Here is a 549,631-nt window from a genome sequence, read left to right on the forward strand (position 1 = left end):
TCATTAAATTGAGGGAAGTGTCGATCTTATGGAGAAAAAATTCATTGATTACATTAATATATTTAGTGAGGAGGAGAAATTTATAGAGAGATTAAAGGTTTGGTGCAATCTATCTGCAATGGCGGCGACAAGGTCACAAGAACAAGAACTTGATAATGGAAGAAATAAATATATTATAGAGAAAATTAATGATACGAGACAGTGGAGAATCGAATTTGATAAGGAAAAAAAATTAATTGTGAGATTGCCACGTCAGCTGTCGCCCATAAGTCGCTCACAATGGGTGTGCAGCAGATCAACTCTCTCTCTCTCTCTCTATATATATATATATATAGGGTTGTGTTAAAATGACAACACCTCTTAAAGTAACACCATACCACCATTCCTAGCCAATCATTTGTACATGTGGACGAATAATAAGCTGCCATGTGGCAATCATAAAAATTGCTCAAGGGTAAATTTTCACGGACTGCAATATCCAATACACTAGACTGCAATTTTTCCCGACTGCAATATCCAATACGCTAGACTGCAATCTATAGATTGCAGTCTAGCGTTTATACTATTGCAGTCCAGCATATATAATATTGCAGTCTAGCGTGGTGTCACAGTGTCATTTTAAGAGTGTTGTCATTTTAACGCACCCCTATATATATATATATATATAGTCCTATTATCCACAAATCCACTCTTAAAGACCAAACTAGAGACCAAATTAGGGCCATCCATTTTCTTAAGCTTGTGGTTAGGATTAATTTACAATTAATTTAATATTTATATAATAAAAACTTTTTTATTTTTATTTTTATTTTATTTTATATTTTTAAATTTTTTTAAAAAAATATACTCTCCCCGTCCCACATAATTTTACCCAGTATTCTATTTTAGTCCGTCCCACATAATTTTACCCATTTCACTTTTACCATTTTTGGTAGTGGACCTCATATTCCACTAACTCCTACTCACATTTTATCATAAAACCAATACTTTAAAAGTAGGACCCACATTCCACCAATTTTTTCAACTCACTTTCTATTACATTTCTTAAAACTCGTGCCAAGTCAAACTGTGTAAAATTATGTGGGACGGAGGGAGTAATTTTTTTTAAAATTTATTTTAAATTTTTCTAAATTTTTAAATATTTTTAAATTTTTTATATATTTTTGTAATTTTTTAAATTTTTTAAATTTTTTTTCTTCAACAAAAACTTGGCGGAGTAAATAATTAATTATATTCATTAAATAATGAACTAAATGAAGTATGTAATGAAGTAATTTTGACATGTTATTGAAATACATTAATGATACAACAAATTTTAGTGTTAAATGTAAGCGGTAGTAATGAACTATATTCAATAAATAATGAACCAAATGAACATTAGTAATGAAGTAAATATGACATTTTATTGAAATGCAATGTTAACTGTGTTAAACGTCAAACAGTAGTAATGAACTTATTATTTCATTCAGTCATGCTATACTTCATTCCATTATTACTTCATCCCGTTAGTTTATTACTTTATTCAGTCGTGCTATTACTTCATTCTATTAGTTTATTACTTCATTCCATTAGTTTATATTCATAATGTGTCATGACATAATTATCTTTCAGTTGATGTAAATTCGGTATGTAATGAATTCGAAAAATTTACTTCATAATATACGTTCATTTAGTTCATTATGTAGTGAATATAGTTCATTATTTACTCAAACAAGTTTTTATTGAATAAAAAATTTTAAAAAATTTAATAAAAAATAAAAAAAAGGTTAAAAAAAATTAAACAAAACATGAAATAATCTCCGCACATAACATACCAAATGGTTCTAATAAATCGAAAAAGGCAAAGCAATCCAAGGTTGGGTCCTTGAAGACGCAAAGCGAACAATTGCGATTCTCCTTCAGCCAACGCACGATGCACCCACCGTGAAGCGCGTGCTCACACGGCATTCTTAAGCCCACGGTATCACCACCAAATCCGATCTCCTTGGTGCAAATGCAGCAGCGGGTCTCGGGCTCGAAGCAAATCTTCAGCCCCAAGATAGCCATGTCGTTAATGCCTATGATATGCACGCAAGAGTATTTCATCTCTATACTCAAATCAACATTTAACTCGACATACTTAGGTATTGTCTCGGCTCCAATAGCTTTGACCACATTCTCCCACACGCGCTTGGTCAAGAGGTGCTTGTCCCCTCCTATATGATCCATGATGGCTCTTTGGACTGCATCGTATGACAAGCGTTCTCGGAAGATGATGGCGGCAGTGGTGTTGTGTTTTTCTGACATTGAGGGAAGAAGCCGTGGCTTGGCTCCAGAAGAAGAATCGACATTTATGAGATAGTCATAATAAATGGTGTGGAAGGAAAAATTGAATTTGATGCTAAGATGAGGGAAATCAATATGGTAGAGTGGTTGATTTATAACTTTTGTTGAGACTTCAACTTCGTTGATCCACATTATTGGAATTCCAATTCCAATCTCAATTCAAACTAATGTATGACTTTTACAAGTTCATTGTATTTATAGACCTACGTAGAAATCAAAATCTTTATAGCGTTAATTCTACCTATTAAAAGAAGCCTTGCCTATTATAGGTCGAATTCTATTTTAACAATATCTTAATTTGCCAAAATTTGTTTTATGGATTTTTAAGATTTCCTTCGTTTGGTAGATTATGATTTTATTTATTTAATTTGAATTATTTGTTCACTTAATTTGAAAATTTCATTTATCAACCCTAAACCCTTCGATTCCACACGCTTTCCATGTAAGCAATTTTCATTATTAAATTGTGACTATACTAACGTCTACAAAATATTATTATTATAATCTGAGCTATTTTTTATTCTCAGATTTCAACGATCATTTAAATTTGAAATCTATCAATATATAAAGTGAGAGTTTTTGGGGAACTTTTTTAAATGCCAGTTTTGCCCTTTTTGGCGGGAAACTGGGCATTATAACAGCTGTATTTTTATGTTTTTTTAATCAATTTTCTGTTAATATCATAAATCCTGTTAAATGTAGCTTGATTGTAGTATTTTCGGCCATTTTGTGGAAAGTTGTGTAGAGGCAGGCCTATATCTGCCATCATGAAGGCCTACTTTCTATATACTATTCTATTACAATATTTACTATTTACTACTATTACATTATGTATTTATTTCATTCTTTCAAGCCATTCCATGCTCCTTTAGACATCTTTGCAATCCATACCTGAAAAATTAAATACATCATTAGTTAAAATATAAGCAAACATTCAGGAGTTATGGAATGATGTTACTAATACAACATTTTAAATAAAATATATATCATTTGCTTAATAATATAATTAGTATTCACTTCCCTAACTATTATTAAAATCATAAATGAATATAACTCAAATTAGACTGTATTGAGAAAACAGTACAATTCAAGTATAATTTGATGGAATTAATGTGTATTTGGTAGTTCTATACTAACCTGATTTTAAACCAAGTAGAGCTTTACTTCAAATAAAGTAAGACTGTATTGAGAAAACATAATAAAAGAAGTTGAGTTTGATGGAATTCAATGTGTATATGTTAGTTCTCTACTTATAATGTCTTAAACCAAATAGAAATTCAATTGAAATCATATAGTTTGTAAGTTTCTTACCTTTTCATATTATAATTGTTTGTTATTTATGTTTGTGCACGAACTGGAAACAATCTTTGTTCCATCTTCACAAAGCTATTTTGATTCTGCTTTAGTCATTGGTTCCTGTAAGGTACACAAAATATTATATTACTAATGTGCATCATCATCAATGTGTGCCCTTCTATGATCATTCTACAGAAACACTCTCTTTATCCTAGGAGAAGGCGGCTGGACCACGTGTCATTAAATTTGTCAATCAGAGAGGCCATTCAATGTGCCATTATTTTCTATTTATTCTATATATGTTGGCTATCTGTATCTATCTATTGAATTCATTCAAAAATGATTTATGATAAGTTCCAAAATCAACTGGAAAAATATTAATCAAAATATAACAACATTTATGAAATTTTCATAAAAATAACTAAAATTATATGATGAAATCTGACAAAAAAAAGGAATTTCAGACCATTTATGCTATATGTATCTATTATTGAATTATTAAGTAAGAGATATCTGAAGTCATTAGATCTGCATTAAAACCCCAAAAAGTTATACTTATATGATCTGTTTAATCTACTCTTGAATTCAGGAATATCAAATATGTAATACTAATCTATTTTCTTTTTAATCAAATTTTCATCTAATCACTTATTTAATTCAAATAAGCACTGCAAAACGTTTTTGAACAATTTATATTTCTTACCTGTTGAATTATATTCTTCTTCTTCTTCTTCTTCTTCTTCTTCTTCTTCTTCCCCCTCTTTCAATTATGTTTGTGTGTAGACTTGAACAGATTCTCTTTCATTAGTATTTACATCATCTGTAAACAAATATGTAAATTTTTCTTTCATTAGTATTTACATTATCTGTAAACAAATATGTAAAATTATCAGTATTTTGTAGACATAATAAATTGAATATATGACATACCTTTTATCTGTCTTTTTTCTCTTTTCTTCCCATGATGGCAAATTCTGTTGTAAACTCTAATAGCTCTCATGCTTGAATCAGTCCTCTGCAGGTCTATAAAATGATTATGTTGTAATCACCTCTATACAGTAAGGTTTCTCTCTCTCCTTTTTCTGCTATAGTAGAGGCGGCTCTTGTTTATTAGGGTTTTATATAACCCTGTTTATTAGGATTTTATATAACCCTATTTGTATTCCTGCAATAAATGCTATTGTTAAATAGTAAAAAATCCCAAAATAAGCTATTTAATTTGGTGCTGATTGGGCCCATTTATTGAACATTCAAATGCAATTAGGTTTTAATGTTTCCTTATTATTCATTTAAGAGCAGCTGTTTCCTGAATTGTTCAAAAACGTTTTGCAGTGATTATTTGAATTTAATAAGTGATTAGATGAAAATTTGATTCAAAAGAGAATAGATAGTATTACATATCTGATATTCCTGAGTTCAAGTAGATGAAAATTTGATTAAAAAGAAAATAGATAGTATTACATATCTGATATTCCTGAGTTCAAGAGTAGATTAAACATACCATATAAGAAAATAGATTAGTATTACATATCTGATATTCCTGAATTATTTTTATTATCATATAAATTACAAAACTTAGTTGAGTGGAAGGTCATTCTCATCATTCTGTTTTCTTGGGAAGTGGCAGATATTTCTAGGTAGTCCATGCCTCGATTTGTTCTCTCTATAAATATTTCCTTCTCTGAAGATTAAAATCCAAACTACATTATTGTTTAAACGGTTGATAGGTAATATCTAAATAGTTTCTGACACAATATGAAATGGATATTTGTTATTTCTTATTTTTTCATGTGAAGGGTTTTTCTCATCATTATGTCTTCTTTGGAAATAGTGTTCTTTTTTACACTGCAGTGCTGCCTAATATATCTCTATAAATACCCTTTCCTGTTCATTCTTCAATTACACATTTTCTATCATTTCCTGAATTTCCTGAATCAAGCCATTCCATTCACTTCCTAAGCTCTCTTTAGGTAGCTCTCAAAGATTTCAAGCACTGCAAATCTCAAGTTCTGTCCATTCATAGTTTAATCTTTTTACATAAACTCTTTTTATACATTAATTGTTTCTGGTTTTAAATGGTCATTCATTTTTATAATCTTTTAACTGTTAATTCATTCAAATGTTATAATCTCTATCATTCTGTGGTCATATGTTGTATTATATCTACTGAAAGAGTTCTAACCTCATTTTATTGCTTTTCCCTATTGTTAAACATTTGTTTGACCATCTGTCTTTTGTGAATTGTGATTTACCATCCTTTTGTCACTTCAATTGGCCTTCTTTCACACCTTATTAACTTTTAAAAAAAGGTGAAATCAGTCTCAAATTGAAAATGTTTCTGGACATAAAAGGACATAAATGTCTTTTGGCAGGAAATATTACTAAATGGTTTACATAATGAATAGAGGGTCTCATTACCTTTCTTTGTAACTTTAAGTTTAGGACTTCACTGCTGTATTATTGATAGATACCTGCAGATCAGTGAGTAAAGAGATTTAAATAATAGAGTTTGTATGAGTATATCTCTGTTATTGAACTAACTTTTTAGCTTTTTTACAGGAGTACTTCTGAAATAATGGCTCCATTCATTACCTGTGTTAACAATCTCAGCAAGGCAATTACCAACTCCACAATCAAAGTGAGGTGTGTTCGGGTTTATCAAGGTCTACCTGAAGATAAGAATGACAAAAGCTTAGAATGTGTGTTTCATTTCTATTTCAGCTGGTTGCTCCTAAGAATTCCATCCCTGCACTTATTGAAGAGAGTCTTGTGGGTCAGCTGAAAAAATCATATTGAGTATTACAGAAGTTACCCTTTTACTGTCAACAAAGTTTGTAATCTCCCAGAAGTAGTTGACAAGTATACTCCTAAAGACTTGGGTGAACAGATCTTTAAATTTGATACGAGGTTATCTGATCTACTTTTTGGAGCTGATCTTGCTGATGTATTTATATTTTCTTATTATTCATTAGCTATATTTTTTTATATTTTGAAAAAGTTCTTATTGTTTTTTATCTGATTTCATTTTACTTATAGGTTTCTCAGAAGGCCTATGTTACAACTGATCTGTCCACTCTTGCTAATGAGAATATCAGTGAATGCTGCGTCGAAGGATCTGAATTAAATTTCGGAGTTGATGTTGTTGAGGTATATCTGTTTATATTTTAGCTATTTTGATTATTTTGTAATTATTTTTCCTGTTTTATTATTAACTTTCATTATTAATATAGGGTTCTCAGAAAGTGTTTGTTACACCTGATCTGTCCACTGTTTCTAATGCGAAAAATTATGAATGGGGTGTTAAATGCTCTGTGAAGCGATGCTTGGATTTAGAATTTGACGGATTTGATGATGTTGATGAAGTTCAGATGAAGAAGAAAGAGAAAATTGCTGGTTCTAATTAGATGGGCAATCATAGTTGGTGGTTATGTCGTGCAGTCTTTTATCTTTTTTGCATCTTAAAAGAATATTCATCCTATGTTTTTTTGTGTTGTTTTTGGATTTTGTAACTGAACTTGACAATTTTTTGATGCTTTTAGGGCATGTACATGTTTTCCATGTAGTCAAGTTAGTAAGATGAGAACTTCCCAAAGAATTTTTAATGTTGAGCTATCCCTTCATTTTATAATGAAGTTTTTAAGTTATTGTTCTTTTTTTCCTCTTGTTATGTATTTTAATGTTAGACAATGTTTAATATTGAAATATATCATGAAGGTCAGTAGAGGAGTATTAATAATTGAAGACTAAACATAAAAGCAATTCTAGAATTGGATGAGTAAAATAATTTATATGCATATTGATTCATCAGTATCTATAAATCCTGATGTAAGCTGATAAGTCATACAATATTGTCCAAAATGATTCAGAATCTTAACTATAGTATTTTAATGTCCCTAGCATAGGTTTGAGGGATTGAACATGACATAGGTGGAGTCAAATTGTTTTCAAGTTATTAGAGCATATGCAAGGCTTGAAAAAATATGCAAGGAATCCTGATGTATTCTAATGAATAAATATTTAACCTGAAGGAGTCAAATAGTCAAATAGTCCAAATCATACACAATGAGTTATGAGGTCAAATCATGACCACAAATCCTATATAATTCATTAAGAATCTAACCTGTATTTTCCATTGTTATGAATCACTATATCCTTGCAATATTCAAGGCTTGAATATTGCAAATAAACTGTTTTACACCAAATAAGATCTTTATTATGATTAGTAAGGATATAAATATATTATGATTCATTATGAATCCTAATTTAGTGATTTCATTCCTATCAGTGTAAATTTTTTTAAATTTACTTGAATTCGACAAACATTATTGTGATTTGCCCATTGTTTGAAACGATTAGTGACAGCTTCTAAACATGCATTTCCATTCAATGTTGTATTCTTTGTAATAAGTGATAACTTATTGAAGCAACATACATTGATTGAGTAGTAAAAATACATAGGTTGTGAAATTTGTGTTACCTTTGAGAATTTGATTGCTCGGTTTTGGTGAAGAAACTGTGATTCTCTTCAAATCCACCTTTGAAATGATGCTATCTTCGATTTGGTAGACACTCTCGAACATAACTAAGTTAGGACTTTGAGTTCTTCCCTTTTTCGCGCTTTAGGGGTTAGGGTTTTGAGGTATTTGATTCTGGACATCGATTGAGGGAGAGATACTTAGCAAGGTGAGGCCGAGTGAGAAATAGACTAAGATTGGACGGTAAGCAGAGTATAGACCATTCGATTTAGCCGGAGATGGAGTCGATTCGCCATATGCTTTTGTGGGAGATAAAATTATGTTCACCAATTGAGAATAATTTGAAAGAGAGACATGGTGGAGCTATGGTCGGCTGGGATCGCTCGCCGGCGACACCATGGCCGACGAGTCACGGAGGCAGCGATGAAGGTGGGGTAAGAGGAGGAAGGATTGGTCCGTCAGTTTCATCGGGAAATAGGGAGGCTCTTGAATCTCAAGCCCTAGAGTCTAAGGCATTATTATTGTTTTATCTTATCAATAAATAATTGAGAGATTGAAGCTAATTCAAATTAGTACTATTAATTATTTCATATTTTATTTAAAATCTTCATTGTTATGTATACAACTTTTAATTTATGTAGATTGTTGTTTAAATTATTATAGTAAATTTTTGGTAATATTTTTAAAATTTATTAAATTATCTGTATTCTTTTAATTTGGAAAGTAATACTCTAATTATATATTGTGTCTTTTTTTCTACTAATTTTGCTCAATATTTTGTAGCTGATGTGTGTGGATCCTTTGAAAGTCCTATTGTTATAAGTGATGATGTTCTTGATGGACAACTGTATGTTGCTATATCAAGAGTCACAAGTCATGAAGGTTTGAAGATTTTGGTGTGTAAAGATGAAGAAGATGAAAGCAATGGTGATTCTACTGTTAACATTGTTTATAAAGAAGTTTTTCAAAACTTATGAACTATTAAATTGTCGATTTTGTGTAAGTTCCTATTTATGAATATTTGTGTTTTTTTTTAATGAACTTATTTTACTATTCATTAAAAAAATTGTATGTATATAAGCATCATGAGAAAAGATATGCTGCATAATGAATATGGGCGATTGTGAGCGACTAAATCACACGTAGGTCACTTTCCTTACTTTTAGAAATTTACTAACAAAATATAATTCCCTTTCATCTATTTCCATGTCAGCAAAATTATTTATTTTCTTTAATAGCTTTCCTTTATGGATTCGTCCCTTTTCATTATTTATCTTTCTACCGGCGCATGAATACTACTCCTAATTAACTTTCTCCTTCACTTAAACTAGACTATTTCATGGTTAGTTTCTGTTCAAATAAAATAGCTTCGTTTTTTTTGTTTTACTCTTTAGTTTTGATGATCTTAAAAAATAGTGCTACATTTTTTTAATTTAATAATTTAAATGAGATTTAATTTCTCAATGTAAAACTACGTTTCCAATTACTTTTAACTAGTATTTCAAAAGTTTTGGAAGAAAATCATTAAGGACTCAGATTTTGAATACAATAGGCTTTGAAAGGATGAAATTAATTAGATGCACGAAGTACTATGAAAAAATAAGATGCATTCTTATAAAATCTGTTTCAAAACAATAAAACCATCAAAAGATTAAAATATTGTCATAGCAACACTAAGCGAACAGAATTAAAAAAATCACTAGCTATGGACATCAAGCTTTTTCATTTTTCGTTGATGTCGTGATGGTCATCTGCAACTGATCTGAAATATAAAGATGAGAGCAAAAACAGTAAATTAAATTTATTGGTCATTAAAACAACTAAACAATGTAAATAATGGATCCTAACAATAATTCACATACCTGTCTTGCAACTTTGGGCAATTACGTTTATCATGTGATGCACCACGTAGTCCACAGCCACGACAAGCCCTAGTCTTTAAAATTGACTTCTCTTTTGATGATAACATTCGCTTACCACATCCTTTTGATCTTATCTTAGAAGGATCACCAATGTTTTTGGTTTTATCTAAGCTCTTCCTTGTTTGACTTCCGTGCATAGTTGTTGGACTAATACCCATCTCCTTGATTTTACCATGTATGTAATCAAGTTGTTCATCCAAAAACTTTGTCCCCTCGTCAGTCAAAGATGCATAATCAATTAGTGTTGAGGCCTTATAAGATAACTTGGCTCGTCGTGAGATCAAAAATCTTGTTGGATCATCATTGCAGTTTTCATCATCTAATATATAAGCAACACCACTCTTTGCTTCTCGTGTCCATCGCTTAAGGATATACTTGTCAGGTAGTTCAAATATTTGGTTGACACGGAAGAAAGCTAGCATATGTCTGCACGGAATACCATCAAACTCAAATTTCCCACAATTACATGAGATATGGTCACTATTTTTATCATGCATCAGTAGCCTTGGTTTTGAGGACGAACTACTTTGGAAACTCATCACATTGTAAATCACAATATCATCTCTGATAGAGGTCTGTTGCACAAAGTAACCATGACTTCGACTCATTTCATCTTGAAATTCCGTCCATTTTTTTTTCGTGTACACTTTAACCATTTGAGCTTCCATCGGCCAATTTGTTTTGATTTTTGGTTGCTCATTCATGTCAACATGGTCTGCAACTAACTCATTGTGTCTTTGGCGTCTTAGTGCCCGATTGAATCGTGTGATAAAATCCATCAATGAGTTCTTTTGAGAGACATACTTTTTAAAAAATGAATGTGAACTCTCTGATCTCTGACTACTTGACATCCCTGCCAAAAAAACATGACTAAAATATGTCGGAACCCACTTATGCCGCAGTCCATACATCAACAATATCCAACTATTTTGTTCCAAGTTAGCACATCTAATAACCTCTTTCCATCCATTCTCAAATTCCTCAGGAGATGTTGAATTTTTAATAACATTCCTTATGCTCTGATAATGATCTCGGAAAGTCACTGGAGAAATCTTCTCTGGAAATTTGTTCAATATGTGCCACAAACAATAACGATGCACTGTTTCTGGCAGAACTTGTGCAAGTGCTTTCGTCATAGCAGGATCTTGATCGGTAATGATTGCTTTTGGTGCATCACTTGGCATAGCTTCCATAAACTTATTAAGCAACCAAATATATGATTCTGTCTTCTCATCACTTAGAAATCCACATCCAAAAACTATCGTTTGATGATGATGATTAACCCCTACGAAAGGTGTAAAAATCATTCCATACTTATTAGTGTTATAAGTGGAATCAAACACAACAACATCACCAAATGCTCCATAAGCCCTCCTTGATTTAGGATCTGCCCAAAAACATCTTTTGAATATATTCTCTGAATCTGTCTCATAGTCAAAGAAAAATGATGAATTTTTCTCCTTCTCGGAAGTAAAGAATTCTATAAGAGTTTCAGCATCAATCCCCTTTTGTTCATCCCTTAATTCTCTCTCTAAATTCCTGATATCTCTTTCTGTGCAACCTACACTTTCGGGCCCCCCAGAATCCATCTCCAATAGTTGCATTTGTTGACAGGTTGGTATATTAGCTTCTGAAAATTGTTGAGTCAACAATCTCTTCACAGCAGAAACACTACGGTGTGATCGGAGTAAATGCACCTTTGACGGAGTAGAGAGTCCATGATTATGACCTTCCATAAAGACGCTAACACTCCAGTCAGATCCAGTTTGTTGCTTGACAATGGAGATCTTTGCCTTACAATTAGTTCTAACTTCACCACGAGCTCTTATTTGAATTGGGCCACCAGGTGGTGCTCGATTTTTTGAACGAGCTTCATCAGTTTGACCAGCTTTAAAGCATACAAATTGTTTCCAAACAACTTCATTTGTCATCTTATTCTTTCTACTATTGCTATATCTTGCACTAAAACCAGCTTCACGTGCATACTGATTGTAGAATTCAAACGCATCATCTATTGATCCAAATTTCATTCCAATTTCCGGCTTTCGATCATTTGCAACTTCAGGAATATATAATTGATCGTTCATATTTTCACTCAAAACACTAAGAAAATACATTCAAAATATTAATATAAGCAAACAAAATAATAGAAATAATTAAAAAATACAAATTGATAATTTTATGATAAGCCGGAGGTTCTTAATTGGTATTATTACAAGTATAGATTCAGTCAAGAGACTATTAAAACACGAAATTATTTTTAAAAAATTAATCAAGCATATAATATAAACAAGTAAAACTAAAAAACATGTAAATTATGTAAGAAATTCCAAGCATATATGAAGATCAAGGCTTAAAACTAACCTTATGCTAGCACTCCTTGAGAGAGACGGCACTTTGAAAGTTGTGGAGAAATAAAAACCTAGGAGAAAACATGTAGTATATAAAACAAACAAAGATACGATAACTAAAAAGAGAAAAAAGGAAAGTTAAAAAAGAAAATAAATAATATTGCTGACATGGAGATAGATGAAAGGGAATTATATTCGGTAGGTAAATTTCTAAAAATAAGGAAAGTGGCCTACGTGTGATTTAATCGCTCACAATCGCCCATATTCATTATGCAGCATATCTTTTCTCTAAGCATCATTATCTCATCTTTGTTCTGTAATATATTTTATTTATTCCACTCATTTGCGTTTAAAATTCAAAAAAATTATTTGTTCATTGGAAATAGATATAGTAAAATTTGTCTTGATATTTACAATGTGCTTTTTAATTAGACATTTATTCTCTTCCTGCAAGCACAAGTATACAATATTTATCATCTACATTTTTAGTTCATTTATCTTAGAATTTTTTACAAGTTTTATGGCCCGTGCATAGCACGGGTGGTAAAACTAGTATTATTAAATTGTGACTATATAAACGTCTACAAAATATTATTAAATTGTGACTATACTAACGTCTACAAAATATTATTATTATAATCTGAGCTATTTTTTATTCTCAGATTTCAACGATCATTTAAATTTGAAATATTTAGACATATATATTTAATTAAATATAGGTGTGCATAAAATTTATTATTTTACTTTATAAATTCGTGATCTTGCGAAGGGAGATATTATATAATTTAAGTAATATGATTTACTTAACACTCCTTCCATTGATCACAAATTTATAACATAAAATAATGTGTGCTCCCATATATATTTAAACTTATGGAATGTTATATTGCTAACTCAATATTTAACTGTTAATTATAATTAAATAATAGTCATTAGATATTTAAATCAAGAGCCTAGATCATTAGTCTCGAAGTGTTAATATGATCAACAAAAAATGTCAATAAGGTATTAAGGTCAATTTACAATAAATTAGTTGTAACTAACTTTTGAATAATGGAGTATCCCATAACTTTAAAACGTATATAACTTTCTCGATATAAATTATTTTTTCGCACAACATATATCAAATTATAGATAATTTCATAAGGATTCTAATGAGATCCCACTTACATATGTTCTGATGTCAAAATTTGAAAAAAATAATCAAAATTTTCATAAATTTCGTTAACAGCTTTATATCAATACACGACACATATTATGTCAATACAATGCTTTTACAATGTCAATATGAAATTGTATTGATAAAGTCATGTCTTTGTGTTGATGTATTTCATATACTGTATTAATATTGTGTTATAAACCCTAAATTTGATAGTTGATATTATCTTTTTAATATTAAAAAATAAAAAATGAAACTACACATGGCAAAGTGTAGATCATAAGATTTCTAAAATCCTAGTATGATATTAATTTAGTTGTAGTTAGCAATTAAACGATGAGTTAGCAATTGATTACTCTCCTCTATGTCTAAATATTTTAAATTTAAGCTCATAAAACAATGATCTTTGCAATATGAGAATGAAAAGTATCTCAAATTATAATTATATATTGTAGACTAGGGGGGAGTGTTATATTGCTAACTCATAACTTAATTGATAACTATAATTAAAAATAGTTATTAGATATTCAAATTATGGGCTTAGATCATTAATCCCTAAATGTCAATACGATCAACGAAAAACGTCAATAAGGCCATAGGATTAATTCCAAAAAATATCAATAGGGGTATTAATGTCAATTAACTACATGTTTAGTTATAACTAACTTTTAAAAGAAATCTCAAAACTTTAAATTCATATAACATATATCAAATTAAAGATAATTTCATAAGAATTTCAACGATATCATACATGCATATGTTGCGACGTCAAAATTTGAAAAAAAATTCAAAATTTTTAAATTTTTTCGTACAAGCAGAAATGTCAACATACTATATAAAATATGTCAATATAATACATGTAAAATGTGAATATAAGCAATGGGTTAACATTCTTAAAGCATTGTGTTGACATTCACAAAGCATTGAGTTGATATTTTCGGAACACTATATTCACATTTCATCCAAAACCCTAATTTGGAATTTTTTTTTTCTTTTTCGATTTAATTAAAAGAAACAAAAATTACATGTGGCAAATTGTAGATAACACTTTTTTTAAAATCCTATGGCCTTAATAGTTAACAATTAAATGATGAGTTAACAATTGATCACTCCTCTTGTAGACTATAGTACTTTAGTGTCAATTACAGTGTTGTACGAAGTAATATTACAAATAAATCTCTCACATTACATACCATTTTTTATCTGTACAGATTAAACCCAAACAATGCGAGTAAATTTTTGAAACTCAACACGAGTAAAAAAAATTATTCCTTTCAATCTCTTAAACATAAGACTAATTTACCATTTTTGGGTTCGTCCATTAAATTAGACTAATTGTAAATAAGAGAACTTTTTCTGTTTGGTCATTTATAACTGTAAATTTTTAATTAAGAAGTTTATATTTTACTTAAATTTAAAAATTTGAAATAATTAATAATTAAATCAATACCAGTGTAAATATTCCAAAATCACTTTACTATTTTATTTATTATCTATTTTCTATTTAATCACATAAATTTCTTTAAAGGTAAATTGCTGAAAAAGCTAATACTCCATAATTTTTTTGTCAATCACACAACATTAAAAAATTACTACTTTGATAATTTTATCAATTATCTCATAGCTAAAAAATTCAGCTTCCTATGCGTTGTCGTTTTGTTATTATCTATAGTCCATTTTGGCAATTTTTTCTATTATAGTGTTGAAAGATAGATTAATTAATATGATAAGAAAAATTGCTAAAAAGTTTTATACATTAAAAATAAGACGCTTAGCATGCTCAGATATCTAGATGTCAAAATTAAGGAATTTGAACATAAACTAATTAAACTTTGTAATCAACCCGATGGTACTCCATGAATAATCGTGTATTAGAGTTAAGGCTCAATCCAGCCCAAAACTCGTAGATTGACCCAATACAACCCAGCAAAAAATTATTCCCTCCGTCTCATAAAAGATGTTTCATTTTTCTTTTTAATTTGTCCCACTAAAGATGTCACATTTTCATTTATGGTAAAAGTTCTCTCTCACATTAATATAAATATTACTCCCTCCGTCCACAAACAATAGATCTATTGTTGCTCGACACGGGTTTTGATGTAGAATTAGTAAAGTAAAAGAGATGAGGAGAAAAATTATGTAAAGTAAAAGAGATAGGGAGAAAAAGTGAGTAAAGTATGAGAGAGGGAAGAAAAAGTGGGAAAAGTATGAGAGATAAACTTTCCATTTTTAGAAAGTGATCTATTTTTTGTGGACGTCCCAAAATGGCAAAAGTGATCTATATTTTGTGGATGGAGAGAGTATATCTTTTCTTTCCACTTAACTCACAAAACAAAACCTCCTAAAATCACGTGTCATCCCACAAGTGTGACATCTTTTGCGGGACGAAAGAAGTATAAGATTAGGGTTGTAATTTGATCGCAACCCAAATATGAAATTGGGTTTTTTCGAGTCAGCTTGTTTGAATTGTTGGGTTACTGTGGCTGGCCCAGTCGGATTACGGGTCAATCCATCAGGTTATGTATTAGAGCATCCCCGTCCATGCTCTTGCCAAAGAGTATGGATGTGGGCCCTGACCCACTTTTATTAATTTTTTACTCCTGCTCTTTGTCAAGAACATAACACCCACATCTATGCTCTTCCGCAAGAACAAGTTCAAAGTCCCACCATTGTATTATTTAATTTAAATACTTCTATTACTAAAAACATTTTCACAACATTAAATGCATTAATAATACGCAAAATACTATTATAAATACTAAAAAATTAAAAATTACATAATTAAAATCCTAAACATAAAATAAAAATCCTAAAATTGAGATTGAGAGAGTTATTTGGTATAGTGTCATTTTTTTGTGTTTGAAATGAGAGTAATTATAGATGAAAGTATGAATTTTGGGTAAAATAATGAAAAAATAAATTAAAACTGTGGAAAAACAGATATATTTTAGTAGGAAGTGGGAAAATATTTTTTTTATTAAATCTGAATTTTTCAGATTTTTTTAAAAATTTAGTAATAAAAAATGATAAACCAACGGCCAACCAGAGCATGCCACGTCGACTGCTCGTGCTCTTGCCGTTGGTACGGACGTGCTTTATGCATTGAGTAGGGCCGTGCCGTTGGCAAGAGCACAGCGGCCAGCAGGGGTCTGCTCTTGCCGACGGCACGGACACCGTCCTTGCACAAGAGCACCGATGGACATGCTCTTAGTAGTAAAATTAATAGTCCTAGGGTTTATACTAAGGCTCTCCACGCATGCCTCTGAGCTGAGATGAAGATTGAGTGAGTTGGGAAGATGTGCTTTGATAAAAACTAGTATTAACACTTGTGCTATGTACATGCCTTACATTTTTACAAATAAATTTTTTTTATAAATAATTGGAACAAAATATAAAAAAAACTAACAAATATATAAAACACCTAACTTATCATGTAGTAGAAGCCAAATATTAAGCTCTGTGGGTGGATTCTCCAGCACGTGAATGTTTTTGTGCACCATATAAGCATAATGTGATAAATAATCAGTAGCAAAGTTCCCTTTGATGTGCACATGTCACAGCATGACCAAGTTAAAATTTTGAAGCATTTTGCGGATTCTCAATACTATGGCTCGACAATTAGTACAGATTTCAAAGTGTCCCAAAATCATGGCAATATCTACTTAACTATCGCTCTCTACTTCCAAAACTTGCACCCCCAATCGGCTGGGGTTTGGTGCCCCTTGCACTGCGGAAGTCATGCATAAACAAATAAATCATGCGTATAAATTTAGTTGACCGATTATGGGATCAATTAATCACATATTAAACAATCAATTGCATGTTAGAACACATATAAATGTCAAATAAGGAATCAAAATCCTAATTCATGAATTTCTACGATTTAGAATTACCGATTTGATTTTCCAAAGAATCGCCGATTGCTTGCGCATTCTCTACATGAAGTTCTTCATACTCAACCACGAACCTTCTATCCGTTTTTCGAACTCTAATTATGACCTTTGGGTGGACAATGCTTGTCACAATCGAATGGACTTGACTAGATAGAAGATAGAACTTCAGTTCTAGAGAACTGGAAATTTCACCCACTCCCGGGAAGAGAGGGGAACGAATTTTAATAATTAAAATGGATTAAAATCATCTTTCTAGTCTCCTTTTATATAGAGTTATAATGGGTCTGATTAGAGATCCATGGAGGTTGGACTTAGCCAAACATGTTGGTCTTTTACTAATTACATTCAGCCTCAATTTAAAACAAGCCCAACAGAATATTATTATCAGCCAATACATTAAAATAATCTTGACTGACCCTCCAATCCCAAATTACGAGTAGGTCATTACCTCTTTAATTTATTATTTCTCGTGTTTAAGATATAAATATTCATTAATTAAATTAAGTCTGCTATTTGACTTTCTTTAATTAATACAATAGTTTTTCCCAAGAGTTGTCTAGTTCAAAATTTTTATTTATTATTCTGGAATAAATTTCAACTGGTCGAGTTTCTTAACAATAAAATCTTTTTCGAACACCTCTTTAGAATATTATCGAGTTGGACTCACCCAACACACAATTCTGGGTCAGTTTTACTTAAGTAAGGAATAGATAAAGAGATTAAAAAGAGTTTTATATCCGTATCAGCTTGCAATATAGGAGACTCGCAACGGTTAGCCTGATGGGGTGTTGGCCCGTCCCGCTGGGAGGGGACAACGTCAGACTATCGTTGCAGACTATCGTTGCAGGTCACTCATTCCGGTGGGCCACTTGCTTTGAGGGGTAGAGCCCAATATATTGGGACGATGCACCGGGGGGTACGTGGCGCCATCCAGGGATGGCCACTAGTCGCCCCGCGAGTGAACGTCCTTTTAGTTGTTGGAATTTTTTATTTTATTTTAAATTGGAAAATTTTGAAAAATATTAAATAACAACAAAATTTTCTTACTTCCCCAAATATTGCCATTTTATTATTTTAATTTTTATATTTTAACCTTCAATTAATTCCAAAATCAAATAATAACCCTTTCACATAAAAAAATTTATCTCACTCATTTTTCTCTCTAAAAATATTTATTTGATTTCTCAATACAAGTATGGTAAATTCAGAGGAAATCGCTCAGTCGATTGCGAAAGCGAAGCGAGAACAAGAGTATTACCAATAATATTAGGATAATTTTGCTGTAAGCAGAGTGACAACCTTGTAATTTTAAGATTTCAATTATGAAATTTAAATTTTATCAATAAAATATTGTTTTTATAATTTAAATATAAAAATAAATTATTAAGATCATGTAAAGGGAACTAATTAAAAAATAAATAATTGCATATATTATCTCTTTGGGTAGTGATATAATGAAAACCATATATCTAATCAAACTCAAAACTTTAATCCTAGCCACTAATTATTACAAATCAACGCTTATTATGTTTCCAGATTAAAATTTCAATAACTTTTGTGAATCATTTAATTATAGAATAATTGTGTAATCCCGATTTTGTCATTCTCTCTTCTTCCACTATTCACACTAATTAAACCGTTTCAATTACTCCCCCTCATTCCAACTTTTCGTCTTTTAGTCGTTCTCACTCCATTTCGTCGAAAAAATTGCTGGAATTTTGCGGTGAAATTGCGTTGATTCTTTGTTGATTCTAAAATTTGTGTTTATTTTATGAAAATTTTTTGTTGAATTTGTGTTGAATCGATCGTGTTGTATTTTTGTTGAATTCTGAAATCTGTGTTGATTTTTTTGCGCTGAAATTTCGTTGATTCTTTTATTCTGCTGATGTTGAATACTTTGTTGAAATCATATTGATTCAAAAATATGTGTTCATTTTTTGTAGATTTTTTGTTAAATTTGTGTTGAATCGATCATGATGCTTTTTTGTTGAATTCTGAAATCTGTGTAGATTTTTTGCGCTGAAATTTTAATGATTCTTTTATTCTGCTGCTGGTATTTTTTGCATTTATTCTTTTGATCTGCCGATGTTGAATATTTTGTTGAAATTGTATTGATTCAAAAATATGTGTTCATTTTTTGTAGATTTTTTTGTTGAATTTGTGTTGAATCGTTCGTGTTGCTTTTTTGTTGAATTCTGAAATCTGTGTTGAGTTTTTGCTTTGAAATTTTAATGATTCTTTTGTTCTATTGTTGGTGATTTTTTGCGTTGAAATTTTGTTGATTCTTTTGTTTTGCTGATGTTTATTATTTTGTTGAAATCGCATTGATTCTATGTTGATTCTAAAAATCTGTGTTGATTTTTTGTAGATTTTGTGTCCATTGTTTTAATCGTGCTGAATCACTTCTGGAATGATTAGACTGATACACAAAGCAGCCAAATGTCAACAGAGAATGAAAAAAATGGACTCGTACAACAGCTATATATATCAATATAGAATCAACAAAAATGCCAATAGAATTGCAACGTAGAATCAATCGTAGCTTACAAATGTCAACATAGGATCAGCCATGTGATGCAATGCAACACATCAACAAAAATTCCAATAATTTCAACACAGGTTCAACGGCAAAACAAGCACAATCTGAATAACAAATTGCGTTCACAATCGACTCAACTTAGGAATGAAAATCACAAATCTGGAAATGAAAAACCTTTGGTGTTAAGATCCTTTTAAAGATGTGAATATTTTCGGTTTTGGAAGGTGGGAGAGAAATTAGAAATGCAAGAACCGTTCAGAAACTTAACTTACAAAAATACCATCCGTTGACAAAATACAAGCTCTTGTTGATATGAAAATTCTACGCAATATTAACTACAATTCTATTGTAATTAATGGATAGAATTAAAGTTTTGAGTTTGTATTAAATATAGGAATGTCAATTGGGCTAATCCGCTCGGGTTCGGGCCAATCCACTTGGGTTGTCGGGCTATTATAATTTTTCGGTTTATAAATTTTCAGCCCTAATCCTAAATCTTCGGGTTTCGAGCTAACCCACGGGCTATTCGGATCAATAGTAATCTTATATGTTACTTTCTATCAAATCCAATATTCTAAATTATAAAAAAGCATATTGTCGCAAATAGTAAAATATTATCAAAGTGATCAAGAGAAAGAAAACAATAGTAATTGAAAATTGAAACGAAATGGATAAAAAAACATATTGTTTAATTAATAGCACACATGAATCTAACTACAATTAAATGGAAATCATGCATTTCGTGTAACCCTAACTTTCAATTTGAGAGAGAAGACATAATTACCTTATATTCTTCATATCAATGTTGTATTTAATATTGATATTACCAAATATACTTCATATAAGTATATAATCCAAAATTTTAATTATATTTTTACATTAAATGCTCAACCCGTGGACTAACCCGTAACCCACCCGGGCCAGCCTGCATAACCTGCCTACCCGAACGGGTTAGCCCGTGTAGCCCGCTTCTGAATATGGGTTGCGATTTTCCGGCCCTAACTCTGCAATTTTACAGTTAATTCGGGTCGATCCATGAATTTCGGGCTAGATCGGCATCACTAATTAAATATATGATTTGCATTTGATCACATCCCTATTATCTCTTAAATAAAGGGATTGAAGTAAAAAAGTCAGGCTATCAATAGTTAAAAGACTGGATAACTAAAAGATAAGCTTGCATATGAGCTTATTAGAGCATCCACAGCGCGGCTCATCGCCAGCTCGATCTCGTCCCGGCGAGACGAGACGGCGGTGAGACCGCGTTGCAAAACGCATCTCGTCCCGCAGAGATGGGATATGTCGTCGCACGTCGCGCGCGGAAGGGGAACGGGACGAGCTGTCTCTCCACGTGCCAGCGCCACGTGGCGCGCGCTGGCCCGGCGAGAGGGCGTCGTTTTTTGACGTCATAAATTTTTTTTTTTAAATTATATTTTTCGAAATAAAAAAAATAAATAATTTTTTTTTAAACGATCATATGACCGTTCGAATGGTCAAATTTTTTTTTCTTTTTTTATCTATAAATACTTCCTTCATCTTTCATTCTCCATTCTACACACTAACACTCATCTATTCTTCTCTCAAATATCTTCTCTCTTTTCTCTCCAATTTTTGAAAAAATGTCTGGCGACGGAAATTTCGGCGGCTCCAGCGGGTTCGACTTGAACGTGTTTGGCGATTGGCCGAGCATGTACAATATTTTGGGTACTACGGGTACCGGTTCGTCGCTGGGCACCCAAGGCTCGATGATGCCGGTGGCGCACCAAACACCACATTTTGATGTGGATGTGATACGCTCGGATTTTGCACTATTTTAAGACCACTATTTGGTCCGTTTTTTATGTCAAACTCACTCTACACATCCATTATTTGCATATTTTGTCTATTTTGGTATTTTGACGTGTTTTATGAGAAATGTGCATAATTAAGCCAAAAAAGGGGGTTAAAACGCAAAGTCTGGAAATCTGGAGTCAGACGGCGACCAGCGACCGCCGCGAAGGTGTACGGCGACCGCCGGCGCCCGGCGGGCAGAGCAATGCAGCGGTCCGCCTCGGAAAAATACGCTTGGAAGAGAAGTCTCGCTGGGCAACCGCTGGAAGTCTTGCGGTGGTCCGCCGCCGGAGAAACAGACTCTCTGGACTCCAACGTGGAGACCGCCGGCCAAGGTACGGCGGCCCGCCGGAGAAAGGCGGCGAATCCAAGATGCCCTTGATTTGCTCCAAGATTTACCATATTTTGAAGATCTTTTCCTTCTACAACATGGAATGACTTTCCCCTATAAATAATACCTCAAGCTTCATCAAAAAGAGAAATCTTCTACTTGCAAAATAATTCATAGAGATCAAAAGCTAGAGTACTTCACTTGTGTAAGGAGTTGGAGAAGGATTTCAAGAACATCAAGAACGACAAGGATTCAACCTACGGGTTTTATTTGCTTTAGTTTTATGTTCAAATTGTTTTCGCTTCAATCTATGTGTTTAGCTTATTTCATTATGTGTAACTAAACTTATAGGATTCTAGGGATGTGTTAGTAACGACTTTGGTTATACAATTCCTTTTTCTAATTAATATCCGTTTTATTTTTACTTTGTTTCTTCCCTAAGTAAATTTGATGCTGCATGATTGAGTGACACAATTGTGTATGATTTAATATAACTTGCTTCATAATTGTGAGAGAGTTCTAGCGAGTTAGATCCACTTAGTAGACGCTACAGTTAGCTTCCCTTAAAACGACACTGTTAATTGAGAGTGAGGACTTTTCAAGGGTCTTAGGAACTATTTGGAGTTACGTGTTAGGATTGACAACTCTAATCTTGTAATCAACATTTGCATCGCACGAGCATAAGCTAGGCGACTCGTCTATCAAAGTAATAACTGTGCTAAGGTATTTTAGTTTGGAATTTGTATAACCATAACTGTGAACGCACATCCCTGGGATTCCCTTATCTCTATCGATTGTCTTTGTGTTTTGCTTGCATTTAGTTGTTAATTTTTTTCAAATATTTCCTGTTTTCAAAAGTTTTCAAAATCTCTTGATCTTCCAGATAGTAATTGAGTTGATAGACACTTTGTGTTTGCCTTCCCCGTGTTCGATATCCCGGTACTGACCTTTACCCATACTATATATACTTTGTATACTTGCAGATTTATTTAGTGCTAAAAAATATGCACCAGGATGCATACTATCGTCCCTCCCAGAGGTACGGGCAATCGCCGGGATTATCCCAAATTCTGGAGAATTTTCCGGATGAACGCACTCTGGGATACTGGCCGATAGGTGGAGGCTCCGCCAGGCTCGACGTCAATGCCGAGGAGACGAGGAGGAAGAGGGCAATGACGAGGTTCTGGTAGACGTAGGCCGTCATCCATACAGCCGCCAGGAGACGTTGGCTCTGTACGACGCTTGGGTCACTGTCTCGTACGATCCTGTCGTCGGGAATCTACAAACCCGCTTGTGTTTCTGGGAAAAAGTCACCGAACTTTACAACGCGAAAAAGCTGAAGGGGACCCACCGCCGCAACGTGAAGATGCTCCGCGGTCATTGGGACCGATGCGACAAAGATGTCAAAAATTTTGCGCGATATACAGGGAAGAAGCGATGAATTACCAAAGTGGAGCCAGTGGAGCCGACATTCTGAGAGCGGCGTTGCAGGTCTTTAAACACGACACCGGTAAAGATTTCAAGCATGTCGATGTTTGTCGCAAGTCCACCACCTTGAAAGGTGGGCTGGCGGTGTCCAGTCGGGCTCGAGCTCGAGCTTGAAACGCACGAAGCACACGACGAGTGGCCAATACTCGTCTAGTGGGGGCGGCTCAGGAAACATCTCACAAGAGGTTGAGGGCACGCCAACCGATGATGCAGGGGGCTCTTCCGGTTCGACGTCGACCGCAAGGGACCAAGGCGGCGAAGGCGGCTAGAGCGACGGGGAGGGGGAGGGGCCGCGGTGAATCAAGCCAGGCGGGCTCGGGCACGGGCACGGGCTCGAACACCCTAATGTCCATGTACCTGCTCGCCACGGTGGCTGACACTTCAAAAATGACGCCTCCCCAATATGAAGCCCATTTGGACGACATTGAGCATATGAGAGCTCAACTTGGTATTCGGTCTCGATCTAACTTGGATGCACCGCCACCGACTTCGGGGATGATTCGCCGGCAGAGTAGTTTCTATAATTTAATTTAGGGTATTTTAAATTATGTATTTTTATTTTTTTAGTATTTTAATTATATATATATTTTTTTAGGATTTTAAATTATGTATTTTTTTAATTTTTTTGGCTTTTAAATTGTAATTTTTATTTTATTTAATGAAGTGTGTTTTTATTAATTGAATTTATTAGAATTAAAAATAAAAAATGAAATTGAATGAACAGTTAAGGGATGAAATGGTTAAGAGATGGAAGGATGCCGATGTTGTCTTTTAGTTAATAGATGAGATGAAAAGTAGAGTGAGTCAATAAATAATTAACGGTTGAAATGATTAATGAATCAATGTGGATGGCCTTAATAGTTAAAATTTTAAAATGACGGTATGAAATATGAATGTTTTAGAAGAGATCTACACCACGCCAAAAAAAAAGAATTAAAAATAGAGAGAGGCAAACAAAATCCCAACTACAACAGCATCGACGGAGATTCCAATGCCGGAAACGTACTTGGATTCCTCCGCCGCATTTCCAAATTAATCCATCACGCATTCCTCCTCGATCCCTAATCACAATGATTCACCGATGCATTTCCAAGGCGCCTCCGCCTCCCTTACCAATCTCCAGACCCAAAACCCTCACCAAGTCCACCATCCGCTGTCAATTGGAGCAGAAAGCGCCGCCGCTCCCCTACACGGGGCGGGACCCCAATGTGAAGAAGCCGGGTTGGCTGAGGCAGAAGGCGCCTCAGGGGGAAAAGTACGACGAGGTCAAGGAATCGCTGTCGAGGCTCAAGCTCAACACTGTATGTGAGGAGGCGCAGTGCCCTAATATTGGGGAGTGCTGGAACGGCGGCAGCGACGGCATCTCCACCGCCACCATCATGTTGCTCGGCGACACCTGCACTAGGGGCTGCCGTTTCTGTGCTGTGAAGACGAGTAGGAACCCGTCGCCGCCCGATCCTATGGAGCCCTATAATACTGCCAAGGCTATTGCCAGTTGGGGGTAATTCATGCTCTTCGCTTTTCCCGTTTCCAATTTACTGTGTGAATTCAGCTATGCTGCTTCATGTTTGATAATCGCTCCTTTCAGTTTGATTGTTTTACAAATTTTGTTGCAAAAGGCCAATATATTAGAGGAGTTCTGGTTGGCAATAGAGCAATTGCATGAATTCATCTTTTGTGATGTGAGTTCCATGTGTAAAAGGTAGCATAGCATATTATCAGTTTCAAAGAAGGGAGAAGAATGTATAGGAATTTGTATTTGAGTTGGATGCTAATGTGAAACTACTTTAACAAGCCCAGCGAATCGTGTGAATTGTGGGCCTTACACATGAATTTTTTTTTGGTTACTCTCCACTTGTTTGCTTTTTTAGTAGTGCAATTAGTCAGGGACTCTAATGTGATTCGGATTGATTTGGGAGCGTATAAGCCTGGATGGACTTTGTATAACTAAGTGTGTGCATGAGAAAAGGTTGCATATCGATTGTGTTAATTGTTATTAAGTAGGAGATTTGTTACTCTCTGCCACGACTTTGCCAAATCTTGGGTGCTTATGCTATTGTATAATCTATTCATTGAAGGCAATAATGAAATGAATCCATCAACCTCTTCTTCCTTGGTGTATGGAGAACTTACTTGGTGCCAGCAATATATAGGGAATGATATATATTTAACCAGTAGCAATATCTTGAATGACCTAAAAGTTGGAACCGGAAGGAATCAGCTTTTTGGACATTTTTAGTTGAACAAAATGATTAAGTAATTGTGTTAGTTCCTTTATTTAGTAAAAAGGTAAAGTATGTTTTTCTTCTGCTATGACTGCAACAAACAATGAATCTTACTATCTCAAAGAGACTTAGCATGTATCACAGGCTGACCATAGCGTACGCAGTACTGGGGCCATGGAGAGATATGTTTTTAGATCTTGAATTGAAAAACCTCCTTTTGTTTTATTTTAATACATAAGCATATATAATCAGATGTATATGTAGTTAAGGGTTACTTAGAGTTGTACACGGCATCCCTAATTTCAGTTGCCTTGCTTTTATTTTCCAGTGTAGATTATATTGTCCTCACCAGCGTGGACCGAGATGATATACCTGATGGTGGAAGTGGCCATTTTGCTGAAACAGTGAAAGCAATGAAGGTTTGTTATGTGTCTTTAGTAGAATTAAATCTCGTAGGAACCAAGTGTTACAATGGTTGCTTCATAGGTGCATATGTGTATATTTGATAACACCCATGGAAAAGTCTAGTACTTGTAACACGCATGGAAAAGTCTAGTACTTGTCTTTGTAGTTAGCATTCAGTTCATGTGAAGATGACCACTCTTGAGTAAATCTAACATGGAGCTAACTTTTTTTGGCAGGCACTTAGTCCTGAAATCATGGTTGAGTGTTTAACATCAGATTTTCGAGGTGATCTAGAGGCTGTATCCACGCTTGTTCACTCAGGATTAGATGTGTTTGCTCACAATGTTGAAACTGTGAAACGACTGCAGCGGATAGTAAGGGATCCTAGGGCTGGGTAAGTGACTTTGTCTTGGTATTATTTTAAAAATTTCAGAGAATCCTTGTCAGTTCATGATTGAGAGGAAACTTGGTGATTTCGTAAACATATTTATTGAAGCTGCTAAGTCCTTGGTTGAGTAGCTGGCATTTGAAGTTATCAAGCCAATATGTCTAGGAAGTACCTGTGTGCACTAAGCATATACGGAGTATTTAATTTCAGTTGTATTTCTCTTGCAAGAATGAAATTATAAAGAGTCTTCAGTCTTTTAATGCATTTGCCTCAACTTCTTGTTCCATTTATTTTTCTCTGTTCTCTTGTTTCTCCTTTCCTTCCCTCTGCCTACCGGTGCTTTGGAATCTTTTGAGCGCTGTGCGCTTCTCTCGTAAAGCATAGCTCACCCAATTAAATATCCCATAGTGAAAACTTATCACCTTTTGAAATATCTCACAGGTGTACCTTCCATTTGTTAACCCGATGAAGAACCCTTTCCACCATCTTTCGACTTATTTTCAAGAAACTAAGTTCAACATTGAAACAAAAACCCAAGTAGTTTCTTTTTATTAAAGTAATACTGATGGTAAAGTAGTACTTTGACACATTTTTTTATATTAGTAATATATATTTGGTCAAATGTTACAGATATGAGCAAAGTTTATCAGTTTTGAAACACGCAAAGCTCGACAAGGAAGGGATGATAACAAAATCATCTCTTATGTTAGGACTTGGTGAAAGTGATGATGAATTGAAGGAAGCAATGGCTGATTTAAGGGCGATTGATGTTGACATTTTGACTCTAGGACAATACTTACAGGTGAGCAGAGCTAATGAGCTGTCCATGATAGTACTTCTCAGAGATGATAAAATGAAACTTTTCCGTTTGTTTTATCTATAATGATATGGAGTTGCAATTCATTTATCTGATTCAAGTAAAAAGCTCCCGAGTTCTATTAAGTCGCCCTAAGAAATAAATAACCCCAGAACTCTTAATTTGATGGTGCTTGTTTAGCCGATTATCCCTGTAGTCATTTGTCATACAACTAGTTTCTTCAAACGGAAGCACATACGCAAGAACTAACACCAAATTGCAATCTGTTTCATGCAGCCTACTCCATTACATCTTACAGTCAAGGAGTATGTTACCCCAGAAAAATTTGCTTTCTGGAAAGATTATGGAGAGTCAATTGGTTTCCGTTATGTTGCCAGTGGACCCTTGGTAAACTACATTTTTATCCTCATTTTCGTTGGAGAATATTCATTTTTCTGTTTCTGCTCATGCTGAAACTTCCATCAAGATACTTGTCTGTGTATCTTATTCATTAGAAAGTACCAATTGTTATTTTCTTTATACTGGCACTAGAGCAAATTTTGAAGCAAGTAGTATCAGTTTAACATTCTTGTTCGTGTTCTAGGTTCGATCATCGTACAGGGCGGGAGAGCTGTTTATCAAGACTATGGTAAAGGAGAAGACCAAAAATGGATCTGCGTAACCTACCAACACATTGTAGGACCTCAATTCTTTGGCTGCCAATTATAGATAAGCTTTGTATTGTAGCGCTAGCAATTCCAATTCATAATTTGAGTATGTAATCACATGGATCCCAAAATTTTTGATGCAGATATTGTTTATTGTTATTTATGAATTTTTATTGGGTCCCGGGTGAAATGATAAATTGCTAACAAAGAACTAGTACACGGAATGGATTGAAATTGGAATTGGAATTGGAATTGGAATTGGAATTAATTAGAACTGAAATTCTACGAAATTGAATTAGAAGGAGGAATTGAATTAGATGAGCTCAGATTCAATTCCAAATCCTTTGTTTGGTATAAATTATACCGTATAGTTAAAGAGTTGGTATGGAATTGTATTATATTCCAATTCCTTTGTTTGGTAACTCAAATGAAAGATTCGGAATTGAATTAGAATTCAAGTCAAAATTCAAAAATTTTTAAATAACCACTTTTTAAAATTAAATATATTTTTTAAATTTTAAAAGTAAATCGTTTATCCTTTTTCTCATGCTCTAAAATTCATTTTTTTCATTAATTATAATTATACCAGAAAAGCAAATATTATACTATAATATTATAAAATAATTAAGTAATGATAATTAATTTTTATTATCAACATACAAAATAGTTATAAACATATAATCCCAATGCTCAGCATTTAGATTCTAGATTAATTTTTAATATAATTTTTTTAAACAATTTCTAGCACATTCAAGATGTATTGGGGATATTGCAAGCACATTCAAGTTGCTCGGAAACCATGGCGAACTTATGAAAGGGTTTTGGGGATCCATGGAACCCATACTAATTTCAAATTTTACCCATTATATATATACTAATACCATTTATATATTCACTTGCTAGCTAGCTTCTAGGTCTAGCAACTTTAGACCATGTTCAATTCCTTACAAGCTTAGTTGGGCTTTTTTATTATTTCAATTTCTATTTTTTCTGTTTTTTTATGATGTTTTTATATTTCTTTCATCTTTTATATATGAAAAATTCATATTTTATACTTCCTCCGTTCCATAAAAATATGACCAATGAATATGGCACGGGAATTAAGACAAAATTATTAAACTAAGAGAGATGAGGAGAATGATAATTAAAGTAGTGTTAGTTGACAGTGAGACCTACATTATTAAATTAATTAACTTTTTAAAATGGAATGCACATATTTTTATGGGACAAATGAAAATGAAAAGTGCACATATGTTTATGGGATGGAGGCAGTAGTATTTTATTAATTAACTTATGAAAAAATTTATTCTATAATTTCAATTTTTCTTTTAGCTATTTTTTGTGATGTTTTTATTTTTTATTTCTCTACAACTATTATACACCAAATTTTCATGTTAATTCCAAAAAATTTCATAATTAATAATATTAAATATATACATATCTCTAGTCTATATATCATTTAATTATTTTTATCTTACTATTCATCTCCCTCGTATCGTAATAATGTCGCAACTTTCGGCTATGCCGACATTAAAAAATACCTTGAAATTGTTACCATGAGATTGATCTCCCAATTACAAAATCATGTGTCTGTCACTGCTCGGAAAACGTTGGTGGATATTCTTCATGTATTAATTTATTTAAAAATATATTGTTTAAATTACTCGGAAATTTCCTAGCACATTTTTACTGTGCTCGAAAAATTACTCGCAATTGCCAAGAGCATCCATAGTAGGCCTGCTTATTCGGCCGGTTCCGGTTCTAACCGGACCGTTTGACCGGTTAACCGGTTTTAAATTTTCGTAAATTCTAGAACCGGAACCGGAATCGATCGGTTCTGGTTTGGAACCGGCCGGTTAAGAACCGGTCGATTCCGGTTCCGAACCGGAACCGATTTGTAATTTTAATCCGAATGTATTTATTATTTTAAATAGTTCAATACTAAAAAAATAAGAATCCAACATCTAGAAATATAACAAATAATACCTAAAAATTCAAATATACACACAAAAAATACAAACCAACAATACAATAATATTTATATATTGATAAGAGTGATGCCAAGTGTAGTAGGTCGGACTAGTTTATGTTAGCAATTTTTTAATACAAAAATAGGAGTTCTAAACTTTAGCAATTTTTTAAAAAAATGAGTTTAAAATTGAATTCAATTTTCCCTTTTTTGGATAAACAAATATTCATTGGAATTTCCAATACTAATTGATCTTGTTATGACTTTTTTGTTTATAACGGAACAGTTAATAAATTATTTACAAACAGGTTAAAATCGTATGTTAAATGAATTGTTACAGAAATTTGTTCCTATAAAGTTACATTTTAATCATATGAAATGATATTGTATTTGTATAAGTTCTTTTGGAAATTAAAAACAAATTTATGATGTCCTACTCATTGTAGTTAGTTCATAAAAAATGGATTGAGGGAAATAATTGTACATTCAAAATATCACAGTTTAAACATTTTAAATACTTCAGAAAACAGAGCTCGCAAATCTAACATTGTTTAAATCTAAAAATCACTCAATGTTTCAAAATATTTTACGTTAATTCAAAATTAACTCAATTATATTAGATTTTTTAGTATATTAAATTATAAAAAAAATAAAATTAAATTATAATCCGGTTACCGGTCCGGAACCGGAACCCGTTTTATTTAAAAAGTTGGAACCGGTACTGGAACCCGAACCAAATTTCCCGGTTCCGGTTCTTTAATTAACCGGCCGATTTCGGTTTCGATTTCGGTTAACCGAGAATCGGAGAACCGTTTAAGCATCCCTAATCCATAATACGTTGACAGTGCTCAGAATGTGCACAATTTCTATAATATTTTGACTATTAGACTCATGTGCTCAGAAAGTGCTAGGTAAACAATGGTTTTTTTTAACAGTGTTCCTATAGTAGATTCAGCTAAAGTTGCACTTTCAAGATTTCTTTCTTAATCTATAGAATATAGCTATTGAAAATATCAATACTAAAATATAGGGGAGTGATCAATGGCTAACTAATTAGCAATCTCAAACTAAAATTAAATCTTAGCCATTAGATTAGAAGATCTAGTGGTTGAAATAATGTGACATGAATTATATTTTTAATTAAAAAAATTAATAAATAAAATTAGAGGGTATTAATGTCAATTCCCTCTCATTAAAATCATCTTAAAACTTTAAATTTATGTAACTCTCTCGATTTAAATTATTTTTTCGCAAAAAATATATCAAATTAAAGATAATTTTATAAGGATTCCAACGAGATCTCAATTGCATATGTTCCGACGACGTTCAGATGATGAAAATTGATATTTTTTTATTTTAGTTTTCGTAAATGTTGATAACCAGATTTTTATCAACAAATACATCATAAAATCACAATAAAACCATGTAAAAATCTCAATAAATATGTGTTGATATTTTCTTGTACTAGTGTTGATATTCTTATGTCATATTGTTGATATTTATAATACACTATGTTGATATAAAAAAACATTCACGAAAATTATCATATGATAACATAATGACAATATTACCCTTTTGTTGATATTTTGTCTACTATTTATTGAGATTCGTAAGATTTAATCTCATTCACTAATTTTAAAATCTAAAGGTAGAGATTTAGTCTTGATTTTGGATTAAGGTGCTATAAGCATTAGAATATTACCCATAAAATACAATTGCTAAAGATGGGTCCTATTCTAATGCTTTTAGCACCCTAATCTAAAATCAAGACTAAATCTCCACCCTTGGATTTTAAAATGAGTGGATGAGATTAAAGCTCACAAATCTCAATAAATAGTAGACAAAATATCAACAAAAGGGTAATATCGTCATTATGTTATCATATGATAATTTTCGTCGGTGTTTTTTTATATCAACATTGTGTATTACAAATATCAACAATATGACATTAGAATATCAATACAAGGACAAGAAAATATCAACACATTTTTATTGAGATTGGACATGCATAATATTGAGATTTTGCCTATAATATATTGAGATTTTTTGTTGCATTTGTTGATAAAAGCTGCTTATCAACATGTACGAAAATTGAAATATAATTTATCAAATTTCATCACCCGAACATCGTCGGAACATATGCAATTGAGATCTCGTTGGAATCCTTATTAAATTATCTTTAATTTGATAGATTTTTTATGAAAAAATAATTTAAATTGAGAGAGTTACGTAAATTCAAAGATTTGAGATGATTTTGAGGAGAGAGAAAGTAGTTAGTTATAATTATTACATATAGGATTTGACATTAGGGGTAACTGCTTTTAAAGTCACCAACTTTCCATGAATTTCGGTTTTTCCCACGAACTTTAGAAAGTTCGTGTAATGTCATGAACTTTATTGTCAGTTGCTATTTTCCCATGTCAGGTTTTCCGGTCTGATTCATACTGTTTGTTTCCTATTAAGACAATGTTCAAATTCTTTTATCTTACTATCGTTATTTTCGTCTTTGAAATAGCTTCGCGTGGGTACTTTGTACGCCTCAATCGGAACTCGGATGAAGAAGTTATGACCATTTGATGAAGGCTGCGACCTTTGTGCGACCTTGTACTATCATAATGGCCATAACTTCTTGATCCGAGTTCCGATTGAGGCATACAAGGTACCGACACGAAGCTATTTCAAAGACAAAGATAACGATAGTAAGATAAAAGAATTTGGACATTGTCTTAATAGGAAACGAACAGTTTGAACCAGACCGGAAAACCTGACATGGGAAAATAGCAACCGACAATAAAGTTCGTGGCATTACACGAACTTTTTAAAGTTCGTGGGAAAAACCGGAATTCATGGAAAGTTGGTGATTTTAAAAGCAATTACCCCTTGACATTAATACCCTTTTAATGTAATTAATAATTATTTAAATTTAAAATATATTACACTTGGCATTATATTAACAACAAGATCTTCTAATCTAATGGTTGAAAATTGGTCTCAATTTGGAATTGGTAATTAGTTAGCAATTGATTACATGCTAAAGATATACTCCCTCCGTCCCGCTTAAGATGACACGTTTTTCTTTTTAGTTTGTCCCAACTAAGATGACACATTTCCTTTTTTGGTAACTTTCTCTCTCCAATTAATACACTCAACCACTTTTTCTCACTCCTATTAAAATATTCATCTTCCTTTATCTCTCTACTTTAATACTTACACCCACCTTTTCTCTCTTCAATTAAACACTTTAACCAATAACTCCTAAAATCCCGTGCCGGCTAAGCAATATGTCATCTTAGCCGGGACGGAGGGAGTAATATAACTATCGAAAATATCAATACTAAAATACAATTGCTATGCTAAAGATAGATACGTGGAAATTGTGTTTTCCAACTGAAAACGCGTAAAATGGGAAAGGAATTTGAAAATATCAACTACAAAGAAAATGATTTTCCTATTTATTATGAGAACGAAATTAATTTTCCACTTCAGTTTTTCAAACCGACTATTAATGCAGCAACTTCCAAGCGATTTCCTTGGATTATTATTTTTTTAGTGTATAAATTCCAGTTGTCTTTCAGCATTGTATCATACAATTTGTACGCATCTTCAGTTTGATAAATTCAAGACTTCAAATTCAAGATATCTGGAGAAGAGGTTAGTGTCAGTCTAATAATTTACTCTGCGTACAAAAATTTCACTTCACTCACATATTTCAAAGATTTATATTAGAAACATAAAATATATATATTGCGTACTCCCTCCATCCGCCATTAGAGTTTCATTTGTGTACGTCACGGTATTTAAGAAATATTCCTTCCATCCTAGCTAAGATGATTCATTTCTTAGTCGGCACGAGATTTTAATAGTTATTGGCTAATGTGCTTAATTGGAAAGAGAAATAGTGGGAGTAAATATTAAATGGAGTGGAAAGAGAGTTGAAAATTTAACTGAAACAGAAAAAAGTGGTTGAGTGTATTAACTAGAGAGAAAAAGTTACTAAAAGTGTTAGTTGGGACGGAGGGAGTACGAAGGAATGTGGGTGAAAAAAAGTAGTGTAATGTGAGACTCTTTTTTATAGTACATTTTATAATAAACCGTGAGTTAAATAAGTTAGTAGAATGTGGGGTCTATCTATCACATATAGTAAAAATCAACCGGAACTCTTAATACTGATCGGAGGGAGTATTCTCCATTGTTTTGGAAAACGGAAGTAATTTATATTGATCAAGATCTTGCATAAATTTTCTTTTTTTACTTTGTGACACTTTTAATTTGTTCTCATATGGTATAGGAGGCGCCAATCCATTTAGATTCGCAGTACGTATACACTATGATTATATCCTAATTTTGATTATTATATCTTATTGGACATTTATATACACTTATTAAGATTGATAAAGGATTGGATATATTTTAGTTTTTATTATCATCTTCTTCTTTAAACTCAACGCAAGGATGACAGTCATTGTTATCCTTTTTCCCCTGCAATTCATCATTTCCTCGGTAATTTCAGCATCTATGGCAATTTATTCTATATCAGTATTGTTTTGATAAGGGCTTAACTTAGATTTTGAAAATTTATAAAATTTTTGAAGTGGAAAAATAAATATAAAATAAATTGAGTAGGGACTTAACCCCTCCCTTGTGCTTAATGTTAAAGCTTATTGAGTAAATGTGAGCTTATGATATTAATATGAATTATATTGATTAGTAAGTAAAGAAAGAGGCTTCTGGGCAATAGCCGAAAGGGAAGAAAATGATCAAAGGGAAAAGGATCCGGAGTGAATGAAACATTAAGATGGTAATAAGGCTTACGCTCATAAGTTTATGAGGTAGCATGCTCAGCACTTAAAAGCTTAATTCTCCGTGTGCTATTATATAATTATATACTTATATAATTTTTGCGATTAATTGTGCATACGTGACAAGAAGATGAATTGACAAATGAATTGGAGGTAAGTGGGTTAATGAGTGAAAATGATAATTTATGTGTTTTGCCCCATGCTTGGTCGAATACATACTCACAGTGGGTACAGTTGGCATGCCATTGGACTGCTATGCTCGGTAAGTAGGATGTGGCTTCCGCCCTAGTATACGAAACTGTTATTTGGGCAATACAAAATGATTAGTCTGCGTACCCATTTTTATTACCGAGCACGTTAATGGGAATATATGATGCGATTGTCTGCCATATCATATGGTAGTAGGCTTGTAGCTGATGTGATTGCTTGCTATATGATATGGTTGGTGGATATATGACGTGATTTTTCTTCTTTATAATGCAATTAGTAGCTTCGGCTGTATTTGTAAATAATGTTCGCTACGTATTTTTTGCAAATGCTGATTTTAAATATTCGTAAAAAGGATTTTACTCCGACATATTTATGGCATTAGAATTGTGGCATCTCTTATTAAATCGGTTATCAGTCGAGTAGGATGTGTTACATAAGTCCTAATATTAGTAATAATTTCATGCAGCTTACTTTGTGTTTCTGTCATCGACATATATTATGTCATTGAACGGAGACTCTTCTTCCGTTGATGACTCTTTCAAAGGGATCGCTAATACGGCGCAAACGGTATCGATTATTTCAAGTAAGTTTCGGCTTTTCATTTCGAAGTCAATGGCTACATTGCTTAGTTTTAATTGTAGTGTCCTCAACTATATATGCGTTGGACTAGTCAAATAAGGCGACGAGCCAAGAATTTATAGCATACGCAATGTGGGGTGTTAGAAAGGGATGGGTGATGAGAGAAAACAAATTAGGGGATGAGTGATTAAAACTAGAAATAAATACAATGGTTCAACGTCGCAAGAACCGACATTGTTGAGAAAGCGACAGTGACACCCTCGTAACTTTTACTAATAACACTTTTCCTTGTACTCCATCTGTCTCATTAAAAACGAAACATTTTCCTTTTTTGGCTGTCCCATTAAAAATAAAATATTTCCTAAAATAGAAACAACTCTATCTCTAATTTTTCATCTCTTACTTTACTCTCTTTTTTAACTCACAAAACAATATTACATAAAATTCCGTGCCGATTCGCAAATGTTGCATTTTAAGTGGGACGGAGGGAGTAGATATCATACCAGTATACCACTTAGAGATGTCATTCGGACTGACCCGCTCGGGTTCGGGTCAACCCACTTGTGTTGTCGGGTTATTCGGTGAGGGCTATTCGGGCAAAACAAATTCAACAATGCCCAGTTCCAATTTTTGTTTAATTAAAACATAGAATTCGTTTCCACTACTTCACATAATAAAATAATTGAACTACTTTATCCCATGCTACTCGCATATTTTTCTTTTTAGATCGTAAATTAAGAATTAAGTAATTAGTGTAATTAAATTAATAATTTAAGTATAATAAGGAACACTTAACAAAGGACACTTAATTAATTTTAGTATTTTAATTAAATATAATAATTCTTACTTAAAATATAAATAGTGCAAATAGTTTAGAATTTGCCAAAAAAGAAAAGAGCAAATAGTGAGACGAAAGAGTATAAAATAATAATAATATTTTAAATATAATCTCGTGAAGTTTGGGAAAGAATTATTTTAAAACTAATGTATTCTAAAAATTATAATCATAATTTTCATAGAATAAAAGTGTTTAGCATATAATTGAACTCTTTTGTCTTCATTAAGATTTCTAAAAAAAATACTAGTACTATTATATTGAAATATTATATACACAAAATTTATGAAAGCAAGACCTAATGAAATTATGAAAGCATGATTTATATTCAAAACAAATCTTAAGTTTATTATAATTTTAAATGAAAAGTGCAACCCATTCAGGCCAACCCGCCAACCCTACTGGGTCAGCCCACCTAACCCGCCAACCCATTCGGGCTGGGTTGCAAAAATATAGCTCAAACCTTATAATTTTGTCGGGTTGTAATTAATGAATTGTAATTGGAGATAGTTTGATTTAATTAGGTTGAGTGTGTTGCCATCGTTATGCATACCTTAAAGCTATTATTAGATTACTCGGTTATGCTATAGTCTATAGATCATGCAAAATATTATTGGATTGTTAGATTACTCGGTTATACTACAGATCATTCGGGCCATAAACTGATTCCAGACTAAAAATCTTTTGTCCTAGATCTCTCATTTTTTTCTTAAGTTGAACCTATGTATTTGGCGAAATCATGTTAGAGTTAGCATAATGCATGATTAAAATGTGTACAAAATTTCCACTGCAGGTGTGGTGAGCATATTGATTGTGGGGATTGTTGTTGTGGTGATTGTTTATATTTGCAAGAACAGAGAAAAAATAGGCAAAGAAATTGTTGATTTAAGAAGAAATGCTACGTCCCCACCGCCGTCGTCAAATAGTATCCCGATTTGGGAAGCAGATGCTCCGACGATGGATAGATTCTTCAAAGAATTGGCTCAAGATAAACCGGTCCGTTTTACACCTCAACAGCTCTATACATTCACGGCCAACTACGCCAAAATATTGGGTTCCGGCGGCTATGGCAAAGTGTACGAGGGAAAATTCCCCAATGGGGTCAAAATTGCGGTCAAAGTCCTCAATAAAAGCACCAATGATGTGAGCCAACAATTCATGGCCGAAGTTGGAAGTATCGGTAGAGTTCATCACATCAATTTAGTGAGGCTCTTTGGGTTTTGCCACGATCAGTTTATGAGTGCCCTCGTCTATGAATTCATGGAAAACGGATCGTTGGATAGGCATTTGTTTGGAGAAAATCAGTTGTTGGAATGGGAGAAGTTGCACGACATCGCACTGGGCACTGCCAAAGGGATCGCGTATTTGCATGAGGAGTGTGATAAGAGGATTATACATTATGATATTAAGCCGGAGAATGTTCTTCTGGATGCAACCTTTTCCCCAAAAGTAGCCGATTTCGGACTAGCAAAGCTTTGCAATAGAGATGATACTCATGTTTCCCTCACAGGGTACAGAGGAACTCCGGGGTACTCAGCCCCAGAGTTCATGTTAAACAATTATCCTATAACGTACAAATGTGATGTGTATAGTTTTGGGATGTTGATGTTTGAGATAGTTGGGAAACGAAGAAACACTGAAAGAGAGGGTAATAGTGGTGATAGTCTAGATTGGTTTCCGGAGCAGGTGTGGAAAGAGTACGATAAGGGGGAGTTGATTGCGTTAGTGGAAAGTAGAGGGATTCCGGAAAAGGAGAGAAGCAAGGCCGAGAGGATGTGTATGGTGGCATTATGGTGCGTGCAGGATCCGCCCCAGACGCGGCCACCCATGAGTGTCGTGGTCAAGATGTTGGAAGGTGATGTCGAGATTCTACAGCCACCCAAGCCATTCAGTTACTTGTTTCAAAATACAGTCACGGGCAATTCACTTACTAGGACCACTTCCAAATCTTCCACCAGCCAAGGAATGGATTCATATTGGATTAAGGAGAAAGCCACTACTCCCGTTATGAACAAGTACGAAATTACCATTGCTACACTCTAAGAAAAAAAAGTTCAATATATTACCTCCGCCTCAAAAAAGAGTCTTATTTTGTCATTTTAGTCCGTCTTACAAAATTAGTCAATTTTCTGTTTTTTGAAATATTTTCATCTCACATTGCCCTATGAATAAGGTGTGTCTCGCTCTGTAACACTATCTTGAATACTTTTATGTTTCTTTCTCGTACTTTATATATGTGGGGTGATATGTATTTTAGAGTATTTGATTCAGTTCACACAAGATATCAAGTTTAATTAATTAACTCTAATAATACTACGATACTGCAAGATTACAGCGTCGTTAGTAGTATTTCAAGTGTCGATCCATAGGGAGGTAGAAGATTGTTTATAACTTAAAAACTTAAAAAGATGTAGCATAAAGATTTGATTTTTGGTTTTGAAAGATGTTGACAAAATAAAGCTACAAGTTAACTAAAGAAAGACTATTCAAACGGGAAAATACGCCACTCCAATCCAATATGAATGGATTAAAACATCAACCTAATCAATCACATACACTAAACATGTACACGATGAGTAGTTCGCAATTAGCTGAACACATAACCTATAAACCAATCTTCAATGTCTATAAACTCCTGCGGAAGCGCTGGAAAAATAAACATCTACTATAATCACATACTTAATCCACTATTAGGGCTGAGGAAAAATACCGAAATACCGGCCTTATCGTACTGAAAAAATATCAAAAATACCGAATTTTCGGTATACCGTGACTTTCGGTATGGTATGATACCTTACCGAAAGATTCCGGTAAGGTAACGGTATGAATTTTCAAATACCGCGGTATACCGCTGCATACCGAAATTCGGTATATACCGTAAATTAAGGTATATACCACAAAAATATAAACACAATTATATATAAAATATTTTTAATATATTTTTAAATTATAAAATCTATTGTGAAATATAAATATAATTATGAATAAATTATATTTAATTTATTTTTAAAATTATAAATTATAAATAATATTTTAAAAACTCTAATTTTCTATTTTAATTTATGTTGAAAGATAGGTATAACGCAAAAATAAGGTATACCGAACTTCGGTACGGTATACCGAAAATGAGGTACGGTATCGGAGGTATACCGAACTTCCATCCTAAATCCAATTGGTGATAGGAGGAGGGGCCCATGAGACTTATATAGTGGATTAAGCTCTTTGTGTACACCGATATGAGATATTGTTACATTCATTTTATGTCTCAATTGCCAACACCCTCCCTCAAATCCTTCAAGGTGAACCTTGGAGGGGTTGGACTTGTTTTTATAATCGGTTGGACAACTAGCCCAATTTTTTTCCGATCGGTTGGACCACTGGCCCAAATTTTAAGCCCAGATATACTGTTTGTTCAGTCATTTTTTTTGGTTTCAGCCCAGATATACTGCTGGGTCAGTTAAATTTGGCCCACAGTCGGCGACTCGCTCTGATACCATGATAGAAATCCATGGGTTTCAAAGAAGAAAAGAGAACGGTTGTTTTGAATAGGATGATGATTTCATTGTATAAAGCACCCTTTAAATAGGGATTACAAACAAGTAAATATGGTGGAACTTGTGCTCCAAGTATTCTTGAGCTTCAAGTATTCTTGGGCACCAAGTATTATAATTTAATTACAAAATATTTTGTCAATCACAATCTTCCCTTTTCTAACACCCCCCCTCAAATTGAGTGGTGGGGTCTCCAATACTCAATTTGCAAAGAGCATCTTCAAAAACTCTCTTGTTGATTGCCTTTGTCAAAATGTCAGCAAGCTGATCCTCTGAGCGAACAAATGGCAGCTCTACAATGCCTCCTTCAATGTTTTCCTTGATAAAGTGTCTATCCACCTCAACATGTTTGGTTCAATCATATTGAACTGGATTCTCTGAGATGTTTATAGCGGCCTTGTTGTCACAGTATAGTCGACACTTTCTGCTAGGAGCTAAGCTGAGTTCCTTCATCAGTCTTCTTAGCCACATTATCTCAGTCAGTCCACTTTTGATTCCATGAAACTCTGCCTCAGCACTCGAGAGGGCGACCACTTTCTGCCTTTTACTTCTCCAAGTCATCAAGTTACCTCCAACAAAGGTAAAGTACCCGGCGGTTGACCTTCTATCATTAGGATTCCCTGCCCAATCAGCATCGGTGTACCCATGAATGTCAAGATTATTACTCTTAGATAATAACACTCCATGTCCTGTTGTCCCTTTCAGATATCGGCAAATCCTAAGCAATGCTTCCATATGGTCCGTCTGTGGTCGATGCATAAACTGACTTACGATCCCTACTGCGTAGGCAATGTCTGGCCTAGTGTGTGATAGATAAATAAGTTTTCCAACTAATCGCTGATATCGATTTCGATCGGTCAACTCGGCCTTATCATTATTCTGCAACCCATGATTAACTGCTATAGGCGTATCTGTTGGCATACACTATAGGAGACCCGTCTCTGCTAAGATGTCCAAAATGTACTTTCTCTATCTCAAAAAGATCCCTCTATGTGACCTTAACACTTCAATCCCAAGGAAATACTTGAGATCTCCTAAATCCTTCATTTCAAATTCCTGAAACAAATTCCTATTCAAGCTCTCAATTTCTTCCAAGTCATCACCTGTGATAATCATATCATCGACGTAAATGATCAAGCAAGTGATTTTATCTCCTCTTTTCTTCAGAAACATAGTATGATCGGAGTTGCTCTGTTTATACCCATAACTTATCATTGCCCCGGCAAACGTTCCAAACCATACTCTTGGGGACTGCTTCAACCCATATAGTGTTTTCCTTAGCCTACATCCTTCACCTATCTTGAAGTCTGCTGCAAATCTGGGAGGAGCCTCCATATATACCTCTTCTTCCTTCTTCAGCTCACCGTGAAGAAAGGCATTCGTCACATCCAATTGGTGCAGAGGCCAATCTCTACTTGCCGCTACAGATAATAAGACTCGAATTGTGTTCATCTTGGCTACTGGGGAAAAGGTTTCTACCCCATAAGTCTGAGTATAGCCCTTCGCAACCAGCCTTGCTTTGTACCTCTCAACTGAGCCATCTGGTCTCCTCTTGATAGTGAAGACCCATCGACATCCTACAGGTCGCTTCCCTTTGGGTAAGATGCACGTTTCCCAAGTATTATTTCGGATCAGTGCGTCTATTTCTTTTTGCATTGCCTCTCTCCAGTGCTTATGTCTCATAGCCTCTTCCCATGACTGTGGGATCTCTTCTTCCTCATACAGTGCTTTCTCAAAAGCTTGAGCCATTTCTGATAGATGACTCGTAACTAGGCAAACAACGGAGTAGCGAGCCTTCCTGTTAATCCTTTCAAGTGTGTACCTTTTAGGTGGAACTCCCCTGTTCTCCTGATGAGGAAGGATGTATCCCCCTGTGTCGGGGTCAACTCCTTCGACCCCTTCTACTTCACTAGCTTCTTCACCTGTGCTCTCCGCACGGGGTCTGTTTCTTCATCAACACTTACATCATCAGTAGTAAAAGGAACCAGGATTACATGGTTATCAATACTTACATTGGATAGCCTCAACGGGGAAGTAGTTGGGTGAGCGTCACCTTCAGGAACAGACTGTCCTACTTCAGAGACTTGCTCGGCAGAACCGCTCACTTCCGTCTCTGTTAGGCCCACTTCGAGATTACTTGGTGTTGGCATTGGCGTTGATATCCAACTTAGCGGGTCCTTACCACTACTCTCCCCCTGACCGCTGAGGTGGGTATAGAAGTATTCAGTTTCAAGGAAATTGCAATCCATGGTGTCAAACACTCGGTTGGTTTTAGGATCGAAGCACCTATACCCCTTTTGGTTTACCCCGTATCCCATGAAGACACACTTGATTGCACAAGGGGAAAGTTTGGTTCGTTCATGTTTTGGGGTGTGAACAAAAACGGAGCACCCAAAGACTCGTGGTTCAAGAGTTAAGGGTGGTGGAATTTTGGTGAAGGAGGATAGGGCTTGGAGTGGTTTTTGGTATTTGAGGATACTTGTGGGTAATCTGTTTAAGAGGTAGGCTGAGGTGGCAATAACTTCTGGCCAGAAGTGTTTCGGGGCTTTTGACTCAATGAGCATAGAGCGGGTCATTTCTAGGAGGGAACGGTTTTTTCTTTCGGCTACACCATTTTGTTCGGGAGTATAGGCACAACTGGTTTGATGAATCAGACCATTTTCTTGAAAAAATTGTTTCATGGCCGAGTTAACGAATTCCCTCCCATTATCTGATCTCAGGATTTTTATAAAGTGTTGGTACTGGGTTTTGATAAGGTTTTAAAAGTGTAAAAAATGTGTATAAACCTCAGATTTTTGTTTCATAAAGTATACCCAAGTCATGCGAGTGCAATCATCTACAAAAACTAAGCCCTCTCTCTAGCTATGCATCTCTCGATAACATAAACGCACGGAGTTGTTGATTATTTAACAATCTAACCAAGCATCTCCCAACGACAACGATTAGAACAAGACATCCAATTGTTAGCTAAGCAATTAGACAATGAAAAAGCCCAATAACCAACAAAACCACCACAAAAGAGTTAGATAAGCATAAATCAAGGTTTAACCCATGGATTCCATACAAACTTCACCAATATCCCTAATAAAGACTTAGCTACTCATAGTGGAAGCTAAAACAAAAGAAAATACAAGAACAACAAAGGAAAACATAGTAGAAATGGAAAATAGAACTCCCTAAGGTGGACTTGATGTTGGGAAGAATCTTCTTCTTCAATATCTTGAAGATGGAAGCCTCCTTGCCTTCAATCCTCTTGAATCTCTTGATTTCTCTCTCAATTTTGCAGTGGGGGAAGTTAGGGTTCGAAAATGAGTGAGAACCCTTTTATACTCGGAGTGAAAATCAGGATTAAGTGAGCACGCATACAAAACACCCGGTCGGGTGATTTATAAGTGGCGAAACACCCGACCGGGTTTTCTTCCCGAAGCTCGATTTCTTCAAAACACCCGACCGGGTTTTCCGAGAAATGGGAAACACTCGGTCGGGTTTTTCTTCTGGAGCCCGCACAGCTTCTGCAAAACACCCGACCGGATTTTCCAAGAAATGGGAAACACCTGGTCGGGTTTTTCTTCTGGAGAACTCCTCAAAACTCATAGCTTCGGTTCGTTTCAACCTGTTTTCATCACAAAACTACGACAAACGCATTAATTCACCTAATTAGTGTATATGTGGTGAAAAACTTATATTAAACATCTTAAACCATCAAAAGCACTCTCTAATCACCCATAAAACAAGCCTAAACTATGAGTTTGTCAAAAAGGTGCGGGCCCCCAAACATCAGAGTGAATTAAGGAAAATGGGAAATCAACACGAGTATTATTCAAAGGATAAGAAGTTCGGTGGCTTTTGGCCAAAAAACAAGTTTCACAATACTCATCATGTTAAGACACAAATTCGGGAAATAATAGTTTTAAGTAACCGATAGACGGATGTCCCAAGCGCCGATGCCAAAGCCAAGCTTTCCTATCGGCAGACCCGTGAGTAGCATGGCGGCCCCTTTTTGAGCTATCTCGTCTACATAGTAGAGTCCATCACGTTCAGTGCCATGTCCAATTATTTCCCCGGTTCGGATATCCTGCAGCAGACAGAAATGTGGTTGCATCAATAAGGTGCAGTTTAATTCCTTCGTGACATGGCTAATAGACAACAATTTGTGAGACATCGAAGGAATATAAAGACAATTAGATAATTGAAGAGTAGGTGATATTTTCACAGTTCTCGCTCCTTCAGCTCTTGTAAACTCCCCATTAGCTGTCTGAATATGGGATTTCAGAGGTTTATGAATCTCTGTAAGATCCGAAGCATCATAAGTTATTGTATCTGTCGCCCCACAATTGAATATCCACCTATCGTTCTTCTCATTTTCACTAGACACTTTACATGCAATTCCACAATTTTCTAAGGGCTGAAACCTATTTTTACACACAATTTGGGCATTTACAGGAATAATACACAATTCGTGGTCTGATTTGCACGAAATAAGAGTTCGGGGGTATTGGGCAATAAATGGGGTGCATAAGGGAAATTATCAAAATTTTGGGGTAAAGTTTGAAATTTTCGTAGGGTTTGGGGCTTTTTAATAAAAGAACCCTCAAACCCTACCTTACCTTCACCCGCCGCCGCTCCTTCCCCAACTCCTCCAAATTCCACCTCGCTCCAGTCTCGAATCACTGTCCCTTCGGCGAAATTGGCAGCGCCGGTGTGTGTCGCCGGTTGTGCAGCGCCGATCGGTGCAGCTCCCCTATCGCCGCCCCGAGTTTGAGTGACTTCCTTGTTGCCCTCGGTGGCGGCGATGAGTCTAGCCCCGATGCCATCCGCCGTGGTTGCGGCTCCTGGCTGCAGAACTTGGGATCTTGTTTCTTCTTGTTTGATCAAGTTATACGCAAGATCCACCGAGGGGAGTGGCTCCATTTTAACTATCTCCCTCTTTGTTGATTCGTATTTGCCATCAATGGCAGTCAGAAAAGTATACAATCTCTGTTCTTGGATCCAATTGTCGTGTATTTCCATATCCTTAGGGTATTTCATAGGATTTGACCGCTTTTGGTCTATTGACATCCACAGATCTTGTAGGGTGCTCCATACCTGTAACAGCCCGCCCTCCTAGGGTACAATAAATGTGGCGGCTGCTACCCAAACGGACTCTAAAAAAATAAACATAGGCTAGGGTTTCATTTAAAGAGTTTTGACCAAAGCATTTAAAGGAAACATTAGAGCAATAAAACAACAACTTAACCTAGAAGCTTAAATAGGAAATAGGAAGGTATCATAAATAACGAGCAAAGTCTCAAGAGTATGACATGGTTTCCAAGATAAAATCCTCAAGAAAAGCCTAAGGCCTCAAAACCCAAAGGAATAAGTGCAAAGTATCCATAACAACACTAAAGTGTATCAAAAACTCAGTGGAAGACGACCAAGAGAAAAAGAGCAGCTATGTATGAAGACACAACTACACTTGAAGTTCAAATTATCCATCTTAATTAGTTACCCAGCTCAACACCCACCACCGCTCGTCATCGTTCAACCTGCACATAAGGAAAACACATGCAGGGGCTGAGTATTTTGAAATACTCAGTGAACTCGTTGCCAAAACGTTTTATAAGTTATGCCACCCTTACCAAGTGAACTCGAGTTTTAATCAGTTATAAGAGAATATCACGAGTATCACAAAATATGTTTCCCATAGACTGGCCAGTCAAAATAACTCCCAATTTTCTCATAAGTTTCCATAATCACAATCACAATCACAATCACAATCACAATCACAATATTTCCATGGTGCGACGAAAGTGTGGCCACACTTTTCGCCCACAAGACCGGCCGACTAGCAAGGACGGCTCCCGATCCCATCGTGTACACAGTCTGGTAGGGTTTGCGGCCCATACTCAAACCCGAATTCGTATAATCATATCCATAGCCCTATAGCCCAATGGAGCGAACTCACAAACTAGGCATCAGGCACACAATATCACAATAAAACAAACATAGGCATGACATAACAGTTAAACCACCCTTATAACACCAATCAATATTTTTGACAAAATAAAAAAGAGTTTTAAGAGTAAAGCCCACCTCGACTGCTTAGGTTTCAAGTATGTTCTTTCCTTTGTTATCCGGCTTCGCAACTGAGGTTTCACCTTTGTAATCACATAGGCACATATCACAAATCAGATTCAACACAAACTCCTAACTCATGCATGTCTCTACACTTTCCCTTTACCCATCGATTCATCTTATTATCACTAGTCAACTTAAGTCATGATCATCATATAAATTCAATTCGCATCTCAACTCTAGATCTAACACCAACATAAGTTACACAAGAGTAATTAGCCATCTTGCACACACTACACAACACAACTCACACACACGACACGCACGCCTACAGGCACGCACACACACACGCACGCCCACACACACCACATGCATATTTATTCACGTATCCCTTTTATCCCACTTTCACTCAAACAAGATGCATGAGGGTTCAAGAAGACCGATTAATCGGTTAGAAAGAAGAGGAATCGAGTAGAAACGAAGAAGATGGATATAAAAATACCTTAAGAGAAAAACGAACGGTAGAAATTAAGTATTAGCCTTGGTTCTTCAAGATTCTTGGGTTGAACATCAATTCTTCTTCAAAAGATGACAAAGTATTGGAGAATAGGAGAAGAAAAATTGGAGAGAGTGAAGAAGGAGAGGGAGGCGTGTAGTAGGGGTGGGGGGGGGTGATAATTCTAGGGTTAGGTTTAGGAGTTCTCCTATTTATAGTGCTCAACAAGATCTTTAGGTAATTAAGATAGAATATTTGGTAAGATTTTATTCTCCACAATTAAATAAAATAATATTGTGGAGTGGGGAAGAAGAGTTAACAAAAATAGACTCTAGGGAAAATCCCCTAATTTTCGAAAATTAGGCTTTCAAAATAGCCAAGACTTTGTTTTGGTATATTTTACGGAGTAGAATAAAATATCACGGAGCAAAATAAAAATTAAGAATTCCCCCAATTAGGGATTGGAAGTAGGCGTTTCTATGCCTTTTAAATAAGTCATGAATTTTTTATATTCACTAAAATAAGATATGGCAAGATTTTTAAGGTATGGAAAGATTTGGTAGAATATTTAAATTCTAGATATGGAAAGAAATCAAATAAGGAACCAATAAAATAAGCAAAATATTATTTCCTTCCCAACATAGTGATTTTCAAAAATCACTATTAAATAAGGGGGGTGTCGATTTTCTCATTAAAATAAGGAATAATTGGATTTTGGATTAAATTTGGATAAATATCCCAAGAATTAAATTAAATTCGGAAAAATAGAATTCCTCCTTCAAAAATCAAGGGGGTTCGAAAATCATGAGAATTAGGTGGCTAGTATTTATGGAAATTTTCTCTAATATTCTCACTCACCCTTAAACAAATAATTCACCTCATAATTTAATAAGTCACATGCCACATCACCTAATTAACAAGTTTGACTTTTCAAACTTCCCGGTCAAGGAAACTCATGCAATAAATTCATTCATCAAATAATTCACATCTCCCACGTCATCAATAATAAATTCTAGGGCTCTATAATTAGGGTTCGGAAATTCGGGATGTTACATCCTACCTCACTTAAAAGAAATTTCGTCCCGAAATTTGGTACCTCTATGTGAAGAGTTCCAGGTATAGTTCCATCATCTTATCCTCAAGCTCCCACGTGGCTTCCTCGGGCCCGTGGTTTCTCCATTGTATTTTCACGTAGGCAGCGGATTTATTTCTCGAGGTTTGAACCTTCCGATCCAAGATCATCTGGGGTTGCTCCTCGTAGCTCAGGTCCGGTTTACGGAAACTTCCTCGTAGCGAATCACATGCTTCGGATCGAACACGTATTTCCGCAACTGCGATACATGGAAGACGTTGTGCACATTCCCAAGGCTGGGCGGCAGCGCTAAACGATAAGCTACGGGTCCTACTCCTTCAAGAATTCCGTACGGCCCGATAAAACGTGGTTTCAATTTCCCTTTCACCCCGAAACGCGTTATCCCTTTCGACGGGGATACCTTGAGAAAAACTTTATCGCCGGTGTGGAACTGTAAGTCCGTCCGTCGAACGTCCGCGTACGACTTTTGTCTGTCCTGGGCTTCTCTCATCCTTGCACGGATCTGTCGAACGATTTCGACCATTTCTTCGACTGCGTCGATTCCAAGTGCCCTTCGTTCGCCAACTTCATCCCAGTAGAGTGGAGATCTACACTTTCTTCCATATAGGGCTCCGTACGGTGCCATGCCGATCGTGGCTTGGAAGCTGTTGTTGTAAGCGAATTCGATCAAAGGAAGTGCGGTCTCCCAACTTCCGCCTCGGTCGAGCACCACGGCTCTTAGCATATCCTCGAGATTTTGTATCGTTCTTTCGGATTGTCCATCGGACTGTGGGTGAAAAGCTGTGCTAAAATTCAAGTGTGTTCCCAGCTCGCGCTGTAGACTAATCCAAAACTTTGAGGTGAACTTCGGGTCACGATCAGACGTAATCGTCACTGGGACTCCATGTAATCGTACGATCTCTTAAATGTAAGTCTGAGCTAGCCTATCCGATCCATGGGTCACGGGGATCGGTATGAAGTGTGCACTCTTGGTAAGTCGATCTATGATCACCCAGATCGCGGTGTTCCCTTTTAGGGTCTTCGGCAACGCCGTCACGAAGTCCATGGCGATGTGCTCCCATTTCCACTCGGGTATCTCGAGCGGTTGTAGTTTCTCGTATGGTAATTGGTGTAAGGCTTTCACCTGTTGGCAGGCTAAGCATCGCTCCATAAATGCTGCGACATCCCTCTTCATGCCGTTCCACCAAAACGACTTTTTCAGATCCTGGTACATCTTTGTACTCCCGGGGTGAGCAGTGTATGGGGTTTCGTGGGCTTCTCTCATGATCTCGTTCCTAAGTCCCTCGTCGTTCGGCACGCACAGTCTCCCTTCAAAGGTGAGAGCGTTGTCGGAAGCCTCGCTAAAATTTCTGGATTCACCGGTTCGTACTCCAACTCGAATCTCCTACAATCTCACATCTATCCGTTGTGCTGCAACGATCCTCGTCCTTAGATCAGGTTCTACTACTAACGCGGCGATTCGGCCCTCCACGGTTTCGGGTGTCCTTACTACTTCTATTTGCAACTTACTTAACTATCGTACTAAACTTTCCTCTTCTGTCAGAAAAGCAGCGAGTTGCGAATGGTCTCTACGGCTTAATGCATCTGCCACTACATTTGCCTTGCCAGGGTGGTAGTTGATGCCACAATCGTAATCCTTCACCAGCTCGAGCCACCTCCGTTGTCGCATGTTCAGGTCCTTCTGCTCGAAAAAGTACTTCAAACTCTTATGATCCGTAAAGATTTCACACCTAACTCCGTAGAGATGGTGCCTCCAAATCTTTAGGGCATGCACTACTGCGGCTAGTTCTAAATCGTGGGTGGGGTAGTTCAACTCGTGCGGTTTCAATTGTCGCGACGCGTAGGCGATCACCTTGTTGTTCTGCATCAACACGCATCCTAATCCGACCTTCGAAGCGTCGGTGTAAACTACGTAATTCACTCCAAGCTCTGGCACAGCTAACACTGGTGCGGTGGTCAACTTTTCCTTCAAGAGTTGGAAACTCGCTTCACACTCCGGTGTCCAGTTCACCTTGATTCCTTTCTTGAGTTGGGTCATCGGTCTTGCTATCTTAGAGAACCCTTCTATGAACCTTCGGTAGTATCCTGCCAAGCCCAGGAAACTCCGAATCTCGTTCGGTGTCAATGGCGACTTCCACTGTTGCACCGCCTCAACCTTGGCGGGGTCCACTCGGATTCCTTCTGCCGACACGATGTGCCCTAAAAAGTTCACTTCTTTCAGCCAGAATTCACATTTGCTGAATTTGGCGTACAGCTTTTCCGTCCTCAGCGTCTCCAGCGCGATTCGTAGGTGCTCCGCGTGCTCCTTCTCGTCCTTCGAGTAAACTAAGATGTCATCTATGAACACTAAGACGAACGTATCTAGGTGCGGGTGGAAAACTCAGTTCATCAAGTCCATGAACACTGCTGGGGCATTCGTCAGACCGAACGGCATCACAACAAACTCATAGTGACCATATATGGTACGGAATGCGGTCTTAGGTATATCCTCCTTTCGCACTTTCAGCTGGTGGCTTCCGGACTTTAAATCCATCTTAGAAAACACGCCGGCTCCTCGGAGTTGATCGAACAGGTCGTCTATCCTTGGCAATGGGTACTTATTCTTGAGGGTCAGTTTGTTCAACTCTCTATAGTCGATACACATTCTCATTGACCTGTCTTTCTTCTTAACGAAGAGCACCGGTGCGCCCCATGACGAAACACTGGGCCTAACGAAACCTAAGTCCATGAGCTCTTGTAGTTGTATCTTTAGTTCCTCCAATTCCTTAGGCGCCATTCGGTACGGTGCCTTGGATACGGGTGCGGCTCCAGGTTCAAGGTCGATCGTAAACTCTAACTGCCTATCCGGCGGTGGTCCAGGTAACACCTCGGGAAAAACGTCTGGAAAATCGCGTACGACAGCGACGTCTTCGAGTCTCCTTTCCTCTTTCTCTTCTCCGTGGAGATAGACAAGGTAGACAGGGCAGCCTTTCCTCATCATCGCGGTAGCTTGTAATGCAGAGATTATGGCGGTTCGCCGGTTCATCGAGATTCCGTGGTACACGATGGGTTCCGTACCCAGAGCTTGTAGGGATATCTGTCGATCCTTACAACGAATCGTCGCAAAGTTCGCGGTTAACTAGTCAATTCCTAAGATTACGTCGACATCTCTCATCGCCATAACTCGCAGATCGTAAGCAACTAATTTAAGCTCTCCTAGTGCGATTTCTATGTTCGTGCAAAATCGGGAAATCTCTACTATCCCTCCTACTGGTGAGGACACCATCATCCTATGTTCAGATTTTCTAACAGGCAAGCTCAAGGTATGCACACACAACTCAGATATGTACGAATGAGATGCGCCCGTGTCAAATAAAACAACAATAGGGGTATCGAGGATTTCGCCTATACCTGCCAAATTTCCACTCTCGGAATTCCCTTGCTCAATCCTGGGCTGCTTCTGACTCATAGCGTACGCTCTAGCCGGGGCGGGAAGTCTTGGGCGGACAGGCTGCTGCAGCCGCGGTGGTTGATCCCGGTTCACTCCCGAGCCCGTCGGTGGCGCCCTCGGCTGCTGACGGAAACCCGGATGATTCTGCCTCGACCCGGTTCCCATGTTCTTGCTCGGACACTCCCTCGAGAAATGACCGTTCCCTCCACAGTTGAAGCACCTAGTCGGGTTCGGTCCTCTACACTCCCCGAAATGGTACTTGGCGCAAACGTTACACTGGGGTGGCCTGGCCCGGGGGTCGCTCCTCGGATTGAACGAAGTCTATCCTCCTTCGTACGGCGGTCGGTTCTGAGTGGGGCGGTATCGCTTGTTGTCATAGTGAATCCTACTCTCATCCCACCTCCTCTTATCATGGTTAGGGCGTGGCGGGGGTAGTGCCATTGTAGTGTTCCCCGCGCTCCTCTCCTTCGGCATTGTTGCCTCTACATCCAGTGCGAGGGCCAGCGCCTCGGCGTACGTAAGGGTCCCACGGACTGCTAATGCCATCCTAATCTCGTGCCTTAGGCCCTAACGAAACTTATCGGCCAGCTTCTCATCGGTATCCGTCTGTTCCGGCGCATAGCGGGTCATGTCACAAAGTGCGCGGTCATATTCGGTCACGGACAGACGTCCATGGGTGAGGTTGTGAAACTCGGCTGCCTTTGCCTTGCGGTAGCTTTTGGGTATGTACTTGTCATAAACCTCGGTCTTGAATTCCTCCCAAGTCATCCCGTCTACTTGATCCTGGGGCATGGTCTTTTTCTTAGTATCCCACCAAAAGTCAGCGGACCCGGTCAGTTGATGCGTCACGCAGATCATCTTCTCCACATCGTTTCACACTAAGGTCTTGAAGATGCGCTCCAAAGCGCGTATCCAGGTTTCAGCCTTTGCGGGTTCACCCATCCCGTCGAAGGTAGGAGGCCTTTGGTCAAGGAATAGTTTCACGACTTCCCTATCTACTCGTGGAGGTGGTGGCGGCGGCCTTGGTTGCGTCACGCTTTCTTTTTCCGAAGCCCGGGAAGAGGGTTCCTCATTCCTCACGTTGCATCTAGGCGGCATTCTGATTCATTCACTCGAGTTGTTAGCGTACTTATTCAAACCCAAAGTAGTGATGTGGTATATTTGAAAGAAGAGTTTAACTCCTTCCACAAGTAGGGTCCAAAGAAAGACTACACAATAGCAATTGCAGGAATAAAGCAGTTGCGCAAGAGAAAGCATAATAAAACTGCATCACAAGACGGAAAATATTTGGAAGAAAATAGAACGAACTAGTATATTCACGCAACAAGGATAGAAAAGAGTGAGAACGGCTCATTGCAAGATAATAAAATAAAAAGGTGCAAATTCCCCATTAAATCTCAAAGGTGGCCTCAAAAGGTCTTAGTACGATAAACGAAAAGGACAAAACAATTGCGAAAGAAAATGACAACGGAAATAGAGGTTCTAGAATTCAAAACATGGGGAAAGGAAAACAAAAATCACTATTCGAGCACTAGACATCTCCGCCCTCGTCCTCTTCCGGTTCTTCCGACTCTCCAACACTTTCCTCGTTCGAGCTCTCTCCCTTCCCTGCAGGTCCCATCTCCTCGTCTTTCTTCTCGTCGCTTAGGGGCGAAGGGATTGAGGTAAGCATCTCTTCGGCCTCTCTTATGATTCTTCAAGGGGCCGAAACGCGCATCCTAAGGGTCCTTCTACGGGGAACGCGGGCAACGTGTGGCTCCTCATCATCGCGATACTTCATTCGATGCGCCGCTCCTGGCGAGTACCTTTGCGTTGGCGGATGGAGTGGAGGTCCGTCAATGGCGGCAGACATGGCCGGAAGTGAGACTCCTATTAGGCCGACAAAGTCTCCTCGAGGCGTGTACTTGGGCGGGCTATACCAGATATATGAAACTGCAGCTTGAGCGGTCCATTCGCTCCAAGGGAAAGGTAGTATGTGGATGAGTCGCATAATTCCCTCGTGGTGGGTAGTTCCATATGCGTAAGCGTCCAGCCAGTGACCGTAGAAATCAGTGACGAATTTCAGGAGGAACTCTTTTCCGTCCCATTCCAGCTCTCTACAGCGCTCCACCGGAAAGTTCCTATTCTTGGCGTAACGGTGACGCATCAGGGCATGATAGGGTTGGACCATCTACACAAGAAGGGAAGGAAAAAAAGTCAACACTGTCACAAAGGGTGGAAAAGAATAGCAAGTGTGTGATCTCAAATGGTGCTGCGAATGTGTATAAAAGTCAAAAGGTGATGGTACAAAGGTAGCGCTGCGTCCAAAGTTCTCGTTCTTAAGATAACTATTCGTGCGTTTTCCATTCGCGTTTCGTCCAGTGCCTAAGTACTCTAATCGCCTCACACTAGTCATTCCACGTTTCTACTGTTGATATAAGCACTGTGATCGTATAGCTAGGGCATGCTAGGTTCAAAAGTCCAATTCTAAGCATCGCAACATTTCAACATAATCTCTCAACATTTCAACATAATCTCACGTAATCACATTCGCATTTCACAATTTTCACAAGTTCTCATACAACATTCAACAAATCACCATTCAAGAAGCATCGCTTCACGTTCATAATATTTCCAAACTCCTAGGAATCATCATTTAAGAAACATCGCTTCACAAGCACAACAATATGCTCAACACTTATGGCATGGTTTCTATGTTCACAACAAATGACATTTTCCACCAAAATTTCCAAGAGTATAAAATTTCAATCATAGAAATATTTCGTACCTCTTTCTTCGTGGTTGAACGAGACGAGTTGCGGTATTGAGCCTTCCATATTCAGTTCGTTTAGAAAAAATTTTAAAAGGACAACTTAGATTTTTGAAAAGACTCTTGGGTCCAGAGCGGAAAGAAACTAAGGCTCTGATACCAACTGTAACAGCCCGCCCTCCTAGGGTACAATAAATGCGGCAGCTGCTACCCAAACGGACTCTAAAAAAATAAACATAGGCTAGGGTTTCATTTAAAGAGTTTTGACCAAAGCATTTAAAGGAAACATCAGAGCAATAAAACAACAACTTAACCTAGAAGCTTAAATAGGAAATAGGAAGGTATCATAAATAACGAGCAAAGTCTCAAGAGTATGACATGGTTTCCAAGATAAAATTCTCAAACCTCAAAACCCAAAGGAATAAGTGCAAAGTATCCATAACAACACTAAAGTGTATCAAAAACTCAGCGGAAGACGACCAAGAGAAAAAAAGCAGCTATGTATGAAGACACAACTACACTTGAAGTTCAAATTATCCATCTTAATTAGTTACCCAACTCAACACCCGCCACCGCTCGTCATCGTTCAACCTGCACATAAGGAAAACACATGCAGGGCTGAGTATTTTGAAATACTCAGTGAACTCGTTGCCAAAACGTTTTATAAGTTATGCCACCCTTACCAAGTGAATTCGAGTTTTAAGCAGTTATAAGAGAATATCACGAGTATCACAAAATATGTTTTCCATAGACTGGCCAGTCAAAATAACTCCCCATTTTCTCATAAGTTTCCACAATCACAATCACAATCACAATCACAATCACAATATTTCCATGGTGCGACGAATGTGTGGCCACACTTTTCGCCCACGAGACCGGCCGACTAGCAAGGACGGCTCCTGATCCCATCGTGTACACAGCCTGGTAGGGTTTGCGGCCCATACTCAGACCCGAATTCGTATAATCATATCCATAGCCTTATAGCCCAATGGAGCGAACTCACAAACTAAGCATCAGGCACACTATATCACAATAAACCAAACATAGGCATGACATAACAGTTAAACCACCCTTATAACACCAATCAATATTTTCTGACAAAATAAAAGAGAGTTTTAAGAGTAAAGCCCACCTCGACTGCTTAGGTTTCAAGTATGTTCTTTCCTTTGTTATCCGGCTTCGCAACTGAGGTTTCACCTTTGTAATCACATAGGCACATATCACAAATCAGATTCAACACAAACTCCTAACTCATGCATGTCTCTACACTTTCCCTTTTCCCATCGATTCATCTTATTATCACTAGTCAACTTAAGTCATAATCATCATATAAATTCCATTCGCATCTCAACTCTAGATCTAACACCAACATAAGTTACACAAGAGTAATTAGCCATCTTGCACACACCACACCACACAACTCACACACACGACACGCACGCCTACACGCACGCCCACACACACCACATGCATATTTATTCACGTATCCCTTTTATCCCACTTTCACTCAAACAAGATGCATGAGGGTTCAAGAAGACCGATTAATCGGTTAGAAAGAAGAGGAATCGAGTAGAAACGAAGAAGATGGATATAAAAATACCTTAAGAGAAAAACGAACGGTAGAAATTAAGTATTAGCCTTGGTTCTTCAAGATTCTTGGGTTGAACATCAATTCTTCTTCAAAAGATGACAAAGTATTGGAGAATAGGAGAAGAAAAATTGGAGAGAGTGAAGAAGGAGAGGGAGGCGTGTAGTAGGGGTGGGGGGGGGCGATAATTCTAGGGTTAGGTTTAGGAGTTCTCCTATTTATAGTGCTCAACAAGATCTTTAGGTAATTAAGATAGAATATTTGGTAAGATTTTATTCTCCACAATTAAATAAAATAATATTGTGGAGTGGGGAAGAAGAGTTAACAAAAATAGACTCTAGGGCAAATCCCCTAATTTTCGAAAATTAGGGTTTTAAAATAGCCAAGACTTTGTTTTGGTATATTTTACGGAGTAGAATAAAATATCACGGAGCAAAATAAAAATTAAGAATTCCCCCAATTAGGGATTGGAAGTAGGTGTTTCTATGCCTTTTAAATAAGTCATGAATTTTTTATATTCACTAAAATAAGATATGGCAAGATTTTTAAGGTATGGAAAGATTTAGTAGAATATTTAAATTCTAGATATGGAAAGAAATCAAATAAGGAACCAATAAAATAAGCAAAATATTATTTCCTTCCCAACATAGTGATTTTCGAAAATCACTATTAAATAAGGGGGGTGTCGATTTTCTCATTAAAATAAGGAATAATTGGATTTTGGATTAAATTTGGATAAATATCCCAAGAATTAAATTAAATTCGGAAAAATAGAATTCCTCCTTCAAAAATCAAGGGGGTTCGAAAATCATGAGAATTAGGTGGCTAGTATTTATGGAAATTTTCTCTAATATTCTCACTCACCCTTAAACAAATAATTCACCTCATAATTTAATAAGTCACATGCCACATCACCTAATTAACAAGTTTGACTTTTCAAACTTCCCGGTCAAGGAAACTCATGCAATAAATTCATTCATCAAATAATTCACATCTCCCACGTCATCAATAATAAATTCTAGGGCTCTATAATTAGGGTTCGGAAATTCGGGATGTTACAATACCTCTTCCAATGATTGACTTCCTTGTTTCACTATACTGGCTTTGATGTGCAGGTCGTAAATCTGGAGTTTGTCTCCACCGCTTCCGTAAGTGACCGCCAATGCATCCCATATGTGCTTGGCAGTCGGTTGCTTCAACACCCGACTGATCAGTCGTGGCTCGATATTTTGCACGCAATGGTCGGCTTATTGCCATTGCGGGAAGGCTGGATCTGTTCGTGGCGGGGGAGGCGGCACTCCGGTTACGTGAGATACCATTCCCCTGCCGCTTATAGCCGTCTTCATTAGCACGGCCCATTCGGAGTAATTGTCTCCGTTTAACTTGTTGCCTCCGACATGGAGAGGTTGTGTATCAATTTTTGTACACAACTGGTTTTTCTGGTGGGTTTTCTGTGGTTTCTGGTTTGGGTGGTATTATCAGGGAAAGGCTTCGGCTCATGATCTCAGCGATTTGCCGAGCAATTTTCATCCGATTGGGATGAACTGTTTTTTTCGTCGTTTTCTGACATATTGAATGGTTTTCTGCAGGTTTTGGTTTAAAAGGTCGGGAAAGGTTTAGGGACAATGATGAAACTTTTATGAGTCCTGCTCTGGTACCATGTTAAATGGTACAGAAAACATAATTGAAAGGGAAGAAGAAAAGAGAACGGTTGTTTTGAATAGGATGATGATTTCATTGTATAAAGCACCCTTTAAATAGGGATTACAAACAAGTAAATATGGTGGTACTTGTGCTCTAAGTATTCTTGAGCACCAAGTATTCTTGAGCTTCAAGTATTCTTGGACACCAAGTATTATAATTTAATTACAAAATATTTTGTCAATCACAATCTTCCCTTTTCTAATAAGTTCAATGGTGTAAAAACATCCATACAAAGTCTAGATTACAACTTGGAGCAACATAGAGAGTTTAGCCTAAACACATGGTGGAATTTGCAACCAAAACCATAGGAAACATGCTCTCATTGAGTGGAATTGGGATTTGGATATGGATCGTCGGAAGATTGGCCGGAATTTCTTCCTTTTCTTCTTCCTCCTCTCTTTCTCTCTTTTCCTCTCCCTTTTCTCGTGTCTGAATATGTCTCAATCCCTCCAAAAACCGCCCCATAAACCAATTTGAACACTGAAATTCGGCAATTATCGAGAAAAACGCTCGATCCTCAAAATGGTGCCAACCCGGGCGTTTTTTATGCCAACCCGGACGTTTCTACTGGAGCCGGGTGATTTTGATGGGCGTTTTTGCCGGGATTGACTGCTTCACGCAACCTTCATCAAATGGTCATAACTTCTTCATCCGAGCTCTGATTGGGGCGTACAATATACCCACACGAAGATATTTCAAAGATGAAGATAATGGTGGTAAGATAAAAGAATTTGGACACCTTCTTGATAGGAAACAAACAGTTTCAATCAGACCCCACTCCACATATACATCTATCAACTAATATATAATAATCAAGCTTTAATGATTAATTGATAGATGATTTTAATGTACAAAATATGAGAATCATGCAGTAGAACAAGCATTATTTGATTCATATCATGGGGAGTGTTATATTGCTAACTCTATATTTAATTGTTAACTACAACTAAATAATAGTCATTAGATATTCAAATTAAGGGCCTAGATCATCAACCCCGAAATGTCAATACGATAAAAAAAATGTCAATAAGGGTATTAAGGTCAATTTGCAATAAATTAGTTGTAACTAACTTTTGAAAAATATCCTATAACTTTAAAACGCATATAACTTTCTCGATTTAAATTATTTTTTCGCACAACATATATCAAATTAAAGATAATTTCATAAGGATTCTAACGAGATCCCACTTGCATATGTTCCAATGTCAAAATTTGAAAAAAAAATCAAAAATTTTTAGTTTTTTCTTACAGCACAAATGTCAACATAGTATATAAAATATGTCAATATAATAAATGTAGAATGTCAATATAAGCAATGTGTTAACATTCTCAAAGCATTGTGTTGATATTTTCGAAACACTATATTGATATTTTCATCCAAAACCTTAATTTGGTAGTTTTTTTTTTCTTTTTTGATTTTATTAATAAAATCGAAAATTACATGTGGAAAATTGTAGATCACAAGTTTTCTAAAATCTGGTGGTCTTAAATTAGTTGTAGTTAACAATTAAATGATGAGTTACCAATTGATTGTTAACTCAATACTTAATTGCTAACTACACTCATATAATAGTCATTAGATATACAAATTAAGGGCCTAGATCGTCAACCCCCTAAATGTCAATACTATGAACAAAAAACGTCAATAAGGGTATTAAGGTCAATTTACAACAAATTAGTTGTAACTAACTTTTTAAAAATATCTCATAACTTTATAACGTCATATATCAAATTAAAGATAATTTAATAAGGATTCTAATGAGATCTCACTAGCATATGTTCCAACGTCAAAATTTGAAAAAAAAAATTGAATTTTTTAAATTTTTTCGTACAGCACAAATGTCAACATAGTATATAAAATATGTTAATATAATACATGTAGAATGTAAATATAAGCAATGTGTAAACATTCTCAAATCTTTGTGTTAACATTCTCAAAGCATTGTGTTGATATTTTCGAAATATTATATTGACATTTTCGTCCAAAATCCTAATTTGGTAGTTTTTTTTTTATCTTTTTCAATTTAATTAATAAAAATAAAAATTACACGTGGCAAATTGTAGACCACAAGTTTTCTAAAATCCGGTGGTCTTAAATTAGTTGTAGTTAGCAATTAAATGATGAGTTAGATATTGCTAACTCAATATTTAATTATTAACTACAACTAAATAATAGCCATTAGATATTCATATTAAGGGCCTAGATCATTAGCCCTGGAATGTCAATACGATAAAAAAAAAATCAATAAGGGTATTAAGGTCAATTTACAACAAAGTAGTTGTAACTAACTTTTGAAAAATATCCCAAAATATTAAAACGCATATAACTTTCTCGATTAAAATTATTTTTTCGCACAACATATATCAAATTAAAGATAATTTCATAAGGATTCCAATGAGATCTCACTTACATATGTTCCGATGTCAAAATTTGAAAAAAAAAATCGAAAATTTTCAATTTTCCGTACAGCAACAAAGGTCAACATGGTATATAAAATATATCAATATAATACATGAAGAATGTCAATATAAGCAATGTGTTAACATTCTCAAAGCATAGTGTTAACATTCTCAAAGCATTGTGTTGATATTTTTCGAAACATTATATTGACATTTTCATCCAAAACCCTAATTTGATAGTTTTTTTTTAAAAAAAATCGATTTAATTAATAAAGACGAAAATTACACGTGGCAAATTGTAGACCACAAGTTTTCTAAAATCCTATGGACTTAAAATAGGTGTAAGTTGCTAACTTGCTAACTCATCAATACAGTGTATTAAAAATGTCAACACGATAACATTAAAATGTCAACACATAATTTTGTTGAACTTCAATATAATGTGTTGATATTATGTGTTGACATTTTTTTTTGGTTTTAACCACAGGTATACCAAACGAATCCGACTAATCCTGCTCGACCGGGCTTGCGGATTAAGGCCGAAAGTCTCCCAGCAGGTGGCAGGATTTGAACCCGTGACCTCGTGGTCACCACAGCTCCGCGCTGCCAACTGTGCTGCGACCCGTTGGTTATGTGTTCACATTTTGATGTCACCGTATTGACATTTTTAATACATTGTATTGATGAGTTAGCAGAGTTAGCAACTTAAATAGTTAGCAATATAACACACCCCTATACATGAAGTATATATATATAGTCAAGTACAAATCATGATCATGTCAGTCATATATGGTTATGGTAATGAGATAAATTAAAAAAGAATATTTGCATCTAAACATAAGTAAGAAAGGTCTTTAGTTCTTTACCATATACTACCTCCGTCCCGCATTAACAGTCACATTTACTTTTCTGCACTCATTTCGTAAAAAATGTAATAAATAGTTAAAATCGAGAAATAGTAAAATAAGAGAGAGAATAAGCTAGAGAAGAGTCTTCTATACATTATTCTCTCTTTTACTTTACTTTTTTTTCACTTTAACTATTTATTACTATCATTTTTACAAAACGAGTGCAGAAAAACAAACAATATGTGATCGTGCATCATCAAATCCACAGTCTTGATTTTCTGCGAGTTATCCAAATCAATACTCTCCACCTTGCCAAAATTACTTAGGGATTAACCCCCTTTTTTTTCTTATCAAGAAGAAACTCATTCTTTTTCTTTTCCGTCATCATATAGTCCTTAAAGTCGGTAGTCATTTGCTTCATACAATCAGATATGATCGTAGTCCTTGATTGTTTCTTCCTCGATCCAAGAGAACTTGAGGATGTAGCCCCCTTTCATTTTTGTCGGGCCAACAATTCTCTCACGACAATATCGACTTCTTCATCGCTTTTGTCAAGTAAGAATAGGTGTGTTCTTGATGTGTTCTTCAACCTTGTCCATCAACAAGCTCTTGTCAGAAAAGAGTACAAATATCATCCAAATTCTCGATCACTATTCTTCTCCTATACGGTGCAAGTTTTGCATTTGCCTTCAAAGCAATAACAAATTAACACTCATAGTTGACATAATGGTAGATAATTTTGAATATGCTTATTGTCAAGTTCATCTCTTTTCCATATCTCCACGGTGCAAGTTTTGCATTTGCCTTCAAAGCAATAACCAATTAACACTCATAGTTGACATAACAGTAGATAATTTTGAATATGCTCATTGCCAAGTTCATATCTTTTCCAAAAGTGCAGATCATAACTAATGTGATTTACAAACAACTTATGATGTCACACAAACCATTTTACATTGTCTAAGCATAATAACCTAAACAAGCTATTGAAAGACGCAATCAAATAAATTATAATCCCAAATTCCCAATTACTGACCAAGATTGCCGCAAGGCAAGATATTGACTACAATCAACATCCACCCAACATAGAAGATCATTCTATTGTGGTAAAAGCATATTAGAGTAAAGAAATTGTTGTAAGCTAGAAACGTTGTTTTTATTAATTGAGTAAGATCTGTTACAAACTAAGTATACAACCATACTTTTATAATGCTACATAAATAACTACCAAATAACTACTTTCCTAATAAATAGGAACTGCAACATAACTGACACTGTACTAATCTAATAATAATAACCAACTCCTAACTTATCCAATATTTACAGAATTAATTGAATCAACTTTCAACACATTCAAGCTCGGGATGAAACCCAAACTAACGTATCACAATCGAATTAACCCTAATCCCAGTAACTGAAGCACGAGATACTCACTACAAACCGTTATGGCACAGTCGCAAAGATGAATCGGATGGGACACGGTCGCAGAGAGAGAGAGAGGAAACGCGCAGAGAGAAATGGAGAAGCTTGCATATTATACGCTCGGATTTTGTACTATTTTAAGAACATTATTTGGTTCATTTTGAGTGTCAAAGTTACATTACATGTCCATTATTTACATATTTTATCTATAGAGTAAGACACTACGAAACCCTGATTATGGCTACTGAGCAGTCGATTTTGGCGGTGATACGGGCGGCGCGGCCACAATTCCGCACCGCCTTTGATAAGGCAGCATACACCGTCTACGCATCCTTTGTTGCCACCGGATACGTCCTCCACGCCACCGGTCCTCCCGCTTTCGCTGACGACACTCTTACCGTATCCTGCAAAGGTAATTTACGCTAATTTCATTATTTTAGGGTTTTCCTGATCACTAATAAAATTAAGAACGCTCTATATTGTTGAGCCGTTTTTTTTTTTTATTTGGAAGGAAGATTATAATGGAAGATGGGTTAGGAAGATATAATATAACAGAGCATTAGGAAGATAGAGTAGCAAAAAATGCTCTAGCAAAAAATGGAAAAGAATGGTAGGATATAACATAGAGCATTAGGAAGATAGAGTAGCGAAAAATGCACAACTGCAAAGCTAAAAGATGTCGCCAGCAACCGTAAATTTTTTAAATTTTCAATTTCAGTGTGTTGTCTGGTGTATATATTATGGGCTCCATGTAAATCCCGACTTCTGTTTTTTTTCTCTTTCTTTTTCAAATGCACGGTGATGAAATTTTAGTTGCTTTTTACTTATCAATAGTTTATTTTATCACCACCATGTTGATAGGACTTAATTTTAATATTTAATACAAGTAATATTATTGGCAACAGTATTTATCGAATTATTTTACTTCTGCATGTTCAATCATTGGATCGGACTCCTCTATGGCCATTTTTCTTGTTCATTCTTTATTCGACTACTCAATAATAATGGTGAAACATTTTACACAACCTATTACCCCTTATTTTCACACACTCACTCACTAGTATTTTGCAGTAAATCTACTTTCAACATAAACAAAACCAGTACATGTTATAAATTAGAAGTCACGCAATATGTTTGATTCAATATGTCTTGAAAATAGGGGTAGTATAAGACGATGTTTGCATTATTTTACTATTGAACAAGCATTACTTGATTTAATCCCATTTGATTTGAATCCATAACTTTTAGGTTTCGATAAATTTTTTAATAACCATGAATCGATCAAGTCTTAAATAACTATAGTATAGCATAAAATTTGAGTTGAATAGCCACAAAATGGAAACTAGGATTAAGGATGTGAAATAAGATTAGAGGAATATCATCGCACAACCAGAGAAATTAAGCAAATCATTTTCACACTAAAACAAAGAAATTGAAAAAATAAAGAAAATACGGAAACTAGTTAGCACAACTAGAAGAGATAAGTTGAACATGTCTATCGGCAGCACAAGCTTCACAATCGTCTTCTTCATCTTCGTCGGACCAAATATTAGTTTTTCGGTAGCAACGATGGAGTTTGCTACAAAAGATGGGTGGATCTTTGAGCACAAGATTGTATATCCACATTTGTCTCAATTCCTCTATCAGTTTTCGACAGTACCATCTCAATCTTGTCTTTGTATATCCATTCCTAATCATTTTTGCCATCAATTTAATCCCCTCTTGTTTTACTTGATTGACCCAACTCATAAGAGAGATAATACAACAAGCATACAAGGCTCTAACATGCCCTACTTTCACGGCCTCATCCAAGTTTGGAATAGCTGCTTCTAGGTCTGTCTTGTTGAAAAAATCCAATTGTCACACCAACCAATTAAACATGTTAATGTATGCATCATTTTACTATTTTCAATTTGAAAGAGCATATTTTACAAATTAAAATACATACCAATGCTTCTCTATACCACACTTCAGGATTAGAGGATTGTTTGCATCTATTGAGAAACTTTTATTTTTTCTCACATAATGGACTCCACTTTATGATCGGAAATTTGTCTAAACATGCATGTCTCTATCTTCAGCAATTTCTCTTAATTTTTTACAACTGTGACCCCAAAAACAAATAAATAAATCAAGTAAAATAATGTTGTTTTAACTAAGACAAGTAAAAGAGAGTCAAGATAGTACGTAAAAGTATAGTATAATGAGAAACAAGTGAAATGGTTGATCATCTTGAATCAAGATTTTCATGTGTTAAAAATAGGGCTTGCTAGTATTTTTTTTTTATCTATTTTAACTTTAAATAGATGCAGCGTTGTAAACTTGCGTGTTCAATCAAATGTATACAAGCAGTGACGGATTCGGGAATTTTGGTTTGGGGTACGAATCGTACAACATGAAATAATATACTACAAAATAATATTAGAAATTTAATAAAAATAGCAATATTTTTTTAGATACGAAATGTACTGCAAATAATATTACATAAAATAATGAAGTAGTAGAGTATAATATAAAAATCAAAGCAATTAAACAAAATTATATAATAGAGCATCATTAGAAAAACAAGAATATTTTTCGAGGACCAGTTGTGCTACAGATAATATTACATAAAATTATAAAAATAATACCGTAAAATCAAAGCAATTAAAATAAATAAATAATAGAATATAATATGAAAATTCAAATTATATAAAACATGCTACTCCACTAAACAACCGAATAACTAAAAAATGAAGTGCATAACAGAAAATAGGTGCGCAAATAATTACTATTAGATATCTGCATATGGGGTGCGTTAAAATGACAACACATAAAATAACACCATACCACCATTCTTAGCCAATCATTTGTACACGTGGACGAAAAATAATATGTCATGTGGCAATAAAAAAAATGCTCAAGTGTAAAAATCTCGGCCAACAATACACAACACTGTATGTATACAGCAATTTTTTCTCGGCCAGCAATATCCAATACGTTATACAACAATCTATAGATTGTTGTATAGCGTTTATAATATTGCGGCGTAGCGTTTATAATATAGTATATTGCTGGATATATAGTGTCACAGTGTCACTTTAAGAGGTGTTGTCATTTTAACACAAACCTATTTACATAACTTAAAAAGGAGTCTAATATTATAAAGAATGGTAAATAATTGAAAAGATTCTTTCGTCTAAACATAGCTAAAAATATTATACATTGAGGTGTGAAGTTAAATAGGTTTATTTGCCCCGACGAGGTTTCGAACACGGGTTGGAAAAGAGAATTCTGGAGCATTTTACCACTGGAAATAGTACTTAAACGAATGAGATTTGGGGGTACACTTAGGGGCTGGGTAAATGTACCGAAAAAACGGTATATCGATCGTATCGTATTGAAAAATATCGAAAAATATCGATTTTTCGGTATACCGAAACTTCCGGTACGATACAATACCGTATCGAAAGTTTTCGGTATGATAACGATATGAATTTTCTTATACCGCGGTATACCGTTTTATATCGAATATACGATATATATCGATATTATCGGTATACCGAAATATATCGAAAATCAATACGTATCGAATTATCGATACATATCGTTTATACCGTATATACCGATGATGATGATGATGATGATGATGATGATGATGATAATAATAATAATAATAATAATAATAATAATAATAATAATAATAGTAATAATATAATTTATTTTTTTAAGATTAAAAGTTTAAATCATAAATATATCCATATAACTTAATTATATATTTTTTTATTATTAAGATGTGGAGAATGTTTATTTTATTATGTTAAAATTATATTAATTTTAGTTTTATTTTTCGGTTTTGAAATTATATTTTTTGGTAGGTATTCGAAATGGTATAAAATTTCGGTATATCGTACGAAATATCGATATACCGTTTAGAACGGTATACCGAAGTTTGGTACGATATACTGAAATTTTGAAACGGTAACGGTATAGTATTTTTCCATACCGAAATTTCGGTATACCGAAATACGGTATACCGAAACTTTCGAAACAATAACGATATGAAATTCTTTCATATCGATATTTTCGGTATGATAACGAAACAAAATTTTTGATACGGTATATCGTATCGACCCAGCCCTAGGTACACTAGTACCCCCTTGTTCCAACGTGCGTCCGCCAGTGTATACAAGATAGACAAGATAAAAAAAATACTACTCCATATAGTAAAAGTTTTGTATGATAAAATTAGCCAACTTTAATAAACAAGTATTAAACCAATCGTGAAAATTAAGACATATCTTATTTTAATGCTATAGATATCGGCTGCTGAGGATGCTGCTACTCAACATAAAATTTGTGTTGTCAATTCACGAGGTGTAGTTTGAAGATATGAAACTTCATTCTTCTTTGGAAATCTCCTCCTCCTCATGATTAATGATAATTCTATGTGTTTTGACTTCGGTAACTTGTACTGGAGATTACATTTTATAGGTGGTTTTTATAAGTTTTAATTAGGGATTGATTCCTAGTCAAACTCCAACATGGAAAATAGTTGAGCATTTATCTAACTTTCGCGAAGAAATTGTAATTATGAAAAATTCGCAGTTTTATTATGGAATTTGCATGCATATATTTTGTTTCCTTATTTGAGCTTATAATTCAGCTAATTAGACTTCTAGAATGAATTTTTATTTTATTTATTATTGTAAACAAGGTGGAGTTTCTTGAAGTATGTGCATATTATTCAAATTATTAATAACGTACTTTAATAAATTTTAAAATAATTGTAGAATATTTTGTTGTAATTATCAATAGTTTAAGTCATAATCGATATATAATCTTTTGGCTTCAGTTTAGGAAATTTACTTTTGGAAGATATCGTAATTATGAGAACTATGGAATGTGAAAATATATACATACATACATATATTTTGTTTCCTTATTAGAGCATATGCAAATATTTTGTTTCCTTATTAGAGCATATGCAAGGAGAGAAGTAAAGTAATAATATAATTATCATATTTACTTTTTTTTTCCATGAAAAATTATTCTCCAATAGAAAGGTATTTGAGAAAATATTATATCTTTTCTCATTTTAAAAAGATAAAATCTTATAACTATCATATTTGTCTTCTTTTGTACTATTATTTTATTTTTAAAAATAATTTACCTTAAAATATACCTTTTTTTATGGAATATGTTATTTTTAAAAAGATATACTTTTTAACAAGTAAAAATTAATACATGGTATACCTATTATATATAGCTTTCCCTCTTAGTGATCTTAGATTAAAATTCCCTGCCTCCCGCCTTCTTCCAAATCTCTCGCCGTCTCCCTCTTTCTCTCTCTCTCTCTCTCAACCGGAGCCTTCCTCGCCGCCACGCCCTCTTTCTATCTCATTATATTAGTATTGATTTCTTTTAAAATTTGTAAAGACTTGAAGAAGAAGAAAGAGAGTAGAGGAAGTATTTTGCTACAACACCCAAAATCTACAATATGGCTACTGAGCAGTCGATTTTGGCAGTGATACGGGCGGCGCGGCCTCAATTCCGCACCGCCTTTGATAAGGCAGCGTACACCGTCCACTCGTCCTTTGTTGCCACCGGATACGTCCTCCACGCCACCGGTCCTCCTGCTTTCATCGACGACGCTCTTTCCGTATCCTGCGAAGGTAATTTACACTAATTTCACTATTTTAGGGTTTGGAATGCTATTTCTCCAAATTTAATATGTTCAATTTGTCAGATGAAGTTGGGATGGATGGTTGGAACGATGTCGAACATAAGTATGCCTCCGTATACTCGAAGGGTTCAAAAAAGGTGCTCGTGAAGTGCCTTGTGATGAATGATAAATTGATCGTTGATGTTCTCAAGGAAGGAGGCTCCGAGCCTCTGCATGTTGAATTGGAGTAAGTTGAATAAGTTTAAGAACTTTGATAGTATTATCTTTGCTTACATATAAAGGGTTTTTCGACTCACTAGTATATCGGTTTGTAGTGCTGGTGAATATGTCCAAGAGGATGCCGGGAGCAATTATGGTTCGCAGTTCAAGAATCTGTGGAAGCTAGTGGAGAATATTAACAAGGAAGTTTTAAACAAACTGGATGCTGCATCTAGGTATTTATTTATGTTGGTTGATCGTTGCTCTTTACTTGCTTCTTTTGCTTTCTCTGCGTAATCTTAATCTAGGCCTCATGTATCCGTTTCTTAAGTTGCTTTGTTGTCTAGTTGAGTAATGAGTCGAACTGTCCATGACTATATTTTACCATAGTTTAAATTTTTTTCCTCTCTTGACAATTAAATACTAGTCTAATATGATGTATATGTGACACAATTTAACATGAATGTATCCAGAAATCCACCAAGATCTGGAGGAGGGTTACATCCAGACTTGGAGCACTTCCATAATGGCTCGGATACGGTCAACGGATGGAGAGTCTACAGCCGAGGAAATAGAGGAGTAGTTTGGCCGGAAATTTAAGAAATTTAACTTTCGCGAAGAATAGGAGTATTATAATTTTTAGCTCAATTCGCAATATCACGGAAACAAATTAAATATATATGGAGTAGAATTTTGGAATTGCAACTTCTTATAATTAATTTTAGGCTGATCTAATCGGATTTTCTCTAGCATGCAGATTTAAATACAGAAAAATAGTGTACTGACATTTCTTTAGTATTTTAATATAGTTATTAGGGGTCATATTCTAATGCTTATATCACCCTAATCTAAAATCAAGATCAAATCTCCACCCTTAGATTTTAAAGTGAGTGGATGAGATTAAAATATTACGAATCTCAATAAATAGTAGACGAAATATCAACAAAAGGGTAATATCGTCATTATGTTATCATATGATAAATTTCGTAAAAAAAAATTTATATCAACATAGTGTATTACAAATATCAACAATATGACATAAGAATATCAACACTTATACAAGAAAATATCAACACATATTTATTGAGATTTTTACATGGTTTTATTGAGATTTTTTGATGTATTTGTTGATAAAAATCTGGTTATTAACATTTACGAAAACTAAAATAAAAAAATATCAAATTTCATCATCCGAACGTCGTCGGAACATATGCAATTGAGATCTCGTTGGAATCCTTATAAAATTATCTTTAATTTGATATATTTTTTGCGAAAAAATAATTTAAATCGAGAGAGTTACATAAATTTAAAGTTTTAAGATAATTTTAATGAGAGGGAATTGACATTAATATCCTCTAATTTTATTTATTAATTTTCTTAATTAAAAATATAATCCATGTGACATTATTTCAACCACTAGATCTTCTAATCTAATGGTTAAGATTTAGTCTTAGTTTGGGATGGCTAATTAGTTAGCAATTGATCACTCCCCTAGTTATTAATATGTATTTTTCTAGTTATTATGCACGAGGGTCATATTCTAATGCTTATAGCACCCTAATCCAAAATCAAGGCCAAATCTACACCCTTAGATTTTAAAATGAGTGGATGAGATTAATTCTTACGAATCTCAATAAATAGTAGACAAAATATCAACAAAATGGTAATATCTTCATTATGTTATCATATGATAATTTTCGTGAGTTTTTTTTTATATCAACATAGTGTATTACAAATATCAACAATATGACATAAGAATACAACACTAGTACAAGAAAATATCAACACATATTCATTAATAGTTTTTAATGGTTTTATTGAGATTTTTTGATGTATTTGTTGATAAAAATCTGGTTATCAACATTTACGAAAACTAAAATAAAAAATATCAAATTTCATCATCTGAACGTCGTCGGAACATATGCAATTGAGATCTCGTTGGAATCCTTATAAAATTATCTTTAATTTGCTATATTTTTTGCGAAAAATAATTTAAATCGAGATAGTTACGTAAATTTAAAGTTTTAAGATGATTTTAATGAGAGGGAATTGACATTAATACCCTCTAATTTTATTTATTAATTTTTTTAATTAAAAATATAATCCATGTGGCATTATTTCAACCACTAGATCTGCAAATCTAATGGCTAAGATTTAGTCTTAGTTTGCAATTGCTAATTACTAGTTAGCAATTGATTACTCCCCTTATGGACGTAGTATATATGATTAATTTATACTTTCTCCATACTTTATAACATGTCACATAATGCTTCGATATAAATTTTAAGAAAAATAAAAGAAATTGGCTTCGATATAACATGTCATATTTTAATATATTAACTTAGTACTAAAAAAATTTGAACAAAACATTCTATTTTGAGGTTTATTATATAAAATAACAAAAGTAAAGTGAAAGGGATATTTCAAAATGAGAATGTGAGATATAACAGGCCCGTCTACATATAATTATATCATATTTTCTTTTTCGTTTATCTATAAATAACTATTTTATTTTTATTTTTACTATTTTAAATGAATTTCATATACCACTAGCTTCTCCTATTGGTATTTTGTTATAAAATTAAGGCAAAACACATCCTTATTAGTTCCTTGTATTTTGATTGTTTATTTCAATAAATCCTAGTACAATTTTTTCATTTTAGTAAGTCGTTCTACTTTTATATTCGATATATTCCAATCCTTATTTAACGAAACCGTTAACCTTTTTCATTATAAAGTAACACGTCATATATTCATTATTTAGATATATCCTAGTTAGGAAATATCAACATAACATAACTATAAAAAAAGACAAACAAAAAATTATAAATAAAACCTAAACTGGCGCAATAAGACGAAGAAATTTGTTGTTTGATTGTAAGAGTTGGAACTCATTAAAGAAGAGTGATATATGCATAGGTTATTTAATTAAAGTTTGAATATTAATTAATTTAATACTATTTGGTTCAAATGATAGTATTACTTTTGTTTTTGCTTTTGCCTTTTTATATATATTTATGTTATGTTGATATTTTCTAATTAGGATATTAGGTGGAATATATTTAAATAATTAATATATGATGTGTTATATTATAACGGAAATGTTAACAGTTCTGTTAAATAAGGATTGAAATGTATCGAATATAAAAGTGCAAGGACTTATTAAAACGAAAAAATTATATAAAGATCTATTAAAATAAACAATCTAAAGTCTTAAGGATGTGTTTTGCCTAAAATTAATAAATAGAAGTAAGATCTATATTCCATAATCCATTTCTTTACCTTTTATTAAAGAGTGAACTACATAATTGGTACATGATCTTTCACTTTCGCACATAGATGATATCTAATTTTTATTTTATATTGTTTTTGGTAACCCATGACCAAAATAACCTTAGGTACCAAATATGTGATTTTTTTGTTATGGAGGATATTTTTGAAAATTTCAATTTAAATAGTACCAAAGATGTGATTTTTTTTCTTCCCCTCTTATTTCTTTTTTTCTTCTTTAGTTTTTTCTTCTTTCTTTTTTTTTCATTTTTATCTTTCTTTTTAGTATTTTATCTTCATTTCTTTTTTCTCCTTAGTTTATGTTTCCTCTTTTTTCCTTTCTCTACTTTATTTTTAATGTTTTATACATACATCTAATTGCATTCACAACATAAATCAAGAACAAAACGCCTTATTGAATTAATTATTTAAAGTAATTAAATCAATTGAATATTTTTTATTAAATTATTTAATACTCATTTTAGGGTTGAAACACCTAACCAAAAATATTCAACTCTTTATGACATTATGAATACAATTCACAATTTTAAATTTTTATCAAGACTATTTAGTTATTAATTTAATATAAAATAATAATAATAATAATAATTATTATTATTATTATTATATTATATGATTCATAATTTAAATAATTATACTATAATTATTTATTAATTACTGCTAGTAGTGTATTATATTATAATAATTAAATACAATTATAACTGTAATTATATTTGAATTATATTAAAAAATAAATTAACTATTAATTTATAATATTAAAATAATAATATGAATATTGATTAATAATAATAGTATAAAGAGTGAGGAGAATGAGTGAAATATTATAATATTATAATATCACTTTTGGTACTCCCTCCGTCCCGGAGTATTAGACTCACTTCTTTTGGGCACATGATTTAAGGAATTGATATTTAAATTGTTAAAGTGGAGAGAGTAAAGTATGAGAGAGGGAAAAAGTAGGGGATAGAAGAGAGAAAAAAGTAGGTGGAGAATAAAATAAGATAGATGCTTTTTGCTAAAAAAAGAAATGAGTCTAATATGTTGGGACATCCCAAAAAAGAAAGTTGGTCTAATACCTTGGGACGGAGGGAGTACTAGTTTTGTTTATGCTAAAAATATTATTTATGACACAAATGGAAATATGTAGTATTTGTTTAGAGTAAAATTATATTAGGTACTAAAAATGTGATTAATATGTATCAAAACTGATAGAAAATAAAGATCAAATATCGTTTATGTGGAAAAGTAAGAGATCAAGATACACCAGTAGTTCATTGTTTATTAAAGTTACATATGGAAACTAAGCATGTAAAGGGAAAAAATATACTGTATTGATATATTTCCATATTCGATCCTTTCTTTCCTTACGGGAATTGTAAATTATGGTGGGTTATAAATTGAGACGCAATGTATTATAATTCATTACGCTTCCAAAGTCCAAACTTGTTTCTCCTCTCCGCGATTTTGAGTAGTTTTTTTTTTTTCAATTTGCGATTGATTTGATCGTTCGAAAAATTTCTACTCCATTTGTTTATCGTTGATCGAATCGAATCGAACCTTGATCATAAATTATGGTGGAGTTCAATAATTCGGCTAATTCAGTGCCTCCTTATATGAAACGGGCAGGGTTTAAGCCGTCGAAGCCTGTGGATTTTGGGGATGGAGGGGCTTTTCCTGAGATTCACTACGCGCAGTATCTATTTGGGATTGGGAGGATTGATTATGCAAATTCGTTGAGTCAGGATGAGAATGCGAAGAAGATTGTGTATTCTCAGCACTCGGATCTTGTTCCAGTCTTTGCCAAGGATGTTGCGAAAGAGGATGGCATGGATCTTGATGAGAAGCAGAGGGAGATTGATGAGACAACACAGCAAACCAATGCTGCATTAGAGCAGATTGTGAATGTTAGGTTGAATGCTGCGGAATCTAAGTTCATCAGGTATAAGCCGTCTCAGCAGTCGGCTTGTGCTAATGGGAGAATCATTCGCGTGTTGGGAATGGCGGTAGATCCTTTGGCGCCTCCCAAGTTCAAGCACAAGAGAATTCCGAGAGGTTCGGGTTCTCCACCAGTCCCCGTCATGCATTCCCCCCCTCGGCCCGTGACTGTGAAGGACCAACAGGAGTGGAAAATCCCACCTTGCATATCTAACTGGAAGAATTCTAAAGGTTATGTGATTCCTCTCGACAAACGGATGGCTGCTGATGGCAGTGGGCTGCAGGAGGTTCGGATTAGTGATAATCATGCTAAGTTATCCGAGGCTCTGTATGTTGGAGAACAGAAAGCTAGAGAGGCTGTTGCAGCGCGTTCAAAGGTTCAAAAGGAGATGGTGATGAAGGAAAAGGAGAAGAAAGTTATGGAACTACGGATGTTGGCACAGAAGGCTAGAATTAAGAAAAGTGGAGTAGCTTCTGCTGATGATGGTGATATGATTGTGGTGTGTGAAAGGGATAGAGATGGCCCCAAGGAAACAGAAGATAAGAAAGAGGAAAGATTGACACGGCAAAGAGAGAGAGTGAGGGAAAGAAGACTGGAGGCGAAAGATGGTGGCGCGAGGAAGAAGGGGAAGATAAGCCGGGATAGAGACCGTGATATCACTGAGAAAGTGGCTCTTGGGATGGCCAACACTGGTGCAAAAGGGGGTGAAGTTATGTATGATCAGAGGCTCTTCAACCAGGAGAAAGGGATGGATTCGGGTTTTGGTTCTGGCACGGATGACGCCTACAACATCTACGACAAGGGCCTGTTTACTGCTCAATCTGCTTTGACTACTCTGTTCAAGCCTAAGAAAGACCGCGATGATGAGATGTATGGTGGTGCTGATGAACAGCTTGATAAGATAATATGCATCAAGGTTGACAGGGCGTTCACTGGTACATCCGAGCGGTCTGGCCCTAGAGACGGGCCTGTTGAGTTTGACAAGGAACAAGATCCTTTTGGTCTTGACGAATTCTTGAAGGAGGTCAGGATGAAGGAGAGTGGCGGATCCAAGCGAGATGGCTCAGACAAAGATCTACCCTGAGGAGGTAGATTACCTTTACCTTATGTCCAAGCTTGAAAGCTTATTTTGACCAAACCCTCTCTTTATACGACTGTTTTGCTGCAGCTTGTTTGCTCATAAGTATTTGTGTTTTGATTATCCTCGATCAAGTATATAGATAATTTTGTTGCCTCTACATCGTTTATCCCATGTATATTTGACTATATCAAAGTTGTCATTTTCTCTAGTCCATCGACAGTTCTAGTTTGAAGGTTATATGATGAGCATCGCCTGAAATCATTTAAAAAAATACAAGAAATTAAGATGATAAGTACTAAGTACAATGGTAAGAGTAAATTTTTTTTTAATGATTGTTGAGTTTTTATAAACTGATCAGAATTTCTCCAGTTTCATTGATTTAGTCTGATTCAAACAAGATTAGTTCAAACGATACCAATTATATCGAGGGTATACTTTCAATCTATCTCCAATTTCATTGAATTAGTTTGTCATACTAAAAGCAATGATTTTTGTTGCAAAAAATTAACAGATTTCAGCCTCAAGTCATGCAGAATAGCATCCTCACACAAATAAATGAGAAAAATGTCAAAATTATGATGTGGAATTTGCAATTTGACCTTAAATCAAACATATCAGCTTCTACATGTTCAAGAGCACTCTTTCCTAGATTTTCTTCAACAGCAACCCTAGTCCCAATTACCTCTCATGTTTCAAGAATTTATAATCCCAGAATTCAAATCAAGACACAATCTTTCCTCCAACATCAATTCATAGTATTAATTATGTCAACCAGCCACAAAATCAAACTTTGACAAGAACAAACAAGAATCGCCATTCATCAAAGCCAACAAAAGTTCAAAACTGGTAAACATATGCAACTAACTTACTCATCAATCAGAGACTAATCTTGGCCAAAACTTGCAACTGAATAAAATCACCAAACTATTTCCTCTTCACCAAAGAAGATCCCAATTTCCCATCAGAGACTGAGACCTCATCCTCATAAATAGGCAATGCCAATGAATCCGATAACTTCAAATGCAAACACCTAATCCCACCCCATTTTCTCGGAAGAATACCAACCACACCATCAACAGCATCCAACACATTCTCCACAATCTCCCCACTCTCCATCTCCCCCAATCTCCCCACTCGCACCGAGCTGCAAGTCCCGCCGCTCAAGCACCACAAACTCGACCTGCACGCCCTCTCCAACTCCTCCTTCCAATCGCCCCTCAAATCCACCGCCACAGGAATCTTCTTCCTCTTCTTATAAAACACCCTCCCCAGCACCTTCGGCAGCACCGCCTCCACGCTTTTGTCAGCCAGAAACAAGTCGAACGAATCGAAGAGTTTCTTCTTCGATTCGAAGGAATCGTAATCGGATTTCAATTTCCCCAGCTTGAACACCTTTTTTACGAAGGGGATGCCCTTGGCGAGCAGAATCTTCTGCGCCGATTCGGCGGTGATTCTCTTCCCGTCGACGATGAGGCAGATGTTCGAGGCGGTGTAGTCTTGTGAAAGGAGCGAGCGGCGGAGGAGGATTTGGTGGGGAGCGGCGGAGAGGTTTCGCGGCGGGACTTTTTTTAGGGTTACGGAGAGGTAGATGAAATCGTCGGCCTCTTCTTCGTTAGCGGCGTTTCCGTCGTGGGAATGTGAGAGGAGTGACTTCTTCTTCCACTTGAGGAGGGCGTTCGTGGCTTTTCGGACGCCGTCCTCGTTGATTCTCTCTCTCGAAGGTGCGGCCATGAAGCAGACAGTGGGCTTCGAGCGCTTGGAAATAATAGGATAGATTTATAGTCTGTATTTTTTTCAACTGGTCCTTGGGGTCTATGACTTCCACATTTTTGCCCATTTTAAGTAGGACTGTAATTCGGTTCATTGGTTCTCGGATAACTGTATAGAATATTTTCGGTTGTCATGAGATCGAAAATCCATTCAGAGATTTTTAATTTAATTTCACTTTCGGGTTCGTCAATTTTCGGTTCTAAAATTTATTTTTATTTCTATATTTCAAAACTTAATTTTCATTTTAAATTTTTACGTACAAGTATAATCTTACAAATAGATACCCCACGAATAAGAGCGATTTTTTTTAATCAACTCATACACAATGAGTTGTGTATGAGTTTTAGTACACAATGAGTTGTGTATGAGTTTTAGTTACTCGGTTCTTATAATATTTGATCGGTTATAGGTTCTTATACTAACCAATCGGTTAATAATCAATCATTGAGTATAGAAACCAAACCTTAAATCATCTGGAGGATCGAATCAGTTAATCAACCAATCGCTTCAGTTATTAAAGTTTGTGTATCTTACACCTTTAAATTATGCTTAAAAATAAGTAGTTAAGTCTTTTCATATGGATCAAGATTAGAGTCCAAACTGTATCAAACACCGATGACAGTATTAAAATTATATCCCTGGATATGAATTTAGGTCCAAAATGACAATCTATGATATCTATAAAACCATCTAGCACAAGTATTGTGTCACAACAAAAATTGAAGTTAAAATGTATTCATAATTAATTTCTACAGACTCGACAAATGAAGAATTAGTGTTCCCCATTGTTACCTCTTTTTTTGCAATATACATATACACTATTTTTCCTTCATGAGCTGTCCACAAAAAAGCCACTGCATAACATTTACTAGTAAAGGAGAGGACATACGCCAACTCTACACTGATTTTCAGAATTACCTGGAAAAAATAATGAACCAATTTTCTCACTCATTTTACATTATGTGAGAACTGCGGTGAGAGCCAGTTACACGGTAAAAGAAATAACTTTCGATTGGAAGGAAAGCTTCAGATAACAATGAAGGCCTGCTGCTAAACCATAACTCATAATAGCACTTTCACGACTGTCATTGGACAGAACAGAAATGCCAATATCATGGATTCCTGAAGTACCTTTTCCAGATCAATTTCCTGACTCCTGAGACAAACAAATGTTCAGACGTTATCTGGCCAGAACATCCTGAAGAAATCCCGATCAAATTCCTTTTCTTGCATCTTCTTTTCAAACTCTTGAACCTTCCTTATCTTCTTTGAGGCGCCTCTTACTTTAATCTTAGGTGACTGAAAAGATGAACTGGTTAGAGAATAGGGATATTTACTAATCCTAGTGAATGCAAGCAATGATCACAAGTTCTCAACTACCGTAGCAAACACCATGATGGACTCCAAAGATCAAAATTATACGGAGTACTTCCTTAAATAAACATTTTGGAAAAACACCATTATACATTTGCCAGGTTTTATCATTTGAACTTGATTCTGGTTCCATTGCATCTGCTTATGCCAAGCAACTTAATATTTTGCATATCAGGACCTTTCACTATTAGGCATTACCTAGAGTTTTTACATTGATATTTTGTCGTAGTAGATAAATCAGAGACTACAACATGCAGATTCAATGATCACACAGTCAATCAACTATTACATAATGCTGATGCCATGCAAATATGTGGAAACTGACTGTCCCACAATACAACAATCACAAATCCATCCTTATTCAACTCTCCCTAGCTCTAGTACTCCTAGTTGTTGGTTGTCCTGATGCATTTAGGGAATAAGGAATCCAAATAATTGAAGTGTTTTCACAATATGATACAATTTTCTGGTAGTTCTATACTGCTCATAAAGACATCTCCGAAAGCTTGAGAAAAAACCCTTTTCAAGATTGTTAGGTATATTCTAACGTCTTCAAAACAAGTTCTATAGCATTATTCATCTCATTAACACTGTTCTTTGTGATTATGTCCAGTATCAAAATTATTAGTTGTTGATTAAAGGTTTTATCTATGTCATTATCATTTAAGTTTCAAAGGATACTTCAGTTCAGTCACTTCTAAGCTCTCATTTATTTTGACAATTGAAACCCTGAAGTAAGGTTTCGTCAACAATTATTACGAATTTTCGCATACAAATCTAAATAGATTTGCAATTCTACTGAACAAATATTCTAGCAACTTGAAAGTTTCTTCCATTTCATCAACCTGCTGCAGTTTGAATAGTATATGATCGTACCGCACAAAACATAACCTAACGAAAAATAACATACACGTGCTACAACAGTTAAACAGGAGTACCATGTAGCTGAAAGTACACCAAAAAAATCAATTGATCTTCCAAACAGAAATTCATTACTTACTTCCGGATCATCCTTATCCTTCTTAACTTTTGATTTCTTGATTTGAACTTTTGCCTCTTCTGCTCCCACACCTCTTTTGTTTTTCTTGACAGCAGTTGCTATTGGCTCCAGCCTGCCCTGTGTTAATTAAGGACGTCTATCAACACCAAGTACACTAGCAAAGAGGTATAATATCTTAAAACTACATGTGCAATGCAAAATGGTTTCGAATAGCAGGGCCAAAGTGTTACATTCTTTGATGACCATGGAAGACAAACTACCCATGACTGCAATATATGCCACATAAAAACGCTGCTTAACATTTAGTAGTATGACTTTTCAAACTAATTGCAGTTTCCAAATTTCCAAAATTATCTCTGTTTTGCACATAAGATCTCACAAGCATCAGAATCCCTAAAAAAGAGTACTTTTCTGTTTCCTCACAAATTTTGGGAACTCAAATCCATCAATAACAAAACATTAACTTTAGTGGATCATAAAAATATGACATAAAGAAAAACACTGGATAGATAGTGATTAGAATTTAGAAACACAAACCTGTTCGGAAACACCAAGACCAGTTCCTTCTTTCCATCCTTGCTTCTTTAACAACTGAAATAGCCAAAAAATTCATGTGAGGAAAAACTACAACGAATAAAAATAAAACACATACAACTGAATCAAATCAGACGAAAGTAAAATTGGAAGTAAGAAAAGTAGGAGTAGTATTTGGTAAGGGAGAAGAGGAAACAGAGGTAATTTCAGACCTGAAAGCCAATATTTGAGGAATCTATGGGGGTGGAAGCAGAAGTGCGCAGATGCGAAGCCCTAGTCGTACCCAATCCCGCAGAACAATCATCATCAACCGCCATTGCCGTTGTGTTAGTTAAGCTAGAGAAAACCTATTAACAACGATACGAAATATGTATCCCCAAATTGAAGCTAACTCAATATGTTCCTTTTTTAATTTCTGAAATACTCGAAGATAAAATACAAAAAATATAAAAACATAAATTTTAGTACTAGCATTATTTATTTATTTATTGTTTGCTTAGCTGTGTAATTCTATGCGCAATATATATACAGTACACTATTTCATACTCGTAAAATTTATCATTAATTCGAGAAATTAGATTGTCAAAATTCTAAATTGGAGCTATTCATAACATAAAAAATTATTGATCGAAATTGTTTATGGAATAAAAAATTCTAAACTGAATTATTTAGATAAAAAATATTAATGGAAAGAATCTTATCACGCGTATTATTTTCTCATGATTTATTATATGCAGATTGAAATATATATTAATTTTAATTTGATTGATTTATATACTACTAGTTATATTGGAAAAATTTAGAAATTTCGAAGTTTACATAATTTAAATAGAGGCAAGCGGTAGGAAGGAAGGGTGATCGAAGTCTCGAGATTTATTTGGTTTTGATTGGCAAAACACAATCCATTCTCTCCTTCCCTTGTAATTGTAAATTGTAAATCCAACACGCATCCACGTGTTTACGCATCGCATATACTTTCTTCTCCGCCCTTCCTTCCCTCACCGCATTTCCAATTAACCCCCAATTTCTGGTTTTTTTTTGGACCAATTTTTCTCAATCCTAATTCTCTGATTGGCCGGCCTGCTGATATGGTGGCGGGGCTTTTTGGCCTTTCGGCGGAGGAGGCCGTCGTGGCGCTCCACCTCAAGGCCGCCACGAATTGGTGGGACATAGTCAATCACTCTGCCGCTTGGCAAGACCGTATTTTCCATGTTCTCGCTGCGCTTTATGGGATCGTCGCCATTGTTGCTCTTGTAACTATTCACGCCCTTTTGATTTGATTTGATTTTGTTTTGCATCGACGTTAATTTTTATCAAGCTTTGGCTTTTCCAGGATAAATTCAAATAAATAGTGCGGAATGATTTTTTTACCCATAAATCCAACTCTTCCTTGTCGAAGTTAAATTTTTGATCTTTATGGTATACTTTTCATTATATTGGAATTTGTCCTCGTGGGAATACTTCTCATTCGATGTCATTGTTTTTTTAATTATATTTGTAGAATCTTCCAAGTTTGCTAGCTTATGAAGAAATATCTTGTTGGCAGTTAATTGAATTGATTTTGTTATTTGCATTTCCTTGTACTAGGTGCAACTGGTTAGGATACAGTTGAGAGTACCCGAGTATGGTTGGACGACTCAGAAAGTATTCCATTTTCTAAATTTCTTAGTCAATGGAGGTGTGTATCATGTGCATTTAGTTTGAACTTCCTGTTTCAGATGCAATTTTTACCTCACCTGCCGAATGTTCTTTTATAGTTTCTTAGTTCCTTGTCATGTAAATAATTATTAAGTTTTGTTGTTTGTTAGTTCGCTGCCTAGTGTTTGTATTTCGTCGGGACGTTCAGAAGTTGGATCCGGAGGTATCGATTGTATTCCCTTCTTTTATCTCTTTAATGTTGGAGTAATAATATAAGATGTTCTGATTGATTTGTTTTGTTGGGAAGATTACACATCATGTGTTGCTTGATTTGCCAAGTCTTGCGTTTTTCACGACGTATGCGCTGCTTGTACTGTTCTGGGCAGAAATATACTATCAGGTTCAACCTAGATCCTTTCATTATGATTTTCTTTCTTTGACTGTGATATCCTATTTTGGCAAAATATTTACTTTCAAAATATGGCAGGCTCGTGCTGTATCTACGGACGGTCTGAGGCCCACCTTTTACACAGTGAATGGTGTTGTTTATTTCATTCAGGTGAACAATCTTGCCCATTTTTAATCTCGTGTGAGGTAGATGATAGGATCATGTGATCATTTTTAAGTTCATTAAATGTATTATTCTATACTTCTATACAAAGATGCATTGTCATGTGACAGGGTTCTTTGATTTTTAGAATGGGCTGCTTTAGAAATGAACGCCTAGATCAGATGAAGTTCATTAATTAGATCTGTTCTGGAGAGGAATTTATTCGAGTAATCATAAAGGTTCTTTGTTTGTGAGTTGTTGTAGTGAGTGTACTGAACCTGCTCTTGTTTATGTTCCACCTATGACCTATCTAAAACCACATTTCTTGAATGCATTTATACTATTTTCTCTTAGACAATGATATCACTCTTTGGGTGCAAATTTTTTATACAATTTCTTTATTTATAGAACCATTATATTCTGAAAGATTGGCAAATTCCAGTTTCTACTCTTGTGGGAAGTCATTCTCCCTTGATGTACACCCTGTGCTATGACGATGGATTTCGATTAAAAGATATTGATTGTGTTTGCAAGTTGCAACACCTAAAATATAAGCTATCTTAGACCTTAGTAAATCGGTAGGGTGCTGGCTGTTTCAAATTCATGCATTTCATAAAGAACATATTTTCTCAAATGACCTCTCTTGTAATTTGTTGCAGATGATCCTATGGTTGGCTCTATGGTGGAAGCCTGTACATGTAGTGGTAGTTTTATCCAAGATGTTCTTTGCAGGTTCATTACATTAATCTTGTCTACATGCATAAGTTTTTTTTTTTTTTCATTTTGTTTGAGGAACCTGAAATGTGCAGGTATTTCTTTATTTGCTGCCCTGGGGTTTCTTCTCTATGGTGGAAGGTATATTTTCCTCCCTTAGACAATTGATTTGTACTATAGTCAGACTTATGCAATAATTTTAACCCCTTAACTACTTGAACTAATGACAACCTTGTCTAAACTGTAAGAGGGGGGAGGGTATGATTTATAGTGTCAACCTGTTGACGCTAGTGCCTGCGATAAAATTGGTCGGTATAACTTTGCAAGATTCTATAATTGTAGTGCAGAGTCGTTTTATAAAATTCTCAAATGTTGTCTGCATATTTTCTCCCCGGAATCTGGTTTACAAAGTTTATTTTGAACCTAATTTGTATTTCATTCATGTGCGGTTAGTTTTGGGTTATGAAAAATGTTCATATAGTTTCTTCTACTTGTAGTAATATTTTGTGGATTCATGTTGAACCTGAACCTGATGTCTTCTTTGTGAAGGTTATTCTTAATGCTACAACGATTCCCCGTGGAGTCAAAAGGACGCCGCAAGAAACTACAGGAGGTATGGTGTGGAGTATGGACTGGTGGTGGTTGATTTATTTAGGAGATTTTTAAGTTTCTTTTTCTTGTGGGGTTTTCTTATTTGGTTGTCCATGTTCTAATTCTCCCTTACTCCTCTCTCTTGCTCACCCAGGTTGGCTATGTAACCACAATTTGTTTTGTGTGTTTTCTGGTTCGATGCATTATGGTAAGTCCTATCCTACTCTTTAGATTCAGATTGCTATTTGCTTGTTTTGTGTTTAGTCCAACTTGTGAAATGATATACTTTGGTTTGTGTTCTAGACTTCTAGTCATTTTGACTTTGAAAATCCTTATTAGTTCATTCGGTAAATTGTTTATTGGTCATGAAGATAACTCCGTTTTTATTTTGAGGGTTATGTAAGATATTCTGAAATTGATAATAAAGCCGTTTCAAAGAAATTTGATTTGCAAATCATTCCTGAACTCAACCCCATCTAGGTAGTTAACTAAAGGTATGATAAATTTCAAGTTCAGAAGCATTGTGTTATTTCCGGCAATTAACCCCAAATAAGTTCAACGGAAATCACCAAGATAGATAAAAATGGCTTGTTGTCCCCGAAATTCTACTTATGCTTTACAGATGCATGTAGATCACATAGTACAGAGAGTTGTATTTCACAAAGTAATAATATATTTGGAAATAGCCAAATGTCTTTCCCATTTTAGAAGTTACCTTAAATTCTGGTCTTAAATGGTGTGGCTGATGTCTCTGGACAGAGGGCTGTGATATTCTTGTGCTCTAGGATGCTTAATAGAATAACTCTATATTGTCCCTCATATCTGCTATACACCCTTCTATACGTATGCACATGTTAGTGTACTTGTTTTGGGTGCTTTAATCTTCATATTAAATGTTCATATTCTTTATATATAGTATTGTAGTCTTAGATTTGACTCAAATATTCCAGTGTTTGCTTCCTGACTTTGTTTCTTCCATTGTGACACATCCTACAGATGTGCTTCGATGCATTTGACCCAGCTGCTGATCTGGATCTTCTGGATCATCCTATCTTGAATTTTATCTACTATCTGGTAGGATTCAGATGCTTTTTATTTTGAGAATTGCTACTGATTTGTCATTCATGCTCCTCATACCCTAACTGAAACAAAATAAGTGAAACTGTCATTATATCTGATTTATCTCGGTTTCTTTATATCTGGGCTCTTTTGGTGTAGATGGTTGGTGTTGAGAAATTTTTCCTGCTATATTGTACTACAAATTTGGTATAGAGACCTTATCTTAAGAGTTGTTTGAATATTGTTTTATCAATTTCCCCGCACTTGCACCTTAAAGTAACAACACACTTGTATTTTGGTGGACTAAAGACTATATGTAAAATGAAAAATTAATCTTCCTTAAAATAATGAAGCTTGTTGTACTTGAGCAGTACTACGTCTAAATACAGAAATGTAATCTTCAGATTTATTTTCTCATCCAGAAAGTCTTAGATACTTGAATATATATTGAATGCTCAAGGAAACCAGTTTGACTGAATCATAGTGTGTGGATGTGCTCTCTTGTTAATTACTAGTACTTCTTATGCTACTTAGTTCTGTGATTGTGATCGTGTTGTAGAAGGGGTGATGTGGTTAAGAAATGGTTTTGCAGCTGGTGGAGATATTGCCGTCAGCACTGGTGCTCTTCATATTAAGAAAGCTGCCTCCGAAACGTGGGATCACACAGTATCATCCTATCAGGTGACAAAGCCAAGTGCTGGACATGGTTGGATATGAGGGGTTGCGATACGATGAATTTGGAGCAGAAATGTGATGATCAATCATTTAAAGTTGTGTCCATATCCAACCCCCTCACTCGCAGTTTACAAAATTTCTCTCTTTGCTTTCGAATCGTCAAAGTGGAAAATGTACTTTTGAAATTAGAAGTGCATAATCCGTCATCTCTGTTCTTTTGCCCTCTGTGTATGTGTTTGTTAGCCGAGTTGAATACAATTGATTATATTGGTTCATTTGTTATTGAGTTTAGCCTCAAGCTTTCTTTACCGAATGCAATTATTATTAATTACTCTACATATAATATAAGGTTTTCTAGGAAAGTATTCTTTGAGAGACCAATTTTATTCATATTTGACAAGACATGTTCTTGAGGTGGTCAAGATATAATATACTACTCCACGTCATTTTGGTCTTTGTACTATCTGTTTTGGTAAATGCACAACTATTTGTGCAGCCAGTAAATATATGTACACAACAGAATGTTTGTGGTTGTTTTGGAAGAGGCTAATTTGCTAGCAGAATAATAATAATTCTAATAATAATAATAAATGAAATAAATTAATAATAATAATTCTTTTCATTTTATAGTAAGTATATTTGTTAGCCATGGTGTTTATCAAGCTTCTTTGTACAAAGTTATTGTACAACAACATCAGCTCATGCATCTCCAGATAATTAGCTACGTTGAGAAAATTGAGAGCATTAGCAATGTTACCCTTGCTCAAAACATTGTTCAACACTATTCATGAGCCTTGCACCACTCTCGTCCAAATCTCCTCCGTGCAAGAATGCGGTCTTGACATCAAACTGTAGTTCCCAATTATACACAACCACAACTAGAACTGAAAATTTTGGCTTAAAAAAAAACATACTCCCACAGAGATCCTTTAAGTAAGAGTGTCCACAGTGGGAGGGCCGCGGCCCTTGGCCCGGAGTCGGCCCAGGCGCGGCCCCCCACTACCGAAGCGAGAGAAGGAGACGGCCCAGGGGGTGGACGAGAGAGAGCCGAGCTCTCGGCCAGGCCGAGGCCCTTGGACGCGAGGCGCGGCTCGCCACTGCAGGGGCTGAGAGCCGCGGCCCTTGGGCCTCCGAATTTTTATTTTTATTTTTTTTTCAAAATTTTATATATGTTCATCATTTTTTCTCCATTTTTTTTACCACAAACCAAGCTCCACTCTTTCCAATTGATTTCAATTTATTTTCAAAACATGGATTCCGACGATGAAAGTTTTCAACGAACGATCGATCAGGAGTTCGATGAACTAGTTGCAATAGTGCAAGCTGAAGCCGACGAGGAGGATGCGGTGGCAGCGGTCGTCCCTCGGCCGATCTATCATCAGCGATATCGTGACCATGCCGGGGCCGACCAGCAGTTGATGGAAGACTACTTCGGCGATAACCCCCGTTATCCGCCAGAGATTTTTCGTCAGCGATTCAAAATGTCGCAACGACTCTTCATCCATATTGCGACGTGTTTGTCTCAGCGGTACATGTGCTTCACCTTGCGTCATGATGCCACTGGTCGACCCAGATTGTCGGCATATCATGAGTGCACCGTGGCAATTAGGCAGCTTGCTTATGTCGGGCCTGCTGACATGTTCGACGAATATCTACAGATGGGCGAAACAGCTGCCCTTAAGACGCTAAGAACAGTTTTGCAAGGGTATCAAATAAATCTTCAAAGGGGAGTACCTATGGAAACCAACGGCCGATGAATGCCAGAGACTGACAAATATGCACGGGACTGTGCATCATTTTTCAGGGATGTTGGGCAACATCGATTGCATGCACTGGAGTGGAGGAACTGCCCGGTGGCTTGGAAGGGGCAGTTCACTTCTGGTTTCAAAGGGCGACATCCCACGATGATCCTTGAAGCCGTTGCTGACTACCGCTTGCGAATCTGGCATGTGTATTTTGGTGTCGCTGGGTCGAACAACGACATCAACGTTCTACAATCGTCGCATCTCTTCAATGATGAGTCCCGAGGTGAGGATCCGCAAGTCAGATTCGTAGCCAATGGCACGCAGTACAGCATGGCATACTATTTGGCCGATGGAATATACCCTCGCTGGACCGTGTTTGTCAAGACGATCCAACAACCAGTTGGGCCGAAGCAGACCTATTTTGCAAAAAAAATAAGAGGGTGCTAGGAAGGATGTTGAGCGGGCTTTTGGAGTCCGCCAAGCGCCATTATACGGTGCCCGGTTCGACTATGGCACGAAAATAATGTCGCAGACATCATGACTGCGTGTATCATATTGCACAATATGATAATAGATGATGAAGGCTTTGCTGCAGAGCGCTGGGCACCGGAAGATCGTGCTAGCACAAGTCACGATATTGCAACCCATCCCCTGCAGATGGGTGTACCACGCAGTAATGAATACTTGATTCAGGCTGATTTGGTTGAAGAGGTCTGGAACCATAGAGGGGACGCAGCATGATATGGGTTCCCTGTGTTGTTAGTGTTGTATCGAAAATTTTCGTTGTATAATTTTCCCTTTTAAAATAATACAGCAAAAATTTTGTTATAATTTTTTTGATATTAATTATGCACTATGTGTTTTAATTATTATAAGCAAATAATTTTCATTATAGCTAAAATTAAAATTTAACAAAAAATGTTAGAAAATAATTTTAATTGGTGGCCCGAAAGGCCACTACTGTAGTGGCCAAATTTTCAAAGGGTAGGGCCAACTTGGTTGGGCATGCCCAAGAAATGGTGGCTTGGTCATTCCCAAGAGGGCCACCACTGACACTCTAAGAAGAAATATGGGAGAAAAAGGCATGATGCCAACAACTATTATTCATCTTCATAAACTCTGAGAAATTTAACTGGTAAATAGAGGAACTACAAAAAGGGAAAAAGAAAAGATCCAGCCAGAGGTTTAATACTCCACAATAAAAGGAGGTTTCTAATGGTACATTCGGCACTACTCTACTTCTGAAATCAAAATTAGGAGAGTCTATTATAAACTTGCCACTTCTCAAGACAAAAGGCTGCGTCAAGAGACTCGGATTTCAGGAGTACATAACGCCCATCTTTTTTGCAAACTCATCATCGTCTTCTTCTTCATCAACGTATTCCTCTACAGCATCTCCATTCTCACCATCCTCATACATCGCGTAATCCTCCCCGCCCATTTGTTCATAATCGGACTCCCCGTCTTTCTGCTCATAGGGTTCAGGTTCCGGATCCTCACCAAGTTCACCATCTTCAGCTTCTGGCTTACCCTCTCCTGCCTCCATCGTTTGAACTTGAGTACTGGGCACCTCTGTTGCACCCTCTCTTTCTTCCTGGACTTTCTCCCCTGTGACACCCTCAGTGCCTGATGAATTCATACCCACAATAGTTCCATTTGTTTCGCGTTTCTTCCGCTTTAGAATCTCTTGTAGTGGCTTAGGTCCTTCAAATGAAAGATCATTTTCACTATGTTGGTGCCAATCACTCACATTTTTTCTCTTGCCAAGTGATTGTTGACCGGTCTCGTCCTGTCTACTAGAATCAGCATTTTTCTGGTTCTTCAGTTCTGCTAGGCTTTTTGGCTTAGCAAAATCACCGTTATTCTCACCTACAAAGTCTCTTCTTGAGTCTGGACCTGGATAGTTCTTTGCACCACCATTGGAAGCTTCTTCTGGCCTTCCTTTTATTCTGTCACGGATTCTTCCTGGTTGTGAGGAGATACGATCAGTAGTCCTAATCATATCCCTGTTGTTTGGAGAAGACGATCTTTCAGGAAGTCGTATTCTCCCTCGAAGGCGACTTCCATGAGAATTCTCCCTCGAGGTATTTCGTTGCTCCTCCCTATGTGAACCCCAGTAGCTTCTCTCTCTTACATGCATGTCGCGGGCATGTTCATGATTAATGACAGATCTTAAACCATTAGGCTTCTTATGCTTTGTTAGACGGTGCCTGAGATCATGTTCATCAACTTGACCATGATTCTCTTGCCGACCATATGGCCTCCTTTCATGATAAGACCCACCAGACATCCTTTCAGAGGAAGCTCGGTGCTGCTCCCAAGCATACTGTCCCTTACGGTGCTCAAGTGAGTCATAACCATGACGACCCTGATAAATATCATCATCTTTAGCAGCAATCAGGCTGTAGTCAGCAGAGCGATTAATTTCATATTCACTCCCATGTTCATGTTCTCTCGACATCCCATATCTATCTTCACCTGGATAGAACTCAGAATCTCTTCCCTCATCGTCTACGAGAACATCAAATCCAGGAGAAGGCTCCCTTGAAACTTCTTCTGCATCCTTGTTGTACATGCTTTCAGGTTCATCGAGCAGGTGAGATTGCTGAGCACGATTAGACCAGCTGCCTGGGTGCCCATTAGATACAGGAGTAGCAGTCCTGTACCCGGAGAATACATTACTCCCTGATGTTTGTGGAGCTTTCCTGCTTACAGCAGATTCGTATCTAGGAGCAGTAGATTCCACTGCAGGCAGTGGTTTTACTCGTGCAGCATCAATAAATGATTTGGCTACATTTATAGGTGTAACCTTCTGTTGCAAAGGCTTCTCAACTCCGCTGGAAGGCTTACTTATATTTGCATAGTCAACAGAAGATCCTGTTACTGGAACAGGTATTGCTTTGGTATTTGAGGCAGTTGGCGCATGAAGAAATGGGCACCAATCACCTTTTAAACAGTGCCCTTTTTGAAAAAATACGCATGCCGCAGATGGCTTGTTGAAAAAGGCATTTTGGCCATGTGATGCAGGCCCTGTAACAGCCTGAGGCACAGGTGCAGAGGGTCCAGCAGATGTAGGCCCTTGGGTTCCCAGCAATCCTTCAAGAGGCTGAAGAAAAAAAAAGTACAGAGATAGAAAGGATATCTTATTAAGCAGCACAATCAACAAAAATACTAGATACATCAAGTTCAGGCTCATCCAGGAAAAGTTATCACTAAAAGGAATATGTTTATATGAGACACATATCAGAAGACTAACCGGATGACGGAACGCGCACTTCGGATTCATGCAGTTGCCATGTAACCAATACCAACAGTCCCTTGGATTCATCCGTGCAACATCACTATGGCGGTACTCACATTCGCTTCCCTGCAGGAAGAATTCAAATACATAAAAATCATTGATGTGGAATTTTGGTCCATGGTAAACGCCATTATCACATCACTCACTTTGAATGCGCAAAACTGAATTTAAATGTAATCTGAAATCCAATAAGAAATCAGTTGTTTCAGAACTGAACACAGGTACATATCCTATTAAAGAAATTCCAATTAATTATTGCATCAAGAAATTTTCTAAGGAGAAACACTACGAAGGATAAAAATTCCTGGACTACAGAATCAAAAAATTGGCTGGCATGAATTAATCTGGGCAAGGAGTTGCTTTCGAATATAATATACATCTTTACAAAATTTTACCCAACTCCCACAAGGATAAAATTACAAGATATAAAGCAATCAACAAGCATACACAGAACATAATCTATAACAATATTTTCAGCAAAGGGATGTATTGTTGCAGGGAGGGTTTTATGATTAAAATGGGTTTTTATCTACTAGCTCAGCAGAATCTTATCCAATGGAAGGCAAATGTAGTATCTTAGAAATCAATGAATTTATCCTTCATATCAACATAATGATTCATCTTCCTTCCTCACACTAATCAAGAAAGGAAACTAAGAAACAAAACAGCAACACATAATCTACAATTTTCATAGGTGAATTAGTCATTCGTTCCTCCATACCTTCCTTAACCCAAGCACGTTGTGAGTTCATCACTTTTAATGATAACATCAAATTCTGATACGCACAGAAAAAGACATGAATGCAGGAAAAAAGAGATCAAACTTATGTATGCAAAATTCGTCATTTTCCCAGGGCCAAACTACAAGCACTATCCTAACCGAAATTAACCAACATTTGAAAATAAATCCTAAATTAAGGCCCTAATCTTTCAATAAATTCCGAGAATCTACGGAAAAACATTACAATCCTCCCCAAGGAAGATCTAATTCTCAGTGGAATTATTAACAAAAATCGAATTTGTCCGTATTCAAATAAATCACAGGAAGTGCGGAAAATACACATAGAAAACACTGTAAAAATAGCAGAAAGGAAAAAAACAGGGAAAGGAAAAAGGACCTTTTTGCAAGTTAAAGGCGAAGCAAGAAAGTAAACACAATCGGTGCTCCTCTTGAGCAGTTCTTCCTCAGCGGAGGGAGGCTGAGATTGAGATTGAGATTGAGGCGCAGAAGTCGCCATCTTTTCGATTCGAAAATCAACGAAAAAAATATATGTATATGTATGTTAATCTGATGGATCTAGGGTTTTAATTGTTGAGGCGGCTAGTCTGAGGTAGGGTTCCTCCTAATACTGTTTCGCCCCCTTTTGCGGCATCAAATACAACCTCCAAAGACGATTGCGCTGCTTGAAGGTGAGGGAGAGGAGAGGATAGAGAAGGTGAGCTAGGACGACAAGGGAGATGAGATGAAAATTGAAATACAGCCCAGGCCTTGTATGAATGTGTGTTCTATATATAATATCTCATCTGCTCCCTTTTTTCACTCTTTCAATATTTACACCAAAACACCATCAAAATTTTGAATTCAATTATTGTCTATATTAGTTTTCTATTTTTTATTTTTGTTGTTATCAATCGATTAATGCTACGATCGGTGTCGTGTAACGAAATGGAGTACCCTCGGTTTATTATATTCCTTCCGTCTCATAAAAATTTAGAATACATGGGAAGTACTCTTCCGTCCCATTAAAGATGACCCACTTTCCTTTTTAGTTTGTCCCAACTATGATGACCCATTACTTAAAATGGAAACACATTTATCTCTACTTTATTCTCTCTCTCTTACTTTACTCTCTCCTCTCAACACACAAAATAAATTTGCATAAAATCCCGTGCCGCTCAAGAAAGGGGTCATCTTCCTTGGGACGGAGGGAGTAATTTTTTTTAGACATATAGGATAACAAATAGTTTGATATAATCACCTTCCGTAATTACTATTCTCACAAAATATAGTTTGCAGATCCATATCTATCGACAGGTGAATAGTGGAACGGCCCATACTTTCTAGGATTCACAAGTTTTTTTTTTATGGATTTATAGTTTTCATGCCTACCAATCGAGCTTCTGTATTCGGCTGCTTTTTAAATGTAGTCTATAGTACTAGTTTTCAACCGCAGGTATGTATGGTATGAAATGCTGAAAATTCGGTATGAATAAAAACTAATCTTTCCATCTCTGAAATGTGTGAACTTTTGATTCGGCATGAGTTTTAATATATACTTCAATTGGTAAACTGAATAGAGTTAAAAGATAGTATAAATAGTGTTAATGGAAAGTGAGTTACACATCATTAATAGTGTAGTTATAATGGTATAATGTGTGTAAATAAAATGATATTTAGGGTAATGTATACGTTAAACTATTTGAAAATTAGAAAGTTCATATTTTTCAGGGACGGACTATCGCGGTATATGAGACTGTAACGAAGCTATCATACCATATCAAAAATCATGGTATGCAAAACTTTGATACGAACTTTTCGATATGTATATGTATTTCGTTATTTTTACCCACACCTACATATGCCACAAACACCAAAACCTTATTTTCAAATTGAGAAGCAAGTAAAAAAGTTTGACTAGTGTATTAAGGATAAGTTTCAGTTAATGAAGTCAATCCATTAGATTTTTTGTTCAGCCCTATCAAATTTGGGTTATGTGAGTTTTATGTTTTGTAATGTTAAGAGAAATAGCTCAATTAACTCACTAATGTCATACACAATCGTTCGTCATTGTGGCATCGCACACGATGGCTTCTCCATCGTCTGCGGACGAAGCGCGGACGATGTCCCATCATCTGTCGCATCGTCCGCCACTGTAGCATCGCGGACGATGCGGCGGACGATGCACACGCGTTTTCGGTTATTTATTTAATTTTATTCAATTTTCAAAACCTATATATACCTCTCACTTTTCACTTCTTTCACTCTCAAATTCACACTACATTTTCTACATTTCAAATAAAATGAATCCCAGAGATTACCCAAGTCCGAATAGTCCGATGTTCGGTGGTGCACGATGGTTGGGTACAGAACCCGATGAATACCTGCCATTCGACACCAACACCCAGTACAATCCCGATTTCAGCACGGACTCGTACGGGCTGTCCGACATGGAGCCTTCTCCCACCCACACACCGGCCCCATCTCGCGACCGCGCGTCCGCCGTTGCAGCTCCCTCCACCGCCGCCGCCACCAACGACACCTCGGGCTCCGCGACCAAGAAGAGGCGGCCCAAGGCAAAGAAGTTGCCGCTTACGACGGTGAATGAAGAGTTCGCCCCGGGCAGGACGAACTACTAGCTGGAAGAATCCATCGTCTCTACGAGATGTTGGATTGATATTTCGGAGGATCCAGTGTTCGCCAACAATCAGAAGATTACTGCGTATTGGGAGCGCATCGCCGAGAAATACAACGCGTCCAAGCCGCCGACCGCCTACAAGCGCCAACGGGAGCCGCTCCGCAAGCACTGGAACCAAATAAAGAAGCAGGTCAATTTGTTCGCGGGGGAGTATGATAAGTGCGAGAGGGAGCAGGCCAACGGCGAGAGTCTCGCGGATGTGCGCGACAAAGCAATCCAATCGTACATGTTATTGTACGGCGACTTCAAGCACTACCAGTCCTGGGCGCTCTTGAAGGAGAAACAGAAGTTCGTTGGAGTTATGCTCCCCGAATCAACGGAGGCGAAGAAGAGGGCGTCGAAGCGCACCTTCGGTGATTATACAAGCAGCGAAAGTGGTGCATCTCCAATGGACCTCAACCATCCGGTGTTGGAGGATGAGAGTTCCGGCACACCGATGTCTTCCCGGCGTCCCCCTGGCATCAAGGTTGCCAAGGGCAAGGGCAAGGCAACGTCCTCGTCTGCTGTGCCGCATGACCCGCCCCCGAGCGTGACCACGGCCCCGCCTTCGGCTGCGTCACATGCCTACATGGATTTGGTGGCCTCCTCCGACTATAGGACGTTGTTGGACGTGCACAACGCCCTGATGCAGGCGACCAACCCGGCTCAAATCGAAGGCATCCAGCGGATGATCGATGGCCTCAGCCGCAAGTTGAAACTACTCTAGACTAGCCTCTTTTTTTTTATATGTAGTGCACTTTTTTTTTTTTAATTTCTAATTTTGTAACTTTTTTTTAATTAAGTAAATGTAGGATTTGCCTTAATTGTGTTGTTTTTATTTATTTATCTTGCTTGATATATTTGCATAAATTATATAAATACAAAATAGAAGTAAAGTGCTTAGAGTGGGGCTTAGGGCGGGCTATAGTCCGCCGCATTGCAGGTGGAAGGGGTGGAGGATAAAATGCAGATGTGGCAGTGCGTAGGGCGGGCTATAGTCCGCCCCATTGTGGATGCCCTAATAGAATTGCCCACTCGTTGAGCTCTTCAAATCATTGGTTGCTAACCAACCGTTTCGAAGAAGCGTGCACCACTGACATCACTCTAACTGAAATATTGCAACTGACCAACAAACGAACCCAACTCTCTTAGACAACATGGTTGAAGCTTTATGCAAATGCCTTAACACATGTACATCTTAAAATGATGGCTATGTACAAAATTATCATAGGATTTTATGGAGAGCGTGTGTTTCGCCACTTCTATTCGCAACTAAAATTACACTAAATTTGATCACATACTTGCTTTGTTATTTGGAAAAGCGAAACTAACTATCACCAATAACTGCAAAATTAACAAACTAAAGTAAAGATTGACAAAATTATGTAAGCATAACAAATTGTAATCACTTGAAGCCTTAAAACAACTAGCACCAGTGGTCTAGTGGTAGAATAGTACCCTGCCACGGTACAGACCCGGGTTCGATTCCCGGCTGGTGCATATTAATATATGTGTGTTGCAGTGATGAATTTATGCGCCATCAGCGATGGTTGGGTCCATTGCCTTCTGATTTCAGAAGATAAATCCGGTGCATCTGAGCAATTGAATTTTTAATTTTTTTTTATAAATTTATTTAGTTAATTTTTTATTTTGCTAACATAAGTATAGTATTTGTTCTTATTGGTTTGATATCTAATTTGGAGTCATCGATTGATATGATAATTTTGTTTAAATTATAATATCAATCATAATTAATTATTTTTAAAAAAAGTTAGTACTAAGGTAAAATGAGTAGTATATTCAAATACTTTCTTATAATTCCTTATAGCATTAGGCACAATCCAATTTGTAATTAAGAGGTCAAGTGCGCATTGAACAAAATCACATATGTGTGTAATAAGGCTGGGGAAAAATACTGAAATATCGAAATACCGGCCTTATCGTATCGAAAAAATACCGAAAATACTGAATTTCTGGTATACCGTGACTTTTGGTACGGTATGATACCTTACCGAAAGATTCCGGTAAGGTAACGGTATGAATTTTCAAATACCGCGGTATACCGCTGCATACCGAAATTCGGTATATACTGTAAATTAAGGTATATTCCGTAAACTAAGGTATATACCACAAAAATATAAACACAATTATATATATAATATATTTTAGATGTTTTTAAATTATAAAATCTATTGTGAAATATAAATATAATTATGAATAAATTATATTTAATTTATTTTTAAAATTATAAAATATAAATAATATTCTAAAAACTCTATTTTCTATTTTAATTGATATTGAAAGTCAGGTATACCGCAAAAGTAAGGTATACCGAACTTCAGTACGAAGTACGGTATACCGAAAATGAGGTACAGTATCGATATGAAAATTAGTCATACCAAAAATCGGTGGCGTATCCAGAATTTTTGGTTTGGGGGTGCGATAAATTATCACAACAATATAGAACTTCAAAATCCGAAAGATCAATTTTCTTCTCTTTATTTTGATGTTGAACAAAATCTTTGTTTTTAATTTTTTTCTTAAAAAAGTTCATCATATATAAAAAATAGATTAATGAAAAATTTATTATAAATTTTGCAGAATGTATTTTTTAATTAAAAATCATCTTTTGACTTATTTTAGGCAAAAATTTCAATTACTTACAAAAAAAAAAAAAGACATAATGCATCCTTACCATTTTCTATATAATTTATTTCTCATGTTTTACGTCAAATATATTTTTCATATTTTATGTATGATCATAAATGAGCATTGAGGAAAAGTTTGATTTTAAAATATATATTCTTTAACAAAAAGGAAAAATTAAAGAAAACAAAGCCACAAGAAAGCTACAAATGAGTGTAAGAAAGAAAAGTGTACTAAAAAAGAAGTGTGCAGAAAACAAAAATAAAGTGATTAAAATAAGACAATTGATTTAAATCTAATCTAATGATATTAAACAAAGAGTAATAACTAAAACATAAGGTCAAAGGGTACTAATTAAAACATGGAGTCATGTAAGAGAGAAAGAAAAGAAAGAAAACAGATTGCAAGCAAAATATGAGCGATGAGAATCGAACCCACACACTCAGAACTTTGAAGACTCCAACCGCTGCACCATTTTGATTACATATACATAATTAAGATTTCAATATACTAGTTTTAAAAATTTGGGGATGCAGTTGTACCCCATGTTCCTTACTGTATATGCCTCTGCCACCGAAAACTTTGGTAAGGTAAAGGTATGACTTTTTCGCATATCGTATTTACGGTAAGGTATACGGTATGGTGGTTTCGGTAAGGTATACCGTACCTACCCACTAGGAGTGTGTAATAGTCTTAGCAACACAAATATTTTTAAATTTTAAATGATTCTTGTAGGATTATGAAGTAGAGAAGACATGGAAAGTTAGAATCGCTAGAAAAACAATGATGGAGTTGAATTAAATAGACTTAGAAGAAATTTGAATGGGTATTGGCGCTCCAACGATACAAAGCAGTTCACAATACTCGTGAAGAGCTCGCTCTACTACAACATCCAAACGGTCGAAAATTTTACATGTGATTCACTTCAATTTCACTACCAAGATTACAATTTTTACCACAATTTTAATTTTTCACTTCACTATAAATATGGGAGTGTTTCTTCCCTTTTCTTTCAGACCACATCATTCATTTGATTTTCCCACTTCCTTTCCCAACAGATTTTTCCTAGTACACTTATTTGCAACAAAAAAAATATTCCAAAAAATCCAGCTTTCAAGAAAATGCAGTTTGTGATGTGGCTTGTACTTGTGGTGATGATGCTGACATTCTTGAAATCAGCTTCTTCACAGTCAGAAATCCCAGGCTGCTCACCTGCAGACAGAGCTGCTCTTCTTGGATTCAAAGCCGGCATTGCCAAGGACACCACCGGCTTCCTCTCCACGTGGAGTGGCGATGACTGCTGCAGCGGCGGCTGGGAGGGCGTGGAGTGCGGCCAGGGCGGGAGAGTCAACAGATTGATGCTGCAGAGCCATGGTGGTGTGTTGATGAAGGGAGTTCTCTCTCCCTCTCTCGGCACCTTGCATTTCTTGGAGATCATGGTGATCAGCGGCATGAGACGGATTGCTGGGAGGATTCCTGACAGCTTCTCCGGCCTCACACGCCTCACTCAACTGGTTCTTGATGACAACTCACTGCAAGGAGCCATCCTTTCCAGTTTAGGCAAGTTGAGGAATCTTCAGATATTGTCCTTGAGTGGTAACCGTTTTAACGGCCAGATTCCACCTGCATTGGGGAATTTGAGGAATCTCCTGCAGCTGAATCTGGCTAAGAATCTGCTCACTGGCTCAATTCCTCAGGCTGTTGGGAATCTCAGAAGCTTGCACTCTCTTGATCTCAGCTTCAACATGTTGTCTGGATCAATACCGGATTCTCTTGGACAGCTGCAAAATCTGACATATCTTGTGCTTACAAGGAACCAGTTCTCTGGGCAGATACCGGTTTCTTTGTGCAGTTTAGTTCGGCTTTCTGAGCTGTCGCTTGATCAGAATCGCCTGGTTGGAAGGATTCCTGCACAAATTAGGAATATGAAATCAGTTTCTGTGTTGAGGCTGGGCTTTAACAAGCTCACTGGTCAAATCCCAGAATCCATGGCTGAGCTGCATAGCTTGTGGAACCTTAACTTGTCAAGAAATCTGCTGACTGGTTCTTTGCCTGATGCAGCGTTTGCAAAGGGGCTCCCTTCGATTCTGTCTATCGATCTTTCTTACAACGATCTTGATTTAGGGGCGGTTCCTAGTTGGATCAGAAACCGGCAGCTCTCTGATGTCCATCTAGCAGGCTGTAAGCTGCGTGGCGCGCTGCCAAACTTCACCAGGCCGGACTCCCTGGCCACATTGGACCTATCGGACAACTATTTCACTACTGGGATTTCGAGTTTCTTGGCAAACATGGCTAGTTTGCGGACTGCAAAGATCTCCAACAACTTGATCAAGGCTGATGTCTCCACATTGAGGTTGCCTGGCCAGATTTCGGCTCTTGATCTCCATTCAAACCGCCTCTTTGGCTCTCTTTCGAGGATACTAAGCAGATACATGGAGGTCGTGGATGTGTCCAACAACCAGATCTCTGGCAGGATTCCTGAATTCGTTGTGGGGATGAAATTGAAGGTGCTGAACCTGGCAAGCAACAAGATATCAGGTCATATTCCAGATTCAGTTTCAAACCTTGCCAAGCTGGAAAAATTCGACATTTCAAGAAACCAGATAACGGGCACAATCCCAGCTAGTCTAGGATCATTTGTGCAGCTGCATTGGTTAGATCTGTCGATAAACGGGCTTACTGGAAGAATCCCAGACAGTTTGTTAGGAGTCAAGGCACTGAGGCATGCAAGCTTCAGGGCAAACAGATTGTGTGGGAAGATCCCACAAGGAAAGCCATTGAACATATTCCCACCAGTTGCATATGCTCACAACTTGTGCTTGTGTGGAAAACCATTGCCACCTTGCAAGAGTAAAATGAAGAGAAAAATGGGCCACTGATATGCTGAGTCTCTATGCTCATTATCCCATGAGCACAAGTTAAATTACTATCTTTTTTTTCTTCTGTGAGTTAGTTACACTTTCCCACCTGAATTCTTGCAGTAACTTACCATATTCTTCATTCAAAGGACTCCAGCTCAAAGTTAATCCAGTTTTCACATTAACCTACTTTCTACAAATAAAGATCAAATTATGACTTACCATATATTCTTCATTCAAAGTTGATACATTGAAAAGATAAATGATATGCAGGCAAATTTAACCAAAAAGCAACAGTATATCAGTAGAATGGGGTAAAACACCAAATGCACCATTTCTCTTTCACAAAATTTCCTCAAAGCAATATGAGCAGTGCACAAGTGAAGGTAGATATACAAGAAGCTTGAAGCAAATTGAGCATCATAAGGTCTAAAAAGCTGTCCTAATTGCCTATATTTAGCATTCAACTAGCCAGGTGGACTATTCATCATCTTCTATTTCTTCCTCTTTGACTTCTTCATCAGTTATATCATCCTTAATCTCTTTCTCAGATGTCTCCTTCGTTTCATCCTTGACCTCATTTTCAGCTGCATCATCCTTGATCTCATCTTCAGCTGCATCATCCTTGATCTCATCTTCAGCTGCATCATCCTTGATCTCATCTTCAGCTGTATCATCCTTGACCTCATTTTCGTTTGAGTCATCATCATCCTATATATAAATAAACACCCTCATCAACAATGGCAAACCATATAAACATATCTACCACATAAATAAACCTAAGCAAGGGACATACTTGCTCATTTTCAGCTTCAGATGCCTTATTATACTCTGCTTTAAGCTCTGCAGCTCTATCAGTGTACACTTTCTTCTCCTATATATCAAGTAGGAAATACAAGTCAGTGAAGAATCTTACATTAGTTCACCACAACACACTAACACTTGTGAATTCTGACTTACATCATCATTCATTGATTTCCACTTCTCACCACCTTCCTTTGCAACCTAAAAAACAAACACAAGAAATTCTTATGGAACTCAAATGACTGAAACCAGAATCATGTTTCTCAGATAGTTCACACAGTAATCACGCACACTACAGCATTACCGTGGCAACACTCTTGCAGTCAGGATTAGCCTCCTTGAACGATTTCCTAAAGTCATTCCTACAAATCATTCAAATGCTAACATATTAACAACTACACAAAACCGATTCATATATACTCATAAAAGTAAAACAGATTCAAGGCAGGTGATCAGTGCATACATGAACAAGAAGAAAGCAGTGGGAGGACGCTTCTTTCCATTTGGATTTTTGGCCTTCTTTGGCTTCGAATCAGTTTGTTTTGTCTTCTTTCTGCATCATTTTAGGTGTTAATTAGCATTCTAAATCTGTATTCTCAAATCCCATACATAAAACAAAAAGACATAATTATAGCTTCGGAAAATTACTTCTCTGCCGATGCCTTCTTCTTTGTCTCAGCCATTTCCACAACCTGAGACTCTACATAAATAGAGATCGATAAACTAAACAGCAATCCACACCACAAAAAAAAAAAAAAAAAAAAAAAAAAAAAAAAAAACTCAAACTAACACCTTAAGTCTTAACGCATATAGATTAAAATTTTTGAACAAAGTAATTACAACAGAAAATAAAAATACGAAAATTGAAATACCTAGATTCATCTTAATCTTAGCATCAAGGCTACAGTTGTGGAAGCTAATCAAAGCCACCGCCACATCCTTGTGGCATTCCTCGCTGCAAAACGTTCTCTCGTATCAAATAATAATAGTAAAACAGACTAAAACCTAGAGATCGACTTACAAAAAGTAAGATTAACGGAGAAGAAGAGTACCATTTGGTAAAGGCGCTGCCGTCTCTAGCGCGTTTGAGAGAGGCGGATTCAGCCTCCACTCTCTTCCTCTGTCTCGAGGCGTTGGATGATGCTGCGCCGCCCGCCATTTACAGATCTGCAATTTCCGAAAAATGAAGGAAAAAATTGAAGGCGAGATTACTGGGTTGGGCTTAGGCAGGCTTAGATGAGTGTATTTATACTCTCAGTGATAGAAGAAGAAGATGGAGAATCGGGAGGGAAGGCTGCAAAAATTTGTGTAATTTTCAATTTTAGAGCCAATCTCAATTTGAGTATTTTTGTGGTTTCGAATTGGCGCCAAGTTTTTGTATTTGGGTTCAAAAGTGTAAAATGAAAAATTGATTTCGCGGATCGATGATTTGGGCACTGCCACAGCCGTTGGATATGAGAGCATGATTGTAACTATCACTAAATAATATCCTTTCATTTTTACTACTGCTTAATGGAGTATAAAAGTATACTTAAATGTATACTCCTACTGCTCTTTCCATCATATCTACTTGTTTATCTCGTTTAAAATGTCCACTTACTAAATTTAAAAATAAATCTCTTTCTCTTCATTAAAATATTTAATTATATTTTTATCACCTTGCTCCACCTAAACCATTTCTCCTAAAATCATGTTATGGTATCTCTCAGGCAATACATACAAATAGATGAAACCAAAATTAGACAATTTTATTTTAAAAATCACTCTCTCTAATAAACCTCATTCACTCCACTAATAAATAATACTAGTAATATTTCAATTACTACTATTTATTTTTCTATTCCTCTCTTACTTTATTAATTATGCAGTAGTATTACAATTTATATCATTCCAAAAATGTCTTTTTTATGAAACTGCAATTACAAACCTATGAGAAAACTACAGATTACGAGCAATAACATTTCTAAAAATGCCACAAGATCTGGATTTAGCAAATTGCAAAAATTCCAAAAGTTTCAAGTGTTGCTAATGGTACACGAGCGTAGCTAAGCTAGCCATTTAAAAGTCATAAAAAGAAAGTACAACAAGGAGCAAATCTAGAGGTCCCATCTTTAATTGTTGGACACAAACCCTATATATCTCTTCTCTCTTCTCTACCTCTACCATCAATATCCCCTTTTTCTCTAGCTTGTGCAATATGCACCACAAAGCCACCTTTCAAACCATCCAAGACTCCTCAAATGGATGTCAGTCAAGTCAATCAGCTCATAAAGACTGGGCCTCAATCATCGCATTACTGATTCTTTCACGAAAGAACGACCACCAGATCTGCGCGTAGGTGAGAAACTCATGTTAATAATAAGAAGGAACCATATGGGAAAGAGAGAGGAAGCTTGGCTTACGAGTACTCTAGATGAACATTCATGAACCGGGCATTTTCCAAGCTTTGTGTCAGTGTTACAGAACCTTCAATCACCTGATCTTGCTCCACCTCTATCGGCTCATAGAAGTAGATCAACGTCTGCCAATGTCAAGCATGTTAAATAAGTTCTAGTGCCAGATAACGACGAAGGAGTTAAGTTTGAACTGAGATAAAAGAAATAAGTTCTAGGTGATTCGATTTCAAGGAATTTGACAGCGTCAGCCACCAACCTATCCCAGCACATTAATTGCAGATGGGATAGGATAAACCTAGAGAAGGCTCACTTGCTGGCAAACCACAGTGGGTCGAAGGTTGGAATAATACAAAGCTGTATATCCTGATACTGGTCTAATGTTTTGAAAACATAGTATTAGCAGGAGTAGGCATGATAGGAGGAGAAAAAAGTGCAAGATATATGGGACACCTGTTGCCAATGTGTTGGGGGAGCCTCAGGAGCGGTAGACAGCACAAGCCCTTCACTGGGATTGGCTCGCTTCTTTGTTTTATCAGTTTCCGTAGCTGTATCATCTGGAGCCGCAAGAAGTGCAAGTTGTGCATTGTTGCTCTTGGAAGTGTTTACCGAAGAAGTACCAAACTCCACATCAAACCAGAAAGCAAACCCATGAAATGGTGCTGCAAATGAAGAATAAAATTGAGGCTTTAATAGAAAATACATTACTCGTATCTACATAGTTATAGAGGTAAACAAAGAATAGTAATTTAATAGCGTAACTATTTATGTGCTCAGAAAACAAAAAACTTAAAATATCAACCATGAGAAAATGCTCCAACCAATCAAAAGGGTTAGCAATGGAAAAGTATTACTTGCACATGCAGAAGAGTGCATAAACAAATTAACTCAGACGGGATCCAAGAAACAATGGAAGACTGTGGGAATGAGAATTTTACCTCGCATCATTGATTTGAATGTAAATCTTGTTGAAACAGTCTGTAGCTCCTCAATTGTAAGGGTCGAACAATCAACATGCTTTACCTGTCCCATAATCAAAACAAAGTTGCATAACTTATCGCTACTGATTGGTTAAAGCAATTGGCAGCATACACAATATTTTTGGGAATTTCAGAATGTCAATCATAGAAATTCATCAATGCAAATGGTTTGCATAAACTCAGAATGGACAGCAGTGTGTTGCAGATAGATTATCAGCGCTCCAGAAAATCAGGGAAATCAGCATATATTCATTATTTTCTAGTATAATGTTGGTTAAGTATGCCAGTCCATAGATGGGTTATGGTTATTTTTGTGACCTCATCCATTTGAAGCTTCTCCTGATTTCCTTGTTATTTCATTCTGGTTATTCATTTCCTTTAAATAAATCATTGTTTGTTGGTTTGAGTCCGTTTTGGTTACCTTTACAAACATAATGGGAGAACACAAGATACTCAGGTGATAAGTGGAACATGAAATCATAGTAGTATAGCAGAATCTGAATGCCAGGGAACCATTAACAAGCACTCTTTATTGGTAAAAACCACAAAGCTTTTCAACACGAGTATTTTGATAAGCATAAAGGAGATATAAAACACACTCAGAAAATACCTTCAATAATAACATAAACAACATGGTTGAAGTTTCGTGCAGATGCCATAACACAGAAAATCTCAAACATAGATACATAGAAGAGACAAGGCATCAAAGACATGCATTGAACGACTTACCACATGAGGCCATGTCAATACATTTTCACCACTGATCATCTCAACAGACGGCTCTTCAAACGCACACTGCTTTGCTAATGGCATCATTGCAGACACTACACATAAACATGAACCTTAACTCTTGCACTACAAACTCAAAAGATACACTAGTTCAAATGCAAAGATATATCTTCTTATACACTAGTTCAAGATATAATTTCAATTAAGAACAGAACTAGGAGTACTATTTTTCATGCAAATAGTAGAACCGTCATATTTGCAATCTGATGTTCTAACATAATAACAGATGACTGTGAATTCAATTGTGAATTGGTTTTGAACTGGAATGACTGTTTGTGTAGTAAAGAATAACTGTATCTATAGTTCTATACATGTACACCAAATTACATTTGTATGACATTATACAAAGGGAGCACCTTATGCATACCAAGAAAGTTATCTTAGCCTAGCAAATGCAGCAAATAACTGAATGTTTCGATAAAAGAATTCAAAAGCACTCACTGTCAATTCCATAGACATTGCGCCAAAAATCAACACTTTCACTATATCGTTCTGGATAAGAGACAGGGGCCATGTACAACTGCAAATGTTCAAAGACAACATTACACCCACTAATCCAGTGAATGTAAGCATAAGAAATCCCACACTAACTGCAAAATGCCTAAGATGATATTGATGCACATCCCAAGGTGATTGTTGTAACTAGTACACTATATCAATAGAAAGTTCTTGCATACATATATCAATTCATGGTTACAAATACAATAGCAATAAAATAAAACAAGTATAACAAAAAATTAAGCAGAAGCTATAGCCAAAATCCAATCATATTCCATGTCATATTCCATCAATGGACCCAATGCAGTTCGGGTAGCCACTAGCAAGAGAAGGGATAGGAATAAGTAAAATTATACCGTGGCGTATGATGGAAGGATTAGACCTCCAGGTTTCAACCATCGGTCTCTGGCAGTAATAACACTCCCCAGCATGCTCTGATGATGGTAGAGCAATGCATATACCATGTTAGTCCAAAGTTTTTACAAGTAATAACCGAAGGCTTAAATTTTAAATTGAAATTCATATCAATTGACATGTCTCGACTCTCAAGAAATGCAATTATACAATTCAACCCAGAAAAAACTGGCAGATGTCATATCACCTCATAAAGAAGCATGTAGCCCATCCATTCAGAAACAATTACATCAACTTTCTCATCAATCTCGACATCCTGTAGTTGACAGCACAATGTAAATGCTCCTACCAACAATATATAATAACAAAAAGACAAATTCTGAAATTCAAGGACATGGTATTGGTATGGTCACGCTAAGAATTTATCAACTTATGGATCAATTTGGACAATTACCTACAAGGATCTAAGGATTATGAAAACCTATTGGCCTTTGGTGTTGATAAACAGGAAATACAGAAAAATTTTGTATCACGTGATAATGTATCCACCAATACCAAGTATGCAAAGTCGCATTAGCTAATTATTCTGAACATTCAAGTCAATATCCTCATGCTAAGACCTTGTTACTTATTCATTACCTCCTGGTATCACTTCCCGGCGGAGATTATGTTCAAAAGTTATCTATTAGTACAAAATTTATGTAGTTTGATTCAGCTATAAAAGTTCTCAAAGTCCAAACACTGAACAAATTTTCTATTATTAAGATTCGAAACAGCTGTTATGAACATTAAAAACAAGATATAGCATACTTTAGTAAATATCCTACCTCAACTCGTCCATGCAATACAATAACTGTGTCAGACAAGTTGTTAGCCTTGATTACTTCATTTGCCTGGAATGAAGTTTAAATAGTTATCATCAGTCAGAACCACATGGAAACACTTAAATGAATAATAGAATAAGCCTAAGTAAGCTACAAGACACATGCCAGGTGTTCCTTCTATTTTGTAAAAATGAAAACTCGAAATGAAAAGGTGTCATGGATATGCATATACTTTGTTCCCCAAATCATAAAAAGCCAAAAGTCTATTTCGATGGATGCTATTCTACTTTCAGTCTAGTACTCCATCTATTATCCACATTATAAGCCATCATCAACAGCCTTTCCTCTTTTAAAGCCATCATTTTTCAAACTATATGCATTTCAAATTCTCCCAGCACACTGCTGGGATTTTCTGAATTCCAATATCCAAATTTTTCCCTCAATAGCAGGCAGTATGCCAAAATCTCATTGGGAGAAGACCAACCAAGCATAATCTATATAGCACCAGATCATCATCAGTCATCACATAATGTTTCTGCTTTCTATTCAACTCCATTTCTCCTTTAACAGCTCTATTCTGCAAACAATGGCATTTTAGTGTTCACCCAGCCCAGCTGTACAGAAATTCAGCTTCTGTATTAGAAAGTCTTCCCTTGAAGATTGAGGGGAAAACAAATTTTCAAAGGTTGAATTCCTATAAATATAATCTGCATACATCCTTGAACAATCAATATAATTACAATTGAGTTACGGTCATTATTAGACAAGTTTCAATAGGTTAGTTAACTAATTTATAAGCTTATGACTGCTTCAAATAAAATTTGATTACAAGGCTTGATTTAAGAATTTGCTTTAAGAATGTATCTTGATTAACCGTCAGTTATATCCATTTTCTCATACAAAACTCTTTAAGAATAATCATACTTGACTTATATAGTGTGGCAATGTATAAGGACATGAAACACAGGCAGTAATTGCATCACACCTTAGATCCTATAAATCATTTTCTTTTTTAACCCTGCAATGGTGCAGGAACACCAAGAAGCATATCATTTTTCAAGAGATGTCTGACATGTTCATTTATAAGGTTGAGTGGTTTAAACTCATTATTTGTTGGTGGTTAACCCTATTTCTGGTCTATTTGTTGCACAAAGCTAAAACTTGGCAGCTCTTTCATAATAAGCAATAGATTTCGTCAATAAAAAACAGTAAGATTTTATTAAAAGACATGATACTTTATAGAAAGAATTCAAAGAAGTATGAAACGATACAAAAGACTGGTTCATCCCTTAAATATTGAGAACCATGGGGGGGGGGGGGGGGGTGTTACTTTTCATGATTGATAAGATAGATGATTGAGTATTTTTATCCTCATTACAAGGATTTCTCCCATCCAGCCTTTTTTTAGGGATATGTATCAAGAAAAATTAGTTCAAACTGTATGAGTTATCAAGGGCCTTGGGATATCCCAAAGTTCCAATCTGTCTAAGTCAACTAGGGATTAGCATATACTATTGTTATCTATCTAGACTAATCACCAAAAGTAGCGGCCCCTTATTGTACTAGCTAGGATGGAAGAAGTTGATTTATGACTGTCCGAGTTCTGCACGTAACGCTTTCATTATTAAATATTCCCGTAACAAGAAGGAATCTTCACATGGAAATCACAGATTTGTAAGTGGATTGGAAGAAAGAATAACACAGTATTCAACAATACAATTTGATAGAGCATGTCTAAACAAGTATAAATCAACAATCAACTATTAAGACAAAAGCACCTGAATTGCAATATTACTGGCATCAACTGCATACACCTGGAAGCAAACATGAAGAAGATATTACAGTCAAAATCTACTCAGGAAACGAATTTCGGACAAAATACCATTAGCCCAACAACTTGATCTCATAAATACTTCCTAGTATAGCAATCTAAGGAACACTTACCGATACCCAATTTCCAAGTAAATTGAAAGTGCAAACAGTTAAACTAAAAAACTAATTTAAGAGAATTAGTTTGAGCCCCAATCTCAGAAATATTTGGCATGTATTTCAAGGTTAAAAACTGTGATTTATGGAACTTGTCCATCTCATGGATCATTGCCGCTTTGAAACAAAAAGATGCTTCCATGGAATATTGAGTAGAATTGTCTGAAAAACATGTGCTAATTTTGCAGAACACAAATACAACATGAGAAGTATACAAAGCACTACATGTGGCATTATAGACATTCATTTTTTATAAATCCATGCTGAATGTCCAAGGTTCTACTTCTATTTGAGAATTTTAAAAATCATACACTGGATTTAATCTACATATATGAATATCTGGGCTTGTAAAAAAGCATACATAATAACAACTTGAAGGTCGCAGTTCTTTCCGGCAGAATAACCATATACTATATGACAAAATCACATCCAGTAAGATCCGGTGTCTTGACAAGGTCAGTAAATAGTAAGAGGATCATACCCGCTTTGCTCCAGCCTGGGCACAAAATATAGAGAGAATTCCGGTGCCACAACCAACATCAAGAACAACCTGAAGTACAAGAACCACCATTCAAGTTGAGAATATTTATAATTCAGCAATTAAATATCAGGAGTTGACAACTTTAGCCAGTATATCAGGAGGGAACATAGAAATTAGTTCAAGGAGACATTATACACTTCGTCTCTTTTTCTCCATCAACACATATATCACTAAATTTTTAACTAGCAACTGTATAACAGGCATAACCATTAATCAGAACGAAGCAGATACCAGCAGTGATGTGTCAATATCAGGATTAAAACCTGTCACAGACAATTTAATGATCAAAACACTTAATGGACCACCAATCAAATGCTCACTTTTCCTGCAATTTGATCTTGATGCTGAAATATTGCATTTTTGTATGTATCTGTACGTGTGCGGTCCTGCAAGATAAGATACATATGTTCATATAGGCTCAACTTAAACATCTGCATAACTGTATTGGCTATTTGACCGATGAAATCAGAGACATTAGATGCTAACAAGGTTTAAGGTGGACAAGAAAAAAGATTGAAAAACTTCAAAGTACCTTATGAAACATTCCAACACCAGATAGACCCAAAATTTTCACCTTAAGAATATGAATATAGACAGCAAAAAGCAAGGAGAAAACCCTCTGAATACGATAGTTTTCGTCTGAGGATTAAGTTGCCAACAATCTCTTCAGATTTTTATCTATCCAAAGTAATCTCACCGAGCCTATGAACTAGTCAAAGTGAAACTGGTCTGGGCTTTTTCATTGATTAGATAAACCTTCTATCGTTGAAGGTAGAGGACGGGTACTTGTAGTGGTACATCTTTGGGGTAATATACTGATAACTATCCTGCACATAATTCCCCCCCCCCCCCCCCCCCCCCTCTTTGCTCATTTATAGAGAGTTATAAACAGAAGAAAGAACTCAATGGTCAAGGCTAAAACTAAGTTAGCAAAACAAGAGCTTAAGAGTTCCACATCAACAACAAAATAATGGTTACAATACCAGCACATATATGTTCAAAACCAGTATTAGGACTCAGTTAAGCTTCTAACTAAGATGATATGCAGAAAAGGAGCTTAGGCTATCAGGCCCAGAGATCTAGGCTTCCAAAGTACCTAAATGAATGGAGAAACAAATCATATACGGCCTTTGTGTGCGTGTGCCAATGTCAATGAACACATAACATTTCCTTTACCTATTGCCTTTTGTAGATTAGCTAAGACACTAGTAATGGCTATACTCAGTACGACTATGACATAAAAATGGTGTTCAATCCCGAACATATAACTCCCAAAGTGCGTCAATTCTAACAAAATCACAAAAGATAATATTTCATAAAATAATAAAAGAGCAAGAAAATCTTGAATAATGCAGCCTATACCATAGTATGAATGTTTTCTTTTGATGCTTTCAGTTATCAAACATAGCAATTATACTTCCCTTTTCCCATCTTTCCTTCATATAGTTAAATAGTTAAAAAGTTAAAAACCAAACGTTGGCACAAGGCGCACGTGCATTTGATTACAGTCCAAAGACCAAAAGTTAACACCAAGAATCAACAACAGAAACGCAGTATTGAGCGCAAGCAGAAGCCGTACCTTGATCATCTCTTCGTGAATGCCAAGGTGAGCGTAGGAGTTGAAATAGGCGACATCGAAGTCCGTACAAGGACGAGGAGGCCGCTCCGTATCGTGGTGCTCCTGCAGCTGGGAAACCCTAGGGTCGGAAGCGGCGCCGCCTTGGTCATGTTGCCTGCGGCGGGTGCCCCTGCGCGGGCGAGTTCGAGTCAATTGAGCGCCGTCTCCGTGGAGGAAGCCATTGTGGAATGCGGCATCGCCGCCTAGTCCAGCGCCGCCTCCGCTGGCATTGCCGCTGCTGGTGGACTGAAACATTTGGTCGACAGAGTTGAAGAGGGAAATACGAGGGCGTCTTCTCTACACAGCCTTTAGCCTTTACTTTAAACTACTACTTCTATTTCAATACGATTGCAAATCACAACTCTACATAAATATATTTCAGATTTAAAATAATCTATTTAATTATGTTAGTATACTTTTTTTCAATAATAATCCTGTCTGTTTTAAATTTTGATGATGGAGTAAAAGTTGCTTACTTTAATTGATCTGAGTTAGATTTAAATTTTGAATTAAGATTTCCTATTATGTTAATTTTTCATATCCTTTTATAGAGCAATAAAATGATTTTTAGATAAGTAAGTATTATTTAATTTTATTTCATCATATTAGTATTTTTAACATAAATATATTTTCGCTCTAATGGTTCGTTGATTTTTAGATAAGTAAGTATTATTTAATTTTATTTCATCATATTAGTATTTTTAACAGAAATATATTTTCGCTCGAATGGTTTGTAGGGGAACCCTGCCTTCTCTGATCCATTCGACACGGGCAATTTATTTTTCATCAATGCACCCTGCAATTTGTACTTGAATTCTTTTTGCATCCGCTTATTCAGTTAATTCAATAGCCTTTTTTCAACCTTAAATTATTAATTGAAAGAATTTAGACCGGAAACTTGACTTATATAAACGCCGGTATATTGTGACAAATTGTTTAAATTTTCTCAATTTATGTGAAATTTGTACTTGATTAAAAAAATAAATCCATAGCAAAATAAAAAACTATGAAAATTCATCAAATCTCATGATGTAATTCAAGAATCAACATTTTAAAATAAAGTTGAAGCTCCCAATAGATCGAATGCAACTCGAGAATCATCATTTCAATATTAAAGTGAAACTTCATATGAATCGAATTAATGAATTTGAGTTAAACGATACTTCAATATATTTTAAAGGCATGTGAATGGGCCAAAAATTAAAAACAAAGCAGTCTAATTCGTGAAGACCATAAATCCTAAAATTGTGGCTGGTGAAGTAATTAATTTTCCTTAATAGTTGATTTGGTATTAAACATGTTTCCTATTCAAATAGGATAAGTAGATGGTAGGGATTTAGCCCTATCTAATATTGTTTCCTTATATTTTAAGTTTTCCTTTTATTTTCTTTCTTTCAGTGGTTAGGTTTTTGTCTATATATAATGAACACCTCGTTCTGAACGAAAGTTGGAGAATAATTTATCAATAAAAATGTGAGTTTAAAATTCATTGTCTCATCTCCTTGAAGCATGGTGCTTGGAGTTTGATTTTCGACTTATCAAACGATTCACCATCCCAATTATGACATCATTCTACAAATCCACGATCTCAAACGGTTCACCATCCCTGTTTGTACCGTCATTCATCCATCCTATGAATTTCTATCGGAGTTATTCTACTCGTTGCTGCTACACATCCTCGTCGTTGTACATTACCGATGAGGATCACGTCAGCTTCTCCCTCTAATACTCCCGCTCAATTTAAACAACCCCACCCTTTCCCCTTTCTAGTTGTCGCTCTTGGTATTGAGGTTTATTTACAGATTCAACGACATATCTTCATTTTTATTCGGATCCAATCCGAATAAATAAATCAAAATTTATGAACATACATATAGTTGTATTTCTACCACTATAGCACAATTAATTCATGCATAAAATTTAACACATGCAAAATCTCTCGAGATTAAGCTATTAAATGAGAAATTAAACTTACAAAGATCTCCAAAGATCTGGCAGTGAACTGCACCTCTTCACTAGGATATTAGTAATCAATCTTCAACCTTGTGACATATTTCTACAAATCATTCTTGACCATTACATGAGCGCCAAAAGAGAAGAAGCCACATAATTCACATCTGACAAAACAAACACCAGCTGATATACTTCAGAAAACGAAAAGTCATTGAAGAAGTCGTGTATAACGTGATCGAGATGAACATGTGTAATGAAGAGAAAATTCTGCTGCACAGCCTTGGCGGGTTTAGTGATATCATCTGGTTGTTTGTTTTGAGAAGGAAGGAGAGAGTGTTGGCTCATGGCTGACTGTTTTTGGTTTATCAGTAAATCGAAACTTTTCCTATTTAGTTGGTTTATCAGAAACATTGATAATTTTCTATGTATATTTCATGATCAAAATGGAGTGTGAAACGATTTGACTGCAGAAATTTTATTTGCCTCGTACTATAGAGCAAAAAAACTATCCAACGCCTTAGTCAAGGGGTTCGGTTTCTATAAGATAATAATAGTGAGATACATCTCAGTAGATTTTGTAGATGATTAAATTAGTCATTTAATCATAAGATACAAACATTATGAAGTAAGGGTCAAAATACACTGTCATAAACTAAGCTTTTGAAAAAAATACAATCTAACAAGAGATAAGAATAATCACAACTTTTAATCACAAATAATTAATAATGGTCTTTAACCACAAATAATTATGGCAACCGAACCGCCCGATAATAGATGATAAATTAGTATTTCCAAAAATGATGTTTGCCAAGAATTCACTGATTAAAATATCAATCCCCTATAAAACTACAAGTAAATTATGAGAAATCATAGTTACAAATAATCTACACCTTTTTTTTGGAGGGGGGTGAGGGGGGTGTTACAGTATAAGTTTGAGGAACAAAATTTTTGAGTGTGTCACTACCAGCAGAACTGCACCAATTGTTTGAGGTGGAAGGATTAAAGAAGCATATTGTATTTCTGAGTGAAACCACAACCTTGGCTGCCACCCAACCGTGGGTGGTTCTAGCGGAATTCATCATGGTAATCATATTCTTCATCATCATCTTCATCAAATACAGCACTATAGAAAACATATGGGTTCTCAACCATCTCTAGCAAGCTCAGACGCCCATCGTTATCTGTATCAGCCTGCAAAATTACGACTCAAACTTCAGTGGTGTCTGAATAGGTAGCTAGTCTTTCAGGGAAGGCTCAAGTTAGAGGTTCTGTAAGGTATGTTAATGCCAATGGAGAGAGGGTGAAATTATTTTTGGAGAAAAAGACCAGAGGAATTGGTAAGTAAAAAAGAAGAAAGGACCAAATGCCAGCATAGAATGAATGAAAAATGATCTAAAATAAAAGATGACATGTAACTCAGCTGTACAACTGGTTCTTACATATAGACATCAAAGCAGTGACTTTTTGAAAAGCGCACACAATAACATTAGATCTAAAACGTTAAAAATAAACCACGATAAATATTACATATGATTTTTAATCTTTACTTCTTACTTCTTCCAAATCAAAGACCATCTAAAGATAAAACTAGGAATAGGCTGGAGCGCTGGACTTTTCTTCACCTATTCCTTTATAAATATAATACCATCATAATAAGAAGGCTAACCTAGAAGAAAGCCATTGAAAAGATTGATCAGCCACCGTGAAGTTAACACTATTGGTCTTGAGTTATGTCACTTTTAAAATTGAAAAGGGCCCACTAATTCATTCAAAACACTAGTTGAAGAATTTATCTGCCGGTGAAACACAAGATCCATACTCTAAAATTCAAGAGAGGAAGCAAGCAGAATACTTTTGTTGTAATCAACTAATCACATTGAACAATTGTACAGATTGCAACCAGTCCATCCCACTGAAACTCATTAAAGTGCTAAGCAACGAAGGACATGACTATCAATGTGTTCTAAAATACTTCTCCACAAAGAAATTGAACATAAATGCAAAACATACCTGCTGCATGATGTACTCTGACTGCTGTTTAGCATAATGGAACTCCGAGGGATGTATTTTTTGAATAACCGGTAGCAATTCTTCATGTGACAAATAACTGCAACACAAATTTCTAGTCATTTCCCAATTTTAAAAAAATACTTGTCCCGGATGATCAATCAACCATCCAATCGATTCAGGACTAGATGTATCAGTAGATTACCCATCACCATTTTTGTCAAGCTGACTGAACAATAATTTTGCTGGGGCCTCCTCAGCAGGTTCATGTGACGAATCATGAACCCCTTCATCATGTGATCTAATCAAGTCATAAATTCCATGGTAGAATTCTTTAAAGTTAATCTTCCCATCTTTGTCGGTATCTCTTTCCCTTAAGTGAGTAGATGGAAATGAGGAAATTAGCTATGTATACTTTCAATTAAATCATACAGAAAATGGAAAAATGTATAAAGCCCGCTTCACTGAAAATAGAAATTATTGGCTATCTAACCAGAGAAAATCTTTTACTGCATTTAACTTTGTACAAGAAAATGAAAGAAATTCATAACAAATATGAACCAAATAGTCACATTTTTGCCATGCTTATTAGTAGTGATCCATGCTCTATCTCCCATACAAATATAAAGAAACTTGAGGTCCAGATACCCAAGACACCATAAAGCACCAGATACCCAAAGACACCATAAAGCATCTTGACTAACCTGCAATCTTTTCTCATAAATTTCTAAACTCAACTTAATTGAAATAAACATCTAAAGTTGCACAAGAGGTCTCCACTCAGTAGTTTATTATTATCAGCAATTCAGTATGCTAATTGTTTGGTTGTACACAGAACTTTTTAAAGAAAAGTCGTCAAGAATCAAATCTAAGACTTTTTATTTGTCGACAACACAATATTGAATGACCAGCTCCTTATTGAATTAAGTTCACACCCAACCAGATATGTGACATGCTAAACAAATTGTATGTGTTTGTCATGAATCAAGTTAGTGAGACCTAACCAAAACTGTACCAATAAGATACCTCACACTTATCTACAGAACTTATCCAAAAGCAAGCTAATGAGATCATTTTCTAAAACCATACTGATCTAATATCGAAATTCAAGATGAGAATCTACAAATTGCACTATCTGAAATAAATGGATGGTTCGTCAAATATTTTGAACTTGGTCTCTGCACTATAAAATATAAATGGTTGGGTCATCAAATATTCTGAAATCGGTTTGGACAAAGAAACTGCTGGAATAACTTTCTAGAAATAGTCATTATCCAGCAAATTAGATGTAAAAAATGATAAAGATTTCCTGCAATGTGTTCCATCTAGCCCTGTGGATTTTATTTTGAAGCCAAAAGACCCACTCATGAATCAGAAACGATAGTGCCAATACCCTCTATAAGGAGAACCTGTGATTGCTTTTTAAGCATACTCAAATAGTGTAATCATCATAGATTATAAAGATAAAAGTCTTCTGGCTCAACTTCACATATTTAAAGTTAATATAGTAACTAAGACCAAAGTTGAACGTAGCTTTGCATTTATATTAAGATGACCTAATTTTATGCTAAAACTTTAATTTGCAGAGGCATTTCTATCACAAACCCTTCATTAAGGGTAGAAAGAAAAACAGAATCACATCAATACAAGGAGTGTTCCGATTTAGCCTATTCGATAATAGATATTAAGAAGAATTGTATTTGAAACTTGTCAATGATTAGGCAAGCAGGCCATAAAAAAAAAGTACTAGCAGTCAGGAACCAGCAAAGCAAAGGCGTCAAAGATTCTCTCTAGGACTCGGCCCAGAGCAAATCATCATAATTCAAGAATGTTCTCACAAATAGAGTGTGTGGGTGTCTGTGTATATAACTATTTAATTATGGAAACCTGACATGAATAAGAATCAGTATGTATCCAGGAACTCAAAATGTGTGTATTTCAACAAGTAGTGTTATTTCTAAACAACTAATTTTAGTCATTTGTCTTTTTATTATTGTTATTTCAATAAGCAAGATCAGGATTGAAGACGTTGTGTATTTCAACTTAAGCCTGCACTGGTGAGACACTTCCTAGTTGAGCTTCATTACAATTTAACTGATGACTTCAATCTAGTTGTGATATTTCAGCATACATCAAATATTTTATAGTTCAAACCAATACAACTTCAGACAACAAGTAGCTATTAAATTGGTGAAATAATCAACTTTTCAGATATAGAATCAGAGAACTTCTGCAATAATCAATAGAAGCATGTCACAACAACTTTTCAGACATAGAATTAAAGATATTCTGCAAGTTGCAACAATCAATAGAAGCACACCACAACAACTTTTAGACATAGAATGAAAGATCCTCTGCAACGATGAATAGTCATTCGATCCACAATTCTTTATTTTGATTTGAATATCTTATTTATTATCAAACTAAACATAGAAATTCAATCACTACTAACAGGAAGTGTGAATAGGGATTCTCTTTTGTGGAAATCCGGGGATAAGACTTCACTATAAATATGATATATGAATATGATGGAATCCCTTTTTATTCTTCTGTCTCTTTGCATCGAACAAAAAAAGAAATGTTTGTTCTCTCCTAGAAAGAATTTTTTCGTAAAATCTCGTCTAATAACAAGTAATAAATTAAGACTCTATTCGAACACGGAACGAAAAAGACAATATACAGGATGGGTCGAAAGATTTATGATACTTCGCTTGATTCAGAGAAACTACAGGATATATTAAAGAATATACCAATCCCAAGGATCCATAGGTTTAATTGTGGATCCAAGACAACACTAGAAAAATTCGAGTCTTATATTTCTATTTCAAATCTTCTATATCTAGAGATATGTGTATTTATCCAAAATACGTGCAATGCGCTAGAATCTTTGTATTCGGCTCAATAACTAATAGAAACAAGTGAACAGCAGGATAGCTTTAGATTTTACATACATGGAAAATCATATAGATGAGCAAATGATATTGCTCTATGTTATTTATCAGCATTGATGAGAAATTTCGTTAAAAGTTTTCGGTTCAGAATAAATCATTCCAAAAGCTGAAATCAAATGTTAATACATTTATGCTTAAATCTTAATAGTTGAGAGGTTGTAGCTTGTCCTATGTACAGTTCAATTATGATCATGTCATTCCAAAGATGGTATTACAACAGTAACCCAATTTCAAAGTTACTCATAGAGTCAAAGCAAGTTTATTCACCTACAAATCAAATGTCATAGTCAACTCATTGGGCAATAAGCAAAAATCATGACGTATGGAAAGTAAATTATGGTTCAGGCAGAGTACCTTATTTCTTCCTTGCACAACCACTCAAGCAATTTGGGATTGGTTGTATCAGATGGATGTAGAAAACTATAACAAAAAAGGAAAATGAGTTAGGCTGAGTATCTGACAAAGAACACCAACCGAAACAAATCCCAGAAGAAGAATACAAAGATTAATCTTCCACTGAATATTAAGCTCCCGAGCTGGTCAGAAACTTACTCATTGAACTCTGTGATATTCAACTGGCCATCTCCATCTGCATCTGATGCATTAAAATGATCCTCTTTCCACCAGCCCATATCATATCCAAATGTGTTATTGTCTGGATTATGCAAAAAATAAAACATTACCAAGCAATTGCTATGTTTTGAAAGTGACAAAGCTCAGTACTCTGGTCCCGGTCCAAATCTAATTCCATAGAAACCCAGCATCCCCTACAGTTGTTACCCTAACTAGTTATTATTAGACTAAATGCTTTGTCCTGAATATCATCAGGAAAACTTGATAAAAAAAGAACATAGTAAACACACAAAACATCACGAAATAGACTAACTGTAGACAATTCCTTTCTGGCTAGATTTCAAAGTACCAAAAAACTAGCAGTGAGGTAGTATAACTTTAGCTTGAGTTCAATGGTGGAGTTGCTATTGCATTTAAAATCTCAGCCATCATATTCGAAGTATAAGATGAGTGCGCTAAAAAGATACCAATATCAAATTGAACTCCAAATGCTTGGAAACAACAAAGACAGAAGCTTTGAATCAAAATTGACCTGAATTAACAACCCAGGTGGGCGGCTCATACTCAGCTAGAGTGACGAATCCATCTTTATTCTTGTCGTGAACCTCCATCTCCCTCTGGGTCCTATGCAGCACCTCCTTCTGGCTCTGCTTCAAGTTCCAGTGAGTCAACTCGGTCGCAGTGACGTAGCCATCGGGCGGATCGAGATCAATGCTGGGGAAGAGGAGCACCAACCTGCTAGTGACATTGAACTTGTCCTCGTCGTTGAGATAATCCTCGGCGTTCATGAAATCCTCCCACTCCGGCTCGGCGGAGGTCGAGTTAGGGTGGTGAGCGTGGATGTATTGGTGCTCCCACTGCCTGTCCTCGCGCTTGCGCTCGATTTCGGCGACGACGGGGTCGAATGCGGCGGGGTTTGGGAAGGTGAAGTTGGAGCGGACCTTGAGGCGGCGGTGGCGGTGGCGGTGGGAGTGGGATTTGTTGTTGGAGGAGCGCGAGATGAGGAGCAGGACGACGACGGCGACTGTGATGTAGACGATCAAAGAAACTTTGCCCATTTTGATCGCCGAATTAGACGCAGAAGCTTCACAATTGCATGTACAGATAGTGGAGAAAGGGTAGATCTAATGTAGATGAAAACGCGGAACATAAATTCGATTCATTTATATCAAGAATTGGATGCGGATGGATCATCGGTCGAATCCAATAAAATCAATATATTCGATTTTTCTTTTTTAATTATTCACACCCCAATTTTCTTTTGGTTTTCTGTTTTAATTTAATTTGTTAAAATTATACTACTTCAATTTATTGGTAAAGAATATCTCCTGAGATGTTCATGGGAGATCATAGATCTACAATATCTGATACATATAAATCTATAAATAAATTCCCATATGTATTAACAGATTTGCTTATTTCAGTGATTTATGTGAAATTATTGAAACCAACCAGTCCTGTTTTGTTGAAGATTCTTTGAAGGCTACCAGAGGTTAGATTTCCAGTCTCAGTTACTAATTTATCTACTCAAATGTGTGGACTGATTTGTAGAATTCAGTTACCAATCATCTACATTCTACACCATATTTGTTGAAATTTGGGATCATGAGAGCATTCGCAACGCTGCCTCGTTGCGGTCTCGGTCTCGTCTCGACGAGACGAGACGGCATCGAGACAGCATTGCGGCTCCCGTCTCGTCTTGACGAGACGAGATGTCTCGACGCCCGACGCGTCCCGGCGAGGCAAGCCTCGAGCTGGCGAGACACGCGCCCGGCGCCACGTGGCGCGCGCGGGCTGCTGGCGTGACGCCCACGCGCCGACCCGCGAGTGGGCGTCGGATTTATGACGTCATAATTCAATTTTTTTTAAAAAAAATCAGATTTTTCAAAAAAAATAAAATAAAAAACGGTAATATGACCGTTGAACGGTCATATTTTTAATTTTTTATTTTATATATTCTATATATACTCTTCTCCATTCTCCATTTTACACACAAACACACATCTATTCTCTCATCTCTCTTTCTTTCCTCTCCAATCACTTCTATAAAATCATTCCTTTATTTTTTTCTTCTCCCAAATTTAATCAATTATGGATCCATTTGAGCGAATGCGTCGAATAATGGAAGAATCGCTAGAAGAAGATCGACGTAGGGAGGAGGAAGTCGCCGCGCCTCCTAGGCGACGCCGGACATACATCCACCGTAACCGGGAGGAACCCGCTGCAAGGTTGGAACGTGATTACTTCAGTCCGAACCCGGTGTGGGGAGATATCTACTTCCGTCGCCGTTTCCGTATGTCACGCCCGCTATTTTTGCATATCGCGAGTACATTGGCGACACGGGAAGAGTTCTTCAGAGAAGGGTTCGACGCTGTTGGCCGTCCTAGCCACACGACGCTCCAGAAATGTACTGCGGCGATCCGTCAGCTTGCTACTAGACAAACGGCGGATGCGTTCGACGAATACCTGCACGTTGGAGAATCCACTGGGCGACTTTGTTTGTTGAACTTCTGCAAAGGCGTCCGGGCAGCCTTCACCGCCGAATTTTTGAAGAAGCCAACCACCGCAGATTGTCAGTTTCTGCTCCGTCTTCACGAACAAGTGCACGGATTCCCCGGGATGCTCGGGAGTGTCGATTGCATGCATTGGCAATGGAAGAATTGCCCTGTGGCGTTGAGGGGGTCATACACGAGCGGCCACAAAGGCACCCACCCCACCGTTATACTCGAGGCCGTCACCGACTACCGGCTATGGATTTGGCATGCGTATTTCGGGGTCCCCGGCTCGAACAACGACGTCAACGTGCTCAACAACTCCGACCTCTTCGTTGAAGTTCTGAATGGTAAAGCGTCGGCCATCAACTTCGTCGCTAACAATCGCCAGTATAAAATGGGGTACTATCTTGCCGACGGCATCTATCCGAAGTGGTCAACCTTCGTGAAGACGTTCAACAGGCCTACGGACGAAAAACAGTCTCTTTTTGCGCAGAAGCAAGAGTCTACTCGCAAGGATGTGGAGAGAGCGTTTGGGGTTCTCCAAGCTCGATGGGACATTATCAAAGCCCCGGCTCGACAGTGGTTTATGGAGAATATGGTCGACATCATGTATACGTGCATAATCTTGCACAACATGATTGTCGCCGACGAAGGACCTGAGGCGGGAAATTGGTTCGACCCTGAAACCCCGGGAAGCTCAACTGCAAGTAGTCCACCTCGAACGGGAGTGCATCCGTCTTTGCAAGAGCGGTTGTCTATTCGGGCAAGGACACGTGATTCTACCGCCCACGCCCAACTCGAGGAGGATCTAATGGAGTACATTTGGGCAAAATTTGACAACCGTTAGATGATCGTCACTAGAGAACTCCTTCTTCTGCTTCTTTGCCTCCATTTTTTTTTATTTGAGTTTAAGTGTGCAATTTGTAATTTCTAGTTTTTTAATTATGTCTTTTTTATTTTTTTAGGTATTTAAATTGTAATTTTATTTTATTTATAATGAAGTGTGTTTTTTATTAATTGAATTTGTTGGAATTAAAAATAAAAAATGAAATTGAATGAATAGTTAAGAGATGGTTAAGAGATGGAGGGATGCAGGTGCTGTCTCTTAGTTAAGAGATGAGCTGAAAAGTACAGTGGGCCCATGAATAATGAAGAGATGAGACGGTTAAGAGACGGATAAGAGATAGCGTTGCGGATGCCCTGATTAAAATTCTGTTCAAGTATAATGAAGGAGTAAAAAGTAGTGAAAATGTCTGAAATTCTTTCAAGAAAGATACGTATTTGTTTATCATCACTCTTATCTAAAAGGGTTTTGGAGGTAGTAAATTCAATGATTTTGTAACTACACGAGGAAATTTCATCACGTGAATAAAGTTTTATGGGTATAATTCTTGATCACTGCTTTAATTGTACTACTTTTTTTTTCATAACACATTTTTGAGAATTTGTCCCAATTGGTTACTTCACAGAGAACAAAACAAATGAATTCTTGGTGTAATGTATTGTCAAAGGTTTTTTTAGGGATGATTTACGTATCTAAGAGCATCTCCAACCATTACACTAAACTTAAATTCATGATTTTGCTTTAATTATTTATTCTAAACTCAAACTCAAAAGAATATTATCCACTAATTTACTTTTTATACTTTTCAATCATACGTACATGTTTTATCTAAATTACACACTAACCCATAACACTTTATAAATAACTTAAATTAAATTAAATAACTTAATAAGATTATTATTAGATTAAGTTTTTATTAGTTATTGTAATTTTAATTATTAATTTTCTATTTTTATTTTATGTATTTAGCTTATGTTTTTCAATTGTAATATTCCATATTAAGGAGTATCGTTTAAATTAATAGTGTTTAACAACCATTTGTTACATTTGATAGCATATTTAGTTTGCTATTAGGCATTAGCATTATGCATAATATTAGTTTAAATTAAACAATCCTTAATTTTGAAAAGTAAAATCTACCTAACTAATTATGCACGTGACTTCTTCCAATTATGTATATGTAAATTATGAATAATATTAGTTTAACCAATCAACAAAAATGTGTATATATTTATATTAATACGGGCCAACCCACTAATTAATAACAAACCAAATATAAATATAATTAAATTAGGAATATAAATATAATTAAATTAGGTTAACTAAGATCAACTTCAACGTTGAAAAATTACCTTCTCAAAAAGTGAATTATACCCTTCCTAAAAGTAATACTCCCAACGTCCCACTTTAGGAGTCCCGGTTTACTATTTGTGGGTGTCCCATTTTAGAAGTCCCGGTTGGAATATTTCATATATGGTACTAGGGCCCATATTCCACTAACCTTTTTCCACTCATATTTTATTATAAAACTAATACTCCCTCCGTCCACAAACAATAGATCACTTTTGCCATTTTGGGACGTCCACAAAAAATAGATCACTTTCTTACAATGGAAAGTTTATCTCTCATACTTTTCTCACTTTTTCTTCTTTCTCTTATACTTTACTCACTTTTTCTCCCTATCTCTCTTACTTTACCTACTTTTTCTCCCCCTCTCTCTTACTTTACCAATTCTACATTAAAACCCGTGTCATACACAAAGTGATATACTCCATATTTCTTGTGGACGGAGGGAGTATAAAAAAGTAAAACTCACATTCCACTATCTTTTTTCACAAACTTTTCTTTACGTTTCTTAAAACCCGTACCGAACTCAACTGAGACTCCTAAAGTGGGACGGAGGGAATAAATTCCAAAGGAAAAAGGTATATAGAAAGGTATATCATTTTAAAAAAATAAAATAATAGTAAAAAATACATTAAAAACATAAAGTGTAATACTTCTCAAATACCTTAATATTTCATGAAGACAAATATGGTGGTTATATGATTTTACCTCTCCATGTAGAGGTAAAGATACCTCTTCAAAATGGGAAAAGGTATAATACCTTCTCAAATACCTCTCCTGTTGAAGAATGAGTTTTCATGGAAAAAAGATAAATATGGTATGGTAGTTATATGTTTTTACCCATCCATTACCTCTCCCTTTGGAAATGCTCTAATAGAATCATATTCTTCTCCACGTTTTCTCCGCCTCTACGCTTCTGTAAGTTTTTCGCTCTGTATTTTAATTTCTCATCCTTCCCTTTCTCTTTCTATTTTGATAAATATATAATATAATTTGGACTTAAATGTAATACATCAAAATTGAAAAGTATTTTTGGTATAGTTTTAATGTAAACCTAAAATATATAATTTTTTCTTTAAAAACTTATAATAGGATTGATTTTGCAATATCATTGCAATATAATGTAAACCTAAAATATATAATTTTTTCTTCTCCATATTTTAAGTTTTGCAGTATTGTTAGAGATGTCCTAAGTTTCAATGCTGTTATTATCCATTTCGGACCTATGCTGCTTTCTCTTTATTTGATATGTTGTTGCTTTTCACTCTTTCCATTATCACAGTACCCAAATTACTGTATCTTATTTATTGACTTCCCTTCGATTATATCTGTCCATTTTACTGTCCATCTTCCCTTCCATTATCACAGTTTTCTCATGTTCTAACCAATCTTCTTTATTAATATGGTTAGCATTTTACTAGTCTCACTCTAACAGGGTGTATTCGACTTGTTCAGCATGTGGTTCTTGGAGGCATCCATCTGAAATATTTGGATTCAGAACAATGCCTCTGAAGTAGAATTTTCGGGGATTTGTTGTGGTTAGCGGTTTTAGATTTGAATGTAAACAAGATGTCGGCTGAGGAATCAAGTGGCTGCGTGTGGAGTAGGGATCAGGATAAACAATTTGAGAATGCAATAGCTTCGTATGGTGAGGACTGTTCGGACAGATGGGAGAAAATTGCAGCGGAGGTGCCGGGGAAATCTGTGGAAGAGGTTAAACACCACTATGAACTTCTAGTTAATGATATAGAAGCAATCGAGTCCGACTTTGTAGAGATTCCCATGTTATAATTCTTGGTCAGATGGTTCGACTAGTCATGCTGGTGACGAAGCAACTACCATGAAGGATGCCAATTTTGGAAATTCAAACGGTCACTCCCGTCACAAACGCAAGTATTCTAAGCGGGAGTGTTGTAAGGCGATTGCTTGGACAGAGGATGAGCACAGGTGAACTATTCTGTACTTGGTGTTCATCATCTTTATGACACACTACACTAACTTGTGTGCTCCAAAAACAGGTTGTTTCTTATGGGGCTGGACAAATGCAGTAAAGGTGACTGGAAAACCATTTCCCGTAATTTTGTGCGGACAAGGACACCTTTACAAATTTCCAGTCATGCTCAAAAGTATTTTAATCGCTTGAACTCCACTAACAAACAGAGGAAGCGATCAAGCATGCATGACATCACCAATATTAACAATGGCAATGGAGATGTTTCAGTTCCGATCACAGGTCAAACAAATGGTTCGGCCGAAGGAGGCTCATCTGCCACAGGAGTTGTTGGCCTGTATGGGCTGCCAACTATGCGACAACCAATCGGTGGGCTTCTTGTTTCAACAGTCGGCACACTAGTGAATCTCGCACCATTGCCAGTATATCTCCCACCACCACCACACCTGGCATATGGCGTTGGCTCTCCAATTCATGTTCATTGTGGCGTTGGCGCACCATTTCATGGCCCCGTGGTTCCTGGTGCTCGGATGAACAAGGTTCCCGTGTCTTACTTGGTGAAACAATTGTCCGAACATAGGTAATACTGGTATACTGTGTTATGGTTCTATGTGGCCTTTACAAGTATATTTATACATCTTACAGTATTTATACAAGAATCTGGTGGGAGATGAATTGTTATTTCATTTTTTTGTCTAATATGAAATTTGAAATTAGTAGTAACAGGATCAACTGCATCACATCTTGTATAGGCACATCGTGTCTCAAAAATGAGTATCTGTAACTTTAGAAATAGCTCAGTTTTATCAGCCAGTAATTTTTTCAAGCTTGACTCTGTTTAGTGGTGGCTGTCTAATAAAATGTGAGGTTATATAGTACTCTATAACATAGAAACCATGTCTCAAAAATTAGTATATGTAACTTTAGAAATAGCACATTTTTATAAGCCAATAAAATTTTCAAGCTTGCCTCTGTTTTAGTGGTGGTTGTTAGTATATAGTTACAGAATGTGAAAACTTAGTAAGTTATTTCAATGGGTTTTTACAAGAGGGGTTTTAGACATTAGAAGCCAAAATACAATCTCAAAACACCAAATTCAACTATGATTTGGGTGGGTTGCAGATAGGTCATTCCTCCTCAAAAAGTAAATTTATATCATGTGAATTGAAAATAAATTTATGAATAATGATTCATATTATAATTTAAACAAAATTATCATATCAATCGATGACTCCAAATTAGATATTAAACCAATAAGAACAAATACTATACTTATGTTAGCAAAATAAAAAATTAACTAAATAAATGCAAAGTTCGTGATATTTTCATCAATTTCAAAGTTCATGGGAAATACCAAATTTTAGGCAAAGTTTATGGTTTTAGAGACCAATTTCCCTAAAAAAAATTAAAAATTCAATTGCTCAGATGCACCGGATTTATCTTCTGAAATCAGAAGGCGCAATGGACCCAACCATCGCTGATGGCGCAGATGACTCATCACCGCAACCAACATATATTAATATGCACCAGCCGGGAATCGAACCCGGGTCTGTACCGTGGCAGGGTACTATTCTACCACTAAACCACTGGTGCTTGTTGTTTAAAGGCTTCAAGTGATTACAATTTGTTATGTTTACATAATTTCGTCAATCTTTACTTGAATTAATTTTGCAGCTAGCTTCTGTATTAGTTAAGCTAGTAAAAGCGGGGCAATTTTCCTTTAGTTAGTTTCTCTTTTCCGAATCAGAACGTAAGTTTATACAATCAAATTTAGTACTCCCTCCGTCCCATTGGACACGGAGATTAAAAATTTATATTAAATAAATAAGAGAAATAGAAAAAATAAGAAAAATAAGAGAGAGTAAAGTAAATGATGGAATAAAGTAAGAGTGATGAGATGTTTTGTCTTTAGTTAAAAAAGAAAATGACTCAACTTTGTTGGGACGGACTAAAAAGGAATACGACTCAACTTTTATGGGACGGATGGAGTACATTACATTTTTTAGTTATGACTAGAGGTGTCGAAATACTACAAAATAATCCTCTCTCTCCGGCAATCTCACCCCGTATCGCTCAAGGCTTAAGGCAAAATATATATAGAAAGGTATATAAATTAAAAATAATAAAATAATAGTACAAAATGCATTAAAAAACATAAAGTGCAATACCTTCTCAAATACCTTCCTCTTTAATAATGATTTTTCATGAAAAGAAAGCAAATATGGTGGTTATATGATTTTACCTATCCATTAATGGAGAAATAAAGATACCTCTTTAAAATGGGAAAATATATAATACCTTCTCAAATGCCTCTCCCCTTGAAAAATGATTTTTTATAGAGAAAAAGGTAAATATGGTTGTTATATGATTTTACCCCTCCATTTATCCCTCCCTTTAGAGATGCTCTTATAAACAAAATCCAAAAATAGTAAAACACTATGGCCATGTTTGTTTGACATTGATTGTGTGCTGGGAAAGTAATCTAATTCTCAATTGTAAAATTTTGTGTTTGTTGAAAATGGAGAAAGTATTATAATTTCTAATCATTACATTCCTATGTTTGGTAAAATTATAAGAAAATAAGGAAAGGAAACTAATTCCTAAAATCAGGGAAAGCTAAGTAGAAATTTAAGGATTCATTTTCCTTTTCTAAACCTAGGTATTTCTTTTCCCATAATTTGAAAAAGCGTTTCTTCCACTACTCCGTAACTATTTTATTTCTGCTATATTTTATTAATTCTAAGCATCTACCTACACACTAAGACACGAGTTTGATTATGTAGAACTGAATTTTATTTCTCCTAAATTTTATTAATTCTAATCATTTATATAGCCACAAGTTTGATTATGATGAATATTTTTTATATAAAAAGTTCAATTATGCCCCTTGTCAAACATTTGAAGATTATTTTGATTAATTGTGCTATTTTAGTTTTATTTGGCTGATTATATAGATTAATTATTGTTTATTTTTATAATTTTTATTTTAGTTTTAATGTAAAATAATAGTTCAGTTAATAAGAGTATTTCATTATATACTTTACGTTTTTTATTCATTAAATTATTTCAATAACTGAAAATTATAATTTCAAAATACTGACATGTTTCCAAACACTGTATTCATATTTTTCATCAATCATATTCGACGTAATCATTTTTTGAATTTTCTGCATAAATCTCAGAAATCATAATCCTAGAAATCACAATCCTAGAAATCAAAATCTCAGTAATCATTTTCCTTTACAACTTTACATTTCTGCCAAACAAACATGGGCTATAGGTGAATTAAGGAGGACGGTTGGCCAAGCCCCCCGCTTAATTAAGGAGGACAGCTGGCCAAGCCCCTGCTGAAGCGGCGGCTTGGCATATGCTATCTTCGTCCTGTTTGCCTTTATCATCATGCAGTGGTGTACGTAGGATTTTGATACTAGGATTTCCAAACGACGTTAACAATTATTGCGAATTTTTAGTATCAATAACGCCAAAAACAATCACGACATAAACCGTACACATAATGAGCGATAAATAATTTGAAAGTGAGTAATATAAATCAAAGTACATACGACAGTGTCCACGTCGAAATAATTGAAGAATATATTTTTAATAAAAAAACATAAAATTAAAATTAAATTTACTAATATGATATATTTAACTAAATACTTTTATTCTTAGATAATAAAATTGCTACTTTGTGATGGTAGTGTTACAATAACAATATTTATACAAATAAAAAAATAAACTAAATTATACTCCCTCCGTCTCTCGGTCCATGGAAAATAATCAATTTTAATATTTTGGGATGTCTACAAAAATTGGTCTCATTTCTGAAAATGAAAAGTATCTCTCTTCTACTTTACTTACCTTTCTTCTCTATCATACTTTACACACTTTTTCTTCTATCTCTTTCTTTACCTACTTTTTCTCATTCTCTAAGACTATCCCCATTGGTGCCACTCACCCAACCCAACCTCAATCAACGTTTGAATAAAATACTCATTTCTCTTTCATCCACATATACAACCTCCAGCTTATTAAAACTTTTACTTCCATCAATGACCCCAACTCGACCCCAATACATATTTTCTTTTTCATATACTTTCAATTAATATAAATTTTATATTTATTCAAATATATTAAGAAACTCATATAAAAAATTATATAAATTATTTTATAATTCAAATTTTTAATAAAAATTATTACACGTCCATATATAAGTGAAGTACAATATAATAAAAAATACACAAGTAAAAGAAATACGGTACAATAATAGAAAATAAACAAATCAAACTATAAACTAAAGTGAAAATAAACAAACCAAACTACAAACTTAAGTCGTTTCCATCGACTCTTCATAGAATCCACATTTCTTTTGTTAATTTCAGCTGGATTTTCTACTTGACTTTCGTGATACAATTTTTTCACACGTACCCATAGTGCATCTCCCTTATGATGTTTACCACGCACACTATCTACGCTTGCATAGACCCAAGAAGACATAAGTGTTAAATCTTCTTTTACAACCCAACTGACATTGTTTGAGCTCCTCTTCTTTTTGTTCGCTTGTTGGGCATCTCCGAACAAGTTTTGGGTGACATTGTTTGATGTGAGAATTTCAGTAGATGTAAGAATTTGGCTTAGATTTGGAGATAATTCAAAGTTTTGTGAATACTCTGATTTGAAAATGATTGGGGATTCTGATAATCCAAATTTTGCGAACTTGGATATTCTCATGATTGTTGATACTTTTGGGAATTAAAATAGTTTGGGAAACAAGGGCGATAATTTGGATGATTTGGATCCATAAAACCAAATTTATCAAAACAAGAATGAAAGGGCGGTAATTTGGATGATTTGGTTTGCTTTTGTGATGAGTTCTACATGTTAAGTGGGATATATATAGAAAAGTGAAGCGCAATGTGGTAGCAAATAATAAAAAATAAAAAATTAAAATAAAATAATAAAATATGAAGTAGTTCACGTCATATTGTGGAAGAGTGGTTCACATGATTTTTTTGGAAGAATAATTCACATGATATTTGAAAAGATATATAGAGATAAATGTAATAATGAATGAAAAAAATAAATTAACAATCAAAATTTAATGTAGTGCAAAATTTTCGAGATTGAAAATGTGATGTAAAATTGTATTGTTATTGTGCAAATTTATCACAACATACATGTACTCCAATAATCAAGTAATAAAATAAATCAATAATAAAAATTGAAAAAACAAAAATAACAAATATTTCAATATTCGGCCAATAATAATAAGACATGTGGCATGTGCCCCTCACTTTTTCTAGTGGCGGCAGGGTGAGCACCCTAGAGATGAGCGGAGAGGATCACCTACGGCAAATCGTGATCCATCTCCTAAAACACACTCACAAACATAAGTGATGGACCCCACCATCATTTATCATGTTTGTGAGTGTGTATTAGGAGATGGATCACAATTTGCCGTAGGTGATCCTTACCGAGAGACGAGGGGCGGTTGCTTTTAATTATTTTAGAATTACTTTTATTTATGCTTATTTTGTCTTTTATGTGTAACATTGTTTGGAATGTCACCTGTGGAGGTGGTCTAATACTTTACCAATTTCTCATTAAAATTAATTTCGTCTATAAACGAGACTATTTTGACGGGGAGAGTCGCAACGGCAGCTTGCTGCTGGGCCTCTCGAGCATCACTTTGGTGTTGCACTACGTTCATGGCCTGGCGCACTCCACCCACAGTTTAAATTTTGTGTTTCTGTATATCTGCAATTTAATGTTCCTTTACCTATATTATCTTGTGTTGCAAATCAATATTACCAAGGACATAAAAATGCTGTGTAGTAGTGCATGGTCTCCCACATTGGAAAAATAGCAATGAGATCTTGAAGTTTAGTGTGTTTTCGGTGGCGCCCCTCCCACTCGCCCCTCCCACTAGCCCTTCCTATGCCATGTCAGCACTAGCCCTTCCCATTCCACTGCCACATCACTAGCCCTTCCCACTGCACTAGCCCTTCCCACTAGGACCTCCCGCAATAAAATTAATAAATTCACAATTAAAATTAAAATTTACGGAATTAAAATTTCGACACGAGCCGTATTTATAGAGTTTTGTTTAAAAAAATAAAAAATAAAAATCGGTGGGAAATCCGAGTGGGACGTCCTACCCACGCTACAGTGGCGCCCGTCAGGTAGGACGTCGACGGGAGGGGCGAGGCCATCACAGGGGCACACGGGACGGGCGTGGGCGCCCTTCCCGCCCACTATGGCGCCTGTCAGGTCGCCCGTCCCCGACGGGCGAACGAGAGGGGCGCCGTTGGAGACACCCTTAGTCATATAAAATGAAATGAATGGACACTATAATAGTAGTACATATAACATACTCTCTCCGTCCCCGATTAAAAGTCACACTTGCATTTCTACACTCGTTTTGTAAAAATAATAATAAATAGTTAAAGTCGATAAATAGTAAAATAAGTTAAAGAATTAATCTAGAGAAGAGTCTTCTTTACATTAATCTCTCTTTTACTTTACTACTTTTCTACTTTAACTATTTATTATTATTTTTACAAAGAAATGCAAGTGTGACTCTTAATCGAGGACGGAGGGAGTACTTACCTAGATGGGGTCAATGGTCGATCCTTAAGGCCTAGGTTGATGACCTTCTTTAATAATTACTCCTTAACAAATAGGAATCTCATTTCTATCTGACACATATTTTAAGAAATGTTAAGAAATATGAGTGGAAGAAAGTTAGTGAAATACAAGTGGAAGAAAGTTAGTGAAATATGAGTCTCATTTGCATATAGTATTAGTTTTAAATGATGTGAATGGAATGTGAGGCTTCTTTACTATTTATAGTAATGAACCGTGATTCTTGTTCGTTCGTGGACGACCAAAATAGAGAAACGGGATCCTATTCGCAGACGGAGGAAGTATCTCGTAGACTCAAATTTAAGATATGAATAGAATTACTACTATTTCACTTCTATAAATCAATTTATATTCGTTTCTCTCATATACAAACACAAATCTAAAGAAAAACAAATTCTATATCAATTCAACTTGAGAAATCTGAACACAAAAAACGGTTAGCCTTGCAATGAAGTCCATTTTAAGCCCAATTGGAATAATTCATGGGGGAACGAAAATTTACTTATACATTTCTAGATTTATGCGTTGCACGTTACTCATGCTAATCTTGTCTCATCTCACTGTAACATTCCAATTTTACGATTGAGTTGTGGTAGAGGTGTTTAAACTATTTAATCCATGATAGCAACATTTAAGAAAATGATTGGTTTTTGGTCAATGAATTTAACATTTATAAGATCAGAACTAAGGTTTCTCTTGTTCATTTGTTCTTCATCATCAACATTGTAGCATATATACCTAACATTAGTTCTTAGTGGTTTGCCTGTTGAAATAAAATTGTCCCACATCGTTGGTTTTAAGCTACATGTGAAAAGACAGTTGGAAATAAAAAAAAGAAGTTGAGGTTATGTAAAGGCATACCTTTCTCGGCTCCTTGGCTAAAAAAATCAAGTGTAGTATAGTTTAATATTGATATGTAAGTCATTGACTCACATGATATTAAATTTATAGTTTGATGGGGGATAGTCTATAATTCCATTTTTTTTTTATAATTAAATCAATTGAAAATCTATTAATGGTTGATATTCAATTGGTATAATTATCGAAAAAAAAAAATGTTTTGTGCATTACTTCCATGGCCTGGTGCACCCCATCCAAGTCCCAGTTTAAATTTTGTGTTTCTGTATATCTGCAATTTTATTGTTGGTTATACAAAGCATCTGTACAAAAACTTTGTGCACATGCTTTCAATCAGTATATGCATTTGAAGCACTTCTCTTGCCCGATCCAACATATAGAGATGAATCATGTTTTAGACTTGTGTATGAGAGAAAAGTCTGTAGAAGAAGTAAATTGGAATTGCATATAAGCTGAGAGAGTTTTTCTACAAGAGCAAATATATGTATCCCGCTCACAGGCTGCGTAAACGGTTAAGTCAGCTCCTGACCAATTTCTCCCAACGGCTAGTTCACAGATTACCAACGGTTACTCCTTTGGCTACTTCTTGATCCCCTGTTGCTGCGTCCCGCTACACCATACTCATATATCCGCATCGATCATCCACACTTAAAAAACAGTCTGTGATTGCATTGAAGAGAAGAGTGTGTAAAATTCAATTTTCAAGTAATCTAACAAGGAACTCAATCTATGATCACAGCTGCATTGTATTCTCGGGCATCATTTTGAATAAAGGTTGATTAACTCGTTTATCTATCTTGTTTCTTATTGATTTGGTTCATACAATTCATAGAATTTAACATTTATAAGAAATGATCGATGGTTTCTCTTGTTCGTCATCATCTACATTTCAGCTTAGCTAACTTTTTACAAATGACGTGATGTATCCAAAGACATGAATTATATGTAAGCAAAAAGAAGAAAAGGAAAAACCATACACAATAACTGTTATTGTGAACAGCAGATTTATTGTTGGAGTGGTTTGGCTAAATTGTCCCGCATCTTTGGTTTTAAGCTACACGTGAAAAGAAAGTTGGAAATAAAAAAAGAAGTTGAGGTAGTGGGAAGGCATACCTTTCTCGGCCTTTTGGCTAAGATCAAGTGTAGTATCTGTTCTTATCAGTTTAATATCTGATATGTGAGTCATTGATTCACACGATATTAAATTTATTTTTTGAGGGGGAGAGTCAGCAACTGTAGCTTGCTGCTGGGGTTCTCGAGCGTCGCCTTGGTGTTGCACTACTGCCATGGCCTGGCGCACCCCACCCAATTCTTAGTTTAGATTTTGTGTTTTCATTTCCTTCAATTTCATGCAATTGTATAGCTTTGAGGGAGTATCTAAACTAAGAAAATGGAAAGAGGCTAAAAACTATGCTACTTCCAGAAATCAATTTAAACTTCTTTGCTCTCGTATACAAACACAAATCTAAAGAAAAAGCTAAGTCAATACACAATCAGCTTGAGAAATCTGAACACAAAAAACGGTTAGCCTCGCAACTGAACTCCATATGATATTTTATTAAGAGGCAAAGGATTTAATCCCAACTGGTATAATTCATGATGGAACGAAAATTACTTCAACCTTTCTCGATTTATGCATTGCGCATGGGTCATGCTAATCTTATCTCCTCTCTATGTAACATTCCAATTATACAACTGAGTTGTGGTTGAGGTTTTAAACTATTGATATGATTGCAATATTTAAGAAAATGATTGGTTTTTAGTCATTGAATATAACATTTATTGGATCAGAACTATGCCTTCCTTTGTTCTTGGACAACAAACTCGCAACTTGATCAAAGTATCTATATGAACTTATCAAACATTTCCATGACATCACACATTGGTTAAACACATATTTTATGAAGTCTTGACATACCACATGGCACATACTGACATGTTTTAACTTTTAAGTACCAAGTTGCTGGTGACTTAAGATTGATGCAAACTCGTAGTAATATCTAGGACAAGATAACAAACAAACCCTGCAATATGAGAATAGATGGCCATGTATGACTTAAAATTCTTAAACAGGTTACGTTCAAGTGCAGATTTGCTGATATATAGAAAGACTAAAATTTTGACTGAGGATTGGGTGGGGTGCGCCTGGCCATGGAAGTAGTGCAACACCAAGGCGACGCTTGAGAGCCCCAGCAGCAAGCTGCCGTGACGGACTCTCCCCCTCAAAAAATAAATTTAATATCGTGTGAGTCGATGACTCACATATCAGATATTAAACTGATAAGAACAGATACTACACTTGATCTTAGCCAAAAGGCCGAGAAAGGTATGATTAATCTCTACAAATGATTCTTGTTTTATTGGAAAGTGTGTATGAAATCTATATTAAAGTCTCCGATGTGGGAAATTGTATGCCACTTTGCTATTCATGCAAATTGTTAGGCCCTCCGAGATATTCATCCCAAGTGTAATGGCATTCTAACTGCATTTACTCTAACAGCACCACAACCCACATTAACAACAAATTAGGGATTATGAAGCAAGTTTAGAGATTAATGTGTCTGATTATGGAAGAAGGCAAAATAACTTGGTATTGGTGGTTAGGTAAAATTGGTTTTGGTAATCCAATATCTATAGTCCTTTTAGGTGATTAGGACTCCAATAACTTGATTTGCTCACACATTTTGCTTCTTACATCCTTGTTAATGCCGTGAGTTGAGTCAGCTGAGATGCAAACTTGTGAGGCAAAAGTGAAGGTTTGCATGAGGCATCTCTGTGTCATCCAAAACTAAGAATAAAGTTATGATATCTATAAGATGAGATATTTAATTTCCAAACACTCCATTTTTACACTATTTCCATGTTCCAAGACTGGATATATAAGTAAGATGGGTAAGAGCATCTCTAATGGGACGGATGTCCCGTAGCCCTTCCCGACGGTCCCAAAAACACCTCCTGCCACGTCATAAGGACCTCCCACAGCACTGCCACGTTATAAGGACATCCCACTGCACAATGGCGGACATCCTGACGGACTTCCACAATAATAAAAATTCACAAATTCACCAAATTAAACAATTTATAGAATTAAAATTTAGACACGAAACGGGGAAAATGCAACGATTTTATTTTAAAAAAAAAAATACATATGCGTTGAATCTATATAGTTCAACGATAATACATGCGTTAGAGTTTTTAAAAATATCGTACATATAGAGTTTGCAACGAGCCGTATATTTAGAGTTTGCAACGAGCCGTATATATAGAGTTAAAAAAAAATTCAAAAAATCGCATCGCGACGTCCGCCGGCGACATCCGTTGGTCTGCCACAATGGCGGACGTCCGCTCGCCATCGCGATGGACGTCCCGGGAATGCCGCGGATCTGCGATGTCCACTAGGGACGGCCACGTCCGTCTCCTTCGTGCCTAATGGCGGATGTCCCCGACGTGCATGCCGGTCCAACGCCTGCCGGGACGTCCGGTGCTAGAGATGCTCTAAGAATAGACTGTAAGTAACACGATAGCAAACAAAGCAATTAAATCTAAAACCCCACGAGCCACAAATAAAATTGAACAATTTATAAGTTTTGGGTGTCATTGCAATTAAATTAAATTAAATTTTTGTAGTAGGAGTAATAATTTTAGATACAATTTTGTAATCCTATGCGGCAGTTTCACATGTATAAATGCATTCCGCTATGTAAAATAATTAATTTTTTCAATCATGGTTTAGAAATTTTTAGGGTTATAATACAGTAATATTAATTTACCATGCGTTTAGAACATTGAGTAAAAAAAAATAATTTTGATCAGTTTAATGCATTAAATGCGCACATGACTAAACGTTTTTATTCAAATGTTATTAGGATAACCAGACAACATCTATTAGTTATAAAATTGATTTCTATTAATGATTGAAATGTCAAATAATTAAAAGTCATTTAATACTATTAGTTTAATTTTATAATAAATGGCATTATATTCAAAAAGTTATTAAGAATACGAAAAGCTACCAATTTACTATAAATTTGTTTGTACAATGATGATTTACATTCATGGAAACACGAAATCAGATTCGACTACGTTCTAGAAGATAATTTAGTTCCGTGAGAAAGCTCAAAGAATTAATAGAAATTCTTTTTGAAAGGGGCAACTTCAACAATACCGCAACTCATTGTTGAATTGAAATAACTCCAACCATTCTGCAAAGGGCATCTCATTCTTCTTCTTTTTGCAATTTTGCACAAAATCTATGATTTTTAGTGTTGAACTATCGTGATTCCAGTATGTTTTTTTTTTTTTTTTTTTTTTTTGTTTTGAAAATTTCATTTACATTCATGTTTCTTTGCCTATGATCAAATAGAGGAAGAGAGAGATATACCTGATTGAACTGGTCGACAAGCAGAGCTTGGGTAGGAATAAGTTTGTCATCTGGAAAAAGAAGATACATAAATATTTGGAGAAGAAGAAGAGATCAAGCAATTTTTCAGCTAGGCTAACATTTAGTAGTATGTTTAATAGTGTGTATATATGGCATATAAATTTCTCAAATGTCCAAATATGCAAAAATGAGTTACTGTTATAAATGTGGGGGAGTGTTATATTGCAAACTCAATATCTAATTGCTAACTACAACTAAATAATAGCCATTATATATTCAAATTAAGGGCCTAGATCATCAACCACGAAATGTCAATACGATCAACAAAAAACGTCAATAAAGCCATAGGATTAATTCCATAAAATATCAATAGGGGTATTAATGTCAGTTAACTACATGTTTAGTTATAACTAACTTTTAAAAGAAATCTCAAAACGTTAAATTCATATAACATATATCAAATTAAAGATAATTTTATAAGGATTCCAACGATATCATACATGCATATGTTCCGACGTCAAAATTTGAAAAAAAATTCAAAATTTTTTCAATTTTTTCGTAAAGCAGAAATGTCAACATACTATAGAACATATGTCAATATAATACATGTAGAATGTCAATATAAGCAATGAGTTAACATTCTTAAAGCATTGTGTTGACATTCTCAAAGCATTGTGTTGATATTTCCGAAACACTATATTGACATTTTCATCTAAAACCCTAATTTGACGTTTTTTTATCTTTTTTTATTTTATTAATAAAAACGAAAATTACACGTGGCAAATTGTAGACCACACGTTTTCTAAAATCCTATGGCCTTAAATTAGTTGTAGTTAACAATTAAGTGATGAGTTAGCAATTGATCACTCCCCTATAAATGTGTATAGTTGTGTATGGGCTGATTATAGGATAAATTTCTTTTTGGAAATAGTAAAACTTTATATATGTGTAATCTAGGAGGCTGTTTTTAAGGCTAGATTATAGGTCTATTTTCTTTTCTTTTTGGAAATAAAAATTAAATATATGTGATAGTTTTTTTTCAGCCGAATATTGCTATTTTCTATGTACTACCACAAGATTAAAGATTAAAGACACAGTAGTTTATTTTTTGATCTGATAATGATTTTTCACTATCTTATTTTTTATAGTACAAGAATTATTATGTAATGACTAATGGTTATGGTTTTCACATTTTTATTGAAGATTGTTGACAAAGACTTTGTTACATCATATTCATATGCTACAAGTCAACGAATAAAGAGACTCAAAATTTGAATTAATTTAAAATTAAATGTGTTATTGTGTGTGGTTTTAACATTAATAGTAGTAGTATTTAAGTATTTTATTGTATATGGTTTTGACTTTTAATAATGTGTTACTGTGTGTGCGGTTATTTATAATAGAAATGTAAAAGTATTTAATCAAATTTGATTTAATTCAAAATTTATTTATTTTTAATCGTCTAATAAATATGTGTTTGTGATTTTTTTGTCATTTTGATCAATAGATTAATTCACAACATAGGATTACAGTGGTAGAAATAAATTAAGTCGTGCAACGCAGGAGTGTGACACTAGTTAAATCTAAAACCCCACGATGCACGAATAAAATTGCCCATATAGCTAAGTGGTAGAGCGTCAGTCTTGTAAACTGAAGGTCTGTATTACAACACTTCACAATTTTAAATAAGCCAAGTGAAAATCATATGATGGCAACATAGCTTTTATAAAAATGTCATAGCAATTTTAAAATAAAAGAATATATTAATATGCACCAGCCGGGAATCGAACCCGGGTCTGTACCGTGGCAGGGTACTATTCTACCACTAGACCACTGGTGCTTCTTGAATTGACACTAATAGTGAAACAATTTGTTTACCACATAATTTTGTCAAGTTAATATGGTAGATAGCTTTGTTGCTAGTACTACAATAGTCAAGCTTGTAATAATCATAGAGTAGTAATTAAATATATTGACGAATAGTTAGTTTCTCTTTTCCAAATAAGAAAGGAAATATTTAATTGAACTTATTGCCTTATAGCAAAAATTGTTGAACGTTGCTTGCATATCTGGTTCGAAGTTGAAATTGAGATTGTTGAAAGAAGTGAGTTGTAAACGTGAATTATAAATATATTTGAAGACAAAAATGTAAAAAAAAATTCAACCTACAATCTACCTCTTCTAATGCGGTCCTGACAACCTGCAGAGCAGTCAATGGATGCACCACACCGCCATCCATACCCGACCTCCACTGCCCAACCAGTCCGTACCTTGTCTTGCAACACGCTAGGACCAAACAACACTGGGAATCCACATTGTTTGGTCCCATTTATGGTCACATTAATGATGGCCTTACTAAAGAATCAAAGTAATATTGAATAAGTGTCACACGTAATTAAATAGTTTAAAACAGAGGTGTAATGGTGCCCCCTTCCTCACTTAGCAATACAACCACATAAATAGTTCGTGACAGATGCGTTGTTAATGCTCTAATAACTAATGATTAAAGAAAGTCATGTTGAATCGACGACACACATTATCACATAGTTTATGATATTCTAGCAAAATGACTCAAAATTATTGCTCTTTTCCTCTATTTTTTCTTTTACATATAACTCTTGTCTGTGATATATCAAAATACCATCATTAAAGAGTTTTAAAGTTCTCTTAATTCCTTCACTGTAATTCTTTTTCAAATCAACTAAAAGAAATATCAGCTCTAGTAAAAAAATAGAACTGAATTAATCATGACATATGCTTGACCACTTGGGCCGACCGATCTTAGACATGCACTCCGCTTAATGCAACAGAGGTTTCCAATCTAGGCTAGATCATCCAATGACCCCTATGAAATATGTGGTCTTTAATTTCCTTTATTAGGACATTTCATGACATCTCTCCAACAGTTCATTAGTATATTTTCGGCGTGGAATATCAATTTATTCATTTTTCTTGCACTTCATTTTCATGGCTCTCACAAATTTTGCTAGTGGTTTTGTAATTACCTTCACATTTTGGCACTCAATTAAGCAATTCTTTTTTACTTTGCAAAGATCATCATTCGTTCAAGAAAAATCATCAACTTTGGTCGAATTATGTTCGATTCCATAATTCTAAAAAATGATCGATTATATTTGAACTTTGACATTTTTCATAAGTGTCCCATAATCTCATATCGAGATAAATTATGTATGATGTGGAAAATGAAAAATACTATGTGGACAAACTGTTCAACTACTTAAATGACATTATTTAATATACTTAGTCAGTCACGCCTTTAATTTTTACACAAGTACATATTACGTAAATAAATTTAAACACATAGTACGCTAATTTTTTTTGTCATGGGCCAAGTAAGAAAAATGACAAAATTATAATATAATAGGTCATTTAAGAAAGTTGCAGGATTGACAAAAATTTAACTAAATTTCTTGATATTTTTGGCAATTTGCCCTATAATTAACTATTGAAATTGAATAGTTATATATTAATTGGTCCCAGCCTAAATAGGATATTTCTATTTTGACACGTGAATTTAGATAGTGGTATTTAGTGAATTAAATATCTTCTGAATATTATTCTCTCTCTTACTTTACCATTTCTACACTTTAACTATTTATTACTATCATTTTTATAAAATTAGTGTAGAAATGTGACTGAGACTCCTAAAGTGGGACAGAGAGAATAATCAATAAAATAGAATAAAGTAGAATAAAACAAGGGATAAAATAAAAGAAAAGAGGATAAAGTATAAAAAGATGGAGTTAATTATTACTAGAAAACAAAATATTACGGTTAAGCCAGAACATCTAAAAAAGGAATATGCCTCATTATTGGGATGAAAGGAGTACAAATCTGCCTCGAAAGCAATGCCTGTTGATGGAAGCCAATCGTCTCCGCCAAGGAAGGATCCAACCGTGTAGCTTCTTGCATACTCCAGACTGTTTTCAACTTTAAGCCCTTCCCAGTGAACTCTCTTTGTAGTCACAACACTCGGGCTGGCATTATTGTACTCGACATACAATATAGTATCGGGAACGCCTAGACGAGGATCACTTCCTCCCCAAGCTCGCCATCCCCAGGGATCGATGAAGCTTCCTAGTTGGCTCTCCATTATCACGACGGTGGAGTAGTTGTGCCAAGGCCACCCCAAGAATGTCTCCACGCCGTCAAAATCTATGTGGTCGGGCATCTTGCTTGCTGGACTGCGCGGCTTTTGTAAAACGACCATAACTTCTTCATCCGGGCTCCGATTGAGGCGTGTAAGGTACTCACGCGAAGCTCTTTTGACGATGAAGACAATGGTAGTCTTAGAAGAGTATTTGGACACCATCTTGATAGGAAAATTCAGGTTTGAGTCAGACCTCCGAATCTGGCTTGGCTCCTTGCCATATCTCTACCTTCTTTTCGGACCACAATCAACCCATGGCCCTCGATTTCGTTGCATCCTATGATTGTGAATACCCGGATTCACATCATCCTCTTCTTTGTGAAAGGATTTGTCCTCAAATTCGGTTCTTCGATTCTTCTCTAGGACACCCGGATTCACATCATCCCCTCCTTCTTTTGAAGGATTTGTCCTCAAATCACGATCAAGTAAACTTGAACCTTGGGCAATGAGTGATTCATCTTGATATTTCTTCCATGAGCTTATTACCGATAAGAAGTTACTCGGTACATCCATAACTCGGGGGTCACATTCTAATTCTCTCAATTCTTGTCTCGTAAAGTCATCAAAGAGAAAAGACAAGTCATAAGAGTTAGTGAAATAAAGGTCATTCTCCTCACCAAGGGCAACAAGGATAGGGCGATTTAGAGCCCTCCCATGGGTGATGTTAGAATCTAAAAAGCAACCTTTTTTTCTCACATGTTTGTGGTTTTTCTCTCTTGAGAGCGTGGATTCACACTCACCCCCACCACTCTCTCTTGGCTTTTGCGTCTCACATTTTCGCCTTTTCTCACACTCTATTAGCTTTTGAAGCATGCTCTCATTTTCTAGCTTTTGCTCTTTCGCTCGATTCCCTCTCAAGCGCTTATTCTCATTATCAACCTCGTGTGGCTTTGGTTCGTTGTTCAAGATTTGAAGGGCATTCAATGGCTCACACTCGTTATCGGCTTCCACTATGCTAGACATGCCATCATTGAAAGTTGGGCGTGCGTCTTCTTCATGTAAGGTCGTGGAATATTTTTCATCCTCACATTGCTCTTCATTATCATCGTCAACAAAATCCACCCTATACTTGACATGCTCATTAACATTGTGGTTAACAACGTCACACTTACTTTGAATCAAGCTCTTTGAAGAAAGGAAATTGAATGACAATCATGACAAAACCTTCGTGTGATAGCTAGGATGAGATAGGTCCACCTTCTTTGGTGGGATGCTTCTTCGGCTTGTGTCTCCACCACCATGTCGAGGGCTTGAGCTCATCCTTGCGTTACTTGAGACTTCCTCCCCCATTAACCACTCATGCACCTTATGATGATCATGATCCCTCATCCACCTAGAGTGAGACTCTCCATGGAACTTTGGAGCTAGTTCTCTTCTACTCCCTTTATCAAGTCCATCATCATGGTACCTTGACTTGTAGCCACTCCTATCATGTCTCTCTCGGTCACTAGGTGCTATGGAATGGTTTTGCCTAACTCGATCTGTCACACCCCAACTCTTATGACTTATGCACTTACCAAAAATAAATTCAAAATTTTAAATAAATAATCCACACGTATTTTATAATTTCAAAAATAAACATTTATCATGTACATATTTCAAAACATTCTACTCCGTAGGGGGACCCTCTCACCATTCTATATATTATACATTTATCTACATGCAAAAATGATGATGAGGAGAAGGTTGCCAAAATGCGTCAGCCGCCGACCCTGATAACATGTGAAGTTCCTATGACCCACGTCAACCAAAAACGTCACTGATATCATAATCCTGAAAAATATTAGTGGTTTATATGAGCCACAACTCAGTGTATATAAACCTTACCTTTAATTCCACATCTCAGAATCAATATATTCTTTAACCAATATATATAACAATAACCAACAAATATTGGAAACAATTTCATGTACATATGCAAATGCCACACTATTCAGTTTATTATTCTGTGACAAATCAAGCCTGACATCTGTCCGGGATTCCATTGTATCTGACCCGAAGGTCCCATTGTCATTGTACATATATATATGACCCGAAGGTCCATTGTCATTGTATATATGACCCGTAGGTCTCATTGCCATTGTATACATATATATGACCCGGAGGTCTATTGCTATTGTATATATGACCCGTAGGTCCATTGCCATTGATATTAGACCCTGTGCATAACTGTCACAGATCCTCTTTAATCCAATGATTCAAATAATTCCAAAACCATGTGCAAACATATCAATTGCATCAATTACATATTTCTATCATATAATTCATTTACAATATATAAAACATATCTATTGCACCAATAACATATCCATACCATATTCCACCATTTATATCAAATAACACATAATTATATCAGAGTCACATCATATAATCAAATTATTCACTTTATTTAACACCTAGCAAAGAAGCACATAAAATATGTAAAATTAAAAGTGTGATTTATACACACCTGATTATGAGATTTTATTCTCGTCTCAACTTCCTTTTCACTTCATAATCCTTGATTAAATCTCAGTGAATGCTCGACGACATATTTCTTGAGTTTATTTGTTACTAATGCTATATAGCGTCTAAATAATATTTGAATGGATGAATGAGTATATTCCCTAAGAAAAACTCAACTGTCGTCCCTCTATATACACACAAATGATAATGCAATATATAAAATTTATAGTAGCTTAAATGAATCACATATATAGGCTTGCTTAGCTATTGAGTAAGTATCCACGTGTAAACATATACCTATACTGTCATTCAAATACATTTCTATACAATATATAAAATGGAACTTTTGGGGGTATTTAGAGAAATAAGGAGAGTTTTGGGATATTTAGGAAAATGCCCTTTTGTTTGTAAATTTAAAATTCAAAATTTGTGGAAGTAACTAATTTATTTTGTTTCCCTATAATTAAATAATTTATAATTCCATTGTAATCATTTTTAAAGAATCGTAATTGACATTTTTAACAATTATATTAAATTATAGAAATTTATAAGATTGCTATTTTAATTAAAAATATTATATTAAATTAAATATATATAATTTAAAAGCCATTAAAAGTATGATTAATTGGAGTGAGTGAGAGTTAAACGTGTGATTAGGTTTAAACTGATTTAGAATTCCAAACAAAAAATATTTTGCCTCACCTATAATCAGTGGCGGAGCCACATGGGAGCAAGGGGGTATTATTTAACAAATACCATGTTGGTCTGGTGGTCGAGTGCATGCCATTCCTACCATTTGGCCGGTGTTCGATTCCTCTCGGTGCAGCATTACTCATACAGGCGCAATTCTATTATATTATTATTATTTAATTTAATTTTATCCACTTAGCATCGGAGTTTTATTCTATTTTATCTCAATAATCTATTGCAATTTATTTTTAATCTCTATGCTGCTTTTTATTGTATTTTACTATAATCTGAAATACATTCTTGATGTGATATAAAATTTGAAAACTCAATTAGTCTATTTCCTTTTTAAAAGATTAGGTATATATTGCATTTTGTACATTTTTTAACTTTAATTATATTCTTAGTAGTCTAATAGGAGTATGAATTTGATTTTCTTTCTTTTTTCATTTTGACAATAGATTGTTTGTAGTATATTTTTATATTTTATATTTTATTTTAGTTATATTTTAATGATTTGGTATGAATTTATAAGTTCAAAATTAGATAGTTTTCTATGATTGCAAACTGTTAGTTTCATTATGCTACTATTTTTTATATTATTTTAATTATGCTACTATTTTTTATATTATTTTTAATATATAATGTAATTATTTATTATACAATTCGTACCCCCATATTAAAAGTTCTGGATCCGCCACTGTGTATAACCCCTAAAAGTAAGGATCAAACTAATGCATGGAAGTTAAATGGATATAACAAAGCCAAGATTCCCACAAGACAATCTAAAGAGAAGATCAAAAATTCTCGAGCAAAAGAGCAGGGGAATGCAGATATTGCAGTTCAATTATGGTAAATAAAAATATTTTAATATGCAAAATGATGCATGTTTTGGGTCACGGATGTCAAACGATCTTTAAGGAGAGCTATATCCTCATGGTATGCCGTAAAGCCCCGTTGCATAGAATTTATGGTTCCCCGTATCTCGTGCATCTCCTTCATGATTGAGGAAACTTAAAGAGAAAAACACACAAAATCCAAAAAATTATAGGGCAAACTCAATAAATTAAAGCACCAGACATGAAATGAATGAATTGTACCGAACGGCTACGTAGTCCAGCAAGTGAAACCATCTCCAAACGCCAATCTTGAGGTGGAGGAGTTGTCCCTGGCTTAGATCAACTGCGCGACTGATGCACTTTTTATTAGCACTAAATAAACCTGCAAGTATACAGAGTATATATAGTATAGCTAAAGGTTAGTACCGGATATCGAACACGGGGAAGACGAACACAAAGTGTCTATCCTCTACTAAGACTCAAATACTATCTAGAAAAACAAGTGGGTTTTGAAAACTTTTGGAAAACTAAAAACAATAGAAAGCATAGACCAACTAAAAGCGAATAAAACACGGAGAAAGACGATAGAGATAAGGGAATCCCAGGGATGTGTGTTCACAGTTATGGTTATACAAAATTCCAACTACAATACCCTAGCACAGTTATTACTTTGATAGAACGAGTCACCTAGCTTATGCTCATGCGATACAAACGTTGATTACAAGATTAGGGTTGTCAATCCTAACACGTAACTCCAAAAAGCTCCTAAGACCCTTGAAAAGTCCTCACTCTCAATTAACAGTGCCGTTTTAAGGGAAACTAACTGTAGTGTCTACTAAGTGGATCTAACTCGCTAGAACTCTGTCACAGTTATGAATCAAGTTATATTAAATCCTACACAATCGTGTCACTCAATCATGTAGCATCAAAATTACTTAGGTAAGAAACAAAGTAAAAACAAAACGGATATTAAATAGAAAAAGGAATTTGTATAACCAAAGTCGTTACTAACGCATCCCTAGAATCCTATGAGTTTAGTTACATATAAATGAATAAGCTAAAAACATAGATTGAAGAGAAGACAATTTGAACATAAAACTAAAGCAAATAAAACCCGTAGGTTGAATACTTGTCGTTCTTGATGTTCTTGAAATCCTTCTCCAACTCCTTGCACCAATGAAGTACTCTAGGTCTTGATCTCTATGAGTATTTTGCAAGTAGAAGTTCTCTTTTTTTGATGAAGCTTGAGGCCTTATTTATAAGGGAAAGCCATTCCTTGTTGTAGAAGGAAAAGATCTCCAAAATATGGTAAATCTGGGCGCAAATCTAGGGCTTCTCGAATTCGCCGCCTTTCTCCGGCGGACCGCCGCACCTTGGCCGGCGGTCGCCGCGTTGGAGTCCAGAGAGTCTGTTCCCTCGGCGGCGGACCGCCGCACGTCTTCCGGCGGTCGCCGGATGAGACTTCTCTTCCAAGCACATTTTTCCGAGGCGGACCGCTGCATTGATCTGCCCGCCGGGCGCCGGCGGTCGCCGCACACATCCGCGGAGGTCGCCGGTCGCCGTCTGACTCCAGATTTCCAAACTTGGCGTTTTGGCTCCCTTTTTCGGCTCAATTATGCACATTTCTCACAAAACACGTCAAAATACCAAAATAGACAAAATATGCAAATAATGGACGTGTAGAGTGACTTTGACATTAAAAACGGACCAAATAATGGCCTTAAAACAGTGCAAAATCCGAGCGTATCAGCGACGGACAAGGAATGCGAATTTTTTCTCCCAACAACGACACATGTCGTCATGTTTGCCACCCCCGCAACGACAGATCTTATTGTTCTTGAGTCCCCTGCAAAGGCAAATGGTGCCGAAATCACGGCGGCGGGACGTCGATGGTCCAAGTCTATAGAGCGCCACGTGGCCGGGTTGTTGCAGACTCTCCACGAAGTCTTGCACACGTATTGAGCACAGTCAATTATCTCTTTAGTGTACATTGTACAACCTTTGCAGAATATCTGCCGTTAGATGTTTCGGTAGCTCGATCCACAGCGGAGAAGGTGAAGGTGGCGGGGCTGAGGATGAAGATCCCGTCTTCAATTCCTTTGATTTAGGGTTTCGTAGTTTCATTGTGACTGGTGAGTGTGGAATTGGGGGAGATGATTTCTTTGTATTTTCGACTGTTTTTTTTGGAGGATACTCCCTCCGTTCCATAGTAATAGAGTCACTTCGCCATAGAGTCATTTCCTTTTTTAGTAAAAGTCAACACATTTTTCCACACCTACTTTATTCTCTCTTACTTTTTTCTCTTCATCTCTCTACCTTTTCCATTTTCCACTTGGATCTCCCTTTAATTAACTCACCTAACACAATTTTTCTTAATCTCCGTGCCGAAAAGAAACGTCTCTATTTTTATGGAACGGAGGGAGGATTTGATATTGGTAAAATGACGGTTATATTAGTAGACATTTTTAAATATAATACGTGATGTTTTTAATATTTTTTAAATTGTCCCATTATTTGTTTTTGAAGAAAATTCTGTAAGGCCTAAAATGCAAAATCCATAATTTATTTACTTTCTATTAATTTCAATAAGAAAAATAAAAAATATTAGATTATGTTTTAGGGGTCCAGCATTCAAGTCTTGTAATGCTTTTTTCTTGTTCTTATTTTTTTTAAAAAAAATTTCGAGCATCAACTAGATATTAATGGTTAAAATAAAGCACAGGAACAAAAATAAACACCAAGTTGAACAAACAATATGAATAGTGACGTAAAAAAAAGGAATACAAATCACTTCTTATCGGATGAAAATAATATATAATTTCAACTAATAAATAAAAATATAACATAGTATAAATAAGGTAATTAAAATTTTAATCTCATAAATTGAGGCGGTTTTGATAAATGCATAGATTAAAATCTGACATGGATTAATAGAGAGAGGTGCATTATGACAACACCAATTTGTATGATAACCTTATAACTAAATCTGCACCATACAATTTAAAAATGTATGGTCTTTAAAAATGTATGGTCTAGATTTGATCTAAGCAAAACTATCATTCTATCAAATAAGAATATCATTTTTCGAATACAATAAGGGCAGAATTGACATAAAATGATAGTTTCAGTTGATAAAATGATACTTTTCCCTGATAAAATGATAGTCAGACGATAAAATGATAGTTTCGCTTGAAAAATGATAGTTTCAGGTGATAAAATGATACTTTTATTTGATAAAATGATAGTTTCAAATTATAAAATAATACTTTGGGTAGATAAAATGATAGTTTAAAGGTATAAAATGATAGTTTCAGATTATAAATTGATACTTTTGGTTGATAAAATATTGGTTTCAGAGGATAAAAATGATACTTGGGGTAGATAAAATGATAGTTTAAAGGTATAAAATGATAGTTTCAGATTATAAAATGATACTTTTAGCTGATAAAATAATAGTTTCAGAGGATAAAATGATAGTTTAAGGGTATAAAATCTTGGCTGATAAAATTAGTTTCAGAGGACTAAAATTACTCATCAGTTCGGGTTCGGAACCAGAATATTCAGGTTCTTAACCGGGGCCGGTTCCGGTTCCGATTCCGATTCCGATTCTAGGATTTATGAAAATTAAAAGTGGTTAACCGGTCAATCAGTCCGGTTAGAACCGGAACCGACCGAATAAGCAGGTTGATGCACTATTTTTTAGCCCTATTAATACCTGGAAGTATACAGAATAGAAATAATATAGCCAAAGGTCAGTACCGGATATCGAACACGGGGAAGACGAAGACAAAGTGTCTATCTCCTACTAGAACTCAATTACTATCTGGAGAACCGAAAGTTTTGGGAATTTTTGAAAACTGAAAACAATAAATAGCATATTACAACTAATCGCAAATAAATCACGGAGATAAAATATAGAGATAAGGGGAATTCCAGGGATGTGCGTTCACAGTTATGGTTATACAAATTCCAAACTACAATACCCTAGCACAGTTATTACTTTGATAGGAGGAGTCACCTAACTTATGCTCATGCGATGCAAACGTTGATTACAAGATTAGGGTTGTCAATCCTAATACGTAACTCCAAAAAGCTCCTAAGACCCTTGAAAAGTCCCCAATCTCAATTAACAGTGCCGTTTTAAGGGAAACTAACTGTAGTGTCTACTAAGTGGATCTAACTCGCTAGAACTCTCTCATAGTTATGAAGCAAGTTATATTAAATCATACACGATTGTGTCACTCAATGATGAAGCATCAAGATTAACTTAGGGATGAAACAAAGTAAAAACAAAATGGATATTAAATAAAAAAAGGAATTATATAACCAAAGTCGTTACTAACACATCCCTAGAATCCTATGAGTTTAGTTACACATAATTGAATAAGCTAAACACATAGATTGAATGGAAGACAATTTGTACATAAAATTAAAGCAAATAAAACCCGTAGGTTGAATCCTTGTCATTTTTTATGTTCTTGAAATCCTTCTTCAACTCCTTGCACAATGACATACTTTGATCTCTGGAAATTATTTTGCAAAAAGAAGCTCTCTAATTGACGAAGCTTGAGGTCCTATTTATAGGGGAAAGTCAATCCTCATTGTAGAAGGAAAAGATCTTCAAAATATGGTAAATCTTAGAGCAGATCTAGGTGAAGTCGGATTCGCCGCCTTTCTCCGGCGGGCCGCCGCACCTTGGCTGGCGGTCGCCGCGTTGCAATTCAGAGCCTTCTGTCCATTTGGTGGCGGACCGCCGCATGATTTCCGGCGGTCGCCGGACGAGACTCGTTTCCATGCGTGAATTTCCGAGGCGGGCCGCTACATAGCACTGACCGCCGGGCGCCGACGGTCGCCGTACACCTTGCGGCGGTCACCAGTCGCCGTCTGAACTCCAGAATTCCAGACTTTGCGTTTTGACTCTCTTTTTCGGCTCAAATATGCACATTTCTCACAAAACACGTCAAAATACCAAAATATATAAAATATGCAATTATTGGACATGTAAAGTGGCTTTGACATAAAATACCAGACCAAATAATTGCCTTAAAACTGAGCAAAATCCAAGCATATCATAGGCCTAAAACCCGTGTTGAATCCAAAGTGCATATTCATTGGGGACAGATGGAGCATATGTTTTAAATGAATAGTAAATAAAGTAAACAAAATTCAAATGACATTAAATTAAATCAAAATTGTTTTGCAATTAATTTGAACTCCAAATTTTCAAGATTGTTTTTAATCTCTCCTTAAACAACCTCTCTTCTATGTAAACAGTACACTCACAAGTCACAACTATGAAGCCTCTCAATCCCCTTGATTCATTTTCCTCTTCCATATCACACTATATGCCTCTATTCTATTTTTGATAACGACCACTTCGATCTCAGATGACAAGTCCACGGTTGAACATCGATGGCCATGCACGCTTTGAGTATTTTCACTACATAAGAAGACTTCAAATTTTCAAAGAGATCAAATATGTTATCTGTTCCTATCCGAAAATTTAAATAAGATATCTCCTAAATGCCTTACAGCATCCACAATGGTGATAGGCCAGCAATATGTTAGCCACAAACTCCTCCTGCCACATCATCAGCACTAAAATTCCTCCTGCCACATCATCAGGACAAGCAACTGGACAAGCAATAGGCTAGCCATAGGCTAGCCACAACAATCAAAATTTAAAAAAAATCTAAATTTACGGAATTAAATACAAAATATGGAATTAAATTTACGACACATATACGAGAAAATTCATTAATTTAAAATTTAAAAAAAGTACATTAATTAAAAAAAATTACATAATAAAAAAAAACCAGGCTTCCACACACGAGCCCCCGCCCCACTCTACTCCTCGTCGCCGTCGCCGCCGTTCTCACCGCCACTCGGGACCCCCAAATCTGCGGCATCTGAGCCCGCGTCTGAGCCCCTCAACTGTGCCGCGACGACATCCAAATCGACCCGCATACTCTCGAGCATTGAGTGAAGAAACCTCTTCTCCACGGGGTCAGTTGCCTCCCTCGATTCAGCTAAGATCTTGTGCATCTGAGCCCGCGTTTGTTGACGCTCGAAGAAGGCGAGTTCGGCTGGCGACTTGCCAGCAGGGGGGGATGCCGACTGGACCTCCTGGGACCCCTGGGCGACTCCCCTCGGTGCCCGTTGCGCCCGCCTTTGACCAACCGGGCGAGTGCGGCGAGTAAACGATGGAGGGGACGGGAACTCCTGAACGTCCTAGAGGAGGTCGTGGGAACCGCCGCTGCTGCCGCTGTAATCACAGGCATAGTTCAGTCGCTGCTTCTTCGGCCACCCAGCATCGACACCTGCCCGAAACTTCTCAGAATCCATCAGCTCCACATAGCAGCTCCAGTAGGTGAACTCCTTATAAGTCCCCGCCACGGGGAAGGCTTTCTCCGCTATCCTCCTGCAGTCCTCGTCAGTTTGGCCACTGGTCTTCATGCGGAGGGCGTTGGTGTACAAGCTCGCAAATCGGGAGACCGCAGCCCTGTTTCGGTCCCAACCCTTCCGGCACTCCTCCCCAGTGTATGGCTTCCCATGTGGGCAATTCCTCCGGTAGGCTGCATCAATTTTAGCCCACATGTTGACGATCTTCTGATTGTTCACAACGAGGGGATCATCGGAAACAGACACCCAAGCCTTGGCCAGTGCGACGTTGTCTTTCTCCGTCCACTTCCTCCGTGCCGGGTTGTCGTCATCAGCCGGCTGCGACAACTCGCTGACCACCCAATTGCCCTTCCTCTTCTTCTTCGCTGCGCCCCGGCCCCGCCCTACTCCCCCTGTTTGAATGGGAGTGTCCGCCTCCTCGAGATCTATCCCCAGCTCCTCTAAGGAGAAAGTCTCTACCCCAGTGTACTGCGTCTCCGTTGGGGTCGATGTGTGCGAAGAAGCAATCAAAAAATCAAGATTGGGGCGATAGACATTGTCCCCCCCGGCGTCCCCTGCATCACGGGCTGCCCCCTCGGCTGCCACCTCGGCATCATCTGCGGCATCATCTGCATCCCGGCTCCCCACCCGGGCATCATCTGCATCCCAGATTGCATCCCCGGTACCCCTTGCCCGCCGCCCTGCGACATCATCTGCATCCCCCCGGATGCCATAGTAACCCCGGCCGCCATCTCGGGCATCATCTGTTGCCAAGGGTACATGTTGTAGTACCCGCCGCCCATCGGCCCCCATCCAGCTCCCGCGGGTATCGTGGGAGTTTGAGTCCCGCTCGTCGCTGGAGTAGACTCGTTGTTGTTATCCATTTCGCGTTGTTGCTCTTGTACAAAAATTAAGAGAGAGAGAAAACTCGCTAAAACAAGTGGTGCGAATGAAAATGACGTGAAAATCGCGTATATATAGTGTTTTGAAATTTAAATTAAAAAAAATGGTTGGTCGATCGCTCGCCGATCGACCGCCAGCAATGGCGGCCAGTCGATCGGCGAGCGGACCGGCCAGCGCCAGGAATCAGCTAGCCGGTTGCTCAGATTTTACAAATCTTATGAACAAAAATCAAAGTAATTCTACAAAAAAAATATGCAACAACACCTACTCATAGAGTGATAAATCAATTACTGGAGGTAATACCCCATTCAATTAAGAATCATTTTCCGCCATCGAAAAAACTCAGATCCTTGAAAAGCAAAAACTAAATCAGTCACAGAAATCAAAATTCCAAAAAAGCGTACCGAAACAGGTCGATCTAGAAGCTGCATGCAAATGGAGCAGTTGAACTGGTCCCCCAAAATCCCCAAAACACCCCCAGCCTCCGTCTCCTCGCCCTCCGAGCAGCTCCTGGCGCCGCCTCGCCGCGCATGATGAGGAATCGGAGCAGTCGGGGCACTCCCAGTGCGCCGTGTCGGCTAGGGTTTGTGGTCGGGCGAGAGAGAGAGAGAGAGAGAGAGAGAGAGAGAGAGTTGTTTGGTTATTGGATTCTCAAATACTTATATTGAAGAGGAATTTGGGGCTTTGGCGCGGACTTGAAAACGAGATTCTTTTAAGGAAACTTTTTGAATTTTTTTCAATTTCTGTCAATTTCTGTAACACTCCGAAAATTCGAATCCTAATTTTAGAGCCGTAAAATTTTAATTGATGACGTGGGAGACGTGAATTAAATGGTGAATGAATTTATTGCATGAGTTATTATGACCAAGTTGTGTCTAGGGTTGCGTTGGAGTTTGAAAAGTCAAACTTGATGAGTATATGACGTGGCTTGTGAATATTTGAATTAAAAGTAGAATTATGTGGTGATTTAATTGTTTAAGGGTGAGTGAGATTATTGGGATATTTCCATAAATACTATAACCACATTTTTCTTTTTGAAATTTTCGAACCCCTTGACCTTATTGGGGAGAAATCCTATTTTTCCGGATTTAATTTAATTCTGGGGATATTTATCCAAATTAAATCCAAAACCCAATTATTCTCTATTTCTTAATAAGAAAAATCGACACCCTATTGATTCTAGGTGATTTTCGAAAATCACCTATTTTTGGGAAGGAGGAATTATTTTATTTGTTTAATTGATCCCTTATTGATTTCCTTCCATACCTAAAATTAAATATTCTAGCAAATCTTACCATACCTCAAGAGATCTTGCCATATCTTATTTTAGTTAATATTCAAAATTCATTCCTTATGAGAGAGCCATATTATGCGCCTATTCCCCTATATATTGGGAGAATTATTATTTTATTTTGCTCCGTGATATTTTATTCTACTCCGAAAAAATATACCAAACAAAATCTTGGCTAAATAAGTAGCCAAGATTTTTGAAAATTTCATATTCTCCAACCCTAGTTCACGCCATTTTTGTTTCTTCTTCTCTACTTCACAATATTTATTTTATTTAATTATGTAGAATCAAATCTTCCCAAATATTCTATTTAAATACCTAAAGATTTTATTTAACCCTATAAATAGGAGAGAAACCTAACCCTAGCCCCCAAAGAAATCGCCCCCACCCCCATTGCACACGCCTCCCTCCCTTTTTCCCTCTCTCTCAATTTTCTTCTAAAATCCTTCATCTTTTGAGAAGAGTTAGAGTTTGAGCCTCAAGATTTTTTGAAGAATCAAGTCTCTATTTCGTTTCTACCGTTCGTTTTGACAAGAAGAGGTACCTACATATTAATCTTCTTATTTCTAACCGATTAAATCGGTATTCTTGAACCCTCATGCATCTGGATTGAGTGAGAGTGGGATATGTGGGACATAGAAAATGTATGTGCGTGTGTATGCGTGTGTGCGTGTGTTGTTGTGACGTGTGATTGAGAGCACTAGAGCTTTAACGAGTGCAGTGCAGGTGCGGTATGATATCACGCGATCTAACAGGTCCAAAGGATTCGACTAGACTTCTAAGGCTAGAAAACCGTGGAACTATCAGAAAGGGGTCGTTGGATGCACTCTATTCCCTCAAAACCTCAACCCACTATACTACAACTAGCACAGGGAAGTAAAGGATCGATCCCACGAGGATGAAGGTGCTACGAAACTGCATTTGAGGATGTTTTGGAAAAGAAAGGGGTTGGCTGCTGCCACGCAAATTATGGGTTGAGTACTAAAACTACTGGGTCTGAGAGACTTAAACTACTTTACTCTACCTACTGGGTCCAAGAAACAAGAACGTACGGAACATGCATGACTTTAAGAAATGAAATATTTGAGAATAAAAAAAAACAACTGGAGTTAAGTAACTAGGCAGACTTTCCTAATTTAGACAAACAAAGGAGAAACAAGCAGTGGGGACCAATTTCCATAAACGACCAGGGTCTGGAAAAGCAGCTGAAAAGCGGAAGTACATGCAGAAAAGTAAAAGGTCTTGCAGAAAGGTGCTAACATAAAGCAGATCTGATTCTAACTACCACCAAACATCATCTTCTTTAGGAATCAAATGAGAATAACAGAGAAAACAGAGCATTTAACATCATGAAAACAGAGTAAACTTCGGATCCAAACTAAAAACGAGAAATTAAAGTCGCAACTAACAGACCTACGCTACTGGACCTGAGAATTAGAGAAACAGAACGTAAATAGCCATGATCATGCAGAAACGTAAACAGAAACACCAGATCCGCCAAACTCCAACTCAAATCCAACATAACTCAACAAATCCTAACAACTCCATACAAACATCCACAGCCTCCAGCAACCAATAAACAAATCTCAGCTCCGAATATTCCAACAATAATTCAACAACGCAAAATAAAAACAACCGAACAAGATCGACCGAACAAAATCCAACAAAAGCAAAGGTAAACTTCCATAAATGCAGAGATAGGTTCAAATCCAGTAGATCCAAGTCAACAACTAAGAGTTACGAAACTAAAACGAACGAGTACTTAAAACCGAAAACAAACTAAACAAAGCAAAATAAATATTGTTTCTTCGCCTTCACAAGGCGGTGTTACACAGCAGCAAATTAACGACGATGAACCACCACGGTAGCCGGAATCACCCCATCTCCAAGTGAGCAGAAAGTGAAAAATGAGAATTTTTAAAGTGTGGAACTAAGGAAAAAATGGAACTCTCTTCAAAAGTGAGCGAGGAGCCTTTTTATATAGGTGAGGCTCTGATCCCTAGGGCATCCCTCTGGTAATTTGATGCTTTTGCCCTTGAATAAGACTCTTGAAAAGGAATCTGCTCATGCTCCATTCTATTCCTGCCGCCAGCTTCTAATTCTCCCAGGTCCGGGCGACGACTTCTGATTTTCACTTCAATTCCATCTCTTTTGCATTTGCCTGGTCAGGTAACAGCAACTCCTGGGTCCGGCAGATTTACTACGCACCTGAACTTATATAACGCAGATTTTCTTCGCCCCAATTGCACAGATTTTTACCCTAAACCGATGCATGAAACGAGCCTTATCAGTGATTAACACTCATGTGTGACATAAGTTGATATTAGATCTAAGATTGTGAAGTGTGAAAACTTATGTGATGAATATGGCTTGGTTTGAATGATAAACGTAAATCTGGATTGGTGGGAAAAAGGGGAAGCGTTGAGACATGCATGATTTAGGAGTTGATGTTGAAACTGATTTGTGATACGTGCCTATGTGATTAAAAGGTGAAACCTCGGTTGCGAAGTCGAATAACGAAAGAGAGAAACGTACTTGAAATCTAAGCAGTCGAGGTGGACTTTATTCTTAAACTCTTTTATGTGCAAATTTATGAATGTGGAGAGACAAGGGTGGTTTAACTGTTATGTCATGCCTATGTTTGTTTTGTTATGATATTGTGCGCATGATGCCTAGTTTGTGAGTTCGCTTCATTGGGCCTTAGGGCTATGGATATGTATAAACGAATTCGGGTCTGAGTAGGACCGCAAACTAGGGCTGGCAATTTTTGACACGACACGTTAACACGACACGAACCGGCACGAAATTAATGGGTTTTGGTCAAAGCTTATCGTGTTCGTGTCCTTATCGGGTCGACCCATTAAGGACACGAAAATTTCGTGTCGTGTTCGTGTCGGGTTCGTGTTATCCGTTTACAATGCGTGTTCGTGTCGTGTTCGTGTTATCCGTTAACACATAATATTTTAATATTATTATTCTTATTAACACATAATATTTTAATATTATTATTTTTATTATTTTCATTTTTCAATACTTATTTTCGTGTCATTAATGGGTTCGTGTCGTGTTCGTGTCGTGTTGACCCGAAACGGTTCGTGTCGTTAATGGGTTCGTGTCGTGTTCGTGTCTGAGGGTAGCGGGTCGTGTTCGTGTTCGTGTTTGAGGTTTTCTTAACGGGTCGTGTTCGTGTTTGTTGTTATCGTGTTCGTGTCGTTATCGTGTCGACACGATAACGACCCGACACGCACGATTTGCCACCCCTACCGCAAACCCTACCAGGCTGTGTACACGGTGGGATCAGGAGCCGTCCTTGCTAGTCGGCCGGTCTCATAAGCGAAAAGTGTGGCCACACTTTCGTCGCACTATGGAAATGTTGTGATTGTGAAAATTGATGAGGAAATTGGGAAGTTGTTTGAATGGCCAGTCTATGAAAATATTTTTTGTGATACTCGATGATCTATTTTTTTTATAATTGTAAAACTCGAGTTCACTATGGTAAGGGTGACATAACTTATAAAATGTTTTGGCAACGAGTTCACTGAGTATTCCAAAATACTCAACCCTGCATGTGTTTTCCTTATGTGCAGGTTGAACGACGACGAGCGGTGGCATGTGTTGAGCACATTAATTAATTAAGATGGATGTTTTGAACTTCGAGTGTGATCGTGTTTTCATACATGGCTTCACTTTCTCTTGGTCGTTTCCGCTGAATTTTTGAAACACTTTAGTATCACTTGGTTATTTTGAACTTATTCCTTTTGAGTTAGGAGATTGAGACTTGCTGTGGTTTTATTGGATTTATGTCGAACCCTTAATTTTTTATCACAGCCTATGGTATCTACTTTTCATTTAATTTTCTAGGTTTAACCGTTGACTTATTATTGTTGGTAGTTCCTTTAATACCTTGGTTAAATCTCTTTAAATGAAACCGTAGTCTATGTTTTTATTTATTGCTTTTAAGTCCGTTTTGGTAGCAGTCGCCGTATTTATTATACCCTAGAAACCCGGACTGTTACAGTTGGTATCAGAGCCTCAGTTCTTTCCGCTCTGGACCCAAGAGTCTTTTCAAAATTTAAAATTTATCCTTGGCGTTTTCTAACTCGCCTTGCGCTTAACTGTCTTTTTGTCCATTAGTTAATACACGTGTTGGTATGATTATACATGTGTTGAATTATATGATCGAGTATAACATATGACATTATGATATCATATTTACGTCGAGACAACTAATATTTACAATGCTTTGTTTGTAATCAATAGCTCTTAAAAAAATATTCTTACATGTGTGTGTCGTATGATCAAGTAAAACTTAGGTCATTTTGGTATCATGTTTATGTTAAGACAAATGATCCTCGCAATGCTCAATTTCACAATCAATAATTGTTAAAAAAAAATCTTTACGTGTTGCGTCTAGTCAAGTGTTGCCATCATTCTCGTGTGATCTTTGCTGTCACACTACTTGTGGTTGGTGTAATTCCTTTTGTCTTGCGTTTAACTGGCATTGTCCATTACTTAGTACACTGTGTTAAATTGCATGATTATCCACTATTTAATAGACATGTTGATATGTGTGCGTTGTCTGGTCAAGTGTCGTCATCATTCGTATGAAATCTCAATTGTCGCACGCCTGTCGTTGACGTCTTCACATTCATCTTGCGTTTAGCCGACAATTGTATATTAATTAATAAATGTGTTGCTATATAAGATTATTCAGTACTTAATATACTTGTCGATGTATACAACATGTTATAATTCAATATTCTTATAAAAACTTTAAAGACATGAGATATCATATGTTCTTGTTGAACTCTTAGGATAAAATGTTGGACATGTTATAAAATCTATATTTGATTTGATTATCTTAGATATTTGAACTAAGAGGTACCTAGAATCGGTATTCGACAAGGTGCGTGACATTTCCTTAATTTCGGATATTATGTTTGAATGTCGAATGTATAATTGAACTTGTCGAAGCTCACTGATTTTAACAAGGTTCCATGTAGAATATGCTATCAAATTCACCTCATTGCTAGTTTATCTGCGCATTTCGAGTAACCGACTCCGATTAGATAATTTTTGTAATGTAAACATGGCATGCATAATAATAATGATAATAATAAAATTACATTTTTCATATTGCTGATTTTAATTATTCATGTATTTAAGGTAATTTGTGTAATTGTTTAAGTAAGGTAAATTAAATTCTTAATTGATTTAGAATTTTGACATAGGAGAGAGAATAATGCGGAGTCATGAAATATTAGATTTGGGAAAAATGTATTTTAATCTAAAATTTCATATAGGATATACTCCATGAATTAAAGAGGAAGTTTGAATCAATAATGGAATGTAGAAATGATGATTGAAGAATTTTTTATATTAAGAGGCAATTTTTCATTAAATGGTATATGCCGCATCAATATGGATGGCAAATTGCATTAATTGCTACCAAATGTTTGTTAAATTTATTTTATAATAAAATAATTACTAAAGTTCAATATTTGATATCATTTAATATTTTCTTAACTTGAAATTAGAAAATCAAATAAGGTTTTTTTAAGTTAATTTATTATTTTTCTATGTAAATTTTCTTATAACTTTTGATGTTAACTAATATCCACCCAGTGCCATGCACAATTTACTTAATTTGTTGAAAACTAATTTTACATCATATTATCATTATATGAATTTGAAATATAATAATAAGAGATTGCGCAACATAAATGATATGATTAAATAAATCAAAAAATAAACAAACACACATAAATGGAATACAACATGATTGAATATCTACCGCAAACAGAACAATCACACTTTAAGATGTTACTATAATATTAAAATTATCCATACAACAATAGGTACAACACTATAGTCATAAGGCTAAATGGTTGACGATCTCCAACAATACTGTAAAATTTAAAATGCAGTAGAAAAATACCTTCAACAATATTACAATTTTTGAAGAAAAAATATCTATCTTTAGGTTTACAATAAAAAATATACCTAAAACACTTTTCAAATTTTGGTTTATCATATTCCGAGTCCAAATCAATTTATATTATCAAAATAGAAAAAGGATAGGAAGAGGAATTATAAAATACAGAAAACTTACAGAAAAACTTGAGGAAGAACAGCTGCGGTGTGAAAGATTAGGAATAATAACCTAATCTAATTCTACTAATATTTAATTAGTTTTTAATAATTCATGGGGTGGCCCATATTAATACAATAGTATTAAAAATGAATAGTTAAATTAATTTAATACTAATCTATAAATATAAAAAAGAGAGTTTTGGAGATATTTACAAAACTGTCATTATAAATATTATAAATATAATAAAATAAAGACTTCATAATTATAAATTATAGTAATTATATGTAACTTCCATGTAGTTGGTTTAGTGGAGTAGTGGAGCACATAAAATCTTCCTATAAGAAGTCGAAGAAGATAGAGAGACTCTAGAGGCGTGGAGGAAGAAGAGACTCAAAGGCGAACTTATTATTCGTTCTATGAGTTAAAGATGGCTGAAATTCAAGGGCATGGACCGAATAAGTTGGCCTTGATATTTAGCTAATGTAATTGGTAAGATTGTAGTAGTACTAATTAATTTGTAAAAATGCGTTTTACATTTTATTATTTTACATGTACTTAATTTCAAGGTTTAATAACGGCCTTAGTATAAATGAATCAAATCTCAGTTAATAATAGTAGTATTATACAATTATGCACCATTATTGTCAATATACTCATATTGTTGCATGATCGAATCTATTCCATTGTATCAAAAGTTATAAATATTAGATAATAATGTTGTGTAGTAGTAATATTTAATGCACAATAATAATGATGATAATTAATTTTTTTACTTCAATCAAATATGTAATATAAATTTAACCCATATTATTTTTATAAATTTCAATATTTAAATCATTTATGAATTTTTAAGGGTTTTTGGCTTTTTAAACCAAAACCTTTCCCCGAATTTCGGTTTTTCCCATGAATTATGAGATTTGTTTTTAAAACCACGAACTTTCATTTCGTTGGGATTTTCCCTCGGCGGGTCAACGACGAAACCCGGGTTGTCAACATGTCAATTTTAATCCTATTTGTCACTAAATTGATTACTTAGATCCTATTTGGCACAATAATACATACAGTCACAATTATTACATAACAAATGACAACTTTTGAATAAACAAGACACAACTTTAACATTTTGAATTATGCTATTCGGGTCGGAAATGTGCTATTCGGGCCGGGTTGGGAAAATCCTAACGAAATGAAAGTTCGTGGTATTAAAAACAAATCTCATAGTTCATGGGAAAAACCGAAATTCGGGGAAAGGTTTTGGTTTAAAAAGCCAAAAACCCAATTTTTAATTACAGTTAAGGTAGTGAAAAGGTTTTATTTATTTTTGTGATAATTATGAGAAGTAGAAATGAAAATGTTTTTGTAATAAATTGATGAGAGGTGAAAGTAAAAAGTTTTTTTGAAGATAAATTGATCATCAATTAAAAGTTTTGAAGTTAAATAGTGGTACTCCACTGCTAATCAAACGTTTAGTAATAATTTGGGGAAGTAGAAATGAAAAGGTTTTGGAGGTGAAAAGGTTTTTTTGGGTTCGCGTAAAAATAGAGAGAAGTGAAAAGGTTTTAGAAGAGGTGATGAAATGAAAAGATTTTATAAAGAGATCTTCATATATTTTGTAATATTAAATTCAATCTTTTAAAGTTACATTTTGGGATATTTACTGTTTTTAGAAATAATATATTATATACCTATTACTATATGTGCTTTTTGCAAGTAGTTTTATTAGGTTATATATTAGAGATGTTTTTCTTATATACTTTCTCTCCTAAAAATCTGAATTTTTGAAGACATAAATTTTAATACAAAGTTGATAAAGTAAGAAAGAGGAAAGAAAATATTTCACACACATTTAATCAAAATAAAATGATATATAGATATTATATATTTTATTTCACACACATTTTCAAATAGAACTACTAGAAAAAAGTTGATGAGTTATAATTTTTTTTATTGCTTACAGTTACATGTATTATTTTGTTAAATTCTTGATATAATTTTGCTATCTTTTGTCAAATGTATTATTGTATAATTTTATAATTTTAGATTCGTATATTAGTATAATGTTTCGTACTATTTCTTATAAATATTTCATAATTTGATATAATTATAATGAGCCGTGCATAGCACTGGAGTAATACTAGTATTAATAACACTACACGTACGTAATTGAAACAAAGTTAGTAAATCAAGTAGTACTGTGCTATTCTACTACTAAACGTACACAATTATTCTTAATACTACTACAGATACATAATTTTCATTTTTCAATAATTGTTTATTGGTTTAAAAATTGACAGAATCTTACTTTAAAAAAAATCTTATTACAATATATTATTTAATTTAATTTAAGTTATTGACAAATATATAGGTGTGTAATTTAGATCATGAGATTAGTGTGTAATTTAGATCAAATATATAGGTGTGATTGAAAAGTATAAAAAGTGAGTAAGTTTGTGAATATTCTTTTGAGAAATGATAAGAGTAAAATTATATTTAGGGTAACATTTACACTAAAATAGGTTTAAGTTTAGTATAACGGTGGAAATGCTCTTAGAACATTAATCTATAAAAAGTAGAAGCTGCTAGAAAATGAACTTTTAGACAATGGGATGTAAATAGCTGGAAAAACAAACTCCAAATGTGAATAACAATGATAATAGCCATAGGGGTATTGGCCACAAAACAACTAGTCTGTTCTAACAGATTGGTTACATGGTTAACCTGATATCAACTCAGATTGGTTCCACTAATGATATTCATAATTAATACTATCATTTTCTCCATCACTATCACTGGAATTGTAGATATCATAATATGACCAATCACTGTCATAATCCCCATCTTGATAGCTGATAGAGGGTGGAGACACCGGACGGAGCCTCAGATCTTTTAATTGGTCGGAACATCTTTTGACTAGAGCACCTTGCATATCAAGGCCTTTGCATCTCCCAAGATCAAGTGATTTGAGGTGGTAGCATCCATCGAGAATTGCTTCTAGTCCCCTATTTTCTATCCACTTTCCACAAGGTTGGAGATGATGCAGATTAGGCATGGTTTTCCCAATTGCTACGACATGCTCTGAAACGTCTAGATTCACAACCCAATGGTTTCTATATGTGAATGATTTCAACATTGGGCATGAAATGCCAACGGTTTCCAAATCTGTGGGATTAGGGATTAGCATCACGCAGAGGTGCAACTCTTCCAATCGCGGGAGTTTCTTGATTGCCTCAGTCAAAACATACCCCATTATTTGAGACTCCGATAGTGTCAGGCATCGCAGCTCACTTGATCTGTCAAAGGATTAGAACATATATAAATTGCTAGGAGCTGATTTTGATATATACGAGAAAACAGAGAACCATGTGTGGTGCATGATAGGGAATACAAGACTTATACCGCTCGGTTGCGTAGTTTATCGACAAATCCACTGCTAAACCGGTCAGCTTTAGCTCGACCAATTTCCCCTGGCTAAGATCAACTGCGCAACGACAAATGTTCTTAAATTCTTTGAGCCCATACCGACGACAATGTTCATGATCCAAATCCATGATGCGCCACATGTTCGGATTCTTGCAGACTCTCCACCATGTGCTACACACTTCCTGCGCAGTCACCAGTATCTCTTCGGTGTGAAGCCTTTGCAAGATATTCGCCGTCAAATCATCTGGCAGTTCAGTCCACGACGGCAATGGTGGAAGCCGATGCAGGACTGATGAAGATGCAACTGTGGGAATTGAAGGTTCAGTTACGATTACGGTCTTTACTGTGCTCAACATTTTCGATTTTAATATACTGCTGGTGTTATGGTGTATCCGTTTCGGTTCATCTTTTCTTGACCTTTCGTATTCATGTTTTTAATTATAATCATAAAATCTAACATCTTAATAATGCTAGCTTCTCATGATCCTTCGAATTCTGTGATTAATAATGGTAGGTAGTACTATTAGACAACCTTCCTTTCATTTAATATATCAAGTACTCATAACTCCCATTAGCAATTCGATCGATTTTTTTTTCAGCCCACAACTTATATTATCTCATATCTCTACTATAACAGTTTCATTTTAATTATTATTTACTCTAAAAATATTTATCTTATTATCCCAATTAATTATTTAAGCAAATTAATGACCACTAAGTCAATGACAGAACTATTTGCATTAGTTTAAAACTAGATATGGTTTATTGACCCAAGTTGAGATTAATTAAGAGTAAAGGTAAAAAATGATCCTAAATATATAATCGAAATGCTAAGTTGGTCCAAACATTCATTTTTTGAAAATCAATTCGTAAACAAGTGAAATCACCGTTGGAGTGGTCTTTTTCTTACAGTTGCATTAAAAACTGATGGTCAACGCCCGATTAGTGATATTTTGACCCAATCAGTATACTAATTTAGTTGTACATAACTCACCCTCTTAAACATAATCCCCCACCTTCATCCCCGCCGACAGACCGCTGCCGCGCCAGCTCCCCAACAAGATCTTCAAACACCTTTCCCCCGCAAAGGTTTTTCCAAATTCTTCCCCATTGACAGGTTCAAATTTCCGCCATTACTCAAAGCAACGTCGAGAGCTCTATCTTCCCCATTGCGTGGCTGCGAAGCTTGGGTATGAATCCGGCCCTTTTCTGCAAACTACGTTGCTGGGAATGTGCACCACATGTGGGCTAATCTTGGAGAGGAAGGTGGGAAGGAATTGTGAAGAAAAACACTGATTAATTTGAAACATAGTGAAACATATTGTTTATAAGAATTAATTATACCCAACAAAAATGGACAACAGCTCCAAGTGCATGAAAAATAAGGAGAGAGTCATAAGCTGTACAATGCTACTAATAAAAAACAGAAAGGGGTTCATTGCTATCTCGCTACATACCAAGCAAAATGGGAGATACAATACAATGAAACCTCCAACAAAATCTCATTCAATATTCAAGACTAGAAATAGTAATAACCATCAAAATCTTCATAGCAAAACTAATAGGAGTAATATTCACCTTGTCACGACCTTTCGTATTCGTGTTTTTAATTATAATCATAAAATCTATGGTAGCTTCTCACGACCCTTCCATTCCTGTGATTAATAATGGTAGTACTACTAGGCAACCTTCATTTCATTTAATACATCAAGGGACTTGGATCTTCGGCTGTGGCAAAATGCACAGCAGGGGATGCTGTGTAGATCAAAGTCACTCATTTATGCATAAAAGAAAATAATCTAACTTAATAAAAATCGATGAAGGGATAAGATCTACACAGCATCCCCTACTGTGCATTTTGCCACAGCAGGGGATCCAATTCGCCTCCAACAAAATCTCATTACAACATTCAAGACTACAAATAGTAATAACCATCAAAATGTTCACAGCAAAACTAATAATATTCACCTTGAATATCATCACAACAAAAGTAACAATGAACAAATTCAGAATGACTACCATAGTTATCCAATCCATAAAACTGATAGAGCCACAAATTGAAGTTCAGAGGCTTCAGCTTAAATATATCTGCAGTTCAGCTGCGTCTAATTAATGATGGCTCGTGTCAATTGTCATGGATAACAAGTCACAAGATTAAAATAACTAGAATAGAAACTCTTTTATTTGCTCATTACATCTTTTGTATAGATCACTTGGTAGAAGACTAGAGCATTCCCCGAGATGAAGCAATTGAAGGTGGGGGCATCCATCGAGAATCGCTTCCAGTCCTTTATACTCCAACCAAATATATCCAGAAAGTCGGAGATGTCGCAAATTAGGCATGGTTTTTCCAATTGCTAAAGCTTGTTGTGAAAATCCGATATCCTGGTAACACCTAGAGTTTCTAGTCGTGATTAATCTATATTCGTCGTTTGAAACCCAACGGTTGGTGTATGTGAGTAATTTTAATAATGGGCAAGTGAAGCCAATGGTTTCAAAATCTTCTGCACTGATGCGAAGCTTCGTGATAAGGTGCAACTCTTCCAATCGTGGGAGTTTCATTAGTACCTCAGTTACATCAGTCATTGTTGTATAATAGCTTTTGAATGTAAGGCGTCGAAGCTGACTCGATCTGTAAGAAGAACAAATTAAAATACTGGGAACATGAAAATGAAATTAGACTAAAATTGACTAATATTCATTTTTTTGGCGATTTACATTAAAATATAAAATGTAAATAGTCATTTAAATCACTAAGTTTTGTCAAAATCTAGTGTATCTAATCCATCTTGAAATCTCAATCTAACTTTAAGATTAAGCTCATTGTGATTACACTTTGGATTATTTAGCTTCTTTGTGATTTAAATCTCAATCCATCTTGAAATCTCAATTCAAGTCAACAAAGATTCCACCTAAAATTTGATTAATGGGATAAACTAGAAAAATTGAAACTTGGTGATTTAATTAGCGGATTTCAAATTTTGTGGGATTTTGACCAAATATGGTGATTTAAATGACTATTTTTCCAAATATAAAATTAAATCACACAAAAAGGTAAAGCAAACACATCAGATGGAAAGAATTATTATATATTATGTACCGCTGAGCTATGTAGTTTAGGAAGCCATCCACTTTAAAACCGGCAAGCTTTAGCTCGACCAATTGTCCCTCGCTACGATCCATTGCAAAGCTGCAAATGTTCCAAAATCTGTCAGCGCCGCAACTGCAAATGCGCCCAAGTTTGCGGGGCCCGCAACAGCAAATGTTCCTGGCCGTGCAACTTTGATATGTCAAATTGATCACGCGCCACATGGCGGGATTTTTGCAGACTCTCCACCATGCACTGCACACTAGCTGCGCACCCATTACTATATCTTCGGTGTCCAACCTTTGCAGGATATTCTCCGTCAAATCATCGGGCAGTTCGGTCCATGGCGGCGATGGTGGAGGCGCAGCTGTAGATGAAGCGGCCATGCTCAACATATTCAATTTTTAGGGTTCGGTGCATATGTATGTATAGTGTTGTGAATGAATTGAGGGTTAGTTAAATTAATTTAAACATTGGAAATTATTTGGTTATATAAATGAGATTAATTATTTATAAAGTTAAATTCGAACACAGCGGTAAATGCCAAGAACTAAAGCAATTAGGAACAAGTGGGATCGTTTTGGTCAATACAGTAATTTTTTGTGGGTATAAGTATCTTTATCATTGAAAATTAGAGCAAAAGAATATACAAAATCAATATTGAATCACCCAAATTAACATTATAAAATTCAATTTTACTGAACAAATAATAATCAATTTATTACTAATCACGATATTAATTAAATAGTCTCTGCCATTAACTTATTAATTAACTAGTAATTAATTAATCAATAATCGATTCTCTTTAAATTAAAAAAAAAAAAATGAGGAATCCTATAGTTAATAATCGATTCACTGCAAAAATCCAACGATGTGGCGCGTTATTCACTTGGATTGTCGAGATTGGGCTTACGAAAAATTCGCTAGCGTATGCTAATGCTATAGCATAGTGGATCGTAGCCATGGACAATTGGTCGACCTAAAGCTTCTCAGTTATGACCAAGATTATGGGTTTCTTAACTACGTCGCCAACCGGTATAATTCACGATTCTTTACTCTTTCTTGCTTCGCGATTGCTTTCTTTTCTTTGTTCTTTAATTTATTCTAATAACACAAAACCGTCGAACTAGTACATTATCTCATGAATATTTAGTTTAAATCAGCTTTGATGGAAATTAAGGAATTGATAGGTTGAGTGTAGAGAATAAAGATTGAAACATAATAAAGTTTTTCCTTAAATAAAGGAAATGGAATATGCTGAGGGTGCAATTAACTAGTAAGGATTTTTTGAATTAGCATAGGTGTTGCTAAACATTCTAATTTTGGATGAACTTTATAGATTACCTCTACTATTTGTCTTTTGACCGATCAAGTCAGCTCCGATGCCTTACACTCGCAGGATTTGAGAAAATTGAAATTGGTTTGACTGATGCAATAGAAAAACTCCCACAGTTGGAAAAGTTACACCTTATCAGAATGCCATCACTGAGTGTAGAGGAATTTGAAAGCATTGGCATGTCTTGCCCCATGTTGAAATCATTTACATATATAGATCATTGGCTTACGGATTACCCTATTGGGAAGATTTGGCACTGACCATGCTGTTGCAATTGGAGAAATCATGCCTAATCTGCACCATCTCGGACTTTGGGGGCAACCCATGACGAATGAAGGGCTGGAAGTGATTCTCGATGGCTGCCCCCATCTTGAATCCACTCGATCTCCGGAGATGCATTGGTCTTGATCTGGATGGAGCTCTGGGTAAAAGATGTTCTGACCGAATAAAACATCTGAGGCTTCCTTCTGACTACAGTGTTAGTGATTGGGTTATCAAATATCCTGCGATGAAGATAGTGATTGTCATTTGGCTTATTATAAGATTACGAAGAATATGCTTTTTTTTTATAACTTTTATGTCATGTTGGTGAACTATGATACTACTCCCTCCGTTCCTTCATAGTTGAGTCATTTTTCTATTTTAGGAAGTTTCTTCATAGTTGAGTCATATCCATATATATTAACTTATGAGTAAAGGTCAAAATTGGTCCTGAACATATACCTATTTTATCATTTTGGTCCTAAACTTTATCTTTTGGATTTTTTGGTCCTGAACATATGGAAATTTGATCATTTTGGTCCTTCGTCAACATTTCCGTTAATACTTAACGGTCAACCATTTTAATCACAATTTTGACAACTTAAGCAATTTTAATTATTTAATAACTCCTAAACATAATTTTAATTATTTTAAGAATATATCATTTAAAATAAAAAATTAAAGTTTTAAAAAAGAAGATAAAAGAGGAAGTCTGCAACATTTTCCCCTAGAAACGCGAGAGAGGACGGCGCCGGCGAGCTGCCTGTCTCCTTCTCCTTCTTCATTTTTCCCATTTCCTTCATTTATCTACCTTCTTCCCCTCTCTCCTTTCCCCATCCATCACTCTCTCCTCACAATGGATCCGCCTTCCATCGCATCCTCATCTCCAGTCTCTCCCTCCGATTCCCCCTAAATCCCCACCTCCCCCTCTCCTACTACTGCAAGCTCAAATTCAAACCCTTCCCCAACGAATTCGCCGACCTCTCCGTCCAATCCTCTGACTCCGACGCCGTCGACAGCAAAATCAACACCTGCTTCTCCCTCAGCAGGCTCGACCTCGAGAAATTGGCCGAGAAAAGCGGCGGATCCTCCTCCCTGAAGATCGAGATCCACCGCCGCGGCGCCGCCGGATGCGGCCTCCGCGGCGGCGGGAAGCTGGTCGGTTGCGTCGCGGTGCAGCTGGACCTGAGGGAGATTCTCGACAAGATGGGGAAGTGCATGATTCATAACGTATGAAAAATCGGTGCAAATGGGTGGCAAGAACAAAATGGGATTTACTTCACCACAGCCGCCGGAGACTTCATAAAGTATGAAAAATAAAAAAAAATGAATAAAATAATTAAAGTTATGATTAAGAGTTATTAAATAATTAAAAATTACTTAAGTTGGTCAAAATTGTGATTAAAATGGTTGACCGTTAAATATTAACGGAAATGTTGACGGAGGACCAAAATGATCAAATTTCCATATGTTCAGGATCAAAAAATCCAAAAGATAAAATTTAGGACCAAAATGATAAAATGAGCATATCTTCAGGACCAATTTTGACCTTTACTCTTAACTTATTTCTCTTTCTTACTTTATTCTCTCTTACTTTATTCTCTCTACTTTATTCACTTTTTACTTTATTCTCTCTACCTTTTTCTCTTTCTTACTTTTTTATCTATTTATTTAACACACTCAATATTCATTTCTTAAACTCCGTGCCGAAAAGTTCCGCCTCAACTATGAGGGAACGGAGGGAGTACTTACTACTTTGTTTTTTTAAATGCTTTATTTGGCAGCATATTTTATTCTATCTTTCTCCTTCTAATCCTTCTCCTTCTAATTCCTTTGTTTGGATCTCGATTGAGTTTCTTGGCATTTAAATTCACAAAAATTGTTAAAATTAGTGACATTATGATACGGGGCCGTTTTACCCGTATTGTCTCTTTATAATACTTCAAATTTCCTATGTATCAATAGTAACACTTTAGACTTAGTCTACCGTTGGAAATGCAGTTAAATTTGTTGGGCGTGTCGTAATTTTGACAATCCAGATTAATAACGCGCCAAATGGCGGGATTCTTGCACACTCTCCAACGTGTAGCACACACGTACTGCGCCATTAACAAAATATCTGCAACACCCAATCTTAGCAGGATCGATCCATGGCGGCGATAATGGAAGCGTAGGTGCGGCTGAGGATATTGAAGAGGCAGCCAACGTCGAAATTGGAAGTTCAGTTTGGATCATCGATTCTGATTTCCTTCTCTTGCTCAACATCTTGAATATGTAGGGGTTAGGTGAATTCCTAGCTAGGTATATCATGGTTATGGATATATAATCAAATAATAACTACAATTAGGTAATAACAACTATTACTACAAATTAATAACCATTAGATTTGAAGATACAGTGGTCTATAATTAAGCCTAATTTTAAAATTTAATAAATTAATGGAAAAAGGTAATTTTGTTAATTCTTAATTAGTAGATCTCATAAATTTCTCATTCTTTCAATATTATTCTATTTAAATGATAGCAGATTCTATATAATTTTGATGTATATTTATTGAGATTAGGAAGAGTTATGTTAAGTTGACAATCATATTAAATTGATAACTGATAATTATATCAACAACCTACGCTATGGATGTCAACACGAAGAAATTTGTATGTCAATTAAATGCAATTGACATCTATATAGTTATCATTTACTCCCTCCATCCCCGATTAAGAGTCACACTTTTCCATTTCGGTTCGTCTCCAATTAAGAGTCACACTTCATTTTTACCATAAATAGTAAGTAGGTCCCACATTTCACTAACTCAATTCACTCACATTTTATTATAAAACCAATATAAAAAAATGGATCCCACATTCCACTAACTTTTTCAACCAACTTTTCTTTACATTTCTTAAAACTCATGTCCGGTCAAAGTGTGACTCTTAATCGGGGATGGAGGGAGTATCAATTTAAGATAATTATCAACTGATCATATCCTTAAGTAGATATATTCGTATTATTCTTTTAATTAATTGATAACTTAAGTTAAGTACTCCCTCCATCCACCATTTAAAGAGCCCTTTTGTCATTTTAGTTTGTCCACAATTTATAAAACTATTACTTTATTTTACTTTTAGTATGCAAACCCCAAATTCCATCAACTTTTTACACTCACAATCTAATACTCCCCTGCCCTATTAAAAATGAAACGTTTTCTTTTTTGGATTGTTCCATTAAAAATGAAACGTTTCCTAAAATGGAAACATCTCTATCTCTACTCTTTCATTTCTATCTCTACTTTTTCATCTCTATTCATTAACTCACAAAATAACATTACGTAAAAATCGTGCCAATTCCTAAATGTTGCATATTTAATGGGACGGAGGGAGTATAAAACTAATACTTTAAACGGGTCACACATTCCACTCACTTTCTTCTTTTACTTTATTCACAAATCAAATAAATTCTTAGAAACTCATGCGAGTCGGGTCTTTAAATATCTAAGCATGATTGTATTGATAAGCGTGTACATATATATCGAAGAAAGATTCAAGATTGTGTTAATTAAGTGTGTACATACCAAATATGGATACATAGTCACATTATAAGTCGAACACATGCAATAGTGTATTGATTCATTTTTATGATTTATCGTGCTGATATTTTACTCTATATGAATATAACCAATATTGTCTAAAACATATCGGTAGATTGATTAATAATTACTCCCTCAGTCTGCCATTAGAAGTCCCGTTACTTTTGAACACTCATTTTATAAAAATGATACTACCTCTGTCCCTGAAAATTTGATACATATTACCATTTCGGTCCGTCCCTGAAAATTTGATACACTTCACTTTTACCATTTTTGGTAGTGGACCCCATATTCCACTAACTCATTCCTACTCACATTTTATTATAAAACTAATACTTTAAAAGTAGGACCCACATCCCACCAACTTGTTCAACTCACTTTCCATTACATTTCTTAAAACCCGTGTCGGGTCAAAGTGTAGCAAATTTTGGGAGACGGAGGTAGTAATAAATAAGTAAAGTGGACAAATGGTCAAGTAACTGAGAGAATAATGTTGAGAGAAGAGTCTTCTCGAACTCCCAATGGCTGACGGAGGGAGTATAATTTTATCGGGTCAAAATTTTATATCCTTAGCTTCGGGTTTCAGGTAGTATTACTAGCAACGAATTAATGGTTTCAAAATCTTTTGGATTCAACACAGCCGACATCATTGTGTAAGGCTGTTAGTGCCACTGATTGACAAAATTAGTGAATTTAAAAGCCAAGGAACTCAATGTAGATCCAAACAAAGAATGAAGACAGATAGAATAGAATATGCTGCCAAATATAGCATTTAAAAAAACATAGTAGCGTCATAGTTCACCAATAATAAGCACAGATCACAATCAAGATGGCGGCCAAATGGAGTCAATATGATCATATTCATGTTCATAATCAATATCTGGAAAAAACAATGAGAGGTAAATAGCTGGAAAAACAAATTTGGTGCCTACTAAACCATTTGAAAAATCAAAGCAGATTCTTCATTCAAGAACCTAACATAATTAAAGGAAAAGAACCATGAAAATCCTAATTACAATCACTAATTGTATTAATTATTGGAAGATAGAGAAGTGATCATTGTTATACTAATTCCTATGAATGCTAAGACGATTCATTGTGCCATCATTTCCAATAGTATTGAAAATAAAATCTTTTATTCGGTCAGAACATCTTTTGCCTAGAACCCCTTGTAGATCAAGACCGAAGCATTTCCGGAGATGAAGTGATTCTAGGTTGGGGCAGCCATCGAGAATCGCTTCCAGCCCCTTATTTTCAATATTGTGAGAATAAAGTCGGAAATGACGCAGGTTAGGCATGTTTTTTCCAATGGCTACAGCATGCTCTGTAAATTCTGGATAGCCTACCCAATCGTTGTAATATGTAAAAGATTTCAACATGGGGCAAGCGATGCCAATGCTTTCGAAATCTTCGGCAGTGAGCCATGGTAGTATGACAAGATGCAACTCTTCCAACTGGGTAAGTTTTTTTATCGACATAGTGTTTAAAACAGAAAACACATTAATTGTAAGGCATCGTAGATGACTTGATCTGTTGATTATGGGAAAAGGGAAAGGGAAAAGAATATCAACACCAAAAACAAGAGAACACTTATAAAAAGAAAGAATAGGAATGAGCACAGAGAAAGCAGAAATCAGCATGTTCATCCAACAAGTTAATAGCAATAGATACCATGAATAATAAAATCTTCCATAGAGAGGTACTCTCTCCAGAGTCCCGTTTATCCATTTCAATCCGTCCGCTACTTGTGCTATAAATGGTAGGTAGGTCACACATTTTTCACTCCTCTTTTCAGTCACATTCTTTTACAATATAAAAGTGGGATCTAAATTCCATTATTTTGTTCTACCCAATTTTCTTTATATTTCTTACTTAGAAAAACTACATAGTTACCCCTAAAACTGACTCGATCTATTACTTCAAAGCATGAAAATGACAATCACATATACCACCAAAATTTCATTGTTAGCATTCACTCAACTTTTCGCAGATGTTTGAAAACACTATTGTTCAATCAAATTAAATGGTTCAAACATGCCAAAATAAGTCTAAACAATTTCTCAAAGATAATTTTGACTAACAAGCAATCTCATTAATCACCACTTACTAATAGTACAAAATTAATCTTAATAAGTTTATCATGCAGGAAAAAAAAAAAAGCAAACCAAACCAAGAGAATAGTGAGAATTATACCGCTCGGCTGCATAGCATAGCAAGGCATCCAGATGAAAACCGAAAAGCTTTAGCTCGATCAATTGTCCCAGGCTACGATCCACTGCCCGATAGAAAATGCAATCAAATTCGTTGGCCGGGTAACCGTGACGATCCAAATGAATGAAGCGCCACATGGCGGGACTCTGGCAGACTCTCCACCATGTAGCACACACGTACAGCGCCCTCAACAAAATCTCTGCAACACCCAACCTTTGCAGGATATTCGCCATCAAATCATCCGGCAGCTCGATCCATGGTGGCGATAATGGAAGCTGTGAGGACGATGAAGAGGCATCCACCGTGGAAATTGGAGGTTCAGTTTGGATCATCGATTCCGATTTCGTACCATTGCTCCTCATCTTCAATATTTAGGGGTTAATTAGGTGAATTCCTACGTATGGAAAGTGAGCTGAAATAGTTGGTGGGACTCAGTTCTACTTTTAAAATATTAGTTTTATAATAAAATGTGAGTAGGAATGAGTTAGTAGAATATGAGGTCCACTACCAAAAATGGTGAAAGTGAAATAGGTAAAATTACGTGGGATGGCCCAAAATGGAGTGAGTAATAACTGCAATTAGCTAGTAACAATTACGGCAAATTAATAACCTTTTAGATTTGAAGATTTAATGCCAATTGTAATTTCGAAATTTAACAAATTAACGGAAAAGGGTAATTTTGTCAATGTTTATACATGGTAATTTGTAGATCCAATAAATCTCTTTCCATATTATTCTGTTTAACTGATAGCAGATTTTACGTTTATATTAGGATTATGGATTACAAAATCTCTATTGAATGCTTGAGCAGCCCATAATGCATCATTCCAATTGTGTGATTGAATATGAACCAATCACAATGTATATTTAATTTAGGATACAATCTTGCAAACCGAACACCACTAAATAGAGTACTCCTTCCGTTCCATAGTAATAAATTCATTTTGTCATTTTGGTACATTCCATAATAATAGAGTTATTTCCCTTTTTAGTAAAAAGTAACACATTTTTCCACACCTACTTTACCCTCTCTTACTTTTTTCTCTTTTTATCTCTTTACCTTTTCCGTTTTCCTCTTTATTTTCCCTTTACTCAACTCACCTAACAAAACTTCCATCAAATTCTCATTACAACCTTCAACACTAGAAATAGTAACAATAACCATCAAAATCTTCATAACAAAACTAATAATATTCACCTTCAATATAATCACAAATACATAACTACGAATATATTTAGAATCAATATCATAGTTATCCTTCCGTTCCATTATCCAATCCATAAGGTTTTTCCAATTGCCTCCACATCCCCTGAAAAATCTGCACCTATGCTCAAACAGTTATGATATGAAAACGGTTTCAACGTTGGGCAAACAATCCCAATGGTTTCAAACTCATTGGGTATGAGCATTGCATTCATCAGAAGGTGCAACTCTTCCAAATTTGGCAGTTATTTTAAACCCAAAATCAAATTTTGTGGGTTTAAGTCCCCATAATCATCACACACTAAAACTGTAAGGCATCGAAGCTGACATGATTTGTGGAAAAAGTAGAACATAGAGCATTAGTTAATCAGCAAAACGAAAGAATGAGACCATAAATAAAAGCACAAGAACTATAAATCACCACACCAGGAACACTGAACTCTGTACAAAGAACAGTAATACTGGGAACAAAACAATCACATGATGTACTGGAAATCAAAATTCAGAAAGGTTGAAGAATAATACGTATGCGCAAGATAATGAGCATAATGGCATCATACTAGCTGATATTTTTACAGAAACAGCGAAGAGATTGTTAAAGGCTTTTCTCTACCTACACCAATTTTATACTAGAAACAACGAGGACAAATAATGAGCACAAAGGAAGAAGACAGTGCTAAAAGTGAAATGCACATTTACCATCTAACTATACCAAGCAAAGATTAAAAAAAAAACACACACACAAGGGCTTTGAATAAGAAAATGAGCAAAAAAAGTAATGCCCCCCTTTCTTGAGATAGGACTGCACATCCTTAGAAGAACAAGATAAACTAACTACTTCCATTGACTCATAGCACAGTAAATTTCATTATACAGCTGCCAATTTTGTAACCTCACGACTTCTAACTATGTTTGTCTCCCAAAATTCTTTCAAAAGGTATAAGAGAAAAGCACGCAGCAATCAACATCAATATACAGCAGCCAATTTTGTAACCTCGACTTCTAACTATGTTTGTATATTTAGGCCATTTTCATATGCATAGATTAAAACATGATATGGATTAACAGATATAGCCATCTACAAGACTATAAATAATGCTAATAACTATCAAAATCTTAGCAACTAATAATAATCGCAATCAATATCATCAAAATTAACAAACATGTCCATATTAAGAATGACTATATATATATATCCTAGCAATCCTATCTTCACTCTTGGTTTTCCAGTGATAAGATAGGACTTATCAAAATGAAAATAAATTTAATTTACCAGAAGTTTTACAAAGTTCACCATCAACAAAATTGATAACAATAAACTATCATATCAATACAAACGAATTAATGCATATATAAAAGCATTTTGAGCATGCACAATGTCCAAATACATCATTTCATAAAGATTATTATCATTGTAATTTGTAAATGCTTTCACGAAAGTCTTACCTAGAGGAATTGTAGAAACTAAGTGAATCCATTTGAATATAACGCACAATACAATTAAGTCCAAATAAAAAACATCACAACAAAAAGCATTACTACTATAATAGTAGTAAATCACTAGCAACTGCAAATTCAGTATCGTAGTTATCATGCCATCCCTTAAGCCAATCCATCAAACTGATAGAATCAGAATACAGCCACCTATTCTTTTCAGAATATCTTTTGCTTGTTCGTCGAAACCAGAGCATCGTCGGTTATTTAGTTATTTAGTTTTACCCGCGTAGGAACAAACCTGAGTTAATGTCGTCAAAACTACAAAAGGACTAAAATAATAGATAGAGTAGCTCAAATATGCCAAGTCCAACAACCATTTCAATAAAACAAAACAATATTATCGTTCACCAACCTAGCATTTTCAAGACTAGAAATAGTAATAACCATCCTAATAATAATCAGGATCATATTCAACATCACCGTAACCGATTTCAGCATTGTCGAAAACATATAAGTCCTCATCATCCCAATCGTCAAGCTGAAAACTTGGTTCCGCTAAATCGAGCCACAGATCTTTTATTTGATTAGAACATCTTTTGCCAAGAGCCCCTTTAAGATCAAGACCGGCGCATCCTTGAAGATCAAGTGACTCGAGGTGGGGGCAACCATCGAGAATTCCTTCCAGTCCCTTATTTTCCATAGATGTACAGAAAGTCGGAGATGGTGCAGATTAGGCATGGTTTTTCCAATTGCTACAGCATACTCTGTAAATTCTAGATGCACCCCAGAGTAGTTGTAGTAGATAAATGATTTCAACATGGGGCAAGAGATGCCGATGCTTTCGAAATCTTTGAGAGTGAGCATTGGCATCACCATAAGGTGCAGCTCTTCCAATTGTGGGACTTTTTTCATTGCGTGAGCCAAAGTAATTCCCGTGATACCATATTCCACAAGTGTTAGGCATCGAAGCTGAGTTGATCTGTCAAAAGAGATGAACATAGACCATATCAGTTATTCTGGGAACCCCAAAAAATAGAGGTTCAAAAAGCAAGAATCAGCTCACCATAACTTGTACATACACCAGTGACAACAGCACAAGTGCAATTAATAAGAAAATATTCAATTATAGCACCAAAATTTCTTTGTTAGTCACGCCTTTTATTTTGGTATTCTTGAAGTTTCACTGAGTTTTAGAACACAAACCTTACAAGTTTGAAATCAACATATATAGTTCTAAGTTGCCAAAACTAGTTCAATTGTTAGAACAATTGCTCAAATCTTATTTTTAAAGACAAAACACAAGCTAATTATTAGCCATAATCAATATTAGTACTAATCATCCCTCAACAATCAACACAATTGGGTTAGTAGAAATAAAATGTGCATTAGGTAAGTGAAAATGAAATTTGATGGAGTAATTGATAAGAGAAATTAAAAATTGAAATTTGGTGTAGCACAAAGGTAAATGAAACAGCAAGCATTGTAAAGAGAGAGAATCATACCTCTCGACTGCGTAGTTTAGCAACCGATCCCCTTCAAAACAGGCTAGCTTTAGGTCGACCAATTGTCCCTGGCTACGATCCACTGCACAACGGAAAATGCTCTCAAATTCGTCAAATGCGCAACGTCGATAGTGCAAATCAATGGCGCGCCACATGGTCGGATTTCTGCAGACTCTCCACCATGTTGTGCACACTCTCTGCGCACTCTTCAGTATCTCTTCAGTGCGCAGCCTTTGAAGGATATTTGCCGTCAATTCCTCGGGCAGTTCGGTCCATGGCGGCGATGGCGGAATTGCGGCTGAGGATGAAGAGGCCATCGTTCAATTTGGAAAATGGAAATAATGTTTTGGTGTGGATTTGAAGATATGAATTTATTGAAAATTGAAATAAGAGGCTCCTCGATTCAAATGCCCACCACCCTTCTTATTCATGTCATGTTTTAAATTTCTAGTACTGCTATAATTTAAAATATTCAAATTGAACAAATGAGTTTTAAATTAATTGATACTAATAGAGATTGAATGCTTTCACCTCTCCTATTGTGGCCTCGCTTATTTTTATTTTATTTTATGTGAAATGCTCTTTTGGTGTCATAGATGAGATTAGGACTATAGCCTAGATGAGATATGAGTTTCAAGTTAACTAATAATGGCCTACAATGAATTAGGACTCGAAATGACAATAACCGTCAAAATCTTCATACAATACTAATAATAATCACTCTAATAAATGTGATAGGTAGTCATCGGAGCCATCCCAATAATCATGCCGTTGAAATGGTTCCCTACGCCAATTCAAAAAATCAAGCGTTAGATCTTTTATTTGAGCCCACAAATTAATTAGTTATGGCTCTAAATTGAAGAGTTGATGAATGGTATTACTTCTTATAGAATGATAAGGCTCTTTTTATTTTCTTTTTGTGAAATGCTCTTTTGGGGTCATGCAAAGTCGCATAGATAAGATGAGTTTCAAGTTCTAGAATGAATTAGGACTATTTTGCTATTGTGATTAGGCTTTCTTTTCCTTATATGTGAAACGGCTTGGGCTCAACATTGTTTTTGCATTGGAATCCCAATGTTTAACTAAAATCAAAGTCGAACCTTCAAATTCATTTCCCCAAAACTATTCAAGGAGAAAAATAAAAGAAAGAAAGTAGTAAAAGCTCCAACTAGTAGAATCAATATAATGTCAACAAAAATGATAAAAATCCCAGTCAAAGACATTACAAGTGGTTTCATGATAACAAGCTAACTCCAAATAAAGATCAAAGTTATGCTCGCTAACATTGTCATGCTCACTATCATGGTTACGCTGCTGACAGAGTCGTCACACAGATCCTTTATTTGATCAGAACATCTTTTGCCCAACAGAGCATTGCCGAATATCAAGTGATTTGAGTTTGAGGCAGCCATCCAGAATTGGTTCCGGTAGATTGTCTCCGGTCAAATTTTGACAAAGTCGGAGATGGCGCAGATCATGCATGGTTTTTTCTATGGCTGTAGAGTATTGTACAAAATTAAAATAATGGTAGAAACAGTTGTAATGTGTAAATGATTCAAGTTTGGGCAAGCAATGCCAATGGTTTCAAAATTTTTAGGATCAACCACCCATGGCTTCATGAAAAGGTGCAACTCTTCCAATTGTGGAAGTTTTACTATTAGATCAGTCAAAGGAGTACTTCCTGTCCTGATACATAATTTGGTAAATACTCTACAATCGTGAGACATCAAAGCTGACTTGATCTGACAAAAGAGTAGAATATTGGAAAAGAAACAGTGACAGAAAAATCACAAAGATTTTAAGTTTACTTAGCGAATAAAAGAATTATACCGCTGGGGGTGGACTACATAGCTTAGAAATTCATCCACATTTATACCAGCAGGCTTTAGCTCGACCAATTGTCCCTGGCTACAGTCCATTGCAAAGCGGCAAATGTTCCTGAACTTGTCGAGTATGCAACCGCAAATGACAATACATGTATCAAGTTCGCAGTCACTAATGCAAACGTCTTCATGACAGCTGCAAATGTTGCGAAAATGGGGGGTTGTGCAACAAATGGAGGGATTATTCTTGCAGAATCTCCACCATGTGCTGCACGCTCATCACTGTCTCTTCGGTGTGCAACCTTAGCAAGATATTGGCAGTCAAATCGTGGGGCAGTTCGGTACATGGCAGAGATAGTGGAGACGGAAATGGAGATGAGGTGCTGATCAACATGTTGAATAGATAGGAATTGGAGTATGCCCTTACCATATTTGCTCGTGTTCGCGTATATATATTGATTAGGTGTGATAATTTGAATGTATTGAAAATTGAAATAGAAGACTCCTCGGTTCACCTGCCCTCGACCTTTCTTATTCATGTTGCCAAATCAAATAAATGAGTTATTGAAAAATGAATTGGGTGGCTCCTCTGTTCATTTTGAAGATTTTGTTAGCGTTGGAGTAATATAGAAAAATTAAGAAAATAAGTGATGCGAGAATATGATTGTGATTATTTAATTTTAGGACTAAAGTCCCATTTTGGTCCATAACATATTACGATTTTATGATTTTGATCAAAAACATTATCTTTTGAATTATTCAGTCCCTCACAATTAAAAACGGTTCACATTTGGTCTGAATTTGACGAAATTGTTAAAATTTAACAGTCAACGAATTTTAATTATATTTTGACTGGATTAAGAGTTAATATTAGAATTTTAATTTTTTTAAAAAAGAATGAGGAAAATGCAGCAGGAAATTGATCTCAAATCGTCGCAGATTTCTTGGCTTAGGGAAAGTTCGAAAGTGATTAACTGGAATAATAGGTTATTGGAGAAGACGATTGATTAGGCTGCCGGAAATTTGTCAGTTCTCGGTGTCGTTCCATAGTTTAAGCATTAATGGTTTCGTCGTTGTGCTTAAATACGCTTTGAGATCTGTGAGGCATTTTACCAAACAGTTGATCCGCGAAATGGAATCCGCCAGCTGGAATATCGACGCCGCTTCCAACACGATTCACGGCGGTGTTAAATTCAAAAGAAAGGATCACAAAGGCTTAGTGTTCGAATCGTTTGTTTGCAGAGAGATTTTCAGCGGCTTCAACGATCCTATCTTTGAAATCGAGAAAATTGATTATTCAGAGGAGCAGCGGCGCCGGATTTTCTTCTTCGTGGAGTTCACGAAATTGAGGTCGGTCTCTATGAGTCATTTCGTCAAACATAACCCAAGCTCTTTATTCGGCAATTTAAACCAGAGGAAGATGGTGAACGGCGGGGATTTGCTGGAAACGGAGTTCTTCAAGATGTTTGCTGAAAGACAATTGAAAATTTAGGTCTAGGGTGGGGCGGCGCATTTTAAAAATGAAAGACAAGATGTTCTTTTAAAAAAATAATTCGAATAAAATCTTCATTTAAAAAAATAAAATAAAATTCTAATATTAACTCTTAATCTGGTCATAATGTAATTAAAATCTGGTCACAATGTAATTAAAATCTATTGATTGTTAAATTTTAACAGTTCTATCAAATTCGGATCAAATGTGATCCGCTTTTATTTGTAAGAGACTGGATAATTCAAAAAGTAATATTTTGAATCAAAATCATAAAATCGCAATATGTTAAAGACCAAAATTAGCCTTTAGTCTAATTTTAGTATTATATGAAGTTTTGGATGATTAAGAGCATTCCCAACAGTTTCCCTAAAACCTCCCTTATTTCTCCCTAACTCCTGTTACATTAGCGCCACATCAGCACCATAATTTATCCCCAATTTTTAGCTAACTTTTAGCCAACTACTCCAATGGTTTCTCCCTTATTTCTCCCTAACTCAACATTTCATTTTTACATCATCACTAATTTAATTGTTTTATTTTTGTATATAATAAAGCTAGCTAATTTAATTTATAAGACAAAACAAATAATAGTAATAAAGTTCGTTGTATTAAACACGGGTAAACATTACAACGACGAAAATTAATAAAAAAAAATAGTACAGGAATGGAAGAAGAATGAGATATCTCCTCGTCGGACCGAGAATGAGAAGACGATTCAAAATTCATTAAATATAGATGGAGAGAGAGAAAATAAATGAAGAGAGAAAAGGGATGGGGATGAGGAGAGAATGAAGAGAGAAAAGGGATGAGGATGGGGAGAGAATGAAGAGAAGGTGTGTATTTATAGGGGGAAATTAAAAAAAAAAAAAAAACAAAAAATATATTTATCGCCGAATTATCGCCCATAGTGGTCGGCGATAATTCGGCGATAATCCAGCGATTTTTCACCGATTGGCGATAAAACGGGAGGAAAAATCACCGAATTATCGGCGATAGACGGCGAAAAAACACCGACTTTTAGCCGGCACCATTGGGAGTGCTCTAAGAAAATAAGTGGTTGCTAGATTTTTCTATAAATTATTTATAGAAAAATGAAATGACAGCCCCTTTTCCTTTTTTTGAAACGTCAGTGCAGTCAAATGACGACGCCACACTCTATTTAATTTCTAAGCTGCAATAATCTCTTTACTTTCATTTCCATAGATACACTCAAATCCTTTTCCGTTCTTTTAATTTTTTTTCCATTCAATAATATTCGGCCCTCATATTTTGAACAATTTACTAGTACTACAAACTAAATATTCTTTTATATTTTATTCTATACAAACATCAACAAAATTGTACTACTACTGGTAGTACTATTAATTTATTATTCACGTTAAACTAAGTTAAATACTATATTTAATTAATTCACTATGAATTATGTACTCCTTCTATCTCAAGATAAATGAGTTAAAATGAAGAAAGTAAAATATGAGATAGAGTTAAATAAAGTAGAGGGGGGAAATAAAGTAAGAGAAAGAAGAAATAGTAAAGTAAAAAAAAAGGAATAAAATAGGTATGATTAAATGTTTTGTTTTTAGCAAAAAAAAAAAGGAAGAGGAAGAAGAAGAAGAAAAAAAAAACAAGAAGGAAGTTGACGTGTGACAAAGCCATATTTGAAGTTCATAAGTTCGTCATGTTTTGATTTTGATTTTTGTGAGTGTGTACACATTTCAAATGCATAGTTTCACTCTCTACATCGAGCTTAGGACCCCTAGGATCCATCCAATGCAATTCAAAAGGTCCGAAAGCCACATTACAACCCTCTCAAAGCCCCTTTCGAGCTATTTTTGACTAAGTGATATCTTTTCGAGTGATTGTGGTGAGCTTTGAGTGAAACCCTTTACACTTTGAGAGGTGACTTGAGTGAAACTTGAACTTATGTGTAGTGCTTAACGATCTTGACAAAACTGACAACATGAACCATATTTTGAGGAGAAAAATTAGTTGGGCTGCATTCTTGCTTGAATTTCGAGGAGGTTGAGTATAGTTTGTGTTTGACAAGCTTGACCCTTGTGTGTAGTTTGGTGTGTTTTTGTTTGAGTCTACTTTTGTGTTTGTGTCTTGTACAGGTTTGTGTTGTGTGTTGTGTGTTGTTTTAATTAGTGTGTGTGTAGAAAGTAGAGGGGAGTGACTTAAACTAGCAATTGAGTGAAGAGTCCAACCACATACTTGGGACAAGTATGATCCAAGTGTGAGGAGGTTTGATAGGCTAGTTTTCGTCACTCGGAATTGATCACTATTTGCATTATATATTGAATATTTGCATGAAAAAGATGCTATTTGGCAGGGAATGGAGCATTAGGTTTGAAGGCTGCTTAATGAAGGCATGAAAAGAAAAACATGCAAGAAAGAGAGAAAAATGACAAGAAATGGAAGAAAGTGGAGAAAGAAGGCAAAGAAGACCCAAACCGCCCAAGCCGTTGGACTGGCCAGTTTGAACCTGATGGGAAAATGACTAAAGCCACTTCCACACATTTATCAAGGATATATCCCACTTGCTACATATGTCCATTTTCTTCCCTTGGAGAGTAAAAAAGAAGGGAAATATTATTTATTGGATATATGTATTAAAAAGACTTTAACATTTCAGGAACCACCAGTCACTTTATCACTTTCTTTAGTTTAGTTTAGTTTAATTTAGTTTTATTTCTCTCTCTAGAAAACTTTTCTCTCTTCCTTAAGAAGAGAGATTTCAACTTCAAGGCTGCCAAGATCTTAATTTTATGCTCCAAATCTGAGGAGTCAGTGTCATCATCCCAATCATAAGGATTGAACTTGAGATCTTTTATTTGATTAGAACATCTTTTGCCAAGAGACCCTTGAAGATCAAGACCAGGGCATAGATCAAGCTCAAGTGATTCGAGGTGGGGGCAGCCATTGAAAACTGCTTCGAGCGCATGATTTCCCATCCGCTGATTGGAATGTTGGAGACTGCGCAAATTAGGCATCGTTTTTCCAATCGCTACAGCATGCTCAGAAAATTCTATATAGTCATACCAAAGATTGTCATGTGAATGATTTTAACGCGGGGCAAGATATGCCAATGCTTTCAAAATCTACGACATTGAGCGGAGGCATCTTAATAATGTGCAACTCTTCCAATTGCGGAAATTTTATTATTGCTAGAATCAAATCACGACTAGCTGGATAATTATACTCTCCGACATCAAGACGTCAAAGCTGGCTTGATCTGTCATAAGCAATTCCATTAATCAGACATCTAAAATCAACTAAAGCAGAATTACCTTTTGGTAAGTCACGATAGCAAAAATTAAAAAGGGGGGGAGGGGGGAGAATGAAAGAATCATACCGATCGGCTATATAGTTTAGCAACACATCCACTCTATAAGCAGCAATCTTTAGGTCGACAAATTGTCCCTGGCTACGATCCATTGCGCAACGGCAAATGTTCTTAAATTTTTCAACTTCACGGTTAAAGTGAAAGTTAGCATATTTAAGGAGCTCATAGCGTCGAAAATCCATATCAATGACGCGCCACATGGAGGGATTCTTGCAGATTCTCCACCATGTGCTACAAACATTCTGTGCACATTCGACGATCTCTTCATCATCCAACCTTTTCAGGATATTCGTCGTCAAATCATCGGGCAGTTCGATCCATGGTGGCGATGGTGGAGATGCCGCCGTCGCAACTGGAGGTCTGGTTTGGATCATCGGAGCGCTGGATTCGGATTTTGTTTCCCTGCTGGTGGGTGATGATATAAATGGCTCCTCGTTCAACTTATGACCCTTCATATTCCTATATTTAATTGCTATAAAGATACTGTCAAGCTTCTCACGACCTCTCTGATTCCTGATTTTAATTACTAGCACAAATGTCAAATTTCATAAATTAGTTACTATAACGCTTGATTAATAATGGATCTAGAATCATCCCAATCTTCATAATCAAAAACACGAAATGTCATTATTAATCGGTTTCAACTTTCAAGTCATTTTACAAAATTTGTATATGTATTCATCGATGAAGGTGTTCACTTAATATCGTATATCCATATTCTAGATATATGTTTACAAGTCAAGAAGTTGAGACGACGCACACAATCAAACAAAATCACGTAGCCAAACTTGAGCTTCTGAATCAAATGTGCAAAAGTTAAAGATGGCATAGATCAGAAAGAATACTTAAAATTAGAGATTCAGATCTTTTATTTGTTTAAAACATCTTTTGCCTAGAACCCCTTGTAGATCAAAACTACCGTAGTTTGGACAATTTTTAAATGTTGAGACGAAAATAGGAGTAATAAAAAAGAAGAGTAGAAATAGAAAATTTCAAAAATCCCTTATTCCAAAAAATTTGAAGATCAGCTAATTTAATCCTAAATTCTGAAATCTTTCATCTCTCTTACTTAGCAATCATGAAATTGAACTATTGTATGTGGATGGAGTGAGTATATGTGTCCCAAATTGGTTATTGGGCGGTGAAAATTGTAATAGGTTGCAAATTAAAATAAAATAAAATAAGTCACATGAATAATTGTACGCCTACTACACATGAACCATAATGTACACAATCGAGCATAATCGTGAAGCTAAAAGTTAAAGCATAGGTTTCGCATACAATCGAACAGAACTGAGAAGCCAAAATCAATGTCAGACAGACGGTGAGCCATCTCATTAACCCGAGTCCAAACAAAACCCATAAAAATTAATGGAGCTAAAACACTTGACTTAAATATGGATTATGGAGTATATAATTGCTGTTGCGGTAGTGTTTAGCAACAAACTTACATGCCAATTTAGGTAACTGTCGATTTCAGAAGGCTCAGAATGGAGCCTAAAATCTTTAATTCGGTCAGAACATCTTTTTGCTAGAGTCCCTTATAGATCAAGACCGGTGCATCCACTGAGATCAAGTGATTCGAGGTGGGGGCATCCATTAAGAATCGCTTCCAGACCCTCATTTTCGATATGATGGTCACAGAGTCGGAGATAATGCAGATTAGGCATGTTTTCTCCAATTGCCACAGCATGCCTTGATAAATCATCAAGCATAGCCAAACAGTGGTTATATGTCAAAGACTTCAACCTGCGGCATGAGATGCCAATGGTTTCAAAATCTTCGGGACTCAGCGTTGGCATCATTATAAGGTGCAACTCTTCCAAAAGTGGAAGTTTTTGTATTGCATTAATCAAAACAGTTGGTGATAGTATTTCACAACATTCAAGTGCCATGCATCGAAGCTGACTACATCCGTTAAAAGAGTATAAAATATTTATTATAAGAACACTATATAAAAGTAGGTTGCTCGTTACACTAATTTTTTCTATCTATTTTACTTTATAAAGTCAAATAATTTCTTAATATTCGTACAGATAAAATAAAGTACATTTACATGGACGGAGGAAGTATTAACAAATTAATTAAAGATCAAAAAGATAAAGCAAACGGAAGAATTGTACCGATTGGCTACGTAGTTTGGCAACTCTCCCCCTTCAAAGTAAGGGGCTTTAGCTCGATCAATTGTCCCTGGCTACGATCCACTACCTGTTGAAAAGAGAGAACATGAGTCCCAAGAGCATTGGAAAGAGGATACATGAGTTCCTAGAAGTGTTGGAAAATAGAATAACATTTATTGTGTAGTATAGTTCCTAGAAACATTTATGTCTAGAGTCCTATATATACAATGTATCAAACAAATCAATCCAATGAATTCAGTTATTCAATCCAATATGGTATCAAGAGCAGAAAAAAATCGATCCTAAATTAGTTCTTTGGAACTCAGAATTTTCCTCATCACTGTTCCATACCCTTCCCAAACCAATCAGCCAAGATCCGGCAACAAACCATCCCTATCCAATCTCAGAAAAAACCATACGCAGCCCCTGTTACAAAATAAAAAACACTAAGATCAAGTGAGTACCCCATCCTCAATGGCCAGCAAAACAATTGAAACAGTATCAATTGGAATCAAAGTAGATGGGACAAACTTCCCAATCGGTTCGAAGTTGATGCGCAATGCATTCGGAAGAGTAAAGCAAGAAGAATCCAGGGAGGGGATTTGGAAACCAACCGCCCAAACCCCAGATTCGGGAATAGGCAGCGTGCTCGGCGCGAGACAACCACCACCACAACTCCAGTTCCGAGGAATCCAGCCGCTTCACCAAAGCTCATCGGCGATACCACCGCGAGGGAACTCCAATGATCGAAAGGGAGTTGACAAATCAAAACTCGTCGGCTCCCCGGAATGGTGGGAAGATGGTCACAAATCAAACAAGAACAACACCGGCAAAGGGAAAATCGCCGTTGGGCGAGAAGGAGCAGACGGGGGCTTTTTCCCATCGGGCGACCAGGTGGCCACCGGCGCTGGGAACGATGGCAGCCGTCCAATTAGGAGCTCAGCGGCCGACGGCTGGTGGGGATCTGGTGGGGGAATCGAAAAAGGGGAAGAAGCGGCTAGAGCATCGTATACACGTTCAATCGAAGGTAAAGGGTTTGAGGCTTTGCCCCAAACCCTTTTATTTTCTCCGTCTTTCAATTTGCCCCCCAAGAAAAATGATTTATTAGGAAAAGAACCCCAGGTCACCAAAAAATTGCAAAACAGGCCCTTGAGTCAGGCTTGTCTTCCAAAAACACCCTATATAGAATGTATGAATCGTTTTTCAGTCCTAAATAATGATTTCGATATTTCTGTGGCTTGTAAAGTAAGAAAATCAGAAGTTAGGGATGAAAGGGGATGGATTTTTGATTGTGGTGCAACGGATACTATGTCATACGATAAGGCTGATTTTGGGGAATTAACAAAGTCAAAACGAATTTATATCGAGACAGCGGGAGGGGACCTTGTTCCAGTTGAAGGGGCAGGGACTATTCAAATATCTCCATCATTGAAAATTGCTAATTGCCTTTATGTTCCCACATTATCACAAAAATTGATGTCTGTCTCCCATGTAACAAGAGAACTCAACTGCAGACTCCTAATGCAACCGGATTGTTGTTTTCTACAGGATATTCGGACGGGGATGACGATTGGGCGTGGCACTGAATACCATGGGTTATATTATGTGGACGAGGTAGCTCAAACTGGCAGAGGGATGTTGGCTCACAGACCTACGGAACGAGAAATGTGGTTATGGCATAGGCGGTTAGGACATCCTTCCTTGAGTTATTTAAATATTTTATTTCCGAATCCTCCTAAAAACTTTGCTTTTGAATGTCAGACATGCATTTTGGCAAAAAGCCACAGACAATCTTTTAAATCTAGCAATACTAGAGTTGATTCTGCTTTTTCCTTAATACACTCTGATGTTTGGGGCCCTTCGCCAGTAGTTGGGGGAAATGGATTTCGATATTTCGTCCTTTTTATTGATGATTGCACTCGCATGTCTTGGGTATATTTTCTTAAAAATAAATCAGATGTTTTTTCAAAATTCTCTGATTTCTATACTATGATTTTTACCCAATTTCAAACCAAAATCAAGGTCCTTAGATCCGATAATGGGGGAGAGTATGTCAACACTAAAATGAAAGATTTTTGTGCTGAAAAAGGTCTTATCCATCAAACATCTTGTGCCTACACTCCGGAACAAAACGGGGTAGCTGAGAGAAAAAATCGTGCAATCCTAAACATAACCCGAGCCCTTATCCTTGATTCCAAAGTCCCAAATTTTTTCTGGCCCGAAGCCGTAGCCACATCTGTATATCTCCTCAATCGTCTTCCCACCAAAATTCTCGACCTTAAAAACCCTCTCCAAAAATTATCCACCATGTCTAAAATACCTCCTACCCTGTCCCTCGAACCTCGCATCTTCGGTTGTTCGGTCTTTGTCCATATCCCCAAACATGAGCGTAACAAATTCTCACCCTGTGCAGATAAGTGTGTTTTCATTGGGTATGGGGCTCATCAGAAAGGCTATAGGTGCTATAATCCAAAAACCCGCCAAGTTATCACCACAATGAATTGCACTTTCTTAGAAACTGAATTCTTTTACGCCACCCAACTTCCGAGCCAGGGGGAGACGGAAATAAATATAATTGACTCGATAAGTTGGCTGCCTATGCCGAATAATCACTCCTCTACCGAAGGTCCACCAGAGCCAGCTACATCTGTCGCCGAGCATGCCACGAACACGACCCAACCTATGGAACTAGGTGACACCCCAACAGTACCCGTTCCGATATCTGAGGTAACCGATCTTGAGAACTCTGTTAATATCAGTACTGACAATGTTGCTACAGAAGGAGAAGAGAGAGAGATTATAGATGAAGACACCGGACAGTACATTCGACCTATCCGAAGTACTCGTGGAATTCCACCCAAACGGTACTCACCTGAAAGAACGAGCAGAAGGTCAAAATATCCAGTAGGAAGTGTGGCAAGAGCAAACTTAACCAAACTTGCTAGGGCTTTTGAAGCAGCCCTCTATGGAGAAGAGGAAATCCCACAGACAGTAAAGAAAGCATTAAAAATCAAGCATTGGAGGGACGCAATGATGGTAGAGCTAAAAGCCCTGGAGAGGAATAAAACATGGAAAAAATGTCAACTTCCAAAGGGGAAACGAACTGTAGGTTGCAGATGGGTTTTTACTATCAAACGAAGACCAGACGGGTCCATCGAGAGATATAAGGCTCGCCTTGTGGCTAAAGGTTACACCCAGACATATGGAGTGGATTACTCTGAGACATTCTCGCCCGTGGCAAAAATGAATACTGTCCGAGTATTACTCTCTATTGCAGCAAGCAAAGATTGGCCTCTTCACCAGTTTGATGTAACTAATGCTTTCTTACATGGTGAATTGAAGAAAGAAGTTTACATGGAGGCTCCTCCAGGTTTCGAAGAAGACTTTAAAGATGGGGAAGTATGTCATTTGAAGAAAACCCTGTATGGCTTAAAACAGTCTCCTAGAGCATGGTTTGGAAGATTCACAGAAGCAATGAAGAAGTATGATTATCAACAAAGCAATGCAGATCACACACTCTTCATGAAGAAAAAGGGGGGCAAGCTTGCATGTCTCATAATCTATGTTGATGACATGATTATTACAGGAGATGACTTTGAAGAAATAGAAGCGCTCAAGAAGAATTTGGCCACGGAATTCGAAATGAAAGATCTGGGGGCGCTTAAGTACTTTTTGGGAGTCGAGGTCTTGAGATCAAAGGAAGGAATCTTTATAAATCAGAAAAAATACACGTTGGATCTTCTGGCAGAAACTGGCATGATGGATTGCAAACCTGCAGACACACCGATTGTTGTTAATCATGGACTTCAAATCATAGAAGGAGCTCAACTTGCCGATAGAGAAAGGTATCAAAGGTTAGTCGGAAAATTGATTTATCTTTCACACACCAGACCGGACATAGCATATGCAGTAAGTGTGATAAGTCAATTCATGCACCGACCACAAAGTGACCATCTTGAAGCGGCACTGCGAGTTGTTCGGTATCTCAAAGGTACCTTTGATCATGGAATAATTTTCAGACGGAGTGAACATCTGGATATCCATGGGTATACAGACGCTGATTGGGCTGGAAACCCAGTCGACAGAAGATCCACTTCAGGGTACTTCACATTTGTTGGAGGAAACCTTGTTACATGGAAAAGCAAGAAGCAGAAGGTTGTGGCATTATCAAGTGCAGAGGCAGAATTTAGAGGGATCAGACATGGATTAACTGAGGTACTGTGGCTTAGGAGATTGATGGGTGAACTGGGTTTTTTGTCACAGAAGACGTGTCAAATTTTCTGTGATAATAAAGCTGCAATCAGTATCGCAGGAAATCCAGTCCAACATGATCGGACAAAGCATGTTGAAATAGACAGACATTTCATCAAAGAGAAAATTGAAGAGGGAATTATTGAGTTCCCATTTGTTCAATCTGGAGACCAACTCGCAGACATTCTGACAAAAGCAGTAGGAGCAAGGAATTTTGCAGAAGTCCTTGGCAAGTTGGATATCGGGAATCCCGTTAACCAACTTGAGGGGGAGTGTTGAAAAGAGAGAACATGAGTCCCAAGAGCATTGGAAAGAGGATACATGAGTTCCTAGAAGTGTTGGAAAATAGAATAACATTTATTGTGTAGTATAGTTCCTAGAAACATTTATGTCTAGAGTCCTATATATACAATGTATCAAACAAATCAATCCAATGAATTCAGTTATTCAATCCAATACTACCCAACGACAAGTGTTTTTAAATTCTTCTTCACCCGCAAAACGTCAAGAATCCAAATCAATGACGCGCCACATGGCGGGATTTTTGCAGAGTCTCCACCATAAAGCACACACTTTCTGTGCACTCTTCAATATCTCTTTAGTGTACAGCCTTTGCAGTATATTCCCTGTCAAATCCTCGGGCAATTTGGTCCATGGCGGCGATGGTGGAGACCGAGGCGGGGCTGAGCATGAAGAAGCCTCTTTGGATTTCTTTCTCTTGCTGAGCATCTTTGATTTTTTGAATTCTGTGTTAATGGACATGCTGGTGTATATATTTATTGCTCGGTTTAGAGAGCAATCGGTTCAGCTTCCCACGACCCTTCCTATTCCTTTGTTGAATTATAATAAAAAAATATGAGGTCGATTAATAATTATACCATTTTCAATCATTTATATTAAATTTAAATTAAAAAAATATTTATTCACTTATATTTTATATTTATATATTTTATTTAAATTACATACTAATCAGCGTCAAAATAGGCAGCAGATGCAGCTAATTTTCTGTCAGCCTTAATTAGTGGCAGAGTGCAATAAGTCCGCAAAATGCAGCTGCTCAAGCAGCCTAGGGCCTTACCTTATAGTAGATGGCCTTGGGACCAAATTTATGGGCATCAAAAAATTGAGAAATGAAACTCACAAATCGACAATTGAATATCCATAAATGAAATTCACAAATCGTAGCAATCGAAATCAAACACCTTGAATATTCACAGAGACGATCGAGTTGAGATAGATGTAAACTGCTGAAAAACCAAACTCCAAATACGGTGCCAACCAAACCAATGTAAAAAAAAAAACAAAGTAGCATCATCCTTCACCAACCTAACATAAAAGTGAAGAATCAAAGTCTTAGCATTTTCAAAACAAATAGTAACCACCACCAAAATCTTCAATCCTAGTAAAAATCAGGATCATATTCATAGCCATTATCATCAGAGTCAGAAGCTGTTGATTCATTGTCGTCATACCAATCATAATCCACCTGATCACGTTCAGATTGAGAAGGCTTGATATCGAGAATCAGATCTTTTATTTGGTCAGAACTTCTTTTGCCTAGACCGACTTGTAGATCAAGACCGGAGCATTTCTGAAGATGAAGTGATTCTAGGCTGGTGCAGCCATCGAGAATCGCTTCCAGTCCCTTATTTTCAATCTGAAGTTTAACAAGTCGGAGATGGCACAAGTTAGGCATGTTTTCTCCAATGGCTACTGCATGCTCTGAAAATTCTGCGGGATGAGCATCTCCCAAATGGTTGCTAAATGTGAATGACTTCAACTTGCAGCAAGAGATGCAAATGCTTTCAAAATCTTGCGGATTGAGACTTGGCATCATCGAAAGATGCAACTCTTCCAATTGTGTAAAGTTTTCTATCGCCTCAGTCAAAACAGTTTCTGATACACGATACACATCAAGTGTAAGGCTTCGTAGCTGACTTGATCTGTTGATCGTGGGAAAAGAATATCAACACCAAGAACAAGAGGAAACTTGTAAAAAGAAAGCATGGGAATTATGAAATTTTTATAAAGCTAGGAGTGCTAGAGTAGTAAATAAATAAACAAGAAAAATAATGAGCACAGAAGACATAGCAAAAAGAGAAAATGTGCATCCAACAAGTTAAAAGCCACAAATACTATGAATAAGAATAAATTTAATAAAATATAGCCACACAAGAACAATAAAAACTACTTACAAATACCAACTGCTCAAATTGGAAGGTGTTCCAAGGTATAAGCTAGGTTAAAAAAAATGGAATTAAAGCAAAAAATTTAAACCAAAGACCAAGAATAGTGAGCAAGGAATTGTACCGGTGAGCAGCGTAGGTTAGCAAGTCATCCACTCGAAAACCGGAAAGCTTTAGGTGGAGCAATTGTCCGTGGCTACGATCCACTGCACAACGCCCAATTTTATCGGAATTGTAGCCCGTGCAACGTGCACGATAAAAATCAATAACGCGCCACATGGAGGGATGCTTGCAGACATTCCACCATGTGGCGCACACATTCTGCGCAATCAACAAAATCACTTCAACATCCAACCTTTGCAGGATATTCGCAGTCAATTCATCCGGCAGTTCGATCCATGGCGGTGACAATGGAAGCGGAGGCGCGGATGGGGCAGCCACCGTGGGAATTCGAGGTTCGGTTTGGATCGTAAGCTCGCTCGATTTCTTTCCCTTGTTCAACATCTTCGATATTTAGGGATTAGGTGAATGTTGGAGGTAATTACATTGTGCATATAAAATATTTTATTAATATTTTAATTTAGTATAAAAAATTTTAAATTTACATATTTTATACTCATAATACTAAAAATTTACTTAATACTTTAAATAAGGAGCGTTACGGTGCCACCATAGTTAGAGTATCAACGTACCACCAACCTCGTTCTGCCATGTGACATGCTATCCAACAATATTAGGGGCGTATCCAACATTATCATAGTAAGCGTTTTGGATGGATTTCTACAGATTGCATGATAGTACTATGAGGATTGTTGTGCGTAATGCTGAGTATGATGTATTAGCTATACAACAAAATAACGGTTAAAAAAGCAATCTATCTATATATATACTGCAACTGAAACATTCAATGCCTATACAACAATACTCAACAATCTACACGACAATCCAACTATTACTATCATGCAATCTGTAAACGCATATGAGAGGACGGGATTTTGCACGCGTGTCGTAGGCGCGTGTCCCTTCCTATTCAACAAGATTTATAAGTTCCCACTTTCCAAAATACTATTAATTAGTATATGGTAAGTTAGGGTGTCGAACCCACGAGGAACGGTAGCATCCGTTATGTATTTCCACACTTAGAAGGGTTTGGTGATGCCGCCACGCTCTAAATTGGGGGTGGGAACTAAACTATAAAATATAAATAACACTTAAAGCTAAGATTGTAACTAAACATGAAAATAACATGCAAGTAAACGAAAGCAATTAAACTGAAACGCAGACTGGGCAAGTTGGTAAACTGGGCAACTTAGCAGTGGCGAAAATAAGAATATTTCGGAAATGAAAAGAGAGCAGCAACTTGCATGAGCATCCTAAGTTCAGAAAGCAAAAGGAACTAAGTTAAAAGACTAAGGAAAATAAACTAAGTGATAGCTACTAAACTAAGTCTAGAAACTAGGATTGTGACCCTTAAAAGTGGCTAGACTAATTATTGAATCCTAAAAGCTAAACTAAATAGATGTAAATGGAGGTTGAGTGCAGAAATTAACTAAGCTAAAAGGGCTGCCAAAAGTGAAAAGAAAGCATGTACTTGTTGTCTCCTAAACCTTATTACCCAAGGTGTAAAACCAATGGATAAAAGCCTACAACTAATGGTCCTTTCACTTAACTTCTAAAAGCTGATATCTCTCCTAAATCTACACTAAGGCCACGAAAATTAAGTGAGAGGAATGACTATATGGCTGCTACATAATTAAAATATGCTAGACAAACACAAGATCAACAATTAAACTACCTAAACATGCATTAAAAACACCAAACTAAAAGCTGAAACATAAAGACTCATTAAAGAAGATAAAGAAAGCTTAAGAACACTTAAACATGGTGGAAGAACACTCAAGAACCGAGCTCATCAAACTCATGCAAAATCATACGAAAATGACACCCGACAAGGTGCCGAAAACAAACAACACATGGCTGATTTTTTTGAGACTTTTCAAACTCCTTCTCCACGTTTTTTAACCATAAACTAACTAAGAAAAATGCTTTAGAAACTGATTTTAAAAGCTTGAAAGGATTTTTAACTAAACAAGAACATAAGCAACACTAGAACTAAACAACAAGCTAAAACCGGAAATAAACAAGAGCTAAACTTTAAAACACATTAAATACACAAACACTAACAGAATTACTACTTGAAATGAGCTTTTAAAACAAGAACAACAACAACAACTAAGAGTGAGATTGGTCCAAAAGAACTCCAAAAGCTAAGAACAAGCAACTAGAGAAATAAACACTACTACTAAACTACTACTACTTCAACCCATGATGAACAATGATCTTCGCAGCCTTGAAGTTGAAATCTCTCTTCTTAAGGAAGAGAGAAAGTTTCCTCGAGAGAGAATAAACTAAACTAAAGAGTGATAGATGATTAGTGGTTTGGGGAAAAGCATAGTTAAATATTTTGTTACATTTTTCAAATAAAAGTTATTTCCCCTTTCTCATGCCCTAGGGACGGATGTGGACACGTGTAGCAACAAGGAAGCAGTCTTGTAATTGTGCTCAAGTGGCTCCATGCAGTTTTCCGTCGGGTCCAGCTTGGCCAGGCTGACAGCTTGGGCAGTTTGCCATTTCTCTGATTTTCTTCAAATTCTTGCACTTTTGCCTCCTTTTTGCATCACTCCACTACAAATGCCTTTCTACAATTCCTCCGAACCATATGCTCAATTCCCTGCCAAAATAGCATCTTCTCATGCAAATATTCAACTTATAAGTGCGAAAAGTGATCAAATCCGAGTGACGAAAACTAGCCTATCAGCATACTAAATGAATATTGCTGGATATGCCTAATATTGTTGGATAACGTGTCACATGGTGACATGGCAGTACGAGATTAGTGGTATGTTGTCACTTTGAAAAGGATTGTCATCTTAATACAATTCTATTTTAAATAGTATAAATAATTTTAAGTTTACATATTTCATACTCCTAGTACTAAAAATTTACTTAATATTTCATATTGATACATTCTGTCAATCGTTACTTTTCTATTTTTTTTTATTTGCTTCCTACTTCTCAACTACTTTTTATTTGCTTTCTCTTCTTTCGTGCTATAGTAGTGGAGATATTTTTTTTCCGGCACAAAGGTTATAAAAATTGTATAAAATGAGTTAAGTAAAGAAAGAATAAAATAGTAAATGAAAAAGATAGAGGAATAAAAAGAGAATAAAGTAAGTGAAAAGAAATGTGTTGATTTTTACTAAAAAGAAAAATAACTCTAATATTATGAAATGCATTAAAATAGCAAAATTACTCTAATACTATAAAATAGGGGAGAATACTTATTTAATGGAACAGTTGGATTTTGAGCACTAGATTGTGCTCATGTCCTTAACAGGACCACTCCGACTCCATGCACCTAATGTGCTTGGAAGTATTCCTCCTAGGCCCTGGCAGTTATAGGTTCTCGGAAATGTACCATGTTATTTTTTCCTAGCACTTTGGTAACTCTTTCTTCTGTCCCATTGTAAGCGTAATATTTCCTTTTTAATGTTATTTTAAAAAGATGATACTAGTAAATAGTAAATAGATGAACTGGAGAGAAAGTAAAAGTAAAGTAAAAAAAAAAATAATATAGAAAAAGTCCTATATACATTATTATCTTGCTAACTTAGGGCCTGTTCACTTTGTTAGATATAGTAAGATTTGGGTCTATTTCTGGTCGTAAAAGGATGTTCACTGTACTTGATTTAATTCTGGGCGGCCCTACTAATACAACCGACCCGCACTGTTGAGTGCGTAAATAACCAATTTTCATTTCTTGGGAGGAGGCTGCTAATTGAAACAACATCGAAAACTGCGTCAAGAATTGAGTACAAAATGTCGACTGTGCCCTTGAACTGTTCAATTTCCACCCCCAAATTGAGTCACCCCTTCAAACAAAAAGGACATTTGATGTCCTAGCTCTGCATCAGCAGTGATAGCTGGAGAGTTCTTGGCCATCACTGGATCAGTAAAACTTCGGCGGTCTCACGGTTTGTCGAAGCTAAGTCCCCTTTTTTGTTGTTTTGTGTAGAAGCTTCCAAGCTCAAGTACTCCATGGTCGAGCTCGACAAGCTCAAAATCTACTGCCACAGCTTGAAATCCGAGCTCGAAAATGGCGGCACCTATTTTAACAATAAATCGATGAATTACAAGCAAATCAAAGTGGGGGATCAGTCTAAAGTGATCGAGTTTACCGCGGTGGGATTAGCGACAATGAGCATATTTTGAAGTTGGAGGGGTATACCGAGATGGGGATAATGAAGTAGTTTTTGTTTGTTGATACAATTAGCAATGGAAAGTAATGTCTGCTACATTTTCTTCATTTTTTTGCAAGGTTAAGACAAGTTTCAAAATATCACAATATATGCCTCGAGCCTATTCTTGATAACGACCACTTCGATCTCAAATGACAAGTCCACAGTTGAACTCGATGGCCATGCATGCTTTGAGTATTTTCACTGCATAAGATAAAGACTTCAAATCATCAAAGAGATCAAATATGGTATACCTGTTCCTATCCGAAAATTTTTACTTCTCAGATTTTACAAAATCTTATGAACAAAAATCAAGGTCATTCTACAAAAAAATAAGCAACAACACCTACTCATGGAGCGATAAATCAATTACATGAGGCAATACCTTTGCAAGAGGTGTCTGTTGGCTTCAGGAAATGCCTCTACTATGGTAGAGCCGTAGAACGCATTGCGTAGTTAAGTCAAGTTTCCTTCCGGTCAATATCTTCTGAAGACAGCCACAAAAAACCAAATTAGGTAGACTCTCGGTAAACCTTCACAATTCTACGAAATAGAACAGATTGGAAACTTGGGAAAAACATCTAGAGTGAATGAAGAAACAGAATATTACTATAGGCTTCCAGCAGTGAAGTGCAGCAAGAAGCAGGAACTGGTGATGAAGGTAGCTCCGATTGCATTCGAACCTTAACACAGATTTTGGTCACTCAGATTGCATCCTCCTCCTCTGGATCAAATTCAGTCTTCCCTGTTATCAAATAATTTACAGATTGGTCAAGCTGAGTAGGCATTTAAGGATGAGACAACACTTTGCTATGAGAGGGGAAAATTGTTGGAGATTTAGGGATTACAAGAAGGAATACAAGAAGAACTGAAACGAAAATTACAACGGAAAATTCGAAACTAATGAACCGTAAAAGGAAATAGCCGAGTCGAGGAGGCCTCTTTCCGCAAGACGAGATACGCCCGGTAGTGCTCTTCGGATTGGCGTTTCGTCCCCAAAGATAAAACGGCTACGTCTCTGATGAAGCAGCACCGCTATCAGCAGAGCTCCGGCGAACTGGATGGAGGAGAGGGCAGAGCTTCGACAGAAGAACAATGCAGAGGGAGAAGAGAGTGTATGATGCAGAGTGTATTCTAGTTTTCTGATGTGTAGAATGCTAGAATGGCTAGCCTATTTATAGGCTCAGTCCACTGCAGGGGGTCAACGGCCATAATGGCCGTCATTAATGGTAGACCGTAACGGTCGTCGGTTACGAACTGTAACGTTCGGGCGTTACGCGCTCAGAGCTAGAGAGGCTGAGTCTAGAAGCTTCTAGATTCATTCACGACGTGGACTATCACGTGTCAGCCACGTTGGCTTACCGCGTCATACGGACGAGGTGGCATCCCGCTTGGCTCGCTGACGTGGAAACGGCGGTGGTCTAAAAAGAACTAGACCCACTAGACTTGGGCCAAGCCCGCAACTAGGCCCAAGCACCAAGCCCACGACCAGGCCCAAAGAACACCCAAAGACCAATTGCCAAGATCCAAGGGCTCGAGGCGCGCGTGTGTGCGCGCGTGTGGGCTCTTACAGCCCATCTTAGTCCACTATAATTATTACATGTAATAATCCTTCTTATTAAATACTAGTTTAATAAGGTTGAAACTTTCAATGTGGGATAATGAACTCTCTTAATTATTCCCTAATCTCCTCTCATAGCTCATTAAATTTGCAATTTTTGCACAATTTTAAATAATTATTTCTCACTCACCGGGAATCGGATTTGAGAAAATAAATATACCACGGTCATCTACTCCGAACGTAGATCGGCGCTATATCATTTAATTTTACAAAATTAAATGTCTCGTTGAAATTATAATTGGTCAAAGTCCATTGACCGGGCATAGATTCCAACAAAAAAGTCATGAAAGAATGTGTAAAGGAAAAACAATGGTTAACTCATGTATTTCTAATTAACAATTATTCATTGGGTGAAGTATCATAGCTTCCATTGTTCTCCAAATACAGAAGCTGCAACAACAACACAATATCGATCCAATTCAAACTTAGTAACGTATTAAATTAGTTGTGGGACATAAATTTATAGTAATTCATTTTAAAACAAATCAAAAGTGTTTCAAGCAACTTGATATAAATCTAAAATTATTACTATAATTTTATATAATTTTAAAACAACTTGATTTATATAATAAACTGTATTACATCTGCAGTTAGTTTAATTTTACAAGCACTCAAACTTAGGGTATTTGGACAACTTTGCTCTATAAAGCACAGATACACGCACAAACGAGCACAACACTTCCTGTTAACACCATCACATCTACACATTGTTCCAAAAATATACCAAGAGAAAAACTTCACCCATGAAATCACAAAAAATGCTGTTTCATATACTTTATACCACACCTACCAAGTAAAGAATAATAGTAGCAAAAATAAATGAGAAGAGACGGCAGAGGTACCAGCATCAATTCGCCCCAGAACTGTTCTGCACAGAGGCTTTCTTAGGCCTACCACGCCCACGCTTTGCTGGTTCGAGGCCTTCTGTGGCTCCCACATCAGGTTTCTCAGCCTTTTCCTCTTTTGTGCTTTCAGCAACTGCATCTGGTGTTTCATCAGCACACTCGTGCACATTTACTTGTGTGCTCTCGTCTCCATCAGCAAGCCTGCCTGGTTCTGCTACCTCATCGTCTTTTGTCCCTTCTGGCTCTCCGGCTTGGGCACCATCGTTGCTAAGCTTCCTTCGCTTAGAAACGCTAACTGCATCTTCTCGCACTTCCACTTCTGAGCCCTCTTCTTCAGCATTCTCGCTTGAATTCAAGCTTTGGGCATCCTCGTTTTCCTTAGCCTTGGAGCTCTCCTCCTCCAACTGCTTCTGCAGCGTTTCAATCACGCTCATCAACTCTCTGTTGATCTGTGCACAAATCATATTCAAGCTGAATCGTTAGTACAACCATTTCATGTCACATCTAACATCCAAGACCAAGAACATACAGCCAGATGAAAATCCAAACAGAAATAAAACAAAATATAATGCATGTACCTGAGGATTTTGAAGGAACTCAGAAATATCTTGTGTGCAAGATGGGCACTTCATAACATTTTTCTGTGCACGAAGCGTCCTCCCTCCAGTTTTTCTCTCTTTGATGTGAGATTGACCGGAAAAGGCGCCCTCTAAGCACGCCTTGCAGAAGTTATGCGCGCAGGGAGTAGTGAGTGGCTGAACCATCACTTTCCGACAGATGAGGCAGCCAAATTCTGCATTACGGTTATCAAAAGCATTAAAATACAAAACAAATTGAGAATTGAAGCAAAAAATGATGCTTCATGAGAATGTCAACAATTTAATCAAAGCAGTGTTTGAATAGGAAAGGGAAAATTACCTTTCAGAAGCTTTGCTTTAACTGATCCAGTCCCGCTTTGGTTTTTCCTCTTGGTGATCTTTACTTTATCACCGTCTACGAGCGTTTTTTGACTGGGCGGTTGAGGTCTCGTCCATGTCCAGATGCCCTTCTGCTCCTATACGGAAAATTTTAGACGGATGAGTCTCAAAGTAATTTTATCCTTAGAATGCTAGACGTAAAGTCATGCAAACCTCGAGAAACAATCACCAATGCAACACAAGTTAGTCTAAGTTGCTTACATCGAAATCCCAGGCAGGACTCTTTTTCCTTTCGGTAATATCCTTAGCTTGGTTCAGCTCGGGAATTGAAGGTAGAGGCCTCGGACGATCTCCTTGGGTGTCACTACAAGCCGAAAGTACATAGTTTCACATAAAGTTTAAGCATATATCATGAAATACAGATAGTAGACGGCTGAGTAGAGAGGCCATGCGAGACAAATAGTATACAGCAACTCACATGGTCCATGGTGCTGGATCATTATCACAACGCACAAACAGATAACGACAGACGACAAATCCCTGTAATAATTCAAAAGGAATGTCATGAGAGGATACAAATAAAATCGCACGTGAGATTTTTATTTGGCAAATTTTTACTTGTTGCCCAGCCTTGCGCCAGCACTTCTCTACCCTGTAAATCCCGTCATAACGCACACCCGTCTCTGGTGCGTAAGAAGATCGCTTTTCTTTGTGGGACCTGCAACAATTAAAATGAAATATGACAAAACAATTACATATATAAGTATTGATGTTTTTGTTAGACACCTTAATTTCAAGAAAACTCAACAAGTAAAAGAAAGTGTCGTCGTCTAATTCCAGCACTAAACAGCACAAAGAACAATAGAAATAGCACTAGTTTGCACAGAGTTACTAACAACAAAATTAAGCATTAATTTTAGCTTACCTCACAACCCGTACAGGATAGCCCTCGCGACAACTAACCCTTAGAGCCTCATTGGAACTTTTGAAGCTCTGGTCAAAGGACTGTTTCTTGTTCGTCCTTTTATTCCCAGTAAGGTCGCGTCCACCACTGTAACCAGCAGTAACATAGAGAATTTATGGAAAGTTTTTAATAGAACCTTATAAAAAGTATTGGCGCAGACTATGCACATTAAGTTCAGACAGATTTCATTGCACGAGAAAGGCAAGAGATAATATCATCTTAATCATAAGTAAAAAAGCCAAATAAAAGCAGCATTTAATACCTCCCCGTGTAGAGAAACCATTCTCCGTGATCCTCGTCGTCCTCATAACCACCTGACAGTGCAACCGACTGGGCCCCATGATTAGATTGACCCCCAATACCTGCAACATGAGGGAAGTGAGCGCCCCATTGCCTGCATTCCATCCTGTCTTCCCAAGTTTCTCCAACTGTCACACCTAAGCCCCTTGTCGGGTCGTACTCTGGTGTGATTGGACCAAGAAAATCTGAGGGAATGGTCACAAATATCTTCCCACTGCATGCGTTAGCCTTTCCGGTTTTTTTCGCACGCTCTGTTGTAAATGCTTTGTCGGGGCGATCTTGGTTGTGGATGAAGTGGGATACCTTTGCAGGGCCTCCCGAGCAGTTCGACTGGGAAGCTTTAGCTGTTCGGATTGCCATGACAATGGCAGAGTTTATTCGAGGCTCCTTAGCCATCTTGACTGGAATCATCTTCCGACAAATAGCACAGGTCTTCATGCGTTGTTGCCCTGTCCATTTTTGGAAGCATTTCAAGCAGAAGTTGTGACCACACGGCGTCTGCAAACAGAATCAAGAGTACAAGGATGAGTTTAGAAGCTTTATTATCATCAAACTTATTTAACTAAGCATCCATTCAGTACACAAAATTGGAATTAAAATTTTATGGAATTCAATTTGTTGGATTCAATTCCAAATCCTTCGTTCGGTAAAACCGATGTAGTTGATATGAAGTGTGTGTGTAGAATATGCTGTGTGTGTAGTGTGATCTATGTGTGCAGTTTATGCGCTCTGTGTGCGCAGTGTGTATGTGTGTGTGTGAATTTGTCCAATTTCATGACTATTTGAATCTCCGATTATTTACTTTTGATATGGAATTCAAATTGTAGAATTGAGAGGAATTGAAATATGTAACTTAATTCCAAATCCAAATATATTTTGGTCAGAAATATTGGATTTGGAATTGAAGACTCCAATTCCATTTCCAAAAGCCCAAGTACATAAGTTAAAATCAAACATAGGAAATCATCAAAGAAAGCATTTGTATCTAATCTTTAATTGTTCTTCCATTTTTTATTAACACAAATGAAGCCATTTATAGCATACCCAACTGCATTGAATATGCTACAAACACATCCACATACAGTCAAACATTCATCAGCAAAATTCTCATTCCGGATGATTTAAGAATAAAGGTTCCCTGACTGGAACCTTTTTTTATTCTATGAAAGGGAAACACACCAGTGCATCATTTAAAAGAGTGAACATGCCAATTCTAATGGCGGGTAAGCCTCCGCTTCACCCTGAACACATGGCAATAGCATTGGCGTGTTTAACACGTTATTAGCATTGACGTGTCACCCTTTCACATAGAATACAAAAAAAAGGTTCTCATTCATGGAACCTTTATTTTTTCTAAAATCACCGAAGACGAGAGTTTTTTCACAAATTCATCAGCGAAATTCTTGTTTTGGGTGATTTTAGAAAAAAAGGATCCCTGAATGGAACTTTCTTCGTATCCTATGAAAGGCACCAACATGTGTTCATTTGAAACCAATCAATACTTCCTTAATGTGGTTTCAGAGATTGCCTCGAATTCAAATAAAAATCAGAAATTGTAAGAACATTCATGCAAAGCAATAAATCGAAAACAACATCAAATTATTACTACAGCTAGCGGCAAAAAATCACTTGAATATGCATAATTATGCATACAATATAGGGAAAAACTAAAACACAACTCCATCCAAACAAAACTACCAAAAACAGACTCATTCAGATCAATAATCATTTTCAGCAGATCAAAATCAACAGTTCACACACAAGCAAAAACGACGCTACTGTTAACAAAGGAATAAAGATCAGAATCATCCAAGGAAGGAAATAGAATTAAATCAGTATAAATTGATTTATATTGATTGAGCAATTGATTGTAAATTGATTCTAGGAAATCATACCATATACACATATGTAAAACTCTATATAAAGAGTAGTAAGAACCGATGAATAAAAAGACACACAATTTCCTACAATCTATCTCTTATACACTACTCTTCTCTCTTCTATGGCCGATACCAAAAACAAGATGGTATCAGAGCGGGGGTGAGACTCAGAGAAGTCTCATCACTGTCTCGGACCAATCTCAAACCAAAAGGCCAAAATCCGGCAGACCCTGTTCAAATCACCAAACCATGTCAGAATCCGATGACAACCAAACACCGAAACCAACAGAAAATGAGCAATTCGCTCGATTATTCGCTGAGTTTATGCGCACCAGTATTGCACAAAGCCAGCAAATCATACCTACAATTCTAAACCAGCCAGAACCCAAAATTGAACACCACAGATTTGATACCTCACCGTTACAGATCGGAACCAAACTTAATGGCGAAAATTACTCGCTTTGGGCCATCCACATGACAGCGGCAATCAGCGGGAGGGGAATGTTGTCTCACATTACTGGAGTCCCATCCCCTCCTGCAAGAACCGATCCAGCCTTCGGAAGATGGCAGCAAGGGGATCACTGCGTATTCACGTGGTTGATTCAAAACTTGGAGGAGAAACTAGTCAACCGAGTGTCTCAATACCCATCAGCCAGAGACGTATGGAAGAGCCTGGAGATTACGTACGCAAGCGGAGGTGACAAGATTCAAGTGTATGACCTGTACACAAGAGCAAACAGGTTAAAACAGACGGATGAATCTCTGGAAGATATATGGACAATCCTCAATGATCTATGGGTCTCGATCGACCAGAAACAACCCAATCGGATGAAACTCCCAGAGGATATTGAAATCCATAATGCCGAAAAAGAAGAACAGAGACTATACCAACTTCTCGTAGCCCTAAACGACAAGTACGAAGGGATCAAGAAAGAAATACTTAGATTGGATCCACTACCATCCGTAGAAGTAGCATACGGAATCCTTCGGAGGGAGGACACTAGAGCGAGCGTTCTGAAATCAGGGGATACCGGGGCTACACAGGGAGTCGCGGCTGGACTCATTGCAAGGCAGCCATGGCCGAATCAAGCCACTCACCGAAATCCCCCTCAACGAAGCGGCGGAAATACCGGCGGTAACTGGAGCAAGAAAACGGAGGAGGAGAAACTGAAGCTCACATGTAATCATTGTGGAAAGAAAAAGCATACTCGGGAAACATGCTTCGAACTCCATGGGTACCCGGAATGGTGGGAGGATCGCAAATCTAAACAGAATCAAGCGCCGTTTCGAGGGGGAAGAGGAGTAGCTGCCGTCGCGAATAGAGGGGGAGAGCCGGCTGCCACCGCCGGGAGCAACACCGAGGCCACAACAATCCGAGGCGGCAGCCAGCATGGACCGGAGGAGATAACCCTTGGTACAGTTTCCTTCGCGAACGGCGGAAATGGAGTGGAGGCGGAAGGGGGTAAGTTAGGGTTTGGGGGTTTACCCTCAAGCCCTACCTTTTTTGAAAAATTAGGAAATGCACCCCAACCTATTAAGTATCCTATGATTCAACCCCAAAGATCCATAAAATTCGAAACTCAGCCTCTCATTTTTAAAAATCCCAAATCTGCCCCATTACTTTGCCAGAATAAATTTCAGCCACTCGAAAATTTGTCCGATAATTTGCCCGAATCATATGCTCTGTCCATATCCTCTGATGCCAAGAATGACAAATGGATTTTTGATTGTGGAGCTACAGATACTATAACTTTTGATAAATCTGATATATCTAGTATGCACAGGGCACCAAAAAGTCACATTCAAAATGCAAACGGAGAGTTGACGATAGTAGAGGGAGCAGGAACTGTTAAAATCTCACCCAGTTTGACATTGTCTAATTGCCTATATGTCCCCTCTATGTCACATAAATTGCTATCTATTAGTCATGTGACTAAAGAGTTGAATTGCACTCTCCTAATGCAACCCAATTTCTGCCTTTTGCAGGATATCAGGACAGGGAAAATTATTGGACGTGGCACTGAGCGGAATGGGCTGTATTATGTGGATGAGATAGAGCAACACGGAAATGCTATGATAGCTCACGGGACGGCTGACAGGGAAGCTTGGTTGTGGCACCGCCGTCTAGGACATCCTTCATCGGGTTATTTAAAATTGCTTTTTCCTAAATTTAGTAAGGATTTGTATTGTGAAACCTGTGTTTTGGCCAAAAGCCACAGACAAACCTACAAATCAAATAATACCAGAGTTGATTCTTTATTTTCTCTTGTCCATTCTGATGTTTGGGGTCCTTCACCGGTTTTAGGGGGGCAAGGTTTTAAATATTTTCTTCTTTTTGTGGATGATTGTACTCGTATGACGTGGGTATACTTTATGAAACAAAAAAGTGAAACCTTCCAGCATTTCACCCATTTTTACAACCTAGTCCAAACCCAATTTCAAAAAACCATAAAAACTCTTCGGTCAGATAATGGAGGAGAATTTGTGAACTCTGATATGAAACAGTTCTGTCACGATAAAGGCCTTGTACACCAAACTACCTGCCCATACACCCCAGAACAAAACGGAGTGTCAGAGAGGAAAAACAGAACCCTTTTAGAAATGGCCCGTGCTATGCTTATCGAATCCAACACCCCAAGAAAATTTTGGCCTGAAGCAGTTGCCTCCTCAGTCTACCTATCAAACAGACTACCTTCGAGCTCACTAAACTTGAAAACTCCGCTAGAGATCCTCTCGACACTAGCGCAAATCCCATTACCTTTAACCCTTCGACCTCGGGTGTTTGGCTGTTCAATTTTTGTCCACATTCCAAAACACGAAAGAACCAAATTATCCCCATGTGCAGTCAAATGTGTCTTTGTGGGATACGGAGTGAATCAAAAAGGATATAGATGTTTTGATCCTAAATCTAATCGCCTGTTCACCACAATGAACTGCGATTTCCTCGAAACAGACTACTACTTTAGCCATCTTAGTGGTCAGGGGGAGAATGGTAGTAAGGTCGACCCACTAAGTTGTCCACCAATTCCAGTTTATCATGCACCAGCAAACCTGGCAGAGGAAGCGAATGAGGCTGACAAGACTGCTGAGCAAATCTCACATATACAGCCCCCAACGCCCAATGCCACTGTCCAGAATACTCCCTCTCTGATATCCACTGTAAGTCCTCCTGTAGACTCTACTACACCTGAAAGAAGCTCTCTTAATTGTACTAACAGTATTACTGAAGGGAATCAAGAGACAAGTATAGACTCAGATGAAGAGAGCCCAGATGAACCTGAGATTTGTGATTTGCTCGAGGAGCAGATTAGTGAAGGAGTTGGGGGGTACAAATTACCCTCAAGATTAAACAGGGGAGTTCCACCGAAAAGATACAGTCCTGACATTCACACAAAGGCGAAATACTCAAAAGCCTTTCTGGCCAAGAATCACATCTCAGAAATGGCTCATGCATTTGAGGCAGCGCTGTATGAAGAAGAAGAAATCCCGTGCACTGTGGAGGAGGCCTGGAGGCACAAGCATTGGAGAGAAGCAATGCAGAAAGAGATGGGAGCACTAGAAAGAAATGGCACCTGGGAAAAGTGCATGATACCGGATGGAAAGAAGGCAGTCGGATGCAAGTGGGTATTTACAATTAAACGTCGACCTGATGGCTCTATTGAAAGATATAAAGCACGATTAGTTGCAAAGGGATACACGCAGACCTACGGAATAGACTACGACGAGACATTCTCCCCAGTGGCGAAAATGAATACTATCCGAGTTCTACTTTCAGTAGCTGCGAACAGAGACTGGCCCTTACATCAGTTCGATGTTACAAATGCATTCCTGCACGGAGAATTGAAAAGAGAGGTATACATGGAGGCTCCCCCCGGTTTTTCCGATGGTTACAGTAAAGGAGAAGGATGCCGACTACGGAAGACCCTGTATGGACTCAAGCAGTCGCCTAGAGTCTGGTTTGGGAGGTTTACTGAGGCTATGGCAAAGTACGGATTCAAACAGAGCAACTCAGATCATACCTTGTTTTTAAAGAAAAGAGATGGTCGAATAACATGTCTGATCATCTATGTAGATGATATGATCATTACTGGTGATGATACTGAAGAAATTGACAGGCTCAAGGAGGGCCTATCACAAGAATTCGAGATGAAGAACTTGGGAAACCTTAAGTACTTCTTGGGGATAGAAGTATTAAGATCGGAAGGAGGTATTTTTCTAAGGCAGAAGAAGTACATACTGGATATCCTTGCTGAGACGGGGTTACTAGACTGCAAACCAGCCGACACACCAATTCTAGTAAACCACAGATTGCAGATCGTGGAAGGAGCAGAACCAGCAAGTCAAAGCATATATCAGCGCTTGGTAGGAAAACTCATATATCTGTCTCACACCAGACCTGATATTGCTTATGCAGTAGGCATTGTAAGCCAGTTCATGCACCGACCACAGAAGGATCACTATGAAGCTGCGCTAAGAATCGTGAGATACCTAAAAGGAACAGTTGGACATGGAGTACTGTTCAAAAGAAATAAGCATCGAGGGATCTATGGATACACAGATGCAGACTGGGCAAGCAATCCAATAGATCGGAAATCAACAGGGGGTTACTTCACCTTTGTTGAAGGTAATCTAGTTACTTGGAGGAGTAAAAAACAGAAAGTAGTTGCACTATCTAGTGCCGAAGCAGAGTTCAGAGGTATCAAGAGTGGATTGATGGAGATTTTATGGCTAAGAAGATTGATGAAGGAGATTGGATTGCCACAAGAAAAAAGTCGGTTGTTTTGTGATAACAAGGCTGCAATCAGTATATCTGAGAACCCAGTACAACACGACAGGACCAAACATGTGGAAGTCGACAGACACTTCATCAAAGAAAATATTGAGAGCGGAGCCGTGGAACTACCCTTTGTACGATCTGAAGATCAGTTGGCAGACATCCTCACCAAAGCGGTCAATTCGAAGAGCTTCTCCAACGTTCTGTGCAAGTTGAGTTTCGGAGATCCCACCACTCAACTTGAGGGGAAGTGTTAACAAAGGAATAAAGATCAGAATCATCCAAGGAAGGAAATAGAATTAAATCAGTATAAATTGATTTATATTGATTGAGCAATTGATTGTAAATTGATTCTAGGAAATCATACCATATACACATATGTAAAACTCTATATAAAGAGTAGTAAGAACCGATGAATAAAAAGACACACAATTTCCTACAATCTATCTCTTATACACTACTCTTCTCTCTTCTATGGCCGATACCAAAAACAAGAGCTACCAAAGACACACCCCATTCAAATTAATAACCATTTTCCACCATCAAAAACTCAGATCCTTCAAAACAAAACCCAAATCAGACACAAAAATCAAAATTCCAAAAAATCGTACCGAAACAGGTCGATCTAAAAGCTGCATGCAAATGGAGCAGTTGAACTGGTCCCCTAAAATCCCCGAAACACCCCCAGCGCCCTTCGCCTCCGTCTCCTCACCTTCTTTCGGCCCTCCGAGCAGCTCCTGGCGCCGCCTCGCCTTCTCCAGCTCCGTGAGCGACGCATCGGCTTCGATCGCGCGGATCTTCTCCACCAGGCTGCCTCCGGAGACGGCCGGCGCGGCGCAGGATGAGAGATCGGAGCAGTCGGGGCACTCCCAGTGGGGCGTGTCGGCTAGGGTTTGTGGTCGGGCGGATGTGAGGCACGCCACGTGCCACGGCGTCACGCACGTCTTGCACGAGAGGATCTCCTCCTCCGCCGGCTTCTGCTTGCAGACCATGCACACGCCGTCGCCGTCGCACGGGAGCTGGCTGACCTGCGCGACTTGGTTTGAAGACATGATTTCCGATCGCTTGATGGAGGTTTGCTTGTTGAGTAATGAAGACAGGTGTGAATACACAGAGAGAGAAAGTGATGAATAATAGTGAGTTTGGTTATTGGATTCTCAAATACTTATATAGAAGAGGAATTTGGGGCTTTGGCGCGGACTTGAAAACGGGATTTTTTGAAGGAAACTTTTTGAATTTTTTCGATTTCCGTCAATTTCCCTATTGATTCAATTCAATAGTGAATTTACCCAAAAGATGGCTATGATTTTTACAAATTCTTGTACATCCAAAATAAGACCACCTAATAATAGTACTCCCTTCGTCAGTGCGAAAGATTTCACACTCGTGTGATCGAGTATGACTGAAGACATTATGATATCGTGTTTTACATTGCGCAATTTCACAATTATTAGCTCTCACAAAAATTCTTTGTGTGCACGCATCTAATGAAGTGTCGTTGTTAGTTCTTGTCATGAGATCTCATGTCGTCCCATTGCTAGTGGTTGGTGTCTTTCCTTTTGTCTTTAATTTGTTTAGTTGTTTTTATGTATTCGTTAATTAATGTGTTGAATTATATGATTATCCATTTTTAATAAATATGTTGATGTGTATGTGTCGTCTATTCAAGTGTCGTCGCCATTAGCATGAGATCATATGTTGTCGCACTGCATGGGGTTGGCGTCTTCTAACTCGCCTTGCGCTTAACTGTCTTTTTGTTCATTAGTTAATACACGTGTTGGTATGATTATACATGTGTTGAATTATATGATCGAGTATAACCTATGACATTATGATATCATGTTTACGTCGAGACAACTAATATTTTACAATGCTTTGTTTGTAATCAATAGCTCTTAAACAATATTCTTGTGTGTGTGTGTCGTATGATGAAGTAAAACTTAGGTCATTCTGGTATCATGTTTATGTTAAGACAAATGCTCCTTGCGACGCTCAATTTCACAATCAATAATTGTTAGAAAAAAATCTTTACGTGTTGCGTCTGGTCAAGTTTTGCCATCATTCTCGTGAGATCCGGTTGTCACACTACTTGTGGTTGGCGTAATTCCTTTTGTCTTGCGTTTAACTGACGCTGTCCATTACTTAGTACACGTGTTAAATTACATGATTATCCACTATTTAATAGACATGTTGATATGTGTACGTCGTCTGGTCAAGTGTCGTCATCATTCGTATGAAATCTTAATTGTTGCACACCTGTCATTGACGTCTTCACATTCACCTTGCGTTTAGCCGACAATTGTATATTAATTAATACATGTGTATCGATATAAGATTATTTAGTATTAATATACTTGTTGATGCATGCAATATGTTATAATTCAATATTTTTATAAAAACTATAAAGACATGAGATATCATATGTTCTTGTTAAACTCTTAGGATAAAATGTTGGGCATGTTATAAAATCTATATTAGATTTAATTATAATTTAGAAAGTAAGTATATTTGAACTAAGAGTTACTTAGAACAACAAGGTGCATGACATTTCCTTAATTTCGGATATTATATTTGAATGTACAAATGTATAACTGAACTTGTCGAAGCTCACTGATTCTATCAAATTCACCTCGTTGTTCGTGTATCTGCGCATTTCGGGTGACCGACTCCGATTAGATAATTTTTGTAATGTAAACATGGCATGCATAATAATAATGATAATAGTAAAAATACATTTTTCATATTGCTGATTTTAATTATTCATGTATTTAAGGTAATTTGAGTAATTGTTTAAGTAAGGTAAATTAAATTCTTAATCGATTTAGAATTTTGACATAGGAGGGAGAAATGCGGAGTCATGAAATATTAGATCGGGAAAAAAATGTATTTTAATCTAAAATTTCATATAGCATATACTCCATGAATTAAAGAGGAAGTTTGAATCAATAATGGAATGTAGAAATGATGATTGAAGAATTTTTTTATTAAGAGGCAATTTTTCATTAAATGGTATATGACGCACAAGTATGGATGGCAAAATTCATTAAATGATATATGCCGGTTCAGTGTAGAACTGTGGATGGCAAATTCCATTAACTGGTATATGCCGCATCAGTTTGGATGACAAATTGCATTAATTTCTACCAAATGTTTGTTAAATTTATTGTTATAATAAAATAATTACTAAAGTTCAATATTTGATATCATTTAATATTTTCTTATCTGGAAATTAGAAAGTCAAATAAGGTTTATTTTTAAGTTAATTTATTATTTTTCTATGTAAATTTCTTATAACTTTTGAAGTTAACTAATATCCACCCCGTGCAATGCACGATTTACTTAATTTTTTGAAAACTAATTTTACATCATTAGCATTATGTGAATTTGAAATATAATAATAAGAAATTGTGCAACATAAATGATATGATTAAATAAATCAAAAAATAAACAAACACAAATGGAATACAATATGATTGAATATCTACCGCAAACAAAACAATCGCACTTTAGTAAACGGTAAAACACAAGTTTGGAAAAAAAAAACTGTACACAATAAATTAATAGCAAAGCGCAAGTGTGATTAAATTTATTTGTAAAAGTTACGGTATAAGCATAGAACAAAAACAAATACGGAATTAGTGTGATTGCTTCTTATTTGATAAAACCAACATATGCACCCCTTAATAACCACATCCAGCTGTGGATCCATGCATGTGAGGTCAGCCGACCCCACCAACGGCCCTGGAGTTATGCAAGAGAACACTCAAAACATCCTAAATTGCTCTTTAGATTAGGGGTGGGTCGATACGATATATCGTATCGAAAACGTTGTATCGTGTATCGTATCGAAAATATCGATATGAAAGAATTTCATATCGTTATCGTATCGAAAGTTTCTATATATCGAACTTTCGATATAAAAAAATTTCATATCGTTATCGTATCGATATTTCGATATATCGTATCGAAATTCGATATATCGTTAAATATCGATATATATCGAAAATATCGATATATCGAAAATTTTCGATATATATCGTATTTTCGATATAAAACGATATATCGCGATATAAGGAAATTCATATCGTTATCGTATCGTATCGAAAGTTTTCGATACGATATCGTATCGTATCGAAATTACGATATATTGAAAATTCGATAATTTTTCGATATTTTTCAATACGATACGAGCGATATATCATTTTTTCGGTATTTTTCCCCAACCCTACTTTAGATACAATGAATAATAGCCCCCATCTTTCATTTCATATATATATGATTCGTTGTGAATGATGACTTTGATCTAAAATTATAAGTATCATACAAAAGGTTGAAACCCCAATCCTAAGGTTGATCTAAAATTAAAGGAGTTTAGTTTGTTAGGTTTCCTTTTTCTATGGACTTTGTTAGCAGAATTCATGTTTAATAAGTTAAATTAGTTAAACCTTCGGAAATTATTTTAATTGCTTTGATAAATTGATTATTAATTATTAGTTCAGCATAACGTGTTAATGTTTGAACACAACTGTGAAGCCATTATATTAGCTCTGTTTTAAAATGCATGATTTTAGAAATTGTAACAAGTACTTATTTTCTGAGTTTTTTCAAATTGGAGTATAATCATGTTTAAACTAACCTGGCTAAGATTTTATCAAATTAAAAATTTTCAATCATTGACATAATTTCCAATAGTTAATGTAATCCAAGTTCATAGTAATGCAATTCTGAAATTGCAAAAAAGTTATTCACTCGGCATGCGCTGCTGCATATCCAGGATTGTTAAATGGCATTCCAGTTTGAGGAATTTCAGCTCTGTAAGCTCCTTCGGTTGATTTTGACGAAGCGGTTGACGATGTTTTGTGCATTATGTTTATATTATTGCATGATTTATAATCTAGAAACACTTGATTGCCTTGATTTATGCTGATTTTGGTTTTAAATTGTGGACGGAGAGGGTAGCTGCATTGGACAAAATTGTAGGCTGACGGGGCTGTGGTGGTCAGGAATTGTCAATTCCAATTCCAATACAATGTATGTGTGCTGGTAATTTCGATTTAAAAGGTTGCTTGTCGAGCCAAGATTTCTCGAATCAAAAAAAAGAGTGAGAACGAATTTTAAAGACACATTCAGGTTTTGGCAGTACTGCCGGCCGGCCGCCATCTCTGCAGTTGGCTACACCACCTGCCGAGGGGGGCGAGAAATTAGGGTTCGAAAAACCTTACCTGCGCCGGTTTTTATACGCGAGAAGAACGCCCGCTCGGGCGAGGAGACCGGGCGTTTTGCTCCAAAGCCGGGCGTTCCCCCTGTGACCGGGCGATTTGAGGGCGAAAAACGCCCGGGCAACTCTTTATATTTGGCAGAATTAATCAATTCAACCTACACATTTCGTGTTGAATTGACTTGAACTGTGAACATCTATACTCTAGGTTGAAAAGTAGTCACCTAAAAAAGCATTAATTGTAAATATCCATACAACAAACACCACAAGAACTAAAGCAATTACTACACTGAAAATAGCACAACAACAGGTCCAACACTATACTCAAAAAGTTAAGATGTTAGAACAGTAATCTACAAAGTAGACTAGAAAATATACATTTAGACAATGGGATGTAAATAGCTGGAAAAACAAACTCCAAATGTGAATAACAATGATAATAGGGGTATTGGCCACAAAACAACTAGTCAGTTCTAACAGATGGGTTACATGGTTAACCTAATATCAACTCGGTTTGGTTCCACTATTGATATTCTTCATCACTATCACTGGAATTGTAGATATAATATGACCAATCACTGTCGTAATCCCAATCTTGATAGCTGATAGAGGGTGGAGACACCGGACGGAGCCTCAGATCTTTTAATTGGTCGGAACATCTTTTGACTAGAGCACCTTGCATATCAAGACCTTTGCATCTCCCAAGATCAAGTGATTTGAGGTGGTAGCATCCATCGAGAATTGCTTCCAGTCCCCTATTTACCATCCACTTTCCACAAAGTAGGACACAACGCAGATTAGGCATGGTTTTCCTAATTGCTACAACATGATTTGAAACGTCTAGATTCACAACCCAATGGTTTCTATATGTGAATGATTTCAACATTGGGCATGAAATGCCAATGGTTTCCAAATCTGTGGGATTAGGCATTGACATCACGTAGAGATGCAACTCTGCCAATCGTGGGAGTTTCTTGATTGCCCCAGTCAAAACATACCCTATTATTTGAGACTCCGGTAGTGTCAGGCATCGCAGCTCACTTGATCTGTCAAAAGAGTAGAACATATAAAAATTGGTGATCTGATTTTGAGTAAATACATGATAGGGAATAGAAGACTTCTACCGCTCGGTTGCGTAGTATATCAAATACACTGCTAAACCAGTAAGCTTTAGCTCGACCAATTGCCCCTGGCTATGATCAACTGCGCGACGGCAAATTTCCTTAAATTCTTTGAGCCCATACCAACGACAATGTTGATGATCCAAATCAATGATGCGCCACATGGCAGGATCCTGGCAGAGTCTCCACCATTTACTACACACTTCCTGCACATTTATCAGTATCTCTTTAGTGTGAAGCCTTTGCAGGATATTCACCGTCAAGTCATCAGGTAGTTCAGTCCACGGCGGCGATGGTGGAGGCGGGACTGATGATATTGAAGATGCAACCGTGGGAATTGAAGGTTCAGTTACGATTACGGGCTCGCTGGATTCAGACTTCTTTACTCTGCTCAATATTTTCGATTTTAGTTTACTGCTGGTATTGCGGTGTACCCGTTTATATAATGATTAGAGCATCTCCAAAGGGAGAGGTAAATGGAGGGGTATAATCATATAATTATCATATTTATCTTTTCTCTATGAAAAATCATTCTCCAAGTGAAGAGTTATTTGAGAAGGTATTATACTTTTTCCTATTTTGAAGATGTATCTTTACCTCACCATCAATGGAGAGGTAAAATCATATAATCACCATATTTGTCCTCTTTTCATGAAAAATCATTCTCCAAGGGGAATGTATTTGAGAAGATATTACACTTTATGTATTTTAATGCATTTTTTACTATTATTTTATTTTCTTAAAATGATATATCTTTCTATATACCTTTTTCCTTTGGAATGTATTATTTTTTGAAAGAGTATATTTCATACCTCTTTCATTTACCTTTCTTGGTTGGAGATGCTCTTAGAAATAAATAAGTACTAAGAGGCTTTTCGGTTCATCTTTTCATGACCTTTCATATTCGTGTCTTTAATTATAATCAGAAAATCTAACGTCTATGTAATGGTATCTTCTCATGATCCTTCGATTCCTGTGATTAATAATGGTAGACAACCTTCCTTTCATTTAATACATCAAGTACTCCATCCGTCCCCGAATACTTGACACGGTTTGACCCAGCACGGATTTTAAAAAATGTAATGGAAAGTGTGTTGAAAAAGTTGGTGGGATGTGGGTCATACTTTTAAAGTACTAGTTTTATAATAAATGTGAGTAGGAATGAGTTGGTGGAATATGTGGTCCACTATCAAAAATGGAAAAAGTGAACTGTGTCAAGTATTCGGGGACGGACTGAAATGGCAAACTGTGTCAAGTATTCGGGGACGGAGGGAATATGATTTATTGACCTAAATTGAGATTAATTAGAGAAAAGGTCAAAATTGATCCTAGATATATAATCACACTACGAAGTTGACCCAAAGATTCATATTTTGAAAATAGATACCTAAACTAATGAAATCGTCAGTGGAGTGGTCTTTTTTTACAATTGTGTTAAAAATTGAAAATCACTGCCTGATTAGTGATATTTTAACCCAATTAGTATACTAATACATAATTAGTTGCACATAACCCACACTCTCGATCATAATCCCACACCTTCATCCCTGCAGACAGACCGCCGCCCGCGCCAGCTCCCCAACAAATCCTCAAACACCTCTCCCGCTCAGGCATCCCCACAAAGGTTTTTCCAAATCCTTCCCCATTGACAGGTTCAGATTTCCGCCATTGCTCAAAGCAACATCGAGAGCTCTATCTTTCAGTGAAGGGAAGACGATTCATTGGCTGGCTGCGAAGCTTGGGTATGAACCGGCCCTTTTGTGCAAACTGCACTGCTGGGATGTAGACCGCTTATTGGCTAATCTTGGAGAGGAAGGTGGGAAGGGATTGAGAAGAAAAGTAATGGCATTAGAGTGATTTAGACGAATTGTACTAACTTGACACACTAAATAATTTGAAACATTTAGTGAAACATTTTGTATATACGATGAAACTATCCCCGAAAAAAATGTACAATAGTTCCAAGTGCATAAAAAATAAGGAGAGAGTCATAAGCTGTACAATGCTACTAATGAAAAACAGAAAGGGGTTCATTGATATCTCACTACATACCAAGCAAACTGGGAGATACAATGAAACCTCCAACAAAATCTCATTACAACATTCAAGACTACAAATAGTAATAACCATCAAAATCTTCACAGCAAAACTAATAATATTCGCCTTGAATATCATCAAAACAAAAGTAACCATGAACAAATTCAGAATGCCGATCATAGTTATCCATCCGTTCCATTATCAAATCCATAAAACTGATAGAGCCGCAAATTGAAGTTCAGAGGCTTCACCTTAAATATATCTGCAGTTCAGCTGCACTTTGTACAATGAACCAATCTAAATCATCGGGCAGCGTCTAATTAATGATGACTTGTGTCCATTGTCATGGATAACAAGTCACAAGATTAAAATAACTAGAATAGAAACTCTTTTATTTGCTCATAACATCTTTTGTATAGAGCACGTTGTATAAGACCAGAGCATTCCCCGAGATGAAGCAATTGAAGGTGGGGGCATCCATCGAGAATCGCTTCCAGTCCTTTATTCCTCAAACAAAAATGTCCAGAAAGTCGGAGATGTCGCAAATTAGGCATGCTTTTTCCAATTGCTACAGCTTGAGTTTCTAGTCGTGATTAAACTATATTCGTCGTTTGAAATCCAACGGTTGGTGTTATTGAATTGTATTGGGGAAAAGTATCAATTGTATTAAATGAATCATTACGTTTACAGTGATCACCCTTTTATAGAGGGGATGGAGTAGTGAGCAAGAAATACACAATATACACCTAAAAATATACACACTCTATATGGAAATAAATCACATGATATCTTAAGTAACGGGATTTCCGAAACTTAACTTGCCCAAAGCTTCTGCAAAATTCTTGGATCTCACTGCCTTTGTCAAGATGTCTACCAGTTGATTTTCAGATCGAACAAATGGAAACTCAACAATTCCATCTTCAATTTTTTCCTTTATAAAGTGTCTATCGACTTCCACATGTTTTGTCTGGTCATGTTGGACGGGGTTCTCAGAGATACTGATCGCGGCCTTATTATCACAGAATATCTGACATGTTTTATGTGATAAGAATCCCAATTCATTCATCAATCTTCGGAGCCATAATACCTCAGTCAATCCATTCCTAATTCCTCTAAATTTGGCCTCTGCACTGGACAACACTACCACCTTCTGCTTCTTGCTCTTCCATGTAACTAGATTGCCCCCAACGAAGGTAAAATATCCAGAAGTGGATCGTCTATCCACTGGGTTCCCAGCCCAATCAGCATCCGTGTAGCCATGAATCTCCAAATGGTCATTTTTCTTGAACATTACACCATGATCAAACGTACCTTTCAAATATCGAACTATCCTTAAAGCTGCTTCAAGATGGTCACATTGTGGCCGATGCATGAATTGACTTAACACACTGACAGCATATGCTATATCTGGTCTAGTGTGTGATAAATAGATCAACTTCCCTACTAAACTTTGATACCTTTCTCGATCAGCTAGTTGGGCTCCTTCTGTAATCTGAAGACCATGATTTACTGCTATAGGAGTGTCTGCCGGTTTGCACTCCATCATTCCACTTTCTGCTAGGAGATCGAACGTGTATTTATTCTGATTGATGAAAATTCCTTCTCTTGATCTTAGCACTTCAACTCCAAGGAAGTACTTTAGAGCTCCCAAATCTTTCATCTCACTCCTTAGCTAGATTCCCTTTTAACTGTTCTATCTCATCTGCATCATCTCCTGTGATAATCATGTCGTCAACATAAATTATAAGACAAGTGATTTTTTTTCCTTCTTCTTCAGAAATAAAGTGTGGTCGGAATTGCTCTGCTGATAATCATATTTCTTCATTACTTCGGTGAACCTCCCAAACCACGCCCTTGGAGATTGTTTCAACCCGTACAGAGTTCTCTTCAACAGACAGACTTCCCCATATGCAAATTCATCCTCAAAGCCCGAAGGAGCCTCCATATATACCTCCTTTTTCAATTCTCCATGCAAAAATGCGTTGGTTACATCAAACTGGTGTAGGGGCCAATCTTTATTGGGTGCCACGGATAACAGTACTTATTCATCTAGGCTACCGGAGAGAAGGTTTCTGAGTAGTCCACTCCATAGGTTTGAGTGTATCCCTTTGCAACCAGACGAGCTTTGTATATTTCAATGGATCTATCAGGTCGTCGCTTGATCGTGAAGACCCATCTGCATCCTACAGGTTTCTTCCCTTCTGGCAATAGACATTTGACCCATGTGTGATTCCTTGCTAGAGCTTTTATTTCTAGCATCATTGCCTCCTTCCAGTGTTTGATTTTTATGGCCTCTGATAGGCTAGCATTCGTCACCATTTTGGAGTCACTTTTCATGCTATATTGTTGAAAATTTGCATATAAAGATGCATGTTTTGGCAGGAAATGAATGGAGTGGTCCGACGAGCATGCTAATGGAATGGATTCTGGATTACATGCAAAAGTAGAGGCAAATTGGATACAAATTCAGCATTTGGAGAAGGAAGGAATCCACAAGACACAAACTGCCCAGTTTGATGGATTGGCCAGTGTCCGAGCAATGCTGACAGCTCTTCAAAGTCGCATTTCAAAGTTAAATTGACGAGTCTTTGTGCTACCAATGGCCACAAGAGACACTTTTGAAGGCAAAAGAAGCCAACTACCATCATTGGGAGTGGAGAAGCTTTCCACATCAGATTGGTTGGAAGATGTGTAACAAAAGAACAACAAAACTTATCTTTTGGCCTAACTTTTGGGGACACCACCTTTTAGCTAGCTTTAGTTAGTTTTATTTCCTCTCTCTAAGCTTAGTTTTCTCTCATCCTTGAAGTAAATTTCGAACCATAGGCAGCCATTGCCACTTTTGCTCACCATGGGGTGATTATGTAGTGCTTTAATGCTTTGAATGATCTAGATCCTTGTTTGTACTCATTTTCCAGCATCTTAACTCTCTAGTTAAGGTTGTTGGGTTGATCTTAAAGAGCTTTTGGTGTATTTAAATCTCTAGGTGTTTAGCATTTATGTTTGGTTGTTGGTGTTCTTGAGCATTTAGTTAAAATCTTGCCTTGGTTCTACTATTTTCGTTCTCTAGCTAGCCTTTGTCCTTGTTGATTCCTTTTCTTGTTTATTTGAAGATTTTTATGCTTTTGAAAGGGTCTTGCAGGGGCTGATTCTACTTGAAGCTTTTGATTGAAGAAAAGAAAAAAAGAAATAGTGGTTGTTGCTAGTTTAGTTTTACTTGCTTAGCTTGTTTAAATTTCTCTTTTTGCATCTTTTTTCTTTGATCTTTTCTAAGTGTTTAGGTCAGCTAGTTAATCCTTCTTTTCCATCCTTTTAATTTCGAAAATCAGTAAAAAAAAGAGGAGAAAACGTTTGTGAATTTAAGTTGCAATTGTTGGTGATTTTCCCTTGCTTAGTAGCTTTGTTCTTGTATGCTAGCTAATGTGTTTTAGTTGCTGCAGTTTCTTTAGTTATTTCTATCCTCCATTGTTGAATGTTCTTAAGCTTGTTCATCCTCTCCAAGTTGCTGATTTTCAGCTTTTTATTTGGTGTTTTCAAGGCATAATTAGGTAGTTAACTTGTTGATCTTGTGTTTCTCTAGCATAGTTAAGTGTGTAGAAGTCTTTTAGTCTCTCTTTTATCATAGTTTTCGTGCCTTAGTGTATTTAGGAACCCAAAAATCTGATTTCAAATTGCTAATCCTTTTATCCTTTGTTTAGTTTAGTTGTCTACTACTTTTGACCATTGGATAATAGCCCATAGCAAGCAACTAGTACAATCCCTTTTCACTCTTTGACATGGAGCCTCCAAAATCAGTTTTAAACTCTCTCTCTCTCATGCTTTTCATGTCAGCTTAGTCACCTTAGGAAGTCTCCAAAATAGCTAGGTAAGTAGGCTTTTAGATCCCACCTTTTAAATGTCTCTTTCCTAGTAAATTAGCTTCTCTAGCTTTCATTTAGGTGTGAACATTTAGAATTTAGTTAGCAGCCTTTACTTAGTAATTTTTGTGGCAAAAGCTGGTTCCTTTCCCCTTATTCCCTTTATTCCCGAAAATGTTATTTTACAAAGTGTTGTTATTTTTCTCGCCACTATTCTGATTTTGCTGCTAAACTGCCCAGTTTACTTACTTGCCCAGTTTAAGTATCAGTTTATTTGTTTTGTCTCAAATTCATAGTTTGCTTGCATTGTTACCTTATTTAAACTTTAGTTCCCACTATGTTCGTAAGTATGGTTTAATTTCTGTAGTTTAGTTTCCTCCTTCTTTAAATTAAAGCGTGGCGGCATCGCCAAACTCTTAAGTGTTGAAATACATAACGGATACGACCGTTCCTCGTGGGATCGACATCCGACTTACCACGTACTAATTAATAGTATTTTGGGAAGTGGGAACGTATAAGTATTGTTGAATAGGAAGAACACGCGCCTACGACACGCGTGCAAAATCCCTTCCTTTCAGCCTCCATCCATGTCTGTGGAATCTCCTCTTCTTCGTATAATGCTTCTTCGAATGCTCTTGCCATCTTTGTCAAATTAGCTTTTGCCACATTTCCAATTGCATATCGTGCTCGTTTGGTTTCCCTCTCTGGAGAATATCGCTTCGGTGGAACTCCCCAAGTAATCCTCGAAGGTAGGATGTATCGTCCAGTGTCTCCATCTATTACTTCATCAAATATGTCTATATTAGTAGTCACAGGAATCTCAGTAAGATTGTTTACCTCGGATACTGAAGAGGATGATGTTGGGTGGACACTTGATTCCACAGGCTGAGTAGTGTTTGAGATAGGCTCGGCGACAGATGTAGCTGGCTCGGGTGGCCCATTAGTGAGAGTATGATTATGGGACACAGGTAACCAACTTGGCATGTCATCAGTTATAAGATCATTTATTCCCCTCTCCCCCTGACTAGTAAGTTGGGTGTTATAGAAGAATTCAGTTTCAAGAAAGGTGCAGTTCATTGTGGTTATAACTTGTCGGGTTTTTGGATCATAACATCGATATCCCTTCTGATTGAACCCATACCCGATAAAGACACATTTAACAGCGCATGGGGACAGTTTCGATCGCTCATGTTTCGGGACATGAACGAAGACAGAGCAACCAAATATACGAAGGTCAAGGGACAGTGAAGGTGGGACTTTTGTTAGGGTGGACAAAACTTGGAGGGGATTTTTCTGGTCAAGTATTTTTGTTGGTAGACGGTTTAAAAGGTAGACAGAAGTGGCAATTGCTTCAGGCCAGAAAAAATTTGGGACTTTTGAATCCAAGAGAATAGCTCTAGTCATTTCAAGAATGATACGGTTTTTACGCTCGGCTACCCCGTTTTGCTCGGGAGTGTAGGCGCATGAAGTTTGGTGCACTAGACCCTTTTCCACACAAAATTCTTTCATCCTAGAGTTGACATACTCTCCCCCATTATCAGATCGTAGAATCTTTTATTTTTGTGTTAAACTGTGTAAGAATCATAGTATAAAACTCAGTAAACTTTGAGAAGACATCAGATTTATTTTTAAAAAAATACACCCATGTCATACGTGTGCAATCATCAATGAACGACACAAAATATCGAAATCCATTTCCCCCAAGAACAGGTGAAGGTCCCCAAACATCCGAATGAATCAAAGAAAAAATAGAATCAACTCTAGTATTAGTGGGTTTAAATGACTGTCTGTGTCTCTTGGCCAAAACACAAGTTTCACACTCAAAATTCGAATTCTTAAGAAAATGCGGAAATAAAATATTCAAATAACTAGAAGACGGGTGTCCTAACCGCCCGTACCATAACCATATTTCTCGCTCCGAAGTTCCGTGAGCTAGCATCGCCCTTCCAGTTTGAGCTATCTCATCCACGTAGTACAGCCCGCGCCGCTCAGTGCCACGCCCATTGATCATCCCCGTCCGGATATCATGTAGAAAACAAAATTTTGGATGCATTAGGAGAGTGAAATTGAGTTCCCTTGTCACATGACTAATAGACATCAACTTTTGAGATAATGACGGAACATAAAGACAATTTGAAATTTTCAGAGTAGGTGAAATCTGGACAGTTCCCGCCCCTTCAACAATTGCAAGATCTCCCCTAGCAGTCTTAACATGTGTTCGTTTTGTTTGAAATAATTCCCCAAAGTCAGATCTATCATATGTCATTGTATCAGTTGCCCCACAATCGAATATCCAACCCCTATCATCTTCTACACAATTGTCCTTAGCTAGACATGCAGTTCCTATTTCAGATTCATCAAACTCCTTTTCTGAAATAGAAAAACGATTTTTACACAGTGTGTGGCAAGGCTCTGCCACATCGCCTTTGCGGTCTGGTGTTGAGCGAATTGCACAACGAGCCGTGGCTCCATGTTTTGAATGAGCCACGAGAACACTGTGAAATCCGCAGTCTGCCATTCTTGGAATTTTGGATCGTCTGGTTTCGGGGGATCCTTCTCCCCCTCAAGGTGGTCGAGCTTCTCCCGGCTGCCGATATTGACCCGCATCAGCTTTGACCAAACTGGGAAGTTTTTCCCGTCTAGTTTGATTCCGATTGATATTGATTCGACTGGTTTTGTCATTTGAAACTGGTAATTGTTGGTACTGAATTTGATCTTGGTTCTATTTTCAGGTTGGGTGATTGGTCGTCTCTGGTTTTGACGTTTGCCGGATATTGGTCGCAGGTTTGGAAAAGGTATTGGAACGATCATGAGACTTTTCTGAGTTCCAACAATCGTTTTTTATTTTTGGATTTAGGATCGAACTTTTGCTCTGATACCATATTGAATTGTATTGGGGAAAAGTATCAATTGTATTGAATGAATCATTACGTTTACAGTGATCACCCTTTTATAGAAGGGATGGAGTAGTGAGCAAGAAATACACAATATACACCTAAAAATATACACACTCTATATGGAAATAAATCACATGATATCCTCCTAATTTGTTCGTATATTCTAACAGGTGTATGTGAGTGATTTCAATAATGGGCAAGCGAAGCCAATGGTTTCAAAATCTTCAGGACTGAGGCGAAGCTTCGTGATAAGGTGCAACTCTTCCAATTGTGAGAGTTTCTTTAGTGCCTCAGTTACATTAGTCATTGTTGTATAATTGCTTTTGAGTGTATATAAGGCGTCGAAACTAACTTGATTTGTCAAAAGAATAAATTAAACTAAAATTGACCAATCTTTATGGTTTTTTTGGCTATTAACCTTAAAAAAAATACTAAATCACACAAAAAGGTAAAGCAAACACATCAAATGGAAAGAATGATTAGTATATTATATACCGGGGAGCTATGTAGTTTAGGAAGCCATCCACTACAAAACCAGCAAGTTTTAGCTCAACCATTTGTCCCTCGCTACGATCCGCTGCAAAGCGGCAAATGTTCCAAAATCCGTCAGTTGCGCAATCGCAAATAAGCCCAAGGTTGCGGGGCCCGCCACAACAAATGTTCTCGGGCGTGCAACTTCGTTGTATCAGATCGATCACGCGCCACATGGCGAGATTTTCGCAGACTCTCCACCATGTACTGCACACTACATGCGCACCCATTACTATCTCTGTTAGTATACATTGAATCTGTATAGGATTATGTTTCCTAATTGGGATAGGATTATGTTTCCTAGACCCAGTCTGTTTTTTGTGTGCCTATATATATGGGAGTAGAGCACATAAATTCTGCAATCTGAAATCTCAAATCTGTAGCCATAATCCGAAAACATCCTGAATAAAATATGTTCTCCGTTTCCTGCCAACAACGTTGGTGAACCACGTAAATTTGTGTCTTCTTTACGTTTCTGTTTACTTCGATTACACAATTGCTCTATTTTGGCACAACAAACTAGTATCTGGAGTCTGGTTTTCGAACTAGGGTTTCTGAATTCCGCATCTATTAGGGTTTCTGTGTTAATCGATCAAGATGTCCGCTCTGAACGTGAAAGTCGACAAATTTACTGGGAGAAATAGTTTCGGTCTATGGCAGATCAAGATGCGATCTTTGCTGAAGCAGCAAAGGTTGTGGGCGCCGCTAACTGAAAAGGGAAAGGCGAAAAAGGCAGACGAGAAGGATGACGAGTGGATAACCTAGATGAAAAGGCTCACTCGACAATCATGTTGTGCCTGTCTGACAATGTTATCATCGAAGTCGCTGATCAGGAAACTGCGGCTGCCCTCTGGACGAAGTTGGAGAGTCTATACATGACGAAATCTCTAACCAGTAAGTTGCTCCTGCAACGTCTGTTCCGATTACGCATGCAGGAAGGTACGCCCCTTCGGGATCATTTGGAAAATTTGAACAAAATTTTGCTGGATTTGCGTAACGTTGAAGTTAAAGTAGAAGATGACGATGCTGCTTTAATTCTGCTAGTTTCTTTGCCTGAGTCGTATGAGAATTTCGTTGAGTCTTTTATGACTGGGAAAGAAACTCTGTCTCTAGAAGATGTTCGATCTGCTCTCCACATCAGAGAAGATCAGCAACAAGCAACTAGTTCAGCCACAGATCTGGCGTCGGGATTATCTGCTATGGGTACGATCAGAAGAAATCTATAAAGAAAAAGGCGAAATCCAAAGGGGGACCAAAAGGACCCCAACCCGGCGACATTTGCAGATACTGTAAAGAACCAGGGCACTGGAAGTATGAATGTCCGAAGAAGAAAAAGAAAGAGGGCAAGAAAGGGGATGCCAATGGTTCAGCAACTGTGGTAGAAGCTGATGACTCAGATTCTGAAGTAAACCTGGCGCTAGTTGCAGATGACCAGCCACATAGCAACGACGTGTGGATTTTTGACTCGGGAGCATCGTACCATCTGTGTCCACACATGGAGTATTTCACCACTTACGAACAGATAGATGGAGACAATATTACCATGACCAATAGTGTTGTCTACAAGGTGGTTGGCATTGGCTCTATCAGAATAAGGACGCATGATGGGGTGTTCTGCACCTTGAACAATGTTAGGCATGTTCCACAGATGACGAAAAATCTGATATCTCTGAGTACCTTTGACAGTAAGGGACTCAGCTTCAAAGGTGAAGGTGGAGTAATGCATATTATGAAAGGTTCGAAGGTGGTTCTTACAGCCTTGAAACGGGGTACCTTGTATATTATGAGATTCCGGTCGAGAGTATGACAAAGCTATGACATATGAGGCTTGGTCACATGGGGGAATGAGGGATGAAAATTCTGTCCAAGCGTGATTTTCTCTCTAGGTATAAAGTGAAGAATCTGGATTTCTGCGAACACGGTGTTTCTGGGAAGCTTCATCGCAACAAGTTCCCAAAGAAGGTTGTTCATCAGACCAAGGGGACGCTCGACTACATTCACATGGATTGTTGGGGTCCATCACATGTTGAATCTATTGGAGGTCACAAGTATATTGTGTCGATGATTGACGACTACTCAAAGATGACTTGGGTGTTCATGATGAAGCATAAAGGTGACGCTTTCAAGAAGTTCAAACAGTGGAAGACCTTGGTGGAAAATCAGACAGGGAAGAAGATCAAGCGATTGAGAACATATAATGGTTTGGAATTCTGTTCGTCTGAGTTCAATGAGTTCTGTAAGAACGAGGGGATTGTTCGCCACCACACTATTAGACATACACCGCAGCAAAATGGTGTGGCAGAACGCATGAATCAGACACTGCTGGAAAGAGCGAGATGCATTCTTTTCTAGGTCGGGTTAACTAAGAAGTTTTGGGCAGAAGCAGTAAACACGGCGTGTTACCTGATCTACCGTGGACCTCACACTGGCATTGACTGCAAGACACCTTATGAGGTATGGTTTGATAAACCTGCAGATTAATCGTTGTTGAGAGTTTTTGGAAGTACGGTTTACTATCATGTGAGTGAGGGTAAATTGGAACCAAGAGCTAAGAAGAGTGTATTTGATGGTTATGGAGAAGGAGTTAAGGGGTATAGAATCTTGTCATCTTCGGAGAATAAAGTTATTCACAGTCGGAATGTGGTGTTTGATGAGAATTCTATGCTTAACTCAGTTGTGAAGTCTGTCGGTGTAGAGGATTCTGGTAGTGTTGATTAGGGATGTCAATCGGGCCAGCCCACCGGGTTTCGAGCCGGCCCTACTCGGGTTACGGATCAATCGGGTGCGGGCTAATCGGGTTGTGAATTCTTTCGGGTTATAAAAGTTCAACCCTAACTCTAAAAGTTCGAGTTTCGGGTTAGCTTTGCAGGCTAATCGGGTTGCTACCGATAAGATTAACAAGCGATCAATCCAACAAATAATGATAAAAATTAGTTATATTCATAAAATATAAAATATTTAATTATGATAAATTTGAGATATATATTCAAACTCAATCATAAACATGATCAAATACTAATATTTGAGATATATCGTGAAATTTTAATGCATATTTTAGAAATTTAAATAATTTTTTTAGGGGATTTGAAGTTTTTTATTTATTCATCAATTATTATATTAATAAATATTCAATGTATAATTTGTATATTTAATATAAAATTGAAAGTTATTTTTTTAGTTATCTATATTATAAAATTAATCAATGAAGTGTCAAATTAGGAGTAAAAAATAGAATAATAGAAATTTTATCGGGTTTTCGGGCCAGCCCATCGAGTTTTCGGGTCTGGCCCTAACGGGCCGCCGGTTAATCGGGTGCGTGCTAATCGGGTTTTAATTTTATTGGGCTAGAAATTTCCAGCCCTAACCCTATAAATTTGGCGGGTTATTCGGACCAGCCCACGAGTTGCGGGCTACATTGACATCCTTAGTGTTGATCAACAGGTGGAGCTGCAAGTCACTCACGATCAGAGTGAATCACAACTCCAAGAAGGAAAAGATCAACACACTACTGCTGAAACTACTGGTTCTGATATCCATCCGGAGGCTCGTCAAAGAAGCATTGCTATTGACAGAGCTAGGAGGAAAGGTGTGAAGCCTCCACAGAAGTACGGTTTTGAGGACATGTTGGCATATGCACTACAGGTTTCCAGTGAGGTGGAAGATGAACCATCCACTGCAGAACCATCCACATACAAGGAAGCTGTTTCGGGTAGTGAGCGTGCTAGATGGCTCGCTGCAATGGGAGAGGAGATGGAATCATTATGGAAGAATCTGACTTGGGAGCTGGTCAAACGGACAAAGGGGAGGAAGATTGTTACTTGCAAATGGATATTCAAGAAGAAGGAAGGGACCACAACTGATGAGGGTGTTAGATACAAAGCTCGGCTAGTTGCAAGAGGGTTCACGCAGAAGGAGGGGGTTGACTATAATGAGATATTCTCACCAGTGGTTAGACACACTTCCATCAGAGTGTTACTTGCTATAGTTGCACATTATGATTTGGAGCTTGAGCAACTAGATGTGAAGACGGCTTTCCTACACGGACTGCTTGAGGAGGATATTTACATGACTCAGCCAGAGGGATTTGTGGTTCCAGGCAAGAAGGATTATGTTTGCAAGCCGAAGAAGTCCTTATATGGACTAAAGCAGTCTCCGAGGCAATGGTATAAGAGATTTGACAGCTGCATGATCCAGCTGGGATACTGCAGGAGTCCGTATGATTGTTGCGTATATCATAACAAAGCTGATGATGGTTTCATGGTCTATCTTGTTCTGTATGTGGATGATATGCTTATAGCTGCAAAGTCAAAGTCTGAAATTCAGAAGTTGAAAACTCACCTCAGTGCTGAGTTTGATATGAAGGATTTGGGTGCTGCAAAAAAAATTATGGGCATGGAGATATCTAGGGATAGAGAAAAGAAGAAGCTTTCCCTGTCACAGAAGAGCTACATTGAGAAGATCTTGTCAAGATTTGGCATGTCTTCATCTAAGGCTATTAAGGCTATTGATACTCCAAGTGCCATAAACATTCATATGTCATCTAATCAGGCACATATATCTGAAGCTGAGGAGGAGTACATGTCTCGAGTTCCGTACTCGAATGTTGTTGGGAGTCTGATGTATGCTATGGTCTGCACTAGGCCAGACATAGCACATGCTATTAGTGTTGTCAGCAGGTTCATGGTGCAGCCTGGGAATGAGCACTGACAGGCTGTAAAGAGGATCTTTCGTTACTTGAGAGGTACGTCTGATGTTGGTCTCGTTTATGGAGGTGATACTTGCTGTTCTGTGATTGGTTATTCTGATTCTGATTATGCTGGAGATGTTGACGGTAGAAGATCTATGATTGGCTATGTTTTCACTCTTAGTAGTTCCGTTGTTAGTTGGAAGGCAACTTTGCAGGCTGCAGTTACTTTGTCTACGACTGAAGCAGAGTATATGGCATTGACTAAAGCCGATAAAGAGGGAATATGGCTGAAAGGGCTAGTTGGTGATCTCGGTCTACATCAAGAGCAAGTTGTTGTGTTCTGTGACATTCAGAGCGCTATTTGTTTAGCCAAGGATCACGTCCATCACGAGATGACTAAACATATTAATGTGATGTATCATTTTATAAGGAATGAGAAGAGAATTGAGGTGAAGAAAGTAGGTACCGTTGATAATCCTGCTGATATGTTTACCAAGTCTGTCCCGCAGAGCAAGTTTCAACATTGTTTGGACTTGCTTAACGTCATGAGTTGTTAATTGCCCGAGGAGGGAAAATCTGAGGCAAGGAATGAGAAATCTGGCATTGTAATGATGCATCTGCAAGGTGAATTCAAGTCAAGGTGGTGATTTGTTAGTATGCCCTGAATTTGTATAGGATTATGTTTCCTAATTGGGATAGGATTATGTTTCCTAGGCCCAGTCTGTTTTATGTGTGCCTATATATATGGGAGTAGAGCACATATATTCTGAAATCTGAAATCTGAAATCTGAAATCTGTAGCCATAATCCGAAAACACTCTGAATAAAATCTGTTCTCAATTTTCTGCCCGTGGAGGTAGTCAACAACATTGGTGAACCATATAAATCTGTGTCTTCTTTACGTTTCTGTTTACTTCGATTACACAATTGCTCTATTCTGTCACAACAATCTTTTCGTTGTTCAACCTTTGCAGGATATTCACCATCAAATCATCGGGCAATTCGGTCCATGGCGGCGATGGTGGAGGCGCAGCTGTTGATGATGAGGCGGCCATGTTCAACATATTCGATTTTTAGGGTTAGGTGCATATATAGATAAATAAACAAGGTTATTCCCATATTTTGTAAGTTGGACAAATAAAAAGTTAGGCCCGAAAAAAAAGGCGGCGGCCCATCCAGCCCGGGTGAATAGTGCAATTTTTTACTTTTGGACTTAGATTAGAAGTCCCTCAAAATTTGTGGGATAATTAAGTGTTGGCCTAGGGTTATAATCAAGAAAAAATATTATCGTGTTTTTCAAATCATATTGGTATTCTAATATATATATATATTATTTATTAAAAATTAAAGGAAACAAAACATAAAACTGGTGAAATAAGTTAACCCAGCATAGCCAAATCTCTAGTTATTGGAGGCATTAAACAATATTAAATCACCCAAATTAACATTATAAAATTCAATTTCACTGAACAAATAATAATCAATTTATTATTAATCACGATATTAATTAAATAATCTCTGCCATTAACTTATTAATTAATTAATTAATCAACCATTCTCTTTAAAGTTAAAAAAACGAGGAAACCCTAAAGTTAATAATCGATATGCACTGCAAAGGCGAAAATCATGCTAGCCCTAATTAACAAAAAAATCAAAGCTTTTCAGCAACGCCGCCGCCTCCTCAGCCGCGCCGCCATGGATCGAACTGCCCGATCATTTGACGGAGAATATCCAGCAAAGGCTGCCCATTCGAGAGATACTGACGACTGCGCAGCTAGTGTGTACTACATGGTGGAGAGTGATCAAAAATCCCACCATGTGGCGCGTTATTCACTTGGACTGTCGAGATTGGGCTGACGAAGAATTCGATAGTGCATGCTATCGCATAGTGGATTGTAGCCAGGGACAATTGGTCGACCTAAAGCTTCTCAGTTATAATGATCAAGATTATGGGTTTCTTGACTACGTCGCCCGGTATAATTCATGATTATCTGTTCTTTCTCTTCCTTGCTTGGCGATTGCTTACTTTTTTTGTGTGTGCACTATGATTTGTTCTAATAACACAAAACCTAAACCTGGGTTAATTCTGCCTATGTCGAACTAGTAGTTTATCTTCATGAATATTTAGTTTAAATCATCAGCTTTTAGAAATTGATGCAAGAAATTGCAAAAGCTAATTTTTGGCATGTTGATTGACACTACTTCCATCATTGAAATTAAGGAATTGATAGGTTGAGTGTAGAGAACAAAGATTGGAACATAATAAAATTGGAGAGAGAATAAAGTTTTTCTTTAAAAGGAAATGGAATATGCAGAGCGGTATTTTCAATTTTTGAATTAGTAATGCTTGTATTGATTATATTAGCATAGGTCTTGCTAAACATTCTAATTTTGGATGAAGGAGAAGCGTCTTATAGATTAACACTACTACAAAATCACTGATATAGTCTTTTGACAGATCATGTAAGCTCCGATGCCTTACACTGGCAGGGTATGAGGAAATTGAAATTGCTTTTACTGATGCAATTGAAAAACTCCCACAGTTGGAAGAGTTGCACCTTATCAGAATGCCATCACTGAGTGTAGAGGAATTTGAAAGCATTGGCATGTCTTGCCCCATGTTGAAATCATTTACATATATAGATCATTGGCTTACGGATTATCCTATTGTTGGAAGATTTGGCACTGACCATGCTGTTGCAATTGGAGAAACCATGCCCAATCTGCACCATCTCGGACTTTGGGGGCAACCCATGACGAATCAAGGACTGGAAGCAATTCTCAATGGCTGCCCCCATCTTGAATCACTCGATCTCCGGAGATGCATTGGTCTTGATCTGGAAGGAGCTCTGGGTAAAAGATGTTCTGACCGAATAAAACATGTGAGGCTTCCTTCTGACTGCAGTGTTAGTGATTGGGTTATCAAATATCCAGCATATGAAGATAATAAATCTGAATATGAAAATGGAAATAAATATGAATGTGACCATTATAGTGACTATGACGGTAATACTGCGTATGAAGATAGTAAATTTGAATATAAATGTGAATATGAAAATGGAAATAAATATGAATATGAAAATGGAAATAAATATGAATATGAATGTGACTGTGAATATTATTTGGCTATTTATAAGATTTTGAAAAATATGGATTTTTTATAACTTTTATGTGATGCTGGTGAACTATGATAGTACTTACTAGTACTTTGTTTTTTTAAATGCTTTATTTCTATCTTTCTCCTTCTAATTCCTCTGTTGTTTGGATCTCGTTTGAGTTTCTTGGCATTTAATTTCTGATACGGTTTGCTTGATGGTTAAATCATTGGGTAATCATTTGAAGTTAGTGGGAAGTTATTTAAAGTAATTAAGTAAATAGAGAGTTAATGGGAGATTACATCCTACAGTTAGTCATTACCGTAGGGCCTCGTTTGAGGATTGGCCTAGAGAGGATTATCGTTGTTCATTTCAGTTTGTATTTCTATATTCCGTTTTCATGGCTATAGTTCGTTATGCTTCTTATGTGGATATATTATTAAGAGAATATGATCCACCATATGGAGTGAAAGGCGGTTGGATCATATTCTCTTGATAATATATCAGCATAAGATAATTAAAATAATTCTCAATTGATCATATCCCTAATTGATATCCCTAATTGATCATATCCCTAAGTAAGTATATTTATACTGTTTCTACGTATTATTCTTTTAATTAATTGATCACTTAAGTACATTTGATATCTAAGGATGATTATATTGATACGCGTGTAAATATATATCGAAGAAAGATTGTATTGATTAAGTGTATACATACATAATATGGATACAGAGTCACATTATAAGTCGATCACAAAATAGTGTATTGATATTGTACGATTCATTTTTATGATTTATCGTGCTGATATTTTTCTCCATATGAATATAATGGTTTCAAAATCTTTGGGATTCAACACAGCCGACATCATGTTAAGATGCAACTATAAAATTACTAGTAGTATTTTGTATAAGGCTGTTAAAGCCACTGATTGACAAAATTAGTGAATTTAAAACCCAAGAAACTCAATGTAGATCCAAACAAAGAATGAAGACAGAAAGAATAGAATATGCTGCCAAATAGCATTTAAAAAAACATAGTAGCGTAATAGTTCACCAATAATAAGCATAGATCACAATCAAGATTGCGGCCAAATGGAGTCAACACTAACATATTCATGTTCAAAATTAATACTCCCTCCGTCCCAAGATAAGTGACTTGTATTCCTTTTTGGGGTGACCCACTATAAGTGACCTATTTCCATTTTTAGCAAAAAGGCATCTCTCTTACTTTATTTTCCACCTACTTTATTCTCTCTTCTCTCCTCTACTTTTCCCTCTCTCATATTTTTCTCTCTCCACTTTAACTTATTTAAATATCATTCCTTAAATCCCGTGCCCAAAAGAAGTAGGTCACTTATCTTGGGACGGAGGGAGTATATCATCATAAAGCTTGAGATGTTTGATTCAGTCCGAACATCTTTTACCCAGAGTTCCTTCTAGATCAAGATCATACAATCTCCTAAGATCGAGTGACTCAAGGTGGGGGCAGCCATTGAGAATCGCTTCTAGTCCCTCATTCTTAATCCACATCGTCCAAATTCTGAGATAACACAGATTAGGCATGGTTTTTCCAATTGCAACAACACGCTCGGTGCATAAATTTCCACTCCCATAACCATTTTCTTCATATGTAAATGATTTCAACATGGGGCAAGTGATGCCAATGCTTTCATATTGTTCGACACTGAGTGATAACTCTTCCAGCTGTGGGAGTTTCTTGATTGCATCGGTCAAAGCATTTTCCTTAGTTTTATACGGCAAAATTCTATAAATGGGTGGTTCTGGAAAAATGCTTCCATGGATGGGTGTCTTTTTTTTGTTTCTAGCAGTGGGTGTTTAAATACGCATTCTAAGAATAAGCATTTAAACACGCATTCTTAGAATGCGTTTCTCAACTGATTTTAAACAGAAACTCACAAATCGTCGATCTGTACCTCCAGTTCCCGTCTCCTCCTAGCCGCCCCCTCCTCCCTGCCTTCGCCGTCCCCTCCCCTGCCCTCATGGTATGTATAACTCTCTCTCTATCCCTATTGCCCCTTTGGCTAGGGTTTGTGCACTCTTTTGTAATTTATTTTTTTTTGGAAGAATTGAGACAAGAATGTGTTCATAATAATGCCAAGTCTCAATCTTTGCTGAAAAACCTCCATATTTTTCAACAGCCCACGGAAAATAGAAGAAAAATTGAAGTGTGTTCATAGTTTTCTCGTTCAAGATTCAGAGTCTACCAAATCTTTCAGGTACCTCTATCTATCTCCTTTCCCACTTCCAAGATTTGATTTTTTGCAATTTTCTTGTTTCAATTATGTCTATTGTTGTAAAAACTGAAGTGGGTTCTTCTTGTTGTTTTTTGTCATTTTGGTGATGCTTTGAGTGTTTTGGGGCTGCTGGAAATTTTGGAGGTGTCAAGAATGCGTGTTGTGAGTTATGTTATGTTCTGTTGCGTGATTTTGAAATCAGTCGAGAAATGCATTCTAAGAATGCGTAACACCCATTGCTAGAAAAAAAAAAAAAACCACCCATCCATGGAAGCATTTTTCTAGAACCACCCATTTATAGAATTTTGCCATTTTTATACCCTTTGAGTGTAAGGCATCGGAGCTGACTTGATCTGTCAAAAGAGTACATACAACATGGGTTATAATCAAATGCTAACTAATTTCCAATCTAGAACCCAAAAATTTCAATTTAGTGTGTTAAAATTATCATCAATCAACAGTCTTGTGTTCATATAGTTATATCTTTGTATGATATTTTTAATATGTACAAAATTGAAAAATTTATTCAAAATTAGTTAGCATTTTAACGCGACCCAATACAATATAAAACATAATAGTGATTTTGGGAGGTAATCATTAAGGCGTGTGAGACACTTCGTGTCTAGTGCAACGAGAACTATTAAATCGAATAACGCGCCACATGGCGGGATTCATGTAGACTCTCCACCATCACCATGTAGTACACACTAGCTGCGCACTCTCCAGAATCTCTTCCGCATTCAACCTTTTCAGGATATTTTCCGTCAAATCCTCGGGCAGCTCGATCCATAGCGGGGATGGTGGAGGCGTAGGCACAGGCGCGGCTAAGGATGATGAAGTGGCAGCCACAGTGGGAATTGGAGGTTCGGATAGGATCATCAGCTCGCTCGATTCCGATTTTGCTCCCTTACTCAACAACTACAAGATTAATTAATATTGATTCTAGAATGAAGAGATCGACTCATAAGATGCCATTTTTACTATTTGAAAGTGAAAGGTATAATTACTACTCAAGGACCTAGAAAATAAAAATTGTACTAATAATTTCTGAGTAAGATATAATTGTAAACTTTTTGGTTGTAGTCTCATCTTGGTGATAGTGCATATCTCTTCAAGTTTAAGAGAGTTTTCCACATAAAATTTTAGTATTTTTTTTCTATTGTCGCTTCTCATTAACATATCATTATATTGATCCATCTTTATTAGGAGTAATTGTCTTCACCGCAAGAACTCAATGAATTGAGAATTTATGAGTATAAAAATTCAAATTAAAATTATTGTTCAAATTCTGTCTTTTGTAGATCAACAATGAAACCTTTATCCAAGCAAAGGAAATTCCTAAAATTAAAGAAAAATAACTATAAACAAAATAAACAAAAAAGGAAAACCTAAACTGATAAAAGGAAAAACAATTACTTTTAATATTTTTCATCTACTAATTCTATTAAATAGGAAATAAAATCTAAAATATAACTTGCTTAGGCACCGAGTCTTGTCTTTTATGACTTCACCCGTTCTTATTCTCAAGAGACTGGAGAGAGTATTTAATAGTAGTATTAATTGTAAATTTGATTTTGATTTTAGAGTCTGGCTATTTTTTTACAATATATATTGAAAATATTGTTTCATCACCAATTAAAGATGTAAATAGCTGTCAAAACAAACTCCAAATTATATGAATAACAATTTGATGTAAACAGCTGGTAAAACAAAGTCCAAGAATGGTTCCAACTAAAACCACTTGAAAAAAACAAAGTAGTAGCATCATCCTTCACCAACCTAAAACATAAAAGTGAACCATCAAAATCTTAGAATTTTCAAGACAAATAGTAAGAACCCTCAAAATCTTCAATCCTCGTAAATATTCATAATCACTGTCGTCATATAAGTCGTCTAGCAAGAGAGGTAAGGCACCAGAGCGAAATAAAGGCTCAGAGGCATGGATAGAAAGATCTTTTATTTGGTCAGAACATCGTTTTCCTAGACCCCTCTTGTAGATCTAGACTAGAGAAATGCCGAAGATGAAGTGATTTTAGGTTGGGGCAGCCATCGAGAATCGCTTCCAGCCCATGGTTTCCAATACAATGTGAAAGAAGTCTGAGATGGTGCAAGTTAGGCATGTTTTTTCCAATGGCTACCGCATGCTCTGTAATTTCTGATGGACCACCACAAACATTGCAATATGTAAATGATTTCAACATGATTTCAACATGGGACTAGAGATGCCAATGCTTTCAAAATCTTGCGAATTGAGACTTGGCATCATCGTAAGATGCAACTCTTCCAACTGTGTAAGTTTTTTTATCGCCGCAATCAAAACACTATTGTCTTTTAAATGCAACGTATCAACTGTAAAGCATCGTAGCTGACTTGATCTGTTGAATGTGGGAAAGAAGAATGGGAAAAGAATATCAACACAAAAAACCGAAGGAAACTTGTTAATTAAGTAACCGAACCGAAGATCGGGTCGGTTCCGGTTAATTTTTTGATGGAATTTTGGGGTCGGTTAACCGACCGAGTACCCACCCCTAGCTGATATTATCTAATCTAAATGGCTGCCAAAAGTGAAAAGAAAGCATGTGCTTGTTGTCTCCCTAAAACCTATTACCCAAGGTGTAAAACTAATGGATGAAAGCCTACAACTAATGGTTCTTCAGCGTAACTCCTAAAAGCTGATTTAAGGAGGAGAAAGAGAGTAGATGGCTGCTACATAATTAATTATGCTAGACAAACACAAGATCAACAATTAAACTACCTAAACATGCATTGTAAACACCAAACTAAAAGCTGAAACACAAAGACTCATTGAAGAAGATAAAGAAAGCTTAGGAACACTTAAACATGGTGGAAGAAAACTCAAGAACCGAGCTCATCAAACTCATGCCAAATCATACGAAAATGACACCCGACGAGGCACCGAAAACGCACGACACCATGGCAGATTTTTCCGAAACTTCTCCAACTCTTTCTCCACTTTTTTTCACTACAAACTAACTAAGAAAAAGCTTGAGAAACTGATTTTAAAAGCTTGAAAGGCTTTTTATGTTGGACATTATTTATCATCATATATTCAAGAATACATAATTGAATATAAATAAAGCAAGATCTTCGAACATCATGTATTTCACGTAGTAACCATAAACATAATGGATCGAAAACTTACCTTTATGATCCATAGCGGAAGCGATTGGGGAAGACGGAAAACTTCCTCGGACTTTCTTTGGTGTAGTAGCGCAACTCCAACTCCATTTCTCTCTCTTTCCCTCGTTTATGTATTCTCTTAATGTACACACTTGTATATATAGGAAGAGAGGGGACAAACCCTAATTATAAAACATTAAAGCCCTTTTCATCAAAGTGGCTATTTAATTAGGACGTTTCTTAATACCAAAATCAAATTAAATAATTGATCATAACAATTTGATTTGATTTTTGTAGTCCATAATATATCAAACCATAAATATATATATGCGTCCATTAATAATCAAATGAATCAAATAATCATTCACTTAATGACTAAATCAAATACATATACATGTACTATAATTATGTTAATATATTCTCCTTTTCCTTATTAGTATAGGAACATATATTTAGTCAAACTTAATGACTAATTTAGGGAATATATTATGCCTAATTGAATGATTATAATTTAGGAAAACGTCCCATTATATTAATAGCTATTGATAGCTAATTAATTAGGAAAAATATGTCTTATACCAAGTTAATGTATTATATTAAAAATCCAATTCTATTTAAGATTCTATCACATGTCACATATATGAGACACAAAACTTACATTTTAACTAAACAAGAACATAAGCAACACTACAAAGCATCTATAAATATTCTAATCCTCTATGTTTTCAATCAATTATCTATTTGAAGCACATCTTTTGTCTGATCCAAGTTCTTCACACAATTTTCCCATTCAACAAATATAGAGAATTATGAGAAATGAAATAGAGGCCAGTCTTTAAAAAAACGAAGCATTCTAAGACCAATAATTCATCCGGCGGATATTCCGTCGTCAAAGGTTGTTTTGGTGTAGCGATAGAAACTGCTTGAATCGACGTTGAAGTCGTTGGTTGTTTGCCCGCCTCCGATGCTTTCTTTTTCGCTTAGCATTCTTGTAATTAAGCAAAAAAATATTTCGAGAAGGATATAATCATAGAAGATGTCGGAGAAAACTGTAGACGTTGCTTTCTTCACTTCATTCCGTCCAGGGACAGATCTGGGTGAGGTCGTGTGGGATCGACCGACGAGTACCGCTAGAATTGGGCCCTGACGCTTCAGTCGACCCTACGGCAGCCCTGATTCGATGCCACAAGGCCATTGGAAATTGCATATATAGTACTCATAAGTTTCATGAGTCTAAAATTGCTCATCGTAGAAGATGGACGAAAAAGAAAACCCAACCTGGGTCGTGTGACCTGTGTCTATTATATTGGGCTCAAAATTCAAGTATGGATCCCCTGATGTGCTCTCGTAGCCATGATACTTAAAAAAAATTACTTCCTCCGTCCCAGATTAAGAGTCACTTTTTGCCATAAAAGTCCGTCCCAGTTTAAGAGTCACTTTTAGAATTTTCCATATTTGGTCATACAATTTTACCCCATTCTTCATCAAAATTACATAAAAATGTCATTATCTACATTAAAATAAATCAAAACAAAAATCAAAAGTCAAAAGGGACCCACCTTCAACCAACTCCACCATCTCACTTCATTTATTACACACTCTACCATCTCACTTCATTTATTACACACTCCACTATCTCACTCCATTTATTACACACTTCAACTCTTTCTTAAAATCCGAGCCATAACAATAAGTAACTCCAAATGTGGGACAGAGGGAGTAATATTTAAAACATTTTATTTTATGAATAAAATGTCATAGCTGTGAGAGCACTAACACCCCCGTGTTGTGACAAATAGGGCAATTGTGAATAGAGAAACAAAAGAACGTAAATAGACACATAATTTACGTGGTTCACCAACGTTGTGTTGGCTACGTCCACGGGCAAGAACGGAGAACAAATTGTATTATGATTGCAGTTTTCAGATTATGGCTACAGATTGGATCTGTCAGATCACAGAATTATGTGCCCTACTCCCATATAAATAGGCACAGATAAAATCATATCCTAATTCGGAAACATAATCCTATTCCAATTAGGAAACACAATCATATACAGATTCAAGGCATACTAACAAATCTCCACCTTGACTTGAATTCTCCCTTGGAGACGCATCATTACAATGCCAGATGAACAGATTTCTCCTTCCTTGCCTCAGATTTGCCATAACCCGAATTCACCTTGCAAACGCATCATTACAATGACAGACGAAGAAACTCGACATTCACGTTCAGAGCAGACATCTTCGATTTACCAGAAAACCCTAGCAGCGGGATTCAAAACTATATTCTCCCTTGGAGACGCATCATTACAATGCCAGATGAACAGATTTCTCCTTCCTTGCCTCAGATTTGCCATAAACCGAATTCACCTTGCAAACGCATCATTACAATGACAGACGAAGAAACTCGACATTCACGTTCAGAGCAGACATCTTTGATTTACCAGAAAACCCTAGCAGCGGGATTCAAAACCCTAGTCCAAAAACCAGGCTCTGATAATTTGTTAGGATCATCGACTGCAACAAACGTTTGATATTGTCCGCTTTGGGTCAAGCCCAAAAGGCCTCAAACTAATTGAGGTTGAACAGGAATTATATACACCTTCCAACTTTCCTCAGACTCCCGATGTGGGATGGAGTTTGTATATAACAAACTTCCCCATCAAATCAGATCACATCGGGTTTAGGGTCGCGGCCCGACCCATAGCCACCTAACTTGGCTCTGATACCAGTTTGTTGTGACAAATAGGGCAATTGTGAATCGAGAAACAAAAGAACGTAAATAGACACAGAATTTACGTGGTTCACCAACGTTGTGTTGGCTACGTCCACGGGCAAGAACGGAGAACAAATTGTATTATGACTGTGGTTTTCAAATTATGGCTACAGATTGGATCTGTCAGATTACAGAATCTGTGCTCTACTCCGATATAAAAAGACACACATAAAATCTTATCATAATTCAGAAACATAATCCTATTCCAATTAAGAAACACAATCCTATACAGATTCAAGGCATACTAACACCCCGCAATGGAGGTAGGGGATCCATGCCCTCAAGATTGAATACTACTATTATCTGACCCATCTATAAATTTTTGTACTCCTAAACTTTTTTTATATTCCTACTATATTTATACGTTCAATTCATTGGTAAAGTTTTTTATTAAGTACATATGTATTTGATCAATAAATAGTAGACTATAATCTAGCAAAAAATTCTACTGTATTTGTATTTATCAATCAATTGTCGGCCATCAATATTTCTCATTTATTTTTATTTTTATTTTTATTTTTATTTTATTTTTTTACAGATGCTTTGAATATATCTTGTTATTACATTTTTAGTGTCAAATTTCTCACTAATACTGTTATTGTGGAATAGTAATTTTATGTGCTGTTAGATTAATGGAAATTTTTTCTAAATAATCTCAGATTTCTATCGATTCTTCTAGTGTTAGAATTGATCAAGAGACACAACGTTTGGAAAATAATCTAACAACCGAAAGGAATTCAGACTAGGTTATCAAGTCAGAACTGCGTTAATAAAGGTGATAACTGGTCACAACCGGACACTAAGTTAAGCCATATTCTTTCACCAAATTTGTTGTGCCTCTGTCTACTACTTTGCTTGAGACCATAGATGCTCTTCTTTAAAAAACATACCTTATCTTCTGATCCTGGTTTTCGAAGTCTTCTGATTAAGCCATGAATATTGGATCTCCATTAAAGAAAGCAGACATCAAGCTGTTGTAAATCCTAATCTCTCTGTGCCAATAGTCACACCCTTATTGAAGTTTGTTTTACAACTAAAGAGAAAACTTCATCAAAATCAACACCCTGCAGCTAATGATTCTCCTAAATTCAGCTTTAGCAACTAAAATCGATGTATTATTCCTGACCAATCGCTCGATCCAATCTTGTACCTACAGATAGTGCCAATTGTTGGATACTTGGATTAAACGTATAGAGATGAATCGAGTTTTAGACTTGTGTATGAGAGAAAAGTATGTGCAAAAAAAGTAAATTGGAATTACATATACATTGAGAGAGTTTTTCTACAAGAGAGAATATATGTATCTATGCATTCATCACATGTACATATCCAGCTCACAGGCTGCCAGAAACGGTTACGTCCTAACCAATATCTCCCAACGGCTAGTTCACAGATCACCAATGGTTACTCCTTTAGCCTACTTCTTGATCCCCTGTTGCTGCGTCCAGTTACACCACACTCATATCTCTGCATTGATCATCCACACTTATACAACAGTATGGACTGCATTGAGTGTGTAAAATTCAATTTTCAAGTAATCAGGCTAGTTTAGCATATGAGAGGTCACACCATTCGTGGATAGGAACTCAATCTATAACCACAGCTGCATTGTATTCTCGAGCATCATTTTGAATAAAGGTTGATTGTCTTCTTCCGCAGATGTAGGTTTTGCAACTGAACCACATGCAGTAACTCATTTACCTATCTTGTTTCTTGTTGATTAGGTTTCATACAAATCACATAACATTTATAATATCAGATCTGTGGCTTCTCTTGTTCGCCATCGTCTACATTGCAGATTAGTTAACTTTTTAAAAATGATAATAATGTTGTAATGTATCCAAAGACATGAACAGCAGATTTGTTGTTGGAGTGGTTTGGCTAAATTGTCCCACATCGTTGGGTTTAAGCTACAAATGAAAAGATAGTTGGAAATAAAATAAGAAGTTGAGGTAGTGAAAATGCATACCTTTCTCGGCCTTTTGGCTAAGATCAAGTGTAGTATCTGTTCTTATCAGTTTAATATCTGATATGTGAGTCATCGACTCACATGATATTAAATTTATTTTTTGAGGGGGAGAGTCCGTCACGGCAGCTTGCTGCTGGGGCTCTTAAGCGTCGCCTTGGCGTTGCACTACTTCCATGGCCAGGCGCACCCCACCCAATCCTCAGTCAAAATTTTAGTCTTTCTATATATCAGCAAATCTGCACTTGAACGTAACCTGTTTAAAGGTAGTAAACATTACAGTTTCACATAAATGGTGTTTCTTTGTTATAAGTTTAGAAATGCTTTTACTACAACCACTCTGAAGAATTTTAAGTCATACATGGCCATCTATTCTCATATTGCAGGTTTGTTTGTTATCTTGTCCTAGATATTACTACTAGTTTGCATCAATCTTAAGTCACCAGCAACTTGGTACTTAAAAGTTAAAACATGTCGGTATGTGCCATGTGGTATGTCAAGACTTCATTAAATGTGTTTAACCAATGTGTGATGTAATGTGAATCTTATAGATTGAAGACTCATGAATTTGCCCCGGACTTATTCTTGTAAATAAACCCAACAAATAAACTAGATAAACCAAGAAATGGAACAAGAAAAAAAGGATAAAAGGATAGAGGATGGATTAGTGTTATGATTTAGGTGAAGAACAAGAAAGAAATCCCAAAGGCACTTTCACACAAACACCTAATGGCTCCACAAACTAGCAACACAAGAACTAGCAAGCATACCTTTACAATCAACCTTAGCCCGGCAAAAGATCGAATGCAACCCGAAGAAATTTGATAAGTCTTCAAAAGATGAAGAAGGTGAGCTCTTAAATATGGAGAAATTGTCTCTTACAAATATTCAAAAGCTGATAACAAAAACCCTAGACATGGGTATTTATACTAGAGGTTAAAAGTGCAAAACAAAAGAGGAAAAATGAGCAAAATTCGCAAATCGCACAAAACGCCCGGGTCGGGCATTTTGCTTCTCCAGACCGGGCAAATTCTCTGTGGTCGGGCGTTTTGCTTGTTGGACTGCGCGGCTTTTGTAAAACGACCATAACTTCCTCGTCCGGGCTCCGATTGAAGCGTGTAAGGTACTCACGCGAAGCTATTTTGACGATGAAAACAATGGTGGTCTTAGAAGAGCATTTGGACACCATCTTAATAGGAAAATTCTGATTTGAGTCAGACCTCCGCATCCGGCTTGGCTCCTTGCCATATCTCCACCTTCTTTTCGGACCCCAATCAACCCATGGCCCTCGATGCCGTTGCATCCTATGATTGTGAATATCCGGATTCACATCATGATGTCATGGATATGTTTGATAAGTTAATATAGATACTTTGATCAAGTTGCAAGTTAGTTGTCCAAGAACACAGGAAGGCATAGTTCTGATCTAATAAATGTTATATTCAATGACTAAAAACCAATCATTTTCGTAATGTTGCAATCATATCAAAAGTTTAAAACCTCTACCACAACGCAGTTGTATAATTGGAATGTTACATAGAGAGGAGATAAGATTAGCATGACCCATGCACAACGCATAATTCGAGAAATGTCGAAGTAATTTTCGTTCCCTCATGAATTATACCAGTTGGGATTAAATCCTTTGCCTCTTAATAATATCATATGGAGTTCAGTTGCAAGCTATAACCGTTTTTTGTGTTTCATATTTTCTTAAGCTGATTTGGTATGACTTTGCTTTTTCTCTAGATTTCTTTTTGTATACGAGAGCAAAGAAGTTTAAATTGATTTCTGGAAGTACTAGTATGGTTTTAGGCTTTTAGCCTCTTTTTCCATTTTCTTAGTTTAGATCTTCCTCCAAGCTATATACAATTGAATGAAATGAAAACAAAAAATTTAATCTAAGAATTGGGTGGGGTGCGCGCCAGGCCATGGCAGTAGTGCAACATCAAGGCGACCCTTGAGAGCCCCAGCAGCAAGCTGCAGTTACAGACTCTCCCCCTCAAAAAATAAATTTAATATTGTGTGAGTCAATGACTCACATATCAGATATTAAAGTGATAAGAACAGAAGCTACACTTGATCTTAGCCAGAAGGCCGAGAAAGGTATGATTAATACCTACAATATGATTCTTGTTTTATTGGAATGTGTGTATGAAATCTACATTAAAGTCTCCGATATGGGAAATAGTAATCGACTTTGCTATTCATGCATATTGTTAGGCCCTGCCAGAAATTATGACATCCCAAGTGTAATGTCATTCTAACTGCATTTACTCTAACAGCACCACAATCCACATTAACAACAAATTAGGGATTATGAAGCAAGTTTAGAGATTAATGTGTCTGATTTTGGAAGAAGGCAGAATAATTTGGTATTGGTGGTCGGGTAAAAATGGTTTTCGTAATCCAATATCTATAGTCCTTTTAGGTGATTAGGACTCCAATAACTTGGTTTGCTTCTTACATCCTGGTTAATGCCATGAGTTGAGTCAGCTGAGATGCAAACTTATGAGGCAAAAGTGAAGGTTTGCATGAGTCATCTATCACTGTGTCATCTATCTATAAGATGATATATTTAATTTCCAAACTTGATATATAAGCAAGATGGGTAAGAATAGAGTATAAGTAACAAGATAGCAAACTAAGCAATTAAATCTAAAACCCCACGAGCCACGAATAAAATTGCCCCTATATCTAAGTGGTAGAGCGTCAGTCTTGTAAACATGTCATAGCTATTTTAAAATAAAATACACTTGACGAATATATTGATTAATATGCACCAGCGGGGGTTCGTGGCACGGTACTATTCTACCACTAGACCACTGGTGCTTCTTGTTTTAAGACTTCAAGTGATTGCAATTTGTTCATACCATATAATTTTGTCTAAGTTAATATGGTAGATAGCCTTGTTGCTAGTACTACAATAATCAAGCTTGTTATAATCATCGAGTATTAATTAAATATATTGACGAATAGTTAGTTTCTCTTTTCCAAATAAGAAGGAAATATTTAATTGATCTTATGGCCTTATAGCAAAAATTGTTGAATCTTGCTTGCATATCTGGTTCGAAGTTGAAATTGTGATTGTTGAAAGAAGTGAGTTGGGAATGATTTGGAATGAAAGTAAACGTGAATTATAAATATATTTGAAGAAGAAAATTAGAATTAAAAAAAAGAATTCTACCTACACTCTACCTCTTCTAATGTCGTCCTGACAACCTGCAGAGCAGTCAATGGATGCACCACACCGCCATCCATACCCGACCTCCACTGCTCAACCAATACGTACCTAGTCTTGCAACTTGAACAAATCGAAACAAATAAACCGTGAAAAGTTGCTAGATCGTAACCGCCGATTACAAGGCGTTACGAGAGCTGGAGTTGAGAGGATGAATCTAGACGCGTCTAGGTTCATTCACGACGTGGACTATCACGTGTCAGCCACGTTGGCTTTACCGCATCATACAGACGCGGCGGGGCGGGCGGCGGCGCGCGCATGTGAGCGCGTGTGGGCTCCTTAGTCCAATATAATTATTACATGTAATAATCCTTCTTATTAAATACTTGTTTAATAAGGTTGTAACTTCCAATGTAGGATAATTAAGTCTCTTAATTAATCTCATAGCTTCTCTCATAGCTTATTAGTTTGCAATTTTGCACAACTTTAATCCATTATTTCTCACTCACCGGGAATCAGATGTGAGAAAATGAATATACCACAGTCATCTACTCCGCATAGATCGACGCTATCATTTAGTTTCACAAAATTAAATGTCTCGTTGAAATTATAATCGGTCAAAGTCCACTGACCGGCATAGATTCCAACACAAACAACACTAGGAATCCACATTGTCGGGTTCCATAGTAATATTGAATAAGTGTCACACGTAAATAAATAGTTTAACACAAAGGTGCAATGGTGCCCCCTTCCTCACTTAGCAATACAACCACAGAAATAGTTCGTGACTAATGCGTTGTTAATGCTCTAATAACTAATGATTAAAGAAAGTCATGTTGAATCGACGAACACACATTATCACATGGTTTACGATAATCTAGCAAAATGACTCAAAATACTGCTCTTTTCCTCTATTTTTTCGTTTAACGTATAACTCTCGTCTTTAATACATCAAAATACCATCATTAAAGAGTTTTCAAGTTCTCTTAATTCCTTCACTGTAATTTTTTAAAAAATCAACTAAGAAATATCAACTCTAGTAAAAAATAGGACTGAATTAATCATGACATATGCTTGACCACTTGGGCCGATCTTAGACATGCACTCCGCTTAATGCAACAGAGGTTTCCAATCTAGGCCAGATCAACCAATGACCCTAATGAAATATGTGGTCTTTAATTTCCTTTAGATTAAATGTCATAACTTGTCCTGAACATATGCCTATTTTATGAATTTGGTCCTATATTTTATCTTTTGAATTTTTGCATCCTGAAAATTCTAACTCGGATCACAATTGGTCATACACTAACAATTACGTCAATTTTTAAACGGTTTTAACCAAATTTTGATGGTTTTTAAAGTATAGGACCAAAATCATAAAATGGACTATGTTCAGGACCAGTTTTGGCTTTTACTCTTTCCTGTAATACGACAATTCACGACATCTCTCCAACATTTCATTAGTATATTTTCGACGAGGAATATCAATTCATTCATTTTTCTTGCACTTCATTTTTATGACTCTGACAAATTTTGCTAGTGGTTTTGTAATTACCTTCACATTTTGGCACTCAATTAAGCAATTCTTTTTTACTTTGCAAAGATCATCATTCGTTCAAGAAAAATCATCAACTTTGGTCGAATTATGTTCGATTCCATAATTCTAAAAAATTATCGATTATATCTGAACTTTGACATTTTACATAAGTGTCCCATAATCTCATATTCGAGATAAATTATGTATGACGTGAAAAATGAAAAATGCTATGTGGACAAACTGTTCAACTACTTAAATGACATCCTTTAATATACTTAGTCAGTCATGCCTTTAATTTTTACACATGTACATGTTACGTAAATAAATTTAGACACGTAGTACGCTAAAATTTTTTGTCATAGGCCAAGTAAGAAAAATGACAAAGTTATGATATAATTGATCATTTATGATAGTTGCAGGATTGACCAAAACTTGACTAAACTTCTTAATTTATTTGACAATTTGCCCTATAATTAACTACTGAAGTTGAGTAGTTGTATATTACTATATTTGTCCTAAGCCTAAGTGAGATATTTCTATTTTAACACATGAATTTAGATAGTGGTGTTTAGTGAATTAAATCTATACAATATATAAATGGAGAGTTTTGATTTCCAAAACTGTCATTTTATATTAAACTTATCACACCTGTGCTATGCACAGATTGGTATATTTTTAATATAAAATTTTAAATTAATTAAATAAAATTAGAATCAATATTAACAATGAACAATATGAGTAACAATTTTAGTTATATGAGAATCACAAATCTATACAAATCAACATTAACACATAATAAATTTGGCATAATAAATTTGGAATAAATCAGATATTTTTAATTTTAAATTAATTAAACAAAATTAGAATCAATATTAACAATGAACAATATGAGTAACAATATTTAGTTATATGAGAATCAAAAATCTATATAAATCAACATTGAAGCATAATAAATTTGAAACAAATCACATAATATAATGTATAAACATTAAATTGGAATAGGAAGACAAATTCTATAACAATTCCTTGTATTAGAATTTTTTGGTGGTATGGTAGACCGTTTTCATTTCTAGATTTCATGAGATCGATGTGGCACAAAGGCAAGGTAACAAATAACTTCACAATCATGACAAAATAGCTGAGAAACCATGCTATCATGATATTTCTACCTCCTTGCATATAAATTTTGCCTATCCTTCACCCATTCTCATGGTAATATTCTCAATTGCCTCTTGACTGCAAATGAGAGCAGTAATTACCATCCATGCAACAGCATAAGAAGCAGATCTTTTCTTAAGCAGTTATGGGGAAATTAGCTTCAACTACCAGAATAGTAACATGAGAAATCTGTTCTTTTAACATTACATAAAAAATGGCTAGTTAAAAAAATACCATTTTCCAAGCTCCAAAAAAGCAACAGAAACATGATGAAACTGATCTATGAGAACTTTGTAATCCTTTGTACTACCTGCCAATGAAAAATCAGATTTGTAACTATATTCACGCATTATAAAAACTTATAGCCTGTTATTTATTTCGAGCCTAAGATGGTAACTCAAAAAATAGAAAGAAGTTATAAAATGAAAAACTCACATGAGAAATGCCATTCAAATAGGTACTTTAACTTCTGATGCTATGTTTGTATCATCCTCTGTCAAATTTACAAAATGCAAAATATAGTAACCTAAATCATCACAGTGGAATGATAACAATCCATAAACACCTGAAAAGTGGCAATCGGCATGGACAAATAAAATTGCATCCTTAAATGGTTAAGGAGAAAGACTGAGAAATCACTGAACACCTAACAAACATGATTTCTAATTAAGCAAAAACCAAGGAAGCAGCAATGTGTCTCTATATTGCATCATTTTTTACGCAGTGTCTAAATGATAGGCCAAGAGTAGCCAGGATAGGAGACTATATGACACACCATTTAAATGATCAAAATCTAACAAAAAGCTCTAATTAGAAAACTATTGAACATCATTTTCATGATAAAAGCACCCATGTCCATAAGAAAACTAATGAACAACATTTTCATGATAAGAAAAAAACTTTTTTAAAATAGTCTATAACAGTTCCAACTGAGAGAGATGATTCAGGTTACCAAGCATATTCCACATGTCATGATGTTCACACACTTGAAATCTCTACTGGGAAATTTCAATTATATCACCAAGAATCACAAAACAAAACAATCACAGTCTAAACATTACAGAATGGAGAAATATAACTGCTATCGTACTTATAAGAGATCACAATCAAAAAAGTCGACCAGGTAAAACCGTAAAAGCAATTCAACAGGAATTAATCATTGGGGTAACATTCTCAGAAAAACCTGAAAATCTTCATTGGCAGCATTCTTTGTCGATAGAGCAATTTTCTTAGACCGAATTACTATGGATAATAACCACTCATTAACTCCCTATTAACTTTAAATAACTCTCCACTAACTTTAAATAATTACCCACTAATCTAACCACAAATAACCGTATTTATTTAAATAATAATATGAATATTTCCCTAAATACCCTCAAAACTCTCTTTTATATATTGTATAGATATTATATTTTAATTAAAAATTTGTTTGAATATATTTATTCAACTTAATAGGCGTCAGTTATATAGATGTGAAAAGAATGTCATTTAATTTAAAATTAAAAAGGAAAGTGAGTGGGAGGTTTTATAATGAGTGGGAGGTTTTATAATGTATAATTAACGACTAATATGCTGGCATAAAATAAAAATTAAGTTATTGAGATTTAAGATTTTTTTTTTTTTTTTAATTTTATATTTGGCGAATTTCCATTAACATTTTTTAGTTACAGATGAGTTCTCAGAAATTGTGCTCTAATACATGAATACACACATACTCGATTTGTAGAGGCAAGTGATTGAGTGGGAAAAAGGGGGAAAGGATGAACTACAATTGCAAGTGAGTTTTCGCCTTGAATTTCGGTTGAATTTGTGTAGATTTAAAGGCTTTGCATTCCTTTTTTGTTGATCATAATTTTGTGGGTATGTGATTCTAAATTTTGCAGCTACATCAAAGATTACGTACATAATATTTTAGCCTATAAATAATTTATTTAAAGGCTGGATATCCACACATACCTACTTAGGGCTCGTCTGGTAGTGAAGAAAATAATTAACATGAGTTTATGGTAAATGGACTTTCATGAGTTTATGGACTAAATTGTAGGTTGTTTGGTTGAACCCAAGTAAAATGTTTAGCCCATTTCCGTCGTTTGGTTGAAATGAGGAAGGGCTGAAACCAAAAAGCCCATGCCTAAACTACCCCTCTTTTTAATTACTTCCAATTTACCGTTCTTCACTCCCAATTACTCCTCACTCAAGAAAGAGCCACCGCTATCCGCCGCCGGAGAATGCCAGGAAATTCGAAGCCTTCACACGCCGCGGAAAGTGCGGGAGAAGCTGCTGTCGACGCCGCTGCTTCACCCTCTCCACACTCGCGCTCCTCGTAATCGCCGCCGCCATATCCGCCGGTGCTCTACCTTGTCTTCAGGTTCACCCTCTTCGATTTGAGGTGCGTGATTTCAGCTCTAATTTTAATTCCGATTGGGTTTCGAATGCAAGTTGGGATTTTTATTCTTGCCATGTTCGATTCCCCTAATTCTTGGTCAATGATGATTGGAGAATTCCTAAGGGTAGAATGGGCTTTCACAGCTGTTTCAGCACAATCGGGAAACTAATACCTGCCCAAGTCCGTGAAACGGTTGACAGGAGTGTGAGGAGTGTGCTGATAGTAGTATGTGTGGGGTGGAAACCCGGAAGATTGTACCGGGTCGGCAAATTCATTTTGGAGCTACCAAACGCTGGTTACCAGCTGTGAACAGTGCATTTTCAAGGCTATTCAAGCCTACCAGACGAGCCCTTATCTTATAGAACTCAAACATACTATTTTTGGCCTTATCTTAGGAGAAAAGCATGATGTCATGGAACCATTTCACACTATGCTCAGTGATTTCAAGGCTTCCTCAATTTCTTTTGGTTGACTAATTTTGTTCTTTTTAATTATATTTTCGTTCCTTTTCATTTAATTAATTATATATGATTTAATATTTAAACATTATATTATGTGATTTATTTATTATGCTTCAATGTTGATTTGTATAGATTTTTTATTCGTATATAACTGAAATTGTTACTCATATGGTTCAATGTTGATATTGATTGTAATTTTGTTTAATTAATTTAAAATTGAAAATTAATACTCCCTCCGTCCCAAGATAAGTGACTCATATTCCTTTTTGGGACGTCCCAAGATAAGTGACTCATTTCCTTTTTGGATACTCTCTCGCTCTTACTTTTTCTCTCTATTTTATTAACTATCTTACTCTATTCACTTTTCACTTTACTAACAAAACCCTATTTCCTTAAATCTCGTGCCGAAAAGTTTGTGGTCACTTATCTTGGGACGGAGGGAGTATTTTAAAAATATATTAAGTTGTGCATAAAAGAGAAAAAAGTAGAATAAAGAAAAGGAGAAAATAAACTATAAAATATAAGAGGATAAAGTAAAAAAAAAAAAGATGGAGTTAATTATTGCCAGAAAAGAAAATGTCACGCTTAAGGTAGAACATCTTAAAAAAGAATACGCCTCATTATTGGGATGAAAGGAGTACAAATCCGCCTCGAAAGCAACACCTGTTGACGGAAGCCAATCGCCTCCGCCAAGGAAGGATCCAACCGTGTAGCTTCTTGCATACTCCAGACTGTTTTCAACTTTAAGCCCTTCCCACTGAACTCTCTTTGTAGTCACAGCACCCGGGCCGACATTATTGTACTCGACATACAATATAGTATCGGGAACACCTAGACGAGGATCGCTTCCTCCCCAAGCTCGCGATCCCCGGGGATCGATGAAGCTTCCTAGTTGGCTCTCCATTATCACGACGGTGGAGTAGTTGTGCCAAGGCCGCCCCAAGAATGTCTCTATGCCGTCAAGATTCTCAGCAGCTAAGATGACACAGTTGTGTATGGATATACCTGATATGGACAGGGGGATTTGTTTTCCTTGCGCAGTTATGATGTTGGTGTTGGAGATCCCTCTCTTGAGGTATATGTTGCTGTTTTGGATGACAACAGCCGCGTCTCCGAATATGAAGTCCACTGTTCCGTATATGTCGCACTCTCGGTAGAACTGGCGATGGGAGTGCGCGAACAGAGTGTCTTGGTATCCGTCCACCATGCATCGGTAGAATACAGATCTATCAGATGCTGAAAACAATGCCACGGCTTGATCCTTTTCCGGACCGGCTGTGTTCTCGAACCCCATGTCCATGGCTATGAAACCAAAACCTTGTACAGCTGGCACCATACATTAAGATGTAAGGCGAAGTGAAAGCAGATTCGATTTGCCATTTTTGTTTGTCCATGATTAATTATCCAATTAATTTTTTTTACTATATTTGGTAACAGACCTCAACGTTCCACTAACTTTATTTCAATCACAATTTATTATAAATTTAATATATAAAAGTGGAGCCCACCTCCCAACTTTTTCTATCTACTTTTCATTATATTTCTTAAAATCAGAGTCAAGTAATAGTGGACATAGGAAGTACTTACCAAAGGTAGCAGATTGCATGATCGTAGATCCCGTGGCATTGCTGAGACTGGCGGAAACAATGGTCTTGTCCATGCCATCGCCGTACATTAAGATGTTCCACTTGTTCATTCCAACCAACACATTTTCAAGGTAGATCCCTTCCTTCACGTAAATGACAAATCTCTCGTTACTCCTTGAGGGCGCAGCGTTGATCGCCTCGTTTATGGTCCAGTAGTTCCCCGAGCCATCTGCTGCCACGACAGCATCAGGCTGCATCCCCTGCTTTGTATTCTACAATGTCTGTGTGTCGTTTAAATATATTTGAGTCAACGGTTTTTCATGAAAGTTCATGTAAACATCAATCTTTGTTATGATGCCTAGACTAGTGCTAACAAGCTGAATTGATCACTCCAGATTAGCGGCTATCGTCTTCCCTATCGCATCTGGTGTCCGCTCAAAGGCATCTAAGCACGTTTGCAGGTCGGCTATTGTAGCGCTCAGCCATGTTCTAAAGTTGGTTCTAGTTTGCGCCATTGCAACATTGTTATCAGTGGGTACCGACATGTTAAGATTGTGAAGCGCCATGGAAAGAAAATCGCGACAAGTTTCATGTGTCGATAGCAAGATTATATCTTTTCCATCATTCTGGGAAAAATCTTGCAAGACTCGAAAAACCTCATTTTTTGACATTTGGATAGAAATGTTATAAATGATCTGAAGGTCATAGCTATTTTTGGAGTCAAGCAGAGGGGAAAGGTTATCTAAACAGGCTTCAGAGTAAAGTATGTCATCACACAATGATTGAAGTGATGAGAATAAAGAGTCTTGTGCTTGGCTTTGATGTATGATAGCACAAGAAATAAGAAATAACATTAGTTTTGTTTTCAAGTAAAGAATAGCCACGATGGCTGATTGTTTTTAATTTATTTGTTGATTTGTTGATGACATATTATTCGAGTTACAACACTTAAATACATAATTTATTTTACACATAATAAACGAGATATTCTAATAATGATTATAGCAAGATCAGAATATTCTAATTTTAACACTAGCATGGAGTGATTAATATGTTTTGATTTTAATAGAAATGCACAATCAATCATAAAAACTGATTTATGTTGTTTATTCTGTGGGTTGGCTGTTGAAATAAATTGTCCCACATCGTTGGTTTTAAGGTACATGTTAAAAGGGAGTTGGAGAATAAAAGAAGAAGTTGAGGTAGTGGTAAGGTAATACCTTTCTCGGCCTTTTGGCTAAGATCAGGTGTAGAATCTGTTCTTATCAGTCTAATATTTGATATGTGAGTCATTGACTCACACGATATTAAATCTATTTTTTGAGGGGAAGTGTCTGCAATGGCAGCTTGCTGCTTGGGTGTAATAGTATCACTATTTAAGTCTTACTATATATCAGCAAATGCACTATAAGTCAGTGTATTTTAGTGCCGATAACCCTCGAGTAAATAGATGCTTTGCTCATTTACATTCTCTTTCAACATATGCATATCCTTCAAAGAAGAACAGTCTTTTCAAGAATATTCAGTAGCTGGGACAAACACTTAATCTGATGCCAAATATTTTGGAAGGGTTGACCATGTGCTCATCAAAGGCCACAGCTCTTATAGCAGCACAAACATTTCCAAGGAACACATTAACTCCAACAACCCCCAAACTTCCTCCATGTACACCTTCTTTTCCACACATACTCACAACTGTTATCAAATGTCATACCTCACATAACTATCATACTTATTAGCTGCATCAAAAAACAAAAAGGTTTAGAGTCTGTCAGACAGCTGCCCAGCCATCCTGACAGGGCCGGAATCGAGCCAAGAACGATCATCTACTGCACCATGGGCCAGAAACCTGACCCGGGGCGCTGTTAATCACGCTCTAGCCAGGCAGCCACGGTTCATCCACCAGACGTGGTTTCCTGTCTCCTTAGAAATCAAGGATACAGAGGTACGAGCCTATAGAACAGATCCTGTTCAAGTAAGGTCGTGCCTGCTTCACTAAGCCATCCATATATGTATCTGCAGTTTAATCTTCAAGAATTCGATGTGGGATGGGTTTTACTGATATTATTGAAGTGGAAAGCTACAACCACAAAACACATTTCATATATATCTATCTCTACCCAAGCCCAACACCTCTCTTTATGGATTGATGGGCCCAAATAATCCTACAACCCGATGCAAAATTTCGGTGGAAGATATGCTAAATCGAATAACTCCGGTCTAATCCGATAGGATTAGCTTATAATAGCCCAGGCCCAACAAGACTTGTCCGAAATTGAGTGAATTCTAAAAACGTTCTATGAACATTGTGTTTTAATATAATATTCAAAAGTTGTTAGACAATCTACTTTTCTGAATGATGCATTAAGGTTATTCACTAGATATGTCAAAGCAATTATTCCTTGCTAAAACACGTGTTAGTTTAATATATGGAGGCATATGTGTTTAGAGATTAATGTGTCTGATTTTGGAAGAAGGCGGAATAATTTGGTATTGGTGGTCAGGTAAAAATGGTTTTGGTAATCCAATATCTATAGTCCTTTTAGGGGCTATTCGGTAGTCAAGATTATATCTCAGGATTAAATATGTATTGTGTTTGGTTCATGAGATTGAATCATACAACTCAATCCTTGATTATCTTAGTTGGATAATCACATGATAATTAGTCATAGGCAACCCTCTTCAACTAAAATAATCTCACAACTCAATCCTAAATTATATTTTGGTATACTATTTTATTTAGAAAACATTAGGACTCCAATAAATTGGTTTGCTTACACATTTTGCTTGGTTAATGCCATGAGTTGAGTCAGCTGAGATGCAAACTTGTGAGGCAAAAGTGAAGGTTTGCATGAGTCATCTCTGTGTCATCCAATACTAAAGAGTAAAGTTATGATATCTATAAGATGAGATATTTAATTTCCAAACACTCCATTTTTACACTATTTCCATGTTCTAAGACTTGATATATAAGCAAGATGGGTAAGAATAGACTATAAGTAACAAATAGCAAACAAAGCAATTAAACTATGTTCAAGTACCTTTTTTTAAAAATTTCTACACTAGATTGAAGCAAGTTCTTGTTTTAAAATAAAAGAGAATAAAAAAATTGTTGCTCAGATGCACCGGATTTATCTTCTGAAATCAGAAGGCGCAATGGACCCAACCATCGCTGATGGCGCAGATGACTCGTCACCGCAACCCACAAATTAAATTAAATGCACCAGCCGGGAATCGAACCCGGGTCTGTACCGTGGCAGGGTACTATTCTACCACTAGACCACTGGTGCTTCTTGAATTGATACTTCTAGTGATTACAATTTGTACATATGCTTGCATAATTTTGTCAATCTTTACCTGAATTTATATTGCAGCTAGCTTTGTTGGTAATAGTTAGCTAGTAAAATCATGGTAAGTTTCCTTTAGTTAGGTTCTCTTTTCCAAATTAGAAAGTAAGGGGCCGTTTCGTAGCTATGTTTCGCCTACATAAGAGATTAATCTGGTTTATTTATGTGTTTGGTAGTTATGTTACCAAACATAGTAGCCCGTGTTTTATTTCCGGCCCGCACAAAGCCCACTGAAAATCTTATGTTTTAGTCATATTTGTAACTACCCAAAATCCTATGTTATTTATCATGGAAGCCTAGTTAAGTTAACAAAATACAATTTTACCCATCAAAATTTCTAACCCATCAATTTTACTTAGTTGTTGTATTGAAGGACGTCATTTTCCTATTAATCATATTAAGAATTTTGTTGATGTCAATTTGTTGTTCTAATTATATTACTTTGTTATTTTATTTACATTATATTATATTATAATATTCTCATTATATTACTTTATGTTCTCGTTATATTACTTTACATTAAATCGTATTATATTCTCATTATATTACTTTATTTACATTATATTATACTTATAATTACGTAATACTTGAAGGCAATTGCTTTTGTTTTGAACATAAATATACGATGTTGTTCAATCCACAAACGCTTTAAACTTCAAAAAAATTGAACATATAAAATTTGGTACTTGATAAAATATTTTCATATAGAATTTGTCCAAACTAATAATTGATTATTCATAAAATTTGTCCAAAATTATTAATGCTCACAAAAATAGAATACCAAAATAAATATAAGTTTTTTGATATAAAGATGCTAATTTTTGTAAGGAGTTTAGCTTGAAAAGATGTTAATTTTAAACAAAACGATTTTATAGGAATAATTAGGGTAAAATGATGATAGTTTAGTAATTAACTTAAACTAATGAGGATAATTTTGACAATCATAATTTTAATCCTTACTTGTGACTTATTGTACCAAACACTACAATAAGATAACTCACAATTATCTTAATCTACCAAACACCCAATATATGTAAATTAACTAATCGAAACTATGATTACTATCATAACGGTATCATGTCTAGTCGAAACATGACATAGCTACCAAACGAGCCCTAAGTTTATAGTACAATCAAATTTAGTTATGACTAGATGTGTAAACTAAACCTCACTCTCCGGTGCAATCTGACCCAATGTCGCCTAAGGCAAAATTCTGGTGATAATTTTGCATATAGCCAACGTTTTTCTCGATACAGCCCCCGTATTTTAAAAATGATATTAATACTGTGAATATAATACATATGCCTGAATTAATTTATACTTGACCAGGTAAGGGATTCGCAAATGCATGACCTCTCTATCACAAATTATGGCATATGCTCGACCACTTGGGCCGATGTTAGACATGCACTCCGGTTAGTGCAACGGAAGTTGCCAACCTATGCTACATAAACCAATGACCCCCCTATCCAGTAAGTATGGAAATGTGTGGTCTTTAATTTCCATTAATACATTATACAACATCTTTCCGACATTTCATTCGTATATTTTCAACGTGGAAGATCAATTGATTCATTTTTCTTGCACTTCATTTTTACAACTCACGTAAATTTCGCTACTGTTTTGTAATTACCTTCGCATTTTGGCACCCAGTAATTCTTTTCTACTTTGCAAAGAACATCCTCCGATCCAGAACAAATCATCAACTTTGGTTGAATTTTGGTCAATTCCATAACTTTATAAATGTCCGATTAGATCATAGTTTTGACATTTTTCTTAAGTGTCTCATAATCTCATATTTGAGAGAAATTATGTATAATGTGGCAAACGAAAAATACTTTGTGGACAAACTATTCAACTACTTAGTCAGTCACGTTTTTTAATTTTTACACATGTATGCTTCACGTCAATAAATTTATTCACGTAGCATGCCAAAAAATTTCGTCATGGGCCATTAAGAAAAATGCAAAAATTATTACTCTCTCCATGCAAAAAAAATAATCTCATTTGTGGACGGCACAAATTTTAATTATAAATTGATAAAGCAAAGATGATGAGAAAAAGTAAGTAAAGTATGAGAGATGGGAGAAAAAGAAAGAGAGATAAGGAGAAAAAGTAAGAGAGAGTGTGAGAGAAAGTTTCCACTTTTGAATTTAGACCATTTTTTTTTGGATATCTCAAACTGACAAAATGAGACTATTTTTCAAAGACTGATGAAGTATATAATTGGTCATTTATGAAAGTTGCAGGATTGGCCAAACTTGATGATTTTTTTTTTGGCAATTTGTCCTATAATTAACTACTGAAGTAGAGTAAATGTATATTACTATATCGGTCCAACCTAAATGAGACATTACTATTTTGACACATGAATATAGATAGTGGTGTTTAGTGAAGTAAATTATACCCGTATGAGAGAGAATAAAGTAGAAAATAAAAAATAGAAAATAGAAAATGAGAATAAAATAGAATAAGTATGAGAGACAAGCGGATAAAGTAAAAAAGAGAGAGAGAGTTAATTATTGCCAAAAAAGAAAATGCCACGTATAGGCCAAAACAACTAAAAAAGGAATACGCCTCACTATTGGGATGAAAGGAATACAAATCTGCCTCAACGCAACACCTGTTGACGGAAGCCAATGGCCTCCGCCAAGGAAGGATCCAACCATGTAGCTTCTTGCATACTCCAGACTATTTTCAACTTTAAGCCCTTCCCAGTGAACTCTCTTTGTAGTCACAGTACCCGGGCCAGCATTATTGTACTTGACATATAGTATAGTACCAGGAACACCTTGACTAGGATCACTTCCTCCCCAAGCTCGCCGTCCCCGGGGATTGATGAAGCTTCCTAGTTGGCTCTCCATTATCACGATAGTGGAGTAGTTCTGCCAAGGCCGCCCCAAGAATTTCTCCACGCCGTCAAGATTCTCGGCAGCTAAGATGAAACAGTTGTGTATGGATATACCTGATATAGACTGAGGGATTTGTTTTCCTTGCGCAGTTATGATGTTGGCGTTGGAGATCCCTCTCTTGAGGTATATGTTGTTGTTTTGGATAACTATAGATGCGTCTCCGAATATGAAGTCCATTGTCCCATATATGTCGCACTCTCGGTAGAACTGGCGATGGGAGTGCGCGAACATAGTGTCTTGATATCCATCCACCATGCATCGGATAAAATACAGATCTATCAGAGACTGAAAACAATGCCACGGCTTGATCCTTTTCCGGACTGGCTGTGTTCTTGAACCCCATGTCCATTGCTATAAACCCAAAACCTTGTATAGCTACACTGTACATCATGATGTAAGGCGAAGTGAAAGCAGATTTGATTTTCCATTTTCATCTTTCCATGATTAATTGGTAATTGACCTCAACGTTTCGCTAACTTTATTTCACTCACATTTTAATAGAGCATCCACAGTGGTGCGGATGTCCCGACGGACATCCCAAAAACACCTCCCGCCGCGTCATAAGGACGTCCCACTGCACAATGGCGGACATCCCGGCGGACATCACAAAAATAAAAATTCACAAATTCACCAAATTAAACAATTTACAGAATTTAATAATTTATGGAATTTAAATTTCGACACGAATACGGACGGAGAAAGTGCAATGATAATTTCATTAAAAAAATAAATAAAAAAGTACATTTAAAAAAAAACACTAAACAAATTACATTATAAATATCAACGACGACCCCTCCGCGTCCATAGCTCTTAAATTATATCGTTTTGGAGTCGAATATGAGCTTGTCGTTGGCGCATGTCCGCAAATGCACGGACCCGATCGGCCTCTCCATGGGTACCCCCATACGTAAATTGGTGGTGGCCACGCCGTGGCTTGGACCGACATCATCAACATCATCAATGGCCCAATCAGTCAGTGTTGAACCTTTATCTTCGACAATTATGTTGTGCATGATAATGCAACGTACATGACATCAGCGATGCTGTCAATATATCGAAGTCGTGATGGACCCTCCACTGCCGCCCATCGAGCCTGGAGCACACCAAATGCCCTCTCCATATCTTTGCGCGCTGCCTCCTGATGACTCGCAAAATAGATCTTCTTTTCTTCTATTTTGCACCTGATCGTCTTCACGAATACGGGCCACATATGGTATATCCCATCCGCCAAATAATAGTTCATATTGTGCTGGTTGCCATAGGTGACGAAATTGACGGTCGGACCAACGCCCATGCACTGCTCGTTGAAAGCGGGCGATGACTGGAGGACGTTTGATGTTGTTGTTCGACCCGGCTACTCCAAAGTACGCATGCCAAATCCACAGCCGGTAGTCAGTTGCCGCTTCAAGGTGTTGGGGATTGGTGCCCCTTGCACAACGGAAGTCATGCATAAACAAATAAATCATGCATCCAGATCTATTTAACCACATGTTAAACAATCAAAATTGCATACAAGAACGCACATTAATTATGCTTTAAGGAATTAAACCCCAATTCATGATATTCTACGGATTAGGGTTGCCGATCTGATTCTCCAAAGAATCGACGATTGCTTGCTCCTTCTCCACATGAAGATCTTCGTACTCGACCACAAATCTTCTAATTTGTATCCCAAACTCAGATAATGACCTTTTGGTGGGCAAAGCTTGTCAGTTTCGAAAAGGGCTTGACTAAATAGAAGACAAAATTCCCACCAGAAGGGAATGAAAATTTTCGTCTCCTCTGCAGAGAGGGGCACGAAATTTTAAGCTTAAAAAATCATTAAATTGGTCTTCTATTTAGTCTCCATTATATAGAGTTATGATGGGCTAAATTAGGGATCCATGGAGGTTGGACTTGGGCCAAACTTGTTGGACTTTTACTAATTAAATTAAGCCCCAATTTAATACAAGTTCGACAGAATATTATTATCAGCCACTACATTAAAATAATATTGACTGCCCGTCCAATCCCAAATTACGAGTAATCTAGGCTTTACCTCTTTAATTTATTATTTCTCGTGTTTAAGATATAAATATCCATTAATTAATTTAAGTCTGCTATTTGACTTTAATTAATTAATATCTTTTTCCAAGAGTTGTCTAGTTCAAAATCTTTATTTATTATTCTGGAATAAATTCCAACCGGCCGGGTTTCTGAATAATAAAACCTTTTTCGAACACCTCTTGAGGATATTATCAAACTGGACTCTCCCAGCACACGATTGACAAACTCGTATTTTAGTGTCATGATTGGTGTGTTGATATGCTTAATTGTTGAGTTTTTGTGCTCAAAATGGTTATTTCCAGCCAATTACTATTTGTTTTGGAGCTCACGTGTTTGTTGAGTGTTTTAGGCAAAATAAGCAAAAATTGGGTGAAACAGGGTCTCACCCGACCGGATGAGGTTTTGTGCAGAAAAGCCACCTGGCCGGGTGGTGTTGAAAAGCCTTGGAGAGTCCAGAGAGCTCGGAAGAAGTCCCACCCGACCGGGTGATTTTACAGTACAACAATTGTACCCGGTCGGGTGGCGCAATTTGGCCTGCGCGACTCCAGAGAGTACCGAAAGAGTCCCACTCGGCCGGGTACGTATTTCTGGCGATTTTCTTTTGTGAAACGCGATTTTTGGAAGAGGGGAATAAGAAAGAAAAGCTAGGGCAACTCTAGTGATTCTCTACCGCCGTGAAACACAAAAACCATCTCTCTCAAGCGCTCTTGGAAGAAGATTGAAGATTCAAGCTTCAATTCCTCCACCAATTGTACTCCGTATCATGTTTTCTTCCATGAATATGAGTAGCTAAACTTCTTTTATGCAGAATTCTTGGTGAAGATGCATTGATTCATAGTTTTAATCCAATTGATTTCGTTTTATCTAGCTCTTGTGATTGTTTGGTTTATTCCTGTGCTTTTTCCTGTCAATTGTTTGATCACCAATTGGTAATGTTAGGGTTCCTTAGAGTAATCGGGAGGTGAAATATTTAATCTTGAAAGAGGAATAATCCACTCCTTTATTCAATAAAACTCGGGAGAGTTGAGATTCTGAGTAGGATCTTTAATCTAATCAATCTTTTGGGAGTTAAGTCTAAGAATTAGAAGGGGACTTCGATTGTTACACTTAATCTGTGGATTTCTCACCTTGGGAAAGGGTTAAATTCATATCTGTGATTGATTCAACAATTCTATAGACTTCAAATGGTAATTTAATTTCAATTGGGTTAGGCTATGAGTTGTGCATTGGATCCTTGAATTCTTCATATTCCTCCATCATTTTCTGCAGCTTGCTTAATTGCTTCCTTGTTTAAGTGTCTTGTTTTAATCTCTGATTTTATATGCTTTTAGTAGTGTTAGTTTCAAACCCAAAATTTCGATCGCCTGGATAGTGGTTGAAATTTGTTCGTGGTACTTAGGTTTACACTAAATTGTCTCTGTGGGATACGATATACTCTTGCTTGCTGTTTGCTACGATAACCCCGTACACTTCGGGTAGTTTAGTCAAGTTTTTGGCGTCGTTGCCTAGCACCTCTAGACATTGATCACCACTACCCAAGATATCAGGATTCTTGGATTGCGAAAAATCTGCACCATTTGATAAATCAAAGTAGTGCATAATCAATATCGTATGATCAATGTTATATCAACAATGATTAAAAATAACAATCACTGAGACCTCGTCTTTCAATAAATAGCAAGAAAGACTTATCTCAACTGCTAGATCCTTCAGTGCTATACCACACCTGTGTCGTTTATTTCCTAAGGTAAGGAAACATGCAGACTGACACTGCAACCTTTCACGATAGGTAGCCAAAGCCTATCTAGGTTGTGAAATTCTATTTCTCTTCTATAAAGGACCGACTGCATCACCTTCTGTGAACATCGTTCACGACTAGTCTAATATGCAGAAGAATCAGACTTATTTGCTTCTTATACATTTAAATGTTTGAGAAACATCTTATAAATGTACAAGCAAACATCAATGCAATAAAATTACTTCTTCTCGCCTTGGGTTAAAAGTGGATTGTAGAGTTTATTGTATACAAGTAATTCTATCCGTGCAACAAGCTCGAAATATGCTTTTCAGTATACCAATCCTAACACAAGGATCATCGTGGGATTCTTGTCCTTGAAACCAGTAATGTACACCCCTTTCCAGGCAGTGGGGCAGTTCTTCCACTTCCAATGCATACAATCTATATTGTCCAACATTCTCGGAAACCCGTGCTAACTCTCGTGCATATCCATCAGAGCCTGGCAATCTTCTGTTAGAGTTTGTATACTAGAAATCACCTTTCGAGTGATTGAATACTGTTAAAACTCTTATTTTATTTTCCAAAGGAATAAACAGATTATTTTTGTCATAATGTTGTTAAGTTTTACATTTAATGGATGTTTTTTACATGTTTAAATGTATAAGTAACTTAACAAAGTTTAAGTCTTTGTTTTAGTAGACCGGTTGTGGGCGTCGTTCACTTTAAGGTAACACGGTCAGTTCTGAACAAAGAAAAAGAAGAATTTCACAACCTAGATAGGCTTAGACTACTTATCGTGAAAGTTTGCAATGTCAGACTGATTATTTCTAAGCCTTACTGAAATAAGATGACGTTGGTATGGTATAGCACTGAATGGATTTAAAGCGAGACAGTTTTTGTGCTATCAACTGAAAGACGAGGTCTTGTAAATTATTGTTTCTTAAACAATGTACGTTAGCATTGAGCATACGGTATTGATTATGCACTACTTTGACTTACCAAATGGTGAGGGTTTTTCGCAACCCAATAAGCCTGGTATATTGGGTAGTGGTGATTAATATCTAGCGGTGCTAGGATTGCTATTATGTTGAATCGTGCGCGAGGTGAGTCTCGTTTGATAACATCCTCAAGAGGAGCTTGAAATAAGGTTTTATTATTCGGAACCTAGCTAGTTCGAGTTTGATTACTCTATGAATAATAAATAAGAATTTCTTGTTGAATCCACTCTTGGAATAAATAAGATATTAATTAATTAAGTCCATAGTAGACAATAATTAATTAATGGATGTTTCTATCTTAAGCGCGAAAAATAAATACCAAGCAATGGAAACCCGAAGTACTTATAATTTCGGATTTGGATGGGGAGTGCAGTATTACTTCTGTAGTGGTTGCTCGTAATATTCCAATTATAAGCTTATATTAAATTGGATTTAATTTAATTAGTAAAAAGCTAATTGCAGGAGCCCATATCCAAAACTTTCCATAGATCCCTGTCTGGGCCCAATATGTGACTTAATATAAATAGGAGAATAAAGGAGACAGAAAATACACTTGTTTTTATTAAAAAATTTCGTCCCCCTCTCTACATTGAAGAGGGACGATTTTTCTCCTTCGATGGGAAAGAATTTCAGTCTTCTTTATTTAAGTCCTAGTATACTAGTGAGATCTGTCCATCCTCATATCAGTTTACAGTCCGGGAACCAGACAGAAGATCCGTGATTTTGTGCTAAAGATCTTCACGTGGAGAAGGCGCTAGCTATTTTCAATTCTTTGGAGAATCATCAAGGTATAATAGCTAAACCGTAGAAAGGCGTGTTTTAGGTTTTGATTAATTTAAAGCATGATTTATTTGAGTTATGGGCATGATACATGTGATAATTACGCGAATAGAAATTGTCTAAATAATCTGCTAAATAGATCCGGATTATTATGTAATCGATTTATGCTTGCGCTTCCGCTGTCAACCCCTTCATCTTCTGGGGTAGACTTCTGAAGATACCCCCGAATATCTCCCTAACGCCCTCACAACGTGTGGTCGGGTTTACCAACCGCAACCTCCCTCATCCTGAAATAATCGTATCGACGCTCTAAAGTGCCCACAATACGCAGAAATAGAGGACGACGCATCCTAAAATGTCGCCGGAACATGTTCTCCCCAAACCACGATTCTGGTGCGAAGTAGTCCTCATACAACCGACGGTGTGCAGCGATGTGGTCCCGGGGGACTATAGCTCGACGATGGATGGGTCGAGGTACCGCCGGCTGCTACTGCTGGCAGCTTGTAACACGCGATTTATCTAGGCCGCAATTGTTCTTTAATTCGTCGGCGTACGTCATCAGCACCGCCACCAGTACCACCTGCACCACTACCACTATCACTGGCCATTTTGGATATACTAAAAGAAACATAGAGAGAGAGAAACTCGTTAAAACAAGTGGTGCGAATGAAATGAAGTTCAACAAGCCGTATATATAAAGTGATTTTAAAAAAAAATTAAAAATCACGTCCCGACGGACGTCGTCGGAAATCCGCGGAACTCCGGTGTCCTCAGCGCATGTCTGCGTCCGTCGGTCGATTGTCTAATGGCGGACATCCCGCACGGACGTCGGGCACGCCGGTCCGACGTCCGACGGGACATCCGCCATTGCGGATGCTCTTATAAAACTAATATATGAAAGTATGACCCACCTCCTCACTTTTTCCATCTACTTTCCATTGCATTTCTAAAATCCGAGTCAAGTAATGGTGGACGGAGGGAGTACTCACCACAGGTAGCAGATTGCACGATCGTTGCTCCCGTGGCATTGCTGAGACTGGCGGAAACAATGGTCCTGTCCATGCCATCCCCGTACATTAAGATGTTCCACTAGTTCATTCCAACCAACACATTTTCAAGGTAGATCAGCGTTGATCACCTCGTTTATGGTCAGGTAGTTGCCCGTGCCATCTGTTGCCACAACAGCATCAGGCTGCAACCCCTGCTTTGTATTCTGCAATGTTTTTGTGTCGTTTAAATATATTCGAGTAAATGGATTTTCAGAAAGTTCATGTAAACATCAATCTTGGTTATGATGCCTAGACTAGTGCTTACAAGCTGAGTTGATCTCTCCAGATTAGCGGCTATCCTCTTCCTTATCGCATCTTGTGTCCGCTCAAAGGCAACTAAGCACGTCTGCAGGTCGGCTATTGTAGCTCTCAGCCATGTTCTAAAGTTGGTTCTGGTCCGTGCTAATGCAACACTATTATCAGTAGGTACTGACATGTTAAGATTGTCAAGCGCCATGGTAAGAAAATCGCGACAAGTTTCATGTGGTGATAGCAAGATTATATCTTTTCCATCGTTTTGGGAAAAATCTTGCAAGACTCGAAAAACCTCATTTTTCGACATTTGAACAGAAATGTTGTAAATAATCTGAAGGTCATAGCTATTTTTGGAATCAAGAAGAGGGGAAAAGTTATGTAAACAGGCTTCAGAGTAAAGTATGTCATCACACAATGATTGAAGTGATGAGAATAAAGAGTCTTGTGCTTGGCTTTGATGTATGATAGTACAAGAAATAAGAAATAACATTAGTTTTGTTTTTTGAGGGGGAGAGTCTGCAATGGCAGCTTGCTGCTTTGGCTCTCGTGCGTCGCCTTGGTGTTGCACTACTTCCATGGCCTGGCGTACCCCACCCAAGTCTCAGTTTAAATTTTGTGTTTTTGTATGCTTGCAATTTTATTGTTGGTTATACAAAGCATCTATAAATATTCTAATCCTCTATGTTTTCAATCAATTATCTATTTGAAGGACATCTTTTGTCTGATCCAAGTTCTTCACACAATTTTCCCATTCAACAAATATAGAGATTTATGAGAAATGCAATAGAGGCCAGTCTTTAAAAAAACGAAGCATTCTAAGACCCATAATTCATCCGGCAGATATTCCGTCGTCAATAACTTGGTTTGCTTCTTACATCCTGGTTAATGCCATGAGTTGAGTCAGCTGAGATGCAAACTTGTGAGGCAAAAGTGAAGGTTTGCATGAGTCATCTATCACTGTGTCATCTATCTATAAGATGATATATTTAATTTCCAAACTTAATATATAAGTAAGATGGGTAAGAATAGAGTATAAGTAACAAGATAGCAAAATAAGCAATTAAATCTAAAACCCCACGAGCCACGAATAAAATTGCCCCTACATCAAAGTGGCAGAGCGTGAGTCTTGTAAAAATGTCATAGCTATTTTAAAATAATAAACACTTGACTGAAGCCATTTTAAAATAAAAAAGAATAAAAAAATTAATTGCTCAGATGCACCAGATTTATCTTCTGATATCAGAAGGCGCAATAGACCCAACCCATCGCTGATGGCGCAGATAACTCATCACCGCAATCCACAAATTTAATGCACCAGCTGGGAATCGAACCCATTCATTCACGACGTTGACTATCACATGTCAGCCACGTTGGCTTTACCGCGTCATACAGACGCGTCTAGGTTCATTCACGGCGTTGACTGTCACATGTCAGCCACGTTGGCTTTACCGCGTCATACAGATGAGGTGTTGCGGCTCGCAGCAGGGCCAGCGGTGGCGCGCGCGTGTGCACGTGTGCGCTCTACAGCCATCTTAGTCCACTATAATTATTACTTGTAATAATCCTTCTTTAAATACTTGTTTAATAAGTTGTAACTTCAACTGTGGGATAATTAACTCTCTTAATTAATCTCATAGTTTCTCTCATAGCTCATTAGTTTGCAATTTTGCACAACTTTAATCCATTATTTCTAACTCACCGGGAATCGGATTTGAGAAAATAAATATACCACGGTCATTTACTCCGAATGTAGATCGACGCTATATCATTTAATTTCACAAAATTAAATGTCTCATTGAAATTATAATTGGTCAAAGTCAATTGACCGGCATAGATTCCAACACAAACAACACTAGGAATCCACATTGTCCGATCCCATAGTAATATTGAATAAGTGTCACACGTAAATAAATAGTTTAACACAAAGGTGCAATGGTGCCCCCTTCCTCACTTAGCAATACAACCACAGAAATAGTTCGTGACTAATGCGTTGTTAATGCTCTAATAACTAATGATTAAAGAAAGTCATGTTGAATCGACGAACACACATTATCACATAGTTTATGATAATCTAGCAAAATGACTCAAATACTGCTCTTTTCCTCTATTTTTTCGTTTAACGTATAACTCTTGTCTTTAATACATCAAAATACCATCATTAAAGAGTTTTAAAGTTCTCTTAATTCCTTCACTGTAATTTTTTTAAAAATCAACTAAGAAATATCAACTCTAGTAAAAAATAGGACTGAATTAATCATGACATATGCTTGACCATTTGGGTCGATCTTAGACATGCACTTCCACTTAATGCAACAGAGGTTTCCAATCTAGGCTAGATCAACCAATGACCCTTATGAAATATGTGGTCTTTAATTTCCTTTAGATTAAATGACATAACTGGTCTGAACATATGCCCATTTTATGATTTTAGTCATATACTTTATCTTTTGAAGTTTTGCATCCTGAACATTTCAACTCGGATCACAATTGGTCCTACATTAACAATTCCGTCAGTTTTTAAACGGTTTAACTCGATTTTGACCAATTTTTAAACGGTTTTAACCCAATTGGGACTGTTAAAACCATCAAAAATGAGTTAAAACCGTTTAAAAATTGGCGGAATTGTTAGTGTATGACCAATTGTGATCCGAGTTGGAATTTTTCAGGATGCAAAAATTTAAAAGATAAAGTATTTGACCAAAATCATAAAATGGACATATGTTCAGGACCGGTTTTGGCCTTTACTCTTTCCTTTAATACGACAATTCACGACATCTCTCCAACATTTCATTAGTATATTTTCGACGTGGAATATCAATTTATTCATTTTTCTTGCACTTCATTTTTATGACTCTCACAAATTTTGCTAGTGGTTTTGTAATTACCTTCACATTTTGGCACTCAATTAAGCAATTCTTTTTTACTTTGCAAAGATCATCATTCGTTCAAGAAAAATCATCAACTTTGGTCGAATTATGTTCGATTCCATAATTCTAAAAAATGATCGATTATATCTGAACTTTGACATTTTTCAAGTGTCCCATAATCTCATATTCGAGATAAATTATGTATGATGTGAAAGATGAAAAATGCTATGTGGACAAACTGTTCAACTACTTAAATGACATCCTTTAATATACTTAGTCAGTCACGCCTTTAATTTTTACACATGTACATGTTACGTAAATAAATTTAGACACTTAGTACGCTAACAAATTTCGTCATGGGCCAAGTAAGAAAAATGACAAAGTTATGATATAATTGGTCATTTATGAAAGTTGAAGGATTGACCAAAATTTGACTAAACTTCTTGATTTTTTTGGCAATTTGCCCTATAATTAACTACTGAAGTTGAGTAGTTGTATATATTACTATATCTGTCCCAGCTAAGTGAGATATTTCTATTTTGATGCATGAATTTAGATAGTGGTGCTAAGTGAATTAAATTATAATAAAAGAATAAAAGGTAGAATAAAGCAAGGGAGAAAATAAACTACTATAAAAGATAAGAGGATAGAGTAAAAAAAAGATGGAGTTAGTTATTGCCAAAAAAGAAAATGCCACGCTTAAGCCAGAACATCTTAAAAAGGAATACGCCTCATTATTGGGATGAAAGGAGTACAAATCTGCCTCGAAAGCAACACCTGTTGACGGAAGCCAATCGCCTCCACCAAGGAAGGATCCAACCGTGTAGCTCCTTGCATACTCCAGACTGTTTTCAACTTTAAGCCCTTCCCAGTGAACTCTCTTTGTAGTCACAGCACCCTGGCCGACATTATTGTACTCGACATACAATATAGTATCGGGAACACCTAGACGAGGATCGCTTCCTTCCCAAGCTCGCCATCCCCGGGGATCAATGAAGCTTCCTAGTTGGCTCTCCATTATCACGACGGTGGAGTAGTTGTGCCAAGGCTGCCCCAAGAATGTCTCTACGCCGTCAAGATTCTCAGCAGCTAAGATGAAACAGTTGTGTATGGATATACCTGATATGGACTGGGGGATTTGTTTTCCTTGCGCAGTTATGATGTTGGTGTTGGAGATCCCTCTCTTGAGGTATATGTTGCTGTTTTGGATGACAACAGTTGCGTCTCCGAATATGAAGTCCACTGTTCCGTATATGTCGCACTCTCGGTACAACTGGCGATGGGAGTGTGCGAACAGAGTGTCTTGGTATCCGTCCACCATGCATCGGTAGAATACTGATCTATCGGATGCTGAAAACAATGCCACAGCTTGATCCTTTTCCGGACCGGCTGTGTTCTCGAACCCCATGTCCATGGCTATGAAACCAAAACCTTGTACAGCTGCACCATACATTAAGATGTAAGGTGAAGTGAAAGCAGATTCGATTTGCCATTTTCGTACGTCCATGATAAATTTCCATGATTAATTGTCCAATTTACTTTTTCTATTTTTGGTAATAGACCTCAACGTTACACTAACTTTGTTTCACTCACATTTTCATATACTTTCCATTGCATTTCTTAAAATCCGAGTCAGGTGATGGTGGACGGAGGGAGTACTTACCAAAGGTAGCAGATTGCATGATCGTTGATCCCGTGGCATTGCTGAGACTGGCGGAAACAATGGTCTTGTCCATGCCATCGCCGTACATTAAGATGTCCCACTTGTTCATTCCAACCAACACATTTTCAAGGTAGACTCCTTCCTTCACGTAAATGACAAATCTCTCGTTACTCCTTGAGGGCGCAGCGTTGATCGCCCCGTTTATGGTCCAGTACTTCCCCGAGCCATCTGCTGCCACGACAGCCAACTGCATCCCCTGCTTTGTATTCTGCAATGTCTGTGTGTCGTTTAAATATATTTGAGTCAATGGTTTTTCGTGAAAGTTCATGTAAACATCAATCTTTGTTATGATGCCTAGACTAGTGCTAACAAGCTTAGTTGATCTCTCCAGATTTTCCGCTATTGCCTTCCTTATCGCATCTGGTGCCCGCTCAAAGGCATCTAAGCACGTCTGCAGGTCAGCTATTGTAGAGCTAAGCCATGTTCTGAAATTGGTTCTCATTCGCGCCATTGCAACATTGTAATCAGTGGGTACCGACATGTAAAGATTGTGAAGCGCCATGGAAAGAAAATCGTGACAAGTTTCATGTGTCGATAGCAAGATTATATCTTTTCCATCATTCTGGGAAAAATCTTGCAAGACTCGAAAAACCTCATTTTTCGACATTTGGATAGAAATGTTATAAATAATCTGAAGGTCATAGCTATTTTTGGAGTCAAGCAGAGGGGAAAGGTTATCTAAACAGGCTGCTGGGCCTCTCAAGTGTCGTCTGATGTAGCACTACTGCCTGGGTGATACGAGCATCATATTTAGTGTTGACTAAGTCTTTTCCTTATTCTATAAGTAGTTATTATCATGTTTCTTTCAGCAGTTAGTGTAGCATAGTCAGGCACGTTTCTTTTTTAAGTTAGTGGGTAGTTATCCATCATGCACGTAATTGCATCGAAGAAGTAATAGAACGTATCCTTCACTCATATCTATCTTCCTCTTCTCTCTCTCTTTATTTCCTATTTCATAAGCTTAGTTGTATTAATTTGGCGCTTTCATTGTCGAACTCTCCTTTCCACTATGACCAAATCTACTCCTCCATCAAAAAGTTAAAGCCCCTTCATGCATTGGTTTCGGGTTGAAATTCTGTGCATTTGGGGCGCTGATCTATATTTCTGAGTTCAGGTGCGTAATAAATCTGCCAGACCTAGGAGTTGTTGTTACCTGACCTGGCAGATGCGAAAGAAAGGAGATTGAGGTGAAATTCAGATGTCGTCGTTCAGACCTGGAGGATCAAAAGTTGGTGACAGGAGCAGAAAGGAGCAAAGAGCAGATATTTTAGAGCATCATATTCAAGGGCACAAGCGTCGAATCACCAAAAGGATGCCCTAGGGATTAGAGCCTCACCTATATAAAGAACTCAACCTTAAGGAAAAAAGGATTCTCGATCACTTCTACACCCACTCTCTTAGCTCACTTTGGAGGCTCCTCGTTTCATTCCTGTTTTTCACACTTCAAACTCGTTTCACTTGTTGCGCACTTGGAGATGGAGTGATTTCTGGTCGCCATCGTGGTTCTCATCGTTTTGCTATCGTGTAACACCGCCTTGTGAAGGCGAAGAAACAATATTTACCTTGCTTTACTTAGTTTGCTTTCGTTTCAAGTACTTGTTGGTTTTTAAGTTTCATAACTCTAGTTTCTGACTTTGATCTGCTGGATTCGAACCTATTTCTCTTTATTATGGAAGTTTATGTTGGTTTTTGTTGGATCTCGCTGAGTTGATGTTTATTTTCTTGCTTTTCGCTTTCGTTCTTGTTGATTGTTGGATGTTTGGAGCTGAGATCTGTTGGTTTGTTGTTGGAGGCTGTGGATTTACATATGGAGGTGTTTGGATTTGTTGAATTGTAGTGGATTTGAGTTGGAGTTTCGTAGATCTGGTGTTTTCTGTTTACGTTTTGCATGATTATGGTTATTAACTTTCTGTTTCTGCATTCTCTAGGTCCAGTAGCGTAGATCTGTTAGTTTTGGCTTTAATTTCTCGTTTTAAGTTTAGATTTGAAGTTTGCTCTATTTTTATGGTGTTAAATGCTCTGTTCTTTCTGATATTCTCGTTTGATTCATGAAGAAAATGAAGTTTGTTGGTAGTTAGAATCAGATCTGCTTTTGTCAGTACTTTCTGCATGTACTTTTGCCTTTCTGCATGTTCTCCCAGACCCCAGACCCTGTCAGTACTTTCTGCCTGTGTTTTACTTTTCTGCATGCTTTTCCAGACCCTGGTCGTTTAAGGAAATTAGTCCCCACTATTTGCTTTATTTTTGTTTGTCTAAATTAGGAAAGTCATTCTAGTCAGTTTAACTCCAGTTGTCTTAGAACTTTCGTATATTTCGTTTTTCAAAGTCGTGCATGTTCCGTACGTTCTCATTTCTTAGACTCAGGAGGTAGAGTAAAGTAGTTTTTAAATCTCTCAGACCATGTAGTTTTAGTACTCGACCCACAAATTGCATGGCAGCAGCCAACCCCCTTTCCAAAACATCCCAAATGCAGTTTCGTAACACGTCCGTCCTCGTGGGATCGATCATTTACTTCCCTGTGCTAGTTGTAGTATAGTGGGTTGAGGTTTTGAAGAAATAGAGTGCATCCAACGACCCTTGTCTGATAGTTTCATGATCTTCTAGCCTTTGTGAACTGGTTGAATCCTCTGGACCTGTTAGATTGAGAGATATCACAAAACTGTACCGCACATTTCTAAGTTTTTCACTACTCCAATCCCACAACTTCAGACTCCTCCCCCTCCACTCCAGCAACAATTGGATAACCTCACTCTCTCCACAAATATGAAGCTTGACTCCCTCGCCTCCACCTTTACTCACAAGATTGACCACCTACTATCTCTATTACCCCCTAGCACTCCTAACTCATCACTTCCTAGTCGCCCTCAGTTGGGATCATTTCCACGTTTTCCACAGCCCAATTTCACACCACTACCCAAAACACATGATGCTAATACTCTTCGCGGACCCAACCTCCGCCTTGATGCCCCCAAATTCGACGGCACCGACCCCAACGGATGGATATTCCATGTAGAGGAGTACTTCGAATTCTACACCACGGCTCCGCCCGATCGTCTTCATTTGGTTGGCCTTTTCATGGAAGGAACAGTATTGGAGTGGTTCCGATGGGTACGCAACAACGTTATCCTTCACTCGTGGGATGAATTTGTGTCTCAAGTTCACTAGAGGTTCGATCCACACCATTTTGAAGACTACTTTGGTGCCCTCTCCAACCTCAAGCAGACATCGTCGGTCGCGGCATATCAAACTGATTTTGAGCATCTTCTCAACAAAGTTACGGGCTTTCCAGAGGCTGCCTTGCTCTCTGTTTTCATTGCAGGCCTCAAAACCCATCTCCGACATGAGATGAATCTCCGGCGGCCGCCTTCCTTGTCCGCTGCATTTGCTCTTGCACGCGAGCTCTCCGCTTTGCATCATGAAACCAACGTCGCAGTTTCAGCCCAGCAGGAGGCACTCTCCGACGCTGCTACTCACCCCACCACCATCACTCCTGACTCATCTTGACCATCAGCAACCTAGCAACCTGTAGTTGTCTTGATCACCACTCTCTTCCTATTCGCAAACTATCCTTTGCGGAAAAACAAATCAAGGATGCCCAGGGTCTTTGCTGTAATTGTGATCAAAAGTGGTCCCGCTCCCACCATTGTCAATCACATCATCTCCTGCTCTTTAGCAACGATGAACCCAATGAAGACGTCCAGCCTGCCTCTATGTCGGATCATCACGAGGAGCTTGTGGCTGATGATATATCCCTCATGAATAGCCTTTCTAGTGCCATACACCCGAGATCTCTCCGTCTCAAGGGAACCATCCAAACCTCTCCTGTCCACATACTCATTGACGGAGGCAGGGGCGATTCCACTTAGAGGGATTAAGGGGCAATTGCCCCACCTCAATATAATTAGCTTATACTAATTTGTTAATAAAATTTTAAAATTTTGTAATTTCCTTTATAAATTACCCACCTCAAACTTCTAAAATTTCTTCATGTATTTATTTTTGCCCCTGCTAAATTGAATTCCTGGCTCCGCCCCTGGACGGAGGTAGTAATCATAACTTCATTCACCCCCGTTTGGTGGAATCCTTGACGCTCCAGGTTCAGCATGTCGCTCTGTTTTGTGTCTATGTCGGTAATGGCGAGTCTCTTGCGTGCTCACAACAATGCCTCACCACACCATTAACCATGCACGGATCAGATTTCACGGTGGATTTATTCGTCTTGCCTGTCCATGGTCCGGATGTCATACTTGGCGTACAATGGCTGCAAATGCTAGGCACTTTCACACACAATTATGCCAATCTGACAATGGAGTTCAATTGGAAAGACAATCGTATTTGTCTAAAGGGTGACACCTCAATCCTATGCCCGAATTCTTTCCACCATGTCTATGCTATGCATGTGGCTGCTCATATCGACAAACGTCTTCCAAACCTTCACCTTGCGGACAAAGTGGTTTTCGAACCGGAGAGGGATGATACGAGCATCATATTTAGTGTTGACTAAGTCTTTTCCTTATTCTCAAAGTAGTTATTATCATGTTTCTTTCAGCAGTTAGTGTAGCATAGTCAGGCACGTTTCTTTTTTTAAGTTAGTGGGTAGTTATCCATCATGCACGTTTCCCTCTTTGTTAGTGGCATAGTTATCTGTGTTTTTATAAATAGTTGTAGCCCTTTGTGGCATTGCATCGAAGAAGTAATAGAAAGTATCCTTCACTCATATCTATCTTCCTCTTCTCTCTCTCTTTATTTCCTATTTCATAAGCTTAGTTGTATCACTTGGCCTGGCGCACCCAACACCAAGACGACACTTGAAATAAAATTGTCCCACATCGTTGGTTTTAAGCTACATGTGAAAAGACAGTTGGAAATAAAAAAAGAAGTTGAGGCTATGTAAAAGCATGCCTTTCTCGGCCATTTGCGGGTGAGTCTATAATCACAGTTTTTAATTTTGTTTTATAATCAAATCAATTGAATATCAACAAACATATTCAATTTATATTATTATCAAAAGAAAATAAAAATGTTTTGTGCATTACTTCCATGGCCTGGTTTGGTGTTGCTGGGGCTCTTGAGCGTCGCTTTGGTGTTGAACTACTTCCATGGCCTGGTGCACCCCACCCAAGTCTCAGTTTAAATTTTATGTTTCTGTATACCTTATTGTTGGTTTTACAAAGCATCTATTGACTATGGATCTATACAAAAGCTTTGTGCACATACCATTTAAGTCTTGAATAATTTGTATGATGAACAAGTTCATGTCCTATATGGTTTCAATCAATATGCATTTGAAGCACTTCTTTTGCCCAATTCAACATATGGATATGAATCATGTTTTAGACTTGTGTGTGACTGTATGAGAGAAGAGTATATGTAGAAGAAGTAAATTGGAATTGCATATAAGCTAAGAGAGTTTTTCTGCAAGGGAAATATATGTATCTATGCATTCATCGCATGTACATATCCAGCTCACAGGCTGCGTAAACGGTTAAGTCAGCTCCTAACCAATTTCTCCCAACGGCTAGTTCACAGATCACCAAAATTTACTCCATTGGCTACGCTACTTCTTGATCCCCTGTTGCTGCGTCCAGCTACACCGTACTCATATATCCGCATCGATCATCCACACTTAAAAAACAGTCTGTGACTGCATTGTAGAAAAGAGTGTAAAATTCAATTTCAAGTAATCTAACTAGTTTAGCATATGGGAGATACACCATTCGCAGATAGGAACTCAATCTATGATCACAGCTGCATTGTATTTTCGGCCATCATATTGAATAAAGGTTGAGTGCCTTCTATCATGGATGTAGGTTTTACGACTGAACCACATTAACTCGTTTATCTATCTTGTTTCTTATTGATTTCGTTCATACAATTCATAGAATTTAACATTTATAAGAAAAGATCTATGGTTTCTCTTGTTCGTCATCATCTACATTTCAGCTTAGCTAACTTTTTAAAAAATAATTGTGATTTATCCGAAGACATGAATTATATGTAAGCAAAAGAAGAAAAGGAAAAACCATACACAATAACTGTTATTGTGAACAGCAGATTTGTTGTTGGAGTGGTTTGGCTAAATCGTCCCACATCGTAGGTTTTATGCTATGTGTGGGAAGGCAGTTGGAAATTAAAAAAGAGGTTGAGGTTGTGCAAAAGCATACCTTTCTCGGCCTTTTGGCTAAGATCAAGTGTAGTATCTGTTCTTATCAGTTTAATATCTGATATGTGAGACATTGACTCACACGATATTAAATCTATTTTTTGAGGGGAAGTGTCCGCAATGGCAGCTTGCTGCTTGGGCTCTTGAGCGTTGCCTTGGTGTTGCACTACTTCCATGGCCTGGCGCACCCCACCCAATTCTTAGTTAAGAAAAAGCAAAGTCATACAATGTGAACACAAAAACGGTTAGCCTTGCAACTGAACTCCATATGATATTTTATTAGGCGGCAAAGGATTTAATCCCAACTGGTATAATTCATGAGGGAACGAAAATTACTTCGATATTTCTCGATTTATGCATTGCGCATGGGTCATGCTAATCTCATCTCCTCTTTACGTAACATTGCAATTGATATGATTGTAACATAATGAAAATGATTTGTTTTTAGTCATTGAATATAACATGTATAAGATCAGAACTATGCCTACCCTTGTTCTTGGAGCAACTAACTCCCAACTTGATCAAGTATCTATGTTAACTTATCAAACATATCCATGACATCACACATTGGTTACATATTTTATGAAGGCTTGACAGTTGACATACCACATATACTACACTCCGTATGTTTTAAGTACCAAGTTGCTAGTGACTAGATTGATGCAAACTAGTAAATATCTAGGACAAGATAACAAACAAACCAAACCTGCAATATGAGAATAGATTGCCATGTATGACTTAAAATTCTTCATAGAGTGGATGTAGTATAAGCATTTCTAAACTTGACACAAAGAAACACCATTTATGTGAAACTGTAATGTTTACTACTTTTAACAGGTTACGTTCAAGTGCAGATTTGCTGATATATAGAAAGACTAAAATTTTGACTGAGGATTGGGTGGGGTGCGCCTGGCCATGGAAGTAGTGCAACACCAAGGCGACGCTCGAGAGCCCCAGCAGCAAGCTGCCGTGACAGACTCTCCCCTTCAAAAAATAAATTTAATATCATGTGAGTCGATGACTCACATATCAGATATTAAACTGATAAGAACAGATACTACACTTGATCTTAGCCAAAAGGCCGAGAAAGGTATGCTTTTTCAATACAAATGATTCTTGTTTTATTGGAATGTGTATGAAATCTATAATAAAGGCTCCGATGTGGGAAATTGTATGCCACTTTGCTATTCATGCATATTGTTAGGCCCCGCCAGAAATTATGACATCCCGAGTGTAATGGCATTCTAACTGCATTTACTCTAACAGCACCACAACCCGCATTCAGTTGGTCATCAAATGGCCAGGTTTCCACTGGATCCTATTTATTATAAGGCTCTTGTTGTTGCCAATTAATTTAACTGCTCGTTGCGTTGCTCTCAGTCGAATCCATATATTATGCTCCCTGTGAAAAGTTGGAAGAGGTATAGATCCTGCGTCATTTCTGTTCTTATCGGTGTTCTTTCAAGATGACAATGTAGTCACCTGATGGAAAAGTAGCAGGAACTGATAACCAAATCTTATATTTTGATGCAGTCACGAACTTCCTTGAGAAGCTTTTCAAGTTTAGAGGGCGATCATTTGACGTTACTAAAGATATATCGTGCTTCTGATGTATTTCACAATCAACTTCATCAGTCCACAATCAAGTCCGTTAGTTATATTATAGGATATTCATTTTGATTCCTTTAAAGTTAATGTATTTTAGTGCCGATAACCCTCGACTAAATAGATGCTTTGCCCATTCACATTTTCTTTCTAACATATACATATCCTCAAAGAAGAACAGTCTTTTCAAGAACATTCAGTAGCTGGGACAAACACTTAATCTGATGCCAAATATTTTGGAAGGGTTGACCATGTGCTCATCAAAGGCCACAGCTCTTATAGCAGCACAAACATTTCCAAGGAACACATTAACTCCAACAACCCCCAAACTTCCTCCATGTACACCTTCTTTTCCACACATACTCACAACTGTTATCAAATGTCATACCTCACATAACTATCATACTTATTAGCTGCATCAAAAAACAAAAAGGTTTAGAGTCTGTCAGACAGCTGCCCAGCCATCCTGACAGGGCCGGAGTCGAGCCAAGAACGATCATCTACTGCACCATGGGCCAGAAACCTGACCCGGGGCGCTGTTAATCACGCTCTAGCCAGGCAGCCACAGTTCATCCACCAGACGTGGTTTCCTGTCTCCTTAGAAATCAAGGATACAGAGGTACGAGCCTATAGAACAGATCCTGTTCAAGTAAGGTCGTGCCTGCTTCACTAAGCCATCCATATATGTATCTGCAGTTTAATCTTCAAGAATTCGATGTGGGATGGGTTTTACTGATATTATTGAAGTGGAAAGCTACAACCACAAAACACATTTCATATATATCTATCTCTACCCAAGCCCAACACCTCTCTTTATGGATTGATGGGCCCAAATAATCCTACAACCCGATGCAAAATTTCGGTGGAAGATATGCTAAATCGAATAACTCCGGTCTAATCCGATAGGATTAGCTTATAATAGCCCAGGCCCAACAAGACTTGTCCGAAGTTGAGTGAATTCTAAAAACGTTCTATGAACATTGTGTTTTAATATAATATTCAAAAGTTGTTAGACAATCTACTTTTCTGAATGATGCATTAAGGTTATTCACTAGATATGTCAAAGCAATTATTCCTTGCTAAAACACGTGTTAGTTTAATATATGGAGGCATATGTGTTTAGAGATTAATGTGTCTGATTTTGGAAGAAGGCGGAATAATTTGGTATTGGTGGTCAGGTAAAAATGGTTTTGGTAATCCAATATCTATAGTCCTTTTTATGGGCTATTCGGTAGTCAAGACTATATCTCAGGATTAAATATGTATTGTGTTTGGTTCATGAGATTGAATCATACAACTCAATCCTTGATTATCTTAGTTGGATAATCACATGATAATTAGTCATAGGCAAACCCTCTCCAACTAAAATAATCTTACAACTCAATCCTAGATTATATATATTTTGGTATACTATTTTATTTAAAAAACCGAACACCACCTTAGGTGATTAGGACTCCAATAAATTGGTTTGCTTACACATTTTGCTTGGTTAATGCCATGAGTTGAGTCAGCTGAGATGCAAAAGTGAAGGTTTGCATGAGTCATTTCTGTGTCATCCCATACTAAAGAGTAAAGTTATGATATGAGATATTTAATCTCCAAACACTCCATTTTTACACTATTTCAATGTTGAAAGACTTGATATATAAGCAAGAAAGGTAAGAATTGACTATCAGTAACATGTAGCAAACAAAGCAATTAAACTATGTTCAATGTCATAACAATAGCTTCTGGACTTCTGGTAGTCACCAGTATTAATTTATCTCAGTGATACCTTTTTAAAAATTTCTACACTAGATTGAAGCAAGTTCTTGTTTTAAAATAAAAGAGAATAAAAAAATTGTTGCTCAGATGCACCGGATTTATCTTCTGAAATCAGAAGGCGCAATGGACCCAACCATCGCTGATGGCGCAGATGACTCATCACCGCAACCCATATATATATTAATATGCACCAGCCGGGAATCGAACCCGGGTCTGTACCGTGGCAGGATACTATTCTACCACTAGACCACTGGTGCTTTTTGTTTGTTTAAATCCAGTGATTACCATTTGTACGCATGCTTACATAAGTTGGTCAATCTTTACTTGAATTAATTTTGCAGCTAGCTTTGCAGCGAATATTTAAGTTAGTAAAATCGTGGCAATTTTCCTTTAGTAAGTTTGTCTTTTTTCCAAATTAGAAAGTAAGTTTATACAATCAAATTTAGTTATACATTACATTTTTTTAGTTTGACTAGAGGTGTCGAAATACTACAAACTAATCCTCTCTCCGGCACAATTTCATCCAGTGTCACTTAAGACTTAAGGTAAAATTCCGATGATAATTTTACATGTAGCCATCGTTTTTCTCGATACAGCCCCCGTATTTTAAAAAATAATATTAATACTGTGAATATAATACATTTACGTCTTTTTTCTAATGTAAAATTTAAAAATAAACATTCAAACAAATTTTCAAAAATCATGCCTACTAAATCACAAGACTCTTCGAGTGCATCAACAATGTCAAACCTTCTCAAATGCAAGTCGGGAAAGGCCTTCACAACTCTGTAGCAAATCTCTTGTTGATAAATATTTTAAACATGAAACCATTGGTTATCTTCCTCGATTTTAATTTTTTTTTCAATTTAGATGACTTGATCAATATTATACTACCTCACTAAAAACAGATAAAATTGTGAGTAAATGACCTTAGTTTTAATGTGCAATTGGTGAAGTAGGAGATAGAGAGGAAAAAAATGGTGGAAGTAGTATTATGTATTAGACCACCTCCAACCATACACCAAATCCCATTTTTGGTGTAAAAATGTGCTCCAACCATACTCCATACCCATACCCATTTTTGGGTTTTTTAATCAAACAACACCAAATTTGAAGTGAACACCAAAATTGAATATCTACTGCAAAAAAGTTTTAAATATTGCATAATAGTCCTTATTATTATTTTGATAGTTGAATCAGCCGGCGGCCAATTTGTATACTGTCAATTTGTGTACTAGTACAGTAGTACTTGATAGTTGATTCAAACTATCAGCCGCATAATTTAGACACAATTTGTTCATGGAATTTACATATATTTTTCTAATAAAAATAATTAAATAGAAATTAGCAAGCTGACCATATTATAATAAATTATGTTTTTTTACAAATAATAACTAAATAGGAATGAATATTGCTGAAAAAATCTTGTTATTATTTCAAGAGTATATGACCCGATATGACACAATAAGAAATAAAAGTGCTCATCTGGAACTTCAAAATGCGCAAGTTGATCATTTGTGGGAACAATACACAAATTTCGAGTCTTGAATTTTAGCTATTTTTTATGTTTATCGTGATATGTTTTATGTAATTGCGATATACTTAAATGAGTTTCAATTTATATTTGAATTTTATTATTGCAAGTTTAGTGTATTTAATTTTAAAAGTAGTGTAATTTTTTTTAATATAAAGTATATTTAATACATAAATATATTAATAAAAAAATTTGTATAATTATTTAAGTTACATAAATTATTGATAAAATATTATGGGACTAATATGTAATTTAAGTAAATATGTATGTATAATTGAAAAGGTATAAAAAGAATATAAATATGAAATATTCTTTTGGGTTTGAGTTTGGAGTAAATGATTGGAGTAAAACTACTTTTTGGTGTGACCCAAACTCAAAAATGGGTTTGAGTTTGGTGTAAATGGTTGGAGATGGCCTTAGTAATAGATTGTGGAGTCCACATTCAGAGTGATGTGCAAGATTAGTATTTGTTTAAAAATTTCCATATATAGATGGTCTAATTTTGATGGACAATCCAAAATGATAAATTACTCTATTTTTTTATGGAGGAGATATTACATATTTTGATTTGTGGAGTAATATTAAATGTATATTGTTTGCATTTAATACAATATTAGAAATTTTAATTAAGTAATCTTCAAGTTTTGAGTTATTTAATTTATTTTATAATAACAAAGATTTAAAAAAATCATATCAAAATTATAGTATCGTATCAATATTAAAATAAATCATATTAAAAAGTCGTTATAGCGAGAATTTCTACAAGGTATGGTTTTAGTAATCAATTTTCGTTACAGTACCAATCTATTCTTATTTAGGGTTTAAGTGGAATGCTAATATAATGTTTGCAAAAGTTCTAATATGATTTGTAGCATGAAATAATGATGTATTGTTGTTCACCTAAGTAAATATTATTTCCTTCATTAAATAAATACTCCCTCCGTCCCACAAAGATTGTCCCACTTTGACCGGTCACCGATTTTAAGAAATGTAATGAAAAGTGAGTTGGAAAAGTTAGTGGAATGTGGGTCCTACTTTTATATACTACCTCCGTCCCTGAAAATTTGATACAGTTTACTATTTTGGTCCGTCCCTTAAAATTTGATACACTTCACTTTTACCATTTTTGGTAGTGGACCTCATATTCCACTAACTCATTCCTACTCACATTTTATTATAAAACTAATACTTTAAAAGTAGGACCCACATCCCACCAACTTTTTCAACTCACTTTCCATTACATTTCTTAAAATTCGTGTCGGGTCAAAGTGTAGCAAATTTTGGGGGACGGAGGTAGTATTAGTTTTATAATAAAATATGAGTAGGAATGAGTTAGTGGAATATGGGGTCCACTACCAAATATGGTAAAAAGTAAAACGGGACAAACTTTGTGGGACGGGCCAAAATGGAAAAATTGGACAATCTTTGTGGGACGGAGGGAGTATTATTATCTTGACTGAATACTAATTTTAAGAATTGTAAATTAAAATGAATGAAATGCAAGTTAAATTTATACTCTTTCCATTATATTCGATAATTTGGAGATTTGGGAATAACACATATTTTAATATGTAATTAATAAAGTAAAATAAAAGATTGAAAAAGTAGAATGCTATAATAGAAAAGAATGAAAAATGATTTTAATGAATATGAACTGTTCTTATAAAATTAGTACAAAAGAAATGAAATGAAATTTTATACTCCCTACGTTTTGTCATTAGGAATCTCAGTCACTTTTGTGTAATTATTTTGTAAAAATGATAATAAATAATTAAAGTGACCGGGACTCATAAATCGTAATAGCGGGAGGGAGTACAAAATATAAGAGAAATAAATCACCATCTTCAACCATAAACCAAAGATGAGTTTTGGTGTAGAAATTTTCTCCAACCATACACCAAAATCACACTCATTTTTGGTGTTTTTTGTGAAACATCAAATATGGTGTTAGACCATCTCCAACCGTACTCCATAAATGAGTTTTGGTGTAGAAATCTTCTCCAACCATACATGAAACTCAAACTCATTTTTGGTATTTTTTGTGAAACAACATCAAATATGGTGTTACTGCAAAATTTTTGTGAGACAAAAACTAAAAAATGATGTAAATTTTGAATTTGGTGTAAATGGTTGGAGTAAAACTACTTTTTGGTGTGACGTACAGTCAAAAATGAGTTTGAGTTTGGTGTAAATGGTTGGAGATGGTCTTTAGAGCATCCCCATCCATGCTCTTAGCTAAGAGCACGGAAGTGGGCCCGGACCCACTTTTACTCCTTGTCCTTAGCTAAGAGCACAACACCCACATCCGTGCTCTTAGCTAAGGGCAAGTTCAAGGGTCCCACCATTCTATTATTCAATTTAAATACTTCAATTACTAAAAACATTTCTACATTATAAAAATACATTAAAAAATAAAAATTACATAATTAAAATCCTAAAAAATAAAAATTACTCTCCCCATCCCAGATTAAGAGTAATTTTTTGCCATAAATCCATCCCAGTTTAAGAGTCACTTTTAGAATTTTCCATATTTGGTCATACAATTTTACCCCATTCTTCATCAAAATTACATAAAAATGTCATTATCTACATTAAAATAAATCAAAACAAAAATCAAAAGTCAAAAGGGACCCACCTTCAACCTAACTTCACCGTCTCACTTCATTTATTACACACTCCACCATCTCACTTCATTTATTACACACTCCACCATCTCACTTCATTTATTACACACATCAACTCTTTCTTAAAATCCGAGCCATAATAATAAGTGACTTCAAATGTGGGACGGAGGGAGTACATAATTAAAATCTTAAAAAATAAAAATACACAATTAAAGTCCTAGAAAATAAAAAAAATACATAATTAAAATCCTACAAATTAAAAATTACACACGTGGAAGACTAGTCCTCTATCCCCAATTGCCTCTTGAGACCCCGGATCATTTGCTCATGTGTTGCAAGTTGCTCCGGAGTCATCTTAGACGTATCGTTCAAATAGAGTTGGCCCAAGAGGGTCCACAACGTGTTGTTCGGAGGTGGAGGAGGCACAAAGGGAGCGGGAGCGGGGGCGGATGGAGTCTAGGCGCGACGGCGGGTGGCCGTCGCCTTCTTCCTTCCTTGCGGCCGGCGGGAACTGCTCGGGCCAGCGTCGGGGCTACCCAAGTTAGTTCCGGCAAGCTGTGCATCATTGGAGGCACCGTCGGATAGGGCTACCGACCTCGACCGTTTGCTGGAGGAGCTGGAGGAGGATGCTACTACGCCGCCCTTATACTTCGGATGTAGGCGCCCCTCCTGCCAACAATCGCGGTACTTGAACGCTTTGAACTCCATGTGTTGGTAGGTCGCCAAGGCGGTAGTGATGATGTCGAGCTCGCTCGTGCCGCTCCCCGCCGACCGCTCTTCCTGGAGGTAATACCCCTGGAACTTTCCGATTGCCTCGTTGCATCTGTTGATGCAATTGTGCACCATACTATCATTGCGATAGATGGTTCCCCCGGTCGGGTTTCATTGTAAAGACGAGTGATGCGCCACCAATACGTTTCCCCGGTTTGGTTCGTGTCAGTCTCCGGATCTTCGGAGACTGACAAATAGGCTTTGAATATCGTCATCATCTCACTCGGAGTGTACGGGGTGCGAGTGCCACGAACAGGATGAGTATGAGTAGGAATAGAAGTAGGAGTAGGAGTAGAGTTGTTGCTCCCTCCTGATCCGGGTTCGGGTGCCCACCCGAACCCGGAGGCATTTTGGTCGTGCACTGCGTAAGGACGGTAGCCACCCGGAGCTTGCGAACCTTGGGTTTGAGGAGGGGCCGTAAATTGCATTTCCGGACTAGGGAATGAGTCGGAGTCGAACTAATCGTGGTTCCAACCGCGATTGCCGGAGGGGTGATCGCCGGAGCCGGGCATTGTGTAGTGTGGTGGGAATTTAGATGAGAGAATATGAGAAAAAAAAGATGAGAGAATGTAGATGATAGAATAGATGAGAATGTGATTTCTTTTGTGTTGAAGTGGGGGTATTTATAGATGAAAATGTGAATTTTGGGGAAAAAATTTAAAAATAAATTAAAAGTGGGTAGAAAACGGATATAATTTTTTGGGAAGTGGGAAAATATTTTTTTTATTTAAAAAGTTTCAAAATTTTTTTAAAAAAAAATTAAAAATTGAATTTGCCAACGGCTACCGTTGGCCAATCAGACGCTGCCACGTAAGGGTGCTCAGCAGCACGGACGGACGAGCTGCAATGGCGGACGACGCCTGCTCAGCGGCACGGACGGACAGACGAAATTTTTTTCACCGCTGTGGATGCTCTTACTGCAAAAAAAAAATTGTGAGACAAAAATTTAAAAATAGTGTAAGTTTGGAATTTGTTATAAATAGTTGTAAATTATTTTTCGGCGTGACATATATTCAAAAATGAGTTTGAGTTTGGTGTAAATGGTCGAAGATGACATAATAAAAGTACAAATAAAAACTTAACCATATCTAAAATTTCATTATACTCTTGCAAGAGTAACGAATTTCCATCGCAAGTATAAAATCTAGCATTTGTGAGACAGTGAGCAGAAGCCAAAAATGGAACCCTCACCGGACCACCTACACCACAACCACGAGCCGCACTCATCAGTCTGCGCCAAGTGCGGTGGACCCGCCGCCTTCCCCACCCCTCCGCCCCCCTCCGACTCCCCTTCCTACATCCCCATCCGTTTCCCCGCCGTCAACCTCCCCCCTTCCCCCACCAACACCAGAGAAACCATCATGCGCACCCCCGTCCCCCACGCCGAGAACGTCCATCCCCTCACTCTCCCCCACCAATTCACCGCCCCCTCCAAGCGAATCCGCTCCCCCGACGACCTCTCCACCTTCCACTCCTCCCCCTCCTTCCGCAATTTCCTCGGCTTCATCGTCTCCCTCTCTGAATCCACCAAATCTCGCAAGCTCTCCGATCCCTGCCACGTTTCCCCCACCGTCCAAACCCTAGTCTCCATTCTCCAGAAACTGACTGACTTCGTCGACGAAATCCCTCCCGCGCCGCAGTCTGCTCGCTACGGCAACGTCTCCTACCGCGTGTGGCACGAGCGGATGAGTGCCGAGGCTGAGGCGTTTATGCTCATGTTTCTGCCGCCTCAGCTTCGCGACGCTACCGTGGAAATTGTGCCGTATTTTACCGATGGATTTGGCAATGCGCTGCGAATCGATTATGGTAGGAAACATGTTTCTTTGATTGTGGATTGGTACCTTTTGTTCAGTAGATTTGATTGATGCCATGGTTATACTACCTCTTAGGGTTTATTTTATTTTTCTATGTGACTGTATTAGTTTTTGTATCACAGTGATTATTTATGCAACAAGTACTATAAAATTGGGATTCCTGAGTATTTGATACCTTTGGTGAAAGTAAGAGAAAATCCAATAGTGTTCGGTGTGATAATTAATCATCCACCATTTTTCTTTATTTTGATATTTACTAACTGACTGGAAACAAAAATGAATCAATTTGCAAGCTCTATGGAGTATACATTAGTTAAACGTATAGTTTTGTTTTATTCAAAGAGGGCAAAATTATAAAGTTAGAGATTCTGAATACTTTTAATTTGTTGGATAGTATTTTGTTGAATGTTTACGTTTTATAAGTGTTAGAAGATGCTGCTTTGGTACATCTCAATACTGTACTTTTATCTTATAAGTCCAAATTTTTTGATCTGTAGTATCATTGTTACCACATAATTTCATACGTATGTGTATGCACGGATATAGTTTTTACTTTTCTGTCTTCAAGGACATTGGTTCTAACATTTTTTGCAGTCGCACACTCGAACTATGAACCCATTTTTTATAAAAAAAACTGATGTTTCATAACATGAGGGTGAAATTAGAATATTTGGATTGTTGGTATTAAAACCCTATGTATATGCACTAGTCTGTTTTGTATGTTTGTTAGGAGATATATTATGCACTGATGTGAACATGATAGTGAAATTTATTTGTTTACTTGTAGATTTTAGTAGATTATGTGTTTGTTTTATCTAGTTATCTGTTGGGAAACTAAAACTAATGATGGGATCTTTTAACTCTGCTCCTCTTTTACATAGGAACTGGCCATGAGACAAATTTTGCAGCATGGTTGTATTGCTTGGCAAAACTAGGTGTTGTGTCAGAAGAGGATTATCAAGCCTTGGTGTCAAGAGTATTCTCCAAATACATGGAGTTAATGAGAAAATTACAAATCACTTATAGCCTAGAGCCTGCAGGATCCCATGGTGTGTGGGGACTTGATGACTACCATTTCTTGCCATACATATTTGGGTCATCACAATTGATTGATCACAAGTATATGAAGCCAAAGTCCATTCATAATGATGATATATTAGAGAATTTCTGTAATGAATACTTGTACCTCTCTTGTATTGTTTTTGTGAAGAAGGTGAAAAAGGGGTTGTTTGCTGAGCATTCACCTATGTTGGATGACATTAGTGGTGTTCCTAATTGGAAGAAGGTGAACGGTGGGTTGCTAAAGATGTATAAAGTAGAAGTTCTGGAGAAGGTTCCTATTATGCAGCACTTTCTCTTTGGTTCAATTATCAAATGGTATGTGGTCTTTGACTCTTTAACTTATTGTACAGTTTGATAGATTCCTTTAGTACTTTGGGTTACATTTTTGTTCAGTTCTCATCTTATTACTTTTCATTAGCTCTTATTTTGAAAACTATCCAGTAAAGTTAAGATACTGTATACTTAATATTTCTCTTGAATATTGAATGGCAAAATACATACTGTTTTGGATGTTGCTGACTTGGATGCTTGGTATAGCTGTGACTTCCCTACCCTAAATTCCCTGGATAAAACTTGTGCTCTATTCCTTTTATAGAAGCTTATAGCCGTAGATATGAAAATGTCTTCTAGTATGTGACAAGAAATGCCAGAAATGATATCACCTAGTATGTGTTGCATAACGCTGACATATGATTGGTAAAATCACTACTTTCATGAATTAGGTATGCAATGCATGGTAAATAATCTACATATATGAAATCTCATTAGAGGCTGTATTCTACACTACTTATTCAGATGATTTTATAGCTTTTTACATCGGGGGAAGTCTATTTGCGTCAAGTTCCACATTACATCAGCTGTACCTTCAATTTCCCTTACTCATCATAGTTATTTAAGGCACAAAGGCTCCTGGAGCCTCAAGCGCAAGACTCTAAGAGAAGATGCAAGAGGAACATAAAAATAACTATTCGAGCAACTTTAGCTACTACTCGGTTTAGAGGAAATGAATTTGTTTCTGTGATCTAAAGAAAAATTAATTTCTTAATGCATATTTGTGCTGCGTGGTTTTCTTGACTTTGTAGTTTAAACCACAATCACATGAATTGTCTGCCAAAGGAAAATTTATCCTTACAAACTCTACAATTCTGTCACCTATAATTTGCATATCATTGAACAGCAAAAATCACGTTGGTATGTTTATCTTATATCTGAAGTTATCATTGGCACATTTCTCAGAATGAAATCAGGAGGCAGATGATTCTGTTTCATCAGTTACTTGATGGTCTACTATGTTCTGAAAATTTTTCTTGTGTGTTGCATATAATTGATTAACTACATTGGCAGACATGTAACCTCAACCAAGAGCCCTTATTGTGATTGTTTTTGCTTTGCCTAATGATAATGACTAGTGCATGATAAAAATCTCACTCTATGAAGTTGCAAATATATATCCTGCTTATCTGATCTTAAGTAGCTGAAGAAACTTGAATCAACGACATCTTCATTGGTATTGTTGATTCACTCACGTAACCCATTTTGCAGGCCGGAATGAGAGATGGAACAGGCAAATTGTTTCAGAATTAAGTTCTGGAGGGGCCTTATCTGATGCATACAGAGTCCAATTTATTATCTCCTGTTATCGCATTTTGTGGATATATGGCACCCTGAAACTTTGCCGCTACCGAATGTTGCAGAATCAGACTATTCTCCTTAGTTCAACAGTGAGTTGTATTCTGCGGCTACAGGTTTATATTTTAAAGCTCGGATGCTACTACTACATAATCCTATCGTTTGTACTCCCCCTATGGCATGCTGGCCGTCGTATATGCCACAACCATACTCTTTTATACGTACTCAGTATTCTAGCAGATATTGGGTGTATTGTATATTTATTGTCGTTTTTTCTATTTTCTTGAGATTAAGGTATCCTGGACAATGCTGACCATATGTTGAAATAGGATCTGATCTGATCTGATGAGATGGTAGTTTTATTGCTAGAAAACAGTCCTGAACTTGAAATGGAAACAACACATTTTGAATACCAAGATAAACCAGAATCCTTGATGAACTCGAATAAATGGTTGATCTTTATTATGGTACATGCATAGATAGGTATAACAAAAGTGGACGTATGTAAATATAATAAGCAGGATGGAAAATTGTTTGCTTCACCAATACAATTCCGAAACGAAACAAACAGTAGTCTACAAACAATAGAGAAGATTAGGAAAGAAGGTCTTTCATCATTTCCAGTTGTTAGCAACAATATCAGCAAGATCAACCACCCTCTGTGAGTATCCCCACTCATTGTCATACCAGGCAATCACCTTCACCATGTCATCTCCCATGACCATGGTGAGGGACGAATCCACGGTGGAGGAGACGTCGCTGCAGCGGAAGTCGACTGAGACGAGAGGCTCGTCGCACACGGACAAGATGCCGCTGAGCTCATTGCTGGCGGACGCCCTGAAAGCCTCGTTCACTTCCTCAGCAAAGGTCTTCTTCTCGACCTGCACCACGAGGTCCACCACGGACACGTTAGGTGTCGGGACACGGAGAGCAATGCCGTTGAGCTTGCCCTTGAGCTGGGGGAGCACAAGCGCCACGGCCTTGGCTGCACCGGTGGATGTTGGCACAATGTTGAGAGCTGCCGCCCTCGCGCGCCTCAGGTCACGGTGGCTAGCGTCGAGCAGCCTCTGGTCTCCGGTGTAGGAGTGGGTGGTGGTCATAGTTCCCTTGATGATACCTACATTTCATCAATCAACCAACCAACACCATCACTTATTTTCTGCAATTGCCTTGACTCAACCCAAAACCAAAAAGGGAAAAAAGAACTCACCGAACTTTTGGTCAAGGACTTTGACGAATGGGGCGAGGCAGTTGGTGGTGCAGGAGGCGTTGCTGATGATGGTGTCGGCGTGGCTGTAGTCGTCAGCGTTGACACCAACCACATAGGTCGGGATGTCACCCTTGCCGGGAGCGGTGATGAGCACCTTCTTTGCACCCGCCTGGATGTGCTTGCCGGCACCATCTCTGTCCACGAACACTCCGGTTCCCTCGATCACAAGATCAATGCCCAACTCCCTATAACGCAACACATCAGGGAATAAGTAAAGTTGCAAGTAATATATACCTATTAACATGAGGCATTTTTGTTAGTGTCTCATAAACAAAATCATGAGGGCACGGCACAAAACAGACAAAATCATACTAATGTGTTGTTCAGACAAACCCTAATAGCAAAGCATGTAGTAATGAAAGCGGAATTATTACCCCCACGGGAGGTTAGAAGGGTTGCGGTCGGAGACGACTTTGATGACCTTGCCATCAACAGAGATACCGTCGGTGCCAACAGGCTTGACGTCGGCATCAAAGATGCCGAGCGTGGAGTCGTATTTGAGGAGGTGGGAAGCCTGCTTGACGCCGCCAGTGTCGTTGATGGCAATGACGTCGAGAGGGGAGTCCTTCCTCCCATGCCAACACCTCAAGAAGTTCCTCCCAATCCGACCGAAACCATTGATAGCCACTTTAAGCTTGGCCTCCACCACTCCCCTCTTGTTGCCACCACCAACCTTTTTCCATTAAAATCACACACATTATAATAAAAACAGAGCATTAACACATAGTTAAGCAAGTGAGGGTTAATGAGAAGCACTGACAACGGAGGTTTGGAAGGCGATAACGGAGAGGAAGTCGTCGTTGGAGCGCTTGGGGAAGGGGAGAGAGGCGGAGGAGCTGCGGAGGCCGGAGAAGTCGGAGAAGGCCTTGCTGCAGCCAACCTGCAGAGAGGAAAGAGCAGAAGAAGCCATGACTGAATGCAGCAGCAACACCAGTTGAGGTGGAAGTTTAAGTAGTGGATATATAGATGAGATATGGTAAGCTGTTTATGGATCAGATTTTTGATGATATGTTAGCCTCTCGTCTCATTGTATGGCTGAGCTTCTCTATTATTGTCTCACTGTATTATGTCTATGTGTTGTGTTATTTAATCTTACTTTTTTTCCTTTGTCGTCACTAAATTAAATTGAGATTCTAACTATTGAATTTTGGTTATGCATTCATTCTAATTAAATTTTGATTACGGTTAATAAATTTGAGTTGATGAACTAGCGCACAAATGAGTTCAATTCTTGCCTTTTGTTATAATGAAATTATTATTGAGAATTAATAAATTTTAATTGAAGTTTAAATAACACTAGTTGAAAAATTGAATACTCATCATTCATGTAGCTAATTACTGTAAAATAAACCCTCCATTAACTTATTACAGATGAGAAGAGTATATATCGTTGGGCTTATTGAGGCCCAAAATTTGATTATATTGATAAATAGAGATCAGACTTCTTTGATACGCAACTATTCGATATATTAAGGCCCATTTACTTATAGGGCCAACGACGAATGAGAAACTATTAAACTTTTCAACTAAATCAATCAAATTTTGTAAATTACAGTATTATTTTCATTTTTTGTGTGTTTTTTCAGTATTTTGTATATGCTCGACTTCTACGTCATATTAAAATTTTCTTTTTTACGTACTGTATTTTGAAGAAAATGGCCGAGCTTGTAGTTTAGTTTTCTACGTTTCTTTTAATTTTTTTTAATTAATTTGGATATCAAATTATAATTTTTATATTTATTGAAGAGAGAACAAACAGTGATGACTATAGTATAATGTGGATATTAACCAAGATATTTGTGGAGAAGCCTTATTGCATCTCGCAAGATGGAGAATTGGTAATGGTAAAAAAGTTTCAATTATTGGTGAGAAATGGATAAATGGCTTGCATCTCTCAGCACCAAAAACCTTCTAAGGAAAAGAAAACTCCTTCGTCTGACTTGATTGACCAATAAAATTTGATATGGAAATAAGACACAGTATACAAACTTTTTAATAAGGATGAAGCGGATCGTATTTGTGCTATACCACTTACCACTTGCATACTAGATGATAAACGAATATGCAGATATGATAAGAAAGGAATATATTCGGTCAGGACAACGTATCACCTTGCGAGTACATTTCTTGGGAAAAGTCAAGAATATAAAGCCTCCTCAAGTAGACTGGAAAATGGCTGGAAAAGATTGTGTCATTCTAAAGTTACACCAAGAATTTGACACGATGCATTGATGCGGGATCTATTTGTGAGATTTGTGGCTTTAGTTGTGAGTCAAGTGATCATCTAAACTATACTGAAATGGTTAATATTTGGAGGTATGACCCTCTTCACTTGGACTCTCAACTCCTTAATAGCTCTTCTTTTAAGCAAGTGGTTTGGTCTCTTTTGGAAAAATTACCCCATGAAGTTTTTGCACTCTTTTTGTTTGTACTGCATGGAATATTTGGCGCACAAAAATTGGATGGAAATCTCTGACATTTTTGAAATGAATGCTGGAAATAAAATTGAACATTGCAGTTTGCACAAGTGGGAACCTCCTCCATCGGGCACTCTTATGATGAATAGTGATATAAATGTTTTCCAAAATGGTCGAGTTGGATTTGGTGTGATCTTTAGAGATGAAAAGGGGGTGGTTGTCTTAAGACTGATCTTAGAGTGGCTGGGTCAACAATATTGATGGAAGTTATCGCAATCCGGTATGGTTTGAATATGACCCTTTTGCATAATATCTCTAATGTATATGCGCAATGTGATAACCAGAATTTGATTAGGGTACATGGTGATGTGAATCTTGATCCTTACAGTGAGGTTATGAAAGATGACATCTTGGCTATTGTGAGAAGGGTTGACGTCATCGATTTTCAATTCATCCCTAGAACTTGTAATCGTATTGCCCACTTATTGTCTAGAAGTCCAAACTTTATATGGGTAAACTTTATTCCAAAAAATATTTTATCTGTTGTATATGAAGAAACATCTTAAATTTATAAAATTACCTTATTTCTAAAAAAACATTAGTTTAAAGATACACTAGGATGAAGAATCTAAAACTTTCTACTTCTTATATTAATCTCACATTTAGGCATAGTTTGGTGCGTTTATAAAATTATCCTAAGTTAAATTATAATAATATAAAGTATCTTAATTAATGTGATTAGTAGTTTGTTCTACATGTTTTAGACAATAGGAAATATTCATTTTTTTAAGTTGTTTGATAGGATTTTCAAATAATAGATTAAAATAGGTAACGACAATATTATCCTTTTTTAATTAACTTTCATGATAATTAGGGTTACTTTTAAAATTAGAGAAAAAGACGTATTCTAGCCTCCATCTCTGTTACTCCAGCCTCCATCTCTATTACTCCACTCTCTCAATTGAGTACAAACTCTAATTCATAAAGCAGAATTGTGCCAAAGTGCAGTGTGATTTATGACGGAATTGATCAGTAGGAAAAAAAAATCATCAAAATCACTGGCGTAGGATGACGGAATTGAGAATTGCGATTGTTTCGTTGCAGATTCATATACTTTTTTTTGTCAATCTGCACATTCTTCGTCGTGGAGTTGAGATTAGTTTTTTGTGAATGGTGGAACGAATGTATAGAAATAAAAACAAAAGATATTTGCGTAAAAAAATACGTTAATATGAAGGTATTTATGTATGAACAATAGAATTTGTCAGGTTTCAAAAATAATGAATAAATAATCAGACCATAAAGACCACATAAGTCATCTATAATATGAAAGTTATTATATCGGACCTGTCCTTAGTTATAGGCTTCATAAATAAATAACGCTACCAAATGAATAATCTATAGTTATCATAGCTATCAAAAGCGTAACTTCTTATATTGATATCACATTGGCAGAGAAAATATAGTACTAATAATTAAAATAAAAAAAAAATACACATTTTATACTGATACAGAATGATGAAAAAGAAATCACAATTTATAAAAGAAAAAGAAATACACATTTTATGAAAGTTAGTACTAGAATATTCCTTCTGACTGCGAATATCCACATTATATTCGTTTAAAATACCTTCAAATTCGATTTCTAGAGTTTTCTTTTCCATTGCTAAGAATGTACTTTCCACCGTCTTTCTTTCCAAATCTAATTATATCAAAGTAATTAGCTGCAAAACCACGCGCAATACGTGTAACAAATATATGTATAGGTGCAGAGCCACAATTAATAATTTAATATTATAACAATCGTGTTTGAATACTGTGTTATAAGTTAGTAATTTTATTAAACAAATTTTAATGTAAACTTTGGCGTGTAGAGGTGCAGACCCACAATTATTACTAATCGTATTCCACGTCATCTCGACGTGGCGTGTAGCTGACCACACATCTTACAAAGTATTTTAAAAACATTAAAATTTTACTACTCCTTTTCGTTTACAAACGTGCGAATTGGTTTAAGTTTATTGTCACTCTCTTCAGAACGCGTTGAAGAACATTATAAACTTTGACTGCGCATTCAACTCTCGACTGCGTGCCTTGGGCTGTCATTCAAATTGACAGCCCATTTCCTAAATTTCTTCCATTTTATTAAACCTTCCAACAAAATTCAGGTAATGAATCCGACCCTTTTCAGATTTCGCCATTAATTCGCTGTTTCCTGCTGCATTTGGAACCCCATTTTGCTGTCGATTTTGTTGTCCCCTGTTTTATTGGAGGTGGGGCTGTTTAATTTGATTCAAACACATTTCGTTAACCCTCAATTGTTTGTTTCTTTAGGGTTATAGACCTTCAAGATTCTTCTTTTTCCCCCTTTTCTAAATCTGTCAAGTATTTGTAACAAAATGATGGGTTCCTTGTACGGAATCTTACAAAGACCGGTTTTTGCGGCGTCTGCTTTTGCAATTGCCTCTGTTTCAACCGATTGCTATGACAAATTACGGCCGTCTAAATCGTCAGACGCTTCTTCTTCCTTGGAACAGTCGAACCCTTCATGCTCTTCCTTAGATGATCCAACTTCATTGTGGGTGTCGAAAATTCCTATTTCTAAGCTATCCCAACTGTCGTTTCTAGCCGGAATTCGAGTCCCCGTGCCTAATGTACACCTACCAATCCCCTCTAGTAATGTTACTGCTAATTATTCTTTGGTGGCATCGTCCCCAGCCTTACTCAACTTATACCAGTCAGCCGACTTGGCAAACTCTGCCAAGCCGGCTGCCTATACATATAGCGCCCCAGCATTGCCATCGGACGTTTTATATCGATGGCATTTGCCTGATCCTAGTGCAATTGATGTATCTGGAGAGTCGGATTCTTCGCCTGCAAAGTCTAGGACAGTAGTGGTGCTGCTGGGATGGTTAGGTGCTAAGCAGAGGCACCTCAAGAGATATGCTGATTGGTATACTTCGCGAGGGTTTCATGCTATCACGTTTACGTTTCCCATGTCGGAGCTGATTAGGTACCAAGCAGGGGGGAAGGTGGAGCAGGATGTGGAGTTGCTGGTGAACCATCTTGCCGAATGGTTGGATGAGGAGCCTGGCAAGAATTTGGTGTTTCACACGTTTAGTAACACGGGATGGCTCACGTAAGTAGTAGTGATGTGGTTGTACGATTCGATATCCATTGATTTTGTGTGAAACAAGTGTGTTGATTGATGTATATTGCCCTCTTCTTGTAGATATGGAGTCATTTTGGAGAAGTTTCAGAGTAAGGATGTTGATCTGGCTGGGAGGATCAGAGGTTGCGTTGTGGATTCAGCTCCCGTGGCAGTCCCCGATCCACAGGTAGATATAGTTACCATTTTTGGGACATATTATATTCCTCCATTGATATCTCTTTCCTTGTTAACATATTTGAATTGTATTTATAGGTTTTTGCTTCTGGCTTTTCTGCTGCTTTCTTGAAGAAGAATAGTGTTGCAGCAAAGGGTTCCGTTATTGAACCGAAGACAGAGGTAACAATCGGAACCAGAACCTCGTTCGAGGTCAAACCAGGCATGACTGAGGCAGCTCTGCTTCTCCTTCTTGAGAAGGTCTTTGGAGTAGTTCTAAATCATCCTTCCATAAACAGGTATTGGTAATTGTTTTCATTTTCATCTCATCCGTTTACTTATTCGTTTTACTGAGACGTTCAGGTGATCTTATGCTTTTGTGAAAATGCAGGAGGCTTTCGGATGTGATGAGCCTGCTAACGTCGGAACAACCAAGGTGTCCGCAGCTATACATCTACAGCTCGGCTGACAAGGTGATCCCGGCAGGGTCTGTGGAGTCGTTTATTGAGAATCAACGGAGGAATGGGCGCGAGGTTAGAGCGTGCAACTTCATCTCGACGCCCCATGTTGATCATTTCCGGAATCAACCTGAACTATATTCTTCTCAGCTCACTGGATTTATGGAAGATTGTGTGCTCACCACCTGCAAACCTTCTTAAATACACTTTTCATCACTTGATTCTTTCTTACATTTAAAAATCCATACATGTTCCATTTTTTCTTCTTTGACAATTGTACGTATACTCTTTTTTTTTTTGTAAACTTGGCAGATGCAAACTCCGAGAGTGCATTTTCTTTTCTTTTTTGCACTGTAATAATGTCACTTATAAAGCTCGTTCAAAAGAACTCTAAGTTCAGCAAAGATCAAATTAATGATACATCTGATTAATTAACGACAACAAAAATCAAAGTCGAGACTAACTACACAAATAATACAATTGCTTGAAATTAAAGAACCATGAAAACACAAAATTTAAACTAAGAATTGGTGGGGGGTGCACAGGGCCAAGGCAGTAGTGCAACACCAAGGCAACGCTCAAGAGACCCAGCAGCAAGCTGCAGTTACAGATTCTCCTCCGCAAAAAATAAATTTAATATCGTGTGAGAAAGAACAGATTCTACACTTGATCTTAGCCAAAAGGCCAAGAAAGGTATGCTTTTACACCACCTCAACTTCTTGTTTTATTTCCAACTGTCTTTTCACTTGTAGCTTAAATCCAACGATGTGGGACAATTTATTTCAACAGCCAACCCACTCAAAGAACTAATCTGTTTTTCATAAATACAGTCATTTTAAAAAAGTTAGATACGCTGCAATGTTGATGATGATGAACACCTGAATAAGAAAAGCCATAGTTCTGATCTTGTAAATAGTAAATTCAATGACCAAAAACCAATCATTTTCTTAAATGTTGCAATTGATGGATTAAATAGTTTAAAAACCTCTACCACAACTCAATCATAAAAATTGGAATGTTACAGAGAGATGAGATAAGATTAGCATGACTAATGTGCAATGCATAAATCTAGAAATCTAAAAGTAATTACCACTCCCCCGTGAATTATACCAATTGGGCTTAAAATGGACTTCGGTTGCAAGGCTAATCGTTTTTTGTGTTCACATTACTCAAGTTGATTGATATGACTATGCTTTTCTTTAGATTTGTGTTTGAATAAGATAGCAAAGAATTTTAAATTGATTGCCGGAAGTAAATTAGTAATAGCATATTTGTTCATATTTTAAATTGGAGTCTATGTTAAACATGATAGTGCATGACTGATTTATAAACATGAACTCAACTCTACCACAAATGATTAGTAATGCAGGGGTATCTAAGTTTTACTTGAATAAGGCAGGGGCCGCGCGAACGCAGGCACCCCATATCACAAATTATGATGTAGGCTCGACCACGTGGGTCGACCTTAGGCGGGCACCCCTCCAAAGTGCAATGGAGGTCACCAACCTAGGCCATAGGCCTTATGGATCGCCCATTGACCCCATCCAGGTAAGTATGTATTATAGTGTCCCTTCATTTCCTTTTATTTGGAACACTTCACCATCTCATTGCTATTTCTACAATGTGGGATTCCAATTCATGCATTACTACACTGCATTTTTATGTCCTTGATAACATTGATTTGCAACACAAGTTAATATAGGCAAAGGAACAGTACATAATAAATATACTTATGATGCGAGGGCAGAGAAATTTGTAATATCTAAGTACTCGGACTTCGAGGGTGTCCAATCATATGACAGTTGCTGCTAATACGCCCAAGATGCATTTTTCTTTGTATTAATTTGTAATACTTATGATGCGAGGGTGTCCAGTCATATGATTTCAATGAAGATGTATCTGCAGCACTTCTTGTGCCTGATCCAGCTGCTTGACACAAAATTCTTGCTCTCCATCCAAAAATCATAGGTAAGTTCGTATTCCATGACCATACCCGAAACTCAAATCCTCGTTTAAAATCACTGGCAATGGGGCAATTTAAGAAATTTTTATAAGGCAGCCTTGAACGTTAACACCATGAGGTGAAATACTTGTTTTGTTGCTTTCATACCATTCGAATAGGTTGTTTAGGAGTTAATTTATGATATCTTGTTGGTGTTTAGTTTCAGCATCTTACTCCAAGCTACTATACACAATTAATTGCATGAAATTGAAGAAATTGAATACACAAAATTTAAACTGAGACTTGGGTGGGGTGCGCCAGGCCATGGAAGTAGTGCAACACCAAGGCGACGCTCGAGAGCTCCAGCAGCAAGCTGCCGTGACAGACTCTCCCCTTCAAAAAATAAATTTAATATCATGTGAGTCGATGACTCACATATCAGATATTAAACTGATAAGAACAGATACTACACTTGATCTTAGCCAAAAGGCCGAGAAAGGTATGCTTAATCCGTGCTTCAGATTTTTGTTTTATTGGAATGCATCAGCTTAATCCATTTTTAAGTTTCCGATGTGGGACAAATTACAAATAGTTTCAAACTGGCTACTTATGCTCTTCGAATTAAATCCTTATTCCTTAATAATTAAAAATGCAAGACTCCTTTCTCCGATGAAGTTTGTGTTGCTATGATATGTTGAGTAGTGGCTTACTATTTGTGTAAGGTGGGGCGTGTCCTTATTATACTTGTGATATAGCCACAAGTCCATAACAATAGTTGTTTAATCTGTCAACATTTTTAAGGTAACATAGTCTATAATGAATACACTGTATACACATTGTGTTCAAAGGTGAAAAATGTAATCAGCCAAAACCACAAAAGAATTTAAGGAACCTCTGCTTGTTTTATCGCAACCACCTTCAATTATAATGTTATGTAACTCTATTCTTATCTGATCATTATCGATTTTGTGATAAATGCTCTTCAAATTCAACAAGAGAAGGATCTTATTTCGCCTATAAATAAGTGTGTCTGTGCATTGGAAAATTTCTTGTTTTTTAAGAAGACAAAAATCTGCACTTATTATATTCTAAAGCATTTCTCCACTCCCTCCTTAATTTTCAATCTAGTTTAGCTGCACATACACATTTACACTTTATAAGTCTAGTCTACACAAAAATCGTATTTTTTAAAAAAATTACGTTAGAATTTCCCAAAGATGTAACAGAAGGAATCGATTCGTGGAGAAGGTGTGGGTCATCGTTTTTAATCTTCAAAAGAATAAATCTCCAAACTTAGCAGGCATGTTTAGGATCTTGTACATTATTTCTTTGTTTTGTTTGCTCTATGAACTCTAACATTGCAATATCCTAGACATGATCATTGGTGGTGTTAGAGTATTTTTTTTCACGAGCATGTCCCTTCTGAGTTCCGATTCTATAAGCATGACAGATCACAGAATATAGCATGTTAGGGATAAGTAAACATAGTTTAAATTCCTAACAAGTAACAACCTAAATTGTTTTTTCCTAAAACATGTATATTATTCCATCCGACTGCATGTATAATATGGAGTTAATAGTGGATCTATTTATGTTTTGAACTATAATAAAGTTGTATTTATGTTTTAGTTTTTACCTTAAAGTTCCATGATTCGTTGATCATTGAAAATCTTGAAAGTCTTGAAAGTCTGAGTCCTTGGATATTAATTACTACAAATTTCTCTATCCTGGCATCATATTTATTAGTAGTATCTATGTAGTATCCCTTTGCTTTTATTATGTTGTGTTGCAAATCTATGTTATCAAGGACATAAGAATGCAGCCTAATAATGCAAAGTTTGTAATTGCAAAGAAAGTCCCTCACAATTAATTAAAGACATGCAAATTTTGAGGGGTATAATTGGAAGAATGAACTTTTGGCATTTGATACTCTGATACATTGAATGTGGTCGGTCTTTTGCTTTTGGAAATGTTACAACTTACAGCTACACCATGAGAAATACTGCTCCATCGGTTCTAAGATAATAAGAAATGTTTGTTTTTGGGTACGAATATTAACAAATGGATAAAGTAAGAATGATGTTGAAAAAATAAAAATGACTCATTTTTGTTAGGATATCCCAATAAATATGATCTTGGAACACATGAAGTAATATTTTTCATTTAAATTATACTTCATTTGTTTGTCATTTATAGTCTCATTTTGATTCGACGTGGGTAATAATAAATTGTTTGATTTTTAAAAAAAATGGGAAACGAGTTAGTGGAATGTTACATATTAGTTTTATAATAGAATGTGAGTGTAATAATTTAGTTGAATGACGGGGTCTACTTATTTAAAATGGAAAAAAGAAATTGGAGCTTAAAATTACGGACATCCTGAAATGGCAAAATGAGACATTTTTTCACGGACATGAGTAGGACTAGTGATCGGATTTATTAAATTTAATTTATCAATTTTTTTCAAAAAAAATCACAATTTGGACTCCTTTTGTCATTTGGAACCACTACAAAAAAGCGCCCATCTGTGAGCACAATAGTGCTAGCAAACCTGTATTAAAGTGCTCGCAAACGTAAGTTTTGCTAGCAGATTGCGAGCACCAACTCTGCTAGCTAATTTGTTTACTAATTTGCGAGCACATGTATATTTCTGTCACGTTGCGAGCACCCTTTGCTCGCAAAATCCCTCACTTTTATTCCAGCTGGCAAAAAATGGGTGTAAATGAATATTGTTTTCGTGTATGCTTGCTAATCTGCTCGCAAACGTGCAAGCACAGACATGTGCTCGCAAAATAGTGGTCGCAAACATGTAGTGAACATTTGAATTGTGTTGAATATTGCATAATGTTACTATTGAACGCAATTCGAATGTATTCTATAAATTCATGTTATGTACTGTACAATTATTATCATAATGAAAGTGTAGACGCAAGACGACAAAAAAACGTCAAGTGCTAAGAATTTGATACAGATCCAACAAATTGGGACCAACTACACAGGAAAAGAAAGTTCCATGAATAAATCCTTATTCCTTTGATGAATAAATCAAACGAAAGTGCCTGTTTAGTTTTTATCTAAAATAATTACTTTGATGAATAAATCAAACGTGTCTCTTGCACTCTAGCATATTGTGTTGTTAACAATTAATTCAAATGAATAGTGTCTAATTTCGTTTTTTATAGTACTAATATTCTATTAGAAGCACTCTTGCAAACTAGATATTGTCATCAATACTTCAAACCATGAAATATATCAATAGTGTTGTCTTGAGGTTGGTTTCCATACTTGGCTTTGTACTCTCCCCAGAGCTGTTCCACGGGTTTCCCGAGCAACTCGACCCAATACGCGTCGTTGTATACATACCTCATCTTCTTGTTCAGTTTCGCGGTGAAACCTTCCAGCAAACTGTCACAATACTCCAAAAACCTCTCTGTCACTCCATACCCTGCATCCCACTTCTGACCTTCACCAGGTTTAGTATAAGTGTCCGGATCGTAGTAGCCCGACTTGACCATCACATAGTCTGCAGTCCCCTCCGTGAGGCCACCCGGGGCTCCAAATTATGAACACATGAGTCATCTCATGAAACAGTAGTGAAGTGAACATCCACTTTGAAATTGATGTAGGGCGGTATATGTCGTACAGTGCTGAGGCACTGACGTTAACGTTGTCACCGTTTTTGTATGCGTAGCCCGGGAATTCGGAGATGTATACATTTAAAACAGGGACATCCCTTCTATCTTCGGGGCTATTTTCTTCAAAGACTTGGTAAATGAAATCGTTGATGGTTGGCATGATTGATAATGTGAAGTCAACACCGATTTCTTTGTCGAATAGTTGGCCCCCCTGGGTGTTGGGGACCGTGTTCGTCTAGATGTATTGGGTTGCATGACTGTGTTGTACTAGGCATGATAGAAGAAGAGAAGCATGGATGAGAAAAATGCAATGGCTTTTATTCATGATTGATGATTGATTATCAAGGCAAATTTTGTTTAAGTTTGTGTGCTATGTGAGTTCCTTGCATGGTTGGGATATGTATATGTACAGAAACTATTAGGCTAATTAAATGTGGTCTCATAAATTGTGTTTATATCTAGGATATTAATACGTAATTTCTGTTACCAAATATTGATGTATTTAATACCCATAACATTTTTGTAATAAAGTGACGTAGTTCTGTAATGTCAACAGTTATAAAAACATGACAATAATAAGCTACAAGACATTCTTATTCTCTAAATTAGACTTTGATTCCACCATTTGTTCCACAAGTTCTTCTAAGACATTTCAAAAAAGAACATATCAACTTGAATGTTATTGAAAGGTTTTCAATGAAGGCAAGTACTAGTAATTGCCACATTTGGCATTGTGATAGATATGAGCCACTAATCCATCTTTCAGTAAGATTCATAACTATCTTCACTCTTAAACAGTCGCTACTCGATATCTACTTCACTCTTACCAAACATGGATTTCCATCCGTAGATGAGTTATCACCCCTACCAAACATGGCTACCGAAAAAAAATTAATATGCTATTAGTGATGCTGCTGTTTCAGGTTGAGAAATAACTTGTTACCAGATGGATATAAGTTATATAACCAAAAGCGATACTTTAACATGATTATAGAGATTTCACTATACAAAAATGGCATGAAACGTGCTGAGTTTACTTGAGTAAGAATATGTAACAAAAAAAAAAAACTGATGGTTATTATGTAATCATGCAAGTAATCCCTCTATCTATCCATCGTTACAAGCACAAACATTGTTCTCCATCAAGCGCAAAATAAGCTATCATCAACTTCATCCACATCATAAAAGCTGCCAAACAGGAACAGAAAAACTACGGTTAGTATATTATATAGTAAACACGGCAGTTTAATGAATCTTACGACATTCTTCAAAATAATTTTTGATGAAGCATGCAGCACAGGGCGAAGATTCAATAAAATGACAGTATGTAGCAAGAAGCTCAAACTAATGGTTTTTCATAACATACCACAGACTACAAATCTATAAGAAAAGTAATAAGATAGTACCAAAGTATTCATTTAGGTAATAATTGAGTCGCTTAAAAGGCAATAATAATTCTTCCTTTCGGGCCAGTTTAGTTTTCATCCATCTTCCCATGCCACTCAGTCATACTTAACCACCTGGAAATATTTTTTTTCTTTCCTGTTTTTTGCAGCCAAAGAATGGCTCAGCATACTGGCACAAAAATCCGAAGGTGGGGGATAGCAAGGCGACAAGAATAAGGAGACTAGAGCATTAAATGGATTCTGTTTTAAGATATCTAAAACTTGGATGACATGCATAAAGGATTCCTCAGCCGATCACACTATCAGAAAATTCTGTAGAACATCATACTTCCTAACTAGTAGACTGTTAGGTGCCAAACAATGAGAATAAGCTCATACAAGTCTATTGCGAACTACCCTAAGGATCTAGAGATGCCTCATCTTTTATTTCTAAATATTATTACTCATCTCATCCTGGAGCTCCATACACAATTTTCAGTTTCAGTTCATTGCTTCTGCCCCTAAGGCATTCATAGATTGAATACCTCCAAGAATTTTAGAATTTCATAACATCCAAGTTTAATACAAAGACATTGACATGAACTATAGTTGAAAATTCCCTGAACTATCACTGTTTATCTGTTTCACAAAGGCAGGAAATAATAACCATACACAATAACAATGGCCAAGTAGCTCCTGAAAGCAATATATTAAAGTAACATATATTAACATAGCTCCTGAAAGCGATATATTAAATTCCCTGAACTATCACTGTTTATCTGTTTCACAAAGGCATGAAATAATAGCCATACACAATAACAATGGCCAAGTAGCTCCTGAAAGCGATATATTAAAGTAACATATATAAAGGAAACCAGAAAGTTACATTAGGCACCATTACATTTTCATGGCAGCACTATCTCAAAATATTTAACTAGTACTCCCTCCGTCCCACTTTAGGAGTCCCGGTTGAGTTCGGCACGGGTTTTAAGAAATATATAGGAAAGTTGGTGAAAAAAAATAGTGGAACGTGGGTCCTACTTTTATATATTAGTTTTATAATACAATGTGAGTGGAAAAAGGTGAGTGGAATGTGGGGCCTATTACCAACTATGGAATATTCTAACCTGGACTCCTAAAGTGGGATGCCCAAAAGTAGTAAACCGGGACTCCTAAAGTGGAATGGAGGGAGTAGTATTTAAGATGAGCTTGGTACATATCTTAAGGAAAACTTGGCATCTGAAACAAGTAACCCATACAAGGTTCTTGTAAGACAATTTTGGTATTAATTACTCTCACATCTCTCATATAAAGACTTTATTGCTTTTTTCCCACACTGAGGAAGGTCTTCTTGCAACAAGATGAAAGATATTTTCCCAAGGTAATGTTCTAACATCATGCAAATATGGGCAATCTGCAGTAGTTCTCATATTGCAGGTGCACTGCATGATAAATAATGGGATTGGATAATCTCAGAAGCGAAAAAGTGACATAAGTGGTTAAACCAGAGATCAGAATAAAGGAGTAGTTTCTACGGAAAAAGCATTTACCAATGAGCAATTTGATAGTTATAATAGCTGGAATACACACCGTGTATTCACAAGTTCCAGCAGGTACTAAGCATGCAGTTTCATTTGGTTGAAGTCGTTCAAGTAACAATGTTATAACAATTGTTCTATGCTTATGTAGTTATGTTGTGTCTCCCTACTCCTATTTCAATTTAAGTTTCTAAAATCAACTTATGCATTCAAAAGAGTTTACTATTAATTTTCACACGATCCATATGCAACTAGTCTTATTCTAATTTCCATAGTGCTGTTTATATGATAATAAGAGTCATTCAGAATTTCGGATAAACACATTCTTAAATACTACTACTATCATACACAAATTATAGCACATCAGCAAGAAGCCCAACCAAGGGGCAAAAAAATAGCCATTGAATTATGCATAGAATTGGATTCAATAACTTTAGATCAAAATCCTTACGTTTAACTCCGCCACTGATTGTTCCGGCTGCCACCTTCACTACCTGAATCTGACCCTCCAAACAGCCAAGGAAATGATATGGTCATCCTCCTCTCCACAGTCCTCTGCCCATCAGAACCCCCAGCTGCATCCCCATCACCACCGTTGCCACCCCGAGGAACTCCATTCCTGCTCTCATAGTCCGCATCATCGGTAGGAAGCTCGTAGCGACACACAGGGCACGAATTATGCAACTCCAGCCAGGGCAGAATGCAATCATCGTGATAGACATGCTTGCAAGGCATCTGCTTGACAACAGTCCCCAATTCCAAATCATCCTTGCACACCGCACACTGCGCCAGGTCCGATTTCAGCATGCCCTCGTCCACATTAACGCTCGGAAGCGCTTGGACAGCAGACTTAGAGGCCGGAGGCGTGCCGTATCGATTGGGATCGTTCTCGGACAATTGCTGGATCAACTGCTCGAATCCAGGGCCCATGAAATAGTCGCCGAGGTTCGTGGCGAGAGGGAATCCGGAAGCAGGCGACGGATGGTCGTCGAAGACGAACTGATAGTCAATGCCGCTGGCACGGTGATTGGCGAGGTAGTTCATGATGTAGAGAAGCGGGTCGAAGGCATCCTGGCCGAAGGAGGACTCAGGGGCGGCCCTAGGCGGGCGGGAGAGAGGGCTAGGGTTTGTTGTTGCTGCGGAAGGGAGTAAATGGGAGAGGAAGAGGGAGAGGGGATCGGAGAGGAGGGGGTCCGGGGCGGGGGTAGGGTTAGGGTTAGGGTTTTGGAATTCTTCGACGAAGCCGGAGTTGCAGGAGGGGCAGAGGATGTCGCCGGCGGGGGAGGGGGTGATGGTGACGGTGCGCTGGCATTGGTGGCAGAAGAACATCTGCGGGCCGCCTTCCGCCACCGTGACGCCGCTGGAGGACATATTTGTGACGGAAAAACGGAAAAGGGGGCGGAAGATTCAATGATGTTTGGATTTGGATTGCGATGTAACGTATGAATCCAGCGAATTTCGGATTTGGGCTTTTTACAGGAGAGGAATATGTTTTTTAGGGTGATTTTGTTCAAGCTTTTCACCCTTACACGAATGATCATTATATTAGTATTAAAATATAAATTGATTACCCCAATTCTGCCAATTACCTTACCCTAATAATACTAGTGCTATGTATGATCAAATTAAGTAGGTAGTATTATTATTATTATTTGTATTTAAAAAATCATACTTAAATCATGTGATCAGGTTTATATCTTGTAATATTGAATTTTAATCGAGTACTATGTTTATCATGTAAATTAAGTTTAATCGCATAATTTTAGGTTTTTATTGTGTAATATCATGTTCTAGTTGTTATCACGTAAATCTGATTTTTATTATGTTGTGTCAACTCATATTATATTATATCGTTATACTTATATTGCACTGAACATGTTTGTGACTATGATTCATAGTCAGTTGAACACTTGTTCTATGAACTAACTTTCAAAGATATTAAATTCATGTGGAAGCGCGGGAATACAAGATCATGTACTATATAAACTTACCTAAATCCATTGTCAAATTATCCTCTGAACAATTCAAATTCAACGACACATCAATTGATTAGTCCATCCAAAGTCTATGTTAAAGATACGATAAACAAGGATTAAACATCTATAACGATATAGGCCTCTAAAGTGATAGATTCCAACATAAAAACATCAACGATGTTAAGATGTGAATTCAAAGGTGTATATACATTCATGCAAGTCAAGTCACAACTTGGAGCACTATTGAGAGTTTAGCCTAAACACATGGTAGAAATCACAATGAAAACCATAGGAAGCATGCTCTCGTTGAGTGAAATTGAGATTTGGAGACGGATCGTCGGAATGTTGGCCTGAATTTATTCCTTCCCTTCTTTTCTCCTCTTTTTCTCTCTTTTCCTCCCTCTTTTCTCGTATGGAATATCTGAATATCCTCCAAAAACCGCTCCAGAAACCAATTTGAAAACTGAAATCTGGTAGTTTCTGATAAAAACACCCGACCCAAGCGAAATGGTGCCAACCCGGGCGTTTTCGATGCCAACCCGGGCGTTTCTACTGGATCTGGGCGTTTTTCGCCGGGTTTACATTGCTCCGTGCAGCCTTCATCAAATGACCATAACCTATTTATCCGAGTTCTGATTGAGGTGTACAAGATTACCACTCGAAGTTATTTCAAAGACGAAGATAACAGATAAAATAATTCGGACATTGTCTTGATAGGGAACAGACAATTTGAATCAGACCCCACCACTTTGGCTCATTGTATGCCTTCACTTCACATGTACATCTATCAACTAATATATAATAATCAAACTTCAATGATTAATTGATAGATGATTTAAACATACAAAAATAGGAGAAACTTGGAGTAGAATTAACATTATTTGATTTACAACAATTCGTCCGCGAATAAGAGTCTTAGTTAATAATTACCATAAATGATAAAGAGGCTCCACATTCCACTCACATATCATTTAAAACTAATACTATAAGCAAGTGAGATTCATATTCCACTAACTTTCTTCCACTCACTTTTCTTAACATCTCTTATAACCTATGCCGAAAAGAAATGAGACTGATATTCACGGACGGAGGGAGTATCAGGTTTTAATCGTGTAATATTGGGTTCAGGTCGTTATCGTGTCATGTCAACCCATATTTTATTGTGTCGTTAACATGTTCGTGCCGGGTTCGGGTCGTGTTCAGGTTTAAAGGTAGCAGGTTGGGTTTGTATTCGAATTGACAATTTCTTTAACAGGTCAGGTTAGGGTTAGGTTTTATTGGATTGGGATCGTAGTACATGAAAAATAAATGCATGGAAAAAACAATTGAGTGGGATGATATAGATATTGTACATCACATAATTTGAGAGTATATAACAAAATTATTATCATAAATATTTTTAATGAATAAAGTGGAAGCAGAGGCTAACGAAAATGAACAGTTTAATAATAATGGATATATATAAGAAAATGAGCGCCACTCAAAGGGCTTCAGATAGCCACATCATCAATCTTCTCTCTTCCTCCTCCTTCCACCATGACCATCGCATTTGCCCCAACTTCCAAACCGCTCCCGCCGGTGCGTGCAATTACTGCCGCAGCCACTAGCGCCTACAACGCTTCCTCCTCTTATACTCCCTGCTCTTCTTCATTCAGCAACCGCAGCCAGATTCGGTTGCGAAACGAGAGAAAATCGTCGCCGCTTTTAATAAAGTGTGGCGGCGGTGGCGCAGTGCAAGAGATTGATGAGAGTCAATTCGCCGACGTCGTTTTGAAGTCTACGTGCCCTGTCCTTGTGGAGTTCGTCGCTACGTGGTGTGGTCCCTGCCGTTTGGTTGCTCCAGCGGTTCAATCACTTGCTAAGGTGAGCTGGAATAATTCATCTGAATTGAGTTCTCAAATTATGCATTTGTGGTTTTTTTGCTGACTGAAATTCCCTAAGTACTTGATTTCGCACAATTCAACCTCAGATTTTACAGTATGGTGTTTGCTGTAACAGCTATCTGTTCTATGAAATGAAATCAAGCATTATTTTGTTAATTAAGTAAGCTATTAAACTTGGAATGTTTATATGCATATTCATACCCGATTGTGCGAATCATTTATTGCAATTATCCTGCTGAATTGACCGTTTATATTGCTGTTAAAAGATCAGTTCCTGGCTGCTGGTATTCATATTGTTCTAGTTCCTTGAAGATTGATCATAGCTGCTGTGTTATGTTAACCATCTTGCTTCCTCTGTTAGGGCATGCACATACCCATACCTGTTAAACAGAATCTGGCTGATAAAAAGGACTCTTGATTGGCTTAAGAAACTTTGATATTTTGTTAAATTAGGATAAGCCAGACGCCAGATGAAGGAGATAGATAATTTACACAATGTCGTGAGTCGTAACCAACTAAAATGAAGCCATGTTAAGAGTTGAGGGCTTTTAGAAATAATGTGCTCTACAATTGAGGTCTAGTGAACATTATGGACAAAATTAATCTTGCCTGCTTCAACGAGGCAGTGATATAGCTCCTCTATACATATTGCAGAAAGCAAAATGTTTTCTATAACTTCAGCTCAGAGTTCATATCCATCTTCTATTCCCCATACGTGACTCATCCTATAGGTTTTTTGGTGAAACATGGATAATTTGTCCGGTTGGCATTGGTAGGGCTGTGAAGATGTGGCATAACGGGCTATAGATGTGAGGTGTGTAATTTTAGTCGCATCCTTACAAAGATAGCTTCTGTAATTAGTGACTCATTAGCATTCCTATTTAACTAATCCATACTCATAGGGGGCGTTCGGTTGCCAAGATTAAATCCCATGATTATATATGTATCATGTTTGGTTCATAAGATTGAACCCTACAACTTAATCCTAGATGGATAGTCTCATGATAATTAGTCATAGCCTCCCCCTCCAACTAAAATAATCCCACAACTTAATCCTGTTCTCATGATTATTAGTCATGGAAACCGAACGCCACAATAATATAGATACTTGAAATCTCCCTTGTATATTAAATTTTTTTGTTGTACATTAGGTAGATTTTTCTTTCCTGCATTATAAATGTATCTTAAATCTGCTTCTTTGGAGATGCATCTGCTTGGGATTGTATATGTGCAACTTGTTCTTTTCCTCATACAAGTGCCTTGTGAGGTGTAACTAACACCATTTAGAAATTAAATACTTATATAAACAGTCTCCCTGATGAAGCTTAATGGAAAATGAATTGTATTTAGTTCATAATATTAGGAATTGACTTTACTTCCTTGATCATTCTATGCAACTCTAGGAATATGAGAGCAAACTGACAATCGTGAAGGTCGATCATGATGCAAACCCTGGACTGATTGAGGAATACAAGGTGTATGGGTTGCCTGCATTGATCATGTTCCAGAATGGAAAGGAAATTCCTGAGAGCAGGAGGGAGGGTGCAATAAGCAAGAGTAAACTTAAAGAGTATATAGATAAATATCTAGAATCAGTATCTGTTGTTTAGAGTTCACAGCTCAACTGCTTTTCCTGCCGGTGTGTTCCGAACGAAGATGAGATATTTCGCTGCTCTGGTGGACAGATTGTTCTTCCGTAAACTGTATTCAATCCGACCCTCTTACAGCTAAAGTAGATGCCGCCATATGTTTATGTTGTATATTTCCTTGAGCTGTTTATAGGCGGAAATGTCCAGTAACATAGTATTTGAATAAAGTGGATTCTGCATATTGCGTTGTATGAATCTATACAATGGCTTTTGTAAGTGAACTGTATTATGCTAATAAAATAATTTTGGTACTTATATAAACATTTTAAATGTTACTACTATTATTTTATTCCAATCTGAGAATGAATAATCTCGATTGTAAGCAGAAAGAATTGGCAGTTGTTGGTCTATTATACCTACATAAAAAGATAATCAAAAACTTTAACAAGTCCTCAGTTTAAACTACTTACAAAATCTTGTCTTTCAGAATCATCTGATTTTAATTTTATCTCTTCACCAATCACAACCAACATCAAATAAATCTCCTCTATTTCAGGATGTGCCTTATCATGAGCAGTAAATCTATGAAGAACTCCACAAACCTCCACACAGCTATGACCAGGGGACTTCCTCACGCCTCTTGACTCCATGGCTTCTCTAGTGCTCCTCGCTTTGTCCCATCGCCTCACCACAGCATACACATTCGACAGCCCAATATACCGGCCATCGTGAGCAGGGTCCAACTCAACAAGCCTCTTCCCCACTATCTCAGCAAGATCAAACTCTCTATGGTTTATGCAGCCATTCAGTAACGCCCCTAAAGTCGATGGGGTTGGTTCCATCGGCATTTCACAAACAAGCTGGCATGCTTCGTCTAGACGCCCTGCTCGCGCTAGAACATCCACCATGCAAGCATAATGCTCACTCTTTGGCACCATGCCCTCCCTTGTTATAGACTTGAAATATCCCCACGCCTCGTCCACAAGGCCTCCGTGGGCGCAGGCGCTCATCAAGCACAAGTAAGTGATCTCGTCTGGTCTGATTCCCAAATCCTGCATCTCGGCATAAATTCCTAGCGCCTCTGAGGTAAGGCCGTGAGTGGCAAGCCCTCCAATCACGGCGTTCCACAGCAAAACATCAGTCTTTCTTGTTTTGACCTCGTGAAACAAGACCAACGCCTCGCTGATAGCTCCACACTTCACATACATGTCCACGAGGGAGGTCCTCAACACGAGAGTCAGAGGGAGGCCTTCCTCGGCTATGTATTGGTGCATAGCTCTCCCTTGCTCGAGTGCACCGAGGTGAGAGCAAGCGCATAAAACGCTAACCATTGTCACATCATTCGCCTTCGGGCCGTCAGCTCTCATCGCCTCAAAAACCACCAGTGCTTCCTTGTGATCGCCGTCCTTGACATAGCCATCAATCAGAGCGCTCCACGACACGATGTCCCTTTCAGGCATTTCGTCGAACACTAGCCTCATCGAGCTCACATCCCCGGATTTGGCATACCCATCCAGCATTGAATTCCAAGAAACGAAATTCCTCATCGGCATTTCGTCGAACACCTTCCTCGCACTCGCCGCTTCACCGGCAGATCCATACATATGAATAAAGGAATTGCAAATGAATAAATCGGAGGCAAGGCCACTTCTCAACACATGGGCATGGATACACCCACCGGCTTTCCGGTCCGAGAGGCGGGCCGCCGCCTTAGCGAGAAAAGGGTACGTGAGATAGTCGGGGACGACGGCATTCAGCAACATTTTGGCGAAAATGAGGAAGCATTTAGCTGGGTTACTGCTGTTGGCGAAGCCCCGTATGAGTGCATTGTAGTGGAAGAGCGTGGGGTTGGAGAGGTGAAGGAAAAAGCGGTGAGCATAGTTGATGTCGGATGAAGCAGAAGTTGCAGCGAAGGAGAGGATCTTCCACGAAAAAGGGTCGATTTTGGAGAGACCCGAGGTTGTTAGCAGCGCATGAATTTGCTTTAGACGAGACCAGGATTTGCAGTTATCGAGCAAAGCTCTGAAGCATTCTACCATTCGCAGGGATGAGAGGGGGAGGAAGTGAAATTGCTTCAACTAATCAGCAAAATAATTTTTCATATGATTAGATTAAGAAAATGGAAAAGGCCAAAAACACCCTAATAATTTTTCAAAATTATCCCTAGGTGAGAATATTGGAAGTTTAGCATAAAAAAATTGGGTTTTTTATAAGATAGATTCGAATTGGTGGGTAATGATTTTGAACACTCCAAAAGCAACCGCACCGCTTTCTTCTACGTCTCTCTCAGTTTATTGTTTAATTCGATTTTGATTTTTCCTTCCCTTCCGTTACCCTCCACATTTCATCCTCTCCCTTGCTTTTACAATTCAAGATTTTCTCCAATTACAATTTTCTGTTGAACAAGAAATGGACGACTCCAATGCCAATGCCAAAGCTCCCGCTGACACCGCCGCCTCCGCCGAAGGAGAACAAAACCCTACCAACAGTCCGCCTAATGGAGGCGACGGCGCCGACAATCTCAGCCGGAGAACTCCGTTTACGAACCTCAGTCAAGTCGATGCGGATCTCGCCCTTGCCCGTACTCTCCAGGAGCAGGTTTTTGTTTCTTCGGCTCTTGTCTTTTTTCTGCTACCGATTCCCAATCATTTAGAATTTTTTTTGGTTCCTATCTTTCTTATCTTTTGGAGTATTTGGTTTCTCTCACGTTTTTTTGGTTAATTTGATTCACCATTTTAGATTGAGGATATTCCCTGTCTCTGCATTAGAAATGTTTGTTCCGATTTTTATCGTGTGTGATTAAGCTTCGCTTCAAATTAGTCACACAGTTATTCAAAAAATTGAATGAATCTTGAGTTTCTGTGCATCTGCAACTGTTTTTGTAATTGTGTTGTTCTATCCATAATTATTTATGATGAATGCATTTTATTTATACTATGTAAAGTATTAGTATATCATAAAGAGAAGTGAATTGCACTTTGTGTGTTAGCATTCTGAAACTGAAATTGATCTACTTTTTGGGCAGGAGAGAGCTTATATGATGTTGGCAATGGGTGGTGGTGATGGCATTCCTTATGGAAGCTGGGGAGATGATAGTTATGGGCATGAAAATGCAATTTATGATGATGATTATGATGATGCTGGTGAAGAGGATTATGATGGTTCTGGTGTAGAGGTGGATGATGATGAATCAGAAGATGCTTTTGATGTCCACGCTCGTGGTGAAGGAGTAGAAGATGATAATCACCCAGCAGAAATGGATCCCGCTTCGTTTTCCAGTGACGAGGCCTTTGCTAGAGCGTTGCAAGATGCTGAAGAACGGGAAATGGCAGCCAGAATGTTGGCACTATCAGGGATAAATGAGAGTAGGAGTCAGATCTTTATTTGATTAATTATCATTTTCATGGAACTATAGAGAATTAAAATCTCTCTGGTGATTTGCAGTGGTTGTTGGGGATGATGAAGACGTGGATGAAGATGAAGATGAAGATGAGCAAGCTGGAATTCTTCCGGTACTTCTGCCATGTTTCTTTCTGTTTCATGTTTTTATTACTTGTGGGTGGGTGGATAAATATAATATTTTCGAGCTGGATTTTCTTGTTTTCTGTAATTTTGGATAGTTGTCTTATATTCCTAATGTGCACATATTTTATGTTGAAAATTATTTGACCTGATTAAATGTGGGCATAACTACCTTGTTAATGCTATTTTATAGTACTTGAATAGGGAAGTGTGAATAGCTATAGATTCTATTCATGAAGGGTACTGGATAAAAGCAAGAGGAAGGGTAATGCTAAGCTCCTATCAGGCACAAAATTAGAAGAGAGGAGTGATGGGGTGGGAGGAAAATGGGAATATAAAAAATGGTCCATGTAGGGGAATGTTTCTCCTCCAGTAATTTCCATCCCCCAAATGTGGGAAGCAATACTCATTTCCCACTCTTATAAGTCCTGCTCCCCCAAAACTGTAAAGCCTCACTTAAATATGGACTGCATTTACGATCCATGACGTGAACTGTGTCAAAATAACTATTTCTAAGTAGATTATTTGGGAGTCGACTGTAGATAATTTTATTGCTTCATTCATTGTAAAGACTAAAGAGCAGTCCAACTTTTGAATTATGTCATTATTGTCTTAGTTATTTTACACTGAAGTTGTTAAATTATGTTACTAATCCTATTGAGAGTTTTCAAGATATGTTATGTATGCCTGACTTGGTAATTCATGTTTAGGATACATGGGACGAGGTTGATCCTGATGAACTCTCGTATGAGGTAAATTGGAATGCTCTTTCCTGTTCTCTTTCTTGTTGTGCACGCTGTACTTTGATATCATGGTTGACTTAATTTTGCAGGAGTTGATTGCATTAGGAGAAGTTGTTGGAACAGAGAGCAGGGGTCTTTCTGCAGATACTATAGCTTCTTTGGCTTCTGTCAACTATAAATCACAAGACACTCAGGAAGGGATCAGTGATTCGTAAGTAAAAATCTCTTGCTTTTACCAAACCCCATTCCACCATTTGCTTTTCTCCCCACCTTCTAGATTCATCTTTCACGTATGGTTTGCCAATACATTAATAGCAATATTCCTGTGTTCCTCAGCTGTGTAATATGTAGATTGGACTATGAGGATGGCGATGCATTGACTGTTCTCTCTTGCAAACATTTATATCATCCAGAATGTATTAACAATTGGTTACAAATCAACAAGGTATACTCTTTTATATGAAAGCTTGTGTACTGTTTTAGGTGCTTCTGCCTGTATGCTTCTTGAACCTTCGTTGCATTAATCCAACATTAAGCTCGTGAACCTTAGTGCAAAATTAATGACAAGATGCTTTGAACAGTGTTAGTAGTTATCCCATGAGATGGTCGGGTGTTTGAGAGTCTGATCCATAGGTAGATTGCTGATTGCATTGTCTACTGAAATAAGAAAGGAATCTATAGGAACATGGTTTTGCTCTAGAAAACTCTCTTTTAGTGGTTGCTATATTGGTAGCCTAGGGGCAGTTTTTCTCATATGAGTTGAGATTGTTTACTTCTGAGTTGCTTATATTCTTTTACTGTCTGCCAGTTTGTTTAACTTCGAGTTGCTTATATGCTTGTGCATGGATATTATGATAAAGAATAATGTGTGTGTAGGTTTGTCCCGTGTGCAGCACTGAAGTATCGAACTCTTCAGGAAAAAGCTAGTAGACTCGATCAGCAACAGCAAGCTCAGTTGTCTTATATTTATATACTAGTATGATGCATTCAAGCTTTGTCTCTTATTTGTATCATCATTTCACATGTTTCTTGGCAACATAATGTTAGCTTCTCTAGTTTCTTACACTTAGTTATGTTTATGAATTCTTTGATAGTTCAGATTATTACAGAACTTCCTATAGTGAAAATTATAGTGTAGTTGGTAATTTACTTGTTGCACTCTGCTTTTTGTGGAAATGCATCTGTTGCCTATTACTCCGACCTTTGTCCATTTTTGTGTCATTTTTAAAGTGATTTTCATCGGTCCAAATAAAATATTCTACCTATCAAAATATGATATTGTAATGTTAAAAATATCGAGCAAAAAGTATACTACCTCCGACCTTGAAATATAGTACTACTACTACAAATTATGTATTGATCACTTGAGCTTTGTCATAATTATTTAGTTATTGCAAATAATTAATGAAAGCAACTTCCTAGTTCCCAAATGTCTAAACGTTATTTGCTTTTGTTGGAAATTGGAATCTATCTCAATCATTGCAGTTTGACTCGTGTGAACTATAAAAGATTTAATTTCATAAAATTAAATAGAGTAATGTAGAATTGTTCTACATTTGAATAGATAATCATTAGGGCTGGGGAAGAATACCGGAAAAAATGATATATTGCTCGTATCGTATTGAAAAATATCAAAAAATTATCGAATTTTCGGTATATCGTAATTTTTGATACGATATGGTATCGTATCGTAAGTTTTCGATACGATAACGATATTAATTTCTTTATATCACGATATATCGTTTTATATCGAATATACGATATATATCGTATATATATAAACATATTGAAAATTCAATACATATTGAAGTTTAAAATTATAAATATATATAAATCCATTTAATTCATTCATATATTTAGAAAATATATATATATATATATATGTGTGTGTGTGTGTGTGAAACCCTAATAAAAACACTATTTATTTTATTGTGTTGAAGTTTTATTAATTTTTGTGTTATTTTTCAGTTTTGAAATTATATTTTTCGATATATAGGTATTCGATACAATAACGATATTTCGATATATCGTATCGATCTTACGATATATCGAAATATTGATACGATAACGATATTGATATTATCCGTATCGAAAGTTTCGATATATTGTTCGATAATCAATATATCGAAACTTTCGATATGATAACGATATGAAATTCTTTCATATCGATATTTTCGATACGAAACACGATACAACATTTTCGATACGATATATCGTATCGACCCACCCCTAGTAATCATGCTATATTTATTTTTTTTAAACCGACTTCAAATGAATGAGAAAAGTAAAGTAAAGTTTGTTACTTAATATGAAGTTAAGAAATTAATTAATGTGTTAACTAATCCAAACATTAGATGATAAATTTTTGTTAATCTTATAATCTCTCGGTCACAAAGTAAATGTTACATGTGATACAAAATTTAAGACGATTTGTACGTTAAGTAGAGAGAGAATATATTTTTATATTTTTAAAATAAAAAAATTGGTAGAGACAAAACTAAAAAAAAAAAAGAATAGTTATATTTTTCCAAGAAGGAGAGAGTATTAATTTAAAAAGACCTAATTTTTTTACCCATCTAATGTATACAGAGAAACCTAGATCTACACTCCATTTTAATCGAATGAACCATTATTTAACTTAAATTTGATTATATAAAATTAAAATTCTGTTGAATCCTATGACCTATCAATGGGTGTATTTATGAGAGCTCCATAAATAATTCGAATGTTTATTCACCAAACCGCCTATATTTTGTACTGTCATCCATTACTCCATTCTCAATATTCTCTTTGTTAACGTACAAAAATCACCTCTTTTCCTTGTCCTTTTGATCGGCGCCCGACTGCCGGAAACTGACGTCGTCCCGGCGAACTACGACTTTTGTTAACTTGTGTGTATTGGGGCCGCCGGTTCTTGCTCAATCACAGGAGGAAGCGGCGCAAAATTCTTTTGGGGCCGTGGCCTGGTTGGGAGCATGGCTCCCGGGCGGAAGCGCGGAGGGAAAGGGGCAAAAACGAAGAGCGAATTGAGTTTGGGAGATCTCGTTCTTGCCAAGGTCAAGGGATTTCCTGCCTGGCCTGCCAAGGTACATAGCGATTAACGTTTAATCCCTCTCTTCTATTTATTTTTACATATTTTTTTCGCTTAATTTTGTTTAAATGTTGCGTTTTGAGGAATTTATCGTTGTGGGAATTTTGATTTTTCATTGTCATCGCATTCAATTAGCTAATCCCTTTTATTGAGAATTAAAGATGTATTACAAGCAGTCTGCTTGATGTAGGTAATGCATATGAGGATAGCATGGATGAGTTTATACTAGTCTAGGGGGTCAGTTGGTGTTGCAGAGTGTGAGGTTTGATACTTCTTCTAGAGGATTACTTGTATACATATATAACATGGGGCGGCATGTAAATTGGGAAACGATTTAGGGTTTAGAGCGAAATATAAGTGGAGGGATTTAGGGTTAGGGTTGATGAGAGGGTTATCTTGATGTGTATTCGTCGAGGTACCACATTTATGGTGGTTGGTTTTCAATGCCTTTAGTATTTTGTTTCTGTTAAAGTTTTTTTGTTTGAGCTAGTATATGCTGATCATCTGTAAACTTCAGTTTTGGGATAATGAAATATGCGTCTACTTTTAAGCTTTGCACTTCAGCGCATATATGTATATACATATATATGGATTATGGGGTGATTATTATAAGTCCCCTTCTTATCATTAGTATATCAATCCACTACAGTAAGGGATTGTTTGATATGGAACCAAGAAACTAGGCCTACAAAAAAATTGAGATAGCCCATCAAGCTAGTGTGGGAAAAACCTTTTATTTTTTCTTGTTTAATACCTGAGAAAGCCTAGTAGTGTTTTCTGTGATTGGACTTTTTTTTATCCTCGATTAATTGTGCTTATTTCATGACTATTCTGTTCCCCTACCCTAGAAGATTGCGCAAAATTCCTCGCACCGAAATTGTAATGAACTAGACTTCCTTATCTGGATGCGTTTCCCAAAACAAGAAAATAACCAGACCAAACTGCTAGGAAAAGGTAACTGCCATAAACACAAGCTCAATTACTCGGTCTTTATCAGGCCTGTGGCTTTTTGCGGGCTGCATAGAAATAAAAACCATAGTATCAAACAGTGAAAAATAATAAGTTAGCACTCATTTCCTTGGCATTACCCAGATATCAAACTTGCCCTAGACGTAAAATTACTGAAGCTGTTGCATAATTTACTGCACTGGAAAGGGAAAAATCGCGACCTCCATAATTCGAACCTAAGAAAATTTCATTTTTTTGCGATTACAGTAAATTGCACAACAGATTCAGTTATTTAAATTTTACACAACAGATTCAGTAAATAGTAATTACACATGGGATGATGGGAACCAACAAACCATACGAAAGAGACTAATTTGAACCCTCTACTATGTATATATATATATATTATATATGTATTTGTAAATGATTCTACTCTTGATATTGGCCATTGTACTTCTCATGAGCATTTGGTGACAATGTTATATGCTTTTCTGTTGTATTGTCATGCGTGCAAATTTTATTCAAACTATGGATTGTAGTGACTTGAGATTTGTCTTGTCTATGTTAATTGCTTCCAGTTTTCATTGATTGGCCTTTCATGGTGTTAAATTCCAGATTAGCAGACCTGAAGACTGGAAGCATGCTCCGGACCCTAAAAAGTATTTCGTGCAATTTTTTGGTACAGAAGAGATGTGAGCACTTTCTCTTATTTTCTTCATGCATGTATTAGTGGAGTTAATGGCTAGAGATCATTAGGAGCTTATCTTTATTTCTATAAAACCTACAATTACTTTGAGAATACTTAAACCTACAGTTACTTTGGGAGAATACCTTTTTGAGTTTTTGTAATACTTGAAAAAATGAACTGTGCCTGTGCTCCAAGTTGCAAGGCCTGTTATCTTCTTATTGAGAAAGTTTCTTTGTAGTGTCAACCTGTTTTAAAACAGTTGGTCATTGGCTGGGTGATATTATGATTCTTATCAACTGGGTGATCTAGGAGTTTTGTGGCCTTTGTGTAGCAATGGACATGACATTATAGGAGGTAAACATATGAACAAGCTACAGGGAGCTTAATAGTCTGCCAAGTAGTTAAGAGAGAGAATTTGGAAATTTTGGGTGTTGCTTATGTTTCTGGAAAACTATTGTATATTTGATTTGGTTCTCAATCAAGGAAATAAATATTAAGTGCCAATTATTTTCTGCAGTTTCAAGAAGAATTGCGATACCGCCCCTCGTTTAGGAAGAATTGTGTTTGGCCTAATCATGCATTGTACTCTGACAAAAGCTTAAAATCAACCTAAGATCATGAAAGCATTGGTTTTGTTCCAACCGTTTTTTGGTGAGTTTTAACAAAGAAAGGCAAAAAATTCACCATATATCATCAACACCAGGTTTCAACCATGCAAGCCTTATATGAGCTGCCTCTTGTTATCTTATAATAAAATTAGTTTAGTTATCAGTTCCTGTGCATTTTTTGATTCTTCTGGTGGAAGCTTAGGAGTGCTTTCGTAGATTAACTTTTTAATGAACATCTCGGATTGATGTTCATAACTGGTGTAATTGGACCTAACTTAGGTATAGCTTGGGTGTGTGTGTGTGTCCGTCAATGAGGATTTGTCTTCTTCGCACGTCACTTGGTTGAATATGATATGTAGCAATTTATAATATCGTCTATTCACAGAGAATGGTATTCAGATTAGGCTCTCTCTCTCTATCTAGTTTTAGCTTTTCAGAATATGATGACTCAACTTATGAATTATTATGCCTTATGAGTACATTGAGTATACAGCTTTTTCCCTTTTTACCTTTTATGAATGAACTCTATATTGATGTTAAGAGCCATGTGCTGTATTTTCTATTACAGTGCAATCACATCTGTCCCTTCAGATATTTCCACTTGCAGTTTTTCATCTCCCAGCTACTTTTGTCCGCAAGGATCTTGTATCCTGGACCGATATGAATGCTTGATACTTTTCATCTGGTGTCTAAACTTGTCAAATCATCATATTCTGGCAATATTTGTTTATGTTTTTCGGCACGTATAACTATTACCATTAGGTCCCTGATTTTGATACATTTTCGAGAATCAAATTGAAACTAAGTAACTGACACAAAAGCACCTTCTGGTTGGTTCACTTATTGTGTTATGATTCATTGAGTTTTTCCTGGTAACATGTACAAAACTTGAAAGTAATCACTAGCTGCTTTATCAGTAATGCTCTGTTAAATGATGTTTTTTTGTGACATTCTTATGCTAATGCTCTTACTTGCACAAATCAAGTGTATTCCACTATGTTTTCCTTCTATTTGAATTTTTTCTAAATCTTGTTTATATACATTACTTATCATTGATCATATATAGTGATTGATGTTTGTGATTCATCTCTTTTTTCTTTAATACCAACTAGCCCCAGCATATGGCTGCTGTCAGTTAAATATCTGATCTGGAGGATGCTTTTAGATTCATCACAATAGCATCTATTGACTTTGCTTGAAATGATCTTACACTTGTCAGTCTACTATTCTTCTAAACCTATTTTGACATTTAAAGGAAAATGATAGGATTGTTATTGGTATAATGTGAGGAACAAAGTTTTTTGTATTGTACTTGGTGGTCTTACTTTCTCTTTTGACAGAGCTTTTGTCGCTCCTGTGGATATCCAAGCGTTCACAAATGATACCAAGAGTAAACTGTCTGCTCGATGCAAGGGTAAGACAGTCAAATATTTCGCCCAAGCTGTGGAGGAAATTTGTGAAGAATTTGAAGAGTTACAGGGTAAAAGTTTAAGTGATGCAAGGGATGATAGCAATGCAGATAAACTTGCATCTGAGACACATTCAGTGGATACAGTGGCAGGTGACGCCTCAAAGGTTAGTTCTGAAAATGGGAGGGATAATGAGGGACTGAACTGCAAATTAGAGAGAAAAGGGCCGAGTGATCTAGACTTTGGGTCAGAGCATTGTTCAGATATACTTTGTGAAATGGATAGTCAAAATGTCAACCCTTGCTCGTTAAACGATACGAGCCATAGTTTGTCTCCACATCCATCTTTGGGTGAGAGGAATAAGTCAAGTACAAAATTTGCTAATCCCGTGAAGGAGACAAATGGTGACCAGAGTGCATTGACGAATGGCCACCAACCAAAGCTGGCAATGGATCATGATGGTGCAAAGCGCAAAAATAGTGATGTGGCTATACCACGTGAACACAATGAAGATGGTGTACAAATAAAACAGGCTTCAGGTGGAAATATTAATCCTGCAGATAATTCAAGATCAGATTTAGGTACTGGCAGTAAAAGGACAGGAAAAAAGTTATTGAAAGGGAAAAAGCATCCAGCAGCGGTAGATGATGGTCGGGTAGATGCTAAAGCCATTACTGAGGGAAACAATAAAGTAATCTCAAGGAAAAAGATGAAGTTCCAGCATGATCAGGAAAAGCAAACTTCTCGGACCAATCAAGCATCACTTCCTCCCAAAATGGATGACATTGAGGGTAAAAGGTTAAAATCAGGAGGGAAGGTTGAGTACAAATCTTCAAGAGCACAGCTAAGTGCAAATAAGTCCAACCATTCTCCTGATGAAGATGATCTCCCTCCACCAAAGCGCCAACGACTAGCACTTGGAGTGATGTCCACTTCTACTTCAAACTCTGAAAATAGACAGGGAAACTCTACATCACACAAAAATAGCTTGGTGCATCCGAACAAGGTTCAATCTCCAACCATACAGCTTCCAGCAAAGAGGAGAGCTGTCCGCCTATGTGATGAGGATGAGGATGATGAATTACCTAAAACTCCAATTCATGTAGGATCTACCCATAAGGTTTCTGTTACTCCCCGAGTTTCAGATTCCAAAAATAAGAATGCTAAGAGTGGGGAGACACATGGAAACGGTCATATGGCCGTGAGGAACACAGGAACACTCATGGATGAGTTCAAAGATCAGGTACAATCTTCTCAAGTATCCAATAAAGCTTTATCACCAACTGGTCAGCAAGGGATGGAAAAGAGCACTCAGGAAATATCAGCTAAACATTTATCTCCCGTTTTTCCCCAGCTAGTCACTGAAAGCATCCCCTCAATGGAGGCTAAGCCAGTTTCAGGTTCTCCCAGGAGGTCCCCTCGATCTGTTACTGCTTCCAGACCACTAGCTGATTTACGGAAAAAACAGTTGACCAAGGCACCTGCTAGTGTGAACCAGAATAAAGTTCCACTGGGAACTAACAGTAGCCTTGCTACAGCAACTGAAAGAAGTAAACCGGCTTCTTCTGTTGAGATAAAGAAAACCACCTCAAGGCCCGACTCCCAAATCAATGGTTCTATCCATAAAGTTGGAAACCAAGACAAAAGTGTTACCTCACACGGTGAAAGGTAATTAGAAAGTTATTGGTTTTCTGGATCTAATTATCTTTCTCATTTTTGCATATCTATCACCTATGTGTCTCAGGGTCTGCCTTTATCAGGTTGGATGGTGGTAAAGTCACCATGTTAAATTTGCCGGTTGATTTGTCGATTTCAGACTCTGCCATGTCAATGAAAAATCTAATTGCCGCTGCTCAGGCGAGAAAGAGAAGAGCAAACTTGCATAACCCTAATGGAAATCCTTTGCATCTATTGATTCATGACGCCGACATGCTTGGCCTTAACCCAACTGCTACCTCTGCTGCATTAGCTGTTGATACTAGAAACATACTTCAAATCGATGTGCAAGACCATACTACTTCGCCTTCCTTTGATGTTCGCCAGTTGCCATCTACTAGTGGACATGAAAATGAAGACCTGGAGGAAAGCAGGGTGAATTCAGGCCATCAGGCATCGGGGAGTTCTTTAAGTGGGGGTACTGAGGCAGCTGTTGTTCGAGATGCTTTTGAAGGGATGATTGAGACGCTATCTAGGACCAAAGAGAGCATTGGTCGTGCAACTCGTCTTGCAATTGATTGTGCAAAGTATGGGATTGCCAATGAGGTACATCATGACTGCAGATCATTTTTTTGTGTTGGTCTTCTAATTCGACATTCGACATTTTGTTTTTCAGGATAATGTTTGACCCATGTGTTAAACAGTTAAAGTGTGTCTAGCATCTCTTGTATTTCACTTTTATTTCTTCATCAGTGCTGCAGTGTATCTTCATTTGTCTTGTTGATGAGTTTTCCCTGGTTGAACTTGGCCCAGTGTCATCATATTTCATATATTGTATCTGGTTAGTTACATAATCAGATTCTCCTTTGGAATTTTTTCTTTACTTGATTCCTATTTCTTTATGCATAACATAATGTAGTTACGATCTTCTAAGGAGTAGCGGCGTGCCAGGTAAATCTAGTGATATGATATCAGCCATCTTGGAAATATAAGTTGTCACATGTGTGGTTAAGGGATTTGTTAACAGAGGTTCCGAGAGAATGTTTACATAGCTTTAGAAGCTGATTGTTCCTTATTGTATTTGTTGGCTTTAATTTCTAATTATGGTGACTTAGGAAAGGAATGTGATAAGAACAATTTGGTTATTCTCACATCAACGAGATTTGAGTTCTTGAGGCTGTGAATAATGAGGAGTCACATATTCTAAACAAAATGATTTGAACTTAGAGACTATCTGTATTTATCACTGTCCCCTTCTATATGAATTAAGTTTTGTGGTTTTGCATTCTTAAGCACTTTAAGAGTTTTAAATACTTTTTTGCAGGTTTTTACTTTGTTGATATCACTTGCCAGGATTTCTACTTAGTAATGTAAACTAGGCACTCCTGTATCACTGGTAGCTTTTATATACTGATTATGACATTTGATTCTTAAGAATGAATCTGGAAGTAGCTACTAAGTATGGTAATTTTGCTTATATATGTGAGGACAATTTTATGTAATATCCAATTATCCACATCTGCAAAGTTAGCCTAGACCTAGATTGAGATGCAGGTAGCAATACAACCATAAAATCTGATGTCACAGAGCCACTGATGTGTTGCAGGTTTTAGAACTTCTCATCCTGAAGTTGGCAAATGAGCCAAGTTTTCATCGCAAAGTGGACCTCCTTTTTCTGGTTGACTCTATAACCCAGTGCTCTCATAGTCAGAAAGGTATGGGATTGTTAAAAGTTACATTACTATGCAAAATACTTTTCTTCTCTCACAGACAAAAAGGGACATGCAATCCCACTGTACCACACCATTCTCTTATGAGTTACGGTAGACGTTAAAGGCTTTTTAAGCACAGATCATTATCACAATAATCATATGCTGTTTGTCAAATACATACATCCCAGCTTGCTTCTTCTTTGGCTGTTACTCCATGTTCTTTTGTTTCAAAAAAGTAATTCTGCCGTTTCATCATCTATTTCCTTGCTCACTCATGTGAATCCATTTCTAAATCCTTTGTAAATGACCTTCAGGAATTGCTGGGGCATCTTATATTCCTGTTGTTCAAGCGGCATTGCCCCGTCTCATAGTAGCTGCTGCTCCACCTGGAGCAGGTGCTCAGGAAAACCGCCGTCAATGTCATAAGGTGACTATATTAAATGAAGGAAACTATGCAGAGTTGCACCCTCGGTACTTGACAGTTCATTTGCAAATCTTTTTCAGGTCTTGCGGTTATGGCTTGAGAGGAAAATTTTTCCAGAATCTGTCCTTCGCCGTTACATGAATGAGCTAGGAACAGATAATGATGGTGGAGCTGCAGGATTTTCTCAGAGACGCCCTTCCCGAGCTGAGCGGTCCATCGACGATCCTATAAGAGAAATGGAAGGCATGTTTTTGGATGAGTATGGGAGGTATAAACTATGAAGTTTACTCATTGCCCTCCTAGCAATTCTTTATCTTCTATTTCTTCTCCTCTGTTCATGCTTATTTGCTTAAGCTTAGGTGTTTCTACATGTTTGTGGTATTTTATGGCATGTCTTTCTATCACTATTTATATATTGCCTGATGTCATATAGAGGTATTATTTCATATTGTTTTAGGAGATTTCTTGATAGCTAGGCATGTTTATTAGAATTTAAACTGCTAACTTGCTTATAAATCCAAGATGAATTTTGTTACACTAGACGCTCAATCACATTTTTGGGTGTCGGAGGGTGTTGGAGGATAGTGAGCCCCACTCAAGCCAAGGAACTAAATAGATTGTGTGGCTTCAATAGAATCTCACACTTCTCGACTATGTGCTTCCTGAATGCACCTATGTCTCAATGAACAAAATCTAGGTGATCCACATATGTCTTAGCACTTCAAATCCCTAAGAGTTAGAAGTTTAATTAGTAATGCTCCAGGCCTCCAAGAAAAAACCTACACAGAAGGAGAGATGGGAGAGTGAATGTAGGAAGAAAAAGAATTAAATTGTGTGCATCAATCACTAGAAGGATCTCATTTGAGCAAGTATTCATGCACAAGAAAAATTTCCCTAAACAAGAACGACAATCCCACCCATATTTATCATTTTTTTACCTAAAACCATATTCACTTTCCAATCATTGGGTCAAAATTCTAAAAGATAATGTAGGGGTAGATAGGGAGAGTAAGGGATTTGGCAATCCTTAGTCGCTTAACTAGTTTTCACTATTATAATATTTTTATTATCTGTGGTTTGTGTTTGGCACGTGTCTAATTGAAATCATGACTTCTGAAATGGTTTTAGTAGGCTTGTAACTTTTTAGTTTAATGATATATGAGCTCCATAGTTGTACTCATTTATCTATTACAGAATTTGTGATTGAGGATTATATGTTATAAGCATTGATAAGAATGGATTCTAGTTATTGCGTGGGGTATTAAGCTATGCATGTGCTGTAGCTAGTTTGCCTTGTCTTGATTCTTAACTGGATGTATTATCTTAATTCTGGATTTTTCGGATACAATGGTCATTTACTGTTCTGTTGGTTCCAGCAACACCACGTTTCAGTTGCCTGGGTTTCTATCATCTCATTTGTTTGAAGAAGATGATGATGAAGATGATTTTCCGTCGATGTTATACAAGGAAGGTGTAGATACTCCACCATCTGAGCATAACCTTGCAAGTAAGGATCCTGAACACTGCACTGTTACTCCAAGTGACCGGCGCCACTGCATATTAGAGGATGTTGATGGTGAGCTTGAAATGGAAGACGTTTCTGGTCACAACAAGGATGATAGAATATTAATTGTCAATTGCACCTCTATCATTGCTTCACCTGAGCCGAATTCTGATATAAAGATTAGATCTGCTTCTGAAATGTCTGAGTTGCTGCCTTCTCCTGAGGGTTCTCCACCATTACCACCTGGCTCTCCTCCCATGACTCCTCCTCTTCCTGCTTCACCACCTCCATTATCCCCATCCCCATCACCTCCACCCCCACCTCCACCCTTATCATCGTCATCTGCACCATTACCCCCACCTCCACCACCACCTTCCTCACGGCAACTAATTCCTCCACCACCTATTGGTCCTCCTCCATATGTTCAGTCATTGCCACCTCAACCTGCATTGATGTCCCAATATGTGTCTCCAGTTCAGTCAACTTCTCAGCCTTTAGTTTTTCACCCTCCTCCATTACATCATGAGATTGGTGGCACACCCAGTGTAAGTCATGTGGCTTCCAGAACATGTATGTTTATCAGTTTATGTTGATTCAGTTATGTTACTCTACAGTTATGTGAAGATTGTGAATTTTGTAATTCCAGGGAAATCCGCCTGTCCATATGGTTTCCAGTACTCAAGGGTCCCATACTGAAGCACCTAGAGGTGAAATATATTCACAGCAGTCCTCTTTCTTCTCTCCAGCTGCAGGCTGCAATGCACGAGAGCATGTTGGATACAATTCATCAAGGTCTGTTGAATATGGACAGAATGATCCATGTATTAATCACCAAGCTTCACAACAGAGACAACATTTGCCACCTGGTACTGCAACATTTTCCCAAAGACCGTTGCATCCTGATGCCCGACCTCCACAAATATCTGCCCATTTCTCATATTCAAATACAGTCATCCAGCACCAACATCCCCCTTATCCATTGCAAGTATATGCTGATGTTCCTATGAGGTTTTCTACTGATGAACAATGGCGGATGCCAGTAAATGATTTCAAAGCGGATCTTCCTTGTGGGGGCTGGAGTGCTGGAGCCCAACCATTTTCTGGTCAACCTTATTCGCATGAAGGTACAGGTTATATTTTTGTACGGAAGTAAATTATCATTATAAGTTTTAGTCATTTTCTGCCTTACTTTCAATATTGTATATCCTCATTGAAATGTCTTGAGATATCTTATGGGCTAGAAAGGCTTATGTTAACCAACTAAATCTAGAAGAAAGCATATGAATATAATAAAAGCTCCGACTCTTTAACCAGGAAATTATTGTTGTATTTAAATAAATCTCATTAGTGGTCCTTTTACCAACAACTGGACGATTCAACTTTCACGCACTGCTAAAAGCACCTAAATTCTAGTTTGAGTTAGTATGCACTTTCAAGAACTAAAGTGGAGTATTCTTGTTTCTTCTGTTTCCTGAACTTTTATCCATAATTGACTAATGACTTAAATCTTGGTTCTCACCTAAAAAAATAGTTGAAAAGTCCCCACTAGTGAAACTCATTTTGACAGCATTTTGATTTCTAGCAGGTTACTTTGGACCCCCTTCAGAAAGGGCTCCTGCAAGTGCCATTAATTTCCGGCCTGGTGGAACAAATAGTCTACCGCCAGCACCTCCAATTCTAGGTGATCTTACTGCTGCAGATATTTTGAATTTAGCTACCTGCAAAAATGCAATTTGTGTTGTTGCTCAACCCTCTTGCTGTATTTGTCACAGTTCATGGTGTTCCAATGATGCCTTGTAGGCCGGACATGTTAGCTGTCAATTGGAGGCCAGTATAAGGCTGACTTCTTGGATATGTGGTGAGTTGTTAGTCTTTTTCCCTTTCAGTTAGACTAGCCAAATTCCCCCCAGCAAACGTTTGTCAGAAACATATAAATACATGTTAAGTGTTAACTATATATTAATAAATCAGTTCAACAGGAAAATATGTTCAATATAAATCTGGCAGTCCTGATTATCATGTTCTTAGGATGGCAGTATGGAGCTTAAAGCAGATCATCTATTTCTCTCTGTTAGAATCTTAGAACACTAATTGATGAATCCATTGAATCAGGACATTTAGCATTAACAAGTGAAGTAGTTCGAGTTTTACCTGACTGAAGATGCCATTTAGCTGATATTTATAATTTTGCACTTATAGCTGCATCATGACTGGATGCCAGCCCTTTGGAATATTCTCTTTGGTGTTGGATAGTGATGCATACCATTTTTTTAAGGAGAAGTTTTATTCTTCCAGGCTCCAGCTGCATGAAGATCCTGAATGAGTTCTAAGAATGTCTGAAAATATATTTGTTATGTTAGCATTGGGATCTCAAGTGGTGTGTAACAGGGCAAGGCTCATAGACTAAATTGCATTTCCTCATCTTATACCAAGCAAATTTTGCAATTGAACAGTTTTGCACTTGTTTTCACAAAGACTATCTGGCATCATTTTGTGAGTAGAGAGATGTATATAGACCTGTTCTTTTTCTCTGAATAATTTTTTATAAGATTCTACTTTACTGTACATGCCCACTTATGCCAATGTAGTGGTTAGGCTTGGTTGTTTTAAACTAGTCACATCCAATCAAAAATCGAATGGTTGCATGTTTTCTCATCTTCCTCTTTTCCTGGTTATAGGCTGCCGAGCGTGAGGAATTGTCCCAAATAATCCACCTAGATCAAGTTCTAGATCACAATGTGGAATTTTGAGCAGCTATGGAGAGCCTTGGCAGGATTGTTTATATTAGATTTTTTCCTGACAAATGCATCCCCGTACACATACTCCTAAAGTGTAAGCCATTTTTCTTATTTTAATTGACGCTTGTAATTATTTATCTTATTATCCAAATTTAATGGAGGCTACAGTTTCATCTATGCTACTGCAATCAAACCCTTCCTGCTGTCCTGCTTTTGTTGAATTTGTGTCAATTGTCTTTTATGCTACTCTGATGCACACCAAGTGAAAGCAACACTGCCAGAATATATAGGTTTCAAATTTAAAGTTACTGGTTTTGAATATTTAAGTTTTTAAAAGTGGGGATTTGATTCCTGCTGACTATGCTAAGCGGATTTCATTTCATTTAGTTGTTAATATATGCCTAACGAGAATCCTCGAACTAATTTACTCATTTTATTTTCTCCCCGCACAAATTTCTCTTGACTTTTCTACGTGTGGTCCATGCTTGCTCGGGTCCTAGGATCGTTAATTTTGCCAGAAATGCCTTAGCTTCTTTGCAATACTATCTAGAAGGCCCTTAGAATAATTAGTGTTATGCTATTTTGGACACACTTTGCATAGTAGGCAATGAACTATAAATGGAAGAAATAAATCTAATCTGAGACGTTTCGTTGGCTGTGTTAAGCATGTACTAATATAGTATCAGTATGTCATTTTTGGCTTATATGATCATAAATGCACTACTGTTTGTTTCTATACTTTCTGTGTGTATTACTATAATACCTTCTTAAATTATTCTCAGTTATTCAGATATAGTATCTCTTTTTAACTGTCAATTTATTTCGTTTTGTTTATAGATATTTGTGTTTATTTATAATTTGTTAAATGGAAAAAATAGGATAAATATATCATGATGTAGGAGTGATGGCCTGTAAGGATTCAATATAATGAAATGAAGATGTAGACCTTACTTAATGAAGTTGGAGCACTGAACTTAGCCCATATCTCTTTCCATTTTCCGTTATTTTGCATAACTGAATAACATTGTTATTGCTATTTAGGTTATACTATAAATATATCTTCAAAATTAGCAAATAAATTCTCTAGTTGGTAAATTTGAAAATGATGTCGGCAGTGATATTTTCTTATGCAATTGAGTACTACTTAAATTCTATTTCAGTCATTTTCATTCATTTATGAAATAGCTTTAGATCTCATGAACTATTGAATGAAAATGATGTATTCCATAAAGTAGGATTGATTTCATGTTTTAGTTTGAAGGGAACTGGTTAAAGCTGAGCATATGATTGGTTGAATTTTGTGGATAAATAAATATATTCTGGGAATAACGTGTATTGTGATATACTACTACAGTACTACCACTACCATTTTGTGAGAATCTTGAAATAAAGAAAATGAGTAAATTAGTTATTATTATAATATTTTGTGACAAAATTGAAACGCGGAAAGTTGTCGGTGGGGCGTAAGAAGCCAAGCACCACCTATACTTTATAAAATCCAACGCAACAATTCTTGACTTTACATCTGTATTATTTTATTAGAATGCAATCATTATTTTTTTCTTTTATAATTAACTACTACTTATGTATTCGGTGAGAATTCAAATCTTTTACTTTATTTATTATTGACTACAAATACTGGACTTTTGCTTCGACATCATTATTTTAATATACATGTCGAAGCTAGTTACACATATATTGTGATTATAATGAATTACCTAAAATTCAAAGTCAAACAAAAAATCAAATTAAATTCATTTTTAACTGAAAAAAGAAATGAAATTAAAATAATAAAAAAGGGAAATAGAGTTCCACTTCCATATATAGCAACAGTAGAGATGAGAGAGAGAAATTGACAATAGTATCTGAGACTGAGTCAGATCTGCAAACGCTGGCTCAGCTAAATTCGTTACAGAAATTTGATGAAGGAAAACGGTGTATGCGTATGCGATTTTGATTAGTTTCAGAATGAGTGGATTTCAACTCTGGCGCTAGTTCAGGTTTAATTATTTTTTTATGTTTTGAGTTTATCGGTTTGGGGATTATGGAGAGAGAGGGGTTTCTGGGAATGAAGGAAACTAGTGCCGAATTATACCGTACTTCGCCGACGAGATCAGTGCCGATTTTTCCTCCGCCGTCTTCTGCCGTTGCCGTCGGTGCTAACGGTGGTTTAAATTACATAGTCCACACCGTGTCTAAGTACGACACGCTTGCCGGCGTCGCCATCAAATACGGTGTCGAGGTATTCATGGATACTTTTTTTCATTATTATCATCCTTTTCTAAGTTGATTATAGTCCAATTAACTTGTTCGACTCCGTCTAGGAACTTTCTAGTTTTCTATGTGTGCGATTTCTGTACTTTGCTTGTGCTCCGTGTAGTTATTCGGCTGCAAACTCATATTATCGTTCGAATTCTATCTTCTTGCTGGAAATGTCTACTTGTTTTCGTGGTTCGCTCCCAATTTCGTTGGAATTTCATAAAATAAGCCGAAATGCTTTGTTAAGCTTGTGTTCGCTGTTAAAATTTTTCATATCTGCCGTAGGTTGCTGATATAAAAAGGCTAAATGGATTGGTGACAGATCTCCAAATGTTTGCCCTTAAGACAATTCAAATCCCACTTCCTGGGAGGCATCCCCCTTCGCCTGTCTTGTCAAATGGCCACAAGACTCCTCCGCGGTACATGATTTGTTCTCATTCTTATACATAGTTAACTTTCCTGAAATTTTTCAAATTTCAAACTGTAATAGTGTATCTGGTATTCATGTCAGAACAAGGACTAATCATGCCATCGAACCTGATACTTTGTGTTCAGTTTATGAACATGCTATGATATTTTTAGCTGATCTCTATGTTTGTTGGGTTAATTGAGGAAATCTAATGGAAGAAGAAACTGGTTGTTTTCAATTTTTAAGGCTGTTAGTCTTACTTGATCTCTGTATTTGTCTCATTCTAAAGGATAGATTATCTATAACAGTAAGTCTATTCCTCCTGGAAACCTATACACAGTAGTTTACATTTCTTCTGTTTCCTCTTCTTTTCTTCTGTGCCCATTCTGTGTGAGCTTTCTAGCTCAGGCATTGTAGTTGAGCAGTGTCGTAGTGATACCAAACAGTAACATATAGTTTAGAGTTTGATCAAGTAGCTGAATTTGGTGTCCACTTGCAGGCCAAGCAATACTCAACAGACATTATCAAGTCGTAGACACTCAGATTTATTTGATTCATTTTCATCATTGAAATTGAAATCTGCTTCCGAAAAGAAAGTCTCTCCATCCATGAGCAGGATGCAAGATTATTATGGAATTAAATCAGCACACATAAAAGATGCTGGAGAAGGCTGTGAAATGGCAACATACAAAAAAGGGGGAGCTCATTATCTAGAGGATGGGCCACTTCTTAAATCATCTATTTCTAACCCACCACTTAGCCATTATAGAAAGTCAAAAAGTGCAGCTGATTGTTTAGATTCAGAGAATGGCAGTCTCATTGATCAAGATATCTTACAAGGAGCTGAAAGTAATGGCTCAGCCAAATGGATTGATAAGTTGGTAAGACGCCGTCAAAAGTCTGATGCTGATTTTACTTCAGAAAAGCTTTTGAAGGAGGAAAACAATAGTGGTACTGCAATTTCAGCTATTACAGGCAAAGGCTTGGCTCTCAGGCCCAAGTCAGCTGGCCGTACAGCGTCACTCGAAGCTGATGGTGAAGTAGGAGGGTTTAACCCCATTCCTGTAGGGTTGGGGGATTCCTTCCTAAATGATGACATTAATGGGGTAAAGAAGTCGCCAAGTGTATTGAGTTTGCAGGATTCAGACAACGGTGCCTTGTCATCCATATGGCCGACATCAAAGTGGAGTTTGAAGCAAGATTTTCAGGCTCTTTCTGCTGCAGCCATGACTAGCCCAATCTTTGATGGATTGTCCAAGCCTTCTAACTGGAGAAACAAAGCAGCAGTCGATTAGTTCATTCTTCAACATCCAATACTACAAGTATTCATTGAGTGAGAAATAGCAGACAAGTATTCTGGGTAAATGAAGAAATGAAAAAATCGGATATTTGTCAATTTATTTTTGGTCAAATGATTCTGTTCTGCCTTGTAGTTAATGCCTAGAAGAAAATGAGCTGGGAGTTGGAGAGCCAAAAGCTTCCAGTTCATTTCTCAGTTGAGTTAGAGGGTTGCATAAATGCATCATGGAAGCTAGATAAAGAATTGTATATTTACATTGTGAGAGAGAAAACGAATTCGGTATACATGTATTTACTCGTGAGAAACAGTTTCTTTGAAATTGTGATTAATAAATAATTTTAGTCTGCTTTCTGTCTTCGAGTGTCAAGTTATTACTCAATGTGAGGCGGTGGAGAATACATGGGAAAGATCCCTTTTGAACGATGAAGTCGAACGCACTAAAATATTGCTGAATAGCAAGTGGTGTTTTGTTGGTGTCATCTCATACCCTATCACAACCACAATCATAAGTCATACTGCACTATACTTAACGATTTATGATATCATCATTTATCTTCTTTGCGAAATGTCTTATTTTGTTATTTTGATTCGTCAGCGATTTGAAGTTTCATTTTTTTTGCTACTTTGTGATCCACTGGACGACTCCATTTGACCAATGTCTATATCGTCGTAGAACTTTGCATTGTCATTCATTATTTTGTGTCTCGTCCACGTACTTGAAAGAGATCCTTTTTAAACGCTTCGAACTTCTTTATTCGAATATCTGTTTTGCTTGAGCCACTCTACCATACTTCCTACGAATTGTAGAAATAGTCAATGACTTAAAGAAATATCGTTCAGCACTGGCTCTTGCGCTTTCAAAGATGGTTGAAATCTTGCATTTAGAGGGGCTTGGTTGGGTTCATGCTCTTTGATTTTGTTACGTGAAGTGTAGAAATAGAAGATTTGGAAGAGATATAAAAACTTGGAAGAAAACTAGACGAATTGATGAGATATGAGAAATGAGATAAAGGAAATATATAAATAGAAAAATAATTAATACTAACATTTTATAAATAGAAAAATAAAAAATAAGTAATACTAACATTTGCAAATTGGTAAAAAAGAAAAAAAATAAAATAAAATTTAAGAAAGATATTATGGTCGAAAAAGGGAAAAAAGACAAAATGAAGTCAATGGGAGCACAGTGACCGACAGGCGTCACACACGTGACTGGTCGAGAGGCCATGCAATTTCGAACATGTGAGTGTGGAACAAATTACCCACTCATAGCTATGATCTGTCTCGTGGCTGATGGCCCGCAACCCTTCCTCCAAGGGTATTGCTCCATTTTTGCACCATTGTGGGTGCCCTTTATAGAGAAAATATTCAGTGGTCCTTCCACACCACCATGGCACCATGAGGTATGGTGGTGTGTCCAATCAATTATTTATTGACAAATAAGAGTACAAAAAGCAACACATTCATTATACTACTTTTATGAAAAATTGCATAATATAAATATGGAAATTACTACTATATGGTATATTGCATATCTATTAATAATAAATAAAAAAAAATCATACTAACACAGTATATTCTTTTGGGTATGAATTATGATTATCTTTTTTTCTTATTTATTAATATTAAACTATTGAGTAAACGTATAATCATGTATATATGCACATAAAATAATATTAAAAAATGCTCTAGGATTACATTTTTTATTGCGATACATTTTGGCTATTATTATTATTATAGTAAGTGCAAATATAAATATGAAATATGTATAGAAACTGAAAATATATTGGTAATGTCCATCTATGCAATTGTTCATGAAAGTGGTATGTTTCCTAATAATTGAAAATTCTATATAAATTAAAATAAGTATGCCAATAATGTAATTTTTCTATCCTTTTTTTTTGCATATACATGATTATACGTTTACTCAATAGGTTAATATTGCAAATAAAATTAAATTATGGTCATGCTTTATATGTCTAATATATTTATTTATATACATAATAAATAAGAAAAAAAGATAATCATAATTCATACCCAAAAGAATATACTCGCAAGAGTTAGTATGATTTGATTTTTTTATTATCAATAGACATGCAATATACCATATAGTAGTAATTTCCATATTTATATTATGCAATTTTCCATAAAAGTAGTATAATAAATGTTTCCTAAATAATTACATGTCTAGTTAAATATTTTCTCCCCTTTATAACATGATTTTTGAAGCATGAATAAATGATACTCCCTCCGTCCCAGATAATTCGACCAGTATTACATTTTAGGCCGTCCCACATAATTTATCCCACTTCACTTTGATCATTTTTGTTAGTGGACCACATATTCCACTAACTCATTCCTACTCACATTTTATTATAAAACTAATACTTTAAAAGTAGGACCCACATCCCACCAACTTTTTCAACACACTTTCCATTAGATTTCTTAAAACCCGTGTCGGATCAAAGTGTCCCAAATTAACTGGGACGGAGGGAGTATTAGGTCAGACAATTTTTTGACACGATACGATAATCCAAAATGAAATTAATCGGTATGGATCAAGTCTTATAGGGTTTGTGTCTTTATCTTATAAAACTTGAGTTTAATGTTATTCAGGTTGTCACATAATGAGCAAGTTAAGTAGGTTCATTTGAGAATATATACTTCGTCCACAAACTCAAAAGGGGTTGAATGTTCTCTTGCTGACTACCAGTGTGAGCAGCTGATCCATTTGTTGCAACATCCATGGATTTTGGAGCCTTATCCATGAATATTCTTCCAGTTGCTACATTAGCTCCTCTTTGCTGCTTTAGGTCACCTTCAGCTCTCGAAGGCTCATTCTTCCACCTGTCTACACTTTCCCTGTCTCTAGTTGGATGGTGATCCTTTACTGCCGAATTGGATAATCTGTCCAAAGACCAGGATCTGCGACTCTTGAACCACCCAATGCCTCTACATTAGAAACACTGGATCGAGGCCTATCAGCATCTGAAGCAATAAATCTCAATTCAGGAGAGTGTGATGCAGATGCATGCGAAGGTTCTAACATTCCAGTTTGTGAAATATGATCTCCAGGCTTGACTTTAAGGTGATCAGGCAGGTCATTCCCATAAAATGCAGAACTGTTGGAATCCAGAGCATCAGATCTTGGTCGTGAACTTAAACCATATGGAGCAAACCCACCACCAGAAGCTATAGAAGCTAGACGGGTTGCCTCATTCAAACTATAAAGGGTATTAATAAGTCTGAGTAGTATCCCATTCTTAGCAGCTATACGACAAAAATCATTTCTGGATGTTGACTTTTGTAGCTTAAAAACTTGCCACATGCCATCAATAGCCATATGAACCATTTCCCTGGAATTGAGGTAACAAAAGTAATTAGCATATCAATAGGTAAACCAAGACGAGTACCACTTTCACAATAAGATAATGACTCAAAAATATGGACGAGTTCCAAAGATAATTTACTAAATGGCTATAGTACCCCATAGCTAGTCTAGATGAAATACTAAATGTCTTTTACACAATCCAAAGCTATTTTTTAATAGGAAACACTATATTCTATCAGAAAAGAGATGAGTTATTAAAAGAGATGAGTAATCCCCAAAGAAGTGATGGTTAGGATCCAAACCCAATTTATGGCTGCATATCAAACAAACAAACACACACAGAAAATCCTTGATATTTTCCAATATAATTAACTATATCAAAAAAATATAACAAATTATATCAGTAAATTAACCCAAAACAGGACCATTTTTGGACCAATAGGTACCAAATGTAATTCATGGGATCAACATTTGGACTAATATAGGACCAAGTTTAATATATAGATTGACACATTAGAAGTTTTTTAAGGTGCAAACTGCCAAGACTAATTTAGAGGGTGTCAAATATCACTTAAAGTAAAAGCTCTATAACAGACTTTATTTAAGTGATTCTCCTCTCTTTAGAAGGGGACCAATCAAGTTACAAGTTGGAAGAAATTTTGTGATCAAGATATCAATCATCATCATTACAATTTGATAAAGAGGAGATCATTTATGGTCTAAAACTCTCATCCATAGTATGCCATCACCCACCAGATATCAAGTGATTTCTATAAATACCATAACCAGTCCTAAGTAGATAACTTGACAAAAATAATGGCTAGTGTCGGAATCCTAATATAATCAGAATACTAACGAGTTATCCTAAGTAACTCAAAAGTATACAGTCACAGAGTGAAGCCAGCGTACATGGATAACCATCAAGAAATGAGTTGGTATTTAACTTTAAATCAGAAGTTTGTAACAAAATATAATGTTTTATGCACCTTTATTGACCTTCATCACAGTTTAAGTGAACCTAAACACTACATATTCTTCAGATTACATTGTTTAACATCTTCAAACTTTGACCCACACAAACCAAAAGAGAGAAGTAAATAAATTTGCAGAGCACTTACAAGACCCACAAGACAAGCATTCTCCTGAAATTCAGTATTATCTTTAATTATTTGATTCAGAACTTGTAGAACTGAGCATATGACCTGAAATGAAAGAAACTGATCAGCCACACAAGAAAGTACAAAAGCACATGCATATAAAGCAACAAGGTAACGGACTAACGAACTTCATGCAAGTTACATACGCGAGTTCTCGGAACCTCAAGCAGTTCCATTAGAGGGAGCAAACCATGATGTGTAATGAAAACAATCTTCTGCTCTGGTCGCTGATGAAAGAAAGTGGTCAACTTCTGACAAGAAGATACTATCACATCTTCTGGTTCATCAGGCCTCAACAAGGACACCAATTTGCTGAACTCAACAGCCTGTGCAAGAGAAACGACATAAGAGGTAAGAAATTGCATCTATTTCTGCAAGAGAAGAACAGAATCACAACAAAAATTGAAAAACATATGAAATTTGGCCACAGCACAAGTAGGATCAGGATACAAAAAACTAATTCCGTATCTAACCAGTAGATCATTGAGATAACCCATATTAATTTCTCAAGAGATACATTATGCATATGGTCCAAGAAGCAGTAAAGGAGTTTTAACACTGGTGAAAGCATCCATCAAAACTCTTTTATCAAACCCATAGATAATAGCAGCCTTAATATCAGTATAGCGACCTATTATGTCAATATATTTAAGCACAATAATGACAGAAAAATAGGAACACAAAACATAGACAGGAGAAAAGTTTATCAAGTGAAAACTGGTGCTCAAACCAAGTCTCTCTCCCTTATTAAAGTAATCGTTAAGCCACTGTGAAGCAGTACCCATCAACAAATAATCAGGACAACCTTGTAGCAAGTTTTAACACAATGTTGACATTTAACTTGGATAAGAAGAGAACATACAGAACACACAATGAAAGCAATTGAGCAGGAGAATAAATGTACCTGAAGGTGAAAAAGATTTTCTGGAGGCAATTTCTCTTCAAATACCTGACAAGCATGTTAAGCATAAGATAAAGGCCTTGGGGGAATTTAGATAATAACGTAAATTCCATTTTATATAGTCAATCCTACCAGAGTATCAATATCAATTACATCTTCCTTTAAAACGCCCATCATTAAGCGAAGGAGGTCGCCACTAGCCTGAACAGATTCATTCTCCATTTGTTTCTGTGCAATTGTAGCCCTTAACTTTGTTGCCAAGTCATTCTTTCCACCATCAGATACTACATTTCCTTGAATTACATTTGAAGATGATGCAGAGGTAGAGGCTTCAGCTACCCGGTCCTCCAAATTATCCAAGGGATGAAACAAATCCTCCAAAGAAGCATCACCTGGGGAGTCACTGAATTTACTAAGTTCATTGCTTCCTGAAGTCATTGGTTCCTTCACGGCCTGCACAGGTGGGAACCAGAATAAATTAGAGCCATTATATCAGTAGAAATACTATATTTAGAACATAAATTCCTAAAGCATCGGTAAATTGGCATTACTGACAAAATTATAACACTATTAAGGGGAATGAAGAAGCAAACAATTGATTCAAACAGCACGACTAGGAAAAACTAAATTAACAGGAAAGAATACAAGAATGTATCACGTTTTAGCACAACCAATATTCTTTATGTCTTCACTCAGTCTGCCATGAGCATGCTGCATAACCAAATAACCATACACCCATTCAACAATTACAGATTCAAGGTGTTACAATTTATTGAATACCGCATTTCTGCTTACAGATTCAAGGTGTTACAATTTATTGAATACCGCATTTCTGCTTACAGATTCAAGGTGTTACAAGCTATTCATAACCCATTTCTGCTACTTTCTCTAATATAGTATGTAACTGTACTCCGACCCAGAAGAATATTCATTTTTAAGTTGCTGTGGCTAAAGAAATAAGCGGTCTTAAATTATCAGACACTCAATCACTCCATACCAAGCAGACAAATAAAACAGTGTTCAGTCTCACGTGCTGCACATAAGTAATTTACTGGGCACTCAAAAGAGAAGCAAATACAATGACCTCTGAATCTTCAAATTTACAACTATAAATATGAGAGTACTGAAAGCTTAGAAATTTACAAAAAATTCCACCCACAACTATCCCAATTCCACATAACCCTGCGCCAAGAAATCACTTCCAGCAAAAAAAATATGCTTAATCAATAGGCGCAAAGGATCTGAATTGGTCAAATTTACCTTCCTTGGGCTAGATTCTTGGTTCTTTTGACCAAAATTAAACTTCCCATGAATGATACCAACTGCACTTCCTTTTTTTTCAACTTTTTTGGCCACGACAGTTTTCTTTGTAGACTCTGCAGCTTCGACCTCACCATTTATCAGCACTTCACCCTGCTGATTTAGGTTAGGTCTCTGGTCTTCAATCTCTGAGTCATGACTACCCAAAAGTTTGCTCGAGCTGGTCTCGATGGGTGATTTCTCATGGATAACAAATGTGGGAACTTGATCTGAAATAGTATCTTCATCAAGGTTGTTTGTTCTTTCCTCAGTAAGATTAGTTTTTGAGCTATCGTCCTCGTAAGACTTGCTGACAAGTGAAGTCTCCGAGGATGACATCTCTGTTTTATCCTGAAAGCAAAAACAGGATTTTAATATAAAAATATCGGTTAAAGCATCATCTTCAGAACAAGCAAAACTAGGCAAATAGGACAAAGTACTCAGGGTCAGAGGTTCAACTAATAAGAGGACAAATCAAGCCACATAACATGAAAACTTCAAACAATAATTACTTTACTTTCTCAGCGGAAGAGGCTTCAATATTATGCCCTTGTTCACTGCTACTTATACTAGCACCCCCAGCACCAACTTCATCAATGTTCCTGCACAGATTTCACCATTTATGCTTAAAATCTGCATCCTTTCAATTTCGACAGTCAAAATATCTATGACAGATTGAACAGAAGGAAAATAAGAACATGGAAAAGAAGGCATTTCTATACGTCAGTAAAGAACACCAACGTAAAGAAATGATGTGCTTCAACTGATCCACAAACTCATAGGTACATGCAGAGGAAGTAAGAGTGTAAGAGACAAGATTTCTCCCAAGTCCCAAGCACTATAGTGTACCCCCTTGGTCCGCGATATAAAGTCCCATTTTGTCATTTTGGTACGTCCGCTAAAAATCCCCTTTTAGTTTTTAATTTCGGGTAAGTGGACCCCACACTCCACTAAATTTCACATTCACATTCCATTATAAAACTAATACTCCCTCCGTCCCAATTAAGTTAAGTCAAAACTTTTGGGCACGGATATTAAGAAATTGTGTTGAAAAGTAGGAGAGAGAAACAAAATAGGAAAGATAAAGAGAGAGTAGCGTAGGTGATGGAATAAAGAAAGAGTGATTGGATGTTTTGTTTTTAGTCAAAACCCGCACAAGCGGGACTAAATATCGCGGACGAACGGAGTAGAATCTAAGTCCATAGATACAACAATTGACAATAGTTTCGTGCATTAGAAAATCAGGTCAATCCAATAAACCAAAACATCTCCCAACAAACTATATATACTAAGGTCATAATATGAACTATAAGGCCCTTAAGGCCAACTTTCCGAGATTGTAGATCATGTGAAGCATTACAATAGAAGAGAATCTTTTCATACAGAGCAAAACAGTTTAAAATTCACCATAGCATATAGTATTTCCCATACAGTGTTACACTTGATAGACATAGCATGGTGATAAGCCAACCAGGGGATAGCTTAAACACACATCAACAGCATTCTAGAAAATATTCTGAACATCAAAACTTAATAACCAAATTCATGGGAATCAATTATTACTGAAGCCTCAAGACAACAAATATCCATAAAACTTCAAGTTGATAGACTAAATTCCAAGGGTGACTCTAATGGAAGCAAGCATGCATTACCTATTGCATTTTCGTTGAGTAAACTCAATGAAAAAAGGAGAGGACCTTTTTTTGAGTTTTCCTAAGTCAAAAAATTATCATATTGGTGCTTATCCTCAGGGACAAAGAGAGAACTAATACACTACCTCAAGGTTCCACTATGGCGAAGAGTATTTTGTAGAGCACGCCTTGAGTTTTTAATCCAAGGGTGTGAAAGTAATGTTTTTGCATCTGGCCTCTGTCCAGCATCCTGATATGCAAAATTAAATGTCAGTCACTCTAATGGCACTAACATGTAGTTGTACCCTCCATATTAACTTCTCTTTCCTGCTAACAAAGCCATCAAAATCCGAAAACACTTCTTGAATTAATCATAATTGTGGCAAAATCCAGTATACCCCCCCCCCCTCTCCCAACAGTCCACACACACACGCACAATTTCTGAGACAAGTGGAGTGAAAAAGTATAATGCAAAAAAGATGTGATCTAGGCCTTTAAGAGCGGCTTCTTCACGTGGAGACACAATAATCTGTCTCTCCAGAGATCAATATAATCTTCAAAAGACAAATACCTTGCATATGATTAGCTCAATATACTCAACAAAGACTCTCGTTAGCTATTTCATATTTACTTCACACCAGGTATGTTTTGATGGAATCATGAAGACAGCAGATATATTAAAGTTTTAAACAAGAAAAAATATATGTGGAAGTGCAGTAAAGTGATTAACACAAAAAAAGTTTTCTAATTCAAGATGGTAAGAACTTCCCCGCAAGTAAACAATCAGATAATGTCAAGGAAGGCCATATTACATATAGGGTTATTTGCCTGTAAATACATGAACTTTCACAATTTTTTGATTTTTCCCCCAAACTTTATTTTTTGAATATAAATGCATGAACTTTAGAGTTTTCTAGTTTTTCCCCAAATTGAAAAATCAAAGCTGATGTGGCAAATTAAGGCTTATGTGGCATTTGTAATTTCCAGCTGACCTTTTTAAAGCATTGACGCAGGAAATCCGTAATAGCTGGAGATAGACTATCTGGAATAGGAGGATTTTCATCCTGAAACAATAAATGAAGTGCCGGCTTGAGTAAAGCAACAGTAACAGAGCAGATAAATGAGTCCATGTAAACAGTTTTCAACAGTACTATTATAATTTGCACTTTAGGGTTACTGTAAGTTAGGATGGGAAGGAGAATAGATAAATCATAAAATACTCCCTCCGTCCCGCTTAAGATGAAACGTTTTCCTTTTTAGTTTGTCCCAACTAAGATGACACATTTCCTTTTTTGGTAACTTTCTCTCTCCAATTAATACACTCAACCATTTTTTCTCACTCCTATTAAAATATTCATCTTTCTTTATCTCTCTACTTTAATACTTACACCCACCTCTCTCTCCAATTAAACACTTTAACCAATAATTCCTAAAATCCTGTGCCGGCTAAGGAATGTGTCATCTTAGCCGGGACGGAGGGAGTAACTATGAACTGACCAGAAACCATGAACTTCAACTCAAAAGAAACTGGTAAGAACTTCTGCTACCTAACCTACCTGTACAATCCTAAAGAGGGTGGGCATTGGCTGCAGATCAAAGTATGGTGGAACACATGTAAGAAGTTCAATTACAGTACAGCCTACACTCCAAATGTCAGATGCAGCACAAACTCCCGACATTTCAATGACCTGAAATTGGAAAAGAAGACAAAAAATGTTCTTTATCATGCATCGACTTCCAGAAACTGTGAAAATTTGCATAAAACATATACTACTTGTTTACAAAAAAACCAGAAAGACAGTAAGCATATGAAGGTATATATAGCAAATACAAACAAGAAATAACACCAAACAGAAAAGATTGAAAACATTCATAAATTGCGGAGCTCACATCGTATTTTCACACATTTGTTCTTTTCCTAAATTAAGATGGGCTAAACCACAATTCTACAGATTTAATTCAGAAGCTTCCACAAGTGAGCACTGTGATGCAAATCATGTTCACCAGAGGAGGTCGAAGGCACAGGATGCCCTCACCTAGGACCGGACTTTCCTGAGTCTCTTAAATTATTTCTGATTTAGACTTTATTATTGTTTGTCTAGTTGGTTTTCGTCCTACAGGCTCCAAGCGAGGGTTCTGTCTAGCAAATAAAAGAGGTTACTCCGTTGCAGAGAACCGGTCTATGATTTTCTTTGATCAGAACAGAGTGCTTGGTGCTTGGGTAGAAAAGGGTTCTCTTCTGAGTTCATTATTCTGCTTGTTAGTCTTATTATTAATCATCATTCTTCAAAGATTTGAGCCATTACAGTTGGTTCTCTTTATCTCTAAAATACTGTTCATCCAACTCATCAGGAACGGAAGAAATTAACGGATATGTCATCAAATCGGTAATCAGTTAAGAAAACAGTAGTTTCCGTCACAGCAATTGCAATTCCATCAATTTGTATTCATTAACATTGTAAAAATACAATCGATTTGACAACAGAGCAGTTCTAACCTTCCACTAGTATTCATAAAGACATCGCCGGCGGCGCGTGTTGGATACTGCTGGAAGCGAAAGAATATTCTTCATTCTACAGCTAATAGGCCCGGAACGCCCATCACCACAAAATACATGATTTCCACAAGATGTCATGATAACTTATAATACTAACTGAAGGAGTTGTCGAGTACTGAAGCATCCCAATGGAAACTACTGTAACAATAATGATATACAGAAAGATGGAAAGAATAAAATCTTAACCGAAATAAAATCAAATGCTTTTGTATCCTCTCTTTTTGACCCATTCATCAATGAAGTTGGAGGCTGGGTAGCTATGCCGGGATTAAAAATATCTGGAAGGGGCGCCGCATTCCCTCCTACAGTTCCAGGGGAATTAATAGTAGTACTGGATTGTAGATTCCCTAGTTGATGTAAGTTGGACATTGCAGCTAGAAACTGCTGTTGAGCAAAGTGACTGACTCCCCATGGCACTATAGTTCATCGGCTGAGAAGCAAATGCGGGATTGAACCCAAAACCAGAAGGGATATTATATGCCATAGCACCCATGGGGAACATGGCATTTACATTCAACTCAGAAGCTTGCAAAGGGAATGCATTATTTAAAGCAACATTAGGACTTTTATTATCTGCACTGGAAACCGAACCCAAAATGTTGCTACCAATGTCATCACTACTTGCATTTTTCTTTGCAGAGGAATCATTTCCATTCACGGGCATACCATCCATCAAGTTGGTAGCATATTCACTAGAAGTTCCTTGCTCCATGAAGACCTCGGAATTAGAATTTAAAAGGTTGAACGGTTCGGATTCATTTTTATGAGCTGCAATACGGGCCTCTGAGGCTCCTGAAAACTATACCATTTGATCTATCCTTCTATCAGTGTAAGAAAATAGATCATCAAGTGATTTTAGTTTCCCACGAACCGATTGGACTTATTACTACCCGTTTGAGCACTCTATTCAGACATCGAGTCAGGGGAAATGAGATTTTCGTTAAAAAGGAGGTTGAAGAAATAGGCGCGAGGAAGAAGAAGACGCGTATAAGTAAAGGAGAGAGAATTGAAGGGCCCACCACAACCAATTTATGCTAAAGAAAGTAAAATAACAATATATAGAGATTTGGTATTAAACGTGGGTGATATGATGAAATAAAAGGGAGAATTTTATGAAAATTAACTTGACACATTACCATCGCCCATATGGCATATAATCCCTCGGCTATCATCTCTCCGTCCACATAAAATAGCTACGTATGTGGACGGCACAAGTTTTAATATGCAATTGATAAAGAAAGTAAGATGGAGAGCAAAAGTATGTAAAGTAAGAGAGGGGGTGAAAAAGTGGATTAAGTATAAAAATGAGAAAACGTAGGTAAAGTATGAGATACTCATTATAAACTTCACTTTTAAAATGAGGCTATTTTTTTGGAAATTATAAAGTGAGACTAATTTTTTTTAGTAGGACTGCTAATCTACTGACTTAACTCCTCTAAATCATTCTGTTATAATCTCTTCATTTCCAGCCGTTGATCATCTTCCACTGATCATGGTCGTCCATCATCTACCAAATTTTCAACTAAATTACTGAACACATGAACAAGATAGAGCACAAATCGTATCATGATAGATATCATGGTAATTGTTCTACCTAGCCAAAGCATGATAGTCCTCTTGCTAATACATATTCTAAACTGTGTGTGATTGTATGATTGTATCACAAAGCAAGTATTCACAATGTTACAAAACTTCAGCATTGAAATGAAAAGTGAGAGAGAAAAAAGGAAAATAAAATAAAATAAAGCAACAAAAGTTAACATGTCATACAAAATCGATTGTCAAGAAACACAAACAGAATGTTGAAAATAAAAAACAATGCTACAAAAACATATAGTCACCTCTTTTCTACTCCTCGCTCAAGAAGACTGAGGTAGGGACTCCTGGTGATGGCGGGTTGGATTTCAAAACAGCCGCATGGCTCCCAGCACGAGTAACGGCATCAGCATCCGCTGCAGACAAGACCTCTACGCGCTCAAGCCCCAACTGCCGCTGAATCAGTTCAAGATTCTCCCTCAGAACCTCAATCTCGCCAAAGGGTAGCTTCAGATCCAACGCATGGACACCAACAGCCTTCACTTCATCCTTCTTGAACCTCAAGAACGGCATACAGAGCTTCTGTATTTGCTTGAAATTGCCCGACTGGCCAACTTCACTCTTCTGAAGCTCAGCAAGGATCTCTTGGTCCGGTGCAAAGGTGCCGGTTGCAGCATCATATTTCCTCTGGAGTATGTTCAAGCACTCCTCCTTCCATCCGTCATACTGCTCGTTTACAAATAGCAAGCAGACTGTGGGCTTATTCTGGACAGCCGGCGCGCTAGCTTTACCCTTCTTTGAACCAGAAGCCTGCTTCTGCATAAGCTTCCTCATGGAGACAATGGAATCCTGCAAATATTTGTTGGCTTTCTTTAGGGTGAGATCAGGTGCATCGGCCTTAGGCCACCCAGCTTTCACCACATATCCATCCTTCTTCAGAAGCTCCTTCCAGACATATTCAGCATAATGTGGGCAAATTGGGGTGATAAGGCGTGTCTGGACATCCATAAATCGCCATAATAAGTCACGATTCATTCCTCCTGCCCCACAAGAAAGCCTATACTCATCCCTTGCTGCCTGAAGATCGTAGAAGCCAGTCTTCAGAGCTTCCCGGAACAAGCACTCATTGTAGTTCTTATCCGTCACCTGGGCTGCTATGTTTATCTCATTAGCAAAGACATGATCAGCATACACAGCAGGCGGGCCACTTCTCAGAGATGACTCTGCAGCAATGACTTCCTCCATCCACGCAATCTCTTTTGTCAGACGCAGAATTGCAGCATTTGCTGTCTCAAAAACAAAATTAGCATCATCCATTCCATCACCTGCATCTGCAAGTGAAAATCTTGTGGCATCAGCTGAAAACTCTTCAATAGCTTCACGAACTGTCCTGAAGTTCCCAGTCGACTTTGACATTTTCTCAGCATTCAACATAATGTGGCCATTGCATCTGAACCCCTTAGGCCAATGATGTTTGGGCATGATTGCAGCGTGATTATAAATACAGAAGGTCAAGTGATTCTGAATCAGATCCTTCCCTGAAACTCTAAGATCAAAAGGATACCAATACTCGAATTCTTGCTTCATCTTATTAAGAAGTGCTGAAGAAAGATCTGAGGATTTAGGATAGGGACCGCTAAGAAACACGAAATCCCATACCTCATCAGTCAGCTGCTCTGGCTTCACTAAAGACCGGTTGCGTCCATACATATCGCCTCCCTGCAAAATATGAGCTACTGTGTAATATGCCATGTAAAGAGTTGAATCGGACAGAGACTCCACCAAGAAGTCCTCATCCCAAGGGATACGAGTTCCAAGGCCAAAGTTTCGTGAGCAAGCCCACTGAGTCAGCCAGCTCAAGGTGTGCTCAAAGGCATGGCGTGCCTCCTCTGAGTATAGATTCATCCCAGCCAAGCATTCCTCTGCAGCCTTCTTCCATTCTTCTTCTCCATATGTGATGTACCACTGATCAGTCAAGGCAACAACGCACTCATCCCCGGATCTTGACATGACTTTCTTTTCAGGCTCGCTGTAGACCACAGCTTGACCCAGCTCTAGAAGCTTTGCCCTAATCAAACTTTTAGCCTCCTGAACTTTCATTCCAGCATACTCTCCAGCAATCATGGTTCCCTCATAGAAACCTCCCTTGTAGATTATTTTCTTGGCCTCGTCGAGCTTCTCCCTCTCGTTCTGGCTTTTGATCTTTTTCTCAATGCATATCTTCTCAGCAGACTTGTCACCAAAATCAGGATGGTGGATAATGGGTATGATCTCAAAAGGCACAACCCACTCATCCTTCACGCCATATTTGGCTCTGAATGCCGGTTTTGCTTTCAAATCATGAAGAGCCATGTAATCGTCAGGAGAATCACTTGGAACACTGGTGACAATTCCGGTACCCTTGTCCGTAAGCACTGATAACATGGGTAGAGTGTATATAACATCATTATAAGCTAACGGGGATCTCAGAGGCAAGCCGATAAGATCCTGGCCAGTCAACTCGACCAAGGAAGTAGGTTCCTCAGGAACACGAGACAGCTTCTGGTAAGCTAAATTCAGAGCTGCTCTCTTTGTCAAAATAAACACATCAGTGTCATTAATCTCATAGGCCCCATACTTTCCATCTGGCAACACCCAACAATTTGTTTGCCCGTACATCGTCTCTGGTCTCAAAGTTGCAGCTGCAAGGTACACCTTCTTGCCCTCCAGAACACTCATCTTAGGTGGAAAAGGTGAAACAACCTCCATCTTTACGAGAGTATACTCCTGCGGGATAACACCTTCCCCAGAAGCTCGATCGTGATCAGCACAGGGCTGACCATCCCTTGGTGAATATATAGTATATCTCAAGTCCTTCACAATCTTACCCCTTTCTTTCAACTTCCTCATCTGCCACCTAACAAAAGAATCAAAATACGGATTTATATTCGTAGTGATAAATGTCCGCCTCCAATCACATCCCAACCCAAAAGCCTTCAAATCATCTATAGCCAGAGGGGGGAAAAAGGTCAGCCAATGATATGCGTCTGTGAACTTGGCTATCTCCTCATCAGTCAGACCATAGCTCTGCATAATCTCCCATTGGTACTTCACAATACCAGTCTTAGCAACAGTCTTTGATTTCTTACCCTTAAACTTACCACCTGCTTGATTTTGCCCTCCTTCATTCTCACCCTCGGGCTTTGCCTCTGGCACAGCAATTTCGTCATCTTTGACGACTGGAAACGCAGGCGGGTATCCGAACATCTCAATCTCCCTTTTGAGCTTATCGGCAGAAGCCTTAATCGGCATCCCAGTACAATGGAAAGCAAACGGCAACAGCACATTTGCACCCCTCAATCTATGATAGGCTGCAGCAAATTCAAGCTTCGATAGGGAAAACACATGCCCCAAATGGAGATGCCCATTCATGTAAGGGAATGGAAAGTTGCCATAGAACTTCTCCCCAGCTTTGGGTGGGGAGTCCTTTGCATCAGCACGAAACACATCACCCTCGGACCACCATTTCTGGACCTGTGACTCGATCTCCAACAGACGGTCCCTTCGAGCAAAGCTTTTTCCAGTTTCATCCGCCATATCCTTTCCGGCTACCACACAAAAACTGCAATTCAAGGCCGTAATGAGAAACTCAACCCAAGATATTTAATCTGATTAACGAAATTGCAAAGACCAAATACTAATCATCTCAGCGGAAATAGACAAGGGCAGCAAATTTCACATGTAAATACTAACAAACCAATACATAACACCCCCAAACATGATAAGATCAAGTCAAACCAGCAACAAATTTACACCGATTTTACAGTTTAACAACCAAAATCGACACACTACGATTAGAATTGCAAAATTTAACTCAATTTCGATCGAAACATAAAAATCAACACCGCAGTATTGTAAAGAAAAGAAGACAAACCTCGACTTTCTAGGAATGAAGTGTGAGATTGGAAAATAAACAGAAAAGAGGGATTTGGAGGGACGAAGAGCAACTCGTATCAAATGAGACGCCACTGCTGGATTGACGGCTGAAGGCAGCGGCAGCTTTGAGTTTAGGGTTTTGGAAGCTGTGAATCGAAATAATTCTATGATTGAGTGAGAATAATACAATTAATTGGTGATATATTCTGGAATCTGTTATATTTTGCGCCACTGCTGTGGATTGCTGGGATTGACGGCTGAAGGCAGCGGCAGCTTTGAGTTTAGGGTTTTGGAAGCTGTGAATCGAAATAATTCTATTATTGAGTGATAGAATATATTCTGGAATTTGTTATATTTTGCATTGTCATAAATTAAGTGCTAGTACTTCCTTGATGAAAAAAAAAATAAGGAAATTTACCATTTTAGGATATCTAATGAAATATCTCTTTTTTTTATAACTTCATTATCTTTCTATCTTTCTAATAAGGTGTACTCTATTCTCCACTACAATACAATAATTACATTTTCTTTCCATCTCTTACTTTATCAATTATGTATTAATTTCTGTGTCATCTTAAATGTCCATATTTTTATGGGACAAAGGGAGTACATCAATTGCATATCAATTAAACATGTTGAGCGTGAATCGAGTTAAAATGTGCACGCTTTCATCAAGTAACAGGGGTGAGCATTTGAGTTTCGGTTCGGTTTTTTGCCAAAATCGAACCAAACCCGAAAAACCGAATTTAGTTCAAAATCCAAACCGAATTGAACCGAAAAATCGAAAAAATTGAAAAACTGAAAAAAATAGTACTACCTCCGTCCCCCAAATTTTGACATAGTTTACTAGTATTTCGGTCCGCCCCTGAAAATTTGACACACTTCACTTTTTACCAATTTTGGTAGTGGACCTCATATTCCACTAACTCATTCCTACTCACATTTTATTATAAAATAAAACTAATACTTTAAAAAATAGGACCCGCATCCCACCAACTTTTTCAATTCACTTTCCATTACATTTCTTAAAACTCGTGCCGAGTCAAAGTGTGTCAAAATTTGGAGGACAGAGGTAGTATATATTAATATATATATATATATATATAATTTAATTTATTTTATATATACTAATAGAATATAAATATATATATTATAAAATTAATAGAATATACTCCCTCCGTCCCATTAAATATGCAACATTTGTGAATTGGCACAGGTTTTTATGTAGTGTTGTTTTGTGAGTAAATGAGGAGAGAGTAAAGTAAGAAAGATGAAAAAGTAGAGATAAAAATGTTTCCATTTTAGGAAACGTTTCATTTTTAATGGGACAAACTAAAAAGGAAAACGTTTCATTTCTAATGGGACAGAGGGAGTATATAATACATATTATATAAAATATATTAAAAGAATATATATTATATATATATGATATAATATATTAAATTAATATAATAAATATATATAATATTATATTTAAAATATTCGTTTTTCGGTTTTTTGGTTATTTTTTTCGCCCGAACTGAACCGAACCAAAAAATCAAAATTTTTGTATTTTTAAAACCGAACCGAACCGAAAAACTAAAAAAACCGAACTGAATTCCAAAATTTCAATTTGGTTCGATTCGGATATTTGGTTTTTGATTTTTTTGCTCACCCCTATCAAGTAATAGTAATTCTAAATGACTCAGTAAGCATGTATATAATTTGAATGTACTCTATCTGTCCTTGAAAATTTGTCACTTATTTCCATTTCCGTCCGTCCCTAAAAATTTGTCACCTTTCACTTTTACCATTTTTGGTAATGGACCTATTCCACCAACTCATTCTTACTCACATTTTATTATAAAACTAAAACTAATATATAAACGTAGGACCCACACATGTCACTAACTTTTTCATCTCACTTTCTATTAGAGCATCCGCAATGGAGGCTAGCGGACAGGATCAGCTAGCCTGTCCGCTAGCTCCATTGCGACCGACGAGAACACTTTCGGCTAGCCGATCGGCGAGCTCACGCCGATTCACGCGCGCTGACCGATTCGCTAGCGGCCATTGCAGGCTCAAAATCAACTAGCTGGCGTGTAATTTTTTATGTAATTTTTATTTATTATTTATTTTTTTATATTTCTTATGTAATTTTTTTAGGATGTACTGTACTACATATGATAATAAATACTATTTAAATACACTCAACTAAACAGATGAGATTTAATTATTTGGAATAAGGAAGCTCGAGACCTAGTTTTCATTATACATCCAATATAGACGTGTCAAATGTTATTAAGCTATTGTATCGGCAATAAGTAAATTTCACATTTTGCATTTAATACAAGATGATAAAAGTACACACATTATGTTGTTTTGTCACTTCCGTTTGCAGAGAATAATTACAAAAAAATTGACATAGATAACAATTTAAAATTAGCAAAAACATCGAAAAGGAAAATACAACAAAAATGCAAGCGTTGGGAATCAGAGAGACTCTACAAGCGAAAAAATTTAGTAAAACAATTTACATTACAAAACGGTGTTGATGTGAAGAGCTTTGAGAAGTGAAGTTGCCATTTGTTTAACCAACACTTGGCCTCCAGAACTCTGTCCATCTCTTCTCTCCTCAATCAAATTCTTAAGTTTCTGAGGCAGATCATTCTCCACAATAAGTTGCTTTGGACGAGGGTGGTGCTCGTAAACCGCCTGAACATAAAACACAACATCAAAACCAACCCCTAAAAATAAGAGCTTAACCACAGATTCTAACTCTACATATGACTGGTTTTTCAAAATCTTTGATACTGAAAGCAGTGAAACAATGAAATAGCTCAATATGGATGGCATTTTTTTTCATGATAACCGCTATGTACAACCCCATTACATTGGTCAATGACATACTACATGGTAATGTGACAGTTCTGTCTGATGCTACATTCACAATTTTTAGTTTTCACAAATTCCCCTACAGCGCCTAGTAAGAAAATTACATAACACAGATTTCTTATAGTATCAAGGCATTTCATTTTTCAGGATATAGCACAATATGGCATATAAAAGTCACACACCTTGATTAACTTAAGCAAATTCAGACGAGCTATTGCATCTGGATGATCAAGTCTCGAGATAAGCAGTGGTGTCAGCCCATTAACTGCCAGAGTGGTGTTTATTCGAGAAGATTTCCTGCATCATAAACCATTGTGAGATGCACAGAACAAAACCAGATGCAATTGTCTGTTACATGAGTCGTTGGATACACCCAAATTACTAAAGAGTAGCAAATCAACAGAAGGTGCATATATGACGACTAAACAACTTCCCGGATTTCGTATATCCTTTTCCCAGACAGGAATGCTATAACCCACATAAACTTAGCTGCTCCCATTATATAATCCAGAGAATACTATTTTCACCATAAAGTGAGTTGGCCATACTCAATCTGGAGAGAACGGAGTGTCATTCACCAAATAATACTAATTCATTCTCTATTCTCTTAATGATTCTTATTTTCTACAGAAAGAAATTCTATTTCAACCTATTATCAAATTAAAGAAGGAAATGCTAGTAATTTTCCCATAATTTTTTTCCAGAAACTCAAGTCAATATAGCAAATTCCAGAATATTAATCCCATGAGAAGTTATGCATCACTTAGTAGATCTTAATCAGGCTAATGTTATATCTTTAAGAATACTATAAAGATGCATGAGGGAACATAATATATAAAATACAGAAGATACATGATATCAGGATAGACGTACGTGATAATTTTCAAGAAGGGTTCTAATATGTGCAAGAAGTGTTGTTCCGGACAGCACTGGAAGAACTTAACCAATTTCTGGACGGCATCCTTTTTGAGCAAAGCTTGTTCTACTTTCCTATTCTCATTGTCGTGCGCCAAGCATACAGCAATAGAATCTAGTGAAGTCACAGACCAGATATTATCTTCAAGAAGGCTAAGATACACATCCAGTCCTCCATGAGCTCGCAGCTGCTCCCTCGAATTTCTTGATGCATGAGCCATATCACACAGCAAAGGCAATGCACACTGTCTTAAAGGAGAATCTGACATGATGAAATGCATTAAGTGGGGAATGATCCCATTTTCTGCAGCTTGCTCCTGTCTCCTCTTGTTAATCTTACATAGGTTGAATAGAGCATTAAGGACCTTCAGCAAACAAAAGAAGCCGGACAATGTCCAATGAGAAAGATCAAGCATACTGGAAAAAAAAATGAAATAGTTCAAGAAAATTAAGCACTTAGTTTAAAAGACAATAAAATAGAACCACATGGTTTGGTATTTGGTCAACTGCATGTACCGAATCATATTGAGTCTTTGTCAAGTAAACCCAACTTACCTAAGACACCGCCTATAACTCTGACTATACTTCACGTTCAAGCATACTCAAGAACTAAATTTTAAACGCAGAGATGGGCAAGAAATTTTATAAAGATGTGTTTCTTTCTCTGCTTTATTCTGACAAAATTGCATCCGATTTGAGCTCTTTTAGTGGCCAATTTCTGGATTCCTTTATGAGTCTCGTATATCCACTAGAACTACAACAGGAACTGACCCATAAGCAAGCTCTGCCATCTCAGGTAGGTTGCTTCAATTAAATACAGAAATAACTAAAAGTAATAGCACCCATTGCCTATACTACAGCACTTAAACCCATGAATTTAATTCATCCAGAGCAGCCATTCCCACGAGTTAGTAAGAGGGTTGAGTATAATCACCCTACAGTAGAACATAAACTAAAAAGAATACAAACAATGTCTCACCTCATGATGTATTTGTGACACAAGGGAACCTTCTTTGAGATCAAGATTTGGGATTAAATATTTGATAGCATCAGCTCTTTGAAGATGTTCTAAGCAATGTGGGTCCGTCGATAGATGGTTTATACACTTCAATAGCTGAAGGAACATGATTATGAGAACATTTGACCAGAAACAGAACAAATGCTAAGAGAAGAGAAACTTTTACTATACCTTTAGAAGAATCGGGGGTTCTATCTTATTAAACATTTGGAAGAGACGACTAAGCAAACTTTGGCTACACATATAAGATTTTACTGCTGTGTCTGCTGCAGCAAATTCAAATAGAAGGTCTGCAACCTTTTCCAGATACTCCCGAGCAACATCAACATTCCATGGTGAGACCACATGGGTAAGTAGTCCGGACGATGTCGCACTCCCTGGTCTGGCATTCAGAACTCCTGAACCGGATAGCACACCAGATGCTCTCTGTGATGCGAGTCCAGAAGCGGCAACAGTTCCCCCGTTCGATGTCAGAGGTCCATGTTTCTTATTAGCTACTTGAGGTGAACTTCTAGGCAACAAATCCACATTAGAATTTTCCCTTCCTTTTCCAGAGACCTCTGGAAAGAAACTAGAAACTATTAGGGTCGCAATAAGTTAGTGCTTATAACTGAGAGAAAGCTACAATGGCTAAAATGGCCAATCACAAAGTAAAACTGCAAAGCAATATGTCCAAGACTCAATCCTCGCAATGAATCAAAACTGAAAGATTCTAAAGCAATTTATCCTTCAGGCATGTAATTGTGGTACTAGTGTCGGGTATAAAAGAGTAAGTCAGAGAGCGAATCTCAAGATAAGTAGCCAACCATGCAAAATGAGCATATATTGCTCACCTGCAAATTCAGCCATCAAAAAGTCAAGACCATTTGTTTTCTTGTCAGTTGATCCATGTAAAAGAGGCAAAATACTTTCGTGTTTCTCCATGTGTTTCTCCATCCCTGTAAGATGTTTCACATACTCAAGCTGCCCGGAGAAATGGCGTGATGGAGGTTCTTTATCCAACAAACTCAAAAGGGGTCGAATGTTCTCTTGCTGACTACCAATGTGAGCAGCTGATCCATTTGTTGCGACATCCATGGATTTTGGAGCCTTATCCATGGATATTCTTCCAGTTGCTACATTAGCTCCTCTTTGCTGCTTTAGGTCACCTTCAGCTCTCGAAGGCTCATTCTTCCACCTGTCTACACTTTCCCTGTCTCTAGTTGGATGGTGATCCTTTACTGCCGAATTGGATAATCTGTCCAAAGACGCAGGATCTGCGACTCTTGAACCACCCAATGCCTCTACATTAGAAACACTGGATCGAGGCCTATCAGCATCTGAAGCAATAAATCTCAATTCAGGAGAGTGTGATGCAGATGCATGCGAAGGTTCTAACGTTCCAGTTTGTGAAATATGATCTCCAGGCTTGACTTTAAGGTGATCAGGCAGGTCATTCCCATAAAATGCAGAACTGTTGGAATCCAGAGCATCAGATCTTGGTCGTGAACTTAAACCATCTGGAGCAAACCCACCACCAGAAGCTATAGAAGCTAGACGGGTTGCCTCATTCAAACTATAAAGGGTATTAATAAGTCTGAGTAGTATCCCATTCTTAGCAGCTATACGACAAAAATCATTTCTGGATGTTGACTTTTGTAGCTTAAAAACTTGCCACATGCCATCAATAGCCATATGAACCATTTCCCTGGAATTGAGGTAACAAAAGTAATTAGCATACCAATAGGTAAACCAAGACGAGTACCACTTTCACAATAAGATAATGACTCAAAAATATGGACGAGTTCCAAAGATAATTTACTAAATGGCTATAGTACCCCATAGCTAGTCTAGATGAAATACTAAATGTCTTTTACACAATCCAAAGCTATTTTTTTAATAGGAAACACTATATTTTATCAGAAAAGAGATGAGTTTTTAAAAGAGATGAATAATCCCCAAAGAAGTGATGGTTAGGATCCAAACCCAATTTATGGCTGCATATCAAACAAACAAACACACACAGAAAATCCTTGATATTTTATGATTTGATACCCAGCAAGCAACTCTAACCTTTTTCTACCCCAAACTTCCTCAAAGGATTCTTCTTGGTCCTCAAACATCTGCTCTTTGACCAACAGAGGGTTGGAAAGGTAACCCCCCAAATTGCCACTTTACCCTTTTGAATAAAAAACTACCAGATTTCCAACACTTAATCAAATGTAAAGAACTTTTGTACTTTCTTGGTTTGGTATACAAAAGCACACTTACGCAACTTGATGTTATTTTCCAATATAATTAACTATATCAAAAAAATATAACTAATTATATCAGTAAATTAACCCAAAATAGAACCATTTTTGGACCAATAGGTACCAAACGTAATTCATGGGATCAAAAAGTTCATTTGGGCTAATATAGGACCAAGTTTAATAAGAGTAAAGGCCAAAACTAGTCTTGAACATATGCCCATTTTATGATTTTGGTCCAATACTTTATCTTTTGAATTTTTGCATCCTGAACATTTCAACTCGGTTCACAATTGGTCCTACACTACAATTCCGTCAATTTTTAAACGGTTTTAACCCGATTTGATCGATTTTTAAACAGTTTTAACCCGAATGGGGCTGTTAAAACCATCAAAATCGGGTTTAAACCGTTTAAAAATTGAAATTGTGATCCCAATTGAAATGTTCAAGATGCAAAAATTCAAAACGTAAAGTATAGGACCAAAATCGTAAAATGGGCATATGTTCAGGACCAGTTTTGGCGTTTACTCTTTAATATCTATATTAGCACATTAGAATGTTTTTTAAGGTGCAAACTGCCAAGACTAGCCAATTTAGAGGGTGTCAAATATCACTTACCCTTGGGGGAGAGGGCACATGTTTTACTTTAGATATGGAAACAAATGGATAAAACTAAAACAATCTTTTGTCTAGATATTTTTGTCAGAGATTTGTTTCATAAGTGCATATCATGTCATCAGTACAAAATAAAATGCCAGTACCATAAATGTTTGGCAAACAGATGACATACAGTCACATTTTCCTAACTGGCATCTTATTAGCTAATTTATCTTTGTTTACTACTCATTTGGTAGCCCAGATAAGTAAACCAAGAAACCCGTTGTAGCAGCCAGGAACATCCTCATCCGTTTCAACCACCAGCCTCCTTCATCATTCTTCCCTTCGTCGAACACAAGACAACAACGATGGCCACCGTGACCCATTTGAATAAAATCGGAAAGCACAAGACAACGGCGAAATCCACTGTGAGCTCATCTCATTTACTCTGGTAATCTCGTTCCAATTGAATCGGCTAAGAGAAGACCCACCATTCGTTGAGCATACAACAATACCACAACAAGCGGAAGCAGAAGCAGGTGGAGGCTGAGGTGAACTGGTGAAGAGATAATTGGAGGGAGAGGAAGAGCAGAGAGAAGAGTATACAAGAATACCACCACAAGTGGAAGCAGAAGCAGGCGGAGGCTGAGGTGAGGAGATAATTGGAGGGAGAGGAAGAGCAGAGAGAAAAGAGAGAGTGAGGGAGTTCAAAGGTTATTTTAGCCTTAACAGATTATTGTAAGGCCATTTTTAGTATTTTCTTAGGTTAATCTATTCCAAAGTGTAAACATTTACATTGTCAAACAGCTTTTTTTATTTATCTTGGTCCTATGACTAGGCTACAAGAAACATAGATATACAAACTATCACAATTTTTCAACTTGCTTTACGCTCACTACTCTATCAAACACACCCTTAAGTGATTAAAAATGCACCCTAACTACTCTACCAAACATTCCCTTAAGTAATAAAAAAAATGCACAACTATGACAAGAATAGCATCCATGTAGATTTACCTGTACTTAGCGTAATCAGCCTCTAGAAAGCCCACCAATATAGGTATACCACGACAAGCAATAAACATTTGCAATGTCAGAGAGCTGGAATACAAAAGACCAAATATCACACATCGAAGCAGAAGAATATAGATCAAGAGAATAATACTCAGGAGAGAACATTTAACCTTGATTGGCAAAGTTGTTGGAAAAAAAATGCTGCTTCCATGCGCACCTCCCGTGGCCGATCATGCACAGCAAAGCTCATCACAATGGGAATCTGGAACATTTTTTATATAAGTACATTACTCATCACAGAGTCTGTACCAGCAATACCCAAAAATAAAAGCTCTATAACAGACTTTATTTATGTAATTCTCCTCTCTTTAGAAGGGGACCAAGCAAGAGTCAAGTTGGAAGCAATTTTGTGATCAAGATACCAGTCATCATCATTACAATTTGATAAAGAGGAGATCATTTATGGTCTAAAACCATCCATAGTATGCCATCACCCACCAGATATCAAGTGATTTCTATAAATACCATAAACAGTCCTAAGTAGGTAACTTGACGAAAATAATGGCTAGTGTCGGAATCCTAATATAATCAGAATACTAACCAGTAAACCTAAGTAACTCAAAAGTTTACATTCACAGAGTGAAGCCAGCGTACATGGATAACCATCAAGAAATGAGTTGATATTTAACTTTAAATCAGAAGTTTGTAACAAAATAGTATAATGCTTTATGCACCTTTATTGACCTTCATCATAGTTTAAGTGAACCTAAACACAACATATGCCTCGGAATACATTGATTAACATCTTCAAACTTTGACCCACACAACCCAAAAGAGAGAAGTACTTAAATTTGCAGAGCACTTACAAGACCCACAAGACAAGCATTCTCCTGAAATTCAGTATTATCTTTAATTATTTGATTCAGAACTTGTAGAACTGAGCATATAACCTGAAATGAAAGAAACTGATCAGCCACACAAGAAGGTACAAAACACATGCATATAAAGCAACAAGGTAACGGACTAACGAACTTCATGCAAGTTACATACGCGAGTTCTTGGAACCTCAAGCAGTTCCATTAGAGGGAGCAAACCATGTTGAGTAATGAAAACAATCTTCTGCTCCGGTCGCTGATGAAAGAAAGTGGTCAACTTCTGACAAGAAGATACTATCACATCTTCTGGTTCATCTGGCCTCAACAAGGACACCAATTTGCTGAATTCAACAGCCTATGCAAGAAAAACGACATAAGAGTTAAGGAATTGCATCTATTTCTACAAGAGAAGAACCGAATCACAACAAAAATTGAAAACCATATGAAATTTGGCCACAGCACAAGTAGGACCAGGATACGAAAAACTAATTCCATATCTAACAAGTAGATCATTAATATAACCCACATTAATTTCTCAAGAGATACATTACGCCTATGGTCCAAGAAGCAGTAAAGGAGTTTTAACACTGGGGAAAGCATCCGTTAAAACTCTTTCATCAAACCCATAGAAAATAGCAGCCATAATCATCAGTATGTGACCCATTAGGTCGATATATTTAAGCACAATAATGACAGAAAAATAGGAAGACAAAACATAGACAGGATCACAGGAGTAAAGTTTATCAAGTGAAAACAGGTGCTCAAACCAAGTCTCTCCCCCTTTTTAACATAATCGTGTCTAGTAAGCCACTGTGAATCAGTACCCATCAACAAATAATAAGGACAACCTTGTAGCAAGTTTTAACACAATGTTGACATTTAACTTGGATAAGAAGAGAGCATATAGAATACACAATGAAAGCAATTCAGCAGGAGAACAAATGTACCTGTAGGTGAAAAAGATTTTCTGCATGCAATTTATCTTCAAATACCTGACAAGCATGTTAAGCATAAGATAAAAGCCAAGGGGGGGAATTTAGATAAGAAAGTAAATTTTATTTTATATAGTCAATCTTACTAGAGTATCAATATCAATTACATCTTCCTTTAAAACGCCCATCATTAAGCGAAGGAGGTCGCCACTAGCCTGAACAGATTCATTCTCCATTTGTTTCTGTGCAATTGTAGCCCTTAACTTTGTTGCCAAGTCATTCTTTCCACCATCAGATACTACATTTCCTTGAATTACATTTGAAGATGATGCAGAGGTAGAGGCTTCAGCTACCCGGTCCTCCAAATTATCCAAGGGATGAAACAAATCCTCCAAAGAAGCATCACCTGGGGAGTCACTGAATTTACTAAGTTCATTGCTTCCTGAAGTCATTGGTTCCTTCACGGCCTGCACAGGTGGGAACCAGAATAAATTAGAGCCATTATATCAGTAGAAATACTATATTTAGAACATAAATTCCTAAAGCATCGGTAAATTGGCATTACTGACAAAATTATAACACTATTAAGGGGAATGAAGAAGCAAACAATTGATTCAAACAGCACGACTAGGAAAAACTAAATTAACAGGAAAGAATACAAGAATGTATCACGTTTTAGCACAACCAATATTCTTTATGTCTTCACTCAGTCTGCCATGAGCATGCTGCATAACCAAATAACCATACACCCATTCAACAATTACAGATTCAAGGTGTTACAATTTATTGAATACCGCATTTCTGCTTACAGATTCAAGGTGTTACAATTTATTGAATACCGCATTTCTGCTTACAGATTCAAGGTGTTACAAGCTATTCATAACCCATTTCTGCTACTTTCTCTAATATAGTATGTAACTGTACTCCGACCCAGAAGAATATTCATTTTTAAGTTGCTGTGGCTAAAGAAATAAGCGGTCTTAAATTATCAGACACTCAATCACTCCATACCAAGCAGACAAATAAAACAGTGTTCAGTCTCACGTGCTGCACATAAGTAATTTACTGGGCACTCAAAAGAGAAGCAAATACAATGACCTCTGAATCTTCAAATTTACAACTATAAATATGAGAGTACTGAAAGCTTAGAAATTTACAAAAAATTCCACCCACAACTATCCCAATTCCACATAACCCTGCGCCAAGAAATCACTTCCAGCAAAAAAAATATGCTTAATCAATAGGCGCAAAGGATCTGAATTGGTCAAATTTACCTTCCTTGGGCTAGATTCTTGGTTCTTTTGACCAAAATTAAACTTCCCATGAATGATACCAACTGCACTTCCTTTTTTTTCAACTTTTTTGGCCACGACAGTTTTCTTTGTAGACTCTGCAGCTTCGACCTCACCATTTATCAGCACTTCACCCTGCTGATTTAGGTTAGGTCTCTGGTCTTCAATCTCTGAGTCATGACTACCCAAAAGTTTGCTCGAGCTGGTCTCGATGGGTGATTTCTCATGGATAACAAATGTGGGAACTTGATCTGAAATAGTATCTTCATCAAGGTTGTTTGTTCTTTCCTCAGTAAGATTAGTTTTTGAGCTATCGTCCTCGTAAGACTTGCTGACAAGTGAAGTCTCCGAGGATGACATCTCTGTTTTATCCTGAAAGCAAAAACAGGATTTTAATATAAAAATATCGGTTAAAGCATCATCTTCAGAACAAGCAAAACTAGGCAAATAGGACAAAGTACTCAGGGTCAGAGGTTCAACTAATAAGAGGACAAATCAAGCCACATAACATGAAAACTTCAAACAATAATTACTTTACTTTCTCAGCGGAAGAGGCTTCAATATTATGCCCTTGTTCACTGCTACTTATACTAGCACCCCCAGCTCCAACTTCATCAATGTTCCTGCACAGATTTCACCATTTATGCTTAAAATCTGCATCCTTTCAATTTCGACAGTCAAAATATCTATGACAGATTGAACAGAAGGAAAATAAGAACATGGAAAAAAAGGCATTTCTATACGTCAGTAAAGAACACCAACGTAAAGAAATGATGTGCTTCAACTGATCCACAAACTCATAGGTACATGCAGAGGAAGTAAGAGTGTAAGAGACAAGATTTCTCCCAAGTCCCAAGCACTATAGTGTACCCCCTCGGTCCGCGATATAAAGTCCCATTTTGTCATTTTGGTACATCCGCTAAAAATCCCATTTAGTTTTAAATTTTGGGCAAGTGGACCCCACACTCCACTAAATTTCACCAATCACATTCCATTATAAAACTAATACTAGTATATAAAAGTGGGAGCTAGATTCCACAAACTTTTTCCACCCGCTTTCTTTCACATTTCTTAAAACCCGCACAAGCGGGACTAAATATCGCGGACGAACAGAATAGAACCTAAGTCCATAGATACAACAATTAACAATAGTTTTGTGCATTAGAAAATCAGGTCAATCCAATAAACCAAAACATCTCCCAACAAGCTATATATACAAAGGTCATAATATGAACTATAAGGCCCTTAAGGCCAATTTTCTGAGATCGTAGTTCCTGTGAAGCACTACAATAGAAGAGAATCTATTCATACAGAGCAAAACAGTTTAAAATTCACCATAGCATATAGTATTTCCCATACAGTGTTACAATTGATAGACATAGCATGGTGATAACCCAACTTGGGTAGCTTAAACACACATCAACAACATTCTAGACAATATTCTGAGCATCAAAACTTAATAACCAAATCAATTACTGAAGCCTCAAGACAACAAATATCCACAAAACTTCAAGTTGATAGACTAAATTCCAAGGATGACCTAATGGAAGCAAGCATGCATTACCTATTGCATTTTAGTTGAGTTAACTCAATCAAAAAGGAGAAAGACCTTTTTTTGAGTTTTCCTATGTCAAAAAATTATCATATTGGTGCTTATCCTCAGGGACAAAGAGAGAACTAATACACTACCTCAAGGTTCCACTATGACGAAGAGTATTTTGTAGAGCACGCCTTGAGTTTTTAATCCAAGGGTGTGAAAGTAATGTTTTTGCATCTGGCCTCTGTCCAGCATCCTGAAATGTAAAATTAAGTGTCAGTCACTTTAATGGCACTAACATGTAGCTGTACCCTCCATATTAACTTCTCTTTCCTGCTAACAAAGCCATCAAAATCCGAAAACACTTCTTGAATTAATCATAATTGTGGCAAATTCCAGTATACACAATTTGTGAGACAAGTGGAGTGAAAAAGTATAAAGCAAAAAAGATGTGATCTAGGCCTTTAAGAACGCCTTATTCACGTGGAGACACAATAATCTGTCTCTCCAGAGATCAATATAATCCTTAAAAGACAATACCCTGCATATGATTAGCTCAATATACTCAACAAGACTCTCGTTTGCTATTTCATATTTACTTCAGAACAGGTTATGTTTTGATGGAATCATTGAGACAGCATATTAAAGTTTTAAACAAGAAAAAATATATATGGAAGTGCAGTAAAGTGATTAACAGAAAAAAAGGGAACAGTTTCTAATCCAAGATGGTAAGAACTTCCCCGCAAGTAAACAGTCAGATTATGTCAAGGAAGGCCATATTAGATATATATAGTGATTTCCAGCTGACCTTTTTAAAGCATTGGCGCAGGAAATCCGTAATAGCTGGAGATAGACTATCTGGAATCGGAGGATTTTCATCCTGAAACAATAAATGAAGTGCCAGCTTGAGTAAAGCAACAGTAACAGAGCAGATATATGAGTCCATGTAAACAGTTTTCACCAGTACTATAATTTGCATTTGATAGGGTTTACTGCAAGTTAGGTTGGGAAGGAGAATAGATAAAATAACTATACTGACCAGAAACCATGAACTTCAATTCAAAGAAATTGGTAAGAACTTCTGCTACCTAACCTACCTGTACAATCCTAAAGAGGGCGGGCATTGGCTGCAGATCAAAGTATGGTGGAACACATGTAAGAAGTTCAATTACAGTGCAGCCTACACTCCAAATGTCAGATGCAGCACAAACTCCTGACATTTCAATGACCTGAATTGGCAAAGAAGACAAAAAGTGTTCTTTATCATGCATCGACTTCCAGAAAACTGTGAAAATTTGCATTAAACATATCCTACTTATTTACAACAAAACCTCTGTTGTTCTCAATAGAAAGACAGTAAGCATGTGAAGGTATTTATAAAATACAACCAAGAAATAACACCAAACAGAAAAGATTGAAAACATTCATAAATTGCGGAGCTCACATCTTATTGTCACACATTTGTTCTTTTCCTAAATTAAGATGGGCTAAACCACAATTCTACAGATTTTAATTCAGAAGCTTCTACAAGGGAGCACTGTGTTCCAACTCGTGTTCACCAGAGGAGGCCGAAGGCACAGGATGCCCTCACCTAGGGCCGGGCTTTCCTGAGTCTCTTAAATTATTTCTGATTCAGACTTTATTATTGTTTGTCTAGTTGGTTTTTGTCCTACAGGCTCCAAGCGAGGGTTCTGTTTAGCAAATAAAAGAGGTTACTCTGTTGCAGGAGAACCTGTCTATCGTTTTCTTTGATCGGAACAGAATGCTTGGTGCTTGGGTAGAAAGGGGTTCTCTTCTGAGTTCATTATTCTGCTTGTTAGTCTTATTATTAATCATCATTCTTCAAAGATTTGAGCCATTACAGTTGGTTCTCTTTATCTCTAAAATACTGTTCATCACACTCATCAGGAATCAGGAATGGAAGAAATTAACGGATATGTCATCAAATCGGTAATCACTAATCAGTTAAGAAAACAGTGGTTTCCGTCACAGCAATTGCTTTCTATTAACTTGTATTCATTACATTGTAAAAATACAATCGATTTGACAACAGAGCAGTTCAAGCCTTCCACTAGCATTCATAAAGATAAAATTGATTTCTATGTTACATATAGGTCCAATTACTTTATCAGCTACTAAAATCATGGAACACGATAGACAGTACTATCAAACAGGTAAATGCAGGTACAACTTTAATGCAATTTCACTGTGATCAGAACTACCATCAACTGATACTGCATTCAAATGAACTGGTCAAAGCAGTTAATGCCTTCATAATACATAACCTTATTGAGCTACATGCATTAGTTTCAGTGTTGTTAGGAAGGCGCATAGGGTGATTAAGTAAAAATCCAGGGCGCGGGATGAAGGGACGCGACCCCCACAAATCTCGGCCCACTAACAGATGCAGGTTCTTCTTTACATGATACTCACGAAGAATTTGAATTGAAGAAGAAAGAAGATTTAATTGAGAAGAAGAATAGAAGAAGGATTATTTAATTTTCTTGAGAAGAGGAGAAGAGCTGGAACATTCATTATTTTTGGAGGAATGTGAGAGTTATTATATTTGGCAATATTTTTGGTGACGAAGGGATTCAGATCAGATATGGAGGGAGAAGATCTGTCATTAATTATATTTGAGTTATTTTAGTGAAAAAAAAAAAGATTTGAAGACTTCAGGATTTAGGGATTTGAAACCAAGGCCAAGTCACCCCAGGCTCGCACTATGAATATCCCTCGCCCCAGACACCTCAGGGCGACTCCCCTGGAACCGGGCTTTTGATAACACTGATTAGTTTATTAACGAAAAGTTTCTCCTTACAAAAAATAATAGTTAGCTACTCAGTTCAAACATATCTAACATTTTAAGACCCTAATAGTTAGGTAATGTGTTCTAGTATACCTAACATCCTAGTTTCTGTGTAAACTCAGACTTGCTTTATTTCTGTGGCCTACTTGGGTTAGATTTCACAACACGAATCTTTGAGCACTCACAATTAACTCACAAGCCTCCCATCATTTCTTTCCGACTTTATATTATTTACTACAAACCCCATCCCTTACCCCTTGTACAATAAAACAGTTTATGTGGTGGATTAGAATCATTAGATACCAAATGTGTATATTACTAAGCTTTCTTAACATAACATTAGTAGAAATTAGAAAAGAAATACTAAATGCAGAGAATGAAACTAAACCTCAAATGCTAAGACAGAGATTAATATACCTCAGGGGCCATCCAATAAGGTGTTCCAACAACAGAATGAGTGTTAACATCTGCTTCAGTAAGTTTTGTAGCAACCCCAAAATCTGCAAGTTTGACAAGGCCCTGAAATTTCAAGTTAGATGAAGGGGATAGTGGTTCAACAGGCTTTAATTTTAATGTCAAAATCTATTCCGATTGGGAGGGGGGGTTATACTGATACATTCGCACACAAGTATAAGCACATGTCAAAGCAAACAAAGGCACAAGATTTAGAGGAAGTAAAAATTGTCAAAAATCAACGGCCATATATTTTTATCAATGAAAAATAAAAATCGCCAAACAACATGCAATAGCTAATCAAATTTTCAAAGCTTAGCTAATTTCCAAAGCAGCACAAGGGAGAAAGCAGATCGATTAAACAAAAAATTTGAGCAAATTAAGTGACACAAGTCACAAAAATTGAACAAGATTAGGTGTACCTCTTTTGTTGTCAGTATATTTGCCCCCTTAATATCACGATGAATCACCCCTTGTTCATGCAGGTAAACCAATCCTTCTAACACCTGATTACAACATGCTAGTATATGTTTATGACCGAAACATGACAACACAAACCAACCGATAAAGGATGAGGTTTGTTGTGAAACCTGAGCTATGTAAACAGCCACCAATGACTCTGGAAAAGGCCCAAATTTGTTTGGTTTTATTATGTTTGCAAGAGATCCATTCTCCACATACCTTTTAGAAAAAAACAAAAACTAGCAGATAATGAAAAATTGTGGCCGTAAATAGGCAAGTAAGTTGCAGAAATATATGTCTGCCTCAGGACTTACTCAAGTATTATGTGAAGATGAGATTTCGTCTTCAAAGATCCCAGATATTTCACAATATTCTTATGATTAAGATTCTGGAAGAGAAGGACAAAATCAAACAATATAAGCAGAAGACAATGGCACAGCATTTGATCTGTTTTCAATTTTTTGAAGAATAAATAATAATAAAAAACAAATTGTGAATGCGGGGAAGCACACTCTAGCACCATCAATAGCACCCTTTTTACCACCAAGGCTTTTGCCTCAGCCTCTATCAATATAATTATCGGTGTTTAGTTTTATAATTTAATATATCAATCTATTTTAAGAGCACTATTGATATTAATTTGCAGTATTTCAGATTTAAATAATACTTTCACGTAACAATAAGAAAATATAATTATATCTAGACTCTATTCCAAAGATCTGAGTGCGTTGTGTCTCTTTTGTCTTCTCTATCTTCTTACATAATTTTAAGTGAGCTCTCAAGATGGGTATTCGTATCCGATAGCTGCTAATGCGGTAGCAACACTAGTTAATTTTAAATTTTTACATCAGAAAGCTGGAAAATTACATGATAATTAATGCGCTACATTGCATAGTAACCATGTCATTAACTAGGTGCCACTTGTCAGAAAGTTCAAGTTTGCACGCATAAAATCTGAAGAATCATATCTGTCAGGGGTAATCATAAAAGCAAACAAACATTAGAGCCATAACATAACAGTCGTTTCTAAGCAAACGGCCCGAAAACTATGCATTCTGGATAGGACCTGAAACACGTAAGCTAAAAGCGCCAATCGCCACCATGCACACATTAAACAGAAAGTTAATTGATGCGACTGAATACACTTATTTTAGCAGGGAGATAAAAAAAACGGAAGAAGATGTGGATTAAGTTTACCTTAAGCAGATCGATCTCTTGCTGTCATTTTTGTACCATCACGCGAAGAATGAAGTCATGCAATGGAAAAGAAAATCAGCAAAGAGTCCGAATTCATAGAGGTCACAAGCAAAGGATCAAACAAAGACCAAGGTTAGTCACATTAACTAAATAATTTGAGTATTTCAGAAGGAGAATTCAAACCATGATGATGTTGAGATCCTCCTGAGCAATGTTCTCGAGGGAAACTTGCTTGATTGCAACAAAATCTCCATTCTCCAAATCCAAACCCTTGTAGACTCTTCCATAAGCCCCTTTCCCAATCTCATCTCCAAGCATCTACAATCAAAATTAATAATTTACCAAGAAGAAAAAGAGCATAAAATCACAAAATTGAGCTCAAGAGAGATTGTAACAGCTTACAAATTTGTTATCAAGAGTTTTTAATCCCCCAAAAAAAACTATCTATAATTTACCTAGAAGAAAAGAGCATAAAATCACAAAAAATTGAGCTCAAGAGAGATTGTAACAGCTTACATATTTGTTATCAAGAGTTTTTGATTTGTGGAAAGCGGAAGAAGTCATTTGCCGCGCCATCTCCGCGAGTTCTAACTACAATGGAACCCTAATTCGCGGAAAATTGTGCTTTGATTTGATAATCATAACAATGTGAATATAATTGTAGGTGTGGGATTCGGAAAAGCAACCCACGACGAATTGATGAGAAAACAGCTGACAGCAGAGTGATTTATCATGAGATTCTCGGCCGTTCAGATCAGCGGCGGAGGACGTAGGAGAAGATCATGTACTTACTTTCTTATTTTCACATTACAATAAAGAAAGGGTAAATTTGTCAATTAGCAAAAGTTTGCTGAGGCCAGCCTGGCAAACACTCATATTCAATTGCTAAAATATAGTCGCAGTAATCCACTCACTAATCCGTTAATTTTTCCGTTACTGCACCGACCTATACAAATGGGGGAAAAAGTTCCCTCCAAAATTCGGACCAAGATTTAGTAATTGTACCATGGGATTACGGATTAACCATATGGGGACTTTTTTCTGACTATCTCCTCGTTTCTACTCTAAATATGGGAAAGCTGAAAATTGGTGAATTAATTCGATTTGAATGGTATTATAGGAATTTAAATAAAGTATGTTTTGTTTTGTTGATGGATTAGTCCATCTTAACTACTACTCATTTCGTTTCATTTAAAATGACACGTTTTTCTTTTTAGTTTGTCTCAATTAAAATAGCACATTTCTTTTTTAGAAACTTTCTCTCTTCAATTAATACGCCCAATCACTTTTTTCCACTACTATTAAAATATTCATCTTTCTTTCTCTCTCAATTTTAATACATTCACTCACATTTTCTCTCTCCAATCAAACACATTAACCAATAACTCCTAAAATCTCGTGTCGGCCAAGGAATGTGTCATCTTAGCCGGGACGGAGGGAGTAGTATTTTGTAAAGATAAATATTTTTGAATATGTGAATTAGCTTGCACGAGTGTTTGGCATAATGTGATAAAATTTTTGAAATTGGATTGTGTCATTGGTATCGAATAGTAATTCAGTAGTATATGTGTTGGTTACATTTTTACCTTTTAAATATTTATATATTACAGTTATGTCAGTTCATTTTTTCCCAATCTATTTCACCCGGTTTCTCTACCAAACTGATTCTTACACAAATTTGCAAAGATCGAATATTTATTAATTAAACCTTCAATCAAAAATCTTTATTTGGTGACTGTTGTACAATGGAAATGATGACGACGCTCAGCAGAGAACGAAACACCATATACCCTCCGTTCCCTCATAGTTGAGGCGGAACTTTTCGGCACGGTGTCTAAGAAAAGAATGTTTAGTGTGTTAAATAAATAGCTAATAAAGTGGAGTAAATTAAGAGATTGATGTTTTTAAATTTAAATTTCATTTTTGTAAAAATTGAATCTTTTATTTACATGAAAAATTCTTTGATTTTTTAAAATGCACATTCATAGCATTAATTATTAGAAGTTGCCTGCTGAGCTTGAATGTGAGAAATAAGCCAAGCAAGCCATATTCAAAATGCATAATTACTCTGACTAGGAATGAGCTTGAAGGTACAAAAGAGATAGAATTGTGTTGCTGCTGTATTCGGCATATGTTTCATTAATGAGGCAATGCCTATATATACATGTACAAGATAAACTACTTAACTGAAAGAGAAGTGGATGGTATCCATTTACACACGTTCTCATGATCCTATTTTACACATAATACATAATTACTCTGACTAGGAATGAGAACACGTTCAGGATGTGTGTGCAGTTTATCCACACAAGCAGTTGCTTGAGATTCTTCAATCGTGGCTTTACATGCTGGTTTTGAGCTATACGACTTCTCCTTACACTCAACTTCTTTTCTCATTTCAGTCGAGATTCCAACACTTCCCCTCAATTCGATCGAGGATAAGGGACACACATTGAGCTTATCCCTTAGCCTTGAGAAGAATTGGTACCCAAGCGGCTTTGTGAAGATATCCGCAATTTGATCACCGGTAGGGACATGTCGAAGATCCAATTGCTTTGCTGCAACCTTGTCCCGAACAAAATGAATGTCTAATTCGACATGCTTCGTACGAGCATGTAGGACAGGATTGCTAGCCAAGGCTATTGTACTTAGATTATCCACCCAAACGACTGGAATCAACTTCGGCGCAAGATTCAGTTCACCAAGAAGGGACTGCATCCAGCTCACTTTAGAGGCGGCATGGGCTAGGCTCCTATATTCAGCCTCGGTGCTTGAGCGTGATACTACAGATTGCTTTTTGGAGCACCATGAAATGAGATTGGCTCCATAATAGGTACAATATCCAGAAACTGACCTTCTGTCATCGGGGTCAGATGCCCAATCTGAATCTGAGAACGCCGAGATGTCGCTCCTTGTCATCATAATGTGTATCCCATAGTCTAGGGACCCGACTAAGTATCTCACAATTCTTTTTACCGCCTTCCAGTGTGTATCAAGTGGGCAAGCCATAAACTGACTGACTTTGTTCACACAGAATGATATCTCGGGCCTAGTGATTGTGGCGTACTGCAGCACACCAACAACACTTCTGTAAAGGATTCCATCAACTGTGGGATTACCATCTTCCTTGGATAACTTCAAGTTAGAAACCATAGGGGTGGAACAGCCCTTTGCTTCTTGCATACCGAGCTTGGCAAGGAGTTCTTTGATGTAGGTCTTTTGATTCAGATGGATTCTTTGAGCTGTATTAGTAATCTCAATTCCAAGGAAGTGCTTCACTTCCCCTAAATCCTTTAGAGAGAAGTTCTCACTGAGAAGCTTAATAACTTGCCTGACAGCAACCGAAGAACTACCTGTAATAAGCATATCGTCAACATAGATGAGAAGATAGATGGTTTCTGATTTTCTGATTCTGTAAAAAAGGGAGGTATCAGCCCGAGATTGGGAGAACCCCAATGATAATAGCACAGCCCGAACAGTGGAGAACCAGGCTCGGGAAGCTTGTTACGAGACATAAATGGCTTTATTTAATTTGCAAACCAAGTGTGGAGATCCTTGCTCAAAACCCGGGGGCTGTCGCATATAGATCTCTTCCTGTAAATCTCCATGTAAAAAGGCATTATTCACATCCAAATGAGTAACACACCAGTTAAAAGAAACAGCAATGCTCAAAATAAGTCTGATAGTGCTCGATTTAACCCACGGGACTGAATGTGTCAGTGAAATCAAAACCTGCTTGTTGCGAAAATCCTTGAGCAACCAATCGTGCTTTATGTCTAGTTATCATGCCATCAACATCCTTTTTGAGCTTGAAAATCCAAGTGCAGCCCACAAGATTTTTGCCGGGAGGTAACGTGGTTAAAATCCACGTTTTATTTTTCAGAAGAGCTAAGAATTCTTCCTCCATAGCCTTCTTCCACACAGGCACCAAGAGAGCAGCAGTGTGAGATTTAGGGATGACAAGGGAGATTTCCAAGGTGGAAGAGGTGGTGTGAAGGTAGATTTTTGGCTTGAAAGTTCCTGCTTTTGATCTTGTTATCATACTGTGAGTGGGAAGAGCATGAGAAGAATTATAAGAAGGTGGAGCAGTATGTGAAGGAGAAGGAGCTGGAGTATGAGTTGGGAGATTGAGATCATCAGAATGTGAACCGGGATCAGGAGAGGTAATAGGCGGAGCATTATCATGGATAGGAGTGGGAGTGGATTGAATATGTGGAGATGGAGAGATATGAGATGATGATATAGGAAGACCAGTAGGTTGTACACATGGAGGGACAAATGCTGTAGTGAGTGTATTGATGAAAGTAGAAGCATGAATGTTATTATTGAGAGGAGATGGGACAGTAGGAGAAGATTTGTTGTGAGGAAATGAAGACTCATCAAATATAATATCTCTAGTGATGATGGTCTTACCATTTGAGAGGAGGGCTTTATAGCCTTTGTGATGAGGGCTATATCCAAGAAATGTGGCAGCATCTGATCGGAATTGGAGTTTGTTCTTATTGTAAGGTCTGACATGGGGGTAGCAAAGACATCCAAACACCCTGAGCTGGTGATAATCCGGCTTTGATTTGAAGAGCTTTTCAAAAGGTGATGGGTGAAGTATAGTTTTGGTGGGAATTCTATTGATGAGAAAGCAGGCTGTGGTGAAGGCATCATCCCAGAATGAAGCAGGTAGAGAGGACTGTGCTAGAAGGGCCAATCCCATTTCGACAATATGTCGATGCTTGCGTTCAGCCATGCCGTTTTGCTGTGGAGTATATGGGCAAGAAACCTTATGTTGAATGCCATGGTCCTGCAAAAAACTGGTAAGACCTTGAAATTCTCCACCCCAATCACTTTGAAAAGCTTTAATGGAGCAATTCAATTGATTCTCAGCCAATGTTTTAAAATGTTTGAAAGCAATGAAGACATCTCCCTTAGATTTCAACAGATAAAGCCAAGTATATCTACTAAATTGGTCAACAAAAGTAACATAATAAGAGGATCCATTTCTAGACAAAAGAGGGGCAGGACCCCAAACATCACTGTGTATGAGCTGAAGTGGAGCAGTGTATTGAGTGTGAGAGGAATAATATGGTAACTTGTGACTTTTTGAAATGCAACAAGGATGACACAATATACTTGATTTTGTAGCATTGAATGGAATATTACAAGAATGCAAAGCTTTTTCAACTGCTTCAAAATTACAGTGGCCAAGTCTTTTGTGCCAAAGATCTAAATTTAATTTAACATTAGAAGAAAAGAAAGCTGAAGGAGCAGGTGGTCCTAAGATGGTAGTACATGCAGCTGGAAAAGAAATGCATTTGCTTTGTAGAGAGCTATGAACATGAGATGACTTCTTGGGTCTGTGAAGGAGAAAATGGTAGAGACCTTCCCTAAGAGTGCCCTTGAGGAGTGTAGCCTTAGTGGTTTGATCCTTCACAAGACAAAGATTTGGGTGAAATTCAAAAAAGACATTATTATCTTTAGTGAATTGAGCAACAGTAACGAGATTTTTAGTAATTTGAGGAACATGGAGTAAGTTTTTCATGACAATGGTTCTAGAGTTTGGATTTGTAGAAGATAGAAAAACAGATTGACCAATATGAGAGATGTTGATACCTTGACCATTACCAAGTTGAAGGGAGGTACCTCCATTGTATTCAACACTGGTGTTTAGATTGGAGAGATCATTGGAGATGTGGTTTGTGGCGCCCGAATCCGGATACCAAGAGGTGGTGCAGCTCCCATCATAGTTATACTCAGTGGGTTGATTGCTCACGATGTGATGAGTTGGAGCAGCTCTATGATGCACAATGTTGGCAGAAGGTTCAGGATAGAAATTGGGATGTTGGTGTTGGTGTTGAGGCTGTCTTTGTTGTCCAGAAGAAGGTGAGAATCCTTGCTCAAACCTGTGCCAACAACGATCAGCTCCGTGTCCTGGCTTTTGGCAGAGTTGGCACACAAGTTTAGCTCCTGAGAACCTGCCTCCTCGACCCCTCTTCCTCTAGAGCTTCTTCCACCAAAATTTCCACGACCATATTGCTGATATCCTTTATTTGACTGAGATTGGCCCTCGGATCGGTGTCCAGCAGCCTGAATTATATTGGCAATCGGCTGAGTTCCATCAATATTTACGTTGGATGCTTTGGAGGATTCCAACCTAGACTCAAAACTCAGCAATAAAGCAGTTACATCTTGGAGACACCATATATCTCCTTTTGAGGTGATAGTCACCATGACTGGATCGTATTCTGATCAAAGTCCAGCCAGAATATGAAGAATGTGGTCTTCATTCGAGACCCTGCATCCGGCTGATCCCAACAAATCACAGCAAGTTTTGATCTTGTTGAGATAATCTGTCATTGACAGATTCTCCTTTTTTAAAGTTTGCAATTGCAGCTTATACTGCATTATCTTAGCCTTTGATTGGCTAGAGTAGTTGGTCTCCAACGCCTGCCATATTTTATGGCTTGAATCCAGTCCTACGACCATCACCATGGTGCTCTCCGAGAGGGAAGATTGTAGCCACGCGGAGAGGAGTTGATCTTGGCGATGCCAGACAGCATATGCCGGGTTTGCCCGCATTTCTTCTGTTTCTTCATCGAGTAAATAGCGTGGAGGAATATGATCTCCCACAACAAGGTATTCCTCCAAACCATAACCATGGACTGTAGCAAGAACTTGTTGTTTCTACATAAGAAAATTTGCATCTGAAAGCTTTGCAGACACAGAATGATTTTGAGGAAGAAAGGGAATGAGAGAGGATTGTTTTTGGGTGGTTTCACCCGTGTAGCTATCAACCATTTTTTAAGAAGTAAAAATGTAGAAGAGGAGTAGAGGTGGCAGATTCCTAATATGGCTCTGATACCATATTAGAAGTTGCCTGCTGAGCTTGAATGTGAGAAATAAGCCAAGCAAGCCATATTCAAAATGAAGGTACAAAAGAGATAGAATTGTGTTGCTGCTGTATTCGGCATATGTTTCATTAATGAGGCAATGCCTGTATATATATGTACAAGATAAACTGCTTAACTGAAAGAGAAGTGGATGGTATCCATTTACACACGTTCTCATGATCCTATTTTACACATAATACATAATTACTCTGACTAGGAATGAGAACACGTTCAGGACGTGTGTGCAGTTTATCCACACAAGCAGTTGCTTGAGATTCTTCAATCGTGGCTTTACATGCTGGTTTTGAGCTATACGACTTCTCCTTACACTCAACTTCTTTTCTCATTTCAGTCGAGATTCCAACATTAATCAAACTCTTTTTTCCAGAAACTGAGCATCCGAGAGAGAGAAGAAAATGTAATGAGCCACAGAATTTTTCATAGCTCTCTACTGCAAACTTAATTTGAGAAAGAGTGAGAAGAAACAACGCAATTATAAAAACTCTAAACATCTATCTTCATCTATTTCACATATTATCACCATCAAATATTTAAAATTTCAAACTTGAAGTTCATATAAACTTCTTAGATTTGGGGTCTGTCATCGGAACACAATTAGCTAAGGAACTCAAGTGTATTCAATTCATAATCCTAATTTTTGAACAAGAAATTATCAGAAAAAAAAATAAAGGTCTGCCTTTATTACTCAAAATTTCCAGAATATCACTACAACATCTGAAATTAAACCATAGTTCCAATAATTGAAATCACCATCCATCGGCGTCGGCAAGGGAGCGGCATGGGTTTATCCACCCGTCAGCGTCGGCAAGGAGTTGGCGTGGGTTTATCCTCCGTCGGCGCCGGTAAGGGGGAGCACGCCATAGATGGGGTTCGAATTGTAGGGAGAAGTGAGAGATCCTTGTTGTAGAGAGAGGGGCGGCGAAATGAGAACCCGATTTAGGGTTAGAATTGTAGAGAGGAAGGAGAGATCTTTGTTCTTGACGGGAAGGGGGAAACGACGAAATTTTGAATTGTAGAGAGAAGGAAGAGATTTTGTTCTTAGAGAGAGAGAGAGGGGGGAGGCGGAGAAGTGAGATGAAAGAAATTAGGGTTGGTTCAATATTTTTATTTTTTTAATTAGGTTAATCAAGTGTAATAAGGGGATTCTAATTCTGAGCTCAAATCACCATTAAATGTGTTGATTTTTTCCCTTTTTAGAAACGACTCAACTATGAGGGAACTTCCCGAAATGGAAAAACGACTCAACTATGAGAGAACGGAGGTAAGTACAGGCAAGTTGGAAAGCACAAACACCTATGCTGGTTTAATACTTTCCCATCAATCAAGGTTGGAGAGAAAGAGGTGCAAGTAAAAACAGGAAAAAAAGTGGCAGCACAACTATAAATGAACGAATATGGGCAGTTACGGCTCCGGCAACAACAAAGAACATGAACAACAGTGAGAATGAGCGGGAAGTTAGAAAATATACATATATATTTGTTTATGAATAAATATGTTTCTATGTAATTTGTTTTAGTATTCTACTAATATATTAGTAATATAATAAGGTGGCGTTCGGTTGCCATGACTAATAATCATGAGACTATCCATCTAAGATTAAGTTGTGGGATTATTTTAGTTGGAGGGGATGCTATGCCTAATTATCATGATCAGGCTATTCATCTAGGATTAAGTTGTAGAGTTCAATCTTATGAACCAAACATGATACATATTTAATCATGGGATTTAATCTTGGCAACCGAACGCCCCCTAAAAAATTATAAATCTAGTCGTATTCGAGCTCGAGCAAATGTACAATTAATTCAAACGGTCAATTGCTTACCTTATAAGTAAAAATAAAAAATACTCCGTATAGAAAAGTGTACTGCCAGTGGTAAGTTAATTTATGTACAAACTATCGTATGACTAATTATAAACATGAACATTATACATATCATTCATATCTATAATACTCTTATGATGATGAAGTGCATGCCAATTACATCTCCAACTTTGCCATGTTGGATATTCATCAAATCTATATGAGTTCGTGACTCTTCTTCAATTCCAAAAGCTTGTTCCACCTTCGATCGATCGAAGGTGCATTCATTGCACCTATATCTGATATGGTATTTCATGATATCATTTTATTAATATTAATCTCGATATATGAAATTAACCTTAAAAGCATTACTTAGGTATAGCACTACATTTTTAGGGGATATAAACTATAAAGTGTGATTTTGAAGTACTTACGGTGTAATTTGGGTTCGGCTTTCTCGCAAGATTCCGAGCAAGTTTCCTGAAAAAACAGAACATATTTTCCAAGTTACAATCACTCCAGACAAAAAACGTTGTACAAATGATTAGTTTTTTAACATCACATATATACAAGAATTAAACATTATGTCATTCTTTGTATCAAGCTTTATAAATTACTTTAACTGAAGTGGCAAGTCGAACTGTGTCTTGTATTAAAGAATCCAGATCAGCTTCATATCCGGGTCTCACATAAATAACCTGTAAATACAATAGAAATGCATTTAGTCACATATATACATATAGTCTGTAGGATTGTATTATATGCAAAACTGGTTTTAAATGTTAAACACAAAACCAGAGTTCATTATAAGATAACACAAAGATCATCATTATTAGTGTGTTTTAGTTCATTGTAGAAATTTTGGATTTTTAAAAACACAGAGGTCATTTGCATATTTTAAAAATATGAATTTTCTATAATGAACTATACAATGAACAAACTAATGACGAACTTCATTTTATTTTATAATAAACCCCATATTTTGGTTCTGCCTTTTGCATTTAAAATTAGTTTGGTATTGATAATACTCATATTAATGGCAAATTATATAGGAGTACTACTACTAAGTAAGTAATGGAAAACTTACGGAAGGATCATCTCCTCCAATATCAGGTAGTTGATTAGATGAGTCCCTAATTGTTCTCGTTGATGGGAGAATCCACACTTTAAATGTCGCGTTAATCTGTCGTATTATATTTAAGTTAACAACCGCAATCTTTCAATGTGTGTATGTGTGTGTGAGAGAAAGAGATGATACATCTCGGAGGTATGGAGAGCAGCAATTGCAACATTTTCTGGTGAATGATGTGGTGATCCTTCCTTCTACTGATAGCCCAAAACCAGCATGCTATTATGCCACAATAATCAGATACTTAAAACATCTTGTCATTTCAAATAATTGATTAATTAATCCGATCCAATCGCTTAATTGATAGCAATATGTATGCATTACCTTTTGAACGGAAAGGTTAATGGAAACATTAGTATCTTTGCGGACACCATCGTCATCTGAAAGATCAAGCAGTTGTAGGTCTCGCAGGGAAAATAAATACTCTGAATTCCAATTTCCATGCCATTTTGCTTCCGCCGTTGATATCGCGATCAAACGCGGCTTACTCTTCTTCTTCTGCACATTTACATTTACAAATTACTATTTCACAAACAGCTAGTAATTCGGAGCAGTGTATGTAAAATGTAAATGAAGATTTGGTGAATTATAAATGCGAGAAAATGAATTAATTAATCATACCGTTGGAAATTCATTTCTTCTGGCGGAATTGGTAGAAGCTCTTGAGACGGAGATGAGTTTTGGATTATCTGATGAAAATCTGTTGATTATGTTAGCTGAAAATGAAGAAATCAAGCGGCCACCTCCAAATCCAACTACAACCATCTCAACTCTCTTTCTCTCTCTAACAACCCCAGTTTCATAACCTTATCTTCCTGCAGCCTCGGTGGCACCAAAGGCTCCATTGATTCTCCAGGGTCTAGTTATTAAGTTTGTAACTATTGTTTACATTTAAATAAATTTTAAAGATGTACTTCCATTTCTATTTTTGTCATGAAATCTACTCCTTATTTTAAATTGTTATCGAGACTCCGGAAAGGATCTCCTGCTTTACTTTTCATGCTCCACTCTTCATCCACCTCTCACAATTAAATCAAATAATATTATAACTATGAGCAATTTTAATAAGTGTAGGTGGATTATTTTATTTGATTATGAGATGAGGATGAGGAGTGGAGCATGTCAAGGAAGTGGAAAAGGAGATCCTCTCCACAATTCCTACTACATCTCCTATTACATACTCCATCTCCTAATACACAGACAAACATGAGTGATGGACCCCACCATCACTTATAATGTTTGTGTATGTATTTAGAGATGTTTGTTGTAAGTAATCCTTAATGTAATAATCAAAATTTGGAATATGAAAACTTATATCTACCGTCCTATTTGGAGTAAAAATTTCATGATCCTTCCATATCAAGTTTATATACTAGTATTTTGGTGTATCTTACCAATAATTTCTTGATAAATGAAAATAAAACTAATTGCACAAAATAGACCTCCATTAATCATGGATATTAGCATTATATTACTATTATTAAATATGAAAATTGCCATCATAGAAATATAGGCGATGCAATATATAAGGCATTTATATGTATATTGACTTTTTATAAATCTTTATTAAAAATAATAGTAGTACTACTTAGGAAATTGTCACGCTATGAGTTTGTGTAGTGATTAAATTGAGGCTTCTAAATACAATTACATCTGAATGCATACTCCATTAGATAAATTGATCAACAACTAATCAGGATGCAACATCTTAGGAACTATATATGAAATGATGACAAGATTTGTAACAACGCATGATTTATTTCATGTTTTACTCATCACAGAGAAAATGAAGAATTTTATAACAACGCATGATAGCATTTTGCTTGAGGGTATCCAATCTCTCACTTACACGGCTACACACCCTACAATAAAATTACAACACAAACTTTAAAAAAAAAACAAGAAACATACACTTGAATACCATGTCCTAAACTGATATACTTCCCAAATGACTAGAAGCTTAGCTACTGCTTATTTCACCTCATCCTCATCCTTCAATCCGGCCGCTACCAGCTCTAGTGCAGGCTGGATGGTGGCCTAGTATGAGGAACTGTAGAACGAGGCAATATATGGATCTCCAGTTACCATTAGGCTGGGCAGGATCCGGTGCCACTCACTCTTGTACGGATCATTGCGAAACACCTCAATCCCATCACCAGTGTTGATAACAATAATGGCATTCTTGATAGGCCGCACATCATCTTTCAAGATATGGAGGCCAACCACCTCGTCATCTTGGAAGAGGAGGACCACCCTCCCCAGCATGACAGCATCCGTGTGGGCCCGAAGCTCGTTCACCTTTTTCTGGCAGGGGTTGACCTTGGACCTTGGTGCCGATGAAGGCTGCATCTACATGTGGTGTCTTCTGCATAGAGGGCTCCAATGCTAAGATAAATGTTTAATTAACATAGAGAAATATAATTTATTCGTGTATAAGTTGAAGCATAATAGAAAAGTGCAAACCACAAGTCCTAATTCGATTTATTAGTAGGGTGTGTTTGGGAACATGAAATTGGAGTTATGGAATTGGAATTGGAGGCTCCAATTCCAATTTCATATGTATAGAATTGGAATTAAATTATGATTCCAAAATTTCCAATTCCATGATTTGAATTCCATATCAAAAGTAGAAAATTGGAATTCCAAATAGTCATAATTAGATAGCTTCACTACCCACTACACAAATTTCACACACTACACAAATTTCACACGTTTCACATATATCACACACTACACACACTTCACATATATCACACACTACACAAATTTCACACACTTCACACATTTCACATATTTCACACACTACACACATTTCACACACTACACACATTTCACATACATCACACACTACACACACTACACACATTTCACACACTATATACACTACACAAATTTCACACATTTCACACACTACACACATTTCACACACTACACACATTTCACACACTTCACACACTACACACATTTTACACACTACACACATTTCACACATTTCATAATGTCGGAGTTGATCTGATAATCTTGGCTTTTCTAAGGACTGTTACCATGTCGGAGTTGATCTAATCCCTCAACCCCCGGAGAATTTTTGAGCTTTGTGCGGATTTTGTCTCTTCGTTGAGGTGTGTGAAATGTGTGTAGTGTGTGAAATGTGCGAAATTTGTGTAGTGTGTAAAATGTGTGAAATGTGTGGAATTTGTGTAGTGTATGAAATGTGTGTAGTGTATGAAATATGTGAAATGTGTGTTGTAACACCCCGACTTTTTATTACCCTAAGACTTAGAAAAATCGATCTATATATATATATATATAAGTTTCGCGTCTAATTTTTTTTTCTATTACTTCTCGCTATGATTAATCGTCGTGAAGTATATTTTGAGTAGTGAACAAAAATAGTAATATTTCAATATAAAGTTTACTCTAATAAAAGTCCGTTTGTGAAGACCGAGTTTCAAATAAAAGTCCGTACATGAGTTCAACGTTTAAGTAAAGATTAATTAAAAATAAAATACTCTCCATGCCCTTCGGATCTTGCGCAATAGTCACGCCTTGAATCCCGATACCTACACGAATGGATAAGAAGCGTGTTAAATCAAGACGAGACGATCGACGAAATCAAATCACATCAAACACGCAAATCAAATGGCGGCTCACGTTTTCCAAACGACGGCTCGCGTCTTTTTAAGCGACAAGATGTAATATTCTTACCAATTATAGTAATTTGAAAGATTGATTAGCCAACTTGCCTCTTATGGCAAAAAGTCCATAACTCTTGGACAATACCCCTCCACCCATGAATCAAGCTTTTTAACCATGGATTATCTTGCTCCCAATTCCTCTATAAATACTACCATCACTACATTAATAATTCCTTTGTTTTCACCGCACGAAGCATTTACCATCAAAGTTCTCCTTCTAATGAGAATGTAAAATCTTTCAAGCAAGGAAGTAAAGTCTCATCACCACCGTCACTTTTTAATTTCTCTTCCTTAAGGTATTCTTCCTTTTCTCCTTATAAATTCTTGTTTTCCATGGCCATTTTCATACCACATTCAAGCATGTACACTTAGAATTTTACATGCTAAATACCACCTTCTTGTATGCCGTGAACGTAGGAAAAATATTCATGCTTATGAACGAATTTCTTGAACAAACTTCCTTGAGCAAAGAGTCAAGAATCATGGATATATTTCTCTTTACCTAAGCAATCAAGAACTATGAATATTGATAAACATGGAAATAGCGTTGAGCTCGAGATATTTAAAACTTAGCTTTTAGTGAACTTAGAAGAACACCGGGCTGCCCGAACGGTGCCAATACCGTGGCTGCCGGACAGCTACCGCTGCTGCCACTCGCGGCAGCCACACACACACACACCAACGCACGCCCCACCCCCTTGCCCACGCAGCTGATGTCCACGATGCCGCTGTGACCTCGCGGTCGCTGAACGGGCACCGCTGCGTTGTCCCGAGCAGCCCAACAATGCCCCCTCTGCCCGGACAACTCGCTGCACTCTCCTCCACTCGCTCAGCGAGCTCGGTGACTGAAATTGAACCGTAGAAAGAAATGTGAGTGTGTTCCTATGTGTGTAAGAGTGTGTGCGTGTATGGGGGTGATGAAAAGAGAGAAGCCCAGATAGATAGAGAGAAAGGACGAGGGGTAGAGCACGACCGGCGTCGCTCGCCGGCGACGCCGTGGCCAACAAGAGAGGTGTGAGACGTGGGGGGGAAGAAGCAGGCGCCCCTTGTGTTCAAAAATCTGATTTTGAGCGTTTTGTTAGAGCTCCACTTTTAAATTAGATGTTGGGCCTCCCTTTGGGCCAAATAATTTAGTAAGTAGTATGATCTCTTAATTTTCTAGTATGGGCCGAAGAGTTAGAGAAAAGGTGAAACTTGTAAGTGAGAAAATGAACCCTTTTCTTTTAAAATTTTTGGGTTAATATTGCTTGATTTGTTGAAAGTTTTTAAATAATAAATCTTATAATTAATTACCTTTTCTAATTAATTAAATTTCTTGAGGTTAAGAATGTATGAACTTAATGAACTCTCTCCCAAATAATTATTTAATTACTTTAAGGTTTCTTATAAAATAGAGATCCACCTTTTTTAAATGGAATGAAGTTATCTTGATCGACCCCCGAACATAGGACGCATACTCCATGTAGGATCATTTCATATCATGCACCTTATGTATGTTCTTAAGACTAATTTAAATCATTATACTATTTCAAGAAGGGCGTGTTCGCGGAGTTTGATTTCCAAGGCCAAGCTTTTGTAGCTTTTCATTTGGAAGCTTTGAGGTGGGCTTTATATCCAACACATTAAGTGTGGATAAAATTATCAAATATATGAAATGATTTTTGTTTGATAAAATTGCACTTACCTTTTTTTTAAAAATGTTATCGTGCCATAAATTGTTTGTTTTATGATGCCTATCTGTTTGGCGATGCCAAATGAATGAATGAATCGAATTCGGCTCCAATAGGACCAAGATCCTATTCGAGTTAGTGTACACAAAGGAATGGACCGTGAGTCATCGTAAAGGTTGGCCGATCAATGTGATCGTGGAAGGTGGCCACCTTCCCGACACACAATGAACCATCAGATATGGCGGATTGATGGAATGAACTTAGCTTGATCAAGCGAACTTTATGAAAATGAACTTAGTAAGCTCGGGCCTTTAAGAAAAACCCCGCGTGTTACTGTGATGGCATGATAATAACTTTTTCTTATATATGTGTATCTTTCGGCAATGTGTTCACTGAGAACCCCGTACTCAGCCCTGCATGTATTTCTAAATGTGCAGGTTGAGCAAGTGATGAACTGGTGGCTGAGTGGAGTTGGTGGTCGTCTCATCTCTTTTGTAGGATTTTCGTGGCATGTGTCTTCATACACATGACCACATGGTTACAACTCCTTCCGCTGTGCTTTTGTTGTGGTATTTGTAGTAGATGGGTCATAGGAAAAATGATCAGTAACGAGTGATTGTGATAAACACTCTTTTAAATTCTCATGATCTTTCGTTGTCTTGTGAACATCTTGTACCTTATGAAGAAGTACTTGTGTGTCTTATTGTTGATTTCTTCGTCCCCTTTCTATCCCCTCTTCTTAATTCCCTCCCCTGGTCACGATTTACCGAGCAAGACTATCCTTAACAAGGCGCGGTCGTGACATGTGTAGTGTGTGAAATGTGTGTAGTGTGTGTAGTGTGCGAAATGTGTGAAATTTGTGTAGTGTGTGAAATGTATGGAATTTGTGTAGTGTGTGAAATGTGTGAAATTTGTGTAGTGTGTGAAATGTGTGTAGTGTGTGAAATACTCCCTCCGTTCTATAGTAATGGAGGCGTTTCTTTTCGGCACGGAGATTAAGAAAAATTGTGTTAGGTGAGTTAAATAAAGGGAGAATAAAGTGGAAAATGAAAAAGGTAGAGAGATGAAGAGAGAAAAAGTAAGAGAGAGTAAAGTAGGTGTGGAAAAATGAATTGACTTTTACTAGAAAAGAAAATGACTCTATTACTATGGAACGTAGCAAAATGACAAAATGACTCTATTACTATGGAACGGAGGGAGTATGTGAAACGTGTGTAGTGTGTGCAATGTGTGTAATGTGTGAAATGTGTGTAGTGTGTGAAATTTGTGTAGTGTGTGTAGTGTGTGAAATGTGTGAAATTTGTGTAGTGTGTGTAGTGTGTGAAATACAAATATGTTAAGTGTGTGTAGTGTGTATATTTACCAAACATCTCAATTCAATATCATATCAATTCTTCATTTTACCAAACATAGGATTTGGAATTGAATTCCATACAATTACAATTCCAATTCTACGTGTCAAACGGAGCCCTAATATAAAAAATGTGTATAAATATTAAAAATAATATAAATATAATCAATGCACATGATATGCATATTTCTTATAAATACTTTAATTATTATCGTTGAAATTAAAGTATTTATACTTTTTTAGAAATATAAATACTTTACTTTATATTATTTGAATTTATATATGAAAAATCAACACATTACCACCATGTACAAGATACTACCTCCCTCGTATTCTAAGTGACACATCTTTCTTTTCAAGAGATCTTACTCTAAATGACATAGTATTCCTAAATGTGGAAGTATTTATCTAACACTACGTAAAATCTCGTGCCGAAAAAAAGAAATGAGTGAGACGCAAGGAGTATAATTTAAATATATAATAAAAATAAAAAATTAATATCGATCATATATAACAGTATACTCCAAATTATACTATAAATGATATTTTTAGACTTAACGTAGATCACAAGTCTTCGAACCTTTAAAATTGTAACTCGACACAACATGAATTTGACTTTAGCTTTATTAGTAGTATAATATAACTAAGGATGCTATTTTTTGAAAAATTATAAGGTAAAAAATAAATTTATTTTTTATTTTTTGCAATGACCATATATAATAACTACTATTTCCAATCCCCATTAAATATCCTATATTTCCTTATTTGGATGGTCCCCAATAAATATATCATTTCACATAGCTATTGTGCAGTACTTTCTGATACTCCATTAAACACACTTGAATCTAAAACCACTATGCATTCAAAATCTTCGAGTGGCAGAAAATGGTTACCTTTTAGAAGTGCGATCACCATGGGTATGTGTTTGCAATACAGAGTTTGAGATCGTAATTGCCGTTGTCATATTGTTCCTCCTCAATCCTTTTTGCTGAGGCCACTACGGATTGACTGCATTCTTTCAACTCGATTAATTGGAGTGTTGGAATTTCTCCAATGCCGTTAGGGATTTCCTCTAGCTCGTAGCAAAACTTTAAAAAGAGGTGGCAGAGTCTAGGGAAGTTGGTCTCATCAGCTGTCCAACGCACAATATTCAAACCGTCAAGATATAGAAAATGAAGTGATGGGAACTCATCTCCATCCGCTACCTCCCACTCTTCATCACTTGTCTCCTCCTCGCTTTTAAACTCACAATCACTTATCGTGAGCACTTCCAGCTTATGTAGTGCACACAGAGCCCTCAACACTTCTGAATTTATTACACACCCCCCACAAAAATAGTTTTTTGATATTACAAGGAAATATAACTTTGGATCGACAATCGGAACCGTCAGGAAACTTTATAGGGGTAGTTCTCATAAAATAGCATCTCAATATTTCGAGCTTGTGAAGATGGCAAAGATCAATTGCCATGGTTATAGATCGGAAGTCATCATCGATTGCCAATTTTTTTATATTCGAAATGCTTTTGAAGAAACCATCCCAAGTTGTTGCCTCTTTAGTTAGAGTTGTAATTGAAATCTTTTGCAGCTTCTTCATAACACTATAGTTCATTTCCTCATCTTTTAACAACTCAAATTCACGCACCTTGAGATTTCTTAACTGAGAGAGCTGCCACAACTCAGATGGCACATCAAATCGGCAATAACCAATCAAGGTTTGCAAATTCCACAATCTAGATATTCCTCTAGGTATTCTTGACATGCAGTCGAGACCTAAGAAGCATAGGTTCACAAATTCAAATATTTCAGTTGGGAACACAATAAACAACATATGCATTAAATCCAACACCCTTAGTAATCTTGATGCTGAAAAGACACCTAATGGAAGATCGTCACTCATAGAACCAATGCATATAACAGATCGAGTAAGTGACATAGACTCTTGTGAAACATTAACAACTTCCATTACAGTTGATGTGTCAAAACTCATATGGCGTGGGTTAGAGAATGTGACCTCTGGACCATTCTTCACATATAGAAACTTGTCTTCACCAGATTTCTTAATGCACATATCCCTCGACATATCATGCATGTGGTAACCCTTTGGTTTTCTACACTTGTTGTATTCTTTAACCATTAATAGATTTCTATCTACTAGAGACTTAAGCCAATCCTCTGCCTCTTCCTCTAAACTTCTTTCCCCATTTGATTTTACAAATCCTTCAGCCAGCAATAAACGTACGAGATTGGAGCCTCTAATCTCGTAGTCTTCAGGGAAAGCTCCAATATATAAAAAACACAGTTTCAATTTGGCAAGTGATTATAACTTAAAAGACAATATACTAGAGCATTGCTCGTTTGATACAGCAATTGCTGCTATAACATTGTTCCCAAGTTTTTTCCAAACATCTTTTGATCTTTCGATCTTAGATAGTAGCCCTCCAATCACACTGATAGCTAGAGGAAGCCCACCGCAATCGCTGGCAATCTTTCGACCAATATCTTGCAACACAAGAGGACAATTCTCTTCTCCAAACGCAAGCCGGTGGAGTAGATTCCAACTTTAAGACTCGCTAAGCAATTTCACCTGATGTGAACTCAAAGAGTCAGCATAGTTCGCCATAGCAGATTCCCTAGTGGTGATCACAATGCGACTCCCGTTGTTGTTGTCCGGGAAGTACATCCTTATCTCATCCCAGAAAATCGTGCTCCATATAACGTCTAATACAATCAAGTACTTTCTACTGAACAAACTCTTATGTAACATAACTTTTAACTTATCATTATTTTGATCACATTCTTGTCCAGTTATGCAACGAAGAAGGCTTAAGATAATTTGTTGCATATTGTAATCTTGTGAGATAGTGGCCCAAGCACGATAATCAAAGTGATAAGCAATCAATGTATCTTCATAAAGTTGTCGAGCAAGAGTGGTTTTACCTACTCCACCCATACCAACGATGGGGATAATCTCCAGCTTTGTCTGCATGCTGGTCAGCCGTTCCCTCAGTTGCATCATATCAGCATCAATTCCCACAACAACACTCGAACTCGATGGAAGCATCAGATCAGCATCAATTCCCACGACAACATTCGAACTAGATGGAATGTTATCCTCCATCTCCACGAGCTTCACTTGTTCAATAGCATAATCAAGTTCTTGAAGCTTCTTCTTATCCTCCACTTGCTCCATAACAGAGTCAAGTTCTCGTATTACTTCCTGCAAATCTGGTGTTGACAAAGTGAATCTCACGCAATTAGATCCGGAAAGCATTTGATCAACCATGTGGGATTCAAGAATGTCTTCTGCTTGGTGTGCTACTTCTCTGATTTGGCTCTCCAAACTGTCTATTTTGGTGAGTGAAGATTTATCAAGGATTTGTTGCAGAGAAGTAGCAGCAACTGCTCAAATAAAATGAACACAAGAAATGATAAATCCCTTTTCCTTTGCAACTTGTGAATTGTGAGGTTAAATGACTGCGCAAACTGTGATAAGGCCACACAAATACTGATATACATTATAATCTGAAATATGATGCTCGGTCAGATTTTTAGAAATGCAATTCGTACATAATTAAATTTATTAATTAAAACAAAATTAAACCTAAATGTAATCTTTGTCATCATAGTTTCCATATGCGTAATAATCCCTCACAAAATTCTTGAAAAGGGTCATCCACCTATTGTTTCCACAATTGGTCAACTTTTTTTGCCCTAATTAAATAAACTAATAGAGTATATTAAAAATATTTACTAGATTTGGTTTTAGAATTGTGACTTTTTAAAATATGAGTATTTATTTGTAGGAAATATTTATATATGAAAAAATTTAAGAGATCCGATTAAGATTTTATTTCTTTATTTTTTTATTTATATATACAATAAATTTAAGAGATCTGATTAAGATTTTATTTCTTTACTTTTTTTTTATCTATATATACAATAATATAGTGTACTTTAATAACTAATTTTTTTACCTTTTGTTCCAATAAAAAAGGTAAATATACCTTCTCAAATGACCTTTCCTTTGGAGAATGAAATTTTATAAATATGGTAGTTATTTCTCTTTACCTCTTCATATACCTTCTTTCTTGGAGATGCTCTAACTCATTCTATTAAGATTTCATTTAAAGCTAGTATGTACAAGTCCTATTCCACTAAGTCTTTTTCATTCATTTTTCTTAACATTTCTTAAAACCTGTGTTACCAAGAAATGAGACTCCTAGCAGACGGAGAGAATATCTTTTAGTAGATGACTATAAATTTTTTTTCTCAGGTTTATATTATATTTAGTGTTGTACCACAATAGTAATGTTAGTTCTTTTAGATAAGAAACACTTTGAGATTAACACGACAATCTTTAGCCAAAGCTATAATATTATCTCATGATTTCATTTCATCCTACATCAACGCAAGTAACAATCTTTCCCCACCAACATATCCATTTCTCAAGGAGAACTCCACGTCTCCACCAATGGCGGCAATTGCAAGTGGCAAACCAAAATACTAGGACCTATCCCACATGACTTGATGCGTTTCTTTTCGGCATAAGATTTAAGAAAATTATGTTTAGTGAGTTAAATAAAGTAGATGAGAGAATAAAATAAGAGAAAGAAGAGAGAATAAAGTAAAATAAATAATAAAGTAGGTGAGATTAATTGTTCTGATTTTAACAAAAAAAAGACATGACTCAAGTAACCCAAATGAAATACGACTCAAGTAACTTGGGACAACCCAAATGAAATACGACTCAAGTAACTTGGGACGGAGGGAGTATGTCTTCCATGTTTTATTAATACATCAAGGCAAGGGTAATCCTCCGAACCGCCTGGGGTCCTTCTCTACAACAATATCCAGTTATGTAGAAGAAGCTTTGAGATCAAAGCATTAGTGAGATGCAATGAGAAAGGAAATGGGGGCATTGGCTCGGAATAGTACTTTGGAAAAGTGCCAGCAGCTAGAAGGACAATACCATCTTTTATACGTGGGTCTTCACCATGAAATAGAGATTCGAATGGATCGATTGAGAGACATAAGGCCATATTGGTTGCGAAATGATACACAGATGAGACAAATAATTTCGTTTACTATTTTAATAAACAAATATTTATGTAGTTTATCTAAATTTTAATAATAGGAGTAATAAATACTACAAAATATTATATACTAATATTGATAAAATTTTATTTTAAAACTTGCTATTTATTTTTAAAAAATATCTTTTGATTTATTATTTCTTTAGCTACATTAATTTCATCGTTGAATTTTCTAATTAAATATCGTTAAAATAATTATAGAAATAATATTGTGGGATTTCCGATTATCGACAAAAGTTATGAACTGATAGAAAAAAGGAAGTTATATAGTTGATTTACACACTAACTTGATTTGGTGTCGTGACGCTTAGTTGTTTATTGATACTAATAGTTATTACTGTCCGTTTGTTCGATATTGACTGCTCTTTCGAAGTCACCATTGTTTCTAACCATATAAACCATGCATTTATATCACTTATCTAAATGTTTCAATCTCATTATTTGTATAATCTCATAGTCCTTAAAAATACTCATAACCGTTAAAAAGTGGCTTGGGCTCCATATCAAAATCTCGATTCAGTCGATGTATTCGATCGTCTCAGTGACGAATCCAGAATTTGAAAACGGAGGGAGCGGAATATATATTACTAACTTGATTTATGACACTCATGACTATTTTTTTTAGCTTTCAGGGCGACAATCGAAGGGAAACTGAGAAGACGGTCATGACAATTTTAGGTCTAGATAAGGAGAAATTAGTCGTACGGAGGGGGCGGTCGCCACCGGTCTCAAGCGCCAATAACCCTAGATTTGATGATTTAAACGGTGGCGCCCCACCTCGCATATCCCGTTTATAAATGATGGTTTATGAAAGCCAGAAACATTTGGCCACCATTTTATCATATGATTAGCGTTCATCACTAATTCAAAATCACAATGGAGCGAACCCCAGCAGCTTGTGCTATGGACTGGAGCATTCAGCTCCAAAAAGACCTTCGTTCAGATATACCAGGTAACTCCTCCCACTTCACATACATTTCTAAATTAATTCTCTGCAAAAATTGATTCATTTCTTATGGTTTAGGTAAACCTATTGCTGCCCTAGAAGAAATCGGCAGGCGACTTCAGCGGTGGAACAAGGAGCCAAAACTGACGATTGCAGAGCACACGATGTTCGGCTTAATCCCGGAGGAGGATAAGCTGTTCCTCAATGCAATTTTACTGTGTCTGGCCGATGCGTTTAGTTCAGGGGACAAACAAACTAAAAAATGTGTAGTTAGAATTTTTATGAAAATTAAGAGGGGAAATAGAGGTGCTGAGGGTATTTTTAGCAATGAAATGTTTGAGAATCAATTGGAGTTGGTGAGGAGAGTGAAGGAAGTGTTTGATGAAGGGGATACTGAGGAAAGAGCACTCTCTTTGCGGCTGTTTGGTTGCTGGGCTTATTTAGCAAAGGGTTGTCCGGATGTGCGGTATGTTGTGCTGTCAAGTTTGGTTAGTGGTGATGTTCTTGAGGTATGCTATGAAGCATTATGTATTATCTAAGGGACTTTAGCTTTCATGTGCAGTAGAAACAGTTTAGTTCTGTATGTAGGAACTTCGCGTTTATTGATTTTGTTTGTAAAATAATTCCTAGTTTTTGCTGCTCATTTAATGTAGATTGTGGCTGATAATGTTACAAAAAATTGTTCCTGTTTAGCTTTTTTTTTTTCTATGGTTTACAAAACTTTTTGCTGCTTTCTGCAGGTGAAGGCTGCTTATTTTGCTGCAGGTTGCTTGTCTGAGATGTCAGATGACTTTGCAATTGTTTTCTTGGAGATGCTTAGGTCAACAGTCTCGTCACAGGAGAGTTCAGAAGACATAAAGTTAGCTGCAGGACGTGCATTCGCCAAACTGTGGTGCTCGTTTTCAATTGCAGAGAATGCGTACAAGGTTCAACATCTTCCCTTCTCTATTAGATGCATTAGTTGTTCTTTATGCTGTGATGTGGATTTTTTTCTCTCACATATCTAAGCATGTTGTGGCCAACTAAAACATAAAATAACTAAGAAACAAGTGAGAAATCCTATGTGGAGCTATTTACTTTTTGGTTTACATGAGCATAACTACGTACAGTTGTGCATGTTTTTAAGATATTATGCGTTTGTATTTAGAGCTCACTTTTATATTGCAGTGCAAGTTTGCAACTTCTAAATATACTTCTTATAGTTAGGTTTGAAGCTTCTCATGGATTCTTTGGAAGATGACTTCTCAGCTACCATGCTAATTTCACTTTCCAAAATTGCTTCTCGGTGGATGCTTCTAATTCCTACCCAGGTGCCTTTTCAGATGAATTGAATGTATCTTATCAATTACTTGCCTAAAGTTTTTCATTTTTATAATTTTTTGAATATCTGGATGTCAATTTCTATTTTTTCTTCCTTTCACAACCTATGAATGAATTCAAACTTGTCTTCAAGAAAAGAAACTAAGCTCAATGTACAGAAATGATTTATTTTCATAATTTAAGATCTATGGAGGGGGGATATCAATATTCAATCATACCCAACTCAATGTATGGGCAGGATTTATTCAACCGGTTGTACAAATTTGATATACAATAACACTATTAGTCAATAAACTGATTGGCTTCCATATATTAGTATCTTGCATTTGAGTTCGTAATTTCTTATTTCTCGTTGTAGATAGAATTGCTTACACTGTTTCAAAGTGAAGATAGATCTTTGCGCATGCAAGTGACATCTTTGAGATGCTTCCGCTTTTTATTAGCAAGAGAAGTTTGTATGTTTCCTTCAAATACAAGCACAGTCCATAGGGTATTCCGCATCCTACACAGATCTGAACTTCAACCGACACTGCAGCTTGAATCTCTAAGACTTTTATATAAGGTATGGTTTGCTTCATTACTAAAGCATGGCCTCAGTATATTCATAGAGTCCCTCACATTATCATATTTTGCAGATCCTTCTGATCAATTTACCCATTATTCCGTGCATGGAGATTCCGGAGCTTTTCCAGAAGCTGTTTGTAGTTGTTAAAAATATGCTAAAATCATCTGTGCAATCAAACAGAGTTTTTGCTGTTAATGTTCTAGCAGTTCTTTCGGGAAAAGTTTTGGGAAGACAAGATACGTGGTCAGGTGGATCAGGTTGTACTCTGGCATCCCAGGTGATCTCTTTCATCCTAGATCAAGTCATATCCCTCGTGACACCATTTGGTAATAGTATGGCTGACTTTGCTGTGGAGTTTGAGGTTAAAAGCTTGCTGAAAACTTTATTCAACTTGACTGAGAATTGCCCAAAGCTTCACTGCCTAGTACTCAATAGTGCATGTTTATTTGTATGTAATTTGATGAAGATGATCGACAGAGAAAGAGGATCAGAGAAAACAGTCTTGTCAAATCCCCATATGACAGTGTATGTGAGCAATGGCAAAACACTGGTTGTATCAAATATCATTCTCACTATGTCAAAAATCATGGCTTTTTGTTTGGAAAACCTTGAATACACAAATACTGAAACCAGCCACACCTTGGATTTGGATGCATTGAAACTTCAAGTAGAAATTGTATGCCATTGTAGCTATATAGGTAGCTACACTAGGCTGATGAACTTTCTATTATTGCACTTACATTCTGCCTTTATCTGCATGAAGAATTTGACAGAGGACTTGTTGTCACCTTGTAAGAGTTCTAGTTTGTCCTGTGCTTCTTCCATTCTTGAGTTTGATAAATCTACCTTGTGTTGTGCAAATGAGATTTTAGAAGGAAATAATTACTGGTATGCTTATAAGGCTGGAAAAAATGCTGCCTGTCAGGGTGCATGGTCCACAGCTGCTTTCATATTTGAGGAGCTTATGAAAGCAGTTAAATCTCCTTCCTGTTGCAGTTGGTTAAAATCTCTGTCTTGGTTCTCTACCTCAGAAAAAACGATTCAGCTGTTCTTTTTATCTGGCCAAGGCACATGTATCATCCCAGGTGGAAGTGGTTTACGTGAAATGGGTGTCAGTGCATTGAGTACCGGAAGTTACAAGTATAGGGAAATTCTTCTTAATGGCCGTGATGAAATTCTTTCTGCTGAAGAAATTCTTCGAGCCCCTGATATGGGCCATATATTCAGTTTCCAAAGATGGTTTTTGACCCTTAGAGCAAAGGTTTTGAAAAAAGTTGCTGATATGATGCAGCTACTTGATTCTGTTTCATTTATCCTGGGTGGCACTGGGTGTGGAGTGTTACATAGAGGTACTCTTCTTTCGCCCACAACTTCTTTGAAACTTGGCTCCTTCATTAACTCTATTATGGAGGCATCATGCTACATGAAGAAATTAGCTGAAGAATATGATATGCTTTTGACATCTTTCATGGGTATGGACAGACAAAGTGTAATGAGTGTTTCAACACTTGCATTGAATTGCTCAGTTATGGCCTTTACTGCTGGTTTTGCTTTTCTAGTTCCAGACTGGTGTTCTTCTGAAATTTATAAAGTTTCTGAATCTAGATACCTAGATGAGACTTTGCATGCCGTGCTCATTGAAGATCTTCTTGGGCGATTTAAGCATATAGGTCGCAAGACTAGGGAAAATCTCCTATTCCTTCTGAAGCCCTTTCGCAACTGTAACAGGTGTTCTTCATCAAGGTTTATTACTCAAACTTGCTCTTATGAGACAGTAATCTTACACAAGCTTTGTGAGTATTCTGTTCGGGAGATTTTTAACTTGTTCAGTGAGGCAGCCAGGAGGGAACCAGATGCTGATGCGTTGCATCAAATTATTAGTAGGGGTACAGAAGTGCTAAGGAATGTTATCTCAAATTTGATGTTAGTTCCTTTCCACACTCCTCATCACTTCTTTAAAGTGAGGTATGTATAATGGATCTTTTCTAATTGGTTCTCAAGATATTCTTTTTCCTATACTTTCTTATTTTTATTATGAACTACTATTAATTTAGTAATAGGGATAATCCATTTAAATCACGAAGTTTGATCAAATTCGGGTCACTCTGATAACGTTTGAAAACATCAAATCAAATCCCAAAGTTACATACCTTCTCAATAGTCTATCCAGAACAGTGCCTTTAAATAATGTTTGAAATGATGTTGTTTCATCAAAATAATTAATTTTTTCTTTCTTTTCATTTCCTTTATTTTCCCAATTTAATTAGCAATGCCGTTTTGAGCATCACCAAAGATGTTGTTTTGTAAATGGATGAGACAATTGAGTAAATTTGAAACTTCATAATTTATTTTGTTTTCAAACTGGCCAGAATTTAACCAACCTACGTGATTTAAATGACTATTATCCCTTCTTAAATAACATGTCTTTAGAGCCATCAAGCACCAGAAATACCAACTTATACATGCTAAAAATGACATGTTGGAAGTTGGGGTAGTAAATAATTGGCTTCAAATCCTTTTCTTTTTGCTGATTTCAGTCTCTTATGGCAAGCATTTTCTAACTGTAATGGCTAATTATCGTCAAAACTGGGAGAATTTTGCAGCCTGTGCATGATGAATATGCAATTTCCATCATATTTCTTGATTAATGTTTTCACTGAGCTGCTTTGGAGATTACTTGACCTCTTTAATCCTCAAATCTCAAAACCTTGGGTTGAATGACTTTCTTGATTTACCCTTTATCTTTAACATGCATTGTCGACTCTTTTCTAGTTTCCTGGATTTGAAACTCTTTTGTTATGTTGAGGCTTGTGACAATATTGAAACACTCTTTCTGCATTCCAGTGACTGACTTGTGTATTTCATTTGGTATTTTACTATTTCATATTTTCTTAAATGAATGTTGATGCACCTTTCAGGTCTGCTGTTTCCTCTGAGCTCTTTGTCATGAATGAAGATGGGCAAGTTTTAGATGGATCGTCCATTTTGTTAGGCTCCTCTCTCTCTCTGAATTTGAGCTTTCAAATGAAAAACATGACAACTGGTCTGCCAAGTCCATCAAACAAAGTGTACTGCATTCTTGGTTGTAAACCCCACTCTTTGGTAACAACTAGTATTGGAGATTTTAAATGGCAATCCCAATTGAGGAAGGAGGAAGATGAGATGGATAATACAATGGAGTTGAATAAGAAGCTGTTCAGATATGTCACTGGCTCTGTGGAGACCGAAGGACACTGCAGAAGACGAGACAATGATCGTTTTATGGTAACTGAATATGTTCGTTTTGAACTTAACGAGCGTGGCCAAGGTTTCTCTACTTGCTTTCTCGATATCTCTATTTTACCTGTAGGAGCTTACGAAATCATATCGCATAGTGGCTACGTTGACAGTGAAGGTTCTTACCGGAGCCTCCTTTCTGTGAATGCTGGCCCATCAATCATTGTTAAGGTTGTAACGACTGTGTAATGAGTTTTGGTAAAAGATGTTATTCTGCTCTTCACTTGTCTGTGCATTTTGTCGAAAAGACTAATTTTACAGTATAGTTGTCTTTTGCACATATTTGATGTGAAACCACAATTGTGTGGGGAAATTTTCATTAATATATTTGGATATAGGTTTTTTTTTGTTAGTCTAGGAATTACTTTGCTAAAACGAAAACAAAAACAAAAAGAGAGCAAAATTTAAAAATTATGAAGTGCTGAACTGAAATCCATCAAGCAGAAGTGAGGACAATAAAAGGTACACAGGCTTTAGTTAAGGAACATCTACAATCCGAACTCCACTCAACTCTCCACACACCAAAATTCTACATTACAAAAGCATGCTACAAACACCCTTAAATAAGATAGACCTAAAGCGTCTTAAAAACCTTGTCAGCTGCAGCGATCGTCTGTTGAATATCCTCAGGAGTATGTGCCAAGCTCGTAAAACCAGCCTCGAATTGAGAAGGTGCGAAATACACGCCTTCCTCCAGCATTGCTCGGTAGAACTTGCCAAATTTTGCAGTGTCGCTTTTCTTGGCATCCTCAAAATTGTAAACTGGGCCATCGGTGAAGAAGAAACCAAACATTCCATTTATATATCCGCCGCTTATTGCATGACCAGCTTTCTTCCCAGCATCCACAATGCCTTGTACAAGTTCACCAGTGATCTTGTTCAAGTATTCGTACGTACCTGGTTGTTTTAGCCTCTTAAGCGTGTGAATCCCAGCAGTCATTGCCAATGGGTTTCCACTTAGTGTGCCAGCTTGATACATTGGTCCAGCTGGAGCAACCAGCTCCATTATCTCCCTCCTTCCTCCGTATGCACCAACTGGCAGACCGCCACCAATAATCTTTCCAAGAGTTGTCAAATCAGGAGTCATTCCAAAATACTCCTGAGCACCGCCATAAGATAGACGGAAACCAGTCATAACTTCGTCAAAAATGAGCAGAGCACCATTGTCCTTGGTAACCTTGCGGATGAAACTGAGGAACTCAGGTGTTGGTGGAATGAAACCAGCGTTCCCTACTACCGGTTCAAGGATGATAGCTGCAATTTCTCCTTTGTTTGCCTCGAAAAGGCTTTCAACAGTAGAAATGTCGTTATAAGGGGATGTCAGTGTCGTATAGGTAGCTGCCTTAGGAACTCCAGGGGAATCTGGAAGCCCCAAAGTAGCAACTCCACTTCCAGCCTTAACAAGGAATGGATCAGCATGGCCGTGGTAACAGCCTTCAAACTTAATGATCTTTTCTCGGCCAGTAAAAGCACGAGCCAATCGAAGAACACCCATGCAGGCTTCCGTGCCAGAGTTGACAAAACGAACCATTTCAATACTTGGAACAGCCGAGATTACCATTTCTGCCAGGACATTTTCTAGAAGACAGGGTGCCCCAAAGCTGGTTCCTTTCTTCATTGTTTCAGCCAAGGCAGCAAGTACCTGCAGGTTGTCAACATACAAGAACTTTCAGTTCAGATTAAGGAGCCGACACATAATGGTTAATACTACAATATATGTGCACTAACAACAAAAATTATATCTAGACCATTCAACAAACACAAAACTAAAAGTTCTCTAAACCAGCTAATCTACAATTTTTTTTCTCGAATCAAACATAGACATTGTTTTTTGGGAGGTAGATTACTCATGGCCACTATCTTTTGATGCACATCTTATGAGACCTTGAAATTGAGATCGCTCATTCTGAAAATTAAGAGAAGGGCAACACTTTCTTCCTTAGGTGATTGATTTGTGTTTCAAACATATCATCACAAAGGTTCCATACATGTAAAAGTTTCCAGACAATATGATGTCAACTGGGTAAATATAGATACAAGTCACGGACCTCATCATCCGCATGACCAATAATGGCTGGCCCCCATGATCCAACGTAGTCAATGTACTCATTACCATCAATATCCCACATATGAGAGCCCTTGACAGAATCAATAATAATTGGTTGACCCCCAACTGATTTGAAAGCACGTACAGGTGAATTTACACCTCCAGGCATCAATTCCTGTCAACAATCAGAAAATGATAAAATTACATATTTGTATCATAAAACCAAGCCATGAAGATATATAATATATCAAGAGAAATAACAAAATGCAAACTCTCTCTCTCTTTCTCTGATACCACGTGCAAGGCATGAATGCAGATACATGTGCATATAGCTAAATAAAATGAAGGTCCATAAGGAGTACTCAGTTTCAGCATATACTTATCCACTGCTCCATTGTTATACAGGTGAAGAATAATGGTGGTATTGCGTTGTATCAAACAACTATCTGATCCTCAAGCAACAGCTGCCCTAGCATTATCATCAAGAAAATCCAATACAGAACACTTTAACCTTGTTGACTTTCTTTCTTTTTTGAATTTTTTGAGAAAACAGCCTTCTACTTTGTTGGATTAGGAAAGACTGCTAGAAATTGTTCAAAACGATTACTTTGTCTTGATTTTTGATTGGAGGGCTTTGATTAATTCGAATCTACGCGATTAACCCAGTAAACAAATAAAATCATAAATCCTAAAAGTAACTATCTTTTTGAGCTCTAATCTATGATCATCCGATAACCACATTACCCTCACAGTAGTGGAAACTAAACCTCCTCGAACCACCACAAATAGCATTAACTAAACTAGAAGAAGAAATTCAACACCTCAAACTAGAAGGCACTGAAATGAAGAATTCCAGCAACAAGGCGAAATTGGTAGCGCAGGGAAAATAGAGAATTAGCTGATGCATTGATGAAACAATTGATGATAATAGTACCTTGGCGGCCTTGAAAGCCTCTTCGGATTTGGTGAGAGTGAAAGTTTTCTTCTCCTCCCCAACCAAAGTCATCCGAACGACGGAGGCAGAGCGCCTCCTGAAGCGGCGATCGGAGACGATAGCTTGAGTCAATAATGAGGGAGAGGAGACAGCTAGACCGGTAATTGCAGCCGCCATTTTGGTTGGTGAGAGAGGGAGAGGGAGAGGGAGAGGGAGAAGGAGTTATCTTCTGTAGCTGATGGTATTGTCTTGTGCTGCAAGAAGATAAGCAATTCAGATAAAATTACATTCGTCGCTGCAAAAGATGGGCCTGGCCCACATTCTACTACACTACATTTTTTGCAACATTTCAAAAAAGATCGAATTTTTAATTCGATTTTCTAAAAAGAAAAGATTGAATTTTTTAAATCAATTTTCTAAAAAAGACGACTGCTTTGATCAAAGTCAAGGTCGAAGTTTTTATTTCAATTTTTCTCTAATTGGTTAGAATTCACTTATTTTCTAATCAAGATTGATGACCTTACCTAGAAGATAGTAGCATCCAATTTTTCTGATTCAGTCACTCCCTCCTCTCGTCTCATTCAAAATTGCCATTTTCTTTGAATAACATACTCCTATGATTAGATAAAGAGTGATCACATTTGTAGACAATTCATCAAACTTTTCAACATAAACATTTAAATAATGACAAATCAGTAATTTAATTTGAATATCTATAATAAGTTAACTATGAAAAATGGGATCCACAAGAAAAGGAAGATCCTCCTCCTCCTCCATGTGAGGAGTAAGTTTATCCAAGGTGGTATACACAGCTTGTGAAGCAATATGTGATGTATCAAACGCCACAAAGTGATGCAGTTTCCCATTATACTCAATCCAACTACACCCTGCTGTCTTCTCCACTCCACCTTCCTTAATCCTCCTCCTCACACCACCTGCCTCTTCTCCATCGCCACTTTTCCCATACAAATTCGCCAACGCAGCATATCTCCCGCCACGATGCGGCTGCAGCTCAATCACCCGATCCCCCACACATCTCCCCACCTCCACATCCCCATGAATCACACACGCACCGAGCAGAGCACCCCACACCTCCCCACTCTCCTCTGGCATCCCCTCCATCACCTCCACCGCCTCCCTCAACCGCCCCGCCCGCCCAAGCATATCGACCATGCACCCGTAGTGATCAACGCCAGGCCGCACCCCATAATCGCGCTCCATCGCTTCAAACACCTCTCTCCCCTCCGACACAAGCCCCCCATGAGAGCAAGCGCTCAACACTGCGATGAATGTGACCTCGTTAGGTCTCACCCCGCTGCTTAACATCTCAGAGAAGAGACTCAGGGCGTCCATGGCGTCCCCGTTCATTGCCACCCCGTGTATCAAGGCCGTCCATGGGTACACGTCCTTCACACGGGTCATCTCAAAAACACGAAACGCCTCCCCCACGCACCCGCACTTTGCATACATGTCGATCAGAGCAGTCCCGAGCACTGAGGTTAGCTCCAGTTTCCGCGTGCCTATGTAGCTATCGAGCCACATTCCCTTCTCCAATGAGCCAAGATGAGCACAGGCTTTGAGCGCGGTTGCTAATGTAGCTTCACTAGGTTCGACTTGTTCGAGCAGCATTGCATCGAAAAGAAACAACACGTCCTTAAACTTATTCAACTGCACGAAACCAGCCAGCAAAGCATTCCAAGAAACAGAGTTTCTGTAAGGCATATCATGGAAAGCTCTCATTGCATCATCACAGCAACCACATTTCAAATACATATTAACGAGAGCTGTGGAAACATAAACATCTCGCACCACCCTCCCGGATTCAATGTAAAACCCGTGTATCCACCGCCCCAGCCAATCGCAGCAGAGGGTTCCGGCAGCGGAAATGGCGCTGACAACTGCTACCTCATCCACCGCGATACCCGACGCTCTCATCTCTAGAAAGAGGTTCAGAGCTTCTCGTGCTCGACCAGTCCTAACATACCCATCCATCAACGCTGTGTAACCGACGACGTCTCTGTGCGGCATTTCGTCGAACACTTTGCGAGCACACTCGATGAGCCCGCATTTCGCGCAGACGCTTAGCAAAGTGTTGAGGAAGAAGTGATCAGAGGCGAAACCGAACTTGATGGAGTGCGCGAAGATCTGGAAAGGGATGTGGGTTTTGGTTTTGAGGAGGAGAGGGAAGGTGTGCTTGTTGGGGGAGACGCCCTCGCGGTGCATCCTGGCGTAGATGAGAATTGCGGTGTTTGGGTCGGAGGTGAAGGCTCTGAAGAGGGCGTTGTAGGTGTAGACATCGGGGCGGCGAATCTGGTTGAGGATGGAGAGGACGTAGGCGCGGGGGAAGGAAGGGAGGGATATGCAGTGAAGGAGGAGTGGTGTGACGAGTGAAGAGTGGTCGGAGAAGCCGGAGACGATGAGGAGAGAGTGGATTTGCTGCAGTTTGAAGAATTCCGGCGAGGAATTGTTTCTCCTGGGATGGAATTTCTGCGACAAGTAACGCAGTGCAAAATTCAAATTCTTGAAATTGGGGGCAGCCAGCATTGAACTCAAAATATTGCAGCGTCATGCCTTCTCATATTTAGTTTAGGGTCATTTGAGTTGTTGGATTTTTCGGGCTATAAGAGCATCCGCAATGGTCGGCTAGCGACCGGCTAGCCGATTCGTCGCGCTAGCCGATCGGCTAGCCGAACCATTGCAGTCGGCCAGCGGCAAATCGGCGAGCGCATCGGCGTGGGCTGGCCGATCGCTCGTCGCTAGCCGATGCGCTGGCCGACCGGCTAGCCGCCATTGCAGCGGCCCGATCGGCCAGCGATCGGCCAGCGGCAATTTCCGATTTTTTTTTTTTTTTTAAAAACCTATATAAACGCGATTTTCGTTTCATTTTCATTTGCACCACTTGTTTTAACGAGTTTTCTCTCTGTCTAACTTTCTGTACAAGAGCATTATCGAGCGATGAGTAACGCGGGTAGTAGCGGTGGTGGTGGTGGTGGTAGTGGTTGGGATGCTGAGGAGTACGAACGGAGGATGAACGAGGCTATGAATGCCTACATGGACCGCGAGATGGAGCGGTACATGCGTATGGTGGAACAGCAGGGGATACCTCGCCCTCCACCGGTTATCCACCACCGAGCAGTGATTGAGCGGGATCACGTTGCTGCACACCAGCGGCTGTTCGACGACTACTTTTCAGAGCACCCGCGCTTTCCCGCCAACATGTTTCGACGGCGTTTTCGAATGCGCAGGGAGTTGTTTATGCGCATCGTTGGCGCATTAGAGCGTCGCTATATGTGTTTCCGCTTCAGGCACGATGCGGCTGGCAGACCCGGCCACACACCTATTCAAAAGTGCACGGCGGCAATCAGGCAGTTGGCCTACGGAGGCGCGGCAGACATGTGGGATGAGTACCTCCACATCGGCGAGTCGTCAGCCCTGAAATGTCTGAAGGAGTTCTGTGGGGGCGTGATTGCCGTTTTCGGTGAGCAGTACCTTCGAAGCCCTACTCCCGAAGATTGTCAGAGTTTGATGCAGATGCACGGGGAGAAGCATGGGTTCCCCGGGATGTTAGGCAGCATAGACTGTATGCACTGGGAGTGGAAGAACTGTCCGACTGCCTGGAAGGGGGCCTACACGACCGGCTACAAGTCAAAGAACCCCACGATAATCCTCGAGGCCGTAGCTATTACCGGCTGTGGATTTGGCACGCGTATTTTGGGGTAGCCGGGTCGAACAACGACCTCAACGTCCTGAACTCGTCTCCCCTCTTCAACGAGAAGTGCCAGGGCGTCGGTCCAGCCGTCTCTTTTGTTGCCAACGGCAACCGGCATGATATGGGCTACTACTTGGCGGATGAGATATACACTCGGTGGCCGGTCTTTGTGAAGACGATCCGACAAACAAGCGATGAAAGGAAGGCCTACTTTGCGCAACGACAGGAGTCGGCGCGCAAGGACGTGGAGCGCGCATTTGGTGTGCTCCAGTCTCGATGGGCGGCAATTAAGGGTCCCACGCGTTTGTGGGATGTCGGATGCGTTTCCGAAATAATGTACGCCTGCATTATCATGCACAACATGATTGTCGAAGACGAAGGCGTACAACTGACTAGTTGGGTCAGTGACGATGAAGCCGGTCCAAGCCACGGAACGGCCACCCCTAGTGTACGCCAGGGGGTACCTCTCGATGAAGCCGGCCGCCTCAAGGAATTTGCCAACATGCGCCAAGTTGAAGCTCATATTCAACTCCAAAAGGATATAATTGAAGAGTTGTGGGTACGGAGGACTCGGCGATAGTTTTTTTTCTTTATTATTTTTGTAATTTTTTTTTTAATCTATATAACTTTTTTTAAATGCATTTAATGAATTTTCCCGTATATGTGTCGTAAATTTAATTCCGTATTTTAATTCCGTAAATGTAGTGTATTTTGAATTATTTTTATTGCGGCTGGCCTATGGCTGGCCTAAATCTGATGTGGCAGGTGGTTTTTTGAGTGTTGCTGACGTGGCAGGGGAGAGAATGGCTGGCCTATGGCTGGCCTATTAACCATTGCGGATGCTCTAAATTTTTAATCATTTTCTCTGTTAAATTACGTAAATTTTGAATTGAATTTATATTCTTAAAGAGTAAAGACCATATCATACAATGTTTCATTCTAACATCCTAATCCGTAAGGTATCAATTAAAGTTTCAAAAGCAATATCCAATTAATGATTTGAGTGGTCTGATGTGTCTCGCTATTTTCTTTCGACATGATGAGAATTAACTGATTTAAGGGCCAGCCGCGAATCGGCGGAAAAATCGGCGTGGCCAGTCGCAAATCAGCGAAAAAATCGGCGTGGGCTAGCCGATTTAAGGACGCTGGCCGATGCGCTGGCCGCCATTGTGGCGAGCCGATCGGCCAGCGCCCAATTTTCATTTTTTTTTTAATTTTTTTTGAAAACCTATATATACGCGATTTTAGTTTTATTTTCATTTGCACCACTTGTTTTAATGAGTTTTTTTTCTCTCTCTCTCTCTCTAAATTTCTGTACAAGAGCAATATCGAGCGATGGACCACAACAACGAGTCCAGTCCGGCGACGAGCGGATCTCAGACTCCCACGCTACCCGTGGGATCTGAATGGGGCCAGATGGGCCCAGGGTTTAACGTCCCTTGGCAACAGTTGATGGGGATGATGGCGGGAGCGCAGGGGGGGATGCAGGGGGGGAACCAAGGGGGGATGTCGGGCGGGGTGCAGGCCAGCGGCGGGCAGGCAACGCTGGGTTGGGGAGGTATGCCCCAGATGTAGCAGCAGATGATGCAGCAGATGATGGGGATGATGTCGGTATGCAGGAGGAACTGCCCGCACGGAAAGGACTACAGCGGGGAGGAGTGCCGGAAGGGGTGGGAACGCATCAGGGTCGCGGTCGGCCGATTTTTGGGGTTGTACGCCAACGCCCTCCGCATGCTGACTAGTGGGCAGAATGAGGATGACGCCCGGAGGATAGCGGAGAGTCAGTTCCCCTTGCCGGGGAAGTATAAGGAGTTCACCTTCTGGGAATGCTATGTGTTGCTGAAGGACTCCGAGAAGTTCCAGGCGGGGTGCGACGTTGGGTGGCCGAAGAAGCAGAGGCTGAACTATTCCGGCGACTACAATGGCAGCAGCGGAGGATCCCACGACCTCCCCCCGGATGCTGAGGAGTTTCCGTCCCCTCCATCCTTTACTCGTCGCCCTCGCCCGCTTGGCCAAAAGCGGGCGCAACGGGCAGCGAGGGATGGATCCCCCCTATCGCCCCAGGAGGTCATCTCGGCACCCTCCCCCCTCATGCGCGTACACCTTATTCTCGCGTGCAAAAACGGACGAACGGATGTACAAGGTCTTCCAAGAGTGGAAGGCCGCAACGACCCACGGAGAAGAGGTTTCTCCACTCGATGCTCGAGAACATGCAGGTGGATTTGGATGCCACGAGGGCATTGGTGGGGGATCAGACGCGGGCTCAGATACCTCGGGTGACGGCGGCGAGGACGGCGGCGACGACGACGAGGAGTAGAGAGCGGCGGGGCTCGTGTGTGGAAGCCCGTTTTTTTTAAAAAAAAATCATGTATTTTTTTTATCTATGTACCTTTTTTTAATAAAATGAATGAATTTTCCCGTATATGTCTCGTGAATTTAATTCTGTAATTTAATCGTAAATTTAATTCCGTAAAATGTAGTTGTTTTTGAATTATTTTTATTGCAGCTGGCCTATGGCTGGCCTAAGTCTAGCCTATTTGAATAAAATGCTGATGTGGCAGATGGATTTTTAGTGCTAATGACGTGGCAGAGAGAGAGAGTGGCTGACCTATTCTTATTGTGGATGCTCTAAAATACGATTAAAATACGGGAACTAAATTTACGACACATATACGGGAAAAATAATCCATTCCATTAAAAAAAAGTACAAAGATTTTAAAAAAAAAGTACATGATTTTTTTTTAAAAAAAAAGGGCTTCAACACACGAGCCCCGCCACACTCTACTCCCCATCGCCGTCGTCCTCGTCCTCGTCGTCGCCGCCGCCGCCGCTGCTGCCACCCGTGGTATCTGAGCCCACGTCGGAACCCTCTAGCCGTGTCCTCGCGATCTCTAAATCAGCACGCATGCTCTCGAGCATCTCGTGAAGAAACCTCTTCTCCGTGGGGTCAGTGGCGTTCTTCCACTCTCAGAAGACCTGTAACATCTGAGCCCGCGTTTGGTTACGCGAATGGAGAGTGTACTCGAGTGGGGCGGGTGGGAGGGCGGAGGACTGGACCTCGCCGGGCGATAGGGGGGATCCGCCCCTCGCAGCCCGCTGCGCCCGCTTCTGTCCAACCGGGCGGGGGCGACCAGTAAATGAAGGAGGGGATGGAAACTCCTCAGCATTCGGGGGGAGGTCGTGGGATCCGCCGCTGCTGCCGCTGTAGTCGCCGCTATAGTTCAGTCGCTGCTTCTTCGGCCACCCAGCGTCGCACCCCGCCCGGAACTTCTCGGAGTCCTTCAACAACAAGAAGCACTCCCAGAAGGTGAACTCCTTATACTTCCCCTCCAAGGGGAACTGACTCGCGGCTATCCTCCGGGCGTCGTCCTCATTCTGCCCACTTCTGAGCTGACGGAGGGCGTTGGCGTACAAATTCGCAAAACGGCCCACCGCGGCCCTGGTGCGCTCCCACCCCTTCCGGACCTCCTCGTTGCTGAAGTCGTTCCCGTGCGGGCAGTGCCTCCTATAGGCAGCTCTGATCTTCGACCACATGTTGACGACCCGCTGGTTGTTCGCAACCAGCGGATCGTCACACACCTCCAACCACCCCTTGGCCACCCCGGCGTACTCATCCTCCGTCCACTACCTCCGGCCAGTGGCAGCGGGCTGCGATGACTCGCCGACCGCCTTGCCCTTCCCCTTCCCCCTCGTCTTCTTTTTCGGCCCAGCCGGCGTCGCTGGAACGGGAGTATCATCTTCCCCGAGATCGATCCCCATATCATGCAATGACAGAAGGTCATCGCCAGAGAACTGCGTCTCCACCGGGGTCGACGTGTGAGACGAAGCGTCAAAAAATCAAGCGAGGGCCGATATACCGCGTCCCCTCCCGGTGACCCCTGCACCCCCCCCCCCCCGGCATCCCGGGATGCATACCGTGCTGCATCCCGCCCTGCCACATCATCCCCATCATCTGCTGCAGCTGGGGCATACCCCCCCACCCGGGCGCTGACTGCCCGCCGCTCCCCTGCCCGCCGCCCGGCATCCCCCCCGGCATACCCCCCTGGTTCCCCCCCATCGCGCCCCCCGGCGCACTAGCCATCATCCCCATCATCTGATTCCAAGGGATGTTAAACCCCGGACCCATCTGCCCCCATCCAGATCCCACAGGTACCGTGAGAGTCTGAGATCCACTCGTCGCTGGACTGGACTCGTTGCTGTGATCCATCGCTCGATGATGCTCTTGTACAGAAAGTTAGAGAGAGAGAAAACTCGTTAAAACAAGTGGTGCAAATGAAAATGAAACGAAAATCGTGTTTATATATGATTTAAAAAAAAAAAAATTCAAAAATCGCCGCTGGCCGATCGGGCCGCCACAATGGCGGCTAGCCGATCGGCCAGCGCTTCGGCCAGCGACGAGCGATCGGCCAGCCCACGCCGATCCGCTCGCCGATTTCGTCCTCGCCGATTGCAATGGTTCGGCTAGCCGGTCGCTAGCCGACCATTGCGGATGCTCTTAGGCCAGCAATAGGCTAGCCATTCTCTCTCCTGCCACGTCAGCATCACTAAAAAATCTACCTGCCACATCAGATTTAGGCCAGCCATAGGCCAGCCGCAATAAAAATTATCAAAATATACTACATTTACGGAATTAAAATCACGATTAAATTACCGAATTAAATTTACGAGACATATACGGGAAAATTCATTAATTTTATTTTTTTTAAAAAAGTACATTAACTAAAAATCAAAAAAATTACATAATAAAAAAAAAATCCGGGCTTCCACACACGAGCCACCGCCCCACTCTACTCCTCACTAATTTATTAAAAAAATACATTAAAAAATGTTAGTATGCCTTGAATCCGTTATAGTTTGCCGCTAGCCGAACGAGGGTCTTAATTTTGTATTGGGCTAGTTGTTGTTGTCCATCGCTAGATGTTGCTCTTGTACAGAAATTTAGAGATAGAGAAAATCGCGTTTATATAGTTTTTCAAAAATTAAAAAAAAATTAAAAAAAAAAGAATTAAAAAAAAAATTTAAAAATAGCGCTGGCCGATCGAGCCGCCACAATGGCGGCCAGCGCATCGGCCAGCCACACGCGATCGGCTAGCCACGTTAATCGGCTAGCCGGTGGCTAGCCTACCATTAGAGATGCTCTTAGGCTTAATGACAACAAATTCCATTCCTAAAAGGCTAAAACATAGAGTACATTAAAATAGAATAATACTTTCTCGATCCCATAAAAATAGTTTTTTTTTGTTCGTCCCAACATTTAAGTCCACTTCTATTTTTGGTAAGTATTTCTCTCTTATGTTGTGAGTCTCATTCTCCCCTAGCAATACTCTATTGCTATTTTTTTTTAGTATCATAATTTACCAATTTTGTTATTACAATTTGTGTCATCAATAATGTCCTTATTTTTATATGCGAAGGAGTATTTTTTTTTTCACTCCCTTCCCCCATAATCCTTGGCTCTTTTACAACAACTATTTAGAAAATAAATTTTCAACATATGCAACACCTGATCTCAAGATTAAAAGAGCTAATAGTATCATATAATTCTTTTTTACATAAAAGTTTATGAAACTAAATTTTGACCATCAATTTTTAACGGTTCCATCAAAACTTGATAAAAGAAACGGAACAAATCAATAAAATATAAACACAGCTGCCAAACACAGAATAATAAGTTACAAATTAGCTCTTTTAATTATCTAATGAGTATATCTCTCATATGTCAGCGACACCATTCCCTTCCCACTAATTAAAAAGATAGTGATAATGAATTATAAATTAGTTCCTAAAACTTTATCCACGGAATCTTTTACTGCTAATCAACATTGCTTAAAGTGGGTGCAGAATTAGATAGTTGTCATTTTTTTGACAAAAAGTTCAATGAAAGGGACTGGAATATCAACTTTGGGACCCTTCCACTATGTTTTAGTCAAAATCATGCAATTTTATACCAAAAAATGAAATTCTTATACATCCGATTGCCATAATATTAAAACAGAGGATTTCATTTTATATGACGCACATTTAAATTCAACCCTAATTAAGTCTACTTAATTTTTTATTTCGATTTATACAAAACTATGCGGTCATAATAACGCTACTGCCCACACAATACTTTTCAATAGATAAATCTAGCATATTCTACACTTTAAAATACTGTATTTTATTAAATAAAAAATCAGAAAAGTTAAACCAAAAAAGCTTTTATGTGGACAACTACATTGTGATGTTTAGCATCGCTCTATCTTTTAATTGCAGTGTGGTTAATAAATTATAGTTCGAAGATGAATAAATTTTACTCGTAATTACATAATTAATGAACTTTAACAAAAAACTACAAGACATGATAAATTTCTCTATCTAATGAGTTAAGTATTTTAAAGCTAACATATTTTAATTTTTCTATTTTATACTCCTTCCGTCCTTTCTTAAAATAGTGTTAGTGGAGAGTGGAGTTCACATTATTAGCAGTGTAGTCTAATTTCCAAAACCTAGAAAAGTTATAGTACTTTTCATGGATGAACTGAAAATGAAATAGTTTATTAATACTTTTCAAAGACAGATGGAATAGTATTATATTGAAACTCGTGTTATTTTATCAAAACTATTTTTCATGTGCGGAGTCACGGAAAGAGTATTTAATTAATAAATATTTGTCCGTGAATAAAAGACACGTGTTGAGTTTAGGGGAGTAATATTTAATTACCTATTGCGACAGCATCCTAATAAATATATACATGTTCCTGCAACAAGAAAAACATGAAACAGTTGGAAATTGTGGATTCATGCTAGATTTTGGAAGTGAATGAACCATCTTTTCTTGAAAAGCAAATTGACAAGATGTAAACTGATGGAGATCACACCTCAAGATCTTCTTTCCCATTTGCTACACTTGTTTATCGAAGCACTGCCCCACATTACACAAACCGAACAATCACACGGATTATACTACTACTATTAAATCTTTAAACAATAGCAAGTTGGGATTTGACATGTTGTTCTACGCCTCTGTATATTAGAGAATGAGAGAGTGATGAATGAGATGAGATGAGATGAGATGCCAACTATCATTTCCAAGAAGAATTGGATGCCTAAACTGTGGCAACCATTTATCTGTCTCCTCCTCCACTTGTAGATGCTGCTTCCTACTATACTCTATAGTGCTGTGGTGGCTAATATTTTGATCAAAATTCATCTACAACAAAATATAATCTGGGGCCATGTGAGACTATAAAATTCTTAAAGATTTAGTCCTACCTAGCCTCTTTTATTGAATAAACATCACTTCTTCTTAACTCTGCACATCATATTGATATAGGAGTATTATTCTTGAAAAGCAAGAGAATATGCATTAAATTAATGTGAAAAACTCTTATATAACAGTAGAGAGGAAGAGGAGCTTGATCGATCTATCTCCATCGCCACAAACGTGATGAAGAGGGTGGCAGAATGGTACCCGGTCATCGCGATGGTAGCCATTGACACGGCCTTTGCTGTCAGCAACATTCTTCTCAAGAAGGTCGTTAACGATGGGATTGATCATTTAGTGTTCATCACCTATCGCCAGTCCGTTTCTGCGATCTTTTTATTCCCTTTGGCTTACTTCTTGGAAAGGTACTTAAATTTGTCGTATATATACTTTATTAGTCATAACTTAAGTTGTGGTGATTGAGGTTTCAAGTTGCAGGGGAAGTAGGCCTAAGCTCACATTCAGCATATTATGCAACTTGTTCATGAGTGCAGTGATTGGGTAAGCAATTAATTACTTGAAAATGATAAATTGTTTTCATGGTTTGAGAAAATTGGTTTTTGTGTAGGGCATCTGTGACACAATATCTGTTCCTCCTCGGTATAGAATATACGTCTGCGACCTTCTCATGCGCCTTCCTCAACTTGGTTCCCGTCTTGACATTTATAATGGCCTTGCCTTTCGGGTATGTTCAAATTCCTCCGTTTATACAAGCGTTGCATTTTGTGTTTCTTTGTGAGTAGTTGTGTTGTGTTGTGTGTGTAGTTTGGAGAGGGTGAGTATAAAATGCAGCAGCGGGAGAGGCAAGGTGGCGGGCGCCCTAGTGTGCGTTGGTGGTGCTGTCTTACTGACCGTCTACAAAGGGGTACCGTTGTTCCACTTCCCAGCCGTTGCTCAGCCAATGGAACGACATGTGTTGATGCATCCGGGCGTTGGGAGGGAGAGATGGACGATTGGCTCAGTTGCGTTGTTTGCAGGGACAATCTGCTGGTCGTCTTGGTTCCTTCTCCAATCGCATATAGGCAGGAGATATCCGTGCCAATACTCCACCACCGCGATCATGGCCTTGTTCAGCGCCCTGCAGGCCGCCGTCTTGACTTTTTCTATCGACAGGCGTCTCTCTGTTTGGGTCCTAGGGAACAAATCCGACATCTTAATTGTCCTGTATTCGGTAAGTATCATGAATAATAGTAGCGTTAATGATTTTTCGGAACAAGATAAGACGAGCGAGTGTGGTGCAGGGGATGATAGGGTCGGGGATGTGCTTTGTGGGCATGTCGTGGTGTGTGAAGAAACGGGGGCCTGTGTTCACCGCGGCCTTCAGCCCGCTCGTGCAGATAATGGCAGCATTGTACGACGTTCCGGTCATGCACGAGCAGCTCCATCTCGGAAGGTGCCCTAAGTCTTCTCTTAAACTTACCTGTTCCTTTACATATTTTTATGGAGTAGTACTTAAAATTGTTTTTTTGTTGGCCAAAATAGTGTGATCGGATCAGTTATCGTTATTGTGGGGTTGTATGTTATGCTGTGGGGGAAGGACAGAGAAATGTCACACAATCAACAAAAGTTGGTGGAGGGAAATGAAGAGATGAAGATCTCTGTTCCATGAAAGAATTAATTATGATTGCAACTTTTGTTAATCTTTGTTGGTACAATTTATAAGACATGAGCAAGAATTTGCTTAAGTGTTGATGAGAAAAAAGATAAAAGGCCAATCTTTGATGGTTTTTGTGTATCTAATGCAAAGGTTCCCAAATGAAGCAGAATGCATAAGTATTTCATGTAAGTTTTTTAGTAATGATATCCCTATTTGCTTGTAGCAATAGCATATTAGAAAGGTGATTTATTCTACAATAGTGCCATAGTTCATGAAGAATATACTTCCCAGATAGTCAAAGTGTGCGGCTTGAGATTGTTTATACAATTCATTTGATTGCTGACCTATTTCCAACTGATTCTAAGTAGCTTTATAGCCTTTATTAAGATGAGAAGTAAATTGTGTCAGATGGGTATAAACTTTTTGGAGGAGAGTTGTCTTTTAAGTTAATTCAAGTTAGCAGTCAGATAATGAGGTACAACTTAGTTGGTAAGACGCTTCTCTTTCATACAGTAGGTCAAAGATTCGAGGTTTTTGGTGCGTAGGCAAGTGTTGACCTTTTGATGCTAATTAATTAATTTGTGAAATACTTACAATGTTTTTTTTTGTTTGACGTAGAATAAATAGGAGTTGGTTGAAAAAATGTCACCACAGTTCCTTTGTTAGGAATGCAAGAATTTCTTTTAGTGTACAAGTAAGGGATTACTTGTAAAATAGTTCATCTCCCTTTTGTGTGGGAACCCAGAAAGGGCCCTTCAACCGTAATCATACCAATTTAAATTCTAATCACTATACGCAAATAATTAGTTTGCAATTGAAGACGACAAATTGATCTGATTTTCACCACACAAACACACACACATCATCACACTTGCTTGAACGACATGGAATGTTTTGACATCTTTTCAAAATTTTGAAATTGAATACTACTATTCCACCAAATTTCGTAGTATTACAATAATTAATCAATTTGGCATAAGTGCCAGCCTCCACCCACCCTAAGATCTAAGTTCTTTACTACAGGGAGTTGATTTTGACCATTCAATAATCATGTAAGTAATTTTTGCAAATTTAGTGGAATTGATCAAGAAATATATGGCCGAGTAATCGTGGTTACGCTATTGCTATCAACAGCTATCACATTATAACACGTCGCAAATCCAAATTATTCAAAAAAAACTATCATTAGGTTTGCATTAATATCCATTGCATATATCAATCAACATACAAGTCTATTATAATGTCACGTTATAAAATCAAATGAAATACCCCGACGATGAACCGTCTGATGTGGATTAGATAATTTATTCCACAATTTTACATACTCAATTATTATTATTATTATAAAATAATTATTGTATGATGAGAAAGCAAGTCTTTAAAATTATTTACTCTATAATAAAATAACCGGCTCTAATAAACAATTACTCCATCCGTCCATCAAAATTTGTCCCATTTTTTCATTTCCATCCGTCCCCAAAAATTTGTTCCATTTCACTTTTATCATTTTAGGTAGTGTACCTCATATTCCACTAACTCATTCCTACTCACATTTTATTATAAAACTATTAATATATAAAAGTAGGACCCACAATCCACTAACTTTTTCAACTCACTTTTCATTACATTTCTTTTAAAACCCGTGCCCGGTCAAATCGGGACGAATTTTCGTGGACGGAGGGAGTATTAATTTTAATATAATGCTAATTCAATATAAAAATAAATTATAAAGTGAAAATGAATTAGTACATCCCAATTATAATTGATGAAAAAATGACAAAAAAAAAAGTAACTTTTATCTTGGGACATTGGGAACATCAAAAGTGAGATAGATTACCCTCAACAGGCTCAAGCTGCTCAACTAGTAGTAGTATTAATTCCGCCTCAAAAAAATAATTGTACTAAGTCTTAATGCCAATTTATTAAAGTATTCTTTAATTAGATCATCTACCCACGAATTAATAGTTTTGTTCACTTTTAACAGTTTCCCTTCACTTAACCGTCACTAAATTTTGGATCGCACGCATTTTAGAGATTATCCTAATTCAAACTTTCAAATGACAAAAAAAAAAAAAAAAAAAATCAAAGTAGAAGTGCTAGATCTTTTTCCAAATCAATCAATAAATTAAATTCAACTCTAAGCTACACTTTCGTTTGTGTCGTATAACAATAAGTTACACTTGCACCATAATCTTTTTAACTAGAAGAATTTATCAAAAAAACAAAAAGATCACACTTATGTATGTTTGTATGTGTATTTACACAAGCTTCTTGTGAAACCCGAATGCCAGAGACGGAATCGCTTCTCTCATCGCCGTCAAAATCTCGGAAGCAGAAGGCCTAATTCCCGGCGTCTCGGAAATGCACTTGGCCGCCAGCGCCGCCATCGCTCCAACTTCTCCCATATCCACCTCCCCTCCTCGCAGCCTCGGATCCACCATCTCCGCCGCGTTCCTCGCCGCCCTCGCCGCGAGCCTCTCTCCGGTGGCGGGGCAGAACGCCTCAATTCCAGTAATCAGCTCCAAAACCACAACTCCAAAGCTGTACACATCGTTCTTCTTTGAAACCAATCCCGTCCGCAGATACAGAGGATCCGTGTACCCCGGCGATCCCATGATCACCGCCGATGATCTCCGCTTCCCCGGTGCCACGGCGGCGGAGAATCCGACGCTGGCCGATCCGAAATCGCAGAGCTTGCAGTTGAGGTCGTCGTCGAGGAGGACGTTGGAGGGCTTGATGTCGGCGTGGACGACGTGAGGGGAGCAGGCGTCGTGGAGGTACGCGATCGCGGAGGCGAGCTGGAATGCCACGGCGGCGCGTTGGGGCCACGTGAGGGGAGTGGTTTTGGGATCGTGGAGCTTGTGGTGTAGGGTGCCGTTGGGGACGAATTCCATGATTAGGGCGGGCTGGTGATCGAGGTCGTCTGCGTAGGCGAGGAGTTTGACGATGTTTGGGTGGCGGAGGTGGAGGAGGATTCGGAGCTCCTGCTTGAAGGCCTCGTGGAGGCGGTGGCTGGAGCAGTAGACTTTGACGGCGGCGGGGGAGCGGCGGAATTGGGCGAGGTAGACGGTGCTGAAGCCGCCATAGCCGATGACGGTGGCGAAATCGGGCGTGAGTGACTGGATTTCGTCCGGTGATAAGGGGAGGTTGGGATTGGAGTGTTTTTGGGGAGTGGCGACGGCGACGGAGGCGGGGGAGTGGCATCGAATGAGTTTGCGTTTGATGAATTTGGCGAGGCCCATGCTAATTAGCAATGGAGTTGTTGTGGGAAATGGCGGAGGTTGTGTTGTTATATAGTGTGGAAGGAAGGAAGGAAGAGTGAAAGAGAGATTTATGAGTAAAATAGTGAGTGAGAGAGAGAGGGGAATAATAGAGAGGGCACCGGCATGGGAGAGGAGGTCCCCATGCATGGCTGTGTCCCTACAGACAATGGGACGGCTTCTTCTTTATTCCGCCCTCGTGTGGGTTTGGTGATTTTTAGTATACTATAATAATACCTTCCTCTAAAAAAAGTCATAATTGTAGACAATATAAATTCATTTAAAATTGATACATAAGAAGTAAAAGAGGTGAAGAAACAATGGTTAAAATATTAGTATTTGTAAAAAATGTGAACCACCACCATGTTAGATGTTAGATAGATAAAATTACTCTTTCCTTTTCCAATAATTTATCACGATTTGATACGGTACGAATTTTAATGAGTTGAAAAGGTTAGTGATATATATAGATCATACTTTTTATATATTAAAAGTTTATAATAAAAGGTGGGTGGGAATATGTTAGTGGAATGGTCCACTACCAGAAATGGTAAAAATGAAAAGTGACAAATTTTTTAAGGACGGACACAAATGCAAACCGTGAGAAATTTTTAGAGATGGAGGAAGTACTATGTATACATATACTCTATTCATCCTAAAATAGCAAATTTCGAATTTTTTTTATGAATTTTAATACATAATTAGTAAATTAAGAGAAAAGAAGAGAAAAAAACAGTGAATATAATGCTGGTCGATAAAGAGATACAATACACATTATTAGTAGCGATAATCTATGTAGTGTTTAGTGAATAATGATATATATATGTAAGTAAGATGGTGGATATGAGTAATGTGTTGTTAATGTAATTTCTAATTTAGAATTGTTTAAATTTCAAGAGACGTACCAAAATAAAATGAGTACTTGCTAATTTATGGAATAAATGGAGTGTAGATTAATTTTGATGGAAAACTTAACATAGAAAGATATGATTATTTTTGTGTGGATGAATGTACGCATATACGGTATACCTAACGCGTAAAGTATTATATGTCAATATGTGTATTTAGTGGATCAAAGGGGGAAAAGATGTTGGATTATGTACGTACACGATATACAATCTTTGATTTTATTATGTGATATTTCGTTTTAGGTATGGTATGGACCTACAAAATATATCACGGTCAATTCAATGATGCCGCGCTTGCAAATTTATATTTTGTATATCTATTTAATGTCTCTTCTTTATAGTCTGCAAATCTGATCAGAATCAATTATGTGTAAAGAAAAATCAATTGATTGGAAGTTTACCAATTCTAAACCATATCGTACATATATGAAATATCTAGACTGAACTAATGAAATTATTAATGCTCTTAGTTCACGATCTAGTTATGGATTGCTAATTTGCTATTCACAAACAAGAGCACGTTTAAATGTGAATTGTTTTATTTAAAGGATATTTCAATAAAGTTTATTCTTGATCGTACTTTTTGAGTCGATCTTAAACAGCCTTATTTCAAAATTTCTAAACACGTTTTGAATTTGTAATTAAGGGCAAAACAGTTTCTAAAGCTGAAAATGTCTAGTTTACACTATGGCTATTTTTATCTTTATAAATATAAAATTACTAGTATTTTTATATAAATATAAAAAAATGTCAAAATCTTAATTCTTTGACTATTTATCAACAATTTAATCAACACTTTAAGTGACTTAAACGTTTATTACTACTAAAATATCTTAAAATAAGTAAAATTTATCGTCTCTTATAATTTTATCCATGTTTAGTTAAATTTATCTCTAATTGTGAATTACTAAACTCCAAGTATTATAATTTTAATCAACCCGCTAATTAATATGTATAATTAAACTATAATCATGGTCCAAGTTTTCTCAATCGCTTTTCTTATTTTTATAGTGATTCAATATCTCTCTCTCTTTCGACATTATTAGCATTATAACCAAATAGAAATTGCCAAATTGGGGTTATTTCAAGGAGATGAACGAAAAGAAGTCTAATATTGGACAGATGGATGACGACGAAGTTGTATTATGTTACACCCATTTAATTACTATTATTAATAGTTATGTTAATCAGTTAATGTATTTGAAAATCATATTTAATGTATGAATTAATCACATAATTATTGTAAGAGTAGGATGGTGATGAAACAAGGTACCAACCACTAAAGACAATAAAGAAAACGTGAGGCCCGGTTCATGGAATCTCATTACTCATTTCTGATTTTCAATTTTATCAACCACTGTTGTTTTAACTATTTAAAGCTTTCCGCTCATTTGCTTTTTCTCCCTTTACTGCTTTGTTTGCTTTCCTACTCTTATTCAAACCGACACCAGTATTTATAAAATATTTGAAAATATGTTTTTGAGTTTTTATATATTAAGATGCTTGCTCTTGTTAATAACTATTTTCTCAAGCATTAATAATCTTATCTGGTCGCGTTAAGAATTGAGAAGGAAGACAAAGGGACCGAGAAGCAAAAAAACTAGTATTAAAAATAATGTTAGGATTAAGAGTTTACATGGGGATGTTTTAAATGCTGTAAAAACAACATATATAGTAATTTATATGTAAATCAAAGAACCAAGAATACCGGATTTCTATGGTCGACTTACGTTCAGAGAAGGATAATTGAAGTTTACTACAGTTCTACTTTTAACAACATCTATTAATACTTGCTCCATTTTTAAAAATAAATATTCTTAAATTGATAAAATAAAAAAAATGAAAAAAGATATAGTGAAATTAGTGATTTGTCAAATTTATTAAATGAAAATTTTCTATTTTTGAAAAATAAATAAGAAAAGAGTTTTTATTTGAAGAAAAATGGAGGAAGGATTATTTACATACAACCTAGGACAAACAATCACCGTTCTCAATATCCCCATCATATGTGTCGCGCACACACTATTGCTTAATATAATAATGAATTGAGAATAGACTGCAACTCATTTTGTTAGTAGAACTTATTATTCAAAGAATGAACGTGTAGCTGATACAATATTTTTTTATTATTACAAATAGCAAAATCAATTATAATAATATTACTAATGGATAAACACGGATACAATTTCTTATAGTACTCTCTAAACGACTAATATTTTGGAATTTTATAAATTAACTAAATTAATTTTTTACTAAGATAGCAAATAAAAGATAATTGAGATAGAACACTCAAACAGAAAAAATATGAGATAACGATTTCATTGACTTACAGCTATCCCAACTACTCTTTCATTGTTCATCGGCATCAAGTTTACAAGAGCGAACACCGTTACCGTCCAAACACAGCCTGATACATTAAGGGCTCGTTTGGTAGCTATGTCATGTTTCGACTAGACATGATACCATTATGATAGTAATCATAGTTTCGATTAGTTAATTTACATATATTGGGTGTTTGGTAGATTAAGATAATTGTGAGTTATCTTATTGTAGTGTTTGGTACAATAAGTCACAAGTAAGGATTAAAATTATGATGGTCAAAATTATCCTCATTAGTTTAAGTTAATTACTAAACTATCATCATTTTGCCCTAATAATTCCTATAAAATCGTTTTGTTTAAAATTAACATCTTTTCAAGCTAAACTCCTTACAAAAATTAGCATCTTTATATCAAAAAACTTATATTTATTTTGGTATTCTATTTTTGTGAGCATTAATAATTTTGGACAAATTTTATGTAATCAATTATTATTTTGGACAAATTCTATATGAAAATATTTTATCAAGTGGGACAGAGGGAGTATAATATAATGTAAATAAAATAACAAAGTAATATAATTAGAACAACAAATTGACATCAACAAAATTCTTAATATGATTCAATAGGAAAATGACGTCCTTCAATACAACAACTAAGTAAAATTGATGGGTTAGAAATTTTGATGGGTATAATTGTATTTTGCTAGCTTAAGTAGGCTTCCATGATAAATAACATAGAATTTTAGGTAGTTACAAATATGACTAAAACATAAGATTTTCAGTGGGCTTTGTGCGGGCCGGAAATAAAACACGGACTACTATGTTTGGTAACATAACTACCAAACACACAAATAGATCAAGATTAATCTCTTATCTAGGCGAAACATAGCTATCAAACGGCCCCTAAAGTTATCGGGGACTCTCGATAGGGATCACCTAATACAATTGCTATAACATTTCCTACTACACCATTACTAAATATGTATGGGGATCCCATTTAGATAAATACAAATCATTTCTCAACACAACCTCTCTCCTCCGTCTTAACTCTCCCTACTTCTCTCTTAATATACTACGTTTCAATAAAAACAAATATCGTATCGGCTCCTATAGTCGATAAAAATATAAAAAAAACTCCTTGGATGAGGATCTATGGCCTTGGATTCAAACTCAAGTAATATAGGAGTATACTAATCTAAATTGTTAGCTATACTTAAGTTTGTAACAAGCGGACTTTCCCGTGGGATTATTGGACCTATCTCGAAGTGGGATCAACTTAAGCACTAAGCCCAAATTAAATTAGTTTGTGATGGTCCAATTGCTGCTGACACATTTACTTGGCTGCCACCTGACACTCCACAGAATCCACGAGGGTGAGCCGTCGGAGTGCTTTTGTGTCTCTTCTATGAGATATACTCCTACTAATGACCGGACCAGTAGCAGAATATAAATTTAAGTAAGTCGGAGATGAATTTTTTATAAATTTAATTAAGTCAGAGCTGATAATATTTGAAAAAAAATGTATTTTAATGCACAATTAGTAAAATAAGAGGGAGATAAAGAAAAAGTGATTGAAAAATTGTTACTGGAGAATTGAATCCATCTCATTAGAGAGAATAAAATTTCGTTAAATAGAATTGGTCTATTTTTAAGGACATCCCAAAAACAATATATGTGAACTATTTATATGAGACGGAGAAAGTAATATTTTAGTTTTTATGTAATGTTTTTACAAGTTTATATCCCAATTCTCAAATTCACATGCACAATCATACATCACAAAACTCAACCAAATTCTTAACTATCTCATTTCAAAATCTGAAAATTTGAATTGAATATATAAATACAGTAATGAGCCTCGACTAAATATTAAAAATACTAGATTTAAGTGGAAATTAGCAAATATTTAATTAAATTTTACCTTCTCTAAACTATTGATCATCTCAGTAATTTTAAAAGGTGCAGATTTAGACATATTTAATTATATATTTTAACACATTAGATTGATAAATAGGAGTACATATGTTCCAAACTTAATAAATTTCTTGATTTCAGTGTTACTTATATGAAATTCTAAGCATTAAGTCGTCAAATTTGATCAACATTTTATAAATTAGACTAATTTTTCAATTTGTAGCACCTGTAATTTAAATGTTTGATCACCCTTCTTTTTTATATATTCGGTTACAAACATTTCTATAATTCTATTTAGAAGAAGTAAATAGCTTACCAATATATAAAAACGTGCTAGGCTCTAGAAAGGATGATATCATGATGGAGGTGTCTATTTTTATAGCCTTAATCATTATTCCCTAGTTTACATTTTAAAACTCCATTCATATCCCTGTCTTCTTCCTTCCACGATGTATATTTCTCCAGAAACCAGACTCAAACTTTCTGGGCGGGGTGGGACGGCCATAGCGAGGTTATAGGATCCAGCGCCGGCAAGCCCCTATGCTGGTTCCGCCGATGGACCGGACTCTTTTGTTCTCTTATTCAATTGACCATCTCTCAACTTAATACAAAAGATCATGTCTCAAAAAATGGTGAATCACGATAATCTAATTCCTATAGTGGTATCGAGCCACAAGAAAATCACTATGGCATGCCGGGTCACAAATTAAAAAGAGTCGGGCAAGCAAAAGTCATGATATCATTTCATGTTATTTATGTCAAAACTCCCATTTTAGAGTGACCACAATGGTGGCCCTCTTGGGCATGCCAACAAACTTGGCCCTGTCCATTAAAACTTGGCCACCATAATGGTGGCCTTCCGGACCACCAATTAAAATTATTTTTCTTACAATTTTTGTTATATTTAATTTAGCTAGAATAAAAATTATTGGACTATAATATTAAAAAAAATCTAAATTAATTTTTAAAATTTTGACAATTACAAGTAAATATATTTATTGAAAATTTGAATTTTAATTATTTCCGTAGTTAGGGTGTGAATTGAAATCACAATCCTTAATTAAAAAGTTAATCAATTTAATAGGGATCTAGTGATTGAGATTGATTTGTTTCCTAAATTAATGCTAAATTAATGCAATTTTTTTTTAAAACTACCGTTTAATTTTCGTCACATACACACACTCTCTCTCTTCACTTCATCTTCTCTAAAACCCTAAAACTAGTACAAAAACTGAAGAAAAAAAAAACATTGAAACCATGGCCTGGCCCTGGCTCTCGGCCCCTGCAGTGGCGAGCTGAGTCGCGTGCCCAAGGGCCTCAGCCTGGCCGAGAGCTCGGCCCTCTCTCGTCCACTCCCCTGGGCCTCATCCACCTTGCGCCTCGGTAGTGGGGGGCCGCGCCTGGGCCGACTCCGGGCCAAGGGCCGCGGCCCTCCCATTGTGGATACTCTTATGTACAAAGAGAAAGTAAAAGTTATGACAAGATTCATATAAGGCCAAATAGGCAATTATATCATAGTACTATATAACTTCATGGTTTTTATGATAATTTACTCTTTACAATATTTACAATGGCATTCTAGTTAGTTCTCCCAAAACTTTCCGTTCATGCATATCCTAATTGAGAATTGAAATCCACTTTCAGCCACTCATTTTTATTAAATGAGTGGTCCAGAATTTGCCACATAAAATTTATTTTAGAATTAATTAATTATGAAAGGACATAATGGTAATTTCAGTTGAAACAAATGAAAATCCCCAATTGAAAACGAAGAGCAGCAACTTCTCCCCTCAAATTCGCCGTCGCCGTCAGCCCCTTGCCGGCGCCGAACCTCTGCACTCAGATCGACCTCTATACTCGGACCTCCGCCGTCAAATTTTAATTTCTCCTCTCGCGATTTCTGGAATTCGCAAATAGTATTTGGACACACATGAAATTTAATTTCTAATCTCATTTCATTTTTCTCGTTTAGATTTTGATAGCAGCAGCCATGATCCGATTGATTTTGGATTGATTTTATACATATTCTTCCTCTTTCACCTAAGATTTTGCTGCTTCTTTTGTTGCTTTTTCTTCCTCTTTCCCTCGGATTTTGTTGCTTGTTTTTTTGTTGCTTTTTCTTCCTCTTCCTCGAATTTCTGGTGAAGCCTATCGCCGACTCCATAGCGGATTCGATTTCTATTAATTCTGTGGATTCGATTTCTCTAAAATCGAAAGCAAATTACAATTAATTTGTGAAATATATGGATGCAGTTTTTAATTCGATTGTGTTGTTGGAATTTTTGAGTTGCGTAGATAAGGTGTTTGTGATATTGCTTAAAATATTATTGTTGACATAAATTATATAAGTTGTTGACATGAAAATGTTTATTTTTAACATGAATTATATAGCTTGTTGACATAATAACGTTTGTTGTTCACATGAATTATATAGGTCGTTGGCATAAATTTTATGAAAAATGTTGTTGACATAAATTATATGTAAAACATTGTTGTTGACATGAATTATATGTAAAACGTTGTTGTTGACATAAATAATATACGTCGTTGACATGCAAATATTTGTTGGTGACATTAATTATTTGTAAAATGTTATTGTTTACATAATAGTGGACATAAATAAAGTTTGTTGTTGACATCGTAGTTGATATAAATAACGTTTGTTGTTGACATCGTAATTGACATAATGTCTCTGTAGTTGACATCGTGCGAAAATGACAATTATACCCCCTAGTTGACATAATATCTCAATAGTTGACATTGGGCGAAAATTGTTAATGAGTGGCTGAAAATGCATCTTAGTTCTCAATTAGGCCCAAAAATCTCAACCTAACAGGACCTTATATACAGACGTATAGATATTATAGATAAGTCTAAATTTGTCAATAGTGAAAAATTGGTACCGACCAAAATTATGATATACTATACATCTATTTCAAGTTAATAACTATACATCTATTTCAAGTTAATTAATTTTTTTTTTGAGACATCTCAAACTATTTTTCTTTTCTTTTTTTTGAAAAGCAATCCTTTTATTTTATCTTACTTTATTTTTTATTATTTTTTCTTGCTTTATTCTTATGTGAATTAACTAGTACTCCTACTTTTAAAATTTTCTTTATTAATTATTTTCCTTTAATCTTCTTTCAATGTGTACATCATTTAATACTATGAGTACTTTTTAAACGTGTGGCAAAATGAAAAATCTCAATTAATTTAGGATTGAAAAAATTTATATTTCTAAAATTTTGCATAATACTTACATTACACACAATTATACTATCAACATAAAAATTTATGGAATAACCAATTTTGTTTAAAAATGGAATAACGTATAATCCGTATAATGACTATTGTCAGGTTGGGCACATAGGGTGTATTTTTCTTTAACATGCAATGCACACCGTTACACCGATTTAATATAGAGATTAGTGGAAGTAGGAGCCACACACTATTGAGCTGTAATAAAAGTCACATTCGGTTACGGTTTTCAATCCTATGGCTAACTTACTGTATTAAATTATTTGAATTTTAAAAATAAATTTATAGAATATGATAAAATGGCATAATATTACTATTCTACAATTTTCTGGAAAGTTTGACTATTTTCTCTGTATATCTTTTAACATTTGATGAGTACAACTTTCATGAAGATTTAAATTAACTTGATACTAGCACTAATAAATTTTATACTTCAACTTAAATTCAATTTTTGTGATTTACGGAACTATGTGATTTTATTATATGAGTTTTTTATTTTAATGTGGAATCGCACTTGATTAGTCAAGCTATAATTAATGGTTCTTATTTTTTTATACATTCGTAACTGTTTGGTTGCAAACAAATTAACTTTTAAAATGTTTCATTTCATCTCTTCTTTTTGTTTCATTTTACAATTTGAAAATTTTCTTTGTTCTAAAATTCGGATAATGGAGTATGTGATTAGCATGTTTTTATGGTCAAATTTTATTCTAATTCACTAGAATTTTTTTTGTGATCAAATCAATGATAAGTGCTTTATAAAGGGATACAACTCAATGAAATGATAATAAATCTAACTCTGTTATAAGCCATTAGTACCTCGTAATTTTTTCATTTTATGGAAAACGTTAATCGAACTTCATATAATAATTAATATCCCTTATATTAATATGTCGTCGGACACATAACATTAGAATTTAATTTGGATATTCATGCTTTTTTCGCATTTTTATGAGAAAATTATGGATGAAATTAGAAATGTGAAATCGATCATTCTGAAACAGATCACGTGTTTCCAAGTTGATTTGTTTCGATGGAGTATAAAGTAGTCGAATATCATTATTCTAGTATTTTGATAGAAGCAATTCACGATGGGATGAATTTTGTAACAAAGATAGTAGTATTTCTTAAGCTCAGTTATTTTTTGCCGATTGTATAAGGTAAATACATTGTCATTGTTGACTTGGGGTCAACGAACAATGGAATTTGATAAGGACATTTATGAACAATTAAAGATGGCTATGAAAAGAACATTTAAATTTTTTTTCCTTTATTTATGATGGGTTTATGCAGTAATTTTAAATTGTAAAATTTGTAGATATAAATATTGTTATTTATTAATGACAATTTTCTACTGAATTGTTCACGTCAAATTATCTAGCCATCTAAAGCCGAGGTAACCACTTTAAAGTCGTGAAATAAATATTTTTACCCAGATAACACTCGATTCATGTATTAAGAAAATCAACTTGCGGAAACACATGATAATTAACTTAGTTTGAACTTGCCAAAGAATTTGACGTGAACAAATACGTGAATATAAATTATTTATGAAATTATATAATTCAAGCTATAAAAGAGAACCAATCAATCAAAATTGGGAATATAAGCGAATAATAAGTACTACTAATAATAATTCATCTTATTACCTCATCTTACTATGATTAAAACTTGTATAAAAATATCCGAATCTGAATAAATTAAAATAAATTTCAATCGTCAAAGTTTGGGTTGGAAAAATGAAGTCAAACCAAAATCCACCAAAATAAATGCAAAAAATAAATGAAAAACCGAATACGAATGAAGGAAAGAGTAAATTCCAAACCTTTTTCCTTGTGTCCTTTCTCTTGAGCGATGTAAATTCCTCAACAAACTCTCAGCTACTCAGATTCTCTTCTGCTTCCTTTACCTTTTTCTCTTCCCCTTTTTTGCATTCCTCCCAAATCCGACCAGCTAACTTCGTTTCTCCAATTCTGAGACCAGTCAATCGGCGTTCAATCCGTTTCTCACGCTAATTGCCGGTTTTGGTAAATGCGGAATGGTGGTACTGCAACTATGGTTGGTGAATTTCCCGATGCCGACATCGAGAAGCAGCAGAACGGCGGCGGCGTACCGGAAAATGCGGCCGTAGGTCAATCTCAGGACTTGGCTGAGAAAGTAATTGATGTGGTGGTCGTCGATTGCGCCAACAAAGGTGAATCACTGCCGGAGAGAGATTCGAATACTCATGAAGAGTGCAGGTGTGTATATATCTCATTCTGCTCAAGTACTACGTAATTGATTACTCCTATTATGCTGAAATTTAGGATTGAATTACTGGAATGGGTATAGTAGTCGGTACACTTGGTCTGCCTGAGATCGAGAAGTTAGACTAAAGGCATAAATAAGAAATTAAGAAATAAGGAATTTGTGTATCTGTGATATAATCTACGTGCTTGATTAAACGACAAATTCTTCCGTTTGGTTTTTGTCATTGAAGACATTTTAAAATTATTTTTAAGCATCCAATTGAGGATAAAGTGAGAACTGAATTGTTTGTAGTCAATATATATAATTCTCATTTTTTATCCTCTGCCTGTCTGTATGCTCCGAGAATAATGGTCTCATAACCTAGTTCAAATCCAAGGGCTCTCAAGGACTAACTGTAGCAAATGATGTCGAACTGCATATTCATTATTCAGGAGAACTAAACCTACCGAGTCGCTGTGTGGCCTGAAAAAATCATTGTATTTACTAAGATAATCGAGTACTGCCATGAAATTTGAAGTCCAGCTCCAGTTAGAAATTCTTCAAGCCATTGTAGAGGATTTTAGATCAATCAAAGCCCTGGTTACTATTATATTCTTATCTGAATCCTCCATCAATTCAAATTCTTCCATCCATTTACAGCCTGAGAGATGAAATCAGTCTGGTTACATCAACGTGCAGCATAAATCTCTAGCTCGAAATCCCCACATGTCACTATCTTTCTCCACCTAGACTATTTCTGTTACTGGATTTGGATCTCTTTAGTATCTGTTCTATGGGTTAGCAAGTCTAGATACTTTAGGGTTTTATTATGGACCGATCATATGTGTAACTGATGCTTTTAAGGAAACACTGATAGTAAAATTACTTGCAAAAAGTGCAAATGATATTTATGGTTTTCTTCGATGGAAGGTTGTGTGATAGTATATCAAAGTAAAAACTCTTGAGGAAAAAAACCATGGTTATAATATATGTGCTCTTATAAAGTTTAATTTAAGAATTCAATCTTTGGCCAGAAGACGCATGTGGACCAAATATGAAGAGAACATGTGGAACCATAATATTGACTGCTCTTTCCCTGTTTTGTAATTGTTGAAGTTCCACATGTTCATCTACTCAAAGTTTGCAAGAGTACATATAAATTGGTGGCAGGATCTACAAACAGCAGAGTCTTTTTGAGTTCTTTGCGATTGGAATCACATTTTCTTATTTATTGTAGGAGTAATAGGACTTTTGGATTGTTTGTGAGTATGAGTGCTGAGATTACAGTTGTATATTTGAGAAACCAATGTTTTGGTTGTATATTTGAGAAATCAATGTTTTGGTATAAAAACATGCATATTGTGCAAAGATGAACATACTTAAAAACTCACTAGAAGTTATCATGAAATTCAATTCTATGGTGGTGCTTAATGAGATATGGGAGAAACTATTGGATACATTTTTTGCAAGATTATTTTTGTACTTTTTATATTTTCATTCATAAATCACAAGGCAAAAATGATCTGGAATCCAGTTGCATCTGTTAGAAGACTACCAGATGCAGTGGTCCTGTTCGCCTGGAGTGGCTTGAGAAACTGAAATTATATAATCTCTATAGATGTCTTATTTTGCATGATCTCATCTCTTAATTTCTGCTTTGCTTCAGTGCATTGAGTGGCGATTTTTTTTAGTTTCAACACTTGAAAAATATTCAGAGAATATTTCTGTTTATAGCTATTGGGGTTTAAAATGGTGTCTTTGCTCCACTCGGAACCCTAGGATTTTCATTAATCAAAAGCTCAGTTAAAGCAGCAACGGACTAACATTAGATGATAGGTGCACCAGTGCATCCAGTCATCCACTATTCAAATTATTGCCATTCATGGATATGGCCAAAAAAAGAAAAAACTTTATAGACTTCAACATCATGTACCAATGGAAATTTAGTCTTGTATTTGGCATTTGCCTAATTGGGCCATATAGGTTCCAGTTTCCAAAAAAAGAAAAAACTTTATAGACTTCAACATCATGTACCAATGGAAATTTAGTCTTGTATTTGGCATTTGCCTAATTGGGCTATATAGGTTCCAGTTTCCTTATTAATCATGAGAGTCCAGCCAAGGCAAGCAATTAAATAAGAAGAATCTACCTCTTCATGAATGAAGAAAACTGATTATTGATGTTGGTGAAGTAAAATAGTACTCGTTCCGTTCTCCACGGGCATCTCTAGCTGATGTGTGGTTACCCGTAAACTGAAAAGTATAATTATCATATGACGATGGGTGAAACTTAAATTTTACAGTATATATCTGATGTACTCTTAATTTTATACTCCCTCCTTTCAATGTTAATAGAGGCGTTTCATTTTCTGAACTCGTTTTGGAAAAATAATACCAATAAATAGTTAAAGTGAAGAAAAAGTAAAGTAAGAGAGATAATAATGTAGAGAAGATGCCCACCTTTTTGTCTTGTGTGTGGAAATGCTTATTTCAGGTACTTCATTTATATTTTTGAGATTGTTAAAGGTGCATGATCATGTTTTCTCATGGCAGAAGCAATTTCATCTTCTCTCTGTTCAGGGATCATATATTCTGGCTGCTTTTGTTAGAGTACTACCTTGATATATTTAGTACGATTACTTATTTTAACTGAAGAATGCAGAAAACATTCTAAATTGACTTATTGATGCTTTTGTTTATAGGGTTTGCCAGGATGAAAATGAAGAACCCTTGATCACTCTTGGATGTCTTTGTCGGGGCGGTCTTTCAAAAGCACACCACTCATGCATAGTGAAGTGGTTTAACACTCGAGGTTCAAATAAGTGTGAGATATGCCAGTTAAGTGTCTGAACTTTTACTGATGGTTTTAGCTTAATCTATGACGGATGATAATGAGCCTCCACATTTCTCATGTAGGCAAGTAGCTGCTAATGTAATACCTCCTGATCCTCAGGCAAGCGTCGGTCAATTTAGTTTTAGATGCTTTAGATTTTGATATGGAATTCTGATTGATCAATATGCGCTCTCTTCTTTGCTTTTGTACTTTCTGTGATTGCTTTTGTGATGCGTATTCAATTCTCAACGGAATCACAGTTTGAATTGGTTTTATTTTGTCATTCTAGGCTATGGTAAAAAGTGAAAAACAAACCTTTGTATTTGTGAACTTAAAACTATGTTTTGCTTGGTGAGGCAAAAGAAAATTGCCAGTCAATATACGGCTTTCCATAATAACATTATGGCTGAAGCAGACATAATTTATGCTTTTGATACTGTTTCTGGAATTCTATATTCGCTGCGGAAGGATCATAAACCTTGCTTATGATATGAACCTATCTCTGACTTGTTTTTTTGCGCATGGCAGACTAGTTACTGGGTTTGGACGGTTGATCCAGCCTTTAGAGCCCAAGATCGTCAAAGGGTGCGGAAACATTCTTATAATTTCTATGTAGTAGCTCTAACATCTCATTTCTTGTCGAAAACCACTACTGAATTACTGAAATTTTACTTGATAACAGGGGTGCTTTAGTCCTCTTTGGGTGGCATTCTCCATTCTTGTTGGTGGTCTTTTGCTAGACGTGCTGATCTCCGTAACCCTCGGTGTTTCTGCCCTCCCAGTTAACATCATCATTGGTAAAACTTTGTCATGCTATAGGATTAATTCTGACCAAACTTAATCTGCATGTTTATGAAATGTGAATTATGGTATGCAGGAGTGATTGTTGTGCTCGGACTTGGAACAGCTCTTCGACTGGGGCTAGAGTTTTGTCAAGAGTGGAATGTAAGAAGAGTGGTGCAACGAGTGGAAGCAAACGCCACCATTGGGTACCATCCCGCACTGTAAGCCAAACTCGTAACCTGCATATTTTATGAGCGGATGTGTTGTGTCTTAAGTTAACGAAAAAAAAGATCTAACTAGGAGGCTCCTCGAGAGATCTATATTTCATCTTGCTTCTACTGCTGAGTTGCTGTATATATTATTATACTCTCACTGATTCTTTGTGAATGCATAGTGAATGATTGCAGTATGTAGTTGTACTGATATTTTAGGCATCACTAACAGAATGCAACAGCTTCAAAAGTTAAAAGTTGTGGTTTGGGACTAATTTTATAAATCAGAGTAATGTATAAAATGGCATAGCTGAAATTTAGTCGATATTGAATTTTCAAATTGCTTTGGAGCTTTCAATGTTGTACGCGCCCAATTGTTTATGTTGATGCCCATCTTAACTTCTTATATGCCGAAATGGACAACCAAAAATTCAAGATTATGGCCCTATTACTAGTTAGTACTAGTACTGAATGTAATGAACTTTGCCAACTGAATCACCAACTATAGCTCATTTTGCAATTTCAAAATCACTTTGGAATGTACTTCCTTTGTCCATCACTAAGAGTTTCATTTCTCTCCGGCATTAGCTTTGAGAAATGTTAAGATAAGTGGATGGAAAAAAGTCAGTGGAGTATGAGTCTTACTTGTATATAGTACTAGTTTTAAATGAAATGTGATCGAAATAAGTTAGGAGAATGCAATGCTCTATTACCATTTATAGTAAAAATAACCGGGACTTTTATTTGCGGACGGACTAAAATGGATAACCGGGGCTCTTGTTCGCGAGTGGACCTATTTGCTGATGGACGGAGTAGTAATTAAACACAATGCAGGAGTATAAATTTTTCAATTGAAATTCGAATACCTTTTTTGCCTTTTTGTCGACTGCAAAATCAGACGTGGTTTGTAATTGAATCAATTTTGGCCATTGAATTTTGGATACCTTTTTGGCGACTGCAACATCAGATTTTATTCATTATTTTTGCAATCGAAAATATTGTCGGAAAATTAAGTTTGTAATTTTAATTGGTTGGAAGCACTTTCAAGTTTTATAAACGGAGTGTTGTTACAACTTACAACCGCTCTCGTCCAAAACCTGCTTCATGTATGTGAAAATTTACAAATACACCACCCGGGTTATATCGCAAAAATCAAATACTCTTGGACCATAGTTATTCTTCTAATTTTTCGATAATTCACTCATCTCAATGCATAACGAGACTTATATTTATAAAATACTACTATAAAAATATTCAATTGAGAGAATTTTATAGATAAATGGAGTACGTAAATTTAACGCGATTAGTATATACTAGTAATATTAAATTTGAAAATATGATAATGGTTGAATGAACCGCTCGATAAATAATGGATTATTGAATGAGAATATTGTTATAATAGATCTTAATACTAAAAAATATAATTTGAGATTTATAAATTAAAAATGAAACACACTTTTAATAAATTTTACGAATGTTTTGCAATTCTAAACTTCAATTTTCCTATTCCGTTATCTAGTAGTAATCCGTATTACTCCCTCCGTCCTAAGTTATTTGCGGCGTTTCCTTTCGACATGAGATTTAAGAAAGTTGTGTTTAAATAATTAAATAAAGTAGAGGAAATAATAAATTAAAAAAAAAGAAGAGAAAGCAAAGTAAAAGAAGAAATAAAGTATGTGAGATTAGATATTTTGTTTAAAAAAAAAAAAAATGACTCAAGTAATTTGGGACAACCCAAAATAAAATATGACTCAGATAACAAGAAAAGGAGGGAGTATATTATATTAACAAAACTTTGTCGCATGTACATATTAGATAGAAGTTGGATTGTTAATTTTAGTTTATTATCGTGTACGTAGTAATCCATTTTGATCAAAATCATAGTTAAATTGTCGAATCAGTTGTAAAAACAAATAATAAGTATATAGTTGTATCTTGGTCAATCTATCGAGTTCGGGATCAACCCTATCAAATTGTGAGATAATTGAGTGTAAACTAATCCAACTGAAATTCTATCGAATTAAAAATTTTCAATACTAATCATCTACTCCCTCCGTTTCGCTATAGTTGAGTCATTTTACCATTTCGGGAAGTTTCTTCATAGTTGAGTCATTTCCATATTTTGTAACTTTTTTCTCTTTCTTACTTTACTCTTTTTTACTTTATTCTCTCTACTTTATTCACTTCATACTTTATTCTCTCTACCTTTTCCTCTCTCTTACTTTTTAATCTATTTATTTAATACATCCAACATTCATTTCTAAAACTCCTTGCCCAAAAGTTCCGCCTCAACTATGGCGAAACGGAGGGAGTATATGTAATGAACATTCATGTCATTTTACGGATTTCGTGGTGCCAAGTTATCTACATAGCCAACACGTGAAATTTTGGCTGCTGTGTAAGAGTGACTCCAATAGGAGCGGCGCGGCAGGCGCTGCGGGCCGCTATTGCTGGAAACGATGGATCTGCGGCGGGGTGGGGTGGGGTGGACGACCGTGAGCCGCATTTGTGACGAGGAAGGGGCGATGGGCATGGGCCGTGGCGCTGACGCGGCTGTCCAATTAATTTTGTTCCAATCAATATTTCATTCCATCCTATTTATTTTTATCTAATTAATTTTGTTCCAATCCAATTAAAATATACCAACTATTGATAAAATAACGTGGTTTGTGTCTGTGGCGTGACCACTATTAGATGGAAAAGTTTTTGTGGCTGTGGAAAAGTTTTTGTGGCTATGCCTTGGACGGAATCGTGTCTGTGGCACGTGGACACTCTAAAGCGGACCCAAATCCGAGGTTGAGGATATTAATATGAGCCCATTTAAATTATCATCATAAAACAATTAATGATTAAGGATTCTAGTCATCCGTATAAAAACAAAGGTTTATTTATTTAGTAATGTGAGCCCATTTAAAGTCCTACTAGTATAAAACAATTTATGATTAGGCTTGAGTTGAGTCATCAAAATTGAATAAAAAACACACACAGATATTTACAATAATTGCCATTATCCAAAAGGAAACTTATAAATTAAGGTATCGAGCAACACGAGCCTAATATCGTTTCGAGATTGGCGTGTACGAGTATAATTGCTGAGGTATTGGGCATGGGAGTGAATGATTGTTACAGTGATTTGATCGCAGCAATTCGTCCATTGCAGAGGACAACACTGACGTCCTCTGATTGGCTACTGCTCGTCACCTTTTTGTAGTTGGCCACCACGTGAACCAAAAAGTAGATCATTTCGGAGCTCAAGGACCTTTTTCTTCTCCGATTTGACCATTCTAGGGATCAATAGCTGTAGAAATTTCGAAACTGCGCTGAATTTTGGAGGTTAATGCGATGAAATTGGAGGCTCTGCCCAAGGGGTTCCGCTTCCGGCCCACGGACGAGGAGCTCGTCAACCATTATTTGAGGCTCAAGATCAACGGCCGCCATTCCGCTGTTGATGTCATCCCTGAGATCGACGTCTGTAAATGGGAGCCCTGGGATCTCCCTGGTACGCTTTTCCTTGCTCTGTTGATTGACGTTGAAGTTGTAGCATTTAATAGTTTTTGGTGTTGTAACCTGTTGCTTTATCAAATGTGCACTTTAACTTAGGAGAAATTGTTACTTCTGGCTGATAATCAATTGAAACTTTAAACTGTTCATATTGTAGATTGTAGTGTGGATCATTTAAGGAAGGGTAAATGGTTGATTTTGTACGATCGTTTGGAGCATTTTCCCAAAAATGTCCCACGGTTTAGGTAATTTACCACTTAGTACCCATCGTATCATTTTGGGAACAAAATGCCGTGCGGAAAAATTTTGGTGATCGAAATATGACCCGACAGTCAAAAATTACACGTCGATTGAGTAATCGTTGTTTAGTTTTTGGTAATCAGCGTGCAATTTGATTAATCAACGTGTATCTTGGGTAATCGACGTGTAATTTCAGCTGTCACATGCCAGATTTTTTTTGTAGGACATCTCATCCACAAAAATGAAAAGATGGGTACTAAATGGTAAACGCCCCCAAACGATGAGACTAAATCGACCCTTTACCCTTCAAATAATCTAGTGTATGCGTCACAAAATAATACTGACTGGTCTAGGTAAAATGTTACTTTGAGTTGTTGTTTAAGATTGCAAGGTTAAAGAAGGCCCTGTTATAATCTAGTACTATTACTAAGAGAAGTAAATTAGCCACATTCCTTTTGACTTAGCCTCAAGGAAATTTCTGGTGTGATAAGTTTCACTTCCTACTTTTCCTTTTTCATATGTAGTTTTTAAGTAACCTGAAGTGTGTCCAAGCTACAGTTTAGTATGGGTCAATTGGGCAATGTGAGTTTCTTTATGGATTATAAGGCCATATCTCTAGACTAATGAAGATTTCTATACCCTGATTGTTTGATTTTGTTCAGCACTCTCCGTTGTAAAATCCGATGACCCAGAATGGTTTTTCTTTTGCCCCCGCGATAAAAAATATCCAAATGGGTATCGTTCTAATAGAGCCACAGAAGCTGGTTACTGGAAAGCAACAGGAAAGGATCGTACCATAAAATCTCGCAAGTCATCCTCCGAAGGTCACTCCCACTCACATGTGATTGGAATTGGATTGAAGAAAACTCTAGTGTTTTATAGGGGTCGTGCTCCAAAGGGTGAACGGACAAATTGGATAATGCACGAGTATCGTGCCACTGAGCCAGATCTTAATGGCACTGCTCCTGGACAGGTCAACAATTATATACTGTCTTTCTGTCTCTTGCTCCTCCTCTCATGCAAATGTGGGAAACATATGCATAATACCATAAACATGAATACTCATTATTTTCTGGCTCCATGCTAAATTCCTTTTACATATATATTAAGTACTAATACTCATTATTTTCTGGCTTCTGCATCTTTCTGATTGAGATTCCGGTTTCTGGTTACTTGCTAGTATCTTGTTTCTAATTAACTTCTTTCCCATTGCTCCAGGGTGACTATGTCCTATTCCGCTTGTTCCACAAGGCAGATGAGAGGCTTGACAATTGGAAATGCAGTGGAGTCAAACATATGGGCTCAGTCCCTTGTACATATAAATCTTCTCCGGATGATGTATCTTCAGATGTGTTTCGAGAGACATCAATGCTGGATATGCAAATGGTTGAGGAATCGGAAGAGGTAAAGAAGTGGTTGAAAGATCCAGCTGATTGTCAGACTCCTACTAACCTAGCACCTGTTGAAAGCTGTGTATCTGATGGTATTGATCATTCAGGAGAAGAAACAGCAATGGAGGTGATAAGAAAATTTGGATTATCCTGTGCTACTTTTCATCTTTATACTATTTAACATCTGAAATAATAAATAGACTCAAATTTTAGCTGTTGTCTTCGCCATATTCATCAGGTGTCTCTGCCTCTGCAAACCAATTCAATGTCGGAAGGAGCCACATACAATCAATTTAATAACGTGGACTTAGGTGCCCTTCACTCACACAGTTATGAAGATTTGGTGTCTCCCATTGGTTCACCCTTTGCTGCTGACTTTGGCTATGAAAGAAATGGATTTCATTTCCAAGATGGCACTTCTGAACCGGATGCATCCCTTTCAGAGCTATTGAAAGGCCTTCAAAACCATGGAAACTGCTTCTACGAAGCCTCCACTAACCACAAGACCTATGATCCGAGCGAGAACTTTTTTCCTAGCTACATTGATGATCCAATGCATGCACCACTTGCAATTTGTCAGGTAAGATTGTACCTTCATTTCATATAGCATAAAACACATGGCAATGTTCAAGCAGAGGTAGCATGGATAGGCCTCTCTTGTTTATTTTCAAATATTCTTTTCCTATTTTTTGTTAATCTTAATACTAGATGCATGATTGCTTCATTCTTTTTTGCACTTGAAATACCATTTTTCTAAAACATTTAGTCTCATATCATCATCACAGTGGGACCTATCAATTATATGATATGCATTTTTTTCTTTTACTATAAACAAATTTTGAAGTGGATCCCCACCATTTGTTATCAAAAGATGCAATAGTCACCAAAGTATATTATTTCAAAATACAATAACTATAGGCTAAAAATCATTCGTCGGATCATATTTTTTTATTTCCGCTAATACAACATGGTAAACTGCAGTGGAACCACTGGATAATGGAAGTTAGAACAGAAAATGAAACCAAACCTTCTCTTAGTATTTTGATCTTGTTGCACTACAAGTTAGTCTTTCAAATGCATTGGGGTTTCTAACTTGATCATCATTCTGATATCTATAAGACCCCCTGTAGCAATTTTAGATCAATCGTGCCCCTATTCCTAGTTTTCTGGATACTTCCATAAAATGTAGCTGTGTATTGAGCATGAAATGATCGAGCCCTGATATTTCCTAAATCCTGCCACTATTGACAACCTGCAGGATGACCAATGTCCAAGCTTTTCCACCGATCATTCCCCTTCTTGCCATGCTGCTGAAGAAATGGATTCTTTAGCAAATACATTTGGAGGATCATTCCTTAGACGAATTGAGACATTTTGCTACCCTATTTCAGGCAAAGATGATAATTTCCCTGTTAGTGAAACTGGAATCAAGATTCGATCTCGCCAGCCACGAAATCCACCAAATTTGATGAACTATGCATCCCAGGGAACTGCTCCAAGGCGATTGCGCCTTTGGTTGAGTCCCAGACCAGAGTCCAAGTATAACGACAGATCCAAGGACGATGAATCACAATCACTTAGCAAACAGGTTAGTTCCATTTATTCATTACACACAGTATGTATTGACTTGCAAATAATGTGGAAGAGTTCATGCATTCCTATAGCTGAAAGGGATCATATCTAAATCTTTATATTCTTGCTTCTGAAAATACCGATAAGCCTTCCTCTCTACTGAATCAGGATGCCGAGATTGCCCATAAAAGTGATCCAAACTTAGCCACAAAACATGGACAAAACAGCAGGGTGAGAACGCCCTCGCCTAAAAAATCAGGACTCCTATCTGTTCGCGGAGGTGCAGGCGCTATGAAAGTGTATGTCGTGGGTGTATACATAGCTATAATCCTATCAGTTCTTATTGGGATATGGATAAGCCCCAAGCTGCAGCTCTACAAGGTTGACATGTAAAGTACTATTTGTCTGTAATCTTAATTATTAGCATCACTGTTCCTTTCTTGCTAATCACAATTTGGTGTATTAGGTGACTGAGCCACATGCTTTTCCTGTATAAATTTAGTTCGTGTAGAGGGAGACATAATGTTGTATTATGACTATGGCGTTGTTTAAGAAGTTCTTTACTTTCTCAGAATCTCTTTCATACCTACTAATACATGGGGGGCTACATATTAGATTTGTATTCCAGTAAAATAATCTGTCCAAATATTATACATTTTTCAATATATATTACACACTTTTGCACAATTTGTGTTTAAGTATGGGTCCGAGACAGTGCCCATATGTCCTTTACTTATTATCAGGGTTTAAGATACTATTATAATTTTTATGGCTTAGAACTGAAGATTCAAAATTTCCATTTTAGTTACACTTTTATGTATTATTTTGTAAGTGGAGTGGTGCCGCCGCGCACTCCTATTTTTTATATGCCTCTCTTTTGACTAGTATTATTAGTTCAACTATCTTTTCTCTAATAAATAATCTTGGGTCTGTTCTATCGTACATTTTCTTACCATGTTAAAATTGGAATAACTCACAAGTAGATAGCCTTCCATAATACTATGGTTACAACTTACTAGTATATATTAGCAACATAAAAGAGAATTAATTAGTACATGATTTGACCCGGGGCATTGAATTGGTTAATAAAATCTTACGTATCCAATAAACTAAAATGAGATTGGTTGTGTACGCTTGAAATAGAACCTTTGGCATAGCACGTCAAAATTCAGATAACAATAATTATCGTAGGAATATTGGAACCAAAAATCTTTGTTGCTTTAGTCCATATATCACGATCTCTCTATCAATACGTGTAGTATCTTTTGGGTTTGGGCACACGTGATGTACACTCTATTTAGGACCCAAGTTGTCAATATTTGCAAAAATAATCGATTCACCAAAAATAATAAGCATTAAGTTAAGTTATAGAGTGACATAAATGGATCCTGAACTTACGTTTGCTATTCTTAAAAAAATATCATGAGAAGTTATTGCACTTTGCACATTTAAAAAAAAAAAATTGGTCTAAAATACCCCAAGTCATGAAGGTGATTTATGAAGTAGTAGATATTATTACACTATTATATGTTCATAAGAGTTCACAAATGTAGCTATATCATCTTTTCCATCCGAGTTATATTGGAGAAAGATGGTGAAACAAAAATAGATATCTCTACAAAATAAAATAAAAACATAGAATATTTGTTAACTTTGCATTTTAACTGATGATATCGATTTGCTTACACCCATCTACTGAAATATTCTGTTATTCAGTAGTGTCAGAAGCCATTTGAGATCAAAAAAGCACTGATGCCATTCCCTCCCAAAAGGCTCATTTTTATTTTATACACACACTTTAATTTATATATGGTGTTAAGGAATTAGATATTTAGTTGAGGAAAAAGAATATTGCAGAGTTAGTCGACATGCCACGAACCCAAAAATTATTAAAATAAAAGAGAATTAGACTGGAGAGAATATAAATGAAGAAAGCAAGAGATGCTCTTTTGAGGAATAATTTTGGGTTCAAGTTGGATTAGTCGCTAATCCTTTCTTGATCATCTCTTTATATTCACTCAAAAAAATGGGTAAGTTGGTAAAGAGGCTATTCGGCCCTTTGTTTTCTGCCTTTGCTTATTACTATCAAGATCATCATCACACTGCTCATTTCCAAGCCATGCCTAAGGCTCGCCCTATCTCTCTTCAGGTTTAGTCCATATACATATGCATTCATCTTTTTTCTATCGTTCATGTTATTTATCAATATAATGTTTACATACACATTGCTTCATATTTGTACTACTATAGTATCATTAATCATTATATGCCATGTAGTTTATGTATATCTAGATAACTCAAACCTTCGACCTACAAGCAAGATGAGAAGTATGTTATGAATTATGACACATACTAATCCTTGTAGATAACTCGAACCTCCAACCTATATAGAGAGGTATGTCATGAAGTGTGACACATTAATTCTTCTAGATAACTCAAACCTCCGATCGACCTACAGGCTAGATCAAGATAAGTATGTTATGGATTGTGTTACTGACTCCATTTTCACAGCGGTTGTGAGAACAACTGGTGTAGGATATATAGATTTAATGAGTTCTCTTTCTTAGCAGACTAATCTTTTGGGATGAGTTCTCATGTTTGGTCTGTATAAACATAATCATCTATGTTCAAGGTTCCATATAATTAATTGAGATCTATGTTCAAGGTTCCATATAATTTAATTGAGTTCGATTTATTATTTATGATATAAAGATGTTAATAGGTTACTTGGTTCGTTTTCGATCCTTTTGGTGAATGGTGAATATGCGTATGATTAATGTAGTGGAAGCAGCATCTTTTGAAAAAAAGAATATTAATTTGAATTAATGACGCCACTTTACAGACAGTGGAGCTCAAAGTTAGGATGTGTTGCAATGGATGCGAAAGAGTAGTCAAAGAGGCCATTCACAAACTCCGAGGTATTGTATTAAATTATGTTACTTTTATTATTTTTAAATAAATTAAAATAGAGAAATCGGACAGGGGTGGACTCGGTCGAGGTGGAGTTGGAGATGGAGAAGGTGACGGTGTTGGGATACGTTGACCGGAATAAGGTGTTGAAGGCCGTGCGGAGGGCGGGGAAGAGGGCGGAGTTTTGGCCGTACCCTAACCCACCACTCTACTTCACAACGGCCAACCAATATTTCAAGGACACTACGGTCGAGTACAAAGAGAGCTACAACTATTGGCGCCACGGCTACAATATGCCCGACCGCCACGGCTCGCTGCCCGTCACCCAACGCGGTGACGACAAAGTCAGCAACTTCTTCAACGACGACAATGTTAATGCATGCCACATTATGTAGATTTGGAGAGATTTGAGATTCAATCTTCATTGCTCTTTCACTCATTTTTAAAAGAAAACAAGGAGTATAAGAATTTCTCATCAGGTGCAAAAGATTAAATTTGATCACGAAAAGATTATTCGAGTGTTTCTGAAAATAATTATCTCTTTGACAATGCTATACTTATTAAGAGCCATCCACAGTGGTGCGGATGTTCCGACGGACATCCCAAAAACACCTCATGCCACGTCATAAGAACCTCCCACTGCACTGCCACGTCATAAGGACATCTCACTGCACAATGGCGGACATCCCGCGCGGATATCCACAATAATAAAAATTCACAAATTAACCAAATTAAATATTTTACGGAATAAAACAATTTTTACGTAATTTAAATTTCGACACGAATATAGACGGAGAAAGTGCAATGATAATTTCATTAAAAAAAAATAAAAAAGTACATTTCAAAAAAAAAAAAAACTAAACAAATTACATTATAAATATCAACTACGACGACCCCTTCGCGTCCATAGCTCTTCAATTATATTGTTCTGGAGTCGAATATGGGCTTGTCGTTGCGGCATGTCGGCAAATGCACGGACCCGATCGGCCTCTCCATGGGGTACCCCCATACGTACATTGGCGGTGGCCACACCATGGCTTAGACCGGCAACATCAACATCATCAGTGGACCAATTAGTCAGGGCTGGACCTTTATCTTCAACAATCATGTTGTGCATGATAATACATGCGTACATGACATCAACCGACGCAGTCAATACACCACAGCCATGATGGACCCTTCACTGCTGCCCATCGAGCTTGGAGTACACCAAATGCCCGCTCCACATCCTTTCGTGCTGCCTCCTGACGACTCGCAAAATCGATCTTCTTTTCTTCTGTTTCGCATTTGATTGTCTTCGCGAAGACGAGCCACATAGGGTATATCCCATCCGCAAAATAATAGCCCATATTGTGCTGGTTGCCGTTGGTGATGAAACTGGCGGTCAGACCAACGCCCAAGCACTGGTCGTTGAAAAGGGGCGATGACTGGAGGACGTTGATGTCGTTGTTCGATCCGGCTACTCCAAAGTACGCATGCCAAATCCACAGCCGGTAGTCAGCTACCGCTTCAAGGATCATCGTGGGATTCTTACCCTTGAAACCGGTAGTGTACACCCCTTTCCAGGCGGCGGGGCAGTTCTTCCAGCCCAATGCATACAATCTATGTTGCCCAATATTCTCAGAAACCCGTGTTGAGACCCGTGCATATCCATCAGAGCCTGACAGTCATCGAGGGTAGGCTTCCAAAGATACTCATCACCGAATATCTCCCAAACGCCCTAACAAAAATACTTCAGGCAATCGCGGGCACTCGTCTCACCGATGTGGAGGTATTCGTCGAACATATCGGCCGCACCTCCGTATGCGAGCTGCTTGATTGTGGCAGTGCACTTCTATTTGGGCGTGTGGCCGGGTTTACCGGCCGCATCCTCCCTCATGCTGAAACATTCGTATAGACACTCTAAAGCGCCTACGATACACAGAAATAGCGGACGACGCATCCTAAAACGTCGCCGGAACATGTTCTCCCCAAACCGCGGCTCTGGTGCGAAGTAGTCCTCATACAACCGATGGTGTGCAGTGATGTGGTCCTGGGGGACTATAACTCGACGATGGATGGGTCGATGTACCGCCGGCTGCCGCTGCCGCTGTAAGGCGGCTTGTAACACACGATTTATCTCCCTCGATGTAACGGACCGCAACCGTTCTTTAATTCGCCGGCGTACGTCATCACCACCCGCACCACTACCACTGCCACTAGCCATTTTGGATATACTAAAAGAAGCGTAGAGAGAGAGAGAGAGAGAGAGAAACTCGTTAAAATAGATGGTGCGAATGAAATGAAGTTCAACGAGCTGTATATATAGAGTTTTTTTTTTAATTAAAAATCGGGACGTCTGCCGGGAACTTGCAATGGCGGACGTCGCGACGGACATCCTCCGAAGACCGCGGAACTCCGGTGTCCTCAACACACATCCGCGTCCACCGGGTTATTGCCTAATGGCGGACGTCCTGAGCGGACATTCGGCACTCCGGTTGGACGTCCGGCGGGATATCCGCCGTAGCGGATGCTCTAACAACATTTAAGGGGCTAACAATGTCTTATTCAGTGGGGCCCAATAAAGAGAATAAGAGGGGTGATTAAGCTTATTTTATGTGTGGGGCTTTTGGGCTTTTTGTGTGTGTTTTCATTTTGTGAATCCATATCCAATTAAACCGACGAGTGTGAGTGGTTGAAAAAATGTGAATGACACTACCAAGTACAAAAATACTTACTCCATTTCATGCTAAGTACTAACATTTCTACTTCAGCACATAATTTAATATAATACTATTATTTTATGAGTAAAGTAGAGAAAATAATACTCCCTCCGTCCCACTTTAGGGGTCATAGTTGAGTTCGACACGAGTTTTTTAAAATGTAAAGGAAAGTTAGCGAAAAAAGATAGTGGAATGTGAGTCCTACTTTTTTATATTAGTTTTATAATAAAATGTGAGTGGGAAAAAGTTAGTGGAATGTGAGGCCTAATACCATTTATGGAATATTCCAACCGGAACTCCTAAAGTGGGACACCAAAAAATGGTAAATCGGGACTCCTAAAGTAGGACGGAGGGAATAGTAAAAGAGAGGAAAAACATAGAAAGCGTAATATTTCTATATTTAAAAACATGTCATGTGACATGTTAAAAAGAAAAATGTATCTCTTAGAGTGAAACAGATGGATCAGTCACTAAAGTTTTTTTATATTTGAGGTGGAAATATTAATGAATAGATATAGTTAACCAGCAAATTCTGAAAATCTAAATTGAGTACTTTATTTGTCTCATTCAAAATCATACATTATTCTATTTTGAAATAATCTTGTCAAAGTGATGTATTTGTAAAAATAGAAATACATCTCTCTAATTTATCATCTCTACAATTAATAAACTAAATAATTTAAAAGAAATGTTTCACTTTTCAATAAGACGAGAGAGTAATATTGTTTCCGTATGGAATAAAATTAGTATTTATTTGGGCCTCCATATGCTTCTGAATGTGAGCCCAATTATTAATATTACAACGGACTATGGCCCTAGAAACGTAGAATGTCTGAATAGCGATACTTTAATTTTATTTGTAGTCACAATAAAATCTGACGTTGTATTTAAATATACTGATTCATATGAGAGAAATTTGAAAAACACATTTAAACATTAAAATATATAGCCATTATATATAGTGTTGTTTAAGTGTGTTTTCCAAATTCGGAAGTAGTGCAGTGTATATAATGCCAATGAAATGTACTCTCTTCGTTCCGTAGTAATGAAGTCATTTTGCTATTTTGGTACGTTCCATAATAATGGAGTCATTTCCTTTTTTAGTAAAAATCAACACATTTCTTCCCACTTACTTTACTCTCTCTTACTTTATTCTCTCTACAACTCTCTACCCTTTTCATTTCCTACCTTACTCTTCCTTTACTTAACTCACCTAACATAATTTTTCTTAATCTTCATGCTGAAAAGAATTGCCTCCATTACTATGGAACGGAGGGAGTACATATTTTCAAGGTATATGCATATATATTACAATTGGACCATTTTACCCCTTAATGACCTATTCACATTATATTAATACCGACCAAAAATCTTATATCTCCGTCATCCATTTTTTTATCTAAAGATTCATGCTTATCCTGAATTTTAATAAAATTAGGATGCATTTTAACCCTAACCTTATCATTTTATTCTACGTACGAAAGGTATATATGTGGTACTCCATCTGTCCCAAGGAAGATGATCTTTAGGCGGCACGAGTTTTTATACAGTTATATTTTATGTGGTAAGAGGAGAGAGTAAAATAAGAGAGAGGGAATAAAGTAGAGATAAAAGTATTTCTATTTTAAGTAATAGGTTAAGGGACAAATCAAAAAGGAAAATGGGTCACTTTCAATAGAACGGAGGGAGTACGTACGTATGTTTGAAGATAATGTTACCAAGAGTCAAATACATTAATTAGCTCAGCCCAATGATGGGGTCAAGCCGGGCCCAAATCCACAAGACCCTAACAGGCCGGGCGGTTCAATAAAATAATCTTGATAGCTATTTTCTTGTTTTTTTTTTTAGTATTTATAATAAATTTGGTACATAAGTGATCCATCCCGATTGAATAAAAAAGTATTATAATAGTAAGTTGAATGGGAAAAAAAATTGTGACTTTTGAGCCCAAGATTAATATAAATTGATTTTGATGAACTACTCCATCTGTCCCACAAAAATATGCACTTTTTCCGTTTTAGTTCGTCCTATAAGAATATGCACTTTCTAATTTTAGATATTTTTTTCTCTCTATTGAGGTGAGATCCATTCTCCACTAACAATACTTTAAGGTTGTGTTTGAATTGGTGTATATATTTCATTCAGATAAGAGTATAATTATTTTGCAACAATGTTTTTCTTGGTTTAGTTATTTTATTTATGATGTTTGAATTGACGATATATTATCATAGACTTTAATAATATATGTTTGATTTGCTATATACTATCACATTATAGTGTGAAATTCCAAAACTATCATTTGAGAACAAAAGCGGCAATGTGTGGAAGTATATTAAATATGAGGGTATATTAGTAATTCTATTTAATTTGAGATTGAAATTATGTTACCCAGATTATTATCACTGAAAACTTGGTGATAGTAAAACATCCATTTTCTGCCCAAATTCAACGGGCCATTGCCCTTTCAAAGGGCCACGCAGTTAATTTATAAGCCAAATCAAACACCCGATAGGACCATTAGAAGCACTCTAAATGTCCCTATCTGCCAATTCAAACAAGCTATAATTATTTTTTCTTTCTATCTTTATTTTATTTTATCAATTTTGCATTAAAATTCGTGCCGATTTCTCAAAGTGCATACTTTTTGGGGACAGAGGGAGTATTATATTAGCCGACATATGATAGCAGTGGGAGTGTGGGAGGTACCACATAAAATTAATTGGACAGGTAGAAACACAATGCAAATGAATGGTGGGTTGTGAAGTAGAAATAATACTAGGACAAGCATTTACTAACACAATATGCTTTCCTCTCTTCACCACTACATATTATTCTACTTGTACTACTATATATTTTCTACTTTTTTTTTTCAGAGTCACCAAAATAAATGTTTCAACATTCACATGTAAAAGATACTCACGTGACGTTTATTTATTGTATTTTTCATTGAAGACCAACCCCAGTAGTTTCTGCCCAAACTCTTTAATATTCTTCCTCATCGTGTTTAATTGACTAGGGTTTCACCACGTTGCGTGAAAAGTTTTTTCCTATTTTTATTGCCAAAGTAAATTTATCCTGTTTATTTACCTTATGAGTTATGATACATCTACTCTTCTAGAGTTTTTAAAATTTCATAGTCCCTTGTGATGTGAGCTATACCCCATTATACACACTTCATGAGATAAAGGGGTGTATGGATAAGCGCTAATTTTTTAAAATTTGATTTAAAAATATATTTGTAAGTAATTTTTGATAGGGGTTTTTCCATAACATTATTTCAAAAAAATTGGATAAAATTGGAGATATTATAGGACAAAAAAATTAATCATTAAGCCCCCTACACATCTCTTTGTGTTTGACGATTATATATAAATAAAAAAAATTAAAATAAGAACACATTTTAGGTCATATAATTTTAAGGTAAATGAGTTATCTACCCTTTAATTGATTATTTGGATATTAAATTGTGGAGTCAATGCTCATATGCATTCTCATGTGGCAATGCCCCATTTACAAGGCCGACAATATTTACTAGAAATTAGTGAGTTAAAATATATTTATGATTAATGATTTGTGTTAATTAATATTGGAATTAAGAGTGGTATATAGAATGGAAAATGTGATAAGACGAAAATGCTAAGGAAAAGGGATGGGTGATTTGTGGGGACAAGAAGAGCATCTGGTTTTGGAGCTTTGGGTGATTCCACTCAATATTTCACTTCTCCTATAAATTTAAATTAAAAACCCCTCAATGCAATATATATGTATGTGAACCAATTTGTGAAAAAAGAGTAAATGTAAATGTGTAGTGTCCCAGTAGGGTTGGTTGGTTGCTTGAGAAATGCACACAATTCTTCTTTACGGCTGTTATGATGAGTCGCTTTCAACCTATGCATTTCGTTATTATTATTATTGATTATTGATGCTGCTCTTTCATTTCTGGGATCTGCTGCCACTCAATTCTTTCCTCTACTTTTGTTAAATGCTATGCAAACATAAAAATATACTTTTTTCTCTATTTAATTAATTTGTTTCCTTCTTCCAACCAAAATCATCAAATCTGTTTTACATGGATGTTGTCTTTACACTACTCAAAATAATGTATTGGGTGCAGTAGCATTTAATTAGATTTTAATGAAGTTAAAAGCAGTTTTTTTCATTAAAGTAGGAGGTAAGCAATTTCATGGAAAAGATGAAGAATCTGACAGTAAGCAATGTAAATCCAATGATCTGTCTGGGTTAGTAAAATAGAAGAAACTCCCTAGCAGCTTATATAGCTTCATAGCTTCTATATTTAATTTATAGCCTCTGCATTTCCCCCTAGCTTTACCTTTGCAAATTATCATGACTCTTTTCTCTACTTCCCTTTTCCCCTAATATCTCCACTATATTTCTACCCCTGTCCCTTTGTTTATTTTCATTTATTTCTAACTTCTTAAATCAAGGTAGTTAAAGCATGGGATTAAAGAGCATCACCGGGGATGGGTATGCACGTCCCAACGTGCATGCACTGTTGTCTCGCGGCATCGGAGGAGTGACACGTCCTGAGATGGCACGCCTTCATGTACCATTTCACGCGGCACGTACAAGCCACACATATGTTAAAGTGTATAAAAAAAATATGCTTGTAGCGGCTTATATTATAAAATTTCCATTTCCCCAATTTATGAGAATAAATTATCACATCGCTGTGTCATTTATTATTACTCTCTCGAGTCCTCAATAAATGCCCATATTTCCTTCTTTGGACGGACCCTAATAAATGTGATGGGAATCCTGATGTTCAACATCATATAATATAACACCATCGAGGACCATCGATTGATTGAGATCCGAGAAGAGGGTGAAGACATGTAAAGGAGCCACGCTGGAGCTGGGGCGTAATATGCAGATAAAGTGATTCCCAAATTCACTTCTAAGACCATGCCTCAACTGAAGTCCGGGAGAGGAAGTTATGGCCATTATATGAAAGTCGCGAATTTCAAAATGAATCGTGCGGACTGGGCGTTTTGATGCAGTGTATTCCAGAGTTTGCAGGAGCTAGGTGTTTTCAAAGGCCGATTTCACGTGGCCGAAATTTGTCCATAAATTAGCTTTTTGTGCCAGACTCTGCTATTTTGCTATCTTTTTGACTCCTAGTATAAATAGTCATGTTAGAGTTTGTTCAAATTAGCTTTTGACTTATACTATTGAATATTAAAAAGTCCCAATATTGAGCATCCATCTTCGCCTTTGCAAATTTATCAAAATCTTTTGTAGTTGCATTGTTCTTTTTATTGGGCTATGCTTGCTAATTCTTGTGCGCTAGTTTAGTTAGTTCTTGTGTGCTAGTTTAGTGGAGCTATTAGGTTTTTGTTTTAGTGAAAGTAGCATTTGTGTTGTTTTCACATACTTCATGGCTTCTAGAATTAGTGAATACTTGTCTAGTTGTATATCCTGTGGTGAATTGTGCTACTTTTGTGGATTTAACATATTTGAGAGCAAATAAGGGAGAGTATCCTAGTTACCAAATTTCTAAGCCCTCCGAGTGACATTGAGTGTGAGCCTGAGGAAAAAGGGGATATACATTGTGGAAGTGAGCTCCTCACTAAAATCTATTGTGTGTGAGTTGTGATTTTACTAACTACACTTGGACTAGCTCCTAGTGTATTGTTTGTTGCTCGAGTAGGTATACTTTTATGGATAATAACACCAAAGTTCTTGATTGACAACTTAACTTATTGAGCAGTGAAAGGAAGTTATCTTGAAATAGTTGGGAACGAGGAGAACCAGAGTTAGAATATAAAGATAGACACCGCCACAGTGATGAGAGATATGTAAACCATACACACTAGGAGGATATAGCCGAGAGAGACATGATAGGAGTAGCTACGAGTCAATGTACGATAATGATGGACTTGATAGATGAAGAGAAGGGAATGAGTTCCAATATTCCATGGAGAATTTATTTCATGAATAATAAATAAAGTTTTAAACTAGAAAATTCTTCGAAAATAATATTAATTTAATTCTAAGTTTCATAGCAGACAAAAAAATTAAATTAATGGATAATAAAAATCATACATGCGGGAAATAGTATAAATAAAATGGAACCCAAGTTTTCATAATTTAGAAATTGGATGGGAGATCTTATATTATTTTCTATATCGGTACAAAATAATATTTCGTTGCATATGTATTAAGTCACAATTGATTTAATTAATAAATATTCAATGGGCTAGTTCAATTTAATTCATCCATGACTCCCTAATCTAGCTCAAAGAATGATTAATAATTTGAAAGTTATGGTACTTGTTATTTTATTTCTTTTCTTTTATGTATATGCTTATATATTGTCTGTATAAATAAAAAATACTTTTTCCGTCTCAGGTAGTTTGTCTCACTTTGACCGGACACAGGTTTTAAGAAATCTAATGAAAAGTGATTTGAAAAAGTTAGTGGAATGTGGGTCTTACTTTTATATATTAATTTTATGATAAAATGTGAGTAGGAATGAGTTAGTGGAATCCACTACAAAAAATGATAAAAAGAGAAATGAGACAAACTATGTGGAACGGACCGAAATGTAAAAATGGGACAAACTATCTGCGACAGAGGGAGTAATAATTATTCTAGAAAAAATGTATCCTCATTCCTCATTTCTTTGTAGTTAAATACTAGTAGTAGTTTCGTTGAAATAATACTGATTTATATGTGTATTGATGTATTTTAATAGGTTAGCCTCAACATTTCAACATTACGTTATATTTAGTTGATCCTAACCTATTACGTATATAAAAATAGGGTCTTATTCTAATGCTTATAGCACCCTAATCCAAAATCAAGACTAAATCTCCATCCTTGGATTTTAAAATGAGTGGATGAGATTAAAGCTCACAAATCTCAATAAATAGTAGACAAAATATCAACAAAAGGGTAATATCGTCATTATGTTATCATATGATAATTTTCGTAGGTGTTTTTTTATATCAACATTGTGTATTACAAATATCAACAATATGATATTAGAATATCAACATTAGTACAAAAAAATATCAACACATATTTATTGCGATTTTTACATGGTTTTATTGAGATTTTTTGATGTATTTGTTGATAAAAATCTGGGTATCAACATTTACGAAAACTAAAATAAAAAATATCAAATTTCATCATCCGAACGTCGTCGGAACATATGCAATTGAGATCTCGTTGGAATCCTTATTAAATTATCTTTAATTTGATATATTTTTTGCGAAAAAATAATTTAAATTGAGAGAGTTACGTAAATTTAAAGATTTGAGATGATTTTGGGGAGAGAGAAAGTAGTTAGTTATAATTACTACAGGATATAATACCCTTTTAATTTAATTAATAATTATTTAAATTTAAAATATATTACACTTGACATTATATTAACCACAAGATCTTCTAATCTAATGATTAAAAATTGGTCTCAATTTGAGATTGATAATTAATTAGCAATTGATTACGTCCCTATAAAAATAATTATAATTTTTTTACTGGATCAACATTCAATAGGTTAGCCTCAAAAATCCACAAAGTTATATTTAGTTGACAATTTATATGAATAATTCGTTAACTTGATAGGATTGGCCCGATATACCACCCTACTTTTTGTTGGTGAGATTAAATGGAAGCAAATAGCGCCAAAGGAGAAATGGAGTGAGAAAGGGATGATTCAAGGGGGTCCAGACTTTGTTGCATTAAATCAATGACAATGTATATAATTAAAAAATCGTGGTCCATAGCTATGGGAATGAGAATGGATATATTCTAGTATATGACACCACGCGTTTTATATCAATTGAAAAAAAAGGCTACTTGTCGCAATCCACGTTTGTTTTCACTTTTTTTATTAATTTCATTTTTTTGGACACATATTTAAATTGAAAGGGAGAATTTCGAAATACTCAAGAAAAAGAAAAGTGAGAATATTTGAGATTTGTAGAAGTAGCACGATAAGGATTATTTTAGTTGACAGTTTATATTGATGCCCTAGGATTCTTCCTTACTATCTTATGTCTCCAATTTTTAATCTACTAGTTTATGGTATATTAAGTTTAAAACCATTTTTATCGATTGTATGGATAAAAGTATATGATACTCCGTAGTATTTAAGTTGCACGATAAAGCTAATTTGTGCCATTAGGGGTAGTTGAGAAAATAACGTAGAGAAAGTTTTATTTACGGTAGTACGTATGTCTCTTACTTTATTTTTTCTCTATTTTAATTATTTATAATTATTTTTTAAAAATAAGTGTAAAAATGAAATGACTTTACTATTGTGGAATGAAGTGGGTGCATTCCAACAGTGTTTTAATAGCAAGATCAAATCAGCCGTTCGAACTTTAAATGGTTCCGTTGCAAACTGTTGTGTTGTCTGATCTGATTCGGACACAAAAATCAACGAATAGTTAATTTATCTTGAATAAAAAGATTGATCGATTCGACAATGACTTCTAACGGATTTGGATCCCCTGCTGTGGCTGATAGCACAACAAGGTGTGTTGTTCCACCCATGTTAATATTTTATATTGAAATAATAATATTAAAATATTAATATCTTTTATTATAAAAGAATTTGATGTGTGTGTGCTTAATAGCACAACCCCTGTTGTGCACAGCAGGGGATCCCATCCCGACTCCTAACTCGCTATTTTTGCATTATACTCCATCCGTCCTTGAAAATTTGTTACCTATTTCCTTTTTCGTCCGTCCCTAAAAATTTGTCACATTTCACTTTTACCATTTTTGGTAATGGACTCCACATTCCACTAACTCATTCACACTCACATTTTATTTTAAAACTAATATATAAAAGTAGGACCCACATGCCACTAAATTTTTCAATCCACTTTCTATTGCATTTCTTAAAACTCGTGTCGAGTCAAATGGTGACGAATTTTGGGGAACGGAGGAAGTAACAAATTGCAAGTGGGCAGTGCAATCATAGTTTAACTATAGCTACACATGTTTGTTATCCATGAGGACTAGTAAATTGATTGAATGTACTGCAACTTTAATACTCCCTCGATCCGAAGATAAGTGAGTCGTATTTTTTTTTGGATTGTCTCAAGATAATTGGGTCATTTTCTATTTTGTCAAAAACTTTATCTTTTCTCGTACTTTACTCTTTCTTCATCTCTCTTACTATATTCTCTCTCTTACTTTATTCTTTCCACTTTAATTTTTAACACATCAATTTTTTAAACTCCATGCTCAAAACAAATGCCCCAACTATCTTAGAACAGAGGGAGTGTCATTATATATCCAGACAATCGGTAGTATTAATGCATTTTGCTTCATCATGTCCTTTTACTTCATTAGATAGTTGTATTAATGCATTTCAAAAGAAATTTTTATAAATGCCCCAAAAGAAATTTTTATTTCATTAGGTCGTTGTATTAATGCATTTTGCTTCACGAAGTCCTTTTACTAGTATTTTTTTTTTTCGTTAGGTTCTTATACTAATGCATTTTGATTTAAAAGGTTCTTTAGTTGAATCTTTATTTAACAGATTTTATAATTTTAATTAATTTTTTTTATTAGTTAAATTTATTTATTTTTTCCTTTTCTTTTATGTAGTTTGAAATGAGCTTAGTTGCAATATCTACTCAATAATAATTGGAAAAAATGATGAATTTATATATTGATAAAAGATAATATCAATAAATTTTTTCTAATGATTTTTTTAAAGTCGATATTGCAACTAAATTAATTCTAAAATAAATATAAGAAAAAAAGAGGGAAAAAGTTTAATTAATATAAGAAAAATTAATTAAATTCTAAAGTCTATTAAGTAAAGATTCAATCAAATTAAAAACTAAAGTATAAAAATCTCTTAAATCAAAATAAATTAGTATAAAGATCTAATAAAAAAAAAAAAAATTGCTAAAAAATCTAATAGAACAAAATGTATTGGTACAAGAACGTAAAAAACCAAAAAAATTATAGAAAAATCTAGCAAAATAAAATATATTAGTACAAGTACTTGTTCTATCCAGAAATAAATGCCCATCCAAATTGATAACCACACATATTCCACACCAATAATGCAAAAGATAATTACATTTGTCATAGACTTTAGTTACTTAAACAATCGGTTTAATACAAATGACTAATGATGGCCCTTTATTGTGCAAAGATTGATCAGATATGCAAGGAGTGGTGAGGGAGTAAACACGTCATCACATTTGCTGCGTACTTATGGCATACTTAAAAGCCTAATTTGTTTATTATGAAGTAGCATATGATTATGCCTATCTAAAGTGTTGATATAAATTAATCCCCCGTCTCGCTTTAGCAGTCCCATTAACTTTTCTGCCATCTTTTTGTAAAAATGATAAAAAATAGTTAAAGATGAGAAATAGTAAATTAAGAGAAAAAATAATATAGAGAAGAGTCTTATCTACATTATTGTTTCTCTTACTTTACCATTTCTCCACTTTAACTATTTTTTATTATTTTTACAAAAAGAAGGCAGAAAAGTCAATGGGACTGCTAAAGCGGGACGGAGGGAGTAGTCTATAGGAGTAGTATATTGTCTTAATAGTAGTATTACGGAAATGGACTATTAATAGTAGTAGTATGTGGCTTAAATTAAATCATCAATATACAAATTAAAGACATACTCCTATTTTAGTGTTAATTTTAGATTGTAAGAATGTCCTTATAAAAATATATCATTGTCATGGTTGTACTCCTATTAGATGGAGTAGTACAACAAATCAAATTAAGGATCCGAATTAGCTCTAAAAAAAAGAGATAAGATCATTTGTGCGAGGCAGAAAGGTATAAATCCCAAATCAATTAGTAGGGCATAGGCCAATTAATTAATTAAGGTCCTAGTAGACTTTAAGTCGTGCTATAACCTCCTTTTTTAGATGCTGTTACAAATTACCCGCAAAAGAACGTTGTACTACTTTCTCTATTCGAATAGCTAATTAATTAATTAATTTTACTTTCTAGCTACGGACCCCAACATTAGGGACATCTCTAATTTCTAGCACAGGCAGAAATAGAATCAAAACCATCAAACAAAATGTTAGTTAAATAACTATATATACCTCTTTATCCCCATATTTTGGAATCAAGAATCTAGTGACTAGCTAGGGTAAATGGCATTTTATCCTACGCGTTTCCCTCTTAAAAGACATGAAAATTAAATAATTGAAACGATGTTTATGATTGTGAATAAAATAGTTTGTTTTACAACTCAAAAAATATTCTTTTGCATCTACGAATAAAATGTGACGGCAGACTATTGGTATGCATCATTCAATGCTTCAAAAACTCTAAATAAATAAATTAATCAAATGGAGTTGAATATTTTACACTCTTGTTTTATTTTGAGAATATTCTAGTTCGTGTTCTTTTAAAATTTGATTTATTGAAAAGGCTTGTAAAATATTGAATTGATATTTCCGTATTCAACAACAGCATACCAAATAGTAGTAGAATCTATTTTCATTTCTTTTTAGAAAATTGAACCTATAATCTACTAACACTTTTTCTCTTTTTCTCTCTTGCTTTACTCATTTTTCATTCTTCTCTCTTACTTAACCAATTCATATCTACTATTCCCTCCGTCCCGCTTAAAATGACATATTTTCTTTTTTAGTTTGTCTGAACTAAGATGACACATTTCATTTTTTGGAAACTTTCTTTCTCCAATTAATACACCCTACCATTTTTTCTCACTCGTATTAAATATTCATGTTTCTTTCTCTCTCTATTTTAATACTTATACTCACATTTTCTCTCTCCAATTAAACACTTTAACCAATAATCCCCCTAAAATCCCGTGCCGGCTAAGGAATGTGCCATCTAATCATCTTAGCCGGGATGGAGGGAGTATTATTTTATAAATTGTGCATTAAATAAGACTAGTGTCGATTCATAAGTTTCTATTTTTCAAGGACGGAGGTAGTATATTTTAATTAAACACCGCTTTTCTTAAATGTGGTGCGCAAAAGAGTAGTAATATGAGAATATGTATGCTTATATGGATAGAGGTTTGATAATAGATAAAGTAATTATCCAAGAGGGAAGAGATATTATTCAGACTGCGTAAGTCAGGTAGCTGGCAGTTGGGGAATTAGATGAAATGCAGTGTGTGTGTGTGTGTCTTGGGATTTGTAAATATCCATGGTTTCCGTTAGCTTTGTCTGCTGAGATGGAAGATACCTACAAACATAGACATTGATATGTAGTATTTGTAAGTGTATGTATCATTCACCCATCATCATCATCATTTGAATTGAACTCTAAATAAATGTATAGTAGTATTAGGGAGAGAAGGGGGGTCTGCCTCTGCCCCCATCCTACACATCTACATTCATTCATTGCATAAGCTAACATGAATTAAGCCTGCATCTACACCTATTCATTTCCCATTCCCCTCTCACATATAAAGAAACCTACTACTCTACCTACTTCTCTCTATAGGGTTTTCTTCCATGGGGACCTCTCTCCCCCCCCAAATAAAGTGAGAAATATTCTGCATTACTGCAACCCCCCACTATCAACTGCTCCCCTCTTCTCAATACCTATATATTCTGCCTGCTTAATGACTATCTAATCTCATAATAAATCATTATACCTAACCTAGGTCGTGTGAAAATTGAAATGGAGTACTACATATTAACACTCCTAACTTTTAAATCTGCTTATAATTAATGTCACTGCCATTCAGGAGCTAGCATTGATTTAATTAAATTTTGATATGTAGTGCGACAGGCACATAGACATATAATTGTTGGAGCTGTGAGATTTTTGGGATGTTGTACAGTTTTGACTTTTGAAGTATATAGATTGTCACATCGCAAGAATTGCTTTGCTTGTGACAACTTTGGTATTGTACCTAACTGAAAACTAAGTCCCATTTTCTTGCAATTCTTTTTAGTCATGTGTGAGTATTATGAATACACATTAGGTCCATCTAAATTCAGATTCACACTAGCTCCATTTAATTTGTTACCCAATTATTCCACACTCATTAATATAGAGATGACTAGTTTGTAATTTTATACGAAATGATCGAGCTGCGTATATGCATAAAGTCAATATCTTTTTTTTTTCAGAAACAACTGCACATTGATGATCAATTTGTCCTTAATAGAATAAGTATGTTTCAAACAGTTCATTTTCCTTATCAAAATGATTACAATCACTATAAACCACATCAATAAAATGCACAAGTTCACTTCACGATTGTATACATATGATTAAGCTACATATTTATGTCTTACAATTAATTGTATATATATCTTCATTTTCAGAGCCTATCTCAAGGGCAGTAGATTATTTTCCATGGAATGCAAATGCTGAACTAGTGTTATATCATTGAGAGCGAAACGAACAAACCGAAACCCTTAGACGACATCAAGGGCCGAGCCCAGTTACAACTCCTATGGAGAAAAGGAAAACAAAAGATTAATGAGTGAATGAAGGGGAAATATAAATGAAAATGAAATATCTCACTACCTGAGTTTAATAGGATAGGTGTATTTGTGTAATTTTGGATTGGAAGAAGAATGATGTATAGTGTAAAAGGGGTTAATTAGGAGTAGTACTACAAGACTGAATAACATACGTTCATAGTAGTATTTACTTAAAAAAGACCTATTGAAGCTGCCAGAACATTTCTAGATTTTAATTACTATTTAGTATAAATAGGTAAAAGTGATGCTTCACATGCATACAAGGTTTACAATGCAATGATTGTTGTAGGTGACACTTTTTTACATAAATGATACACATATTCCCTTACTTTAAACTGTGCGCTTCTTCTTGACCTAAGCCAAGCACCACCTCTCTCTAAACAGATTTCACATAAAAACTCATACATATACCACAAATAAAAAGTAATCCTATTAGTCATAATTCAAAAGGTTTAGGCTTCCTGCAAAATACACATAAATTTATGTGTATGTTGGGGATGGGGGTTTGCATAGGATTATTACTCGCTCAGTTACAAAAAAAAAATGACCCAATAATAATTCATGACAAAATTATGCTAAATGCACAGAACAAACAAGTTTGTGAAAATTGTCAGCATGAACAATGAGAAGATTATTCATACCAAGTGCATATCAGCAATGGGAAGTAATTAACTAGAACATGGTCCTGCACATTTTTTTTCACCATATAAACACACAGATATATTGATACTCCTATATGTATGCACCTCTTTATGATAACGACACAGATACAAAAAACTATTCACTTCTTATTGAAGTAGCTAATACCAGAAGTAGAAATAAAGGTCACAGATTGCACTAGGTCCCTATAGGTGGAGATTTATAAATCTAACACATTTTGACATCCCAAAATAGAATCATATATAGGGAAGCGTCTTCATGTATTATTTTATATAGTTATATACTATTTATCTTAATTAATGGTAAAAAAAAAAACCTTGTAAATCGATTGTCTCCTTATTGTCTTGACCAAATCAAAAGATTAAATCTCAATGGAAATATATCTAAAAAATGGTGGAATTTTCCATTATCTAGCTGCAATATTCGGCATCGTAACTAACATGAAATATTTGGTCCTAAATGAAAATGCACAATCTTTATGAAATAAAAATAGGGCCACAGCCACAATTGACATGACGAAAATTGATATTGTCCAGTCGAAGAGGAAACATCGGTTTCTTCTTAATTGACCATTTAACATCATGTGTGGAGATGATATATATATACTCTTTTCAGCTGTAGGGACCAAATTCCCAATTATATACAGCTACAAGTTTTCATTAAGAGGAAGTATTGAATTTCTCTTCTTCCGCTCACTATCGTATCAAACTAATAAACCTTCTATCTCCACATAATTATTTTTCCATCACCTACATACATACCTTAATTTCCCCTCTCTCTCTTCAAATTCCCTTCTTTGCATTATCTGAAACCACACACACATACACGACATATTTTAGTATATATTCAAACTGAATTAGTCGCAAATGTTAGGCACAATATTATGTGTCTGTGTGCAGCATGCTTGATTTAAAATTATTCATTATATGCATACAGATACTCAAATTAAGCATCTACCCTAATGTCGACCATTCAATTCACAAGGTCCCCCCTCGGGCCGAAGTATAAAAAAACGAAGAAAAACATCTCTAGTGAGTTTTAGACATCTAAAAGATGAGACCCCAACTTAGTATATTTCCATGTCTCAATGTATTTCCTTTTAACAAGAACACATCTGTGGACCCAATCACATCACGTTTTAAATTCAAATCAAAGTTGTAAATTGTGGAAACTAATCATCACACTCATTAGTCCATAGCATGCAAAATCTGAAGCTGAGGGGGCTAGGAATTAGAGTGAATGGGAGAAAGAATTGATGAAAAGTAAAAGAAGGAAAAAAGCAGAAGAGGAGAAAAGAAAATTGATGATAAATGGAAGGAAATAAAGATAGGTGATGATAGTTATAGATGTACCTCCAAAAGCTGGGAGCGCAGCAGCAGTTGTTGGTGTGGAAGAGAGATAATTAAGACAAAAGGGATAATTCTGCAATTTTTGTTAGCAATTGTAAGGGAAAAACATAAAATAACAAGCCAAAATGTGTGATGTGAGAATCAATTCAATTGATTGTTAGTGTTGATGTGTTACCTAAATATCCAATTCCAAAGAGATGGATCCCTTCCCTTTGTCGTGATCCTGCGGCGGGGGAGAGGGGGGCGCCGCCAACAGCTGGCGGTGGTCGTCTGACTCGGAAATGGGACAGTCCATGTTGACGCCGAACAGCCGGAGTCGCTTGGCTGCTGCTTTTCCTTGGACCACCGGCACCGACTCGAAAACCATCTCTCTTTGGCCCTGCGCCGCCGCGATGCCGCTTCCTCTCAAGTACACTATCGAGCCCGGGGGGCAAGGGCTTCCGTTCACCACGCTTCCGTATGCCATGGGGTGGTGGTAGTGGTGGTGGAGGACTCGCGGCGGAGGCGGGGGAGGGGGGATGAATAGGGGGCTCCAGCGGTGGTGGTGGTGGAAGGAGAAGTGGTGGGGGAGATCGGCGGGGGCGTCGGGGCGGCGGCGCCAGTCGATGAAGAGGCGGTCCTTGGGGAGGTCGCCGGCGCCGCGCTGGAAGGAGACGATGTCGCCGGCGTCGAGCTTCTTGTCCTTGACGAAGCGGGACCAGCCCTTGGTCATGACGTAGCTCTGGCTGCTGTTCCAGTAGGAGTAGCGGAAGCGCCAGGGCTTGCCGTTGCGGTCCTCGAAGTTGAGGAGCAAACCCTTCTCGTTCGCGGCCGAGTCCAGGGGGAAGTACTTCTCCGCGTGCTGCTTCGGAATCACCAGCCGGTTCAGCTTCCCCACGTCGCTCGGCGTCACCACCTTGTCGAACATGTGCTCCCGCTGCACCTGCGCCGCCGCTATGCCGGAGCTGCTGCCTTCGCCGCCGCTCCTCCTGCCGTCGTCTGGATCTTCCGCCTCTCCGTAGCTGCTGTGACTGTAAGGCCGAGGATGGAAAGACATGATTGTGATTGTGATTGTGATTCTAATTGAGCATCAATTTAGGGTTAGGGGAAAGAGAGAGGGAATTGAGATTTAGAGAGAGGAAAAAATCACGGCATCGATTGGGATTGGGAAAAGCGAGGGTTGGATTGGGCGTGATGATGCTCTCATATCATTTCTCATCTTCTAGTAATACTTCACCTTTCTCGCGAGTAGAAAGAAAGGAAGAAAAAACAAGACACAATTTTAGAGAGAGGGAGAAAAAAAGAGTGTGTATGTATTGAATGTATGTGTATATCTGTATGTGTATGTGATTGTGTAGGTGTGTGAGTGAATATATGCAGGTTATTTTCTTGGTGGTGGGGTGTCTCCTCCACCCCACCCAGGAAACTTCTCAGCTTGCCCATTTTCATTCAATTTATTCTTGCCTAGGAGAGAGACAGGAATATATTGACTTCATTCTTTTTAAATAAACACAAATTAAATCATTAAAATACTGAGGACTAGCCTTTCCCCTGTGTAACAAAAAGAGGGATGTCCTAGTTATCAGAAAATAAGAATAGTTTAAAGTCATAAGAAATCATTTTACTTTATCAACTGCATAGTTTGAGCTATATGTGTATACATATACTGTATAATACTGCAACTAGTTTCATGTACATAATCATAGTTACATTATAAAAAATAATGTGAAATACTATATTTTTAATATAAATAATAACGCTATTTGTGTTTATAAATATACGACATGCGTTTCACAAAACGTATTCATTATTAAAATCTATATTGAAATTAGAAAATGCAAATTAAAGTGTCCAAAAAATAGTGTTAAAAGATTAAGATAATTTATCTTGAACTTAATGACATCTTTCGTGTGTCCTAAATTGTAGAGTAGTATTCCCTCAATTCCCTCATAATTGAGGCAATACTTTTCTGAGTTTAAGAAATGAATATTTAGTGTGTTAAGTGGATAGAAAAAAAATGTATAGATGATAGAGTAGAAAGTGAATAAAGTAGAGAGAATAAAATAAGAGTGAGTAAAAAATATTTATTACTATATACTACATCCGTTTTTTAAAAACAGGGAGGTTTGAAACGACACGAGTTTTAATGCATAATTTGGTAAAGTAAGAGAGAAGGGGAGAAAAATTGGTAAAGTATGAGAGAATGAGAGGTAAAATAAGAGAGAGGGAGAGAAAAATTGGTAAAGTAAGAGAGAGGGAGAAAAAAAAGTAACGAAATTAATGTTAGTGAATCGGGTTCACTTTATTAAGGGTGTAAAAATTTCTTAAAATGGAAAGTTTGAAAGTTGCTATTTTTAAGGAACGAAATATAAAGGAAAGAGTTGCAATTTTTAAAAAACGGGGGTAGTATATAAATGACTCAACCATAAGAAAACTTTTTATAATGAAAAAATGATTCAACTATGAGGAAACGAAGAAGTAGTTTTAGTTTCTTAAATTAGTCACACCCGTAAAGTTGAGGTGGATAATAGTAAAAATTTAATTTGCGACGACGGAGGGAGTATATATCGATGGAAAAAATATTAACATATTAATAAAAGAAATTAAATTAAAATGGGGGGCTCGTATCGGCCACCCATTAGATGCCCTAAAAAGGTGCTCAAGCACGAACCTATATATTACTGCGCATTTGGCCTCGCAACATCAACCGTGGTAGTTTGGTAGAGTAGCTAAGTCATCTATCTTAGATCGATATGAAAAAAAAAAAATTTACTTTTATTTTTATTTTTAAAAGAATTACGTACCTTTATATATAGCCTACATTTATAATCAGAGCAATTGCCAGTTATATGTATGGTAGGTCTTGATGGGTTTCTAGATCGGGTTAGGATGCATGCTAAGTGAAGGCGTGCCATTTTTAACTATAACGAATAATTCAAGAATATTTAATAGTAGTAGCATTTAAATAAAATGGCTACATAATTTTAGATTCTCTATTTTTTTTTTTTTTACATTTTGGCTAGAATTCTATACGATTTAGTAGGAATATAAAAGTAATTAGTTAAGACCTCTGTCTGCTTATTAATTTCAAGAGTATATACAAGGATTATTCACAGGTTTTGTTTGTAAAAATATTTAAGTATTTTGTTTTTACATGTATGTATTTGTTAATTATACATATACGGCATATAGTATTTATTAGCTGTAATTAGTGATGGTGTTAAAGTATATACATATTTTATTTGATGTTGAATAACATTGTTAACACAGAAATTAGAGGAGACGAATTAATTGGATGAAATAGAGATAAAAGTGATAAAGCAATTGGTTTTATAGGAGTGGGGGTCCATCGATTATCTGGCTGGGTTCATGTGAGCTCGTCCTTGTCATATGTGTGATATTATTACCATACTATATACTCATACACTATGTATCTATATCCACATGTCTATACAATTTAAACTTTAATTTTATATTATATTCAACTATACACATCAAACCACGTCAAACTAATTCCTCTCACCATTATCACGTACAAATCCAACCCGATTATATTTCTATATGTGAGATCATGGGAAATTAAAAATCCTACCATGGGAACGAATTCATCCCCCCTGCAATCAAATTCAGTTTAAGCTTGTAACTAGTTGATGATTAGAATTTATTAATCATCAATTAAAGATTAGATATTAATTTTATTTAAAGAGGATACAAATATGCGAATAGGGAATGTGCCTTTTTGTACATAAATTTCTATAAATATGTTAGTTACTCACTTACTCTAACAGTTCGATAAAAATAGCACATCTTAAAATGAAGAATATACTTTAATGCAGAATTAGTAATTATGATTGTAGTGAGATAGAAAGAAAAAAAAATGATTGAACTATTGTAAGGAGAGAATAAGAGTATCTCCATCCGTGCTCTTTGGCAAGAGCACGGATATGGGCCTGGATACACTTTTATTCATTTTTACTCCGTGCTCTTAAGTAAGAGCACAACACCCACATTCATGCTTTTCCGCAAGGACAAGCTCAAGGGTCCCACCATTTTATTATTTAATTTCAATAAAAACATTTCCACAATATTAAAATGTATTAAAAATACACCAAAAATGAAGTATAAATGAGAGATAATTTGATGCAAAGAATGGATGATGAATGTGAGTATTTATAGATAACTAGTATCACGCATGTGCTATACATATATTAATATATTTTTAAAATATTAATTTTCACTTTAAAATTAATTAAATAAAATTAGAATCAAAATTAATAATGAATTATATGAGTAACAAAATTAGATGTTATCATTTGTAGGCTCTAATCTCAAATACATTGCTCTGAAGTTACCTTTTGTTAATTTGTGAAAACTTTTCAATATTTCATGTATGCTTTCCATATATGTTAGAGTTTAGGACCTAAAACATTTAACTGACCAAATGAACAATGACTAATAATAATAAAATTGTAATGTTCAGTTGTTCACCGGTATTAAGATGAAAATGTGAATTAAATAAGCATCACTCTTTTTGAAGGATCCTGAAACTACTTCTACTTCAAAAACATATCAACAAGACACCACCTGTTAAGATATCATCAAAATATAAATGGCACACCTCCATCATTGTCGTAATCACTATCCCAATAAGGAGGCGAAGTTGATGGAGTTCCATTCTCAACCAGGCCCAAAGACCTCCATTCTATCAATTCTTCTTCATATTGACATCTATGCTGCTCACTCAAATCTCCTTCAAACGATCTCCCATCAATCAGTGATTAATTTCTCCAAATTTCCATAAATTTGAATTGATTTTTGGTATTTTTCTTACTCTTCGACTTCTTTTCAATTTCAGAGCTTTTCTTCTACCCATCTACCCAACGTTTCAATATTAAAAAAAGAATACTACTAAGGAAATAAATATAATAATTATTATTAACTGCAATAATAACTGTTAGATGTAATCATCCATTAACTCCCTATTAACTTTAAATAACTCCCCACTAACTTCAAATAATTACCCACCAATTTAACCGCAAGTAACCGTATGAATAGCAGATTAATATTTACTACTATTACAATTCATTCAAAAGAAAAAAATAGTTTTATTTAAATAATGATATCTATTTTAAAAGAATATTTCCCTAAATACCCCCAACACTCCCCTTTTATATATTGTATAGATTTTGGGATAAATTTTTTAAAAAAAATAAAAAAAATTGAAAAAAGGGTAAAAAAATAGCTATATTTTTGGGATTCCGAAAATAATTTTTTTTCTTTTTTCCGGATTATTTTCGATTTTTTATGAATTTTAAAAAAATAAATAAATTTAACGGAATAAAAACAACCCAATCACATAATGTCACGTCGCCCTGCTCAGTGGCACGGACGTGCTCTTATTATCGAGCAGTGCTGTGCCGTCGGCACGGATGGACAACGCATGCCGCGCCGTCGGCACGGACGGCGTCCGTCTTATGGGCAACCGCTGCGGATGCTCTAAGGTCACTTTATTAGAGAAAAAAAATTACTAATAGAAGTGTCTTATATAGAATGGACTAAAACGGCTAAAATAGTTTATTTTCATGGGACAGAGAAAGTATAACATTTCACTTATATCCTCGACCAAGACCCAGACCAATACTATGTTTGATTTATAGTATGTTATTCTTTGTCTTACCTATTTCAATTCATGTTACTTACTCTAAAATAACATAAGTTCCTTCCGAATTATTTACGATTCTTTCTTTAATCATAATTATAAAAAGAGAATTGAACCACAAAATTATTAAACTACAAAATCCACATAGCAAAATTTTCACTAGATCTCTTCTTCCCTCAACGCCACCATTGAGTCCAAGCCGCCAAACTCCAACACACGTTATCAATTTGTCTTGGATAACATAATGTTTTTATGTACTGTATTAGTATTATGATAATAGTAATGTAATTAATTTGTGAGCACTTGTGAAGTATTGACATTAATCATTATTATTAAATAAAAGAAAATTTATCGCCATGATTCATCTTAACTGGCATCTCTATAACAGCTGATCAGCTCTTATTCTACACAATTTTTTTAAAAATTAATTCCAAATGAAAAGTAAAATTTGAGTAGCACATAGGTGGAAATTAAAGAAACATGTTTGCTTGTATTTCACTACTAATAAAGGTTCCAACTTACATTACGTATTTAGATACACAGACGTATCCATACCATAACCATTAAAAGAAAGTACTAGAATTATTAAAATATACATATACTATGATACTTCAGTGATGTGTAACTCTCATATAATATCTACACAAATTAAAGGCCAGCTGTTTAGCTCGCAATTTTACCTGCAATTATACAACCTGTCAGAGAGCTGCCCAATTAATTCACAATCTATATTATTATAGCTTTGATTGAATAATTATACTACAGAGTGTATAGGTAGTTGTCTGGTGGTAAATATTTATACATACCATGATTCATAAATCAAATTTTTAATCGGATAGCCATATATATGGCATGAAACTAGGATACGTGTTAATTTGATTAAATAGAAGTAGAGTAGCCCCTATTCGGCTTATCCTAATTAATGCCAAGTCTATATGCTAATAATTTATCATTAAGTAGCGATGAGTTAGGGTTATAGTTATTGTTGTTATTATTATTATTTTCAAAAAAAGGGTATATTGTTGACTTGCTTTCAAATATTTAGTCCGTACGACACCCTTAGTATTACTAATTTTATTAGGTAGAAATTAGTTAGGTGATCGCCTTGCACACGTTCTACAGTAGTAGCACGTTTATTTTAATTAGCTACCATGTTTAATCTCCAATAGTGATGAACATTTACTTTTTTCCTTACTTTTTTCCGTGTTACAAGTACTCCCTCCGTTCCATCTCAAGTGATTGACTGCTTTTCCGCACGTACTGAGAGAAATGATGCTCCCTCCGTCTAATAATAGATGTCACACTTTCCTTTTTAGTTTGTCCCATAAAAGATGTCGCATTTTCTTTTTGGAAAAAAGTTGTCTCTCACATTAATATAAATATACTATTTTCTCTTTCCACCTAACACACAAAACATCTCTCAAAATTCCATGCCATTCTCCAACTATGACACCTATTGTGGGACGGAGGGAGTAATAAATAGTTAAAAGGGAGAGAAAGTAAAGAAAATAAAAGAATAATGTAAATGCGATTCTCTTCTATATTATTCACTCTCTAGTTTTACTTTCTTTCCACGTTAACTATTTATTATCATATTCGCAAAATAACTGCCGAAAAGAAATCAATCACTTGAGCTGGGACGGAGGGGGTAGTATGTTTACAAAGATGTGTCGGACACCACAACTTTAAATCATAGTTTGTGCAATTCACAGGCTCATGAACACCCACTCATATACATAAGTTGACTCATGTTATTCATCAATCGACTTGAATTTCATCCATATTTTAAGATTCAAATCTGTAATACTCCAAAAGCAGGAGATGGCGATGAAGGAAGTTGAACGGGTTTCGGTGTGCTCCAAATAAGACAAACTATACATAGTGAAAGTTCCAACACTTACTCCCTCCGTCCCAGATAATTTTGGACACTTTGATCCTACACGGGTTTTAAGAAATCTAATGGAAAGTGGGTTGAAAAAGTTGGTGGGATGTGGGTCCTACTTTTAAAGTACTCCCTCTGTCCCACTAGAAATGCAACGTTTTCCTTTTTGGGTTGTCCCATTAAAAATGAAACTTAAAATAGAAATAACTTTATCTCTACTTTTTCCTCTCTCTTACTTTACTCTCTCTTCTTTAACTCACAAAACAACACTACATAAAATCCTGTGCCGAAAAGCAAACGTTTCATATTTATCTGGATGGAGGGAGTATTAGTTTTATAATAAAATGTGAGTAGGAATGAGTTAGTGGAATACGAGGTACAGTACCAAAAATGGTAAAAGTGAAGTGGGACAAATTATGTGGGACAGACCGAAAAGGAACACTGGGATGAATTATCTGGGACGGAGGGAGTATGTCGCATCACTGATACTCCCTCCGTCTCACGTTACTTGAGGTGTTTCTTTCGCTAGAGGATTTAAGAAAGTTGTGTTTAGTAAGTTAAATAAAGTAGAGGAGAGAATATAGTAAGAAAAAGAGAGAGAGAGTAAAGTAAATGAAAGAATAAAGTAGGTGAAATTAGATGTTTTGTTTTTAGTCCAAAAGAGAAATGACTCAAGTAACTTGGGACAATCCAAAATGAAATACGACTCAAGTAACTTGGGACGGAGGGAGTATCATATATGCATGTATTACACTTCATAATAGAAGATGAAAGAAACAATGTAACTCATTGGGTGGATAATGAAGTTGATTATCCGGAGTCGCCAACGAACTCCCATCTCAAGATGTATCGTCTCAATAAAGAGACGCCCCAACAAGATATCGTATAAAAAATTTGGTCACTCATTAAATTTCAGCATTGGAGTTTATTTTATACCTTTATTAATGTTATTATATCAATTTAAATTATTAGTTTTTGGTATGTTATTAGCTATATTTGTAATTATTTTTATTTTACAAAAACAATAAAGAAAATAAATAAATTAAAAAAAAGGATTTGGGACATAAGTTGTAGGTTGTGTATGATTTGATTGGGGTTTAAGTGAGATACTGACATAATAGTTGAAAAGTATACATTATCATAAACTTTATTAAAATCTACTCCATATTATTATTTAGAAAAGTATTTTATTATATTTAATAAATTTCCAACTTGCACAAATATAGTATGCGAACTCTTTACTAGGTAAGTACTCTTTCCTGCAGCTGCATTCGAATTCTATAATTGTTTTTGCACACACTTATAAATTGGCTACCTAAGTACCTATTCGTAACTAAAATAAATGTAGGTACTCCATGATTTTTTTTCGTCTTTTAAATTTTCGATATGCAGTTAAATGTATATTGTATACCATACACTTCTCGCCTTCTCATTAAAATATGATTCTAGCTAGAAACAAATAAATTATTTTCGGTAGCATATAGGTAAAACAATTAATTTCATTAATTAACTGCACAGCCTGACTTCTAAAAAAACACCTGCAGCACTTGAAAATTTAAATGCAGATACAAATAATTCACAACAAATGAATAAAATTTCACGTGGGACCGAAAGGTGTTTTGCCTCACATTATATACATAATAAATACTAGAAAAAGAGAGAGGTATTTATGATTAATAAATTGAGATACGATTAAAAGTAATAAACATTGCCATTACTCTTTCACTTTCCCATTTGTTGCCCTCGCCTAAGCTCTTTTATTTCTTTAGGTGGCCAGTATAGCACTCTTTTCCAGGACCACAATTAGTCCTTACCCAATATATATATCACCCTAATTGTACATGTACACTCTCACTCACACAATAATTAAACTAATCCTAAAATCATAATTTTAGACCTACATGTTAAAATTGACAAGATGCATACTCTAATTGGTGGAAAGCAAATGAGACGGCGAAGGGCTATATGCTGAACTCTTAGAGAAAATCTTTGTCGGCACAAGTAGTGGTGTATTTCTCATCATATCGACAAAATTATAGTCGGAAATGGTCCGATTAGGCGAGAGTGGATCGATAAATGTAATTCGAGTAGGGTGGGTGCCCTAAATCTTGATATATATTGTGATGGTGGCAGTGTCCTGTGACAAGTGCTCGACAATATCTTAAAATGTATGTGTATGGGGTGTGTGGATGGGGACTGGTAAGAAGAGTTATGGACCATTGGTAGCATGATTAGTTAAAGTTTGTGCGTATGTGCCCCCTCCAACTAATGCACCTATACATACCTAATGCCTAATAAAATCTCTTTCACATTAATTACACCATCTTATGTGGTACATTTATTCACATCCCATATCCCACACTCATTTCACTTAAAACCACTTTTTGTACAACCCACTCCTCTAATTATTTGCCCCATTCACCAAATATGCTTTAATACCTTTTTATTACCACTTACCTCCCAACTTCCACATCTATGCCTTCATTTTGATTTGTCCCATATATAGATTTATCATTTATGGGTTCAGTACATTTATGGTTTGGACTTAACTATTCTAGAAAATGACTTATCGTTTAGATAAGAATTCAAACTTTACAAAGTATTTCAACTTGGGCCCTGATATTGAAAATCCAACAGAGAAAAGATGAATCAGCTCAAAAATATCATATGATTATACAATAACGTGAGGTGGGATGTAATTTGGCATTAAAATTGAAATTGAAGGAGATCATGAATTAAAAAAAAAAAGTAGTGAAACATAAAGTGAGAAACAAAATTTGATGCACTTGAACCATTTGCACATTTCTGATTTCATTATATTTTTTTTTTTACTATTTTTCCTTTAAACTGATTTTATTGTTATTATATTGATTGTTAATTTTGGCCGGAATAAAATCTTGAGGTAGGGATCAGACCAGTCCGAATTTACTAATTACCGAGACCTCTTTGTTCATTTTACAAGGGAGCTCAGCCAAACTCTCAACCACGCGGCTGATTTTAATCAAGATTACAGGTATGTGTACAACTAATATATCCTAGCTATTACAAGTCTATGTTGGAAGTCTAGCTAGCTCCTTGATTACTCCACAGCCTGCACACTAAGTACACGAGTTAGTAATAACAAGTGAGATCCAATCGGATCTAAGATATTACACACACGAAGAATAAGAAAAACAAAAACAAAGGACACCGAATAGATCAAAGATATTGGCTCAGACACCCGCCAACATTTCAGATTTATTCAACCAGAACCAGATCCAAGGGAGCACCGTTGAATCGACTAGAGATCACCCTCAAATCGTCGATATTTCCACCACAGAACCCCTTCACACCGGATCAAGATCCATCTCGCACAATCTCAGACTTAAGCCCTCACACACAAACCCTAGTTCTCACCGACACACAGGCAATCGAAGATGTAACATCCCAAAAAGTGGCTTAGATTTCGCTTAGAATGGATTCACTATTTCTATTATAAAATTGGCACATTAAGATTTTTTTTTATTGATAAAGAAACTAAATGTTAGGATAAGTATATGAATTAGATAAAAAAAAATAATATTAGACTTTAAATAGGTTTTAATAACTTAAAGGATGAATACTTTTGATTGGTAAAGCACCGTGTAGTATAATCAAATAAGATATTTATTTATATTGAGTATTGATCCATTTTGCCAACATTATTTTCATCATATAAGTATATCAACTATTTGGAAGTTGCATTAAACTATTTTTCTCCTCTCTTCATGAAGGATCGAGAATGTCGGTTAACAAGGAGATATTTGTACTCATATAATAGTTTTTAATTAGAATGAACAATCTAGAAAAGGAAATAATACATGCATGAATATTTGTGTGCCATGTGTACACTTTAAATATCACATATCAAAATAATACTAGGGAATATATAAATAGAGGGTTGAACAACCGTCGGGGAGGAACCCCTTTTCTCCATTCATATACAAGAAATTTCATTTTTTCAAAAAAGAAGAAGAGTATATTATCAAGAAGGAATTCAACGGGGAGATTGCATATTTAAGTATGATTCGAGGTACTCTTCTTACGCATACTATTTGTTTTATGATTGGAAAACTGTACAAAATGTTAAGATACATGTATTAGGAATTTAGAATATGAAGATGAATTAGAGCATCCATAGTGGATGCACTAGTGGATGCACTAGTAAGAGCCCTAGTAGTTGTCACGTCAGCATGTTTTATTTTTCTGTAATGGTGGAAGCCTAGTGGATGCCCTATCTATTATCCATTTCTCATTTTAATTTTAATTTTAATTTTTTTTATATTTACCAATTATAAATAGTAAAATTAGACTTCTAATTAAAGAAATAGCAAAAAAACATACATTACTTAATTTTTTTTAAAAAAAGTTACAACTAATGAGGTACAATTTCAACGACCACTACGTATCCAAACTTCTTCAATCATGTCGTTCATGAGATCAAGATGAGCTTGATGGTTGCGCATGCTCTCTTGAGCTTGCAATCTCTCGGTGACTCCATAGGGTAAACCTCGAACGACCAGCAGAGCTGCATGACCTGCGTTCGGACTGGCTTCATCGTCGGACCACTCGCTAGTTGCACGATCTTCATTGTGAATAATCATGTTGTGCAAGATGATGCACGTGTACATGACATTGGCGATATGATGCCTGTACCAAGAACGAGTCGGACCTTTCACTATTCCCCAACACGCTTGAAGCACACTGAATCCTCGCTCCACGTCCTTCCGTGCAGACTCCTGCTTTGCCGCAAAAAGCTCTCTCCTCGCACCCGTTGGGCAGGAGACGTCTTCAAGAAAAATTGGCCATCTAGGGTAAATGTCGTCGGCTAAGTAGTACCCCATATGATGCTGTCGTCCGTTGGCAGTGAAGCTGATAACTGGACCGTTGCTATTGCATTGAAGAGGCTGGACGAGTTCAGCACATTGATGACGTTGTTGGACCCCGCCACGCCAAAGTGAGCATATCATATCGATTTTTTGGATGTCTCCGAATGGACTCAAACAGTAATAGTTTAATATCAACATAAGTTTACAACAAATCATGAATGCAACATTCAATCTTGACTACATCTAATTTTTTTCTTATATTTTTTCACCCAAGATATAAAACCCAAGATATAAAAAAGATGATTTTGAAGTTTAACTTTAAGAATATTACGTATTTAAACATTAATATTTGATGAATAATTATAAAATTCTTTTAATTTGTTAGTTAGTTCATATACTTGTATTTTTAAAAATACAACATCAACACATATATTATCATAATCTACAAACAAAACTAACAATATTCTTTTAGTTATACACTTACTTTTAAATAGAATAAAGTTAATACAAAATCAATAAATAAACTTAGTTAATAAGATATAAATATTACAAGTTATATGTTTTGTTTTTGCATATAGTAATATATTTAGTTTATATTTAAAATACATAAAAAAAAATCAAACAAAGCCTAGCCCAGCTCAGTCCCACATGGCAAGTGGGCCTAGGGTCGACCAACTTTAACAAAATTAGAAAAAGGCCAGCCCAGCCTAGCCCACCTCAGACATGGGCCTGGGCCTGGCTGGGCCTCAATTCACCCACTTTAACTCTTTCTCTCTCATATTTTATTAATTTAGTATTAGACTCATATCGTCCACCAATAACACTATATTCAATAACCGAAAGAGGTACTCCTTCCGTCCCATAAAAGTTGAGTTGTATTCCTTTTTAGTCTGTTCCATAAAAGTTGAGTCGTATTTCTTTTTAATCCGTCCCAACAAAGTTGAGTCATTTTCTTTTTTAACAAAAGACAAAACATCTAATCACTCTTATTTTATTCCATCATTTACTTTACTCTCTCTTATTTTTCCTACTTTTTTCATCTCTCCTATTTATTTAATATAAATTCTTAATCTCCGTGTCCAAAAGTTTTGTCTCAACTTTTATGGACGGAGGGAGTAATAGATTTTCATAAGAGAAGTTTGTCCGAGTAATAGATTTTCATAAGAGAAGTCTGGTCGATCGATACTAGGACAAAATATGTTATATTGTTCATGTGCAATTTTTTATTCTTATTATACTATTTCATCCGATCTCTGTAAATATGAACTAGTATTATTATTTTCTTTTTATAGTCCATCCCTTAAAATTAATAGTAATTTTTTTATTTTAGGAAAGTGATTATAATGAGGTGGGACTCATTTGCATTAACAATATTTCAATAACTTTTTCGTTTCTATCCCTCTCTTATTTTATTAATTACTTCTTATATTCCATTAGAAATGAAACGTTTTCCTTTTTTGTTTGTCTCATTCAAAATGAAATGTTTCCTAAAGTAGCAATAACCCCGTATCTATTTTTTCATCTCTCTTTTTTTACTCTCTCTTCATTAACTCACAAAATAACACTATATAATATCTCGTGCCGAAAATCAAATGTTTTATATTTATTGGGACGAAGGGAGTATATATACTAAAAATTAGTGTAAAGTTCATATTTTAAGAAATGGAGGAAATATTCGTAGACCCCTACGAGATATTAGGATATATAGGTGTTTGGTGGTAAAGAAGTTGACAAGCTGGAGAGGAGCATCTTTGGAATAGTAGGATAGTCCCCACTCTCCATGGATGGAGAGAGATAGAGAGATGTCGCTATCATTATACTCCATATTATAGTGGAATCAGGTGGCCATTCATACATGAAATGAACTTTTCATCGTCCATTCATTCTCGATATAATGAAATAAAGGGTATGCTACTTTTCCATCTAAACCAATCCAACTATTTCACTGTCCAATCAATTCATTCAATCGCCTAACCAAACTTCATTATGCATAATTTTATTGTCAAATATAGAATTTGGCCATATAGATGCAATTCGTGTTCCAGAGTTAGGTTGGCTTTTGTATTTTCTAAAATATCAAAATACGTTTACAATTTGGCCCAAATAAAATTAGGTTCTAAACTATAACTAAATTAGTTCACAATTTGTTTTTTATTTTAGAAACATTTTTATCACACGTTACACTATTAATGATATAGGCAGTTTCATTCCATTGCAGCAAAAGACGATTCCGTCGTCTTGGCGGCCCCCACACTCCGGCCCGACATCATGTGAGGGGATTAAATCAGGGTACGCAGTAGTCCGTTAAGGGGGAGGGGCCTTAACCCACTGACTGCCAGAAGCCCATCTCCCAAGGCCTCACACTTGTGCCTGAGAGATGGAAGCAACTACACGACAGCAGTGGGATTCGAACCCAGGCTCATTGCAGCAAGATCTGCCCCTCCGTTGCCAACTGCGCTAGGTCCCTGCGGGCAACAGTTTCATTCCATGACACCACTTTAGCTAGTGTGTTTTTTTATCTCTCTCATACTTTACTAATTTTACATTAAAATATGTGACGTTCTTAAAGTTCCTATTTTTAGAAGATGGATAAAGTATAAAATGATAGGTCGTACTGTTTCAGGGGAAATTAATTTCTCGTTTTGATTACATTCCTACAGTGCTTTGGATATGACGAGTATTAGTTATTTTAAAATGATTATTACATGAGAAAACTTAAATAAAAGATACTTATGATATAAAATAAATAAATAGCACATATAATTTTTTGTGAGTATTGATTATTGAAGGTCCATATATCTTTTACACCGTTAAAAGATTAAAAGGTTTTATGTGCTTTCGTTTTCTAGACTTTTATCAATGGTAATATCAATAAGAAATTAGTTTCTGATATTTAAAGCATAGTTCTTAGACGATAACTTTGGTGTGAGAAATGAATGAATTATTTTTTATATAAAAAATAAAAAGTAACATAAGGATATAAAGTGAATGGTAGATGGATAATTTCTTTTCTTTATAAATAGGGTTAGTTGCTGAAAATAAATCTTCTTTATTCATATTAAAAAAAATTGAGTGATTTCATAACTGTACAGTGGTCCCTAAACTTGATAAAGTACTATAATAAATTATATTTTGAAAAAAAATAAATCTACTAAACTAATTATGATTAAATTGCTTAATGTACCTTGAGAAAAATAAAAAAAAATTTAAATATATCAAATAATCTTATAAATCGTAGTATCATATATATAATAGAAACATAAATCATAAATCATTAAATATATCAAGTGAAAAATGACACTAAACAATATTATACTCTAAAGTCAGACGCTATTAATTTCTGTGGGACGTGGACATAGTTCATGAACAATTTATGTAATTCACAATACGTTTTTAAACATCACGGCCGTCTCTAAATTTTTCTAGTTGTCAAATTATATTGTTTATCCAATAAAATATCTTATTAGAAGTGCACTTGCAAAAAATTGGAAAAAAGTAGTAAACGCTGAAATCGCAACCCTTTTAATTAGTACATTTTTCTATTTATACCAATCAGTCTTGTTACAACTCGCAACCCTTTTAATTAGTACATTTTTCTATATACCAATCAGTCTTGTAAGTTGTAACCGTGTGTTTATAAATATGCAATACGGGTTATTAATTGCTAACTAATTAGTAATTTAAAATTAAAACAATTTTTAATTATTAGATGTGAAAATTTAATGGTTCAAATAATGTTACGTGGATTATATTATAAATGTAAATAATAATTAAATAAATTTAGAGAATATTAATGTCAATTCATATATTATATTATTAGTTAAAACTAACTACTTTATCTCTCTTCAAAATCATCTCAAAACTTTAAATTTACGTAACTCTCTTAATTTAAATTATTTTTAGCAAAAAATATATCAGATTAAAGATACTTTTGTAAGGATTCTAACGAGATTTCAGTTGCATATGTTCCGACGACGTTCGGATGATGAAATTTGATAATTTTTATTTCAATTTCCGTATATGTATAAGCAGATTTTTATAAACAAATGCATCAAAAAATTTCAATAAAATGCATGTAAAATCTAAATAGAATTGTTTTGATATTTTCGTGTACTCGTGTTGAAATACTTATGTCATTGTGTTGATATTTGTGATGCACTATGTTGATAAAAAAAAATCACGAAAATTATAATATGATAACTAAATGACGATTTTACCCATTTGTTGATATTTTTTGTTTACTATTTATTGAAATTCGTGAGATTTAATCTCATCCATTTATTTTAAAATTTAAGAGCGTAGATTTAGTCTTAATTTTGTATTATAATGCTATATAGTAAAATATTTAAGAGCGTAGATTTAGTCTTAATTTTGTATTATGATGCTATACAGGACCTATATATGCTCATACAGAAAATCGAATTCACGATCTTCTTTATCACATATATACGAGAAATTATTCATTCATACAATTCGTGTATGTGCATACATGATCATGTGCCGGGGGGAGGGGGGTTGGGGTGAGTGTTGTTTCTATTTTTATCATGCAAGAATTTGTGTTACTGCAATGCAATCTTAGCGAGAGACGTTTATTTTTTAGGATTTATAACCTAGATAGATGAAAATATAGGTTGACCTTACATTTATTTCAAAGAATTATGCCTCAAGTATGGGAGTACGATAGTATTAACAAGCAAAAACCAAAAGTATTGTATCCATGGAGATTAATTAATTAGATACTTGTTGGAATAATTGAATAAACAATTATATAAAGTTCTCTATGATGATTAACCGTGAACGACGGAAAATGAGCATAAACTATAGAGCGGAAGCGTACCTTGATTCATAACGAATTGAAAGGCGGAATTGCTTTGCAGCGGCTATGGATCTTCCAAACGATCAGAGACATTCTTCGCAATAGTCTGCCGAAAGAATACAGAGATACTGAATGTTCTTCTGACGTCTGGGGACCATAACCCTAGCTTATATTTATATTAAATATAAACCACTTTATTTTCTATTCGGTCCCTCATCAAATAGAAAATCACAAAATGGTATCTACACTTATTTCCATAACAAATAAATACACTTTAGCTCAAACCTTAATCTTTATTGAATCACTTTAATTAGGCAACTTAAAGATAGCCATACACATTAAATTAGTCATGTGGAAGCCCAAATTTCTAACAATCTCCCACTTGGGCAACACATGACACCAAATAAATATGTATAAACCGTATGAGCGCTCAAAAGTGCTATCACATAGTGTATTTTCGAACAATCTTATTATCAACCATATCGACATAGGACTAAAGGAGCAGTCACCATATTTTTTCATGATTAAACCCATCAGTAATCACATATGCAAATATAATCAACAACAGATCAATTCTGGAGTGTAGCATGGAAATTTCATGCAAGGTGATCATACATGTCTATTTACAACTGATCCTCCCAAAGTGAGATCAAACCAAAAAATAATGGACAAAACATAATACTTAATTTCTGCAGAGAATAACATGAGTTTTATAACTACATGTTCGAAACACAATATAGAGTAATAACCAAAACTACTCCCACTGAACGGAAGTATCCTTAAACAACATAACACCCATTTGGACTACATGCCCATGAAAGACCTTGGGTGATAGTTCCTTAATGAGCAGATTTGTCATCATTAAATCCGTTCCCTTATGCTCTATATGTACTTGTCCATTCTGAACTCTTTATTTAACAATCAGGAAGCTCCTGTTGTTTTAGAATATAATACCGCAGGGTTATTGTCACAACATAACTTAAGTGGTTTTTCAACACTTTAACAATATGTAGCCTCATGACAAAATTTTTGCAGTCATATTCAATTACTAGATGCCCCAAAATAAGTTACGAATTCTGTTGTCATGGCAGAAATAGCTACAAGTGTTTGCTCAGCACTTCTCCACGAAACGGCTCCACAGCCAACAAACACACGTAAACTAAAATGGATCATTTACTGTATTGGCATCTAACAAAATCAGAATCAAGATGCCTAATGATCTCTCCAAATGATCTGATTTTCTATATGCGAGCATGTAATGCTTAGTTCTCTATAAATATCCCATAAACCCGTTTTGCTGCTTCCTAATGATCCATACCGGATTACTGAGATATCTGTCCAACATTTTAACAACATAAACCAAATTGTGTCTAATACATACTTAAGTACAGATTAGGCTCCCAATAGTCGAAGCATATGGAACCTTCTGCATTTTCTAAATCTCAAGATTTATCTTAGGGCATTGAATGGGACTAGGTTGGTCTCCTTTAGTCATAGGGGTATTTCTTTACTTGCAATTATGTATCTCAAATACTTTAGGCACATTTTCCCTTCTGTCACAATCGAAAATTATTTCTTTCGATTCCAAATATAAAGAGGCTTCCCCAAGATCTTTCATCTCAATTTTCTTCGAGAGAAAATTCTTGGTGTTAGTGCAACATATCCTTATCGAAAATTATTTAATTTGCTTAGTCCCTTTTGATTCAACATGTAAAGCTTCTGAATATGAAGTAACATAACTGAGCATACAAAGATTGTTATATGCACTTAAGTAAACAGTGCCCACAATACTAGAATTATTTGAAGGAAGAACTTTACTATTTCTGAATGAACAAGAGAAACCAAATTTGTTCCAAAGCAGAAATAGAAACCAAATTTTGTCTAAAAGACAGTACTCCCTCCGTCCCGGAGTATTAGACTCACTTCTTTTGGACACATGATTTAAGGAATTGATATTTAAATAGTTAAAATGAAGAGAGTAAAGTATGAGAGAGGGTAAAAGTAGGGGAGAGAAGAGAGAAAAAAGTAGGTGGAAAATAAAATAGGATATATGCTTTTTGCTAAAAAAGGAAATGGGTCTAATATGTTGGGACATCCCAAAAAGGAAAGTTGGTCTAATACCTTGGGACGGAGGGAGTACAATAAAGTATCCTTCAAAGACAGAATAATTCCAGTCTTTAATAACAATCTAATGCCCAATAGTCTCTACTTCCACCGATTTGTCATGTCCCACATAGATGTATCTTTCACCATCTATTGACTTTCGGTAGCTCAGACAGCCTTGCACTGATAACTTTATGTGAGTAGTAGCACCAGAATCTACCCACTAAATATCATTAGGGACTAAATCCAAATTAACTTTAGAACTGACCAAAACAAGAATTGTAACTTCCTTTGCACGACATGCGTGATATGTGTCACAATTCTCCTTTTTATATCCATGTCTACCACAAAAGAAACAACTATCATTGTCCTTATGTTGTTACCTTTGTGATGAACCCTTATCCATAGCAACATTCTCAATACACTTTTTCTTAATGCCCTTTACTTTATTTCTTGAGATACTGACCAGATGTGCAACACCAAATGCACAAACAAATCTTTAGAGTTCAAGTTTAAGTGAAGCAACGTGTGACATTTTCATAATGTGCTCCCTTATGTTGCCCTTGCCCTTATATACTTTATTGAGATCAAGCACGCTTGTCTCAACCTTATCATTTTTTTTTCCGCAAAACGTTCCTTAATCTTGGCAAGGTATTCACTAGCCTTAGTGAGATACTCAGATGCAGTGCCTCAAAAGGCTTCTGGGATGCTAAACCCAATGATCAGTAGCTTACACGATTCGAGTATTCCTACTTCTCGTAGTTTCTCTTTTGATAAGAAGTATTACCGTCCATAGGAGAAGTAGGTTGCTCAATCCTTAGCGCGTAATCCAGATCCATGCAACCCAGAACAATCAAAATATAATCTTTACAATCCTTAAAATTTGACCCATTCAACACTAACATATTGTTCATGTTGGAAGAAACTGCAGAAGCAGACATCATAATTTTACAGAGAACAAAATTGAAATAATTGTCATGCTCACATAATAAAGTTCAAATAAAAGCTAACATCTCGAGGTACCGGCACAACATCCATATCAAGTCTTTTGACAGTAATATGAACCTGTAATGGGTAACCTCATCGTAGTGATCAAATACTGACAATAAGATCTGGTCAAGTAGTGTCCACCTTTTGGCATCACACTACTCACATGAACACTGAATAATTATCACGTATTTATCACCACAGGTATATATGTATTTCGTGCCAAACATTAATCTTCCTTTTGGCCGACTAATATCCGCATTAAAATACACACACATATCATCGTCCTAATATTCGCAATAAAGAAATCTAGACAAGAGAGGTTACTTTTGCAACGTCTTGCTTCGACTAATCTACTTTGAACATTAGTAAAACATTACGAGGTACCGAGCGCAACATCCACATAAAGTCTTTTGACAGTAATATGAACTTGTAAATGACAACCTCCTTACAGTGGTTAAATACTGACAATAAGATCCTGTTAAGTAGCATCCACCTTTTGGCATCACACTTCTCACAAGAAAACTGAATAATTATCACGTATTTATTACCACAAGTATATGTGTATTTCGTGCCAAATATTAATCTTCCTTTTGGCCGACTAATATCCGCATTAAAATACACCCTCATTATAGAAAACGAGGAACATGAGATGTACCCAAAAATTTGAATTTTAAAATAAAACTTAAATCCGAATATAAACGCTCGTAAACGAGTCGTTAGTAACTTTCCGGAACATAGTGGCAAGCCAACGAGACACTGAGTTCGCATACCTTGCAAACTCAGCAAGTCGTTAAATCCTTACGGCCAGCACAACAGCTCCCCAGCAAATCGCAAATTGCTGACTTCTAATAGGATTCCATATAATTTTTCTAAATCCGATTTTTCCACAAAAATCGAGAAAAAGAAAAACTGAATTTTGATGTTCCCAATATCAAATTAACGAACGTAAATAACCTAAAAACAACATCAAAACAACCATACAAAACCATAAATAATAATCCTATATTTTATGAATTCACGAAAACATGGCAGAGCTAAAAACACATGTCCAAACAAGAATATGCAGTTTGCAAAATTATTTACAGAGACGAAATCAACCTTTTACGTTAATTGAATTCTCAATAATAAATTTCTTTATCAAAGCTAATATTGTAGTATTGCACAATATTGCAAAGCCATCCTCGGCAAGCGTGGAGAATTAATTCTACACCATATAATTAATTATACAACCATGATTTAGAAAACAATTCATCAAACAAAACACACAATTAACACGGCCTTGAATTGTCTGAATTAATTCATCCAATTGTAATTTGTATGCGTGCATACACATAAATGAGAACCTTAGTAATCAACCAAATACTGTAAATCTCATTGCTGCAAAGGCATAATTATCAAATTCAATAACTAATTAAACTCAACACATTAATAAACAATTCTCAAAACCATACCCAAAACTTAAAACCTTAGGGCATCCACTATAGGGGCCGCGCGCCGGCCGCCCCCTTGCCGGCTACGCCGCGGCGGCGTATAGTGGCGGACGCGTCCGCCCCGGGGGCGGACGAATTTGTTGGGGCGGAAGGGGTAGCGCCGGCTTTGCGGCGAGGACGAGCCGCTGGAGAGAGAAAAGTGGCGGTCGCCGCGCCTACCTATTGCGCGGCGACACCGCCGCGGCGGACCGCCGGTTCCGCCTTTTTTTTTTTTTTTTAATTTTGATTTTTTATTTAATTTATTCCACTCCACACCCATTTAAATTAAATACCCACCAATTTGTCTTCCACTCCACACCCATTTTCACTCCACCCCCAATTTCACAACCCTAAACCCTAGATTTTACCGAGATGCACGGGAGAGACGAAGATTCACCCGGCACGGAAGAATCGGGATATGGATACTATCCTTCTTCCCAGCCATCTCAGCTGTGGGGATCGAGTCCCACCCCCCGGGGATCGAGTCCCAGTCCCCCTCCATTCCAGGCGTGGTCACCGACATCCCCGCCATGGCAACAAAGCCAATATCGGGCTCAATCTTCTCATCAGAGGAATTTGGGTCGTTCGGCGTTTGGGGATTATCGACCCACTATGGACTCGCCCAACCATCCGCGGCCGGATACCCCTTCTCACTCTTTCCAGCGCACCCAGACTCCTTTGTCTGATTTCGATAGGTTCACACTAGAGCAGATGATGGGGATGATGAGTCCGGGCCTTCCGGAGACCCCGCCGACGAGATCTAGCGGCGACGGCGGTGGTGGGAGAGGCGGCGGCAACGGTGGTGGTGGGGAGGGCGGCGACAACGGTGGTGGTGGGAGGGGCGGCGACAACGGTGGTGGTGGGAGGGGCGGCGGCAACGGCGGTGGGGGGAGAGACGGCGGCGGCGACGGCGGTGGGGGGAGGGGCGGTGGCGACGGCGGTGGGGGGCGGGCCGGCGGCGACGGCGATGGGGATGGCAGCGGCGGTAGCGATTCGCCGGTAACAAGTCGGGCCGTGCACTACACCAAAGACGAGTCGATTGCTGTAGCGAGGGCATGGGATGCCGTCACATCCGACCCCCGTGTTGGCACCGATCAGACCGAGATTGGCTTTTGGAAGCGCGTTTTGTTGACCTACAATGAGTTCAAGCCGAGAGGCGCCAAACCGCGTGGCGCGGAACAGATCCGGAAAAAGTTTGGGAGGATTCTGACACCCACCAGGAAGTTCGCGGGCATCTACGGCAACAACCTTATCAACGCTGAGAGTGGCCGCAACGAAGCCGACGTGAAGGCTCTCTCCGTGTCCCAATACAACGCGCTATACAAGCCTAAGTTCACCCAGTGGGAGGAGTTCCGCGTTCTCGAGAACTGCCCGAAATTCAAGGCCATCTGTGCAGAGGAGACCGAGGGTCACGCGGTGAAGCGCAACAGACGCAACAGAGCCGGGAACTACAGCAGCAGCAGCGGCGGACACTCAATCGACCTCAACGACGCCCAAGCGGAGGAGCCCTCTGATACACACACCAGGCGCTCAAGCCCTCCGGGGCAGAAGGCCAGTATCCGCAACGCCCGGATGTCTGCAGGTTCCTCCCGCTACTCGGCGGCCGCGTCTGGATCGCGGGGCGCGCAGGCGCCTTCTGGAGCTCAGTCCGTGGACCATGGGGCCCATGTGGTCTTGAACAGGAACCTGAATGTGCAGTTGATGAAACAACTGCAAGATAACTGCCGTTTTTACGAGTCGGCCACCGACCCGATCACCAAGTCGATATACTATGAGCTGATGTGTAGGATCAGAGAGGAGCTGGGGCTGACTGGACCAGGGGCGACACCGGGGGCGACGGGGGCAGGGGCGGCGGCGCCGGGGGGAGTGGGCGACGAAGATGAGGCCGATGTTTCCGACTCCGCCACCGAGTAGATGGTGGCGGTGTTTTTATTTGTTTTTGTATGTTTTTTTTTAAATGTTCGTTGTGTAATTTTCCGGTATCCATGAATACAACGAATATTTGGTCTCATCGCACTTTTTAATTTTATTATTTATTGTCTTGTTCTTTAATTATTTTTAGTCCGATAATTTTAATTGTAAAATTGAATTAAAAAATACAACAAGAAAAATAAAGTGAAAGTTGTCCACCAAAAAGTGTCCACTATTGCTGCGGACACTTTTTTTTGGGGCTGTGGACAAATAAAATGGGGCTATGGACAAAAAAAAAAGTTGTCCACCAAAACTTGTCCACCTATAGTGGATGCTCTTAGAGGCGGCGGCGGCGCATATCTTCAATTTACTCTCCACATAAATTCTCCATATAAAAAAAACGATATGATACGAACTAATTCAATCACTAATCACCCAAAAAGAATTAATTCAATGAACGAAATTTTCCGAAGGTGAGCATATAACAAGCGGCCGCAAATATATGTACATTGAGAATAAAACCCTAATATCCACATAATTGATTCTTTATTTCCAAAACACGAACGGAAAAAAAAATCTTAATTTTCCTTTCTTCAATTCCCAGAGAATCATCAATAGAGTGGCTCTGATACCACTTGTTGGAATAATTGAATGAACAATTACATAAAGCTCTCTATGATGATTAACCGAGAACGACGGAAAATGAGCATAAACTATAGAGCGGAAGCGTACCTTGATTCATAACGAATTGAAAGGCGGAATTGCTTTGCAACGGCTATGGATCTTCCAAACGATCAGAGACATTCTTCGCAATAGTCTGCCGAGAGAATACAGAGATACTGAATGTTCTTCTGAACGTCTGAGACCATAACCTAGCTTATATTTATATTAAATATAAACCCCTTTATTTTCTATTCGGTCCCTCATTAAATAGAAAATTACAAAATGGTATCTACACTTATTTCCATAACAAATAAATACACTTTAGCCCAAACCTTAATTTTTTTGGGCAGCTGAAAAATAGCCATACACATTATATTAGTCATGTGGAAGCCCAAATTTCTAACAATTCGAATGCTTCAATTATTATCCTTCACTACCTAGACTTATCAAAAGGTTTGAGTTACTAAATCCTAACTTCTACAGTTCTACTTAACTAAAGCAAGAAATAAATAAAACAAATAATTAAAATATGAAAACAAAGAATTGGAATAGCAGAATGCTATGGGTTAGATAACAAGTGTATCATATAATTAATTGAATTCCAAACTATGTTAGCAAAGGTTACAAGAGCTATTAAGTCATCACAAAGGTAAAGCATGCCTTTTCTCGAAGCAAACAATCTGTAGATTATAATTTAAAATCGAAGTCTCCTTCTAGAATTAAATTAAAAACTCCTAAAAGCTCCTTAGGTTTCAATTTCTCTTCTATCAAATTAAAATATTCATCTCTCGATCATTATTGTAGTAAAATCCACATGCATTCATAAGATAACCAATCAAATAAATGTAGAAGCACAAGAGACATTAAAATATCTACATGAGCCAAGGCATAGAAAAATGGAAATCAATTAAATATAGAAATCATTATATCTTCCTTGTAGAACTCTACGAAGATTTAGCCAACATTTTCACAACAAAAGTCAAACAACTAACAGCCGCTTGCGGTTGATTCATGGGCCAAGCGGCCCGCTTAGAGTCTTTGGACATGTGCACGGTGTTCGTAAAACGAGCATAACTTTCTCTACAAAACTCCGATTATAGAGTGCAAGATACCCGTGCAATCCTCTTTCGAAGATGAGGAGATTGATTTTCATTAGAGGCTATATAGGAATCAACATTGTACGTCCTTACTGTTGCTGTCTCAACTAATAGAAGCATCCTAAAAAAATGCAAAAAAATTAACATAATTTACCCTTAATTTAGGGACACTTTGATTTGCGTCGTAAATTATGGTTATTTATAAAAAAAATTCAAATGTAGTATTTGCGTCTCAATTTTTATATCTTTAAAAGATAAGTTTTTTAGATATAGATATAGGAATAGAATTTGATTAAGATTATACAGGTAATTATTGGTGAGATTTGTCTCCATATATCACAAGGTGAGTTCACTTCACCAACTATACTACTTAACTTGAAAGTATTAAAAGTAAGAACGTTCTTTATTTCATCTTGCATGATGTACGATTAAACTAATAATAATCAACAATACATATACTTTAAACAGTGAGGCTCTATGAATATCACAAGGTAGTTAGAAAAACTAAATATGTACTTAGTGTATTTTTCATTTCCAAGTACAAAAAATTGTGTATTTAAGCTCAAGTTGTGACATGCATTTATCTCATAGATAATTTATTAATGTGAGGTACAATTGCATGTAACGGTAGATTTGAAATTAATTTGACGCAGATAGTGATATTTCATGTTAGATGGGCATAAGATTCATCTGTGATATATTGAAAACAGAAATCGTTATACATTTTACTTCATTATCAATTTTTTTGTCCCAGACTATTTAATTCCAGGAGTTTCTGCAGCTACCAAATTAATATTTTCTCCCTAATACTAGTATACTACCCACATTTTCTTGGCCTAACTATTTGAACATTTTTTGTGTAGGGTTTTTCTATTTCAAAATTCAGTAAATTGAAGAAATAAAGGGAGTTTATTCACGTGACCGTGTTCCATATATATATATATATATAGTTGTCTATTTAAATTGAATCATATCAACACCATTAAGTTCACGGTTAACGTGCTTTTGTTTACAAATTCTTAGTTGAACTCAAAGATAATGATGTAAATTAGGTTGTAGGAATCTGGAGAAAAAAAATGAGAGACAGAAGGATATGCCTATCTTTTTAAATTCTTTTGACCAATGAATTAGGAGGGCATCTTTTTAAATTCCGTTGACCAAGGAAAAAAGACAAAACTAAGATATTAAGACCTATAAATTAAGACTTAGAATTGAATGAACAACGTATCTATGCATATATATCAATAGAGTTGTGATCAATGTCGAACCCTTCTTAAAGACCGAACTAGAGACTAAATTTGGACCAATCATTTTTTTTAATCTTATGATTATGATTAATTTAGAATTAATTTAATATTTTATTAAATAAAAATGTTTTTAATTTATTTATTTTTTTAATTTAAAAAAAAATTATTTTTTTTAAATTTAAAAAAAAAAAAATTTAATATATTTTTTAATTTTTTTTATTCGATAAAAGCTTCCTAGAGTAAATAATGAACTATATTCAGTACATAATGAACTAAATGAATGTATATTATGAAGTTATTATATACTGAATTTACTTCAACTGAAAGATAATTATGTCATAACACATTATGAAGTAATAAAATAATAAAATGAAGTAATAAACTAATGAAATGAAGTAGTAAACTAATGAAATGAAGTAATAACATAACTGAATGAAGTAATAAACTAACGGAATGAAGTAATAGCATGACTGAATGAAGTAATAAACTAACGGAATGAAGTACTAAACTAATAGAATGAGGTAATAAAATGATTGAATGAAGTGATAAACTAACGGAATGAAGTAATAACCCTAAACCCAATTAAAAGATAATTATGTCATAACACATTATGAAGTAATAAACTAATGGAATGAAGTAATAACATGACTGAATGAAGTAATAAACTAACAGAATGAAATAATAGCATGAATAAATGAAGTAATAAACTAACGGAATGAAGTATTAGCAAGACTGAATGAAGTAATAAGCTCATAACAATAACATGACTGAATGAAGTAATAAACTAACGGAATGAAGTAACCCTAAACTCAACCGAATGATAATTATGTCATAACACATTATGAAGTAATAAACTAATGGAATGGAGTAATAGCATGACTGAATGAAGTAATAAACTAACGGAATGAAGTAATAAACTAATAGAATGAAGTAATAACATGAATAAATGAAGTAACAAACTAACGGAATGAAGTAATAGCATGACTGACTGAAGTAATAAGTTCATAACATACATTCATTTAGTTCATTATGTAGTGAATATAGTTCATTATTTACTCCAGCAAGTTTTTATCGAATAAAAAAAATAAAAATAAAATTTTAAAAAAAAATTTAAAAAAAAATAAATTAAAAAAATCTAAAAAATAAAAAAAAACGTTTTTATTTAATAAAATATTGAATTAATTGTAAATTAATCATAACCATAAGATTAAGAAAAAATGAGTGGTCCTAATTTGATCTCTAGTTCGGTCTTTAAGGGTGGATTTGTGGTTAATAGGACTCTATATCAATATATATGGAGTACTATATTCCATCGTAGCATGATCTTGACAACTTCTTCTGACATATCATTTGAAAGAATCAAATTGAAAAGGTTTAAATCAAGTAATCAACTACAAAATGTCTTACTGAATCAATGCAGTCTTAGGGTTCAAATCATTCAAATGACCGGAAATTTCATTTAATTTTTCAGAAATACAATTAAGTTTATGGTTATATTTTTAAAATAACCACATCTCTAATCTTAACTAAGAACCAATAATATTTTAGGATTTATTGATCAAATGGTATCAAAGCAATATAATTTTGTGTAATAATTAAAATAAAAAATGATATAACGGTCCATCAAAACAAAGGTAGTATAGGCACATCATAAAATTACACCATATATGCTTCCATATCAACTATCAAATACGCATATTTCCCGTGCTTTTATGCTAGGGGGTGTATTCATATTCATATAGAATATGGTAAATATTGTTAAAAAAAAGAATAGTTGTTAGTCCATTAGATCTTGTGATCTAATGGTTAAATTAATATCACGGTGTCATCTAATAATGTAGATTAGTACTATTTTATAAAATAGTACAATATTTCAGTCTAATAATGTAATTTATCACAATCATCTAATTTAAAGGATCTAAGAGCTGTGATTTATGTTTTGATTTATACTAAGAAGGTGAGAGAATCCTAATACACCCTTGTATAGATAATACTAAATGTTGCATGTATAATGATTATGTGTCCCACTGAAGCATGTATAATTATATTTGTTATTTATCATATAGATATAAGTAGAGTGATAAACTCATACAAGTTATACAATTAAAGGATATTAGCACCTAATATCATGGAATTTTCAAAAAGTTTGGTCTTTTCTATTGATAAGGCTAATTTCATGCATTGGTTATGTGGATAAATTCTGTGATTTCCTGGGTCTAACAAGGTTTTATAAGCCAGGTGTGTAGAGAAATTGCCAGATCCAGGAAGAAGGAGAGGATCACCTGGAGAAGGAAACTGGCAGAGAAAGTGAGCAGAAAAGAGGAGGAGTTTACCGGACGAAGGAGCATCCGAAAGGAGGGCAAAATGGGAAGCACAAGGAAGAGTCTAGAAGCTCCATCCATTATAAATAAGAGCACGGACCCAACATGAGAGGATCTGCGTTTCTTCACCATCAGCTCTTAGCTCAGCCTTTCTCATTCTCTACACACACTTTTTAGGGGAATCATCTAGGGGTTTACGGAATTTATCGGTCGTTGTGTAGCACCGTCTCCACGGGAGGCGAAGATACAATCTCTTTACCTGCTTTCTGTTTATGTTTCTGGATTTTCCGAGACTTCGCTGTTCGAAGCTCGGTCGCATTTTTCTCAATTTCTGTTGGATATTGCACTACTTGCTATGGAATGTGTTGCTTTGGTTTCATTTTACGTTATAGTTGCATTTTCTGTTTACTTTTGATGCTTATTGGTGATTGATCTGAGTTTGGAGTTTAAATTGCGTGGAGATTTGTAGTTGATCGGCTGAATTTGGTTAAATCTGTGAGATCGGAGATGGAATTTGTCGTGGTTTGTCATGGATGGCTTGGATTCGGAGTGTATGAAGCATCCGACGTTTGGATCTGTTCACGTTTGCATGGTTGTGATGTTTAAATTCTGTTTTCTTGTTTACCTCGTCTAGTAATAGTAGATTTGATTTAGTTTCGGTAGTCGATCGCATTAATCGGTTTAATTTAGTTTACCCTGTTTCGATCTTTGTTTTACTTTGTTTTCCTCTGCATTTCGTGATCAAATTTTAGAGAAGATGATGTCCCTGTTAGTTAAATCTTTAGTTAGTTAATCTGCAGCTTTTCTGTCGTACCATGCTCTTTTGGGAAATGGTCCCCACGCTCTGCTTTTCCTCTGTCTAGGTTAGTTTTAGGAAGTCGTTTACCAGGTCTAGTAGTCAATTCAAGCACGTCTGATTATCATTATGCATGTTCTGTTATCCTTGCCTAGGTCTAGCTGTTAGGATAGAGCATTTCATTTCTCAAGTCTAAGAATAAAATCTCAACCCCAAAAATTGCGTGGCAGCAGCCAAAAATAGTTTCTAGGTCTTTTAACATGTTTACTTACACATCCGTCTCTGTGGATTCGACCCCCTTCCCTGTACTAATCTTTTAGCATAGTGGGTTGAGGGTTTTGAAAGGGGAAGGAAGTGATTGTGTGCCCAACGACAGGTAACTCGAGGATTCTCTGAGTTCCTAGACCCAGTGTCTAGTGGATTCCCTTGATCTAGGAAGTTCAAATTTACACAGCAACACACACTCAGTCATCTCTCTCTCTCTCATTTCAAATGGCGCCGTTGCCGGGGATGGATGGCGTAGTTTGTTTACGTGTTTAGAGATTTGGTGTATATAGTTTTAATTGTCTTTTATTTGTTTCTCTCGACAGTTTATGAGCAGAGGCTGACGGTTTGGAATCTGGAGTAACCCATCTGGGTCAAGAAACACTCAAGTCAGGTGGCAGATCAAGGAATTAACATCCACAGTCACCACCAGATCGAGGTTTACAATAGTAGATCCATTTCCGTTCGAGTCCGAAAGTGAGGAAGAGTGGAATTCGTCAGGAAGAGAGGACCCGAAGTCGTCTTCACAAACAGAGCACTCCGAAGCTGAGGAGGAGGCAGTCGTAGATATGGCAAACCTAGTGGACCCTGATCCGGAGATCGGTTCACTCACCGCGCATCTGGATGGTGAGCCCACCCATGCCATAGTCTCGAATCAACGACAGAGGTCTATCGATATTAAGACGAACGTGTTGGGCGTCTTACCTACATTTTCGGGAAGGGGGAATGAATGTCCTGATGAATTTCTAAACGAGTTTAGTAAGCTGTGCAACATCCATAAAAAGTCCCAATGATGCCACTGAGGAAGACTACCGCTTGAGCACAGTCCCACTCGCCTTAAAAGGGGAGGCCAACACGTGGCTGCTTAGGCTTCCACCCGACTCGATCAACACCTGGAAGGATTTCAAACTGGAGTTCCTGGACTACTTCTTCCCGTCAAACAAAACAAATGCCCTCAAAAAGGAGATTCAGGAATGTAAGCAGGACTACGATGAGTCCTTGAGCCAATATTGGTCTCGGTTTAAAGTACTGCTCAACGCTTGTCCTAATCATAGGATGATGGAGGCTGAAACATTTTACTTGTTCTATGAAGGAGCTAATCCTGAGTCTAAGGACTTAATGAATTCCTCGAGCGGGGGGAATTTTACTAAGAATAAGGCAAGTGAAGCACGTGAGATTCTGGGAAGGTTGATCGACGCAAAGAAGGCGTATGACAACCCACGTGTAAGCATGAGGAGAAGTTCAGCTAATGCAGTGAAGGAACAAGAAGGAGAAGGGGTTGGAGACAGAATAGACCGACTGGAGAAAGCACTTCTAAGCGCTATTGAGAAGAAAAATTCCCCTGCCTCGCAGGAAAAGGAAAAATCGCCAGGTCAGGAGGATAATCAACTCCAGCTCTATTATGGTACACCACCCGATGGAGAATTCAAAGCCCATATGAATGCGGTGGGGAATTGGAATCAGAATAATCAGAATATAAGCTGGAATTAGTGGAAGATCAAAGAGGACCCATGGAGAGACAACCCCTGTTTCAGGTAGGCTGATGGGAACCAACAGCTTCAACTATTGTACCCAGGTCCAGCAGAAGCACATCAGAATTGGCCTAACCGTAGTCAAGAAGGTCCACAGCACAACTCGAACTGGTTAGGGAAGAATCAGGAAGGGCCAAACAATTGGAGTTACCGCAATCAAGGGGATCAACTCAATTGGAGCAATAGGAACCAGAGTAACCAAGGGAATTCTTATGTGCCACCACACCAGAGGAATGCCACTGGGAATAATCAGAATTTCCAGCATAACCACCAAGGGAATAAAGGGTCAGGGAATCAGTTTAGCAACAATCAGGGAGGTCAACGAAACTATTGCCCAAATCAAGGGAGTGGACCGAACCATAATCAAGGATCAAGTTCCAATAAGCCAAACTATAAGCCTCAGAGGAATCTGGATGATATGGTACACGACCTAGTCAGCTCTCAACAACATATGCAGAACAACATGCAGGCCAACAATGATGTGGTACATAAAATTCAAGATGCACAACAGGAGCAGAAGTCTGCCATGGATATGTTGGACAAGCAAATGTCTCAATTAGCAACTTCGTTGAACGAGATGAGGGGACACGAGGGAAGGATACCAGCTTCGGTGAAACCACCTGACCGGGAAAACATCAGTCAGATCACTCTGAGGTCAGGACGGGGCTATTAGGATCCCATGATGAAGGACGATGAGAGTGTGTCTCCTATGACAAGCAAGGAGGATGAAAAAATTACCCCTTACCAAAGGGATACTAAGATAAGGAACAGCAGGGTAGAAGATGACCTGCAAAAAAGTGATTTGGAGAAGCTACTACCTCATATGGCTGAACCGTTCCTGCAGGCCCTGAAGCTGTCTACTTTCAGCAAATTCATCAAGGAGTTCATAGCTGGGAAAACCAAACCCGATGGAAGATAGTGGTTGGAGAAAATGTGTTAGCTGTGATATAGAAGAGGAGAATAATTCAGTTGGCCGATGGAACATGCATTTCACCTGAGGGTGTGCTGGAGAATGTGATAGTTAAAGTGCATGATTTCCTGTACCCAGCTGATTTCCATGTGATAAAGATGAGTGAGAATGAATCTGCTGAGTCTAACGGAGTGCTTTTAGGAAGACCGTTTTTACGCACCGCGAAGACTATAATTGATGTGTTTGACGGAACCATATGCCTGGACTATCATGGGGAAAAATACACCTTTAGCATTGATGAAGCTATGAAAAAACCACTGGATGTTGAAAATTTGCATGCTGTCGATATTATTGACCCACTGGTCCAGGAATATCTTGAGATTGAATTAATGCTGGAACAGTTCAACAATTCAGAGTTGAGTCACTCTATTAACAAGGAGGTAGCAGGGTGGTGTGAAACCCTATTGACTCGGGACCTGACAGACGAGCAGATCAATGAAGCGATCATGGCATTCTGCCTCCAACCGCTGTCATTCGAGTCGACGGGTTCTGTTCAAGTAAGGAGCCCAGACGAGGCAACTAACTTGGGGGGAAATGGCAACCAAGAGCATGGAGAAAAACCCCCTGCCCCAGGAAGCCATCACACCCAAGAAGGAGTTGAAGAAATTGCCCGAGAGCCTAAAGTATGCCTACCTTGGGGAAGATGAAACCTTCCCGGTGATAATCAACAGTCACTTGACAGCGAAACAGGAGAATGATTTACTGGAGGTAATCAGAAGAAATAAGAAGGCCATAGGATGGACTCTTTCAGACCTGGTGGGAATCAGCCCAGATCTTTGTATGCACTACATCAGACTGGAAGAAGGCGCAAAGGCTTATAGAGACCCGCAGCATAAGCTGAATCCGAACATGAGGGAGGAAGATCTGAAGGAAGTCCTGAATCTACTGTCCTTGGGTATTATTTACTCCATTTCAGATAGTGAATGGGTCAGCCCAGTTCACATGGTGCCAAAAAAGTTAGGAATCTAGGTGATCAAGAAAGATAAAAATGTGTTGGTGCCGACTCGATTGGTGACTGGATGAAGGATGTTCATTGACTACCGGAAGCTTAACGAAGTCACCAGGAAGGACCATTTTCCTTTACCCTTCATTGACCAGATGTTGCAAAGATTGGCTGGGAAGCAATACTTTTGCTTCCTAGACGGATATAGTGGATCCTGAAGACCAGGAGAAGACAACCTTTACCTGTCCGTTCGGCACTTATGCATACAGAAGAATGTCGTTTGGTCTATGCAAAGATTGACTGGGAAGCAATACTTTTGTTTCCTAGACGGATATAGTGGATACTTCCAGATATATGTGGATCCTGAAGACCAGGAGAAAACAACCTTTACCTGTCCGTTCGGCACTTATGCATTGATACGCCCGGATTTTGCACTGTTTTAAGGCCATTATTTGGTCCGTTTTTGTTATCAAAATCACTCTACATGTCCATTATTTGCATATTCTATACATTTTGATATTTTGACGTGTTTTGTGAGAAATGTGCATATTTGAGCCGAAAAGGGGAGTAAAAACGCATAGTCTGGAAATATGGAGTCAGACGGCGACCAACGACCGCCGCGAAGTTGTACGGCGACCGCCGGCGCCCGGCGGTCAGAGCTATGTGGCGGTCCGCCTCGGAAATTTACGCTAGGAGAAGAGTCTCGCCCGGCGACCGCCGGAGGACATGTGGCGGTCCGCCACCGAAGGGTCAGAGTCTCTGGACTCCAACGCGGCGACCGCCGGCCAAGGTGCGGCGGCCCGCCGGAGAAAGGCGGCGAATCCGACCAGCCCTAGATTTGCTCCAAGATTTACCAAATTTTGAAGATCTTTTCCTTCTATGATGAGGAATAATCTTCCCCTATAAATAGGACCTCAAGCTTCATCAAAAGAGAAGTTTTTTTTCCGACACACAACAAGAACACATTCATAGAGATCAAAAGCTAGAGTACTTCAATTGTGCAAGGAGTTGAAGAAGGATTTCAAGAACATCAAGAACGACAAGGATTCAACCTACGGGTTTTATTTGCTTTAGTTTTATGTTCAAATTGCTTTCCCTTCAATCTATGTTTTTAGTTTATTCAGTCATGTGTAACTAAACTCATAGGATTCTAGGGATGTGTTAGTAGCAACTTTGGTTATACAATTCCGTTTTCTATTTAATATCCGTTTTGTTCTTACTTTGTTTCTTCCCTAAGTTAATCATGATGCTTCATAATTGAGTGACACAATTATGTATGATTCAATACAACTTGCTTCATAACTGTGACAGAGTTCTAGCGAGTTAGATCCACTTAGTAGACACTACAGTTAGCTTCCTTTAAAACGGCACTGTTAATTGAGAGTGAGGACTTTTCAAGGGTCTTAGGAGCTTTTTGGAGTTACGTGTTAGGATTGACAACCCTAATGTTAGTAATCAACGTTTGTATCGCATGAGCATAAGCTAGGTGACTCGTCCTTTCAAAGTATTAACTGTGCTAGGGTATTGTAGTTTGGAATTTGTATAACCATAAAAGCGAAAGCACATCCCTGGAATTCCCCTTATCTCTATACTTTTCTCTCCGTGATTTGCTTGTTTTTAGTTGTTTACTGTTTTTAATATTTACTGTTTTCAAAAAGTTTCCAATAATTCTTGCTTCTTCAGATAGTAATTGAGTTCTAGTAGAGGATAGACACTTTGTGTACATCTTCCCCGTGTTCGATACCCGATACTAACCTTTTGCTATACTGTACCTACTCTGTATACTTGCAGGTATTTATAGTGCAAATAAAAAGTGCATCAAGTTTTTGGCGTCGTTGCCGGGGAAGACAATTCACTTTGGAGTGATATCTTCAAACGGATAATTTTACTACTTTGGATTTTTATTGCTTTCTGTTTTAATTTTTTTTTAGTTTAATTTGTTTTTGTTTTCGAGTCTTGCAGGTTTTGTATGCGAACGCGTTCTGGGAAGTACATCTTAGAGCCGCTTGATTTAGAGCTTGAAAGAACTCGTAGAATAATAAGAAGTGAAAAAGGATCAGTAACAATGGGTGACCGAACAGATATTGAGAAGCTGCAGGAGATGGTGAAGTTGCTGATGGATGAGAGAGATGCGGAAAGAGCAGCCCGAGAAGCCATGGAAAAGAAGAACAGAGAAACATTACCTGTGATGAACATGTTCAATCATGGGAATATGATCACTTTTCCTAACGGCCCTCGTATTGATGCTAACAATTTTGAGTTACGCATGCCCCTTATCCAAAGGGTCGAGCAAACTCCTTTTGCAGGTAGGGCGACTGAAGATGCTAACCGCCATCTCTCCAAATTCGTGGAAATCGCAAACACTCTGAAATTAAATGGTGTCGACGACGATGTCATACGGGTAAGACTTTTTCCATTCTCATTGATTGATTCTGCTAAAGAGTGGTTTGAGTGTATGCCACCAGAAAAGGTCTCCACATGGAAGGACATCGTAGCTACCTTCCTCGACAAATACTACCCGCCAGGCACTATTTTGAAGCTCAAAAGTGAGATCTTTCAGTTCACACAAGGCCATGACGAGCCCCTCTATGAGGCATTTGCTCGTTTCAAAGCTCTTCTTCGAAAGTGCCCAAACCATGGTTTTTCCATAGACCATCAGGTAGGAATCCTCTATAATGGATTTAACGAGAAAATATGTGCTATGCTTGATTCAGGGGCAAATGGAGGATTTCTAAGAAAGACAGGAGAGGATGCCATGGCGGTGATCGAGGAGTTCGCCACCAACAGTCGGGGGTGGTCGAAGGAAAGGCATGCCATGAGAAGAGTAGCAGCCATAGAAGAGGCCGAAGAAAGTTCTTTTGCTAAGGAGTTAGCAGAACTTAGAGTCAGGATTGATCAAATGGACATCTCGAGGAAGGAAGATCCAATTCCGGCAACTTCCATAGTGGCAGTCAATGCACCCGAAACTGTCATATCAACTGTGGAAGAAATAAACTACGTGCAAGGAGGCGGTCCCAGAAACTACAATAACAATTATCGCCCTAACCAGGGGGGCGGCAATTTCAATAATTATAATGGGAACCGTCCGCACCCAAATCTTTCTTATTCTAACAATAATTACTTGCAACCCCCTGCAGGATTTAATGTTAGCAAAGGAGGAGTGGTTGAGCCGATGAAGAAGGAAGACAAGTATGAACAAGGAATCACGAAGATCTTGGAAGTAATTACGCAAGATAGGAAGATTAATGACACCAAGATCGGAGTGGTCGAAGTAAGGATAAACAACCTCGAGCAAGGAATGAACACAATCTCGGCAGCTGTAACCAATATTACCACTCAAATGGAGCAAATTCAGAAGAAGTTAGATGAGGATAGAGCAAAGGCAGCAGCAAGAGTGGATGATATTAACAAGAAGTGGGTGGCAAAGCAGAAATCTGGGGACTGCCCAGTCGCCGGCGGACCGCCGCAGACCACGCAGCGGCCCGCCACAGAGAAGGCAGAATCGTCCACTAAGCAGGGGCTTGTGCGGCACAACGGGATTGTACTCCCTTTTCAGCCAAAGAAGAAGTTCAAGCTTGAAGAGCAGTTCAAGCAATTCCTTAACATGTTTTGCAAGGTCCATACTAACATTCCACTTGTTGAATCGTTGCAGGAGATACCAAAGTATGCAAAGCTACTAAGGGAGGCGGTAATGAGGAAGAAAAAGCCGACTAAAGCCGACCTTAAGCTACCGCATCATTGCAGCGAGATCATCCAAAAGGAACGGGCAGTGAAGCAAAGAGATCCGGGCCAGTTCATCATTAGGTGCCGAATTGGAGAAGGGAAGGTTGACAAAGCACTGTGTGACTTAGGATCGTCCATCAATCTCATGCCACTGAAGTACTACGAAAAGCTCAACATCGGGCCACTCAAATCTTCAGATGTAACACTCAGACTGGCCGATAACTCGTCCATCAAGACTGTAGGTATGATTGAGGATGTCTTAGTTAAAGTCGATGATTTTATTTTTCCTGCCGACTTTATTGTGCTCGACATGAAAGTAGATAAGAACGTCCCTCTAATCTTAGGGAGAGATTTTCTTGCCACTTGCAAAGCTTTGATTGATGTAGGTCGTGGCGAGATCACAATCAGTGATAATCATGGTCAATCCACCTATAAGATCGAGAGCGAAATGCTAAAGTTTGAGGAGGCAAAGCGGGCAAAAATGGAACAACAGTGCAGAGCAGTCATGGCTACCGACTTGACCAAGGCCAAAGATCCCTTTGAAGCGGAGGATCCTTCTACCTCCACTATCTACATTATCAAGAGGTAAGACACTCTTCTAAAAAGGGTGATGCTAATTCTTCTACATCTGCTCCACAGAAGAAGAAACAGAAGAGAAAGAAAACACCCAAAGAGGACCCCGAGATATACGTCATCAAAACGAAAGAGGGGAAGTACAAGTGGTGGAAGAAGCTAGGGACCAAATTGCTCCCTATGCCAATTTTCAACACTCGAGTTATTGATCCGCCCAACTAGTGGGCCACTTCAAGTCGAGCTAACGACTTTAACAAAAGCGCTTATTGGGAGGCAACCCAATTTTCTTTTATTTTTTTTATTTTCTCGTTTTTTTTAATGTTCTGTTTTTTAAAAAAAAAACAAAAAAAACAAAAAAAAAAAAAAATATTTGGTGGCGGTCGCCGCACTTAAAGCACGGCGGTCGCCACACGTGTGTTAACATGTGCAGGAAGGATCGGGCTTAGGGCAGGCCAGAGTAACCGCTGCACGGGCCGCGGCGGCCCGCCAGGATTGCTGTTTACGATGGCCCGTGTGGCGGCCCGCCACGAGAGACGCGGCGGTCGCCACACGCAGTCCAGAGACGGGATTTCCACCATAAAAGGTATGTTTTCCATTCCTTTTCACATTCCTTCTCAAATTCCTTCCTTGCACACAACCCCCACCTATATAAATCACCAAATTCACACACCCACACTATCATTCTCTCAATTCTCAATTCTCTCAAAGTCTAGAGTTCTTCTTCTACAAATTCTCTCCACAAAAAGGTATGAATCCTAACTTAATCTCTGGGTTTTTCTTTACTTCTTCCATGGATTGTGCTTCATTTTGGGTGAATTGTTCGGTAGAATCTCTTAATTCATGATGGGGATGATTATGTGTATGAATTTTTGAGTTCTATGGTTTAAAAATTTGCTTGATTGGTGATTATTAAGTTGTGAATGATGATTCTCTCTTGGTTTATAATGTTTAAAAGTTGCAATCATGTTCATAGCATTGTGAGGCTATTATTACTTCCATGAATTGCAATATTTGTGATGTTGTAGAGATCGTTGGTTTTTTTTTATGGATATTTGGTTGATACGTCTCTGCATGGGGGATGAATTCACGTTGGGGGATGATTTGTTGTGTCCTAATTTTGTTGATTTTGCTTAACATGTTATTATGCTAAAAATTAGGATGCTTTTGTACCCAAGCTTGCATATAAGTTCTTATCTCTTCATTTTTACTTGGTTGAATGCAAGTTTGGGGGAACTTTTGATCTCCCACTTGTTGATGCTCTTTTAAGAGTGTAATTTCTTTTGTAGGATAATGGGATCAAAAGGAAAACCGGAGAATGCGAAGAACTATGGCATTAGCCTTGCCACGGAAGAGCAAAAGGCTATGTGGAAGAAAGTGTCGGCCCGAGAAATGGCACCTTCTAGATATCCCCACGATTTCCCTCTCCAAACTTTGGGGATCATGGAGGATTTTTGGAAGTTGTGCGACGTGGGTGATGGGAATGGCCTCGCCTACATGTTCCAAAGGAAGTGGCCATCTTTTCGAAAGTATACTCTCGAGTTCCTCAGCTCGCTAAAGGTCACTAAGGATCGCCGCCAAAATTTTCCACTTAGCATCGATTTCCGCCTAGGGAACCGTTGGCACTCGCTCACCATGGAAGAGCTTAGTGGGATCTTCCATTGCTTCGACCCCAACCCCGAAGAGGACAATGAATATGAATTTTCAGAGGTTTGGGGGGCGATGACAAATGAGCAAGAGCATGCAGCGGGCTATGCCAAGTCTTCATCAATTCGCAACCCCGTCTTGAGGTACCTCCATCGTGCTATGACTCAGCTTATGTTTGCTCGTATCGATGGGGGAAGTGTCTCCCAAACGGAGCTCAACGTGATGTGGTGCCTACTCAACAAGAAGGGAATCGATTATGGGACCCTCTTTACTTACTATGTGCATAGGATCACGAAGAAAGACGGGGGCGTCATTTGTTGTGGGGGATTGATTACGGCAATTGGCGAACATTTGGGGGTCTCTTTTGCCGGTATGACGGAGGATGGTGGAGAAAAGTTTATCATTTATGAGGTGCTATTTTCGGTGGGGCTTTTGAAGACCGATCAGTGGGGTCAAGGGTATTTTATGCAAGTAGCGGGGGATCACTTTCCCGTTCCACTCCCGCAATTGACCAAGGTCGATGTTTGGGCAAACCAAGCAAATTGGAAGCTCGACACACCCGCCCACCGGAGAGCTATCGAGGCTAACCCCGTCAATGGGGAATTTAGAAAGAGGAACATTCCCTCTCGCATTCCTCAATTTGAGCCCGATGAGGATTCCGCATTTGATGCCATTGATAACTATGAAGAAGGCGCGGAGCATTCACAAGCTCAAATGAGTGCAGCACCGCCACCACCGCAATCCCAACCACAACGAGAAGAGGAAGAAGAAGAAGAAGAGGAAGTGGAAGGACATCGCCGCCGGACACGAGCGAACCGCCGCCGCGGGAGGCCAAATCCGGAAGAGGAGTTTCAAGTCAACACCTCCGCCCAATTAGGAGAAATTTTCTCCTATATGCAAAACATGTCCAACGCTTGGGACAATCGATGGGCGGAGCAACAAGCGGAGAATGCCTACAACCGCCAAGGGTGGACGGCTCAAGGCGATTGGCGCACGGCGGAACAAGAATTTTGGGAGCAACAACGTTTGGAAGACGCTCATCGGCGTCAACAATATGAAGAGCTCCGAATGATGGCCGCCGAAGCTAGAGAGGAACGAGAGACAATGAGGAGTGATATCACGTACCTCGTTGGAGCTTTCGAGGATCTTAGCGCCCGTTTCCCTCCACCTCCTCAAGATTGAAGAAGTCAAGCTAATGACTCTAAAGGAGCGCTTGTTGGGAGGCAACCCAACAATTTTTGCTTTAATTTTAAGTATTTTTTGGTTTTGGTTTAATTTTGTGCTTTGCAAAAATTTTCGCAGGTTCTGACTTCTCCGTGGCGACCGCCGCAAGCTCTGCGGCGGTCCGCCACCTGAACGCTGGAAATCATCTTTGACGTGCGGCGACCGCCGAACAGCTGCGGCGGACCGCCACCTGGGCATAATTTTCCAGCGCGATGTTTCGAAATTCTTCGAAATTTCGCCCCGCTCAACCTCTACGCGAAATTTTTCAGGGTACGTTTTTGTTTTCAGTAGTATACTCACGTCCCTACCGACTCTACAAACTTATTTTACACTTTGTTGTAAATAAGTTTGGGGGGATGAAGTGGTGGACCGTGAGTTTAGGGTTTTCTTTTTGTTTGTTTTTGCTTTAATTTTCCAAAACCCGTAGGAGATTTTTGTGTTCTAAAAATGTTTTCTTGAATCCATGTCATGAACATAACATGAAGAACTTAGAAATACGCATGCTTAGGGACACATTAGACCGAGTTGCCAATGATATTATATTCCATCTATGTTTAAGTGTGGCTTAACGTTTTGATTTGATGGTTGGGTGAAAAGGTGCATAATTAGTGAATTGCTTGTTCGCCTTGAATCGTGCTTCTACCTTGTGAGATTTGAGCCTTAAATTCTTTCTTGTGTGATTTATCTGTATGCATGTATATGTTTCTAGAACTTGCTCCTAGTCTGCCTAAGTTTACATAGTGTTTAAGTTGATTTAGGAGGATGTTAGGCCGTCTTTTCTTAGCTACTTTTATATCCAAAATATTCGACCCTCTCAAATTTTTCCTTTGGAGCCAATTTTGAGCCTTTAAGCCTTTTCTTTGGAAGCCAAAATAAATGGGGGAACAATTCCTTGGGTTAGTATAGTTTTTGTTATCTTCTTTTGTAAAGGAATTGGAGAGATAAGGAGGAAAGTATAAAAAGTAGTGTGCTTAATATTAAGAAAGTACAAGTTGTGAAATTTTGAGAAAAATTCCAAATATGTGCTTGATCTTAGAAAAAAAAAAAAAAAAAAAAAAAAAAAAAAAAAAAGGAAGAAGAAAGAAGAAAAAATGTGTGAAAGGTTGTGAAAAGAAAATAAAATCAAAGGATTGAAAGTAAATTGAAGGAGAAAAATAAAGTGTTAGAAGTGCCTTAAGTTTTAGAAAAGTGGAGTCATCTTAACTCTACTTGGGATATTTTTATATTTGAGTCACTTTTTAGCCAAATATTCCTCACCTACCAAAGAGCCTACGTTACAATCGAAAAGAAAGACCTTTCGGACTTTTGATGCTTAATCACATTGAGTAGAGGAGGGATTAGACTTTGAGCAAGCCTATGGTAAACTTTGCATGATGCATGATTTGAGTGATTTACACTTTACCCTTATACACTTTGAGAGTGAGAGAAAGAACACTTCCCATCTTTGGAAGTTTGCCACATGTGAGTGCTTGAATTCAAGGTGTTCCACGAGTTAGTAATGAAAGTGCACTATTAAGCCTTGCTTGATTTGATTGTGTTAATCCATGCTTAATCTATTCTTTCATCTTTTGAGGCAATTATGACGTCTAGTCTTTGTGCATTCCGTGCGTCTATTCTTGTGTCTTTAATGTTTTGTTCGAGGACAAACAAAAATGTAAGTTTGGGGGAGTTGATACGCCCGGATTTTGCACTGTTTTAAGGCCATTATTTGGTCCGTTTTTGTTATCAAAATCACTCTACATGTCCATTATTTGCATATTCTATACATTTTGGTATTTTGACGTGTTTTGTGAGAAATGTGCATATTTGAGCCGAAAAGGGGAGTAAAAACGCATAGTCTGGAAATCTGGAGTCAGACGGCGACCAGCGACCGCCGCGAAGTTGTACGGTGACCGCCGGCGCCCGGCGGTCAGAGCTATGTGGCGGTCCGCCTCGGAAATTTACGCTAGGAGAAGAGTCTCGCCCGGCGACCGCCGGAGGACATGTGGCGGTCCGCCACCGAAGGGTCAGAGTCTCTGGACTCCAACGCGGCGACCGCCGGCCAAGGTGCGGCGGCCCGCCGGAGAAAGGCGGCGAATCCGACCAGCCCTAGATTTGCTCCAAGATTTACCAAATTTTGAAGATCTTTTCCTTCTATGATGAGGAATAATCTTCCCCTATAAATAGGACCTCAAGCTTCATCAAAAGAGAAGTTTTTTTTCCGACACACAACAAGAACACATTCATAGAGATCAAAAGCTAGAGTACTTCAATTGTGCAAGGAGTTGAAGAAGGATTTCAAGAACATCAAGAACGACAAGGATTCAACCTACGGGTTTTATTTGCTTTAGTTTTATGTTCAAATTGCTTTCCCTTCAATCTATGTTTTTAGTTTATTCAGTCATATGTAACTAAACTCATAGGATTCTAGGGATGTGTTAGTAGCAACTTTGGTTATACAATTCCGTTTTCTATTTAATATCCGTTTTGTTTTTACTTTGTTTCTTCCCTAAGTTAATCATGATGCTTCATAATTGAGTGACACAATTATGTATGATTCAATACAACTTGCTTCATAACTGTGACAGAGTTCTAGCGAGTTAGATCCACTTAGTAGACACTACAGTTAGCTTCCTTTAAAACGGCACTGTTAATTGAGAGTGAGGACTTTTCAAGGGTCTTAGGAGCTTTTTGGAGTTATGTGTTAGGATTGACAACCCTAATGTTAGTAATCAACGTTTGTATCGCATGAGCATAAGCTAGGTGACTCGTCCTTTCAAAGTATTAACTGTGCTAGGGTATTGTAGTTTGGAATTTGTATAACCATAAAAGCGAAAGCACATCCCTGGAATTCCCCTTATCTCTATACTTTTCTCTCCGTGATTTGCTTGTTTTTAGTTGTTTACTGTTTTTAATATTTACTGTTTTCAAAAAGTTTCCAATAATTCTTGCTTCTCCAGATAGTAATTGAGTTCTAGTAGAGGATAGACACTTTGTGTACATCTTCCCCGTGTTCGATACCCGGTACTAACCTTTTGCTATACTATACCTACTCTGTATACTTGCAGGTATTTATAGTGCAAATAAAAAGTGCATCATGCATACAGAAGAATGTCGTTTGGTCTATGTAATGCACCGGGCACATTCCAGCATTGTATGATGAGTATCTTCCCAGATCTACTAGAAGTGTGTATTGAGATTTTTATTGATGATTTCACGGTATATGGAAATTCCTTTGATTCTTGCTTAGCCAATTTTGATCTGGTACTGAGAAGATGTCAGGAGAAGAATCTGGTCCTAAATTCTGAGAAATGTCATTTCATGGTGCCAGAAGGAATAGTCTTAGGTCATTTGGTCTCGGAGAGAGGTATTCAAGTGGATAAGGCCAAAGTGGATGTGATCTCAAAGCTACCCTACCCTACGAATCAGAAGGAAGTTAGAGGATTCCTGGGGCATACAGAATTCTATAGAAGATTCATCAGGGACTTTGCAAAGATTGCACAGCCGCTCACTCATCTCTTGCACAATGATGTGGATTTCGTCTTTAATGAAGACTGCAAGAAGGCATTTCAAATGTTGAAGGATAAGCTCGTCTCCGCACCAATAATTAGAGCACCAGATTGGAATCACCCTTTTGAGGTAACGTGCGATGCAAGTGATTTGCGGTAGGAGCGGTCCTGGTTCAGAAGATCGAAGGAAAAAGTTATGTCATGTTCAATGCCTCGAAGACCCTCAACCAGGCTCAAAAGAACTATGATACTACAAAGAAGGATATGTTAGCCGTAGTATGCTGATTTGAGAAATTCCGACCGTACTTACTAGGGTCGAAGGTGATAGTCTACACTGATCAAGCAGCCATTAAATATCTCCTGGCCAAGAGAGAGTCCAAACCAAGGTTGAACAGATGGGTGCTACTACTGCAAGAATTTAACTGGGAGGTAAAAGATAAAAAGGGAACGGAGAACAAGGTCGCAGATCATTTGAGTCGAATATTTCAAGGGGACACGGACGAAGCTATACCTGATGCCTTCCCCGAGGAACATCTTTACTATCTATGGAAATCTGTTAGACCTATTAACTGGGAAACAGTGTTGGTAGTAACAGGTCCAGGAACATCAGACAAAGGGAAGCTTCCGTTGAATACAGAGCAATGGTTCGCTGACCCTAGTAAGTATGGTTAGAATATGAAGGCGCCGGCCTATGAAGAAGAAAGGAAGCTGCAACTACAGGAACTGGAGGAGCTAAGGTTAGAAGCATTTGACTCAGCAATGTGGTATAAGGAAAGGACAAAGCTCTAGCATGATAAGAACCTACGGGTCAAGGAACTACGAGTTGGGCATAAAGTACTTCTTTTTCAATCTCGACTCAAACTGATGCTTGGGAAGTTAAAATCCAAGTGGATAGGACCATACACCATCGGCCTTCGAGCAAATGGAGCAGTAGAGATCCAAGGAAGCACCCTAAATTCTGTTCCCTTCCTAGTCAATGGACACCGGGTAAAGGTATATAGGGATAATTCAGATCTGCATGTGGTGGAGGAAGTGCCACGGCTTGCATCCGTTATTATTTCCTAACTGGTCAGCCAAATGACTATTCTCAATGAACTCCTAGGTCAGGTAAAATGGGGAATAAAAGTTTATCTGTACACTGACCTAGGGGATCTTGAGAATGCTCGTCTGCAGATGCAAATAGTTTAATAGCTTTCTAATATAAAAAAATCCAAACAAAGAAAAAAATAATCTTCTAAAAATATTTTCGAAACACCAAACTCTTCAGGGAAATTGTTTTGTCACTCATCCTCCTCGACCTGAGAACTTGGTGTTTCACCTTTATTTTTGTATGGAATCGTGAGTTGTTAGGGGGGAGAAGGAATTTCAGAACAAGATTTTGGAGGGAAGTCGGTTGCTTTTTGAAATTCAAAATCCACCTTTCTAGGAGGCGTACGGTTGCTTACATCACCTTGCAACCGTTCGCCTGCCTATCCTCAAAAGCAAAATAATTTTATTCCTTCACTTTCAAATCAAAACTTTCAACCGACCTTTCTCTCTCTAATCTCAGGATTCTCTTTCTCTAATCTTTCCCAAATTTTTCTCAAACCCTAACCCCAAATTTTACCCTAGCTTTTGTGAGTCTTTGCAGAAAAAAAAAACCCTGGAGAAGGCACAAGATACTGCTGCAAGGAAGGAAAACCCCGCCACCAAGCCACCGTCCGGCGATTCATCTAAACAATCGCCGGTTCTGACGACTTTTCCAGTTCTGGATATACGCTCTTGTTGGGGTTTGTATACTAAAAGATGCTTCTAGCGTACGTGCCTTTGTACAGTCAGCTTGTGCATGTATACAAGAAACGCCACGTCCACTTGTTTACCTATTTATGAGAATAAATAATATAATATAATGATTTATTATTGAAATATGATAAACAAGTCTAAGGCTTTTTAATAAGAAGGTCAAGTAGGGAAATTCGATGAATCTCCTCATGAGTTTTCCAGTAGGGGACTTGGCCAGATCTAGTAAGAAGAAAAACATATTCACAACCTAGATATGTTTTGGCTACCTATTGGTATGGTTGCGGTGTTTGTGATAATTCTCTCTTACCTAAGACGTGATTAGCAACACCGGTGTGGTAAAGCACTGAAAGGATCTAATATGAAATGTATTTTTTATTGTTATCTACTGTAAGAATATATTTCAGAAATATTAGTATTTTCTAGTCTATGGAATTAATATCAATATTGTTTATTCAGTCATACGCCACTTTGACTTATCAATATGTGAGAGTTTGTATTTAACTCAAGTTCATGATATCTTGGGTGGTAGTAATTGAATAACATGAAGGTATTGGAATATTATTTCATAGAATTCGCGTGCCCAGTGTGGTATGATTAAATCCCTAAGGGGTGATCCCCAAGAGGTGTTTGAAAAAGGAATTTATTATTTAGAAAACTGCGCAGTTGGAATTTATTCCACGAATAATAAATAAAGTTTCAAACTAGAAAAACTCTTTGGAGAATTAATTTAATCCTAGTCACATAGTAGACAAAAGAATTAAATTGATGGATCAAGATAATCTTAAACGCGGGAAATATTATAAAATAAAATGGACCCAAGTTACTTGTAATTTGGTGATTTAGGTGGGAGTGCAATATTATTCTTTAGTGGAACAAAATAATATTCCATTGATAATATATTAAATCATGGGTCATTTGATTTAATTAGTTAATTATCTAATGGGTGAGCCCAACACCTAAATCATTCCATGGATCCCCTTACTAGCCCATTAAGTCTATTATAAATAGTGAGGAGTATGGGAAACCCTAGCACACCACACAAAACACAACACACACTAAAACCTAACCCTAGCCGCCATTCTTGGCGTCTCTCTCTCTTGGCTTGATTTTCGTGCCTAGCACGTGGGAGATTTAGGGTTCTTGTTTTGTTCTTGACCAATCCTAATTCATAGAATTAGATCGAGGCAATCTCGTGTTTTGTGTTTGGTTTTCCTAGATCTCTTCAAAGCGATTTGTTGATTATCCAAGATCCGCCCACACGGATGGATGATCAAGGACAAGGGAATAGTACGGAAGATACATGGTCGGTAAACCAGGGATCGCCCGGAGGTGTAGCAAGCAACGTCAATCCGATGTCGGATTATGAGGTAACATTTAATTCACGTCGAATATGCATGTTTATGTGAATATTTGATGTGTGATCTATAGATCTATGGTTATTGCATGAAATTGGAATCAAATGCATAATCACCTAAATAGATCCGTTAAAGACCTGTTTGTTTTCCGTGTCTTCCGCTGCGGTAGTCCCAACAGCTCTGAGTGGCATGCTTCCGCAGTTCCAGAGCCCACCGCAGCCGAAAACTCTGAAGAAGCTGCAATCTTGAAGGAGTTGGAGGAAAAGTTTGGCAGCAAGGAAGAAGTCCAGATAATTTTTGGCCTGTTTTCGGCGATGCATCAAGGGAGATCTGCTGGGGATTGGTGCCCCTTGCACATCGGAAGTCATGCATAAACAAATAAATCATGCATCCAGATCTATTTGACTGATTATGGGATCAATTAACCACATGTTAAACAATCAAAAATGCATACAAGAACGCACATAAATCATGCTTTAAGGAATTAAACCCTAATTCATGATATTCTACGGATTAGGGTTACCGATCTGATTCTCCGAAGAATCGACGATTGCTTGCGCCTTCTCCACATGAAGATCTTCGTACTCAACCAGGAATCTTCTAATCTGTATCCTGAACTCATAATCTGACCTTTGAGTGGGCAAAGCTTGTCAGAATCGAAAAGGGCTTGAATAGAAAGAAGACAGAATATCAGTTTTCTCAAAAACCGATTTTTCGTCCACTCCCACAGGGGAGCACGAAAATTTATTTGTAAAATTAATTAAATCTCCTTTCTAATCTCCTATTATATTGAGTTATGATGGGCCAGATTAGGGATCCATGGAGGTTGGACTTGGGCCAAACCTATTGGACTTATACTAATTAAATTGAGCCCCAATGTAATACAAGTCCAAACAGAATATTATTATCATCCACTATAGTATAATAATATTGACTGCCCATCCAATTCCAAATTATGAGTAATCCGGGCTTTACCTCTTTAATTTATTATTTCCCGTGTTTAAGATATAAATATCCATTAATTAATTTAAGTCTGCTATCTGACTTTAATTAATTAATATCTTTTTCCAAGAGTTGTCTAGTTCAAAATCTTTATTTATTATTCTGAAATAAATTTCAACCGGCTGGGTTTCTGAATAATAAAACCTTTTTCGAACACCTCTTGAGGATATTATCAAACTGGACTCACCCAGCACACGATTCATTGCAATAACAATACTAGCACCTCTAGACATTGATCACCACTACCCAAGATATCAGGATTCTTGGATTGTGAAAAATCCGCACCATTGGATAAATCAAAGTAGTGCATAATCAATATCATATGCTCAATGTTATGTCAACAATGATTAAGAAATAACAATCACCGAGACCTCGTCTTTCGTTAAATAGCAAGAAAGACTTATCTCAACTGTTAGATCCTTCAGTGCTATACCACACCAGTGTCGTTTATTTCCTAAGGTAAGGAAACATGCGGACTGACACTGCAACCTTTCACGATAGGTAGCCAAAGCCTATCTAGGTTGTGAAATTCTATTTCTCTTCTACAAAGGACCGACTGCGTCACCTTCTGTGAACATCGTTCACGACCAGTCTACTATGTATAAAAATTAGACTTGTTTCATTCTTATACATTTAAATGTTTGAGAAACATCTTATAAATGCACAAGCAAACATCAATGCGATAAAATTACTTCTTCTCGCCTTGGCTTAAAAGTGGATTGTAAAATTTATTGTATACAAGCAATTCTATCCGTGCAACATGCTCAAAATATGCTTTTCAGTATACCAATCCTAACAAGATCTGTCGGAACCACAGCCATAGCGCCGCAACCGCCAAAAATTCTTGACGAATCGACAGCCCAACTACCGATTCCACACTCAGAGGGAGCCCGAACCCAAGATCGACCACATGCAAAATCTGGGCCGAGCCCAAACATCGGAGGACAAGAAGGGGTTGGCGGACTTGAGGAGGAACAGGAGGGCATTAGCGGTTTTGCGGACGAGCTTGACAGAATGGAGGTGGACGATTTGGGGAATGAGGCCGCAAGGGAAGGTAATGTTTCTGCGGAGACGTTTGTTGGGGGGGAAACCCCTGTTTTGAAATCTACTGAGGGGAAAACCCCAAGTCTGTATGTTAAGAGGGGAACCCCGTTTGAATCTGAGGGGGCAACCCCGACCGTGTTTGCTGAGGGAGAAATCCCTGAAAAATCTGAGGAAGAGACTCTGAAACCATCTAAGGGGGAAACCCCGATCATGTTTGCTGAGGGAGAAATCCCTAAAAAGTCTGGAGGGTATGAGGTCCTCGTTATTGCTGAAGAACGAGAGCCCAGGGAGGAAGGGCCGCTTAAGATTGTGGATCAGGAAGATGTGCCAGAAGACTCGCCTGTGAATCTAAGGGAGTCAAGAAGGATGGCGCGAAGGAGCGTGCTGGATGAAGTAGATGATGGCAACCAGTCCAAGGAGTGTGCAGGAAGAAGAGATGCCTGGGTCAGAAGAAGAGGTGGACACTGCGGAAGAGCGTCGCGTGGCTATGGAGCGCAAAAGAAAGGGCAAGAAGGTGGCCACTCCTAAGCCCAGGAAGTCGCATTGAATCTCTTCAGTCAGGGAGGAAGCACTGACGTCGCCCCATGCACCAACTAAATTCCCTGGACCTGGCAGTCCGGCAGTGGCGCACGAGTCAGAGGAAGAATCTAAGGAAGAAAAGGTGCCAAATTATGAGCGGACAGAGATCTGGGTCACGAATAAACTGGTGACGTCCATGGCGAAATGTGATGACCCCAAGCGAGCCCAAACATATAAAGACAGGAGTGCAGTGGGCAAGTTGGCTAAATCCGGGAAACGCTTTGATCTGAAGGCTCTGGAATACATTGAGTCAGAAGAAGAATTCATGTCCTTTATTAAGGACATTGGCATAGTGACCTGGAGGTACCGCTCGTAGCAGCGAGGGAATTATTCTCGACTTTCAAGCTCATGGCAACCACTGATCAAGATGCAGATTCGATCTCCTTCCGCCTCTTCAACATAGAGCACGAGATGAGCATTAGAGAATGATCTCTGCGGATGGGGCTGTTTACAAATGCTGAGGATGACGAAGGAATCTGGGATGAGCGGATGTTTGGACCACCAAAGAACACCCCAAGATTTATGCCACAGACCGCATGGTAGGAGTAGAAAGTTCAAGACGAGTGTCTCGAAGGGCCTGCACATCACAAACCATCTCTTAAGATTCGCGTAGGAGTTTATCGGATACAATCTGATGGGAACCGCGAGCTCTTCCCTTACCACTACCGAGTTATACTTCACATGGTGCATGTCCAAACGAATTAAAGTCCACCTGGGGTATTGGTTAGCACAAGCCTGCCATCAGATGGCCGCGAATCCCTCTCGCCACATGTACACTTGTCATTTGCTGGGTGTCTACATCAAACGTAACTATATAATGAAGTTCGGGAAGGCAGAACCGGATGTGACGATGTGTGAGCCACCGGAGGTATTTAGTCTGGATTATTTTTTCAACAAGGGGCTGCTATACATGGAGGGAGAAGAGGTATGCTTCTACGATGTAGGGGCAAGTGTGGACAGGGTGAAACGCGAACCGGACCTGGTGGAGGATGTGATGACTACTGACGTGGAAGAGCTGCGGAAAGAGATGGCTGTGATGAAAGAGGAGCTCGGGGGAGTCAAAAAGGAGCTGCAGGAAATCAAAGGGAGTCTGGATGTTCTGGCCGAAAGGTCATCTTCCCAAAATGATAGGATGGCTGATGCGGTCAGAATCATGAAGAAATGGCAGAGTGGTTGGAGGAGAAGTTCTCCCAGACCCAGCAGAAGCTACCCCCTGGACCCAGTAAAGTGGTCAGACAGCCCGGTCAGGGAAGCTCATCACTCCAGAAACTCTCTCCCCCGTCCAAGCCGTTGGTAGCCCCTCATGCATCTCCAGCCCTTGCGTCCGTCTCTGTGAAGAAGCCCCTGTCTAAGACCCTTGTGATAGCTGAAGAGGAAGCGCCGGCGTCGCCGTGTAAAAAGAAGTTGAAATTGAATCGCCCAAAAGTACCATCCAGGTCTGGCTCCCAAGGGGGCTAGACTCAGAATTGATATCCCCCATTGACCAAGTAAATTTTATTTTGTTTCAGTCGTTTTATTTTTCTTTTATATGTTTATGTTTTATCTGTGCTGAGCATGTGTAGTTGTTGTTATGTGCGTTCTCCCACTTAGCCCAATTCTTGGTCTAAGTGTGAGAAGTTTTTATTTATGAAAGCATATTGTTTTTCTGTTATAATTCTGTTTTCTCCCACTTATCCTAATTCTTGGTCTAAGTGTGAGAAGTTTATGTGTAAATTCAGCATGTTATCTTAGCCCGTTGCCCGGTCTAAGTGTGAGAAGTTTTCTTGTGTTTTGATTATATTGTTTTCTGTGTTTTGTTTTGATTGGGTGCACCAACTCCCTTATTTCCCCTCTTCACTAGGATAGCTTGGAGACAAGCTGGAGTGAAGTGGGAGGGGTAGGAGAGTTAGTGCAGTTTGTTCTTAGCATGTGTAAGAGTCAGTAGGTCTAGGAGTTAGTTTTTTTTTGGGATTTATATGTTTAGCTTGAACAGGTGATAATAATAAGGCAAGATTCCTTTAGTAAGAGTAATTGAGAATATGATGCACTACAACTTTGAGACCTCTTTCCTTTAAAAGCCGAAATCGGTTAGGAAGAAGCAAGAACGATAGAAGGTGTCTTAGCTGACCTAGTTGTGAAACCCCACTACATAAGCGAGTTATTAGCCTTAACATTCAGCGCTAACATGAAAAAAAGGGGCTGCCACCTGATGCTTAGGGAGAAGAATTAAGAAAGGAGAAAAATAGTGGAAAAAGGAAAAAAAAAAAAAGGAAAAAAATTAAATATCTGGAGGAATAAGCTGGACGAAGTCCAGAGGAGGAAAATATAAAATATATATTTGGAGTTATAAGCTGGACGAAGTCCAGGAGAAAAGAGAGAGAGAGAGAGAGAGAGAGAGAGAGAATATGAAAGGAGGATAGAAGGAGGAATTCTCATAACCCAAGGCATCTGTGGCAGGAAATAACTAAGAGTGATCGATCCTAACATCCCTGGTGAGGAATGAGTGATTGAGCGAATCCAACAACTAGTAAGCTATAGGCTATCTGGACAAGCTGACAAACCGACTGGGTAGATGAAGGGAAGGGGAGGATTTGGAGTGTGTAGACTATTTGACTGACCTTAAGCTTGTGGGGACAACTGCTTTAAAGTTTGAACTAGTTCATGCCTATGTGTTTTATTTTTCTAAGTGTTTGTTTTTCTTTTTTTTTTTATGTCAGTAGAGTGTCTAGGTCTAGGAGTCTTTTTAGGGGTCGGTCATGGAATAACCATGCTTTGAAATTCACCTTATTTCTTTTCTTTTCTTGTCTTTATACTTGAGGATAAGTATGGTTTAAGTGTGAGCAGTTTGATAAGGCTAATTTCATGCATTGGTTATGTGGATAAATTCTGTGATTTCCTGGGTCTAACAAGGTTTTATAAGCCAGGTGTGTAGAGAAATTGTCAGATCCAGGAAGAAGGAGAGGATCACCTGGAGAAGGAAACTGGCAGAGAAAGTGAGCAGAAAAGAGGAGGAGTTTACCAGACGAAGGAGCATCCGAAAGGAGGGCAAAATGGGAAGCACAAGGAAGAGTCTAGAAGCTCCATCCATTATAAATAAGAGCACGGACCCAACATGAGAGGATCTACGTTTCTTCACCATCAGCTCTTAGCTCAGCCTTTTTCATTCTCTACACACACTTTTTAGGGGAATCATCTAGGGGTTTACGGTTCAGAAATTTATCGGTCGTTGTGTAACACCGTCTCCACGGGAGGCGAAGATACAATCTCTTTACCTGCTTTCTGTTTATGTTTCTGGATTTCCCGAGACTTCGTTGTTCGAAGCTCAGTCGTATTTTGCTCAGTTTTTGTTGGATATTGCACTACTTGCTTTGGAATCTGTTGCTTTGGTTTCGTTTTACGTTATAGTTGCATTTTCTGTTTACTTTTGATGCTTATTGGTGATTGACCTGAGTTTGGAGTTTAAATTGCGTGGAGATTTGTAGTTGATCGGCTGAATTTGGTTAAATCTGTGAGATCGGAGATGAAATTTGTCTTGGTTTGTCATGGATGGCTTGGATCCGGAGTAGATGAAGCATCCAGCGTTTGGACCTGTTCACGTTTGCATGGTTGTGATGTTTAAATTCTGTTTTCTTGTTTACCTCGTCTAGTAATAGTAGATCTGATTTAGTTTCGGTAGTCGATCGCATTAATCGGTTTAATTTAGTTTATCCTGTTTCGATCTTTGTTTTACTCTGTTTTCCTCTGCATTTCGTGATCAAAGTTTAGAGAAGATGATGTTGTTGTTAGTTAAATCTTTAGTTAGTTAATCTGCAATTTTTCTGTCGTACCATGCTGTTTTGGGAAATGGTCCCCACGCTCTGTTTTTCCTCCGTCTAGGTTAGTTTTAGGAAGTCGTAGGTCCAGTAGTCAATTCAAGCACGTCTGGTTATCATTATGCATGTTTTGTTACCCTTGCCTAGGTCCAGCTGTTAGGATAGAGCATTTCATTTCTCAAGTCTAAGAATTAAATCTTAACCCCGAAAATTGCGTGGCAGCAGCCAAAAATAGTTTCCAGGTCTTTTAACATGTTTACTTACACATCCGTCTCTGTGGATTCGATCCCTGCTTCCCTGTACTAATCTTTTAGCATAGCGGGTTGAGGGTTTTGAAAGGAGAAGGAAGTGATTGTGTGCCCAACGACAGGTAACTCGAGGATTCTCTGAGTTCCTAGACCCAGTGTCTAGTGGATTCTCTGGATCTAGGAAGTTCAAATTTACACAGCAACACACACTTAGTCATCTCTCTCTCTCTCATTTCACCCATGAACTTTGAAATTGACAAATAATATGACAAACTTTATCCTAAATTTGTTATTCCCACCAGTGAAAAAAATTCGTCCATATTAATAGATTGAAGAACAAATTTGGAAGGTGTGCTTCAAGAAAGACTATTCTCAAATTTTGAAAATCTTGAAACTCTCAAAGTTGTTGTCGAGAAATTTCGAAAAAAATCCATATCATGATATTATAAGCCGGAATTTTTTTATTGGTGGGAAATAACAAACTCGGGGTAAAGTTCATGATATTATTTGTCAATTTCAAAGTTCGTAGGAAAAACTCAACTTTTTGAAAGTGTTATCCCTACAATTAAATATAGTCAAGGTAGTAGTATACTGATATAGGTATACAGGGGAGTGATCAATTGCTAACTCATCATTTAATTGCTAACTACAACTAATTTAAGGCCACGTGATTTTAAAAAACGTGTGGTCTACTATTTGCCACGTGTAATTTTTGGTTTTATTAATTAAATCGAAAAAAATTAAAAAAAAAACGCCAAATTAGGATTTTGGATGAAAATGTCAATATAGTGTTTCGAAAATATCAACACAATGCTTTGATAATGTCAACACAAATTTAGGATTGACATTATATATGCTTTATATTGACATATTATCTTAGCTGTATTGACATTAGTATGTGTACGAAAAATACGAAAAATTCTAGATTTTTTTTTTCAAATTTTAACGTCGGAACATATGCATGTAGTATATCGTTGGAATCCTTATAAAATTATCTTTAATTTGATATATGTTATATGAATTTAAAGTTTTGGGATTTCTTTTAAAAGTTAGTTATAACTAACTTGACATTAATACCCCTATTGATTTTTATTGGAATTAATCCTGCAGCTTTATTGACATTTTTTGTTGATCGTATTGATATTTTGTGGTTAATAATCTAGGCCTTTAGTTTGAATATCTAATGGCTATTATTGAGTTATAGTTAGCAATTAAGCATTGAGTTAGCAATATAGCACTCCCCTATGTATACATATTGATATACTCCATGTACAAAGATAATTGAAGTCTATCAATATCAGGACAACTTTCATTTAATATCAGTATATTAGTCAGATATTATTAGTACAAGAATCGACAGGCAAACATATGTACATAGGACATATAAATAATAGTATTATTAAATTTCTTCATCTGAAATATTCAACTACGATGCTCTTAGAATCTTCAAAAGATTAAGGTTAATTTGAGTTGCTTTAATATTGTTACTAACCAACCATTGATTGAAACAGCAAGCATCATGTCAAGAATCTCATACCAGTATTTTTCAGTTAGAAGGCAGTCACAACTCACGATACTAGTGACTCAAACCTCATCTAATTAAATTTATGGAGTATTTTCTATGTTAATTCATTCTATAAAAATAAATGTACCTACTCAGTGCACCGCCATTGATGAACACCTTCTCAAAAAGGGAAACGACAAACGCTAGAAACAAAGGCAAGCTCAAACCCTAATAGAGTTGTCGACACGTCACCCAATGGCCCTTTCTATAATTGCACTTGTTTATTTAAAGTAATTAAGAAACAATTAGTTATAATTAACAATTCTAACTAAGATGCCTCCGTCGTCATCAAACCTGACCACCGTGACGCACGCATTTATCAAACTAATCACTGTGTAAATGTTAATCACTTTTACCAAGTGATTAATGTAATTATTAAATAGTGATGAAACCTAATTTCAAGATTAATTAGTCGTCGTTAACTTGCATTGAGCCATGCATCAAGTTCCAGCCCATTTTGTTTTGTCCTATCACAATTAATTAATTTGATTAACACATGCGTATTTGACTCATTAGTGTACGTAATGCCTAATTAATTAATTACTCGTGGATGAGGTGGAAGTGACCTTAAAAAATAGATTTCAGAAAATATGATTGGAGAACATAAAAAACAAAGGTGTCCTACGAAATTAATTTGAAATTTTTATTTGTTACCGACAATACAATTCAACCTCTATAATTATTACTACTGGGAAGCCTCTGTCAATTAGAATTTTTTTAATTTATAAATTAATCAATAAACATCGTGTCTCATAAATGTGTGTATTAATATAAAGGTGTTCAAAGATTTGTGAATAAAAAAATAAATGGTATATTCATTGCTTTCTTAACTATTCATTTCATGACAATTTTTCCTTAAGTATTTTTGCAGTTCGAGAATGCAAGAATATGAAAACTTAAGAAATACTATTATAAAATCATACAGCATATAATTTGTTTATCAAAGTATTCTACATATGTTTATGCCAAAGTAACAAGAGTATTTTGACAAAATTATTGATATTATACTAATTTGTTTAAACTAACCCATGTCAGGACCTGGAAAAAAAATCTCAAAGATGATTTTATCGACAATGTTCTGTAGTCGCATTTATTTATTTATTTATACTTATATCATCCGTAACTATAAGAGGATATTATGGTCCAATTTGGTCGGCTTCTTTCATAAAATTGTGCTGGAAAAATAAATAAATCAACATGTAAGTTGATTTTTCTTCACAACTTAATGTGCTACTGTAAGAAAAGTAGTAATTAAATGCATAAAGAATCTTTGGGGTTGTCACCGACTATAGAACCTTTTTCCAAAAGTATTTCTTGCCAAATTAAATTATTTGTAGTTTAGATGCTCGAATTTGCAATTGAACCTTACTACTTGAGGATTCAACATATGGAGAAATGAGCTATGATGATACATGACCATTTAAACTAATAGTTTTGAAAGCAAAAAAATTTCAAGGATACTTGGCCAAATAAACAATACGCAGGGTTGCATCTTTCAACATTGCTCATATTTACAAAATTGGATCATCTAAACTTTAATTCAACTATGTAAAATAATAAGTATCTTAATCGTTTCAAGTAATCAATCTTTGTAGACCAATATTGTTTGTGAGATCAATCGAGTAGTGGAATGAATGGCCAAGTATAAAACCCTAATTACGAGGATGAGAGAAGTACCATAATTGAAATGTATATCATGATATGATATAGTACTATATAGTTACATAATTATATTTCATTTGAAGCGTAAGTTTTGTATATTAATTTAGGATGCAAAAAAGTGTTGAAGATAACTTAGAAATGTAATGGGCAGAGCTGCAACTGGCAGGCCGATGCAATTTGATGCTAGCCTTCGTAGGCGATGGACCACTCTCTCTCAATGCCTCCAAATCTCATCATATCATAATTCATATCCTCTCTCTCTCTCACACACACACACACAATAGCAATAGTACTTGAATTATAGATTAACACAGATATGCAATATTTGATGATAATAGTATTTTATTTTGATCTTTGTTTCATTCATATTTTTGTGTACACGTGGTTGGATGGAATATGTTCTTTTGATTTGATAAATCCACTTTCAATGTAGTTATCATATTAATTTGGTTGATTGAGCAATTCTTGATCTTGGTGCATGCTTAGTCTTTAATTTGCGTGTTTGAAGCTTTTATTTGGATTGATTGGATCGAAATATGTGAAGACCCATGCAATAAATTCATTAAATTTGTTTGGGACGATTATATATGACAAGGAAGTTTCTGAATCCTTGATATTTCAGTTTCATCTACTATTTTATTGATCATGATGGATTTCACGTATTGGGGGATTCACATCATTTTCAGCCTATTTAAAATTCAAGCCCCTTTATACGCTATTTATAGAGATAAGTTTAATACTACCTGTATAGAGACAACTTTCCTTATCTATTTATTTTTCTTTTATCCCAAAATCATAATGGAAGCTAAGGAGAACATGTGTGTGTGATGTGATTAGAAGGAAGAATTTGGAAAATAATTAAAAGACGAAATCAAACAGGATCTAGTGTATCCAGATGCATGGTACATACATCCTTGTTAAAATTAAATCATTAAATTTATTATTTAAATAACATTTAAAATTTAATTAATTTTGTCAGCAATCTTAATTGAAAATGAGCTCGATATATAGAGAATTATTCAATTAGAGTGAAACCATACCGATCCTGTCATACTTGCCGTTGATGATGGGCTGGCCCCACAGTAAAAGGCCAAGCCCAATGTAAAGCGGATCACAAGCGGCCCATTATCATCATACTCTATATACTGAATAAAGACAGTGTGATTAAATAATCAATTTTTAGTGTGAGTTTTTTCTCGACAAGATTTTATTGTTATAGGAGTATTTTACTTTCACTATTCATATAAATTAATCACATTAATGGAGTACTGTTTTTGATTTAAACTTTTCTATGTTCTTAATTAGTTTTTTTCATAATTAGTTCCAAAATCTATTCATTATTCATAATGGTACTATGGGAAATTTAATGGTACATTGAAGTAAATTAATCAATCCTAAAATAAAATGATTAGCTAAAATGAGTAAAATTTGAAATTTCTGTATAATTTTCAAATGATTGGTATACATAATTATTATGTGCTGCTACCAAAATAATGTAACAATTTGAAATTTGTGATAATAAAATATTATTTTGAAATTTAATACAAGAAGTACTTATGTAGGAGTAAAATTTTAATATGAGATAATCAATTCTAATTTCTAACTAAGAAGAAACACTAATAAAATAATTATTAACAAAATTATATCCTAAATTATTGAAAATAGGGAAATATAAAATGAGGACGAATAGAAACAGGAAATGATGAGGGGGCCTAATAAGGGTTTTGAGTTAGGGTTTAGTTAGAAGAGGAGAGTGTAGGCAGCAAAATTGAAATCAATGGATTCGTTCTCGTCGCCTTCAAGCGGATCATCTCCACAATTATCAACGGATGACATCATGGCTCAGCTTAGGACTCAGCTTGAGCAGGCTTATGCCGAAGAATTTCTCGAGGTATCTCTCTGTTACCAAATTTTATTCCTTCTTCTATTGTCTCTTAATATTCCTGAATTATCCATTCAATTGTTCGCTCTTCATTCGTAAACTTTCGGGGATTCAATTTCGATTAGTATGTTGGTAATTGCTGAGTTTGTACTGAGGATTTGAAGGGGCTCTTTTTCAGATTGGAATAATGCAATTGAAATTCGCCTACTCATAGTGTGGAATTTTTAATTTATTCCTTTTTTTGCTGATGAATAATTCCACTTAATGTGCCTAATGTGTCCTTTCAGAGATAACAGATAATGATAAAAGAGGGGCTGCATTTTCATGTTTGATTTTGTGTTTAAGCATGTGGTTATTAATGTGTCTCACATGTTTGTTCATAATTTGTTGTATGAATTTTGTTAAACCTTTGATTGCACCTTTTTAGGCTGCCAAACATATATGTTTGGTCAGGAGTTTGGTTAGACATACCTGATTGGCTTTAACCTGTGATTTCTTTATAGCTTGAAATATACTATATGTAAATATTTGTATTTCGGTCAATCAATCAATTGACAGAAATAAATGCAATTTCTTGGCATATCTAGTTTGTTTCAGGTGGGTGAATGTTTTGATGTGTTTCTTAGATATTCTTTGTTTTTACCCTAAGCCTAAGTTGTCTTTGGATGAATGGAAGAGAACTTAGTTTCTGCTAATGTAAAAAGAGAAGGCCTTGATTATATTAGTCCATTTAGCAATTAGCACAACCTTTAAAATGATGTCTTACCATGTTAAAGGCGACCTTCGAACAAGGATAAGGTCCTTTTAGATGGACTCAGCAGACTAGTCCAGGTATCTACTTGATACTGCTTTGGTGTTTCAGTTTGAACCATCATCATTGATAGCTTAAAGATTCATTGAGGACATCTATTTCTGATACAATTACCCATTAAGGATATTCACGGATGAACTATGTTAACTGGATCGGAAGATATGAACCAGACAAAGGTTTCCGTCTTGCTCTGATACCAAAACCTGGTTACAAATTCTGAAACTAAGGCCTATTTATAGGCACAAGTCTTAGTCCTATTTGAAAAAGATAACATAATGATAAATCTAATCTGGAGAGGAAATCGAGTTATACACTAACTCAGTCTTAACAAACTAATGAAAGTACAACTACAAACTTAAGATAAACTAAAATGAAAACTCTTCATAGCAAACTACACCCTCGTGTGACTCATGTGCATTTGCTTTCATGTTCTCAGTATAACTTCTTTGTGTAATTTCCATGTAGACTGTTCGAGGAAAGTGCTTTGACAAGTGTATCACAAAACCTGGCAGTAGCCTGAGTGGGAGTGAGAGCAGTTGCATCTCCAGGTGCATAGATCGTTACATGGAGGCCACTGGTATCATTGGCAAAGCCTTGTTTAACCAACGCCATTGAGTCTCAACATTTTATTTTACTTTACTTCTATTGGATATTACCTTAATGAAAGCCATTGCATTGTCCGAGAATGATTGTTTTTAGACTTGTACTCCTTTTCATCATTTTCCATATACCTTTCAATTTCTTCAGCTTTAAGTTGTATCCAGTGCTTTTTGGAATCGAATAACAATGAATGGCACAAGCTGTTTATGCTACCTAATTTTGCACTATTGCTTATCCAAACAATGCTTATGGTTATTCTTATGTTCCCATTTATTCTAAAGTGACTGCTTAAAAGTTTTTTCTTATTAATTTGCATATAACTCAATTTTGTCCTGAACAGGAATATATATGCAGTGAAGTTGAAAGTACTCCAACCATAAATCCTAAAAATGATTTGAAGTAGGTATAGATACTACTCCAGTAAATGTAACATTTTTCCCAGTTGTGTAGCAAAAGTTAATATAAATCTTCACAATAATGGTGTTCAAATGAGTATTTTATAAAGAGAATAGTAAAATACGCGATGAGAATTACACAACTTATTTGTTTTAAGGAACAAAGCATGAAAATAAACTGGTGGTTGAGCTAAGCTACAGTTCCCTTGGAGTGTAACAAATATAATCACCCAAAAAAACAACACAACACCACAAAACTACAACAATAAAAAAGTTGTGTATCTCTCTTTTGAATTCATTCAGTTCCTCAAGGTTTGCATGATGTATTCGGCGTAGAGGTCCCTACACAGTCAGCACAAACAGATTTTAAGGGATGGAAATTATGAAGCTACTACTTCCTAATTACAAAGATGAATATTTGAATGTCTACAATATGCAAAAACTTACATGGAGTGCTGGATGGCTTCTACAGCAGTATCTGAAGGCAAAAACTCATCAACTGCTACCTCCTTGTTCTCATTCTTCTTATCTAATTACTAATTAAGAAATTGCACTCGATACGCAGAAATAATCTTAAGTAGAAAAAATGAAACTGCAAACATATAGAAAGGATACAGTCTTCAAAGAAGCGTCTGATTTCAGCAAGACGGTGAGGTGGGAGCTGGCTGATGTCGGTGTAGTGGCGATACTCAGGGTCGTCAGCACATACTGCAATGATCTTATCATCTTTCTCTCCCTATCCAGATAAAGAAATTTAGCAGTGTACATTTTGTGATAAATAGAAACAATGCATTTCTTTCTGTTGATTACCTGATCAATCATAGGCATAAGGCCTATGGCCCGGGCTCGCAGGAAACAACCAGGAACTACAGGTTCCTGCAAAGGAGAACTATTACTAATAGGTCGGAACAGTCACACAGATTCATGTAGCAAGATTGGTAATCCTGATAGGGTTATTAACTTTGAGACGAAGGTTCCGTAGAAATATATAGGATTAAGAATTTAAGGGATGACACGATAAAAAAAATCTCAAAATTATTCAGATTAGCATAACTTCTTTTATCTATCTAAGCTATCACTAAAAGCAAACACACTCCTACAATTTGGTAACTTGATAAAATTGTTTACCTGCATAATGACTAAGACATCCATAGGGTCATTGTCTTCACATAGAGTTCGAGGAATGAAACCGTAATTATGAGGATAGACTACCGATGAATACAATATACGATCAACCTGCAGGGTAATGATTGAAACAATAAATTAACACTTTATTGGTGCACGAATGGTCTGGGTAACATTAATGTTCCGATAACAAAATCATACTATGTACTAGTTCCACAAAGAATATATCATAGTCATACCTTGATGAGACCAGTTTTCTTGTCAAGCTCATATTTCACTTTACTTCCTTTTGGAATCTCAATCACCTGAAATACTCAAGTAACTCAATTTCCCAAGCAAGTAAAGAACTCCAAAATGGAAAGGCTTCTTTAGCCAACAATGATAGAAAAATAGAAGATTTCTTGAGCATCAAAAGCTTCACAAATTTTCCACCTTCTGTTAACAAGTACATGAGGCTTATATTATGGTAATTAAGCAAAGCATTATGTGATTAGCTTTGAAACATTGGATATGCAAACATATTTGGAAATATAAACTCTCAAAACTATGAATTTGTCACATATATAGATACAGATATATGCAATGTTTCAAACTGATGGACTCAAAGTCTCCAACAACTACAAGAACATCTGTAGTGCCCAAGATGCAGCTGAACAATTAATCTCATACTCCAGTATTTGAAATGATAAGAGACATGGTTTTGAGATTGAACTATATATCATACTACTTCTCAACAAGGATAAAGATTACATACAACATTAATAATTTCTGGTGCTCCAGGTCCTGCAAAATAATGCAAACATGAGGTTAATCACAATTTTGCGCCATCATCGTAAAGAGCTATCAACGAAAATAGTCCAAATTATTCAATTACCAATCTCAAGATCATGCCAGGGGTGAGCAGCAACTGATCTCCGTGACAAAGACGAGAGGATCCTCTCATTCAACTTTGGAGTTGGCTTCTTTTTAACTGAGTACTCGGTTCCAGTTTGGTTGCTCATATTTTACTGGATCAAAGCAAGAAATGAGATATGAACCACCTTTGAACTAATACTCATTTCACACAACAGAAATCTCCCAAACTATATCTACTATAACATCATCAAATAAGAATAAACGGTAGCATCACGGCTTGAAATACATCAATTAATCACACATCGTAAGCATAAATTCGAAAAAATATATCAGAGCGGGAAACATCTTTCTTTCGGTACAGATCCGATGCGTGTAAGCAAACGAACAAGAGAAACAAAATCGATTCATAAAGAGATCGCAAATCACAGAGCTGACGGAAAATCAATGTAACAAATCTATATGGACGATGTACACGAAGATCGGCGAAGTAAATAGGGACACAAACACGGAAGCATAAATTCCGAGAAGGAAAATGAACTGAAAAGGAAAAGGTAAGCGTACCTGGATTAGAAGATAGGAGACTAGAAATTGAAATGAAATTGCGAAAACCAAAAGAAATAGCACGCGTTTGATGCTGTAATAGGTTAGTTAGAGGGGTTTATATAGAAAAGGGGACTGGTAGTCAACTCAATTCGGCATAAATATTTATAATGGGTTCTCCACTTCTCACGAACCATAGATTTTACTATATTTTCTTTAATAATTTGATGTTCATATATAACAAACCATCGGTTAATATTTTCCAAGACTTATATTATTTGGTTGTTAACGTGTTTTTGTGAGCTGGAGAAGGTGGAGACGAGACTTCGGTTAAGCGATACAATAATAAAGAATGGCAAATACTTATAGAATATTCGGATCTTAGATATGGTAAGGTTTTTCTTAAATCTAATTAATAAAGTTCCATAGTTAATTGGACGAATAATGGTTTTACATTGGGTAGGTGCACAACTGCACATGATCATAATTTGAAGACAAAATCCTTCAAAAGAGGAAAAAGGCTGATGCGAACCCAAGTACTCAACGCCGAGTGCAAAAACTCTCGATGATTGTGGATCGATTGGGCCCAAGGACGAAGGACGCGAGCAAGACAAATGCTGTGACTCAAAGCCGAGAGCTTGGGCCAAGGAGGCAACAGAGTGCCACCTGGCCAGGTATGCGGGTGGCACACCATAGCCAACCAGCCGACCAATGCAAACGAAGGGTGTTTCACGTTCGAGTGTCACCATCTCAACAAATATGCTTGTTAACATAGATGCTTCCCTCAATGAATAAAACTGTGGGAAAAGCAAATCATGTGAAGAGGCTATATGAAGAACAAAGCTACAGAGATAAAATGAAAATGGATAATGATCCATAACATGAATACTTTTCAGGAACTACGCTGTTTCAACAAGACAAACCGATGACTGAATCACAGGGCCTGCTCTCGTTCTATCTGAATTGTCACATGACTTATGTTGTATTCCCGCTTGATGTAGTCAATGACTTTGTCCAGAACCATGTCAGCATCGGCTTCAGGTTTAACTTTGACATGGCAAGCTAATAAAACTTTCCCCACAGTAATTGCCCAGATATGCAATTCATGAATTGCAACAACCTCATCCATCTCACAAAGACCATTCTCAAGCCTTGTGGCATCGATCTCTCGTGGAGTGCTCTCCATGAGGACCTCAAGAATATTCCGGAGCATCCTAATTGTGGTTCCCAACACAATTACTGAGAAAATGAGTGTACAGATAAGATCAATAATTTTCCACTCAGGTTTGTACCAGATAATAGCTCCACCAATCATGACACCAACACTCTGTATGGAATCTCCAAGCACATGAAGGTAAGCACCCTGAATGTTTATATTTCGTGGCTTCTTCGTTTTCTGTCCATCTTCCACCTTATTGTTGTCATCGCTTAATTTTATAAGCAAAGGCTCGCTAATATCCTCACCTTGTGCATGATGATGTTCATCGTGTCTGTGATGCCCTTGTGTTGAACAATCATACCTGGTGACTGTAACCCCATTGCTATGTGTGTGGTCATCCCCAGAACCATGATCATGATCCTCGTGTCCATGATGGTCATGGCCTGGACCATGCTCGTGATCGTGTCCATGGCCATGGCCATGATCATGGGAATGTCCATGCCCATGTCCATGATCATGACCCAGTAGGACGGCCATGATAATATTCACAAGCAGTCCGAAAGCAGACACCAGAAACATCAAAAAACCTTGAACTTCTCCCGTCTCTTCTATGAGCCGCACAATAGCTTCATAAACAAGGATCCCAGTGAGAAGCCATATCAATTGAATTGAGACGAGTGCACCCAGTATCTCTATCCTAAAAAATCCATATGACTGGCGTGGGTTAGCCTCCCATCCTGCAGCCCACAATGAAAACAAAGAGATAGCAAAGGAAGCAACATCTGATAACAAATGAGCTGCGTCAGTCAGTATTGCTAGACTATTGGCTTTGATACCCCCAGCAACTTCCACACTCATAAAGATGACGCACAAAACAACTGCAATCAAAAGTTTCCTCATCGAGGCAGAACGTTCTTGTGCATCCTTAGAGCTCGTCTTGGCATCAGAGAATCCACATGCTGCACCTTCACAACCCTTGCTTCCGCCAGAGACCCTATCTGTAGCTGGTGCATCAGTACAAATCTCAACGATATGCCCTTCGAAGGAACTTTGTGGATCCATCTAAATACAGGCAAGTTTCATAAGTCAATCATCCCATAAATGAATATAGTTACCAAGAATTTCTACAGAAGTAATCATCAGGTGAAAAATCGTGATCTGGGGATAAATCAGTATACCTCTGATCAAAATAGCTCCAACACGATGAAGACTTAGAACCATGAGTTGGTAAAGCTTAGAATTATGTAACATACAGCAGAAGCGTGAAATCCATGTAACTTGTCATTTTAAATGACCACATTCCACAATTGACATGCCAGGTAAATTATACTATGAAGATGCATACAATGTCTAGCCAATGGCTTTGTGGTAAAAACAAAGTTCAAACCCACCCAAAATTTGAAGTTTAAAGTCCTATGCACCGAACTGTGTTTAAAACCGGACTCCAAAATTTGAGGTATTTAGAATGCGTGTTCTCTACAAAAAAAATACAACATAAACGTAGCATGCAATGAAGTGAAACCGCCATCCTACTTCAACGTAAAAAATGCATAGGAAACAATCACAATGGTTTGATAAAAGTCAAGCTATAAAACATGAAAAAGAGTGCAAGAGAATAGCTACTTCTGTGCTAAAGTAGGACCATGATAGCAGCTTGTTTGTAATACATGAGAACTGTGATTTCCATATCATTATACTTAAACTTTACAATACAATAAGTTAAGACTAAATGCATTGTAACTATTATACAACAATATCAGCATAAGACGCAGAATATGCGCTTCAACAAAATATACAAGATCTTGACAATGATGACTCCGAAAACTGAAACTGAATACAATAAGGTGAAGGCATACAAATAAATCCCTTTTAGAAAGTCAGAAATTGTAAGAAATAACATTCTTCGACGTACGGAATTGAGAGATGAAAACAGAGTTTTTCTTGTTTAGAGAGTCTCAACTGGAAGAGGTAGTAGTGGCTACAAAAATTCTAAATCCAATAAGCAACCCAACCCTCACACAACTCAAGTTCCATCATCCAAACCAAGCCAAACAGAGCACTGAACAATAAATTAAATATCAAAGTAAAATTTAGCCAGACATACTTATAATTCATACTACTTCATAACCAGACTATCATTATCCATCCAGAGACAATAATAAAAGAATTTCGGAACATATATATTTCACATCACATCACACCATCAGATTCCACCGTTGGAAGCAACACTAGAGAAATGTGAGCAAAAATAAACTAGGAATATAATCGAACAGATATCAGACGCCAATCAACACAAATTATATAGCGCATAAGAAGATATGATGCAAAAGAAGGTTGTAATTCAAGTAATATTTTAAATAATGTTTAAAAAATTGGCGGTATGAAATTATGTAGAGGTGAATCGAGAGAGTTACCTTTACGAGATACGATTTGTAGGGAAAGTATCTGGTTTGCTGCGAGTCCTAGGGCATGAATACACGGCGGAGCTGATTGTAGTGAAGGAGGAGTTGATTTGAGTAGGAGAAAGAATCTGTTATTATTGGAAGAGGAGAGGCCTGGGAACTTGATTGTATTGGAATGGGCTTTTGCCTTTGGCAGGCACCACCCAATTAATTACTACTACCTCTATTCAATACACCTCTACATTCATTATGTTTTTATTCTTATTTTTGGTATTGGCTATGATTCCATTTGATAAGGATAGCATCTATGAATATGCTACACATTGCTCTTTTGGGATTGGTTTCCACTCTCCATGGAGTGTGGACTCGTTTATTTTATGCAACATCAAATACATTCGTTCTTTATTAATTGAGGTATTTCTTTTCAGTATAGAAATTAAGAATAGTGTGTTAAGTGAAGTAAATAGTGAATAAAGTTAGAGAGATAAAGAGAAAATAAAATAACGAAAATAGTTACTACCTTTTACCACAAATAGAAATGACTTAAAACTATCCAAAATTGTAAAATAAACAAAATTAAATATGAAATGGAGGGAATACTGATTTATGAATTTTACGCACCTACCAGTCAGAGACTCGGACAAAAAAACGATAAGAGGTTAGGTAGTTTCATATTTACATATCACTACGTAAATATAATGGACCACTTCTATCCTGTTGATTGTGCAAATAAAGCATTTGAAAATATGTGAATGGCATGGTCCTATATTATATGCTCATTTCTCAAATTCGAAATCCTTATAACATGAATCACTTGATCAATAAGAAGTACGCCGACAACTTAACTAATAGTAAGATAGTTCTTTGATAATTAATAGATTGATTAAGGTTAGTGACCACGAAATTATTACCCATCCTCTTTTTAAAAATGTCATGAATATATTTGTTAATACTCATGTTAAATATGATTAGAAAAGTAATTCGAATACTCATATTGGCCTTCGAGAGTTTACTATAAGTACCTAAGACTATGTTTATCGGTGGGGTGGGTCGACCGCCACCTCACCCCACCTTTAAAAAAAAAATAAAAGATCAATAATATTGTCTCAATCTCAAGTAGACCACGGTCTCTCTCCACCCAAACACCAACCAGGCGGTCTCCATTCCATCATCCAATGAGATTGTGCCAAATGGCACAATCTCATTGGTTGATATATATATACTTTTAAATTAATATATCTTTAATATAAAATATTATAAAATTATAAAAATTATATCAAAATTCATAATTTTTCTTCCTCTATAAATAGAGACCACATTTGCTATAGTTTGTACTTTTAAAAAAATATCTCTTTCCTCCTCCTATAATCTTCTTGTTTGATAAAATTTCATATTTTTAAGCTTACTTTGTTGCTAACTATGGATGATGATGAGAATAATATATTCTCCGATTCCCCAAATTTCTATCCTTCCCAAAACTACAACCCTTCCCAAAATTTTAATCCTTCTCAAGATTATTTCCCTAGTTTTGATGATTTTCCAAATTCTGATCAATTCCAAAATTCATTTCAAAACCAACATTCAAGCCAAGTCATATCACCAACCAACTTGAGTGCTTCAAACACTCCACATGATTGGAGTGAGTAAGAAGACATGTCATTAATGTCTGCTTATTGTTTCGTGAGCAGGGATGCAATTGTTGGCACCAACCAAACTAATGCCCATCTATGGCAAAAGGTTCTTGATCAATATGAGGAAGCAAGAAAAGAAAATCCAGGAATGGGCCAACAAAGAAGTTTAGAGTCATTGAGACAACGCTACAAACGACTCAACACAAATGTCACAAAGTGGATTGCTGCATACAAAAAAGCACATGATCGAGCTACAAGTGGCCAATCTAAAGAGGACATTGAGAAAGCCGCTCAACAACTGTATGGTAAGAGAAAATTTACTCACCATAAGGTGTTTGAGGAGGTGATGAGATACAATCCTAAGTGGGAATTGAAATTGAATAGTACTGGTTCAACGCGTTTCCAGCCAGATGAAGATAGTCTTGAAGAAAGTCGTGGGAGCTCAAAAAGGTCGAGGACTAGTGAGGAAGGAGGACCTCAAATTGACTCCATTCCTGAGAGTCGTTCTTCAACATTGCAGCGTCCTACCGGAAGAGATCAAGCTAAGAGTAAGGCTAAAAGAAGAGGCAAAGAAGTTGCAACGTCTTCATATACAATCCCTAATGATTTCACTGCAGCACTGCGTGAAATGAGAGTTACACGTGAAAGGGAATGTGATATTCAAGAACGGAAGATCAAAGCAGCTAGTGATATTCAGGAACGGAACATCAAGGCAGCTATCCTTACTCCGCTGATGGCTAGGAGGGACTTAACTCCAGAAGAAGAAACGTTGAAACGCAATCTAATAGCAGAATTATTTGGGAATTGATCGTAGTTTATCTGTTTTCAATGTATGTTTCTTATTATGCAAATTTCAACTTCTGTTGCTTAGTGTGTAATCTTCAATTTCTGTTGCTTAGTATGTAATCTTTAATTTATGTTGCTTATGTAATTTCCAGTTTATGTGATAAGCCCTTCAATCAAAGTATGACTACATGACATTACAAGTGGGGGTGGAATCCAATGACATCCCATGTGATCACGAAAATCAAAGTGTGACTATATGACAAGTCATTTTCTATCAAGTGGGGGTGGAATCCAATGACAACCCATGTGATCACGAAAATCAAAGTATGGCTACATGACAAGGCATTTTCTATCACAAATGGTGGTGGAATCTAATGACATCCCATGTGATCACGAAAATCAAAGTATGGCTACATGACAAGGCATTTTCTATCACAAGTGGTGGTGGAATCCAATGATAACCCATGTGATCACGAAAATCAAAGTATGGCTACATGACAAGGCATTTTCTATCACAAATGGTGGTGGAATCTAATGACATCCCATGTGATCACGAAAATCAAAGTATGGCTACATGACAAGGCATTTTCTATCACAAGTGGTGGTGGAATCCAATGATAACCCATGTGATCACGAAAATCAAAGTGTGACTATATGACAAGTCATTTTCTATCAAGTGGGGGTGGAATCCAATGACAACCCATGTGATCACGAAAATCAAAGTATGATTACATGACAAGTCATTTTCTATCACAAGTGGTGGTGGAATCCAAGGACAACCCATGTGATCACAAATGATAGTAGTGGAATCCTATGCTCAACAAATTACTTCTATATATTTACTTATATGCTTCAAGAAAATTATACACAAATCCTCTCACGATTATTGAGCCAACTCTCCCTAAAAAATGTCATCAAGTTCTAATTTTGAAGCTTTCAATCTTCTTGAAGACAATGAATGGGAAGAAAAAATTGTTGAACAAAATCAGCAACTCGATCAACTAATCGAGGATATAGCTATTTGGCCAACAACCTTGCCTTCACAACCTACAACCCAGACGGCTAGAGCTAAAAGGAGATACATTGAAAGGAAACGCGAAGAGGGTCATGATATTATTTTCGAGCAGTACTTTGCTGAAGATCCAATCTATCCTCCAGATATTTTTCGAACAAGGTATCGCATGCGAAAACCTTTGTTCGAAAAAATAATGAACAAGCTCATCGACACCGACAACTTTTTTGTGCAGAAGCGTGATGCTACCGGTCGACTTGGTATGTCTGCAATTCAGAAATGTACAGCAGCGATGAGGATGTTGGCCTACGGGGCGGCGGCCGACTTGCACGACGAATATTTGAGAATGAGCGCACAACTCATTCGCAAATCTCTCATCAAGTTCGTTGAAGGTGTAATCTCTAACTTCGGCGATGAGTACTTGCGAAAGCCCACCGAAGAAGACTTGGCAAGACTTCTGCATATTGGAGAACAACGTGGGTTTCCAGGCATGTTGGGTAGTATTGACTGCATGCATTGGGAATGGAAGAATTGTCCCACTGCATGGGCTGGACAATATGCCGGAAGAAGCGGGAATCCGACAATCATCTTGGAAGCAGTAGCATCTCAAGATTTGTGGATATGGCATGCTTTTTTTGGAACTCCAGGTTCGAGAAATGATATTAATGTGCTTGATCAATCTCCTGTTTTTGATGATATTTTGGAAGGTCGAGCACCGAAGGTCAATTACATAGTAAATGGCCAGGAAAAAAATATGGGATATTATCTCACTGATGGCATATATCCTCAATGGGCGGCGTTTGTCAAATCTATACCAGGTCCACAAACGATGAGGCACAAGTTGTTTGCTCGACATCAAGAGTCTGCGCGAAAAGATGTTGAACGAGCTTTTGGTGTTTTGCAAGCTCGTTTTGCTTTTATCAAATGTCCATGTCTTATTTGGGATCGTGATATTATGGGGAAGATAATGATTGCTTGCATAATCTTGCACAATATGATAGTGGAAGACGAAAGAAGCACATATTCGAACTATTGTGATCCAGCAGAATTTATTCAAGATCGACTTGGACAAAGTAGTCATGAGAATGGAGATGGAGATGCGAATAATGATTTCATATATTCTAACCGATATAATTTTATTTGGACAATTATACAGATATTTGTTCCAACCGAATCCCCAAAAACCATACAACTTAAAAACGTATTCTCCCTTCGTCAACTATCAATATTCAAGAGTGTTGATAGTAGAAGGCAAAAAATTCAATATAAAATTGATAAAAAAATACGGAAAGGAGAAGGAAAATTTGTAAAAGTATTCAAAGATGAAGGATTATTAGCTCCTGATATCATAAAACTTTTCAAAATACTTCGTTCACTATTTAAATACCATTTTGACTCGGCACGGATTTTAAGAAATTATTTGACTTGTGAAGAAAAGTAAAGGAAGAAAATGAGTGGAATGTGGGACTCATTTAAATTATTAGTTTTATATTAGATTGTGAGTGTAAAAAGTTGGTGGAATGTGAGATCCGCATACTAAAAGTAGAATAAAGTAAATGGTTCTATAAATTGTGGACATACCAAAATGGCAAAAGAGTTCTTTAAATCGTGGACGGAGGGAGTATTATTTTAAAAATTAAATAATTAAATGTACACCCAAAATCCTCCACTCTTAAGTCACATTTAGGGTTAATGTATGAATTGTAATGTATATTATGGATGAATGATGGATGTTATAACTTTTAAATTTTTTATTTCTTAAAATTTCTAGTAGTTTTATTTCTTTTAAATTCGAACAACTTTAAGTTTGTAATAAATTCGAACTACAAGTTTATATTAAAAAGGTTTGTAGTTAATTTTCTTAAAAAAATAATAAAAAAATAAAATAAAAATCTAAAATCGGGACGAAATCATTTTCGGATAAGATATCGGGTATTAGATTTTAGAAAGTTTGTGATCGGATACCCGATTTGGCGGGCCTAATTGGGGTGGTACAAAATGTCTGAAATCTAATTCAAAGTAAATTAAATTTTAAAATTTGAATTGGAATTTTTAAATTTTAGGTTTGAATAAGATTTAAAAAAATATTGATAGTTCAGATCACACTAAATCATATATTTTAAAAACCGAAGTATTCCGAAATCCGAAATATATTTATAAACATACTATTTATTATACATAATAAAATATATACTTTATCTATTTTTTCAAAATGGTAATTATCTCTATTTTGGTCCGTCCTTTAAAAATATCAACTAGTATATATTTTTATTTTGGTCCATCCTTTATAATTATGCACTTTTTCTATCTTTATCTTAATTTACCATTTACATATTAGAGCTTGTAAGCTACTACTCTCTCTGTTCCATAGTAGTGAAGTCATTTTTCCAGTTTGGTACGTTCTATAATGATGAAGTTGTAAGAAGTGAGTCCACATTCTGCTCTTAAACATGAAGAATTAAAGGCTAAAGAGGAAAGGAAGGTGCTGTCAAAAACTAACCGCTAGAGTTAGTTAGTCAATTAGGAAATGAGTTGTCATTGCTCTAGTCTTGATTCTTGGCTCCAATTCTGTTAGGAGCGGTTACCAGATTCTATTAGCTGCATATATAGCTCAGTTGCTTGTATCTATTTAGTTAGTGAGTCAATCAATAAAGAGAATTCCGTTTCTTCAAGAAACTACTCTCTCTTCTTCAAGATTAGTGTGCGTTCTCTGTGTGTGCTCGGTGTGTGTTCTGTGTGTGTGTTCTGTGTGAACTTCAGAGAGAATACCAAAGAGTGTGTGAGCCTTGTGTGCTGAGATAATAGAAGTCATTTCATTTTTTAGTAAAAAATTAAACATATTTCTTCTCACCTACTTTATTATCTCTTACTTTATTCTCTCTTGAACTCTCTATCTTTTTCATTTCTTACTTTATTCTTTATTTACTTAACTCACTCAACACAAGTTTTTCTTAATTTCCGTGCCGAAAAGAAATGTCTCCACTATCATGGAACAGGGGAGTATTATTTTAGGGATGAATAAAATATTATGAATACAAGTATAATAAATTTAGATAAAAATTATGCTAAAACAATTATGATAATATTTTGTATTATTAAATTTAGGGAAATTGGTCTCTAAAACCATGAACTTTGCCCAAAATTTAGTATTTCCCATGAACTTTAAAATTGATATATAATATCACGAACTTTGCATTTTGTTTGGTATTTCCCAAACTCACTCAAATAAGATATTTTCATCAAAATCTTATTTAATATAGGCAACCGTGATATGTTTTATAATATTTGAAACCACTTTTTAAGTTCATAACATGTAACATAAAAAGTCAAGTTGAAAACCACGTTTATTTAATTGTGTCAAGTATGATAAAAGCCTCGTAAGTTAGCCAAATATAGTAATAAACATGCCGTGGGAAATACCAAACAAAATGCAAAGTTCGTGATATTATATACCAATTTCAAAGTTCATGGGAAATACCAAATTTTGGGCAAAGTTCATGGTTTTAGAGACCAATTTCCCTTAAATTTATTGAATTTTCAAATTTTCGGATGTTTGATATTGATCTTTTATATTTTTGTACTCCCTCCGTCCCACAAAAGATGGCACACTTTCCTTTTTAGTTTGTCCCACAAAAGATGTCACATTTCCCTTTTTGGAAAAAGTTCTCTCTCACATGAATATAAAAATTATATTTTCTCTCTCCATTTAACACACAAAACAAACCCTCCTAAAATCCCGTGCCATTTTCAAAGTATGCTAACTTCTCTGAGATGGAGGGAGTACAATTTTAGATTTCGAATTTCAAACTTTCAGATGAAATCAGATTAAAAAATCGAATGCTCACCACTACCTCTAACACTAATTCAATCATTTCAGTGTGATAGGGCAAGAAACAACTTCGGTAACCAAAAGCGCATTTTAATCCGCCACAGCGAATGCCCTAATCTAACACTAATTCAATCATTACGCATACTTCCATCAGTTGGAGATTGACTAAATTCTTGACTCATGCAAAATTTCATCCTCAATACCTTAGTTTCAACTTTCAACTCTCTCAAAATTGCGGACGAAAGTCAAGAACGGGCGAGGGCGCCGGGGCCGGCGCTGGGGCGGGCCTACGCATACGCATCGAGTGGGAAGGTAATCATCATCACCATCGCGTTGTTCCTCGCCTTCGCCGTTATCATGTTGGGCCACTTTTTTTTGCTTGTTTTTCACATGGCAGCAGCAAAAACGCACAGATTGTGAGATAATCTCCTCTTCCATTCCCGAGCTCAACATCGCTTGCTCATTGCCCGTCTTCCTTCTTCTTCTTCTTCTGCTTCTTGTTCACGCTCAAGTATCCGTGCGCAACAGCTTCTAGAACCCTCATCGTTGGAGGCCTACGCCTCGTGCTAAACCTTGTTTGGTTCGAGCTAGCATTGTTTTTTGAAGAGATGATATCAGCTGAAATGGAGCCAGCCTCGGCCTCTGGAGGGAAGTTGAGGTCAATAAAAAACTGAGGTTGTTGCTGCTGTTCAAGATTCTTGCTTACTTCATCTTCATCTTCGTCTTGACCTCGAGTGGTGCGTTTCTTGTGCACATCAGGGGAAGTCGCACGAGCTTCTAGAATTGTAGCCTCATCAGTCGTTTCTCGACTAATCTCTGCTGCAGATGGGAAGGTTCTGAATTCGACTACCTTCCCATCTGGGAGTCCTGTATCCACAACAGTGAGGGAAAAACTCTCATCATTACTCAATCCACATTGTTCTGCTTCGAGCAGGCCAGGCTCTCGACCAACTTTCCTCAACACATCAGCCACACTATCAAAATATTGATCACCTCTAGCCAGTTCTCTCCTCGAAAATCTCTTCACTCCGGGAATAAGAAAAACTAGGCTAGGACTTGCATTTGAACTAGCAACGTCTCTGTATGATGTGAATCCGGGAAGTGCCAAACCAATAGAACAAACGAAGGCATCCAATGAACCACACCGGAGCTGGGGTCCGCTTCAAACATCAATATACCTATCAAGATGGTGTCCAAATGCTCTTCCAAGACCATCATTGTCTTTATCGTCAAAATAGCTTCGCGTGGGTACCTCACACGCCCCAAACGGAGTTCGGATGAGAGAGTTATGATCGTTTTAAGAAAGCCGCGCAATGCAGAAAGAAACACGCGGGCGGGTGTTTTGCCAACCCAAAAACACCCGGTCGGGTTTTTTTGCCGAGAAATCAGTTTTTGTCCAGAGACTTCACCCGGGCGGGTGAAATGAGCCGTGGGAAACACCCGGTCGGGTGTTTTGCCCGAAATATGACTTTTTGACCAAGACTTGTTTTGTTTTGCTTCTTTTTAACTCCTAGTATAAATACTCTTGCTAGGGTTCATTTCAATCAGCTTTTGAATATTTGTAAGAGACAATTTCTCCATATTTGAGAGCTCACCTTCTTCATCTTTTGAAGACTTATCAAATTCCTTCGGGTTGCATTCGATCTTTTGCCGGGCTAAGGTTGATTGTAAAGGTATGCTTGCTAGTTCTTGTGTTGCTAGTTTGTGGAGCCATTAGATGTGTATGTGAAAGTGCCTTTGGGATTTCTTTCTTGTTCTTCACCTAAATCATAACACTAATCCATCATCTATCCTTTTATCCTTATTTCTTGTTCCATTTCTTGGTTTATCTTGTTTATTTGTTGGTTTATCTACAAGAATAAGTCCGGGGCAAATTCATGAGTCTTCAATCTAGAGGACTCACATTACTATAGTTCGTGGCCTCCTTTGAATGCCAACCACTTGCTAGCAGACGCGGCCAGACTGCCTCCCAGAACAGATCATTCGATCTGGCCTTGCTCAGTCGGTGCTCTCCACTCAACAAGCTCGATATCTCAGCTGTTGTAAGTGAGGTATAAACCTTCTCTGATGGCATATCATGGCGTGCCTTTGAGTGCCTTGTAGCCATTGCAGTGAGATCTTGATGCTCTCTCCCAATGCCAACCGCTTCCACGAGCAACTCTGTACCAATCATCGCCTTCAAACGGAAGGCATACTCTGCCACTGATATCTTTTCATTCTCAAATGATTTAGAAACCTAGAAAAAACAACCAAATGCACAAGATCAGCACAAAAGTGCACTAAATGAGCACATTTCTGCACTATTTGGCATTCAATCAAGAAAAAATGCAGTCAGCAATAAGTACCTCCAATAAAGCATTCCGAGACTCCCCTACTCTTGGTAGCACCCGAGATAGAAATTCTTGCAGCCTTAGCCCATAAAACAATCCCCGGCCTAATTTGCATCTCTTGTGCTTAGCGCTGAACCATCTATGATACTCCGGTGAAGAGTAGAACGCCCCATAGTAGTACGACTGCACAGCTAACATATCCTTCGTCTCAACAAATTTCTTTATCTCGACAAAGTTCTTTGCAAATATGTACAATCCAACAAGGAAACAGCCCTTCTCAGCTTCAGACCAGCATTCATCACATATTTCAGGCACCAAACGATAGTCTTTACCACTGCACTCATATATTTCATCCATCCGATCAAGTGATCCCCTCATACCAGATTGCTCACTGCTTATCCAAGCCAACGTTATACGCGATCCAATGTGGAAATTTTGCAGGGAATCAGCTCTGGTCTCATCATTTGCACAGTCCATCAAGCGAGACAAAGTGTTCGAATCTCCGAGAACCTGAGGCAGATCAGCCTGATATTCATCCCCAACTCGAGGCGCGATTTTTGGCTCCCCAAACGAATCATACAACGAGGATGCAACTTGATTCTCCATACAATTAGTCATCTGCCAACTAAAGATGCATCAGTTCGTGCAATATCAAAATTAGAATGCTTGTGCAATATCAAAACTCAATCAAGAATAAACATTAAGTCAATCCATCATATATAGCTAGGAAAAAAATAGTCCATTTGCACGAACGTGCGGAACACGCACCACGGATGTGTTTGTGCGTGCGATAGAGAGCGATATACATAATTACATACATGTATATTACTCTGTGTATTGATATATTGATTTGTGACAGTAAGATTGTGATTTTTGTACATTTTTAAGTAATGATTCATAATTTTTGAACCAATACGAAAAGAATCCAATTGTGATTATTAATAAAAAAAAATGAAATATAGATGACAAATGAATATACCAGTAGGGAAAATGAGTTGCAACAATTAAAAAACAATGTGATTTTTCGCAGGCAAAAAGAATTATTATGAGTAGGGTTGAAATGGAAAAGAATCAACTTATAATAAAAGGTGTAATTGAAATATCCAACAAATAAATTCGACTAATGAAATGTACAATGACAAATACACTTTCTTGGAAGTGCGTGTTAACGAAGTGAAAAAAATAGTCAACTTACCATTACCGAATGGTCTAATTGGTATAACAACAAATTTTCAACTATAAAGTTAACAACATTTTAAAATGTATTTGCAGTCTTTAGTCAAGTAACTATCCAATTCAAAGAAACGAAAAAAAATTAAATAATTTGCTTGTTGGAGTAAGAATAATCTTATTGTAAGACATAAATTGACTTAATGAGGCTGCTATAAGATCGATTGTCTAAATTGACTAAAATAATAATGGGGCCTTTATTTCCATGTAAAAAAGAAATAGTCAACTTACCATTAGAAAATGGTAAATTAGTAGTAACAATTTTATAAGTGGGACTCTATAGAGATGACACCACCTTTGAACACATTTTCATCGGTAACACAAATTATTATTAATTCAAATGAAGGTAAAAAATAATTAAATGATTTGAGTGTGAGAGAGAAGAGAATCGCTTTGCAAGGTTGAATTATCGCAACAATCATAGGATTTATAAATTGTAATTCGGTTTAGTGATAATTAAATGCAAATACACTCGGTTAGTAGGTGCACGCACGATGCACACATAAAGAATCTTTATTCACAGGTCAGAAAATTCTTGTACACACTCTCTCGAGTGAGGATTTTCACTCTTGGCTTAGGTTAGGAATATTGTTTCTTATGATTTTTCTAATTAATGGAGTATATAAAAGCAAAATCCAACCCAAAAACTATGTGTGTTTACTACATATATATATATAAAAGAAAAATCACGCTAATCAAAACTAAAATCATGAAAGAAAATCCCATCACCCTGAAAATTCAATTCGATTTTACAAAATAAAAATAAAGCAAGATCCAAAACTCCACGCATTCTCTAGAGAGAATCGATTTCTCACAGGTAAATTGAACTAAAAAATATTGATCCTCGATAAAATATAAGTACTCAACATATATACAACTCAAACCTGGTAGTTTGTGACTTGAATCGACTCTTTCAATTTCGCTTATCGTCAGATAGAGCTATATTTTTTTAGGAGGGGGGGGGGTGCGATGCTTTCAATGAAAATGGAAGAAAAAAAGGAAAAAATGTAGGTCTTATAGAGCGACTGAAAAGGGAAAAAAAAATAAGATGTAATTAATGAATTTTTGTGGCTAAATAAAATAAGTTGTAGAAAATTATAATATCAAGACATTTTATCTAATGGATTAGTTGACTTCGAACAAAATCACAAAAATAAATATTTATAACTGTTATAGTTGTAATGTGATTGAAGAAATTTATATATACATAGTCAAAAGAAAAAAAAAGTATATAAGTCTAGTATCCTAACTAAATTTTATAGAAACTTTTATTTAATAAGATAAAAATAATCCTTATGACGCCACTGTATATTATCTATATGCATTTTTTAACTTATTTCAAAATATCCTTACCGGGGATGTTATTAATTACTAATTAATTAATAATTCAAAATTAAGATCAATTTTTAATATTAGATTAGGAGATCTAATGGTTATATAATAACAAGTGGATTATATTTAAAATTTAAATAATTATTAAATAAAATTAAAGGGTATTAATGTCTCTCTTACTAAAATTATCCCAAAAACTTTAAATTTACGTAACTCTCTCGATTTAAATTATTTTTTTTGCAAAAAAGTATATCAAATTAAAGGTAATTTTATAAGGATTCTAACGAGATCTCAAGTGCATATGTTCCGTCGACGTTTGAATGATGAAATTTGATAATTTTTATTTCAATTTTTATATATGTTGATAAGCAGATTTTTATCAATAATGCATCAAAAAATCTCAATATAATGAATGTAAAATCTCAATAAAACTGTGTTGATATTTGTAATACACTATGTTGATATAAAAAAAAACACGAAAATTATAATATGTTAACGAAATAACGATCTTACCCCTTTATTGATATTTCGTCTACTATTTATTGAAATTCGTAGGTTTAATCTCATCCACTCATTTTTAAAATTTAAGGGTGTAAATTTGGTTTTAATTTTGGATTATGGTGCTATAAGCAATAGAAGTGGACCCATCCTTACCTATATGCATCTTTTAACTTATTTCATAATATCCTTTTAAATAATTCAAAATATTCATTAATTTAAGTATTGATGATTTTATTATGTTTTCACCTTTGGGCTTACACTATAAGGAAAGAATAGAAAGAAGGCACATTAGATTGACTTCCACACAGCTAAAATAATGTGAAGCTTTATGGGCCCAATAGATATATAAAGCCTACAAATATCACAATAATTTTAAACGCATTTATATCGAAAACACAAGTTATCCTAATTTAAATGAACAGCAGAAAAAATTAAATGATTTGCGTGTGACAGAGAAGAGAATTGCATTACCAGGTATAAAAAGAATCTTTGTTAACATGTCTGAAAATTATTGTACACACACTCTCGAGTGAGGAATTTCTCTTTTGGCTTAGGTTAGGAATTTTGTTTCTCATGATTTTTCTCTTACCCCTAAAGAAAACTGATGAATGAAAATTCTACTGCACTGAACAATCAATGCGATTTTACCAAATACTCCCTCCGTCCCACATAATATTACACACTTTGACCCGGCATGGGTTTTAAGAAATGTAATGGAAAGTGAGTTGAAATAGTTGGTGGGATGTGGATCCTACTTTTAAAGTATTAGTTTTATAATAAAATGTGAGTAGGAATGAGTTAGTGGAATATGGGGTCCACTACCAAAAATGGTAAAAGTGAAGTGGGTAAAATTATGTTGGACATCCCAAAATGGAATACTTGGTAAAATTATGTGGGACGGAGGGAGTAAAATCTAATCAAGATCCAAAACTTATGCATTCTTTAGAGATGATCGATTTTTCATAAGTAAATCAAACTGAAAAAATATTGAACCTTAATAAAAATATGGAATATATCAACGTACATACAACACGAACATGGCTAGTCTTCTTAATTAAAGAGCACAAATTGTGACTTGAATTGACTCTTTTCTACTTTTGCTTATCGCCAGAAAGAGCTATTTGGAGTATTTTAGGGGAGAGAGAAAGAAACGGACGATGCTTTTAATGAAATAAAAGGTACTCCCTCCGTTCCACTTAAGATGGCCACATCCTTGAGTGGCACGAGATTTTAAAAAGTATTGTTAGGTGCAATAAAGTAGAGAGGGAAAATGTAGTTGAAATTTTTAACGAGGAGAGGAGAGAGGAAAGAGGAGGCTATTTCCAAAATTGAAAAGTGATTATCTTGATTGGGATAAACAAAAAAGGAAATGTGACCATCTTGAATGAGACGGAGGGAGTGGGTCATTATAAAGCGACAACGAGGAATCGAAAAAATAAAATACAATTAATGATTTTTTTAGTTAAATAAAATAAGTTGTAGAAAATTATAATACCATATAGTACATTTTATTTAATCGATTAGTTGTCTTCCAACAAAATCACCCTTAGAGAATCCACAATGGATGCCCGATGTCACGCCCGATCGTCCGAGATCGGGCTCGGGCTTGATCGGGCATCCATTGCAAGTGTCGGGCATGCCCGAGGACGACCGAGAGTTCGGTCGCGACCGATCTCTTGCCCAATCCATCGGGCGTGAGATGGGGCTCCCATTGCACGCCGATCCCCGAGCCCAATTGGACCATTTTTTTTTAATTTTAAATTAATTAAACCACTATAAATACTTCATTTTTCTTCACTTTTAACACACCAACACTCTAAACCTTTCACTTTCTCTTTCTGTATTCTCTATTTTAGTTTTAATGTAGTTTTTTTTAGCTAAGTATGATGTAGTTTCACTTTTAAAATAAGTAATGTAGTTTTTTTTTTTTTTTTTTTTTTTGTTGCATTTGTGGTGTTTAATATAATATATTTTGGTATTTTAGTAATTAAAAATAAAATTAAAAAACAATGATTTAAAATTGAAATGAAAAGTTGATAAGAGATAGGGCATCCACTAGGGCTCCACCATTGCATGATTTAAAATTGAAATGAAAAGTTGATAAGAGATAGGGCGTCCACTATAGCTCCATCATTGCAGAAAGATAGAGCATGTTGATGTGCCAACCACTAGAGCTCTCACTAGGACTTTTTCAGTAGAGAATCCATTGTGGATGCTCTTATTTAATGGATTAGTTTTCTACCAACTTTCAACTTTGCATGTGATGAGTCATGTTACCAAATATTAAAATGACTAATTTTTGTCGATGGATAAAAATAAAATCAAGAGTTTTTAAGACTATGTGTGAGGACATGATGAATTACTAGGAGAATTAATATAAAAAAAATGAAAAAATATATCTAGTACAAATCGATATGCCGATTACAACCGATTGTAATCAGAAATGGAACTTTGTCATATACTATCAATTCACAGAACTAGGTACAAAATGAAAATACTATATGTGATATTTCATACACCAATTCATCAAATAGATGGAAAAAAAAAAAAAAAAAAAGCAAATGATTGTCAAAACGCATTTGTAACTAATCACATGAAAAATTTGTTTTATTATTATGAGTAGGTTGTTTTGAATTTCGATATTTAATTTACATACTCAATAACTCAATTTAAAATGATGAAGATAAATTTTCCGTTGGTATTTCTATTTTTCATTCACGCGTAATAAGAGTATGGTAAGTATATTAACATCTCCCTTTCTAAATCCACTTCGGCCATGTTTAATTGACGGGAAAGTAAAGTTGAAAAGAAAAATGATTCCTGAGAAAATGAATCCCGGGAATATGATTCCTAATAACTATACTTTCCAGTGTTTGGAAAATATTAAGATTTTATATTTTATATTAGATTTAAACACCAAACTAAAAATATATAGTAGTACTTATTATTTTTTATTTGTAAAAAAAATAATATAATTTTTTTAATGAATTAATAGTTACAAATGATAATAGTTATATTATTATATAATTGTCATAATAATTACATGGAGTATTATAATCATAGATGCTTATAATAATAAATATGCTTATTATTTATAATTATAATATTTACTGATATTATAAAATTTTATAATTTAAATTTCACTACGCTTTTATTGATTAATTATTAATTTATAAAATAATAATAATTATTATTATTAATTATTATTATATCATTTATATTATAATTATATTGTAATTATTTAATAAATTATTAGTTACTATTATGATAATAACAATTATATATAAATATTATAATAAATATAGTTATAATTATGATAAATTTAATTTTAGTTATTTATTATACTTAAATTAAGTATGATTTATAATTTTAAATTATTTTTAAAAACATTATATTTAATAATAATAATAATAATATATTGCATTAAATATGTAAGAATCCTAAAACTGGGAAAGAGAATACCCAAGAAAAGCTAGGATTTTGAATCCTGGAAAGTTGTACTAACTTTCCTTGTTTCGGGATTCTGATTACTTTCCCAATTCGATTAAAAACCGAAACAAACACAGGAATTCAAAATATAAGGTATAAAGTTACTTTCACAAACAGAATCCTGACAACCAAACATGGCCTTCATGTTTCATTCTCTTAAGTTGGAGAAAATATTTCTATCAGTTGGAGAACAGTTTAATTAAACATCACTTTTTAATTGTTTTTTTTCTTTTTTTTTTTCTCGAGATATTTAATAATAGTTCTTCATCTATTTTTACAGTTGTGATAACGCAAACTCTCAACTTATTAGATGAAAGTTAAATAAATGATTATTCTTCAAGTTTCACGTATATTTACCAATACAGATTAATTTCAATATGTTGAACAACAGTAACGATTTGAATTCATCCTTTCAATAAGTTGTGGTCTTTAGAATATCCACTATAGTTGGCCGAGCCAAGCCACAAAACTTGGCTTGGCCAGGCCACCAAAAAACTTGTTCTCACAATAGTGGAGAAGCCCAAGCCACCAAATTAATTATTTTTTTCATTTTTTGTATATTTTAATTTAACTAGAATAAAAATTATTAGCTATAATAATTATAAAAAAATATAAATTAATTAAAAAAAAGTTGACAATTACAAGTAAATATATTTATTGAAAATTTGAATTTTAATTATTTCCGTAATTATGGTGTGAACTGAAATCACGATCATTGATTAAAAAGTTGACCAATTTTAATTGGAATTTAGTTTCAGAGATGATTTATTCCCTAAAATAATGCTAAATTAATGCCAAATTAATTATTTTTTGGAAACCATGTCCCACACACTCTCTCTCTCTCCATTCTTCATCTTCTCCAAAATTCCTCTCCATAAAATTAGCACAAAATTGAAAAAGTCAAAAAAAAAATCGAAATTGGGAGAGCCGCGGCTCTTGGCCGTTGCAATGGGGGAGTCGTGGCGCCCGCCCAAGAGCCGCGGCCAGGCCGCCGGTGTGGCACTCTCGTGGGCACCCCCCACCAAAACCCATGACGCTCACTACAGGGAGCTGCGGCCGGGCCACGACCGAGCCACGAGCCACGGCTCTCCTATAGTGGATACTCTTAATTCTATAATCATGCCGAAGCCTAGAATAGTCACGTAACACTGAACATGTTATATGTATGTCTTTTTCTTTCTTTTGAGTTGTGAGGAAATGTTATTTATAAGCTTTTATAAAATGTTTTCCAATCTTAAAAAATTTGGGCCAAGTTTGTTTGGCTGGACTCTTCCAAGAGAAAATACTGTTTCTTGATTTTTAATTTCTATCACTATAACGAAAAGAATGGCTAAAGATATCTTTCAGTAAGTTTTAATGTTATTAAAGACGTTAATTTGTATGTTTAATTATACCACGCTTAATAAAATGTCTTCATTGTCGGTGTCCTAACTAAAATTAAAGACACATTTTTGTTTATAGATTTCATCCCTAGATGTTATCTACCCTACTAAATATGCGCTTATGGTTTTACTATGTGTTGGTCGTCTTTAGCAATAAACTCAATGAGAAATAAGGAGCTGTGATAAACTATTTCACAAATATGGTACAGCCAAAAAATTACTCAGCTTTTGATGCAAAATGCAACAAAATACATTCAACTAAAAGGGAAGATAAAAGTCAGACCTACACAAGTTCCTTCTTTTTCGGTTCGAGTACAGGAGGGTCGACATCAATTCCCATATTTGCTGCGGTGCCTGCTATAATTCTCATCGCTGACTCCAGACTTGAACAGTTGAGATCTGGCAATTTTTCTTGTGCAATTGTCCGCAGCTGGTCGATCGTTACCTTCCCAACTTTGTCCTGCTTAGGGTTCTGAGAACCTTTCTCCGCACCTAAACAGTAAGAACTAATTAGCAGAACATATCGTTGATTTTACAAGAAGCTAAGGTTTCAAGTAAAAATCAAAATAAGACTTCCCAAAAGGGGAACATGATAAACAGGTACTCCTAGTAAGTATCAATCCCATTTACACAATAAAGAGAATAACCTTCCAAGCAAACCAATATTCTAATGAGACAGGAGATTCAGGACATTTTTTCTGGGTTCAAGAAGATCAAGATTTATAATGTCAAGTAAGTTTAAGATGCCTTAACTAAACTTTAATAAGCCAAAGTCCTCAAAAGTTCAATCTTGGGGGCATCGAAGCACCCCTGCTACAACCCTATTGAAATGAGGTAGAAATATAATACAGGGAACTAGATGTTGATATTGTTGAACACAATGCAGCATGCACAGAACGCAATGCCCTAAAAACTACAGCAGTGAGGTGTCAAAGAAAAATAATTTGCTCCCTACCAAGCCAACATGCCTCATATACTTTGTGTCCAGGAAAACTACAAAGACAATAACAGTTAGAAGTGTGCAATGGATAAGGAAGATATTATCAGTGTTTACCAATGAACAGGCATTCTCTATGTTTACCAAAGTACACTCTTTCTTTAAAGTGCATATTGAATAAGGAAGACATGATGAACTATTCAAGAGCCATGGCTAAAAAAAAGACCGCATAAAATGCTAACATAAACAGCCAACTGAATAAACCTGCTAATTCTAATTCTATCTACTTTATAATCCTTTCTTAGTTCTTACAACGTAAAAAGGTTCAAACACGGTACCTCGTCCCATCAATTCAGCGATGAACTAATCCCTACACCTTAAACGCTAGACAGATTCGTGATTGATGCACCACATACAATACATACTTGCTAGTTCATTAAACAGACAGTTCTCGTCCATAGAATCAACAATTATAGCCAATGTTTGTGTATAAAGGGCAAGATCAACAAGGGGGGATAGTACCTGCAGCTTTGAGCAGCAAAACCGAAGCAGGTGGAGTCTTCAAGATGAAAGTGAAACTTCTATCCTGTAAAACAACAAATTCTGGCATACTTAACAAAAACAAACATTCATAAAAAATTAAGAAAACAAAATCAAAATTAAAGGATCATCTAGCAATTGAAAGACTCACGTCGAAAACAGTGATTTCGACGGGAATGATATAACCAGCCTTATCAGCGGTGCGAGCATTGTAGTCCTTACAAAATGCCGCTATGTTCACACCCTTGGCACCCAATGCGGGCCCCACCGGCGGCGCCGGAGTCGCCTTCCCCGCCTCCAGAGCCAGCTTCACCACCCCAACCACTGTCACCAACAGAAAAGGGTTTTTCAGTTTTTTCCCCAAATTAACTTATCCAATTAAAAATTAAACCTGCAAATTGAAGCATTACCTTTTTTAGCTTTCCCTCCGGGTTTAGGAGGCGCCATGGCAATGACGGTGAGAGTGCGCGGCGTGGAAGAGAGGCGCAGCGGCCGTTTCTCGCTCAAAAATTGAAGAGTGGTGGTCTGGTTTGAGGACAGACTGAGGGACGAAAACATTGTGGAAATTGGAAGTTTGGCTTCAGCTTCCCCATGGAGTTTCTTTGAAGTTGGGAAATTTCGAGAGGAAATAGAAATTGGAGCGTTGTAAGCGCAGAGAGATGAAGAAGCCATTGATGGAGCTGAAAAATAGTTGAGCGTCAGAGCAACTGCTTTATCAATAGATAACACAAAACGTAATCCAGAGACTGCTCCAAACGACGTAGTATTGTCTTGGGCCCGCGTATATCCAAGCTGAATGAGCCCAAAATATGATAACTGGGCCGGTCCATTAATAATTTGCAATACATGAAGGCCCGGGAGATTTGCAAGGGTATGTTTTAAATGAGTATTCATTTTTTCTTTGTAAGTTGAAAAAAATGATAATAGGTCATATTCATTTCCCTCTTCTATAATTTTGAAACCTTGGATATGTATTTAGAATGAAATAGCAAGATAATAAAGTAAATCACACATTTATAAATTGACTCAACTTATTTTTAACCATAGCTATACTTGAAAATGTACGGGGCTAATATAGCAAACAACAAGCAAGAGTATCATATCCACGGAGACAATAAGTATCAATTTAATTACCATGAACTAACCTCAAATATTATCTAGATGAAACAATTGGGTTTTGTTTTTCTAAATCTACTTAAAAGTAAAAGCATAAACAATAACTATAGCAAATAGAGACAACTTGGACAAATAAAAGCAAATACTCCCTTCGTCCACGAATAAGAGTCTCGTTCACTTTTTCGCACTTGTTTTGTAGTCTTGTCTACATTATTCTGTCTCTTACTTTATCATTTGTCCACTTGAACTATTTATTATCATTTTTACAAAACAAGTGCGAAAAAGTGAACGAGACTCTTATTCGTGGACGGAGGGAGTAAAAGATAACGGATGTAGATCAAGAATTGGAGAGGTAGAATCCTACGAGTTCGATAACACCTATCATATGCTCAACTAAATTCCAAACTATGCCAACAAAGGTCTCAAGGGTTATTAAGCTATCACTAAGGTAAAACTATATCTTTCCCGAAACATACATTTTGTAGATTGCTATCTAGAACCGAAGTGTCCTTCGTAGAACTAAGGCAACAACTCCTGAAAGCTCTTAACATACTTAGCTTCATTTAAAGGCTCAAATCTCCCTATTATATTGGCAAAGACGTCAACTTCTCTCCTTTCAAATTAAACTACTATTTCCCAATTATTGTTGTAGAATCCACACGCATTTATAAGGTGATCAGTCAAATAAATATATAAGCACAAGAGAAGTCAAAATAACCATATGAGCCAAGACATAGAAAAGATTAATTTAATTAAATATAAGAATATTGTATCTCCCTCGTAGAACTCTACAGAGAGTTTAGCCACACATGTTCATCACGAAAGTCAAATAATAAAAGGGATGAAACATCATAAAACTAAACTAACTACACCATTAAGTTGTGGAATCTTGATCGGAACCCCCTTCTTCAAACCTTGCAATGAATTGGGGAAGTTCAATCTTGAATTCTTACTCTCAAAGTTGTTTCTCTCTCTCTTGGATTATATGAATGGTGAATAATGATCTGAAAATCGCCCAATAAATCATATATTTCGTGCCCTAAGTTTTCAATTAGGCATCAAAACCCTCAAAAAAGTAAAAAAATAATCCGTGTTTCCACCTTTCCGGAGCGTGCCGCTCGACTTTGGAGGCGGGCCGGCGCGGGCCGCTCCAAGTTATGACGAAACAATTGAATCGATGAATTTATGACGAAATACAACCAAAATACATACCCAATGCACTGAAACCCGAAAAAAAATCGTCCAAATACTGACGAAAATCACTAAAAACCACACATTCACAGAAACCCAATTGAAAAACAGACAAAATTAAGTTCCACCAAAACGGAAATCGAGCGTTGATTCCTCTTACCTTGTTCGTGGGTATCTTGAGATCAACACAAACAGTTAATTTTTTGCTTCAATCTACATAACAACTCGAAATAATGCAGAATATGGTGTCGATTTCTACTTGCTTGTTCGGCAGCGTCTTCAAAGTTGTAAAACAGAGTGGGGATTAGGGTTTTCTCATTAGAAATTGGGGAGGCTAGGGTTTTGACGAGAGAGAGAATCTGGGGAGAAGAAATTGTGAAATGATGGTGAGAGTGGGATGCGTATCAGCGGTTTGAATTAAAATGGCGTAAATTATGGACATGTAGTTTAAAACATATTATCCAATTTGTGTGATTCCCATCTTACCCTTATAATGTAGATTACAAACGTATTAATGTAGCTCGCATATTTTAAATCACCACCATCGAAATCTATGATCCAATGGCTGATAATAATGTTATTTAAGACTAAGGGGGTGTTAGGAGGTTAATGCTCCCATATATAAGTAATTTTCTTCTCCAATTTAATCCTGCTTCTACTAATTTATATAATCGACAGTTATAAATTAAGAGTTGGAATCATAAGCTCAATAAATTTACTTATTGTAATTAGGTGTGTATAAATCACACTTTTAATTTTACATATGTTATGTGCTTCTTTGCTAGGTGTTTAAGTAAAGTGAATAATTGGATTATATGATTATGTGTTTGATTGTGATGATATGGATATTCAATAGATATATGGGACCTTCGGATCAAAACATAGTGGGACTCCGGGTCAAATCATATTGGCATATTGGAAATTCCCAGCAGATACCAAGCTTGAATTGTCACAGAATAATAAACTGGACAGAGAGACATACGCATATGGATGTGAAATTATTTGTGATGTTTAATGCTTATGGTTATATGCGTTAGTTAGAGAATTTGTTTGATAATTTTAAGGTGAAATTAAAGGTGAAATTTAACACTGAGTTGTGGCTCATATAAATCACTAGTACTTTTCAAGAGCAAGATATCAATGATATAAATAAATGTTGGTTTTTTTTATGTATCTGATATCAATGTTTTATTTGCCATGTGTATTAAAAGATTTAAATTATTGGATTTATTTACTATAAGAATATACGTTAGAGGGGTTGAGTCGTGACAGTTTAGGAGTGTTAATCAATTTGAGTGTGTCAATAATCCACATAGGGGTGTCAATAATCCGTATAAAGTGAATAATCGTCACATACCATCTTATACCACGCAATACTCCATTCATATTATATGCCAAATATACCCAAATCAAGTCAACCAAGTAAAAACACAATCACTTAAACTCATACGGAGGAGTACTATTTATTAGTATTATCATTCCAAAATTACATTATGCATTTTATCTAGCCCATACACGTATGTATTCAAGCACATTTAGCTTTACCCACATAAGAGGAGGTACTGACTTCAGCATCAGAATCAGAAGAGGATGGACCAGTGTGAGTGGAGGGACTAGCTTCAGCATCGGAATCAGAGGGACTGGGTTCAGCAGCGATGGGCACGATTTCTTCATCGAGTACTTTGAAGACTAGGACTGCGACCTGGTCAAGCCACATTGCCGTGATTTTGATCTCGTCCAACTCTTTCTTGTACTCCTTTGCCACATCATTGGTAATATTCCACCATATCCCACCAAGGTAGGGTAGAACTCTCCACGCCAGTTTGAAATAATTGGGTTCCCTCCATTCGCTGCCTACCCTTTCGCCATTTGTTAGAAGCATCTCTCATCAAGAAATATAAGGAGTACCATACAAGCCATCGTGAGGGCAACTAATTTGCGCCTCTATCTATAACCACGAAGTTGTTTTTGCTCCCTATCAACTTCCCTCACTGCATTGCCGAATTTTGATTTGAGATCCTCAAACTCCTTGCGGAGTCGGCTAGCGTGAAAGAGGATGCTCCCATCGGCGCACGCACGTACATCGCCCAAAGCTTTCTTGGCCTTCCTTGCAACACGCGCGCACATCAAGTTGCAGCGGCCGTGAACCGCCGGCTCGCCAATCAATGAAATAGCCTTCTCGGCTATTTAACTCAGGAACACCGCCTTCAAGGGTGGTGTACTCATCCTCTTCCAACCGCACTATGATTTCCCGGCGTGGGACGAAGCTGAAAGCGAAACCAAGATTGTAACCGAGATTGACACCGAACAACATTTTTCAATACTATCTACTCTTCCAACGGTAATTCCGATGTTGAAGCCAGTCCCTCCACTCACACTGGTCCCTCCTCTTCTGCATTCAAGCACATTTAGCTTGACCACGTCTAGACCATGATGTAACCATGATGACGACAGAATTTTACATAACATTAGTATGAAGTCTAAGAAGTTGAAATACAGGAAATTAAAAATAAATCCAAAAAATAGTAAATTATTTTTTTCACTCCCTAAACGATGCCAAATGATGTCAGATGGCCAAATCTCATCGTCCATCATCGCGACCATGTCGCAAACATCGTGCGAATTTCAAGTCATTCTAATAGAACAATACGAGGGTCACTGTGAGTATGTGATGTAGGGTACGAGTTTAATGCACCATGTGAATTTTGTTGGGGAAATTTATCAAATTCATAATAAACTCAAAAACTGCTTTTTAGTATATATGTTCCAACAAATTTAACCGTGCGAATTTCAAGCAATGCTGGAACGTGCGAATTTCAAGTCATTGTGGCAAAAGTTGATTGTTCTTATATTCACACCACTATGGTGTATGCGTTTGAATATATTAGGATTTCACCCTAATGAATCAATAAAAAGAGAGATAAGGAGTAAAAGATGGTTTTCTGTCATGTGGTTCGTTCGACAAAGACTCTAACAACGACGACATGGATTCAGAAGGCGGCAACTCTGGTATATAAGATCCTTGATGAGGACATCCTGCCAGTCATCCCGCCGACTAGAGCTGGTATTCGATCGGTTCGGTTAGGAACCGAACCGACAAGTCGGTTAACTGACCACATTTCGGTTCCAAATCAAAAACCGAAACCGGCACCGACAAAGAATCAATTATTTCGGTTAGAACCGAACGGTTAACCGATAACCAATGGAACCGAACGGAACCGAATGGAACCAAAATTCCTTAAAAATTTTCACTAACCAATGAACTCATTTTTCTTCCTTTTATAATGGCCTAATATCTCCTTTCTTTGTTATACTGACAATGTGAGACAATGGTAACTTTATGCTTACATTTATATACTACTACTACAAATAAACTAATAAAGTTTTTATACGAACAAATAGAAAAGTGGCATTATACTTTTATGAGTACTAAAGAATTAAAAAAAAACAACAATTATTTGTTTACCTTTTAGCAGCAATATTTGTGGCAGTGCACTAAATTAAAAGACTATCACAACAAAATAAAATACAAAATTTATTTATTCTGTGTTCATTATTATTGGGTGTATGTAAACTTTACTCATAGTTGCAAAAATCTTGGTTAAAATATTTTTTATATATAGTTATTTAATAGTTAATCTATATAGGAACTTCTAAAAATATTAAATAGTTGTAATATATATTAATCTCAGCTAAATTTGTATAGTTGACAAAGAACTCTATTAAGATTTATTTATTCTCGGTTTTATATCTACTGTACTAATATTTATAGAATCTAGGATTTCATGGAAATATTATTCTAAGAAAATAGAAAAGGAAATTTAAAAATGAGAAAAGAAATTAACAAGCAAGGCTGAAACTATTTGCCAACATCTCATAAAATAAAATAAAAATTAGTTTATAAACTATATAAAACAATTGTATTAATCTATTTGTATTATTTAAATTGAAATTTAAATTATGCCTCACTTTCGAGTTCACCTTCATTAAAAACATAATTTAAGAAAATTGCACAAACCCACAAAATCACTTATGTATCTTATGATTATCCCAATTCTCACATCGACTTTTACAACATAACAAGAATGCAAAACATTGTTATAAAAGATAAGCCTCTTCCTTAGTGAAATTAATCATGGCCTTTGGGCTGAAAAAATATATGTGGTTCGTGGCCCATATAAATATGAGTTTGAATATATGTGGTTGTCGCCTTTGGGCTTAATTAGTCAGTTTTTGGTTCGGTAACCGATAACCGATGTCAAAGTGGGTCTCCTAACCCGACCCAAACCGTGACCGACATTTTCGGTTCTCGGTTAACTGAAAATTGACATTTTCGGTTCGGTTCTCGGTTAACTGATAAACCGAATACTCAGCCCTACCGCCGACCGATCCAGCCCCGGGGCCACTGTCATTTCCACCGCAAGTGCCGACCGGTCCCTCCGATCAGGCTGGCGGAGCAGGTCCCTCCACTCCTGATGCCGGAGCCAGACCCTCCACTCACGCTGCCTCCGCAAGTCCCTCTACTTCTGCTGCCTGAGCCGATCCCGCTACCAGAGCCGACATGGTGTAGGCATTCTGTTTATTTTGCTTATGGATTATATATTTATATTCTTATGGATTATGAATTTGCTTATGGATTATAAATAGATCTAGTTATTTGTAACACGTGGAGTTTGAACGACTTTGATGATTTGCTATGGTATATTATTTTGTTTCAAATTAGTATTAATTATTATTAACCTAGCATTTATAACAATTGCAATATAATTATATCGCATGTACATAATTGAACCTATTTATCTCTCTTTCATTTTCCAGTTTTATTATTCTTTTTTAAATTTTCGGTACTTAAAATTTATTTTTGTTTTTAACCGTGTGAGAAATGAAGATTAGAAAATTTTGGATCACTTTTCAGTTTTCCCTAAACTCAAATGTTAAAAGGGAAATTGGTAAAAAAAAATATAAACTTTTACAAAAATTATTATATCCCACCACCTTTAAAAGTAGTCTTAAAAATCACTAACTATTCAAATTGTGCGAATTTCCCACTATAAAGTTTTCGGCATAAATTTTGCATACGTGGAATGCCGACACTAGTTCTAGAGCATCCAGATCATCATCAATTTCATACTCCCTCCGTCCGTGAAATGTTATCCAGTTTTACCAATTTGATCCGTACGTGAAAAGTTGTCCACTTTGTTTTTTTTTCTATTTTTTGGTAAATGGTCCCCACTTTCCACCAACTCTTTACACTCACATTCTATTATAAAACTAATACTCTGTATATAAATGTGGGACCCTCATTCCACTAACTTTTTCAACTCACTTTTCTACACATTTCTTAAAACACGTGCCGAGTCAAACTTGGACAATATTTTGCGGATGAAGGGAGTATTCCCAGAAGATGGAATGTAGCTCCGACCATTGTACGTAGGGTTTTTGGCATCCATGTAGGCAAAATTTATGCCGGAAATTTTAGTCCGCACAATTTGAAAAGTTGGTAATTTTTAAGATTATTTTTAAAGGGGGTGAAAAGTACCAAATTTTTGTGAAACATTATGATTCTTTTACCAATTTCCCGTGTTAAAACAAACTGTGTAGAGAATTGAAATTGAGTTATTCCATAACTCAGAATTCTTTAACAAATTAAATGGAGTAAAATATAGTTACAAAGATAAAATTCAAAAGAGACTCTTAAAAGACTAACTACTCCTATTTAATAAATTTAGGAAATAAAGAGAGTTACAAAAAGATAAATGGATTCTGTATCGCATGAATTATAAATTGAAATTCAGATGTACATCTACCTATATTCCATAGTACATACTTCCTTCGTTCGCTATTAGGAGTCTCATTTCTTGGTGTCACCGGTTTTAAAAAATGTTAAGAAAAGTGGGTGGAAAAAAGTTACTGGAATTTGGTCCCACTTGTATATAAATTTTAAATGAAATGTGAGTGAAATGAGTTGGTGGATTATGAGACTCTATTACCATTTATAATGAAAGTGAACCGGGACTCCTATTCGCGAACGACCTAAAATGGAAAAACGAGACTCCTAATCTCGGACATAGGGGTAAGTATTTAGCTTTTTTAGTTAAATTAAACTCAACAATAAATTTAGCCCAATTTATTTAAATTAAATAAGTTGGGCCAAAATGAGTCCACTACAAATTCAATTGATTATTGATTGGTCTGAATCTGTAAGTTTTGTGTCTCACGTATGTGACATGTGATAGAATCCTAAATAGAATTGGAATTTAGTATAATACATATATTTGGTATAAGACACATTTTCCCTAATTAATTAGCTATCAATTAATTATTGTATTAATTGGAATGGAAATAGAAAGGGACTAGCAATAATATATATGAATACATATTCCCTAAATTAACGTCATAATTAGTCATTAAGTATTGACTATTATTATTAAGGAAATAGGAATATTTATACATATATATAATGCATATTTACCAATTAATTAGCGATTCAAGTACAGAATCATATGGTTGGGATTTCAAAGAATTAATTCCATTAGATGTGATAATTAGTTGGTTATATTGGTAAAAAGATATTGCTCCCATTAATCATTTTAAAATAGCCACTTTGATGGAAAGGGCTTTTAGGGTTTTATAATTAGGGTTTGTCCTCTCTCTGCCTATATATACAAGTGTGGTGATCCCATCAAATCACACACATTAAGAGAACACATAAACGAGGGAAAGAGAGAGAAACAAATCCTTGGAGTTGGAGCTGCGCTACTACGCCAAAGAAAGTCCGAGGAA

The 549,631-nt window shown here is 36.7% G+C and overlaps 48 protein-coding genes, 1 long non-coding RNA gene, 22 other non-coding genes and 11 pseudogenes across 84 annotated transcripts; 29 read left to right on the plus strand and 53 right to left on the minus strand.

The window, feature by feature from the left end:
- Window positions 1–9,939: 9,939 nt before the first annotated feature.
- On the minus strand, window positions 9,940–11,769 carry LOC125220249 (protein FAR1-RELATED SEQUENCE 5-like). The gene has a single exon (XM_048122409.2). It carries the CDS (start codon window positions 11,752–11,754, stop codon window positions 9,940–9,942), a length of 1,815 nt encoding a protein of 604 aa, XP_047978366.2. The 5' UTR covers window positions 11,755–11,769.
- A 12,747-nt stretch (window positions 11,770–24,516) lies between these two features.
- On the plus strand, window positions 24,517–28,258 carry LOC125218769 (lipoyl synthase, chloroplastic-like). The gene is made up of 6 exons (XM_048120525.2): window positions 24,517–25,110; window positions 26,163–26,253; window positions 26,476–26,633; window positions 27,258–27,429; window positions 27,721–27,831; window positions 28,028–28,258. The coding sequence occupies exons 1-6, from the start codon at window positions 24,680–24,682 to the stop codon at window positions 28,103–28,105; spliced, it is 1,041 nt and encodes a 346-aa protein (XP_047976482.1). The 5' UTR covers window positions 24,517–24,679; the 3' UTR covers window positions 28,106–28,258.
- Window positions 28,259–33,571: 5,313 nt separating this feature from the next.
- LOC148934361 (rust resistance kinase Lr10-like) lies at window positions 33,572–38,744 on the plus strand. Its single transcript, XM_089069414.1, has 3 exons — window positions 33,572–33,711; window positions 35,536–35,652; window positions 37,277–38,744. The coding sequence occupies exons 2-3, from the start codon at window positions 35,568–35,570 to the stop codon at window positions 38,524–38,526; spliced, it is 1,335 nt and encodes a 444-aa protein (XP_088925540.1). The 5' UTR covers window positions 33,572–33,711; window positions 35,536–35,567; the 3' UTR covers window positions 38,527–38,744.
- A 1,644-nt stretch (window positions 38,745–40,388) lies between these two features.
- Window positions 40,389–40,955, minus strand: LOC148934362 (secreted RxLR effector protein 161 pseudogene; annotated as a pseudogene).
- An 11,683-nt stretch (window positions 40,956–52,638) lies between these two features.
- LOC148934363 (uncharacterized) lies at window positions 52,639–53,277 on the minus strand (annotated as a pseudogene).
- Window positions 53,278–63,276: 9,999 nt separating this feature from the next.
- Window positions 63,277–66,229, minus strand: LOC148934364 (F-box protein At2g35280-like; annotated as a pseudogene).
- A 1,068-nt stretch (window positions 66,230–67,297) lies between these two features.
- On the plus strand, window positions 67,298–68,281 carry LOC125220232 (putative proteasome inhibitor). The gene is made up of 4 exons (XM_048122394.1): window positions 67,298–67,472; window positions 67,547–67,709; window positions 67,798–67,917; window positions 68,155–68,281. The coding sequence occupies exons 1-4, from the start codon at window positions 67,298–67,300 to the stop codon at window positions 68,279–68,281; spliced, it is 585 nt and encodes a 194-aa protein (XP_047978351.1).
- Window positions 68,282–72,204: 3,923 nt separating this feature from the next.
- On the minus strand, window positions 72,205–75,778 carry LOC125218104 (uncharacterized). Its single transcript, XM_089069438.1, has 2 exons — window positions 74,859–75,778; window positions 72,205–74,241 (listed from the first exon to the last, which is right to left on the minus strand). Exon 1 carries the CDS (start codon window positions 75,718–75,720, stop codon window positions 74,914–74,916), a length of 807 nt encoding a protein of 268 aa, XP_088925564.1. The 5' UTR covers window positions 75,721–75,778; the 3' UTR covers window positions 72,205–74,241; window positions 74,859–74,913.
- Window positions 72,544–73,992, plus strand: LOC125220231 (SNW/SKI-interacting protein A pseudogene; annotated as a pseudogene).
- A 700-nt stretch (window positions 75,779–76,478) lies between the features above and the next one.
- On the minus strand, window positions 76,479–79,068 carry LOC125218977 (uncharacterized). The gene is made up of 5 exons (XM_048120810.2): window positions 78,880–79,068; window positions 78,671–78,724; window positions 78,134–78,250; window positions 76,891–77,058; window positions 76,479–76,677 (listed from the first exon to the last, which is right to left on the minus strand). Exons 1-4 carry the CDS (start codon window positions 78,982–78,984, stop codon window positions 76,933–76,935), a joined length of 402 nt encoding a protein of 133 aa, XP_047976767.1. The 5' UTR covers window positions 78,985–79,068; the 3' UTR covers window positions 76,479–76,677; window positions 76,891–76,932.
- Window positions 79,069–79,492: 424 nt separating this feature from the next.
- Window positions 79,493–84,202, plus strand: LOC125223023 (protein TOM THREE HOMOLOG 1-like). Its single transcript, XM_048125972.2, has 11 exons — window positions 79,493–79,920; window positions 80,255–80,345; window positions 80,476–80,528; window positions 80,613–80,705; window positions 80,793–80,864; window positions 81,515–81,587; window positions 81,665–81,710; window positions 82,119–82,182; window positions 82,315–82,368; window positions 83,157–83,234; window positions 83,812–84,202. The coding sequence occupies exons 1-11, from the start codon at window positions 79,756–79,758 to the stop codon at window positions 83,902–83,904; spliced, it is 882 nt and encodes a 293-aa protein (XP_047981929.1). The 5' UTR covers window positions 79,493–79,755; the 3' UTR covers window positions 83,905–84,202.
- A 2,507-nt stretch (window positions 84,203–86,709) lies between these two features.
- Window positions 86,710–90,434, minus strand: LOC125222226 (zinc finger CCCH domain-containing protein 17-like). The gene is made up of 3 exons (XM_048124730.2): window positions 90,059–90,434; window positions 88,896–89,006; window positions 86,710–88,745 (listed from the first exon to the last, which is right to left on the minus strand). Exons 1-3 carry the CDS (start codon window positions 90,176–90,178, stop codon window positions 86,958–86,960), a joined length of 2,019 nt encoding a protein of 672 aa, XP_047980687.1. The 5' UTR covers window positions 90,179–90,434; the 3' UTR covers window positions 86,710–86,957.
- Window positions 90,435–93,764: 3,330 nt separating this feature from the next.
- TRNAG-GCC (transfer RNA glycine (anticodon GCC)) lies at window positions 93,765–93,835 on the plus strand. The gene has a single exon. It is a non-coding gene; the product is annotated as a tRNA-Gly (tRNA).
- A 16-nt stretch (window positions 93,836–93,851) lies between these two features.
- On the plus strand, window positions 93,852–93,937 carry LOC125185799 (small nucleolar RNA snoR114). Its single transcript, XR_007170296.2, has one exon. It is a non-coding gene; the product is annotated as a small nucleolar RNA snoR114 (small nucleolar RNA).
- Window positions 93,938–96,015: 2,078 nt separating this feature from the next.
- LOC125219498 (uncharacterized) lies at window positions 96,016–98,060 on the plus strand. Its single transcript, XM_048121488.2, has one exon. It carries the CDS (start codon window positions 96,103–96,105, stop codon window positions 97,858–97,860), a length of 1,758 nt encoding a protein of 585 aa, XP_047977445.2. The 5' UTR covers window positions 96,016–96,102; the 3' UTR covers window positions 97,861–98,060.
- A 57-nt stretch (window positions 98,061–98,117) lies between these two features.
- LOC125219499 (high mobility group B protein 7-like) lies at window positions 98,118–99,946 on the minus strand. Its single transcript, XM_048121489.2, has 8 exons — window positions 99,696–99,946; window positions 99,516–99,598; window positions 99,292–99,343; window positions 99,107–99,196; window positions 98,948–99,005; window positions 98,800–98,844; window positions 98,636–98,713; window positions 98,118–98,550 (listed from the first exon to the last, which is right to left on the minus strand). Exons 1-8 carry the CDS (start codon window positions 99,800–99,802, stop codon window positions 98,320–98,322), a joined length of 744 nt encoding a protein of 247 aa, XP_047977446.2. The 5' UTR covers window positions 99,803–99,946; the 3' UTR covers window positions 98,118–98,319.
- Window positions 99,947–100,629: 683 nt separating this feature from the next.
- PRMT6 (protein arginine methyltransferase 6) lies at window positions 100,630–108,954 on the minus strand. Its single transcript, XM_048119199.2, has 13 exons — window positions 108,588–108,954; window positions 107,329–107,394; window positions 106,949–107,017; window positions 106,260–106,295; window positions 104,485–104,550; window positions 103,905–103,973; window positions 103,660–103,737; window positions 103,247–103,325; window positions 102,746–102,840; window positions 101,975–102,059; window positions 101,490–101,698; window positions 101,046–101,164; window positions 100,630–100,971 (listed from the first exon to the last, which is right to left on the minus strand). Exons 1-13 carry the CDS (start codon window positions 108,879–108,881, stop codon window positions 100,929–100,931), a joined length of 1,308 nt encoding a protein of 435 aa, XP_047975156.1. The 5' UTR covers window positions 108,882–108,954; the 3' UTR covers window positions 100,630–100,928.
- Window positions 108,955–111,325: 2,371 nt separating this feature from the next.
- LOC125220230 (uncharacterized) lies at window positions 111,326–117,298 on the minus strand. Its single transcript, XM_048122392.2, has 6 exons — window positions 116,643–117,298; window positions 116,090–116,192; window positions 115,892–115,957; window positions 112,792–112,959; window positions 112,590–112,686; window positions 111,326–111,770 (listed from the first exon to the last, which is right to left on the minus strand). The coding sequence occupies exons 1-6, from the start codon at window positions 117,166–117,168 to the stop codon at window positions 111,645–111,647; spliced, it is 1,086 nt and encodes a 361-aa protein (XP_047978349.2). The 5' UTR covers window positions 117,169–117,298; the 3' UTR covers window positions 111,326–111,644.
- Window positions 117,299–122,365: 5,067 nt separating this feature from the next.
- On the plus strand, window positions 122,366–123,331 carry LOC125220229 (transcription factor SRM1 pseudogene; annotated as a pseudogene).
- An 833-nt stretch (window positions 123,332–124,164) lies between these two features.
- LOC148934366 (small nucleolar RNA snoR114) lies at window positions 124,165–124,253 on the minus strand. Its single transcript, XR_016134828.1, has one exon. It is a non-coding gene; the product is annotated as a small nucleolar RNA snoR114 (small nucleolar RNA).
- Window positions 124,254–124,269: 16 nt separating this feature from the next.
- Window positions 124,270–124,340, minus strand: TRNAG-GCC (transfer RNA glycine (anticodon GCC)). The gene has a single exon. It is a non-coding gene; the product is annotated as a tRNA-Gly (tRNA).
- A 7,019-nt stretch (window positions 124,341–131,359) lies between these two features.
- LOC148934367 (U2 spliceosomal RNA) lies at window positions 131,360–131,555 on the plus strand. Its single transcript, XR_016134764.1, has one exon. It is a non-coding gene; the product is annotated as a U2 spliceosomal RNA (small nuclear RNA).
- An 829-nt stretch (window positions 131,556–132,384) lies between these two features.
- On the minus strand, window positions 132,385–132,580 carry LOC125185826 (U2 spliceosomal RNA). The gene has a single exon (XR_007170315.2). It is a non-coding gene; the product is annotated as a U2 spliceosomal RNA (small nuclear RNA).
- Window positions 132,581–136,400: 3,820 nt separating this feature from the next.
- TRNAG-GCC (transfer RNA glycine (anticodon GCC)) lies at window positions 136,401–136,471 on the minus strand. The gene has a single exon. It is a non-coding gene; the product is annotated as a tRNA-Gly (tRNA).
- Window positions 136,472–160,185: 23,714 nt separating this feature from the next.
- LOC125220227 (putative F-box/LRR-repeat protein 9) lies at window positions 160,186–161,218 on the minus strand. Its single transcript, XM_048122391.2, has 2 exons — window positions 160,839–161,218; window positions 160,186–160,732 (listed from the first exon to the last, which is right to left on the minus strand). Exons 1-2 carry the CDS (start codon window positions 161,216–161,218, stop codon window positions 160,186–160,188), a joined length of 927 nt encoding a protein of 308 aa, XP_047978348.2.
- Window positions 161,219–169,954: 8,736 nt separating this feature from the next.
- Window positions 169,955–171,703, minus strand: LOC125220225 (putative F-box/LRR-repeat protein 23). Its single transcript, XM_048122389.1, has 3 exons — window positions 171,296–171,703; window positions 170,290–170,584; window positions 169,955–170,010 (listed from the first exon to the last, which is right to left on the minus strand). The coding sequence occupies exons 1-3, from the start codon at window positions 171,701–171,703 to the stop codon at window positions 169,955–169,957; spliced, it is 759 nt and encodes a 252-aa protein (XP_047978346.1).
- Window positions 171,704–174,285: 2,582 nt separating this feature from the next.
- On the minus strand, window positions 174,286–175,894 carry LOC125185632 (putative F-box/LRR-repeat protein 23). The gene is made up of 2 exons (XM_048082192.2): window positions 175,485–175,894; window positions 174,286–174,961 (listed from the first exon to the last, which is right to left on the minus strand). The coding sequence occupies exons 1-2, from the start codon at window positions 175,799–175,801 to the stop codon at window positions 174,559–174,561; spliced, it is 720 nt and encodes a 239-aa protein (XP_047938149.2). The 5' UTR covers window positions 175,802–175,894; the 3' UTR covers window positions 174,286–174,558.
- A 13,766-nt stretch (window positions 175,895–189,660) lies between these two features.
- On the minus strand, window positions 189,661–191,206 carry LOC125217762 (F-box protein SKIP19-like). Its single transcript, XM_048119290.2, has 2 exons — window positions 190,827–191,206; window positions 189,661–190,459 (listed from the first exon to the last, which is right to left on the minus strand). Exons 1-2 carry the CDS (start codon window positions 191,204–191,206, stop codon window positions 189,916–189,918), a joined length of 924 nt encoding a protein of 307 aa, XP_047975247.1. The 3' UTR covers window positions 189,661–189,915.
- Window positions 191,207–194,474: 3,268 nt separating this feature from the next.
- Window positions 194,475–207,353, minus strand: LOC125220223 (E3 ubiquitin-protein ligase ORTHRUS 2-like). Its single transcript, XM_048122387.2, has 12 exons — window positions 206,913–207,353; window positions 199,610–200,145; window positions 199,309–199,434; window positions 199,002–199,101; window positions 198,862–198,923; window positions 198,645–198,747; window positions 198,385–198,520; window positions 198,045–198,259; window positions 197,464–197,915; window positions 195,611–195,745; window positions 195,386–195,487; window positions 194,475–195,204 (listed from the first exon to the last, which is right to left on the minus strand). Exons 1-9 carry the CDS (start codon window positions 207,351–207,353, stop codon window positions 197,469–197,471), a joined length of 2,166 nt encoding a protein of 721 aa, XP_047978344.2. The 3' UTR covers window positions 194,475–195,204; window positions 195,386–195,487; window positions 195,611–195,745; window positions 197,464–197,468.
- LOC148934368 (uncharacterized) lies at window positions 200,141–203,786 on the plus strand. Its single transcript, XM_089069496.1, has 2 exons — window positions 200,141–202,989; window positions 203,514–203,786. The coding sequence occupies exons 1-2, from the start codon at window positions 201,588–201,590 to the stop codon at window positions 203,549–203,551; spliced, it is 1,440 nt and encodes a 479-aa protein (XP_088925622.1). The 5' UTR covers window positions 200,141–201,587; the 3' UTR covers window positions 203,552–203,786.
- A 4,689-nt stretch (window positions 207,354–212,042) lies between the features above and the next one.
- Window positions 212,043–213,245, minus strand: LOC125220222 (putative F-box/LRR-repeat protein 9). The gene is made up of 3 exons (XM_089062284.1): window positions 213,238–213,245; window positions 212,671–213,027; window positions 212,043–212,565 (listed from the first exon to the last, which is right to left on the minus strand). The coding sequence occupies exons 1-3, from the start codon at window positions 213,243–213,245 to the stop codon at window positions 212,043–212,045; spliced, it is 888 nt and encodes a 295-aa protein (XP_088918410.1).
- A 26,639-nt stretch (window positions 213,246–239,884) lies between these two features.
- Window positions 239,885–240,080, plus strand: LOC125185832 (U2 spliceosomal RNA). Its single transcript, XR_007170321.1, has one exon. It is a non-coding gene; the product is annotated as a U2 spliceosomal RNA (small nuclear RNA).
- A 1,716-nt stretch (window positions 240,081–241,796) lies between these two features.
- On the minus strand, window positions 241,797–241,992 carry LOC125185841 (U2 spliceosomal RNA). Its single transcript, XR_007170329.1, has one exon. It is a non-coding gene; the product is annotated as a U2 spliceosomal RNA (small nuclear RNA).
- Window positions 241,993–245,790: 3,798 nt separating this feature from the next.
- LOC148934369 (putative pectinesterase/pectinesterase inhibitor 46) lies at window positions 245,791–250,451 on the minus strand. Its single transcript, XM_089062285.1, has 4 exons — window positions 250,196–250,451; window positions 249,272–249,934; window positions 245,993–246,068; window positions 245,791–245,836 (listed from the first exon to the last, which is right to left on the minus strand). The coding sequence occupies exons 1-4, from the start codon at window positions 250,449–250,451 to the stop codon at window positions 245,791–245,793; spliced, it is 1,041 nt and encodes a 346-aa protein (XP_088918411.1).
- Window positions 250,452–251,410: 959 nt separating this feature from the next.
- On the plus strand, window positions 251,411–251,591 carry LOC125185848 (U2 spliceosomal RNA; annotated as a pseudogene).
- A 368-nt stretch (window positions 251,592–251,959) lies between these two features.
- Window positions 251,960–252,179, minus strand: LOC148934370 (small nucleolar RNA U3). Its single transcript, XR_016134781.1, has one exon. It is a non-coding gene; the product is annotated as a small nucleolar RNA U3 (small nucleolar RNA).
- A 1,127-nt stretch (window positions 252,180–253,306) lies between these two features.
- On the minus strand, window positions 253,307–253,395 carry LOC125185800 (small nucleolar RNA snoR114). Its single transcript, XR_007170297.1, has one exon. It is a non-coding gene; the product is annotated as a small nucleolar RNA snoR114 (small nucleolar RNA).
- An 18-nt stretch (window positions 253,396–253,413) lies between these two features.
- Window positions 253,414–253,484, minus strand: TRNAG-GCC (transfer RNA glycine (anticodon GCC)). Its single transcript has one exon. It is a non-coding gene; the product is annotated as a tRNA-Gly (tRNA).
- A 10,269-nt stretch (window positions 253,485–263,753) lies between these two features.
- On the plus strand, window positions 263,754–263,913 carry LOC148934371 (U2 spliceosomal RNA; annotated as a pseudogene).
- A 613-nt stretch (window positions 263,914–264,526) lies between these two features.
- Window positions 264,527–264,616, minus strand: LOC148934372 (small nucleolar RNA snoR114). Its single transcript, XR_016134829.1, has one exon. It is a non-coding gene; the product is annotated as a small nucleolar RNA snoR114 (small nucleolar RNA).
- A 7,997-nt stretch (window positions 264,617–272,613) lies between these two features.
- LOC148934373 (uncharacterized) lies at window positions 272,614–273,770 on the plus strand. Its single transcript, XR_016134743.1, has 2 exons — window positions 272,614–272,830; window positions 273,432–273,770. It is a non-coding gene; the product is annotated as an uncharacterized LOC148934373 (long non-coding RNA).
- Window positions 273,771–274,069: 299 nt separating this feature from the next.
- Window positions 274,070–274,265, plus strand: LOC125185825 (U2 spliceosomal RNA). The gene has a single exon (XR_007170314.2). It is a non-coding gene; the product is annotated as a U2 spliceosomal RNA (small nuclear RNA).
- A 705-nt stretch (window positions 274,266–274,970) lies between these two features.
- LOC148934374 (U2 spliceosomal RNA) lies at window positions 274,971–275,166 on the minus strand. Its single transcript, XR_016134763.1, has one exon. It is a non-coding gene; the product is annotated as a U2 spliceosomal RNA (small nuclear RNA).
- A 950-nt stretch (window positions 275,167–276,116) lies between these two features.
- On the minus strand, window positions 276,117–276,336 carry LOC125185811 (small nucleolar RNA U3). Its single transcript, XR_007170307.2, has one exon. It is a non-coding gene; the product is annotated as a small nucleolar RNA U3 (small nucleolar RNA).
- A 1,184-nt stretch (window positions 276,337–277,520) lies between these two features.
- LOC125185798 (small nucleolar RNA snoR114) lies at window positions 277,521–277,609 on the minus strand. The gene has a single exon (XR_007170295.1). It is a non-coding gene; the product is annotated as a small nucleolar RNA snoR114 (small nucleolar RNA).
- An 18-nt stretch (window positions 277,610–277,627) lies between these two features.
- Window positions 277,628–277,698, minus strand: TRNAG-GCC (transfer RNA glycine (anticodon GCC)). Its single transcript has one exon. It is a non-coding gene; the product is annotated as a tRNA-Gly (tRNA).
- Window positions 277,699–283,512: 5,814 nt separating this feature from the next.
- On the plus strand, window positions 283,513–287,172 carry LOC125220046 (phosphotyrosyl phosphatase activator (PTPA) family protein). The gene is made up of 3 exons (XM_048122161.2): window positions 283,513–284,176; window positions 285,066–285,561; window positions 286,789–287,172. The coding sequence occupies exons 1-3, from the start codon at window positions 283,549–283,551 to the stop codon at window positions 286,796–286,798; spliced, it is 1,134 nt and encodes a 377-aa protein (XP_047978118.1). The 5' UTR covers window positions 283,513–283,548; the 3' UTR covers window positions 286,799–287,172.
- Window positions 287,173–287,310: 138 nt separating this feature from the next.
- Window positions 287,311–289,076, minus strand: LOC125220045 (glyceraldehyde-3-phosphate dehydrogenase A, chloroplastic). Its single transcript, XM_048122160.2, has 4 exons — window positions 288,906–289,076; window positions 288,520–288,818; window positions 288,086–288,330; window positions 287,311–287,992 (listed from the first exon to the last, which is right to left on the minus strand). Exons 1-4 carry the CDS (start codon window positions 289,053–289,055, stop codon window positions 287,490–287,492), a joined length of 1,197 nt encoding a protein of 398 aa, XP_047978117.1. The 5' UTR covers window positions 289,056–289,076; the 3' UTR covers window positions 287,311–287,489.
- A 3,522-nt stretch (window positions 289,077–292,598) lies between these two features.
- Window positions 292,599–294,733, plus strand: LOC125217588 (uncharacterized). The gene is made up of 4 exons (XM_048119107.2): window positions 292,599–293,701; window positions 293,795–293,900; window positions 293,987–294,186; window positions 294,279–294,733. The coding sequence occupies exons 1-4, from the start codon at window positions 292,962–292,964 to the stop codon at window positions 294,544–294,546; spliced, it is 1,314 nt and encodes a 437-aa protein (XP_047975064.1). The 5' UTR covers window positions 292,599–292,961; the 3' UTR covers window positions 294,547–294,733.
- A 144-nt stretch (window positions 294,734–294,877) lies between these two features.
- Window positions 294,878–295,042, minus strand: LOC125185851 (U2 spliceosomal RNA; annotated as a pseudogene).
- A 698-nt stretch (window positions 295,043–295,740) lies between these two features.
- LOC125185708 (U1 spliceosomal RNA) lies at window positions 295,741–295,901 on the minus strand. The gene has a single exon (XR_007170215.1). It is a non-coding gene; the product is annotated as a U1 spliceosomal RNA (small nuclear RNA).
- A 693-nt stretch (window positions 295,902–296,594) lies between these two features.
- Window positions 296,595–296,790, minus strand: LOC125185829 (U2 spliceosomal RNA). Its single transcript, XR_007170318.1, has one exon. It is a non-coding gene; the product is annotated as a U2 spliceosomal RNA (small nuclear RNA).
- Window positions 296,791–300,900: 4,110 nt separating this feature from the next.
- LOC125224580 (E3 ubiquitin-protein ligase RING1-like) lies at window positions 300,901–304,358 on the minus strand. The gene is made up of 2 exons (XM_048127997.2): window positions 303,297–304,358; window positions 300,901–301,110 (listed from the first exon to the last, which is right to left on the minus strand). The coding sequence occupies exon 1, from the start codon at window positions 304,214–304,216 to the stop codon at window positions 303,299–303,301; it is 918 nt and encodes a 305-aa protein (XP_047983954.1). The 5' UTR covers window positions 304,217–304,358; the 3' UTR covers window positions 300,901–301,110; window positions 303,297–303,298.
- A 1,942-nt stretch (window positions 304,359–306,300) lies between these two features.
- Window positions 306,301–308,614, plus strand: THX (thioredoxin X). Its single transcript, XM_048125556.2, has 2 exons — window positions 306,301–306,684; window positions 308,108–308,614. The coding sequence occupies exons 1-2, from the start codon at window positions 306,358–306,360 to the stop codon at window positions 308,312–308,314; spliced, it is 534 nt and encodes a 177-aa protein (XP_047981513.1). The 5' UTR covers window positions 306,301–306,357; the 3' UTR covers window positions 308,315–308,614.
- Window positions 308,615–308,703: 89 nt separating this feature from the next.
- On the minus strand, window positions 308,704–310,469 carry LOC125222759 (Pentatricopeptide repeat (PPR) superfamily protein). The gene has a single exon (XM_048125550.2). The coding sequence runs from the start codon at window positions 310,330–310,332 to the stop codon at window positions 308,746–308,748; it is 1,587 nt and encodes a 528-aa protein (XP_047981507.1). The 5' UTR covers window positions 310,333–310,469; the 3' UTR covers window positions 308,704–308,745.
- Window positions 310,470–310,558: 89 nt separating this feature from the next.
- Window positions 310,559–313,752, plus strand: LOC125222762 (E3 ubiquitin ligase BIG BROTHER-related-like). Its single transcript, XM_048125553.2, has 7 exons — window positions 310,559–310,891; window positions 311,319–311,658; window positions 311,738–311,805; window positions 312,526–312,567; window positions 312,648–312,769; window positions 312,895–313,003; window positions 313,435–313,752. Exons 1-7 carry the CDS (start codon window positions 310,703–310,705, stop codon window positions 313,483–313,485), a joined length of 921 nt encoding a protein of 306 aa, XP_047981510.1. The 5' UTR covers window positions 310,559–310,702; the 3' UTR covers window positions 313,486–313,752.
- Window positions 313,753–315,281: 1,529 nt separating this feature from the next.
- Window positions 315,282–327,513, plus strand: LOC125222754 (ENHANCER OF AG-4 protein 2-like). Of its 4 annotated transcripts, XM_048125541.2 has the most exons (13): window positions 315,284–315,644; window positions 317,213–317,289; window positions 319,234–320,545; window positions 320,657–320,970; window positions 321,063–321,564; window positions 322,565–322,673; window positions 322,985–323,097; window positions 323,175–323,362; window positions 324,471–325,143; window positions 325,245–325,722; window positions 326,181–326,279; window positions 326,371–326,456; window positions 327,277–327,513. In XM_048125541.2, exons 1-12 carry the CDS (start codon window positions 315,534–315,536, stop codon window positions 326,433–326,435), a joined length of 4,041 nt encoding a protein of 1,346 aa, XP_047981498.1. In that variant the 5' UTR covers window positions 315,284–315,533; the 3' UTR covers window positions 326,436–326,456; window positions 327,277–327,513. The 4 variants fall into 4 exon arrangements, with proteins under 4 accessions (XP_047981499.1, XP_047981498.1, XP_047981496.1 ...); XM_048125539.2 differs by having other exon boundaries at window positions 315,285–315,644; window positions 319,234–320,970; XM_048125540.2 differs by having other exon boundaries at window positions 315,286–315,644; window positions 319,234–320,970; window positions 326,184–326,279.
- Window positions 327,514–328,538: 1,025 nt separating this feature from the next.
- Window positions 328,539–331,659, plus strand: LOC125222761 (uncharacterized). The gene is made up of 3 exons (XM_048125552.2): window positions 328,539–329,578; window positions 329,881–330,014; window positions 330,504–331,659. The coding sequence occupies exons 1-3, from the start codon at window positions 329,381–329,383 to the stop codon at window positions 331,297–331,299; spliced, it is 1,128 nt and encodes a 375-aa protein (XP_047981509.1). The 5' UTR covers window positions 328,539–329,380; the 3' UTR covers window positions 331,300–331,659.
- Window positions 331,660–334,495: 2,836 nt separating this feature from the next.
- Window positions 334,496–339,788, minus strand: LOC148934375 (MAP3K epsilon protein kinase 1-like). Its single transcript, XM_089069557.1, has 8 exons — window positions 339,770–339,788; window positions 338,505–338,594; window positions 337,954–338,343; window positions 336,826–337,146; window positions 336,697–336,741; window positions 335,939–336,118; window positions 335,754–335,837; window positions 334,496–334,660 (listed from the first exon to the last, which is right to left on the minus strand). The coding sequence occupies exons 3-8, from the start codon at window positions 338,329–338,331 to the stop codon at window positions 334,637–334,639; spliced, it is 1,032 nt and encodes a 343-aa protein (XP_088925683.1). The 5' UTR covers window positions 338,332–338,343; window positions 338,505–338,594; window positions 339,770–339,788; the 3' UTR covers window positions 334,496–334,636.
- Window positions 339,789–341,179: 1,391 nt separating this feature from the next.
- On the minus strand, window positions 341,180–347,941 carry LOC125222757 (leucine--tRNA ligase, cytoplasmic pseudogene; annotated as a pseudogene). 4 transcript variants are annotated; one of them, XR_016137520.1, is made up of 3 exons: window positions 347,630–347,941; window positions 344,022–347,317; window positions 341,180–341,311 (listed from the first exon to the last, which is right to left on the minus strand). The product of XR_016137520.1 is annotated as a leucine--tRNA ligase, cytoplasmic pseudogene, transcript variant X1 (transcript). The 4 variants fall into 4 exon arrangements; XR_016137525.1 differs by lacking the exon at window positions 341,180–341,311 and adding an exon at window positions 342,184–342,202; XR_016137527.1 differs by lacking the exon at window positions 341,180–341,311 and adding an exon at window positions 343,461–343,687.
- Window positions 347,942–349,931: 1,990 nt separating this feature from the next.
- On the minus strand, window positions 349,932–366,646 carry LOC125222766 (MAP3K epsilon protein kinase 1-like). 2 transcript variants are annotated; one of them, XM_089069527.1, is made up of 24 exons: window positions 366,350–366,646; window positions 366,017–366,151; window positions 365,834–365,854; window positions 364,951–365,024; window positions 364,765–364,855; window positions 364,597–364,680; window positions 364,139–364,240; window positions 362,010–362,141; window positions 361,721–361,792; window positions 361,065–361,168; window positions 359,914–359,998; window positions 359,358–359,747; window positions 358,230–358,550; window positions 358,099–358,143; window positions 357,327–357,506; window positions 357,143–357,226; window positions 356,447–356,538; window positions 356,280–356,363; window positions 353,272–354,125; window positions 352,610–352,998; window positions 352,400–352,534; window positions 351,379–351,785; window positions 350,688–350,802; window positions 349,932–350,325 (listed from the first exon to the last, which is right to left on the minus strand). In XM_089069527.1, the coding sequence occupies exons 1-24, from the start codon at window positions 366,407–366,409 to the stop codon at window positions 350,149–350,151; spliced, it is 4,233 nt and encodes a 1,410-aa protein (XP_088925653.1). In that variant the 5' UTR covers window positions 366,410–366,646; the 3' UTR covers window positions 349,932–350,148. The 2 variants fall into 2 exon arrangements, with proteins under 2 accessions (XP_088925653.1, XP_088925656.1); XM_089069530.1 differs by lacking the exons at window positions 364,765–364,855; window positions 364,951–365,024; window positions 365,834–365,854; window positions 366,017–366,151; window positions 366,350–366,646 and having other exon boundaries at window positions 364,139–364,221; window positions 364,597–364,638.
- A 5,336-nt stretch (window positions 366,647–371,982) lies between these two features.
- On the minus strand, window positions 371,983–372,119 carry LOC125185777 (small nucleolar RNA Z247). The gene has a single exon (XR_007170275.1). It is a non-coding gene; the product is annotated as a small nucleolar RNA Z247 (small nucleolar RNA).
- Window positions 372,120–372,771: 652 nt separating this feature from the next.
- LOC125222764 (E3 ubiquitin-protein ligase, putative (DUF177)) lies at window positions 372,772–376,539 on the minus strand. Of its 3 annotated transcripts, none has more exons than XM_048125554.2 (7): window positions 376,287–376,537; window positions 375,990–376,163; window positions 375,795–375,884; window positions 375,624–375,719; window positions 375,154–375,234; window positions 374,971–375,016; window positions 372,772–373,105 (listed from the first exon to the last, which is right to left on the minus strand). In XM_048125554.2, exons 1-7 carry the CDS (start codon window positions 376,428–376,430, stop codon window positions 372,897–372,899), a joined length of 840 nt encoding a protein of 279 aa, XP_047981511.2. In that variant the 5' UTR covers window positions 376,431–376,537; the 3' UTR covers window positions 372,772–372,896. The 3 variants fall into 3 exon arrangements, with proteins under 3 accessions (XP_047981511.2, XP_088925692.1, XP_047981512.1); XM_048125555.2 differs by lacking the exon at window positions 372,772–373,105 and adding an exon at window positions 373,385–374,835 and having other exon boundaries at window positions 376,287–376,536; XM_089069566.1 differs by lacking the exons at window positions 375,624–375,719; window positions 375,795–375,884 and having other exon boundaries at window positions 376,287–376,539.
- Window positions 376,540–382,731: 6,192 nt separating this feature from the next.
- Window positions 382,732–385,899, minus strand: LOC148934376 (putative late blight resistance protein homolog R1A-10; annotated as a pseudogene).
- Window positions 385,900–388,123: 2,224 nt separating this feature from the next.
- On the plus strand, window positions 388,124–393,863 carry EMB1895 (ARM repeat superfamily protein). Of its 2 annotated transcripts, XM_048125545.2 has the most exons (8): window positions 388,124–388,428; window positions 388,501–388,931; window positions 389,163–389,348; window positions 389,625–389,732; window positions 390,101–390,304; window positions 390,378–390,584; window positions 391,233–392,272; window positions 393,226–393,863. In XM_048125545.2, the coding sequence occupies exons 1-8, from the start codon at window positions 388,353–388,355 to the stop codon at window positions 393,770–393,772; spliced, it is 2,799 nt and encodes a 932-aa protein (XP_047981502.2). In that variant the 5' UTR covers window positions 388,124–388,352; the 3' UTR covers window positions 393,773–393,863. The 2 variants fall into 2 exon arrangements, with proteins under 2 accessions (XP_047981502.2, XP_047981500.2); XM_048125543.2 differs by having other exon boundaries at window positions 390,378–392,272.
- Window positions 393,864–393,986: 123 nt separating this feature from the next.
- On the minus strand, window positions 393,987–396,821 carry LOC125222760 (glutamate-1-semialdehyde 2,1-aminomutase, chloroplastic-like). Its single transcript, XM_048125551.2, has 3 exons — window positions 396,565–396,821; window positions 395,632–395,805; window positions 393,987–395,225 (listed from the first exon to the last, which is right to left on the minus strand). Exons 1-3 carry the CDS (start codon window positions 396,739–396,741, stop codon window positions 394,158–394,160), a joined length of 1,419 nt encoding a protein of 472 aa, XP_047981508.2. The 5' UTR covers window positions 396,742–396,821; the 3' UTR covers window positions 393,987–394,157.
- A 425-nt stretch (window positions 396,822–397,246) lies between these two features.
- LOC125222758 (Pentatricopeptide repeat (PPR) superfamily protein) lies at window positions 397,247–399,151 on the minus strand. The gene has a single exon (XM_048125549.2). It carries the CDS (start codon window positions 399,106–399,108, stop codon window positions 397,288–397,290), a length of 1,821 nt encoding a protein of 606 aa, XP_047981506.2. The 5' UTR covers window positions 399,109–399,151; the 3' UTR covers window positions 397,247–397,287.
- An 8,327-nt stretch (window positions 399,152–407,478) lies between these two features.
- Window positions 407,479–409,463, plus strand: LOC125223839 (WAT1-related protein At4g01440-like). The gene is made up of 6 exons (XM_048127135.2): window positions 407,479–407,884; window positions 407,958–408,020; window positions 408,088–408,204; window positions 408,285–408,690; window positions 408,761–408,912; window positions 409,002–409,463. Exons 1-6 carry the CDS (start codon window positions 407,703–407,705, stop codon window positions 409,126–409,128), a joined length of 1,047 nt encoding a protein of 348 aa, XP_047983092.1. The 5' UTR covers window positions 407,479–407,702; the 3' UTR covers window positions 409,129–409,463.
- A 1,756-nt stretch (window positions 409,464–411,219) lies between these two features.
- LOC125220013 (salt tolerance receptor-like cytoplasmic kinase 1) lies at window positions 411,220–412,440 on the minus strand. Its single transcript, XM_048122121.2, has one exon. The coding sequence runs from the start codon at window positions 412,356–412,358 to the stop codon at window positions 411,375–411,377; it is 984 nt and encodes a 327-aa protein (XP_047978078.1). The 5' UTR covers window positions 412,359–412,440; the 3' UTR covers window positions 411,220–411,374.
- A 10,149-nt stretch (window positions 412,441–422,589) lies between these two features.
- Window positions 422,590–427,032, plus strand: LOC125218577 (uncharacterized). Its single transcript, XM_048120264.2, has 6 exons — window positions 422,590–423,019; window positions 425,710–425,844; window positions 425,924–425,960; window positions 426,369–426,425; window positions 426,523–426,637; window positions 426,718–427,032. The coding sequence occupies exons 1-6, from the start codon at window positions 422,811–422,813 to the stop codon at window positions 426,846–426,848; spliced, it is 684 nt and encodes a 227-aa protein (XP_047976221.1). The 5' UTR covers window positions 422,590–422,810; the 3' UTR covers window positions 426,849–427,032.
- A 2,838-nt stretch (window positions 427,033–429,870) lies between these two features.
- On the plus strand, window positions 429,871–434,113 carry LOC125219180 (protein NTM1-like 9). The gene is made up of 6 exons (XM_089069584.1): window positions 429,871–430,334; window positions 431,239–431,549; window positions 431,795–432,094; window positions 432,206–432,547; window positions 433,226–433,555; window positions 433,708–434,113. Exons 1-6 carry the CDS (start codon window positions 430,178–430,180, stop codon window positions 433,930–433,932), a joined length of 1,665 nt encoding a protein of 554 aa, XP_088925710.1. The 5' UTR covers window positions 429,871–430,177; the 3' UTR covers window positions 433,933–434,113.
- Window positions 434,114–435,512: 1,399 nt separating this feature from the next.
- On the plus strand, window positions 435,513–436,927 carry LOC125185552 (heavy metal-associated isoprenylated plant protein 30-like). The gene is made up of 3 exons (XM_048082108.2): window positions 435,513–435,688; window positions 436,382–436,457; window positions 436,522–436,927. Exons 1-3 carry the CDS (start codon window positions 435,566–435,568, stop codon window positions 436,842–436,844), a joined length of 522 nt encoding a protein of 173 aa, XP_047938065.1. The 5' UTR covers window positions 435,513–435,565; the 3' UTR covers window positions 436,845–436,927.
- Window positions 436,928–437,588: 661 nt separating this feature from the next.
- Window positions 437,589–440,411, minus strand: LOC148934377 (uncharacterized; annotated as a pseudogene).
- A 10,798-nt stretch (window positions 440,412–451,209) lies between these two features.
- Window positions 451,210–456,008, minus strand: LOC125223922 (B3 domain-containing protein Os03g0120900-like). 3 transcript variants are annotated; one of them, XM_089069596.1, is made up of 4 exons: window positions 454,781–456,008; window positions 454,609–454,678; window positions 454,018–454,061; window positions 451,210–451,340 (listed from the first exon to the last, which is right to left on the minus strand). In XM_089069596.1, the coding sequence occupies exon 1, from the start codon at window positions 455,639–455,641 to the stop codon at window positions 454,781–454,783; it is 861 nt and encodes a 286-aa protein (XP_088925722.1). In that variant the 5' UTR covers window positions 455,642–456,008; the 3' UTR covers window positions 451,210–451,340; window positions 454,018–454,061; window positions 454,609–454,678. The 3 variants fall into 3 exon arrangements, with proteins under 3 accessions (XP_088925722.1, XP_047983189.1, XP_047983188.1); XM_048127232.2 differs by lacking the exon at window positions 451,210–451,340 and adding an exon at window positions 452,283–452,563; XM_048127231.2 differs by lacking the exon at window positions 451,210–451,340 and having other exon boundaries at window positions 452,283–454,061.
- A 10,526-nt stretch (window positions 456,009–466,534) lies between these two features.
- LOC148934378 (uncharacterized) lies at window positions 466,535–466,987 on the minus strand. The gene has a single exon (XM_089062286.1). The coding sequence runs from the start codon at window positions 466,985–466,987 to the stop codon at window positions 466,535–466,537; it is 453 nt and encodes a 150-aa protein (XP_088918412.1).
- A 23,643-nt stretch (window positions 466,988–490,630) lies between these two features.
- LOC148934379 (small nucleolar RNA R71) lies at window positions 490,631–490,737 on the minus strand. Its single transcript, XR_016134800.1, has one exon. It is a non-coding gene; the product is annotated as a small nucleolar RNA R71 (small nucleolar RNA).
- A 22,731-nt stretch (window positions 490,738–513,468) lies between these two features.
- Window positions 513,469–515,278, plus strand: LOC125218350 (mitochondrial import inner membrane translocase subunit Tim13-like). Its single transcript, XM_048120004.2, has 2 exons — window positions 513,469–513,664; window positions 514,932–515,278. The coding sequence occupies exons 1-2, from the start codon at window positions 513,551–513,553 to the stop codon at window positions 515,079–515,081; spliced, it is 264 nt and encodes an 87-aa protein (XP_047975961.1). The 5' UTR covers window positions 513,469–513,550; the 3' UTR covers window positions 515,082–515,278.
- A 266-nt stretch (window positions 515,279–515,544) lies between these two features.
- Window positions 515,545–518,160, minus strand: LOC125218349 (soluble inorganic pyrophosphatase 1). Its single transcript, XM_048120001.2, has 9 exons — window positions 518,003–518,160; window positions 517,461–517,593; window positions 517,341–517,369; window positions 516,826–516,891; window positions 516,590–516,697; window positions 516,272–516,337; window positions 516,077–516,197; window positions 515,909–515,990; window positions 515,545–515,803 (listed from the first exon to the last, which is right to left on the minus strand). Exons 2-9 carry the CDS (start codon window positions 517,585–517,587, stop codon window positions 515,761–515,763), a joined length of 642 nt encoding a protein of 213 aa, XP_047975958.1. The 5' UTR covers window positions 517,588–517,593; window positions 518,003–518,160; the 3' UTR covers window positions 515,545–515,760.
- A 609-nt stretch (window positions 518,161–518,769) lies between these two features.
- LOC148934380 (metal tolerance protein 1-like) lies at window positions 518,770–521,795 on the minus strand. Its single transcript, XM_089069607.1, has 2 exons — window positions 521,555–521,795; window positions 518,770–520,202 (listed from the first exon to the last, which is right to left on the minus strand). The coding sequence occupies exon 2, from the start codon at window positions 520,200–520,202 to the stop codon at window positions 518,916–518,918; it is 1,287 nt and encodes a 428-aa protein (XP_088925733.1). The 5' UTR covers window positions 521,555–521,795; the 3' UTR covers window positions 518,770–518,915.
- Window positions 521,796–523,204: 1,409 nt separating this feature from the next.
- LOC148934381 (uncharacterized) lies at window positions 523,205–523,981 on the plus strand. Its single transcript, XM_089062287.1, has one exon. The coding sequence runs from the start codon at window positions 523,205–523,207 to the stop codon at window positions 523,979–523,981; it is 777 nt and encodes a 258-aa protein (XP_088918413.1).
- A 5,279-nt stretch (window positions 523,982–529,260) lies between these two features.
- LOC125220215 (uncharacterized) lies at window positions 529,261–531,748 on the minus strand. Its single transcript, XM_048122379.2, has 4 exons — window positions 531,146–531,748; window positions 530,709–531,036; window positions 530,396–530,398; window positions 529,261–529,877 (listed from the first exon to the last, which is right to left on the minus strand). Exons 1-4 carry the CDS (start codon window positions 531,746–531,748, stop codon window positions 529,261–529,263), a joined length of 1,551 nt encoding a protein of 516 aa, XP_047978336.2.
- A 7,475-nt stretch (window positions 531,749–539,223) lies between these two features.
- PRPL11 (plastid ribosomal protein l11) lies at window positions 539,224–541,238 on the minus strand. The gene is made up of 4 exons (XM_048121135.2): window positions 540,952–541,238; window positions 540,693–540,865; window positions 540,524–540,587; window positions 539,224–539,556 (listed from the first exon to the last, which is right to left on the minus strand). Exons 1-4 carry the CDS (start codon window positions 541,211–541,213, stop codon window positions 539,348–539,350), a joined length of 708 nt encoding a protein of 235 aa, XP_047977092.1. The 5' UTR covers window positions 541,214–541,238; the 3' UTR covers window positions 539,224–539,347.
- Between the last annotated feature and the right edge of the window lie 8,393 nt (window positions 541,239–549,631).

Source organism: Salvia hispanica, chromosome 1 (genome assembly GCF_029641045.1).
Source record: "Salvia hispanica isolate PSC_SH4W2 chromosome 1, Shi_PSC_v1, whole genome shotgun sequence".
NCBI classification, from domain to species: Eukaryota; Viridiplantae; Streptophyta; class Magnoliopsida; order Lamiales; family Lamiaceae; genus Salvia; species Salvia hispanica.

What these genes read in the sequence shown, in the direction of transcription:
- LOC148934380 (XM_089069607.1), bottom strand. Translation starts at nt 520,202, where the DNA reads ATGGATCCACAAAGTTCCTTCGAAGGGCATATCGTTGAGATTTGTACT.
- LOC125218769 (XM_048120525.2), top strand. Translation starts at nt 24,680, where the DNA reads ATGATTCACCGATGCATTTCCAAGGCGCCTCCGCCTCCCTTACCAATC. An exon ending in GTAAGGGATCCTAGGGCTGG is followed by an intron (nt 26,634 to 27,257) that starts GTAAGTGACTTT and finishes CAAATGTTACAG; the next exon opens with ATATGAGCAAAGTTTATCAG. An exon ending in ATGTTGCCAGTGGACCCTTG is followed by an intron (nt 27,832 to 28,027) that starts GTAAACTACATT and finishes TTCGTGTTCTAG; the next exon opens with GTTCGATCATCGTACAGGGC.
- LOC125220249 (XM_048122409.2), bottom strand. Translation starts at nt 11,754, where the DNA reads ATGGAAGGTCATAATCATGGACTCTCTACTCCGTCAAAGGTGCATTTA.
- LOC125218977 (XM_048120810.2), bottom strand. Translation starts at nt 78,984, where the DNA reads ATGGCGGTTGATGATGATTGTTCTGCGGGATTGGGTACGACTAGGGCT. An exon ending in CCTCAAATATTGGCTTTCAG is followed by an intron (nt 78,725 to 78,879) that starts GTCTGAAATTAC and finishes TGGCTATTTCAG; the next exon opens with TTGTTAAAGAAGCAAGGATG. An exon ending in AGGATAAGGATGATCCGGAA is followed by an intron (nt 77,059 to 78,133) that starts GTAAGTAATGAA and finishes TCATCTTTTCAG; the next exon opens with TCACCTAAGATTAAAGTAAG.
- LOC125220045 (XM_048122160.2), bottom strand. Translation starts at nt 289,055, where the DNA reads ATGGCTTCTTCTGCTCTTTCCTCTCTGCAGGTTGGCTGCAGCAAGGCC. An exon ending in TCGCCTTCCAAACCTCCGTT is followed by an intron (nt 288,819 to 288,905) that starts GTCAGTGCTTCT and finishes TAATGGAAAAAG; the next exon opens with GTTGGTGGTGGCAACAAGAG. An exon ending in CCTTCTAACCTCCCGTGGGG is followed by an intron (nt 288,331 to 288,519) that starts GTAATAATTCCG and finishes GTTGCGTTATAG; the next exon opens with GGAGTTGGGCATTGATCTTG.
- LOC125223839 (XM_048127135.2), top strand. Translation starts at nt 407,703, where the DNA reads ATGAAGAGGGTGGCAGAATGGTACCCGGTCATCGCGATGGTAGCCATT. An exon ending in ATAATGGCCTTGCCTTTCGG is followed by an intron (nt 408,205 to 408,284) that starts GTATGTTCAAAT and finishes TTGTGTGTGTAG; the next exon opens with TTTGGAGAGGGTGAGTATAA. An exon ending in TCTTAATTGTCCTGTATTCG is followed by an intron (nt 408,691 to 408,760) that starts GTAAGTATCATG and finishes AGTGTGGTGCAG; the next exon opens with GGGATGATAGGGTCGGGGAT.
- LOC125220046 (XM_048122161.2), top strand. Translation starts at nt 283,549, where the DNA reads ATGGAACCCTCACCGGACCACCTACACCACAACCACGAGCCGCACTCA. An exon ending in TGCGCTGCGAATCGATTATG is followed by an intron (nt 284,177 to 285,065) that starts GTAGGAAACATG and finishes TCTTTTACATAG; the next exon opens with GAACTGGCCATGAGACAAAT.
- LOC125218104 (XM_089069438.1), bottom strand. Translation starts at nt 75,720, where the DNA reads ATGGCCGCACCTTCGAGAGAGAGAATCAACGAGGACGGCGTCCGAAAA.
- LOC125222764 (XM_048125554.2), bottom strand. Translation starts at nt 376,430, where the DNA reads ATGGTTGTAGTTGGATTTGGAGGTGGCCGCTTGATTTCTTCATTTTCA. An exon ending in GAAGAAATGAATTTCCAACG is followed by an intron (nt 376,164 to 376,286) that starts GTATGATTAATT and finishes GTAAATGTGCAG; the next exon opens with AAGAAGAAGAGTAAGCCGCG. An exon ending in AGCCGAACCCAAATTACACC is followed by an intron (nt 373,106 to 374,970) that starts GTAAGTACTTCA and finishes TCGGATGCTCAG; the next exon opens with TTTCTGGAAAAAAGAGTTTG.
- LOC125222226 (XM_048124730.2), bottom strand. Translation starts at nt 90,178, where the DNA reads ATGGCGACTTCTGCGCCTCAATCTCAATCTCAATCTCAGCCTCCCTCC. An exon ending in CGCCTTTAACTTGCAAAAAG is followed by an intron (nt 89,007 to 90,058) that starts GTCCTTTTTCCT and finishes TTCTTCCTGCAG; the next exon opens with GGAAGCGAATGTGAGTACCG. An exon ending in AGTGCGCGTTCCGTCATCCG is followed by an intron (nt 88,746 to 88,895) that starts GTTAGTCTTCTG and finishes TTTTTTCTTCAG; the next exon opens with CCTCTTGAAGGATTGCTGGG.
- LOC125222766 (XM_089069527.1), bottom strand. Translation starts at nt 366,409, where the DNA reads ATGGCGCGGCAAATGACTTCTTCCGCTTTCCACAAATCAAAAACTCTT. An exon ending in AGGATCTCAACATCATCATG is followed by an intron (nt 365,855 to 366,016) that starts GTTTGAATTCTC and finishes CAAAAATGACAG; the next exon opens with CAAGAGATCGATCTGCTTAA. An exon ending in AACCCCCGATTCTTCTAAAG is followed by an intron (nt 352,535 to 352,609) that starts GTATAGTAAAAG and finishes ATGTTCCTTCAG; the next exon opens with CTATTGAAGTGTATAAACCA.
- LOC125185552 (XM_048082108.2), top strand. Translation starts at nt 435,566, where the DNA reads ATGGGTAAGTTGGTAAAGAGGCTATTCGGCCCTTTGTTTTCTGCCTTT. An exon ending in CTCGCCCTATCTCTCTTCAG is followed by an intron (nt 435,689 to 436,381) that starts GTTTAGTCCATA and finishes GCCACTTTACAG; the next exon opens with ACAGTGGAGCTCAAAGTTAG. An exon ending in GGCCATTCACAAACTCCGAG is followed by an intron (nt 436,458 to 436,521) that starts GTATTGTATTAA and finishes GAAATCGGACAG; the next exon opens with GGGTGGACTCGGTCGAGGTG.
- LOC125218349 (XM_048120001.2), bottom strand. Translation starts at nt 517,587, where the DNA reads ATGAGCAACCAAACTGGAACCGAGTACTCAGTTAAAAAGAAGCCAACT. An exon ending in CACCAGAAATTATTAATGTT is followed by an intron (nt 516,892 to 517,340) that starts GTATGTAATCTT and finishes TGAGTATTTCAG; the next exon opens with GTGATTGAGATTCCAAAAGG. An exon ending in AGAAAACTGGTCTCATCAAG is followed by an intron (nt 516,698 to 516,825) that starts GTATGACTATGA and finishes ATTACCCTGCAG; the next exon opens with GTTGATCGTATATTGTATTC.
- LOC125222761 (XM_048125552.2), top strand. Translation starts at nt 329,381, where the DNA reads ATGGAGAGAGAGGGGTTTCTGGGAATGAAGGAAACTAGTGCCGAATTA. An exon ending in CCATCAAATACGGTGTCGAG is followed by an intron (nt 329,579 to 329,880) that starts GTATTCATGGAT and finishes TATCTGCCGTAG; the next exon opens with GTTGCTGATATAAAAAGGCT. An exon ending in GGCCACAAGACTCCTCCGCG is followed by an intron (nt 330,015 to 330,503) that starts GTACATGATTTG and finishes GTCCACTTGCAG; the next exon opens with GCCAAGCAATACTCAACAGA.
- LOC125223023 (XM_048125972.2), top strand. Translation starts at nt 79,756, where the DNA reads ATGGTGGCGGGGCTTTTTGGCCTTTCGGCGGAGGAGGCCGTCGTGGCG. An exon ending in ATCCAAGATGTTCTTTGCAG is followed by an intron (nt 81,588 to 81,664) that starts GTTCATTACATT and finishes TGAAATGTGCAG; the next exon opens with GTATTTCTTTATTTGCTGCC. An exon ending in TGAATTTTATCTACTATCTG is followed by an intron (nt 83,235 to 83,811) that starts GTAGGATTCAGA and finishes ATGGTTTTGCAG; the next exon opens with CTGGTGGAGATATTGCCGTC.
- LOC125222754 (XM_048125539.2), top strand. Translation starts at nt 315,534, where the DNA reads ATGGCTCCCGGGCGGAAGCGCGGAGGGAAAGGGGCAAAAACGAAGAGC. An exon ending in GTGCTCTCATAGTCAGAAAG is followed by an intron (nt 322,674 to 322,984) that starts GTATGGGATTGT and finishes AATGACCTTCAG; the next exon opens with GAATTGCTGGGGCATCTTAT. An exon ending in AGATTGGTGGCACACCCAGT is followed by an intron (nt 325,144 to 325,244) that starts GTAAGTCATGTG and finishes TTGTAATTCCAG; the next exon opens with GGAAATCCGCCTGTCCATAT.
- EMB1895 (XM_048125543.2), top strand. Translation starts at nt 388,353, where the DNA reads ATGGAGCGAACCCCAGCAGCTTGTGCTATGGACTGGAGCATTCAGCTC. An exon ending in TTGCAGAGAATGCGTACAAG is followed by an intron (nt 389,349 to 389,624) that starts GTTCAACATCTT and finishes TACTTCTTATAG; the next exon opens with TTAGGTTTGAAGCTTCTCAT. An exon ending in TGCTTCTAATTCCTACCCAG is followed by an intron (nt 389,733 to 390,100) that starts GTGCCTTTTCAG and finishes TTCTCGTTGTAG; the next exon opens with ATAGAATTGCTTACACTGTT.
- LOC125222760 (XM_048125551.2), bottom strand. Translation starts at nt 396,741, where the DNA reads ATGGCGGCTGCAATTACCGGTCTAGCTGTCTCCTCTCCCTCATTATTG. An exon ending in AGGCTTTCAAGGCCGCCAAG is followed by an intron (nt 395,806 to 396,564) that starts GTACTATTATCA and finishes GATTGTTGACAG; the next exon opens with GAATTGATGCCTGGAGGTGT. An exon ending in TTGGTCATGCGGATGATGAG is followed by an intron (nt 395,226 to 395,631) that starts GTCCGTGACTTG and finishes GACAACCTGCAG; the next exon opens with GTACTTGCTGCCTTGGCTGA.
- LOC125218577 (XM_048120264.2), top strand. Translation starts at nt 422,811, where the DNA reads ATGCGGAATGGTGGTACTGCAACTATGGTTGGTGAATTTCCCGATGCC. An exon ending in AATACTCATGAAGAGTGCAG is followed by an intron (nt 423,020 to 425,709) that starts GTGTGTATATAT and finishes TTTTGTTTATAG; the next exon opens with GGTTTGCCAGGATGAAAATG. An exon ending in CCCAGTTAACATCATCATTG is followed by an intron (nt 426,638 to 426,717) that starts GTAAAACTTTGT and finishes TATGGTATGCAG; the next exon opens with GAGTGATTGTTGTGCTCGGA.
- LOC125220227 (XM_048122391.2), bottom strand. Translation starts at nt 161,218, where the DNA reads ATGTTGAGCACAGTAAAGACCGTAATCGTAACTGAACCTTCAATTCCC. An exon ending in ATAAACTACGCAACCGAGCG is followed by an intron (nt 160,733 to 160,838) that starts GTATAAGTCTTG and finishes ATCCTTTGACAG; the next exon opens with ATCAAGTGAGCTGCGATGCC.
- LOC125217588 (XM_048119107.2), top strand. Translation starts at nt 292,962, where the DNA reads ATGATGGGTTCCTTGTACGGAATCTTACAAAGACCGGTTTTTGCGGCG. An exon ending in AGTAACACGGGATGGCTCAC is followed by an intron (nt 293,702 to 293,794) that starts GTAAGTAGTAGT and finishes CTCTTCTTGTAG; the next exon opens with ATATGGAGTCATTTTGGAGA. An exon ending in AATCATCCTTCCATAAACAG is followed by an intron (nt 294,187 to 294,278) that starts GTATTGGTAATT and finishes GTGAAAATGCAG; the next exon opens with GAGGCTTTCGGATGTGATGA.
- LOC125220225 (XM_048122389.1), bottom strand. Translation starts at nt 171,703, where the DNA reads ATGAGGAGCAATGGTACGAAATCGGAATCGATGATCCAAACTGAACCT. An exon ending in CTCACTATTCTCTTGGTTTG is followed by an intron (nt 170,585 to 171,295) that starts GTTTGCTTTTTT and finishes AAACTTACCCAG; the next exon opens with TTGGAAGAGTTGCATCTTGT. An exon ending in TGATCTACAAGGGGTTCTAG is followed by an intron (nt 170,011 to 170,289) that starts GCAAAAGATGTT and finishes TGTTTTTTCCAG; the next exon opens with ATATTGATTATGAACATGAA.
- LOC125223922 (XM_089069596.1), bottom strand. Translation starts at nt 455,641, where the DNA reads ATGTCTTTCCATCCTCGGCCTTACAGTCACAGCAGCTACGGAGAGGCG.
- LOC125224580 (XM_048127997.2), bottom strand. Translation starts at nt 304,216, where the DNA reads ATGTCCTCCAGCGGCGTCACGGTGGCGGAAGGCGGCCCGCAGATGTTC.
- LOC148934378 (XM_089062286.1), bottom strand. Translation starts at nt 466,987, where the DNA reads ATGGGGTACTACTTAGCCGACGACATTTACCCTAGATGGCCAATTTTT.
- LOC148934375 (XM_089069557.1), bottom strand. Translation starts at nt 338,331, where the DNA reads ATGTCATCCTCGGAGACTTCACTTGTCAGCAAGTCTTACGAGGACGAT. An exon ending in AAGAATCTAGCCCAAGGAAG is followed by an intron (nt 337,147 to 337,953) that starts GTAAATTTGACC and finishes CCACCTGTGCAG; the next exon opens with GCCGTGAAGGAACCAATGAC. An exon ending in TTGAGGTTCCGAGAACTCGC is followed by an intron (nt 335,838 to 335,938) that starts GTATGTAACTTG and finishes CTTTCATTTCAG; the next exon opens with GTCATATGCTCAGTTCTACA.
- LOC125222762 (XM_048125553.2), top strand. Translation starts at nt 310,703, where the DNA reads ATGGACGACTCCAATGCCAATGCCAAAGCTCCCGCTGACACCGCCGCC. An exon ending in ACTATCAGGGATAAATGAGA is followed by an intron (nt 311,659 to 311,737) that starts GTAGGAGTCAGA and finishes GGTGATTTGCAG; the next exon opens with TGGTTGTTGGGGATGATGAA. An exon ending in CAGGAAGGGATCAGTGATTC is followed by an intron (nt 312,770 to 312,894) that starts GTAAGTAAAAAT and finishes TGTGTTCCTCAG; the next exon opens with CTGTGTAATATGTAGATTGG.
- LOC125222759 (XM_048125550.2), bottom strand. Translation starts at nt 310,332, where the DNA reads ATGGTAGAATGCTTCAGAGCTTTGCTCGATAACTGCAAATCCTGGTCT.
- LOC125220230 (XM_048122392.2), bottom strand. Translation starts at nt 117,168, where the DNA reads ATGGGCAAAGTTTCTTTGATCGTCTACATCACAGTCGCCGTCGTCGTC. An exon ending in TTGTGCAAGGAAGAAATAAG is followed by an intron (nt 112,960 to 115,891) that starts GTACTCTGCCTG and finishes TACTCACTTAAG; the next exon opens with GGAAAGAGATACCGACAAAG. An exon ending in CAGAGTACATCATGCAGCAG is followed by an intron (nt 111,771 to 112,589) that starts GTATGTTTTGCA and finishes GTAATTTTGCAG; the next exon opens with GCTGATACAGATAACGATGG.
- LOC125220222 (XM_089062284.1), bottom strand. An exon ending in AAGCTTACTGGTTTAGCAGT is followed by an intron (nt 212,566 to 212,670) that starts GTATTTGATATA and finishes CTCTTTTGACAG; the next exon opens with ATCAAGTGAGCTGCGATGCC.
- LOC125222758 (XM_048125549.2), bottom strand. Translation starts at nt 399,108, where the DNA reads ATGCTGGCTGCCCCCAATTTCAAGAATTTGAATTTTGCACTGCGTTAC.
- LOC125220215 (XM_048122379.2), bottom strand. Translation starts at nt 531,748, where the DNA reads ATGACTAATTGTATGGAGAATCAAGTTGCATCCTCGTTGTATGATTCG. An exon ending in CTCGGAATGCTTTATTGGAG is followed by an intron (nt 531,037 to 531,145) that starts GTACTTATTGCT and finishes TGTTTTTTCTAG; the next exon opens with GTTTCTAAATCATTTGAGAA.
- LOC125185632 (XM_048082192.2), bottom strand. Translation starts at nt 175,801, where the DNA reads ATGGCCTCTTCATCCTCAGCCGCAATTCCGCCATCGCCGCCATGGACC. An exon ending in CTAAACTACGCAGTCGAGAG is followed by an intron (nt 174,962 to 175,484) that starts GTATGATTCTCT and finishes CTCTTTTGACAG; the next exon opens with ATCAACTCAGCTTCGATGCC.
- LOC148934368 (XM_089069496.1), top strand. Translation starts at nt 201,588, where the DNA reads ATGAATAAAAAGACACACAATTTCCTACAATCTATCTCTTATACACTA. An exon ending in TGGAGTGGAGGCGGAAGGGG is followed by an intron (nt 202,990 to 203,513) that starts GTAAGTTAGGGT and finishes TGCCTTTTGCAG; the next exon opens with GATATCAGGACAGGGAAAAT.
- LOC148934381 (XM_089062287.1), top strand. Translation starts at nt 523,205, where the DNA reads ATGTCTGCTTATTGTTTCGTGAGCAGGGATGCAATTGTTGGCACCAAC.
- THX (XM_048125556.2), top strand. Translation starts at nt 306,358, where the DNA reads ATGACCATCGCATTTGCCCCAACTTCCAAACCGCTCCCGCCGGTGCGT. An exon ending in CGGTTCAATCACTTGCTAAG is followed by an intron (nt 306,685 to 308,107) that starts GTGAGCTGGAAT and finishes ATGCAACTCTAG; the next exon opens with GAATATGAGAGCAAACTGAC.
- LOC125219498 (XM_048121488.2), top strand. Translation starts at nt 96,103, where the DNA reads ATGCAGTTTGTGATGTGGCTTGTACTTGTGGTGATGATGCTGACATTC.
- LOC125220232 (XM_048122394.1), top strand. Translation starts at nt 67,298, where the DNA reads ATGGCTACTGAGCAGTCGATTTTGGCAGTGATACGGGCGGCGCGGCCT. An exon ending in CCTCTGCATGTTGAATTGGA is followed by an intron (nt 67,710 to 67,797) that starts GTAAGTTGAATA and finishes ATCGGTTTGTAG; the next exon opens with TGCTGGTGAATATGTCCAAG. An exon ending in AAACTGGATGCTGCATCTAG is followed by an intron (nt 67,918 to 68,154) that starts GTATTTATTTAT and finishes GAATGTATCCAG; the next exon opens with AAATCCACCAAGATCTGGAG.
- LOC148934361 (XM_089069414.1), top strand. Translation starts at nt 35,568, where the DNA reads ATGTCATTGAACGGAGACTCTTCTTCCGTTGATGACTCTTTCAAAGGG. An exon ending in AACGGTATCGATTATTTCAA is followed by an intron (nt 35,653 to 37,276) that starts GTAAGTTTCGGC and finishes TTTCCACTGCAG; the next exon opens with GTGTGGTGAGCATATTGATT.
- LOC125220013 (XM_048122121.2), bottom strand. Translation starts at nt 412,358, where the DNA reads ATGGGCCTCGCCAAATTCATCAAACGCAAACTCATTCGATGCCACTCC.
- LOC125220223 (XM_048122387.2), bottom strand. Translation starts at nt 207,353, where the DNA reads ATGTCTTCAAACCAAGTCGCGCAGGTCAGCCAGCTCCCGTGCGACGGC. An exon ending in TTTTAGATCGACCTGTTTCG is followed by an intron (nt 200,146 to 206,912) that starts GTACGATTTTTT and finishes TTCTGTTTGCAG; the next exon opens with ACGCCGTGTGGTCACAACTT. An exon ending in TAAAGCAAAGCTTCTGAAAG is followed by an intron (nt 198,260 to 198,384) that starts GTAATTTTCCCT and finishes ACCGTAATGCAG; the next exon opens with AATTTGGCTGCCTCATCTGT.
- LOC125217762 (XM_048119290.2), bottom strand. Translation starts at nt 191,206, where the DNA reads ATGTTGAACAAGGGAAAGAAATCGAGCGAGCTTACGATCCAAACCGAA. An exon ending in CTAACCTACGCTGCTCACCG is followed by an intron (nt 190,460 to 190,826) that starts GTACAATTCCTT and finishes CACGATCAACAG; the next exon opens with ATCAAGTCAGCTACGAAGCC.
- LOC148934369 (XM_089062285.1), bottom strand. Translation starts at nt 250,451, where the DNA reads ATGCAGCCTGATGCTGTCGTGGCAGCAGATGGCTCGGGGAACTACTGG. An exon ending in CATGCAATCTGCTACCTTTG is followed by an intron (nt 249,935 to 250,195) that starts GTAAGTACTTCC and finishes GTATGGTGCCAG; the next exon opens with CTGTACAAGGTTTTGGTTTC. An exon ending in TTTTTGGAGCTTGGAAAATG is followed by an intron (nt 245,837 to 245,992) that starts GTATTTTTTTAA and finishes TCTCATTTGCAG; the next exon opens with TCAAGAGGCAATTGAGAATA.
- LOC125218350 (XM_048120004.2), top strand. Translation starts at nt 513,551, where the DNA reads ATGGATTCGTTCTCGTCGCCTTCAAGCGGATCATCTCCACAATTATCA. An exon ending in ATGCCGAAGAATTTCTCGAG is followed by an intron (nt 513,665 to 514,931) that starts GTATCTCTCTGT and finishes ATTTCCATGTAG; the next exon opens with ACTGTTCGAGGAAAGTGCTT.
- LOC125219499 (XM_048121489.2), bottom strand. Translation starts at nt 99,802, where the DNA reads ATGGCGGGCGGCGCAGCATCATCCAACGCCTCGAGACAGAGGAAGAGA. An exon ending in AAGAAGGCATCGGCAGAGAA is followed by an intron (nt 99,197 to 99,291) that starts GTAATTTTCCGA and finishes AAAATGATGCAG; the next exon opens with AAAGAAGACAAAACAAACTG. An exon ending in CTGAAGCTGAAAATGAGCAA is followed by an intron (nt 98,551 to 98,635) that starts GTATGTCCCTTG and finishes ATTTATATATAG; the next exon opens with GATGATGATGACTCAAACGA.
- LOC125219180 (XM_089069584.1), top strand. Translation starts at nt 430,178, where the DNA reads ATGAAATTGGAGGCTCTGCCCAAGGGGTTCCGCTTCCGGCCCACGGAC. An exon ending in GGAGCCCTGGGATCTCCCTG is followed by an intron (nt 430,335 to 431,238) that starts GTACGCTTTTCC and finishes GATTTTGTTCAG; the next exon opens with CACTCTCCGTTGTAAAATCC. An exon ending in GAGAAGAAACAGCAATGGAG is followed by an intron (nt 432,095 to 432,205) that starts GTGATAAGAAAA and finishes CATATTCATCAG; the next exon opens with GTGTCTCTGCCTCTGCAAAC.
- PRPL11 (XM_048121135.2), bottom strand. Translation starts at nt 541,213, where the DNA reads ATGGCTTCTTCATCTCTCTGCGCTTACAACGCTCCAATTTCTATTTCC. An exon ending in CGGAGGGAAAGCTAAAAAAG is followed by an intron (nt 540,866 to 540,951) that starts GTAATGCTTCAA and finishes TGTTGGTGACAG; the next exon opens with TGGTTGGGGTGGTGAAGCTG. An exon ending in TCGAAATCACTGTTTTCGAC is followed by an intron (nt 540,588 to 540,692) that starts GTGAGTCTTTCA and finishes GTTGTTTTACAG; the next exon opens with GATAGAAGTTTCACTTTCAT.
- PRMT6 (XM_048119199.2), bottom strand. Translation starts at nt 108,881, where the DNA reads ATGTTTCAGTCCACCAGCAGCGGCAATGCCAGCGGAGGCGGCGCTGGA. An exon ending in CAATGTCTATGGAATTGACA is followed by an intron (nt 102,841 to 103,246) that starts GTGAGTGCTTTT and finishes GTTTATGTGTAG; the next exon opens with TGTCTGCAATGATGCCATTA. An exon ending in CCCCAACACATTGGCAACAG is followed by an intron (nt 101,165 to 101,489) that starts GTGTCCCATATA and finishes TGACATTGGCAG; the next exon opens with ACGTTGATCTACTTCTATGA.